General features: G+C 43.8%; 1 protein-coding gene and 1 pseudogene across 4 annotated transcripts; both read right to left on the bottom strand.

Annotated features, from left to right (window-relative positions):
* Window positions 1-31,915: 31,915 nt before the first annotated feature.
* BRSK2 (BR serine/threonine kinase 2) lies at window positions 31,916-457,024 on the bottom strand. 4 transcript variants are annotated; one of them, XM_077820019.1, is made up of 22 exons: window positions 456,798-457,024; window positions 239,939-240,033; window positions 172,474-172,559; window positions 144,927-145,067; window positions 127,097-127,213; window positions 110,745-110,778; window positions 109,750-109,818; window positions 107,052-107,198; window positions 98,805-98,836; window positions 92,249-92,413; window positions 91,343-91,440; window positions 83,983-84,133; window positions 79,890-79,955; window positions 68,320-68,380; window positions 61,794-62,406; window positions 60,265-60,313; window positions 53,311-53,434; window positions 51,369-51,549; window positions 49,942-50,031; window positions 40,188-40,235; window positions 33,206-33,270; window positions 31,916-32,563 (listed from the first exon to the last, which is right to left on the bottom strand). In XM_077820019.1, the coding sequence occupies exons 1-22, from the start codon at window positions 456,889-456,891 to the stop codon at window positions 32,030-32,032; spliced, it is 3,060 nt and encodes a 1,019-aa protein (XP_077676145.1). In that variant the 5' UTR covers window positions 456,892-457,024; the 3' UTR covers window positions 31,916-32,029. The 4 variants fall into 4 exon arrangements, with proteins under 4 accessions (XP_077676145.1, XP_077676146.1, XP_077676147.1 ...); XM_077820020.1 differs by lacking the exons at window positions 31,916-32,563; window positions 79,890-79,955 and having other exon boundaries at window positions 32,951-33,270; window positions 61,794-62,001; XM_077820021.1 differs by lacking the exons at window positions 31,916-32,563; window positions 79,890-79,955 and having other exon boundaries at window positions 32,951-33,222; window positions 61,794-62,001.
* Window positions 331,484-331,715, bottom strand: LOC144266698 (ATP synthase F(1) complex subunit epsilon, mitochondrial pseudogene; annotated as a pseudogene).
* Window positions 457,025-498,981: the final 41,957 nt, after the last annotated feature.

Below are 498,981 nucleotides of genomic sequence, written 5' to 3'. Positions count from 1 at the left end.
TCTTGATGGCACTGTGGCAGAAGTCTTGAGGTGGGACTTGGAGAGACCAATAACCTTATTAATTAGTTCAGGGAAGGTGTCAGCTTAAGGTATACTCAATCTTATATCCTAACGAGGCTGTTGCAAACATCATTCTTTTGTATGTACTCCCTTGTTTGCACCATATTGTAGAATCACCAGAGCAGCAATTGGACCAATAATTGCTTGCTTCAAGGGACATTCAGGCACTGATTGGTGTTATGAAAATAGTGGCAATTTTGAAGTTAAGGGAGGGGCTGATCTATTTGGGCTACCTTGAGCATAAACTTTCACAACCCTGTCTGCTGGACAGCTATATGTTCAGAAATGCCATGATATGCCAGGCGTAGATTTCCCACAACACTGTACCTGCTCAAGGTCAGGGACAGAAGGCTGGTGACTGTCCTTAATCTAAAGGGAAAGCCTCTGCCCTGAGGTACAGTACCCTGCCTATGTGAAGGGGAGACATCTTTTTAATGGATAATTAGCATCGGACAGTTACTTCCAACCAGTAAGCTGGTTTAGTAGGACACAGGGTAAGTTAGGAATTCATTAATTTAGTGCCTTTACAAAAGTTAGAAAGCTACTAAGTATTCATGCACAAGCCCGTGACATCGCCTAGCCCCATTTAAAACAAAAAACAATTCCTCCCATTAAAGACAGATGACTAAACAGTGTTAAATGTATCGTGGTCTTCAACTGCAATCTATGGGTAGGAGAGCAGCCAGTATAGAGTACAAAAGTGAAAGCTAAGAATTCCTCAGTTCTCATCCTGGCTGCCCCCTAACCTCTGGGCAAGTTAGCTAGGGCCAACTTCTCAAAAGTAAACAGTAATTTTGGGGGGGCTACCATTTTTGAGAACCCAACCTGAGACACCCCTTAAAGGGGCCTGATTTTCAGAAAGTGCTGAACATTCACCCTCTGAAAATCAAAACCTATAAAAGTGTCGAGTTGGGCACTCCAAACCAGGAGTCAGTTTTGAATATTTAGGTGTTAGAGCCCAGTTCTGCAGTCATCAAAGTTAGGGCAAAGCTCCTGTTGACTTCACCCATTCTGCTTGAATTTCCTTATGTCTAGCATGGGATTAAATTTCTCTCCTGCCTAAGAGGAAACTTGTGCTAGTGTCTTAAAAGCATTGTAGGCAAGCCCATGTAGACACTTACCTTGGTTTAAAAGCACCTTCTATCGGTTAGGTCAGTTCCTTACCAATTTAAACTACAATTAAACAAAAGCCTTCTATGTGATAAGGTCCGCAGAGCCATTGGACTGAGACATTCCCATCTGCTCGTAGCTTGGGGCAGAATCAGATCTGTCAGGCACTGGCAGTAGGCTGCATCTCACCTGAAGTTCCAGCTAATTTTATCTGCCTCCCCAGCAGTCCGCAACTCAGCCACCCCTCCCTGCTGTAGTGGTTTAGGGAGGAGAATTTCAAACTTCTCCCTAATAACAATTTGGTCCTAGCTGTCCCTGCCTTTTGATAACATTGTCCTCACAGTTCCACTTGCCCTTCTCTGAGGCATGTGTTGCTTCAGGGATAGATCTAAGCTAAAAACGCCAGAGTTAAAAGAAGGGTCTGTCTCCTTGGGGAGCTCAACCTGCTCTGGGGTCAGGCTGCTGCTCATAGGAAAGTAGCCAGACAGGATTGAAAAACTGCCTTTAGGCACGAACAGATCATTTCCATGAGGGAAGTGTGTCAGACGGAAGTTCATGCCCAAGTCCTTAGAGCCTTCGCTCCTGCCTGTGGAGCTCAGCCGCCATCTCCTGGCACGGATGGAGGACACAGATGGGGCTTTCAAGCTCAGCTCTCTCCTCCTGCTATCACCTCTTCCCAGACCTTCCAGCTGATCCCTAGTGATATCCCAGGCTGGGATCTCTGCTGAAAGAACAGACCAAATAGATTCCATGCACAAGAGAAAGCAGAGGGTCAAGAGAACTCAATCTTGAAGCCCTAGCCAGTGCCTTCCTTGAGAAACCCATGCAGGGGAGGGGAGACAATAAACCCAGCCTCTTTGAGGACAGGGTGATAGCTAGTCACTTGACATATTTTTGGACCATTCTCTGAAGCAGAATTATGGGGACAAACTCCCCGGAAGGAGCTAAATGAATAAAGCATCCAGCTTCATGGAGTGGAGCCTGGCAGCTCAGTGCTGGGGAAAAAACCCAGGCCACAGCTAGGTACTGATTCCATTAGGCACGCACAGACCCCCCCAAATGGGATTCCTCCTCAGGGAAAGAGGGCAGCTGTCCAAACCAGAGTTAGGGTGTTTTATATATATTATTTGATCAAATATATACCCCCCCGCAAAGGTCAGACTCCATCAGGCAAAGGACTGTGAAACCACACTTAGGAGGTCTGCAGCCACCTTAGACGAGCTATAGCTATATGTATCCCTCTTTGTACTCGTGAAGATGGAACAAAAGGATTTTCTACCGCACCTAAACGACAGGAAAAGAGTTGGGCTGTCCTTCCCTGCTGCTGTGGGTCACCATTCCCTAGTATGCAGGTTATTCCCCTCAGCTTCTGTTGCAGATTCCCATGCTTCATCTCAGCTGGCCAGGGTGTGACAAGATGGACAGCAGCCCAGCTGTGAAAGAACAAGCAGACGCTATGGGGGCTTTTTGGCCCCTTACTTTTCTTTCTTTCTAACCCTCCCCACTGCTGCCTTCCACCCTATAAAGCCAGAAGGTTCCTCTGTGTGCACCAATCCAAACACATCGTGGTAACATTACCAAAGGTCTGTAGTGCTCAGGGGCTCTGTTTCTAAATGAGGGAGGTTTTTACCTGGAAGAGCGGCCACCTCACTATACAAGCCCTTCACAGGGAGCCAGGTCCAGGCAGGCATCACCTTAAAGCCTGTCTCTTCAGTAGGAAAACTCTCCAGTGGCATTATAGGGGGAAAAAAGACAGCCCTGTCATCCCACACACTCTGTGCATCTCCACAAGCATTGCTAACAAGGAGGGGCAGATGGGTCACGCTCAACCTAACAATCCGTGGCTTAAGGCCTTCTCCCTGAACATGATAGTGGGATATAAATCTGTTTCTCATGGGTATATGGAGGTTCACTCCTTGAGATCAGCTGCTCAGGCGAATCTGTGCTCAATTCTCTTAGTGCTACAGGGGAAAGTAGAGGTTAGTCAGAGGTGTCCACTTACAATTCTAACAGGACATTATGGACAGGAACAGAGGTCACAAGGCAAGGTGCGTTAGTCCCTGAAGCAGAGGTGAAAGTAAGCCGGTCCGGTACAGCGTACCAGCAAGGGCTGGTACACGGCCGACCGTACCGGCAGGGGGCAGCCTCCCCGGGCCCTTTAAATCACCACCAGAGCCCCGCTATCGGAGCCTAGGGGTAGCGGCGGTGGTGGCCTTGGGCTCTGGCAGTGATTTAAAGGGCCCGGGGATTTTAAAGACCCTGCCCCTTCTGGTTGAGGCCTTACCCCCTGCTCAGGACTCTGGCATATTGGTAAGTCCTTAAAGTTACTTTCACCCCTGCCCTGAAATAACAGGAGAAAATACATGTTTGCAAATGGTGCCTAGAACAAATGCAGGCAGGGTGCTGAGGCGAGACAGCAGCTTCCCTCCGCTGCCTCACAGCGATCTGCGTGACTCCCAACTAGCTCAAGCTGGAGTTCGGCTCCAGAATGGGGCCACGGCTTCTTTCAATGTGGGAGCAAATGTCTCGTTGGCCAAAACAAGGTGGCAGGACACTGTCCACAGAGAGTACCCAGTGGTGCAAGAACCGCAGGAATAGCTTTGTTTCATTCCCAATATCAAGCAACCCGTAGAAATGCCATGACATGAATGAAATCATCCAGCAGCTACTTCTGATCAAGATGAAATTGGATTGAAGAGTGTAACCTGTACCCAGAAATATCCTGATATACTGTAAGCCAACTGGATGAGCTGGTGATTGACCTCTCTGCATCGGGACACAGCCACAAAGTACCCTGTAGCCTCGCCACGTGCTAGGCTCTGGAATGAATGACCTCTCCTAAAGCAGAGATTTTTTTTCTTTCCACCTCTCCCACAGCACCCCAGAACAATGCAAAATGTGAGAACAAGAGAGCAGCGTGCTACTGTGCAGGCCTTCCCGGCCGAAGAGGCTCTGGTTCTCCGATCTGCTTCACCTAACATTTGACCTTCCCCTGCCTCTAGCCACAGGGGAGGTCTGCTACTGCAAAGCCAATCTTCCATCTGGGACCAGACAAGTTTCAAATGGATATTAGGATGAAGTGATGATTGCTGTTCTGGACCCGAAAAAGAACATAGTCTAGTGCAGGGGTCGGCAACCCACGGGTCTAGAGCCGCTTGCGGCTCTTTGGCTGCCCCCTTGCGGGCAGCCGTTTTCTGAGGGGGTGCGAGGTGGAGGCTCTGGCCGGGAGGCGCTTACCACAGGCGGCTCCCAGCCAGTGGCACAGCGGGGCTCAGCAAGCTGCCTGCCCGCCCTGGCCCCACGCCACTCCCAGCAGCGGCCGGCTGCTGGCCCTTTGGGGGAAGGGGGGCAGCGGGTCTCTGTATGCTGCCCGTGCCTGCAATCACCGCCCCCGCAGCTGTGAGGACGGTGCTGGGGGCGGGGGCAGCGTGCGGAACGCCCCCTCCATCCCCCGCCAGGGGCGCGCAGAGATGTGCCAGCAGCCGGCCGCTTCCAGCAGCAGCGTGGGGCCAGGGCAGGCAGGCAGCTTGCTGAGCCCTGCTGCGCCACCAGCAGGGAGCCACCTGTGGTATGTGCCTCCCGGCCAGAGCCTCCACCTCGCACCCCCTCCTGCACCCCAACCCTCTGCCCCAGGTCAGAACCCCCTCCTGCACCCAGACACCGCACCCCAATCCCCTGCTTTGTGATCAGGGAAGACTGGCACCCAGCAGAAGAGGTGGGACGTTTGCATGCAGGGGATTTGGAGTCTGATACAAAGCCAGGGTGAGGTTCTCATAAGCACATAATCCACCGCAGCATGGGTGTAGTTATTGTCGTCTTGGGTACGCAAAGTTCCTGGCACCCTGTGATACAGCAGGGCAGAGACCACTCAGCCCCCAGGGAGCACACACATTTTACTGTGACCCCCTTCCAGGATACTGGCCTTATTCAGAGCCTCACTTGAGGGACTGTCACGGCACTGCAGGCCCTGTAGCAAATGCATTTTAACAAACCCAAATCTAAATGCAAGTATTTGCCGGAGAGATGGGTCCAAACTTATTTGTATGTCCGTAACATCAGTACGCCCCAACTGAGATCAGGTCCCCACTGTGCTGGGGGTGCTGTACAAATGCAGGGGGTGTGCCTACATTGCAATCAGATGCGTGGTTGCAGCTCTGCTTGCTTTAATTTAGCTCCTCTGGCTAAAGATATCCGTGAAGATGCAGCGGCATGGAGCCAGCAGGATTTAACACCGCGGCTACATACCCAGGCTGTAGGCAGTCTGGTGCAGCCCTCGCTGAAGCACCTGGAGTCTAGTTGCATTGAAAGTATTGGTGAGAAACGATAACTTGAATGTGTTCAGTTATTATTAGCTGATAAATTCTAACTCTACGAGTAGCTTTGCGTGTGATGCGGCTCTCGAAACATTTTGGTCAAAGACCAAAAAAAAAATTTTAAATGGCTTCTCTTCTTTGAAAGGTTGCCAACCCCTGGTCTAGTGATTGGTGCAAAGTCCATAGTGTAACTACCATGCTGAATAAGTTGAAACATAGCATTAAGTACCCTCCGGGGGGCCTGAATGTAGGTGTCCAAACGAAAAGGTCAAGTCTCTGTAGGCTACTGTTAGCCGCGTGTCTGAGGAAGTTTTGTACAAAGTCCGACATTAAAGGCTTCCTTAGAGCTACAAAACTTACTCCAGCCCCAAAAGGCCATAGAGCCTGAACCTGGAACCTCTTTCTGCTCCTTACAACAGGACCCAGCTTGAACTCCTGCAGGAGGGGTTATTACACTTCCCACCCATTAGAGCAGACCTCCAGGTAGCCACTATCTCCAAACAGATGAGTTTATGAGAACCAGTGCTGTACTTTTAATTCAGATGGGTGGTCCTCACATCTGTCATTGTGTTCGTTCCCCAAGTCAAGCCAAGAAATATTCTTCTGCTGTTAAGCATCAAAATCCAGTCCTTAGGAGCACTGACAGCTCAGGGCAGAGAAGTCATGTCTCCTGTACTGAGATCTGCTAGGCAGCTTCATAGCCATCAATATACTAATTCACCAAAATTGTACATATTTGTCATCTTTAGCCAATGCCCCCCCCCCCTTTTTTTTTTTGGCAGAAATCTTCTCCATGCTTTAGTGCTCAGGAGAAGATGGAGGATATCCTGCTTCCACCCTACAGGCCCAGTGCGACAAAAATCCGATTGTCATGGATGTGTAGCCTTTGGCATGATGAAGACAAAAAAAACCCAAAACGTATTGGTGCTCACCTGAAAATTTCTTGGAGACAAATGGATCATCCAGAATGGAGGTGGCGATTGACACCCAAGGATTTGGGTTTGTTGTCATTAGGTGGAATTTACCAAGTTCTGCAAGGTGAGAAATCGCAGCGCTTTCTTCTCAAAGTATATTTCACAGTGGGTATGTTAGGAAAGTAGATTTGAATACCCTGGCTGTGGGAGCAGCCTCAACTAGAGGGAAATTGAGGGGGGAGGGCATTCCCCAGCTGCCAGGGCCTGACAAGTCTGGGTCTGCCTGCAAGCTGGCTGACGTACCCATTGGAATGGATCTGTGGACTTTTTTACTCAAAGAAATGAAATTTTCAGGAAAGCACACATACATTTTCCTACTCTATACAGACTCTGTCACTGGTTTAACTAAATCCTTTTTAAGACAGATTTCATTAAAACCAGTGCAACTTTCTCATGCAGATACACCTGTAGTTAAAGTTAGTGTGTGTAGCCCAGGCCATTGTTAACACACACAAAGCCCTCAAACCCTTTGGCACTGCTAGAAAGGCCTTAGCCAAAAGATGGCTCATCCAGGTCTTGATTCTTGGCCCATTTATGTCAGTGGAAAGAGTCCCAATGATTGCAGCTAACTATGATTAATACCCTTTGTCACTAATGTTTGTTCAGTGTTCAGAACATAAAGGGAGCACCACCTGCCGGCTCTGCAGACTTGGGGCAGGAAGGAGACCCGCCGGTCAGCAACCTGGTAATCTAACACTCGGGCTATGGTTACACTAGAGAGCTTACAGCAGTGCTGCTGTAAGATCGCTGGTACAGTTGCTCTAAGCCGACAGCTCTCCTGCAAGTGGCGGTAGCTATGTCGGTGGGAGAAGCTCTCCCGCCGACATGCACTATCCACACTGGCGTTTAAATCGGCATAAGTTATGTCGCTCGGGGTGGGGCGGGGTGGCTAATTCCCACCATTGAGCGACATAACTGATGTCGACTTAAGCTGTAGTGTAGCCCTAGCCCCAGACACTGACATTTGTGTACATTCATGGGTTGGTGTGAACCGGAGCCCACCCCCTCTCTGCCCCGCCACAGCATAGCTTGGATTTAATAACAGGATGGTGACCATGGGAATTAGGGCAATCATACGGGGGCACCTACTGCTCAAAATAAGAAAGTAAGGAATGTTCCAGCCTATTATGGGATTCTGACTGAATTAGCAACCCTCCCTGCTTTATTATCACATAGAATATCAGGGTTGGAGGTCATCTAGTCCAACCCCCTGCTCAAAGCAGGGCCAATCCCCAATTTTTGCCCCAGATCCCTAAGTGGCCTCCTCAAGGATTGAGCTCACAACCCTGGGTTTAGCAGGCCAACGCTCAACCCACCGAGCTATCCCTCCCCCCAATCTCCCTGATGAAGGAAATGCTGAATTACAGCTGGAGAAGGGAGATTAGAAAATCCATTATAACAGGTTAATTATCTGTTGCTAGTGTTCATTTCTGATCCAGGTGCTACTCAGAGAAATGGCTTGGATAGTTTGTAGAAAAGTTGTTTTATTTTGCTTGTTCCACACATGGAAAATGGTGTCTGGCCTGTGCTGAAGAATCACGGTGCCTCCGGTTGTTTTTAATGTGTTACTTGTACAACAGGAAAGCTGCTTTGCAGCTGGCGTGAACTCAGGCTTCCTCCATACCCTCTCACTTCAGTGACGCTGTAGCTTGTTTGAACGGTGGATAACAAAAGGGGGAAGAAAGATCTTGTGCCAAGAGTCTGCTGTGATCTCTATTTTACTGTCAAAAGACTGAATGTACCCTATTTATTTATTTTGCATACACAGGGTATACTTTAGGGCAGCGTTTCTCAAACTGGGGTCTGTGAGAGTACTCCAGGGGGTCCGCCGGCCCCGCTGATCAACACCTCCCCGTCCCTCCCAGTGCCTCTTGCACGCTGGGGAACAGCTGTTCCGCAGCGTGCAGGAGGCACTGGGTGGGAAGGGGAGAAGTGGAGATGGGGCACACGCAGGGGAGGGGGCGGAAAGAGGTGGGGATGAGGAGGGGTGGGGGTGGGGCCTGGGACCGAGTGGGCGGGAGGGCTTGGAGGTCTGCAAAAAATTTAAAATCAAAATGGGTGTCCTCGGGTTGCTAAAGTTTGAGAACTGCTGCTCTGGGGTGATGTCATGAGAAGGGAGAAGAATCTATTAAGGTATCTATGCACACCTGTCTCAAGGAGGCGAGCAAACTTGCCTCTTCGTGACACCACTGCACATACAGCCTGCTCAGTGGGGAACAGGACACTGCTCCTGCTAGGACAATTGAAATCAGGGAGAGAGGAAGCCTGGTCTTGAGGCTAAGGATGATTTTGGTTTTTTTTTTTAGTTCCAAAGGAATTCTTTTGGGAAAGTTCTGTGTGTTGTGTTACACAGGAGGTCAGACTACATGATCACAATGGTCCCGTCTGGCCTTGCAATTTATGAGTCGGGCACTGGCCAGGGACGCAGAAGGTCTGGATTCAAATCTCAGTTCTGCTACAGAATTCCTGTGAAACCTTGGGCAAGTCAGTTAGTCTCTCTCTGCCTCAGTTTCCCACCTGTAAAAATGAGGATAACACCACTTCCTATCCCCCAGCCCTTGTCTGTTTTATCTATTTAGACTGTAAGCTCTTTAGGGCAGGGACAGTCCCTGACTTTATGTCTGTACAGCACCTAACACAATGTGGCCTTGAGCTCAGTTGTGACCTCTACGTAATAAATACATTAATAATCTAGGGGATCTTGCGAACCGTCATCTGTTGCAGGATTCTCAGACAGCGGTTGCCCTTCTCCGTTTGCGATTAATTAGGAAGTTTTTTGCATCCTTTCCTATCACATACAGACTTCACACTGGTTAGCTGTCCATTTTGCCACGTTTGAGCTGGATTCCTGTAATGCACCCTACCGTGCAATTCCCAAGGGCTACCTGGAAGTTTCAGCTAGTGCAGAACATGGCAGCCGGTTTGAGAACATTACACCTGCATTTGGTCCATTGCAGTGGCCTCCTTTTTTTGCATCTAGTGCAATTACAAATGGATCCAGACCATACAGGTCTTTATGGATCAAAGCAAGGAAACAGCTCCTCAGCTACAGACCCTAGACTGGAACTCCAGAGGCAGGGCACTCTTTCAAGAGGGCTTTTGAGTCTAAAGGTTGTTCTTCTTAATATTCCAGCTGATGGTGGTTTGTGGACATTCAGGGCATGCATTCCCTTCACTAAGTCTTCGTCTAGAACACGTCTCCAGTGCATTCTATTCTCAACATGGGCATGCGACATCTTATCACAGTGACACCATCTTCTGCAGTTGCTCCTTGGTTGGTCTTCATGAGCTACGAGCTTATTTCTGTTTGAGATCTTCTCTACTGAGAAAGAAAAGGGCTTTTTCCTTTTTGCAGGGTAGTGAGCAGGGGCTGTGGGAGTAGCCAGGGGACTGACAGGTTTAACTCCATTCGAACTACATTAGTGCACTTGCAAGGCACATATTTGCAAACCACTCCCAGCACTTCTGACTAGAGCGAGGAGCACTCGGACCTTGGCTGGAATGATAACCCTTCAATGCTGTGTAGGTCCAAGACTGATTTATGCATTTCCAGCTGAATCCATCTTAATGTAGTCCTGCTCTGGTGCCCCTCCCGGATGTGAAACAGGCTAGTGGAACTAGATACTCTGCACACACAGCTGAGCACAGGATGTAGCCAATTACTTGGAGCTACAGCACCAGCCATTGGCCATTCAGAGATGAGCTAGCCCATTCCATCCCGACAGAGGGATGGTGAATCACCAAGGAGAGACAGAGGCCAAGGGCAGGATTTCTTGCTTTTCTCACCATTTCACAAATGAGATCCTGAGATGGGTATCTCCTTTGTCCCCTACAGGGATGGGGTCCCTGAGCAGGGGTCTCCTCTTTTCTTACTTCCCTCCACGTGCTAGGATAAATTCAATGCGGGTAGAATTCCACTGAAGTCAGTGTTCGGGGTATTCACTGTAGCATATTTCTGCTAATATAAGTGGGTGGGAATATTTCAAACCATGTTTGGCAGAACTGGGTTTTAAAATGGTTGTGGTTGGCCTGGTTTGGGTCTCTACAAACACAGCCAAAGAGATCGCTGTGCTAGTCCCCAAAAGCCGTTTCTGAGATTGATTCAGTACCTGCAGCTTTTAATTTAAGCTAAATGGCTAGAGTGGAGTTAAGTGTAATTGGTTGGCATTCTAGACCAGCTGTGCCCAGCCTTTACCAGCATGTGGACTAGCTCTCCATAGATTGTCACACGGGTGTGTAGGCAGTAATCCTCAACACAGATGCAGAAATGGTCTTCAATAAAATTATTATAATTTATTCTTGTTAGGTTGTTACAAACTTGCCTGCGTCTTGGATAAAATTGAAGAAATACTTAAGTGCTTTTGTAGACATGGTGCTTAGAGAAAAATAGTTTTATTTTTAATTGTTTTATTAAGCAAAGTATTCAAGCTAATTAAAGAAACTTTCTCCTAATAACTGACAGGCATGAGAAGCATCAGCAAGAATACCTCCTCCTCTCCCATAAATCTGTACTTATCACTCCCAGGTCCAACTCCCAGATGCTAGAATGCAGTTGTATAACTTCTATTTTGTTGTGATAGTCTATATAGGTTGTTTTATGTGATATTAGAAGCTTTACATTTGAATCATGATTTTTGTACTTGTATAGGGTGTTTGGGAGCAGTTTTAAATTGCGAATTGTGGGTGAAACTACTGTAGATTGTAATCTTGGGGATAGTGTGGTTTAAAAGGAAAATATCCAACAGGAGAGCCTTCTCAATGAGCCAAATGCCTCCCCCTAATTAAGGAATGTGGAGATATTCCTTTCCAAGGATCTCAGAAAGAAGGGATGTACAGCACCTGTTTGTCAGGACCACATAAAGCTGAGACAGGAGCCTCTTCTCTTGTATAAAGCGAAACCGCAGTTTTAAACTCTCACAAAGAATTCTGATTCCTTCTATAAACAGTCTGAAGTCTTCAAAAAGTAGTTCTCAATGGTTGGCTGTCAAACTGGGAGGCCATATCTAGTGGGATCCTGCAGGGATCTTTCCTGAGTCTGGTGCTGTTCAATACTTTCATTAAAGACTTGGAAAATGGAGTGGAGAGTACGCTTATAAAATCTGAGGATGACACAAAGCTAGCAGGGGTCGCTAGCATTCTGTAGGACAGGATTAGAATTCAAAATGATCTTGAGAAATTAGAAGATTGGTTTTAAATCAACAAGACGAAATTCAAAGACAAGTGCAGAGTACTTCACTTAGGAAGGAAAAATCAAATGCACAGCTACAAGACGGGGAATAACGGGCTAGGGATTCGTATCACTGAAAAGGATCTGGGGGTGACACAAATTGAATATGAGCCAACAATGTGATACAGTTGTGGAAAAAGCTAATATCAATCTGGGGTAAATTAACAGGGTGTCGTATGTATTACATGGGAGGCAATTGGCCCACTGCTTGGCACTGGGGAGGCTATAGCTGGAGTACTGTGCCCAGTTCTGGGTGCCCTACTTCAGGAACGATTTGGACAAACTGGAGAGAATGCAGAGAAGAGCAAGAGAAAAGAGAAGAGGTTGAGAAAACCTATCCTATGAAGAAAGGTTAAAAACACTGGGCATGTTTAGTCTTAAGAAAAGACGACAGAAGGGGGGACCTAGTGATAGTCTTCAAATATGTTATGAAGAGAGTGGTGATTGTGTTTTAGGCTGTGTGTTCCTGGAGAAGAGACATACGCTAACCTTGGTAAAACAGAAAAAAAAATTAGCACATTTAAATTGAATATTTAAAATTCTTAATGTTCACTAGGTTGCCTGTCTCAAGACAGCTCCTTGAATGGCTTCTTTAAGTAACTGAATTTAAATACTTTCTCTGGTTTCATAAAGGTTAGTTTAAAATCACGCACCTCTGCCCATTTATAAATGGTTTACGTTATCTATGATAAATCAAACAGGGCTCACCTAGCCTTAAACAAAATTCCTTGGCCCATCTATGAAACTGTTCTGGTTATTCTGATATGCTACAACAGGACTGTCTACTAAGTTTGAAAATAATATACTCTGGTCTTAATTGATGAAGAAAAGAGCTTCTTCACCAGAAGCAGACCCACCCTCAAACACGTGATCTCTATTAAAAGCTCTCCAAAGAGAGGCATACAGAAGAGATTGTAACAGAAGTAACCACTGTTTAAAAACAAGCCATTTTTTCTTCTTTCTTTTCCCTTTTTAATAAGGACACAGTTAATAATTATGACCATTTTGCCTGCTTTTAACTGCAGTCTCTGCTACAGCACAGCAAAGAAACCCAAATGACTAAAATCCCTAAACTGCCATTAAAAACGAATTATTAAAGTTTGGCCTGCCACTTCTTTTTTCTCTAAACTGTAAATTTTAGTAATTAGGGGGATAAAATTCCTTGGCACTCAACAATTTAAAACACTCCATTCTACCCTACAATAATTTCCCATTTGCGACTGTGTAACACTCCCACATCAAATCCATACATGGAAAAATAACATTAGGAAAATGTTTCATATTTCTAATAGTGGGAAAACTAGGTAGAGAACCAGCACTGTGTGACCACCCAGCTCTCTGCAGACTATGATTTGGGAATCTCTATTCTAGACACAGATCAAAAGCTATCATTAACATCTGTCCCTCTTGGAATAGGCTGCGGGGTGGAGGGCGTGTGGCGGGAGTAAAGCTTACACCTTTAAAGCAAGGACTTTTCATAAATTTTATGGCTGGAACAGGCCATTACAATCCTCCAGACCTGCCTCCTGCATAGCAGAGGCCCCAGACCCGCACAAAGTGATTCCTGCATCGAACCTAATAACTTGTGTTGGAGTTAGAGCATCTCTTTTAGGCAGCCATGTCTTCATTCTCGTGTAGGAAGGAAGAGAACAACCTTTTCACTGGAACTGTGTGATGATCTAGGGTTCACACCAGCTATGGTACTGTAAACTGAGATTATTGCATAATGGAGCAGAGATGTAGAAACACAGACAGGCAAGAGGGTAACAGAGAGACCAAAAGCAGAACTTTTCCTCATTCAGCATCAGATCTGTAGCTGCTGTCAGTGTAACTCTGTTGAGGTCAAAGGCCCTGTGCAACTTTATACCAGCTACGAAGATGCTTATTTCTCTGTCTTTTTTTAAAACGTTTGTTTGCACGTTGTTATTCACTTGTATGTCCTGTTGCTGCAGCCTGTCTACACTGATTTCCGATCCACAGTCAATGGATCATTTGTCCTTTTCTAAATATTAATTAGCGTGATGGAAATGAAATTCCTCCGGAGAACCAAACAGAACCCCTGATGTGATGACCTTAATTTGTGCTTGAACTGTCTGAAGGGCTCAGATCCTGCCTTATATCCATCACTGAACTAGACAGGTCTCTTTATGATTTCTTCTGAAACAGCAAGGTTGGTTAACTCTTACCTGACTCCTCCAGGCACGCTGAGAAGAGTGTGTCCTGCCCAAGGCCTAGCAATGCATTTTGCACCGAGGTAACACTATAAGCAGTGGGTGTTGCGTTGAGTGCTGCACAGTGCAGGTGTCAAGGGCTGCATGGATAAGCACAAGGTAAAAGTGAGGAGTAAGGCAGGGAGAGTAAGGAGATCCTGACTGTGCATTCATGAGAGGGCTGCAGTACGGACACCGTGTTCCTCCTGCCTGGCAGAATCAAGGCCAGCAAGGGCACAACACAGCTAAGGGCCTCAAGAGCATGCTGAAGACGGATTGAGGGCTTTTAAGCTCATCTCACCTCACACATCCTTTTCTACCCTATGCACTTGTGAGTCAAGGGAGCCGACATGCTGGGGCTTGGTGCTTATTTCTGCTTAGTGCAGAGGGCTGCACCTGAAGTGGGACTTTCAGAAGTGTTTAGCACTGGCCTATCTTGGCTCCCATTGAAGATTTGGGGAGGTTTTTTTTCAGTAGAGGTGGGCCAATACTTGAAAAATCTCAACCCCATTACTTAACGTTATTCATTATACCCATCTTCTCTTATGCAACCCAAGGATAGGCAGGTTCCTGACGGTTAGGAAAGCGGGCAGTGCTTTGTGATCATCTGAAGCCCAGTTTAGAACTGCCTGAAATAATAAACTTATTACAATGTATTCCCATTTAGAGATTAAGTTCACACCTGCCCTGACCCCTAGTTCTACCTGAATATCCAGCTAGAGACAATGCAGCCATTGTTGTCATAGGATGTTGACTATCCAGGGACATTTGTTATCAGCAGATACAGTGAACTTGATCAGTTTTTCTCCTCACAACCCCTTCTAGGTTGCAAGGAAGGTGATCTTCAGACAGAGGACTATGATAACATGAACTAGGTACCTTGCGGGGGGGGAGGGGGGTGAGAAAACCTGGATTTGTGCTGGAAATGGCCCAACTTGATTATCATACACATTGTAAGGAGAGGTTTCAGAGTAACAGCCGTGTTAGTCTGTATTCGCAGAAAGAAAAGGAGTACTTGTGGCACCTTAGAGACTAACGAATTTATTTGAGCATGAGCTTTCGTGAGCTACAGCTCACTTCATCAGATGCATACCGTGGAAACTGCAGCAGACTCTATATATACACAGAGAATATGAAACAATACCTCCTCCCACCCCACTGTCCTGCTGGTAATAGCTTATCTAAAAGCCATTTCCAGCACAAATCCAGGTTTTCTCACCCTCCACCCCCCCACACAAATTCACTCTCCTGCTGGTGATAGCCCATCCAAAGTGACAACTCTTTACACAATGTGCATGATAATGAAGTTAGGCCATTTCCTGCACAAATCCAGGTTCTCTCACTCCCTCACCCCCCTCCAAAAACCCACCCCCATACACACACAAACTCACTCTCCTGCTGGTAATAGCTCATCCAAACTGGCCACTCTCCAAGTTTAAATCCAAGTTAAACCAGAACATCGGGGGGGGGGTAGGAAAAAACAAGAGGAAATAGGCTACCTTGCATAATGACTTAGCCACTCCCAGTCTCTATTTAAGCCTAAATTAATAGTATCCAATTTGCAAATGAATTCCAATTCAGCAGTTTCTCGCTGGAGTCTGGATTTGAAGTTTTTTTGTTTTAAGATAGCGACCTTCATGTCTGTGATTGCGTGACCATCTATTCAGGGGACACCATCACAGGGCCTAATAACATCAGCCACACTATCAGAGGCTCGTTCACCTGCACATCCACCAATTTGATTTATGCCATCATGTGCCAGCAATGCCCCTCTGCCATGTACATTGGTCAAACTGGACAGTCTCTACGTAAAAGAATAAATGGACACAAATCAGATGTCAAGAATTATAACATTCATAAACCAGTCGGAGAACACTTCAATCTCTCTGGTCACGCAATCACAGACATGAAGGTCGCTATCTTAAAACAAAAAAACTTCAAATCCAGACTCCAGCGAGAAACTGCTGAATTGGAATTCATTTGCAAATTGGATACTATTAATTTAGGCTTAAATAGAGACTGGGAGTGGCTAAGTCATTATGCAAGGTAGCCTATTTCCTCTTGTTTTTTCCTACCCCCCCCCCCGATGTTCTGGTTTAACTTGGATTTAAACTTGGAGAGTGGCCAGTTTGGATGAGCTATTACCAGCAGGAGAGTGAGTTTGTGTGTGTATGGGGGTGGGTTTTTGGAGGGGGGTGAGGGAGTGAGAGAACCTGGATTTGTGCAGGAAATGGCCTAACTTCATTATCATGCACATTGTGTAAAGAGTTGTCACTTTGGATGGGCTATCACCAGCAGGAGAGTGAATTTGTGTGGGGGGGTGGAGGGTGAGAAAACCTGGATTTGTGCTGGAAATGGCTTTTAGATAAGCTATTACCAGCAGGACAGTGGGGTGGGAGGAGGTATTGTTTCATATTCTCTGTGTATATATAGAGTCTGCTGCAGTTTCCACGGTATGCATCTGATGAAGTGAGCTGTAGCTCACGAAAGCTCATGCTCAAATAAATTCGTTAGTCTCTAAGGTGCCACAAGTACTCCTTTTCTTATTGTAAGGAGAGTGATCACTTTAGATAAGCTATTACCAGCAGGAGATTGGGGTGGGAGGAGGTATTTTTTCATGCTTTATGTGTATAGAAAGATCTTCTACACTTTCCACAGCATGCATCCGATGAAGTGAGCTGTAGCTCATGAAAGCTTATGCTCAAATAAATTGGTTAGTCTCTAAGGTGCCACAAGTCCTCCTTTTCTTTTTGCGAATACAGACTAACACGGCTGTTACTCTGAAACCTAGGTACCTTTTAGTTCACACCAGAAGAGCCCACACAGGGCAATTAGCGTGCAACTCCTAGGGGTGTACTGTGATTCCCACCCCTGTAGTCCCCACGACAGCACAGTGTTGACACAGGCTCAGAGTAAAGTGGATTGCTTTCAAAGTTTGACTTTCCAAGGAGGGTGTCATCTTCAGGACAGAGTGTTGCTTCCAGGCTCTGTTGCTTCCAAGAAGGCATGTGTCTCCACTCCCTGCTTCAACCCATTTTGGGAGAACGGCTACTTTTCCGTTCCCACTGAAGTCCAGGGGGTTGCTCTTGTGCAGCTGAGAGCAGAATTTGGCCCAATGAGAATTTTGCCACTGAACGCACAGTGGAACATGGGCAGGTCTTACCTGCTCAGATGTCTCTCTTTGTTCACTACTGAAATGCCAGGAGTGAGAAATATTTAAATTTTTAAAATATTATTCATTTTATATTATGGTGACACCCACAGGCCCTAACTGATTGTGGCCCATTGAGCGAGATGCTGTACAAACACACTGTACGAGAGAGTCCCGCACTGCAGACCTTATAATCCAAACAGACAAGATGGAAAAGGTGGGAGGGGAAACAGAGGCACAGAGCAAGTAAGTGACTTAACCAAGGTCCCAACGCAGGCTGATGACAGAGCCAGGAATAAAACCCAGGTCTCTCAGTTGCCTGGACAGTGCCCTGCCCACTAGACCAGCGTTTCTCAACGCTGGCCACCAGGGGCTTTTCTTGCAGCCACAGCCTCCTGGGCTGTGATGGGGACGGGAAGCCGTGGCCCCTCTTCCAGGGCCACCAGTGCGGGTTGGGCCCTGCCACTCTCTGGAGACACAAACGCTGGAGGATTCCCCACTTTCCTTGGGGTGGGGGGGCCAGCTTCGGCCATGAAGCTTCGGGCTCCATAGCAGGCTCTTGTTCCAGGTTCTGGTCCCAGGCTCACCACCCATGCCATCGTCCCTGGACTCTGTGGGCTCCCTGCCCACCTCCCCATCTAGGGCTTAATTTGTCTCAGAGCTCACTGGGGCTGAGTAAGTCTGCTGTGAAAAGTGATATTAACAAACATACAAATATCTCTTGTCACAGCAGCAGACTTACTATCTAGCAAGCTTTTTTAAAAAAACCAACCAAAAGAAACAACAACAAAAAGTCAAGAACATGCAAAGCCCCCTGTTTGTGTTTCTATTCTGTTTAGGTCTACTAAAGAATAGAGATCACTGCACATTATTTTTATTACTGAATCTGAAAAAACCTACATAAATAAATTACAATGATTTGGACATGTATATGTGCATTTTATTTTGTTTTTCCTAAAGTGAATTAAGTATTTTAGGAAAAATTGTCAGCGCGGCCACCAGCAAGAGTTGGTGGTCGCACTCTGAGGTCACCAAAAAATATGTTGTGAGAACCCCTGCACTAGACCATACTGTCTGCATCATTACACCTCCATTTTAATGCATGGTATATGTACAGTAAATATAGTTTTAAATACAGTTTAAAAAAGAATGCACCTGTAATTCTGTGTGAACATGCACAAATGACCCATGACCAGACAAAGAGTGGAAACTTCTTAGAATCAGGTTCTGTAACTGCATCCATGCAGGTGAACCTGCACCCAAAAGCAAATCCATTTACTGCGACGGGGCTCCATGCTAGGGTAAAGGGAGGTCTATCATACTATCCACAGAGCACCAACCACTTTACAAACATTAATTATGCCACAAAACTCCTATGTGATGTAAGAACCATATGGATTGAGCCTGAAAGATAAATATTAAGTCCCCAGTTATTATTTTATTAAACTAGAAAGGATCAGTGTGCCCTTGTTGCCAAGAAGGCCAATGGCATTTTGGGATGTATACATAGGGGCATAGCCAGCAGATCGAGGGACGTGATTGTTCCCCTCTATTTGACATTGGTGAGGCCTCATCTGGAGTACTGTGTCCAGTTTTGGGCCCCACACTACAAGAAGGATGTGGAAAAATTGGAAAGAGTCCAGCGGAGGGCAACAAAAATGATTAGGGGACTGGAACACCTGACTTATGAGGAGCGGCTGAGGGAACTGGGATTGTTTAGTCTGTGGAAGAGACGAATGAGGGGGGAATTTGATAGCTGCTTTCAACTACCTGAAAGGGGGTTCCAAAGAGGATGGATCTAGACTGTTCTCAGTGGTAGCTGATGACAGAACGAGGAATAATGGTCTCAAGTTGCAGTGGGGGAGGTTTAGGTTGGATATTAGGAAAAACTGTTTCACTAGGAGGGGGTGAAGCACTGGAATGCGTTACCTAGGGAGGTGGTGGAATCTCCTTCCTTAGATATTTTTAAGGTCAGGCTTGACAAAGCCCTGGCTGGGATGATTTAGTTGGGGATGGGTCCTGCTTTGAGCAGGGGTTGGACTAGATGACCTCCTGAGGTCCCTTCCAACCCTGATATTCTATGATTCTATGATCAGGTCACATATTACACAATATAGCTGGTTTAGTGCGCAGTCAAGTTGTATGAGGGCAGTGTCTATTTAACAAAGTAATAACTGCTGAGTCGTTATTTGCGATGAATTATAACTCGGGAGTGTAAATAAAGCTTAATATAATGAGTAGGGAATTCTCATTTTGGGAGATTACTATAGAATAGGCTGGATAATCTTTAAATAATCCCCTATTTGATGTCCCATGTTAATACCAGTGTACAGAATAGGGTTATCCTGACACTTTGACAGGAGTAATGACCATAATCAGAACTAGAGGGGTCAGTTTGAGAGCTCTAAACCTGGGGGTCTGGACCCCCTCAAGAGGTCACAAGGTTATTACATGGGGGGGGGGGGCGTGAGCAGTCAGCCTCCACCCCAAACCTCGCTTTGCCTCCAACGTGTATACTGGTGTTAAATATCTAAAAATGTATTTTTAATTTATAAGGGGGGGGGGTCGCACTCAGAGGCTTGCGGGGTGAAAGGGGTCACCAGTACAAAAGTTTGAGAGCCACTGCTCTAAACAAAATGCCATGAGCTTTCTAACCATACAGGAGGTTGATCTGCTTTCACATCGTACTCTACTGCCAGCTGGTGGCCAAAGGTCCCCACTGCAGTCTATGTTAGGTACTGATATGGTCCCCCTAAGAGCAATACTGCGCACCTTTCCGTCTTTAGTGTATTTATCCCAGGGGTGGGCAAATTTTTTGGCCCGAGAGCCACATCCGGGTTGCAAAACTTTATGGAGGGCTGGGTAGGGAAGGCTGTGCCTCCCCAAACAGCCTGGCCTCTGCCTCCTCCCACTTCCTGGCCCCTGACTGCCCCCCTCAGAACCCCTGACCCATCCAATCCCCCCTGCTCCTTGTCCCCTGACTGCCCCCTCCTGGGACCCCTGCCCCTAACTGCCCCCTCCCCGCATTCAACCCCTTCTGCTCACTGTCCCCTGACTGCCCGGACCCCCCCCCATCCACACCCCTAACCACCCCCCCGGGATCCCCCCAACTCCCCATCCCGACTGCCCACCCCCAAGAACCTTCACCCCATCCAACTGCTCCCTGTCCACCCCCCGGGACCCCCTGCCCCTTACCATGCCGCACAGAGTGGCAGGAGCTCGCAGCCACACCGCTGTACTCCCCGGCAGGAGTGGCAGGCCAGAGCATTGGCGGCGCAGTGCACTGAGGCTGCAGGGGAGGGGCTGGGGACTAGCCTCCCTGGCCGGGCGCTCAGGGGCCAGGCAGGACAGTCCCGTGGCCCATGGGCCGTAATTTGCCCACCTCTGATTTATCCTCACAGCACCCCTCTGATGTGCTATTTTACACAGGGATAACTACAGTCACACACAAAGTCTGGGGTGGAGCACGGAACTGAACCTGGTTTGCCTGGGTCCCAAGCTGGCCCCCTAACTACTGGACCTGCCTTCCTCTCGTTAGTAGTGACTGTCAAGTCCATGTCAGAAAGCAAAACCCTCATGATTTGTTGCAGTACTTCAGGAGCTAACCCAGAGAGGGGCCAAGCATCCTCATCTCTCATTAATTTCAATACGAGTTGCACGTGCTCAGCCCCTCCCAGGATCGAGCCCCAACTTGCAAAATAAAAATGAAATAAGACCTGCTCTATATATTTATCTATCAGGCGACTAAATTCGTCCACAAACGTGTGAAACAGAGGGATTTTAGAGGTGCAGGTCTTAGTGTAGCTTTATGCCATATGTAGCTACAGGACAACTCCATAAAGTTTACATAATGCTTAGTGGGGAGTTACTGCTGGGGAGCTCAGTTTGACCGTTGTCAAGTAGGACTGAACCAACTGGCTTCGATGGCAGCGGTCTTAACATTCTGAGGCTGTCAGAAGATGAGTTTCGTAACTTTAAAAAATAAATTCTGACAAACTAAGCAAGCACTCGGTGTAAAAGCGCTTCATCCCAAGACCAAGGCTGGGATGGTCAAAGTTGTGCTGCCTCTCTGCATTGCTGGTGTAAATTAGTGGGGACTTCATCCCTCCCCCACTTGCAACACTGCATGCATGCACACACAGGGACAGTGCCCCAAACTCACCCACGCCCTTCTTCCTGGGGGTTTCTTTTATTCTTACACTAAGTATGATCAGATACAAAGGGAGAACGCGGTCCCAAGGTCCTTCTCTCTTCCATAAGGGAGACTCAATCACTTCTCCTCCCTGACTTGGAGCTAATGAGACCTACCTGCCCTGGCGGCCAGGGTGTGTAAGCGGAATGGCTCTATATTTCCTCCTCAGGTTACACAAGCAGATACTTGATCATAGCACTTTTCTCCTCTCCCACTCTGTTCTCCCATTGGTTCCTCTCGCTGTTAAATGGTTTGTACACTGCAAGCCTATAGGTTAAAATGCCTCACATGTGGTCTGCAACAAGCATAAATAAAAATGCACCAGCTTTTCTGTTCTATAGGACTGCAATGCAAGGAAATGCAAAACTGCCCGGCCATGCAACGTGCTACAAACAGCACTGACTGGGTCTGATTCTTCTCCCGCTACAGGTTTCACACTAGTGTAGCTCCAGAGTTACATCTGATTTACACCAGCATGAGAGAGAATGTCCAGTATGGTATCTGAGCATCATACTGGGAGTACCAGCACCAGAGGAATGCCTGCTGAGGTGCGTGTCTCATGAGGAGGAGCTGGCCACATCAAGGACCCCAAGAAAAAACTGTTAAGTTCTAAAGTAAATTATAGGTGGGATGTTCTGGACCTGCTCTTCCTTTCTCTGACACTGGTGGGAATCAGGAGTAGTAATAATAATTACCTAGCTCTCATACAGTGCTTTTTATCAGCAGATGTCAAAGTGCTTTACAAAAGGAGCTCAGTATCACTAGTCCCATTCTACAGAGGGGGAAACTGAGGTGCAGAGAGGCAGAAATCACCCACCAGGCCAGGAATAGAACCTAGGTCTCCTGAGTCCCAGACCAGTGCCTATCCACTATGGCACACTGAATGACTAGCGTGCAGAGGCAGCGTGGCCAATGACTAGGGCCAGCAGGAGTCCTGGACTTGTTCTATTCCCAGCTCTGCCACTGACCCGCTGTGTGAAGCTAGGCAAGTCGCTTCACCGCTCTATGCCTCTGATTTTGGCTCTGAAATGCCTTAATCCCATTTACAAATGAGAATTAGGCTCCTAAATCCATGAGGCACCACAACACTGAGTGCAGCAATGCCTAAATACCTTTAAAAAGCTGGACCTAAGCTCTGTGGGGGCAGGGAATGTTTATCACATATTTGAACAGAGTTGGGGCCTCTAAGCATTACCGTAATTCAGACAGTCAGCAGCTACATCTCTGTGAGATTTACATCAGGCTGTTTGTTTACAATATAATGCTAAAGCTGGTGTGTTACTCAATGCTATTTGCGGAACCGTTCTAATTCTTCAAAATAAATCTCGGAATCGCACTTTGCCAATGCTTCACAGTCATCAAAAAGGTGATTCAAAGCCCACTGCATCAGAAGCATGGAAGGAATATGCTTTATACAGAAAATGGAACCCGATTCCACCGGACACTTTGCTGCAGTAACAACATGTGCCCTGGCCCAATGTTGTGCTAGCAGTTCAGGAAATGAAGGTACTTCCCACACCTGCAGTGGGGGTGGAAGTTTCCCTATATAACCCTGCTTTCCTTTCCTTTCTCTGTTGGTCCTGCAGGGCGACTGCCTCCTAGTCTCACAAGCAAAAATGCGAGGGATGAGCAGCAGTGAGGATGTGCGACTCCTGCAGCCAGACTGACTGGGATACAAACAAGTTGGGGCATGAGGAAATGTGTTTCCCTTATGCTCCCCAGAAGCAGTCTCCACTGCTGAGGAAGAGGCCGTTGAGCCCTGCGACCAAACGAGGCGGACACACTCTAGTTCTGTCTGCAAATGAACTCTTTCCTCTGCTAACTTTGCTGCTCAACAAGAGCTTGTGTCTTCCCTGCCCTTGAAACGGCATTATCTGCTCTGGCCGGGCGCACACAAGAATAGCTCCTGACAATGGCCAGAGTTGCTCTGAGCTGGTGGACCAGGAAATCCCATTTCTCAAGCCCTTCAAAGCCTGCCAGGCACGACGCGGCACAGTGGGCGTTCAGTGAGATTATGGCGCTAAAAATAACCCACACAATAAGGTGCGTATTAGGAAGAAGAAAAGGACTTACTCTGGGTGTGGGTTCCCCCTCCACCGTTGGCCTCAAGTGTCCCCAGCCAGTGCAGCTGCTCGGTTTTGTTCTCTGAATTAAAACTAGAACCGCAGCAGCTGAAGTGTTTTGTTTTCTTTTTTAAAATGAAATAGGAAGATTAAAGGGCGCAGCCAGAGGCTGAGACATTTGCCAGTTTTTAAACACCATCTTTTTTTACTTATGGTTTTCTATAATAAGCACTTGGAAGTGAAATCTGCTTCCCTATCATTAGGAGTTCATAGGCACGTATTAGCATTGGGCTGCAGTGGAGTACAGGGTTGCTGACATGGACACTGGGCCCGATCCCGCCTGCTCCCCATGCATGGCAATCGCAGCAGGTTTTCTGCTCAGTTTGCAGAATCAACCCCAATGTTTAACCCCCCCCCAACCCCCCAAAAAGGCCTATTGGGTCTGATCCCGTTCCTACATGAGCCCGTGGGAGTAGGATTGGGTCCATAACATGTAAATTGCCAGAATTAGCACTACCTGGCAGCCTTACAAACATTTGGTTGTTATTGTGAATATTGGCCTAGAGGTGCATTCTGATTGTCTAGACCGTTAAAGATAAATCCTGTCCGTTGTATTGGCTCAATTTCATTACAGCAAACCTGACTATGGAGGAAATAACTATGTTCACTTGCAAGCCCTGGACTGATGTGCATTCAAGTGAGCAACAACTGAGTTCTTGTCAACCCCAAATCTTCCTTATTCCTGCGTACCGATGAATGGTGAATAGTTACACCAGATTATGATTGCTGCGCGAGCAACTCTTCTGTTGAATACACATTACTTATTATCTTGCTTATACAGTACATATTTATGCTCTGGTTCAATTTCTAATGGTTCGCTTCTCTAGTTAGACGCAGTGTTTGTGTATAAATATGCAATATAAAAAGTGTGCATATATATTACAGGCGGCACAAGGTAGTAAGCACTCAAAAGTTAGGTAATACCGGAATTAAGGTTGCCTTTGCTACCTTAATTCAGCCCCCTTGCCGGCATGCATTATAACATATTCCTTAATTACACTAATTTCCCCCCTTCCCCCGCCAGGACTCCTGCCTCTTTCGGTGCACAGGATGAAACATGCTGTCTGGGAATGAATCAGGGTTGTGTATTAAAGGAGGCTGTTGTCTGTTGCACCCCAGCCTCATTTGTTGAGGAAGCTGGAAGGTGTGTTATGAATGAGACAGAAAGAGAAAGGACGGTCTCATGGTTAAGGTCACTGAATGGCATCCTGGAAAAACAGATTCTCCCTGTCTGTGCTACAGAGCTCCTGTGTGATGTTGGGCAAGTCACTTAAACCAAACCTTTCAGTGATGGTTGCTAATTGTGTGTTTCTCATTTTTGGGAGCCCAGTGTGAATCACCTTGACTTGCAGTATTGCTAAGCACTCACTGCTGCAAGTGAGGTCAATAGAAGCTTTACTTTAAACATGTAGAGTGCTGTAAAATGCAAAACACTCTGGAAAGTCAGGCCCTAGGCAGCTCAAATTGGGCCCACAAAGTTAGTTGACAGTTTTGGCCTTCATCTCTGTGCCTCAGTTCCCCATATGTAAAATGGGGATAATAATATCACCTCGCATGTGTGTTTTGAAGATAAATCAATTAATGTTTGGAAAGCACTAACATACAAGATTCACAGATTATAAAGCCAGAAGGGACCACTGTGGTCATCTTGTCTGACCTCCTTTATAACACAGGCCATAAGACCTGCCTGAATTTATTTCTGTTTGAAGTAGAGCATACATTAAAAAAAAATCCCAAACACCTTGCTACAGTGAGAGCACTGTAGGAAAGCCCATAAGAAAATTCATAATTCTGTCTTCTGAGCAGGGTTTGACTGGTATGAGGTAAATAACGGGGGGAAGTGGGAGAGACACACTGAGTGAGGAGGATGAAAAGAAATGTTGACTAGCCACTCTTTTAATGAGCACTGTCCATCCCATGCACTGAATGAGGCAGGGGTCCTATTGATATAAATTATATGTGATTATGTAATTAAAGACATGCATGACCCCAGGAGGCTGAGTAAGGTTACACAGGCAGCCCTAGTTCAGGCATTTCCTAACATTTGAGTGCTTGACTTGGCAACTTAGTTTTCTTTTAATGTAGTGTTTTGGCATGTAATTTTGTATAAATCAGTATTGGGAGGATAAAGAAACCACACGGAAGAAATTACAAACAACTGTTTGAGGGAGAAGGAGAGAAATTAATTTTTTTTTTTTAAGGCATGTGATCAAAGTCTCTCAAATGTCCCTCATTGTAGGCACCAGTCACCTACACTCCACACCAATCTGGCATCTCCTGTCACTTTTGTAACTGAAAATTATTTAGATCAGAAATGCAGAATCACCAACTGCGGTTATAGAACGCGTCATTAATGCTAAGAGATTGAATTCCACAACATTTCAAGTTCCCTGCATGAATGATTGTCTTGGAACCCTTGTTTTGGGCCTTTGTCACACATTCCACCCCACCAACAGCTTGAGAGGTCTGCAAAAACCTTTTATAACACAGCAGTGACTTTTCCTGAGATGATAATTTTGTTTTAACATAAGCATCAGACATCATCATAAACACCAAGCGCTATGACCTTGGGATGACCCTTCATCCCAGGAGATGCTCTATAATGTGACATCCACAGGGGATGTCCTCTGCAGCAGAAGTCTACACATTCCACCTTCTGCAGTAGATGTTCACCAAAAGCCTTCCCCGCAGAGATGCCACTGGCCACAAACACAACATCCTAGAAAACTGCGCCTCCTATTGGCTTTAACATGACACTCTGAAGATGCCTTCCTCCACTGACAATACTATGACCCTCAAAAAGTGCCTCCTGTTAAAGATTTTCTCTCTGTCCTGCCCCACAAAGCTTGAGTATCTTACCAGTGTTAGCATCACCCCAATCATGATGCTATCCACTCCAGAGACTTAATGTGAGCATCTTCCTTGGAAAATACCATGTGCTACCAACTTTATCAAGACAACCTCAGGAGATGGCGTCTCCTATAGTAACATAGCCCACTCTGACTCTGAGAAATATATTTTTGCTACCAATATGGATGCAATCCTCCATCCCTTAATAATCCCATTCATACAGCAACTGCCTTCCAAGAGATGTCATCTGCTACAGAAGTGAACACACCCCTCAGTGGCAGTGGTTCTGGAACTGTGGTCTACGGACCACTGTTAGTGTGCAGAATACTTTCTGGCGGTCTGCAAAGAGCTGGCAGGTTACATGGTGCTGGCTACAACTCCCCACTTCCAGCTGCTTCTACAGGTATTCAAGCAGCTCTTCCCTGAGCGTGAATCCATGTTAAAGCAGCTGGAAAGATGGAAAAGATGCCAGCTTAGCTGTTCAATCTGCAGGAGAGAAAGCAAAAATTCATCTCTTGGACTGGAGCCATCAGCAGAACAGTTACAATTAACTTAATACTTTTCTCCTCTCACTTCTCCAAATAAGCAACAGCTGCGATGACCATATGATGGTTTTATGAGGGGTGGGGTCCGTGAGATGTACCCATCAATAAGATTAGGTTGGAGAGTCCCTGTACATGTTATCTTCTGACTGACACATTTAGCACACAATGGGCTGAGCAGACATACATACCTCATTATTTTCACCTTCTCTAACACATTCTGGAGGTGAGTGCTGACATTTGCCTTTTTTTTTTGTAGGTCGTACTCTCTGTAAACCAATTGGTTGCTGATTTGTCATCTCAGCCCATACCATGAAGATTAACATACAGCAATGGTTTTCCACTCTGTGGGATTTTCTAGGTATCAGACACAATATTTACCTTGGGAAATATAGGGGGATGTAAAATATCCTTCCCCCTTTTACAGCCTCTTGTGCCCTGGCTAGCACCCAGAGCCATAGAGACGGGATCACCAGCCCATTTACTCTTGTCTCCTGTACCTCACAGGCCACCAACACCACCCAGCACACGCACACCGAACCCAACAACCCACATTAGCCCAAAGTATTACAGACCATAGAAGATTAGACTATTATGTGCCACAGGCAGAGAATCGGAGGGACTGAGGTATACCAGTGCTGGAGGCCCCCCTGCAATGTTTGGCAGGGAAATGTTTAAGTGCGATATACCCAGATAATCCTGGAAAGAGACCTGTGCTGCAAAGGAAGGCAAAAACAAACAAAAAAACCCCAAGTTCATTGCCAGCATGACCTGGGGGAAAGTTCTTCCTGACCCCATATAGGCCCGGAGCATGAACCATGTGAGCAAGAACCAGCCAGCCACACACATGGCCTGTGCCTAATGTTGATTAAGGGGTTCGTCCCATAGGTTCAGCTGCTGGCTGCTCCTGGGTTCACCATGTCAGTGGGGAGCTGGTGCCCCTAAAAAGTGGCAGGGTTGGGGCTGGCAATCAGACACTCCTTCCCTTCCCCCCCCCCCCACAAAATCATGATGACTCCCTCATTCAAAGTCAGCTCTGACTCATCTCCCCCATAAAATCCAGCAACAAACCTACTTGAGGCTCTTTTCCCTTGCCCACGGCTCCTCCTGCTTGTGAGGACACTGCCCCCCCAACTCTGCTCCATGCTGCCCCTTCCCGCCTGAAGGGACACCAGTGGCTCCACTGTTCTGCTCCCCACCAGCCCTCGGCTGCAGAGTCCCAGGCCAGACATGCACCCCATGTTTGCCCCCTGCACCCCAAATATCCTCAGCACATCACAGCCACCCACCCGCCCTTGCCAGGTCCCAGTCACCCCCACACTCCTGCTTTCCTTGCCAAGTCAGAGCCCCCCCACCCCACCCTCATCAGGTCCTGGCTCCCCAAGTCACATGCCACCCCCACCTGTGAAGGGGTGTGGAGAGCCATTGAACCAAACGCTAAATCCTGTGTGATGGGAACCACTTCAAGGGGGGGTGCAGCAGCACCTATGCACCCAAATCCTCCACCACCCTCTCACACCTCCCCATCCCCCACTCTCCTGAGCAGGTCACACAGCCCTTGCTTCTCCCCCCTCCCCATTACCAGGTCACTGGCCTCCCCAGTCCAGCCCCTACCTGCTGCTCCCTTGCAGGCCCAGGCTGGCTCACCCCTTGCACAGGTCCTGGGTTGTGGGGCAGGGTGCCGCACTGTGCTCACATGCCAGGGCTGGCCCCATGTGGCCTGGAGCGCAGGGTGGCTCATGAGCACGGGCCTCGCCCGGGGGAGGCAGGAAAGCGCTGGTAGCCCTCCAGGCCCCTTGTGCTTGCTCCGTGTATGCCGCACTGCAGGCCCAGCCCGCTTGTCCCTCCCACCCCTGGCTTGAGCCCACCTCACTGTGCTGCTGGGGGGAGCAGGTGGGTGGTTAGTTTAAGAACTAAAGGAATTGGGGGGAAGTGGCAGTGCTGGGGGGTGCAAACACTCCCCCCACCCTGCAAAACTCATTAGGATTTAGTACTGTAGCCTCCTCACCAGCCACCCCGTGAATAGTAGCGCTGTGCTGTATGAGTCCCCAAGGCAGGCTAGCTCCTGCTTCCCACTGCAAAGCATCCTCCTGCTGCAGGCATTGCAACAAACTGCTACCAGCAGCGCAGCTGGCATGGCTGTTGGGTGCTTATGGAAAGCACTGAACAGACCTGTGAAGCTCAAGGTGCAATATTCAGTGGTTTATGGCCCTACTGTAGGAAAGACACTGAAGCGCTAAAGTACAGCCCACTCTAGGAGCGGGAGGCCCTGTAATCTGTAGGACTTGGCACAGTAGGGAGACAGTAAAAGCCTTATTTGGGACTTCCAGGGAGCAGCCTACCATCATATTGTTAACCGACTGGTCCCATTAAAGGGCCATGGAGAAGCCTGAAAACGAATCAAAACACCATAGTCGATAATCACGCAAAAGTCAAAAAACAGCATTCGGTGCACTTCATATTCCTTACGCTTCTTTCAGTTTCCCCTTTGGAGACCTGCTTATGCAAAGAGCAGAATTTCACCCCTATTCAACAGCTGGTTAAACACCCCTAAACCCCACGGCACCAATCAAATACATCTCCCTTATGCAGAATGAATACAAATACTATCCCCATTGAACAGCAGTTATCCCTATGAACTCTCATTACGCTAACTTAGTTGCCTGGAAGATGTCCCAGTAAAGTAGCAGTGTGGTCCAATGGACTGGAAGTCAGGAAACCAGGCTCCTATTTGCACCCCTGCCAATGAGGCATTGTGTGTCATAGCTGATGTCACAATGTTGGCTCATTTTCTCTATCCTGAACATAGGGATAGTGACATCTACAGCGCCTTGGTAAAATGATTTGAGCTCACTGCATGAAAGGCCAACTTTTCAATAGTGTCCATTCATTTTGGGTGCTTCTATTTGCCAGCCTGATTTTCAGAAATGCTGAGTACTGACAACTCCAGACAAACTCCGGTGAGAATGGTGGGTGCTTGGCACCTTTGATAAATTCAGGAGCTAGGTAGCTTGACCTAGCCAGCCAAAAACTGAGATGCCCAGAATGAGTAGACACTCCTGAAGACTGGGGTTTTGGTTTGTGCTGGTCTCTAATTCATATCCAGCGTTCGCATGTGTGTTAACACAAGAAACAGATACATACGGTTAAACTACTCTGGCTGTTTGTCCTCGGCTTGGTCAGGCAAAACATAAACTACTAAATTGTAGCAAACCTGTGTTTAATTCATGATTAGGAGGAGACTTGGATAAGTGCAAGTCACACTTCTCTGTCTAGGTTTGAAAGGCCTTTGCTCAGTACTTACCTGAGTCCGGTGCTGGCAGGCAGGGGGATGGATTCTCCACCGTAGACATAAACAGGACACTCAAGAGCTAGTGTCTTTACTGAATGAATTTATTGTTTTTTGAACTAAAGTTGCTCACAGTTATTTAACAAGGGATACATCAGATTTTTTGTCCATTTTAAACTGTTAAATAATGTCAGTTTGTTTCTGTGAGTGTGTGTGTGCGAATGTGTGTCGTCAAAGTACAAAATCGGAAGGATAACAAGAGGTATTGCTTTCGTTTATTCTTATATCTTGTGTAAGTAATCCCCTTCCTGCTTGTACTGCATGGATTTTGCTGATATAGGTTTGTTTTTTTGTTTTTTTTTTGTAAATTATTATTATTATTTTGTATCGAAATCCCAGCCTTTTGTAGAGGTACAATGTAACAGAAGCATCAAAAATCTATACACACAGAGAAAAGAGGGAAAAGAGGATGGAGGTGGTCGCAGGAGGTCCTGGAGGAGAGGCAGAGAGAGAGGGCAGAGGCAGGAAAGACAACGAAAGCAAAAGAGACTAATTTACAGCAATGTCATGCAATTAAAACTGCCCCCCCCTCCTGCACCCTGGCCTCCCCCCATCCCCAGCCATCACCCCCACGGCATCTGACATGCACACAGCGATACAATTTTAAGAATAGGAAAAAAATAATAAATTAAAAACAACCCAAAAATAAATAAAATTAATCTCTTCCATTTGGGGGGACAAGGAAAGGTCAAGGGTTAAAGGTTACCATCTCAATTGTGCCTTACTTTTTTTTTTTTTTAATCTTCAAACCTATGTACAAGTGAAACTGGTCGAAGAGGGGGAAAACAAACTAAACAACAGCAACAACAACAAAAAGAGAGAAACTGCCCGATGGTATCATTTAGAAAAAATAAAACTTCTTGTCGTACAACATACACCCAGAGGGAACCCAACAAACAGCAATTGAAGGTCATAAGAGACTTGCACTCTAATGCTAACCCTATGTTTTTAAAACCTCAGTAAAGAAGTCTTTCTCATTGTGTTTTTGTCTTTGACGTTTACAACCATGTTTGTTTGTTCGTTTGAACTTGGGCCAGAATAAATTACACTTGGTCATGTAGCTCCCAGGGGAAAAAGACCAAAATAAATAAATAAATAAAAAGTCAAGTTCGCAAGAGGAACATTTAAGGTTTTTTTCTACCTTCCCCCCGCCCCCAAATAAATAGGAATCAGTGTCGCCTCTACACAGTAATTAAACAAAACAGAAGATCTATCTAACAGCTTAAATTTTTCAATATATATGTATATATAAATAACCAAGACCTAATAATAACTTAAGCACAAAAAACAGTCCTCACCCACCCACTCCCACCCGCCAGCCCCCTTTCAAAAAAAAAAAGTTTATAAAAATATCTTGCAGTAATTTTTAAAGTTTACAGTAGCTTCGTGATTCACTTGCCCATAGCACTGACTCCTCGTCTCACTCAAATGAACTAAGTGCCAGTGGTATGCACACGCACACACATGGGAAAATACCCCCCAAATTATCCTCTTTTCTTCTTCTTCTGTTTGTTGAAAAACCCAATAAATCAAATAAATAAATTAAACCCAGCAAATAAATAATAATACTGATATTGATGCAGCACGAGCGACACGACAATTGCATCCAAATGCAGGGGGTGTTGGCAGATCCAGATGGCGGAAGAAGGTCCCAACCCGGCAGCGTGGTAGGCGGGGAGTTGAAGACGGGGGAGGAAGATGAAGAAGAAGGAGCAGCAGCTGTGGCAACGGCAGCTGGTGGCAAGAGGCTGTTCTCGGCGAGGCAGAATCCTTGCCCGCCTCTTTTGCTGCCGTATGTTGCCTTTTCCCTAAGTTTTAAGGTTTGTTTGTTTTTGTGTTTGTTCATTCCCCCCACCCCCAGGAGGGGATCCCCCCCCTTCCAGCAGGTCGAAAAGCAAAATGATAAGAGTATAAAAAACAAACACAATTTAAAAAAAAAAACAAAAAACAAAAGGAAAGGGTGGGGACGGGGGTGGGGGGGAAAGGAGTTTGAGAAAATCCCACAGTGAAACTCCCCGATATTCTTGGTTTGACGCTTTGCTTTTACTCACTCCTTGGTGGTTTTGGCTGAGAGAGCTCCCTGGTTTCATGGTAACATTTCCCCTTGTTTCTTGCCCCCCTCCCCCTGCCAGTCTGAGTTCACCTGCACCGATGAATGTTGTCAAGGGCAATGGTGTCACTCCAACAATTGCAACCTGCTTCCAGCCCAGGTTGTGCAATCCCATTACTGAGCAGATCTCCCTCGTGGAGCACCAAAAAGAAAAAGAGAAAAAGTGCGTGTTGGGGAGGTGTTTGGGAGGAGGTGGGGGAGAAACCCATTTCCTGGGGACAGAGGGGGAGGCTGGGAACCTCAAACAGGACTGGTCCTTGGACAGTCTACATCGGTTTCCTTCCGTCAACAAGTGTCCGCAGAGCACAGAAGGTGAAGCCGTGGCTGACATGTTAACTTTTCGGGATAATTCCTGGTAGCAGAGCGGAAACAAGTGGTGTCGTCAGAAACAGAGAGAGCAAGAACAGAACAAGAAACAAAAATAATAATTTAAAAAATCCAACAAAACATCAGGAGGGGAAAAAAATAAAAATACTCAAAATACAGGGAGATGTAAAAACAAAAAAAAAAACAAACCAAAAAAGCCACAACCCAAGATCTGGTGAACTGGATTTTGTCATCTGTGCTACCTTGTCTTTCTTTCTTTCTTTCTTTCTTTTTCTTTCTTTGTGTGTGTGTTTGTTTCTGAGATATATATTATATATCATATATAAATATATATATGTATATATATACAGTCATTCCTTCTTACAAAATTTGTCTATAGACAGTTTTGTACTGTTGTGGAAAGGTATATACATCCTTCTAGTTTAGAGGCTAGCTTGCTAAGGAATATTCTTTGATTCTTTCTTGCTTTTTGTTTTTTAAGTTATTTAATTTTTTAAAATGTATTTATTTAAGGTTGGTCTTGTAGGCCGCCTGATGAGACCATCTTTGCCTTGTCTTTGCCAGCGGGGTACTTATTGTCTCCTCTAGACCCATAGTCATTAGCATCGGAATCGCTCCGCTTGCTGTTTGCGCTATGCTTGGTTGGCGTGCCGGGGGGATGGCTCACCTGCCCGTTCTTCTCGTCTGAAAAAAGTTGTTTAATTACGTCAAAGAAGTTACTCAATGGGCTGCCTGGGTACACAAAACAGAAGAGACAAAAAAAAAAAAAAAAACACAGAGAGAAAGAGAAACAGAGAGAGAGAGAGAGAGAGAGAGAACAAACAAACAAATGAACAATGGGGTTTTTAACAAGAAGAACGTGATGAGAGATCCAGAGCCACGTGCATGGGGGTGTGTGGAGGATGAAGATGATGAGCAGCAAGAGGAAGAGTGTTAGGATGGGACACCTCTGGCAGTAAAGAGGCTGGGAGCAAAACGTGCCAAGGGGGGAATGTCCTACTTGCCTACCATGTGGTTGGGAACAGAGATCCTACCTAGCAGGAGAACTCCATTGCTACGTAAGCCTGGCACACCGCACCACGTTGTGGAAACAGCTATACCTTTGGTCTGGAATTATTTGGCAACTCTATGAGTGGACTGTAACCCTCAGGGGATGCAGTTCCTGTGTAACTGCATCGATAAAGGTGGGGCATTAATGCATGATCAACTTTGCCTTGCAGCCTTAGCAAGTTCTGTGTTAGACATTATGCTTTTCTTCCTTCTTTTAGTTACACTGACTGGTCTCTCCCTGAACACCCACTCAACCACTTGGCCTGGAACACCTGTGCATTCCAGGGGAATACGAGCATTTGACACGTGAGTAGGGCTGGGATGCAAGGGGGCAATCCTCAACTAGTATGTGTGGGGCTGTGATTCTGCAAGATTCTGAGCACCTTCAATCCTTATTGACAACAGCAGGAGTTGAGAATGCTCAGCAGACTGCAGGACCAGGCTCCTGTGCACATGTGGTTTCTGGCCGCGATTTAACCTGGTGGGACCACAAAGCAAGAACTAGTATCAGGCTGATATACTCTGCACTCCACCCTCTTTAAAACAGCCAATGAGCTTCACTATTATGGAGTTGGAAGCCAAAGGAATTGCAGCATCATACGCTAATAGAAAACAGCATTAGGAAACTTTAATTAATTTAGCCACGAGATTAGGGCAAGCTATGGTGCAGATTGGGTGCTGCACATCTGTCAGAACACAGCCTTTCATGTCACTGAAAAAAATCTCTTTGTCTGCCATTTCCCCTTTCTATAACACCCTCGATACGTTTTATTATCATTGCCATATGGTTCTCTAGTGTATGAAGTGTCATTGTCCCACACCCACAATGGAACAACACTAAGGTTTTGTCTACACCCCCCGAGCAACGTAGTTATACAGACCTAACCCCCGCTGTGTAGACAGCGCTTTGTCAGCAGGAGAGCTTCTCTTTCACCAACAGAAGTTGGTCCAATAAAAGATATTACCTCACCCACCTTGTCTCTCTAATTTTGGGATTTCCTCACTTTAAAAGGCACAAATATTATGTAAGGAGCCCTCATTTACCTGTATAACTATAGGCCTGGTTTTGTCTGGTAGGTAGTATAGTGTTTAACTGAGTGCAGGTGCTGGTTCTTTGCACTGAACACAACAAGTCCAAGCCACCATTAGCTGCTGGACAGGTGTGACCTAGCTACCTAGGTAGGTCTCAGTCTTAGAGATGGCCCACACCAAAACCTCAGACTCCAACACCAACACCTTCAGATTTGGGGGAAATTTGAAACATGGATCCTAAATTTGTGGCTGAGATTGGACATGCCATGAATTTCACACACACATTCTGGTTTGGATTCTGAAATCTCCCCAGAGTTCAGGGGGATGGAGGTTTCAGCCACAGGATTTTTACTGAGGCCCCTCTCTAAGGCTCAGTGAAGTTGTCCTAGCCAGATGGCTTGCGGGCACACGCTCTGCTCAGACTCTTCTCTACTTCTAGAGGTGGTTACTCCCTTCCAGTGGGAAAAACGAGTGGACGCGGCAGGTGGGAGGGCAGGGAATGCAAGTAACACTCAGCCTTGAATGCAGGATTGTGGACAGGACAAGTTCTTATGTGGCTTTGGACCCTCATCTTCATACACAAATGGAGTCAGCAGACAGAAAGAATGGAAGAGAGCACTAAAAAAAAAATGCGGGCTAGGGAGGGAAGGAGAGGGGGGTATTTCTAGTGATTCAGGGGAGCAGTTTATTCCACAGGCTTAGAGGGAAGGGGGAGGGCAGACTAAGCAGAGTTCTATGGGGATTGGGAAGGTTTAAGTTCTTTGCATAGACAGGTACAGAAGACAAAAGTCTAATTTGCACGAATGGACCAACAAAATGCTAAGTACATTTTATATGTAAATGCTCTGCATTTGGTGAGTCCTAATACAGGATTTTAAATCCTCCTATTAAAATATTCAACTCTTCCCCCACCCCCATGCCCTACTGGCTCTCAAGTGTCTGGAGATTTACTGGGCCAACAGTATTTAATAGCCTACCTCCCCTTTGCCGATATCACTACTGAATTCCTTATAATCAGTGTTCTCAGCTCAAATTTTAATGGGAAGTGAGAAATCCTTAGGGATATTCAGAGAGAGCTATTGAAAAAAAATAGGCCATTTCACTAACCCTTTCTTTCCTTTGCCTTTTACAGTAGCTGAGCTTGCAATTAAATAGTTTGTCTCCATCCTCTCTTGTCCTGTTGGTAACCAGGGCCAGGCAATATGGGCAACCACAGCATCCATATTCTTGCCTGCTAGGACACCCATGGACTCATTTAGATAATGGTTTTGGATTGAGTAAAGGGCACCCGCACTGATACTTGCTCTGTGATGATAAATAAAGAAGGGCCAGGCATGTTGAGAACACCAAGATGGTGAGTGCTGGTTAACTGCCAGGAAAATGGGGCCTGAACCTGCAGAAGTTAGTGGACCATCACTAGTTATGTTTAGAAGTCTCCTGCTATTAGTACCTGGTACAGGCAGTGGGATATATCACATCTGCCAATCCAGGTCAGGGTCTCGAAGGATTAGTGTAATATTTCTGAATGAGAGATAATGTCCCATGACTGGGAGCTTCTTTAACCCTGAGTACAAACTCTGGTGGATGCAGTACAAACACCGGAGGAAGGGCAGCAAGGATGGTAAAGCGCAAGAAGCATCATAGCTATGTGGTGATTAAGTTTATATTCATTAGAAAGAGGCGACTGAGTGGTGACATGATTGGGGCATGTGCATTTCTGAGCCAGATGGTAGGGGTGGATGTTGCAGAGGGTAAAAGGCTTGAAAACAAGTACTGAAGCTATGGAGGGGTTGGGCATTGAGGGAGTGAAATAGAAATATCTCTACGCAGAGGGTAATTCATGTGCGGCACAGACTCTGCCTAACGCCGCAAAAGAAGCTGCAACTGTAAATGGACTGGGTACAGCCAGCACTAAGAGGAAGGAATTGCAGCCAGACCCCAGACCAAGGAGGTGAAGAGCCCCTGTCCAGATAGGCTGCATGGACTCTCTCTCAAGACCCAATATTTCATTTGCCATTGCTAAGAAATTTGCTTGACATGGACTTAGCACCAGTGAGGCCACAGGCACCCTGGGCAAAGCCGACAAGCTTCACGGAAGAAGAGCGGGTGGTTACACCAGGAACAATGTGTCTGCTTTGACCTCATAAAGAACCTCAGCGCCGTCTGCTGGAACTACCAGAAACAAAAAGGAATCAGGAGGGTTTGGAAGCTGCTACGGCTTGCACACATTCTCCCTCTCTTGCATCTTTCTTTTCTGCTACCATTTCAGGAACGTTTTGTACGTGCATCAATCATTGCCAGCAAAAATCACTACCAAGAGCTAGCACTGGCCAAGTCACTACTGCCACACAACTTTACAGAGAACTGACTGGGAGGGGGAGTGGAAGGAGTTGTGTGTGCATTTGAACATCTGCTGGTAATGCAGAGAGCACGCCAGGAGAGGGTGTGGGACAGGGGCCTAAGCTTTTGGTGTTGAAAGATACCCTCATTGCAAATGGTTTGGCCTTCAAACACAGGAAATTCATCACAGGGAGTTCTTTCAATGAAAGGTTTCCTTTCTTTCTTAAAGCCATGGCTGCGGCCAGCATCATGGGCATTGCCACTGTCCATTGTCTTAAAGGCCTTTGTTTCCCAATCCCCATCTTCTGTTCATATATGATGCTCCCGGTGCCAGAACAATACTGGCACCTAAGAACAGGATTTGCCCCTTCCTATCAGACAGTCAACAGTGAACTCACAAGTTTTAAGTTCCCTGAACTGTCCCCAAGGTGGCACTGGTGAAAATTTCATTCCTTGCCTCTTGCCTCTCACCTCCTATTTCCTGTGACATAATCTCATCAACACTGTGTTTCATTTAAAAGGAAAGCCACTCCTATTAAGCACAGTACCTTGACTTTCACATGGGACCTTCAGAGGCACTGACTGACATAAATAAAGTGCAGATTGTATGGCAATATTCCTAATTAAAACAGACGTTTCTGAGTTTTCTGCAGGCAGATATATTGCTGTATTAAGAGAGGAAGACACCTGGTGTTGGAGACTTGAAAGTCTGGCCCCATGTGGGAACTGCTGGATGCTCAGCCCTTTGGAAAATCTGGCCCCAATTGTGGGTGTTGAGCACTTGGAAATCTGGGCCTGAGCTCTTTGGAAACTCTGGCCCGTAGTATTTCTTGTGATAGTTTAATCCTGATTGGATTATGATCTTTAATGGTGGACTTCTCCCCCAGATCCACTCCCCCATGGCTGGGTCACAATTTGTATCAATATCAATCCGATTGCATCAATTATATATGTAATGGCTGATAGTCAGCAGGAAACTGAGAAACGTCAGATTTCATCAAAAACCGGAATATTCCCTTCTGTACAGGCTCACAGCACAAACATGGTGAGCCATGCCTTCCACTATGGGAGAGCAGCACACATTGGCAAGCTTGTTCCTGCAGGTGCCCCTGTGTCGGGGGGCAAGGGGCAGAGCAAATGGCGGGGGGATGCCATAAGGAACAGAACTTCTCTGTCCAATGCCTACAGGGTCAGGGTCATCGTAAGGGAGCAGCAGCTCAGGATCTTTTCTGCCACTGCACCCCGGTATAGATAACAGTGCGGGGCTCAACATTAGCGATCACAAAGTTGCCCACTTCAGCTGGAGCCTAAATACAGTCTAACCAAGCTTAAACCACACAGCCCCTCAGGATGGTGCTCTCTGACTGTGACGACTTGGGACACTTGATGGAATATGGTGCTTGGGTCTACACACTGTTGCTTATTTGTTATTACACCTCTAGTAGCTAGTTGGTGAACCATCATTTCAGCCTCACAGAAAGCTGCTTGTCCTCAAAGCCACAGCGAAGAGTTTGCCTCTGGGGGGTCAAATTCTGGAATGACACTGGAGTTACATATGAGGGTAGAATTTGGCACAACATAAGTCATTGCTACTCTGTGCGTAAGTGTGTGTGACACATAGACCGTGGCTCCATTAAGCCACAAGAATCCTATTATTGCATAGGTGGATTTGCCCATGTACTTCCTCTGTTCCATTGCCTACAAAATGCTTTCTTTCACTGGCCTTTGCTCCAGTCTCCCTTCTCCTTGCTAGTACTGAAGCTAACAATGTGACAGCTGGTGGGCGTGGCTGGGCAGAAGATGAACAGCAATAGACACACTGTTTAGAGAGTGCAGAGCACCGACTGGTTTTCTGTGTAGTTCAATTAACTTTCAAGCAATCAGTGGAATCTGAATTTCAGTATTTTTGTATGATGTTGCTGCCGGTTCCAGGCAACTAACTGCATCTTGAGGGAGAGGACAGATTTGCTGTTTGAAGCTTTTACAGAGAGGCTGGAGATCTGCCTAGGACATAAATGAGCCTCCAGGCGGAGAGTGGGAACAATATAACCCAGGAACTGAAGTAATAATTCAAAATGAACCCCCTCCAGAGAATCAGAAAAACTCCTTCCAGCTAAACTGTAATTTAATGGAAAGAGATCATGTGGATAAAAGGTAACAGACCAAATTCTTCTCTCAGCTACACTTTTGTAAATCCGATATTACTTCCGTTGTAACCTCAGAGCAACTTTACAGAAGCTAAAGAAGTTACTTGGGATTTACAGTGGTGTAACCAAGAGCAGTATTTGACTCAGTGAGGAGATCCTAAACAGGTTTGGACTTCAGGTTCAGATAAACATCTGAATGTTTCAGGCCTACCATCCTGGATTAGACATCTAAAGAAAAGAGGCTCTCTTGTGTCATTTCAGGAACTTCCTGTTTCTGTTCAGGCCAGAAGTACCAAGCGAAAAACCTCCCTTGGTGTATTCGGGCATTTCCACTTCTGCTCTCACCAGGAAGGGCAAATACACAGGAAGAAAGGAAAAATCTCTCTGTGTGTGTGTGTAAATTTAAATGAAATTTGTGGAACCTCAAGCAAGGTCAAATGTGAGTTTTGGGAGAAACAAGTTAATCCATCCCTAGTAAAAAGCCTCAACTATGGTTGGTCCCAGAAGGGCAATATTAATCCTCAGAGTCAGACTGGAGCTATGCTGATCTACACCAGCTGAGGATCTGGCCCATAATGTGGGATCTGTCTTATGCAGTGGACTTCCAGGAGAAAGAGGGGATTACCCCAAACACACATGGGGGAGTGGAGGAGAGAGTGATGAGGAGAAGAATGAAAGTAGTCTTCTCTCTCTGTTGCAGGAGACACAAGGAGGCAGCAACTCAAAAGCAGGGATTGCGGTGCACAGCCTCACCCACAGAAAGGCGACTTCAAAGTGAAGTCTGAGTCAAAGGCGAAAAAGCAAAAATGCCAGCAGGCATGGATTAGAGTGAGGGGAGAAACTCACAAGTGGAACAACGCATACTTGTGCTGTGCAGGGTGAAACTGTGATGGGCCTTGTGTGTAGGGGTATGGATGGGGAGGAACAGAAGTAGGTGTGCGTATGTACAGAAGGTACATGAGAGGTACAGGGAGTTGTCAGGGGGTGGGCAGATGTGCAAAAGGAGTGGGAGGAGAGGAGGACATTATGTGATTCAGCAGGGGTTAGGGGAGGGATAGAAGGCAGAAGGGAAGTTCTTACCACATTTGGAAAGTCTGCCAGTCATCAACTCCACACAGTTAGTGGTGTCTGGATCATAGAATGGAAAGAGGAGGGAGGGATGGAAAAACATAAAAAAAAAAAAAAAAGGTTTCCATACCTCTGTGCACAAAGCAGTCACTTAGCGCATTATCTCCTGAAGCAGGAAACGCACAAAGCTAGGAGTTTACACAACCCAGAACCCAGGCCAAACTGTGCCCCCATTTACGCCAGCGGAACCCCCACGGTGTAACTGAGAGCACAATCTGCCTCATTGCCCCCCATTTCTATCCAGTCTCTTATCTCAGTTACAGATGTTTAAAACAAGCAAATAATGTTTTGCAACTATATCAATGAATTAAAAATCTTGAACCATATTGTTTCACCTGGCCAGCCACAAAAGTAGCCCTACAAAATCAAGATGGTGACTAAGCAGCTGATCTGTGCAACACCACCACGTTGGCAGGATGCTATTTTGTATGTGATCTAGGTGTCAGTCACACTCTTCCGGCATCCATCCCCATCACAAAATCACCTCATATACTCCAAGGGATATCCTCTCAGTCATAAACATAATTCTGCCTCCCTTACTCAGACGGGGTAGTCCCTTAGTCAGATGGATTTTAACGGGATTGCTCACAGACTAAAGTTCTGCTTAACATAAAAGGATGGTGGAATATGCCCGAAAATTGTTTTATGTGCGTTTTCTATCAAAATTGCCTGTAGCTCCCATCACCATGGCAGCTAAGTGCTTCTCAACCAAATCCAGGAAACTAGGGCGCAGAAGGTAGAGTAAATGTAAGTGTTAATGCAGAAAGACCAGCCAGGTTGAACATGACCATGTGGAACTCCTCCCCAGTCTGTCAGTATTCTGGATTCCCCAGCGTTCGGGAAGCATGCGCAGAACCCAGGGGGATGGCTTCAGAACGCTGGGCAATCCTGAGCACCCACTGGCTGCCGAGCAGCTAGATGATTTCTAATGCACTTAATTCAGTTTAAGTTCTCTTCTTGCTCTGACTCTCTACCAGCACTTAGACACCAGAGTGATAGGCTTCCTGATGCCAGCCAAGAAGGGGGCAGGCCTGGGTAATCTGTCAGCTCCCCTTTCCCCAGAATGCTGAGAAAAGTAATTAAAAAAGAAGGTAGAGGACACCATGTGCCTGAATAAGATGCTCCCCAGATGTTAACCAAGGTGGGGAGATCACAATAGGTGTTTTCTAGAGACCATGGAAAAGGGAGAGCATTTTGGGTCCATTGGCACTGATCGGAGCAGCAGAGAAGAACCTCCAGCAATCCCCAACACAAAGGTTAGAGTCTGGCTGTCAGAGGCATCAGAGAAATAATACCACCAGGCATGGGAGGCTCCTGAAAAAGGGTTAGGACTGGGGAAGAGGGAAAAATGGAAGGGGATCAGGGAGCAGAGGAAAAATAGGGTGTGTGAGAGGGGCTAGGAGGAGGGGGCAGGGATTGTGATGGAGGCTTAGGGCATGGGGTGGTGTGGGGCTCAAGGGAAGGGAGTGGGGGACAAAAAGAAGGGGATCAGGCACATGAGGGGGGCCAGGAGGTTTAATTGTCCTTTAGGGGCCTTGGCCATCCTGCCCCTGACAGGGCAAGGGTAGGAGTTAGATGTATTCCTATGTATGTGCAGCACAAACCATGTTCCTCACTGAAATTACATAACAACATTTCGAATTTACTAGGACATCAAAGATGAGTCTGCAAATGGTTTGGATTAGCTAGAACTCCCTCAGCTGCCGCAAACTGTGCCCAAGGCCTCCAATAGCAGATACCGCCAACCACAATATCCAGCCCCACCTGCACTGCCTGCTCCTGTTCTGAGGGACAGGAGAGGACTGGGGTGAGGGGTGTTTGCCAGATACGTGCCTGTTTTACTATGTGGTCTGGATTTACAAAGGTTTTCTTTTTAATGACATTTTATACCCTTTGGTTATAAAATAATATTACAAACCAGTGATGGGACTGAGCCCTTGAATCTGGAGCCAGATTGCCAACTTCCAGGCCCATCTCTATTACAAACTTCACAAAATTGCACCATATAATCAAACCAACTATGGCACTCACCTGACCTGCCATGGAGCAGGGACAGGTCCCAGCTGTGTTCTCTGGTTGAAGTAATGTCACCAACACAATTGCATGCTGGGACATTACGAAGGACCAGTGATCCAAATGGGGCTGGAGGATAACCTTTAGGATTTCTATGCCATAGTGTTATCTATTCAAAGTGCCATAAAAACATTAATCCTTACAACAGCCCTGGGAGGTAGCTTAGTTTTATTATCCCCATTCTATCAATGAGGAAACTGAGGCACACAAGGCATAATTTATTCCGTGGAATAAATCCACTGACTTCAATGGATTTACATTAGGGATGAATTTGGCTTTGAGTTCTTAAGGGATGTTGCAGGACTTAAGAAAAAATGGCTTTACATTAGCTGGGCTGGATCCATCTTCAGTTTAACTGCCCTGAAGCCATGGAAAAGTTCCCATTGATTTCAGTTGGTATTAGATCAAGCCTCTGATGTGTAATGGTATAGTCCCCTTCTGCTTAGCTGTTGGGGGCATTCACCACCTATTGCTAAAGGTCAGGGAATTTAGTCAATGATTAGCAGATCCAGTTCTTTAAAGGACTGAAAACTAATTCTTAAATGGGAATTTCCATGCTTTTAAGTGCTGATCCAACTGCCACTGACTTCAGGACTTCCATGGACTTCCAAGGGAATTGGACTGGATCCTCAGCTACCAACACTCCACACACAAAGGGGAATATTTGGGTAATGCTTTTGAGGGTTAGATACTGGGGAGTTTCTCCAGTGAATTGGATATTTCCATGCATTTGTGGATTTGGCTCAAAAACTTAATATTACATTCAATGGATATCTTGTGCAAATACTGTTTATTTTTTAAAAGTCACTTGTGGTCAGCTATCATAGATGTTTTTGCAATCTGATTTAGATCCATCTAATTGTTTAATTGCTACAAATACATTAACTGAGTGATTCGAATGCAAGAAGACAAATCCACAAAACAAAAAATTATTGTAAAGGTGGCCTTGTGGATGCAATTCAATTTAATATCTTAGGCATTATATAATAGTTTTGTTTCAAAAATATGAATTGCAGGTTATAGATGTGTATGTGATGGGTAGGGAAAAATGCAAAAATTCTTTCGGAATTACAGGAGCATGGAAAAATATCTGGAGGGCAAAAACAAATAACTCATTTTGTTTCTTAAAAATGTTCAACCAAAACGACTGTAACTGCATTTCTATATGTTGTATAGTACCTGTAACTGCATAAGAATCTATATTTAGTTCTGATGCCTGCCTCATGCATTATCAGGTGTTTTTTTTTTAATTTTTTTTTTAAAGAACACCACACAGATGCATTCTGGAAACTGTAGTTCAGAGGACATCAGTTAAATACTGAGTGGCTAAAGATCCCCTCCCCGTCTTCCTTATAACAACCATTTGAATAGTTTCAGTCCTTTCCATCATATTGTAATGTTTTGTTCTAATACTAATTCTAGATGATAAAAGTTTCACAACCTAAAAATAGCATTTTTATCCATAGAATATTTAATGAAAACCAACCCAGCAAACTGTCTGCAGCTGGTTTTCTCTCCATGGATAATAATCCAGAACCGGATGCCTGCACAATTCAGATGTCTTGTGAGGCAAATGAGGCCGAATTCCAAGTGCCTTCAGCCATCTGAGAAGCGTGGGTGTGTCATGTAACTGCAATTCTTAAAATGTACAACAGATGTTAATAAATAATATCTTTGCTGGTGATATTGGGTACTCCTTATACCACAGAGACTCCTGCAGTCAATCAGATTTCTGATGTAACAAAGACCCTGTTATAAATCAAATCCAGTGTGTTTCATGAGGATATGGATACACCGGTTTGCATCAAAATTCAGAGCAGCCCTGAACCTTATTTTTGATGATTATTATTTTGATGAAGTTCTCTCAACTTTTCTTTCTCTCTTTTCTTTTTTCTTTACATTCTCATATGTTTCTGCACTTCCTATATTTGCCTGCAAAAAAATTCGGTTTCCTGGTACTTCTGATTTCTGCTAATAAAGAAAATATCAGGCAAGAGACTGTGGCCGTGAGATTTCCAGATCAAGGATCTGATCCTACCAAATGCTGAGCATCTCCTGCAAGGTGCTGAGTGCTCTTGATTGCCATTAGCTTGCTCAGCTCCAAGGTAGTTCAAGTACGTTCCCCAGCTTTTGGGTACTTGTCTGAAGTATATTGTTCTCTCATCAAGGATGTGGATGCTTGAATTTCATTCTTATGGTTTAGATCTTCACCAGAACCCCCTTGGTGGAATTACTTCCTTGTAAATTCCTGCTGCTCAGTTGTTATGTACTCAATCTTTCTAGACTGAGGATGAAAATCTGCAATTCCTTTTTTACATTTGGACGTTGCAAGTTTCATATCCATCTTCCTAGGTAATCTTTCAGTTTGTTACAGCTCCTGGGCAAAATGTGAGTGCACAGCAAGAAAAGCCTATAAACTAATAAAGCTATTTCAGTCAGCTAAGGATCATTTATTCTGCACAGTACATATATCAGTACAACAGGAGACAGCATATGTATATGCTGGATGTAAGTACAGAGATATGGCAGAAAGCATCCATACAGGCCTTGTTTTGAGGAGGTGGGGTGTGTGTGTGTGTGTGGGGGGGGAAAGGCATCTATTTGGTTGTTAACTCTGATGTTGGGAGCTGGAATTTTCAGCTGTGAGACTGAAACGTTCTGAAATCATCAGTTACCAAAGAGTTAAAACCTGATATAAAGTAGCAAAAAGTAAACAAGGAAGCAGCAAGTCTACTGCAGAGATGCAATGTTGTTTGCCCAGAAAACGGGACAAAAGGGTATGTGGAGAACTCCCTTCTCCAGGAACAAGCCTAAGGAAGGAAAGGAAATGCTAATGCAGGGAAAACTGATGCACAGTGAAATGATCACTGTTAGTTCTTGCAGACCCCTATTTACCAGCTGTATTTATTATTCCTGTGTCAAAATGCATCAGAGGAAAGTGCAGTATACTTTAGCAGAGATTGTACTGGATGGAGACAAAGGCAAAGAGCTGAGATTTTTTCCCCCATGGGGATCCTTTTGTTCCAGCAGAGGGTGGTCTTGTCTAGGTCAAGTTTGAGTACCACAGGTAGAGCAGTGTGTGGAGTGGGATCAAGGCTGAATGCCCAAGGAGATTGTATTCTTCTCTCTCGAACCAGGACAGCGTGGTCCTTCCAGGGCAGGGCGGAGCGTAATGGATTTATTGATGTTGCTGTTGTCCCAGCAGTTAGAATGTACAGGCATTAATTCCCTGCACTGCCTGGGGGAGTGTGTTGGACTGATATTGGCCAACTGGACTCTGTTTCTGATGTTGAATGGATTTTTACTATTTTAATTTAATTTCTACTATGGACTTCATTCATTTATATATTTATTTTCTTGCTTCAGAGTTGTTGAGAGGGAATAAACAAAGTGAGTCCCAAGAAGGAGAATGAGGGTATGAAGGGAGGATATTACCTGGGGAGTGAGACCAGAGGGTGCAGAGGTGTGACACAGAAACACACGCACTTATACCAGAGAGAGAGAGAGAGACACACACACACACACACACACACACACACACTGCAACATCTACAAATGCTAATGTGAGCTCAGGGAAATGAGAGACAGAGAAAGGTGAGTCCTGTTCTGAAACCCAGGCCAGCTGGTTTAGTGGGCAGGCATGTCACTTAGTGGATCAAAGAGGGGCAGGAGAGAGAATAAACATCAGCATCATGAGCTTACAAGTCCTCACTGACACTGACGGAATTGGAGACACTTTCAGTGATGGGTAATCCTGCTCTAAAATAAAGCTGTAACTGATCCTCCCACACCTCTCTCACTTTATACATTTTTGTTCCAATGGCCCCACCTATAACGGCATCTGACCTGGAAGTCAGGAGACATGACTTCATAGTTGGTAGGTTTGTGGCAGCAAGCAGGAGACAGATCCTGCCAGACTTACTTGTGCTGAGCTGCATAGGTGCCAACATCTACTGGTGTTGGTGGGTGCTCAACCCTCCTCTGCTCTGCCACGACTCCACCCCTATCCCACCCCCTGTCGACCCCATTCCAACCCCTTCTCCAAAGTCCCCGCCCCAACTCCACCCCCTCCCTGCCCCTATTCTGACTCCTTCCCCAAATCCCCGGCCTGGCCCCGCCTCTTCCCTGCCTCCTCCCCTGAGCGCGCCACGTTCCCACTCCTCCCCCTTTGCTCCCAGAGCTTGCAAGCTACAGCTGTTTGGCGGCGGCAAGTGCTGGGTGGAGGAGTGGGGATGTGGCACGCTCAGGGGAGGAAGTGGAGGAGGAGGTAAGATGAGGTGGGGCGGGGAGCTTGGCTCCTGGTGGGTGCAGAGCACCCACTAATTTTTCCCCATGGGTGCTCCAGCCCCAGAGCACCCATGGAGTCAGTGCCTATGCAGAGCTGCACCGTACTCTGGGAGTCCCATTGCTTTCAGTGGGACTACCAGTGAAGTAAGGTACTATCTAACATGCAGTACAACTGCTGGGACGATCAGGGCTGGTAGGGAGACAGGCAAAGCTAAGTGAGCCACTGCACCATGCTGCAGAGGCCAAGTGCAATGGATCTCATTAACCTGATAACAGGAACAGCACTGGGGACAAATTCATGTTGCAGGAGAGGCTGACAAGGCCCAGCATGGGGTGTTAACAACGATCAGGAAGACCCCCTTGTGCCTAGCACCTCGGCAGCATGAGACCAGCAGCCCTGTCTTGCTGACCTCAATCATTAGACTTGAAGCTTCTTCGAAGCCATGGGAGAGGAAGGGAACAGTTTTGTTTCCTAGGGGTGGGGGATGGGCAAGCTCTGTCTCAATCTCTCCTCCTTCTCAGTCATGTCCTCCCCTTGACTCTCCCTAAGACGCCACCCTGTGGCAAACCATCCTTTTGAATGAGCAAGGTTGGGCATAGCTCCCTGCGGATTTGCTTGGTGCCATTCCTGTGGCTGAGCACTGTGTCTCCACAGCATCCCCAAGCCCCGTGGACAGGCATTCGGAACAAAATTGCCCATATCCTTTGCAGGCTTTGGGAAGAGAGGAAAGAAACAGAATTATCTTTGCTTTCCACTCAGAGAGAATTGACTAATCCCATGGTAGGTTCTGGGAAGTGACTTCATGACTGGCAAGGCTGCCACCCAACAAGACAAATTCTTCTGCCCCACCAGAGGTCATTTGGACTAGCTGATGGACACTGAGCCTGTCACTGCTTTCTCTGTGTCCCCTCCCATTATCACATTTCACCCGCTCCAGTACAGCTGGGGAGATGTGCTCCTTGGCTTGCCAGCTTTCAAATGCTGGCAGCCACCTTAATGGAAACAATCCTCTTTTCTCCTTCCCCCTGGCATGTTCCCTCTCTCCTGGCCCTAGAAGCCAATCTAAATTTTCCAAGGGGCATCCTTTTTCTCCTTATTGAGAAACATACACATCTTGTTGAGCAGAATATTTGACTGCGGGACTGTTTGACTTGGAGTCTCTCCTCTGTCCTATTGCCTGGAATCTTCCCCTGCCCTGCTGCAGGGTATTGTCATTCTTACTTACAAGAGCCCACCCATTCTGTTCCTGTTGTACGTTAGATTTCTATGCATAATCCCCCCTTCTCAGTGACATGGAGGTAATGTTAAGGAACGGGCTGGGTTTCCATTGCTCCGCAGAGATACTCTGGTGAAGCTTTGGACAGAGGAAAGAAATTCTGCTTTTATAATTTGATTTCCCATGAGAAAAAGAGAGAGAGAGAGAGAGAACAAAGCCGCATGTCGGATCCATTTCCCACAGCATGGTTTGTCCTGAATGCTTTCCCTCACCTCTCAGGCAGACGAATGCATTTTGTTCCATGTCACTGAGAAGACTCTCCAATGGGGACATCCTGGCTGCTTTAAACACTTGGGAAAAATAGGGTCTAAATCTCTTGAGCTAGTTTCAGTAGATGAAGCACAGAGGGCCAGGGCATGGTGCTGGTTAGAGAGGTCATGAATTTCTTTAATAGGGTTTGGTCATCTGAGGATAAGGGATTTCTGCCCCTTAGTGGCAAGGAGAGGGGGACCTTTAGTCAAACAGCAGGAGGAATGGCAGAACTAGTCTGAATTGGCCAGATTTCTACCACAGGATTCTTCTCTGATCACCCAACTCTCTCAACCCCATCAGAGAGGGCAGGACACTAGGTGTCGGGTGAGGGAAAGGTCTCATTTCTTTCTGGTGTCTGGTTTAATGCCATAAGACTGGACAGTAAATAAAAAAGCACTTGGTTCCTTGAGATTAAGTTAACCTAAAACAAATCTAGCTCTCGACTGCCAGCCATTCCCATCTCCTTTAGTGGCTCTTGGAGGGCGAAGAAGTCTCCAGTACTACAGGGAAAAGGGCTAGGCAATACTGGCAGGAGGAGGAGAGGCGGGAAAGATCTCTCCTAAATGGAGTGACAACTTCTTTCTTGTGGAAAAACTCTCTCTATAGCTCTCCCAGCTGGAACTGTCTCCAGATTTAATTCACTCACCTGCCACACTGTTACAGCAAGGGCATCGAACTCCTTCTTGAAGAGGGCTAAATTCCATTTTTAATTATAATCCATGGGCCAGGGTATAAATTTAGGACTCCATATCCACCTAAATCCACAGCAAATCCCCAAATCACAGCAATGGCAGGTTTACACAAAGGTCAAGCAGACGATTTGGCCCTTATACATATCCTTTAGTTACTAACATTTTTTATTTGCTCAGTACTTAATGGAGTCAGCATCATTCAAATGGGAAAATTCTCCCCATTCTTTCTGCCTTTTCTTGTTTTCCTTTCCCATCCTTCTTTCTCTTGTGTCTCCTCTGTTTCTCCCGCTGCATTTCCTTTCCTGCAGTAACTCCCAATTCCCACCTTTCCAGGGGTTTCAACTCTCACATTCTTCCCTGTTTCGTTCTCTTAAAATGATCAGCAATGAATGGTAATGCTGACATTTTAATGTGTCATTGTTAGGCTCTAGGGCGAACACTCCAAGGTGCTTAATGGAGTGAGGAAGTTCGCACCTCTCAGTGACCATTTCAGGCTGACTGCAGACTCAGGAAGATGACTGCATTAATTACACTGGGGTCCCACTTGGAAGGGTTTTTGTTTGTTTGTTTGTTTGTTTGGGTTTTTACAATCATTGGGGCTAGAAACTTGCTTTTTAAAAAAATGAAAGCTGGGATCCTGCAGAACCTGAATACACTATGAAGGCTACACCAATCGTTCAACAGGGCCAGGTGTCTAACACCACTACCCATAGCTGAGAGCCACCTTCTGACACTCAGAAAGCCTTTGCTCTTAACTTCTTGCTAAAGGCAGCTCCAAGCTTTATTCCAGGAGTGGATATAGGGGGTTCTACAGCATTCTAGAGGGGTCTTTAATCTGCTATTTGGGACCTACAGAAAATCTGGAACTTCTGCTTTCTTTGAGCGGGTACAGATGGCTCTTGGGGTGGGAGATGGGAAGTCACTTGGGACATTGGAGATGGAGTGTGGGAGGCAGGAGTAGGGTGGATGGGGGCGGAGAGTTATTGTTCTGTCTGAATGAAGCTAGTTTCTAGTTGCAATCAGAGGGATGTGTTCCCCCATCTTTTCTCCCCTCCCCCCCACTGAGAGGCACTTCACCTTCATGTCCTTGCTGAAGCAAAGCACTGAACAGTGAAAACAACATACCTGATAACTGCTGCACTGAAGGCTGGTCATGTGTGCTTAGCAACTGTGCCTGAATGGTTTCTACTACCCTCTTGAAGCGACGGCTTGGACCTGCGGGGGAGAAAAGACGCAATCAGCGGTGAGAGAGCAGGAGCTGAATACCCCCATAAGGCACAGGGCATAACACAGGGGAAGGAAAAACAAGCATCTTCCCTTCAATCTCCATCCCTCCCCCATTATCAGACGGGTAGTGTGTCTGTGGGCTGGTGGTGGGGTGTGACTGAAGAGCTACTGAACGACCACTTTAGAGCTAGGCTGTGAAGGACTCCCTGGAAGAGTCGAGCTTAGACGCTCCTTTCCCATCCTAGTATCTGAAATGCCCTGGGAGCTGGTTTTCTAAATGTGAGGTTCGTTTTCTCTTTTTAATCTCTCTCTTCCCTCAGACGGTTCCCCTGCCCTCCAGAATTAGCATTCTCAGTGGGAATTACAGCAATGCCCTCCTCCAAAGGTTCCTATTGCCAGATCCATTCAAAATCTATTCTAATGGGGTTTGGTTGGACACTGGCAATAATTATATCCATCCTATCAAAGCCAAGACTGTCTGTAACCTAGTGCTGCTTAACAGCCTCAATCTAAACAGCCCACATCTCCACTAGGTCTAGCCCCCCTGCCCCTCCTCCCAAGGATTTAAAATCAGAAATGACTTCTCCCTCAGACTTGACAGCCCATCTGTGGGGAGCAAGTGTGTATCAAAAGGTGATACGAGCTATCCCTAGAGAGGAGGGGAGGCTCTGGTATTGGTGCACAGCCTGGATTTGTGCAGCCACTATCGAGATGGCTCGCTTGATACCGGACCTGTTTCGGGAGGGAATATACTCATAGCCTTTGGGGAAGGGGTAAAGGTCTGATGGCGGAGGGAGGGGGAGAGGACCCAGAAGAGAATCCAGGTTAGTCAAGGGCCTAGTTCTGCAGTTCTGAGTCAGACTGGCCTGTCTCTCTCACAATATGCCTGGTGGCCAGCTAAGACAATAGAGTGGCTACCCTGTTACTTATGTTCTGGGTAAGGGCAAAAGCCCTGTGGGTGGCCGCCCAGTGCCTTGCTCAGAGACACACCTTATACTGAAACAATAAGCCAGGACAGATGGAGCATTTCAAGTCCAACGCATTGAGCAGCAGTGACTTTAGCTCACCTCTTTGGCTGACCATGATGGCATCCTCTTCAACGGTAGTTGCTCCCATTGACCTTCCCTTTCTCTCCCAGCATGCCCATCACTGCCAAACCGCGGGAGGCCTAAACTGTCATTCCTCTTCCCTTCCCAAGTTCTTCCTCTCTTCCTGATTTCTAGGCTTTTATCTTCTCTGCTCCCATGTCTGCCCTCATGCTCTGACCTCCCCACTGGCAGGGTGAATGCTCCCCTGCCCACAGGCTGCAGCCACTGCGTGGTTACCTGATAAGAGCGTGAAAGTGACTGAGTAGATCCCATTCTCCTTCTGTGCCTCGCCCCCTTCTGTGTATGTTATGTCCACCTGGAACTTCACTGGCTTCTGGAAGACAGCGGGACCCCCTGTGGACTTGTACTCTGCTCGGAAACTTGTCTGTGAGATGACACTGTGACTGAGGCTGGGAATCTGAAACAGGGTGGCAGTAGGGGATGATATCGTCAGAGGGCAAAAGCTCTATTTAAGAAGATCACTCTTTCTCTCTCTCTCGCTTGGACTTCCCAGCCATCGGAGAGAGAAAGCTTTGCTGCCTATGGGCTCCACCTTGCAATGAGCTGTGCACTCTTGTAAAATCAGTGGGAGTTGAGGCACTCAGCACCTCACATGAATGCACAGTACTTTGCGGATCAAGCCAGGTTTAAAGAGTGCATACTGGTGAAGTTACTTGACATATTTAGGAACTCCCCCTGCTGTACAACTGAGCATAGTGGGTCCTCCCAAGCATCAGTTCCAGTAGATCCTCACAGCTCAGTGAGAAATGATATCAAGTGGGGGTAGAAAATTCAAAGCTGGATACCAAAGAGAGACCAGGAAAAGGGATACTCGATAGCTGACCTGGACAGATAAACAGGACCAGAACCTGGGATCTCTACAGGGACTGTTTACCTGGGAAGAACCTAACTACCCCCCACCTCCTATTAGTAGGAAACAGACCTCTGAGTGACCTCTAGGGTACTCCTAAGATCTTCACACTTGAGGCCAGAGTTTCTAAACTGTTCAGGGCAAGGTTTTCAGGTGCCCAGCATTGACAGTCAGGGTCAGAATTCCAAATAGGCTCAGCATTCAACATGCTAAAAATCTTAGCAAGCTGGCCAGTTATCTGGGTGTCTAAATAGGAATGGTGTTCTTCTGAAAATCTGTCCCTAGGGATTCATTCAGCAGCTTGCTGCATTATCTTTAATTAGGAAGCTAGCTGTGAGAGAGAGCAGCTGGGGTATTCACAGTGACTTCTTGGCACTAAAAGCCAATATACCAGTCCCATATGTGGAGCTGAATTCATGGACTTCATGTAAGGGAGAGGCATAGTTTAAATAAATGTGTGGTCATTTACGGTGGACAGCAGACTGTTTTGTTATAGCCCATTCTTACAGGTCTGTGCTGTGTGCAAAGAAGTTCAGGGGTCTTGACTGCTCTATGGAATGGAATTCATTACAGCAGGTATATCATAGAGATCGAAAATTAGTGCCTTTCTGCAGAAAAACAATGTCATACAGCAAAACATAGAAAATAAACTAAGCCCTATCCGCATCTCAAATTTTAAAAAATGTACCTAACTCCTTAGAACAAAAACTTCTCTCAAATCAGCTTCACTCTCATTTACATTTTCTTCATTTGTACTTATGGGTGGGAGAGAATAGGGCTTCTGTGCCTGGGAAGAAGAGATGTCCCCTCCCCCACTAATCCCAAGATCCCAGGTGTGGAGACTTTAAGCTGCAGACAGACAGCATCCCCAACCATGGATGTTTCAGCTGTAGGAGAAAGTGAGCTTTCTATGTGTGCAAAGTACAGGGGAGATTTAAATTTAAGACTAGAAAGTCTGATGTGAGACCGATTTCCCCATCTGGTGCAAGGGATGGAGGGAGCACCCTGAGGATCCCCAGAAGGAGAAGGGAAAAATAATGTGCCATAAATCTAATGGAACAGTCGATTAAGGGAATTGACTTTCTAGGCACTGCAGCAGCACGTCAGGCTCTGACTGCATTTAAACCCCAAGCATCGGCAGGTCCATGGAAGACTCTTTCATTTTAGCGCTTTGCAAGCTCCCTGGGGAAATTTGGTACTGGGGAGGAATTCCAGGATGTGGGGGCCCTGCCCAAGAATATGTGGACTTAGGATGTCCTTGGAATTGAATAGTGAGATGAGTCTATAGCACGGGCCAGATTTACTTACCGAAAGGAAAGCGTGCACAATGTCAGCCTTGATGGAGCTTAGTGGTTTATCTTTAATGACCACAAAGATCTGTTCTTCTTTCTCCAGGTTGATAAAGTTACCGAACCAGGATTTTTTGGCAAGCCTGACATGAAGAAAAAAGAAAGAAGGAGTAAGTTTAGAACAGAAAAGCATCTCCTAGACACCTGGCATTTGGACAAACATGCCTACGACACAAGGATGATAGGCTTTCATCACACTGTGATGCTGCTACAACAGGTGATGTGATGTAACTCAATCAAACACTAGACTGTAGACCATGTGGTTTTATTACAGCAGCACGTGTGATCAGCAATGGAAGGCCAGGAGCCGCTGTCGCAGTTCTAACCAAATACACTAATCAATACGACATTTTATACAGTGCATATAAAATCTGCATACAGATCTCAGAGATTCCCTGCAAGGCTCTTCCTGTGTCTTCTGGCATCATGGTGGGTGCTGGTGACACTGATACTCTGGATTTTTCTGGAAGTCATTCCAGGTCAGTTCCAGCCCACTTGAGGTTTTCTAAAAGTTGTGAAGCTCCTAACCTGAAAATCTCCTCCTGGGGTGACACTATTTATCACACCCACATTGTTCTGGGTGTCTCAGTCTCCCTCCAAGTTGCCATGTCAGTGGGTGAAATTCACCCCTGTGCAGAGGGCTAGCACAAGGCCTATATATTACTTAACTCCCACTTAGGGAATCTAAGGAATGCATGGCCCTTGTGCTGGCCTTCTGCCCGGGGTGAATTTCACCAAGTATCAAGGAGGAGATATCAAAGTACACAAACCACCATTCTTGGTTTTAACAGACGGTGGCCAATACCTGCTATTTTCTCAAGCACTGAATGCTGATTCCACCATAAATGAAATTACTTTGTTGTTTTCACACTGACAGCAGCATCAAATGTGTATTTCCACTCCAGAGGTTTCACCAGCACTGCTTCATCAACATTCACTAATAAAGTAAAAGGACTACAGAAGAAAAGCAGGGTCATTTACATCAATGCGGGCTTAGCCAGGGCTTGAGAGTAGTAGGTAGCCCCTGTAGAAAGTGTGGTGGAGGGGGAAGATCGCTTCAGTCATGTGACACAGCTATAGAATTCTTGAATCAAATTAATCTCAGAGGAAACTCCATTGAAACCAGTCAAATTACACCAGGGATGGATTGTCTATAGAGGTTAGAGATTAAAAGGCCCGCTAGGCCACCCAGTCCATCTTCCTGCGAACGCAGGATTATTGCCTGCGGAATATTTTATAGTGACCATGTCAAGTCTGGTTTACAGTGCACCAAGCAATGGACTTCCACAACTTCTCTTGGGAGAATACTCCACAACATAACAGGAGAAGAGTTTCTCTAACCTTAAGTCTTTCTGGTAAAGAGCCATCTGGAAAAGGGATTAATACAGCTCAGCAATAGGCACCTGGCTAAAGATCTGCTTCACTGCGTAAACAGAACTGGTTAGATCTAGGCTGCCTGGAGCCAGACTCGGGTTAAGGAGAGAGAGGAACACCCTGGAAAACTCATTTGGAGTCTTGAAATCTGGGATGGAGAACAAAGTCTTGAAATCAGCTGGACTCAGCCCTGACTATTGGATTGCTCCATGCATCACAGCACTGTCTTTTTATTGACCATTTAATCCACACAGAGGAAAGATCAGAACTGGAAGACAGCTCAGTGTTAATCAGCTTCTGTTTCCATCTGCCCCAGGTGACCAAGAGCAGAGTGCAAAAGGATTCACTTGCAGTTTGGTAAATCACCCTCCTCAGGAAAAGTGGGTTGGAAAACCATAACTCCCTAAAATATTCATAGACAGCTGTAACTAAGTCAGTGAGCCAAAGATTACCGCAGAGAGCAGTAAAGAGAAAGAACCTCTCATTTAAATGGGTCGTTAAGAAGCTAGGGTTAGAGTATGAAAGGAAATTACATACTAATGAGCTCATGTGCCTCACAATGACAGAACAACTTTGTAGGCCCCCCTGGAAAGCTGGGGCAACCACTCCCTGCATGTTAAGGGCCTTTTGCTCATTAGCTGTTTGCACCTGGGTTATCTATTTAAACTGTCTGGTTGTTCTAGGCTTGTATCCATCACTTCTGGGGTGGGCCAAAGTGTAAATATTTAAATGTGGCTCTTCTGTGTACATTAATCATTAAAAAAAAAATCACCTTGCGGGTCCCTATATTTACTGGTCTCTCAGTGACTACAGATAAAAGGGCTCCCTTTATAGATACAATAATGAGGCTTTTTGCCATTAACCCTGCAAACTCAGCCTGAGATCTCAGGGTCCAGCTGAGTTCTTTCCTTCTCATGAATTCTCAACAGGAATAAAGACTTTGCACTAGGCTAGTTTAAGACCTCAATGACAACTCCGACACCTTACTGCCTGTAACTGATTGGAATTCAGTAAACAATTTTGTTGGTGATGCACAAGATGGAATAGACTCCAGCTGATTCCCCTGTCACTATGTTGGCTCTGCAGAGCTCACAGGATCAGAAACCAGTACAAACTGACTTCTCTCCGCCAACTCAGCAGATCTGTCTCTGCAAATAACCACGGAACAGACCTGCCAAGTAAAAAGCTGCCCTTTGTACTTCATCATTTTTCAGGGTAGAACCGCACTTTAAGGTCTGAAATCCAACTGAAGTTCTTAAGAGTCAAGGGCTCTCAGCACCTTGAAGGAGATGCTTAGAATCTCCCAGAATCAGGCCCAAAAGCTGTCATTCCCCTTCCAGATTCAGATTCAGATTCAGTCCAGATTCCCCTTCCTCCCTGCAGTACAAAAGTGACTGGCACTGACAGTCCTCTCACCTCTCTGCCTGTCTCTTTCTCAAAATGGGGCTGGAGGCAGAGGGATTCCTCTGGGGAAGCACATGAGATCTTCAGTTGCAGAGTAAAACTAACCAAACGGATGCTCATGTGTGAAAACTGAGCCATGTACTTTTGTTGCTTGAACAGCAGTAGAAGTTTAAGATGGAAAAGGCCTAACATCCCAGGGTCATCTTTCTAGTCCATCCCCTTGGCCTTACTGCAGGGTTAGTTCTCCAGTTTACTGTAGATTTTCCAGTGCTATGTCCATTCTTATGTTAAATAACCAGGGCTGAAGCTTTCACCTCTTCCCTAATTGTTTCTAGTTCGCTTCTCTCCCCGATCTCTCAGTAACAAACCCACCAAACTCTCCCTCTCAGCTCTCTAGTGATGGACCCACATGCTATAGACCCTTTCACTATTTCTTTCTTCTAAAACCTATCAGGAGCTGTTTGACCAGCAGGTGGTGAGAGGCCTAGTTTCCCCACTGCAGTTGGTCTTCGGAGCCCTCACATACGTGGAAAACCCTCTCTAGGTGATGGGAGGGGCCATGGTTTAGACTCTGTGTGTAGTGGGCACTGTTTCAGAGGGCAATAACTCTTTTTTTAAACTGAAACACAGACTTGGAAATCCTGGGAGAAGCATGACACATGTGGTCTACTGCCTCGTCCTCTGATATGTTCAGAAGAGGGCACATGGAGAGCTCCTACTAATCTCCAGAGTAGGACTATCCCCTGCCTTCCAGGCACATTTAAAACGACAACTGGTGCTGTTCACGTCTCAGAGGCACACTTCCCTCCTGGCTTCCCCCTTGCTCTGTGGCCAATAAGCGGTGAAAAACAGACTCTTACTTCCCCTCCCTCCCCTGCACAAGTATCTGAGTCTAAGTCACCATCTTGCCCTAAATACACAAGACACACCAAAGGTGGGAGGAGGAGAATATGCTTATCCCCACCGTACAGATGGAGGCACTGAAGCATAAAAAGATTAAGTGAATTGTCCAAGGTCACACAGGGAAGAGGAGGGAATTGAACCCACATCTCTCAAGACCCAACTCCATCCGCGCATATGTCTAGTTCAACTGTTCCTTCTATGGTGCATTAATGAGTCTGCCCTGGTTTATACTGAATTCTAGCTGCCCCCATGTTGCCCAATTTCATAGCTCTGAATTTCTATAGGTCTTTCTGGAGATGTGTAGCAGTAAAGACATCCTCCTTGTAAGGAACAGCTAGAAGTCAATTAGCTGTTATTGGCAGACATGGATGAGAAAGGAAGGTGTGTTTAAGGAGGCAGTAAGAAAGGAGGGGATGTCACTGGAGGACAGAACAATCTATATCCCATATGGAATAGTTTGGTAGGATTTAATAGATATTGATACACTTTCCATTGCTTTTTTTGAATGATCATATAAAATTTAATCAAGAATTTTATCCCTGCTGGTTAAGAAAGAAAGAATCTCATTCTCTGTTAAAAAGCGATAGGTTTCTACAGTAATTTGTCTAGAACCCTACTGGCCACCTTATTTGGACCCTGATTCAGCAAGACACTTAAACATAAGCACTGCTTTAGGCATATGATTAGCTCTATTGAGACCAATGACACTACTCACATGCTGAAGGTTACATGCATGCTTAAGTGCCTTGCTGAATTGGGGCTCTGGCGTAATACACCAGCTGAGGATAGATCCTTTTAGGGTTCATTACTAATAAATTAACTAGGACTTCTCCGTCAGAGAAAAACAAGCATTACCTAGACATGTGATGGTATATTAGCCAATCATCGGGACTGTTAAATGAATGAGAGTCATTAAAAGATGCCATAACAGAGAAAGGAAATACATGTTTATCACTCAGTACATGAAGTCAATAGAGTTCTTGATGAAGATGTCTTTTTTCTTATGGGGAAAACAAAAACAAAACCAAAATATGTGGAAGTGGGCACTGAGAAACAAGACATCTATGGTTAAAATAAAATCTAGTTCATTATTTTTTTATGAGTTTTATTATGTTTCCTGCAGGGTGCAACCCAATTGAACTCATTAATTCAGCAATTATACAGAAAAGGGAGAGAGGGCCTTAGGACTTGACTTGCATCCAAACTGCCTCAAATGACAGACTCGTCCTCACCACACCGGCTCTTAAAGGGACAGTGTGAAGTAGAGATGGCAGGAGCTTCCACAGGCACACAACAAAAAGAAAGAAAGAAAGAAAGAAAGAAAGAAAGAAAGAAAGAAAGAAAGAAAGAAAGAAAGAAAGAAAGAAAGAAAGAAAAAGATTTCACTCACAGACTTTTTCAGCTTTAATACCCTTAAGACCATTTGACATGAGTGTTTCATTTATTTCTTCAGTGTGAACCTGTTCTCTTTATGAAGTTTCCCTAAGTCCCCCCTAGCAGTAAACACCCCATGCTTTAAATACACAACATGTTCTATTTTTCCTCTTGGACCTCTCCCTCTTTTTTCACTCCTCATTCCCCGTCCCGCCCACCCCCCCGACCATTCCCCACCCACCCTGCTGGTGCAGCTTTGGAAATGGACTGCCCAGCTTTCACAATACAATGCCCTGGCACTAGTAAAAGTGTTAAGGCAATGCCCCTAGCTCTAATTGGAGATCTTTGGACCCCAAATCTTTATCAAGGGCTCATGAATATTTTACACACATTTCTTGACAGAGGGCTAAATCGCCTCAGTTGGCAGGGAAATTCTATGGGCATAGGGTGCACAAACACAAACTGTGAAAATAAAAAGGACTCATTTGGCATCTGTTACTCATATTAGGAAGTGGTTTGGAGCCCTGCTCTTTAGCAGGGTCTTCCAAGCACACCGTGCAGTGACGCACATTTGTGCAATGGAATTGTTTAATTGTAAACTGATTTTTAGGAATATGCATGATGAATATTAAATAGCCCCTGCAGCTCCTGGTGCTGCTCTCGGAAACTAACACTGCATTCACTGTCACAGGCAGTGACTTCTCCGAATTGCTCCAGGAATTACTCTTCACTCCCTATCCCTGGGACACGAACTGTGCTATACTAAGTAGAAGTGTTGTGACTGCATTGCGAGGGCCAATTACAATCCCTTCCTCCCAGAGAATGATTTGCTGGAGAAACACAGGAAGAGAGAGAGCAGGCTGGGGTTTCAACGCTGATAAGCTCAGCACGCCAAAAACGGTGAGGAGCCTTAGCCACACGTGTTCACTTGCACTGACTTCACTGGCCATTGGGGGGAAAAAAGCAAACAGAATGTTGGGAATCATCAAGAAAGGGATAGATAATAGGACAGAAAATATCATGTTGCCTCTCTATAAATCCATGGTTATGCCCGCATCTTGAATCCTGCGGGCAAACGTGGTCGCCCCATCTCAAAAAAGATATATTGGAATTGGAAAAGGTTCAGAAAAGGGCAACAAACAGGATTAGGGGTATAGAACGGCTTCTGTATGAGGAGAGATTAATAAGATGGGGACTTTTCAGCTTGGAAAAGAGGCAACTAAAGGGGGATATGATAGAGGTCTATACAATCATGAGTGGTGTAGAGAAAGTAAATAAGGAAGTGTTATTTACTCCTTCTCATAATACAAGAACAAGGGGCCACCAAATGAAATTAACAGGTAGCTGGTTTAAAACAAAGACAAGAAAGTATTTTTTCACTCAACGCACTGTCAACCTCTGGAACTCCTTGCCAGAGGGTGTTGTGAAGGCCAATACTATAACGGGGTTCAAAAGGGAGCTAGATAGATTAATGGAAGATAGGTCCATCAATGTCTATTAGCCAGGATGGGCAGGAATGGTGTCCCTGGCCTCTGTTTTCCAGAAGCTGAGACTGGGTGACAGGGCATGGATCACTTGATGAAAACTTGTTCTGTTCATTCCCTTTGGGCCACTGCCAGAGGACAGGATACTGGGCTTGATGGACCTTTGGTCTGACCTACTTTGGCCATTCTTATGTTCTTATGGATTGGGCCCATGGACCCCAGTGGAAGATCCCTTTCAAATATCTAGACCATTTGCTAGAGCCTTTCTGGACCAGGAATGGACTGTGACCACCATTAGCACACCATTAGCACCCTTAGCACAGGAAGGAAACCATAAAGTGGCGAGATAAGTAGTGTCATAGTGAATTACTTACTCTGGGGAAGATTCCGGGGTTAAATTGGACATCTCCTCTGGTGTAGGTACTGTACGTGCACACACACAAAAAGAGGGAGCAAGAAAAAGGAAATGGTAAATAAAGAGACCTTCCTCTTCCTCCTTCTATACCAGTGAAATAATCCTTGCACCATACCCCCTTGCTCCCCCCCATGCTTACATCTCCTAAAAACCACCAGCCAGTCCTGATGTCTAAATATTGATCTTGTGTTTCTAGATCATTGTGACTACTCTATTCTAAAGTATCGATGCTTTCAGGGCCTGATCGAAAGCCCACTGAAGTCAATGGAAAGTCTCCCATTGGCTTCAACATGCTTTGGATCAGGCCCTTAGACTGAGCTTATCATTGTGGTGTGTCTGAATCACTTTCTACTCTTTTTTCTTATTAACAAATAAATGAGAATCAGTTAACATTCATATTTTGCACAGTGCCTTTCATCTAAAGAATCCCCATAGCCATTGAAAATACACAGGGAATCCCTGCAGACTCTTCAAAGTGCAAATGAGATGTTGGCATGCTGCTACATCAGTCCAGCTGTGTTAGCACCTTGCACAGAATCCAGTGGGCTCCAGTTCGCAGAAGACGGTGGTGCCTGAGGCAAAAATAAAACTAGCTGATCAACTTTTCCCCTGAGAAGGATCCCTGCATCACCGTCACAATTCTCAGTTCTTCCCTGGCCATCTCAGATTATCAGTCTCTGATAACCAGGGCATATATTCTAGATCTTCCATTAGCATGTTAGCTATTCTCCTTTCCCCACAGGACGGACCCCAATACCTTGAGTGTAAAACCATACGGAATTGGCTTGATTCTGACAGCCTTTGGGGTTATGTATGTGACTTCAGGTGCCCTTTGCCAAAGAGGAAAAAGCTACCCAAATCTTGAAGCAAATAACTTTGTCCATCTTAGAATTACAGGGTCTGTAAAAACTGTAACATCCCAAACAGGTCTGATAGTACTGATTACATTAAGGGATAGTTTACACCAATTACACTCAGGAGAAAAAGAAAAGAAAGAATTAAACAGGATTATACAAACAAGCTACACTGCAGAAGGACAATCTCATTCTATTCCTACCAACTGACCATCTCTGCTTGGGACAGGGCCAGGCCTGGAATAGCAAGGGTGCTGCAGAGCAAGACTAAAGGTGGGTAGGTGCAGGAGTGAAGTAGCAGGAGATACTGCAAGGTCATGATTGAGGTGCACTGGCAGAGCTGCCACGGGGCTACTGGACAGGCAGAGCAGGCGGTGCTGCGTGGGGATTCGGGATTGGAATAGCCAGAGGTGCTGCAGCCCAGGATTGAGGTGCAGCAGCAGAGCTGTGCTGTGGAAGTTAGCATAGAGCCTGTCCACACTTGACTTGGCCTTGCATTAACTCCCTCACTCGCACCAACACTGATAGTCACTTCTCCACAAATGAGATTTGCTGAGTCAGTCTGAGCTGCCAGTTCCTTGCTGAATACTTGCCCCAATTTGGACATCCACATTCATCTGGAGAATGGACTCACCTTGCAATTTCCGGCGATGGAACCGAGGAGACCCCAGGAAGCTGTTCTTGATTGAGTTAAGCCGTGTCCTCCAGGGCATTCCTCCAATGCTGGGGCTGGATGGTGGTGTTGGGTTGGGTGTGCCTGCTGGGCTCTCCTTTGGCGTATGGACGGGTGTCCCCTTGGGGGTAGGGAGGGGACTTCCCCTTGGAGAGGGGTGAGGGGTAACCTGTATGATGGGGATAGATTTGGTGCTTGGGTCAGTACTAGAAGGGAGTAATCTAACAGGAGACATAGGGTTGGCCTGCACTGTAGGAATGGCCAGCTGGGGGCTAAAGCCAGCAGTGGGTGGGCGGCCCTGAGCATTCTGCACAGGGGGATTCTGGGAAGAGGGGGCGTTGGCATTGCTGGCAGGGAGCGGGTTGGATTTGGTAGACTGGAGCGGTTTTTCGGCCAATTTGTTCTTGGATGGCAAAGTCTGCGTCTTTGGGTTGGACTGAAGTGTTGGCTTTGGTTGGAGAACATGTCCAGGCCTGGAGGCGTTCCTACAAGCATCAGGGTCCAAGGAGACTTGGGGTCGGGGGGAGAAAGGGAGGTCAGGAGTCTGAGGGGGGATGAAAAACTTTCTGATAGGCTACAGGACAGACACAGAGTGTCCATGCACATCGAGAACAGTGAGACACGCACACAGCGGGCGAGCAGAGAAAGGAAAGTCAGAATAAACCCATTCGAGTCACAGAGATGCATCATGTGTCACAAGGAGACACGAGCAATGGAGGTGAAGGGGAGGGCAGGTGGGAGGGTTTGCAAAGAAACAAGAACAAAAAACAAACAAACAAAAAACAAAAAGACATGCAGTTAGCTGGGAACGCAGCATCATCAACAGCAGCAGCAGCCGCGGCGCCAGCAGCAAGAACAACAGTGTCATAACAGGCTTTATCATATTAACCAACCACGTGTCAGCAAAGGGAAAACCACAGGGAGAAAAGGAACACAAAGGAAGAAGGGGGAAAAAAAATCCAAAATAACCGAGGGGGAAAAAAGGAGAAAGATGCCACATCCCCGGCATTGTTCGGCTTGCCCCACGATGAAAAAAGCACAATGCTGAAGGGAGGTGAAGAAGGGGTAGTGAGAGCCATTCAAGCCACACAGAAACTGACGCTTGGTTTTTTTCAGCTCAAAGTGCCCCTGATCAAACACAGCAGAGAGATGCAATTCAAAATAAGTGTGTGGTGCACGTGGGGTGGTGGGAGAGGCACACAGGTTACTGCACACACCATTCAGAGCGCCCCCTCCTCCCCTAACTCTACAAAACTCACACATAGGCTCCAGTCACCCATTAGGGAAAGAAAGAGAAGAGGGAGAGCAGTACCATTTCATCCACCTTCCTCCCCTGGCCTTCCAGAGTGACATCACCCACTCAGCATTAGCTGGGACATTCCTGAACACAAAACACCAGGGGTAACCCTGAACCCGGGTCAGTTTGGGGTTTGCAAACAGATAGCTACACAGAGACTCCCTGAGGGTCCCAGCAGGGCTACATGACAGGGAAAGAAGGAGATTTCCCAATTAGCATTGAAAAGACAGTCTGATGACACCCTGATTCTGCTGTTCAGAAATTCACTGCTCAGTATTTGCTACAAAGTCCCAGTATCACATTCTGTGGATGATGGAAGTGATTATGTAGTTTAAGAAAAAAAACAACTACTCATAATGCACCACTGAGAGAGAAAAACAAGGTGATAGAACTTTTTTTGTTGTTGTTAAAAGAAAAAAACCTTCACACGTTAGTTACAGGGGCTGTCTGGGAAAGGTAGTTCAGATGAGTTCAGTTAACAGGATAATACACACACTCAGGGAGTAATATCCTTTTAAAGGGATATTGGCAGGATAAAAAACACATTTTAAAAACAAAATGAATTACCTTACATATTGGTAATAACTAGGGCTGTCAAGCGATTAAAAATATTAATTGCGATTAATTGCACTATTAAAAAATTAATCGCGATTAATCACGCTGTTAAACAATAATCGAATACCATTTATTTAAACCTTTGTGGCTGTTTTGTACATTTTAAAATATATTGATTTCAATTACAACACAGAATACAAAGTGTACAGTGCTCACTTTATATTTATTTTTATTACAAATATTTGTACTGTAAAAAACAAAAGAAATAGTATTTTTCAATTAATCTCATACAAGTACTGCAGTGCAATCTCTTTATCATGAAAGTTGAACTTACAAATGTAGAATTATGTACAAAAAATAACTGCATTCAAAAATAAAACAATGTAAAACTTTAGAGCCTACAAGTCCACTCAGTCCTACTTCCTGTTCAGCTGATCGCTAAGACAAACAAGTTTGTTTACATTTGCAGGAGATAATGCTGCCTGCTTCTTGTTTACAATGTTACCTGAAAGTGAGAACAGGCATTTGCATGGCACTGTTCTAGTTGGTGTTGCAAGATATTTACGTGTCGGATGCGCGAAAGATTCATATGTCCCTTCATGCTTCCACCGCTTTCCCAGAAGATATGCATACATGCTGATGATGAGTCCTGCTCAATAACGATCGAAAGCAGTATGGACTGATGCATGTTCATTTTCATCATCTGAGTCAGATGCCATCAGCTGAAGGTTGATTTTCTTTTTTGGTGGTTCAGTTTCTGTAATATCTGCATCAGGGTGTTGCTCTTTTAAGACTTCTGAAAGCATGCTCCACACCTTGTCCCTCTCAGATTTTGGGAGGTGTTTCGGATTCTTAAACCTTAGGTCGAGTGCTGTAGCTATCTTTAGAAATCTCACATTGGTACCTTCTTTGCATTTTGTCAAATCTGCAGTGAAAGTGTTCTTAAAATGAACAACATGTGCTGGGTCATCATCCGAGACTGCTGTAACATGAAATATATGGCAGAATGCGGGTAAAACAGAGGAGGAGACATACAATTCTCCCCTAAGGAGTTCAGTCACAAATTTAATTAACGGATTCTTTTTTTAACTAGCATCATCAGCATAGAAGCATGTCCTCTGGAATGGTGGCCGAAGCGTGAAGGGGCATACAAATGTTTAGCATATCTGGCACATAAATACTTTGCAATGCTGGCTACAAAAATGTCATGTGAACACCTGTTCTCACTTTGTAAATAAGAAGCAGGCAGCATTATCTCCTGTAAATGTAAACAAACTTGTTTCTCTTAATGATTGGCTGAACAAGAAGTAGGACTGAGTGAACTTGTAGGCTCTAAAGTTTTACATTGTTTTGTTTTTGAGTGAAGTCATGTAACAAAAAAAAATCTACATTTCTAAGTTGCACGTTCATGATGAAAAGATTGCACTACAGTACTTGTATAAGAAGTACATGAAAAATACTACTTCTTTTGTTTATCATTTTTATAGTGCAAATATTTGTAATAAAAATAATAATATAAAATGAGCACTGTGCACTTTGTATTTTGTGTTGTAATTGAAATCAATATATTTGAAAATGTAGAAAAACATCCAAACCAACCAACTGGTATTCTATTGTTTAACAGTGCAATCAAAACTGTGATTAATTGCAATTAATTTTTTTAATTGCGATTAATTTTTTTGAGTTAATCACATGAGTTAACTGTGATTAATCAACAGCCCTAGTAATAACATCCTACATTACCAGCACTGAAATAATTGTAAAAATTCACCATTTATACTCTTTGTTTATTCTTGGTCCTGCACTCAGCTTGCTCATTTGTGGCCATAACAAATATATTTTATTATATTCATTATTTATACTGTTGTAGCCTCTAAAGGCTCTAATCCAGCCTCATTGTGCATACATATGATGTAAAAGCAATCGCATCCCCAAATCACAGAAAGGAAACCAGACTGGTTCTCAAGTACTAGCACCAGGCTGCAATGTTTAAAAATGCAGTGGAATGTTTAAAGCCAAACAAATAAAACTGTTTGCACTGAGGGTCTGATTCAAAGCCCTCTAAATTCAAGGGGAAGTTTCCCATGGACTTCAATGGACATTGGATCAGACTCTGAAAATTAAAGGAAAACCAATACATTAAAATATTTCTATTAATATTAGGTTTTGTAAAACACTTTAAAATTAAGACAACCTGTCTCTTTTGGTGAATTCCAAATCACCATTAGGAATGGAAGGTCAAAGAGATGAGGAATGTGGCTAATTCATGCTGGTCACTATCAGAGATCATTCTCCATTTATAATTAATTCCAACAAAAACAGGTTGAAAAGTAATAATTATAAGCATTCCCCTGCAATTTGTACAGCTCACGTAATCAATGTATGACAGCACGAGAATCAAGCTTACAAGAAATAAAGCCATTCTGCACTCTGTTAAACCACTAAAAACCTGGAGTAATACCATTAACTTCAATAGATTTACACCAGTTTAACCAAGAGCCTAATTTGCTCCATTAAATTGACTGGTGTCTTCTCACTGCTACAGGTTAGAGAGGTGCAACAAAGTAAACCATGGTCCTAATCTTGGGAGCTTCAAGCATTTTTAACTGTCCTTGAATTCAGCATGGTGCAGTACTGAGCCCAAGCAGTGTAAATAGTGAAAAACATTTGATTTTGAAAATACTTTTCCTTTCAATAACCTAAGGTGCTACTAGAACCATAAGTAAGGACACTTTTTTTAAACTATATGATTTTTAACCCAACAGTGTCCCTTTAAGACCAAAATCTGACCACCTTAAAATGGTTATGGTCTTCTGAGAATGCCAGCTGGCTGCTAAATACATTTTTAAAAGCATTTAATCAATTGCTCCTAAGTAATAATTGTAAAGAATAGTCACTGTGGACCAGATCTGCTACCCTTACTCATGTGAGGAGTTCTTACTCACCCAAGTAGTCCCACTGACATCAGTGCAATTGCTCATGAGAAAGAATTACTCGCATGACTAGGACTGGATGCTATTTTTGTGAGTTTTCCCACTTATTCTGGAGCAGCAATTAATATTATTCTCAGAATTCTGGCCAGTCCTGCTGACATCAGAGAGGCCAGTGCACAGAATAGGAACCTTATGAAATGGAGCCTTGTTGGTTCCTGGTGTATTAAAGACATGGGGGAACAAAATCAAATGTCTGCCAGTTACAAAACAGGAGAAAAATTGATGGGACAAGGTTTTGGAAATTGGATGCTCTTAAGAAAATAGTTGAAACAATGGTGAGACTGGAAAGTCTGCAAAGCTAGAAAGCTGTACGTGACCATGTCCCTTTAAGAATATGAATTACATCTGACTGTTTAAGGGAAATAGCAATCTGAAATGCTTGAGGTGTTGGAGTTATCTACACATCTTTAAGTGCTTACACAGGATGGGAGTACACTCACTGTCTCATGGAAACAACTGCTGGGAGTGGGGCCTAGCAAGGGCTGTGAGGTTCCCTGAAACATTCTGGGCCAGACATCGACATAGCCCCATGAGCTTTTCAGTGAGCCCCTAGCATTCTGCTGCAGCTCGGGGCATGGGGATACATTGACAAAGCTCTTTGCCAGATGCCACGCCCGGAATCCTCATCCCCACTCCAAGAGAGGATGCCCACCACAGTGAGGCCTCTGTGCACTCCGACTGTAATAGCTTTGTGGAAAGTTTATTGTATATTGCAGGGGGCTGTGGTAGGATGTGAGTCCCCCCAAGCCATCCCACATCCCTTTTCCACTATGCATGCATAGATCTCCAGACCCGAGCTGGCTCCCAGGCTGGTGGTGATGGTGTCATAGAGGGAGCTGTCTTCCACTGCTCTCCTCCCTACCCCAGATACAAGGGAAGACCCACGTGAGGAGGGGATAGTCTGTGCACCGATCCTGGGGAATGATTCCCTGATGTTGTACTCAATCCTTAGGTAGGTGAGCTGCCACTGAAATGAAAGGGACCTTTGCCTCAGTAGGGACTGGCTAAATACTTAGTAAAGACCTCAGGCTTTGGCTGATTGACAGGAGACAGAAGTGAGTATTCTGTGATTCCTCAGAGACCCCAGTCTTGTGATGTGCTAAGTTCTCATTTCTCTTCAGCCCTCAAATCCATATAATTTCTCCCCACCCGAAGCCCACTCCTCACTAGAGCACCAAACCAGGGTGCTTACTACCATATTCAGTAACATCCCCATTCTAGCTAGACCCATGTCAGTCAAGCATGGCTCTGTACTAAGCAGAACTAAAGTGACATGGTATGGTGCTTCACTGTGACTTTGTTACAAGCATCCATATTAGCTGAAGGCATGCTGTAGACAACCCAACGGGGTGTTACATGTCCCAGCCATGTTTGGTCCTAAATGTGGTTACGAGGCTGAGGATGGACAGGGCCATAGAGAGACTCCTGCACCACCTCGGGTAGCACAGGAAACGTGTGTAGGGTAAGAGATGCTGCACATGAATTTATAATCAATATCTCCCCATTTCAAGCAAATTTACAACCAACCAAGGAAAAATAAAACACCCTACAAATAACCACAGCTCTACAGGCATAGAAGCCAAAAAGCACTGAGATTGTCTGAGGGAATGGTACCCATAGATCCTGAAGTAATGCCACTTACCCTTGGACTGCTGAGGGGGCTGGTGGAGAGACCAGATGAAGCTCCGCTGATCGACCGAGACCTGAGTGAACACAACAGGGAGAGATGGCCCTCAGAAACCCTGGGCAAGGAACATCCATTGAACACCAGCCACCGCATGCAGAGGCATGAGGTGAGGAGCAGGAGGGAGGCTTTCCACAGGAAAAGCACATGGCTCTTCCTTACCCTCTCACTACATGACACACCTTTCAACTCTCCCATCCTCTAAGAAATTATATTCACACAGAGAGAATCTCGTGACCCGTGTTAGTGGAGCTGTGCAATGCCACCCACTTCAGGGTCATGAGTATTTGTGCATGGCCAGATACTGCTTCCTGCCGGTGTACACTAAACAGATCATGGCAAAAGCGGTTATCCTAAGCCCAGTACTGGTGGTGAGAATTACTCTCTGCATAGTTCCACTTGCAGTGCCCGAGGTAAAGACCCCAGAGATATGGAAAACCACTGTCTGGATAACTCTCAAGAGCAGAAAATTCTACCAGGCACCAAAAAAGGTCAAATCTGCAGTGCCTCGGACACACTATTTCCTTAAATCAGAGGCCTGTCCGAGTGAAACCAAAGCTCAGGACTATGGTGACTGGTTATTTGATGCTGAGCCACCATTTCTAACTTCACCACGACGCCATCCCCTTACCTCTCCAGTGAGATTTGCATCTGAAATCATGGGTCTCTTCTGCCCTCTCAGGAACTTCCCCTAGGGGACCTTTTGCCCACTGGAGAGCTCCTCTCTATGGAAACATCAACTCTTCTGTTCACTAGAACGGCTCCTCTTATGGGATCACCCGGCCTTTGCCCACCAATTAGGTCACCCTGTGGAAGCAATGACCTTTCTGGCCATTGATAAAGTCTATACAGGATCAGTGTCACTTCAATCTAGCATTTATGGGGTTCCCATATGGGATAACAGACCTTTTTAACCACCAGTGAGCTCTCCTATGGGATCGCCTGCTGTTCTGCCCACCAGTGAGCTCTCCTATGGGATCACCTGCTGTTCTGCCCACCAGTGAGATCTCCCTTATGGGATCACCAGCCCTCCTACTTGCTGATGAGATTCCCAATTTTGGGATCAACAGCCCTAATGTATTCAGGTGAAGTCCATCCTATGGGACAACCTGCTCTTCCACCTGCCAGCAAGGTGACCCATACAGAATCACATCCCCTTACACTCACCAGCAAAGGCCTCTGCAAAAATTGTCTGCAGATAACAACAATCAAAATACACATATGCACTGGGTCAAAACCAGTGGCTCTGACCTGGAAGGCCATGCAGACCAAACACATGAACAGCTCAGCAATGGAACTTCTCAACAGCAGAGGATGTTAATACAGAAGCAGTGACAAAAACTGTCCCTCATAGCAGAAAGCATTTCATGTGGCTCCCACGTTCAACTGACCCAGATTGTTGACCAGCTCTAAAGACAGCTGTTTTCAACTCTCCTCAACTGGAAGGATAGGTGGTCTTGAAGAAGAACAATTTCTGAAGGAGGAAACTATACTGGAGAACCAACTCAACCAACAACTAACATATAAAAATCTCTGTTCACAGTTGGAGCCATCAGCTGTGAGTACCATATATGTGTGTGCACGCATGTATGTGTGTGTGTGTGTGTGTGTGTGTATACAAGCATATATAGGTATTAGGGCTAGCAATTAATCGCAGTTAATGCACATGATTAATGCAAAATCAATTAACTAGATTAACAAAAATAGTCACGATTAATAGCAGTTTTAATCGCACTGTTAAACAATAATAGAATACCAATTTAAATTTATTATAAATATTTTTGGATTTTTTTCTACATTTTCAAATATATTGATTTCACTTACAATGCAGAATACAAAGTGTACAGTGCTCACTTTATATGATTATTTTTGATTACAAATATTTGCACAGTAAAATGATAAACAAAAGAAACCGTATTTTCTATTCACCACATACAAGTACTGTAGTGCAATCTCTTTGTTGGAAAAGTGAAATTTACAAATATAGATTTTTTTTTAACATTACTGCACTCAGAAACAAAACAATGTAAAACTTTAGAGGCTACAAGTCCACTCAATCCTGCTTCTTGTTCAGCCAATCACTAAGACAAACAAGTTTGTTTACCTTTACGGAAGATAATGCTGCCCGTTTCTTATTTATGTCACCTGAAAATGAGAATAGGTGTTCACATGGCATGGTTGTAGCCGGTATTTATGTGCCATTAAAGCTAAATATTCATATGCTCCTTCATGCTTGGACTTGTAGACTCTAAAGGTGAACTGAAAAATACTATTTCTTTTGTTTATCATTTTTACAGTGCAAACATTTGTAATAAAAATAATCATATAAAGTGAGCACTGTACTGTAGTCACCTAGGCAAATTGGTGAGGCTTCTTACCAAACCTTGTCCAGGAAGTGGGGTGCAAGGTTTTGGGAAGTATTTTGGGGGGAAAGACGCGTCCAAACAGCTCTTCCCCAGTAACCAGTATTAGTTTGGTGGTGGTAGCGGCCAATCCAAGGACGACGGGTGGAATATTTTGTACCTTGGGGAAGTTTTGACCTAAGCTGGTAAAGATAAGCTTAGGAGGTTTTTCATGCAGGTCCCCACATCTGTACCCTAGAGTTCAGAGTGGGGGAGGAACCTTGACAGCACTGTACACTTTGTATTCTGTGTTGTAATTGCAATCAATATATTTGAAAATGTAGAAAAAAAATCCAAAAATATTTATAATCAATTTCAATTGGTATTCTATTTTTATTTAACGGTGCAATTAAAACAGCAATTAATTGCAAATTTTTTTTAATCTTGAGATTGAGATTTTTAAAAATCATTTGCCAGCCCTATTAGTTATGTGCACATACATTATATATATTAGTCCTGTAAGTATAAACAGCCTTCCAGAGAACACAAAGCTAAATTAGAGTCCCTGCCCCGTCTATCAATTGTATCGCTCTCTATTATATAAGAATAAGATTATAAATTTAGATTCAAAACGTTTTCACACCCATCCGTTCTTAAAAAGAAATTATAACATTACAAAAAAAAATTGATGGCAGTGGAGGAAGGTTTAAATTAACATACAACAAGCTCCATTCTGACAATTTGTGTCCAGTGCAGAAACTCTCCATGGAATTCATTCCTTGCATCTCAATGCAGCCCGTCCATCACTGCCATCTATACAAAACAAACTGGCCCAACCTTTGCATTCTCTTCTACCAGTGTAAACCCACATTAACTCCATCGCAGACACTGGTGTTATTTTGGGCTTACACCATTGCAAATGAGAGCAGAGTATGGCCTGCTTTGTACAGGAGCTCCACTTTTGCTGGACTATTTTTATGTTACCTTTCTCTGCAGGTGGGAGTTAGGTGCCTAGGTCTTTTGAAAATCACACTAGGCACCTATCTGCATCTTTAGGCACCAAAGTACCTGGCCTTTTGTTCCCCTCAACACTCAGTCGTGGTTGGAAGTTGATCTTTAACATTCACTTGAATTTCAGGATAGTTGCTTAAAACCTTTGCCTCTCCACCTGTTCCCAATCAGGTCTGTTTCCAAAAAAGCTGATTTCTCTGCTCTTATTCCAACCTCTCCCCACATTAAAAAAGCAAGTGGTCACACATATATGGGGAACAACACAGCAGGCCCCATCTCCCAGCCCCTGTTCCTTATCACAAACAGTGGTTTGCAAGAAGCTGTAATATACTGAGCTTCCCCCAGTCTTAGGTGCCTGATGCAGAGGTCAGAAGAGATGGTTGGAATAAAATCTCATGGGAAATGCATTCAGTATCCACACTACTACTAATTCAATTAGCCTTATTTCCACAGAGTGGCTACTGGTGGTTTATAAAGAAACAAGGGAAGAGGTAAAGTAGATCCTTACATGTACCTTGGCTTTTTCAAACTGGAAATTGTGTTTGGGAACACAGGGCAGAATCTAAGGAGCGCATGGATCAATTTTTAATGCTCTTTAAAAAAGAGAGCTGACCATTTTCAAATCTTTCCCCTTCACATGAAAGGGAAGGACAGTTTCCAGAATTCTCACCTGCTTCTTCCTCTTTCTAATGAATTCCAGCATTTAAGTTTTACCAATGGGATACCATTCCCAAGTGATTATGGAAACTCACTTGTGGCAGGCTCTTCAGAAAAAAAAAAAAAAAAAAAGGGCTATCAAGCAAGAATGAGAGATTTTTTCCCTCCTGAGAAGACCACCTTCTTTGAGAAATCCATTAAACCAGCTTGTAAAAAATACTGCAGGATGACTTGGCACTGTTCTGCATCTGTCAGCCAGGTGCACAGAATCAGAGCAGGGGCCAAACATCAGTCATCAAAACTGGCCCAATGCTGCAATGTTAAGATGAAAGCATAGAAAGAATTTAAATATGTGCATCTATATATCACTGTATAGTGAAAGTGGAAGTCCCCGCAGGCAGCACATGAGCACTGAAGACTCCCAACGATCTTACTGTGTGGGGAAAAAGGAGGAACATGGCAAACCACAGCAGGAAAAGTATCTTTTCTCTATGATTATGAACTAAGTGTGTTTAGCTGAAAATATCTGTCAGTGTGTAACCATCTTAAAGTCTCTAGAGCCATTAAGAATCATTGGACGCTAAGTATCATTTGTATAATTACTCAAATAACTCCATTCCTTATCATTAATAACACCTTACATTTCTATTACATTCCCACATGCAGGTAGATCTCAAAGTGTTTTACATAGTGTACGTGCCAGTAATCTGTGCACCACTCTCTGGGCTAGACTACACTAGAACCGTTACATTGGCCCAGCTGCACCGATGCCTTTTTCACACCCCTGAGTGACGTAAGTTATACGGACTTAAGCGGTAGTGTAGACCTGCCCTTTATCTATTTACTTATCACACAGGAGAGTCTGGTGTGATTTAGCACCACCCGAAATAGGTGCCGAAAAGAGCCTTTAGGGTGGGATTGTCAAAAGCACCTAAATCATTTAGGGGCACAAGTCCCTTTAATTTGCAAAGGGCTTTCTGCTCCAAAGTGCTTTTGAAAACACTAGCCGTCGTACCACACCTTTCTGTATAGGCCACATATTTTTCAGAAACAAGCTATTTTAGAAAGTTTTTTAAAATGTGATTGTTGCCATTTCTCATACTCATCCTCTGGTGAAGCCACCTTCATTAGCACCATCCAATCAAGTAGTGAATAAAATCTGTACGATGACATTTACCCTTGGATCTAAGTAACCTTCTCAGATAACCACAGGCCTATTGATTCTCTCAATGAGCAACCTAAGCACCCCATTAACTCTTAGTATACTGGGGTTCATTTGTTCAAACTGTTCAAAACCTTTATAGTTAAGAAAAGACAAGAGACTGGTTTTGTCTCTTTTCTGTCGGCGGTTCCTGAAAAGCACCACCAAAGAATTGTTTTACTTCTGATTAAAAACAGAATCCAGTGTAGAAGCTACATCAGACTTTACACTCAGTTTCTCTTTGAATAAAACTCATAGATTTTTTAAAATACGATCAAAGGTAAAATTCAGTGCCTCATAGCAGTGGTGAATTCTTATTGGGAGAATGATTGTTTTGAATAAAGTTTTACGGGATGGGGTAAGTTTGGTCCCAGGTCTTTGTATTGTGGCCTTCAAAATGGGCTCGGTCCATGGAGTTTAGTGAGTGCAGGATACAGTCCTGCAAGCAGCATTTTAGCTGTTCACAGCCAGGAGCTTCCAAGAATGGGAGCCTGCAGCATGCATGCACCGTGTGGTAAATGCGTCAGACTTGCATCCCTGGGTGGTGCAAACAGTGGCTGAGATTTTGGATTTGTCCAAACTCTGTAGGTGGCTTTGAAAATCTCAGCCAAACGTGCCCAGCCAGTCACTTGCTCACTTCTTTTACAGTACAAATTAGGTCAAATTAGACAAAAACTAAGCTCCTTCTTGTTTTTCACTTCATTGTTTAAATGAAAAATCAAGATTTCTAAACCACAACAAAAGGTCTGAAATCCTCCAGAATGCTACATGATCTAATACCCAAGAGACAGTAGACTGGTTGGTCTGTAAACATGCCAAGTCATGCTCTATTACCTAATCTCTCTTTAGCTTTTAATTTTGAGCATCAACCATTTTTTCCCCTGTGCAAAGTTGATCACAAGAGTAATAAATAGCAGGGATACAACCAATTATGTAATATCAGGATGGCACCTCAGAGTGTGGTGCTGTATTGTCTTATGCCCCAATCTTAATTTTTACTAGAGGGCACGTTTGCTACCCTGAATTGCTACAGTGAAGTCAATGGGTCTAATCATGGTAGTAAGTCCTACACCTTGTAGTAGATGTCTGCAGGATCAGGCCCTTGGATGCAGACACACATGGGGAAAAGAGGAGGGGGAGAGGGGACTTGCACCTTTCTGCACACCCTAGGTAGTGATATTAAACAGCATAATCTTGTTTAATTAGAATATCCCAGTTACACTTTATATTAAGGTTCCATTTATAATTGTTTTATAAAGGGTTAATAAATCACTAAGAGATGTTATATGTATGTTACTGACCCGAATAGTACATGTTATAGGTGGTTATAGCTATATCATTAGAAGGTTCTATAGATGGTTATAACCTCTGGTTCTAAGCATCTACTGACTTGCTGGACAATCTATTACAATTTATTAAAACATATTAATACTTTATTATCAATTTAATAATTATTAATAAATGAAACTTCATCTAAAGTGTGACCATATTCCTACTTGTATCAGAAAATAAAGTGCTTTGAAGGTGTCAGAGCTGATTATTTTCTCATGGAAAAAGGACTTGTGCTAAGAGGAGGGAAAATACCCAGGAATTACTTTAGACCATGTGTGAGTTTTAGCTTCATCTTGGGTGGTGGTGGTGGGGGGTGGGGAAGGACGTTGTTATTCAAATATCAATAATCAATCAGGTGTGCCATACAGACGTGAAAAGTGCAATAGGTGGGGCAGGGGTTTTCATTCTCAAAGTGTCTTAGTATCTGCATAGTGTCAGAGACTAGTTTTGTGTCCCCTGACACATTAAAAAGAAACAAACAAAAGAAGAAGAGACGTAGAGTGTGTGACTCCAACACACACACACACACACACCCCCCCCGACACACACAAAAATGCTTCTTCCCACATCTCTCTCATTGTTAAAAAGTTTCATTTGATCAAGTCTATGCATCTATATTTGCTAACTCTGCAAGTTACAAAATCTCTCTATAAGATATAACAAGTCCAACAACAGGTATAATCCAAAACTGGAGCTTACCCCAATGCATCTGCACTCGCCATCCTTGGAAGGGGGAAATAAAGAGGGGAGAGAGAGAGAGAGAGAAAGAGGGGTGGGGGACGACGTGGAGGCAGGTGGAGAGAAGAGTACGAAAAGCAAAGTGAAATACTGTTCAGAGAACTGAATGCTCAGAATTATTGCCACAGGTGCCTCCCGCTCAGGAGACCAGGAATGCTAGGGGACAGTTTCATTTACTAGACAGTGATTTCCATACTGCACACAAACAAAGCAGAAATGTCAAACTTTTGCATTTGGGAACTGGGAATTGGGAGAGAATATACTAAGGTGTTAAGAGAAACCAACACCACCCAACTGAACAGTCAGCAGAGCTGGGGGGTTGCATTCCTTGTTTTGTTTCCATAACATCTCTTAGATGAAGAACAGTTATATCAGAGTGTTAAAAAGGAGACTGATCTCTTTGCACCCATTTTGCTCAGCACAGTGTCCCTCTGCCCCTCAAACTGGCCTGGCAAGAAACATCTTTTCCTACGCATAAACTGGGAAAGGTATTGGTCATTAAAGTCCACATTTCTGAGCCAGTCTGGGAGCCCAGTGAGTGAGACTGTAGGCAAAGTTGAAACCTGCTTTGATACTAGCTTAATAGTCATGAGGGAGCATTTACTGTGTTAAAATCAGGGATTCAGATTAGCTGGGTCATGCCAGTACTTATCCCTGGGGAGGCAATCCTGTGCTCCAGAATCTAATTTTTCATTTAAAATAAATCAAGTCTCCAGGCCTTAGAAGTTGCAGAAATAGCCTTCCAATCTGAATAGAGTGTAAACCAACCCTAAAAGAGGTGTGAACTGTCCATTTATCCCCATGGTATGTTGACTTTTAAGCTTGATGGTAGCAATTCAAATATTCAACACTTAATTTTTCACTGCTGATCAAAGCACGCAAGGAAGAGGTAGGATTATTTTTATTAAGCTCTCTATGCCCTGATTGGGTTGTGAGCTAGATTGGGAGACTACAAATACTTATTATTTCTCCAATCTGATGTTTGATTAATGTGAAAAGCTCTGGTTTGATATTAAACCAAACTCCAAGTAGGATAGAAACATCATTCTCTCTCTCTCTCCGGTTTCTGTAATAGGCTCCCTAGCTGCCAGAGTTACAAATGGCAGGTCAATCCTCCACAAGATGATCCCCACCATAAATGCCAAATTCAGCATTTGCCAAGTTGATTTCACAGTTTACTTATAAACACAGCCAGATGTGTTTCTTGTTATGTGAATGTTCCGAACGCTGTGCCAGGCAACATGGGGGTGATCTTAAGAAAACTTAAGACTCACATACAATTTAAAAAAAAAGTCACTATATTGTACATTGACAGAGAGGTGGAAAGAAGCATTATAGTGAGTGCTTTTTCATATGCGTGAGTGACACTCCATTGATACTTGGTTTGGAGTTATAATTTGGATAAGATCCTAATGCACATGCATAGGGCCAAACCCTGTTCTCAGTTATATCAGTGAAAATTCATTTAAACGGATATAACTGAGAGCAGGATTTGGCTCCTACCGTGTGTGTATATATTTATAAAATACACCCATACTCACACACAGTGTACTGAAATACATACATAATGTGTGTATATAGATTTATCCACTTTTCTTTCATTGTGAGTTATTTTCCCCAAAGGGAAAGGCACTGAGGATTTTAACAAAGAACAGAAAGCAAACTGAAACTAGGGGAAAGGGAGATGGGAAATGAGGTTAAAAAAAACAACAAACCCAGGACACAATAGACCCAGCAGCGCAGACATGTGCATTCCCTGCAATATTGAAGCAAGTGAACTACGGAGCTGCAGCAACCCAGATACAGAAGAAGGAAAGCATTGAAAGGAGCGAGAGGGAGCTAAAAGAGAGAAAAGAGAGAGGAGAAGAGAGGGACAGTGACCTCAGCTACTAAGACAATCATGTGCATCTAGAGGGGGAAGATCCTTAAAGATGCAGTATTCCTTTTAAAAAAGAGAAATAAAAAAACCGGAGAATGAAATGTTGGCCAATGATTTAGTGGCCACCATGATTAGTTAGCCCCAGAGGGGTCATTTTGCTGGGGTTCTCTTTGCTGCCCTTCCTTCCTCTCCTTGCTCCATTAGTAGATCTGAAGACTATTTCCCCTTTGCCTCCCACTTCTTTTCTCATCTTGGAGACCCTTTCAGCTTAACACCCAGAAAGATGAAAATGTGGAGGAAGGTGGCAGGGAATGTGCCAAACCATCTCTTTCCTCATCGCTCTCCTTTCAATCAAGAGGCCCCAAGGAGGTTCTCCTGCAGAAGCCCAGCCCAGCCCGCCTGCCCTCTGAAAACATCTCCTCTGTGATGTAGGTATAAGTGAAGTTGTGTCTTTAGGGGATTCTCCCAGCTGTTCCTGAAGTGTCATCTTCTCCACCCTTTGCACAGCTGCAGAAGAAGTGCAAAGGGAAACCAATGGAGCTCGCGTCACAGACTAGATGAAAAGGCCTCTCTGTATCTATGACCAAATCCTAAATGCTGTGGAAGGGCTGTTTTTCTGAGCAGTCTTGGAATAATTTAGATAGGGGTAACAAGAAATGCCCAAGCTTCCAGGAATTCATCAGATCTTGCTTTCTGGTTCAGTGAAGGATTACAGTGGGGGATATGAGAGGTCTGTAGCTACGATAACAGGGCTGCAAGTCTCAGGAACCAAGTTTGCGTGCTCCATTGGCAATCCATTACCTCTTCCTGGACACGAGCTTTCATGAGATCCTGACAGCTTGGGTGCCCTGCTCATTTCTTGCTGGGTCTCATACAAGTGAGTACCTGGCATGCTGTCTCAGGATCTGTCCCTCCATCTGCTGGCAAACTCAGTGCTCTACCTACATCTTTTCTGTGGCAGCCGCAGGGCCCTTAAACAGTGTGTTCAACTGATTGTGTCAGTCTGTGAAAGGCTGATAGGAAGACTGTCACCCTCACACATGGGAAGTCTCAAAAGGTTTATATTTAAAGGGCAATGATTATATTAAACTGGAAATGTTTCTGTATAAAGGGAAGCAGGGTTCCTCCAGATTTTTTGTGGAACCTTGAGAAACCTTCAACTTTCCTCCCACTTCAGTGCCATGGAGCAGCCTCCGTCCTTCTGGCTGTGGCTTTTGTTGCTGGCCCCTTAACTGGATGGATTTGTGCGTTAACGGCACAATGTAAATATTCAGTATTGTTGTTATTATTACAGACTGTTAATTGACAGGGTGTTCTCTCTGCCACCCACTTTCCCCATGAGACGTGCACATGGCCCAATGGACAGGAAATCCCATAAAGACATAACCACACTGGCTCAGGGTGTAAGAGTGAAGGACTGGGGGAAAGGTCAAGGGTTTTTAAGCACTGTCTTTATCATGTAGCGTAGGAGGGCTACAATATGGTGTGGAATTACCATTGCGTTATAGCTTCCTGTTAGCACCAGAAACGAGCTCCATCACTCTGGTGTTCAGTGTTTCACAACACCCTCTTCCTCCAAAAGGCGAAATTAATTTTGTAAATGAGCCCAAGAGTCTCTATTTAAATTCCCAAATTTGGCGGCCTCTCTGCCCCAGCCCCATTTGCCCCTCTCCGCAGCAGCTGGGAGTTGCCCCTTTTGCTTATTCTTTCCCTGCTACCTGCAACTATTCCCTGAGCCACTGAGTCTGCAGCGTCCTGATTCAATCTCCCCTCTAACTATTCCTTCCCTTTCTCTCTCTGGCTCATGCATCCACAACAGCCTTAAAGAGCCTTCCCCTTGGCTGAAGGCATTTTTCTTCTGAGCCTAAAACTTCCCACCATTGCTACCGCTGCCTCAGCCGCACTGGAGTTGGCAATGATGGGAGTGTAGTGTCGACAGAGCTCCACATGGCTGCTGGCCTTTAAAGCCCAGAGTTTTCTGCCTTTCTTACAGCAGGTTTAGGTAACACGGTGGTTTAAAATACCAGTCCCCTTTCTACACTGGTATACTCCCACCATTGTGAACACCCAGGAAGGCTGATTCAGTGGTAGCAATAATATGAAATTTTAGGGGGAAATCCTAAAATCCAAGCCCGTGCGTGAAGCATTTGGGGACAGATTCATATGAAGGGTTGTATATAAAAATACATAGCATTCTACAGCAGAAGACACACACAAAATCCCCCCAAATCCCCACAAAACACTGCCCACCCTCCCTGGCTCTCTCTAGGCATGAGCAGCTGCATCCCCATATGGAGAAGATAAGTGCTGCATCTTTAAGGTCTCAGCAGTGAGGTAGAGGAGAGGAACAGATTGTCAGTGTTTATACCTTTCTTCTTTGTTGAATTTGGGATTGGCTTCAGAGATATCCAGGCTTTTACTGAACATTGTTTTACTATGGCAGGAACAAAGTGAGAAAACAGAGTTACTAATATGGACATTCATAAAAGAGATTCACCTGAAAGCGTCCCTGACACTAAGCCCTCCCGACCCATGTCCTTTTTAAAGCAAATCTCCAAAACACCTTTCCTGCTCCTTTCCGAACTATGGCTCCATCCTGAATGGTGCTGATCATCTCTTGAAGGTGCTGAGCTTCCTCAACTCCCAGTCCCACTGGCTTTGGTGAGAGCTGAGACCTTCAGCACATGGCAGAATCAGACCCCTGTAGAAGTATTCTCTAAGAGTAGACTCCTAGCCTCTCGTGGTCTGTGACCTCCCCAACAAACACACCCAACACCCTGCTCCCCGTTACTGCACTGACAACCCCAGCTGGAGTCCACTTGCTCACATTTCTCACTGGAGATGGACCATGCTTGAATGTGAAAATAGCAAAGCCCTCCTTACTCCTGCTGGGAATCTGAAAGCCTTTCCGGGAAGTCATTAACACTAAGCACACACTGGGCATGGATTCAAAACTGCAAGCAGATCTTCTTAAAGGCCTCTTTTATTTTTCTACTCTTCATGGCTTGTTCCTGCCAGTCCCACACCCCTCTCCATCCTCAGGAAGAACCATTCTGCTTCCCAAACTTGGGTCAGAATCCCAGTAGCTGAGAAGCAGGACTCTAAAAGCCTCGCTAAAGGAGGTCTATGTTATGTGTTAGCGCCGTGTTATGTGGACAGATGCTCTTCACAATACAGCCTGCCAGCACTGGCTGATATTTCATTCGTGCTATCCACCTCAGCAACCCACAAGAAAAAGAATGGAAGGAAAATGAATAGTTGATGGAATCAACTTTAGGAAGTTTGATCAAATCTTCTCAACTCTGACCCTTGCCACTGTGAAAATTCTGGCACCCCAGCAGAGGTTCCAGCGGCTGAAGGGGTAACAGGCGCCACCTAAAGGAGGGGCTGTCCATTTCACAAGATTCTTAGCGCCAGGAGGTGTCTGCAGTGTTCCGTGCACCTATCCCCTCCCCTCTGACGTTTCTCCTGGCAGGAGTAAAGCTGTGGCTTCTAGGAGGAGCCAAGCAGTCTGAAATTGGTGGGAAAGAAAAGCATTGGCAGTGATGTAGCTCAGTACCACTCTCCCCTTCAATACATTTGGGCTGGCTAAAATCAGGATAAAGCCAAATCAAACCACCAGATGTAGGCGCAGTGGGTGTTTGTGTGCTTTTAGTGTGTCACATACAGTCAGAGAAACAACAGAGAGCACGTAGAGAGCCAACACCATTGTTTCAAGCAGCGCTGGATGGGCAGCAGCTTGTAAGCTGGAAGCCAGTCCTTGTGTAGGACTTCACTTGTTCCACTGTTCTTCTCCAGGACTAAGTCACTGAAGGGCTATGTTTTTTCCTAATGCTTTCAGCACAAAAGCTCTTTTACCAACCTGTTGGGTTTGAGTCCCCTATTTCAAGCTTGAGTGGCTACTCTAACAGGATATCAAGCCCATAATATCAAGATTAGAGGCTCCTGTGGTCCCAGACAAGGTGCCAAGAGTGTTGTTTATCCACATACAACTGGAGGCTATCACATGCATACCCTTTCTGCAAATAAACAGATGTTCGCTACAGTGGGACTAAAACACAAGTCACAAGGGCGTGCTTTGCCCACTGAGCTAGAGAAGCATCCCTGGTAGCTTGTGAAGGAAGCAATGGGTGTATATTTCCTGGTGTTTACACAGTCATTCATCTCTAACTAGGACTGTCTCCTCAGTCTCTCTTCACCTTCCGAGTGCAGTACAATCCTCCTGGAATACAGCAGTTTCTATCCATCTGCCCAGACTGAGACTATCAGGGCAGCACCACCCCCCTGAAAGACACCGGGCTAAGAAGAAGTGCTGCAAAATCCACCGTCTGGGGGTCACTTGCTGCTGAATACTATACAGCTAGCCTTAAAAAGCCTGATTCTTGGCGCAGGCCCCTAGCGTTTTGTTACTGACTGTTCTGACAGATGGTGCCCCTATCAGCAGTGCACCATCCCCAGACACTCTCCGTGCAGTGGCATGTGTTAATGAAGCCGGCTCACGTTATAAATAATCACACTGCCAGCAACTCACCCTGTGCCGTTGTCATCTATAGATGTGGAGAATAATGAAAGCCTGAGCCTGAAATAAAATAGCACCTTCCCCTTAACCTCTTCCAAAATATGCACCACTGAACTGGGCATCATCCCGCAGAATGTCAGCGTGTGCCCCTCCACTGTCCTTCATCAGATCTGTATGTTTTGCTTTAGCTGAAGTTGTCTGCTGCACACACACTCCCAGTGTATCCCTTTTGATTGACCCTGACACCTCTGGCATGAGTCCTGCCTTTTTTAAGCTAAAGACATCCCTCATTGACATGCCGCCAACGCATCTCTCTTCAGTGTCTCTGGGATAATCTCAGACATTCCTCTTGTGTCTCTTTCCACTGATCACCTCATATTGCAACATTTTCCAATTGTGGGGGAGAAGAGGACATTCAAAGCAAAACAGAATATGCTGGATAATACGAGCCCTTGATTTCCCCTTTTTTTAGCTTTCTGACAACTTGTTATGGACTCCCAAGCCAAAGGTGAGAGATGGCAGGGAGTGTTCCAACTATCAGAACACATCAGGATCAGGCCAGGAAGCTCTAGGCTGGTCGAATGACTTGCTCCTAACTCAATTTGTCTGTCTCACCATTATTCCTGGTTCCTCTTTGTTGTTCCACCTAGGTAAATGCTCCCCGCAAGCAACTGCAGAGTACAGCAGCTTACTAAGGCAACAAACTGTCTGCAGCTGGGTGCTGAAGTCCGCACACTGCACCAGACGCTGTCTCATACATGAGAACTTCATGGGCAAACAGGACCTCCAGGTACCAGGACTGGATTAAAGGCGAGATGGGGAAAAGGTGGATGTTTGATTCTAGTGACTACTGCTTGGTAACTGTTTGTTCCCAGAGTGCTCAGTCTTATTCTTCATTCTACCTTCTTTGACATCCGTGGCTTCTGTGAAACACACGTTTCCCCGAAACAGCTCCCTGATCACTATAGAGATCCTTTTATTTCACTGTTGGGGGAGGGGGAATAAAGCTGGTATCCTGTCTGACCTATGATGCGGAATCTTTCAGACATTGAATCTTAAGGATACCCAGCCATGGATCCCAGGAATAAATCCTAGCAGCTCTCGGGGAATAGCTTTCTTCACTCTAGGGTTAGAACTGCCTCAGCCATCCAACAAGAATCACAGGCAGTTCTAAGGGCCTCTGAACATCTTTATTTCATGCTCTTCGCCCAGCTGCCAGCCAGCAAAAGGAGCTTCTGGGCACAGGAGACTCTTCCTGAGCAGATCTTAACAGCTGAGGGAAAAGACCATGTCACAAAAGCTGAATTACAAGCTAAAGCATTGACAGTATATGTACATGTGATGTTCTTTGATACAGATTGATATATCTCTGTGTTGTTCCAAATACACATGCTTTCCTTCTGCCTTTCCCTGGTGTGGCCCTCCTGTAATGAGCGTGGAAACCATCTCCATGGTATACCACAACCAGAAGGGCAGCTTGCACAGCAGTTCCCCTGGGGACACCATTCCCCCCCACTCCTCTCCAGCATACCACAACAGCAGCAGTTTCCTTGCATATGAGAGAACTGGAATGATACATACCCACCATGCTTAAGAAATCCAGTGAGCTACAAGCGTCAGGGCCATACTGAGTTTGACAGCAGCCCTGAGAGGCACCCAAAGGAGTCAGGTAGGGTTTCTCCAGATTCATACTATTCTCATGACACCAGTTTCAAGGGTCTCAGTAGGATTCTGAGTAAAAGGGTTTAATGGACAGGACCCTCACGCCATGGACAGAACTGATACGCTGGTGCCAGTAACCATGAGCGCTGCTGGATGTTTCCACGAATGCTGGTGTGGATAGAACCTTTTCTCGAACTCCTCCTGTGTATAGGGTGTAGAGGGGAAGTAGGGGAGGCAAGGAGTACGGGGTTCATCTTTCCTGGCTATGGGGGCTACCTACCTCTGTCCATGCTGTGCCATTTCAATAGCTCTGCGAGCTGGGACTGGGGAACCGCCATCCGTCACACTGAGAACCTCCATCGACTTCCGCTCTGGCCGCCGCTTCCCGTGCCGGTTCAGCATTGGGGAGTCCACACGCTTCCTGGGGGGATCTTTGTGCAGAGAGAATGCAGTCAGCTGAGTCTGGCTGTGGCCCATCTCCTGTGGTTCAGGCTGGCCCGGCCTGGCAGTCCTCCCACAGCAATCCCCCTTGCTCATCTCCCCCCACAGAGAGTGAGCTGATTGTCCCCTGATGAAGGGGAAGAAACATTTGCAATCTCCTCTTCCCCAAGTCACAAATTTCACCTCTTCACAGCGGCCACACAATGCATGTGTCTCAGATGCTGCTTGCAAACATTCAAAACATCAGTCAAGGTTGATCTACCGAGCATGGGATGGGAGGGGAGTGAGTGGTGGAGGGAAGAGAATGCTGTATGAAGAAGGCCTGAAAGTTTTGGGGTTTCTTTCCCCCCTACTTTCTCTTTACATGAAAAATTAAGGTCTTGTCTAACCTGGGTGACTCTATGGTGACTGGAGAGTGAGAGAAATCTATATATGGTGCTTATATGGCTCCATGACTGCAGTAACTGAGCACTTCACAATCTGTAGTGTGTTCAACCTCACAACACTCCTGTGCGGTAGGCTAGTACTATTATCCCTATTTCATAGATGGGGATCTGAGGCACTAGAAACCAGATTTCTAAAGGTATTTAGGCACCTAAAGATGCAGACAAGTGCCTAGAGAGATTTTCAAAAGCACCAAAGTGCGTCATTCCTATGGAAATGTGGATCTTTAGTTGCTGAAATACCTTGAAAAATCTGGCCCTAAGTGACTTGCACAAGGTCACATAGGAAGTCTGTGGTGGGGCTGGTCTCCTGAGTCCCCAGCCAGTGCCCTAATCACTGGATCATCCTGACTCTGATGGTAGCACACCCACACCGAGAAGGACAGCTGAGCAAGTGAGAGGAGAAAGGATTTTTTTTTTTAAAGTGAGGCTGTTTAAAACCCTTTGTTTGTTTGTAACTGTAAAGACCTATCCAGTTCCAATGACTAATGAATACCTTAGAGAGAAGATATTGTTTGCCTCTTCCATTGAGATTGGAGAGCTCACAAAAAACATTCTCTGAGACCCTTCCCCCATCAAGAGATCCTGTATTTAAACCATGGGAACCCAGTTTTAATGTTCCTGGTACTTCAATTAATTATTATTATTAATAATGATTATCATCGTCAATATTGATACTCTGTTTATTTTTGTTACCCCACCCTCCACTGCTACCTCCACCCACTTGCTTGTTTCGTCTCTCTCTTATGTCTTGTCTTCTAAACTGTGAGCCCCATAGGACAGGAACTATTATTTACTATATATGCAAACAATGGGGAGCACAATGGGGTCTGACCAGTGTGAGGCCTCTAATCATTTTTATTATTTATCATTAACAATCATATTTCTCCTGTTAAAAAGGAAGCAGAAAAACAAATCAATAAATCAAAAAGGCAGAAAGATCCAATAAAGCAATAACAGTGAGTGCCTTCAACTGCACACATATGAACTGGTCAAATGTGACATTGGGACAAGGTTTACAGAAATAGTTTCTTGACAGCTTTAATGATGGCTGCTTCAAACAGCTAAATCAAGAAGAGAGGCTGTTCTCCAGTTAGTCTTATGTAACACGCTACCGTTGGTTCAAAAAGTAATTGTAGCTGAATCATGAAGCAACAGTGACCGGAATTTAATTAAGTTCAATGTTTTCAGCAAAGGGATGATATCAAAGACTAGCCTGGGGACACTAAACTTTAGAAAGGGGGACTTAAAAATAAAATAAAAGATTAAGCCAGTCTGAGAGAGGCTAACTCAAAAGCAAGGAAAGGAAAATCCTCAGATGTGGCACATGGGTTACTTTGGCGGAGTAACAGAGTCACCTAAGGTATGGCTAACCCTCAACAACAAAGGAAGCAAGAAGGGAAGAAAAAACCCAGTCTAATCAAATGGCAAGGTTCAAGGGCTAATTTGAGCCAAACCAGATCAAAATAGGAGACTTCAGCAAACGGAAATCCAGCCCAAGTGACACCCATAACATGGAGCATTAAGTACGGCAAGTCAAACGTAAGCTGGGAGTTAGGAGAGAGCTAAGAAAGACTATGAAGAGCAATTAGCCAAAGACAAACACAAATTATGAGACATCTTGCAAACATATCAGAAGCAGGAAGCTTGTGGACAGGACCGTGGGTCAGCTGGCCCATCAGAGAGTAACAGGAGCAATTAAGGAGGATAAGGATATTGCTGAGAAACTAAATGATTCCTTTGCATTAAACTCCACCACATAAGATGTTGGGGAGATATCTACCTCCAATCTATTTTTTTAAACATATTAAAGATGAGGAACTGTCCAAAAACTAACAACAGCAAGTCATTAGGATTGGCTGGGATATACCCAAGACTTCTGCAGGAACACAAGGATAAAGTGACTGAGCTGCTAACTAAAATATTCAATCTCTCCTTAAAATCAGTTACTATACCAGAGGGTTGGAGGGCAGCAAATGTTGGAGGGAGCAATCCTGGGAATTACAGGCCAGTGAGTCTTACTTCAGTTTGGTGTCTTTCTTCGTTTGTGTCATAAATATAAAGGGAAGGGTAAACACCTTTAAAATCCCTCCTGGCCAGAGGAAAAACCCTTTCACCTGTAAAGGGTTAAGAAGCTAGGATAACCTCGCTGGCACCTCACTACAATGACCAATGAGGAGACAAGATACTTTCAAAGCTGGAGGGGGGAGAAACAAAGGGTCTGGGTCTGTCTGTGTGATGCTTTTGCCGGGGACAGAACAGGAATGGAGTCTTAGAACTTAGTAAGTAATCTAGCTAGATATGTGTTTGATTCTGTTTTCTGTAAATGGCTGAGAAAATAAGCTGTGCTGAATGGAATGGATATTCCTGTTTTTGTGTCTTTTTGTAACTTAAGGTTTTGCCTAGAGGGATTCTCTATGTTTTGAATCTAATTACCCTGTAAGGTATTTACCATCCTGATTTTACAGAGTTGATTCTTTTTACTTTTTCTTCTATTAAAATTCTCCTTTTAAGAAACTGATTGCTTTTTCATTGTTCTTAAGATCCAAGGGTTTGGGTCTGTGGTCATCTATGCAAATTGGTGAGGATTTTTATCAAACCTTCCTCAGGAAGGGATGTGCAAGGTTTTGGCGAGGATTTTGGGGGGAAAGACGTTTCCAAACGGGCTATTTCCTAATAAAATAAAACCGGTTAGACATTTGGTGGTGGCAGCAAAAGTCCAAGGGCAAAAGGTAAAATAGTTTGTACCTTGGGGAAGTTTGAACCTAAGCTGGTAAAAGTAAGCTTAGGAGGTTTTCATGCAGGTCCCCACATCTGTACCCTAGAGTTCAGAGTGGGGAAGGAACCTTGACAGTTGGTATGGACATATTCTTAGGATGGAAGACCAACAAACTATGAAGCATATTTACCAAGGAATATTGCTACAGGATGCTACTCAGGTTGTCACCAAAAGCCGAGGTGGTGCATAAGAATGCCACGGATGGGCACAGACCGAACAGTCAGCCACACTGTCTTAAGGACCTACCGAGAGATTGATCTGTGGTGTGCTCAATCTGCAAGGAGTCTACATCCCTTTGGGATTTGCCTTTGTGATGATCATGCTGATAATTAAGTAACCAAGTTGCACTGATAATTAAATACAGTTATCCTGCCACAGGCTGAAGGCAGCTGAAAGCAAGTTGAAGGCAGGCTGGAGTGTGTCATGGTTATGCAGAGTTGAAGATGCGCTGCTGTAGATTTGGAGGAAGCTGTGTCACATGTTCTGCTTTACAAAGGGTGCCACAACAGGCGGGCTGGCCCTGCAGACTCCCCACAGCTGCCCTTCCACCACATTTTCCATTTAACCTTCAAAGCATCGATTTGCACTGAAAGTTCCTCTGACACAAGAGAAGATCTGTCAGCTTGTTTCTCAGCTTCCAACCTCCCAGGTCCGATTTGCGACCTCCAAAGTCCGAGGACAGAAGCCCTCCCCACCGAAGCTAAACTGGTGTTAACAAATCACCAACGAACAAGATTACACAGCAACGCGGAGAGCAAAAGGAGGAAGGTTTCCTGCTTGTGTACTTCTGCTCCCGGTGAAGCTTTGCAGGGAGAAGAGTAATAGAACGTTGCCTCAAATGATGAAAAAAGAAAACTTTCTCCTACTTCTCTGAGAAAGAGATATCTGCACACAGAGTGAAACAAACACAAAAAGGAAACCAGGAAGGGAAGGGTAGTTTATAGAGCTAGAGTCTGATCTCCCCTTGAGCTTCAACTGGAATTCAGAAGCCTATGCTCACTGCTTGCATCCATTCTTTCCAAACTGTACCATACAAAGAAAGAGGAAGAGTTCAGTATGTGCGCATGTACTTTTATTTGGCAAGTGCTCAGGCAACACACATCTCTGAGGAATGTGGTCTCTCAGAGCAGTTATTATTAAATCCATTACCATTTCCCTTCACCCTTCCTCTTCTCTCTTGGAGCAAGGTCAGTGCTCACGGCTAATGAGAAGATATTCATCAAAAGCATGATTAGTCTTACTTAAACTTTGCCCCATGTTCCTAGAGACATTGCTGGGAGCAGAAGAGAGGGAAACCCCCTCTGGGAAAGGAAGTTGATCTTACTAACACTCAAATAATAATGCTCGGGGATTCTACAACGTGCTGTCATAGCACAGTGCTATATCTGGCTCAAAGATAGCCTACCGCTGTTGGGGAACTCTTTCTCATCCTGTGTAGAAAATTCCAATTCAGATGGTCAGTATTTGAACCAGCAAGTGAAAATGTTGTGGGAGGTACAGGATTGGGAGATGGGAGGAGAGGTATATGACATAGTTAGGGCATGGCTTTGTATTCACTTATGCATTGGAGGTAATGATTCAATCACCTCTGCTACTACTGTTCAATAGCAAAAGTATCTGTGTCATAGGGGAGCCCTGTCCCTGTGTTGCAAAATCATCTATCCAAGTCAAAAGTCAACGAGTCACTGTAGGAAGACAGGAATACACACACACAAATATACACAAAACTTATGGGGTAGTGATAAACTGTACATGTGATTAAATAGATAAATTACAGAACCATGTGATAAACTGCATTTATCAGGCACCTTTGACCACATTAACTACACTCTGCCTATTAACCCATCTCTGCCAGAAGCATGCTAACGTTTCAAACTCCCTGCAGCTTCAAGCAGGTCACATTGTTAAAAATCAGCCTGCCAGGTAAGCGTTTTATAGTTTCCTCCACATATGAGATTTCTTGGAAAAACTGCACAGACCTGAAGCCCAGAGCATGAGTCTTGAATTAAGTCTTGACAGATTTAAAGTTCAATATTTCATCACACAGCAGGACTGGGAGAGTCCAAGCATTTCAATGGGATAGGCAGCACTTGCTTCTAGCCCTGAAGGTCATGAGATACTAGACTTAAAAACCACAACACTACTATGTACAGAAATGCTATTTCAGGTACTTTTCTAAAATTTTATTAGTTATGTATTTTTGATTCCCTTTGAGTCATGTATAGTTGAAGTCACTTAGATCAGCAGTTCTCACCCAGGGGTTCGAGGCCCCCTGGTGGGCCACGAGCAGGTTTCAGGGGGTCCGACAACCAGGACTGGCATTAGACTCACTGGGGCCCAGGACAGAAAGCCAAAGCTACACCTCCCCGAGCCCTGCCACCTGGGCCAAAGCTAAAGCTTGAGCAGCTAAGCTACGTGGGGCCCACTGTGGCATGGGGCCCTGGGCAACTGCCCTGCTTGCTCCTCCCTAATGCTGGCCCTGGTTTTTATATGCAGAAAAACAGTTCTTGTGGCACAGGTGGGCCGTGGAGTTTTTGTAGCATGTTGCAGGGGCCTCAGAAAGGAAAAGGTTGAGAACCCCTGACTTCAACTGTAAGGTCTTTGGAGCCAGGAATGTCGTTTCGTTCTGTGTTTGTACAGCATCTAGTACAGTGGGGTCCGGGTCTATGCCCGTGGCTTCACAATGCAAATAATAAGTAACTATAGTACTCCAAGACCACTACAGTGGTAAAGGATTACCCGGCTATACAGACAAAGGGATACAATGTGTAAGCCCAACAAACGTGTGAAAATCGTTCAAAAATATCTTTAATACATAATAGTAAGCTGTGTGGTATAAATATTGCAGTGGAACTCATTCGGCATGGCCTGTTCAACTATCATGTGGTCATTTGTATTTCAGGCTGATAAAACCTTTCTAACGCACCATCATCTCTCCTTCATATATGTATATATGAATATCATGTATATGTATATATATATATGTATATATGCATATATCCATCATACTTGTCAGTTTTCCCCCTATGCTATTTTTCATAGAGATCTGATGAACACACTGACACATACATATATTAGAAAAGTACAGCTGGTCAACATTTTCCAAATTTCAATTTTTTGGACAAATATTTTCACCAAAATGTTGAATTTCAAAAATTAAAAAAAAAAAAAAGAGAGAGAGAGAGAGAGAGAAAATTAGGATGCCATTTTTGTGGATTTTTCTCCCATTGTTTTGAAATATTTCGAATTTTAAAATTTGCACAAAAATATTCCTTGAAATTTCAAATTTTGTTGAAACCTGGGGGGAACTGACATTTTCACAACCCTCCCCAATGTTGTGACCAGCTCTGTCGCAAAGTTTAAGTTTCCAATTTTTCAGATTTTTGTTTGTTTTACCTGCTTTTAACATTTAGAGTGGATTTGCGGATGTTCAGGAAGAGGTGACTGCTGTCATTTCCTTGAAAGACCCTGATCCTGCATATTTACCTGTACACATGTGAGCAATTCTATTGACTTTACTGGGGATACCTGCACGTGTAAAACTAAGCCTAGAGAAGACTGGGACCTAAGGGACCAGATACTGAGCAGAAAAAGATACCATGTCTCATTGATTAACTGCCCCTCTTTCTGTGCTTACATTTCAAATGATGGAGATGGTCTAAACTCTAGTCTGTGCTCTGAATTCTCAGTTAACTAAAGCTCCTTTACACCACATTGACAGTGTAAAGTAAATACGAAGGCCTGTTACACTGCCAGAGAGGTGTAAAAGGGCCTTAGTGTAGCTGAGAAGCAGACCCTTTATGTTTAGCTCAACAGCAGAGCTGACTTCCCCAGGTTGCTGGAGCCTCACAGAACATTTGTACTATCGTATCCTGTTTCAGTGGGAAAGGGGAGGGCGAATGCCAACAGTAGGAAGATAAAGCCAAGAGGGACAGACTGAAATGGGTCAAAAATGACTGGGACCATGTTTGAAATACCTATTTCATTCCGAGGGGGCAGGTCCTCATCCTCATGACTGGGATACCTCTCTTTCCGATCAAGGAGAAGAAAATAAATCATTTTCTCTTGGTTTTCTCTGAAAACAATAAATGAAGGAAGAAACCTTCTAACTTGCTGCAGATGCCACAGAGAAAAAAAATGCAGATTACCCTTCCCCCATCAAACACAATAGTTACAAATGTTCTAAATAACCCAAATCTAATGATCTCTTTTCTTATCTGGCCCCCGGCACCATAGTATCTGAGTGCCTTGACAACATCAGTAGATTTGATCCTCTCAAGGCCCCGCTGAGGAAGGCAGATGTACCACCATTTTACAGACGAGGAACTGAGGCACAGGGTAAATATAAGTGAATGGCCCAAGCCCGGACAGGAAGTTTGTGTCTGAGTCAGGAACTGAAGATAGATCTCCTGGATCCTAGTCTGTTGCCCACTAGACGACCCCTCATAACACTTAGGAAAGCTGGCAGAGCTCTGGAAACTGAAGTATTTTATTTACCAACAGATGCAGGCATAGCGCAGGCAGTAACAGTGCGAATTCCCTATGCTGTCCTGCCCATGCAGGTGAGTCCTCACCTGCAGAGATCAACTATGGAGGTTGAGAGAGGTAATTCTACCCGCCATATCTCCCTAACAAGGATGCCGGTTGCAATGGTAATTTATGTGATAAGGGGGCACCTATGCTTTAAGGAGTACACTGAGACCTCCCCCTTCCTCCCAACTCATTTCCACTGAACAGCCAGGGCAGGAGAAATGACTTTCAGTCCCTCCCAGTCGGGGCCATGTTCGTATCTGTGCTCTAGAAGTAAAAGGCTCCATATCCCATTGGTAATCCCCTCTAACCCTCCGACACCAAACCGATGTTAAGATTGAGCGATTGCTTACTCTTCCGACAACAGGTCCTGTAAGAGTTTATTTCGGTCGCGGAAACAGCCTAAGGAGTGCATGCTGTCTAACACGTCTGGATCAATGTCCTCCAGGGAAGGGAGAGAACGAATCTGCACCTTTCGAGGAATTGGTTGCTCTGGTTCTGGTTCATTTTTACCCCCTCTGCAATTGAGAGAGAAAGAGACAGAGACAGACAGAGAGAGGTGAACAACAAGTGAAACCCTTGCTCTGAGACAGAGGCGAAAACAACAGATGGAAAAAGAGTGTCAACATTCCATTGAGAAGTCTGGCCTTGCAAGGCAGACAGAAATTTCCTTCAGAACACATTCAATGGGAGCTGAGAGTAATCAGCATCTTGCAGGATTGGGCCTTTAATGAGAAACTTCCCTGTTTGGGCAGAAAGGCAGTAAGAGCTCCCATCGTACCAACCCTAAAAGAACTATCAGCTGCTTAGCGTCCTGTTACCATACAGTTATAAATCACTCCACTTAGAGGTGCTGTGTCATGAGCAGATCAGACCTTGGGCTAAGTGAAGTTGAACAATTTCCTCCCAAAGTTTGAACTGTGAAGAAGTTGATATCACCCATCCCTAATTTTAACAGAGATGAGCTTCAGAGCAGTCCTATAGGGGTCCAAACTTTCTAAAGTGATTTGGGGTACCTCAATTTTCTGGTGCCCAACCTGAGAAATCTTAAATAGGCCTGATTTTTAGAGGAAGGTGCTAGGCACTTTCTAAAAACCATGCTCTTTATTTAGGTGCCTAAATACACTCTTAGGGTGTGTCTACACTGCAATAAAAAACCCTCAGCTGGCCTGTGTCAGCTGACTTGGGCTTGCAAGGCTATAAAATTGCAGTGAACACATTCAGTCTTAGGCTGGAGCCTGGGCTATGGGACACGCTCCCCTCATGGGATCTCAGAGTCCAGTCTCCAGCCTGAGCCTGAACATCTAACTGCAAGTTTATAGCCTACTGCCCGAGCCCCGTGAGCCCGAGTCAAGGGATACGGGCCAGCCACAAATGTTTTATTGCCGTGTAGACGTACTGCTAGATACCTATGTTTAGACACCCACGTTTGAAAATTCTGGCCCAAAGGACTTGCCCAAGGTCAGACAGCTGGTCAGCGGCAGAGCTGGGAATACAAAAGCAATCAGTAAGAGAAGCACAACACTTTTTAAAAGGTGACTAAAACAAGCTTCTTACATAATTGCCTCATTTCATTCCCTAGAAGCAGGAAATATTGATTATTCACTGCAACAAAAAACTCTGGCTATACATAACACACCAAGGTTTCATTCCAGATCCAGGAGACTGAATAATATAAAGTGCAAGCACATCGAGCATCCTTTGAGTTCATTCACAGGGCATCGAATCCTACAACCTGCACCAAGCTCAGACAGATGGACTTGGTGCTGGGGTTCTTGCAGGAGTTGGGCAGGGAAAAATCCTGAACCTTCTTGAGAGGCTCTATGGATGCCATAGCAGCCTGAGGTCTATAGTAGCCTTTTTGTATGGTGGTCTCCCTTCCTTATGCAGAGGAGGGACATGGGCAGTGGATTCACATGTGGCACAGACTCCCCATTGTGGGCTACAGGAACCTGCACCAAATGTCCCTCCGTGCCCTTTGCAGCATGTGGAGTCGTGGGCAGAATTTTCCCTTTGATGCTAGAGGAAATAATCCAAACATGTTCTACAAATAGTCATGCAATTTAACCCATTCTAGGCTTGTGCTGATCCATGCATCTACACAGGAGAGGGATGGGGGGGCCAGGTGCACGCTTAGTCCCTGGATGGGCTACCTCCATTGCAGGTCACAATGCACAGGAGATGGCAGCCATGGTAGGGCCGAACAGGTGAGTGGAGAGAGGTTCCACTCCTCAAGGCACCAGCCAGAGCAGCGGAACAGAGCGCTGAGTAGGGAGCAAGCTGTGCCAGGAAAAGGCCAGGTACAACTTACTTCCCCGCAGGGAGCAAGGGCAAAGCAGAGACTGAACTGTGAGACTCAGAGCCACAATTCAGCCTCTGTTGTGTGCTGGGGCAGTGCAGCTATGCACTGCACCTTGGTCAGTGCAAGTGGTAAGGTGCCAATCCAGCCCATTGAGGCGGCTAAAATTCATTTCAAAGATGTATCCTCTGCAGTGGTTCACAGACTGGAGGTGTTACCGTAGATCATTGGACGCACCTGGAAAGACTTCCTAGGGATTCTTACTCTCTCTCCCATCTTGGTGTAACCATTTTTAACCTTGGAAAAAGAGTACTCAACAGATGCAGTGCAGCAGATACAGGTAAAGCCAGTTTACACAGAACACACTCAAGGCTTAATCCTGCAAGTGTTTACTGCCGGGTTGTGAAGCCTCTACTCACGTGAGTGAGCCGTTACTCAAATAATCCCAGTGAAGTCAATGGGACTGTCAATGGGGGGCTACTCTGTGAGTCAATGAAGTCAAACAGAGGTGAGACACCGCTAGCCGTGTGAGTAAGGGTGTCACCATCTAGCCCGTAATACTTACTACCATCAGTAGTTTCACTGGGGACAGATACAGCATAATGCTAAAACAGCATGGACCAGATTCTATATCCTTTACATTGAGTAGTCCCATTTATTTCAGTGGCTCTCGCTGTGGAATAAGGGACTACTTAACACAAGTAAAGGAAACAGAATCTTGCCCTCTGGATTTTCACTGGTGTAAATAGGATCAGACTTCATGGAGACTACTCATTCAGGGTCAGATTCTGACCCCGTTCCTCTGGCTGAGTAGAGTCCTACTCCACCTAAAAATCCTTTGGAAGTCAATGGGATTATTTGTGGAGTAAGGTACTCCTCAGCATGACTAAGGGTACCAGAATTCTGATCCTCAGATTCTGATACACCTGCTCATGTTGAGTAATACCTTACTCCATGAGCGGTCCCAATCATTTCAATGGGACTACTCCTGGAGTAAGTCATTGTCCAAGGAGCGGAAGGGTTATCAGAATCTAGCCCTCGAGCAGTAAATAAGTAAGCACTGTGTCTCTGACCCTCAACCATTAAAGTCAATGAAAATTTTGCCATTGACTTCAGTGAGCTATGTGGGATCAAGTCCTATACCCAGTAGTAGGTGCCTGCAGGACAGAGCTCTTAGGCAGCTGTGGCTTTTGTTTCATCTGCCTGAAGTTCCTTACTGTTAGGATTGGCTCAGTTAAACATTCATTGTATTACAAGCAGATAACCTCAGTGTAATTAACAGGGATGAAAAAGAAATGAATATTTTTCAGAATCACCGGAGAATTTGCATTTCCAGCTAGGATCCCTAATCTGTTGCAGCGTGCCATCGCAAATCTTCATTTACATTAGAGTTTATGGCAGGCAATGAGCCATGCCTACAGAGCACTGGTGGTTATCTTTTGTGCACTGTGGAATGCCCTCTCCTTGTGACCTGAACATGATCATGATCAGACAAAGTCAGGCTGTATATGTACTCATAGACTTTCAGACTCCTTCATGAAGTAAATAAAAAATCTATGATGAAACTGAACATCACCTGCAAGGCTTTCACTGCTTCAGGTAATGAAAATCACCAGCTCTGTGCTATGACTGGCATTACCATTCTGTCTGTTCTCCTCCCCGTCTGGAGCAAATGACAAATTTTGTTGCACTTCAGCTCATGTGCATGTCAAACCATGTCACAGGATGACTGCTATAAATCGCACATATTTTTTAAAAGACCAGTTGAATGTAATGCTGCTTTACAAATACTTCCACCCTTATGAGTGATGGTACATGCAATGGACATGATTCCAACTCATGGTAGGCTTTTTAAACCTTCTCACAAATTTTCTAACTTGTATCTCACTGATACGCACAGTGAGTTTGATTCAGATCTCACTTACTCCTTTGTAAACTCAGTGGAATTATGCAGGTGCTAATCAAATCAGAATTAGTACCATTATTTTCCCATTTTTTTTTTAGTAAACCTAGCACCTTCTCAGCCAGGAAGTAGCCGACAAAGTGTTACAGGATTCTGCAGCTCTGGGTGTGCCATGATAGCTCATCTCATCCATCCATTTGGTTTATTGGCAAAGGTGAAAAGAATGATGCTCATCTGCTGATTTTCGGCAAGCTATGTTCTGGGTCAAAAATCTTCTGTCACAAAATCTAGCTGCATTTTGGAAAACGTATCTCAATTAAAAAAAAAAAACCCTCTGAAACCTACACTTGAGTCCGTTGACTATCACATTAGTAGGAGGCAAGTTGGACCAATATGTGACAGCTTGGTGAGTGGGTACTTTCTTTTGAAGGAGCTTGTGCTCCAGGAACTTTCAGGGCATATGTGTGTGTGTGTGTGTGTGTGTGTGTCTCTCTGTCTGTCTGTCTGTCTACACGTGCAGGTGCATGATTATTCTTAACTACAAGTAAATGTTTTTCATAGATTAACATGACCATGAGTATCCATTTCAAGAATTAAGTGAAACCGCTTCTCAAGCACTGAGTACAAGTTTCAAGTTATTCATCGGCAATCTTAAACTATCCATGGCTGTGAATAAAGGTTTTATATTGGATCGTAATGTGCATTAAATCAAATGGATAGAAGCTTAAAGTGCTTCGCAAAGCTTGTGGTCTTTACACAATTCTGTCTACAGCCACTCTCTTCTTGTTAGCATCGATAGACCACGCAAAGTGAGTGCAAAGAGGACATTAAACGCTGCCCGATCAGAATGGTAGAGTTTTATGCTCCATTTACACAGGTGAAAATGACTACATTAGGTGCAAGTTAGTGGAGAATTGGGCCCTCATTGAAAAAGAAAATAGCCTAACTTTTAAGGCTGCAAAGTAAAACCTTGAAACTGTGACTCTTGTTTAAAGTGATGCAGTGTTATTTTTCTGAGTGCGCAGATAATCTGAAACGATAGATTCGTGAGGTATGAACAGTTTAAATCTCAGTGGGGAGTTAACACTTACGCTTTACTATGAAAATATAAATGATCATAAAAATTTAATTTAACTCCTAAGACTTTCATTTCAGATCCAAGCATGCAAGAAAGAAGGAAAAGGGATGTCAATCAGCTAATGTCATTCCATACAGAGCATGCCAGAAACAAGTGGGATGATCATATTATGAACATCTGCACAATCAATCGCAAGCAACATTTTAGTTTGGAATCTCAGGGGGTGGGATTTGGCTTGGGGACACAGCGTGGGAGAATAACACTAAATTCTTTTTTCAATTTGGCCTACGATCATCAGTGAGGGTTTAAAACAAACAAACAAACCAACTTTCGGTTATAAAACCCAAAATCTTCCTGGATATTAAAAAAGCATCGTGTCAACTGACGACTCCAGAGAGCTTGAAAAAGCTGTGGACACAGTGCTACACCATTTCAGGCCAGCTAGCAACAAAACATGTGATCCTGCAGATTGCTGAACATCCTCAACTCCCATGGAAGTCAACTAAGCCCAGTGCATGAATAATGCCCATACAATAAAATCATAGGAAAAATCATTAAGAGGCTGTCTCCTGGCGAAAGGCTTAAAAAATAAAATGACTGACAGGAACAATAAACAGCATCCTACAAAACATCTCGTAAGCAGTGGTGGCAAGGCTATCAAGACCTAGCTTTCTATAGCATACCCACAAGGAACTTCCAGATGTGCTGACCTCCCAGAGGTGTGTAACAAAGCACCACCTTCTTCTTTATCACTTGCAAAGGATTATTTTTAGTCTCACTGGGATATCATCAGTAAAAAGAAAAAGTCCTATTTATCAGTGTTTCATGAAGGACTATTAGAGTTATACAAAAATGCAAGGTCACTTTAAAAAGCCAACAGTCTTCCACGCACTCAGATCATGAGAAGGGAATGGCCTTTTCTTATAGACTTCTTTTTCCATGGCGTGAGACTGCTGCTGTCAGTCAAGCCATGGAACTATCGCTCATCAGCAGGTTATGAGGTCATGAGCCAGCCTCTTAATTCAGTGTAAAGAAGGGGGAAGAAGGCCTATGAAGTAGAAGGTGATTGTTTAGAAAAACTTATTTTCTAATAATGTCTCTTATTATTCCCCCTATTTGGAGAAAAGCCACAAATGCCAGAGAGGAACCCATGAAAGTCTGCCTGTCAAGAGGGTTTTACTAAGATTTTGCTAGGGATTCCCTGCAGTTACTTGGGTATCCAAGTAAGTGTGTCTACTAATCCCTTGCTGTTCACCCAGGAATTACCCTCTCAGACACAGTGCATTCAGAAAAAAAACAGCAATTTGTTGGTATGGAAAGTGGCAGACAGTTAAACAGGGCCCATTTCAAACTATTGTCACACAGGTTTTTCCTGTATATGAGAGTCCCTAGCCTGAATCTACATACAGGAGACTGTATTCACTGCATAGGCTAAAACTTCATCTTCACTGGATGTTCCCTCATTTACCTCCTGGCCTATGCCTGTATGGAAGCTGTTTTCATATCATCCAAGTCAATCCATTTCACAGATTTCAAGTCAATCCATTTCATAGATTTCTAGATTACCAGCTCCCTGTAACAGCACTAATATTGAAGACAGTAAATAAGATTTTTAAAAATGTTACTTACATATACCATATGTGTTTCTGAATGTGTTCTAGCTACAAAGAAAGAGAAAACAAGGAGTTAGTACAGCAAAAAAACAAAAAGCAAAAAACAGGAAAACTGCATAAAGCAACCAAATATGCGGGTTGCCTGTAGCTGGGCTTAGGTCACCCTCCTCAGAGTCCAGAAGTATGAATCTCAGCTGTGATGCCCTGGTGCAATTATCTTACTGCACCCAAATGATGGGAGTTTTACACTGCATACAAAGCATCTGCTGGCTCACCTGCCCAATTCCAAACGGGCCTGTTGCTTGGGGCACCAAGAACAAAGGAGCAGGAATCACCAGGCACTGGTATAAAGTTTATTTTTTAAAATAGATATAGACACAGTCACAGGGAGGCCATAATGTATCTCCTGAAATGTAGGGAGGCACACAGGCCATAATGACTGATCCACAGGGTGGGTGTAGAACCCAGCTTCCACTAGGTTTACAGGCAAGTGCTCTGAAAAATAAGCTAAGAGGCGCATAATCCAATTGAAGTCAGCCAAAACCTGCTATCGACATATGCCTGCCTACAGGATGGTGCTGACACTCCAAACCCCAGCTTCTTTTCTTCTAGGATTTGTTTTTTCTTTGAGACAAGAGATATGTTCACAAAGGTAAGTAAAGTGAAGGCAATGTGAGATTTGTGCAGCTTGATTTCCACCAAGGCCCACTCCAGGTGGGCCACATTTGTTCATTATAACAGCTTCATCAAGGCAAAGTGGAGTGAGTTTATGGTAATATAATTTAGTGCCCCTGCACAAGTCTTCCAGACTCCAATCTCCTCTGCTGGACTTGGGTCCCGCAACACCATTTCCACTGCAGTCAGGGACCCTTCTCTACATGCTACATCCAGGGGAATGGTGAGACAGTGGTTGCTATGACTGTGGTGCTGGACAGACAATGATAAATACAGTGGAGGACTGGCCAGTTACCAAAGTTTGAGAGTAGGGACGTCTGCCTACAGAAGACAGGCCCCAGGGGCTGTTTTGTGGTGCCTACATTTTTTCTGAGCACAGGAAAAAGTCACTCTTCCAGAAGTGAAGTGTTGAACCCTTCTCCCTAATCAACAGAGAGAACAAGCCCTGCTCAGCTATACCCCTACAGCAAATCTAAGCTTGTGTGTCTGCAGCAGCATCCTAGCAGGAAAAGACCATTTGCAGATGCCAAAAGACTGTACCACATGAGGAACCTTTGTGTGTGTGTGTCTGTGTGTGTGCATATGTGTGCCCTGTACACTCATGGGCTCCAGCAGTGTATCAGTGAGAGGCAGGGGAGAGCTGGAAGGAAGCTCACATAATGTCTATAAGATGAAATCAGAGGCCCATTAAACCGGTCAGCAAGAACGGAGACAGCTGTCCTGCCCTTATTACTTTCCACTTCATTTCCAGGCTAATGAGAACTGGCAAGCCAAAGAGAGAGAGGGACAGACAGATGCTTGGAGACAGAAAGAAGGAGACTGACAGAGAGAAAGAGGAAGCCGAGGTTTTTGTATGTTATATAACAATGGCTCCTCGCCCTGGAAAGCCCAGCAGAGCACAGGCTGACTGTGTACGAGAGGGTTTGTTAAGTGTGACAGGGGTTTTCCTAGAATCTGAGGACAAGAAAGAAACGCAGTTGACGGGAGGGTGGAAGAGTAGCTAAGAGAGATGAATGACCTTCTTTAGAATTGAGAAAGGAAGGGTTAAGCCTGCTGCTTCTAACCAGGGAATACCACCTTCACACAAAAGGTTCCAACTGGATTCCCCATCCTCCCTTTCACCACCACAGAGCAGAAGCAGCAGCCATGCCGGTGTGACAGCGAGAAGAGTAGGTGAGTCTGCCTCCACTTATCACCTGGAGTTTTTCAATCACTGGAGCTCAGGTGTTTGGGCTCAAAAAGGAGAAGAGTCATGTTTGTTCCTCCTGTTATGTTGGAGTAGGTGATGTGCACTTAACAGTAGTGGCTTTCAACCTTTTCCATACTATGTCCCCTTCACCAAAAATCCTCTCCCATTTAGCCTTTGGTAAGGGCAGGGTCATGACATCCTGATACCTACTTGGGAGCTGCCCCCCGAATTAATTAATTCATACACACCACCATGTTCTAGACCATGGGTTCTTAGCCAGGGGAGATAGAAGATAGAAGATATCTAGAAGATAGCCGTATGTATTAATTAATGTTTACTGTTAGTATTACAGCAGTGCCTAGAAGCTCCAGAACTGATCCAGGACCCCTCTGTCCTGTACAAACATAGACTAAAAAGACAGTTCAGTTTGTACACCTTCCCTGTTTCCTATTTCCCTCCCAGAGCTCCACAGCAAGGATTTAACATGGCCAATCACCATGTATACTTATAGAAGGCCCTGTTGTACAAGTCCCCTTTACATTGTTGCAACAGCTGCCATCTCACATGGATGACTCCCACAGGATGCATATACTCCACCAGTACATAATATACACCCTAGGGAACGGGTAGCTATTAATAATTTCAGACGGAAGGCAGATGATGTGGCTAAGATATGTTCAAGTCTCTTTCATGCCTGTTTCTTTTACAGGCCTTTCTGCCTCTGTTGTCCTCGGGTGGCTGTGCTAAGCAGACATGTCAGTATGGCTCCAGCAACATCACTTCAGTTTCCCAGTCAGAGGGGGTCACAAGTTCATATCCCGGTAAGAGGACCTTCAGATGAGACATTAAACAGAGGTCTGCTCTGCTAGCCATTCCAATATAAGGTAAAGATCCCACAGCACTTTGCATTTGCCATAAAAACAGATCCAAAACTGTGTGAGAGCTATCACTGAGCGCACAATGGCTGCTGTTTGTCCACACAACTGCAGCGCTGCCCATATTGAAATAATTATTGTAAAGCACTTTGGGATACCCCGACTATGACAGGTTTCAGAGTAGCAGCCGTGTTAGTCTGTATTCGCAAAAAGAAGAGGAGGACTTGCGGCACCTAGTCGCTAAGGTGCCACAGGTACTCCTCTTCTTTTTTCCAAGCATGAAAGGTGCTTTACAAAAACAATCGCTATTCTGATTTGCATTGAATTGTTATTATGATACCGTACAAGTGTGCTTGCTGATGCCAACATCTTCACTGCCTTTTTTTTTTTAAGGTAATTAATTAATGCTTTGTTACTTTTCATCTGCATTAAAGTGACAGGAGGGGTTATGGGAGGGCGATTGGTTTTGACAAGGAGAAGACTGCAGGCTTTTTAGGAGGCAGTGTAGGGGAGGGTGAACCACAGTGGGAGTTAATCTCACTCCTTTTGCCATCATTTAAACACAATGTTTAAATGCATTTAAGTGACAAAAGCATTTAATAGCTCTTCCCACAGGGATCTTCTCACTGTTCTCACAGGGGTTTCCCCGAATGTAATGCCATTATACGAAGGCTGTAAAAATGCTCTGTCCCCATATCTCCTCTCCACTGCAGGCACTTGCCGCAAGAAACCAACTCTAAAACAACAAAAACAACCTCTACATTCACAGAGCTAGTGGAGGCTTCCTCATGCTTTAATGGTGGCCCTGGGAAGGGGGTGGGATTTCCCAATACCAAAGCTTTACAGAAAAATGCACCCTCATAATTAATTATTCTGATTATTTGTACTGCAGTAGCACCTAGAAGCCCTAGTCAAGGTCCTCCCCAAGAGCTTACACTCTAGGTACAAGACAAGAGACAACAGCTGGATACAGACAGAAGGAACCAATGAGACAATATTGGCAGCGTGAGAGGCAGCGGCTCAGCACATCAACTGCCTTAGTGTCAGTGACGGGCCAGAGCTGCAAAATTCTCATCCAAATCTGAACTCCCAAAAGTTTGTGGATCTTGGGGTGGGGGCTGCTGGTTTGGCCCATCTCTAATTTGCGCTAGTGCAAGAGTTCCCAATCTGACTCAGCCACAAAGGAGGCAAAGTTTCAAACCTTGATGTGCCGTAAACTGACCCTTTTAATAGGCCAACTCATTTACCAAGTCCCTTCTATATTCAAAAATAGCTTTATGTCCCAAGCGTTACTCTGTTATATCACGTTAAAATATGGGTTTTCGTGGACAAACAGAACTCAAACTGAGGGCAGAGGGAAGCCCTAGATATTCTGACCAAGGTCTGGACCCTCCTGTGCCAGGTGCTGTATATACACACACAGTCAGTCCCTGCCCTGAAAAACTTGCAGTCTAAATAAACAAGACAGACAAAGGGAATATCATTATTCCCCCACTTTACAGATGGGGACCTGAGGCAGAGAGAAATTAAAGTGACTTTCCCAGTGACTTAACTACGAGACCATCTATAACAGTGGTCACCAACCCATTGATCGCGATCGACTTGTTGATCCTGGAGCTTCGGCCAGTCGACCGCAATCTCCGGGCCGCTAAAAGTCCAGCGGCGCAGTGGGCTCAGGCAGGCTGCCTGCCTGCCGTGGCCACACGCCGCTCCCAGAAGTGGCTGGCTGCTGGCATGTTTCTGCGTGCAGCCCCTGGGGGAAGGGAGGGAGCGGTGAAGCAGTTCCGCGTGCTGCCGCCATCCCCAGCACCGTCCCTGCAGCTCCCATTGGCAGGAGACCCGCTGCCCCCTCCCCCCGTCAGGGGCTGCACGCAGAGACGTGCCAGCAGCCAGCTGCTTCCGGGAGCAGCATGGGGCCACGGCAGGCAGGCAGTCTGCTTGAGCCCCGCTGCACTGCCAATCGGGAGTGGCCTGTGGTAAGCACCTCCCGGCTGGAACCTGCACCTTGCTCCTGCTCCTGCACCCCAATCCCCAGCCCAGAGCTCCGCTCAAGGGTGTGTAAACAGGCAGTGATATCTTCCTAAATCTCAGAGATGTGAACTGCCCCACCTTCCATTCATCCTAATGGGGATTTGGCGCTACAGCCCAATAATGGCAGTTTAAATGTCAACATTAACTCTTTTGTTGTTAGGAGTCTCTAAGGTGCCACAAGTCCTTCTTTTCTTTTTGCGAATACAGACTAACACGGCTGCTACTCTGAAACCTGTCTTTTGTTGTTGATCATTTTAGCAGATGGAATGGGGAAGGGAGTGAGTGTGAAGCCCTGTGCGAAGTGGGAATTGCTGTACAGAAGGAAACTGCATTGGGAAGAAAAGAAGTGAGACAGAAGATAAGGGAGAAGGAGCAAAACAGAGAGAGAAGGGGTAAAAAGGGCAAAAATAGTTGCACTCCTGTGGGTGACCATATTTTCCCACTGAGCAATGGTGAATATGACATTAAGGTACTGAACAAATTATAAATAATAGTAATAGCTTCAAAATTTGTTACTACATATCAGCCATATTCTTGGCTGATATGGCATGGCATGAGTGGGAGATCTGCTGTGAATTGGGGGTAGCACGTAGTCCTACATTTCTACGTTGCTCCATGGACCACAACTAACATGGAATCCAGCTCTCTCCTTAGAATGAAATTGTCATCCTAGCCCTAGTGCAATAAACAGACAGATCCCTTTTATATGGCTGTCTAAGTGATGAAGATGCTAACACAATGGAAAGACAAGTGTGCCATCAGCAGACAGTGGGGACAGCAAATTGAGAGCCCCCAAAATAATGAAAATACAGATTGTGTCCCATAAAGAAGAGCTCTGTGGTGTCCCCCACCCACGGCAGCTTTTATCTCTTGAATAAATTCATTTCATATTCTTATTCCCTGTCCTCAAGATACCATCTATCAATGTACATCAGACCTGTTTGCTTTTTCCTATGGAAAAATGAAAATAGCAGCTTTGCTTTTTGATCAGGATGAGGAGTGAGTCACTCCAGAATGACTTTAACCGTTTTTTCTCCTTTATCGCATATGCTTTGCTGCATTAAATAATGCCGAAAATTCAGAGACAGCCCTATAAAATGAGCTTGGTTCAAAGGTGAACCTAAAGCCCTGACACACTGAAGAGGGTCTAGTGTCAGATACCTGGTTCATCACCCTCAGTTCACTGGAACCATGACCTTTTCATAGATTCCAAGCCTAGAAGGGAACTTTGTGACCCTCTAGCCTGACCTGTATAACTCAGAATAGAGAACTTCCCCCAAACAATTCCTAGACCATCACTTTCAGAAAAACATCCAATATGGATTTTAAAATTGTTAACGATGGAGAATCCACCATGACCTTTGGTAAGGTGTTCCAATGGTTAATTACCCACACTGGTGAAAATTTACACCTTATTTCCAGTCTGAGTTTGTCTAGCTTCAACTTGCAGCCATTGGATTGTGTTATATTGTGTTATATCTTTCTCTGCTAGATTGGAGAGTCCATTATTTAATATTTCCTTTATAAGGAAAGTATGAACATTTTAACTGTTCAGCTTTGTGGTGGACTCCTAAACAAGCTAGTAATCTTTGTATGCAAAAGACACACTAGACAGATCAATCCCTAAATGAATAGCATGCCATCTATCTCAGGTATTTACATTACCTTAGTATCTGAGTGCCTTATCTTTAATGCATTTATCCTCACAACACCCCTGTGAAGTAAGGAAGTACTGTTATCCTCATTTTACAGATAGAAAACTGAAGCACAGAGAGACTAAGTGACATGCCCAAGGCAATACAGGAAGTCTCTGGAAGAGCGGGGAATTGAAGCTGTGTTTTCCAAGTCTCAGGCTAGCATTGTAACCACTGAGCCATCCTTCCTCTCTATGCCAAAGCTCCCACTGCCTGTATTGCTGCAGGATCAGGGCCTTATGCAGCTGAAAAATGCCTATTTTTGGAAAAAAATCCTCTTTCCAAATTGCTTTTGTCTGAATGTGTTAACCAAGTCATTTTTCTGTTAAAAAACCTCCAATTTCCCCTCCCCCCGTTCCCCCTCCCGATTTTTATTGAAAATATAGGTTTGATTACCGTTTTGATAATGCTTTCAATTAAATTATAGAAAAAAGGCATGAAATTCACACACAAAATGAAAAATGTTGACAATTTGTTCGACTTTTTTTTTTTTTTTTAGAAAAATGGCCTGGTTTCAATAAACGAACATTTTTGTTTGAAATTTTTTTGGCCTGCTTTACTCATTTGTAGGGGAAGGATGGCTCACGAAGGATATGAGTAAGAATATACAAAGCTTTTCACCTCTGGCTCACCGAATGGAACATGACCTGGTTTGGTAAGGAATTTGGAGGTAGGAGGAGTTCCGTTACTTCCTAACAGACAGGTGTCTACTTCCCAAAGCCATCATCGCAGCCAGTGCAGACTGATTCTGCTGTTAGCAGTCTCTGCAGAGGCGCCAAGCACTGATCGGAGGAGAGTTTATTTATAAATATTTTAGCAGAATGAAGAACCAGGAGGAGTTTTAAATTTGCATTTCTTTATACATACTCCCACTCAGAATCTGCGAGCTTAGTAAATCTGTATAAAATCATCACCGGGGACTGACAATGTGATTTATAAAGGCCAGAATACCCATAGAGCCAGAAACCTCTACTGAATAGCAAGCAATCTTGCTCTTCAAAATTATTGTTATTGCTAAATTTTCAAAATACCCCAAAACATTAACATGGTATCAGTGACGGACATGATCATTCCAATGCATTCAGGGGGCAAGGTCTCTGAGGGAGTGGTGGAACTCAGCTTGGGTGCAGAATCCCAGGTGGCTCAACATGATGTGTCCAGGGCACAGGGTACCACAGCCTACCACACAAAGCATAAGGACTCTAGAAGATATGGTTCCAAGAACCTGGTATCCAGGCTGCCAGAGGACACTATAATGCACCCAGGATACTATGCAGTGCACCATGAGATTCATGAGTCTACAATGCATGAACCATTGCTTCACCCAGAAGTGCAAGAGATGATGACCTTACACCAGGAAGGGGTGAAAGGGCAGTCCTGGCCCTCTAATAGTACATCACTTCTATGACAAACCCAGTTTGCTAAGCTGAGGAGCCAGAGTTCCAAGGCTGATTCCAAAATATACCAACCACTTGGCAGTGCCATCAGCAGGGGAGTTTTATTGTAAATACGTACACATTTCAATACAAAGGAAAATCAAAGCAGAGTAACAATTCAAAACTAAAATGCCCTCATCATTTGCAAGAGAAGGAAGTCTGCTTCTTCCCCAAACCTGTATCCACTCCCTTCATCCATGGTTCAGGGAGAGGAGCCTTTGGGCAGCTGCAATGTGGAGAGTTAATTTAATTGTGCAACAATACATATAGGGAGAGAGGATGGGGGGATCCCACACACAGAAACATAGATAGAAAGTCCTGAAAACATACCGATCACATGATTTGCAGTGAATACCCTCTTACCGTGAGACGTTTCGAGGCGTCCACTTCAATCATCCCCCGCAAGAGGTTCTGACAGTCCGGAGGGATGAAATGTGGCATGTGGAACACACCCCGCTTCACCTTCTCCAACAACTGCCGCAAGTTGTCGTCATCAAATGGCAGGGCACCCTGCAGGGATATGATGGAGGAATTGTGGGTGGGAGAGAGGAGAAAAGAGGAATGGGAGAGGGTAAAAGGTGGAAAGTTGAGCAATTTGATGAAAAGAAAAGAAAAGAAAAGAAAAGAAAAGAAAAGAAAAGACATTAAGAAAGTCACTGTACCATTATAAGAAGTAAAGCACACCTTCTTCATCTGTTGATAATTGCTTAGCATTGCTTTACTTTTTCCAACACGGAAATAGAATCTTGGAGGTAGCTTTTTATATTAAAATTGAAAAATGAACAAGAGAATAAAATAGAACGCAAAATATGATGTTGCCTTCTCAGGCAAATTCTTAAAAGACTCAGGGATCCACTTAAATTCAACTCAACATTTAGTAGCAGAGAGGTGATCAAAAATGTTCAAGTAACCAAGTTCAGAATAGGGAGTCATTGTGTGGCTTCGGAAGTGGCTTGTCACAAGTCCAAAATGCCACCAGCAAACAGTTGAAGTGTGCACTGATTACAATGTGGTCCACAGATTGCAACTGGTGACCACAGTCACATTGTTCATTATCTCTCATCTTCCAGAGATGTAAGAGAGGGTAACATCGGCCATGCGATGTTCTGAAATGATTCAATGCAGACTACTGTTTCCAGGGTAGGTTAAAAGCTGTAAATTATTTTCTGGGGTCATCAACCAGGAGTTTGTTTGGGACATCGGCATTATTCCAGGATTCTTTCCCGTGTGCCCCAGGATTGAATTAGGATGCTTTAAGAGCTTGAGGGTTCTGGAGGTCCACTGGATGAAACTATGATATGGTTTTATCACAAGCCCATGTCTCACCAGAGAATCTCTCTCCCCACAAGTTACTGACATGATCCTGGTAGATGCGCTGTGTCCTCAATTCCCATCAAATCCATGCAAGTTGCCGGTTCTCAGCAACTCTTACAGCCAGGCTCTAAATGTCAGTGTTTACACTGTATTTACTTCAGTGCATGTAATGCTTGTGTAGGGTAATCCGGTGCATATAACAGACTGAGGCCAACAAATCTCTTTACAGAAGCCACCAAAAGCCCATTTGATGCTGACAATCATCAGTCATTACCAACCTGTGTTTGTTCAAACTAGTGGCCTAGAAGCAAAAGGCCTCATATTCATTACCAGTCCCTCCAGTTACCTAGTTCCTCATAACTATTCAGGACTGAAAGCAAGATCAATATTGAGAGTTAGGTACTTTGGCTAATGTAATATAATTCATGATAAAATGCAGCATTTCCTGGACATAGCAACTAAAGGCCGCTAATTACTAGCAATTTCTATTATGGCCTAAGACTTTTAGTGGGTGTTTATCTTGATGTAATTAACCTGATGCTTGGCACTGAGCATCAGTGATGGGCTTGTTTCAACTGCTTTAAAGGCTCAGGTTTATACCTAGAAACAACCCAAAACATTTTCCTGAGACAGTGAGGTCCAAAATCTCGAAGGGCATCCTCTTGAGAATGGAGTACTCACTCTGATAACTCCCAGGCAGCTTTTCTCGGTCTCTTTTTCCTGTTGTTTCAAAAGGTCAAATCACATTCTTCACTCAGGCAAACTCCCACTGGATTTCAGTAGAAGTTTGCCTGAGAGGGAACCGGATAATAACTGTGCAAGGACAACAGAATATGGCTCAAGGAGTTTTGCTGTTTGTAACTGTAGATGATCATTTGACATATTACAAACAAGACAAATAATTTCATACACATTAAGTCTATCCTACTTTTCACTTATGGCAACCTACTTCTTCCTTATGGGAGTACAAATCAGATTTCCTTTATAAAGCTGAACAGAGGCAAAACTCACTTGATTTCAGGTTTTGTTACAATTTTTGTCTGGTTTTGAGGTTTCAGACCATCTGTGTAACTCAGAACAAGTTCTGTGCAGCTCATGAACCTTTCACTGAGCCAGGGACAAATTCTGAAACAGTATATTTTGGGTGCCAGGAAAGGAATTATTATCTGTGTTGAAACATGGTACTTTTGGCTCAATTCTACATTCTCAACTGCACTAAATGCAGTTTACAGAGGCTCAAAATTGGCATGAACCACAGCTGTTACATTTCACTCAGTTCTTGACAAAACCATTTGAATCAAGATGCAGATACATGTAATTAAAAAAATACACTAAACCAAACCACTTTCCTGATCCTGTGAAGGGCAATCTAAGCTCCTCCCGGTCCTGAAGTTGCAACCTTGACCATCCTATCCCTCTGGGGCCATTTGACTTCAGTGAGTTTTGAATCAGGTTCTTAAAGCGCTGCCCCACAATAACAGAGCAAAGAGCATATAGGAAAGCAGCTTTCCCACAATCCCCTCTGCTCTGCTGTACAGGGTGGCAGCCCTTCACAGGCGAAGTAAAATATTTGTCATGCATTCCCTTTTGGGACGGATGCTGACAGATAGAAGATGCAGCTGAGAGATACAGAAAGAGAGAAGGAACCCAGGAGAGACTTACATGATGTCAGTAGATTTAACATGAAATACATCAGCATTGTGGGGGTTTTTTCTGTTTAAAGGCGGTAGCAAGGATGATGACTCACCACTAACAATGCAAATAAAATGACTCCACAGCTCCAGACATCCGCTTTCCTCCCATCATATTTTTCTCCCTGTGAAACAGAGATAGGAGTTTAAATGAATGCTTGTTAGTAAGAGAATTAGCCATCCTTGAATAATGAGGAAGGGAAGAGTGGGAGACCTGAAGTTTTGATCCAAGAAGCTGCTTTCTTGAGAGCTACCTAAGTAGCAGGCCAGAGCGGCTCATACGTTCTTGTGAAAGTCAGTGTTATGTCCTTGTCTGAGGGATGTAATCCTGCAATATGGGGAAGGGAGCGAATGGCCACAGAGCAGTAAAAGAACTAAGGAGTCAGCACTTAATCAAATGTCAGAGATGCCTTCAGGATATCAAGAAGCTGCTTCTCTCCTGGTTAGCTCTTTATGGAGCTTGGAATGGGTCATATTATTTGCTAACTTGTAATGTTTTCTGGCAATTCTCTTCTATTGATTTTCTGAACCACTTGGCTTCATATTACTGCTGTGCATCAACAGGTGGGAAGCCTGGCCTTTGGAGCCCTAGGCCACCAGAGCCTACAGCAGCCAGCCTTAGGGGAAGAAGAAAGAGCAGGAGAAGGGAGTACCTCCTATTGCTCAATAGCAAACTAGTAACAGTGCTGACAGTCCAATCCAGTTTTCTTCATCTTGAGGGGATATTTAGGGACTCCATAGGGGACATGGAGGCCCACTGGATGGAAGTAACATGGAAAACAAAACCATTGTATTTCTGGCTGGTCAAGCGACTGAAGTAGCTGTGCCACCATGAGTGACCTCTGCCTTCTGAGAATGACATATGTTCATGACCTTTTCACTAGTGGTGGAACTCGCTTTTGGGCCTTGTCACATAAAGGAAAATGACAGTCATATTAAGCATTTGCAATGCTGACTGCCTTGGGATCACTTCCTGTAGTGGGTACCTGCCTGCATCCATGTAACGAGTGACATGCTTTTATACAAATGCTGAGAGTACAAGCTAACTTACCCTGATCACTTCAGGGCAGGCATAATGTGGCGACCTGTAAAGCAAAACACAATCAAATGAGCATCTAAACCTATACTTATTAGATATATTTATAATCTGCCCACCACAGCGGTATCTGGGAGCCTTCTACATAGTTTAGGAGAGACAGAACAACACTCCCCTCCCTGACCTCATCTGAAACCCGTTTGTGAGACAGAATCGTACCCAGGAAGTGGCTACCCGGAAGAATAATCCTAACACATAATTGTGAGAAAACCTTCAGAAACAGAGGCAACTTTAAATCAGGCTCTGATGCATCTCTTTCAGGAACAGATTTCTGAGTTCTGATCTCACTTCAGCAAAGCCCACGAAGGCCAATGAAAAGACCAGGGTCTTGCGTTGAAGAAGCTCATGTTCTTGGGGTCCCATCTGGAACCTAGAGGGTCTAGCCCATATTGATGGAGGCATAGTTGTATGTATTGTCAGTGCTTAGGGGAAGCCCAGCTTTCCACCCAACTCCTACATAGCAATACACCCCTAAAAATGCATGAGTCTCTATTAGCCCCCCCAAAACCAGTATGGTAATTTACCCATCAGCACAGTGCTTTTCTGCAGTGAAGATGCAGCCACCAAAGACCACATATTGCACCACCTAGATTAGGATAGAGGCTCCTGGGATGGACACTTACAGGATTCGAAAAGAACTCTACCCATTGTGCTCCATTCAAATTGTATTATAACATGCCAGGGAGAAGAGGCATGGAGAGCTATACACTGATCCTGCAGAACTGCAGCCCAGTTGCCTCTCATCAGATATTTTTACCTGGCCCTGTGTATAAAATTAAAGGTAGTCATGGCATATGCTAGCTTAGTTTTTAAAAAAACACTTTCACGCCAATCAGATACATGCACCTGAATTATTCCCTGCACCTTTGCAATTATCAAGGGTAATGTCATCTTTCACTTGCTCTCGGCTTCTCCAGTGGGCATAACTACAGCTAATCCACGATTTTAACATGCAACTTTGTTTTAAAAAAACAGGAAAGGATGGACTTGGGGGGAGGGATAGCTCAGTGGTTTGAGCATTGGCCTGCTAAACCCAGGGTTGTGAGTTCAATCCTTGAGGGGGCCATTTAGGGATCTGGGACAAAAATTGGGGATTGGCCCTGCTTTGAGCAGGGGGTTGGACTAGATGACCTCCTGAGGTCCCTTCCAACCCTGATATTCTATGATTCTATGGACTTCCTAAAGATTACAGCAATGACTATTTACTTTATAGTATCCACTTAAGGCAGCCTGACAAAGCAGGAGGGACCGAAGTTGGCCTAAGCACTTCCCCAAGACTCAGTAACACTCCTACTGACACCTCCTGGTAATTATAAGGCTGCCCCAGTTGTGTATTTGCCCTTTGGGCCAAAATAATTATGTGGTTGGTGATGCCTGTTTTATGTCACAATGTTTGTAGCTCAGCACTGATGCACAATGATTCATAGATAGATATTAAGATCAGAAGGGACCATTAGGATCATCTAGTCCGACCTCCTGCACAATGCAGGCCACAGAATCTCACCCACCCACTCCTGCGAGAAACCTCTCACCTATGTCTGAGCTACTGAAGTCCTCAAATCGTGGTTTAAAGACTTCAAGAAGCAGAGAATCCTCCAGTAAGTGACCCGTGCCCCATGTTACAGAGGAAGGCGAAAAACCTCCAGGGCTTCTTCCAATCTGCCCTGGAGGAAAATTCCTTCCCGACCCCAAATATGGCGATCAGCTAAACCCTGAGCATATGGGCAAGATTCACCAGCCAGATACTACAGAAAAGAATTTTCTATAGTAACTCAGATCCCACCCCATCTAACATCCCATCACAGGCCATTGGGCCTATTTACCATTACTGCATGAACTGTACTTCCACCCTGACACAAAATACAGATGCAATGTCCCGATGTGAGGATTCAATACCATGGCACTGGGAAGGTGAATCTTGATAAACCCAAGGTATATTGAGGACTCTGAGGGTACGTCTACACTGGAATAAAAGATCTGTGACACAGCCGTGGCTGGCCTGGGTCAGCTGACTTGGGCTCGTGTGGCTTCGGCTGTATAGATGTTTGGGCTTGGGCTGTCTACACAGCAATTGTACAGCCCCGCAGCCTAAGCCCTGCAAGCCCAAGTCAGGTGGCCCTGCAGATGTTTGATTTCTGTGGAGACATATCATATTGCAAGCTAAGCTTAAGCAATGTGATATAGACCTGTGAAGTAAGGCTCAGCAAAGTTTGGGTCTGTTGGAAACTGTCCACAGAAGGCAGCTTTTACAAATACAAGGGACATTCTAACCAGGGCTATCAGATCCGTAGTCCTCAGGTGGTCTTCATTTAGGAGGGAGCTTGCAAATTTAGATTATTAAGTCAAAACAGACTATGGTTCAATTCTAATTTAATAAAAATCGGGCTCTGTCTTCACATAGTTGGGTGGATTTGGTACTGGCATGTAGCTGCCCATTTGGGAGGGAAAAGATGGTCATGTGGCTAAAGCAAAGAAGTTGGAGTGAAGATACTGGGGCTCTGTTGCCAGCTCTTATGTCCTGCATATTCTTTGGTGAGTTACTTAGTCCAAAATTTTGTGAAGTGGCCACTGATTTTGAGTTCCTCAGTTTTGTGGCACCTAAAATTAATGGCCACTTTTGAAAAAATTTGGCCTTAATTTCTCTATGCCTCAGTTTCATCACCTGTAAAATAGAAGTAATCATAATATTAGTTCTCTACTTCACAAAGGTGTTGTGTGGTTTAATTCATCTGTGTTTGCAAAATTCTTTGAGATTCTTGGACAGAAACGGCTATAGAAATGCAACATATTATGATAACAATCATCATACTCAAGGCACATCCCAAAGGAGCGTATCAATCTCTAGCTAGGTCCATACGACAATCTGGCTGGATATTCAGTTTCTGTCCATCACTGGCAATCTTATTGCAGAACCAAAGCTACTGCAGACCACTTTTCATCTTCATTTCTTGGCAAACATGCTTTGAAATTCATGTCTTCCATCCTAATAATATGTCCAAACCAAGAAAGCCACCAAAATTGAACCAGTGCTGATGCTGGCAGTTGCTATGAATATCTTCATTACTGATCTTGTCCTCCCACTTAATATGAAGCAACTGATGAAAATGGCGAGAATCAAAAACATCAGTCCACCTGTCTTCAGCCATTCCTCGGTCCTCACATTTCACTGCTGTACAACAGTGCTGGTATAACTGTAGTTTTATAGATCTGCAGTTTCATGGCAAAACAGAGGTCCCGATATTTCCACAGAGGCTGCTTAAGGGCCCAGAACATGGCAGTGTTGGCTGCTGCTATATAAACATCCGCATCTTTCAAACATCACAATCCCATGTATGATAGTGATAAAATAACAATATTCTTGGCCCTTGGCCAAGCTCCCATTAATTTCAGGGCTTTGCAGTGGGTCATTTACCCTTGTCGGAAAGAAACTGATGTCAACGTAAGGTGCAGAGTAATTTGTGTAAGTGCATGTTTTTATTCATGCTAGGTACATTAGTCCAGTTACTCTTAAACAAAGATATGCCCAGCCACACACATGTAACTCCAGAAGATACAGCTCAGCCATTTTGAGCCACTGCCAGGAACAGCTGCCTTCATCATCTCCTCCCAAGTCTATAACTGTCCTCCCTACTGCCATGGAGCCTTACCCTCCTAGCTGTCCTATCATCCTCCAGTCAGGACACAGAAAAGCAGCGGCAGATACATCTTCAACAGATTCATTAGGCTGTCCTCCACTGAACTATTATTGCGTCACAGATTCATAATAATATGGAATGAAGTTTGGGGGATGCAATGGGTTAATGGACTGGCTTTCAGACCAGCGATCAAATGCACCATGGATCGCAAATGAAATTATTTTGGTGAGTGACAGAATCCCTGACAGGTACTTCTACACATCATAAAACCACTGCAGAGCTGGCAGTCTCGGTTTAGCAGAGATCCAAGTCAGGGACGAAGAGCAGGAACAGACTTCGGGTTGGAGTCCAGGACTGGACTAGCATAGCAAATTGCAGATTGGAACTGAGGTGCTTAGTCAGAGCAGTGTAAGGGCCCGAGATGGGAGATGTAGGATGTGTATCAGTGCATGTGAGGACTGAAAACATCAATTACCGCTTGCAGCAGACAGAGCATAAAAACAGTTTACATCTGACCGTGGATATTTGGTTCAACCAGCCATTCAGCTAAGTCACTCTGGGCTCGTCTACACTACCGATTAAGTCGATGTAATCGATGAAGTTGATGCAAAAACAACACCCCCCTCAAGAGACATAAGTTACATCGACTTAAAGTGCTGTCCACACTGCGCTATGTTGGCAGGAGACGCTGTCCTGCTGACATTGCTTCCACCTCTCACGGAGGTGGAGTAATTATGTCAGTGGGAGTGCGCTCTCCCATTGGCATAGCGCGTCTTCAGTGGCACAACTGAACTGGTGCAGGTGCGCCGAGGTAGCGTGGTAGTGCAGACTTGCGCATAGTAATGGACCGTGTTCGTTTGAAGGCATGCTCTGCTGCTGAGTCCCAGCAGCTACCTATGGAACGTCCACCTGAAAAAGCACATCAGGATGGAGCAACTGTGTTAGGGCGCCGTCTAGGTAAGTATATGGCTCCCATCACCATAGGATCTGAATTTCTCACGATCTTCAACGGATTTCAACGGATCTCACAACATCCTTGTAAGGTAGGGAAGTACCATCCCCGTTTTACAGATGGGGAACTGAGGCACCAGGTAGATAAAATGACTTGCCCATAGTTACCTAGGAAGTCAGCAACCAAGGTAGGAATTGAACCCAGGTCTGTTGCGCTCCAGTTCGGTGTCCTGGGTGCTACACCACCCTTCCCACTCTGTCGGAACAGAATATTTCCTGGGTGGGACATGGCATTTTCAGGTGCATTGAGAGAACAGAGTAACATTTTTCTATCTTAGTTATACGGATTGCCTCACCGTTTTTATTCCTGTATGGCAACTTTACCAGTGACAGGTGCCAACACTCCTATCTATGGATACTGAGGGAGGCAAGCCTGGAATACAATCTCCCCAATCACACTGTCTGACAACACTCATCCCTTCAAAAGAGAGAGGGGCCTCAGTACTGCAACCTGCATACCAACGTATCTTCTTCTGCATGCTGCCATCATGCACCTCAAATGCGTCACAGTCCCCATATCTCCCCCAGATTGGAAGGGAATCTTACAGGATTCTTAAAGGATCCCCCTTGCTGGAGTCTATTGGAATCCTCCCAGAAGCTGGGAGGAGAGGAGGGGAGAAGGATACAAAAATCCCTTGAATGCCAATCAGATGTGTGGAAGCATCCACTAACCCTGTGGAAGGTGTAAAAAAATCCAATTAACAGTGGAACAAACTGGCAATATCATACTCGTGGAAGGCTGGGCTACCTAAATAAATGATGCTTGTGAAACTGGGGCATTTTTGGAAGTAGGGTACATGGATAAAGCTGGGGGAGAGGAAGCTGGGTTAACCTGACCATTCAACAGCTGCACTGCAACAGCCAAGAGAGTATAGGCTTCTGGCATCGCCACTCTGAATTCTTTCCAGTGTATGGCAGCTGTATATCTGTGGTTTTATCTTGGCCACATGGGATCTTCAGGCCAGCCAGAACACACAGAAAATTCATTTCCATGCTGCCAATCACAAAGCAACTTCAACTGGTTGAAAGAGAAAAACTCAAATTTAATCAAAAATCTATTTCTCTTTCCACAGAGTCATGAATATTTCCTTGGCTCTTATCACTAATTATTCAATGTGTGTATGTCTAAGCAACTTTCTCTGCTTCTTCCCCCTAGGCCATTTTCCTCATCTTTCAGCTACATCTCTATGCAGTGAAGCCACAATCTGTTTTTGATAACAAATAATATCACTAAGCAAGATCAAGAAGCAGCTTTTGCCAGAGGGCTCTGCTGTGAAGAAGCGCCAGTGAATTGTTTATTTGACAGGTGAAACTGACTTCCCTGGGCCACGGCCTGCCCACAGGAGCAATGATTCTCTGAATGGTCATTCTGTAGGCTATGACCTCTGGGGGAAGCAGTGATCCTCCAAGTGACCATTCTTCAGGCCTCAACAACTGGAAGGAGTATGTTCTCAGTGCATGGGACACTCACTCTGTCTCTGCTGTCCTCATGCTCTGAGTTCCCCAGTTAAAGAGGGCAGGTGTGGCTGCATTTTTCTCCTCCTGCCACTAGCTGTTGTTTCTGCTACTGCTGGGGCTGCCAAACGCTGCCTCTCCTCCTCCTCTGCTGCTCTTCATTGGTTCCCAGGTGGCTTTCAGAGGCAGAAAGTCAGCTAGCAGCACTGACGGCCTCCCACACCTTCTCCTACAGGCTGGGTGCTAAGGGCTGAGAGGAAGGGGAGTGCCATAAGGGTGGGACAAGAGGAATGGGGAATTCTGCTGGAGAAAGATGAAGATGGAGAAATGCCACTGGAGGAAGGCAGGAGAGACAAAGTAGCAGAGATATACTGGAAAGGAGAACAACACAGTGACGGTCTGGCAGGGTCTAAGCTTAGGAGAGGGGCTATCTGATGATGGTGCTGTAACAACTCAGTAGTTAAGGTTGAGTTCTGTTTTACACTTAAAGCAGGCACTGAACCTGTTTGCTTTGTATGAAAAATACAGCATATCCTCCCCAACCTTACAGCACTTACTCTTCAAGCATGAAGGAAATCCATTAATTAGTTTATGAATTAAAATGTATTAAAAACTGGGTCCTCTAAGAACTCCAGCATCTGTGTCAGTCTTTACTCTATCCCAAATGATTTTAGTGAGAGACTAACATAGATGCTTCAACACAAAAAGTCCACAGAGTTAAAATTAATTGAAATCTTGTACATAGGAATTAAGTTGTAATTAAGCTAAGTTATTAACAATTGTGCCTAATTATATATAGGCTACAGGCAGGCTCAGGTCAACCACCCAAGTAACTCTTAAGACAGGGGTTTTCAAACTGGGGGTTGGAAGGTTATTACATGGGGGGTCACGAGCTGTCAGCTTCCACCCTAAGCCCCGCTTTGCCTCCAGCATTTATAATGGTGTTAAATATATTAAAAAGTGTGAGAACCACTGTCTTAAGTAGAGCCATTGACACCAGAGATAACTCAGCCAATCTCCACATTTCCTGTACAGCTAATTTGCATGCAATAACTCTATTGGCTCACATAAGTCAGTGGCATAAAGGATATTAGACGTGTCAAGAGTTCTCACTGGTGGATTATTTGATCCGGTGGTCACTGCTCTTTAAAAGTTCAACGGCCACATGCTAGCTTTTTTCATTTATAGATTCACAGATTCTAAGGCCAGAAGGGGCCATTGTGATCATCTACTCAGAGCTCCTGAATAACACAGGCCATAGAACTTCCCCCAAATAATTTCTAGAGCAGATCTTTTAGAAAAACATCCAATCTTCATTTAAAAATAGCTAGTGATGGAGAATCCACCACGCCCCTCGGTAAGCTGTTCAATGGTTAATTACCCTCACTGATAAAACTTTGCACCTTATTGTCAATCTGAATTTGTCTAGCTTTAAATTCCAGCCATTGGATGGTGTTATACCTTTCTCTGATAGTCTGAAGAATATTTGTTCCCCCTCTGGGTACTTACAGACAGTAATCAAGTAACCCTTAAACTTCTCTTTGTTAAACTTCTCTTTCCACATCGATGGCTTCCCATGGCACTGTTGCCTTGGCTCCACTGCCAATGAAGGCAGCACTAGTGGGGGAAGAGAAGCAAGAGCACAGAAGAAGCCCTTCAAGTGCAGAGACACTGGGACTCAGGGGCTTGGCTTTCCCAACCCTCCTGTCCCTTAGCACCAGTCTCACACTAGACCAATGCTCCAAATCAGGGATGGGCAACTTTAAGGCAGCAGAGGGCCACATATCCCACTAAAACCCTTTGGCAGGCTGGGGTTAGTGGGGTCAGGGGGGTGTGTGTGTGAGTTTGGAGAGTGAGCCCACCTCGCACTTGCCTGCAGTGGTGGCTCCTCGAACATGGGGCTGGGCCTGGCTCCCTCCTCCAGCCCGCTGGCTCTCGCCACAGTGCCACGTGATATGCACATCTGTGTGCAAGTGTGGCCCTTTCTCCTGATTCCCTGTCCTCTCTCTGACCCTGGTGGTGCCAGATTGCCCATCCTGAGCTGGGCTGTGGCGGGCCAAATAAAATGATCTGGTGGGCCGGATGTGGCCCCTGGAGTACCAGCTGCCCATCCCTGCTCTAAATGAACACATCAATGAGTTTGTCTTTACTGCTGCATTAACCTGGGTGATCACTACTCAGGTCTGAACAACTGGGTTAGCCACTACAATGCCACACTTGAGTTACTAGGCCCACTCACCCAAGTGTGTCACTAGCACATCCCATGGTTCTTTGCACTGTAATAAACTGAGCCACTCTGACTCTTTTCCATTGAATTGCAGGAGAACTTGTCTGTCCTTCTGGGCACCTGGGGGGAAGTGTGGGAAGGCAGTGGAGGACAATCAGCACTTATGTGGTTTAGCCTGCATCCCTACTGCAAAGTGGGTAAGTTTCTAGCCCGAGTGCAAGCAGCACTTGAGCTTTAGTCTATACCCCAGGAGAGGCCAGCTAGTCCAGGTGTAAGGCACCATCACACTCAGGCCAGAGGACTGTGTGTGTCAACAGTAGCTGGGTTGGGGCAACACCTGAGTTAACTTTTCAGAGAAAACATGCCCATTTGCAATTTAAAGGCCATATTCACCAGTGCATATTAGTTGCTTTGCACTGTTCTTGTGATGCAAAGCAGTTGTAAACCAAGCTTAGTTAACCATTGAGCTCTGGATGCTTTTGTGCTTATCTGGTGCACTGGGCTATCTGTCTTAAAATAAATAACTAAAATTGACCAAAAAAAGGTGATGGTTGATAGCATATATCTTCAAATCATTAGAAATATCACATAGTAGAATTCTCTTTGGGTTTCTCATATAGTATTCATGCATAAACATTTTAATAAACCAAGGAAATTCCCAGGCAAAAAGTTAAGATGGAGTAAATGTTGAGAGAACATTTTAGTAATTCAAGGTAAAAAAAATTACAGAAATGTTATAATTATCCCAAAAGCAAGTATTGTAAACCTAGGAAATTCAGAATTAGAACTACTTATATTTTTTAAAATGTAGGAAATTACCACCAACGTTCCACCTGAACCCCAAACACTCCCCCTCCCCCGCATTAAAAGGATAATAAGGCTGCAAAGTTAAGCATTAAAAAGTTAGGAAATGTCAGAATGAAGATTGCACAGGATGCACTGTGCTCTCAGGTTGTTCAGTGGGTGAGGCTGTTGTCTGTAGTACTTCTGCCTCACTTGTTGCTGAAGTTGGAAGGTGTGCAGTGAATGTGGGAATTGCAGGAAGAGAAAGGATGGATTTCTGGTTAAGGCAGCTGCATGCCACAAGGAGAAATGAATTCTATCCCTGCCTGCGCCACAGAGTTGCTATATAAAGCTGGGCAAGTCACTTAAACCAAACTTTAAACATGTGGGTACTGTGTGTTTCTCATTTTCTGGGTACCCAACTTGAGACACCTGGATGCTCAGAAATGCTAAGCACTCACAATTGCAACTGAGGTCAATGGAAGCTCTGCTTTGCACATATAGAGTGCTATAATGTATGAACTACTATGAAAAATCAGGCCCTAGGTGTCTCACATTGGACACTTAAAATTACTCAACAATTTTGGCTTTAATTTCTGTGCCTCAGTTCTCAATGTATAAAATGGGGATAATAATTCTCTCTCTCCTCACAGAGATGTTGTAAAGATAAATTCACTAATATTCAGAAAGAACTAAGCATCATAGAAAAGCCCATCAGGAAATTCATATATCTGTAATCAGAGCTAGGTTTGATTAATGTGCAGTAAATAAGGCCAGAGGCCAGACACTGAATGATGAGCATAAAACAAAATATTGAATAGCTGCTCAATCAGTGAGCACCGTCCAAATAAGCACTGAATAAGGCAGAGGGATCCAGTGGAAAAAATAATATGTGATCACATAATTAAAGATGGTATCATAATGCATACACATAAGGGGGCTGAATTAAGTTTGTATTGGCAACCTTAAATAGGGCATTTCCTAATTTTTGAGTCCTTGACTTTGCAACCTTAAACATTCTTTTAACACAGCTTTTTAGGATGTATTATAAGAAGGACTGTTGGCTGATACTTCCCATTATATAACTCTTTTTTCAATTGGTTGTCACTCTGCCAAACATACACTGTTGATGTTTAGTTTGTGCTGAATGCTTTGGGAGAATTTCAGCCCCAAAAGTTCAGCTGTTTCCAAGAACAAGGGTGGTGAAAAATACATTGTTTTGCCCATGTTAAAAATTTCTGACAACCTTTTCTATGAGAAGCTCTAGCACTCCCAGGGCTTGGAACAGGGACTGGAATGGGGCATGGCCTTTACATCATGGATGTGCCTTTTGCTTTCTCCAGGAAAATCTGTCCAAATATAGCAAAGTTATAAGCCTTTGAAAAACTGCTCTTTGCATATGCTCAATAGAGTTCCCATGTGATGCCAGGCAAATCATTTAAACCAAACTTTCCACAGACGGTCAATCATTGTGTGTTCCTCATTTTCTCAGTGCCTAACTTGAGATCTTGTGGTCCGATTTGCAGAAAGTGATAAGCTGAAACTGAAGTCTTTGGAGCTCTGCTTTGAACATATAAAGTGATATATAATGCTAGCTACTCTGAAAAAATAAGGTCCTCACTGTCTAAGATGGGGCACCCAAAGAAAGCAGGTACTTTTGACCTCAATCTCTTTGTGCCTCAATTCCCCATCTGTAAAATGGGGAAAATAATACTACCTAATCTCACAGGGATGATGTGAAAATAAATTAATGTACGTTTGTGAAGCACCCAGATATTATAGTGATGAATGCCATAGAAAAGACCACGAGAAAATTCATAATTCTGTCTTCAGAGATGGGTCTAAATAGTGCACAGTAAAAATGGCAAGGGGCCACACATTGAACAATGAGAAGAAAAAAAATAATTCCGCACTTGCTCATCAATTGAATAAGATCCTTTCTGTGCATTGAATTAGGCAGGGGGCTCTGTGTAAAAAACAGCAGTAATTAAGAACTGAATTTTATGCATAATAGAATGGGGCTGAGTTAAGGCTGCACAGGCAACCTTAATCCCGGCATTTCCTAACCTCTGAGTGCTTGACTTTACAACCTTCATAATGTTATTTTAACAAAGCTTGTGTGTATGTAATATATATATTTATACAGAGAAAGGGTGTGCAGGACATGGGACAGCTTCATCAGAACGAGGACTGGCTCCTGAAAATCAGGAATGGTGGCAACACTAGATTCCTGTCTTGAACTACTGCCTTGCAAGGGGTGTGGTCAGGCACCAAAGATAGGTATTGGGGAATCTGGAATTTCTGCTGTGGCCTTGTGCAATCAAGCACTACCTTGATTGCTGAAGATAAAGAGAACACACCCTGTGCCTAAACTCAACTGATAATCATCCTTATTGAGCAGACATGCTTATTTGATAGATCCAGGGAGTCTGTGGGCCTGAAGGGGTACTGGGAAATGTCTCGAAGGAGTGCTGTGGAGAAGAGGCATTGGCTGAGCTGGGGTTTGAAGTGGCTGCTCTTTCTTCCTCCATTATAAAGTGACTGGTGCAAGACTTCTTTTCTCATTCTAAATAAAATGAGAGACAATCATCATCATCATCATCATTCTTACCACATCCATGTAGCTTTTTGGATTAGGGCAGGGAGTCCTCTTGGAGATAGTGAAGGAAGGGGACTGCTTCATACAGCCAGTTCATTGAGGACCCGTCAACAGGAGCATAAGTTTCTGTACTGACTGCTTCTTCAGGTGTTGGGGCAAGCCACATTTATGTGTCAGCTGCTTTACCTTAGCTACTGTTCATTTTGGGCACAGAGATTTGGAGCTAGTCAGCACAGAGACTAACTAACACTGCTGCTGGATTCTAAATCACCCAGCTGCCTGCAGCAATCCCTTTCCGTCAGGGACTGAGTTTTTCTAAGCTGGGATAAGAATTGGGAAGGGGGAGGGGAGATGATTTCCAGGCTTCTAAAACAGCACAAGAAACAACTGGAAATCAGGAAAGATGATTACGAACTCTCCACAGTCATACCTTGACAACGTCTCCTTTTATTCCTTCCATTTTTCAGACTGCCCCTCTAAGATCTTGAGATGGGTTAGGGTCCCAGAGAATCCCCCAACCTCCTCATACCTTTTCTGAGATTTCTGTAGAAATTATTATAATGTGTACTACGGTAGCACGTAGAGACCCCAACCAAGATTGGGGCATCATTATTCAAGGCATGTTACATAACCACAGCAAGGGATAGTCCCTGCCCTGTAGAACTCACAAGCTAAGTAGATAAGACAGACAGGGGGTGAGAGACAGCAAGTAGTATCATCTCCTTTTATAGATGGGGAACCAGAGCATAAAGAGACTAAGTGACTTGCCCAAGGTCCCATAGGAAGTCTGTGGTAGAGCAAGGAATAGAACCCAGAACTTCTGAGTCTCAGTACAGTGCTTTAACCATAAACCAATCATTCCTCTGAGCTAGGGACAGACAAATGCGTTGAGTTACATTTACCATTCTACAATATCACAACAAAGCACACAGTGAAGAAATGACTGAGAGGGATGAGAGAGCTTCCCAGTATTTAATTGCCTTGGTTTTCTTTGCCTGGAAGGGTAAAGACCAGGAAGAGATGAAGAAATGTGAACTAATAAAAGCTGCATCCCACAAGTCCCTAGCTCCATCAGCTGTCTGCTGTCTGCTCATAGGCCTCCCCAGCTCTCAGAGGAATGCAAAGATTTGCTGTGTTACTTCTGCACTTGAGGGACTGTTTCTCAAGAAGAACACTTGCCTTGTTGTACAATTTCTGCAGCAAGTTGTGTTGCCAGTGTCACTATCATCCCTGCAGACCCTAAGCATTGTTCCTCCTTGTCTCAGGGGTCTAGGGACACGTGTCAGTTATTCCTTTCTATTGTGCATGAGGATTTGAGATACAAGTTTCCAGTAATGAGGATTTATTACAACCAAAGCCTAACACATAGTCAGTTAGTGACAAATTATGTCAATGAAACAGCTAGTCCACCTCCCCACTCCTCTTCCATGTCCTCCGACACACATTAACACAATCAGATTGCACTTTTATCATTTTCTTCAGGGACATTTTTATCTGTAGCCATCAGTGCTACAGAAAACAATCTGTGCTGATCCAATGAGTAATTCCCATCAAACAGTAAAACTGAGACATGGAATATTAAATATCAGCAGCTACATGAAGGTAACATTCAGAGCCATGTAATGTTGCCTCTGATGCCAATCAGAGCTTGTTGACCTGAAATGCATCCAAATTATATGTCATACTAGGAAGCTTAACCTGCATCGAATAAGGGTCTGTGACTGCACACTCAAATCCTTATGCCACATCATTAGAAAGTTAGCTTCACCACATTGATGAATGCCATCTGATCCTCATGCTTCTACTGACTGAAGTACCTGGAGACTCTTTGTGTGAGAATGTTACAGTTTCATGCCATTATCCATGTTCACAGCACAGACAACCCCCCCCTGCAAATTAACTTCTGGATGCCTGAAGAAGCCACTCGTTAAAGCGCAATAACTCAGCCACAATTCAGCCATTTTTTGTATTTTCGCAATGGCCGAAAACACCAGACACACACTGTGGAGCAAGTGAAGGTAAAACTGTTGCCTTGAAAAGCTCTGATACTGGTTACTGAATTCTACAAGGGAACGGCAGCCAGAAATCTACTGCCTTTCTTTGTGAATATGTGGCATGCCATTATATATTCCTTCCTCTCTCCTTTCTTTCATCCCCAACCCAGACACATCACAAGGCACCAGTATCAGCCATGCTGGGCCCCATGCCAGGAGAATTAATGAAGTGGTGTAATAGCTCACATGGAGGCCCAGTGATTGGCGCCGTTCTTAAAATGCATCTGCAAGGCAGGGGATCACAGGGTTGCTGTGTTCTGTTTATTACAGGCATGTCTCTTCCATTCCCTTGATTTCTTTATTAGTGCATTTTAAGGCAGCAACATGGGGTTTGCTCTGGGAGGCACTGAGGTTTGAATTCCAGCACTGCTGATGGAAGGGAGGTCTCCCTTCAAGACTAGGCCGGGCTGACAGTGCCATCCGCTAACAAGCGCTGGATCCTTGCTGAGTGGTTCCCTAGGAATTTGAAAAATCCTGGAAGGCAAGGTAAGATTGTTTGTTTGGGTGAGGAAAGAAAGGTTCCTTAGAAGTACATAGAGGTGTTGCAGTCACTGAGGTGAGAATTTCATTTCTTACCTGAGAACGTAAGTTTGAAAGCAGCAGTTAGCAATAACATGACGCCCCACAGTTATTCACCTTTCATCTATGTAGGTATGAGTTCAAATCCTGACTTGGGGTACAAGTGTAAAGGAACTGGTGGATCTCAATCAATTAATCAACAGGTATTTGTCCACATCACAAACATCACACAATTATTCAATCCTGGCATCCTTTGCCCAGGAGAGGTTCAGGACTGGAGAAACAAGGGTAGAATGAATCAGGACTGAAATGCAGTGGCAGCATTGTGTGTCGACCCAAGACTGGAACGGAAAAGGTGCTGAATGTCCAGACTTAGGTGCACAGACACAGTTGCGAGGGGGCTGCAAACTGGAATAGCTGGGGCTGCTGCACATCCAGGCTGGCATAGCTGTGAGGGAATGTTAGATTGGAAGATCAGGGACTATTACAGGTCAGGATTGATGTCAAGCTGTGTGGGACCCTCAACACTGCAACTGCACAAGTGCTGAAGGCGAGGAGTGAACAGAGCTGTGTGGGAGGAAGATCATGAACCAGATTCCACTATCCAAAGCTGGAAACACTGAGCTCATTGTGATGAGAACCAAATTCATACCAAAATACGAAACTTGTGTTGAGTTAAAGCCCCATATATGGACAATGCAGCTTGTAGCCCCTTCATGCTGTTGTTCAGTCTACCACTTGTTTGATGTGAACTCTCTTCAATTGGAAGTGGCAGCTCATAAGTGACCTTTCATTGGACGGCAAGTGGTCAGGAAAGCAATTCCCTAGTATTACCAGTAGGTGGTGCTAGTGTACAGCAGGTTCCACAAGTGGTGAGCTGGGGTAATCTACAGTTGAGTCACTACAAACACTACCATTTAGAGAAGCCTGAAAAATGGAGGATCTCATCCTTATGTGTTTCAGTGATTTAAGAAGAGTATTTAGGGAACCTGGTATTCAGTTTCTATTTTTAATAATTTTTAGTGTTTATTTTTGGCTGCTTTAGTGTCTTGGAACTTCCTAGAAAGGCTGTCATATTGAATGGTATGCATTTGATCAGCAATCAGCTGTTCCACTGACAATTAAACCAATGCAAAAGATTTTTAAAACCGTCTGCCTCATTTATTGTTTGTATCCTACATTCCCACCCTATGTGTAACCACGCAAAACCCAACTGCCTTCCACTCTGGTGCTGTTTGTGACCAAGCAGTCAAACTGTGGGGAGGATGAAGAAAAAGTGATGAGACTGGGATGTACAGCAGACAGTATGAGCAGGACACAAAATCCTTTACAAATCACTTCAATTTTTTTCTCCCCAGGTATTTTTTTTTAAATCCACTCTTGAAAAATGATCACTATTGTTTTATCAATTTTCAGTTCCCCAAGAATATGATATGGCCAGTGAAAGAAGAGACAGGCCAACATTTTCAGGAGTGATGTGGATTTTGGGTCCGCCTCAGAGACACGTTAAAGGCAGGGCTTTGGAGCTGTGCTCCGGCTCCGCTCCAGCTCCAGGCAAAAACCTGCAGCTCCACTGCTCCGGAGCTGCTCCGCGGGCTCCGCTCCAGAGCCCTGCTTAAAGGAGCCTGATTTTCAGAAAATATTGAGCACTCACCCTCTGAAAACCAGGCCCCTTTAATGCATTCCAAGTTGGGCCTCCAAAAATTGAGGCACTCTAAATCATTAGTCAGTTTTGAGAATATTGGTCTAGTTAACATATCTTATATATAGCTTATGGATTTTCTACTATACTGAGGAAATTCGAGCTTGATGTAAGCGACCACAACTGAAATACTGCACAGCATATACATCTATAATCTCCCCCATACACACGCACGCACACACCCCACTCTGTCCTACAAATAAGTGTTAGCTCAAAGCTAGATGTGTCCGACTAGGTCTCTACTTGGGAAGGGAAAGTGAGTGGCTGTTCCAAGAGGTCTCTGCCAATCTCTGATTTCTATTATACAGTCTGAGCCACTCACCCACAGCTGGTTTCTAACAAGCTGTCCCCGACCTGCAGTGATGCCATCCCAAAGTCTGCTATCCGGATGTTGTTCTTTTCATCCAGCAGTAGGTTTTCTGGTTTTAAATCCCTGTGGCTGTGGAGAAAGGATTGGAACATGGGTTAGAAAAATTCAGGGCAGCTCCCCAGGATCTGCTTATTTCACTTCACGCAAGTTCACTTTTCTCCTCTTGGGGCAGAAGAATACATAGCGTCTGAGATGCAGTCTTTGGGATGCGGCAACCATTAACCAACCATTACTGACCCTTTGAGGGCCTGAACCTGCATTGCCCTAAGATGTGCAGAACATCTTTCTGCTCCCGTTGAAAACAACAGAAATGCAGGATACTCAGTAGGAGTGGGATCTCAGATGGCATTTAAGGCTGGGATATCAGACACCAATCCATGAGGCAGGAAACAGCAATATCAACATGTTCTGTGAATGGCAGAAAATTCAGTGACTGATTTTCAGGAAAAGAAAGGCCACTGTATGTATTGCCTCCTCCACCCCATAGAGGCTCATTTTAGTAGTTGCTTGCCTCGGCATGTGGCTGTGGGTAATTAGTTGGCATGTGGAAGTCCCTTGAGTCCAGAATTCCACAAAACACTGGCTCCCAACACTTTCGAAAGCCTCTTTCCCATCTAACATTGACTGCCTTCCTACTTAGAAATAGGGGATGGGCAAGGCGGTGGTGACCCTTGAACACTGGGTCATGATCCCCAGGTTGGGAACTCCTGCCATGGATAAAGGGTATAAATACCTGTCCCTCCTCTTCTCCTTTTCTCTCTTACCCATGCCAGAGGCAGTCATGGACCCATCACCTCCCTTTCATGTTAGCTAGCATAAGTACTTTTAAATAGCTCTTATATAGTGTAGTTCGTCAAAATTTGTGAGGTTTGTGTCTGTATTGTCATGTTTTAAAACTCTTTTTGAGTCACCAAGATGGCAGATGCATCTTAACAACAACAACAACAACAAAAGGCAGCATTTATGAGGAGTTCCTGTTGCCCTTCCATGGTCTCTGCTTTGGGTGGTCAGAATGTGTGTCTTTTGGGTCTGGGTGAGAAAAGGTCCAAACCTGAGAACTTAACTCCTCTTGCAAATAAGGGGGACCCTTTCAACACCCAGTCAGAAAATAAACCAGTTGGAGCCTGTCAGGCAGGGGTGCTGGAACAATTTTTATAGTGAGGATGCTGAGAGCCATTGAACCAACTGTAAACCCTGTATATAATGGAAACCACTTCAAGTCAGGGGGTGCTGCAGCACGCCCTGCACTCCTAGTTCCAGCACCTATGCTGTCAGGGGGTGAAATGAGTCAGCATGAGATAAAAACCAATCACGGTCAGCAAAGGTTACATGTTTTTTGACAAGAACTACAATCAGAAACCAAACAATAAAAACCCCAGCTGGAGGGTCAACCCAGTCCTGTGACCCTTAGTGTGGAACTTAACCTTCTCAAAGACACTATCTTCCCTTTCCTCCCTGTATTAGACACTCAGATAGTCCTGCTCATGGGAACAAACACATGGGGAAGGGGAAGTTGAGCACTTCCTGTTAACCCCTTGTTTAAAGGAACAGGGCAGTGCCCCTAGACCCTATTGCAGAAACATAAAGTTATAATGTTTTGGAAATTACCCCCTTTGTGTTCCTGACCAGGAGTCTAGGGGACATCAATTAGCAACAGCTCCCGAACAATTCAGTTCAGGTTTTATGTAAAAGTCAGTGCTTGTTGCTGCAGTAGGTCACTTTGGGAGCATTAGGCAGCTCTGCTCAGACCTCCAGCAAAGTGGGAAACATTCAGTAAAACTGCTAGTTCTTTATCTTAACATCAAGCCTTGAGCCCTCATTTTTAAAAGGGCCTAAAGGTTGACCTCCAGTTTTGTACACATAATTAACATGCTGCCATTTAGGTGCCTTACTGCAGGGGCAAATGGGTAATTAGATGCCTGAGTGGTAGCATTTATATCTGTAAATAATTGTATCTGATGAACTGGAGGGCACTCGGTAAATCAAGCCCTTTGTGTATTAATCAAAGTCTCCTGGTAACCTGGGACATATCCTTTGGTCTGACACCTTCAGCACACTCTAAAGCTCATGAATGACCAGTGAAAGCCCAGAAAAGAACCTCTGAATGCTGCCATCACGGACAACAGTCCCTGACAGATACAAGCTGATCATACATGTGCCAGATCTGTACTGACCCTATGTGGGGAGGTTCCTTCCCTAACAGTTCAGCATAATGAAGGACACAGAGTAGAAGAGGCCAGGGTCCTGTAGTGGGCTATGGAAGCTGGATAATAATGAGATGGCAGTGCATTATTGGATTACTGTTCTCTAACTGGGATCCAGGATCGATTTCATCTTGCAACTGAGTGCTGGGAAGGTTTCATCCAACGGGGGAGATGGATTAAAGGTTTCCTGTATCAGCATTAGGGTATGGTGATGAGTGATAACAGTGCTTTGCAAAGTAAGTGGTGTTGATATAATGAAAGGTAACTGGAAACCTCTCAAAGCTCCAGGCAGACTATGTGTCCTTCTGCCTTTTGCAATAGTTATCCTTGCATCAGTCTCAGAAACTGCTCTCACAAGACTGTTATTAAGGACTAGTTATATGTAGGGCTTGCAGAACTCCATTTTTCTTGTTTGGATAATTCTGACAGATAATATCAATGTTTATTTTTAAGCTTTTTTAGATTTTTATTTAAATTTTCACAGTTGTGGGAATTATGGGAATATCAGAAAATTATGTAATAACAGTAGATGTTGAGATTCAAAAAGTAAAAATTTTATGAACCATTAAAGCACAAATTGTCAATATCACATGTCAAAACATAGGAAGTAAGTATCCTTAAATCAACAGATCAGACCTTTTTTTTTACTATTCATTCCCTAGTCCAGTGGTCCTAAACCTTTCCAGACTACTGTACCCCTTTCAGGAGTCTGATTTATCTTGTGTACCCCAAGTTATACCTCACTTAAAAACTACTTGCTTACAAAATCAGACATAAAAATACAAAGTGTCACAGCACACTATTACTGAAAAATTGCTGACTTTCTCATTTTTTCCATATAATTATAAAATAAATCAATTGGAATATAAATATTGTACTTACATTTCAGTGTAAAGTATATAGATCAGTATAAACCAGTCATTGTCTGTATGAAATTTTAGTTTGTACTGACTTCACTTGTGTTTTTTATGTAGCCTGTTGTAAAACTTAGGCAAATATCTAGATGAGTTGATGTACTCCCAGGAATTTTGTACCCCCAGGGGTACACATCCCCCTGGTTGAGAACCACTGGCATAGTCCATTTGTCACAAGCCTAATTCAAAAGTCTATATCGTTGGATTGTCACTCTAAGAAGTTCTCAAGCAGTATTTTTCTCACTTTGCCTACCTACAAATTTCAGTTACCACTGATGAAAATATTTTTCTGTTGGTTTGCGTGTGTAAGGTGAAATTGATGTTTACTGACATTTACTGTTAAAAATCTAATCCTTCCAAGTCTAGTTATATGCACAGAGGTTGGGGATGCTCCTTTTGTTAAATTCAGTCTATTATATCGCTCATGAAGATGAAGGGCCAGTAGCACTGGTAAGAATTAGGTTAGGGTCATTGTGTCCCCTAAATCCAAACTCTGTTATGCTTCCTAAATTCCAAACCCCTAGAACCTCTCCCTCATAACTATGTGTCATCGCTCTGGGTTTCGTCATAGCTAGGTCAATATATTTCATTCCTGACCTGCAATAAACTCTGCTATTCCAGTCCTCTCTCTTCCACTTCAGGGGAAGCTATGCAGAAAGGATATCAGTGTTTCACATGTCTGTTAGGTTTTACTATGTGAGTGGAATGATATATGAAAGAGCTCCACCTACTGTTTGGTCAGATATGAGCCACGTATGTCCAATGTATAGAACATGTGCTGCTTATATATACACTGTATATGCTTAAATGAATGATTGCAGTGCTGGTGAAAGACTTGCAGGCTGAAATTCTGTGTTAATCCTAGATTTTTATTTTTTTAGGGGAAACTATTTGCAAAAATGCTTTCAAATATTTTTCCTGTTTTTTTAAAATTCAAATTTTAAATTACATTTAGAAATTTAATTTTAACCAGCTCTATAGTTAATCAAAAATGGGAAAAAATGAAGTGAACATTTCCCCAGTTTCTCTGCTTTATTCACATTTTTAAATGTTGACATTCAGAATTTCATCAACATTTCAAAGTTCAAAAAAATCGGACCAGCTCTAGTTCATTCCCAGATGAGATGCACAATGGGTAGCATTCAGCCTTCTCCCACAACTCCCCACCAACACCCCTGAATCTGAACCGAAAGGATCTCTCTCTAAGGGGCGAAGTTAATCCATTATTTGTGCCTGTTCAGCCCTTGGCCTTCGGTGAAGATGCCAATGACGGACAAATGTGATGGTGATTTCTCTAGGAAGTGTATTGGTATCACCACATTACATTAGCCACTGGAGAGCTTCCATGTGGTTACAGCTGTCGGTCCCAATGACTTAGGCCAGATATGAGCTGGTGACTTAAAAACGGAAGACTCAGGAGTGTTTCTTAAGCTCGGACTCATACCTATTATGAGTGGGCCCATGATAAACAGTGAAGGAAATTACAAGAAAATGATGTAGCAGAAGCAACTCATGCAAAAATTCTACCCTCTCCCCATGCCTCATATCTACCAGCTTTCCCATTTCTATCACTTTTCACAATGGGAAGGAAACACACAATGAACTCTGAAGTCAGACTCATCCCCAGCCCCCTGACAGTAAGATCTCTTCACCAAACCCTTGATAGCAGGGGAAGGTGAGGGGTGCCATTTCCTCTCCTGCCTTCCTCAGGTTAGAAGCAGTGGAAGGCTGGTGGGGTTATGGGAACGGTAGCATATTATCCACAACTTGGACTTTATTTTTTAAATGAGATCAAGCAGAAAAATTAGATGCCTCTGAAATAGCAAAAATAATAATAATGTGTCACTCATTTTCATTAGGGACGTGCAGGGGGAAGGGGAAGAAAGAAAGCTACCATGTTCTGTCCCTTCCTACTCAGGCATGTGAGATCTACCAACTACGGTGGCTTTGTGGAATTTGCCTTGCAGTGGTAACCAATGCATTGCAATGGAGAATTCAGTCCCCTCTGCTGCAGCTGCTCTGATAAAGCCATAGCGGGATGGTCCACACCACAGCTGGCACTTCGGAAGCCATTGGCTGGGACTTCTGGATATGGGGTAGCACGAGTGTGAAAGGGGACCCCGACTGGCAACAAGATTGTCTCAAACAATCGCTTTTCCCCAGACGCCAGGCAAAATAACATCAAGGGAAATTATTGGCCCTGATTCTCTCCTGTGCCAAAATACACTCGGAAGTGGAGAGAGGGAGGCACTGTCAGGGAGCCATGCATTCACATGCCCCAGCCCTGGCCCTGACCTAAGTCAGTTGAGAATTATAGTTGGGGAGCTTTGCTCCCCTCTGTTCATTCCTCATCCAGTTACATTCTTTCCTTCCCCCAATATGCCCCTAAGTCAGAGTAGGGGTGGTTGGCATAGGGGCTGGCTCTACCACCTTTATACGAGTTATTAGGGTTGTTTAGTAGAAGCCCCACTCAGGGATGAGGGTCCTACTGTGGTGAGCACTGTACACACATATAACAAACAGACAAGCCCTGCCCCAAGTGAGAACTCCCCTCTACCAGTGACAATTCTCAGCTATCCATATGATGTCCCTTTTATACTCCTCCGGCAGTGTTAAGGGGATAGAACGGAGGCTGAGAATCTGGACCACAATGGCAGGACTGGGACTGTTGCCACTGGAGATGGGACACCTACTCTGCATTTGCATTCCCCATCCTTGCTATCATCATCAGCTCCTCTAAATGCCCAGGTTAGAAATGAGAGGACATGTGGAACAGGGGGAGTCTGTTATAATTTGCCAAAGAACCCAGCAGCCTGGATGGCCTAACACATTAATATTCAGCAAGAACTCTCTTGTGCCAAAATGAAACAAAACCCCACCACATGTGATAATTACTTGGCGTTTAATGGAACATTGCCGAATAAATGAACTTAATTTGGTCCCCTTCCAGCTCATCTCTCTGACTCCATGTCTTACATGACCTGCTTCACCTCTTCGCTCTGCAGGTGAACTGAGGACTCGTTACCCTTTCATTGTTCCAGAGGTTGAAATGCCCTAGGGCATTTCTCCACATTGGCTGGAAAGAAGGATTAAAGAAAGCCGCCTCTTTGGTGAACAAGCAGGGAAAATTCCCCCCACAGAGTGCTGCATAGGCAGAGAAGGAAAATGAAAGAGAGAGCTGCAGCATGGCATGACAGAAAGCTTGGTATAGTCCCATCCAGGATGGCAATATGATGTCCTGAGCCCCTCAGCCAAGACAGTGGAGCAAGCAGCCAGCTGCTAGAGCTTGAACAAGGCAAGACTTTTGGAAGGAGGGAACATGGATGTGAAAAAGAGAGAGAGAGTCACTAACCAAGCGATCACAGGGAGAGTACACAGTGTCTGACAGTTTGCAAGGTGCTGCTGTAATACACACACACACACACACACACACACACACACACACGCACAAAGACACATGGTACAAAAAGGGTGCTAAAAAAAATCCTGCAGAGTGAAAGAGGGATGGTGTGAGTGTCCCTGAATTCCAAGAGGGCTCTTGGGGAACCAGTGCACCATTCTAGTGGATAGAGAATAGCAGAAGGATCTGCATTTGCATACATGCTTCATAGCTCCCCAAGCACTGACCGTTCGCACTTGCCCCCCAGTTACTGGCCACGCTCACTGATGCTCTCCAGGAGGATATCAATCCCTCCCTCACTCAGTTTGTGAGGTATCTGCTTTCTTACTCTCTGAAAACTAACTCATCTGTACTGCAGGCAGCCACAGCATATGGGTGACACTGGGTTTAATTTATCCCTCTTACTGTCACCGAGGGCAGACAGCAAATCCTGGAGGTAAAGACAGATCTGGAATATTGGGCCCAGTGGAGCTATGCCAGTTTACACTAGCTGATGAACTGGCCCATTATTGTAGAGTGATTTTGGAGCTGAAACATTCATATTGGTTTCTATGACAACCCTGTTTAGTTCCCAGATTTCTAACCCAAGATACCCTTTAATTGGAAAAATTGCAGGTCATTTCTAATACACAAAATCTTAGCCTCTTTGCAAATGCTTTTCCCACTGACCCCAAACACCCAATGAAGTTAGACCACAGAAGAACTGTCCAACAATATGGCTTTAAAAAGGGCCGAGTATGCTGTTGAGGCAATATGAATAATGTATTAAATACTAATTAATAATAATGAGAAACACCATCTTTTATTTACGTGAGCACCAAAAACCTTTTCATCTCATTTTCCATTGCTCTTGGAAATGTAATAATGACTCAACAGCTATTGTAAATTGGAGATTTGTATGTGTATGTTTCTCTACACAGAAAAATCTTTGGTTTATGTTAATTAAGCTTGCTCTGTTCTACTTTACTAACATTTTCAAGCTTTGTAAAATTAGTCGATACAGTTAAGGTCACAAATAAAAGGATAACTTTTTAATATATATTCATAGATTTTAAGGCCAGAATCGACCATTAAACCATCTAGTCTGACCTCACCCAGTTATGCCTGTAATAAGTAGATGTGCATGTCCTTCTTGCATTCAGGGCAGATTTTTCAAGAAGGAAACATGTTAAAAGTTGTTCTCTTTTCTTCAAAGAAGTAAAAGAAAGCATCTCTTCGAAGTCATAAGTATGCCTACATTTAACACGTCTCCTCCTTGTATTTATGCTGGACTGCAGTGAGGCAGATGACCCCCCCGCCCAGGCAAGGGTAAGGGAGCAATCGGCACCAACCTGCCGCACCTCTGTGGTATGTCAGGCCCGGATGTGAGCCCTTAAAAGGGAGAACTCAGTGCAGTAGTGGGGACATGCTGAAGCAAGCAAAGTAAGGGCTCAGAGCTCCCAGACTGGGGGCCCTGTGTCGCAGTAACTGACCTATGGCTTGTGAATGCCACCTACCCAAGTCCTCTGAGGAAGAGGACTACCAGGCTGGTTTTCTTTGCTGAAATCCCCCCTCCCCACCCTATGATTAAGCCCTAACCTTTTCTCACACTGAGGAGTGGGAACTAAGACTGTCTGCGAGGCCTGAGAGACTGCTGCCCTCTCCCTTGCACAACAAAGTGGGTCGGGGAATTATTTTCCATTTGTGTGGGCTGCTTTATATCCCCCTAAAGGGGGTGGACTCACTAAAAGGCACAGATGATGGGTTGTACCCCATATCTCAGAACCAGACCACAGGGTTGTGGCTGCCAAAAGAATGACATAGGAGGTAAGCGAGGTGCCTGCTCTCACTCCAAGGTGGCAACTTTGAGGCGGTAACCTTCAACACGGAGTTAAGATTACATAGTAGTTTTTAAAGCCTTGTGTGCAGGGCCGGATTTCCAATTAGGCACAGTAGACACATGCTTAGCGGCGCCTAAAAGTTAAAAGTGGTTAAAAGTTAAAAAGTTAATACATACAGCTCTCCTGTAAGCAGCTGGGCTCCTGGCACGGGTTGGTGGCTGCCCAGTGTGTGGGGCTGGAGCAGGGTGAGCATCTGAGTCAGCCCACCTGGGTGTGCTGTGAGCCGCAGCTGGGCAGGGAGGCTGCTGAAGGTGCTGGGAGCGTGCCAGCCCCTTCCTAATCTCGGCTGTCTCGCTACCTCCGCCCTGTGCTGGGGTGGGGCATGGCCAGCGCCCCATTCACTTGCACGGGCAGAGATGGAGCTGCTGCGCCGGGCTGCAGGAGGGACAGAAGACACCTGGGGACTGCTCGCTCTGGGGAGAGGTACAATCCCCCCTTGCGCCTTGCCTGGGGCAGGTGGGCTGTGCCTTGGCTCGGGATGGGAGCGCCCTGCATGGTGGAGGGTCTGGAGCCTTCCCAGGGAGGCTGTGTTATATTTCTTTCCGTTTAATTTTTTATGAAAAACACGAAGGTCAGCTGTAGGCAGGGGGGAGCTGAAGATGCTATGCCTAGGGGCACGTAAGGTGTAAATCCAGCCTTGCTTTTGTGTTGACAAAGAGTTGTATGAGGAAAGCAGTAATAGGTAAGAGCTGATCCATTTTATATTGCTGTCACTCAAGAAACGGAAGTGTGGTTGTTGACCTTAACTGTGTCTTTGTAGCTTTTCAGTCTGTGAGGAAAATGGTATTGAAGTAGAACAGAGAAACCTTAACTAACACTAAACAAAGGTTTTTTCTGTGTGAATTTCCCTAGTTTGTAAAGAAACTGTGCAAACTGGAGCTGCAATATGAAATGCAATTAATATAGGGCCTTACAAAGAATCATGATAATGTTGTGAACACAAAGGCTGCAGTGTGAGTTCGATGATGGAGAAATGTCGATATTAGATTACAAGTGGACACAGCAACTGAGCAAATCTGTTATTAGGGTGTAAAACACATAGGACACTACCAAGCAAAGAACATCATTATTAGTTGACGTGGTGTTTTCAACTTGCCACTGCTGAAGTCAATGTCAACATTTAAGTAAATAAGATTGCTGGAATTTGACAGATTTGCTGGCATGTACACACATAGGTTGCTGCTGAGTAAAATACTGGCGTCATATGGTTAATGCAGCACTTGGTGAATCTGCCGCCATGGACAGACAGATTGCTGCTGAGCAAACAATGTTGCCAAATCATTCACACTACACTTTCAAATTGGCACAGCTCAAATCAATTATGAAACAAAATAATTTTTTCTGAGACATTCCAACATGGAAAAAATATAAATGTGGTATTTGTGTAAAGGGCAGCTATCCACATCCAAAGTTTAGTGTAGAATCTCCCTTTGCAAAAGGGTTCTGTAAAAGAGTGAGGCATTAGGGACTCAATTTAAAAATCCATCTGTTTTTATTTCCAAAATATATTTAAATATGTGACTCCTCTACAAGTCACAAAGTGCACAGAAAATTAAAAGCCTCCCTACAGTCTATTTTGTATGTGTGCAGCAGATATTCCCATTCTTTCGCCCATTAAGCACAATTCTCTGATGCAACATGAACAATGGTTTCCCTACCAAATTACTATATATAGATTCATGCACACTATACCATAGTATATTCTCTTTTCATGTGTGTGTGTGTGTGTGTGTGTGTGTGTGTGTGTACGCGTGTATATAGAGTGAAAGCATATATACAATGCTCCACAGAGTGGTGCGGCATAAACGTTTTATCAGCATGAGTGTTAGAGATGTCTCCTTCCTTCACGAGCTCTGAGTAAGGCTGTGATTCTTTCACAGAGGTTGCGGAAGTCACGGATTCTGCGACCTCCATGACTTCTGCAGCAGCTGGTGCAGCTGATTTCAGGGCTGCCCGAGCCACTGGCCCTATGGCAACCACACTGGCCACTCGTGGAGTGACCTGAGGGCAGCCGCACCAGCCGCTGCTTGGGAAGCCCCAGGCAGCTGGTTCTAGGGACCGCGCGAGCAGCGGCTGGTGCAGCTGGTCCCGGGAACCGCCCAAGCAGCAGCGGTCCCGGAGCAGTTGGAGCAGCGGCCCCCGGGGTGCCCGGACGCTGTCCAGAGAGCGGTCCCTGGGAGCAGCGGCTGGGGGGAAGACAACCCCCAGCACTGGAGCAGGCCCCCCCTCCACCAGGGCCCCCCTGGAGCAGCAGGATCCCAAAAGTAGAGATTTAGTCAGGGGTATTTTTGGTAAAAGTCATGGACAGGTCATGGGCCGTGAATTTTTATTTATTCCCGTGACCTGTCCATGACTTTTACCAAAAATACTTGTGACTAAATCTTAGCTTTAGTTATGAGTGAGTTGTGCAAGTTACCCCAAATAAGTGCTAATAAAACACAATCGCGTATTCTGTCTATGCTATGTATTTTACAGAAAAAACAATATTTTAGAAATTATTTATAGAATCTTCCTACACTGGTACCATTTTTCATATTCTTCCACCTGTAAGAAGAGCTGTAAATCATAATGTCACAATGTCAAAATCTGATATCTTGCAACTACTGGAGGCTAGCATCAAGAGCTGTATATCCCAGTGGAAAGCTGTCAATTTCCCTTTTCCCAGTGGTACAGCACCGGCATTGTACTCCTGAAGGGCAGTGAGATGTGCAACTTTAAACTGGTCACTGTGCAATACTAAATATTCACAACGGACCTCAGGCCAGTGTAATTTGGGGGACAATTCTGCGTTTCAGAAAAAGAGGGAGAAATTTGTTTTCAGTTGATTGAAAATATGAACCAAGATAACTGAAGCTCAGAGATTTGGGATGTTTAGACTAAAATGGATGAGTGGGCAGAGCGTAGGTGAAGCAGTCACAAGATGTGTGACCAATGAAATTGAAAACAGGGCTATCGCTTCCACATACAGGGCTGTATTGTGGCATTCTGTCACAAGCCCAACGTGAGGGGCAGTGTGGAGTGGCACCAGAGAGACCGTGCCCTTGGCAACGCTAGCAAGCACAGTGTTCCTATGCATGGGGTGTGCACATTTTGTGCTAGCCATTAGGCTGGCCCAGAAAGTGTGCCAGCCCTACTCCATGGATTGGTGCAGTGGTGGGGCAGGGGTCTGGTCCTGCCCCTCTCTCCACCTCTGCTGTAGCGCTTTAGTGAAGATGTTACTACAAGAGCTTCTCCCATCAGCGTAGTTAATCCACCTCACCGAGAAGTGGTAGCTACGTAGATGGGAGAAGCTGTCCTGTCGGCATAGCACTGTCCACACCGGGGGTTAGAGTGGTATGACTATGTCACTCAGGGGTGTGGATAAGTTTGTAGTGTAGATGAGGCCATAGTCATCTCTGCTTCTTGATGTCACCCCTGATTTCTCACAAACCTTCCCTCCCCATTAATAAAAGTATACTGCGGTATTCTGTAAACCGTTCCTGCTCACAGTGCTCTCACAAGAGCTTTTGGTGCAATTGCTGTGAATCCTGAAGTATTACTTTTATAATGACCCTTTCCCCACCCTACTAGTGGGAAGGATACAAAGCAAAGTAAAACAAAGCTCCTATTCATTGCCTTAGCTCCCAACCCCCCCACGCTCCCCGTGTCACATACTTTAGCATGAGCCCCCTCTGCATATACCAGCAGACAGCCTCAGGCGATGAAAGAAGAGGCTCTAGTAATTGCCATTTATCAATATTCATACAGATCCTCAAACCCTCCTTGTGCCCTCCTGGAAAAAAAAAGCCAAACCAAAATAAAAATAAAATGAAATAATAATCCTGCTGCTCACTACCAGAGGGAATTTCCTCTCAATGTCACCACTGCGCTGTGCAGTAATTGGCATTATCAGTTATCTCTGAAGCTTAATAAGGTTTGCCATGGGCCCTTTTCCGTAATCATATTTTTATTTGTCAGCTCACAAGATACAGACACCAGATAGGAGCCTGACCAAAAGAAAAATCCAACACACACAAAAAACACAACTCAGACCAATCACAACATTGGTTGGTGATGTCACATACAGCCAATCAGGAATCTTTTAGCTGTTCTCTCCTATTTCCTTCCAGATTCCGTTCTCTCTGCAATCTTTGCTTTTTCTAAATAAAGAAGGGTTCTCCTCCAGGGGAAATCTAAGACTGGAGTAGCTGTGAACTCCCGCACGGTCAGAGCTCCTGTATCATTTCCTACAGTGACTGCGGCTGGGCCTGGAGTAGCTGAGAGGTCCCACACAGGCAGTGGCCAAGGTGTTCAAAAGCAACTACTGATTTTAGGGGTCCTACTTGAGGCCCCTTACAGGACCCTGGTTTTCAGAGCAGTGGCTCAGCACCTGCTGAACACAAGCTCCCTTTGAAGTGTTTCAACGTGGGCATCAAGGTGGGCAGCCAATGTCATTAGTCACTTTTGAAAAATGTGGTCCGTGCTGCTATGACATTTCACTGACTCCTGAGGCTAGGGTAGCCGTGAGCTCCCACACACCATTGGTCCTATGCCATTTCCTGCACTCCTGAGCGGGGCTATAACTAGGGTCGCTGTGAATTCTCCCACAGCCAACCCTACTACAAAATCCTGTACAGTGACTGTGACTGGGAGACGCTCCAAGCTCCCGCTACACTCCCATTAAAAGAAATAAATGGAACAGGAAACTCATACTGATTTAAAATAACATTAAACCAAACACAAGCAAAATTACAAATCCATTTTCTTCCTTGCTGGGACTGCTTCCTTGAAAACCCTTCATCAGACAAAGGCAATTTCTGCCCGTGGTTGAAGGCACAGCTCCCCCCTCCCCCCGCCCCCGATCAATGGCCACTGTGGGGAAACCCTTTCAGATTCTCTCATACAGGAATCCTGAGCCATTAATAAATTCAAAGCAGTGAAAGAAGAACTTACCAGGATGCTGAAGAAACTGTAAACCTTAAGAATTTCTCTGTGCTTGGTTGCTCCCTCCTGGGGATGGTGGAAGAAGAGGTGGCATGATGCTGGGTGGGGGGCACAGAGCTATCAATCTATTCTGCTAGCATGCTAGAGGCACTCCAGTCATTAGCCAAAGGAGAAGCCTTCATTACTCAGTGTGGTCATAACTGGATAACCTGGCTGATGAGATGATTTATCATCTCGCTGCCCTGCGACAGGGCAAGGTCAAGCTTCGTTGCTTAGGAAAGCACATTAAATTATTATATATTTACAAACCTGATTTTTAAAAAACCTTTGGCGGTGACTGCTCAGACTCTCACATCTCAGGAGCTGCACGGTTCTCACAGTGACCTGATTCACTGTTCTTTGACTCCGCACTGACAGTGGTAGAGTAGGGGTTGAAGAGGAGATCATGGAAACAGACTCACTTCTTAACAGGAAGGATATTGCCTTAATGCCCAAATGTGTTGAAGACGGTAGCTGGGGATCCTTAAAAGAGGCACTCACTATTCCTTGAAAATTCGCTAGAGACCCTTAATTCTCCAGAATTACTTACTCTTTCTACGGCCTCAGCCCCACCCTCAGCCCTGTTCATTAAAGGCAGACACCAGAAGGCATCTGTCCATCTATCTACCTGTGCCACACTTGTCACAGTAGTACCTAATTGCCAGTAGATACATATACATTCCCACAAGAGTCATGCGAATACCACAAACATCTGTATAAAGAAAAGGAGGACTTGTGGCACCTTAGAGACTAACAAATTTATTTGAGTATAAGCTTTCGTGAGCTACAGCATTTGAATTATTAAATGAATTACCATCCGTTGTGTTTGCACCTTTTTTGTGTGTGCTTCCTGTGAATATTCGAGTGAATGAATTTACCAGCAGCAATATATGTGGAGACCGTCAATTATAAGAGAATAACGGAGAATATTTGCAGAACATGAATTCTGAATTTGTAAATGAGACTGTTGACACGTAAAATCTGATTCTGGGCAGACTCAGGAAAACATCCCTATTCAGGAATGGTGCTTAGGAAGTTAATGCTTAAATGCTTTCCTGAGTCAGGGCCTCTAAGAGATATGCTCTGCTAGTCATGAACAAAAACAACCTATGTGTCCAGTCAAACCTAACTAGAACCACACTATCCAGTTTCCAAAACAAACTGCTCCTGAACAATCTATCGTGAATTATTCTCAGAAATATATTGAGAAAATCATGATTCTCCCACAAATGATTTGCAAGGAGAAAAATATGTGGCATTCACAGAACAAATTATTTGTTAAGAATTATTTGCCATCAGAGAAAACTTTCTGGGTCTGATGATCCAAAGTCCATTGAAGTCAATTGGGGGGAAGGAGGATGTCTCACCATTAATTTCAATGGGTTTTGGATTGGCCCCTCATGTTATTATTGTTCATTCTCAGCTCACCCCATGCTCTGTTGACTCTCACAAACCCGTCCATGCTGACTGCGTACTGTCCTCAGAACTTCGAAATCCACAAATGTGGTCAGCTCAACCTCTGAACTGCTCCCCACCCTACCCCATTCTTCTTAATATCACCCTACAGTTCCTTCTTGCCCCTTGAGAAAGGCTTAGATCCCCTCTTCCATCCATTACTAACACATTCCCTTAGAAATTTCCAGTTATTTACACAATGAGGGGAGCAGATCAGACACTTAGGTGGCCATTTTCGCTATGGGCGTATTAGGGCTGTTGATTAATCACAGTTAACTCACATGATTAACTAAAAAAAATATTTGCAATAAAAAAAAATTAATTGCACTGTTAAACAATAGAATACCAATTGAAATGTATTAAATATTTTTGGATGTTTTTCTACATTTTCAAATGTATTGATTTCTATTACAACACAGAATACGAAGTGTAAAGTGCTCACTTTATATTATTATTTTTAGTACAAATATTTGCACTGTAAGAATGATAAACAAAAGAAATAGTATTTTTCAATTCACCTTGTGCAAGTACTGTAGTACAATCTCTTTATCGCGAAAATGTAACTTACAAATGTAGATTTTTTTTGTTATATAAGTGCACTCAAAAACAGACGAATGTAAAATTTAGACCCTACAAGTCCACTCAGTCCTACTGCTTGTTCAGCCAATCACTAAGACAAACAAGTTTGTTTACATTTGTGGGAGATACTTCTGCCTGCTTCTTATTTACAATGTCACCTGAAAGCGAGAACCAGGGCCAGCTCTAGGCTTTTTGCCTCCCCAAGCTCCAAGCTGGCGTTGCAAGGTATTTACGTGCCAGATATGCTAAACATTCGTATGCCCCTTCATGATTCGGCCACCATTTCAAAGGACACGCTTCCATGCTGAAGATGCTCGTTAAAAAAAGAACGTGTTAATTAAATTTGTGACTGAACTGCTTGGGGGAGAATTGTATGTCTCCTGTTCTGTTTTACCCGCATTCTGACAAATATTTCATGTTATAGCAGTCTTGGATGATTAACCAGCACATGTTGTTCGTTTTAAGAATACTTTCACTGCAGATTTGACAAAATGCAAAGAAGGTACCAATGTAAGATTTCTAAAAATAGCTACAGCACTTGACCCAAGGTTTAAGAATCTGAAGTGCCTCCCAAAATCTGAGAGGGACGAGGTGTGGAGCATGCTTTCAGAAGTCTTAAAAGAGCAACACTCAGATGCGGAAACTACAAAACCCGAACTACCAAAAATGAAAATCAACCTTCTGCTGGTGCCATTTGACTCAGATGATGAAAATGAACATGCGTTGTCTGCTCTGCTTTGGATCATTATCGAGCAGAACCTGTCATCAGAATGGACGCATGTCCTCTGGAATGGTGGTTGAAGCAGGAAGGGACATATGAATCTTTAGGACATCTGGCATGTAAACATCTTGTGATGCCGGCTATGACAGTGCCATGCGAATGCCTGTTCTCACGTTTAGGTGACATTGTAAACAAGAAGTGGACAGCATTATCTCCTGCAAATTGTAACCAAACTTGTTTGTCTGAGCAATTGGCTGAAGTAGGACTGAGTGGACTTGTAGGCTCTAAAGTTTTACATTGTTTTATTTTTGAATGCAGTAATTTTTTTGTACATACTTCAACATTTGTAAGTTCAACTTTCATGATAAACAGATTGCACTAAAGTGCTTGTATTAGGTGAATTGAAAAATACTATTTTTTTTTATAGTGCAAATATTTGGAATAAAAAATAAAGTGAACATTGTACACTTTATATTCTGTGTTGTAATTGAAATCAATATATTTGAAAATGTAGAAAACACGCAAAAAATTTAAATAATGGTATTCTATTATTGTTTAACAGCACGATTAATCGTGATTAATTTTTTTAATCGCTTGACCCTAGGGTGTATGCATGGGGCATTCTGAGGACAGTAGTTAGTCAAACCTGAGGAATATGGATAATCATTGCACAATTACTGAGAAATAACTATACAGTCGTCATGCAAATCCCTGAGCTCTCATTGTCTAACAATGGCCCTCAGCCTATCAGAATGGAGGAATTTGCATGCTGTATGTAGTTATTAAGACACAACTGTGCAGTCATTATGTAAATCACAGCACCTTAGCCAATCAGAATGCATGGAATTGTATTACTGAGAAATAAGCGTGCAGTTACAGGTCACTAACTGTACAGAAACCCTGTGATTTGATTGGCTGCAACAACTCAATTTCAGTATAATTTAAATTATCCGAACTTGTAAAAGCTGAAGTGGAAACTGGTTCAATTTAAAATGCCATCTGCAAGTTAGAGGTTAAATCACACTCAATGGTTAAATCATTCAACTGAGTTAATATGTAACAATAACAGACTGATAAAGAAAATTACTCCCTACTGGAAAGGAAATTAAAGGCAACAGTGACTCAAATGCCCAGAAGGGGCCCAGGCAGGGCTGCCAACTGCCAGCACATTTCCCTATAAGCCAAGGTGGCCATAAAATGACGTTGTTGTATTGATAATTGTCCCAAGTTTCTTCAGGGACTAGTCTTGATAAGGCACATATTATTCTCGGTTATTGGCAAGTGCCCCCAAGACTCATGGAAATGAAGCACTGGTCCCCCAGGAATTTGATTTTCTTGGTCAAAGCACTCACTATAAATGAAGGTGACAGCAGCTGCCCCCTCCCATTATGCTCACCATGGAACAGCAGGCTCACTTTCCAATGGAAATCAGAAATGAGCCTTCCTACATATATTATAAACAGATCCAAAGGAAAATCATGGACAATCTACGCATGATTGATGCGTGTTCACAGAGATAACCAAGAAGTAGCAGCAGCAGCAGCGTTTATGTAGCACTTTTGGACCCCAAGAGCAAACAGACGTATAAGGAGCCCCGGCCCCAATGACTGTTTTGTTATGAGTTTCCAGGCCGTAGTCACCACCCATTATAAACCTGCTGTACTCACCATATTGAATGACTATGGCAGAAGTCTAAAGCAGAGATGATTTGTCGGAAGAACTTCCTGGCTTCTTTTGGCGTTAATCTTCCCTTTTTTACGAGATAGTCGAAGAGTTCCCCACCTGACACATGTTCTAGCACCAAATACCTAGAAAAAAATAAGACAGGCCTTTGTTAGCACATGATCACACAGCTCTCTCTGTCTTTGTCTCTCTCTCTCTCTCTAGGAATTAAACTTGTGTGAAATACTGTGAAACGAGAGAATTGGAAAATTAGCAGCTGTGAACATTTTTAACAGGGTTGGAGTCAAGCACTGCTTGGACTCCAGGCATTTCAGTGATTCCAAACAATGGAACAAATTCAGTTTTCAGCATCCCCAGTACAGGGATGATATCTGAAAAGCAATACTTCCTCCAAAGATCGAGACGGATAGCGGGCAGCAAATTATATGTGAGCTTCCAGCGTAATTTGGCAGCTGCAAAAGCTAATGTACAGTTAGGCTGCATATGCAGAGACATCAGGTCATTAACCAAGGTGGATGGTGACAGTTCCTCTTCTGAAATAGCTTTGGAGGAACCACACAACTGTGCTCAGTTCTGGCCACCTCAGTACCAGACAATGTAAACAAACAAGAGGGAATTTGGAGAGCTGTTGAAAATAAACAGGCTGATTTATGAGAAAAGATAAACTACATATGTATCGCATGGGCACCCAGGGAAGGGCTCATTTCTCCAACCCTTACTCATGCTGGATAGGTCTGCTTCACTTGACTAGCCCCATTGACTTCAAGGGGACTACTCTGGCATGTAAGTGTTACATAGAATGAGTAAGGGCTGAAGAATTAGGTCCCAAGAGGGGGATAGGAAAACTGCATGTTATCATTGGCATTCAAGTACTCCAAAAAGGTACCAGGCAAAGAAAGGAGAGGAATTATCTAGGGCAGCCCAAAGGGTTAGTATGATTAGGGGTAATGAGATGCCACCAATCAAAAGAAAACTTAAGCTAAATATCTGGGAATGTTTCCTAAGAGTGGAGCTCTAGGAGACCATGGAATCGTTTCCCTCGATAAATAATGGCAGCCCCATCAACTGAGTAATTTAAAACTGGACTAGATACAACACCGGAGAGCACAGAGTAGGTAACAGACCTGCCTTGGCAGGAGGATTGTCCCGAACAGGGTTTCGCAACCTTTTTGATACCAGGCACCAGCTTGCTGCCTGCCTAAACTGTCAGGGAGGTCTCAGGGGCTGGCACCGGTCCATGGACCGATCACTGAGAAACACTGGTCTAGAGAAACAATGAGGCCTTTCCCATCTCTACTGTGATTCTGTGCTACTGTACAGTGCTGCCGCCTTCTGTGTACACACAGTACATTAGATATAGGGAAAGTAAATGATGCCAAGATACTGTGTAAAGCTTTTATTGGTATGAGTCTGAGATGACCAAAATTACTATGCAGGCCCTCCCAGACTAGTGACACAAAGAAGTTATTTAATAAAGGACCTTTTGTTCTCTGAATGGATTACTTTGCAGATCTCCCTTTAGGGGCAGACCCGCAGAGGTGGCTTTTATGCCCTTGGCTTCAGAATACTGTAACAGGGGAGCAAGCCCACACTCCCTCAACGGGTAACTGCTTTGAAATGTGTTCCTTTGCCGCATGGAAGGGCATGCGATCTGACAGCAGATATCTGCAGGGGCAGTGAGATGAAGGTAAACAGGACCAGTAAACATCACCATCTTTTGTTGATACCACAAATTTCACAGGAAAACTGTTAAAATAGTACATTTTAGAGAGCTTTTACCATTTTTTAGGGAGTTATTGTTGTATTCCTTTGTGCATAAGGCAAGTCAGTGTTAGTTCCAGTACCCTTAGTCCAACCAAACAGGTCTTGGAAGGAGAGGAAAAGAACAAAATTACTTCAAGACTGAATACTGTCCTTTCAGTGCCTCAGAATGGTATGATTTGGGAGGGAAACTCCAAATTTGGGGGGAAAAAGAAAAATATTCTTGTGCATTTTTAAGTGGTCCTTTTTGAAGCTATTCAGAGTATTTGAATATCAGGAGTAGCCCTGGAGAGAATAAAGATAGTTCAGTAGTTAGGGCAGCAGCTGTAGATTTGGGAGACCTGGGGTAAATCTCTGCTCCTGTGTAACCCTGGGCAAATCGCTTAGACTTAAATGGATAAAGAGTTTTATAACCAGTGTTGTGCCTTTGGATATGACAGCTGGTAAGGCAGAACTGAGGTTATGGAATGAAAGGTTACACGCAGTCAGACACACTGAAATAGATCTGGAACCCCAGGAGGACTTTCCCAGAGGGGTCGATACAGACAGGTCAGTGTGGCAATGCCTGAACCACCTGCACATGCAAACTGGCAGATTGAAGACTAATAAGATCCAGTGAGGGTACTCTCATGACATCAGTGTATGCGAGTGCAGTAAGGTGCAGACCATGGAGCATTTGCTGACTCTTTGGGGAGACGTATGAAGAAGGACCTCGCTGCAGCAACAGAAAGAGCCATTGCTTGTGCACGGTTCTGGGAAAACCTCTAGTGTGTGATAAGGACACGAGAAGATGATGATTTAGACTCTGTCTGTGTCAGTGGATGATGCTTCCCTGCCTCGCAGGGGGGTTGTGTGGATAAACACAGTAAAAGATTGTGGGATGTTCAGATACTACTGTAAAGGGGGGCGGAATAGGTACTTCACAGTGACAGAGAGCTTGTGGGGAAAAGTTGGAAAACTTTTCGCTTAAATCAAAATTAGAAAAATTCCGATTGAGCTCTCTAGTGCTTGTTGAAACGCCACGAGAAAAGTTCATGGAAATGTTGTCAATTCTTTTTTTCATTAAGATCCAGAATCAGATGAAAATTTGTGTTGAAACATCAAATTTTCAAAAATTGTGACTGGCTCTAATCCAGGCAGAGGTGTTTTTAGCGAGCAAAGTGCCAGTGAGACCATCATAACAGTATGATAAAACTCAATGGACCCTATAGCGATCACCCCTGTCTGTATGGTAGAGATGTTACCGATATAGGACCAGGCACGCTATCCTGCTCTATTGCTGTGGCACTGCTACGTGATGCCAAGAGAGAAAAGACAGCCCACAGCTCCCTAGCTGGGGATTCTCCTGGCTTGGGGAAGTCCTGAGTGGTCATCCAGCTAACACAGGTGGTTCCTATGCCACCCCTCCTGCAGCCTCTGGTGTAGGGGCATATCAGGATGTGGGACAAGAAGTGGCCTGCCAGTGATCTCCATCCGATGCATAGTCCCTTGAAGACTGAATTTGGATGTCTGGGCCTTTTAAGTCTCAGTGGTCCTGCACTACCCAGACCTTGGCAGCAAGGCATGTTGGGAAAGAGGATTCCCTATATAAATCATTCTCTTCCTTGTACCAGAGATTGACCTGGTCTAGTCTCTCCTATGGCAGACCCAAAATTGGCCTTGGGATCAAATGTAACTGGCTCTCTGACTGCTCTTCCTTTCTGCTGTGCCCAGAAGAAGAAGGATATAGCAGAGAATCTGGCTCAAAGATTTCAGACATAGTACAGATCAATAGAAAACTTCTTCCAAGGTGGTATAAAGATGTTTATATGTACAAGCCTGCAGACCCCCCTCTACACAAGTTTCAAATGCAGTTTCAGAAAATTACAGGCTCAGCATTTCTGTCACCCTCAGCAGGAACTGCAAAGCAATTTATTTTCATCAACTTTGTCTTATTAAAAATACTCATCCAAAGTGCACCAACATGCCGTATGATAAATAAAACAAATGGAAATACAAAGTGCATTTACGAAGGTATTTATTTTTGTTTACAACCCAGAAGCACCAGATATAATAATGGAAACAAATGGGGGAAACATCTGAAAAAGATTTGTGCCTGAGATGAGTCGAAGAACAAGAAAGAAGCACAGAGAGACTGTATTCTGATCTGACAGATCCCCTCATGTGACAAGAGCAAGGAGGGTGACAAATACATTCCCAAATGGTTAAGTGTAAGAAATAAATGCTGCAAGGATTATTCTACAAGCGCAGCATGGTTAACGTTACATCTAGAAGTTCATAGTTCCGATTTGCTGCTGTACCAGGAAGAGTCACCAACCAACCCTATTCCCTGCAATGTAACTGTTTATTTTTAGGATCACGCCCAGCTAGGAGATTTTTGATTAAGCAAGGGCACAGTTCAACATCCACCTCCAGCTCTGTGCAAGACAATGGTTTGTTATGTTATGTGGCATGGGAGCAGTACACATGATGTTTTGAATCAGGCTGGGGATAGGGGAAGATAAGCCCATTGGGGCAAGGATTGTCTTTTTATTCTGTGTTTGTACATGCCCAGCACTCTGGGGTCCTGGTCCATGTCTAGGGTTCTCAGGCACTACAACAATACATAAAATAATAAATAATAATAATTATTTTCCAAGTGGTGCAAGTGGATTGCACAATTGTTAATTATTTTGATTAGTGCACTATAGCTTAGGTGGTCCATGCTGAACATATATATAAAAAGAGAATCCTATTCTCAAAAGCTTACCGTCTAGACAGAGAAGGAAGACAAAGGAAAGAGTATTGTCCCTTTTTACAGATGGGGAACTGAGGAATGGAGAGACTCAGGGCTTGTCTCCCCTTTCCAGGGGATCCATTTAGCGGGTCTAATGAAGACCTGCTAAATCGACCGCCAATAGCTCTCCCATCGACTCCGGTACTCAACTGGAATGAGAAGCATAAGGTAAGTCGATGGGACCCGTCGACCCAGCACAGTGTAGACACCGCAAAAGGTCAACCTAAGGTACGTCGACCCCAGCTACGTTATTCACATAGCTGGAATTGCGTAACTTAGGTTGACTGAGCCCCGTGGTGTAGACCTGCCCTCTCAGTGACTTTCCCTGAGTCAAACAGTGAGTCCACAAGACCAGCCATCAACTTGCTCTACAGCCCTCGATGACTTTAATAGAAAGCAGCGGCACTGGAACCTTGCCTGACTGTTTGCTGATTCAGGGAGCAGGTGAGCAACAGAATATACATAGCTTGGAAAAATGGACAAGGAAAGGGAGATTTTCCTGCCGTTCCTCCCCCATTCTGCCCCTTCCTGACAATGATATTACCTCATGGTACCATTTTGCTCCTGCAGCTGTTCCCAGAAACTAGTCTTGGCCATTGCTTTCCATTCATTGCACGGCCTGAGTTTCATGTTATATAGAAAATGGAAAGCAGCAATTTTTAAAGGGTGTTTTTCAACTCTGCCTATGGTAAAACTGATGGTGTCAGTCAAAAGCTCTCCCCAGTGGAAACCTAGCTGTAAAAAACACACCATGCATTACTCTCTGAAAAGTCACTGCAGAGTAAACAGAGGCAGCCCCTTGGCAGTGCACTGTACACCCGCATGCTGTGATAATTGCGACAGGGAAGTATGGAGCCACCCTGGGCTGAAGGACTCCGCCAGAACACTTAGCTCTCCCACCTTGAAAGCACTGTACAAATGTTAACTAATTTAATCCTCTCACTTTCCTTGTGAGAGACACGCTGTAAAGGTCATCACCCCCATTTTACAGACAGGGGAGTGAGGCACAGTGAATTACCCAAGGTTACGTGGCAAGTTGGTCTCAGAGCTGGGATTAGAACTCAAGATTTCCTGTGCTCATGTTCACTAGACCACATTGCCCTGAACATCAATCACCCCTGTTCTCTAGCTTTCACTGCTGTGATTATGGTGACTGCAGTGCTGGCCTCTCCTTTTTGATACGAGTCCATTTGGAACAAGTGGATTTGGACAGAGGCTGCAGCTGTCAGGCTTCCACAACTCCAATTTGCAGTGTGCACACACAGTTTAAAAGAATTATTAAACATTTCCTCTACTGGGTGAATTCTTAAATGTGGGGCAGATTCCCAAACAGGCAAGGCCATGGTTTCAGAATGCCAGCACCATGCATGCCCAGAATTTCTTTATGCCTCTGCTGTGAGCCAATACATGAAATGAAAAATTTCAGGGAAAGCTTCAGAGACAAAGGAGACGAGACCCCGGTGTTTAAAGGAAAAGAAACCGAATGCTTAATAGGAGAAATGATTTCATCCATCAGAGAGGAGCAGAGAGATCATGAACAGCAGCCGAGTGATTCTTCCCAATGTGTTTTATTAATTTTATCTATCCCCTTGGCCACTTTTCCATCTGTATCCTAGACTCATCACCTTCCCCAGTCAAAGCTAACAAGCTACTAACCTCACGAGGCATCTAGGTATCATGTGAGACGCCCATGCAACTCAGAAAAGAATTAAGGCTCGACTTTTAAAAAAAAGTCTCTGATAGAATGTTTAAGGCAACAAAACTGTATAAACCTTGCAACTGTTACAGGGATAGCAGCAGTGTGGGGCAAAGGTGGCTGTAAGCCATCTTTGTGCCTCCCAGATTCTGCCTGTTCTAGGAGCTGGTACAGCTCCCAGCACGTTCTAACTTACAGCAGCCTCCCCATGATTGCCTAGGGGCTGTTCTGCCGCCCAGAACAGACATAGCATAGAGCACAATACCGTCTCCTTTTCCTGGCCCCAACATGCCCCTACGCCAGGCGCCGTGAGGTGGGACAGCACAGGGCCTATACTGCTCCTGCACAGGGATATTTTCCTTGGGGCCAAGTTGGTCCTTCATGGCCTGCTCCTCCAAGTTTGGATTCTGAGCCATATTTTCCTTCAGTTCTGTATATCTTGGCTTGGGTTCATTTCTGTTGGTGGGAAATTTACTACTAATTCATGAGCTTGCTTTTCATTTTCACCTGCAAACCCCAGATGCTGAGCCAGACTCTGCCTGGCTCTTCCATGCGGGCACTGCGTGGGGAAGGGAACAAGGAGCCTCCTCCCACCTTGTGCAGCACATGAAGGGGCAGGAGTGAGAACTGAAGTCCCTGTGCTCAAAGGGGAGGAGAGTAGGCAGAGCCATGACTCCACTCCTGTACTTGCTGACTGGCTGCAGGGTAAGAGAAGTGTGCAGCACCCCATAAATGCCTGTATGTGCTCCTGCTGCACACTGGGGAGCTCTGGGAGAACGTCTCCGGGTGCTCACTCTGGGGCAGGGCAGCTCTGTGCCACCCCAAGGCAGGGCTGTGCTTAAATTGCACAATCTAGCCTGGAGTGATTTATGGAAACACAACTCTTATAGAAAGGCAGACTGGCCCAGGAAGAACCAGATCCGTCCATTACCAGGTACCAAGGGCACAATATCTAAGGAGGTCATCCCAGTCCTGATGATTACAGAGAATGACAGGTTGTTTGCTAACCCTTAGCAGCCATGGCCAGGAAAAACATGTGCATGCCACCTAAGTGTCCCCACAGCAGCTCATCATTAAGTCTTGGTAATGGATATGCAGTTCATGTTTTCCCAGCCCTACAGATCCACACAATTTATGATACATCTGCCCTTATACAAATTAGATCCTTCGGGGCAACATATATATTTATTTATTATTTATTAAAGTAAATTGAGATCTTTGGATGAAAGATTATAAATGCAAAATAATAACTGAATTTATAATACTTAATAACAATACTTTGCACTTCTACGTCACCTTTCATCAAAGGATCTCAATGCACCTTACAAGCATTTATAATGAGAGACTCGTCACTCCCCTGTGAATTAGGGAGATTTTATTATCCTCATTTTACATATGGTGAAACTGAGGAACTGAGAGGGAGCAACTTGTCCAAAGGCTCATACCAAGTCAGCAGAATAGTTGGGAGTAGAACTCCTGACTCACAGACTCATGCTCCAATACTGTACCTCATCTCTTATCCCAAAGAATTTGAAAGCACTTTTCAAATGAACGTCCAAACTATAACGTATTATATTATAAAGATTACTGAAGTGCCTACGGCTGTTGCAGCTAGGCCTCTGATGAATAGTAAACATTTTAAAAGGATAAATTAAATAGAACATCTCAAATGGGCAAATAAAGAATAAACCAAAGTCATTTGGCCAGGAAAAAAATCAAACAGGTTCTTCTTCCCCCTGCCACCGCCACTAAAAACACAAATCAGTTAAAAGCTAGGCCAAATGGGAATGTCTTGCACAAAGCAAGTCTTGGGCTTTGATGGACTGCTAAGGAGAGTGAATACATAAGACAGAGACCTTTGACCCTGAGGACTTTAAGCTGATACCATGCCACCACAGTGTACAAGATGAAATGGTCTCTCACTAAACTGAGTTCCAGACCATCAATGCTTTAGAGATTATTACCAGCACCTTGAGCTGCAGAGGGACATGAACAGGAAGCCAGTGTAGACATGAGACAGTTGTGTGATGAACTAGCCAGAGCTTCTGGTTATACTTCAAAGTTTGTCCTTGCACTGTAGTAATCCAGCTTAGAGGTGACAAAAGTGTGGCTGGCCATTACAATGTCCACTTGCAAGAGGAATGATCACCGATTCCTGACTAGCTGTTGGCAATGGAAGGCAAACTGGACTATCTAGGGACAGGAATGGTTCTGCAAACCATTTTAGCAAAGGCTAGAATTCACCTTCAACAGATGATGCAGATACTGTATCTCTCTATTCCCCTCCTTTTCTCACTCCTCCGAAAACCTCTCACTGCCGAAGTCTAGGAGTTGTAGCCAGTTCATTTTCAGGCAGATCACTGTCTTGATTAGGCCCTGGCAGAATAATACTACATAGTACTACTGTCTGGATTCGAAGAGAAGGAGATCTAGAGCTGAGCATCACTCAGCTAGGGAGCATTAATCCACTACTCAAGCGAGCAACTTCTGTGGCAAAATGTGGCAGCAACACTATACAACATATTTTAGGAAGGGAAAAAGTAACTGCTCCTGCTGAAACGACAAAGGAATGTTAAGTAGGAGGAATATTCATGATCCAAACTGGAAAACAACGGGATTTGCACTCTTACTCTCAAAAAAGAGCTATGGGATTTTAACTATCAGCAAGGTCACGGCCTTGGTGTAAATTCCCTGCAAAAATATGGACAGACACTATCCCTACCACCACATTGGGGGAACTGGTTACACACTGAGAGGGAAGAGTGCCATTTCCTGCACTATCTGGGTTATCCTTGCAAGTCATTCATCTACGTACTGACCAGGTCTGGTCCTAATTAGCTTTTGAGATTTTTATTGAATGGTACTGAAAAAAAAATCCCAACTCACTTAAACCTTGGCAGGAAGGTGGTTTGTCTGTGCATGCCTCAATCTGTGACTCACAGGGTGAGGTCCTATGGTCTGTGCTCTAGGAGGTCAGACTAGATGATCATAATAGTCCCTCCTGACTTTAAAAATCTATGACTTGATATCTGTACTCCACTGTGAGGCAAAGAGCTCTGAATAGATGCAACGAAGAACTTTCAAGATGAGGAAACTTAGCACAGCTCCTACTGGTTCAAATAGGCAAGGCTTTGGGCTTATCTGTAGAGCTGATACTGACGGACTGTGAAGATCCTGTTTTAAGATTTGGCAGCATAGTGGCGATGTTCAGCCCCGAGGCAGGACACTTCAATGATTAGTTAAGTCTGCTCTGGGATCTGGCCCCCCGTGACTTCTAGCTTAATATTTGGCTTTTATAAGAGACTGATTAGAAGAATGCTAAGACCAAGGAACGCAGCACAGATAATGGACACTCTAGACTTGACACAGATGCACAATTAGACCAACATAACCAGTCTATGTGGTCAGAGGCTAGAGTCAAATAGTAATTCAAGATATAAGGACAGAAACAACCCTATGCCCTCACCTACCCCAGCCCACCAATACCCATACCTCTTAAAACTTCCTGATGGTACCATGTGCTTAGGCCACATGAATACCCACTGACAGTCTGTGTGAAGATGTTGGCTGCATCAGAACTATCATGTGCCAGACATATTCAGTAATCCCAGCAAAAGTCCAAGCAACCAGAAAATAGCAGCCACCGCCCCCGCCACAAATTCCCAGCATATTGCTCATTAGAAACTAACTATTACTCCCAAACAACTCGACCGAGAGCTAGAAAATTCATTACATTTCAAAGCAACTGTGCATTGGTGAGGGACTGGTCCCAAATGCCAGGTCTCCAGAGACAAGCTTACAGCCAAATGCAGGCTTAAAGATTTCTTCTGTAGACCATCACTCTCTTCAAAAAGTTCTACCACCTACAACTCAGCAGGAGGAGGGTTAAAAACTGCCCAGCCTGAACTGACATATTGTAATTCTTTGATGGCTTTCTGCTGTGCCGTTTTCTATTGATTAAATAATCTCTATCAGATATTAAGACTCTTGTTATTGGCGCAGCCTATAAATTATTCAGGAGCTATATAAATTCTTATGGCGGGCATGAATTTTTAAACCCTAATTTGGCACAGAGCCAGGAGCTCTTTATTCCCCCCCCCCCCGGCAAGAAAGTGTTTGCACTTGTGATTTTCTTTAAAGGACCAATTTTAACCATAAGCTGCTTGTTTGAAGGGACTTTTTGTGTGGTTGCTAATTATGTTTGGACTAGAGGGATGGGAGGGGGAGCGTGGAGAGGTGGGTTATGCCGTTGTGCTGCTTCTACCGTTGATTTATTGGTGATGAAAGGTGTTTCGAGGGCTGCCGTGGCTGCTATTTATGGTGTGTAGTCGTGCATGCCAAAGCACCGCAGTCATCTCCTACGTGGGCACATGACGTGGAACGCATCCGGCTGGAGGGATGCTCGGTACGGGCTGAGCAAGGCTGAGACAACACCCATTAGCTAGCACACTGTCCTCTGTAGCATATCTGTCACTGGCTGATCTGGAACCCTGAAACCACCCCTAGTTCCTATTCTTGAGAGCTTGGGGCCCTTTTATTTACAGACTTATGTCTCTCTTTGACCCTCACCCACATTACGGCGCGGCTGTCACAGGGACCTGTGTCCAACTGGCTTTCTGGCAAGCAAGGAGTTAACCCCTTGCTGAGGCCCATGACGATGCACATGGCAGAGCTGAAAGCCCAGTTAAGCTCTCAGGTGGACTATTGGACACTCTATACAAACAAATCAGCCACAGACAAAGGGGCAAAAATTGTTAGGTAAGTATAGCTCCCCTGATTGAAGTTGTAACCCAGGCTGGGGTTTTTCTGTTTGCCTTCGAGTCAGGTGAACTGGTTTTTGGTCTCTCTTGCTGCACTTGGAAACCCCAAGAATGAAAGTTCAAGACACTCTTTGCTGAGCCCAATGCTCTCCAACATGACACAGATGCACTCTGTTTACACCTGCACTCCTTCTTTTGAAATCCACGCAGGGTTTTCCCACATGTGGGACTAATTTCAGAAGCTAGGGCTGCCAATAAAAAAAAGACACTAACAGTGCCATTCCTCTCTCACATCCTCTTTCACCTCAGCATCAGTTTTCAACAGAAATAATCATAATTAAAAGAAAAACAATCAGGAGAGGGCTGGCAACATGAATGCCTCTGCAGACACTGCTGATCTTTGACTCCTGCTGTCAATAGATCCTGCACCTGCCAGACTTGTGAGTTGTGCATGGGTAGGAGGGGGTATTCTGTTTTCATTAATTGGCTCAATGTGTAGCATTCTTATCGCTGAAGTCAGAAGGTTATGGGTTTTAAGTCCTGCAATGAGATTTGGGCTCATGCCCAGTAGTGACATTGCCCTGCAGGATGGAGGAATGGCTTCTGCGGTGTCTGGAGGGGGGGTTAAAGAACAAATGGCACTTTTCAAAGGAGTAGGGAATAACCCCAGGGGTCTGTCCAGTATGCTCCCTATCAGTTAAAATGGGTTCTTGTATGGCATGCTTGAACTGGTTTGGATGAAATAATCAAACCTGAGCTGAGAATGGGAATTGAGTCTGAAATGTAAAGGTTAAAACATGTTTTTTTTTTAAAAAAAGATACGTCTATCTTACCAGGTTTTCTAGCAAATTCCCATGAGACAACCTGATTCTGTGAGAGAGAACCAAACCTTTGAGGTTCATCCACCACCAGCTGTAACAGCACTTTGCAGTGACATAGCATCTTTTATTTGGAGAGCTGGAAGGGCCAAGTTTTCACATGACTTCAATGTATTTGGTGCTGAGCAGTTCTGAAAATCTGACCGCGTGTGTCACAACCGGAGCTGCTGGGTACTCAGCATTTTTGAGAATCTGGCCCTTACTTAGGTGCCCAATGGGAGCTGAGCTCTCCTCAAAATGTGGGCCCAACTGTAGAGGTTGAGTACTTGAAAACCTGAGCCTATGGCCTCTAAAATGGTGAGTGAATAATATCATCCCTCCCCCACTTCAAAGAAGAGGAGACAGAGCCCAAAAGTCATCTGACTCGGTCAAGCTCAAGCCATGATTTAATGTCAGAGTCAAGAATAGAAACCAGGTATCCTGTCTTCCAGACCTATGCTCTGTTTCTGGACACATAATGGCTACTGAATTTTCCTGCAGTCAGTGCATGATCGGTATATAGCTCAAGGTTTTTGTGAAGCCCTTTGAGGCACACTGAGTAAAGACAGTGCTTTTTGACCACAAATTCTATTCCCCATGACTTACTCAGAGTGTGTTTGCTCTTCGTTATGGTCACATCAGGTGAACCTCACTATCAAGTACTCTATAATACTTTTGTCTCTTGCTGCCAAATTGTGGGGTGGCTGGGAGTGCTGTGGAAGCAGCATGCTTATCCTGAGGTGTGGTGATGTGTCTAACTGTGTTTGCCCCACTGAATGGTCAACCACAGCAGTCAACAGGCTGAAGGCATTGAATCAAATCCTTCTTAGCCACAAGGATAATGGCTGCGAGGTGGGGACTTCTACCTATACTTTTACATCATGCACATCACCATGGTATCTGCCTCGGCATTGGCCTGGGGTGGAGATTTGTAAATTGGCAGCTATGGAGTGATATCATCCTTGAGGTTTTGGCTAGAACACAGAGAGCATTTGGGTAAGTGGAAAGAACCACTCTTAGTTGCCATTATTAGGTCTACAAGGAGATGGGGAGCTAATTAATGTATGTCCTGTAACTAGCCTTCTTGAGCTACAAGATTGTTTTAAAAATAGCCTCAAGGAAAGAGTGAGAGCGAAAGCAGAAGTCAGAGTGTGGCCCTGTATGTATTGTCATCAGCCTGCCTGTCTAGACAAGCATGTTAGCATTCATGGTGATGCTTAAACCGAGTTCTGGCTAGATAGATGCTAACCCAACATCCAAACAAGACCTAAGAGATAGATAGGTAAAATAGCTAGACAGACAGTACCTCCACCCTTCCTTGAAAGGGTTCTGTTGCTAAGTTCTATCTGTCAGGTGGAGTTCCTTTGGAAATGAGATTATAACGCACATTCTGGGCTAAATGGTGGCACTGGGTTGCTATGCTAAGAGCTCCTTGAATAGCAGGTTAATTGCTTTTGCAAGCCTGCAGGAAAGCCCAGACCTATTGAATAATAAGATGCATATCTGTGACTTAAAATATGATTTTAAATTGCTCCCTAGTAAAATATGCACCGGCCACTTCCACAGGTGAAGAGCAGCATGTTTTTTTTTGCTTCCCCTTATTTAACACACAACAGGTTTTTAACAAGAAACCATTCCCCAGCTCACAGTGGTAGTGTTATGAATGGTGTGTACACAGCTCCCTTCTACCTGCATGCTAGTCACACCATTTCTCTCCAGGGCCAATTCATGTGGGAAGGGAACTTCTTTATGTACAGTAAGAGGGGGCAAAAAAAAAATCTGCTTTCAGATTTCTAAAGGGGTTAGTGTGTATGTCGATATCCTTTGTGTAACTGTAAACTGTGTGTACATACACACTAGACAGAGAATACTGCACAAGCAGCTATGAGCTATGAAAGGAATAGGCAGGCAACTATGAATTATGAGGCTGCAATCCCACTGCGGGGTGCTGATGTTGTTATAAACCTCGAGGGTGAAATACAAATCACCAGAAAACCCCACATAGAAATATAGCCCATATATTTCCACACAACTCACCTATTTATTTTGTATGACATAGACCCATGCTCTGGACCCAGGTTTTGCACACACTTCGACTTGCCTCCACCCTCCCTCAGTGTTCCCTGCTTTTCCCCTCTAGATCCCATGGAAAGCTTCTATTGTTGTCCTATGAGCAACAGGACTAAGTTCTGCTTTCAGCTACACCAACCTGAGTGGTCTATTTTGGAACTGGGTCCATGGCAATTAAAGATGACCTGCATATGGCCTGAGTGCCTGACACTCCCTCCAAGAACAAGTGGGATGAGAAGGGGCAGGGTGTGCATGTGTGTGTGTGTGAGGGGTGGGGGGGATGGGGGACAGGAATGGGTACTAGCAAAGCTTGCTGGATGCTGTGTTTGGTAAGGGTTAACATAGCAAACTCCCCGACCCATGCAGAACAGAAGCTTCCAGAGACACTGTGGCTGAGAGGGGTGTCAATGAGTTGCGATTCCTTTCTGGAGCTCCTTCTGGGGTGGTGCACCTATGCATCCCCTCTTACCCAACGCAGAGAGGAAACTTAGTTGGGCCTCAGAAGAGCAGCGTTTCGTTCCCAGTTTTGCTACAGACTTCCTGTGTGACCTTGGGCAAATCACTTAATTTCTCTTGTCTTGACTAGAACTAAAGGTTGGGTTTTTTTAATGTTACGCATTTAAAAGATACGCTTTATCCTAGTCATAAGAAAACAGGAACTGCCAGAGTGGATCAGACTTGTGATCCATCTAGTCCAGTGGTCAGCACCAGAGGCTTCAGAGGAAGGTGTACGAATCCCAAAGTAGGCAGTTATGGGATAATCTGCTGTCTATGCAGATCTCATCCTGATTTCTCATAGTTAGAAAATATCTTATGCCCTGAATCATGATTTTATTTTTTATCCCTTTCAAAACTCTTTGTTTGCACAAAGTGTTATACTTCAGGATATTACAGTTCTCTGTTTAAATGTCCAATACCTCTTTGAATCTTACTAAATTCTTGGCCTCAGAGACATTATATGGGAATGAGCTCCATAGTCTAATTACATAATGATTGAAAAAGTATTTCCTTTTATCAGTTTTGAATTTGCTACCTTTCAGTTTCATCGAATGTCCCCTTTTTCTTGGGTTATGAAACAGGGAGAAGAGAAGCTGCATGAATACTACACAAGGCACTCCAGAGAAGGCTGCCCGATCAATTTATGATAAGGCATATTATCTGAGTTTTTCTCCATCTCCTTCCTTATGCATCCTAACAGCGTTTGCTTTTTTCCACAATAGCTGCACAATCAGCAGATATCCGCACCGAGCACTCCACAGTGATGCCCAGGTCCCTCTTCTGAGTTGATACAGTTAATTTAGAACATCACAAGGTGTGTGAGTAGTTCAAGTATTTCCCTCCAGTGAGCATCACTTAGCACTTATCACCGTTGAACTTCATTTGCCATTGTGTTGCCCATTCACCTAGCTTGCTTAGGTCTCTCTGAAGTTCCTCAGCCTTTTCCGGACTCAAAATGGACTCAACTAGCCTAAATTAACTGTGCCATCTCCAAATTTTGCTACCTCATTGCTCACCCTCCATTCTAGACAGTTAATAACTATATTAAACAACATTGGATCAAGTCTAGACAAGGCCACAGTGCCTCAATTCCCCATCTGAAAAATGGGGATAATAATCTTCCCTTGCTCCCACGCTTTGTCTGTCTTGTCTATTTAGATTATAAAATGTGCAGGGCAAGGACTGTCTCTAATAATGTGTTTGTACGGCATCTAGCACAATATGCCCTGATCTCTGCTGATGGCTCTTGATGCTCCTGTAAAACAAATAAGAAACAATACTACTAAAAACAACTGGCAACAACAGTGCTGTTGCTTTGGCCCACTACTGTAGTGTTTTTATAGAGGGTGCTGTACACAGTGAGACACAATGGAGCTGTGATTTTGCCCTATGTACCTGGCATGATATTCTGCAGTCATGTGATTAAATAAGACAAATCAATATGCTGGAAAGGAACTGAAAGCCTTAAGCCTTATAACCAGTTTTGTCTCTCTAAATATCCCAATTAAAAAAACCGAACCAGAGTAGATATGACTGCTACGCTAACACAGCTATGCTGCCGAATTTTTATTATTCTTTTTAAACTCATTTTCAGTGCTAAACAAACTGTGGAAAAAGGATTTGATTCATGGATGCATTAGGAATCTACTCAACCAAAGCCCCTTGTCACAAATTAAATCATAAACCAAAAGTCAAACATGATTTGTGAAATTAACATTTATCGAGGAAATACTCCCCAGCGCCGCGCTGCGATTAGTCTCTGGCATCCGAAATATCAACCATAATTCATAAGCTGCCTAAGAAACCATGCCACAGCCACCGCTGTCAAGATGTCAGGTTTGATGGAAAGGCGCTGCGGCAACCAGAGAGCAATTTGTTGCTGATGGTGGGGGTCACAGTGCTTTATTATTTGTGCAAATAAAGTGCAAGTCACATCAGCACCCCTGATCCCACCTTTAATAAGTGCATACACGCAGCCTCCCCCCACACACTTGTACCCTCCATGGACACTCTCTCTCCCTCTTCTCAATTCAACCCAAGGCCATGCCCAGTTCTAATTCTGAACAGTGAGATCTGGCACAGAAGCTGCATTACGCCATTTCTTTAAAATTATATGACTAATGAGATTAATAATAAAGAATATTCCCTTGCATTTCCATAGTCAGTGTGTTTCCTTGGAAGGAATCAACAGATCTCTGAAGTAGGCATTATTAGTCCCATTTTAGAGACTGTGGGAACTGAAGCTCGGGGCGTGGCAAGTGATTTACTCGAGGTTACACAGTGAGTCAGTCACCAAGTCAGGATTAGAATCCAGGATTCACAGCCAAGATTTTCAAACCTGGTTTAGAGATTTGGGGTGCTTCCATTTTTGGGTGTCTACACTGAGACACCTTAAAGGGGCCTGGTTTTTAGAGGGAGGGTGTTCACAGTTTCTGAAAATCATGCCCTTTTCATGTGACTTAAGCTGGGCACAAAAAGGCACTAGTTATTTTTGAAAGTTTGGCGAAGATACTTGCTTGGTGCAGTCACAGTGGTTCTTCAAGATGTGGTCGCTATGAGTGGTCCACTGTAGGCATGCTTGTATCCCTGCACTGCCAATCGGAGAACTTTGCTAGCAGTGTCTGTTAAGCCCACACATGTGCTGTCTCTCTTTGTGCCCTGCCACGAGGCCAGCCACCACATGCAGGCTAACCCCCTGCAGTTCCTTCTCTACCACAGTCATTGGCAAGAGCTCGGAAGTAGAGGGGAGGAGGGTGGATTGTGAAGCACCCATAGGGACACATGTCAAAGAACCATCGTTACTGCACAAGGTGAGTAACTTCTTTTTCTTTGAGTAGTGTCCCTATTCATGCTCCACTTTAGATGACTCCCGAGCAGTACCCACCACAGGAGGGCTGGGACTTCAGAGTTGGGTCAGTTACAGATGACAGCATTGTGGAGCTGAAGATGGTATCAGAGGTGGAGTCTCCAGTGATTGCATAATGTTCTGCGAAGGTGTGGACTGACACCCATGTCACTGCTCTACAGATTTCTGAGATAGGGACATTCTTGAAGAAAGCGAGGGATGAGGAGATCGACCTTGTGGAGTGTCTGGAGTGGTCCTATTGTGAACTTGGTAACACTGTCTGATGCAGTTCGAGACCCACTTGGAGAGTCTCTGGGCTGATATTGCTGAGCCCTTGGATCTTTCTGCAAGGGAGAGGAAAAGCCCTGGGGACTTCCTGAAAACCTTCATCCTATCCAGATAGAAGGCTAGGGCTCTCCTGACATCTAGCGTGCATAATATAGCCTCCCTGTTGTCTCGGTGAGGCTTGGGTAGAAGGTTGGAAGGTGAATCAATTGGTTCATGTGAAACAGGGAGGTTACCTTAGGTATGAATTTTGGATGTGGCCTGAGCGTAACCTTGTCTGAAAGAATACCATGTAGAGGTGATGTGCCATCAGAGCGGCTATTTGCCTATTCTCCTAGCCGAGGTGATTGCTATCAGGAAGGCTGTTTTCATAGAGAGATATGTAAACGAATAGGTGGCCAGGGGTTCAAAGGGAGGCCTAGTCAGTCTTTTCGATGCCAGGTTTAGGTCCCACATGGGGTTAGGGTGCCGGGGTTGTGGGAAAAGATTTACTGTATCCTGGAGGAATCTTTTAGTGGTTGGGTATGACAACTGATTATCCCTCTACTGGCTGAGTATCCCTCTACTGGCTCGTGGAAGGCTGCTATGGCTGCCAGGTGGACTCAGAAAGTTGAAAGATAGTCAAGATCTTTTTAGGGTCAGTACATAGCCTAAGATCTGTGGAAGAGCCGCGCATGTTGGGGAGTTTTGTTGGGAAGTACACCAAATCTGGAACCTGGGCCATTTTCGCAGGTGTCGAGGACTTTCTCCTGTGTAGTATTCTCTCTTGTACCTCCCTCGAGCAGGAATTCTCTTGGTGTTGAAATCATGAAGCAGGCACACCTTGAGGCGAAGAATCCCCAGGTTCAGATGTAGGGTGCATCCTCTGTTCTGCAAGAGGAGATACAGAGTGGATTGGAGAGAGATTGGCAGGCATATCGCGACCTGTGACAGGTAAGGGTACCAGGTCTGCCTCAGCCAAGTGGGAGTGATCAGTATGACGTGTGTGCCTTCTCTTTTTATTTTCAATAGGACTTTCGACAGTAGGGAAAAGGGAGGAAAGGCATAGAGGATGCCCCTGTCCCAGGGGAAGTGGAAAGCATCGCCCAGGGAATGTTGTCCTACCTCTGCTCCATAGTAGTAGTGTGAACATTTCCTGTTCAGTTGAGTGGCAAACAGGTCTGTGATCGGTGTCCCCCACCTCCTGAACTGGTCATGAAGTATTGCTGGGTTTATCCCCCACTCATGGTCAGGTGGGAATTTGTGACTGAGCCGGTCCGCTATGGAGTTTTGTGTGCCCGGGAGGTAAGCACACACGATGTCGTGAGAGATACACCAGTTCCATAGTCTCATCGTTTCCACACAGAGGGAGGGCAACCTGGATTCCCCCTGTTGATTTATGTAGTACATACACGCTGTGTTGCCTGTTAGCACTCTCTTGTGTAATCCTTTGATCAGCGGGAGGAAATGGGCACAGGCATTCCTGACTGCCCTGAGCTCGAGGAAGTCGATGTGAAAGGATATCTCCATGGATGACCACCTGCCTTGTATCGTGAGGCTGTTTAGATGCATATCCCATCCTATGCACGATGCATCGGTGGTGAGAAGCAACGATGGAGGGGAGGAGGTTGCGAGAAGGGGATCCATTTGCAAATATTGGCTGAGTCCTTCCACCAGTCTAAGGAGTTTTTGATCCTTGTGGGTAGTGACAGGGGTTTGTCTAGTGTGTCTCTGGTCTGTAAACTGAGATGAACCACATCTGGAGGCATGGAATGTGAAGCCTGGCATGTGGTATTACCACTGTGTCCGCTACCATATGCCCCAAGAGTTGGAGGCAGTGTCAAGCTGATATTTGTGGGCTGTTTTGAATGGTCTCAATGAGTATGGCCAAGGAGAGGAATCTATGCTGAGGTAAGAGAGCTCTGGCCTGTAATGAGTCGAGGTCGGCGCCTTTGAATTCCAGGTGTTGCGCTGGAACGAGGGTTGTTTTCTGGGCGCTGATCTGTAGCCCCAGTTCTGGGAAAAAGTCTATTGCAGATTCGGTGGGCCTCATGGACAGACTGGGCTCTGAAGAGGCAATCCTCCAGATAGGGGTAAATCATGATTTGCACTTGGGAGTGCAAGTGCACGGCCACTGCTGAGGGAACCTCGGAGAATACATCAGGGCAGATGATAGCCCGAAGGGGAGTACTCTGTACAGGTAGTGGTCTTGTCCTAGGGTAAATCTGAGAAATCGTCTGTGAGACGGTAGGATTGAGATATGGAAGTAGGCATCCAGAAGGTTGAGGGCTGAAAACCATTCTCCCTGTTCCAATGCTGGAATGATCATTGCTAGAGTGATCATCTTGAATTTTGAACTTTGACAAACTTGTTGAGTGCTCTAAGGTCTAGTATAGCTCTCCAATCTCCCTTCCTCTTGGGTATTAGGAAATAGCGAGAGTAGAACCCTTTGCCTCGTAGATGTTGAGCTACTGGTTCTATGGCTCCTAACTGGAGGAGATAATCTACCTCTTGTGATAGTAAACTCTCATGAAAAGGGTCCCTGAAGAGGGACAGGGAAAGGTGTTGTAGAAGGGTAGGGAGGTAAAATGGATAGATCTGTAAGCCTCATCGGTCCGATGTTATACGTTCCCAGGTGCTGCGGAACATTGCCAGATGGTAGCCAAATCAGCGGATAGTGGTGATCAGCTGTAGTGTTTGGGGGGAGTGGTCTATCGATGCTTTGATCATAGAATCATAGAATCATAGAATATCAGGGTTGGAAGGGACCCCTGAAGGTCATCTAGTCCAACCCCCTGCTCGAAGCAGGACCAATTCCCAGTTAAATCATCCCAGCCAGGGCTTTGTCAAGCCTGACCTTAAAAACTTCCAAGGAAGGAGATTCCACCACCTCCCTAGGCAACGCATTCCAGTGTTTCACCACCCTCTTAGTGAAAAAGTTTTTCCTAATATCCAATCTAAACCTCCCCCACTGCAACTTGAGACCATTACTCCTCGTTCTGTCATCTGCTACCATTGAGAACAGTCTAGAGCCATCCTCTTTGGAACCCCCTTTCAGGTAGTTGAAAGCAGCTATCAAATCCCCCCTCATTCTTCTCTTCTGCAGGCTAAACAATCCCAGCTCCCTCAGCCTCTCCTCATAAGTCATGTGTTCTAGACCCCTAATCATTTTTGTTGCCCTTCGCTGGACTCTCTCCAATTTATCCACATCCTTCTTGTAGTGTGGGGCCCAAAACTGGACACAGTACTCCAGATGAGGCCTCACCAATGTCGAATAGAGGGGGACGATCACGTCCCTCGATCTGCTCGCTATGCCCCTACTTATACATCCCAAAATGCCATTGGCCTTCTTGGCAACAAGGGCACACTGCTGACTCATATCCAGCTTCTCGTCCACTGTCACCCCTAGGTCCTTTTCCGCAGAACTGCTGCCTAGCCATTCGGTCCCTAGTCTGTAGCGGTGCATTGGATTCTTCCGTCCTAAGTGCAGGATCCTGCACTTATCCTTATTGAACCTCATCAGATTTCTTTTGGCCCAATCCTCCAATTTGTCTAGGTCCTTCTGTATCCTATCCCTCCCCTCCAGCGTATCTACCACTCCTCCCAGTTTAGTATCGTCCGCAAATTTGCTGAGAGTGCAATCCACACCATCCTCCAGATCATTTATGAAGATATTGAACAAAACCGGCCCCAGGACCGACCCCTGGGGCACTCCACTTGACACCGGCTGCCAACTAGACATGGAGCCATTGATCACTACCCGTTGAGCCCGACAATCTAGCCAGCTTTCTACCCACCCTATAGAGCATTCATCCAGCCCATACTTCCTTAACTTGCTGACAAGAATACTGTGGGAGACCGTGTCAAAAACTTTGCTAAAGTCAAGAAACAATACATCCACTGCTTTCCCTTCATCCACAGAACCAGTAATCTCATGATAAAAGGCGATTAGATTAGTCAGGCATGACCTTCCCTTGGTGAATCCATGCTGGCTGTTCCTGATCACTTTCCTCTCATGCAAGTACTTCAAGATTGATTCCTTGAGGACCTGCTCCATGATTTTTCCAGGGACTGAGGTGAGGCTGACTGGCCTGTAGTTCCCAGGATCCTCCTTCTTCCCTTTTTTAAAGATTGGCACTACATTAGCCTTTTTCCAGTCATCCGGGACTTCCCCGGTTCGCCACGAGTTTTCAAAGATAATGGCCAATGGCTCTGCAATCACAGCCGCCAGTTCCTTTAGCACTCTCGGATGCAACTCGTCCGGCCCCATGGACTTGTGCACGTCCAGCTTTTCTAAATAGTCCCTAACCACCTCTATCTCCACAGAGGGCTGGCCATCTCTTCCCCATTTTGTGATGCCCAGCGTAGCAGTCTGGGAGCTGACCTTGTTAGTGAAAACAGAGGCAAAAAAAGCATTGAGTACATTAGCTTTTTCCACATCCTCTGTCACTAGCTTGCCTCCCTCATTCAGTAAGGGGCCCACACTTTCCTTGGCTTTCTTCTTGTTGCCAACATACCTGAAGAAACCCTTCTTGTTACTCTTGACATCTCTCGCTAGCTGCAGCTCCAGGTGCGATTTGGCCCTCCTGATTTCATTCCTACATGATCAACACATCAAAATTGGTGCTTGGAAGTGGATGGCTAGGATGTGGAAGATTGTGGGCCAGATGGTTTATGCCTCGGGAACTTAGTTTTCTTCCTCAGTAGTAGCACTGAGTTGGGTATTGGGAGGTGCGTGGTTTCTGCTGAGGCTGTGGACTATATTTCCTCTTTTGTCCTGGCATGTAGATGCCCAGTGAGTGGCCCTAGAATCCTTTAGTGTGTGAAGAGAGGCGTCCATCTTCTCCATGAAGAGCTTAGTGACTTCAAAGGGAAGGTCTTTAATGTGAACTGCACCTCTTTCAGGCAGCCTGACAGATATAGCCACCGCTGTGGAGATGGACCTGGCTACTGTGTTGATTGCATTGACGGCAGATCGTAGCGCTACCTTGGTCACTAACTGTCCCTCTTGAATAATGGCTTTAAATTGGTCATGGTATGACTCAGGCAGCGGTTCAATAAAATTGTCCAGTTTTGAATAGTTTTTGTAGTCGTATTTCACCAATAGTGCTTGGAAATTGGCAATTCAAAACTGTAACGTGGCCGAGGCCAAAAAGATCCAAACACTTCCAGTCCCTATCGTAGGGAGTAGACCTCATCTGATGTTGATGGCCATGAGCATTAACAGTGTATCCCACGACGGAGTTGGGTAGAGGGTGGGAGAAGAGGAATTCTGTCTCCCTTAATGAGACATAATATTTTTTTCTGCCTGCTTGCAGGTAGGTGCCACTGATCCTGGGGTCTGCCATATGGTTTTTGTGGGGTCCAGGAGAGCCTCATTAATAGGGAGGGCAATTTTTGAGGACAAGGATGAATGGAGTATGTCAAGGAGTTTGTGGTGGGTGTCCTTGACTTCTTCTAGTGGTATATGAAGAGTGTCTGCCACTCTCTTCACTGAGTCCTGGAAGAAGAGAAAATCATCAGCCAGAGAAGGCAGTGGAGGCATAACGGCCTCATCTTAGGAGGAGGAAGATATAGTCACCTCTTCCTCAGTGCTGCCCTCTGGTTCCACCACAAATTCTTCTGGAGGTTCAGAAGCTCTGGATGCCACAGCTGATGGGGTGCATCTCGAGGGTTCTTGAGTGGGGCTAGAAGCTCAAGAGGTCCAATATGGCCACTGTAGCGGTGGTGGCATAGAGCCCAGTTGCGGTACCCATGGTTAACTGTACCAAGATGGTGGTGGTGGGGCCATCTGAGGATATGCTCAGGCACTCTGTTGGTACTGGGAACCACAGGGAGCCTGGGGTGGGGGGTACTGCAATACTGCCTTCTCTGGTTTGCTGTCTGAGTCTGAGAGAACGGGGGAACATGGCAGGGCAGTGCAGTGGGGAAGACTCCTGTGCCAGATGAAGACTCAGTGCAGAGGTCTTGGTACCGAGAAAAGGAGACTCCAGTGTGTCAGCTACATGGAGATCCCTCAGTGCCACTGGCAGGACCGGGAAGGACGGAGATCTAGGTCACACCGGTCTCTCTGGTGCAGCATGGGGCATCGATGATGGTACCAATGGAGTATTGTATACCAGCAACATCTTCTTAGAGGAGTGCTAACTCCTGTTCTTGTCCCCTGGTGCCGCTGACTCGATGTCTGTGTCCATCAGATCCATAGGTGCCTCACTGGCATCTGCGGCTGTAGATCTTCATGAGCCTTGGGTACTAGGATGGGATTGTCTTGGTGCCACTGGTACCGAGGACACCGAGCATGCCAGAGATCATTTACGGCTAGCTCGGGGCTCACTGTGGGGACTTCTGAGAGGGCTCAGCGGCTGGTTTCTTCAACCCACAGACTTTGGATGTTGAGGCCTGTGGGGAAGACTCATGTCTGCCAGGTAGCTCTTGGTGCAGGTCTGGAAAGGGTCAGAGGCAGTGATGAGCTGCCAAAATCTTAACAACCAGTTCCCTATAAAAAGTTCTGATTTAAGGGATGTGCCAAGAGGTGGAGGTGGTGGGGGTGTAGTGGCAGGGAAGAGATTGCACAGAGGCAAAAGGGGCTTGTTGCAGGGGATGCAGTGGCAGGGAGGGAGTGGCACAAGGGAGAAGTGGGCAGGAGGGGGTTGTTGCAAGGGGCTGGCAGATGGGGGTGTGTATGTGCCTGGGGTTATTGCAGTGGGGTGAAGGTGGCAGGGAGGAGTTTGCACAAGGGAGGAGTGGGCAGGAGGGAGATGGCAGGTGGTGGGGGGTCCTGAGGTTGATGCAGGGGTGAAGGTGACCGTGGCTTGCAGGGTGGGTTGCCGGGTAGAGGTTGCCCAGAGGCAAAAGTGGCAGGACAGGGTGGGTTGTTGGGGCCGAGGGGTGCACAGGGGAGAAGGTAGCTGGTCGGTGGGTGTTGGAGGGGGTGGCACTGGCTGGGGGAGAGGTGCCCAGGTTGCTCCCACATACACCATTCCCCAGGCCAGGCACTGGACCTGCCCACCCTGCGGCGCTCCGTGGGCCCATGCGGCTCCCCGCGGCCCAGCTAGGTACCTTGCAGGCGGAGTAGACACCCAGCGGTGCCGGGAAGAAGGCGCAGCTGCTAGGGCTAGACCCTCCCGTTCCCCGCTCCGCCGCCAGCTGCTCCCCCGGGGGGAGGGACTGGCCGCACCGTGGGCGGCCCCTCTGGAGCCGGGGAGCAGCGGCAGCCTTGTGCTCCGCTGTTTAAAAAAACGTGGGGAGGCACCGCTTTTTGGTTCCCCCAACCACTTGGTGCCCTAGCCAGCCGCCCAATGCGCCTAGTAGGTTGCACCGGCCCTGCCCGACAGACCCCCCGGAACTCCCACACCTACCCCCACCCCCCCCGTTCCCTGACCGCACCCTCAGAACCTCCACCCCCTCCCTGCCCCTTATCCAACCCCTCCTCCCAGCCCCGGCCGCTCGGGGCAGCGTGTATGGATGCCATGTGGCCCGCTGGAGCTCGCAGCCCCACCCCCTTACCATGCGGCTCAAGGCAGCAGGAGCTGCCGAGCTGCCCAGGAGCGCTCCAGAGCGCCGGCGGTGAGGCACGCGAGAGGGGGGAAGGTGGGGGAGGGGCAGGAGGAGCCTCCCCGGCTGGGAGCTCAGGGAGCCGTAACGATTTTTAACAACCGGTTCTAAAACTGGTTCAAAATTTAACAACCGGTTCATGCGAACCGGTGTGAACCGGCTCCAGCTCACCACTGGTCGGAGGGCTGCCTCCATGAAGATGATCTTCTGCCTCAACTCCCTGTCCTTACGAGACCAGGGCCTGAGTTGCTGGCAGAGACCACACTTTTGTGGAATGTGGCCTTCCCTGAGGCAGCGAATGCACCGGGAGCGCTTGTCTGTGACAGGGATCGCCTCTTTGCAGGAGAGGCGCTTCTTGAAGCCCAGTGAACTAGGCATATCATGTTGGGGGGAGGGTCCCCAATGAGAAAAAGTGGCAAAAAGTAAAGTCTCTTTTTTTAAATTATTTTTTCAGGGAAAAAAATGGGAAAGAAGAAGAAAACTACAATTACAACTACGTACCAGGAGACTAACTGGCTATAGAAATGTAAAGCAAGAGTAATGGTTGTCACGGACTGCAAATAGCTCCGTCTCTAGCAGGGGCAGTTAAGAAGGAACTGAGGAGGGTTAGCCTGCACTCGCTGGCTAGCCTCGGGGCAGGGCATGAGGAGAGACAGCGGATGTGCTGGCCTAACGGACACAGCTACGGAAGTTCTCGGATCAGCAGTGTAGGGACGCAAGCACACTACAGCGGAGCACCCATAGGGACACTACTCGAAGTAGAGCATGAATTCCACACTCTAACCATTAAACAGCATCATCCTCCATGCGGTAAAATAATCCCATTGTCCAGGACTGGGTAAAAATGCAACCTACTTCAGCAGATATTTGCACACATGTGCAGAGACCATTTGTTCAAGGCATCTTTATCTAAGAGAAAAGAGATGCACAATGACTGTCAATGCTGCAAAAATAATGATATTTTAATCCGAACTCCACCCTGCACTATTCAGTTTGGCCTTTGTTTTCCAGGCATTTGTACATTGTATCAATCACCCAAATGCACACAGCCCATCAATGGACAGGTTGGAGATATAAGAAAAAAGGGCTCACACATGAAAAAGTCTCCTTTTCACTCAGCCAATAGGAAGCCTAGGTCTGATCCCACCCTTCACTGAAATAAACTAGGAGTCTTCCCATTGACTTCAACAGGAGCAAGATTGGGTCCCTGCCTATTACCAGTGTCTCTTTTTCCTCAATTAAATCAGAATGCATTGGCTATAGAAATTTTATTCCTGTCTGTCAGCCCACACTCCCTTTACCACCCCTCCCTTGCAAAGAAGGCTGGCTTGCCACGACACTTGGGGCTACGTCCTCAGCTGGTGCAAACTGGACTTCAGTGGAGTCATGCCCACTTATACCAGCTAAGGATCTGGCCCACAGCATGTAGCTAAAGATACATGGGAACCAGCTCCACCCAGCACCTGTGACAAGCCATCTGGTGACCATTGTTCACCACCCTGGGCAGGCTCTGTTCCAGAGAAGGCTTCGGAATCCAAAAGAAATTACTGCCAGCTCTATTAAACTAACCCTTGAATGCCGAGGCCTCACTTCTTGGAATAGGAATTCATTGCTCCAGTAACAAGCTTGGTCGTATGGTCGATATGGGATTATTACATCCATTCAACACACATTCCTTGGTTCAGTGATTACACCCTTATACTTCTGTGACATTAAGGGGGGTCACTGCTGGAATGTGATTTTCAAAAATAGTTTTAAACACTCTCCCCTTGCTTGCAATACCCTGTTAAAAACCTGGAAATCACATTTAACTACCTTCTGGATTTGCCCTTTTCCATTTGGAAAACATTGATTTTTTTTTCAGTTGAGCCAAGATTAATGTGTCTTGTTTGTTTGACAACAATTTCAAACTATCTGGTACCTTGTCAAGCTAAAATAATTCTGTCTGTGGACCAATATCACTGACGGGTGTAGACATGTAGGCCCTACAAAAACAATAGCTATTATTGTTTGGACATTTTAAAAATTAATTTTCTTGGTGAAAGTGCTGAGGGTTTAGTTTACAATACTGAGAATCTGGAGGATTTTATTCACCAGATTATAACAGTTTTGAGGCGGGTCAAATTTGGAGTCTACAAACCTGGATTTTGTCCCTCTATATCAGCTAAATATTATAGAAAAAGGCTTGTTTGTACTTTAAATTTTTTTTTAAGACAGGAAAGGGGGAAAAACAGAAGAAAAGGGGGAACAAGGAAACCAAGTCAATGAAAACCATTCCTTTCTCAGTCAAGTGCTGATAGCAGGCACCATATGGGCAGCAAAGTTTAGAGTGACCTCAAATCCTATTCCAGTCTCTTTGCACTGTTATGCTGTCTCCAAACATTTCTCCCCGCAAAATCCTTCCCTTCCATTTCCCTTCTTACTCCCTGGCAAAAGCCAATAATACCTACAAATATTTTTTATTTTCATAAACGTCATGCAGCTTTAAAACATGGGGGTGTTCTATCAACTTCAGGATGGCTATTTCCCGCTCCACCTGGAAGAGAAAAGAGAAACAGAAGCAAAGGTTAGAAGACATGTCTTAGGTTACATTAGAAATCATAACACACATTGTCCCCTCTTACCCATTTCCCACCCCTTCTGACCCTCCCTTTCATGCTCCAACGAGCAAACAAGCAGAAACTATAATAATAGTACTTAGCATTTATACTGCATTTCAGAAAACATGAATTCATCCTCACCATCCCCTCCCCTATAAAAGTTGGCAAATAATACTATCCCTATTTTGCTCATCGGGAAACTGAGGCAGAGGACTAAATGGCATGTCCAATCTGACACAGGTAGGCACTTGCAGAACCTGGCACAGAATGCAGGCGGTTCCTGGCTCACAGTCCTATGCTCATGCCATGACTCTCAGATGACTGAACGTCTAACCCATGATCTCAACTACAACTGACTTCAGTGGGCCTTGGATGGGCCCATTGTGCTAGGCATTGTACATACACATAGTAGGAGAGAGTCAGGGCCCACAGAGATTACAGTCTAAACAGAGAAGACGGGCAAACAGTGGGAGAAAGGAAGTACTATCATTTTGCAGCAGGTGAGGTGAGACACAGAAAGGGCAAAGGATTTGCCCAGTGTTACACAAGAAGTCTATGGCAGACCCAGGAACTGACCACCTCTGGAGACCCAGTCCAGTGTCTTAATCACAAGACCATCCTTTCTCTCAATCCTCGACCCATCCAAAACATGGCTACTTGGAGGACTTGTCTTCAATGCAGAGTTAACTGTAGTTATAAATTGAGTGTGGCCCCCAACTTGAGTCCTGACCATACACACAAACCTCAACTCAAATGTGATGGTGCTTTTAAATCGAGTTGGTTGGCCCCTTGGGAGTACAAGCTGCAGCTCAAGTCAGCATAACTCATCAAAACCCTGTGCTGCTAATACAATCACTCTGTGTTGCTCGAGAGTTATATTGCAGCGTGACCACTCTCACTCCAGATCGGCTAACCGAAGAGGAGTTAATGAACCCACAGCCAGGGGTGAAAGTGGGTCAGTACGGCGTACCGGTAAGAACCTGCACCGGCCCGTATGCAGCCCACACTAAAGCACTGCTGAACGGCACTTTAATGTCCCTGCCCCTTTTGCCTCCCCCGTTGTTAGCCCTTCTGGTAGGGTCCATACAGGCAGGGCTGCCGAGGGGGTGGGGGGAAGGGACAGCACCGTTAAACGCTGCCGCGGCAAAGGACCAGGCAGCGCTTTACCGTCCCTGCCCCTTTTGCTCCCCGACCCCGGCCGCCAACGGGCGAGGAAGGGGGTGGAAGGGAGCAGCTGCCCCGAGGCCGGCGATTTAAAAGTGCCCGGGGCTCCAGACGCTGCTACCGTGGGCCCTTTAAATCGCCACTGGAGCCCTGGTCGGCGTGGGCCAGGTGGCCTGGAAGGGCTGGCTGAGGGATGCTGACCCCCCCAGCCCCGCCCCTTCTGCCCAAGGCCCCGCCCTTTCCGGGGACTGGAGCCAGCCCCGACCCCATACCAGTAAGTGTCCGGAGTTACTTTCACCCCTGGCCACAGTGCGTGTTTGTGGTGAGTGTAGCTAACTCTAGTTAACTCTGCCGTGAAGAGATAGCCTAAGGCAGGCAGTGTGCAGGCAAAACCAGGCAATATATATATAGGTGCAAGACCAGTTTTCAAAAGTCCACCAGGGCAGGATTAGCCAACCATCCAAAAGAAGGATGGACTCTAGCTAGACTACCCCCCTCCCCCCCAAATACTGTAACTGGTTGCCCTGCAGCCATCATCTTCACAATCAAAACACACTGCAATGCTGTGCCAGAGCATCAAACTCCTAGTAACCTGACAATCCCCCAGGAACTTCTTCCCACACAGCTTTATTTCTTGGTGTCCCTTAACTTGCTGAGTATGTTCTTCCACCAACCATTAAGCATAGAACTTCTCCTCCTGACAGACAGGTAGAGCTTTCTGCATGGCACTTTGGAAACTGTAGTTCTCAAGCCTTAGTGAGGAGGTCATGTCTCCCAGACAGAAACCAGTGACACTCTCAGCCTCTCTCACATTGGAAGAAAAGGTACATGTGTCTCTGGGATAGTCCCTTTCTGATTCTTTCAAGGTGTTTATTCTTCTCTGCAGAATCAGAAGCCACTTGATAGATCCACTTCCACACCTGTGATCTCAGGAAATATCAATTTCATAGCTGGGGTGCGGGGAGATATATTAGCAGGCTGCAATGGAATCAGTGACATTCAGAGAGAGAGACACACACACACAAACACATTGTTTGCGTGTAAGTATACGTGTGGTACTGCAATTCTCATAGAACTCTCCTATGAACCAAGCTTCAGTGACACATATTGCTTGGTGGTGATAACTCCTAGACATCATCTTCCCATCACCACCACTAAGCAGGAAGCAATCCATGAAAACAGAAATCTGCAGTATGCAGTTTTATCCTACAGCAATCTCATAAAAATGCAGCTATTGTACTACTGTGAAGAAGCCGGTTCACTGACCCCTTCCACAAAGAACCAATGTCCTTCATTTCACAAGATACCTGTTGGTATTTGGAGGGGTCTCATCAAGTTCTTGGCCTGACAAGGTTGCATTTAAGGAAAAAATACCCCCAAGACTCATTCATATTTAGGAAGATTTCTCTGAAATCAATTCCCCCTTCTGCCTTCAAGTCAGCACCTCGGAGAAAGGAGCTGCCCAAATACGGCGTGGCTTGCCACAGTGATAGTGACGTACCGCTACTGGAATACAAAATCCCACTAATGCTCCATGGCAGGTCAACCTATCTGCATTCATTCCACCCACTCTCCAAGGTCAGATCAGACCAGGGAGGGAGGGTGGGATGCCACAGTCAGTAACCAAATTGCCAGCCCTTCTGATGACTGCCTGATGAACCTGAACACGTACCCACCTGTCCATGGCAGAGTCCATCACTAACATCATAATTTATTCCCCATTCTATGTTTTAGCTGGGGAGGTGGGCAGGAGGTGAAAGGGATTTTCTACTCATGGACAACTCTTGAATCACAATGCTATATGAATAGTAATAGCTCTAGCTAATAATACTGCAAACATGTGTCCTGCTTCTGCTAGCACTGTGGGGGACGCCACTGCTGTAAAATACATCCACAGAGCAGCGGGGCTCTTCTATGGGGCATTATTGTGTCCTCTTGCCTCCACAGTGCAAACATCCCCTTGCACTTTGACACACAGATGGCTCAGAAGGAGGGTCTGGCACACCCTCAGGTGAGGAGATAAATGGAGAGAACAGAGGTTGGAGGAATGCAGAGGACATGCACCTGACCGGTCAGAGGGCACACTCCACCGGGCAGAAGAAAAAAGTACTACAACCTGATGGACCATTAATAGGAGGGGAAGGCAAGATCAAAGATTCAGACACCTCAAACATCCACAGCAAATGAGATGAGAAAATAACTGTACCGTCGGCTCACAAGGTCATGCGGAGCATCCCCAGAGCTTGGCACTGGGCACCTTGGCACTGGGCACTCACCTAACTTTTCTTTGCAATTCTATAGCTCCAATGCCAGCATTGTGCATACACTCACCTGCACAAAAGCACAATGACCTTTCCATACATACATTTCTCAGGGCTGAGTCCCCAACACTAGGCATAAAAAAAGCCCCCCAACTTCTCGGCACGTTCCCAGAGCTCAGTCACTGGCATTCAACACACCAGCTCTCCAGAGCTGAGAGACTGACACCACACCAACCACAAAGGTTACCAGGGGGTGGAAAGAGAGACAAGGCATTTCACGAGAAGTGTGATCACCGCACTGGCTACAGAACTGAACAGCTGGCCTTATCTTTCTTTACAGTCCTCCCTTTAGGGGCTCCCGTGACCGTGAAGGATGATACACCTTGCAGTTGACAAGCCCTGTGTTATCTAATCACAGGGGAGATTCACTGCTTTGGAAAAAACCCTGTTGTGGCAGCTCTGGCCACACATTCAGCATGAATGAGTGATGGATTGCAGCACTCACCCAAGGTACTGTTTGGTTACTATTCCAAAAGTGTGAGCAGACGGGGGCATGAAGAGGCAGAGATTTATGACGATATCACTTGGAGGAAAGAATTCAGTTGTATTACTAGCTGGTCTTCTTGAAACAGGCGAAAATAAGACATTAAAGCAACAATTCACTTGCTACTCCACCGTTTTATGCTCGGCTTTAACCTGGCTTGCGCCACCTTCAGCAGTTTTGGTGCAGGCCTAAGGAGCGTCCCATGTTTATTTTTGCAGGAAAATGCATAATAACCTTCCGGTATCTGAATTCTGAGGGGGGAATTTGGGTTTATCTACATTCGGACTCCAAATCTGTGGTGAACACCAGGCTCGATACACTACACAGTATTTCAACACAATGAATGACGATCTGGTGCAGGATCACACTGCTGCCTCAGCAGTCCATTTCTGCAAGGCAGCACTGCCCACTGGTTAGAGCAGGGGGGCTGGGAATTAATACTTTCAGGCTCCATTCCAGAGTTTGCCACCAACTTGGTTTGTGAGGGTAGGCAAGTCACAAGATCTCTCTGTCCCTTACCTTCTCCATCTGCAAAATGGGGACAATAAAACTTACCTGCCTTTGCAGAGCACTTTGCAATCATCTGATGAAAGATGCTTTATGAGTGCAAAATATTATATTTTTATTATTGTCTGTGTCAGGACCCCTATGTAATGGAAGTAGGCTCTGAAGGCTGTGTGTGCTAGGAAGCTACAGAGAATGACACAATCTCTGTCCAGCAGCCTAAATATAGCTTACCCTTGGAACTGTTTCAGCAGAGTCCTACCCCTCCTCCACTCCATGGCATCACAGAGCTGCAATGTACCATATTCAATTCTCAACTTACCACTGCAGTAATGAGCGGCTCCCCCAGACCCCACTCTCCCACTCCCACAATGATTGAATGTGGGTGAGACATAGCATGTAGCTCTGAATAGTGGTTCTATTGATGCATGGATTAGAAGGGACTAGTAGCAATCCACATAGTTAGCAAACAAGAGCAATAAACCAAAACAGAACCGGCCTTAAATAGGGCACAACTTTACCTTCTTCTCCTAACCTTTGCCAGCTACTGGCATCACTTTTGCACATCACTGCTCTAGCAAAACTCATGTATCACTGCCCAGCTCTGAGCCGGCAAGGACAGGGCAAGGAAGAGCCCTGTCGGGGGGAGGGTCTGCTTTAATATGGATGCAATTACCAGAGAGCAGGCCAAGCCTAGAATAGTCTGTCCAGAGAGGCTTAGGGAGTCTGTAGTAAATGAAGAACACAAATAACCACACAAACACTGGGTTCCATGTGAGGCTCCCAGACACAACCCGGGTGCCCTCACCTTGCAGAGGACTATGCCTGTGCAGCACCCCAAATCCTCCAAGCTGGGGAGAGGGGTTACAAAAGTCTGTGCAAGGCCAATAGAGCTTCATTGCTGACTTGTGACCTTGCAGGTGCTAATTACTGGTTTTTAAGATCTATGCAGGAAGCTGATTAGCTGTCAGGATGCTCCTGTAACTTGGCTAATAATGGAGACCAGCACGAGGGCCATGTAACCCTTAGCAGGAGTAATGTAACACCTTCACTTGCCCCCCTCCATCTCTACTTCACCCCCCCAGAGGGGCTCGCATCCCTCTGGGTTTAAGCCCAACTCATCTGACTAGTTCTTGGCGATGAGAGGCACTGCCCTCTCTCATCTCTTGACTCACAGGACACCGTGCGCGAATGTAGCTATGAGGCCGGGACAGGAGCCAGCAGGAACCAGGGGTGGGATCTGTCCAAACAGTACAGAGGAATTGCTTTTCATTCACATTCATCTGCCCGGTATTTGTGATTGTACCACCTGCCCGGAAAGTGGAGCTGCATGCGTTTGTTAAATGGGCTGGATGATTGTCTAGTGTTACGAGATGGTAGCTTCTCTGCAAGCTCTTCTGAAACGCTACACGGTCACCTTTAGCGGCTATACTTCCCTGTGAATTGCAGCTGACAGCCCTTCACTTAGAATGCTGGGGAAGGGGTGAAGGCAATTCTCCTCTCTTGCAGTAGAAGTGGACCAAATCATGCCACAAAAGTGAGCCCCTATTCTTTTCTCCACTGATACCAGTGGGTCCTATATCATGTAAAATGCAGACCTGAGACAGCAGCAAGAGAGAGAGAGGGGGAATAAAGCCATGGTAGGATGGTAGGCTACAGGTTGCCCTACTTCCCTTAACCATCGTTAACTTGGGGTGTTTGGAGTTTTGCCTGAAATTTTCTTTCGTGTTGACCCTGCTTTACTTTAAAGGCAATTAAACAGTTATCAGTGCCCCGCATTGCCCCTGAGTAACTGGTGATGGATACAAGCCAGGAAGATCAAATCCAGATCTGAACTTTCCCAGAGTTCGGGGATGTTCAGCTGTGTGGTGAACTTCAAAGGATTAAGAATTTTGGTTCAGCATCCAAGCATTTTGGATGCTGACCTGAAGCTCTTTGGGCTAGAAATCTTGCAGTAACAAGGGGCCAGATCCTCCACTGCCTTGCACCTGTTGGTGTTATTGACACCTGTGCAATGAGAGCACAGAGTGGGTGTAAAATGCTGTCAAATCAAAGTGGTGGGGTTTTACACCCCCTTTGCAGAGGTGTCAATGATTTCATGTGGTGCCAGGTACTAGAATGGTACCAGGCATGGTTCCAAGCCTTCTAGAAAGCCCTCATTCTTGGCACACTGGAAAGAACACGAGAACAGCCACCCTCCTGGCATGTTGTTATTTCTGCTTCCATCCCAAGTGAAATAAGCATGGTTTGGGACTGAGGAGAGTTTGTGAAAATAGGCTACACTCGAGACTAGGACAAAATTATGGGCCTAGTAAAGGCTAGTCTAGTGCTCCTGTTTCCCACAATACAAGGATAAACTACAGGACACTAAAAATTAAAAGAAGAAACACACTTAACATGGAAAAAAGTGAGTGTTTTTATACAACATGTAGTTGGCCTGTGGGACTCACTGCTGCAGGATATTATTGAGACAAATTGATTCTGGTGACCTTACTCATGCTGAGCAGTATCATACTACACAAGCAGTCCCAAGGATTTCAATGGGAGCACTTGAGCAATAAGGTACTACTCAAAGGGAGCAGAGGTGGCAGAATCTGGCCTTAAATGATTAATCATTTACACACCTTACCCCGAAGGCCTGACTTGGCCTGGGCTATCACCCATGCAAACTCCTATCAACTTAATGGCAGTTTGTCTGAATAAGGACTATGTAGAAACTGATTAAAGATCTCAAGATCTAGCTTATTTATGAAGATTAATTCATGCAGTTACATATTAGCAACTAACCTCATGCTTCAGTGTATATAGGGCCAGATCCAAAGGTAACTGTGGTCAATGGAAACACTTCCATTAACTGTTATGGGTTTTGGATCAGACCCATAATGACCATTAGCTGATGTCTAAAAGAAATCTACTTGCCCCCGTTATACAGTTTTGCACAGTCAGAAGGAGACTAACTGGGGTTTCATGCTTTCCTCAAAGCACCTGAAGTTTAAAACCGATTCTGTAAACAACAAGATAATTAAGTAAAAATAAAAATTGGCACTGGCAATCCCTAAAAGAAAGTGCTGGACAGAAGTACGTGAAATATTTGCAACAAAAACTGAAATCAGTGGAAATCTGAGGTTTTTTTCATTTTGCTGCAAAGTCACAGTAAGCCCATTCTATCACGTACCAAATAATAAATAATAATCATATTGCCACGCTTGCCAATTTTTCACTTAAATGAAAATAAGCCCATTTCCAAGGGGGAAAAAAAAGGAATGCATGTGCAAAGGTGGGCTTGATATTTGAACTGAAAAATGAGCATGTGTGAGAGGGTTCTGTAAACCTCGCACCAGGCAGGAAGCGGTTAAGGAGTTGCTCTGGGCTGGAGTGGCCCTGCCCTGCTGCGTCTGAAAGTCATGTCAAGAATGGAGGACGAGTTCAAGAGGGGGTACACTTAGCTCAGTAGCAGGCAGCTCTGGGAGAAGAGCAGAGCAGAGCGCGGAGTTTCCCAGTTGCCATGGAGAGGCCTGGCAGAGAGCAGAGCCTGCTCCCTTTCCTAAAAGAAGGCCCAAGTCCCCTGAGGCAAAGGTCCCTCTCCGGGTGAGCCAGCAGACTTTGAGACAGACTGTGGACTGTCCAAGGCCTCTCTGAAGAAAGAGAGGCCAGTAGCTCGCCTGGGACTGTATATTTTTTTCGTTCTTTTATTTTCCTGATCCTAAGTTGTCTGTTTGCTCCCCAGGAGCCCAGAAGGGCTGAGGATCCAGAGGGACTTGGCTGAAGGCCTGAGACTCCATCCCTTTCAGAGTGCTATTTAGGGTCCTCACTTGAGCAACCAGACCCAAAGTGAGTACACAACCCTGTCAAGTACCCAGGAGGTTGCTGCTGAAGGACCAGACCTCTGACAGCATGATAGAAATCTGAAGGATGTGAAATCAGCGAAAATGGAAACATCAAGAATCCTCACGTGAAACAATCTTATCGGTTTCAGCACAGCTCCAAAACTTTAAGAGGAGATCCACTGGTTTGTTCTCATAGGGTGAGTCCAAAGTTCTTAAGGGAACAGGTCTGGTTTGGGGTTGGTTCTTAGTTCATCTAATCTGGCTCATGATAGCCCCTGCTTAGAACTGCTGTGTTACACCAGGAAGTTCAACACACGTGGTGCTCCATCACAAGCCAGACAGTAAACATGTTCTCTCATGGCATGTAGACTTATTTGGACAGTATGTCTCTTTAAATAGCATCAGGCTTTCATGCATGTGACACTGATGGGAGCTGACAACAAGTGGATTTATTCATTCAGTACATGGGATTATCTGCCGCCCAATGGTACATGGCAAAGTGGCGGACGTGCAACTCTCTGAAAACACTCAGCAGAATTAGCCCCTCTATGCCAGAAGCCAGCTATCCCCTCTGTGCATCCTGTTGTTACCGGTGATCACCACGTCACAATTACCATCAATAAGGAGTTCAGAACAAAGGACACAAATCCAAGTGACACTGTTGAGGACGACTGACCCAATATGTGACCTGTCTTTCTCTTCCCACCTTATCATTTTTAAGTGCTGTTTTCTTCTTTTGCCCCATAGCAAAATGTTCCACTGCTATTTTTCTGAGGAGGAAAAAAACCCACCTGCAGCAGCCCAGGCACCAAGAACAACCCTGCAATGGCAAACCAGAGTCTGCTTGGTCCAACACTCACCAGCTACCCTAGTCACCATCAAACTAAGATGTAGGAACCCAGCACTCACAACCTCACAGCCACTACCAAACCAAAGGTCACTTCACCAGGTGCCTGAGTTCCACATTCGTCTGCCATCCAGGGCTCATGAGCAATCCTTTAAGCAAGCCCACCAGTCACTGTCCTGGGCCAGATCAGGTATTTATGTGCTCGGCAGCCCAACATGTGCAGCAAGCATGACAGCTCCAGTGCAGGAATGCACAGAGAGGAGTAACTTGGGAGCTCATATTCCTAGCTTATGTTAGCAGATGCTGATCTTTCCGATGGCTGTCAGACAAGCACTTTCAGTGTGATGATGTGCAGAGGCGTGGGATGGGAAGGAAAGGCCCAGCAGATGCACTGAGTAGAAAGGGATTGTGCACACAAAATATGAATGGAAAGTTTGATTTAAAGCATATCAGTTGATGAGTACTTGTCACAAGAGCTGAGATGGAGATGCACAGACATTAAGGATTTTCGAAAGGACAGCTGCAAACACATGGAGAGTGTGCCTGACACCAAAGGCAGGGTCTGAGAAGAGAGGGGAAGACAGGAAGCTCCTAATTCTGGAGGCAGGATATGGGGTAGCAGGGAGGAGACAAGCTCCTAGCAACCTGGGCAGAATTGGGGGTAAGAAGCAAAGCTCCCAAAAACCCAAGGCAGGATCTTGAGGTGAGTGGAGGGCTTCTGATGGCCTTGCTAAGGATACCATAGGGAAAGGGAGCCACTGATGGCATAAAGACGGGTTGGGAGAATGAAGAGATGCTCACAGAGCGGTGGGATGGATCCCTTTGGGGGTAGCATTCACTGTCAGTGCGAGGAGGAGGAAGAGGAAGGACAAAGAGGGAGAGAGGCAGAAAGTGATTTTTAGAAAAGCCTGAAGAAACTGACTCTTTAGCACCACCTATTTGTCCAATCTAGTCTCTTATTGTGTCACTCTCCCTCCCCACTTCCTCTGCTCCACCAATCACGTCAGCATTGTTCATCTCAGTCAGTTTCTCCAACAAACGTATCCATGCTTTCTCCCTTGCAGCCTCCCTGAACTAATTGATAGGGTGGTGACGAAGTGGGAATTTTGGTCATATGTTCATGATGTTTATGCATGCCTCAGTTTCCCTCTGTGCTTTGTGTGGCTTTGCATGGAGTGTAAAGGGTTGAAAAGCTGCTCTTGGGGCAGAGTGAGGCACATAAGGTGTTATGTCACATAACTGTCCGGGGAGGCATGAAAGCGTTCGTTAAAGGACTGGTTGAAACTGACTGATATCAGTGGAAGATCTGGAAAGATAATGGAAACCCCAGTGGACAGGACATTTACAACTAGCAACCAATGGCCAAAAGGAAGGAGATTTTCCCCCACCTCTCTGCAGGGAAGCAGAGCAAAGACCCCAGCTGGAGAACAAAGGAGAAAGGTGTCACGTGGCTAGGTTAAGAGCTGCCTTTGGAGAGAGACAGACACACACCTGGGACGAAGGACAGAAGAGAGAGAGACAGATAGAATCAATATGAATCAGGTGACTAATGTTTTAAAAAGGCTGCCTGGGGTCACTGGAAATGCTGAGAGCATTGTGTGCTGAAGGAATGCAGTACAAGGCTCCCACAGGATTCATTGCAGGGAGCCATGGAGGGAGACAGGTTCGCTGGCGCCTGAAGACCCAGTTTTGCTGTCTTGGGGCCAACCCCTGTGGAACTGCATGTGTTCTTGGGGCCTAGCACACTAACGGGGTCACTCCCAAGGGACTGGTTACAGGCTGGGGCACACCTTCACATCTCTCCCTAAAAGCCATTTCTGGTGCTTATAAGAAACCAGCCAGTTAATGATGGCTCCAGGGGAAGCCAAGATAGTTGGAACCTTGGACCAGATCATCTGCTGATGTAGACTGATCAACACCAGTGGAGGATCCCTTAATCCAATGATAGCAATAATTTGAAAACATGGCAAATATAGGCATAAAATGAGTATGTATTCAACTGCATCCTTCCACCCCTACTTTGTTTCTGCCTCTTGTCTTCTTAGCCCTGGTCTACACTGGGTGGGAGGATCGATCTAAGTTACACAACTTCAGCTACGTGAATAACGTAGCTGAAGTCGACGTACTTAGATCTACTTACCGTGGTGTCTCCATGGCAGTGAGTCGACTGATGCCACTCCCCTGTCGACTCTGCCTGCACCTCTCGCGGCGCTGGAGTACGGGAGTTGATGGGAGAGCACTCGGGGGTCGATTTATCGCGTCTAGACTAGATGCAATAAATCAATCGCCGCTGGATCAATCGCTGCCCGCCAATCTGGCGGGTAGTGAAGACATACCCTTAGATTGTACGTTCTTTGTATGTGCCTTTATAGCACCTAGCACAATGGGGCTCTGATCTCCATGCAGCCTCTGGCTGTTACTATAATAGAAATAATAACAACAACAACAACAACGTATAGCAATTTTTAAAAAGGAATGGGAGCCTTGGAGATATCAGCCCCCCACGTCCATTTCATACTAGTGAATACACTTGGGAGATGCAGCCAGGTGACTGGACACTCAGTTTCTCAGTGCTCTAAGCAGGACTATCCTTTGAGATGCCTTAGGCCGGCACTGACAGAAGCAGACACAGACACCACTCGCAGCTTTCTTCTTTATTTCCCTTTTTTAAAACTGTGCTGTTGAAGCAGTACTGCAGCTTTCAGGGGGAAATTGGTGGCAACGCTGCCAGACAAACAGCACCACAGACCCTTAAGCAGGGTCTGTGAAATGGCCAAGGGCAGGGCATGCCCAAAGCTCGTATTTGCACTTCTCTCTCTGCAATGAACAGGGACCCCAGAAGGGAGACCTGGCAGCCACTGACAGAGGAACCAGATGCTGAAGTTGTGCCAGCCTGTGGAGGCCGCACTTCTGTCTTCAATGAGGCCCGACTGTACCTTCTTCTAACCCTGCCCTTTTTCCAGAGTGAAATTGCAACAGTGGATCAGGCTGCAGTTCATAAGTGTAACCCGTAAAGGTATGTCTACACTGCAGCTGGGAGCGTGCCTCGCATCCTGGGTAGACAGACATGTGCTATCCCTGCTTGAGGTATAATAGCAGCAAAGCCGGGGGATAGCATGGGTGGTGGCTCATGCTTTGCCACCCAAGTATGTACCCTGGGGATCCGGGTGGGTTTGTCCTCAGGCAGCTACCCCAAGCTGCAACCTGTGCTGTGCTGCTATTTTTAGCTTGCTAGTTTGAGCAGAACTAGCGTGTCTGTCTACCTGTGCTGGGAAGCATGTTCTCAGCTGCAGGGTAGACATACTCTTAACGTAACCCCTCCCTAACCTATATTAGCACTCCCGAGTCCAACTTGGCAAAGGCACCCATCCCAGGAGCAAGTTATTCCAACCCAGTTTGTTTTATTCATAAAGTGAGTGCTCCAAGCACAGACTGTGTTTGAGGAATACACTGTGCAGGCACTGCTCCTTGTTACAGCAGTCTCCTGTGCAATGCATTCTCTGTTCTCTCTTGCGCTGCCTTTGCAATACAGGGAAAAGGATAAACTAGGGACAGATTCCATTCCAACCCCTAGAAATCTCTCAGGGATGAATTTGGCTCCCAGACATAAATACCCCTTAACTTTATTGAGAGGAGGGAGATTTGGGATCTGAACCTAGATTCTAACAGTGCAGAAGGGCTGGAGTCCCCACAGCTGGGGCCAGATTTTTCAAAAGAGCTCAGTATTTTGGGTGCATATTGGATGCTGATCCCTTTTGAAACATTTGGTCTCAGCTGTGGATGCTGAGCATTTGAAAATCTGGCCCCATACCTATAATTATACTGGGATGAACTACTATAATGGGATAACCTCCCCCCTTCCCCCGCCCTCAGTTCTGAACACTCCCAACCCCTGTTTTCACACATTTGGACCCTTGGGGTTAAAATCCAGATCTAAATTTTGAAGTGCAGGCCCAGTTCTGCAATAAACCCTTCTTTAAGTGACCTTGTTGCGGGAGATTGGATGGCTCAGGTGATTAGCAACCAGCTTTGAATGATTTTGCTTCTAGGCCACTTGTTTGAATCTAGCTAAGGATAATAGTATCCAAAAGCCATTACTATCAGCTGTTTCGTGACTCACTGTGAGATGAGTTCCATGGTCTCAGTCCAATTCCCAGGTGAGAGGAGTGCACATTATAGAAACCACCAGTCCAATCACAACAACCAGGTACCCTTGCCGGCCGGCCCAGCAGAGGTGCAAGCATTTGGATACTATGGTGACGGGCAACACAGAAAATCAACAGAGGCCAAAGACTGAATTGGCTTGGAAACGGAACCACCCTCTCAGCCCTCAAAGTGGTCCCTAACAGCTAACGTATGTTGTCTGGATGGTTGCCTGGGGGAAGCCAATGCTGCTGTTGAGGATAAATAAGACTTCAGTTCCAGAATGGTCAATCCAGCAACCTTGAGCAGCACCAGATTTCATTTAGCAAACAAATAGAAATGGCCTGTTTTTGCTATTGTTCCTCAGCCGTTTCCTTCCCAGAACCACAATGCCCGCTGGGAGAAACAGGGGCAGCACAACAAGACAACACCCCATCGGAACACAATCTCCCTGCAGCCACACATTGTAGCTCTTCCTTGGCAAACTAATCTCCACTGGTTGGCAGCTCAGCGGACACTGCAGGACTCACCCCTCTCTGTCTATTAGCACTCAGTGCTGAGGAATGGTGTGAGCTTTGAAGCGAAGGACCCCAGCACCAGTTCTGGATGCAAATACATTCTCTAAGAGCCTTGCAACATCTGCTGCCCCCATCCAATATTAGGGACACAAGAAGCAGCAGCAATGCCTCAGGGCAGCCTACATGTTTTCCATTGGCTCTCACTGTGCCACAAGAGCTGCTAAACATGACCCAGCAAGGGAAGGTACAGAGAGAGAAAGAGAGGCAAAATAGCATATCGCTCCATCAGTCTCAAAGACATCTGTTCTCACCTGCTGCATCTCTCCAGGTTCACCCCACAACAAAGGGCATTACCACAGACCTCCAGCCCCCCTCAGTGAAGACAACATTGTCCTCTGCCTCGTGCAAGCAGCAGTAGCAGCAGCAAATTAGCCCACTGCTGCCATCACCATCCAAGATCTCTCCTGGCAGGGAGCTGAGTGATCAAAGGCAGCAATGAAGGATCATTTTGTTTCTGGGTTATTTTGACTCTGCTGTTTCTCAAGTGCATCCTTCCCCTCCTGCCTCACTCCCGGAGATGCCAGTGACATGCCACAGTCACTCGATATTAACAAGAGTTTCCAGAAGCTAGGGTATCCCCATAAATGGGAGCTTCTCAAAGTGGCATTGCGGAGAGCGGCTGTTGTGTGTTTGGGGATAGAGAAAATAGCCCTGTGATGTTTAGGGCATGTCAAACAGCTTCTGCTCTGTATCACCCTGGCTCTCCTTCTCCTCTCTCTGGAAGCAAGCTCCTAATGCCCTTGAGCATGTCCTGGAGGAAGGGTCAATGAGATGCAGCAAGTGAAAGAGGTTTAGTGGCTCCAGCCAAACTAATGCTACCCGTAGACCTCTACCTTCTTCCCTACTCCACACACAATACCGCACAGAGGCGGACAGCTGTAAAAAAACATTTGATGCATTTCTGATGTAGCAAATTTCTCAGTCCTCCTTCCCAGTGACATTCACATGACAGACAACGCTTTTCACATAACTGTGCCAGTGAAACCCTACAAGGCTTTGTTGAGATAAGCTGGGCAGGGGCCCAAGAGGGCAGGATGAGGCACAGGGGGGCAGATGTGAATCTCCAACCCCCCAAATGTTGACATGTCTCTCAGAGCATTCCCCCTGTTTTACTATCAGTGAGTAGGAAGTATAATCATTGCTACTTTCACTGGGAGGTCGGTAATACGACGTTCAGTGGCCAATTGATGACATTGGTATATGAGTGAATTTGCACAAAGCACAGAGCATGAAAAACACCAGCACTTAACAGAAGCACCGCATGAAGCTTGTCATCTTGCTCCCAAACCCTCTTTAAATGGAAAATGAGGCAAACACCTGTATGCGACTGTGGTCACTAGGCACAAACAACAGAGCACATCATATCTGAGTGTTCCCTTCGTTCTTTCGTCACGGGCCTGAAGGACATTCACCAGCTCACTGCTACGGCAATGTGCTGGCTATCAAACCTAGATATAAATTTGTAGTCATTGCTACCTACCCAAGCCATACAGACGAAGAAGAAGTAGAAGTGAGTAGGAGGCTTGGTAACAGGGCTGCACTGAGGAAACAGGAGAAAAATATCCTTCCTGCTTCAATAGAAAATACATAACTAACAATGGCATGAAATCATATATATTAGAAATGGGAATGACCTACAGGGCCTTCTAGCCAGTCCCCTGGGGGAAGAATGCAGGTTGGAACCATCCTATATTTGTCCAGTCTGGGTGGGATTTTTAAAGGCACTCAGTGGCACTGGCCTGACTCTGCTCTCATGGAAGTCAGTGGGAAGTTTACGACTATCTTCAATGAGGACTGAGCTAGTCCAACTCTGAATGAAAATCACCACACTTTAGTTTTAAACATCTCAAGTGATGGGGCTTCAACCACACTCGCTAGCTAGCAGGCTGGAGCTTCACAGAGGCTTCTAGGCATCTCTGGACATTTACTTTGCAGATCCAGTTCACGCCAGACTCACTAGGCAATTTTCTGTCTTTCTGAGATCCTTCATAAATGGGAGACCGTCCCTGTGTCTTAGCAGAGACCTCCTTACCTTCATCAGAGCAAACCAATGCTGAAAAGGGACCACAAAGAACTTACTGCATGATCTTCTTCAGCCCAGACACACTGACTGCTAGCACTGAAGTATGGGTAAATTTCTCTCTTGAGCGATCCATGACTGTTGCAAAACAGGCTACAGGCACATCACAGATAGATGGCTGCAATAGAAAGACGCCAACCCAAATGCCATAAGCCAAAGAAGGACAGAGGGAGGAAGGCATTAGGAATGTTTTGTCCCATTTTCTTTACTCTTCTATGTTCAGCTGGGAATACTGCATCCTCAGAATGGCATACGTACCCTTATGTGTCATTGTTTACCTGTGTTTGCCCCAGATGCCTCCTATCTGCCCCTGCACAACACACCCTGTTACAAAGGGCTCAGAATCATTTGTCCCCCGAAGGACAGAGAGCGCAGGATGCAGCCTTTGGTGTCCCAGAGAATTAGTCACTGATGAAGATAGCGTTCACTACTCAGAGGCCACATGGAAGGAGAGAGGAGAAAAGTTATAATGACAAACAAACTAGTTTATCTCCAGTCTCTGACAACTGCAGGCCTTGAGTAGACTCACAGCTCTCTGAGCTATTACTGAAGGGAGCTGAATCTGCATTAGAAAAGGAGAAGAAAATAAGAAGGATGCTGCTAGCTGTCACTATCTCCATCATCCCAAAAATGCCAGGATTCTTTGGCAGATGCACAGATATCTGCCGCCTTTCCACAATACTTCCCACAATCCTTGATGCTCATCAAATACTTACAAGTTACATTTGCAGAATTCAGGATTAGTTTGCAAATAATTTGCTCACCAAACCAGAGGTTACACTTGACACAAACATTATCTGAAATGGATAGCTAGACTAGCTCTATCCCCCAGTACTTCTCAGCCCCTTCAGCCAGCATTCACATCTATCAGCTGAGGAGTACCTTGCTCCTGGATGCTTGGAATACCTGCAGCACGGAGCTGCGAGACAGGGGAGCTGCGCACAGCAATAAAATCTCATCAGGGTTTCAGCATCAAAAGGCAGAGGATGCTGTACATGTTGTCTTCTGTCTCAACAGAAAAGAAAACTAATTATATCTCTTCATACGAGACACAATTAGCTGCTCTCTCCAATGGAGAAAGCCCTTCTCTGAATGAGAAGCTTTTACTGCCTCCCACACAAGCAGGGAACAGGCGAAAAATCTGCTGAGGTTTGAAACCATGCTGGGAAAACCCAGCAGCCTCTTTAGATGGGAGGAGGCAGTGTCCACGCTGCTAGGCTTATGTGCAGAAACCTAACGCAGACATATGCATTGCGAAGGAAAGTAACTCAGAGCTGTTGGCTCCGTTCCCTACAGTCTTCTGCATGTGTGGGCACAAACAACCCAGTGACACACAGGGGAAGGCTGATCACTCTGCCATCATATTTATGCATGATGTCAGAGTGTTATGTTACACGGCTGCAAAATATGGCTTTGCAAGGGGTGCTGGGTTGTTTGTTTTTTTTAGGAGTGCCGCCAGCCCACTTATCCCCTCCCCTCCCATGCGCGGAGAGCTGCACCACCACAGTTGTACCTCACCCTGCAATCCTTGCTCTCAGGATTAGAAGCCCAAAGTCTTGTTTCCAAAGACTTAGGGCTATTTGTAACCCACGTAAGCCAGGGTGCAAGATTTGGCCTTTGCGGTTTGTTGCCAGTCTCAGCAGAACAATAGAAAGGGATCCTTCCCTTTGGTAGCACCATAGTGGCTGCAGTTTGCCAGGCTGAGGGAAGCTGGCCTGTATTTAGGATTTGTGCAAATGCTTCCTATAGCGGATTTGGAAGGTTTCACAGAATTTTGCCCTAAATCCACGTGGTGTTCGGTTTGCTCCAAGAGATTTAGTGACATTGACAAGTTCCTCCTGTTTCCAGTGGGTCTCTGTTGCTGCTCAGTCGATGAGAAACTGTGATGAGGTTAGGAGAGTTAGGAGAGTGTCTGTAGCATTTAATGGGAGCCGAAGTGATTTCCTCCGGGTTTGGGTTGTGCTATTCTGTCCTGGGCGGAAGATTTGGGGAATTATTCTGGAGGTTTGTCGTTTCCTCAGATTGAACTCTATTGGCCTGCTATGTTCAAAATAGGTTAATTTTACATATCCATATTAGTGGCCTAATTTTTTCATTCAAGGCCTGATTCTGATATCCTTATTCACATTGGTAGTATCTTATTCCACTTGAAGGCACCCCCATGGTATAAAGTTCTAGTTAACCTAAGTACAGGTGGCAAAACTGGCCCTTACTAGGTGGTTTAATTCTATTCTAGAATGGTCTAGAAGATGTAGGACTTTGTCACACTGGGTTTCCTTGTCTTAGAATTCTAAGTCAGCAGTGTTGGTTTCTACGTTAACCCTTTCCGGCCGCTGCTCCTTTCTTTCTGAAGCTAAGGTGATTCTTTGGTGCTAAGGCCTATTTCTAACGTTTACCTCAGGCTGATGACATTACTAACGGGTAGAAAATATTGTATTTCAATGAAGCATTCATTAGCCTCTGCCATTTGTTGTACAGTCTAGGGGCTGCTTGCAGTGACAGGACAGGTGAGTGATCTGAGAGGAAGATGGGGAACATTTTACATAGTAACTTTTAGTAGATCTGTTTAAAGGATGAGAAACAGATCTATTTTAGAGTATTCTTGGTGTGCAGCTGATAAATGGGTTTAATCCTTTCTTCTGGCACTTATGTACCCCAACCATCTGCTAGACGCAGTTCTTTCATGAGCCTGCTAAATTCTTTGATCCCTTAGCTGGTGAGTGATCAAGGGACAATCTATCTACAGTGAAGCTGGGGTACAGTTAAAGTCCCGGCGAGATGAGACTACAGTCCACTAGTTTGGATCTTGACCAACTTAGCTGCAAAAGTTAGAAAAAGCTTCATTTGGGATATATACAATTACACTTTTACTGAAGATCTCTCCCACACACTTAAGGGAGTTCTTCCTTCCTTCAGTTGCTCTCAAGCCTCCTTCCAGAATTGTCTGATAGTACCTTTGTGAATGAGAATTGGCATCTCCCCCTTTACTGCCTTTGGATTCAGTATGAGAGGAGTAGAAAATGTGTCACACTCAGCTCCTTTTGTACCTTGCATTTTTGTGGTTCCAAGTGCATTTCTTGGAGCATGCCAATAGAACGGTGCATGTTTTTCAAAAGGTCAAATATTTCCCCCCTTTTTACTGGATTACTGACTCCTCTGACACTTAGGCCTATGATAATCAGTTGTCCTGTCATTGATTTTTTTTTAGGCCAAGATTTTCAAAATGACTAATTCTTTTGGGTATCTCAATTTCTGGGTGATCAACTGGAGACCCATTAAAGAACCTCAGGGAGCATGCAGAACTTTCTGAAAATCAGGCCCTTTTAAGATGTCCCAGATTGGCTATCCAAATAATCCGTCTCTTCTGAAAACCTCGTCCCTAACAAAACATGTTCTGTCAATTTCCCTTTGGCCGAATCAGATCTTTCTTGCCCTGTTAGCAAATGGTGAAAGCGTTGAGAGTACTTTGCTTTGGCTTTTGCATGTTTGTACTTCTTGCTTAGTCTTGTGTCACTTTATCAAGATATTTCCTGAGTGGATAAAACTTTTTGGTCTCCTCTATATCTTTTGGGTCAGGGATTTTACCCTGTATGCCTAGTACAATTTATTTCTGATGTAAGCTTGGCCTGTGTATGAAATAACCCCTGTTTCCCTTTCTTTATATTTCTGTCCTTCCCAGGTGATAATGCAACTCTTTTTTTTTGTCCTTTCTTGCTGATTCCTGGCGTTCACTTCAAGGAAACAAGGTAAACTAGTGAACTTGTCAGGCCGAACATGTCAGGCCAACACTGACAGTGTCCTATCAAGCTCCTCATGTGTAGGGCCCTACCAAATTCATGGCCATGAAAAATGCATCACAGACCATGAAATCTGGTCTTTTGGGTGCTTTTACTCTATACTATATAGATTTCAGGGGGGAGACCAGAGTTTCTCAAATTGGGGGTCCTGACCCGAAAGGGAGTTCCAGTAGGGTCACAAGGTTATTTTAGGGGGTTGCGGTTTTGCCACCCTTACTTTTGCGCTGCCTTCAGAGCTGGGTGGCCAGAGAACGACGGCTGTGGCCTGGCGCCCAGCTCTGAAGGCAGCGCCCCGCCAGCAGCAGCACAGAAATAAGGGTAGCAGTACTGCAACCCCCCATACAACAACCTTGCGGACCCCCCCCCACACACACGAGACTTCTTTTTGTGTCAGGACCCCTACAATTACAACACCCTGAAATTTCATATTTAATTAGCTGAAATCATGCAGTTTATGATTTTTAAAATCCTACGACCATGAAATTGACCAAAATGGACCATGAATTTGGTAGGGCCCTACTCACGTGTCACCATGGAGTTGTGGGGAACTTGAAGTATTTCTCAAAAGAATCATGTGCATAGTAGCCATCCCTCTTTGTGTTGCTGACCTGTGAGTGGATGTTTCCAGTTTTACAGTTGAAGCGGGGACATTTGCTACCATTAGCCAGTCTGTAGTCTAGGGTCTCTGCTATTAAGAGCCCATTTATAGTCCCTTTTAAGGATATACATGGTCCCGAAACATAGGAGAGCTGGTAGTAGTAGATAGTACTAACTGCCATTGCTGGGATAGAGTGTTCCTTTAGTTTTGAAATAGAACAAAAATAAACAAAAAGAAAAAACCAAAATGAACATTAAAAAGCATTAAAACATTAAAAAGCAGCATGTTGGGTAAGTATGGCTAAATATAAAAACCATCCTGCTAGAGGACTGGGAGAGAGGAGGTGAGAGGAGGAATGAGATGGATGTTATGAAGCATGGCTGTCCACTGCTTGCCTGAAATCAAAATTTCATCTTACCCATCTCACAGTAGGTTTGTGATGTTCTCATATCAAGCCCCTGGTTTGGCAGTCATATCGATGTCTGCCTTTGGAAATCAAGTGGTGAAAGACTGCTCTCCTTTTGATCTTGATTTCTATCCACCCCTTTTGTTGCATTCTCTTTCTACTATGACATTTCTCCCACTCTCTTTGAGACCTAAGTCAGAATTTGAACCCAAGATTCGAGAGGCAACATGCGAAGGTAAGAACCTACAGCTATCTCAGGAGTAAATGAGTGAGTCTGCATCTCAGACTCTGAACTCCCGTGTGTTGCATTTTTGGGCTAGCCCCAGTTATCCTCTCATACTTATTTATTCAACCAAAAAGATTTTCAAGTGACCTAGGGGGATGGCACGTGTGGGTGAATGTGTGCTCACCATATGGGTCCTTCACATTATGACTCCTGGGGGCAGTTCAGTCCCCCTCCGAAGATGCCCCTGCTAGAAGGCTGCTGCTCTCTGCCTCGCGGCTGTGCCCCATGCTTTTCAGAGCATACCAGGGACCTAGGAGCTCCAACACACTGGGTAGCACAGCAGTCGTTTAACAGCTCCAGTGCTGTCTAATACTGTCTACCATAGACCATACTGGGGACTAAATGAAAATCCAGTTCCGCTGCACGTATCCGGTACACGTCTACAAATGGCCTCATTTTAAAATAAGACTGCTCGGTTTTGCAGCCCTGAAGCTGAGCCAGCGGAACGCAGCCGTCAGGGGGTTAAAATGGGATTCACATTTGATTGTTAACCAAGGTTGGAGAATTCCCCTGTCTCCTCCACCCTCCCCTGTGGCTCCCTGCATTTTCTTTAGAGTTGCTTTTTTCATCTCCAAACCCACCCAATGCCAAGGGGTCAAGCCAGGCTGCTCAACTCCTTTGTTCAACGGAGCAGTGTGGGGGCGCGAGATAAGTCTTCGCAGGAGCCACCAGCACAGCTACGACAATTAAGACATCAGCACCATTAAGAACTGCTGCCTTCTGTGCAGTCAGCTTCCCTAAGCCGCCCCCATTCCCCTGCTGTACCGGAGCAGCCCGTCTCTCCCTGGGGATCTCCACAGCTAGTTCTGCATCAGGGCTCATGCTCCTTTCCTCACAAACAGCCTGTCCGCTCATTAATCATTTGAGATGTGGTGGCTACTGCAGCCGCCGCCACTAAACACTGAAGATGTTGTTTCTTCAAGGCTGCACGAAGCTTTTCTCCCTCCTCTAATGCCTTTAAAGGCAAATTCCCTTCTTTTGTGCCACAGCACAAAGAGACAGAGGTGCTGACCTTTCCAGGACACCCGTGATTCCCTCTGGATTGCAACTCTTACAGACTCTGGGCTGGATGCTCAGTTACATTGAGACCCCTTTAAAACACTTAGGCTCGGACAGCATTAAGAGGCTTCATACCATGCTGAAATGCCCCACCTGAGAAGGTCTCCCTGTACAAAAGGCATCCCTGATTGGTGCAGAGCTGGTGTAGGGTCTCTGCGATGACCCTGTGCCTAACTCCCAGCACAGGGTATGGCTCAAGAACACGACAGGGACATGCTGGGGAGTGTGGGTGGGATGTACAGCACCATAATTATTCTCTCTCTCCCCCAGGGTATGGGGCCCCGGGAAGCAGAAGATAGAACGACCTCACGGCTACTCTACCCTATTTTACACTGGGGACCAGGCAGCTCCTTCATGGCCTCAGCATGTTCAGAGTGTCTTAAAGCTGAAGCCACATTTTCCCCTATCGTTTGCACTGGAAGGGAGTAACTAAGAATCATTCCTGCTATTATTAAGCTTCTACAGCAAATGTAAATGCTTTGCAATCTACAGGATACAGTATCAATGGGGATTCTTCGCTCAGCAGCGGATTAGAATATGCGTTCCTGGAGAGGGACCAGTGAGGAAGAGGTGGCTGCCATCCATCCCAAAAATATAAGGTATATTCCAATCTTTGCCTAGTCATTAGGATAATTAAGGAGCCCCACATTTATTTTTGGATGTCAATATACCGTACCCCCACACAGTGATGCTGCATCACCAAGCACGGACACAGCAGAAATCAGAAAAGTTTCTGACATCTCCTTGCAGTATCACAATGTGCTTATTTTGTCTGATAGGACAAATATAAACAGATGGGGACCTAGAGAGAAACCGAGGGTACTGATTGAGAATAAGGCTGCTTCCCAAAGATGCTAAAGTAAACTCTGATACATTATGGTGGCTATTCTTACCTTAACACACACATTACATCCATCCAAACACGCACCTATTAGTGGTAACCTTCAGTCACATGAGTTTTTTGCTAGATACTGAGCTATGGAAAGAGCCAAGCATGAACCAGCCCTTTCAAGAAGGATCACCCATGTTTTGTTTCTTTCCTTCATCCCTTCCAACCACCTTTCTTTTCATTCAGTACATGCAGTCACTTCACAGCAGTGGTATTATCATGTGGCCATAGATCCCAGGCCCAGATCAGAACAAGTGAGTGGGTAGCTTGTTTTGGAAAGCACTAGCATTAAACTTCTCCCGGTTGGGTATTGCTGTCAATCCCTGTAAAGCAACCTGCATATGCTGGTGTAATTCAGAACAGGTTCTTGAAAGGCACACCCCTCCACCCTTTCTGTAAAAAATGTTCTCTGAACTGAAATAGTTGAGACTTTCTTGCTTTAGAAGCTGAACACTGAATCAAAACAAAAGAACCTGTAGCCAAATTTTCTCCTTATAAGGAAGAATATTTGTTAAAGACTCAATCACAGTATTAAGCAATTTCACCATTGAAAAACACCTAAATGCTTTCAGTAATGCATTCATTTTTAATTGGCGTTTCTACCTATCTCCACCATTTTTAGATTTCCCCTTGCCGGGGAAGCCTCTCAGGATGCTGAGAACGCTCCACATGGATCCCCTAGGAATATGTTTCCCTTTCAAAAGATGTCCTGTGGGTGGCAGCAGAAGTTAAGACCTATGTTTTCAGAAGTGCTGACTATTTTTGGGTGCCCAACTTGAAACACCGTGGGGCCAGAATTTCAAGTGCTCCGAACTCACACCTGAGGTCAGATTTTCAGAAGAGCACAGCACTCAATGTGCACCAAATGTATTGAACACTTTTAAAAATCTGGCCCCAGTTGTGGGTACTGACACCTTCTGAAAACTCTGCGCCCAAGGCCTGATTTTCAGAGGTGCTGAGCACCTGCAGCTCCCATTGACTGCTACTGGGGTTGTGGGTGCTCAGTACCTTAAAAAACCAAAAAACAAAACAACCTCAGACACTAAGTGTCTCCAGAGAACACCCGGAAACAAAGCCACCCAAAATAAATGGACACAGCTTAAATTTTTGGTGTAACTATAAATGAATAGATTCTGCTGAAATTAGATAAATGTGCCAAAACGGGCTCCTTAGATCTGGAGCCCTTTGAACTAGAGTTGTGGGGATGCACATTTGTATCTCTAGCTCTGAATCTAAACATTATGATTTTGGTTCTGGGTCAGATTCAAAACAGGAAAAGCACTTGTTTCCAGTTCTGGTTCATATGCAGCTGAAATCTTACAATACCAGCTTGTGAGATTTCAGTGTTGTCAAATCCCAAACCTAAGTCTCATTTCTGCCTCAGACTTGAACCCAGTCAAGATCCACATCCAAGCATGACCCCCTGGGCCCATCTTTAGTTAAAATTAGAGCTGTGCAAAACTTGGAAGTTTCTGTTTGCAGGGTTAAATGTGAACCTCTTGTCTGGTTTTGAATAAACCCAACAACTCAAAGTGAAACTTACTTCGAATGATCAAATTTTGCCAGGTTTTGGGTAGGAGCCATGGAAGCCAAATGCATTTTGAATGGTCTCCAGTTCAAACAACAAATCTCTCTGGGTGGTCTCAAAACTTGGTACAGGGTCACAATCCCTGAGAAACCTTTTGTGAAGCCTTTCCTGAGTTTTGGCTTGCTTTATAAGAGGTGTGCACAGATCTAGTTAAAACAACATGAGCAGAAAGGAAAGCCTTGTGATTAAGGTGTTGAACTATGACTAGGTGCTGTGCTGGACTAGGACTCAGGAGACCTGGGTTCAAATCCTACTCTACTAATAGCTTTTTTGTTGTTGTTGTTACCTTGGACAAGTCACTTAATTTCTTGGTGTCTTAGTTCCCCACCTGTAAAATGGAGAAAAATTATACATCCTTTCTTCCACCCATTATCTATATTGTCTGTTTAGACTGTAAGCTCTTGGGGGCAGACACGATCCCTTAAATTGTGTATGTACAGTGCCTAGCACAAAGGGGCATTGAGGCAATAGTGTAATACAAGCAATAATAGTCTTCAGTCCACAACCCACAGAGAATGTAGGCCCAAAGTAGCACATTCAAAGTACACTATCCAGGCAGGGGTATTTGACCAAACACTTTTGTGGTGGATTTCCTTGTCACTGGTTTCCTGTTCCACACTCATGGACAGGCAGGGGACAAAGAATCCCCAGGAGTCAACATGCTACCCACTCATAACAGGGAAGCAGCCGTGGTGCGACATCAATGCCATCACAGGGAAAGACAGTGCAGTGCGATTTGGGGATGATGACAGGTCACAGAGAAGGTGGGCTTCTAATAAAAGTGAAGGCCTCATTTTGAAAAGCAGGGAGCTTTTTCATGATCACAGAGAGAGTTTAAACGATTCAAGATGCATGGAAATTTAAAGGTAAGTAACATTGTGGGTCTCCTCAGCCGTGACATGCCATAGGAGTAAGGAATGAGGGTTTATTTTTAACAGTATCTCAAACAAGACCTTTGTTTGTTTGTCATTTTTCATTCCATACAATGCTCTGGATAGATGCTTCCCTTTACTAGATATTTTGGATTGTTTCTTCTTGAAGCGGGAACTGCGAGTGCTGTGCTAAGTAGATCAAAAGGTTAGCTTAGTTTTCAGCTGCAGTTTCCCCAAGTGCCTCCTTGTCCTCTGCTGAACTACTGTTTTGTAACATCTTGGAGGTGGAGCAGGCTCCTTGGGGAATTGCCGTACCTATCCATCTGCCTCCCATCACAACAGTGCTCAGAGACAGCGGTTATTGTTCCACCAGCAGAGGGACAAGTGGCACACTCAATAAAGCCGTGCTAACCAAGGTCTTCAGACCTCTCCACACCAGTCCCAACCTTGCCCCTAAACCATCAACCTTAACGATCATTTTCACTCTGTGCCACAGGTCTTTCGGGGAGCACGAACACACCTTGCTATACGCTAACAGGCCACTTTGGAACTGCTTCAGAACGTGTACTCATTGTAGGTGTAGCAGCGGGTGTAAAGCAGCCACAGCCCAGTGGTCTGAGAAGAAAGATCTGCCAGCATGTACAGCTTAATGGATAGCGTGTCAGGAAGCGGGAGAGCATAACTAAGCAGCAGAAAGGAGGCCAACTGGGGAAACAGCACAGTGCAAGTGCTGAGCTCTGTAATCTGCAATAAGGGTGAGTCAGTCTCTGAATATTTATGCTTCTGTCTTGGTTAGGGTAGGAGGCAATTCAGCTCGTCAGGTAAATCATGGTTTTTAGACATTAATATGAATAAGTGTATCTAGGATCTTTGAGTTCAGGATTGTTTAACCCACTATAGAGGGAAGGGGCAGCTGTGAACCTCAGATCCACATCAAGGTTTGGATTCCAAACTCCCCCAAAGTTTGGGATGGGGGAGGGATTAGTTCAGATCCAACTGTAATTATAACACAGATCTCTGTATTCAGAGTATTTTTTACAGAGCCCTTCTTTGTAGTATCTAAGCACTGAACGGAAGGGACTGGAGGGCTGAAGGGACTGGTAATGGGATAGAGAGTCTTACAGCAGTCTGAATTACCAGCCCAAAACCAGGCTAGGTTGATAGTGACCAAAAGTCGTTACTATTTGCTGGCTTTTTGGTGGCCCATGTTTAATGAGTTAGGTGCCCTCAGTGCAGTTCCTAACGGAGAAGGTTTGAATAGGAGATGGAAACGAATGTACCCTTACAGGTGGTCCCTGCAGATCAGTATTGTGGCACGTTAGTAGGGTAGCTTGCCCTGCCGTGCCTGTTCTGTAGCTGAACAGGGATGGATACGTGGAGGGTCTGTCAACCCGGCAGCTTTCACCTCACCAAGTTCAAACTTGAAATAATTTGAAAATGGTGGTAGGGAGGACTCTTCCAGTTGAACAATACCATGGAGAGAAAATACTCCATATATCTTGCTTTTTAATCACCACAAAGGATTTGGGGTTTCCATTCCAGATCAAGGGCCTGATTAAAAGTCCACTGAAGTCAATTGGAAAAATGCCCATTGGCTTCAGTAGGCTTTAGATCAGGCCTTAACAGACCCAGTGTGACTCTCGCTACCGGGTCTGCAAAGCTCCACCAGGGGTCTTTTCTGCAGCCATAAGGCATCTGGAACGAGAACTCAGGCAGCAGTTTGGCTGCTGACGCAAGAGGCAGAGCAGAACAAGCTTCTCCTTTCCGTAGCTATCTTGGCCCTCCAGCGCCGACAGGAACAACAGCTTGTTTTTGTCAGCAAACTAAGCAGCTATGACTTGGGAGATCTGTCGGGGGCAGACACAGCCTGGACAACGATGCCATTTTTACAGTTAGGTTTTTTTTTCTCTTTGGAATCATGCTTCAAGCTTTTGGGAGTGGACCCATCTCACTGTGAAGTCTGGAGGGAGGAGAGGGGATGGGATTCTTAGCTCAGACCAGAGAGACTTGCTGCTCTCTGCACTGCTCTTTATTGCTGTCTCTTTGCAAACCTGCAGCCTCCGCTTCCTCCTCCCCTTCCCAAAAATAAAGCTCTGTGATGTAAAACACTCCTTTGGGGCTGGAGGTGGAAAAAACTAGGACACCATGATTTGGAAAACGCTCAGTACTGCATGAAATATTCACTATCGACTAAAGCAGGTTTATCCGGAAGAGAAGATGACTGGGGCGAGGGGGTGGAGGTGGGGATCAATTTCACTGTCCTATGGATTGTTATTCTGGATTCTTTTGATCAAAATAAGCTAAGTATCCTCGGAAGCATCTGTCTGACCCAATTCTTGTTCCCTCGCCTTTCAGTCCCCCTGTCCCTCTTGGTTTATGTGCAAATGAACACTTGTCCTAAGAGTATCCTTGCATAATCCTAAATACTGCCGCTCTTTGGAATGGGACTAAAAAAAACAACTGCAGCAGAGAGAGCGGGCCGCCAGGGTGATCCATCATACGTGCACTGGGGGATGGGAAAGCATTGCAAATGGCTCACCAGTCCCTTAAAGGACCTTCCAGTTCCCTTGGCAGAGAGGAAAGGGACAAAATAAAGGGCATAAGAAGGACTTGGCTCTCCCTGGCCCCTCTCTTCAATTCCTCATCCTGATTATGCTGCATCTTGGGATTTCAAAGTGTATTGAAACTCTGATGCTTTTTTCATTAGGGGAAACAAAGTTTGCAGAAGTGCAGATCACAGGAAGAGGCCCGCAAGACATGGTGAGTGGGGGGCAAGAATCACAGAATCATAGACTATCAGGGTTGGAAGGGACCTCAGGAGGTCATCTAGTCCAACCCCCTGCTCAAAGCAGGACCAATCCCCAACTAAATCATGTCAGCCAGAGCTTTGTCAAGACTGACCTTAAAAACCTCTAAGGAAGGAGATTCCACCACCTCCCTAGGTAACCCATTCCAGTGCTTCACCACCTGCCTAGTGAAAAAGTTTTCCCTAGTATCCAACCTAAACCTCCCCCACTGTAACTTAAGACCATTACTCCTCGTTCTGTCAGTGTAGTGGGGTGGTCACCCCGCTCTGGCTCAGAAGGGGTTAAAAGCCAGCCCTTGGAGCGGGCCGGGACTGAGAAAAAAGCCTAGGCTGATTGGGGACACAGCCACAGCTTGGGCCATGCCCCAATCAGGCCACAGCTGGCCCTATAAAAGGGCTGTAAACCAGGAGCTCAGGCAGAGTCTCTCTAGCTGTAGAGAGAGAAGGACTGGGCTGCCTGGGAGCTGAGCAGGGTACCTAGAGTGGAGCAGGGCTGGGGGAAGGCCGGAGGAGCTGGGGAGCTCCACCCTGGAAAACCCTCAAGATGCAGGCATTGCTAAAGGCCAGGAAAGGGACTGGGGCTACAGAGATGGAGCCTGGGAACAGGTAGAGGCAGCTGGTCCAACCCCCTTGCTGATGATGAGTGGTTTACAGACTGCCCCAGTGAGCGGGGGCTAGAGGGTGACTGGCAGTAGCCACTGAGGAAAGGAGGGGATAGAGGGTTGGGGGTTCCCTGGGGAGGGGAGACTCAGAGTGTGGGGGCACTGCCAGGGGGCAGCACCCCAAGGTAAAGGGGCACCGGGGTCTGGGAGGGACACGGGGGTCAGTGGCAGGCGAGACACAGACCTGCAGAGGGCGTTCTGGGCTGGAAGAGCTAATTTCCAAGACAACCAGCAGGAGGCACCGTACTGGTGAGTCCTCACATCGCTACAGTCAGACATTGGTGGCACATTGGTTTCACACTTCAGCCTTTCATGGCTGAAACTGTAGGTTCAAATGCAGCTCCAGCCCTAGACGAAACGAGTTTGGTGGCCTCATCTCTGGACCCAGTTTGAGGTTTATTCACATCACAAAAACACACATACCAGCTGGCATCTGTCAGCACACTAGGCCATCTTCTTCCTTAGTCATAGGATGAAGACTCAGGCAAGAGGGTGCTGCAGGTCAGAACTGAGGAGCGCTGACAGAGCAGAAGGGTTGGGGGATTGACCTAGAATAGTGGTGGAAGGCGCATTGGCAGAGCTGTATGGGGATCCTGGGACTAGAACAACCAGGGGTACTGCAGGATAAAACTGAGGTACCCTGAAAGAGTTGGGAGGGGGAATCACGCAGGATTCCTGCCTGCAGTATAACCTCAGTGCAACCAGCCCATTCCTCTCATGAGCACCAATCACTCCTTTCAAACACGAATTAGCATTCGGCACTTGACGCACCAAACAAAAACCTACCGAGAAAACAGCCAAGTCCTTTATCGATGGATGCTAGTAGCACAAATAGCTTATGCATGGAATAAACTCCCAAACCACCAAAAAGTAAAAATTACAACAGAAAGCTAATCCGCAATGAATACATTTTGTGCTCAACCAAACCCCAAACACATTTCATCAAACAAAGGAGTCCTCTAAATGATCACTTGCTCCAAAGGGCATTTTCCTAATGGCAGCGAGCTTGTGCGCTGAACACTGGTTGCTGTGCAGGGGAAGGAGCCATACCCTCGGCTCAAAAGCATAACAAGAGTGAAGCAGTGATCATCTCATCTACCGCATGAAACCTTCTACTGCCATCATACTGTTGTTTTATTGCTCTCCTGGCCCACGTTCTGCACACTTGTCAGTTCCCCAGGTCGTTTAGAGTCCATAAAGAGGCATGAATGGGCAGCACACACCCAAAGTAATGGGCTGATTAGTGGTGATCCTGCATCTAATTGAACTCTATGGCTGAAAGTCAAAGGTCACTGCCAGGGACTGCAATTTACCATCACCATAAAGACAGCAGAATCTATTGAGTCCTTTTTTTGCGGTGGAGGCAGGGAGCTCCCAATTTTATTAGGGGTGGGATTATTTAAAGACAGTGCTGCTCAGATGAAGTTTTTGAGATATTTGCCAAGCACTGTTATTATTTGTATTATTGTAGTGTTTAGAGGCTCCAGCTGAGACAGGGCCCCATCACACCAGGTCCTGAGCGTACCTGGAGTAAAAAACAGTCCCTGCCCTGAAAAGCTTATAGCCGAAATAGACTGGAGTGTAGGAAGGGAGATAGAGACACAGGAAGGTGAAGTGATGGGCCCAAAGTCACTGGCAAAGCCAGGAACAGAAACCAGGCTTTCTGAGTCCCCATCTTGTACCCTAGATACTGTAGCATGCTGTATCTCTTAACCAGTGGTCTCAGCTTTTATCTTCCCATCATGTGCCTGCCCATACCTGACGGGTTCAACCAGCCGGGATGGTTTTGTGTGCGCCTGTGTACATATGTAACCAGGTGGGACCTATAATGGGGTGAAAGGATGGATAATAGAGGTGAGTGCAACAGACGATATAACAGACTCCTGAGAAGGAGTTCTAACAGTGCTCATTTTTACACCAGCCTAATTAACTTGTCAACAGTTTGCATATAGTTACCTATAATACCCTACAAAATAAATTTGGCTCTTTATGCCCCTTGCTCTTAATATTCACCATAAGGGATAACATTTGCCTTTATACTTTGTTGATTCAGCTCTTTTATTTTAATTAAAATACAAGAAAATGGTTGCTAAACAGGTGGCAACATTAGAAAAAGGAGCAAAGTCACTTCTTCCAAGTTGCCTCTCTAATCAGGTGTGTGGTTCGAAAGAGAGAGAGAAGCCCCCGACAATACTCAGGACTGACATCCTTCAGGCCCCTAGTGCTTATGTTCTTGGGGAACCACAGATTTTCACCTGCAGGCCATTGTCTCTCTGCTGTCTATAGCAGTGGTTCTCAAAGCAGGTCCGCCGCTTATTCATGGAAAGCCCCTGGCGCGCCGGACCGGTTTGTTTACCTGCCGTGTCCGCAGGTTCGGCCGATCGCGGCTCCCACTAGCCGCGGTTCGCTGCTCCAGGCCAATGGGGGCTGCGGGAAGGGCGGCCAGCACATCCCTTGGCCCGCGCCGCTTCCTGCAGACCCCATTGGCCTGGAGCAGCGAACCGCGGCCAGTGGGAGCCGCGATCGGCCAAACCTGTGGACGCGGCAGGTAAACAAACCGGTCCGGCGCGCCAGGGGCTTTCCCTGAACAAGCGGCGGACCAGCTTTGAGAACCACTGCTCTATACAACATTAAGAAGATGAGGAAACCACTACCCAATTCCTATACACTTATTGAAAACCTCCACACACACAAAAAGTCATGGTACACAATGACGAGAATAAAGAGCTGGTCCCAGGCAGCGCACAGCTGCATCCTGTGATAATCAGGGGATCCAGTTCATGGCAACACACTTTGACCAGCCAAAATGGCCAGGAGAGAGACTCGGAGCACCTCCATCTTCTCCTCAGCTTGCAGCCTGCTGTCAGTTGGCAGTAGCATGCTCCCTAGTGAATAGGAGCCTCTGGAACAGGGACAGCAGCTGGTAGACACCTGAAATTCAGCTCCCAGCAGACGGCAGGTGTTTAGGTAACATTTCTCCTCACTGAGTAACATGCATTTTCCCTGAAAAACCAGTGTATGCTTGTAACGCTTCATGCTAGTGATGGGAGCATCTCTACTTCTCCCCATCTGCCGGCAGCATTCTTTAGGGAGGCCTGGCAACCCCTGGCTCCACTGCAATGACAAGTCTTCTCTCGGGGACGTTCCACCCCCTTCTCTCCCTCACAAGCAGGACTCCTCCTCCCCACCAGCATGATTCTTCAAGGAGGGTCTGTGGCTCTATCTTCCCCCAGCAACAGCAGGCAACAGTGCCGAGCAGCCCATTTTGAATGTAATACCCTCTGCCATGCCTCAGAGCACTCATAATGTGGGGTGTCTCAGGGCCTCTGCATGATGGGGGAAAGCTGCAGGGAGGATCCACACAGGGAGATGTGGTATGGAGTCTACCAAAGCAATCTTGAACTTCAAGGAAGGTGATGGTTCAGGCCGGATTTTACATTGGCTACGCTGGTCCAGCCATTCCCAACCACGGGTGGGTCCCTGGTCTAGTCGATAGGATGCTGGGCTGGAAGTCAGGAGACCTGTGTTATTCTCCCAGCTCTGCTACATGACCGTATGGATGTAACTTCACCTCTCTGTACTTCTGTTTCCCTTCCTACCCTTTAACTGTCTAGGCTATTCAACCTGTAATCTCTTCTGGGGCACAGACTCTCTCTCTCACTATATATTTGTACAGAACCAAGCCCAATGGGGGGGTCTCAATCTTGATTAGGGCCTCAGGTAATAGAAATAATAATGATGATTTTAAAAGCCTATTAGATTAACATCCCTGTCCAGTATCACTCTGCTCAGGTACCTTCTGTTACATATACAAGAGCGACTGGATAAATGAACATCTGTAAGAAACAAAGTGATGGTCCCTCTTCAGCCCCCCAGCATGAGCTCTGGAGATTAATAACTCTCCTATTTCTAACCGGCACAGGGTGTCCTGTGGGATTACTACCTACTGCAAACCCAGCTTCCTGTGGGTGACTTTTCCGAGGTCACTAGTACTCACAAAGCTTTTCCTCTGCAGAAGGTGTTAACAGTGCCACTTACAAGCAACATTTCTGATGTCGGTATTTCCTTGGGGATTTCTCCAGCCGGCTCATGGTGATGTCGGCTTGTAATTTATTAGTTTCCCTACTCCTCCTCTCACTCAGGCTCCTTGTAACACAGGCCACCCTCTTTCCTCTCTCCCTGGCAGACAACCAGTGGGCTCCGACTGACAGGGGATGCTAGTCCGAACAAAATGGGCAGAGCGCCTTGGACAGGTACAGAGCTCAGGACAAGTAACAGCACAGCCTGGAATCAAATGCATCAGCCCTGGATTAGACAATCTGGCACTTGGCCACAGAGCATCAGCCATGGAGATAAAATGACTGCCTCTAAGTTCAACAATGTCAGAAGTGCACTAGGTTCAAAACGGGAGGAAACTTGGAAACATGCAGGTGAACCAAGTTTGATGGACCACAAAAAGGGAAGGCCAAGAATGGTACATGCTCAACAGACTCTACTGCTGAAAGCTCTGTCCTGTTGACTTTGGCCAATGATTAATGAACTTTCACAGCACAGACAGGTCTGCTCTTAATATGAATCTTTCAGGGGTGACATCCGGAAGAATGCCACTCTGGCCACATGGAGGATTTGCAGGGAGGGATATGAATCTTTACTGCCATTTAAATTGTTTAATTGTTGGCTGACGTTTAAGCATGAACACCATGCTGAACACCATCTCCTGATTGGCTGGCAGATCTACCTGCAGTGGGAGTAAATCCTATATCCAAGCAAGTCAGAGAAGAATGAAGGGGAGGAGGAAGAAAAGAAAAGTTGTCTTAGCATGTTGCTTAATGGTCCATCATCTTGGAATGTCTTTCCCTATCTATTGCTGAGCTTTCTTGATGGCACCCAAACCATAGTCTCTAAGCTTATACTTCCCAGTGAACTTCCCAGGTTTCTCCTAATGGAAGAATCCTGATTTCTATTTTTAAATGCTTTACTAGGGGGAGAGGAATGTTTCCTGGTCTTTGTCCTATGGGGCAAAAATAATCATCTTGTGTTGCCTGAATATTGCTCCACAATATCTGCATCTTTACATCATGATGGGCTGTCCTCACCTCACGGCACCCTCAGTGATGTTATGCAACATCACAATGCCCCAAATCAATCCAAGGCTCTGAAAAGGATATGGGGCAGATCTGTGAGAAATGACATGTTCCACATATTTTGGGACACGTAGCAACTCAGGGCTGGTCTACACTTCAGATGCTACAGTGGCACAGCTCCGGTGCTGTGAATTAATGCACTAGCCCTTTTTCGCTTTGGAGACTGAAGGTGGTAGCCAACAAAGCTTCTCTTCCTTTGACGACTCTCGATGGACATGTAACAGAGCCCAGAAATTGCAATGCACATTGTTTAGGTTCATAGCCCATGACTGCCTATAAAACAGAAGGCTCCATTGCAGCTATTGGAGTGATCGTGACTCGGCAGTGAATGACCAGAGATGTCAAAGAGACACATCCCTCCTTCCTGCAGAGGGAAGGGGCTAGGAGCCCAGATCTTCCCTCTCCCCACTGGCCACCTCCAAGTCTCCCAAGCCACTTCACAAGGACTGCCATATTCTTTGATGCTATGGGCACTCTGGGATGAGCAAGAGGTCCTGCAGGTCAAGATTCAGGTGCAGTAGCAGAGCTGGTGGAACCTTCACACCTTGAATAGCACGGGTGTACTGCAGGAGAGTGACTGGAACTTTAATAGCAAGGATCTTGCTAGTCAGGATTGAGGTGCGGGAGGTAGAGTTGTGCGGTGGTAGTGTGCACATTTTTTTGACTACGTTATGTTAGTCAGATTTACCAGTCCCATCAAATTTGCCCAAAATATGTAAAAGAAACTAAGTGTCTGGGGTCCCCAAACATCTTCCCTTGATTGAGTTTTCTACCTGGGGTCCCTTTTTACATGCCTTTAGAGACAGCATCCAGGCTGCTTCACATCTGCCCCACAGCCCTTTGCGGGGTTATGCAGAATCCAGTTTGGGAAGCTCTGACTTCATGGACTTCTGGCTGCCTCTCAGAGTCGTCGTACATTTTGGCAAAGCCAACTGTGTCCAAAAAGGAAGCTCACTCCTTGAGGAACATGCCAAAAAGAAAACCCAGCAGCACTGACACACCAGGATTTTGTATGCATTTTCCACGGTATGCAGCCGATGCAGTGAGCTGTAGCTCACGAAAGCTCATGCTCTAATAAATTGGTTAGTCTCTAAGGTGCCACAAGTCCTCCTGTTCTTTTTGCGAATACAGACTAACACGGCGGCTACTCTGAAACCTGTCAGGATTTTGAAGAGGTTATGCTGCTGTTCGACGCCATCTCCACTGTAAATGAGGGCTCCTGCCTGTCCCACGTGCAAAATGCAAACAGCCTCTGGCATTCCCTACATATTTACATTATCAGTGTGTGTCACCACTCTAGATGCACCTGGGCACCGACTAGTTACACTGGCTGGCACTCTCAGTCATCCAAGAGCCTCAAATGACACAGAACCCTAGAGCAGTAAATACTCACCTCCTTGCCATTTATATCTTTCCCGAGGAGAACTCAGCTCACACGCAGCAGCAAAGTTTCTGCTTTTTACCCAATTTTTCCAGCTGGGTTAACTGAGGCACACAGAGGTCAAGTGACTTGCCCAAGGCCATGTAGTCTGTGGCTCAGCCAGCATTAGTTGGAGGCAGCATTAGGTATCTCCAGTCTTGTGGTCCTATGCTCTACCCATGGGACTATGAGGCTTCCTGGTGAATTCTCTCACATGGCATGTGCAACACCCAAGGGACAAAGAGATCCTTCTTTTCAACTTTCAGCTGTAACACATGCAAGGCAATGAGGTGCACAGGGATGCAACTGTAATGAGGGCAGGTGCAGATGGGGGAATTCTCATTTAGGAGCCAAACAGCTGCAATTGGTGACAGACGGTGCCTGTAAGTGATCAGCTTTAATGAGAATTACTTTTAAGTACACACCAGAGCCTTGGATGGGCAGCACCAGACAGCTCACTGAAAACATGCTTTACACAACCCAAAAAAGAGACCACCAAGTGGGAACCAGACTCTGACTGCAAAAGTGACTTCTCAAACAGCCAAGCTGACCTCGGCTCGTAGGAAAATCAGCTCCCACAGAGAAGAGAGAGGCAGACTGACTACAGAACACCACAGCTATGTGTTTTATTAATGATGGAGATGTAGGTAGGGAAAGCTTCACAGAGCACACCCAGAGAACATGCCTGCCTCCTGGGAGCAGCCCAGCTAAATGCAGAGAGCAAAAATTGCCCAAGAAATGGGAAGAAGGTTAGCAACCAGAACAGAAGGCAAAGCCTGTACTGTTTTTTAGCAATACTTTCTCTTGCCCCCTTCTAAGGCTTTGTCTACTCAGGGAAATTATTCCTGAATAAGATAGGGTGTGAATTTAAAGCACAATAGCTATTCTGCAATAGCTTCCTACGCGCACACTCTTATTCCAGAATAAGGATGTCCACATGGGGAGCTACTAAGAAATAGTTATTACAGACTAGCTTATTGCACAATAGATATTCTGGTTCATTTCCCCTGTGTAGAAAAGCCCCCAAAAGAAATTCCCAAGATCTCAAACAATCAGTGAATTGGGGAAGATTATCCTCCTCTCCATTCAGAAAGGGATGGGAGGAGTTAAACAGACATCACCCAAGCCCCTGTGCAAGGCCATACACAATACAGAGGAAGCACAGACCTAGGAGTCAGGATATCAGTGTTCTAATGTCATTTTTAACAAAGGCTTCCCGGGTGGCCTTGAGTAAGATCAGCTTGTCTCTCTCTGCCTCAGTTTCAGCACCTGTAAAATGGGGAATGTTAACAACGTGGAGAAAAATACGTGCCACATACAGTTCACAATTAGTAATGAAAGAAGTGCTGGGGCTCAAGCACTATTTTTACTTTCATAACTGATGCATCAAGCCCAGAGGTGCCAGGGCTATGAACTGCCAAGCCTAGAGGTGCTGGGGCTCAACCCTGGCACAAATTAAGCATTGGCCACATAGGGTTATTATTTCACGTGAAAGCAGCCATAAATGGGGAAGGGTAACATGGGCAGGGAGTGGGTATTCATTAGGGTCAGTGGTTCTGAAAAACAGACCAGCTGTGTCTTACTCATGTTTAGTGGGGGCAGAGGGGAGTGAGAGACTGTTCATACTACTGTGTGGCAAGTTATGTGATGAGCAGAACTTGGAAACCAATTATCCTCTCTCTCTCTCTCTCTCTCTCTCTCTCTCTCGTAAAATATCATAAAAAATGAGTTGACTAAGCTGATTATAATCCCTACAGTGAAACAGAGGAGCTGAGAGATGCAGAAGTTTTGAAGGCTTTCTGCTAAACCCAAGTGCTGGCGGGAAGGATTATGTAAGTGAGACTGGAGGAGAAAAATTCTCTGTCCCTTCCAGCTGCAATGTCCATGAGCTAGAAAGGAAAGCTCCCTGCCTTCTCTCCTGACCTCCTCCCCCCTCCCATTCACACCATTCTGCTATTTCTGCATCTTTAGTTCTTCCTGTTACTCAGAACTGGTTGCTAAATAGTCTCAAAATATGTCAGGCAATTAAAACGCCTGAGTCAGAGCCATGAGGTTCAGATTGGCAAGTGGGATTGCTGGGGCTTTGGCATCGGCCTCTGTCTGCTACAGGTCCTGGTTGTGCTGCAGCATCTCCAACTAACCACTTACACATGCCCTGTTCTACTTTCTGTAACACGGGTGTAATTTCCATTAAATTACACTGAGGGTGGAACCAGACCCTTTGTGGCCACAGACAGGTCAGGGACAGCATCATCACGAGAGGACACAACCCCCAGCTTTGCGTGTGCACCGTGCATCTGCACATTTCTAATTGTTGCTTTGCTTTACCTTGGTGATGGGACATGCAAAAACAGTGCTTGTATGGACGCTAATGGCTGTTCAATTCAGCCATGTTCATGCCCTTTTTTGTTGGTTCTTTGCAAACATTCATGCACAGGAGCGTCTGTTTGCCCAATCGTTTGGGGAATGGCTGTTCCCTGTGTGAATCACATTACTTGTGTGAGAACAAGAGCATCTGCTATTTGTTATTCATCATCCCTAATTCTTTACTCTCCTGTTTAAAAAACTCCAGTCAGCCAGTCAGAGCGCTGAAACAATACCCATGTGACTTAGGAAACTATGCCCACACCATGAAACAATAAATAGCAAACAGCAATGGACTAATGCAAAGGGTTTGCAAACAACCTTTTGGCTGAAAATTGCAGGCACATACTTATGAAATTCCTCAGATAATTTATTGTCAATGAATAACTCAACCAGCTTTGCTGGGCAATATACTGTAGGGAACAATCCTGTTTTCAGGTCAGTGGGATGGACAAGAGGAGTTAAGAGGTCTTTTCCAGCTGTCACTTTTCTGATCCAATGAATAGAGCACACCTCAGAGCGGGAGATACACCCAAGAGTGAATCCTCCCCACATCATCATCAGGCAGGATAGAGTATAACAGAGAGAACTAGATATCATTGACTTGAGTATGACATCACTGACAGCCAATCAGGGAGGAGCTCCTATTGTGCAGCGAGATCCAAAGCCGGTTACTAAATTGTAGGAACTAGGAAGGAAACCAGCAAGGAAAAGCTCAGACAGGTAGCAGAGATAAATTTTTTAGGCTGCCTGATTGCAAACTGGGCGATGCAAGAAGAGCCCCTGGTAGCACATTGAGAATTCACACAGTAACTTAGGGCAAGTAACCAGCTGTACTGATTTACAGGCTGGCACAGCAGTAGATGCAGATTACAGCTGTGCTGATACAGGCGGAATTAACTCCTGAAAATGAAAAGCCTGCCAGTATATGGAGGAAAAAAAGCTGATGAAAGCCCTTAGAGTGCCTCAGATTGGGAATTACACCCTCGTCCACCGTGCATATGATTGTTTGACTCCCATTAGGAATCCTCTCTGCTGCTCTCACAGCTTCCCTGATACACAAACCACCCGTTATTACCAATATAAAAATCCAAGTCATTGTTAAAGAAACACAACTCTCTATTTATCCTTGGAGGCAGGCTGCTGAACCTTTCCTGCCTCTTGGTTATAAGGTCAAGGGAGGGAAGGCTTCAAGGGAGGAAAGGCTGCAATACAACAGAGCAAGAGAGACCACTGCAGCTGTCAAACTACCAGGAGCCTAACCACGTTGGAAATGAGCTGCTGCTTATTCAAAATGTCTAACGCTTCGTCTTGCAACAGAGTTTCTGCTCAGCTGCCTGGTTCACACGTTTGCCTTTCTTTTAAGAGCAGGTTTCAGGACTGCACTTTAAGTGGCAGATTCTGCTTCAGCTTTGAGGGCTGTGGAGCCAAACAGGTGCGGTTTCACTGCATGTCCTTGGAGGTATGCAAACCTGCTCCAGACAGGCTCCTTGCAAGGTAGGGTGCAGGGAGTGGGGCAAAAGCCAGGGAAAATGGAGACAGAGCGATTAAGGCCCAGATTCTCAAGCGTCCAGTAATTTTGGGTGCAGCAGTTTTCAGGTGCCCAACTTTGAGACAACTTGGTATCTCGGCTTGGGCACTAAAAATCAGTCAGCACTTGAAAATGTAGCCCTGCGTGACTTACCCAAGGCCATAGAAAGACTCTGTGTCACAGCAAGGATTAATATTCCAGGACCAACGTTTTCAAAAGTGATTAGTGTTTTCAGATGCCCAGCTTGAGGCCCCACTGCAAAAGGCCTGGCCGTTAGATTGACGACCCAAAACGCGATACCCCACAGCATTACTAGTCACTTGTGAGAATTTACAGCAGGACTCCAGGCTGTCATGGGCCATTTCTCCTCTGCAGCTGAGCTAAGCTCAATGCAGAGATCTAAGTGGAGGTACGAAGGTGGCTTTCCACCTCCTCTAGCCTGGGGCTTGCACCGGATAAGCCAGCCTAGGGTACTGCATTAACTTGCACCTAGATGTCGATGACCCCACAGGCCGCTGAAGTCGCCAGGAATTGTGGGAGCATAGGAACACTGCAGCCACACAATCCTCCACTCCCAACATGCCTCTTGCATTGGAGTCCCCCATGAGGGCTGCCACAGAGCTTGCTACACTTGTCAAGGACTCCCTCTAGGCCAGGTGAATTCCCTGAGGAGGGGGGCTCATAGAGTGGCTTAAAAGCCAGTTCTCCTGGCTCCTTTGGTATGAAGGAGTGGCCATGCAATGATGGAATTTGGTCCTCGGTCTCATGCTCAGTTTATCCTCTGGTCCTGCTCTGAGATTCACAGCTGATATCCCTATAGTAAAGATGTACACTAAAAAGAGATTCATCTTCCTGTATCTATTGCAATGTAAGAACATTGTTATCACCAAGTTTCTCTCTACTCTGATACCAATAGGAACTGAGCTTAAGGGCAAATTCTTTTCGTTCCCACTCATGTCAATGCGAACAACACACTTGCATCCCAGAGCAGAAATTCACTCAAAGTGCAAACCTGAAAAAAAATGACAAGTGAATGCTGAAAAGAAGAATGGACGCAAAGCAAAACAAATGAAATACAAAAGGTCTCAAGGTGATGCTAAGGTGATGGACACATCAAAACTTCAGAGACAGAGAGAGTAAGGAAAATGCTTTTATATTTAGAACATTGGTTCAACAGAGCCAGAGTTAAAACTAAATGAAAACCGCTAACTAACCCAGCAATCCCCTTGTGTTCACCTGGCATAATCAGATTAAAGAAGGCAGAAAAAAATCATTTAAAAATACATAAAAATGAATGATATAAATTAAAAAGCACCACAGAAGTTATGTAAATTGCATGCCACAAGGTTTTGTTTTTTGTTTATGAAGAATGTGTTTTCAATTTGATGGAGAGGCATCATTATGGAGGGAATTCGAGGCATTTCAAACAGTATAGGCATTCATTAAGAATTCATTTTCAACAGGAAGGCTGAAAAAATATTAAAATTAATGAGGATGGGGGGGACTTTGAAGATGACAGCTTCTTGCTAAAAAAGGCATACTTGATGTTAATCAGAGGTGGTTCATAGACCAGCACTACCCTCTAACCCACTGTCAGAGTCTCCAGGCCCAAGTTAATGTTGCCTCACAGCCCCTATGTGCCAGCCCAGTTTGCTCAGGCAAAAACATAAGTAATACCCCATTACAGGCAGATCCTCCTGCATCACCAAGATGTTACAGAACAGGGATATGTTGGGGGCATGGGCATTCTTACAACCTGATGACTCTGCACTGCTGCAGTGGCCACTATGTGGGCTATTCTGAGAGGCATAAATAAAGTCCATGTCAACAGGCTAAACTGGTCTCCGGCAACCTCTAAACAGGGACGGTGGATGTTCAGCACTCTACCATCCCATTTACGACTTCTGATAAACTTCCACTGGCTTCAATGAAGCCAGGATTTGGACATAAGACAGCCTCTTTCCATCCCTCATGTCATCCATCTTCTGAAGAGGGAAAAGACAAGTAGCCTACCTGTATAATAGTGATGGGCTTGTGTGCTGTCTCAGGGGTGCCCAAACAGTATAAACCTTGCCATTAGTCAGCTCCCACGTTGTTCTACAAGGATGTCACACGGCAAAATAAATGTTTTGATAGGGGTTTTTTGCCCCCTTCTTGTTAATTTTTTTAAACAATTGTGTTCTTAGCTCTGTTGTTTGCACAACCCCTGTGCAGTGAAGTTGAACAGAGGATCTGTAGTCAGAATCCATCATTTTATTCACACCTCCACCTCTGACTCACAGTGCATGACCTTGGAATCAGAATTTTGCTACAGAAAATGTGTTAGACATAGAAGTTTCAGTGGCATAACTTAGTGTTGCTACTCTTACTAATATGGCAATCCTAAATTAATGCCACTGTGTAACTGGGTGTTTAGCCCATTAAGATAGGCCTTGGGTCCAGCATTACACATTTTGCTCAGCCCTGGCAAATGCGAGGAATAGGTGTTCCCTAGGAAGACGGGAATTGTAGGTCTCCACAACAAGTCATGCCAGGAAGGGGGCCAATTTCTATAAACAGCTCCCTTACTTATCCTGCAGAGATGCCTGCAGAGAGTAGAAGTTCTTTGGTCTTTCCAGTGATGAATCTGGGAGCCAGGCAAAGAAAATGATGGATGACTAAGAAGAATCCCCAACAAAGGAAAGCTTGTTTATTTTGGGACCTGGATTCAGACTCACTGTGGAAACCTGGAGACTCCAGGGGAGTAGGCTGGGGAAAGAGGTTTTTTATTTTGGTCTTTGTTTCTTTTGATTTTGGTAAAAGACCACAAGGAGACAGAGCAGGAATGAATGGACCAATCCAGGCTAAATCAACAGTGGGACTTTGACATGGTATCCTGAGCAGGGATGGCTTAGTTTGGCTGGAAAGCCAGATAAAGACAAGTGGAAAGGCTGTGGAAACCCTTTTGGGAAAAGAGGGAAGCAATGGGACTGAAGAAAGTCTGCTGGAGCGAACTGGAAGAAGTGGACTTATGCAAAGAAGCAGAGGAGACTTGGGGCCCAGAAAGGAAATGGGGGTATAATCCAAGGCCAAAGCTCTCCACAGAAGGTAGGTGGGAGATCCCTTTCAATTGCCTGGCCTTCCAGTGGAACTGTTACATGATAAAAACCTGTGTAGCACATTATCCGGTCCTCCTCCTTGATTTAAAGGTTTTTTAGTGTCATATTCCTCTCTGTATTGTGCTCTTCCTAGTGTCATCAATGAAAAGTTTGTGCCTTTCTAGCCATACATAATATCATGGAAAGAGGCAGTCTTCAGGGAGGAGATGGCTACAATGCCATGTACGGACACGGCTCAGAAAAGAACTTCAGGGTCTGACTTAAAGCCCACAGAAGTCAAGGGAATGTCTCTCATTGACTTCAGTGGGTAGTGGATCAGGCCCTTAATGAACACATTCATGTCCATACCCGGGACTTAGCTGAAGTTACTTTAAAATAACAGGTGTCAGCAGCAGCAGAACAGACGGTTTACAATTATATTATTACTTCTGATTAATATTTGTGCAGCTTCCTTTATAGTTTGGCATCTTCTACAATAATATATGAAAATGGGTTGAAAAGACTGCATGAAAATTTTCCTTGAGGACTCAATTGACCCAAATACACAGTTCTCCTGCTCTGAGTTCCCCATAGGGTGCAGAGAGAAAAATTGTTTCCCCCTCTCCTTCCCCCCCGCCCCTCAATTCCATACTGCTGCATTGCAGGACTGAAAGGTCTGATTATCATGCAGTATTTTCTGTTGATGATGCCTGTCCTCAAATTAAAATTACTCCAGTACTCCTAGAACTTCCAAAAAGATCTGTCTCCTGTTATTTTGGGGGCATTAGTACCTTCCTGCATCAGGTGTGCTTAAAGTAGAGGTTGGTTAGTAGTATGGTTAGAAAAGTGACTACATAAAAATGGTACCTTCTTAACCAACTCCTCTTGCTTGTTGTATATTCAGAGTTAGTTCTCTACTTAGCGGAGGGCAAAAATGAGTTTTTAATACTTAAGTTGGCTCTGAAGAACTAGCACAACCATGACAGAAGGAGCTGGTTTCTGTTCTGGCTCACGTACCATCAATAAAACTAACTAACGGTCAATTGCAGAATCTTTGCCTTGAGGTATACCCAGGTGCACACCTGTGTTGCACCTTAACTATACCTACAGCACATCTCTGTTGGGTCAAGATCACTGGTGGTAATGCATAAGCCAAGAAGAACCAAACTTAACTTTCAGACCCCCGGCTGGATGAGTTTGTGAGACTGGCAATTAGAAAAGCCACTATTTTCCTTCTAAACTTGAGTTCATTTGGTCTGGCAGCCACTGAGACACGATAAACAGGGAAGCTCACAATGCCATTCATTTTTATGCCATTCACTTTTCAGAGCATTACTGTCCATGAGTCAGATTCTCCCCTGTGTCCCAGTTTCATTCAGTGCAGGGGAGAACCTAGCCCACGGACAATAAAGCTCTTATTTATGTACCTTGCTATTACATCTCAGTCTTCTGATTATCTAAATCCCAGTCATCTCATCTGGGATAATACTACCCCTACTTCCAGAATTTAGCAGGAGACTGTAGCTAAAATTATGTTTAGTACCTGTTTGTGTAGGAGTCTTAAGACAAGATATAGGTCCAGCTCATGAGTTAGCGTAAATCAGAGCAGATTCACTGGCTTCAATGGAACGGATTTACACCAGCTGACCAGCTGGCCAATAACATTCAGGGATTAACTACACAGAAGTGGGGCACTGTGGTAGAGGGGAAGATGAAAGACATGGGAACCAGTGTGAAGTTAGGACACAAAGATGTGGGAGAACACGAGAATAATAATACAACAGAAAGAAACACTGATGGCAAATGGAGTTACAAATAAGAACACAGCACTTAAGAGAAATGTTTGATCTGTGGCCCTCGCTGAGATGGGAATAAAAGTAACAGCCCGTGCGTGTAGAAAGCCTACCTGGAGCCCACTTCATCACACACTGTGCCTCTCTGAGGTCAGCAGATGTGATAATGAAGTTGCTCCGATCCTCCTGACACCCATTTGGCCCAGTGAAGTGTCCTGAAAATTCAACAAGGCAGGAATCATTTCTCATCCTTTTTCAAAACTGAATTCCATATCACACTTCCACCGGGCATCTAGTCTAACACTATGCAAGAGGCAAGCACTTTCTAACACTGTGGCTTGGAAGCCCAAACACAGGTGACAAACTGGTTCCTATCTTCCACTCTCACTGGTTCATCAAGTCAAAGAACAATAAAGGAACACAAATAATACATTACACTTCCAGAATGATAGGAAGTTTAAGCGGGGGGGGGGCGGGGGAGATGCAAAAGGATGAGAATACTGAGATTCACATAGAGTGGGGGAGGATCAGAGGCTACATTGCTTTATGAAGAAGAAAATTTAGTTTAGCCTATAATTAAATGGATGAGTCTGCAAAGCCAGGCAGGTGTCAAGAACTGGTAAATTGGGGGCAAGATGGAATCAGAGTGAAAACTGGGAAATGAAGTGCAGGTGAGGGGAAATACTCTGGGTTTTTATTTACCATCTGAGGATGAATATTTATTTTATGATCCTGTGTTGTAGAACTAAATCCCTGGAATTGTTGGGAATTCACCACTGTCACTCCAGTGTAATGCCATGTAACTCCACTGATATCAAGGGTGTTATATCTATGTAAAAGTGGAATTACACAGTGGTGAATCAGGCCTTATAAACATACATGCATTTCTTTTTCATCGGCAAATGTCAGGATGCATTCCAAAATTACTACCAAATGTCAAAGGTCTTTGGAGCAAGCAGACAGAACTTAGAGATTGACTCCAATCCTGTGTGAAGAGGGAAAAGCCTGCTTTTTGGGCTTTCCCACTGTGGACACACAGAAGGATAACATCCCATTTTATTCAGAATACTATGATCCCTGAAGTGTGTTTTCAGCCCAGGCAGCCGCCTTCCTTCTCATTTTAGTGAGGCAGAAGGCAATTTTTAGAATAATTTTCAGATGAGTAGGAACCTCAGGATTTAAACCACTGTTATTTGTATAGCATCAAGCGTGGCGCACTGGGCATCTCTCACATTGCAGTGTATTTTAGCAGCCATGGCTCTGACCACATTCCCCTTCTAAACTGCTTTTCCAAGAGCACTTATAACTCGTTTATTTTTACACTGAACTTATGAGTTCCTAGCAGATTTGATTAGATGAGATTTCATTGGTTTTTCCTCCCCTTTTTGTTAGCACAAACATATCAGAAGACTCATGTGGAGTATTGGACTTTGTGGAGAAAGAGAGGCTAACTTTATACACAATCAAGCATTTTCTATTGCAGTCTATGCCCTGTGGTGCTTTGGGTGGGATGTCGAGATGCCACAGAACTCTTTGCTTTCTTCTTGCATCACTGTGGCATGGACTGAGAAGAAGGTGCCCAGAACCATAGCTGCATTTACCATAATGAATCAAATTGGCTTTGAGCAGTTTAAACCAGCCACTTGAAATTACCATAATAAAGTTTCAGCTTCTAAGGTTAACAGTCTCTGTATATGCACAGATATTCCGCCTGGAACTCACTTAAAAATAAAAGCAACAAAAATCAAATAATCTCATTGAGAAGAGGGATATTATGGTCTGAAAAAATATATGTAACGGTTGGAGCAAAAGTGCCGGGGTTGAGTAAAGATCATCTTTTATAGCTACAGGATCAGATCATCTGCGGGATTTATTTCACACAAGAGACGTCACGGGGGTGGACACTCTTGGACCAAATTCAGTCCTGGTGCAAGTGGATGAAATTCCATTAAACCAGTGGGAGCTGCATCTGCTTATGCTAAGTCTGACTTTGCCCTAATATCGTTTATAGAATTTTAAACCCATGGGATTGCTGTATTAAAATGAATTAAAGTAATCTGTGTGATGACTGGCAAAGTAACCTGACTGGTCACATCTTCGCCAGCCAACACATAGTTATTCCTAATTTTCTGGCTATAAAATCCAGACAATTGTCCCACTCTACTTGGCACAGGTGAGGCATTAGCTGGAGTACCGGGTCCAATTCTGGATGCCACACTTTAGGAAAGATTGGACAAACAGGAGAGAGTCTAGAAGAGAGCAACAAAAATTATAAAAGAAAATAGAAAACCTGACCTACGAGGAAAAGTTGAAAAAACTGGGCATGTTTAGTCTTGAGAAAGGAAGACAGAGGAGGGACTGGTCTATATGTTAAGGACTGTACTAAAGAGGACAGTGATCAATTGTTCTCCATGTCCACTGAAGGTAGGACAAAAAGTAATGGGCTTAATCTTAAGGGCAATTCAGGTTAGATATTAGGAAAAACTTTCTAACTATCAGGGTAGTTATGCTCTGAAAGAGGCTTCCAAGGGAAGTTGTGGAATCCCCGTCGTCTGAGGTTTTTAAGAACAGGTTGGACAAACACCTGTTAGGGATGGTCTAGGTCAGTGGTTCTCAACCAGGGGTCCGCGGTCCTGCGGCTGAAGCCCCGATCGCCAGCTCCCCATGCGGGGCTGAAAGCGGGAGGTGCAGGGCTGAAGCCAGGAGGCACAGGGCTGAATCCCAGAGCTCTGGTGCTCCTTGTGAGGCAGAAGCCCTGAGCCCATGGGCAGAGCTGCGGACATGGAGGGCATTGCCCCCCACACCTGCAGCGCAAGAGCAGTGCAGTCCTGGGGGCAGCTCCACACTTCTCTCCCCCATCTCCTCTCCCTGCCCCTGGCCAGGTCGGCGGTGAGAAGCTGGAGCTAGGCAGTGAGGGGCAGCTGCTGCTCTGGCTGGTGCCATGGAGCACGCAGAGGCAGCGTTCCCTCTACTCCTGCCGGTGCCCTGGGTTGAAGCTGCTCCTCAGCTCCCATTGCTCCCGCAGAGCTTCTGTAAGAGCCGCCTGGCTGGGGAGACCCGGCTCCATGGCTGGCAGAGCCCTCCGGGAACAGGGACCGCAGGGGAGTTCTCCCAGCACACAGCCCCTAATACTCCTCTCCCTACACCCTGAGCTACCCCTCTGCCCGCACACAGCCCCTAGTACCCCTCTCCCTGCACCCAGAACTACCCCCTCTGCCTGCACACAGCCCCTAGCTACCCCCTCCCTGCACCCACAGCCATCCCCTGTGTGCACACAGCCCCAGCTACCCACTCCCTGCACCCTGGGCTACCCCCTGTCTGCACACAGCCTCTAGCTACCCGCTCCCTGCACCCTAAGCTGTTTGCAAGCTTTTTGAGCTAAGCCCCCCACCCTTGGGTTATAATTTTTGGTTGCACCTCCCCAAGGCTCCTCCAAAACCCAGACTGGTGGGTGGCTTGCTGAGGTGAGTCGGGGGTAGAGGTAGCACTTCCTCTCTGGATCCCACCATGTGGAGGTGGCTCGAGCCCCACTGGCCCCTGCCACCCAAAAATAGAAGTCAAACTTCACCTATGCCCAAGGCCTCTGCCCCAAGACTGCCCACCCCCCTGCTGGGCCCTGGAGTTTTTATAGCATGTCGAGGGGGGCCTCAGAGAGAAAAAGATTGAGAACCCCTGATCTAGGTTTACTTGGTCCTTCCTCAGTACAGGGGGCTGGACTTGATGACTTCTCAAGGTCCCTTCCAGCCCTACATTTCTAGGATTGTGAAACATCTAGGTCAAATTCAGATCTGTGCACGCAGCAACAATCTTGAAACTTCCAGTCACCCAGGTCCTTAAGTTCCTGAATCTCACCAAGACCCCAATTCAGCAAAACGTACTGAACTTAAAGCATGTGATCAAACTCATCCCTTTTCAACACAGCACTTAAACCTGTGTTTAAGACCCATAAGACATAAGTACATGCTTAGCAAAACATTTAAGCACATGCTAAGCTTTGAATAGGGATAGATTTAATCATGTGCACAATAAGAACCTATCTTCCTCTACTTCCTGAATCCTCCCATTCTGCTCAAACCCAAATCCTTGATTCCTCTACAATGGGCCTAGTTAAAAAGGATTTTTAACCTTTTTTTCAGGCAGATAAGAGCTACTTATCAATACTCATCATATGAAATATGGCTAGAAACTGCAATATCTTATCTGCTCGTAAAAAAAAAAAAAAGGTAACTTTTTACTACATCTCTGCATTTGCCAGGTGTGTTATTCTGATTGGCTGTTAAATTATTTACTTTCAAGTCCTCTACTCAGTTCATGCCTGGTAAAATTCTTTCAGTTATACTGAAATCAACTAAGTTACTCTGAATTCATCCGGGTATAAAGGAGAGCAGAATTTGTCATGTGTGGGTTCTCGAACAGCACAGAAAATACTCTCTAATTCTGTCTAAATTACATAAGCTCTTACACAGAGAGAGAATGAAAACACAAACATTTAGCCTGCATATTTATATAGTAAAAAGCACACGCAAAAATTACAAGTTACATTTTCCCTAAACAAAGGCAAAACTGCACTGGAGTGCCATCTAGTGAGGTTAAAAGCTATGCCAGCAGAGGAGCTGCACTGGGAGTCGCAAATGTGGGAAATTAGAAGTAAAAAAGCTGTATATTCCAGGCCAGAAAGTACTGGCTGCGTAGGCAGTGTCATCTAGTGGAACGAGCACATTACAGGCAGTCAAGAGGTCCTGAGTTACAGTCCTGGCTTTTCCACTAAACTTGCTATGTGGTCTGGGGCAAGTCACTTCACCTTTATGACTCAATTTCTCCACCTGTAAAATGGGGATAACAACATTTACACCCCTACTTCATAGGGGAGTTATAAGGATTAGTTGATCTCTATATCGTGCTTTGATCATGTAATGTGCAAGATGAATACTGCATCTGAAGAAGTGGGTTTTTACCCACGAAACCTTATGCCCAAATAAATCTGTTAGTCTTTAAGGTGCCACTGGACTCTTTGTTGTTTTTATGAATACTAAGTATTCTTCTTATTACAAAATATTCTACTATAGTGAAAAATGTATTGAAAAATCATCCTATTAAGCAAGCTACTCTCTTAAGAGACCACCTTAAAGTATCCCCAAACATAGGAAATATATAGGGGAGTCTTTCCACTGACTTACTGGGTTTTGGATCAGATCCATATTGACTGCAATTCTGTTCCATCTTCATGAGAAGACCATTAAGCAACTGATTTTTGGTGGTCCCTTAGTGTTAACTTGACAAGTCTCACTGTATATTGAGTATTTTTAACAGATACAGGAAGCATGTACTGTAGGATTTTTCCCTTTGCGTAAATAATCCTATACTAACCTACATCAGAATACTGAGTAAAGAAATCCTGCATAATAAATGGCACACTAATCACCCATGATTTAGGCAGGAAGAGAGAAATTAGGAAATACCACACTATTTGTAAATCATGATTCACCCACACTCAAATTCAGATCCTCAGCTAGTATAACCTGGCAGAACTCAACTGAAATCAATGGAGCTTCAGCAATTTACACCAGTTGCACATAAAGATCTGGCTCACTTGCTTTACAAGCCAGCTCACTCTGGAAATGAGCCCACCTACTCACACAGTTGAACCTATATACAAGAGGTACCCTCTTTTCCTATGGACAATCACCACATTCCACACACACACACATTCTGATATGATCATATTCTACACTTGTTAATATAACATCCCACTCACTTATTGTTGCTAAGTGCCCTGGACCATTATATAATCATACTAAGTAGCAGTCTATTCCAGATTCAAACAGCACCTTGTCCACGCTGGATTCTTTGCTGAATAGGTGGGAGGAATTCTGCTGTTTATGAAAGGACTGACTGCTCTGGAAACTGAAGTTCCCTATTTAGCCACAGAATAGGAACACATGGGTAGCTGCAGTGAAAGTCTGTTCAAACTACTGTGTCTCAAAATTGAAAATTTTGTGACAAAGAGTACCTTAACTGGAAAATAGGGTTTCAAAGAAACTGAAATTTTTCAAAAAAAGAAATTTTTACCTATTGTGACAGCGTCAGGCCAGATGGCTACAGGAGAGTAACAGAAGGCAGATATATTAGCCCCAGGTTGAGTAGGTCCCTTTTTCCTGGGTAAGGTAACAGGGAAGGTTCCAGAATAATCAGGAACCTTCTGGAGACAATTAAGACAGGCTGATTAGAACACCTGCAGCCAATCAAGAAGCTGCTAGAATCAATTAAGGCAGGCTAATCAGGGCACCTGGGTTTAAAAAGGAGCTCACTTCAGTTTGTGGTGCACATGTAAGGAGCTGGGAGCAAGAGGTGCTAGGAGCTGAGAGTGAGAAGGCGTACTGCTGGAGAACTGAGGAGTACAAGCATTATCAGACATCAGGAGGAAGGTCCTATGGTGAGGATAAAGAAGGTGTTGGGAGGAGGCCATGGGGAAGTAGCCCAGGGAGTTGTAGCTGTTGTGCAGCTGTTCCAGGAGGCACTCTAGACAGCTGCATTCCACAGGGCTCTGGGCTGGAACCCGGAGTAGAGGGCGGGCCTGGGTTCCCCCGAAACCTCCCAACTCCTGGTCAGACACAGGAGAAGTTGACCTGGACTGTGGGTTCATGAAAACAGCCAAGCTGAGGGCTGCCGTGAAGCTCCAAGGCGAGCAAATCCGCCAATAAGTGCAAGACCCACCAAGGTAGAGGAGGAACTTTGTCACACTATATATAGGTAAAAAATCCTGGGTATGTGTTTGTTTTTTATGGGGTTTGCCCCACTTTCCCACCTTTTGTAACGTTTTCTAACTGACAAAAGTGGGAAGACAATTAGGAAGTAGGGAAAAGTAAGTTTTAATTGAACATTAAAAAGGTCTGAAAAATGGAGTTTCCCCACTTTATCAAATCCCACTCCCTTTTCCCAGTGAAAAATGGGAGGGAGTAAAAAGACAAAAAAAAGGGGGGTGGGTAGGAGAAACACCCTGAAATTAAAAAAATTGGATATATTTTTTTTCTTTTTTAGGTTTATAAAACTGCTTTGAAAGTGGTGCCCTCGGCAGTGAGAGACAACAGGAGGTTAACGAAGGACAGAAGGGATTTAGGAAGGCAATTCAGGGACAGCTGAGTAGGAGGGTAGAGAGAAAATTCATCAAAGAAAAGAGATAAGAACATTAGAATGCGGGGATTTATTTCAGGGGCATTAGTAAGGAAATCTGAGAAGAAAAAAACTTTAAAAGTAGCTTTAGCACAAAATATTTGAGAGATGGGTGACAGGGCGCAGACTTCCTCAATAGTAAGTAGTTTATGCTAAACACCCCTCCCCCCGCCCCCCACACACTCTGCATTTCCACCCACCGATCAGCACTATACATCAGTCTCTTATATAGAATTCATTGTGACGATCTCCTCCTGGATTCCATGGAGGTACTTCTGAACTGTAGGATCTGACCCGAGAGCGAATTCTTCTAGGGAAGCTGTAAACAGTTACACACCCGAGTGATATCCCTCCCTTCTTGACTTGCTAGCCCCGGTTACTTAGTTACACAGAACTGCAATCTGTCCAGCAACACACGACAGATAGCCATTAAGAACTGGGGCGAAAAGTTAAAACGCAACCACCCCAGATATAGTTAACAGCCAGAAGCTTTCCTGGCCCACAGGCATCAGATGAAACTCGGCACGTTGTCCTGTTGATTAATTTTGCCACTGCTGAAGCCTACTGTTCTCTTTTTTTGGCATTTGGGCCTGTCCTCTTCTCTGCGGGGAACCAGCAGATGACAGTTCTGGGCATGTTTCTGCCTGTTGAAGCAGTGGGAAAGCTGAAGTCAGGAAAAATTCAGGATTGACATGCTGGCTTTTTAGCTGAATGCACAGAATTGGAGTTATGTGGGAAGCATATCTTTAGTGCGCCAGGTGTTTTAAAAGAAGCGCCTGCAAGTGGCACCTGTTAGAAATAGAAGGAGGAGACCTATCCCATGTCTTTCTGATAAGACTTTCCCATTTTAGAGGTGCCCGGACTCTCCAGAAAGGTGAAAAATCCACAGGCATTTCAGTATGAAACCACTGCGTGACCTTGATGTAGCCTGGCATATTTGGCCTAAATTTTCAATAGTGACTAGTGATTTAGGGGGCCCAACTTAAAACACTTTAAAAGGGTCTAATTTTTCAGAAAATTTGAAGCACCTGCCCTCTGAAAAAGCAGTCCCCTTTAAGGTGTCTCAGGTTGTGCATCCACAGATCTTGAGTCACTTCTGAAATTCTCCATCTCTGTCTGTGGTAACACATGGGAACCCCTTGGAGAGGCTATGGAACAAACATCATACAGTGAGATACTGGCACAAGGGGCAAACTTTAAGATTAAACTCCTTTCCATCTTCCCAGTGGTCTGTGTGAACTTAGGGTGAATACCACCCAACATGACTGTTTCATTGATGTATGCTGATGCTACCGTTACCCCTCAGCATGGAGCCACTGCATAGTCAATGCAGAGGCACAGGTTACCATCAAGTGTTAAACAGAAAACAGGTCAGGAATGCAAGGTATCCTAATATACCAGGCAGGTTAATTATGTATACCACTGCCTTCTAAGGGTAGAATCAGCCCACATATGACTATAGTTATGTCACTATCTAGTAGCTTGCCTAAAAAGAGAATAAGTGAGCCCATTAGTCCTGATAAGTAAAAAATATTTTCCTTTAGTGGAAGAGGGTGCCGCCAGTGTTTTTGCAACTGAAGGTTATGAGTTCTAGTCCCCACTGCAATGCACTGTGTGCAGTGTAGCTGAGGACACTAGTATCTGCATGAAGAATGCCTATGGACAGAGATCACTGCCACGTGAGCATGCTTCATGCACAGACCAACATATCAATATTGTATCCACAGTGGATTTAGCTTCTCCAAAGTGCCAGGAGGCAGGGGGACCTGATCAGACCTAGCATCTGGTGGTTCCCAGAAGCAAAGAGGAAGTACTCAAATGCCTAAAAATCTGCCATTAGAGAGACAGATGAGCACGCTCTAATCGTGGCAAAGCAAGAGATAAGTATGCTGTATCCGGCTCCATCTGATGGTTCTGGGCCTAACTGTTAACTGGATCGGGATTGAGCCCTTCCAGCTTTTTCTCAAATTCTTGCCAGCTCTTTGTGGCCAGGTGCTGGAAAGACAGACTGAGGTCTGGTCTATGCTTAAAAGCTTTGCTGGCATAGCTTTGCCAGTTGCAGTGTGAAGACTCAGCCCATGCTGGCAGAAGAGTTCTTTTAGTGGTATGGCTTATACCCAAACTAAATAAACTGTGTAATTTCCAGCATAGACAAGACTAAAGTAAAGTCTTCGCTTCAACGGCTTGTCTCAGATAAGCAGGAATGTATTATAGTTCTTAATGGGGCCTGGACCAACATTGTGATGCTTGTGCTGGGACTCAAAACTCAGGGCCTGCGACTGTGCTCAGTCCATCCTACTTAAAGACCAATGCGCCATTAATCTGAGAGGTTTCAGAGTAACAGCCGTGTTAGTCTGTATTCACAAAAAGAAAAGGAGTACTTGTGGCACCTTAGAGACTAACCAATTTATTTGAGCATAAGCTTTCGTGAGCTACAGCTGACTTCCTCAGATGCATACTGTGGAAAGTATAGAAGATCTTTTTATACACACAAAGCATGAAAAAATGGGTGTTTACCACTACAAAGGGGTGGGGGGAGAGAAAACCTTTTGTAGTGGTAAACACCCATTTTTTCATGCTTTGTGTGTATAAAAAGATCTTCTATACTTTCCATAGTATGCATCCGATGAAGTGAGCTGTAGCTCACGAAAGCTTATGCTCAGATAAATTGGTTAGTCTCTAAGGTGCCACAAGTACTCCTTTTCTTTTTATTAATCTGAGAGGCAACACTTGCTATTCCCATCCTGGTTCTCTCCCAAACAAAGGCTGCCGGTGAGGATTCTGGGCTGTGCAATATGGACCACCACAAACTGAGACCACCAAAATAATTTCATTTACAAACCAGCAAAAGATTTTGAAGTGGAGGGGGAAAAAATGTGCATTAACCTATTGTGCTGATGCTGAATTGCCCTTGCTTCCTCTTGAAATCTGCTCCTGAAGCATGTGTGCTCTGTTGCAATGCTGAGGCATCACCAGTCTCTTGTAACTTCTTACAAACTTGCTGTGAACAGATACCAGCATTATGATTTGAGGCATGGCTGACATGAAAGCAGAGAAGAGTTGCCTTTGATACACAAATTACATCAAGCCAAAATGGATACTCGCTCTGCCCCAGCACAGAGAGGAATGCCAAACAGGAGTTGTGGTGCAACCATGGCTAACATTTAGATTCTTTGGTCAGCACGGTGCTCAGCTTACTACCTGCATGTGAAATCCACCCTGGACTTTGTTTTCACTAACGCTGGGTAGAAAAATTGGGAACAAGGCAAGGACGTGACAAACTAGTCTATCTTTCTGATGAGATGCAAAACTGACGTCCTGACCCCTTGTGTTTATTACCAACCTCATGGTGCTTTACATAAGAATTTGGCCTCCCTAAAATTTCCCACTGTAGTTCCGGCTGGAGAATCAGGGCTTAAATTAAGCAGGAGCTGTCTGGAGTGGAGCTCCGGTAAATATTTTCAAACTTCTGGGGCAGAAGCCCTGAGCCCTGGCACACCTCGTGGGGCTGTAGCCCCGAGCCCCAACACCCCCTGTGGGGCTGAAACCCTGAGCACCAATGTCCTCCACAGGGCTGAAGCCCCGAGCCCTGGAGGGGGCTCCAGGAAATACTCAATGAGAATTTAAGCCCCGTGGAGAATATACTCTGAACCTTCCCATTTCAAAATTTAAAAACCCGGTGCTGTTACAGAATGGCCACTACCTTTCTTCTAAATCTCAGTGGTAAGGGAGTGGTTCATATATACAATCTATAAAGCATTTCCATCAGGGAGAGAGGGGTCACATTCACACAGGGTGTCTGTGCAGGTGATCAGTGCTGCGAAGATGGTGCATTGCTAGGACTCAACCAGAATCCAGTCCTTTATAGTACATTCCTTTATGCAGTAGCTGCAGGCATGGAGCAGGCTTATTCCTCGGCCTGTTCAGTAGTCTGATTGGAGATTAGAGAAACCAGTCTGAAGCCTAGCTTTGGTTTCTTATTCCCTGGGCCAGACATTTGGTGGGAATATGATGGAGGCAGTCAAAAGGAATGGATAAAAAAGTGGCTTTTACAGAGCTCTCACCGGGTCAGGGTGTTAGAGTGTGTGAAGACATAGATGATATAAAATAGAAAGCTGGGCTTAGCTAAAGGTATACAGACTGTCTGAACCTTGAATTCTGAGACCCAACCACATGGAGAGGTTCTATTTGTCTACCCAGTCATTATGGGCCTGATCCAAAGCCTACTGAAATAAATAAAAAGGCTCCTGGTGACTTCAGTAGGTTGTAGATCAGGGCCGTGTAGCACACATAATTGCAGGACCCTGAGTAATGCCTGAAGGCGGTAGATTGTGTGTGTGTTTGCAATTGGTACCATAGATGTTTGAGCCAGACTGCTGTTATGTCAATTTGTGGAACTAAAAGTAGGAGAAAAAATAGGTCCAATTATTGCTATAACTTGCCTAAATGCGTCAATTGATCACTCTAAATTTAGAGAGCGAAAGGCACCATGTACTGTTGACAGGTTTGTTCTTCTGACAGGTACAGCCTGTGCTCTTGATTCTTGTTTAATTCCCCTCCTAAAGAATAACTCAAACTGTGCTGAGTTGTGGGTGTGGTGGAAAGAGGAGGAGGAGAGCGATTCTTCTCCATAGGAAAACACAATTATCCAACTTCTTTAACTGCTCCAACAGATGACAAGTGAGTGAGCTTTCAGTGCCACTCGCCAGCTCCAGATTAAAACAAAACATTCTCCATTATACATTCAGTAACAGATACCTAGTCCCAAACTCCCTGTGGCAGGAGGAAGCCAGGGAAAATAACCCTTTTATTTCCTCATGTTTTCCATACAGCAAGGTGCTTTTTGTTTCTTTGAACTTAGAAGACAGAATATCACTTATGAAGTTGTGCTGCGCTAAATGGGTTGTTACTGGAATACAAACTAGGGTCGCGCGGGGGGAGGGGGGGGCTGCATGTGTGTTTGTGAACTCGAGCTCTTTGATGAGTGCCAATCATTCCGACAGTTTATTCACCACCTACACACTGTCAAACACACACACAGGCATGCACAGGCTTCTAATCCGCTCGTCTCCAGAGGTAAAAGAAGACAAACCAGTTGTAATTCTCTAAACTGAAGATGAACCAAAAAGAGGGTTTGTGTGCGATTGTGTGTGCAAGACACCACTGGTGTTAAAGTGAGCTGGAGTGTGTTTGTGTGCACGCATACAGCAATGTGGAAGCGATCTTCATATAAATCTGAGAGCGTGCACACACACTCAACAACATGGAAGAGACTGCCTTTGTGAATGTGAATGTGAGAGAGTTTGCGTGTGTTTTGGGGGGAGGATTTTATTTAATTTTCCTATTTAATCAGGATCTTTCCAAGGATATAAAAGTCTTCTGGGTGGTTCTCTTTCTTCAGCAACATGACAACCTTACTGTGATAATGTTTCCGAACCCCACACCAGGGCCGAAGCAGGGGAAAGGCTGGGGCAGGAGCAGTACTGGGCCGGGAAAGCTCTGTGCCTCAGGCACTGCGAAGCATGCTCCTGGGGAAAAGAGCTGTGCAAAGAGAGCTCCAGCCCAGCAGCGCAGACAAGCGGGAGGAGAGAAGTCAGCTTCTGAAGGAACACTGCCCTGCAACAGTAGGAAAAGGAGCGCTTAGTGAGGCGATTTGGTTGTGAGTCCCCCCCCTCTGCTTTTTTTTAGGTATCAGCCAAGAGGTAGGGAGAACCTGTGAGGGGCACCAGAGGATCACTTCCATCAGCCCTGAGACTCTGGGGTAGAGCCCTGCAGCGGGATAGGGATCCTGCGGGTCCCACAGGACCCACTGCCATAATAGCGAGAGCGGGTAAAATGTACTCTGTTGTGGGCTGGATTAGGTGGGCAAAAACCCCCCAGACTGCAGTAATTTGTGGGTTTATGCAAGTTTAAACAAAATGCAAGTTTAGCTACACCTGCTGTTTAAATTGACCTTATTATCATTCACTTAGAAATACATTTTAAACAGAGGCTCCAACTATCAAAAAGCTAGTGCTGTGAGCAGTGTTTCTATTGTAAGCAGTGTCAGGATGAGCTCCACCCTGACATCTGGTGGTGAGGTGTGGCAAGTTGTGGAAAAGAACTTCAGGGGCCAATGTCATTTGCATAGGCACACCCACCACGCCTAGAATGAGACCATAGCTGCTCAAATGGTCACTTTGGCTGCTGTGGGATCCCCAGCGTCTCTGTTATTGGGGCAGGAAGAATAAATTGTTATTACCCTGATTATGGGAACTGTGCTTGGAACTGTACGTGGCCTTTTGTTATGATGGAGGGATTCACCATCAACTAAGTAGCACTCGCTAGGCAAGGGTCATGGGTTCCAAAACTGTGTGAATAGAGAGAGGCTGGGGACAAGTATTAATACTTGGTGGCATGGGCCCCTTGGTGAGGGCCTTACATGCTAATTGCACTTCCTCCTGTCTCCACTGTGGAATATTAGAGCTAATTTTGATTTCATTAGAAGTCTAGTTATAGGCTGCTGAGCTCACTTTGGGCTGACAGCGCACCAGCACTGGGGCTCCCCTACTACAAGCTGAATTCACCTAAGAGCTGAAATCACTGAGTGTTGTGTTAAGTAGTGGGGGAGCCTGAAGATATATTGTGGAGCAGTTTGCGGCACGGCTGGTGAAGCAGTTCAACGCGGAGCAGTGTGTGGATGGCAGGAGCTGCTTGTGGGTCGTGGAGCTGAGCGAAGGAGTTCGTGGGGCAGCTGGCGGAGCGCAGCGGAGCGAAGGAGTTTGTGGGGCGGCTGGCGGAGCGGAGCGCCGCTATGGAGCTATGGGGCGGTCAGCTTCAGATCATGTAAGGTGCCTCTTATCCCCGTCCCATTTCCACCCAGGTTGGGAGGTAAAGCTCCGCAGATAAACTTTCGAACTCTGGGGCTGCCCTGACCAGGGACAGAGACTTTTGGGGCATTGGACTTTTGGGACTTTGGGTGATTTGGGGTTGCTGGACTCAAGAACCAAAGGGAAAAGGGCATGCCCCAATTTGCCTGGGGTGGGTTTTTTTTTTGCTCATGGGTTGTGTTATGAATCCTGTTGGTGGTGTTTCCCCAACATAATGCCACATTGTTTCTCTCTGTTATTAAAAGGCTTTTGCTACACTCAGGCTATGTGCTTGCGAGAGGGGAAGTATTGCCTCTTGGAGGCGCCCAGCGGGGGTGGTATATATTTGTCCCAGGTCACTGGGTGGGGGCTCGAGCCGGTTTGCATTGTGTTATTGGAATGGATCCCCTAGATATTGAACCCGGCCCTTGTTGCTGCCAACTCTGACGGGCAGAAGGGTTACACTATTAAATGTTTTTCAAAAAGCAATAACAATCCTGACATATAAATAACTTGAACGATAGGTTTCAAAGTTCTAAAAACGATGTTTAAGTGGTTTAAAAAAAAATCCAGGTTTTTTAAAGCAACTTATTTTATAATCCTGAAAAAAAATCTGCACCTTTTAAGCAAAATGGTGGTGCAATTTGTTTTGACATTCCATGTGATATACACCTGACAGCAGTTTGCCATAAATGGTGTTTAGCAATGTAAAAGAAGATTTTCTTTTTTTAAAAAAAATAAGGTTTTAATACTTAAATTTAAGCGAGGGATAGAAAGATTTGATGTCTATTATAACAGGAGTTAAAGTATTTTACATGGTTTAAGCAAAATTTGTTGTATTCTTTTAGTTGTAAAACTTGTGTCTGAATTCCGTTTATATATATAATATATTAACCAACTTTTTATGTTTTAGTAGCATGAGGGAATCTGTCTCTCTTGCAGGACTGGCAGGATCTAAGGTTTTTGCAGGCAGAAGTGGGATAAAAATGGAAGACACAATGCGGGAGCAGGTGGGCGTGGGTATTGTGGGCTGGGCTAGGAGTGGGATTAAAAAAATAGTCCTGCACAGGGCTCTACTGTGGGGTTTGAAACAAAGGACTATAACTAAACAGTAGCCATACTCCAAACTGAGGCACTGGGTGTGGTTGTAAGTGACCAAGAAGAAGGGTGGGAGAGGTAGATAAGCTGGAGGATAGGGATAGGGTTCAGAGTGATCTAGACAAATTGGAGGATTGGGCCAAAAGAAATCTGATGAGGTTCAATGAGGACATATGCAGAGTCCTGCACTTAGGACAGAAGAATCCCATGCACCGCTACAGGCTGGGGACCGACTGGCTAAGCAGCAGTTCTGCAGAAAAGGACCTGGGGATTACAGTGGATGAGAAGCTGGATATGGGTCAGCAGTGTGCCCTTGTTGCCAAGAAGGCTACAGCATATTGGGCTGCATTAGTAGGAGCATTGCCAGCAGATCAAGGGAAATGATTATTCCCCCCTATTCGGCAGTGGTGAGGCCACACCTGGAGTATTGTGTCCAGTTTTGGGCCCCCCACTACAGAAGGGATGTGGACAAATTGGAGAGAGTCCAGCGGAGGGCAACAAAAATGATCAGGGGGCCGGGGCACATGACTTACGAGGAGAGGCTGAGGGAACTGGGTTTGTTTAGTCTGCAGAAGAGAAGAGTGAAGGGGGCTTTGATAGCAGCCTTCAACTAACTGAAGGGGCGGTCCAAAGAGGATGGATCTAGACTGTTCTCAGTGGTGGTAGATGACAGAACAAGGAGCAATGGTCTCAAGTTGCAGTGGGGGAGGTCTAGCTTGGATATTCGGAAACACTATTTCACGAGGAGGGTGGTGAAGCACTGGAATGGGTTACCTAGGGAGGTGGTGGAATCTCCCTCCTTAGAGGTTTTTAAGGCCCAGCTTGACAAAGCCCTGGCTGGAATGATTTAGTTGGTGTTGGTCCAGTTTTGAGCAGGGGGTTGGACGAGATGACCTCCTGAGGTCTCTTCCAACCCTAATCTTCTATGATTCTAAGGTGAACAGGAGGTGGCCTGAATATAGGCCATCCTACAGTTTCACACTTTCAGGGCCCTGGGCTGGCATCAAGTGGCGCAGGAGGGTCCAGGTCCCCCTACCCATCTCAGATTCCTGGGATGGGCAGGACTAGGGGGTTATTGACAAGGAAGCAGACCCAGCTGAACTCCATTCAAGGGACTCAGGACACACTCATCTAAAAGAAAGACTGGAGCAGCAGGCCCTGACCATTAGACCTGCTTACTGTACAGCCAACCCTCCTAAACTTAAAAACAATCTGTCAATCATGAGAACAGTAAGCAATACAAGCCAGCCAGTGCAGTTTTTCTAAATCAGGAACTCTGACAGGTTTGGTGGTTTTTTTTTAAAAAACCTTTTTCCTTAAGGCTTTTTTTTTTTTTAATATAAGGAAATATTATTTTCTCTCATACTTATTATTTTGAACACACAAATGTTCCAGGTCTCTTGTGTCCCAGTGTCCTAGGTTCATCTGAACACAGTACATTGGAAAAATAAACGGATTTTCTGTTTCTCTGGTAATCTGTACCTACTAGGTGAGATTTTCAGAAGTGGCCTAACTTCGCTTCCACGGCAGACATACAGTCATCGAGTTTAAGGCTGGAAGGGACCATCAGATCATCTAGTCTGCCCTCCTGGGTATCACAGGCCACCAACACAACCCAGCACCTACACACTAAACCAACAACCAAACTGAGACCAAAGCACTGCAGCCCACAGGTGACTAGAGTATTATGTACCATAGGCAGAGAATAGGAGGGATTGAGATGCACCAGTGCTTAAGGCCCCCACAATGGCAGGGAAATGATTAAATGAGATATACGTTGGCAAGTGACTTGAACCCACACGCTGCAGAGGAAGGTGAAAAACCTGTAAGGTCATTGCCAATGTGACCTAGGAGAAAATTCCTTCCCCACTCCACATGTGGAGATCAGTTAGACTGAAGCAGGTGAGCAGGAACCAGCCAGCCAAACCCTGAGAGAATGCTTGGTGCCACCTCAGAGTCCCACCCCCGGCTACAAATGGTAAAACTCCAGTTGACTGCAACTGGAGCAAATTTGTGCTAATGGAGAGTCCATCTGAACTCCCCCTGCCCTCCACTGGGTCTAATTCAGCCCTGGTGTAAGAGGATGTGACTCCAATGAATATTGACCTTCTTATACTGGGGTTGAATTTGGCCCTAATGGCATTGTTTAGCTCTAAGGACATGTCTACACTGCCCCACAGTTCAGACTACAGGATTGTACAGATATGCCCTAAAACAGAGAGAGAAAGAGATTAGCTTCCCCCTGAAGTTTTTTTGAACTCCTGCTATAGGTTTTGGTTGGGTCTGTTGATGAGACACACTTGTCTTGAACCCACACAAAATGTCCCTTATCACCTCGTCATTTATGAGGATTTTACCAAAAGCAGGCTTTCAAAACTGAATGCCAGAACGGAAAAAAAACCTAGAAAAGTCATAAACAGGTTCTCTTTCGGTGTACTTTGCGACCAAACGCTTCTTTGTATTCTCACAGCCTGATCCAAAGCCCATCAAAGTCAATCAGGACACTTCCATTGCCTTGAATGGGCTTTGGATCAGACCCCAACTTAGCCATGTGGTCAGCTAGTACAGTCTAGCTGATAGTCCAAAGATTAACATGTTTGGAAGCTAGGCATTCCAAGAGAAGACTATGGGTTCTGGAATTCCCTTCCCTGCCTTGGACTGACAGGACTGACCTTTAGGGCATGTTGCCAGGGCAATGTATTTATTCAGTCTCTTCCTGAGGAGAGCTTTTCCGTGGTGGCTCTTCTCTAAACCCTCTCCAGTTTTTCAAAATCCTTCTTGAATTGTGGTCACGAGAACTGGACATAGTATGCCAGTAAAAGTGGCAACAGTGTCATATACAGAGGTAATATAACCTCCCTACTCCTACTTGAAGTTCCCTGGTTTATACATCCAGGGATTGCAGGAGTCCTTTTGGTCACAGCATCACACTCAGAGCTCATGTTCAGTTGATTATCCACCAGGGCCCCCCAAGACTTTTTCAGAGGGTCACTGCTTCCCAGGATAGAGCCCCCTATCCTATAAGCATGGCCACATTCTTTGCTCCTAGATGTGTGACATTACAGGGAAAATGATGAAGGGGGTCCACTCCCCTGAGATACTAGCCTCCATTAAAAGCCAACACACAAGGCAAGATGTAAAATAAATAAAGGACACATGCACACAAAGAAAGGCAAGTGTAGGTCAATTCTCTGTTGTCAAGCCTGTGCCTGCCTGTGGTTTTCTCAGGATCCCTGTGTGTCTAGGCAACTAATCAAAGGCCACCGTCTCTTTCCCACTCACCTCTTACCTTCCTCTTGGTGCCACAAGCACAGCCTTTCCAGGAAAAATATTTCACGTGACGGCTTACCAAAAACACATTGAAACAAACAAACAAAAAGCAGCTGTGCATATTCTGGCTGTGTTTCAGGTGACTTACAGAAACTTTCCAAATACACCTCAGCTATATCAGAGAGAGGGTTCCCTGTGACACCCACACACTGCCCCAACTAACTGCTTAAACCCAGAAGGGCTCCTTCCTATACAATTTGGGAAGTTATCCGAAGCAGGATGCATACCTTACTTCCTGTTCTTCTGAGAGTCCCCTTGTGGGAATGGGTAATACTACCGTTGGTAAGCTCTCGCTCTAACTGTGGAAATCCAATACCCGTGCCCTAGGTTTAATAACGGTGGTTTGAGCTACAATTCAAAATAATGATCACTGAACAAAGAACCATGATTTGCTTTTAAGTTTCATTACTCATGGATAAATACCACATCCTGAATTCTCCATTGCACTAAGACCACTTCACATCACTGTAGCAGAAAATTATGCCCACTTTCCAGCTCATTTAGACTACCCTTCGATTGCCAGGGTAGTGAAAAGAGGCTGTAACACAAGTGGAAATCATGTCCTGTGAGTCTTTCCTATACTCCTGTTACACGTCTCTTTCTCTGGAGGGATATATAAAGATTCAGCTCAAGCTTCAGGATAACATGCTGACAGGATGCATTCACCAGCCTGTGGCAGTGACTTAAAGCTGCAATTTAGCCAATCAGCTACAAGGCCAATTCTTTATAATATTACTAGCACCCCTTGCTGCAGTTATTCAGGACCCCATGTGTTCTGTGAGTCCACTGCTGCAGAACTTGCTGTAGAATCGACCGCCTGCTGAGAAATTGTGCTCCAGAATCTAAACGTCCATTTAAATAAACATAACTATGTTTCTTATGGTCAGGTAGAAAATCTTGGACGCACGAACAAAGTATAAGCTCATGCCTGAATCTGCAGATAGGCTGAAACAATAGCTCTGAGAGGGGTGACATGATCACATTAATCTCAAAGGGGGTATTAACTCTGAAATCAAAAAAATAATAACCTGTCACCACTGTGAACGAACCTCACTGCTGATTATTTTTAGCAGAAATATCCTACTTTTCTGTCTATCTCACAATCCCTAAATCCTTTCCACACCTCCGTAGGTGCCAAAAGCCACAACTGCTCCCAATCCATCTGCCGAAAGCTCCAGCATCACCTCTGACAACTGACATGATGCAGTGAGGCACTGACAGTAGACAAGTTTGCCGCAAATTCAAAACCTGAAAATATGAGGATAGCATAAATGAAATGGAATTTAATATTATAGTAAATAACACAAGGGCTACTATCCTGTACTACCGTTTTCATTTTTAATTAATTAAAATCCTCCTTTTTAAAGTGCAAATGATGCTGGTGCAGAACTTCCAATCTGCAGCACCACACAGAGTGCTGTAGAATCCAGAATGCTAGCTATGGAGTTCACAAGGTCTTTTTTAGATTTAAAGCGACAGGATGCCACAAACTCCATCTCCCCACCATGTTTGGAGGACTGTGAATGAGCAGCTCATAGAGTAACTCAGCTCTAGAGGATATAAACTTAACATGCAACACACAGGCTGAGATGTTCAAAACTGACTAGGCAGTTTAGTCACACAACTCACGTTAATTTCAGTGGGGGTTGTGTGGCTCAATTCCCCTGTTGGCATTGAAAATCAAATCCACAGGTTGCAAAATTTGTATTGTCAGTAATGGCTACTGATTTATGGACATTGGACTCTCTGGGCCAAGTTCTCCTCTTGCTGACAAATAAGAAGTAACTCCATTGAAGTTAATGACCAAGTCCCCATCTGGAGAAAACTGCCATAACGCCATTGACTTCAACAGAGTTACTTCTAATTTGCATGAGGGTAAATGAGAGAAGAATCTGGCCCACTGTGTCCACAAATCAATGGATGCTACCAAACATGTAGATGGATGATCCAGCTCAAATCGGTTACACCAGTGCAAAAGTGGAGTGAAGTCAAAATCAGGCCCTCTGTCTTTTGTACAGGTCTAAGACGTTATACATTGTTGTTGCTTCAACCTAAAATCAATGTTCCAACCATGACAGAGGTGGACCTATGCAAGAAGCACGGCTCTTGGATTTATGCACAACATGAAAGTGTAAGAACACCAAGTGCCTACTCCACAGACAACCCATACACATCTGCTTAGCAGTCTACCTACAATCCAGTCCCTTTAATGGGGCTCACATTATACATTTACTGCAGCTTCATGCTGCACCACGCCTGCTCTTGTGTCATCTCCACAGCGGCAGTTCTGTTAATTGAGACCAGCTGCTTCAATTCCGAATTATTCTCTCCAGAAATATTGATAGTATTACGCTATGATTAGAAAGCACTTTACCAAATGCCTCTCAATTCTGCAAAGCTCAGATGAGGAGCAGCTGTGGGGAGAAGGGCCAGTTCCCTGAATGTACAAAACACACACAGAAAAAAGGGCTAGCTGAAAAAATACTGGAGAGAGAAAAGCTCTAAGAAGCAGATACAGACAGAACAACAATGGCAGTCCTCTGCAGGAGAGAGCTGCATGCTGTGTGGGCCACTGGTGCTTATTTTAGATGCTGAAGGGCAGACTTCTTCCTTATGCTCTAGGGTAAATGGCCACAGTTCTGCATCCTCAATACTGCAGGTGGAAATGTTTATCAAATCCATTTCAGAGGTAGACTAAGGAAGGTTCATGGATCTGGGCCTTGGTTTGGGAGAGTGACTGTGGAGAATGCAACATTTGGATCCACTGACTGAGGTGAGTGGCCCATTGGCAGAGAGAGCTACGGCCTGCCATTGGGACTGAGGAGCCAGAGGGAGCATTTGCAGGATGGGACTGGCAGCATATAGCCACACACTATCTGACCCCACCTTGGGCTTCTTCCCTGTAGCTGCTGACTCTGCCCTGTAGGCTCTCAGCCAGTTCTTCTGAAGAACTGAGGATTAAAATAGCTAATAGTCCTCCCCAACTTAATTTAAGAGAACCAAAGCCTCGTCTCTGACTGTCAGACATAGAGCAATCCTGAAAAGACATTTGGTCACTACATTTATGTAATAAATGAGATACCCACTCCACTTCCATATGCTATCGCAGCCTATTGAGTATGCAGTGGAGAGCCCTAGCAAGAGAAAGTTTTGTGGGCAGTGATGTGAAAGGTTCAGCAGGAAATCACAATACATGGTGTCCTGCAGAGAAGAATTTTGCAGAATTGCACAGGGAATGTGACACTCTTCAGCACTTATCCCTGGAAACAAGGGCCACCAATGCATTACTCCAGTTTTACACATAACTGGAGTAACACAACAGTGAATCAGCTCAAAACAAAGGGATCACTTTGCAATGCTAGAAGTTCTGCTTTGCCCCCCCTCAACGAAATATCAATGAGACAAATAACATCTTTGATATAAGACACTGCACATTAAAAGGGTCTCACAATTAACATAAAAATCATGTTAAATAAATTCCTTATCTGTGTTACTAATTAATCAAAGTATTAAAAGTCTAGTTTAATGTTTGCCAGGTATGCAGTTTATTTACTTTTTCATTTTACTCCCCTTAGAAAACGAAACTAGACTGGGCAGTTGCCCTTTAAGTTCTAGTTTTGTTGCCAGTCTATTTCAGTTCCTGGATTTTGTGGACTAGCACATGGCCATTTGAGTTCCCAGTGCTGAAGGTGGTTGAGGAAAATATATCACTGAAATTCCAAAAAACAAAGGCTGAAAATATTTCCATTCACTTGAAGAAATGCTGACCCCCTTTTTCTGTTAAATCTAAAGTTTGGACCTAAAATTAGCAGCGTGTTCTTTCAATCCCCAATTTTCCTTCTATTCCCAGTGAGGTTGTTGTACCTACTAGTACTGGAAAATAGCTACTATACATAAGCGCACACACAACGAAACTCCTCACAGTGACAATAGTGAAAAGACTTGTGTCTTCCACTAATGTGGAATGTGCCATATGTGGTCAACAATGGGCTGCAAACTGCCCATACATTGGCCAAATTCACTGCTGTCTTAAACCGTGCAATTCTGTTGATTCCACTCATGTCAGGGCTGTATTTGGCCCTGCTGTTCATCAAATCAGACAAACAAAACAGCAGGTTCTCCTGGTAATTAAACTCATTGGGCTAGATCCTTATATGGTTTAAAATGTCATGGCTCCAATGATATCAATGGAACTATACCAGTTTACACCAGACGAGGATCTGGTGCATTAGATCAAAGAGCAGAATGAAACCATACCACAGAACAGCAGCAAGAACACGCACATAACAGAATAGATGTCCTCACCAATCTCCAAGAGTAACAGGCATCACACACCATCTGGTGGAACTTAGAACCCCAACACATGCATCTGCCATAGCCCAGCAGTAACAGCACTGAGGCTGGCCGTTAATTTTGCTCTTAATTAAAGCACATGCATACTCCTTCTCTTTAATTCCAGCCGCCCCCACCCCTGAATTATTATTATTATTATTATTATGCACAGCACAGTCCTAGAACTGACAGGGATGTTTGTTAAACATAATTAAAGATATTAATTTTGCATGGAACAGAAGCCACAGAGCCAAGAACTATGCTTCCCCCCCCTCAAATCTCCCATTAGAAAATTACCTTCATTAGCACCGACTCGCTGAGCTTCTCTCTGTTGACAATTTTTATCGCAACCTTTTGACATGTTACACAGTGAACCCCCAACTTCACAAGCCCTGTAGGAGAAACAGAGAGATAGAGAGAGAAAGATGGTTAGAGACATCCCCTGTTAAGCTCTTTGCTGGTAGCATCTTACATGGCAGTTTGGCTATTTATATGCAAATGTTTTTCCATTAGTCCTTCTTACTCCCAGGAAAAAAAAACCCTGTGAATAATGAATAAACTGCAGAAGATCCTGCAGCACTAAGACTTAACCCATGTCTACACTAGGAACGCTTTGAGAGTACAGCTATATCAGTGTACTATACTGGCAAAGCACTTCTAATGCAGACGTAGCTTATACCAGTAAAACTGAGCTTTTGACAGTATTGTTTATTCTGGCCCCCACTAAGACAAATGAGCTATACTGGCTCAAGAGCAGCTCTTCCCATATAACTGTGTCTACAGAGGGGGCTTTTGCCAGCACAGCTATATCCATCGGGGATCATACCTCTTCACTCCACTGATTAATGGAGCTGTGCTGGCAAAATTCCATAGTGCAGACCTGGCCTAAGATCACTTCCAAATTCTCCCAGTGCTGCCACAATTAATGGGGCTGTCATCTTTCTATTTCAGTCTCTCCTGCCGGACAAATGGACATCATGATGCAATGTTATCACAGCATGCAAAAGCATCAACATGTTCTGATGCAATGTTGAAACCCACTGATGGTTTCCTGTCCCAAAATAATTTTCAGGGCAGTTATATGGTCATACATGCAACAGAATGAGGGAATCCTTCTCCGACCATTTATCTAGATGATACCACAACATTTGGGACAGAGACAAACCTAAACGAATAAAAATAAAACCAACCAGTAACTGCCACTAGGGGTATCAATAGCTATTACAGACTATAGGTCAAATTCTTCTCTCATTTACAATAGTGTAAATCTGGAGTAACTCCAATGAGATCGCTCAGTTTACACTAGTGTTAGACTAGCATCTGTCCCTTTACCTTTCAACTTCCCTTCCATAAAGTACGGTTCTGCTCTGAAGGGTAGCAACATAAAAATGACACCTTCTTACTCAACAGATCTACTTCCTGTGTGTATTCAGTCAGATCTGCTTGCCTTTAGTGACTAAAATAAGTTTTTGCTGCTTTTTACTCCCATCAGCACTGCAGAGCCAACACAGCTGCAGGAGAGTATGTTGGATTCTATTACTTCTTGTGCATCATCAACAGAACTGTCTATTAAGTTTGAATCAGTGAGACCTGTGCAACCAATGGCACTGCACAAAATGGTAAAAATCCTGCTTAATTCTCAGAGCCCAGACTGGTGTTTAGAGTTAGGAGGAAAAAATCCATCTTTTTTACTTATAAGCTGAATATAGTGGATTTGGATCCTTGAGAGACAACGAACATTGGGAGGCCTTTTCACATGACAAACCACACATCCAGATGGACTCATATGAGCCTGTGTCTCAGAAAGATCTGGCCCCAGTGGAGTGAATGGGGGTTCTACCACTAAATCCAATGGTTTGTCCTCAGATGTATGCCTACTTTTTACATCACTGTAAACCATCCTTTGGAAACTGTGAAAATACCCTTATTTATGCCCAGGAAATGAATCCCACCCGCCTTTCTAGCTCCCTCCCTCTTCTGCACTGTGTGCCAGGTTTGTTGGAACTTTCTCTTCGCACACCACACAACCCGTGTTCAAACTCAGCTGGTCAAGTGCCGGCACGGCACAAAGCACTTTTACTCTTCAGCCATAACATAAACAAGTCATAGAAACGAAGAGCTCAGCAATGACAAACCCATTTGAAATTAGGTCCAGCAACAGCCTGCCCACTGCCTTGGGCAACTCCCTGCACCCAGCTGTTCTAGGACCGGACCACGCGCCCACATCTAAATTCAGTCTACTCAATAAATTAACGGCATTGCTGGTGCACAGCTCTCACAGCAGTGCAATGCTACCGTTGCTGCTCCTCCTTGGCTCCACTCCTCTGACTGGACAGCGACTCCTTGGCACTAATCACTTGTGGCTCTGCACAGATTTACTCTTTGTCCATCGCTTTCCCCTGGCCTCCGACGTGAGGCAGAGCTCTGAATGTCTTTTACAAAAAAAAGAAGTGCATCACGTTTGCATCAGCCTTAACTCTTCCCCCCTTGCCCCATACTAAAATACTCTGGCTTAACTTCCAGTTGTATTCTTCGTAGCTGGATTCCCAGCAGCCCCACTGTTGCAATGGTACAGCACTACATGGTTGCACCATGCAGAACGCCGCCTGCGAGAGGACAGTGAAGGTGACAAAAGACTAACCTGAAGCAGTAGTGTTCTCCCCTAAGGTACTATATTGAATTGCTGGTACCTTAGATTGCAGGATCTGAATTCAAATGTGTTAACAATTAAGGATGAGGTGGAGATTACTAATGTGTAACTGGAAAGTCTTGGAGATGTGAGTTCCCTATCTTTATCCCACACATGGGTAAACGTGTGCCACGCATCCAAGTCTGGAGATTCTTTTAGTAAGCAGTGTCTGTTGGCCCACATGTGCACAGTTGCTCTCTTTGTGCTCCAGACAGAGGGCATAAGCGATAGTGCAAGCCGACACCTCTCCATTTCCTCCTCTTACCACGAATCAGGTAAGATCCAAAGCAGAGGGGAAGGTACAAATAGGAACCACGCATCTCAAGAACTTCCAGTTACAGGTAAGCCACCTCCATTTCTTCTTTGAATGTTAGTCCCTGTGTGTAACTGACAAGCAGTATACAGACTGGGGATGGGTGGGTGGGTGCAAGGGACTCCCTGAAAGGGGAGAAATATATATCAGAACGCCACTCATCAGTGTCTCATTGTCCAGTGCCTCTCCCTGGCCACAAACTTGTCAGACAACGTCGAAAGCTCAAGCTTAACCATTGTGTCTACCTCGTTAATAAATGTTAAACACTGAGAAACACTACATGCCTTGTAGAAACCAGACGATGAGCCTGATTGTACTTTCACACTGGTTCTACAATGGGTTAACTTCACTAACTTCAAGGAATTTCTCAAGATTTACATTGGCGTACATTAGGCCTTACATATTTGAGATCACTGGAATTTCTCTCTCCCTCCAAGCCAAATTTAAAAAATACAAATAAAGGAAGGTTGCCCTAGTGCTGCTTGTCTTGTGCCTGACGTGCAGGTAGAGAGAGGACGACATTCTCAAGGGCTCTCAATCCAGCACCTTTCTCCAGCCCCAAATTCGCTTAACTGTGTATATTTGAAAAAGAAAAATTAAACCTTTCCTTTGGATTTTTGCTTGCCAATGTCACATGATGGCTACGAGCAAGAGACACTTTGTGTGTGTGTGGCCTGTTAGTGGCTAATCCACGTAAAGGATAAGAGCCTACTACTGCTAGTAGTTAAGCAAGTTGCTCTTTTAGTTCAAGCAGTAAAGGCTTTGGAGCTGAAAAGTCCCGGCTGCTATCCTTCCTGATAACCCATAGTGGGGAGTTGTTAAACAGAGGTGGATTGTAAGGGAATTTGAACACCTGTGCGCTTCAGATGTTTAGGATGAGCTTCTTCTGCCACACAGTGTGTAATGTGCTAGGTGTGTTATGTTTCCTTCTAGTGGCTAGTCTAAGGGATAAGAACCTAATAATGCAAATCAACTAAAGGAGTTACTCCTGTAGCTGAAGTGATAGAGCAGAGGATCCAGGGTTCCATCCTTCCTAATAGGGCATGGCAGAGGCGTTGTTATAAAAGCCCTGGATCGGTTCCTGTTCGGTTCTTATTCTACAGTAAAATTAGCTAGCTCTTAGGACTCCGAGTTAAAGAAGTTCATTAATTAAAAATTCGTTTGTACAACACTTCTGGAGGTGCAAAGTGGTCCATACAGGTGCAAAGCGGTCCATACATTCTGGCCAGCCACTGGTGCAGCTCCACCAGTGCAATCCCTAAGGTAACAGTATGCTGTAATTTGCACTGGCTCAGCTTATCCAGGATTTAAACAGAGGCAAGGTGCACCTGTGCAAATGATGCCTTTGCCAGTCTACCTTTAGGGTGAGCCAGTGCAGCTATACCAGGGGCAGAAACCCTCAGTGTAGACTAGTGATCAGTGTTTTATTTTAGAGCCCCTGCAGGCAGAGATCACTGGGAATCAAGCAAATGCAAATAAAAGGTTTACATAACAATTCATCTGAACATCCCACCTCCATACTTTGCTCCCTCCTTTCTCACCGCCAAAGGGACTTCCACTTTCTACCCCAGGGTACCCCATGTGTATCAACATCCAGGGTCTACAAAATGGGCTGCTACAGATGAGGATATGATATGCAGACAGTTGACAATTTGTCAGTCTTCCTTGGGCCTCAGCTTCACTAGGAATGAAGCACTCTAATTTCAGGTTGGGGGAGAAGGAAGGGAGTGAGGAGAGCTATCATCACCTTTTCATTTATAATTAAAAGCCAGAAACTGAAAATTCATAAGAGCACATTGCTGTTTTCCACCAAACAGAAAGAAGGAAACCCACCAATGATACAAGGGAAAGGCTGACATGAGAAAAGAAGAGTGAGCGGAAATATCTTTGCCCTTCACGTCCTAATGCTATAGTGTCCTACTGACAAACCTATGGTTAAATCGTAAGCCTAGGGGTGAACTTGAGCTGCTAACCGGAGTTAAAAGCTGAGATGCTATGTCTTCTCTGCTATTCTAACCTGAGTTAGCTGACCCGAATTAAGAACACACTTTCTTTTTCAGTGTACACAAACCCATCTGTATGGGATTTAGTGTAGTCAGCTGTCCCTTGCTGTTCAATCCAGAGCAGGACTTAAGGACAACTTAGGCCTGATAGCCTGACTTCAATGGGAGGTTTGTCTGAGTAACATATCAGTAAGAACCTTCAGATTTGTGCACCTTGCATAGTCATTTATATCAGTACAAAGTGAGTATAAACCCTCACCAGTTCAGAATGATGATTTTTGCACAAGTGTAAATGATGACACAAGGTGCAAGGCAGTGGAAAATAAGGACCCCTGTGTAATGTGTTAACCTAGGAGCCAGTGAACCAGAGAAAAGCACAGGGTCTTTCTGGGGCCATTAGCCCTATTTCTGTCTACTGTGAGAGACACTCCAGGAGTAATAGGGCAGTTATTTTTTCAGTCCTATCCAAACCTTGGCCTCTCCTGAGGATGCCAACAAAAGACAGATTATCTTTTGGGAAGGGTTCAAGTAAAGATCATGAATCAAGAAGTAACGTTGTCCTTTAAATATTGTATTTATGGTACATTCTGTGTTGATGCACATGTGTTCTCCCGTTCTTCCAGTGTTATAGGAAATTTCATGTGTGTTTCATGGTTCTGATTTTTTGAAAAACTATTATGTAAATGAGTGCATTATAAACATAAATAGCAATTTAGTTAAATTATGCCCTACTAATTAGGGGAGATGTGTTCAGATTTCTGCGAACAGAAAATGAATCAATGTTGTATTTGTAAATACTGATAATTGCCTGTAATAGGAAGACGACTGGGTCTTGAACTGCTGAAAAGATTTTAAATAATTTGATTCAAAAAGATGGCCTATAAAATGAACACTGCATACTGTCCATTTCTGGGAATCTAAATTGCTGTGAGCATGGGGGACCAAAGAGCAATCCCCATTTAGGAGCCAATTCTGGGAGCTGTTTTAGAAGCCCGCTCGGTGACCTGTCTGCCCAATTTGTTTTTAATGTTTTTTCTAATTGTTGGGAAATGTCTCAGCCTATACAGGGCATTATTGCACCTTTTAAATCTTTGGTCGAGATAATCAGCTAATGTAAATGAGCATAGCTTCCCCAAAGTCAATAAAGATGCGCCCATTTATATCAGCAAAGACTCCATATGTGCATATTTGTTTTTAATATCATCTAATTTTTTCAGAGCTTTTGGACAGTTTGGTTTATTTAGATCAGCGCCATTATATCCAGTACCAAGTTAGTGGAGAAGAAAGGGACACTTTAAAATATGGCCATATAATACTTTAAGTGCAAGCATTCTTAAAATTAACAAGTTTATTATTAACTGCCAGTAACCATCTCTCTGGTGGCAACTAAGTGGATAAAATGCTTTTTTGTGCTAGATAATTTCTGGCATATGAATCGGCACAAATGCTGTATAGTATATTCAGAGAAGCAACACATAAGCAACTTTAAAGTTCCTGGAAACTCTAAATGAAACGCCAAAGCCCAAGAGCTACTTATGGCCAAAGGGTTGAGCACTTCATGGCTGCTGGAAACAGAGTCAAATTCCAACCCCACCAAAAGCAATGGCAAAACTTAGACATAACTGACCAAAACCAGCATGTCAATACTCAGTTCTTACTCAGGCAAAATTCTGCCTGACTTCAATGGGAGTTTTGTCTGAGTAACATATCAGTAAGAACCTTCAGATTTGTGCAATGTGTCCAGAAAGGAGCAATAGAAATAAAAAGTTCTGGTCATTATTAAATGTTCTGGCGTCTACTTTAGAAAGAGTTATTTGAATGTTGAGAGGCTCCATGCTATTCCATAGCGAGAAGCACCGGTGGTCTTGCTCAAATCCATATGGGACATCTATCAGTATCTCAAAGCTCACACAAAATCTGGCTCAGTTACCATTCTCTGCTTTGGAGAAACCCAAAGACTGGAAAAAGGGACTCAAGGGTTAAAAACAATAATTCAAATTGCTGTAGATAATGAAAATCAGGAAATGCTGACACTAGGATTGCCAGAACAGTGGGTCTGCTCACTGCCCTGCCTAGTCAGCAAAGGCAGCAGCCAGAGAGGCCCTGTCTTGTACCTTATACCTAGCTTGTACATCCTGGGCATGTGGGATGAGAATGAGGGAAGAGAATCAAGAATCAGATCAGATGAATGGACTAAGGGGCCCTGGCTACATTCCAGACAATAGTATCCTGCTCATTTGAATGATCACTTAGGAGTCTGTCCAGACTAAAGATATTGCTCTTGTTTTAATTTAATAAATTAATAAACTAATTGCAAATGCTAATCTAGATACTCCAGGACACAGATGTTTGTGGTTTACCTCAGGGCTCAGCCTAGCACTGGCAATGAATTAGTCTGAGTTAAAACTAGAGCAAAAACTACATTAGTCATACCCCAGTTAGTCCTATTTTCACAGGGGCCTCAATATGGCTCTGAAAGTCTGCATGTGTATGTGTGTAATCACCTGTGTATGCACTTTTCAGCACTAAAACCTGTGCATATAAATGACAGAATTTACATACTCATATAAACTGGGATTTGCGTTTGTAAATCCTATCAGATGTTCCTGACTAAAAAGTACACACACAGGTATTTACACAGATCTGCATGCCCCAAAACAGAGCACTTCTGACAATGAAGTCCTAAAAGCAGCAAACAAAACTATTCACACACAGAAGAAGCTGGGGAAAATGTTTATAAAATGTGAGATTTCTACCCCTCACAACAAATATCTTTGGGGTTAAATCAACTCAGTTACACCAGATGGCAACACTGACTTCAATGGAGTCACGCAGGATTTACACTGATGTAACAGGGATTAGAATTTGGCCCTCAGCGACTCAATTTCCACAGCTGTAAAATAAGGATAATACTTACTTACCTACCTTACAAGGATTTTAGGGGGATTAATTGATTAATCCTTATGAAGAACTTTGAAAAAAATCTAAAGCCCTGTGTAAATTCTAAGTATTATTACTAGCAAAACTGCATCTAAAATACAATTCTGAAAAGAAATATCTATTTCATTTCTTGTTAGCAGCTCCTATTTCATTCACCATGTTTTTCTGGTCCGTAACTTTATGGTTCTTCACAGTACGTTTCCTACTTTCATAGCTGCATTTGCAATAAGTTTGTGTCAGAGCATCTTGCTTATGGAAATCAATAATTGTCCTTAATTACTCGGTCCCCTCATTGAGCAGATGTTTATTTTTCTATAGCAATTGTTATCTCTAATTATTGTCTTTAAAATAAACACAGTCTTATATCAAGTGACATACAAATTATATGGTGTCAGTTTATAACTGGAAGTGGGGGGTGTGGTGGTTTAATCTATAAATCTAAACAGATGTGGATGGAGGTACCGTGCCCTGTAATGAAGTAATTTGACCATGAGCTGTTCTACAAAGATTCCAGGGCTGGAAGGCTGTTCTAAGGAGCCTGTGCAATAACTGCTTCTAAATTGAATAAACTGTAATTACAGTAGAAGTAAAGCCAGCGTTCAAATTTTCAGCATGAGCATGGAGGGAGCAGCTCATCAGTGCCAGGATTCTCACTTCCTGGCTCAGAACACAATGGGGAGGCATACATCAAATCACGACAACCTGGATTCACTCTCTTAGGGCTCAGAGCCGGGGGTGGGCGGGGAGAACACACATTAGTTCACCAGTGCTAGGTTTCACACTGTGTGCCGTGGAGATGATGGTGGGATCATCCTCCGAGCAATGCAGGATCAAGACACAGAACTGAGATCAGCTCGAGTGATTTTTATCTTGGTCTCTTGCTTACAATGTTTTGCATAGCAGTACTTCTTGCAAACTCTTTGTGTCAGCTGCACGGAGTAGAGAACGCGACTGAGGCATTCCTTTGACATGCTGCCTTCCTCGACTTACTACACACATGCACATGTCCAAAGTCTCCCCTGGGAAACCAGAGCCGAAACCTCAATGGAAACATTGGTGCCACCATTATTAAAATGCTTTTGTTTCACCAGGTGGAGAAAAAAAAAGCCAACCTAAACAAGTTGAAGTTTCTTGGGATTTTTCAACAGCTCGTGACTTCCTACCAGCTGGGCTTTTATCTCAGAGCAGCTCTCCATTCCCTCACAAAACACTTGGGGAACTACACTTTGCTGCCACTGGAGAGGCACAGGTGGCAGCTCCAGAAGACACGTGTGAAAACGCCCAGGCAAAGCTCCTCATGGACTAGAGGAGAGGACAGTGGCTTCATTTTTTAATTAAACAGATATAACAACATTACAGAGCTCTTCATGGCTGCAATAGTGAAAACTGCCTTCTTCACAGCTCTGGATGAGCCCTGGGAAAATTCTGCCTCTGACCCCAATCTGCCAGCCCCAGAAGCTGAGAATCTGTGCTCCTCCTTGAGGAAACCTCCTTGAGATCAAAGTCCACCTTCAGAGCTCATTAATCCATTACCAGTAGGTGCCAGAGGGCAGCTATTCTCAAGCACAAGGGAAAGTGGTACGAGGTACAGAAGAGCCCTGACTGTCTATCCCTCATAAGATAACTTTTAAAAAACATGTCAGTGTAATTAGGTAGCATCTGGGTAATAAGCCATGTTGTCCTACCTTGGTCTAGTGATCCACTGAGGAGGATTGATGCTCTAACACAGTGGTTGTCAACCAGGGGCCCGGGGCCACAAGCAGGTTTCAGGGGGGCTGTCAAGCAGGGCTGGTATTAGACTTGCTGGGGCCCAGGGCAGAAAGCCAAAGCCCCACCGCATGGGGCTGAAGCACAGGGCCGATTGCCCTGCCACCCGGCGCTGAAGCCTGAGTAGCTTAGCTTCACGGGGCCCCCTCTGGCATGGGGCCCAGGCAATTGCCATTCTTGCTACCCCCTAATGCCAGCCCCGGCTTTTATATGCAGAAAAATAGTTGTTCTAGCATGGTTAGCATGGACCGGGGATCCAGATCCTAAATCTAGGCCTGATCCAGCACCCACTCATGTCAATGGAAAGCCTCCCACTGCTGTCAGTGGGCTTTGGCGCAAACACCTGTTGAGAACACCACAGTGTGGTCCCCCAGTTACTGGCAGGAGACCTGGCCAAAGAAGAGAGAACTCAGCTATTTGTCTTATTTGTATGATTATGATTAATGTGTCTTTCCAGACTCACCTATCTTCCATCCACACTTTGTCCCTTTTTACCCTGTGCTCTTGAGCATAAGGGAGTAGGTGTGTCAAGGAGACTGAGGCTTACTATTGGTCTGTGTGGATGATTACATCTAGCGCTCAACGTAACTCAGTACTACCCATCATATTAGCTGCAGCTTAGTTGAACGGACAATTTAAGGGCCATGCTTGGGACAAAGAGGTGAGATGCACCAGGTTTACCTGGTAGGAGCAAGCTGGGAACCCTTCAGCATCCCAGTAGCCTGTAATAATATATGCAGGTGTTTTAGTCCATTAGCAGATATTCCTTTAAAAGGATTTCCCCAACCAGTGGGGTTTATGTAATCAGTGTAGGAAACCTTCACAGGTAATTATCTAACAAGTTCATCTCATTGTCAATTTCACCAGCCTTCCAGGTTCAATTGCAGCACAGAGGGAAAGCCTGGGCTTTAGGGTGGGATGAGTTTGAAAAAATAAGAGAAGTGCTTGATCATCATCCATTTCCCATCTTCAGTCTCAGGATCCCAAGTTCCTAGAGAGCAAAAAGCTGCCAGTAATGGATGTGACCAGGTACACTGCAAACAAGGTCTGAAAATTATCTATTTCCCATCTCAAATTTTCAAGGGCCCTCATCTTTCCAACCACAACTAGCTGGGCAATTTAAGAGTATAATATTTATTATATGCATCAAGCATAAGGCTCAAACCTCATGATTCAATGTCATCACACACAGATGTAATATTACGTTATCTCAGGGTCCCAGGACAAAGAGGTTGCAATCTAAAAGAGAACCCTATCAAAGTTTCTAGGCTGAGCTCTTTTTTTTTTTAAAGAAAGGCCTAAAGTTCGGCCCCCAAACCCTTATTTAGACCATATTTAGCCACCAGTGACTGCAGCATCCCTCCTCAAATCCCACCTCTTTTAAAAGGGACTTATAGTCTGTAGTCACTTTCACACTAAATAAATACATACAATAAATAAAAATGAAAGTATAGCACATACACAGAAGTGACAGCCATGTGACGTACTGAGGAACCACATAATATATTGCAAAGTCATATGATACATTTATTTACCATGAACCTTTGATCACTTCACATGCCCTTTACCCATTAATCTGACTCCACTTGGATTTAGCATTCTGAAGCCATGAGCAACTTCCAACAGCTGGATTTTCCCCCCTCCCCCCAAATTACCCCTTCCTGAGGCCTAGAATTGCCAAGATTCAATCTTGCACAAGTGACTGTTTTTTCCATACCTAAAAATGTCATCACTTTAATGGCTAATACCTTGTGGCTCTATAGAGCTGGAAACAGGAGGATGATTACCAGCTTCCCTAAGGGACCTGACACCTCTTCTTACGTTAAATTGGCCAGAGAGATCAGCCTTTACAAGTGTGACATTTTTGAGATATAGAAAAGTTACTCTGGGTGATTTTTAGACATTTAGAGAGGTTCCTCCGAGTCCTACACAGCTGAACTCACAGTAACTAAGGCATCTGGGTTTATCGGCGGAAGGCGAAAAGAAATAATCCCAATGCAATTTTGAAAACTCTCCAAAATCTTACTAAAACTACATATGTGGTATATAAATAATACATGAAGGCATAGGTTGATCATCATTCGAGATAACCTGAATAATTCAGTTGTGGCTCGGCCACTTGTGAGCAATGCACCCATCTCAAACTCAAACCAATAAACCCTTTATAGCACATTCGGCCTAGGTGTTATGACAATACAAATAAATAATGATGGTAACCCCCTAAGACTATAAATTAAATAGCACAATGTAAGGAAAATCTTTACTATCACAGCCCTCTAGACACAAGTATTAGTTGCCTCAGTGACTGCATCATTATATTGTCTTTTCCTCATTCTTCCCATTTCTGACTGCTCCCTGTATTGTTATCTCCTCCTTTTCTTGACTTGTCTTAGGTTGAAAGCTCTGTGGGGAAAGAGAATCTGCCTTTATTTGTTTTCTGGGGCACCATGTAATCATATGGCTGTGTAATAAAATAATAATAATAATAGAAAATACCAGACTTTGCCTCTGACTCAGTTTGGGACCTTGAGAAAGTCATTTAATTTTTCTGTTCCTCAGTTTCCCACCTGTAAAACTGGGATAGCAATATTTGTCTATCACAGAATGTTATGAGACATAATTAGGGTCTGACTCCTGTTCTCACTGAAGACTACAGGAGATACAGTGTTTGCTTCAGTGGGATCAAGAGTTGGGCTTCATGTTTGTAAAGTTTACAGTGCTGTGTCAGTGCAAAGTATTGTTGTGTAAAGTATTTACAATGAGATGCACAATCAGTACAGCCCCAATTCAGTAAGGTACTTAATTGACTTCAAGGGAGCTACTCACATGTTTAAAGTTAGGCACGTGCCTAGGTAACTTGGTCAATCAATGCCAAATCAGGAAGGGAGTAGGAAAGAAAAAAACCTGGGATTAAAACAGAACTGGCTCTTTAATGTACGTTCTACTTTCACTTTAGTTCATTCTAAGATTCCACAACCTGGAGAGTTTTCTTTAAATACAGCTGCGGATACAACCTAGAGTTAGTTAAACCCAGAACAAATTCAAACTTACCATTCACTTTGTAGTCACAAAACCAGTGAGATCTCCCACTCCCTTTCAACCCTTCAACAAGTGAAGATTTTTAAATTCCAATTTAATTAATATCATAACAAGGATGGCATTCCCCAAAATTGGAAATCTCTTGAGGTAGGAGAGGAGGTTTGGTACTGAAGACCCCTATAAAAAAGCCAGAGGATGCACTCTTCACAAAATGAGGCTGGCCACTTAACACTTCATCTGAAGAGCTCACTGCTGATATAGCCTGCTGTGCCTTCCTGACTTCTCTCAATCCCCAACCGATAGATCTTTAACAGGATTTGCACCGACTGCAGATACGCTGCTCTTTAGTAATGACCCAGGAGAAAATGTGGATACGCTGCACCTATGCTATGAACAAAATGCCAAGTACCAGAAGCTGACTCAGCGCATCCAACTTTGCTGGGTTTCTGAATCGACACCTGGGTGTCAATGAGGTGTGGGGTTTGACTCCAAAGCCTAGTTAGGTGCCCAATCCATCTCCCACAGAATTCACTGGAAAGATTCCCATAGACTTTAAATGGGAGTTGGATTGGGCCCTTTATCAGTACTAGACAGGAACCTGTGCCCCTCTGTCATGGAAGGAAGGTTACAAAGTAGAGAATGGCCTCGATCAAAGCCCTGGATCCAAGCAGCTTCCCTGATCTTTGGGGAAATTTGGAACCAAATCCACACTCTACAGCTGAGGCCATCTGTTTCTAACTGGGATTGTTCTGCATCAAGAAGGAAAAAGTCACTTTATCAATGCAAGGAACAATCATTAAAGGCAGCGGGCTTATCTACAACTCTAGTTCTTCCCCTATAAAAAAATCAATACTAATAACAAGACAGTAGTGATGAGAGCCCTGGGCCTGATTCTCCTCTCACTGACAACAGTTTTATATTTGTGTCATTCCACTGACTTATGTGAAGTTACTCCTGATTTGTACTGACGTATGTGAGAGGAGAATCAGGCACAGGGCTGGATTAAGGCAATCCAAGGCCTAAAGCTCACCTATGCATGGGCCCCCACATAGTTCCCTCTTAGTAGCCCTACCCCTATGCTATGATCCATTCCCTATTTGGAGTAACAACAGCCGGGGTCTCCTTCCTCTCCCAGAGAGGCAGGGAAAACTGCATGGGGCCCTCTTCATTTTCCTCAGGAGCAATAGGAGTCCCTTCTCCATACATAGAGATGCCTCCAGTATTTTCCCCAAATAAGAAGCCAAAGTGTGTCTGCTTAAATGGTAGGTCAAGCCCAATGCACTGTTCTCCTGCCATACAGAGTCCTCCTCTGGACTGGTGATGCCAGGGTCCCCAAGAGTAGTTAACATCCCACTGAGATGAATGGACAGTTCAGACCCCTCAGAGTCAGGCAACCATCACTGTATCAGTTACATCTGGTTCATATTTACAAGTGTTTGTTTGCAACCATGAAGCCAAGAAACATATATATATATTTTAAATGAATCCTGAGATTCTGATGCAATCACATCATTCGGGGAGCTAGAGCCGTAGGCACCGGCCTATAGGGTCTTAATCCGGCCCTGATCAGGCCCACTGATCTTTAAATGCCTTACGTCCTCCCTGCTCCTCTCTGGCAGACTGAATTAATTATACGGAACCAGGTTGTGAGGCTAGAGCCCCCATGACACAGTTGTAAAAGATGGTTTTTCTCATCCCATGGGACTCTTCTCTGTACAAAGAGCAGGAAAGCCAAAATATGGAGTTCTCACAATTCACAAAATATGGAGTTCTCACAAAATATGGAGTTCTCTCAAGATCACAGACCAAAAAATAATACAATAGCTCTGACTTGGGGAGAAGAAAGAACTGAAACCCCAAATCCAGTTTACAAAAGGAAAGCTACCAAAAAAGGATTAAAGGTCAAAACAGTCAGACTATTCTCATTTGAATGAACAGCAAAAACAGACATATCACCCACTCCCGCAGCTTCCAAATGTACTGTTTTTAATTTGGGAGTAATGGTTTGGGTCACGGAATGGAAGACATCTGTCGCTGTCCAGGCTGAGAAGAACAAAAGCTGCCAGCTCAGGTTTTACAAACTGCACCGCTCCTGGCTCACTGTGTTCCTTATACAGAGAGCAGGAGGTCAGCTTCAGTATACCTTTAGAGCAGAAAAGGCCCCAACTCCTCATTATTTTAAGGCAGTGCTTATGAAATGCAATATATTATCATCTCCAGAGCCAGATCAGCTGTGCCTGCAAAACTAGAAAAAGAATTTCAATTTCCTTTCAGAAGAAAAATGTTTGCACACACACACACAGTCGCAGAGACTACTGGCTTTTAAACCACAGCACAGGAGCGTGAAGCAATGCTATCAAAATGTACCTTGGCAGCATGTCCCCATTCCAGTTTTTCCCTGCAGGAATCACTTACTGGAGGGAGTGTGGGCTGTGGGAGATCTCACAGCTAGCCTCATCTCCACCTCTCCCAGCAGGGCTCTTTGGAAAGGTTGGTATAGGAGAGTTCTCAGGGCCTGATCCAAAGCCCACTACAGTCAGTGGAAAGCTTCTCATTAATAGAAAAGGAGTACTTGTGGCACCTTAGAGACTAATCAATTTATTTGAGCATAAGCTTTCGTGAGCTACAGCTCACTTCATCGGATGCATCCGATGAAGTGAGCTGTAGCTCACGAAAGCTTATGCTCAAATAAATTCGTTAGTCTCTAAGGTGCCACAAGTCCTCCTTTTCTTTTTGAGAATACAGACTAACACGGCTGCTACTCTGAAACTTCTCATTAACGTCAGTGGACTGTGGATCAGCTTCTCTGTCAAGAACTCACAGTTACCCACACCCTGCTTGCCCTAAGAGGTGTTACTGGAGGGAATGAGACCGAAGTGTTGATTGCAGAGGTGCTCACAGCTATACCAGTCCCAGCTGTTCCCAACAGCGGTCAATGCAGATAGCCCCCAGTAAGTGTTAACTATTAGCAAGAAATCTGCATTTTTATTCGTGAACCTATAGGGCATTTAAGTTAAAATCTGCAGCATTCCCTCATAGAGGGCGGGATTCTGCTCTACACTGAACTCTGTATAACACTCTGACACAGACAATGCATTGGGCTGCCCTAAGCAACCCTGTGCTAACCTCTTCACAAATGCTAGTGCAGGGGTAGGGGGCACTACTACGGACCAGAGAGAATCCTCTTTGTCAGATGCCTGGCTGGTACATTTTGCTCTCATGTTCAGGGTCAAACTGACCATCAGATTTGGGGTGGGGAAGGAATATTTCCCAAGGTCAGACTGGCAGGGACCTTGTGGGGTTTATGCCTTCCTCTGCAGCCTGGGGTGCAGATCGCCTGCTGGGATCATCTGGGTATAACCACCTAATCAACTCCCTGCAACTGCAGGGGCCTTGGGCACTGGTGCACCTCGGTCCCTCCTGTTCTCTGTTGTGGCACACAACAGTTGAGTCTTCTGAGGACTGAAATGTTTTCCTCTAACTGAAGTTGTCAGGGTATCTGGATGAAATTTAATGTTCTGTGATATACTGGAGGTCAGACTAGATGATATAATGGTCCCTTCTGGGCCTGAGCTCTATGAAGTAGGTCAGTGGCAGAGCCAGAAACAGAAGCCAGATCTCCAGAGTCCTAGTCCAGTGCTCTGCCCACTAGATCATGCTGCCTCTCAATGAAATGGAGAGGGCTGCACAAGTGAGAGACCTTAGTGAATGAGGACGCTTGTGCCCTGTGCTCCTTAACAACGGCATGGCTTCTAGCCTATCTCCAGCATAGATTCCAGCTGCAGAAGGACCCGTGCCAGATTTTGTGGGGACCATTTTTACTTGTTGATGTATACCTTTGTGTATACATGACCTCACCAGCCACCTCCTGCCTGTGACATCTCTGCTTTGCAGGCAGTGGCATTTTCCTCCTTCCCCTTCACTCGTCTGCAAGCCTCTGCAGGCTCTGGGAGACAGGCGGAGTCGGGGGGGGGGACGCGCGCGGGGGGGGGGAACACAAGGAAATTCAATTTATTTCTCAGATTAGGTTTGTCTAAACTGAGGCTGGCCACAGCTGCAGCCAAAAGGGAAGGACTGGGATAGAGGGCATTGGGGTCCGCTCTAGTCAGATTAAAGGGAATTAAGACATGACCACAGACAGGCATGACGATGATGTACCAAATGTAAGGTGAAATTCGCTCCAGCTCAGGGAGCCAACATGAGGCCCTATGCAGCCTCTAAGCACTATGTAAGGCTGGGATTTTTAAAGGAGCCTAAGAGAGTTAGGCAATTATGTCCCGTTTGGGCACCTAAATTCCTTAGGCTCCCTTTGAAAATCCCACCCTAAATCCCTTACTCAGGTTAAAAGAAAAGGAGTACTTGTGGCACCTTAGAGATTAACCAATTTATTTGAGCATAAGCTTTCGTGAGCTACAGCTCACTTCATCGGATGCCTACTGTGGAAAGTACAGAAGACGTTTTTATACACACAAACCATGAAAAAATGGGTGATTATCACTACAAAAGGTTTTCTCTCCCCCCCACCCCACTCTCCTGCTGGTAACAGCTTATGTAAAGTGATCACTCTCCTTACAATTTTCAGAGTAACAGCCGTGTTAGTCTGTATTCGCAAAAAGAAAAGGAGTACTTGAGGCACCTTAGAGACTAACCAATCTATTTGAGCATAAGCTTTCGTGAGCTACAGCTCACTTCATCGAATGCATACTGTGGAAAGTACAGAAGATCTTTTTATACACACAAACCATGAAAAAATGGGTGTTTACCACTACAAAAGGTTTTCTGCTTTGGTGTGAATTAGCAATGGGGCTAGGGCAATACTTCAAGAAGCTTTTCTAGACAAAATAAAATGCAGAGTGACTTTCATTATCACCAGTGACTGGAGGAAGGAAAGAGAGAAGCATTCACACTTGGCAGCAAGACTTGGTAAATTGGTAAAACTTCACTGTATTAGCTCTGTTGAGTTCAATAGTGCTACAGTGATTTACACCAGCTGAGGATGCAGTTTCGGAGTCTAACTGATCAGCCCACTGTCTGATATGGACTGAACTAACTGATGCAAGTGGTCTAGGACCCACCACTGGGAAACGAGTCTACAGTCCACTCTGGACTACAGCCTATCTGTCCGTCTTCCGTGCCTGCACGAGCTATAACACAAGTTACTAAGCAGGAGAGGGCACAAGGAAGGAAGATGGATCATTTAGTCCCCACCACAGCCGGAATCAGACAGGATAACAGATGGAGAAGAATGGCATTCTCAAGGGGTGCTATATGTGATGTGTGGAAGGACATGGTCCTATGCAACTGCATAGTCCTTAAGTCACCTCCATATGGGGAATACCTTATTACATGCACTCCATTCTCATTTTAACCTTCTTCTCCATTAGATGCAAAGGGCTGTGCACTGAAAATTCACAGAGCACTCGCTTGTCTTTCTTTGACAAATGCTTAGGTACATAAAGGATGAAGCGAATGAATCACAGATCAAATGCAACTCTGTCACCACCTGAAAAGCTTCTAGCACGCTTCTCATCAGCAACCCCCAAGCGACTATTCTGCAGGACTGTCTCTAGATTTAGACACAGTTGTAGGCTAGAACATTTGCTGCAATAATGTATCATGTTTTGTCCGGTCCCAGACTATTCTAACTGAAAGGAACAAAAGAACCACCTGGTGGGCTAATCAAGCCACCTGCAACAGACTCTGTTAATTAACCCTTTATTCTCTGGATTACCATATTATACAAAGCACAAGCCCAGCAGAGATATTCCTTCAGCACCAGTAGCAGAAGTTTACAAGGAAACTCCTGGTTAGAAATTATGATAGCAATGACAGGCAAATCAAGCCTGGTCTTTACACTTTATGGGGCTGTGTTTGTTTAGTGGGAGTAGGCGGTTGCAACAGAATCTGCTATTATCTGTCTGCTATCTTGAAGACCTCACTCTTCCCTGTATTCTCTGCACAACTGAGCCTTATTGCCCTGTTCTTCGACAGACTACTGTGGGGGCAAGGCAGATTCCTTAGTGCATACTGAGATTTGGGGTTCATGTGTGGGCTCCTTGCAACTCCCCCTCTTTAGCCAGTTAAGAACAAGCAATACAGTCAAGTCACTTTATAAACCTTTCACTAAACAACAGAGCTTCTGTACATACTGTTTACTGCCTATAGTTTAAATCCTTCCAAGCTAACTGCTGCTCAAATGTACTTTTTCCCTAAATTTTCTTTGGTTTTCACCAGAGCAAGGGAACTGAAGTGACAAGAAGTTAGAAGCTGTATAACATGGGGGTAGGGATGGGTGGGGGTGAATGAACTGTTTGCTTCCCTTCAGCCCTGGCACGGTCCATTTATAGGAGCCCTCCTACAGCAGCGACCTCACTGGCTCAAGTTAATTTTACATGCTTCTGCTCTGCCTATAAGAAGCACAGAAAATGGCCAAGTCCTGTGGACAATTCATGCTTTTATCACCAAGAGCCTGTGAAACAAAGCTCACGTTCCTTCCCCCTCTTTTCAAGGTACATTCCCCTAGAGGGCACGGGGCCATACTGCTTGCTATCTCTCTGCCTAGGGTTTTTCCATGGACTTCAGCACTGCAAAAGGTCAGTTAAGTCAAAGAGTCACTACACACCCTCTCCCACTCTGATAAAGTTTCACTACCCCACTTCAAGCCATTTTCTAAATTACCAGAAGGAGTACACATTTAACCCAGGAGGAGGATCAGCAGCACAAGAGGCTAAAGCTGGGATTTTCACCTCCGAAGTATTAGGTTCCAATTCTGTCTTAGGTCACAAGTTAAATGAGTTTGATGGCCTATTCCTTGTTCCAAGCGGAGATCTGTACTCACGACAAACCCAGTTTGCAACAGGTCCAGAAATGGAAGGTCAGGACTGAAATGCACTGGTAGAGGGGCACACAGAAGCTTGCACAATGTCTGCTCAGTGTAGCTGTTGCTCTGTCTTACCTTCATAAGTGCTAAATCTGTACTCCCTCCCTCCCGCCCATGCTTGAGCTGTTATCCAAAGTAGGAGCTGGTGACCGGGTTGGTCTTGGAGAAACCAAAGGCAGTGATGCATTTACTGAATGTGCATCACAGCAGGAAAGGATGCCTTAGAAAAGCAATCGCTGCACTGCTTGTTGACATAGCTCTCAAGCCGCAGAAAGATAAGGCAACACTTCAGGGGAAATCTCTTTCCAGAGAAAAAACATGTAATAGGCTAGAAAACAGCACTGCATTAGTCCTGCATTTACTTATTATTACTATTAATATTACAGTAGCAGTTAGATACTCCAACTGAAGTGAGGGCCCCATTGCATGAAACACTGTGGGTGACAGTCTCTACGCTGAAGAGTTTTATTCCCTAAATAGATCAGACGGTCAAAGGGTAAGAGAAAGGGAATATTATTATCCCTGTTTTAAAGATGTGGAATTGAGAAACAAAGAGATTAAGTGATTTGCCAAAGTATACACAGAAAGTCTGTGGCAGAACTGAGAATCAATTCCATGCTATAACCATATGTCTGGCTGACTGTGGGTTTAGGATATCATGTTGGATGGGGGTCAGGGACAGATCAATAGGAGAGAATGGAGGGAAACTCTAGACTCTAAGGGGCATACAAATGTCAAACAACAGCATTTAGAGGCTCTGATAGAACAACAATCAAGGCAAATGGACCCAGTAATAGTGTATTTTCAATTATAAAAGTTAGAGTCATAGGGGAAATACTTGGGTAATAGACTATTATTTCGATCACATAATGGGCCAAATTCCACTCTCAGTTACATGGGTGTAAAGAAAGAGTAACTCCATTCCAGTCATTAGACTTCCTCCAGATTTATACCAGCATAACTGAGAGCAGATTTTGGCCTATTCTCTCTCTACGGGTGTGTGTTAATATATGAACTTGGTGAATGGCTTTACAGTTTATGTCCCATTAAAAAAATGAAATGGTAAATTGTGACAATAACCTTCAGGCAGGGGAAGAAATGTTAGTTTGAGGCAGCAACAGTGGAAAAAACAGTAAAAGCCGTAAAGGAAAATCTCTTTCCTTTTCACTTTCACTCCCCCAGCCCCATCCTAGCAACAGGGCTGGTCTTCAGCAAATGGATAGACAATATAGTTAGATGTAGCTATTAAAATGGAGAGAGTTAAAGTGCTTCAACCACTGAAGCAGGAAGAGGGAATAATCATCCTATCCACATATCACGTTTCCACCGGCAGCAGCAGGATGACTGCTGGAGCTAGCTCTATGCTGGTTTAGATTGGTTTGAATATCCCCTCACCTGCAAGGCACGGGTAGGGCAGGCTTATTGAGCTGCATGTGCTCTGGGACAGAAAGGCTGCCGGAGATGAGATGAGAAGGAACACTGACTGGCACATGAGGGGAACTACAGTACTGTAATCTCCCATCTGCGCAACACAGCTTTTGAGTCTCTTCCTTTACAGCTCAATAGGTGCATCTGCTGCCCCTTTGCTAATCCTCAACATTGTTTAAAATGCAGATCAGTGCCTGATTATGTCTCTTCGCCCCCAGCATGGACTGGGGCATAAGAAAGTAGCTTTAAAGACAGGCTTCTGTGACAGTCTGCTCTGTGACTCTTTCCTACTTGCCTTTGTGTGAAAACAGACCCTTTGTTTGTGAAGAGTTAACCAGCCAGAGGAGATCATTTCGCAATGTAAGTCTGAAAAACCAGTCGGAGAAACGGTAACCATTTCCACACTTGTGACACTTGCGATGGCAATTTTCGATTGGTGAAGGCAAATGAAACAGGGGGGCATTCAAGTCACTGAAACGCCCTGAGAAAACACAGTCACGCAAGCTGGATGTATTTTTTGTTATTAGCTGGAAAAAAAACAATAAAAGAAATCCCATATTAATGGACCATGCGCAGTGAACGTTTTGTTTTTTTTTAAATCAGGAAATAGAAAAGCTAAAGGGCTACTAAATTCTGTCCCTTGTTATATAGATGTAAATCTGAGGTAATTCCATTGATTTGGAGTTACTCCAGATTTCCACTTAATAAACAAGACCAAAATTTGCTCTGTGGATCCTACACCAGTGAATTTGGCCATTTTGCCCATAGAGGGGGGCCACAATCTGCCTTCAGATGTGACATCTATCTCCAGTTGAAGTCAGTGGGAGTTCTGGGCAAGTTTGGAGAGGAGAATTCAGCCCATCGTATTTACTATTTCCTTTTTTCTTGTTAAATTGATTGAATGACTGCTAGTCACATTGAATGCCCAATACTAACAAGTTACAGATTACTTTATTGATAGCGGTCAGCCTGTCTTCCACAAATTCCCAATATACAGTATCGATGGTACAGAAGATGGCAAGAGAGACACCTATGCTTAGGCAGCACAACCAGGGATCAGAATATGTTGTCTCTGAAAAGGAGGTGAAGCATCAAGTTCTGCATCTCACAGCGCCATGATATTGGCATAGCACCATCATAATACCAACATTCTGCTCATCTGTGAAGCCACGTAAGTGACATGCTATCCACTGATGTGCTTTAGGAGGCAGGAGCGGACGGCAAGCCTACTTTAACATCTGAACACGACTTGTTGGAAGAAGTGTCCCCATCTTGCAGTCTCCTCCTTTATTTGAGCCCACCAGAGATCAGACCAGTGACTCCGTGTAGTCCAGATTTGCTGATCAAGGGCAGCCCAGCATGTGGTCGTCTCCTGCCAGTTCCTTTCATAGCAATTAAAGGGGAAAAGACTATGGGACGAGACATTTCATCAGTGCACAGACATACATTATTTGTCTCATTATGCAGATACAATGTGATTTTCAATTAGCTGTCTAACAGTGTGATCGAACACAAGATACTTTAATTATGTATTTCATGGACATGCTTCAAAGATGCTGTTTCCATCTCAAAATAATTAGCTGCATACACAGACAACTTGGAGAATTCCAGAGGGCCTGAAGTTACTTTCCTTTCTTAAAGATGCAGAGGGTTATTTGAGCTTCTGAAAGAGCATGCACCAACTGGTGGCAGGGGCTGGTTTATTTACTGCACCTAGTCTGATTGGCAAGAATATCACATAAAGAATGTTTTAGACTGTGTACGTGTTTGGCTGTGCTCTTCTCCCTGCCCGGAGAAATTCTGGGAAACAAGTAACCTTGATTTGCGTCTTCAGAATGCATCTTCACTCTTGCTTTTTGATGTTAGGGGGGAATTTCTCATGCAACTGCAAAATTGTAAGGGTTAAATGTGCAAACACACAAGGGAGTATGAAGGAGTAAGAACCTTCCCTGTCTAAACTGTAAGACCCTAGTGTACAAATATAATAAATTATTAATTATTATTATTAATGCATGGGTTACTTGGATCCAAGGTCTGTCAATGTAAGAGTAAACAGGGCTCACCAAAGCAAGTGAATGGGCAATAGCATTGAATGAGGCACCGTGAGGAGGAAGCCAAAGCTTACACCCTTGATCAGAGTAATTGTGCCAGAGCAGGGGTATAACAATTTGCTGTTCATATGGGCCAGCAGTAAATTACCACACCCTGGGGCTATGTCCCCCCTTCACACCCCTGGTGGCAGCGTGTAGTGTACATGTAGCTACACTGCATGCATCCGATGAAGTGGGGTCTAGCCCACAAAAACTTATGCTCAAATAAATTTGTTAGTCTCTAAGGTGCCACAAGTACTCCTCGTTCTTTTTGCTGATTCAGATGAACATGGCTTCCACACTGAAACATGTCCACACTGTAGTGCTTAGCTACATGTGTCAGTGAAAGGCTCTGGCAGAGGGGAAAGGCTTCAGCAGCTCTCCCCTGCCAGAGCCTTTCCTTGCTGCCTCCTCCACACCAGAGTCTTTCCCCGCTGCCAGAGTATTTTCTTGCAGTGGGAAAAGGCTTCAGCAGCAGGGTGCTACATGGCTAAAAACAGCCACGCAGATGGGGAAGCATGGCGTGGGTGAGCAGAGAGCCATGCAGGGGATGTACTTGAATCAATACCCACAAATCTTCAGGCATATCCTGCTCTCTGCTTGTCTAAGCTGTGCCTCACTGTCTATGCTGCTAATTTTACCCATGCTAGGGAACTGCGTGTGTATGTACACTACACACTGCTGAAAGAAGGGTGCAGTCTAGACACATCCTGGGAGGAAGGTGGAATCAGGAAACAAACTGTGACCCACAGGTTGACTCTGATTCACAATGTCTCCCAGGGCTACTTAATGACTTTACCTAAAGTCACAATCTAGTCCTTAACCTCTGGCAAGTCAAGTGTAAAAGTGTAATCAGGCAGACCCCCAAAAGAATTTCAAGAGCAACTAGCAAAAGACACAAAAACTAGCAACAATTTTTTTAAATACATCAGAAGCAGGAAGCCTGCCAAACAAGCCGTGGGGCCACCGGATGACCAAGGTGCTAAAGGAACACTCGAAGTAGATAAGGCCATTGCAGAGACGATAAATTAATTCTTTTCATTGGTCTTTGAAAATGTGAGGAAGATTCTCACACCTGAGCCATTCTTTTTAGGTGACAAATATGTGGAACTGTCCCAGACTGAGATGTCAAGAGAGGAGGTTTTGGAACAAAATTGATAAATTAAACACTAACAACAGGACCAAATGGTATGCACCCAAAAGTTCTGAAGGAACTCAAATGTGAAATTGCAGAACTACCAATTGTGGTATGTAACCTGTCGCTTAAATCAGCCTCAGTACCAGATGACTGGAGGGTAGCTAATGTAATACTGATTTTTAAAAAGGCTCCAGAGGCGATCCTGACAATTACAAGCCAGTAAGCCTAACTTTAGTACCAAGCAAATTGGTTGAAACTATAATAAAGAACAAAATTATCAGACACATAGATGAACATAATATGTTGGAGAAGAATCAACATGTCTTTTGTAAAGGGAAGTCATGCCTCACCAATCTATTATAATTCTTTGAGAGTATCAACTAGCAATGGGCGAGGGTGATCCAGTTGTTATAGTGTACCTGGAAAGCCTTTGACAATGTCCCTCACCAAAGGCTCCTTAAGCAAAGTAAGCAGTCATGGGATAAGAGGTAAAGTCTTGTCATGAATCAATAACTGGTTAAAAGATAGAAAACAAAGGGTCAAAATAAATGGTCAGTTTTCACAATGAAGTGCAGTAAACAGCAGGAACCTCCAAAAGGCTGTGGAAATCTGTGCCAAATGGAATTAGGAGCATTAATGGGGGATGAGGTGCACACGGCAAGTATAAATGCTGCCAGAGGGATAATTAATTTCACCATAGCCTGAATGCTGTGTGACATCTCTCTTAAGAAATAGTCAACCTTTACACTAACTACTCAGCAACTCAGTTATCTATGTCAGTGTCAAGGCTCTGCTCTGCCCTTTCACATCGTCTCTGGTACATATTCATCTCACTCTACATCACACCAGCACTGCTGGCCCTGAGAATGAGCTCCCTTTATGGAAATGAGGGCTGACAGGAAAGCAAGGCTCAATTTTGAAGGCATAGTGGCATCTTCTGCAATTAAGGATTTCAGTCATTCTTGCTGCAGGATTTTTTTTCATACTTTTTTTTCTTAATGTGGAACCACTAAGCTTCAGGGAATCATTTCAGAATTTGTTACTGCTTCAAATTAAAGAGGGGCTTTGACACTGAGGAATGTTCTATGAACTATCATGCTGGAAAAGAGAGGTGTAGTTTATCATTTCAGTGTGCGGGAAGGGTCCCCAGGCAAAGAAGGAGACAGAACTCTTCCACAAAGAGCCAACCATCCCTGCATTTTGCTAAATGGGATGGAGGGATTAGCAGGTGATCCCCCAAGCAATGTGCATGAGCCTCATTTATCCATCCTATCTTTATAAATTGTAAACTCTTTCAGATAGGGGCTCTCTCTCACTACAGTTTGAACAGAAACTAGTACAATGGAGCCCCAGTCTTTCTTGGTGTCTCTAGGCACTAATGCAATGCAAATAGTAAAAAAAGGGAGAAATCAACAGCTATGATCTTTTTTACTCCAAGTCCATGAATCTATGTGATACTAGTTACTTTGGGATGTGGCTGAGCCCTATCCTATATGTTTTATTCTGGGCTACAAAGAAGAGAAGGCATTTCCTTTAGACTACAGCTGGGAAAAGAGAGGAGGAAAGATGATTTTATGGTCTAGACACAGGATTGGGACTCATGAGGCCCATGGATATGTCTACACTGAGATAAAAGACCCGCAGCACCAAGTCTTAGAGCCTGGACAGCTGGCTCAGGCTAGCAGGGCTTGGGCAGCAGGGCTAAAAATCGCAGTGTAGATGTTTGGGCTCTGGCTGGAGCCTGGGCTCTGAGACTCTCCCACATCTCAGAGCCCAAATGTCTTTGAGTCCACAAGATGTGTGCGTGGGTATATCTACACAGCAATTAGACACCTGCAGCTGGGCCGTGCCAGCTGACGTGGGCTTGCGGGGCTTGGGCAGTGGGGCTATTTTATTGCTGTGTAGACTGCCGGGCTTGGGTTGGAGCCTGGGCTCTAGGACCCTGCGAGGTCCCTGCGAGGTCCCTGAGCCCAGAAGTCTGCACAGCAATGAAACAGCCCTGCAACCTGATCACCTCATATCCTGTGTAAGAGGTGGATTCTTCCTTTACCCTTCAGAGACAGCCCAGTATTGCCTAACTATAAACCACATACCTTGTCATGCCTCTTTACGGCTGAGGGATTTCCTCTTCTGAACTTGTTTATCCTCTAATTCTACATTCTGTTCTTCCCGTGGGCAAGTCCCTTCCTACCCAATGGGGAAGTCAGCAAACAAACCTTTTCCAAATTGCACACCATCCATCAAAGCAGAGGATGATGTACAAGCCTGTACAGAATACGGTTTGCTCCACAACAGATACATTATGTGTGTGGTGCTGATACCAGCAAAACACATGAGTCTGTAAACAAAGCAGATAGGATTCTGCAAGACACATTATGCTAAAATCTCATCTTAGCTAAAATGGCAAATATCAGGAGTAAAGTAATGGAGATCAGTGGAGTTAATCACAATTTAAATCAGTGTAAATAAGAGAGGAATTTAGCTCAATGGGAGTACATACCGGCTATGACAAGGAAGCTGTAATTTCACTGTCACTTTTTCGACCATGACTGTACTCTGAACAATGACAGTGCCAACATACTGCTTTATACGTTGATAACCCAACTCCCAAATGGATAAAACTATGCAAAGCAATTGATCCAATGAGAGAACCAGGGGCTAAAGCTGGATGCACTCAATTCACTTACAGCAGGGAAATCTGCTTTAGGACCTAAGCTCAGTGCACTGACTAATATGAAGTTTATTTTGAAAAACAAACAAACCTATGAAAAATGTTTCAGTCTATGGTGCAAAAAGGAATTGCCAGCTAATAATTGGGATCCTTTTACTGGAGACAGTCACGCCTTTTGTGGAGCATAGGGAACACACGCACGAGGGCACACACACACACAAAATTATGCAAATCAAACAAAAATAAAATATTATGCAAATGAGGACTACTCTGTTGCACACAGGCTCACATTAACGAGGAAGGCTGCTCTCTTTCTGAGACAGCCAAGGATCACGCTAAGCCAAGCTCTCACCAATTTGAAAAACAGAATTTAGGCTCCCCATTTCAGAATCACTAAGGGAGTATCTGTGAATGCACCCATGGGGCATCTCAACCAACATGCCAACAATAGAACTAACAGGAATCCGAACAAGATGTATTCATTTACCCCTGAACCACACAGCTTAATTCTCCCCATAGCCACAATCGGAAGTGCTGTTAGAGGGCCAAATTCTGACCTCAGTTATACCAGTGTAAATCCAGAATAACTCCAGACTTCAGTTTACACCAGGTTTATATTAGTGTGACTAACACTGAAATTGGCCCCACTAAAATGACGGTATATAACATTGTAGTATACTGCTATTCCCTATGTATTCTCTCTGTGATTTCCTCATTATTTTTTCTCAGTTTACAAATTAAATAATGTCACAGCTGGCTACTTTCTACTCCTTTTTACACCACTAATAATCATCCTTTTGGGGGAATATCATCACAAAGCTTGTGGCAGGGCAATTCTGGCATAGGGTCCTCTGACTTCCTACCACCCAGTCCATCTGGTTTTAGGTCTGTTTATAGTACAGAGACTGCTTGTTGCATCAACTGAGTACTTCTTTCTGGTAATGGGTAAAGATCTAAAGTGTCTATGCTAAATCTCTCAGATCTGAGATGCCACAGAGGTGCTGTTGACACACCTGTAGACTCTAACAGAGGCAGATTATGTTGCTCCTGAGTCCTAGGAGATAGTATTGGGTGGATTTTCATCTGCCCAAGGGCTCTTCCATATGGTGTTCTGTTACCTCACTTCCTCAATGTCTATCAGCCTGATCGAAAGCCATTTAGAATTAATAGGAATCTTTCCATTGTCTCCAATGGGATTTGGATCAGACTCCATTAGAGCAGTGAGGCACTGGTGCGTGGTGTCTTCAGTATGCAGATGACACACAACTCTACGGGCCTGTCTACGCAGGGAAAAAACCCACAATTGCTGGCTCAGTGCAGTCGTGCCTTTGTGTACCTAAGATTAATACACTTAGGCGGTTTAGTTTAGTACACTTCCAGAGGACACTCTTAGTGTGCAGTAAAAGTGTCCTCACAGGGAGTGAGTGCAGAGTAGCTAGTGCAGTTTAATTCAAGCTTAGCCTGTGTAAACTTCCCTGTGTAGACAGCCCTATGTCTTCATTACGTCAGGCCCAGACAGTGCTGTTGAGAAACTTGCTGAGACTGGGGCTTGGGTAAGAGCTAGTTGGCTGCACCCAAGTAAGATAAAACAGGGTAGTCTAGGAAGGATATGGAGCCAAAGGACAGGTTGTTGGAGGAAATACTCCCAACATCTTTATCATGTCAGGATACTTCTCTGCATTCCCAGAAGCAGAGAGCTCAGTGTGGATCTGCATGATTTTACCCACGAAATTATTAGAGGTTTCCTCAGAACGAGAGGGACTCAAATCAGGCATTGAGTGAAGGCAGTTTGAATTAGCCATGCTGTCCAGCACTCAAAACAAACACACTGATTGAGATTTCCTTCAAATTCACGGTCACACCAGCACTTCCTCAATTTGCAGGGCATTTCCTTATGCTCCATCCGTGATTTGTGTGGTTGATGCTTCAGCCCTGCTTAACAAAATATTCAGGTCAAAAGAAAACATTGACGATGGCAACCCAATGATCAAACCACAGAGATGGTCCAAACCAATTAAACCGGCAGAGGTGAGCCGAATGCAACAAGAAGGCTTAACATACAGTTAGAATGGTTCTCTTTCCCTTCCCGAAACCTCTCTCTAGTCCGCCAAAGGTAAGAGGGAATATTAACACAACCCCGCCAGCATCTGTGAGAGAACATCCCTCTCAGACAAAAGTTGCCGAAATGTTTGAATATTACTGTTTGACAGCAGCTGCGAGCAGCACCTTTTGGTCAAACAATCTGCCAGGCTCAAGCTTTTGGACAAAGGTCCAAAAGAAGAAAAGCCAGTGAGTAGGCAGCAGAGATAGCCACCAAACTGTTCTCTTTACCATGTTTCCAGTTTGTTCAATCTTCATCATGCAAGCACAACCCGAGAACTGAATGTTTATCTGAATGGTCAGAAGGTGACACATGAAGTAGAACCGGTCTATCTAGGTGTGACCTTAGATCGCACACTAAGTTACCATGCCCACCTGAAGAAGACAGCAGCTAAAGTTAAGACTCGCAACAATCTTCTTAGCAAACTGGCAGGTTCGTCATGGGGAGCACAGTCTCCAACTTTGCGAACGTCAACTCTTGCCACCTCGTATTCGGTGGTGGAGTACTGCACACCAGTTTGCAGTTGATCGTCACACACCAAACTGGTGGATACGCAGTTACATGCTGCCATGCGTATCGTCTCCAGCATCCTGCATCCAAGTCCACTCCCATGGCTTCCAGTTCGGAGCAACATTGCTTCTCCTCAGATCAGAAAAGAGGTTATCACTGGCAAGTTACTAGACAAAGTACGCGCCAACTCAAGCCTGCCACTGCACAATGACCTTTTTAAGCCACCAGATGCACATTTGCCGTCACGTCGCCTATGATGGTCTCATCCGCCACATCAGGATGTTAGGAAAGAAACCCTCTGGCGAGAGGAATGGATATCTGTTATAATCCTCAACCAGTCCCTCGTCGCCGACCCCACAATCTGCCCGCCTGGGTTTGACCTGTCCCGTCGCCAGTGGTCCTCGTTGAAAAGGTTCCGGACTGGGCACAGTCTCTGCGTAGCCAATCAGTATTGCTGAGGCCTTTGTGACAGCCCTTTGCGCAGCTGTGGTGCAACACAGATGATGACGCACATTGTCGATGAATGCCTGCTGATTAGGTTCTGCGGTGGCCTAGAAGAACTGCATCACGCCACTGAAGATGCCATCGCTCGGCTAGCCGACTATGCACACACTAAATAAATAACTATGAGATCATCCAGCAGCCACCAACCCCACCTCTGCTTGCTCTGCTCAGGAAGCTGCTAAACTGAAATAAGCAGTACAATCTGCTTCTCTCCCATCACCCTCTTGCTCCCACCTGCCACAACTGCAGATCTATAATCATTTCACCTTCCACTCAGAGCTATCCTCTAGCACATGCTCTTGCCCCAGAAACAGACAGCTTCAGAGCAGTTTAAAGCTCCTTGCAAGAAAACAAACAATAATACTTCCTGTTAGATCCGGTCTATAAATGAAAGCAGCATTGCATACCCTAATAAAACAAGAACCAGTACCAATTGCTTCAAACTCAAATCCTTTTAAGCCAACTTGGAATAAGGATTTTCCTTTGACAAGCAACTAAGACTTCAGTTCCACAACCTTACATGTAACTGGGCTAAAATCCATCTATCCTCAAATCTCTGCATATACATATTATCCTAAACTAGCCCAAACAACAACTCATCTGATAAGCAGAGGATGAGTGAGAAAGAGACAATACAATTCAGTTCCCTAGGCAGCTGAATGTCCCACTGTGTGCTGAATTGGCCAAAAATAATCACAGGGGGAAAATAACTGCAGTTTTTCAGCATACCACACTTCACCTCTCCGTAGCAATTCAATCCTATGAGATTTTTACTTCCCCAAAAGAGTAGCTCCAAGGCCTGAAAATCAAGTCAGCAGAAATTGATCAGAGGCATATTAAAACCTCTTATGAGCAAAAGTTATTTTTGTCTGATGAACGGAAGATCTCACTCTCGCTTCCTCCCAGCCTCCTTCTCCCAAATGTGCTGATGAAGAAATGTGATAGGGAATTTTGCTATGGACTGTCTGTGAGGATTTGGGTTTTGCAAATGCTAAACCTTGAAGGTAGGGCCAAGGGCTTGGATCCAGGTCCCATTTTATCTGAACCACCGAATATTAGGTTAAAAGGCCCTGATTTAGATCCATACCTATTAAGCATAACTGGCACCAGGATTTCTACTATACTGCTTCATGCCTGCCATCCACCATAATATAAGACGTATACTGAAATTATCCACAACTGTAAAGCATCAGTTCTCAATCTTTTCCACACCATGACCCCATGTTACAAAAGCAAATAGTTTGGGGACCCCTTCCCATCCAGCCATAAAGTCCTCAGCTCAGCAAAGCACATGCTGAAATTCCATTCAAGTTCATGTGACTTAAAATAAATCATGGCTTTGTTGAACAGGGATGGTTTGTTGTACTGGGGCCAAAGAAAAGGAGGGAGATCATGACTGCCACCACCCCCCAGTTGAAAACCTATGCTGTAAAACACTTAGGGATTCATTGAAAGAAAGGTACTAGTGTATAGAGAATAAATGTATGGTCCTATATGCTCGTGCTATGTAGTTTAACCTCTTGAGCTTTTTCACTCACCTAACAATGATTATATTTACACTTGCTATGGAAGTACATTTACAGAACGCTGATATTAAGGTATATGTTGAAAAACAATTTACCCACACATTCAAAACTTGACTGGCCATGGATGTAAAAATCCATTCTGTTTTATTTATGCTTTTACAATGTCTTTTCCCTTCCACATGTGCTAGCTTCCATCTGCCAAGGCATCTCATCCAACAGCTGAACTTCTTATATCATAAGCTCTTCAGGGAAGGGACCATGCGTACCTCAATATTTGTAGCACAATAGGGCCTGATACTGATCCAGCCCTCTGGACACTGCCATAATGTAAGTATTAAATAACAAGAACTCAATCATTAATAATGGGATGGAGTGTGGTCAAGCAGATGGAACACTGGAATGAGAATTGGAAGACCTGGATTCTATTCCTGGCTCAAAAAGTGACCTGCTATGGGACCTTCAGCAAGTTGCTACACCTCTGTGCTTTTGTTTTCCTTCCTACCCTTTGGCTGGGTTGTCTATATAGACTGTAAGATTGTCAGGGTAGGAATAATCTCTTACTATATGCTTGTACAGCACGTAACGCATTTGGGACTTTGTTCTCAGCCGAGGCCTCTAGCCTCCCCTGAAATACAAATGACAGCAACCATCTTTAATAAACATAACAAAAATATTTTCACTCTTTTACATTTTCTCTCTCAACTTAATTTCAACACTTCTTTTAACCCAGGCTGATGGCACCATCTAGCTCCCACAGAAACATTTACAAATTGTTAAAAATGTACTTTTAATCCCGGATCTTTACTCATTTTCCATGATTTTTGTTTACTATTGTGCCTGACAAGCTCTAAAAACAGCAGACATTCAATGAATTGCACCCTCAATGGCACATCAAACATCCAATAGAATGTAAACATCTCAGATATAGGGTCTTTCCCCCTAAAACATACTGCAGCGTTAACATTCCTTTATGCAAAGGCTCCTGTATTTCTGGTCACAGGGTCATCTGATCCTAACTTCAGCTTAAAAAACAAACTCACAAACTCTTGACCAACTAAGAATGCAGTAGTGCAAAACATTTAGGTCATAACCCTGCCTTCATCAGTTTGAACATGCTTGTTATTTCAAGGATAGAAATTCATTATAGAGACAGAACAAAGAGCCACACCGGGCAATAAAAAATAGGAAGATTTGTTCTGCCTACCCACACGGTATGCATATGACTACTTGACCCAGAAATCACTGATATCGTCACATAGTCAGTGGGTCAGGAGAGCTGAGAGAATCATTTACAATGAATAATGTACTCAGTGAATTCAGCCTGTCATCTTCCTTGCAGAATGTCTAGTATCAGATCGTAATTTCCTCTGATTATAAGAAAGTTACTTGCAAAGGCCATGATGTGATACTCTTACCCACGCTGACTAGCACTTTCCCCTACTAACAACCCCACTGAAGTCAATGGGACCTCTCATGGAGTAAGATTCTACTCAGTATGAGTATGGGTATCACAGTGTGGCTGTGGGTTATTTGTTAGGGGTTTTTAATTACTCTACAGACAGATTACAAACAAACACTCTGTTGTAAGTATTTGATACTCAGGTTTTGAAATTCGGACTATGTTGGTTATTTGTGATGGGATATGTAAATCGTAAGGAATCGGTCTGTTCCCAGACTGGATAAGCAGAACTCTTAACATTAGAAGCATGTCTTAAAGATGTCATTGAGGCTTGGCATCTCTCAGGGAGAGAGAGCAGTTTACAGAGAGGTAGCAGATAAGCAAGGTTTGGGATTTTTATATTATTTCAAACTTTTTCCTTTCTGAGTCACCCAGACCTTGCCCAAGGCATCAGTTCTAGGAAAATGAAGCGAATATAAGATTTGCAGGCTGAATGCAGAGTATAAATGTATTTTTCTCTTGTCACTTTCACACAAAATAACTGCGTGTGTGTGGTAAGTCATATATGCAAAGGTACGGTCAGTTCATTGGTAGAATTGTTTAATCACATATGTGCCAGAGTTCCAGCAAGAGATTTTGAAACCCTGACCCACACACTATGTCAAGCAGTGTTTCATCATGTGTAAAATATCCCAGGTGGGTTATTGCAGCTCCTGGTCTGTAATTCTCTATCACTATGTCATTCATTGTGCATGCCTGGTGTTACTACTCAGACCCTTTTCTAGCTCATTTAATTGCTTCTGTTCCAGGGCTCTAGAAAGGGCTTTGGGGATCCCTGTCCCCCTCCTGAGTTACATCCCAGAAAAAGCAGACCATGTGGTGAAAAAATGCCTAAATATTTAAGTGTGGTAGCTGCCATCTTGGCCAACACACCAAGGACCTCCAGAGCTAAAGAGCCAGTGTGTAACAACTCTGTGGATCGGCACAGAGGTGGACCTGTAATAGACATGCAAGAGTGGGTTACATACTTCTTCAGCTCAAAGGAAGCTAAAGCATCTAAAGTCCACAGCAGTTCGAATCTCAGACAGCTCCCCATTACGTGACATCCCACATGTCGGCCAACACACCAGGGACCTCCAGAGCTAAAAGCATGAACTGCAGTAGCTTGAGCTAAAGTACCACCATTCTGGAGCTGGGGGCAGCAACAACTCATCTCCGTTACAGATTGGCTCAGAGGGGGACGCCTAACACACACTCACCAGTGGGTTACACAAGGCACACAATTAAAATTCTGTTGTTCAGATGTTCATGGAAAGCAAAACCAAGATGGAATAGAGAATGTTTAAAACAAGTTAATGTTAAAATAGGAGTCAATACTGTGGAAATTTCTAAATTAGGTGTTATCCTTTCAGATTCATTTTATTCATACAAATAAAAGTAAAGGAAGAATAGAACAATGGAAAACCAAAGTACATGGCCATTAGCTTCATGTATCTGCTAGAACTGTATTATTGGGGGGAGGAGGGGAGGGAAGACAGAGGTAGAGGTAAATCTTCATATACTAAACCAGAAAAGAAGAAAGAGAGAGACAGAAAAAGAAAAGTGTTACTTTTCATACACTAAGAATAACAAACCAAGTCATCTCAGCTCAGCTATTATTATAAATCTAGCCGTACAAAGCTATTATTAATGATCCTGTCATACAATACAATGATAGTACTGAAAAATATGCTCATTTCCCCCCAAGATAAATAGATCTAGTTACCTCAGTGTGTGCAGTACTTTGCTATGCCTGCTCTAGGAAATTCCCTTAATACTGCAAATACTAAGGTTTGTTGAATTCAAATCTTATTTAGTTATCTAAATCAATTGGCAGTTCCATGCCATATGTTTCAAGGAGCGCAGGGAATCCTCACATCTCCAGCAACTGGGTGTTTATCCCTTTCTGCAAAATGTGCAAGTTGTCAGAGAAGTCACACATTGCTACAGTCATAGCCCCAGTGGAATTCTGTTTGAGTCCATAAGCTAACAAATTCCCTGATTTTTTCCCCTCGGATCCCCAGGATTATTACATAAATCCAATTAAACCTGAGTAGCAACCGATATCCACAAAGAGGGAATGCAGGGCAGTTCTGGTGCTGAAGTGAGAAAGGATGAGCCAGGCCCGATTCATCTAACGGGGGCACAACATATAGTGCAGCATTTACCCAGCTCTAATTAGAAGCAACATATCTGACAAAATCCTTCGAACAACACTATTAAGAACAGGTCCCTGCAGCTTTCCACTAACTTGAAGTTAGACTGTAACCTTACAAACTTCTCTGCGAAAGGGACAGGCGCATAGCTACGCCAGCTCGGGAGAAGATCAGAGAATGGGGTGTGATTTATACAGTCACAATTTCTCCCTTTACACATTTCAGATTTCCCTCTTCCAAGCAAGGGGAATATATATATATATATATATATAAAAAATTTCATTGATCCTGTCACATATTGATAAAAAAAACCTTTACATTATAAGCTCTTTGGGACAGGGACCATCTTTTTGTTCGGTGACTGTACAATGCCTAGCACAATGGGGTCTTGGTCAACGGTTGGGGATTCTGGGAGCTACGATAACGATAAATAATAATTATTGCATATGTGTCAAAGAAGAAATCTATAGCCTCAGAGTACCAAATCTCAGTTTATCTTGCACACATACACACCTGCTGCAACACCTGTAATACACGAAAAAATGGCCCTATTTCTCTGCAATGTAGAGTCTGCACCAATGCATGCAAAGTTCGAACTGCAGCATTGATTCAGACTTAGTTGGATTTCAACTCAAAAAATCAATTAAAAAATTAAATGAAAGAGAAAATATGCATGCAGGACAGCCTGTAAAATTCAAAAGAAGCCTTCAAAATATAATTTTCTGATGCTTTCTTAATTTTAATTAAAAATAAAATAAATGCACATTTTGCTTTTCTTTACAGTAATTAATACACTAGAGGCTTAAGGGCCTTTATTAACACTGCGTTTGTGGTAGTAGTGTTGTTCTCGTTCCGTTAAAAAGATATTAATAAATCAGAGGGAAAACTCTTTGAAGTATGCGGTAGGGACTTCTTCTGCCCGCTCCTTATGCATAACTTTTCCAACGTGGTCTGACCAAAATGCAATTTCCCCCTCCAGCCTTCTGTAGCATGAATCTTACATCAGTCAGAACTGCTGGATCTCTCAGTTTACAGTTTCACTGGAGAAGGGGATGAGAAAAGAATTCAGACTCTCCATGGATTCTTTTGTTATTCTGATTACCTCAGCAGCCTCTGTACATTCTAGTAGACTGGAACTGGAGTTCAGTTTATGATGTAACTCAAGCATGGTGTGCCAGGCACTCTTCTCTGATGCAATCTACATTGACATGAGCAAAATTGGTGATGGGAAGGGGCATGGAGCGATTTTGGTTTTGCAGAATGCTCCAGTTAAATTTTGGTTGTTAAAAGCTTGGATCAAAGTCAGAAGGAATTCAGACTTAGGTCCCATTTGACTTGAACCACTGAAGTTGAAAGAGGGTAGCAGAGGAATTTAGATAAATGATTTGTAAATGCAGAGGGGAGTTTGGTTTTGAGAAAAACAAAGCCAGGGTTTCAGATCCACATCTGAAAAGTTCAAGGGTGTGGGCAGTTTGGGGATCTGAGCCATTTCTACAAAGTTCTGGCCCTACTGATGTCAGTGAAGGATTTAGACCTCCATGCAGCAAAGCACGTAAGTACGTCTTTAAGTTCATCCCTATCCAATAAAGCACTTAAAGCAAGTGCTTAAAAGTTTAACCATGTGCTTCAGTTCCCTTGAAGTCAATCTTTAAAGTAAGTGTTATCCAAGTTAACCAAGAACTTAAATCTCACCAACAGGGCCTTGGTCTGTAGTGAGAAGATTCTGTTAGTGATATTCGCAAGGAAATAGCCATGTCTGCAAAACAAAGACACTAGTTGCAAAGATGAGGGCAAGGAGCAAATATAAATGGCAGGGTGGAATTTATCTAAGTGTTTATGAATGCCCAGATATAAACCGCATAGAATATGAGCCTGATTCTGCTCTCACTCTACACTGCTGCAAATCTGGCTAGTGAAGCAACTCAGCAACAAAAAGCCCAGTGTAGGCCCAGCAAGTCATGTCTCTCTCTCAGGGAAATCTTTGACTGACACAGAAAGAACAGTTAACAAAACATACGATATTTACCAAAAAACGTTCCCAGCACGAGGATCCTAACTCAGATCCACAGTCCTGAGTTCAGAGCCCAGACTTCTCAGAGTCAGTCTCTTCCTCCTGTTCCTGGAGTAGCTGCTTTTATGGTCTGTCCTTCCTAGAGTGCCTGTGAGCTCATGCTCAAATAAATTCGTTAGTCTCTAAGGTGCCACAAGTACTCCTTTTCTTTTTGCGAATACAGACTAACACGGCTGTTACTCTGAAACCTGTGTAAACTTGAGTCGTTTGCCAGGCACAAGACAATGCTCTGCACTTGCCACACAGAATATCACTGTTGAAGGCAATGGAATCGTCCCAGTGCAATTCCAAGCAGAGCTGGGACCAATGCTCATGATGATTAATATTAATGCATAACTTGTTCCACTTAAGAGATATCAAACATTGATAGTACTCTACAGTATAAAGTGACACGGTGCCCTAAAGGTTCCACAAACAGCATCACATTTACAATTCTGGATCAAGCTATGGGACTGCACCTCACAGATGAGTGGTTCTACCTTTGGATGAACCACAAGAGTCTATAATAAAAACAGAGACACACTCAAGGCAGAATATATGCTGTAATGGAGTGAAATATAAAACAAACAATAACATGAAATAACAAAGAGTTCATTTTATTAAGATCCAAAATGTTTTCTCCTCCAGTGCAAATTTGCAATTGAACAATCCAAGCATTACAACAGAATAATCTAAAGCTATATCTACCCTATGAAGACTGCACCTGCATAGATATGTCAGCACAGCTATGCCAGCATAGTCCCTTCCTGTAGATGCACCCTACACCAGTGGAAGGACTCTTTCTGTTGGTGTAGGAACATTACCTCCCGAAACAAAAACTAGCTACCTTGATGGAAGCACTCTTCCATTGACATGGCTAGGTCTACACTGGGGTTGTGTCAGCATAACTATACTGGTCAGGGGTGTGGCTTTTTCACACCCCTGACCAGAGCTATGCTAATATAACTTTCAAGAGTAGGTCAAGCCTAAGAGAAGTTAGTCTCCTAGGAAGAGGCTCTTACCTTCCATGCAAAACTACAGGATCGGGAACATTCACCCAGTCCAGAGTTCAATGGGCTGGTTCCCTATTGCTTTAGAATATATCAAATATATATATCAAAGCATTACTATAAGCCTTTAAGTTCACATGTCTTATTGTGTGCCCCAAATATTTCTCCAGGGCCCTAAGAAAAAGCAACGATAACATCTCTAGAGCTGAACAAATGTAGATGTGGGAAAAACTTACCCTAAATGAGTACCAGGAACGAACTGGTGGGGGAAGGAAGACTGTGTTCACTCCAACAGGATCAGTACTGAGAAGGTCCCCTATTTGTGGAGATCTTTCCCCTCCTGCACGGAAGTGGAGTCAGCCACTTCCATACCACATCCTCTCTAGTGACTCCAGGGCATCCTCCATGTTCCAGGGAACTGCAAATGTGTAACTATAGGGCTAGTGTCAAATTGGCAGCAGGGCTGGGAGGGACACACATGGGCTCTCTTGACGATCTGTGGTCCACTGAAAAATTAACACATCCTTAAGTTATATTACCTTTAATATAGGGCCTCTTCCATACTTCTCTTCAGAAGGATTCAAGGGGTGCGGGCACCCCAGGAAGCATAGCTCCAATGGACCTGCACAGCTAGGAGGCTGGAAGTGGGGCAGGGAGCTCAGAGCTGGTGTGGAAGCACAAGGTCTATAGGTTCTGGGAACCCAACAGCCCACCCTTTCTGCAAGGGGGCAAGATCTGTCAGATGCTCCTCCCCAACCCTCCCAAAGAAATGATCTAGGGTGGAGCTTCTCTTTCTCTCTCTATTAGACCCCCTTCCTCTGGGGGCTTTTCCACAGGAGCAGCATTTGCAAAGCAGCTGCTTAACAGTTGTAACTGAGTTTAACACAGCTGTACAGGGGATTAGTGGCAGGTGAACCCAGACCTGACAGGTTCCAGGTACCTTAACCAAAAGGCCATCCTTCCTCCCTACAAGTCATATCAACACCTTATATAACAGGAGCTGAAATGAGTGTGGCAGAGAGAAGAAAAACAAACAGTCCTATCAAGTTGTTTAGTTCTTTCTGCCCCTGTAGGATCAAACCTACAAAGGGAGACCTCTCTTGCTTGCCTGTATCACTCAGAATCCCAAACTGCTCTCCCCACCCACCCCACAGTCACCTGGATATTGGCAATGATGTACAAAGCAGGAAGACAACAGCCCAGTTCTCATGAGCCAGGTTAGTGCTTCAGGGCTGAGGGTAGCAGAAACTGGTTTTGACAAGTTAGCCATGCAAATATGACATGCAAGTCACTGAGCAAGTATCTATATGCAACTCTACAGAGACACTTTCACAGAGACTGATACGGTGTGACATCTTTCATACCCATAGTTAAACCAGTCTCATTTCAGTAACACTTCAAAACAAAACAAAAATCTGTTATCTACTCCTCTTACATTTTACAGCAGCAAAATATCATGAGAGCAGGTAAAGCTATAGATTTCACTAAGCTATAAATCCATTATCATTCCCTTCAGAGAGCAAAACCACACCATACTCTGCCACCTAGTTTTGTTGTGCCCTTTTGGTCTCCCAATGAGCACAGAAGAGCTCCTGTTTTTAACTCTGCCAGACATCAGATGCAGGGAAAATGGTGTAAAATTTAAACTGGTTCACAATCTAAATATCTTTGTGAACAACTTCAGGTGGGGACTGCAAGACACATTAATAATAATACTGGCCAGAGGAAGAAGACGAGCAAGAAAACTGGCTCAGCAACATGGGAGATTTATTTTATTTTTATAATTAGACTGGTAAGGTTTGAATACATTCTACCTAATTACAACTTTCTATGGGACCTCACCTTTCAGTCTATGAATGTGTGTTTTCATGGGCCATACTGGAGTTTTATGTCAATATACTGGAGCATGAAGTAGGTCTCTTTGGGAGGGATCTTTCCGTCGGGCATGTTTACATTACAGGTGCTACAGTAACACAGCTGCAGCTATGCTGATGAAGACTAGATAGTTCCTATATCCAAGGAAGGGGTTTTTTCCCATCAATGTAGTTAATCCACCACTCCGAGACGTGGCAGCTAGGTTAATGGAAAAAATCTTTGGCCAACCTAACCATGTCTTCAATAGGGTTAGGTCAGCTTAACTATGGTGCCCAGAGATGTGGAATTTTTCACACCCCCAAGTAAGTAGCTAGGTCGATCAAAATTTTAAGTATAAATCAGGGCTTAGAGAATAGACTAGGACACCAGGCACAGGACTTAGAAACAAAGGTTCAAATACAGCTATGAAGAGCAAAGGGCATCACTGCCACTTTGTTTTCCACAAATGTATATTTTGGGGGGGAGATGTTGGTAAAGGACATAATTCATACGCCAAATATTTCAGCACTCTTCTCTCTCCCAGCTATGTTGTTATGCACAGAAATCATAGACATACTCCACACAGCCTTTAAGCAGAAATGCACTGCACTTCAAAGCAGTTTAATGCAAGCACTCATTACATTTCTGGTGGAAGTCCAGTGACACATCTCTGCAGGATGCCTCTAATTCCCTCCCCTTCACACTTCATTTTGAAAGCGACTGTCACCATCTCACTCTGTAATCGAGGGCAGATAATCTGCCACAGCAGGAAGTCCGGTAGGTTCCTTTTCTCTGCTTAGTTAGTGATGGACACTCAATTGGATTTCACTGGAAATGGGAAAGAACTTGAACCTGTGACCTTCTGCTTTAGATGGCAATGTGCTGCTTACAACAATAATGCCAACTGAGAGGTATCCCTGACATTTTCCTTCAACTGCAAGGGGACCACAGCCAGGGACGGAAGGAAATTCCCTGGAGATATTTTATTTTTCATGTTTATTTTCATGCTTTATTTCCTTTCTAGTCTTTGCCATTGGGAAAAGAGAAATGTTCAACTTGTAAGGTATAAAAATACTATGGGAGAGGTAGGAACCATAATAAAATTGAGGCGGTTTTGAACCTGTCACAAAAGGAAAATCAGAAAGACAAAAATCCTTACAGGACCAAACAGATATCAAGGAAAAGTCTTTGTAATTACAGGAGTTTCTAAGTGCAGATGTCTTGGAGGGGCAGGCAAAGCCATTGCACATGGTGAAACTCTACCTAAATTCACTGTTTAACTAGTGAGATTTTGCAAAGACCAAAACCAAGGCAGTTTCTTTTGTTTTGTTTTTTATTGTTGACATAGGTAAAGCAGCACAAGATGGATCTTGGCTAAATGCCTATAACATCATTTCTGTAAACAAGAAAAAGCTTCTGCATCACCATTAAATTATTTCTATTCAGCAGCTTACCTGTCTAGCAGGGTAGGAACTGAGAGGAGAGTGGGAGGAGGAGAGGCCAAAGGGTAGAAAATTCAGTTATTGGGGAGGGAAGAAAGAGGGATGGGAACCAACAAAATGGAATTTTCAGTTATATTAACTTCTTTCTGCTTCAAGAATCTTTATTTTAAAACTACTGAGGGGTATTAGAACACTCCACACAAGATTCCTATTATATTCTCCATGTGTCATTGCACCTAATACAGAAGGTTTCAGCAATGTGTGAGTTTTCATTATTCCTTCCTATTGGATGCCTAGCTGTTTAAAGGATTTAACAACTTTACCATTTTACAGTTATTTGCATCCAAAATATATTGCAAATCAATTCCAAGTATTTGACGGGTGCAAACGGTAGGGGGTTGGGGCAAAGGAGAGGAATTATTTAGTGAGGTTTGGGGTTATAACTCAGTTTAATGGAATGAAATTCAGCAAAAGAAAATTTAGATTGAATATCAAGAACTATTTCCTACAAGCAAGGTCTATTAGACTGAGCAACAGTCTTCCAAGGGAAGTGGTGGAATCCCTACTGCTCAAGCATTTAAAGTTGGACTGCATAAAGTTCTGGAGACTACACTGCAGGGAACAATCCTGCATTAGCTTCTGGGGAAGGGGTAAGATGACCTAATAAAGTTTTTCCATCTTCCATTTCTAGCATTCTGTAATGATTCACCAAGTTCAACTTGAAGGGAAGAGAACCTCCTATAACACATTATGTCCTACCTCAACATTATTAATTACATTGAAGAGTGATGTAACCAAGCCACCATGAAATATATAAGGGTCATACGCAGCTCTTGCTGAAGTCAATAGCAAAATTGCCATTGATATAAATTAGAACAGAAACAGAGCCTAACTCAGCTGCCAAAAATACAAAGGGTTCTGAACCACTCTTATTCTGCTAAGCATTTTATTTTATACTGCTTCCTTACACCCCCACCCCAGTTCAGGAAAGCATCCCATTTCAGGACAGCACACTCTTAAGTCCCACTGAAGTTACTATATTCCTCAACAGATAGCACTCGCCTTATTGCCTAAAAGGCATTAATCCATAGTGGAACTCTGAAATGAATGCAGCATCTGACAAAAGAACCAGGGCTGTCATTCCTGAAGGGACACAATCAAGTGGGGATGGAGGACAGAAGTGGGTATTAAAATAGAACACTAAATCCTAGCAACAGTTTAAACGGATTTAAAAAAAAAAAAGAGAGAGAGAGAGAGAGAAACCTTCATGTATTTTCTCTTTGACCATTATAAAACATGGGATTATTTCCCATTATATAACAGCCATTCTGTATAATTGCTGTGGAGCCATAGAACTGGGGAAGTGGGGCTAGAGAAGGAGTCCTTCAAGGGCTCTGTTCATAGTGGTTTGTGTGACCTTTTCTCTCATTTTGTTTCATGTGGATCCACTGAGGTCAGAAACCAACTCAAAAGCTCAAGGTGAAAGAGACACTAGCTACCGACTTTTGCCTGGTTTTGGGTCAAAGACACATGAAACTGTTGAGAGTTTTATATATTACAATACCCCTGGTTTAGTAATATGTCTTTCCCAGGGTTTAACCTTAACACTCACTGAGGGTAAGCACAAAAGTCTGGGACATGAACAGAAGTAAGGGGCCTTTGCCTGTGTGACACCACTGCCAGCATTTCCTTACCTCTGGGTACTAAAGTACAGAGCTTGAACAAATGGTAAGAAATATGTAAACTTGCCAAGCTTTTTTTTCTTTTCCTTTTTCTCCAGCAAATAGCTCAGAGAACCTCAAACTGTTTGATGTTTTAGTATTGCAATATATCCTCTGGCATGAGCTGGATTTAGGGAACTGGCTATGGTTCCACTCAATACCCAAGGTAACTAAGCTTAAGTAACTTCAAGCCGTAATGATGGCACAGTTGATAGCATTAGTATATGGCCAGAGGTGAGTTTCTCAGATTGCTGTTCCAGGGATAAAAGCAGGCCTGTAGCCAGCTACTGGAAAGGCTCACAGGGCCTGCGGCACATCACTTTCTCAGAATTGTGTATGGGCAGGTTACATAACATAGTCAGCACTATAAGACCCAACTGCCCTTTGCTACATGTGTGCTCACACATTCCACTAATCCTCAGACTTGCCTTTTGTTTTGTTTAGCTGAAGACACCTGAATGTTCAGTGTCTTGCAGCTCCTGTAGTCATTTACACCCCCTTTGCACCAGTGTAGGTAACAACACAGGATGTGAGGCAATGAAGAGTCAGCCCCCATAATGTCAAAGCTTACATTGGTATCCACTTTGCGTACGGTCATACCCGCTTCAAGAATTTGGTCTTTCTCAGGTTCCCATGTGCTTCTGCTCCCCCTGTTGTTCACACAGTGGCCTATTCTAGTCGTTGTCAACCTTCCCCTTACATGGTCCCCCTTCATTGTATCTGAAGCCCCAGGCTAATTTAGCAATAATGGAAAAGGCAGGGTGGTTGTGATCCCCTGGTACCTGTTTGTGAACCCCTGACTGAGAACCCATGACTTAGTCCTGCTCAGTGGTTCTCAACCTGTTTATCATTGTGTGCCGGACATGTGGCCCACAATGTGTTACGTGGGCTGCAGGTTGAGAACCACAGTGCCCCTCTCCCAAAACCCCCCACAGTCCTCTATGCCCAGCACCCCCACCCAGAGTGGCACCAGGAGCAGAGCCCTGAGCACTGGGCCGGGCACCCAGGACCCGGACCCCCGGTGTGGGACTGGGCAGCTGGACTCCAGCCCCTGCAGCAGGGCCAGATGCCGGACCCCGAGTCTCTACCATGTGGGGCCAGGCTGCAGGACCGTAGGACCACAACCCCCGCCCACCCGGGGTGGGGCAGGACAGCCGGACCCGGACCCCGGGACCTTGTCGCACACGGCCAGGTAGCTGGCAGCTGGACCTGATCCCAGGAGCAGAACCGCACCTAAAATCAGGGGGTGTTGCAGCACCCTGGCAAAACTCTAGTTCGCAGAGGCTCCCCCCCGCCAACGTACCCACAGACCCACTCTCCTTCCCCCTGCGGCATTCACCAACCCCTTGCTGGCAGGAGCGCTCATGCAGGCCGCAAAATGCTGTCTCCCTCTCAGCCAGGCCTGCCCCCTGCCAGACCAGAGCAGCAAATTTTGAATTTTTTTTAGCACACAGCTGGGCCACAGCACCTGCAACTAGGAATTCTACAACCTCCATAGCCAGAGTGCTGTGACATTTTTGGCAACAGCATCAGAGTCACCGGCAGTTATGTAACTTAGCCTCATGATGAAAATGCACAATGAAATAAAAGGCCTCTTCATTCCATGACCATGTTCTGACATAGTGGCAAATTCAAGCCGTTTTTTTTTTTTATTGAACCCCTTCACAGCAGGCTGGCTAGCCACAAGATAGAGAATTGCCACCTTGCATTAAGAACTCTTATCTTAGCATTAGAACTGTTACCACAGTCCTGCCTTCAGTAACAGCACATGATACACTTACAGCAGTGATTGGCTTTTCAGCCTCTAGGGATCTCATCATTTCAGGGGGAGGGGGGAAAATAACATCATCAACACTTCCTTCTGGCCTAATCCTCATTTAAACTAAGCATTTTCTTTCCTCCTTTTCTCTCTGTGTCAGGAATAAAAAAGACCCTTTGGCCAAAACTTAATAATTTTCTTTTAATTACTGGGGTAAAGCTTCACAAACTACCATAAGTGTACCCTCTCTCTCTCTCTTTTTTAGTGTTTGTTTGTTTATTTGATTGGCAGACAAGATGATGATGTGCTGCCAGTTGATGTAGTTGCTTCAACTAATTGAGTCCTGCTGATCAGGGTTGGATAGTAAAATCCTTTACTGCCCCTGTGTAGGATGGGCTGAAGCTCAGTTATGACAGGAGGGTTTTTTCCCTAATGTTATTTTTTATTACACAATTTCAACCCACAAAACACATTTAGCTATAAAACACACATGAGATAAAAACTGTATTTTAAAAAGAAATTGCCTTCTGCTACTGCCATCCCATTACATCATTAATATGGAAAAATATTAAAAAACTCTAAATTATTTTTTACTATTTACCGACTGTTATTTGATTATTTATCACATTTCACTCAACTTGGACAACGAAAATAGAGTAGCAAGCGTCATATTTATTTTATACTAAATTTTATTCACTGGTTTGGACTTCCGATATTGCAGGGAAATATTTAAATTCAATGCTCTCTACTCTATGCCCCCCAAAACTATTTTCACTGACATTCACAAGTAAAAAATCATGTCACCATGGTAAATCATAGCGGAATTCATAACATCCTTATTTTAAAATATCAACATTTTGGGTCCAATCTTACACTTCTTATTCATGTGAAGGATGGTCTTCCAGTTAAAGCATTGGAACGGGACTCAGAAAATCTAGGTTCAACTCCCAGCTCTGCCCTAGACTTCCTGTGTGATCTTGGGCAAATCACTTAATCTCTCTGTGCCTCAGTTTTCCATCTATAAAATTCAGATAATACTAACTTTTCATGCCCATCCTTTGTTTGTCTTCACTACTTTAAATATAAGCTCCTTGGGGCAAGGGCTGTCTCAGTATATAGTTGTATGCTACACAGCACAATGGCATCCCTTCCCAATCTCAGGTGAGACCTACAGGCACTAGAAATAATAAACAATGCTCTCATTAATGAGAACAGGGCCACAAGCATGGGTAAGGGTTATCGGGACTGGCCCTTTTCACACTAAACTACCAGTGCCCTCTAAAATATGTACATGACCAATTCTTCCCAAAGTATAGTCTATAGAACAGTTAGAGGCAATTTCAATAAATTTGCCATATATCACCATTTTTATAAAACCCTAAACAAAGGAAATCAACTTACAAGTTATTTAAACACTGACACACTGCCATCATCAACCAGTGCCACTAGTGCACTCACTCCCCGTTGCCTGTCTGATCCATTTCACTGCCTGGCTACACAGCTCCATATTTCAGGATTTTAACATTATACGAGTTGCTCTCTCAATGATTTTTGACTAGATCCTCTAGGATCTGTTCTGCAGTTTCAAAGCTCAAAATTTAGCTATTAAAAAGCAGGCGGGGAAAGTGTATTTGTGAAACTAACCAGATGAAAAATAAGGATTGCTCTTACACACACACACACACACACACACACACACACACACACACACATATAAAAAGAGAACCGGATTGTGAATGGGTGCTTCTATCTGTGGTATATCTAGCAAGCTCCGTGAAGTGTGTGTGGGAGAAAGATTAAATTAAATGACTATGTAAATGCGACATTGAGATTTTAATACACTTAACATCAAGACATCGAGAGTTAGACTCACACAGCAGCTTTCACTCCTTCCCTCCCCAAATCTATCTGACACACGTACATGATTTTTTATTAATAATCTCAGGGGTTTTTTATTAAATAATCTGATAACACTGGGCAATGTGACATTAGTCAGCAATTTGGCTCTGACTCAAAGACGTACTTAATTTACAGAAAGTGAGTAATCTCATCCTGATTCAGCAAAGCCCTTGAACATTAATAAATTCCCATTGACTTCAATGGGAGTTAAGTATATACTTAGATGGTTTGCAGAATCCGGGCCTATAAGAGGCACTGCACTTATTGGTATTGCTCTTCAAGGAAAGCTTTGTAAATAGGTTTAAATGGGGCTTGGCGATTTATGTTTTAACTTCACCTTCTTCTTTGATTTGTATAACTTTAGATGTTTACAATGTTGTATGCAGTTTGTTGTAGCCGTGTTGGTCCCATGATATTAGAGAGACAAGTTGGGTGAGATAATATCTTTTATTGGATCAACTTCTATTGGTAAGAGAAACAAGCTTTTGAGCTACACAGAGCTCTTCTTTAGGTCTAGGGAAAGTATTCAGAGCGTCACAGCTAAATACAAGACCAAACAAATAGTCCAGTATAAGAAGTCAGCACATATTCTAAGGGAATTCACGGAACAGTCCCTTAGTTTAGCATAAGTAGTTAGCACATATTTGAATACCTTTCCTGGACCTGAAGAAGAGCTCTGTATAACTCGAGAGTTTGTCTCTCTCACCAACAGAAGTTGGTCCAATAAAAGATATTATCTCACCCACCTGGTCTCTCTAGGTTTACAATGTAGCATATTATATTACTCCATATACATCAGGCAAATGAAAAATGTTGTTGTAAAATAAAATTTAAGGCCTGGTCTATGCTTAAGTTATTTTCCCCTCACTCCTGACCAAACAGGTCTGACAGCAAAAGCCCTAGTGTAGACGCAGGTATAACAAGAAAAAAGTCAATTTGCTAGTATAACTTGGTGCACGTGGAGAAACCAGTATAAGTTGTATCTCCACTAGGAGAATTCACTTGCATAGCTACAGGTATACCAGTGTAGGCAAGGCTGACGAAGCAAAGTTGAGGCTGCTGTGCGAACTTTAAATCTGAATATCAGTCCTTTTCTGCAATTAAAATCTCATTCTTAATGTTGCACTAATACTGTTTTTAGCAATTAATTATTTTTGTTTGTTTGTTTAAATCACCACACTAAAAAGAGAAAAAAACACATTACTCATATCATAGTAATGCTTAAAAGCCCACATCATGTTAAGTGCTATGCAAGCATAATAAAAGACTGTCCAGAACTATTAAAAATTGCACATGCATTTATTTGAAGGACTGAGCCTCCAAAATAGCCAAGAAGACTCTCCTTAAACTTTCCATAAATAAATAAAATATAGATAACACAAATTCATCTTTGTGCTGAGAATAAGCATGAAACACCACAACAAAAGGTATTTGTTTTGGAATCTTAAAAGGCCACTGCAATAGAAGTTTAGAATGAAAATGCCATATCAAGCATAACTATAATAAAAATCACTCATGAATAAGTGCATTCTGCTATGAAATAAAAATGGCAAAGCCAGATGTAGACAAAGAAGAATTCTGAAAGGTAACCAAGACAGTAAACATCAAATGAAGGATTATTCTTATTTGTGAAGAATCCATTCCAGCAAGAAATTGAACCAAGGACCTAGGATTCCAAAAGCAGTAAAGCAACCTACTGAACTGAAGGTAAATCTGCTTTCTCTTCCAATCTGAGACCTGTAAATAAAAGAGAGGGAACAAAAGATACATGTATAACAGAGACTTTTTTTTAACCTTACAGGTCTTCCACGGGAGTACTGTCTAGAACTACCCGATTATCTTTTGAAACTCGTTCAAATCAGATACATTCACTCCACCAGATGTGCACTGTCAAACATTCTGCTTCTGCCTCTTCACTTGCAATGCACTGCAACTCTCACACAGCATCCATGTCTCTGCTATGCAACCAGAACATTACAACACTACATTTAAAACTGCACAAGTCACACTTCAGGTGACAAGGTAAGGAAGGTTATTGTTGCAGGAGAAGGTTCAGGAAACGCTAAAGCTCTGTAAGTATATAGATTGGCTGGATGAAACAGAGTAAGATTTCTTGGTCTGAAACTTTACCAGATCCAAAGCCTCCTCTCCCTCCTTCCCTGTAGTCAGTGAAAAATATATGTGCAAAGATGCAGATTATCGTGCTTTAATACACTCTTAGGCTCCAATTCAGCAAAGCACTTAAGCATGTACTTAAGTGTTTTGCTAAATCAGGTCCATAAAGTTACAGAAAGTAACCTTCTTAGGACTAGAGACTGTGTCTTTAAGGTGCAGCCTTGAGTAAGGGACGGTACATAGGGACCCCCCTTCCCAGGGGTGCACCAGGGGGCACTGTGTTAGTGCATGGAGGATGGGTCTATAAATCACAGAAATATAGAGCTGGAAGGGATCTCGAGACGTCATTTAATCCAGCTCCCTGTGCTGAGGAAGGGCCAAGTAAAACTAGATTATCCCTGACAGTTTTTTGTCCAACCTGCTTTTAAAAACCCCCAATGACTGGAATTCTACAACTTCCTATGGAGGCCTATTCCAGTGCTTAATTATCCTTATAGTCAGCAATTTATTCCTAACATCTAAACTAAATCTCCTTTCCTGCAGATTAAGCCCATTACTTCTTGTCCTACCTGCAATGGACATGGAGAACAACTGATTGCAGTCCTCTTTATAACAGCCCTTAACATATTTGAAGACTGTTATCAGGTCCCCCCACCTCCCCAAGTCTTCTTTTCCCAAGACTAAACATGCCCATTTTTTTTTAAACCTTTCCACATAGGTCAGCTTTTCTAAACGTTTTCTCATTTTTGTTGCCCTCCTCTGGACTCTAAAGTGTGGTGCCCAAAACTGGACACCGTACTCCAGCTAAGACCTCACAATGTCAAGTAGAGCAGGACAATTACCCCCCTTGTCTTCCATACGGTACTCCGGTTAATACATTCCAGAATGATATTAGCCTTTTTCACAGCTGCATCACATCAATGGCTCACATTTAATTTGTGATCCACTAAAACCCCCAGACCCTTTACCGCAGTGCTACTGCCCAACCAGTTTGGCCCTGCTTTGTAGCTGTGCATTTGATATTTCCCTCCTAAGTGTAATACAGTAAAAGCTGTTTTATCTGGCATATTGGGGGGAATGGAGGGTGCCGGTAAGTGAAAAATGCTGGTTAACTTAGAGGGAGGGAGTTTGGGTGTGGGAGGGAGCTCGGGACAGCGGCTTGAGATGCAGGAGGGGGTGCGGGGTGCCAGATCCGGCAGCCACTCATCTCAGGTGGCTCCCCATAAGCAACAACCTGTCCCAGCTGCTCTTAAGAGAAGGCATGGCAGGCAGCTCTGCACGCTGCCTCCGTCTGCAGGCACCGCCCCCCACAGCTCCCATTGGCTGCAGTTCCCAGCCAATTGTCGCTGCATTGCTAGTGCTCAGGGAGGGGCAGGAGCAGTGCACAGAGCCACCTGCCACGCCTTCACATAGGAGCAGCTGGAAGAGGTTGCTGCTTGTCGGGGGCTGCCCGTAGTGAGCAGCCCCTGGATCCGGCACCCCAGACCGCCTCCCCCATCCCAAGTCCCTTCCCGCACCCAAACTCCCTTCCAGAGCCTGCGCCCCAACCTCCTGCTGGCCTCACGCCAACTGGGCTATACACCAGAATTTCAATGAAAATCAGAAATGCCATTTTATAGAACTTTCTGGTTGGTGAAGTGTTGGATAAAACAGCTTTTACTGTATTTTGCACTTGTATTTACTGGATTTCACCTTGCTTATTTCAGACCAATCCTCCGATTTGTCACGGTCATTTTGAATTCTAATCCTACCATATATCCTCCTACTCTCTGGCCCTCCTGGCTCAATTGCTCCCAGGGAAAAGCATATCACCCCCTCAGCATCCAGTGCCATGACACAAAAAGTCTTAATGTGAGTAGTCCAAGGCGGAGCGAGGGGGAAGTCCTCACTCCTTCCTAAGCCCTCGAAGGGCCATGTCAGACCAAGACACGATCTGGTTGTCAGTGAGTAATTTTCAAACAATTTCTTTAAAACAAGGCAAAGGCATTTGTCCTCTTTCTGGACGTATAAACATGCCAACTATGATGGCTGTGAATCATCCAATCCCTTCCAAAGAAACACTGGTGAAAAAAATTTAACTGATTAAAAAAAAAAAGTGTCCCACATATACACACATTTATTTCTTGGCAGAGAGCAAGTATGAGAAATTTCACCCCGAAAGTTAATTTTCGGAGAATGGTATGAGCGTCTGAGAAGAAAGGCTTAAGAAGGAAAGCGCCATCTCAACCTTACCTGTAGCATTAATGCTGTGAGGCTATAACGAAATGCTAAAGTGGCTGTAAGCAAAAGGGAGATGGAGGACTGAGTCAGGGAGAGCTGACACAGATGAACAGTCACTTCTTTGCTATTCAAAAGGTAAAAAAACATATATATTTTTCCACGTGACAGAATTGTGTCTCTGTGTCATAAATTTCAGTAGGCAAGTGTCAATACCAGGACTGCTAATGCAGCCTCCAGATGACATTTAAAAAGAATAGTATTAAGTGCTCATACAGAAGGCTTGAGAGATTAGGCACTGTGGAGATAAAAAGCCCATCTATTTACAACACAATAACTATAGTCACCATCTTGGACCCCAGAAATCTGCCTGCCAATACTAATGTGGTACAACCTGGCAGGACGCAGACACTTGTCACTAGTGCAATCAGACATGCTATATGCGCTAATAAGGAAGTGTAATCTTCTCCAGCCACAATACTGCTTAACTCATCTTATGACTCTGAGACAACACTTCCCAACTTCTGTCTAATTTTTATTTCCTCATGGGTAAAAATAAAACCACAGTTATTTTAGTGGGTGTTTTAGGGTTTGATTTTTTTTTTAAATTAGGTCTGTTACTACTTGAGGCTGGAATGTACCCAACAGAGAACCATAAAGGAAACAGGAAGTGATTAGATGATCACTAAACACAGGGCTGTAATGGGAACAGGAAGTGGTGATTGTTACTGATACAGGACCTCCACGGGCCAGTAAAACACTTCCGGAAAGTTTTTCCCTGCTGTCATCACTTGGGAGAGGAAATGGAAGAATTTGATGATAATAATAATATCAAGGAGCATTTTTAATTTTGAGAGAGAGGCTTACAGCGGCAGAACCTCCCCACAATTTAATGCAGGCAGAGACACGCTTTTGGCCTGCTTCTGTGAAATGCGGAACATCTCCAGACTCAAGCTGGAGTTGACGGTGCTCAGCACCTATCAAAATCTTGGCCTTTGTCTTATAAATGTTATTGATTGACACTAAAAGCAATCCAAGTGAACAATTATCTGTACTTGTGCACAACGGGGAGCCTGAGCAAGTGGTGTGAATCCCCTGTGGGTTAAGCAGCCCATCTCTCTGGCCGTGGAGAGGGCTGGCACACTGTTGTGCAAGGGAGCCTGGTGGATCTGGCACTAAAGAGAGCAAGAGTTGTGGATCCTCAAGTCTACAGTAGCAGCTGAAGAGTGGCTCTAGTCCTCCTCCAGTGCATGGGGACAAAATCTTTCTCCTGCCCCTGTGGAACCTCTGAGGGACTCAGGCCTTGCAGTGGGACCAATGCTGCACTTTGTAAGTGGAACGAAGGATGGAGAAGCAATTCTGAATTACTGCATAGCCCCCAGAGACTATTTCTGGAACCCAGTTGCTATCCTGCCATTAGATCAGATGGCACATGGCCACTTTTGATAATAGTTGGAAGAGGGGGTGACTGGTGTCATGCAGCTGGTCTACTTGTCACAAAGGCACTTCGGTCTGAGTCAGGGCTGCCTCCCCTATAGGGTCTTGGCTAGGCTCTATATCTGTTGCGTCCACATAGTCTAGAAGATCATGAGTGTCTGAAATTAAACTGAAGTAACAAACTCTTCTGTCTCGGAAAGCTGTCTCTGGAGCTGGAAACCATGCTTTTCTTTTTCTGTGTGTTCTCCTACTGCCTTTCTGATGGGCTTGCCACACAACTTGTTATCACTAAGCCTGGCTGTTTCAAGGATTTGGTGTGGGAGTCTCTTCACTACAGGGGAAGCCACTAGGGCCCCCTAGCCACAACAATAGAGGAAAAGGATCACACTGATAACTTTACAGCATCCAGGGGAGTATTAGCAATGAAAGAAGCAGCCAAAGATATTTTAGCTCAAGCAAAGCAGTAGAAGAAACAAATGTCAGCAAGGATGCCTTAAAAGTTCCTTGTTGGAAGGACACCCCAATCTTTCTGTCTCTATGACCCTGGGGAAGAAGTCTCCCCCATAGAGAATTACAGTGTCTTTAGCTGTTGAAGACTTCACAGAATTTTGTAAAATTGAATAGACTGCCTGTTATAGCAGCATCCATTGTAAAGTGTTCTCAACATGCCACAATAATACCTCTGCTGGAGGATGGCTCAGACTTTGAGGAGAAAGAAAGACTTGGGTTGTGGCTTGCTCCTCCTGAAGCTCCAAAGTCAGTATTAATTAGCTTATTATTCTCTGGGGGCAGTGGGATGCATTTATAAGGAGAAAAGGGCTGAGAATCAGAGCAGACTAAAACTGTATCTCTGGGTTGGAAGAGAATGACATAGGTGCCCTTTCCAACTCAAAGTCTTTCTGCTCTGCAGTATTTAACCCCATCCTTTGCACCAGGAACGGTGAATGGCTGAAGTGTTAAAGGAGATAGGTATCTTTGTTGCCACTGGCAGCTCCTTCACTGTGTAGCGATTGTTTGAGAGCTCGCCTACAGTGGAGAATTTTCTCTATGTGGAGACCCAGAAAAAGAGAGGAACCCAACTAGAGGGAGTAAGAAAAACTTCTTGGGAGGGAATCCCTGCTGCTTTCCACACTGCAAGAGAAATCTACTTTAAAACCTTGAGGGGAACCCTTGTAATAGCCACAACGGAGGGCTGACTCTCCAAGGATGCAGATACACTAGGGACAGACTCTTACCTGGTTTCTAATGACAGTTACAGATAGAAGCATCTCCTTATCTGCTTCCTTTATCTGCTCTGCTACCTCAGGCTTAGCACAAAATAGGGAGGTATACATGCTCCGGTGGTGGAGGAAAAGGCATAGAGTGGTTGCCCTGCCTAGCAGCTGTATCAGCAGGCAGTGCTCACTTCTGTTAAGATTCTAAGGTGCTCTAGCAAGTCGTGTCATGGAGCAGTATTGTCAGCCAGGCTGGTGTGGTAGTTAGACCAGCATAGAGCCTTGGCTTTGGTAGGCTTGTCTGCCATTTTGGATGCCACAGTTGAGGGTAATCAGAGTATGCAGAGGCAGCCCTCTCCTATTGCCAATAATTTGTTCTGAAAGTATCTCAGCACCTGCTATAATTAACATTAAATCAATGGTTTCTGGTCACGTCTAAGGAAAATACAGTGTTGTTGAGAATGTCCAAAACTGTAGACTGGACTGTCTCTGTGCCTGTCTGTTGCCTAAACAGCCACAGGACACTGGTCAGACTGAGGTGAAGGGAAGAAGCAAATCACGTGTGGTTGCTGCCTCATCAGTTCTGCAGACCGCTGCCTTTCCTGGGACGAGTGTAAAGGTAACCCAGCTACGAGGATTTCTGGCCACGAACTCATTGCAGAACGCAATAACTTGATGGCAGAATCATTAAAATCCACTGACTTGAATTACAAGGCCATTGAGACCCACAGAGGATGTTGGATCCATCACTTCGTAGGACTATTTTATTTAGCTTGCGTGACATATAAAGCTTTTTTTTTTTTTTTTTTTTGGATGGTTGGAGGCGATGATGCAGGAGAATATGGGAGTTATTTTTTATTTGTATTTGCTTCAAATTTATCCCCCTCGTTGTGCTTCCCCTTGAGAAGAAAGGAAATTTTAAAATAATAGAAAAACCTCTTAGCCCATCCTTCCCACTATCCACTGATTTCTCTCCAGAGCTGTAAAATCCAGTTGTTCAAATGCTGAAGAGAAGGGCGAAAACTGGAATCTCATTTTGAATGTCATAAATCAACAATAATTAAAACAGATGTATGATCAAGACTCCAGTCTTTCATTAAGGGTTTCAGGGAAGGTGGGGTTTTCCATATTTAGCTAGGTTAGGTATGACCTTGATTCAAGATACAGTACTTGTTTAACCAGTTGAAATCATTGTTAATTGGCCCTGTACATGCATTTGGGCACTAATGGGAGAGGAAGGCTATTTAGTGCTGGAAGAAACAAGGTCAAAGGCTGAAACATTCTAAGCCAACCGTGATGTCAATACACAAAACAAAACTTGTAATTATCTCAGGGCATGATTTCACCACCCATACTCAGCCTGTGCAGTGCCTTACTCAGTAAGCAGTTGCGTTGAAATCATAGAGCAAGGTACTATTCTATGAGTGAAGATGGCAGGATCAATGTGCTGCTAGACTCCTTGAGACAAATTGATACCTGCTGTATCTCCATTCATTTCTAGGGTTTATTCCATGGATGAATTTGGCACACTGCATAGGGAAATACACAGGTGTTTGGCATTAGATGCATCTCTGGTATCAATACCCGACCCTTGAGTAATACATCCCGTACCTTACTTGGAATAGGTACTTTATACAGTCTATTTGGTCTTGTGGATAACTCAATGACGATCAGTTTTTGTCCATTTTGTATTTAATTATGTAACACAACTGTTGATTGAGTATTTTCCAACAACTAACAAGATGAAGGGCTTGAATGACACTTTATGCTGTTATGTGCCACTTAGTGGGATACAGCTATGACTGAGACCCTGAAACTGGGTTACACTCTTCAGATGGGGAAAAACATGACTGAAAAAAGAAATTACAGCAATGAACACCACGTTCTTCTGTTTGCAAAAGCCAAAGGGGTCTGTCTTATCATGCAGTGATTGCTAACGTTAGTGAACTCACCTTCTCAGATGAATGCAGGAAAGCCCCATAAAGGAATCTGGGGCTCAATGTTGCAGAACTACTAGATGACTTTGTATCCCACTAGTAGGTATATTTATACCAGAGTGTTTATGGGACGAGGACTGAGCTGAATTTACAAAGGAAAAGTAATAGAGTTCCATTTGGTAAAGTGTTTCTTCGGAACTGCCAGCATTATTTTGAAAGCCTATGATTTTGCTATTGCATTAAAACCAAGACAGCCCTATCCCAGGTAAGTCCCCATCACTCCTTTATTTTCTCTTAATGTAAAACAGATATGAACTCTGCTGGTCTCAGCTTGCAGATTTAAAAATGGAATAGATAGGCTAAAATTAAAAACGGAGATCCATCACCCCCGAGTTCTGCATAGTCCATGAAGCATATGTGCAGTCTTTAGTGCTCACAATAAGCATCCCTCAAAGTGATGTGTGCAATAGATTCACCTGCCCCAAAGGTCTGGCTTTTTGGGTCAGGAACTGTTTTTTCCTCTATTTGTACAGAGCCTATCATAGTGAAATAATGACATCTCTCGGCAGTACTGCAATATAAATTAACAGTAATACTATCCAATTTGAAAATACCACATTAATACCAGAAAAGCAAGATGGCTTACTATGTAAAAGAGAAAATGTTATGTTATATTAGGAGCTGGCATAGACGCCAGATCAACTGAGTGGTAGCTGATAGGGTGGAATTAGCAAGTCCGACGAATTCCCTTCTGAACAATGCTATGAAAGGGAGCGCCTGGCAGGCTCAGTCATGGTGATATAGTCAAGTGAGTGATGAAGAAGAAGACTAGCGTTGGGCAAGCATTAGACCTGCAGTGGGCTGCGAACGGCTGATATGGATGAATGAAACTCCTCCCTAAAATGCTTCATAGATTATGCTGTGACACCACTGCATGGCACAATGTCTGTGGAATAGTCAGCATTAGCTAGCCCTACCCAAAATCAAATGCCTTATCTCTCTGGTGTGCCTAATTTTCACGTACCCCATAACTCTGCTATGTTCTTTTGCCCTGCTCTCTAGCAAGCCAGAGCTCTGTAATGCTACAGCATATTACAGCTCTTGACTGACTTGACTTAAACATGACACAAGAATAGACTTTAACACAAAACCAAAGGCTTAACCATTTGGACAATTCTTGAGCCTTGGCCCATAGCACTGGGGACCCTGTGTTATTCAGTTAAAAGTCTATTTGAATTTCCTAAAAATTGACGGATGTGGCACTGAATAAATATCAGGCTACGGGTCTGATCTGTCTTGATCATGAGTCAACTCAGTTGCACAAAGTGTACAGCAGGACAGAATTAGTCCCCAAGGACCTGATCCTGCAGCATCCATTGAGTCCAAGGCAAAGCTTCCACTGACTACATCAGCACAGGACCAAGCCTTAAAGGGCCAATTCCACAAGGTACCGGTGCCTCCTGGTGCCCTGTCTTCCACAATTACTTTAGTGAGAGATGAGAAACCTTGCAGGACAAGGTCCGAAATTACTGGGATTAGCTCTTTCAATTGCCAGGAAATGTGTCATGGTGCTCTGGTCCACAGACAAGTTACCAACATTTAATGAATTGGTAAAAATAGCTTAAAGTCTGTCACACTAGAACAGTTTCCTTATGGGGCTAGAGGCTGTCCATACATATTCAAAATGATTTGGAATATTTATCTGGACTATGCTTCAGAATGTTGAAAGGTGCTTCTGCTTCATGATCCATAATGCATCATGCTAAAGCAGTTCTTGCACTCTGCCTAGTGAAAATAAAGTAGAATATAAACAGCTCAAAGTTGTTTCCTGAGTGGTACTCTCTCTTTGCTGGCAGTTTGGGAGGCGAAAGAGCAGATGTTAATTAAAAACTGCTAATAAAGATCATTAAAATAAAAAGAAACTGCATGTGGTAAAGATCATAGCACAACTTCAAATGCAATATTTCAGGGGAGGAGTGGGAGAGAGATCTAAAGGAAATGAAAGTATGAATAAATAAAACAGCAACAGTTTCGTCCACTTTTCCCCCACTTGCAACGTGGGGACGGGGAAAGGATGTTTCTATATTACATTCCTGTCCTAGACAGCCTGAATAATTAGCACTTCAAAATACTGTGATGGGTGATCCAATATAAACGACTCATCATGGGTAGCAAGCTAGGAGATAGTTAGTAAAAGAAAATTAGGGGGAAAGGTGAAGCTCTGCAAAAGAAAGGGAAGATTGGCGCAGCAAAGGAGTCTGCATTGATTTATCACTGGTTCAGCATGTTCGCCTTTCAGCCCTGCTGCATGTAAGTCTAGCAATAGAGGCCAGCAGGTCCCATTACCACTTTTAAGGTGTCAGAAAGACGGAAGAAAAGCATTTGGATAGGGGGAATAAAACCACTCGATTTCAGCACCATGGACAGGGAAAATATTTTTGATCAGCCTGAAAATCAAAGGCAGAATCTCCGAAGTAAGTAAGGGCAGGTTTCAGAGGAGCAGCCGTGTTAGTCTGTAGCCGCAAAAAGAAAAGGAGGACTTGTGGCACTTGTATTCCTTTTCTTTTTGCGGATACAGACTAACTAACACGGCTGCTCCTCTGAAACTTGTCATTATGCAAGGCGCTGAATTTAGCCATATGGAGTGGATTTTTTAAAATCTGTTCGTCTCTAAGGTGCCACAAGTACTCCTTTTCTTTTTGAAGTAAGTAGAGCATTTATCCCTGAATATCTGCCTTAGACATTATTGGAATATGGTGAGCCAGGGCTCAGCGATGCCACCTGGCAGGTATTGGTTCCCCAGATATTAGTACACAGCAAGACAGCTGGTGACTGAGTAGAAGCCACTGAGCCTAAAACATTTCTTGTTAATTCATTCATGTTCTTTTATTCTCTTCTGCTAAATGACAACAGCTTCCAAAAGGAACCTAAGCCTGGGTTTCCCAGTCTTTGTCATACTCTGAGCAGTGGAAGCACTACCCATGACGCAGACCAGTTATTTGCCAGTTACTATTATGCATGTGAGAACTCAGACTTCCAGCTTCAATGATTAGTACAGTAGGGTCCTCAAAGCTGAGCTTCTGTGTTGAGCCTCATGCACCACTGCTGTCCTTCATGCCTTAAAGGGCTAATGCTCTAAGTTGCCATGGATTTACGGTTGCTCTTAACTCCAGTTTCACAATCATGAGAGTTTGAACAGCTCCAAGATTAATAGAATTTTATCGAGAGCACAATTAAAGGTGAAGCTGAGGTGATACACGATGGCTGCTTTGCATCACTCAGATAGATTATACCAGTGAATCCATTGAGGTCTCAATCTGATAAACTAAGACAGTTGCCCAGAAAGGTTAGGAAACTCTGACTAGTCCAGTTAACATTCTCTACCAGATTTTCTAAATGAATACAATCCCCCTTCCCAGTCCAAATATACCACTTCCTAGGAAGAAAAGATGGACTCACAAAACTAAAATGGGCATCAATCAGTTTCCACCTATTTAATACTTTTCATTTGTATAGCACCTTCCATATCAAGATGACTAAGCACTTTATAAATATCAACAAAGTACATCTCACAACACTACTGTGAGATAGTTAAGTATCATTATTCCCATTTTACAGAGGGGAAGCCTGAGGCACACAGAGTTTTAGTGATTTGTCCGATGTCACACAAGAAGTCTTTGGCAGAATCAGGAATAGAATCTAGATCTCCTGGCTCCCAGGTGTTTGTCCTCACCACAAAACAATCATTTTCCATTTTATATAACTTATTCTTCACCTGGCAGAATGCTGTGTCACATTTTTCTCAATAAAAGCAAGTTAGAGCTCCCTGAAGTGTTCTTGATGGCAGTCTCTCTCTATTCAGAACAGCTGAGTGACAGAGCAACATTATTCAGCTCAGGTGAGATATCTTCCAGACATGAAATATTGAAGTATCCTTCCATCACTTTATTCAGAAAAAAATGTTTAATGAAATTTCAGGGAATTACAGAAAAATGTGAGCAACAGTTTTCTGAAAAAGCATAGTTCTAAGCCATAAAACAAACATTCAAGAGGAAGATTGTTAGTAATGTAAGAGTATTTCGAGGTCTCACATGTCTTTGTTGGCCAAGAAGGAATTCTACCCTTCAGAGGCAAATCTCATAGAAAAGAAATTGTGTTCATAACCAAAATTCCAGGAGACTAATTCCAACACTACCACCTCCTCTGACCAGATTCTGTGGCCATTATACAATTGTTACTCTTTTTTCTTACTCAAGGCCATTTGCGCCATTAATGTCAATAAGAATTTGTTTGAGTAAGAACTTAAAGAAATATTCAGCATGGCGATAGGAGACTTTATAATACACACACACACACACACACACAGAGAAACTGATAAAGAACTGTAAATGAGCAAATTATTAGAAACAAATAATCTATTTGATGTATTTTTCCCTTTCTTCTTCTTTTCTTGAACAAATTGCAGAGTTTATTTGCTAAACAAAATTATGCATGAATTTCTTTAGCAAATAATTTTTGGTCTGAAGGGTGGTAGAGCTGCAGCTATTACAAGCAAGTACACAAGCTGTGCTGTAACGTACATAACTGGGGTAACCAACCAAATACAAAAGAAGCAGTGTCACGCAGCACATAACTAATCAATACAACAAACTGTGGCTCAGAATTTGCTTTCGGGAAACATTCAAGCGAACAGTGCACTTTTCACAGGAATTTATAGCTAGCGAAGCTCAAACATTTAAAAGTTGCCAGAAAGCAAACACAAAAGCATCCCGAACACCATCAAACTGAAAGTTGGTTTGGGAATTTGAGTCAATCTTTGCAGAAGATTTTGTTTTCACTCTCTGTTCATCTCTAGTAAGAACCTTGAAACCTGACCGACTTAGTCTTAGTAGGGGTGAGGGAGAATAAGCGATCACTCAAACAACTTACGTACTTGATTCTCTTCCTATGACATTCCAAAGAAGGGATGTTATGAATATAAATGGAACATTTCAATTTATAGAACATATTAATAATTAATTATTAATTACACACTACTAACACCTTCCCTATGCCCCCTCCTCAGGTTCTTTAATGATCTAACTGTGAGGAGATCACATTTTCTTGAGGATTCCTACAGGGAATAAAATGTAACCCTACTTCTCTTGTATCGTCATTCTTATTTCCCTGCCTCCCAGAGTTACAGGCCCGTCTTGCCCTTTCACTCTTGCTACACATGCCTCAAGGCAGGTAAGCTTAGTTCTGGAGTCCAAAAGGAAATAACAGGCATAACCAAATGATTAAGATACAAAAACAGAGATCAAGCCAAGAAAGCCCCATAGCACTGACCCAGTGGGAGAACAACAAGCAACTGTCATTTGACAGGTGATAGTAACTGTTCAAGGGAGATGAAAGGGGGTACAGATTGTCATTCACTATTAGCTTTAATGCTATTGATGACCATTTCCCAAACAAGCAAGTTACTGGCTTAATTAGGCTTCTACAGTAACCTAAAAAAGTGAACAGCTCACAGACCCCACCCCCCGACTGTGCAGTAGAAACACAAAGCACTTTCCATGAGCTTGACAATGAAGGTGTTTCTCTTTGATAGGCTTACAACACAGCAAGAAGCCATCTGCAGCCTGGGAAGACACAAGGCAGAGCCTGATTAGTAATTCCGTGCAGGTTTCTTATCGTCCATCACCATCCTCCCCTCCCCCTTATTCCCTAGGAAGATGAGTTCCATATTCAAAGCAGCCTGGGGTCTTCAGGCAGAGAAATGTGCATGATTTCTACTTGGCATTAAAGCAGGAATAGAACTCCCAAATTACAGCATCTGCTTACAACCCTTGAGATGGGGCCAGCACCACAAGGGATGCAGAGGGTCCCATAATTCATTTCACCAGCGGCATCAGAAGCAGGGGAAGTTAAATGTGTCACTCCATCACAGTGAGGCAGTGGGGTGGGGGAAGCCATCATTCATTCTGTCAGCTGCCACCTCCCTTCACCTAGCATCAGCAGGAGAAAATGGGGAAGATTTCCTATAACCATATGAACACCACAGTGGGGTTTGGAGGACCTTCTGAGTTTCCTTTCTAATTCATGCATTAATTGTCTGCACCTGCCCTTCTTGGTTCCTCAGTCTGCTGCAGCCTTCTCCAAATTCTAACTGCCTGGTCCTACAACTCTTACTAATATGCATAATCTTGCTGGCCTCAGTGAGACTACCAGTGCAAAGGACTCTTTGCATGAGTAAGGACAGCAGAACTGGAGCTTATCTGAATACAAGCAATTATAATTAATAGCATGTGGCATTTGTTCCAGCATTTTTAAACCCTTCTCCCTTGACTTCCATAATGGACAAGGAAGGATTTTTTGCTGAATCATTTTTTGATTCAAGTCAGTTTGGGACTTACTCTTCTATTAAGAAGCCTTTTTAAATGGATCCCCTCCCAATCATGTCTCCACATGTTCCTATGCCTACACTATTGTTCTGTGCATTTTGTTATTTGCCTGAGCTCAACTCAGAGATTTTCGGGACAGGGATCCTGTGTTTTTCAGTGCTTTGTAAAGGGTTAGGGACATGAATAGTGCTATATAATTAGGTTTAGAAGGATTAGATATTTATCAGTAAATATTGATAAATGTCAGTTTCATCGTACACAAGCACACACACAAACTGACAAAAATATTTCCAGTAATAATAACTGAAATTTGCAGATAGGTAAAGTAAGAAAAATGCTGCTTGAGAACTTATTAGAGTTTGATTTAAGGATATTTACTTTGTATATTTTGACATGTGATGTTCACAATTCGTGTTTTCATGGTTATAAAGCTTTAGCTTATTGAATCTCAACATCTGTGATCATTAAATAATTGTCTGCCCCCCAATAATTTCCTCTGAAAATTTAAATCCATAAAAATGCTTCGAATAGATAATTTTCCACAACTGTGAAAATTTAAAATGAATAAAAATGGAAAAAATGCTTTAAAATAAACAAAATAAACCAAAATTATATATATATAAAAAATCAAATGATGCCAATCCTATGTATAATAAACAATAATAGCTTGACAGCAGTAATGTCTTTGGGAATGCACTACCCTAACCTCACAATTTCCCCCCAAGGTGCTTGTTTTGGGGGGGATTTCTCAGGACTTATAGTGGTACCATGGGTCACAGATGCAAATGCAAAAAGACAATGAATAAAAAAAAAGGAAAATGGGAAGTCTGAAAAGATTGCCTGTCTTGAGCCCTGCCATTGTCCAGATGCACTTGAGATACGAATAAAATAAATCCCCTCATTTTTTGTTAATAAATTGAATTTTATTTTATGTTACTTTTTCCCTTCTATGATAGAGATGAAGGGTTGTCAGATGAGATGAAAACTCTGGCATTTCAATTTCCCAATGCAAGCACATACACAAGGAAGCAGCCAATTTCTAGGAACCTACAGAAGCTAAATAGGATGTTTTCATTTTGTTCCATAATTGCAAAAATACACACACACACACGGCCACCAAAGAGCAGAGTCAGCAGTTGAAATAACTCTCTGAATCTTGCACAACTTTTGCCTTTCCTTTTCCTCCTACCCCAGATATAGAAAACGCCATAAATAAATCACAATATTAACAGATGCTCTAATGCAGGTTCTGTTCCCTCACTGTAAATCTTCAAGCACTCATCAAGAGCTAATTTTGCTTCTTTCCCGAGATTGGAATCTTAAGGAAGGAACTAGTCCACTAGCCTCTTGAAGAAACACTCTTAACTCAAGGCATTTTTTTCCTTGACAGAGGTAACACACTATCTCATTTGTAACTGTTGAAACATTTTATTTTTTAAATTGATTTATTTATTTATGCGTTAGGGCTACATCTTTGACAGATTTGCACTGTATTTTTTCCTATGGCTTGAGCAGCTAAATTCAGTAGCCTTCGGCCTTAGACAATCTGTTCCATGTTGCCACAGGTGCTCCTGCAGACAATATGGACAACTGAAGGTTAACATGAGAAAATGCATCACTCTATGTGCCAGATAGCCACTACTCGTGTGCACACAGTTGTAACAAAATTTGACACAGATAGGCTCAGAATCCAAAGCATCTTTTCTTCCAGGTGGAACTTAACAATAGGGTTACAGCACCAAATGCATGCAGGGCCTGATTCCAAGTCAGCTGACACAAATCAAAGTCTTTCCATTGACTTCACTAGGCTTTCCATCGGACACAAAGGGAGATGGCTTCAAATCTGTTTCATGGCCTGTGTGTGAAATGGGTTTAGAGGTCAATAATGACTCAGAAAAGGTGGAAGTATTCAGTAAATACTTCTGTTCTTTATTTGGGAAAAATAGATGATGTAGTCATACAATATGATAATACCCCTTTCTTTTCTGCAAGTATCTCAGGAGGATGTTAAACAGCAGTTACTAAAGTTAGACATTTTAAAATCAGCAGGTCCATATTACTTGCATCCATTAAAAAAGAGCTGACTGAGGAGCTCAATGGACCATCAATGTTGACTTTCAATAAGTCTTGGAACACCAGAAGACTGGAAGAAAGCTAAATAAATATTTGAGACAGGCAGCTATGCCATCATTCTGAGGGATGTTGGTGTATAGTAAGGTGACACCTTCCTTATACATATTTACAGGACAACGGCAATGGTATGCACCCCAAACACATTGTCAAACTCATCCATTTCATTCATACCAATAACAGTTTTATATTCAACAACAAACACTTTGTCCAAACATAGGAACAGCCATGGGGTGCTTGGATGACTCCCCAATATGCCAACCTCTTTGTGGGCCACCTTGAGGAAGAATTTCTAGACAAACGCATGATGAAACCAATGATATACCTGAGACATTGAAGATATTTTCATCCTCTGGGCAGACAATTTAAACTCCCTCCTACATTTCCACCACCATTTCAACCACCACCTCCAGCCCATTAAACTGTCTCTGGAACACGCCTACTCAGCATCAACTTCTCGGACACCACAATCAGCTTCAACAAGGGAAACCTACAGACAACTATAAACAAGAAACCCACAGATCCCCACACCTACCTTCATAGATCCAGGAATCACCCCAAAACACCAAGAAATCTGTTATTTACAGCCAGGCACTCAGATACCACAGAATATGCTCCAGGAGAAAGTCCGGGATATAGACCTTGATACACTCAAAACTGCCTTCACCAAACAAGGACACTTCACCAGAGAAGTAGATCACATCATGGAACAGGACAGCCAAATACCCCAAGAGAACCTGCTTCAATACAGAAATAAAAAACCCATCTAACTTCACACCCCTAGTTGCTATCTACCAACCCTCACTGGAACCCATAGGAGGTATCACCAAACAACTACAACCCATACTCAGTGGGGATCACATCCTGAAAGAAATCTTTCCTGAAACCCCCTCTTTTTGTCCTTCAAACAACCCCCCAGCTTCTCCAAGCTCATCATCAGAAGCAAGCTCCCCACAGACCAGAAAACACCAACTCAAAGTGACACCAGACCCTGCCAGAACAACAGATGCAAAACCTGTAGACAAATCTTCAAGGCTACAATGATTAACACTCCCCCCCAACTCCCTCAATACACCTCTCAAAATCCATGGGTCCTACACATGCCTATCACAGCACGCAGCGTACCTCATCCAGTGCAGTAAATGCCCCAATAGCAACTATGTGGGTAAAACCAGACAATCACTATGCTCTCAGATGAACTCACACAGGAAAATGATAAAAGACAAAAACACCACATCACCTGTGGGCGAACACTTCTCACAAAGCAATCAATCAATCCATCAGTATCGGACTTCTCAGTCCTCATCCTCAAAGGAAACCTGCACAACACTTTCAAAAGATGAGCCTAGGAGCTTAAATTCATTACTTTGCTAGACACTAAAAATCATGGACTGAATAGAGACACTGGATTATGGTTTATTACAACAAATCTGTAACCCACTAATAACCCCTCCACCTCCATCTGCTTGCCCTCGTCCCCTGCCTTCCTTTACTTCCTATGACTGGAGGGGTGTTAACAGGCCACTTCACCTTGAATTGTCCCTTGAAATATGTGTTAACTACTTATGCTAAACAATCTGTTCCACCTTGTATTTAGCAGTGACACACTGAGTTAGTTTTCCAGACCTGAAGAAGAGCTCTGTGTAAACTCAAAAGCTTGTCTCTCTCAACAACAGAAGATGGTCCAATAAAATATATTACCTCATCCACCTTGTCTCTCTAATATCCTGGGACCAACATGGCTACAATACTGCACAGACTTCTGTTAGACATTTGATTTGGTACCACAGGACATTTTGATTAAAAATATAAAATAAACATGGCACACATTACATGGTTAACTGACCAGCCTCAAAATGTAACTGTAAATGAGAGAATCATCATCAAACAGGTGTGTTTCTAGTGGGGTCCCACAGGGATCGGTTCTTGGCCCTATGAGATTTAACATTTTTATTAACGACCTGGAAGAAAACAAACTCTTCCCTGTTTGTGGATGACACAAGAGTTGGGTGAGTGGTAAATAATGAAGAGGACAGGTCACTGAAACAAAGCGATATGGATTGCTTGGTAAGCTGGACACAAGCAAACAATAGGTGTTTTAATATAATGAAATGTAAATGTATACAACTAGGAACAAAAAATGTAGGCCATATTTATAGGATGGGGGACTCTACCCTTGGAAGCAGTGACTCTCTGAAAAAGATTTGGAGGTCATGGTGGATAATCAGCTTAACATGAGCTCCCAGGGTCACACCGTGGCCAAAAGAGCTATAATGCGATCCTTGGATGCTAAACACCGAGCAATCGTGAGTAGGAGTAGAGAGGTTATTTTACATCTGTATTTGGAACTGGTGCAACTGCTGCTCTAATACTGTGTCCAGTCCTGGTGCCCACAATTCAAGAAGGATGTGAATAAATTATAGAGGGTTCAAAGAAGAGCCATGAGAATGATTAAAAGATTAAAAAACCTGCCTTTTCTATAAAGACTCAAGGAGCTCAATCTATTTAGCTTAAAAAAAAGGTTATGGAGTGATTTGATTGCAGTTCATAAGTACCTACATGGGGAATAAATATTTAATAATGGACTCCTCCATCAGCAGAGAATGATACCTGATCCAAAGGCTGGAAGTTGGAGCTAGACAAATTCAGACTGGAAACAAGGTATAAATTTTGAACAGCGAGAGTAATTAACCATTGGAATAACTTACCAAGGGCTGTGGTATATTCTTCATCACTGACAACTTTTAAATCAAGGTTTGACGTTTTTCTAAAAGATCCGCTCTAGGAATTAATTTAGGGAAGTTCTATGGCTTCTGTTATACATGTAGCCAAGAAGTCATTTAATCATCCATTTATCATTGTGTTTAGTGTTATGGTCAACTCATATGCTATTTCATATATAATCAATGTATGCTAAATAGATTTAAATTGTAGGATTACAGAAGTATAAAATTGACAAGTATTTAGGAGTGATGAGTGTGTATTAGGTATATAAGTAAATCATGGTGGTAATGCAAGGCCTACAAGCTAAGGCCTGTAAGATTTTAGCTTAGCCATACTAGGCCATAGGCTTAATAACACTTGAGATGAGTAGGTGACCTAGAAATAACCCTATGCCAGTAAGGATATAAGATTACTGGAAAGAATGTACCAATGGGTAATGTTCCAGAAAAATATATTGAAAAGTACTGTCCAAGATCACAAGACATCTGACTGTAATATCATAGACTGTCCTGCTTTGATTGCAGGTTACCACGGACACACATTGTGCATAAAAACGAATGAAAATAAGGGGAACTAAAAAACAACAACAATGAAAAATGGAGCACTGCAATATGGAAGTACAGATAAGGAAAAGTGTTGAACCCTAATCCATATGCATAAGTTATTAGGTGTGGTCAGAACAATAATATAAAAGAGGTTACCTGGTTGGGTAAAAGTGGGAAGACGCACTGGAAACCCCAGTAGGAACCAGCCCTGTATCAATGATCATCTGTTGAGAGATCCATCAGACCCTAGAATATCTTTGGGGATGTGAGTATGACTACAGTATTAAGTCATTCCATGGGTTTCTGAAGGATTTATATATGCATGGGTAATTGTAACTTTATTACTTTAATAAAACCTGTAGTACAGATAAGACTTTGTGCTTGTGATTGTGTCTTTGGTCACTATCCTTGGTCTTTGTGTGTTCCTCGAGTCGCCAAATTTGAGAAAAGCACCAGAGGGGATTTTCACTCTGGTGAGCTTGAAACTGTAGCAACAGGATTGTGGTTTAATACAGAATAATTAAATTCACTGTGGTTTAATACAGAATCATTAAATTCAATTCAAATAAAGAAGAGGCTACAAATGGGAGGTCAGACTAGATGATCATTATGGTCCCTTCTGCCCTTGGAATCTATAGAAGTGTAGCATCTCATAAGCATCTGTCCACAGAACTGCTGAACAATTTGGGACAATTATGAGCCTCTGATAAGTAAAAGGACTGGACTATAGAAATGTGTTGCATCCCAAGACTCGGATACATTACCAGGACTATATAGAGGGCCACTATATAGAATAACAGCATATGTTGCAGGTCAGCAATGAGATGCATTAGGACAGCACATGTTGGGAGTTTGGGTCTACAATACACCTAGCCATATCTAGCTCTCTCAGTTCCTCACTTTATGAGCATTGAAATGTACAACACTTTAAAAAAAAAAAAAAAAAAAAAACACCTCAGTGTAATTCCTATAACTTGAATCAGAAAGGCAGGATGTATCCAACCAAGCCCAAAGCAGCTTATGAACACCCAGAAGGATCCATGTCTGTCAGGGAATCAAGCCTTCCCTGCCACCATCCGTCAGGAGTGTTGAACCATGGTGTCTCTTCGAGTACTTCACATATAAGTAGTGCTGTCCTTGCAGGCTCATCTCCACAGAAAGGACTGACATTATTTCTCATGCACTGAAGCTGCTAGAGTTGTCTCTTATTTGGTCCTCCACCAGAAGCCCTTCTGCCTCTGCTTTCATTACTGTAACAAGAATCATGCTGACACAATTCCAAAGGAGAAATTCCATAGACACACTCCATTAAATATAATGACTAAGGCTGGGATTATCAAAGGATTTTAAAGAGGTCTTCTTAGACTTCTTTGAAAACCCCATCCTAAAATTGTTATTAGTAGCAATATTTGTTACTTGTAGTGCAGCAAGGTCAGAAGATTCTAGTCAGGACTGAGGCCTCACTGTGGAATACAAACACTTAAGTAGATAGGGCCACTGCTCTGAAGAGATGAGAATCTAATCTGAAACAAAAAGCAACAAGTGAGAGCAAAAGACAATAGAATGGAAGCTGAGAGAGAAGATGAGAGTTAGAATAAAAAGATCATACAGTTATATAGATTGCCTGTTCAGAATCAATGGAATATTTAATCTTCCATAAAATACATGAATAAATAAATACCATCAACTATCCCTGCCTGCTACTCCCCCCAGGCATCATTAGCTGGCAGAGAACTGGTAGGTGTAAAGCAGAAATGACCGTTAAAGGAGAGTTTTGAAGGAGGATGCAGCCTCATGGATTAATTCAAGGAGAGCAATCCAGGCATAAGGGGCAGTGTGTCAAGATCGGTGGGAGAAGCAGACAAATAGTCACAGCAGTGGTGGGATGAAGGAGGCAGGGCATGTGATGCAGTGAGAGGAACAAGTGGTGATGACTTCAAAGGTGTAGAATGGTCTAGTTATTACGTAGTTCTACCTTGAGTGCAGAGGACTGGACTAGATGTCCACAGATGGACTACATCCCTTCCAGTCTTACACTTCTATGATTCTATAAGCTTGAATCTGATATGTTGGAAAATGGGGAGCCCATGGAAGGATTCAAAGAAGTGATGGTGTCAGCAGAGTAGCAGCTGCATAGACTGGAGTGGACGTGATGCAAGTGTCTGGGAGGCCAGAGAGGAGGACAGTGCAGTAATCAGTACGAAAAATGAAGGATACAACAAGGAAGTCTGCACTATGCTTAAAAAACTTAGGCAGTGACAGGAGGAGTTAAGTCTGTAGGCAAGGAGAAAGAAGGAAGCTATTTCACAAAGTTTAGCTATCTGGCTTGGGCTTAAGTAGACCAAGCATTTGTGAATCGCTCCCATAAAAAATCTTACATCAGTGGCAGAGACCCAGGACAAGAGCTGTCTATTTTGTGAGTCATTTTCTTGTGATAGTTTTATTCCTCAATCTGGACATGACGAAAACAAACAAACCGATCAGTAAGCCCTGGTTCAAATGTGAACACCTACTTATAGAAAGTATGGTGGGGAATGAGGTTGCCTTTTACACAGCTTCCTTCCCTCCAACTTATGCTCTAACTACAGCAGATTGGCACTACCCATCTTCATATACTAAGAGATGGAAACTCAAACAATGCCTAGAACAGATATTGATAAGTGCTGGCTGGTATTTACAGGAGATTTCTCTCCAGTAATAAAAACATGCCAGATACAAGCTTCCACCAGAACCATTTTCCACTAATGAGTAATTAGCTCTCCAAGTACAGCTCAGACACAAATACTAATCATCATGTGATGTTTACAGAAATAGCCAGGTGCCAGGGATACCAAGGCACGCTTCAGTGATAAATCACTGGAGGGCACTGTGGTGACCTTAGTGAGCTCTAAACAGAAACTATAACAAGAGAAAAAACAACGAATCCTTGTGGCACCTTAGAGACTAACAAATTTTTTTGGGCATAAGCTTCAGTGGGCTAAAACCCACTTCATCAGATGCATTGAGTGAAAAATACAGTAGGTAAGTATAAATATACAGCACATGAAAAGATGGGAGTTGCCTTACCAAGTGGTGGGGGTCATTGCTAACATGGCCAGTTCAGTCAGGGTGGATGTGGCCCATTCCCAACAGTTGACAAGAAGGGGTCAATATCAACAGAGGGAAAATTATTTTTTATAGTGACCCAGCCACTCCCAGTCTTTATTCAGGCCTAATTTGATGGTGTCAAGTTTGCAAATTAATTCCAGTTCTGCAGTTTCTCATTGAAGTCTGTTTTTGAAGTTTTTTTGTTGAAGAATGGCCACTTTTAAGTCTGTTATTGAGTGTCCAGGGAGATTGAAGTGCTCTCCTACTGTTTTTTGAATGTTATAATTCATGATGTCAGATTTGTGTCCATTTATTTTTTGCGTAGAGACTGTCTGGTTTGGCCAATGTACATGGCAGAGGGGCATTGCTGGCACATGATGGCATATATCACACTGGTAGATGTGCAGGTGAACGAGCCTCTGATAGTGTGGCTGATTAGGCCCTATGATGGTGTCCCCTGAATAGATATGTGGACACAGTTGGCAACGGGCTTTGTTGTAAGGATAGGTTCCTGGGATAGTGGTTCTGTTGTGTGGTGTGTGGTTGCTGGTGAGTATTTGCTTCAGGTTGGGGGGCTGTCTGTAACCCAGGAACCAACTCTGTCCACATACTTCAATGAGAAAAGGCAGAACTGGAATTAATTTGCAAACTGGACACCATCAGATTAGGGCTGAATAAAGACTGGGAGTGGCTAGGTCACTACAAAAAGTAATTTCCCCTCTGTTGATACTCAGACCTTCTTGTCAACTGTTGGGAATGGGCCACATCCACCCTGATTGAATTGGCCTCGTTAGCACTGACCCCCCATTTGGTAAGGCAACTCCCATTTTTTCATGTGCTGTATATTTATACCTACCTACTGTATTTTTCACTCCATGCATCTGAAGTGGGTTATAGCCCACGAAAGCTTATGCCCAAATACATTATTAGTCTCTAAGGTGCCACAAGGACTCCTCATTGTTTTTGCTGATACATACTAACACGGCTACCCCTCTGAAACCTATAACAAGAGAGAATACAGAGAGAGGGACCCTATCTTTCCTATTTACTTATGAAGTGAGGGTGTGCTCTTAACACTTTTGTATTTCTTTGAAGTGAGAGTTGTGGGATTTTGTTTTGCTTTTAATTGTGATCTGTTTTTACAAAAGGCAACCCGCTACTGGGTGTTGTAAAGCTCATGGAGGACAATTACCTGGGCTGATATAGAATAGCCATATGATCTGCAGGGTAACAGTTAAGCCTGTGCTGCACATATCAACGTTCATCATGCTAAGATTCCGAGAATACCAACCCCTGGCTATCAAACAGCTGACTAGTCAGTCTGTTAGCTTTGCTGAGTTGTCTTTAGATGTGTTAGGTTCCCAATCACCAAAAGTCAGCAGTGTCTTTATTGAAGCACACAGAGGGCAGTCATTGGAAGTTGTAATCTCTTTCTTATCAGAGGCTCTGTGATTGCTGCCATTGATGAAAGGAGGCAAAACTACTGTTAACAGCTCAGTGGTTTTAAGTCTGTTGCCTGGACTTGTGTCTGGGACTGCTGAACAGCATCTCTTATTTATTTTTTTTAAAAGCCCTCTAATTTCTTCTCTCTGAAACTCATCTCTGAATGTCATGTTCACAATCATCTAGGTTTCCAACCGTGACTATGGATCTTCTGCACTGAGTGTTTGCTCAGCCTCCCTTAGCATTCCTGATGAGTTGGCATTTAAACAAAAGACCAAAAAAAGACACCAGAGCATGTGAGGGGAGCAAGACTCCAACAATGAACACGTCAACTAACTGACCCATAGAGATCTGTGACAATGAGACTCTGAAAATTCCCCTCTCAGTTTTCACAAGCATGAAAGCAAATATGGTATGCTGAACAGTCCCCATCACCAGTGAACGTAGTAATAGTCCTATACTCAGCTAGAGAGTCTCATATGTGTACATGGTGTGTTTGTAATGCATACTTACAAAGACAAGTTCCCTGCCTTGTAAAGCTTACAATCTCATTTACAACACAAACAATTAAGGATCCTGCACAGGAGTATGAGTAGATAACCTCATACAGGTGATTCACAATGGGAGGCTTTGCTTAATAAGTGAGTTTTAAGGAGGGATTTGATGGAGAAGAGAAAGGAGGTTGCCTGATGCATGGGAAGCAGGAGGCTGCTCCAAGAACAGTGGGTGTTGTTCACCAAGCCAAAGGTGGAAGAAGTAGTACCTATGAGAGAGGATTCGAGTAGAACACAGGGTGTAGGGGAAATGAGAGCTGAGAAAGTAGGCAAGGGCATAGCTGTGCAGAGCCTTGGAAGTGTGGATAAGGAGCCTGGACTTTAAATAGAAAAAGAAAGGCGTCGTAGGGAATCAGCAGAAGACATGGTCAGAGCAGTGATGTGGAAGAGGACTTTAGCTGGAGCATTTTGGACAGGCTGGACAGAGGACAAGTGAAAAGCAGGGATGCTGGAGCCAAAGGTTGCAGAACTGGAGGGAGGAGCTGACCGTAACAGAGACCAGACATTTAGTTGTAGTGATAGACTGGAAGGGACAGATTCTAGAGATATTACAGAGGAAGAGCCAGCAGAATTGAGAAGAGAGAGATGACTTGAGAACACCAAGATTGCTAGCCCAGGAGAAAGGAAAGATAATGGTGTTACCAACTGTGACAGAGAAGGGAGGGAGCAGGGAAGGTTTAGGAGGAAAGATCATTTATTTATCAATCAGGAAATTATAATGGGGACAAAATGCAGAAAACTGGTCTGTTTAAAAAAGTAAAAAAAGTCATACAGAGAAAAGTACTATTAAAAAAAAAAAGCTTTGTAACAGGCAAGTGCAACCCTTCACTTGATGCTTACTGCCAACCACAGATTTGTAAAGGATGGGAGCTTGCAGTGTTTTGCTCCGATTCAAATGGAAATCAATGGGAAAATGCTTGTATCTTTAACTTTCTGTCCCTGACATGTCACCCTTAGTCCTCCATACAGTGTCAATACCCCACATTAGAAATTTAGAGTTAGATTGTGATGTTAGGCACAACCATGAGAACAGAGCATACCTCTGCAGGAGTGGACATGCTACAATTCCCTCCTTGGTTGCTCTCTTGTTACAAGGAGGAAGTAATCTGCAACTGATCTATATCAGTCTCCACTCTGCATTGGCTTAGCTGTGTTAACCAAAGAGAAAACCAAGGCTCTACTCAACTACTCCAGAGAGCTAGTAAGCAGGTGTGTAATCCCATTTACTCTTATGTCCCTGGACCCAATGTCTTGATAACCTGTGAAGGAGCGTAAGAGACGGCATCCTTACTCCCCTGTGCAGGCACCTAGTCCAAATCACAAACAAGCCCTTAAGAATTCCAGATCATGAAAATAAGTCATACTTCAGAACCTTGCTGGTTGTTTGGACCATAACTGACTTTAATATGTATGGTTATTTATTTATTACACTCATTTCTAGAGCACCCATCAGGTATCTGTTACATCCACTGAGAGAACACTCTTCACAGGGGGCACAAAGACTTTTGTGAACTGAATATCCTTTATATTGTCTTTGTTTTTGCATAAAAAGGACATGAAAAGTCAAAGTAAAGGGCTTAATTAATCCTGACCCTTTTCCTTGGCCAAAACTCTCATAATGCAGGATTGGGACCGTAGCTATTCAAAAAGCAACAGAGTGTAAACCATACACATTATTGTGAATCTGCTTTTTGTTTCTTGTGTTTCATGAGGTCAGTGGAGGATTTTGCAAACTACTCCAAAATTAAAATAAACCTTACCTATTCTTGATGGCAGAATCTGCACTTCTGCATTCCAGCTACCTTACAAATCTTAGACAAGCCTCATTATCTCTCTTTGTACACATGACACAGGACCAGGTTACAAAACCAGTCTCTCTGCGCCAGGACTGGTGCATCAGAATGGCTGCAGGAGTCAGCATTTGATCATTCTGACCAGGGCCGGCTCCAGCTTTTTTGCCGCCCCAAACAGCGAAGAAAAAAAAAAAGAAAAAGAAAAACCCGATTGAGCTGCCGCCGAATTGCCGCCGAAGAGGAATAGAGGGAGTGGAGGACTCGCTACCAAATTGCCGCCAAAGAACCAGATGTGCTGCCCCAATAACGCACGGAGTGCTGCCCCTTTCTATTGGCCACCCCAGGCACCTGCTTCCTTCGCTGGTGCCTGGAGCCGGCCCTGATTCTGACAGGTTTGAAGTGAAAGGGTCAGTTACAGTTCTGGCCTGGGCAAGGGAGAAGCATGGAAGCTGTCAGGAAGTGATCTGAAAGAAGCAACAGTCCCTGTTGGTATGTCCAGATGTGTCTCCCGCACAGACACAGCTCATCTCATGGGCACCACACCAGCACTGAAAATGGTTCCAGCACCTGCTGGAGTGAATGGAAAGTGGTTTGCAGGATTTCAACAATTATCCAAACTGCAGGTCTGCCCAGTGTTTGAACTCTGTTCATGACTACATCAAAACTCTTGGTTGTCCCTCTCCCTGAACACCTGAAAACACAAAATTAAGCGTAATGAAATATCCACACCTACTAAACCAAACTGAAGAAGTTCTTTTTGTCTGGGGTTTGGAGGCTGATGAACCAGGACCATCTCTTTGATGTTTTGAAAAATATCAAAACAACAGACTTCTTATCAACATCATTAGTGCAGCACGAAGATGTTGTTTAATGCACAGAAAATGCAACACAGTATCCCCCAACGGACCTTGCCTTGTTTTTATTCCTTTTAAAATTTTTATTTTTAAATCTGTTTTGCAATTCTCATTCCCTGCCTCCCACCCCCTCATTAAATCACTAGCAGTTTTAGGGTGGTGACCAGCAGCTCCTTCCACGGGGGGTATCCATAAACCCTGCCCTCTCCTCCACCACAACAGAATGATCACCAACCTTTGCAACCCTGCTGCAAATTCTTACTGTCCTAGATTATATTTTCATACACACACACACGGCTCATAGCTCTCCATTTATTTGCTGAAACTCTTCTTGGGAGAGATAGATCGTGCTGAGGAGTCAAAAGAAGTTTGTGGGGCTTTTATTTTTTTTTAATCAATTATAAAGCAAAAAACAGCCCAATTCTTCAAGCTTAAAACTGACAGGGCTAATTGAGGGAATGGGGAAAAGCTCAGAATCATCCAAACACGCAAAAAAGAACCTCTGGGACTTGGTCTATGTGAGCATAAACCTGTAGTTCTGGGAAATCTGCTTCCCCACAGGATTTGAATAGCAAACATCAAATTAAACCAACCAGAAGGTTAATATATGAATGAAATACATTGGGCATCTCACCACAGATACTGGACATTAAATACTCCATCCACAGACATAGACCTCAGCTCCTGAACACAGACACGCATTGTAAAAAACTGTCACTCTCCTCAAGGAATTTAAAAAGTGCCTCAGTTGTGGAAGAAACACAATGTCAACTTCCTTGAGTGATACTGGCCTGGCCTTGGAAAAGTCCATAGGAGAAAGATGCTGAGGGAGCCCCAGAAAACCTGGGGAATCAAGAGGACTCAGTAGGGTGAAGGCTTTGGAGCAGTACAAAGGAATATCACCAGAGGATAATAAACGCATTTCTAGAACCCCCTAGAAGACTCTCTGGGGGTCCTCTAAGAATTTAAAACAAGAGGTCCAGTATCACTAAAATAATTCAGCTGAAGCTTGAAAAAAGATGGGTGAGAGCTCTGGCTCTCTGGTGGGAAGCACGACATTCATTACAGCACAGTAAGGCCTTGCCTATGTGATCACTGTTATTTTGGACACCACCGGAATTAACTCGGGACCTCCAGAGCTAAGAAGCATGAACTTGAGCTGAAGAGCCAGGCTCTATATCGGGAGGCTGTAACAGACTCACATCCCCTGTGGATCAGGCACAGATACACCTAACACCTGCTAAGCCGGGGGTTACATGCTTCCTTGCCCAAAATAGCTCAGTTTAGGCATCTGAGCCCCACAGCAGCTCAAACTGCAAACGAGCCTTCCCCCACACCTTGGCCAATACCAAAGCTGAATGCATGAGTTTCTACAGCTTGAGCTAGGACACCAGGCTCTCAAGTCAAGGACTGCCATGTGAATCAGGCCTGGAGAGGGATGTATACACACACATATTGATCAGTAGGTTAAATCTACACATGGAATTAGCTCCGATTCAGCCGTTGTTGTAGCTGCCCCAGTGCAAACCCCTTATGCAGGCAAAGAAAGCCGTAACTTGCATTGATAACTCCTTACCCCTACTTGAAACCAAGGTAAACTCTGCCAGGATAGACTGCAGCCTTCCTTATTTACATAAGAGGGTAGCATGATGCAGCTACATCAACAGCTGAAATTGGGGTACATTACAAGGGTAGACTGAAACTGTTCTCAGTGTTCATCCTTTTCCTCATCCAGGCTCTAACAAACATCCATGCAGCTTAATTTAATTCTTTCTTCTTGCTGAACTGCTGAAGTCCCCAACTCTCTTTTCACAGCAGTGAGAACAGGCACAGCTACAGTTTAAGAAAGAAAATACACATGCAGCTGCTTTTATCTCAGCAAAGACATTATCAGGTAACCATGTAGTGCGGTCAAATAAGCCCTAATGCAGTGGTGCAGTTACAGCCTCCCAGACAAAGCCGAGCAGTCCCTATTTGTTCAGAAAGTAACAGGCCAACAGTCTCTATTTGTTCTGCACCACTAGACATTGCTGACATGGTGTTATACAATAGCATGATTAGCTGGTAGGGGGGCAAAGGAAAAATCTACCCCATCGTTATCCAACACTTCCAGCTTCAGCACTTGAAAAAGACTTTCCTTTCTTATGCTGGAAAAACTGCCCCTAGAAATTATTCACCCCGACTGAACTGCAGTGATAGTGTAGGTTCTCATCCCCCTCAGAAACGGACCAAGGTTGAACAAACATCTATTATCTGCAGCCAGATCCAACCCAGTTCCCCTCCAGGAGGTAGTGCAGTCACCTCAAAGTGAACCTACAACACAAGGCAGTTTCATGGTATGAGCTCTCATCCTGTAAGCAGCAGACATATGGCTGAACAAACTCACCGCATGAATGGCCAGTAGCCAGGTTCCAACTCAGGCCACCTTCAGGAATCACTTGAGCCAGTTCACATTCATTCTGCAGTGTGAGGCCAGGAACTGATAAAGTGCTCTTTCTAAGCTGAGCCTCTCACTTTGGCTGTTTTAGGGCTCCAAGCTTATTCCTGCTTAAGCACCTGATCATTAACAATGTAACTGGGTTCCTCTCTGAACCAACAACCCTTCATTGAGAGCTCATGCCACCAATCTGCATTTGCAAATGTCACATTAAGGAGCGTACTGTGAGTAGAGAGAACTTTAAGTATATGCAGCAGCACTGAAAAGCACTGAGAGAGGTAGGTCAATTAAGCCAATTAAATCACGTTTACATTTTAATTCAACATTCTAGCATCAGACTGCGTTGCAGTGCCCCAATCCTCTACTCCTCCTCATCAACCTTTTTCTCCTCCCCACAAAACCTCCCCTCCCTGAGCCACCTCTAAGTGACATGCACTACTTTCATAGGGCTGGACAAGCAAAGAGACCCCATGCCTAGTTCTATCAGGCTTTTATCTTTTGTACACAAATTCATTATAAAAATACAATCATATAAAAAGTACCTGTTGGTGACAAAAATCATGGAAATCCCTCTGTTCTGTTGATCTTGATGAACGTTTTGGTGTTTAATCACCCACAAAGCCGATAGTTGACTTTATACTTCTTTGCCATGAACATATTTCATCCCAAGATTTTCTGCTATACAGGCATTTGTGTAACTGTTCTCTGCTTATAACATGCAGGATATAAGGCTTTAACTGTTAAAAAATCTGATGTAACAGGATTGTGGCTAGCCTCTCCTGGAGGTACTCAGATGCCAGGGTGAGGGCAACTATACAGATTCAATGCACACCTTACCGATTTTTGGTTCGGTGTTTTTTGGATTGCAATCTCATACTGGTCTTGCACAGATCTAGTGCCTTCATATTTTTTTAGTTTAAAAGAACAGCATCAGGCACTGTTTGGGTAAAATTGCTGCAGTAGTTTTACACTGACCTTTCCCCTCTGGAAACCTAGGTTCAAACTTGCTTCAGGAAACAAATGAAATGCATCTGGAGGGTCTTTGTACAGTTTCAAGGAAATATCTGTCCACCCCTCAAAACCATTACACACTTCCACATGCGCATTAGTCCCTGCCACAGAGAGGCACAGACTGGATTATCAGGAGGGTGCCTGCAGATCAGGAGGAGTGGTACGCATTTGACAGAGCCGTCTGGGAGTTTGCACAATAGTAGCCTGCAGTACTGTATGCCTGGCCCTAAAAGTTATCACTCAGGCATCAAAATTCAACCAAAATGCTTAAAACAACACAGAAAGACATAAAGGAGAAAGCCTCTATTTAGAAAGAAGAGCAGCTATTGCCACCCACAGCATTCATCTCTGTCACACATTTGATAGGAGAGTAGCCATGATTGGTAGGTTTCAGAAGTACTGTATGGTTATCAGTATAGCTCCGTAATATAAATAGATCACTTTATAACGTGTCTGTACTCTGCTCTCAAGGGTTGTGTTCTTCCTATCCAATATACACAGTTTAATAGCACATTGTCCAGAACTGCTGAACTGGGGAAGGCTGGCACCCTTCACACCCTTCACATATCCTTTTGGCTGACAGAGCAAGCAGCAGTGCTATACTGCTGCTAAAGAGAAAGGGCCAAATTCAGACCAGGTGTACGCAGATGTATATCTTCATTGACCTCAGTGGAGTCAGTCAAGTATACTGGGTCTGAAATTGGTTCAATGTCTTTAGCATTCTGGATGCACTGTAACATCAAGAGCAATATTAGGACACACATACCCCTCTCAATACCAAATGGAATGCAGCAGCTATGGCTGCAATTAGCTGAAATCTTTGTTGCAATGTTTCAGGATAATGCTACATTCAATCCAAAGTGAAATACACAAAGCAACCTTGAGGTTCCGTATCACTGATCTTTACAGAGGCAGTGTGTCCATTGGACAGGGCACAGCATTAAGACTCAAGGTACCTCGGTTCTATGCCCAGCTCTGCCACTGACCTACTGGGAGACCTTTTGCAAGTCACTTCAATTCTCATCTATACGTCAGTTTTCTCATCCGTAAACTGGGGTTAACAATATTTACCTGATGTGTAAAGTGCCATAGATTAAAAATGCTTTGTAAAGGTTAGGTATTATTAAAGTTCAGGTATCTCTACACTGCAATAAAACACCCATGGCTGGCCCTAATCAGCTTCTGTGGACTCCTGAAGCTCAGGTTGTAGGGCAATAAAATTGCACTGTAAATGTCCAGGATTGGGCTGGAGCCCGGGCTCTGAGACCATGCAAGGGAGGAGGCTCCCAGAGCCTGGGCTCCAACCCAAACCCAAATGTCTACCCTACAATTTCATAGTCCTGCACCCCAAGCTCCTTGAGTCCAAGTCAGATGACATGGGCCAGCCATGGGTGTTTTACTGCAGTGTAGACATACCCTCAATGTCTTGGATGCATTCAGGAGCTCCTTCCATGACATACTGAAGCACCTTCAACTCCTACTGAAGTACTGGGAATTGAGGGGACTCAATATGTCACCAGATCAGCCCCTAATGAGTTACTCAGAACACATGCTCCTACTACCATGATGCAGCATAACCTGTCCACCCAGTTAAAGACTGCTCAAAGTGATCAACCTAGGGATATGTGCCTTCTTTTCTCTGAGCTCCCTTGGCTATGTGCAACGTGTACTGGTACCCAGTGCAGAAAAGGACAGTGTTCTGGTTTAGCACCTTTTGTAGCATTGGTGCTCTTTCCTTACTGAACAGAGGGCTAAATATTTTCTCCCACCCCTTGCTTCCTTATTGTATTGATGCTGCAGAAGACAGAGTGAAATTTATTGTGATTATGTTGCTGTAGGTACTGAAAAAAAAAGCTCATTTTCTGCCGAGGACGTCAAGTCACTTACAGAAGCTAAAAAGAAACTAGAGAAAAGTCTCACTCCATTTCAAGGAATCATGGACAACAATCACCTGAGAGGTCTTCTTTTGTCTTACCATGTACAAGGAGCAAGATTGTCCTCTAAACTAGCCCTTTGAAGTGTTTTTGTTTAACCACTTCAGTGACAGTGCATTGGCTCCCTCCCTGCTCTGTGAAAGAAGCTTGTCCTTTTCAAGGCAGGTGAAACAAGAACACACATATTGGACAAAAGAAACAAATCTGCATCCTGAGCATCTTATTGAATGAAAAACTACACTGATGACAAAATCCGCAGGGATCCCTTCTGTCTTGCTAACATCTGCTTTGTTTATGGCGTTAGTGCACTGACCCTATAAAGACAATACCAATTTAAAGATATGACATTGAGGTTTGCATCCTTTAGGGTGCCTGACTCCTGCATGGGATGCTTGAGGAGGAGGAAGAAGACACAGTGTGGTCCTGGCACTCACTTGGGTGCAAGGACAGACCCTCTAGAGGCACTAACCATTCCAAAGTGGATGAGGAGGAGCCATGAGCCTGTCTGCATCGGCAGCCACAGAAAAGCATACCACACTCTCCAATGGGCTGATATGCTTCCTCTGAGGCAGTGTGGAGTGAGCTTAAACATCAAACATGCAACATAGACCTGAAGGCCAATTGACAGGCCAAGATTTCCAAAAGCAGCTAGTGATTTCCATATGCCTCAGCTTCTTGGTGCCCAGCTTGAGGCACCTTAAAGGGATCCAATTCTCAGAGGGTGAGTGCTCATCACTAAGAAACCCAGCCTCCTTTAAGGTGTTTCAAGTTGGGCACATGAAAACAGAAGCACCCAAAATCACTAGACACTTTGTAAAATCTAGTCTTAACTGTTTAAATCCCTTAATCTGGATTCCACTATCTCCACTCATTGAGTTCAGGCAGAGCATCTCTGAGGACAAGCACTTGCACTCCGAGAAGACATCTCTTACGTTAATTAAAAATGTGAAATGTTTCCCACGATAGGTGCACAGAAGGTCGGATTCCTTCCTCTATGCTCCCAGAATCTTGCAGAATTTCTTTTTAAACATATCCATCACCCAAATATACCCATGCAGAGATACAGATGAGAGTAGGATAAGCTGTTGCTATGTCAACAGTAACTACCCAAGAGGGAGAGGCAGGTACCCTAAAGGGGCAGGAGGCGGGAGGGAAAAAAAGAAGCCTTCATTAGCAACTTCCTCTTTTAAGCACAACTACAATGGAAATGTTTACTTTTGAGATGTGGAAATAAAACAAACCTTTCATTAGCATTCACTGTTAGTGGAGATCTGGAGATCTCTTTGTAAAGCTCATTGGCACTAACCAGCTGCATCTGCACCAGGAACAAAACACACACACACGGGAAATGCAAGGGAAGCTCTTTCTTCAGGACCGTGGAAGAAGAGGATGGGGGATAGAGGGCAGGAGGCCATTATCTTTGAAAACTCATGGCGATCGGGGGAGGTCCTGGACGACTGGAAAAAGGCTAATGTAGTGCCCATCTTTAAAAAAGGGAAGGAGGAGGATCCTGGGAACTACAGGCCAGTCAGCCTCACCTCAGTCCCTGGAAAAATCATGGAGCAGGTCCTCAAGGAATCAATTCTGAAGCACTTAGAGGAAAGGAAAGTGATCAGGAACAGTCAGCATGGATTCACTAAGGGCAAGTCATGCCTGACTAATCTAATTGCCTTCTATGATGAGATAACTGGCTCTGTGGATGAAGGGAAAGCAGTGGACGTGTTGTTCCTTGACTTTAGCAAAGCTTTTGACACGGGCTCCCACACTATTCTTGCCAGCAAGTTAAAGAAGTATGGGCTAGATGAATGGACTATAAGGTGGATAGAAAGCTGGCTAGATTGTCGGGCTCAACGGGTGGTGATCAATGCCTCCATGTCTAGTTGGCAGCTGGTATCAAGTGGAGTGCCCCAAGGGTCGGTCCTGGGGCCGGTTTTGTTCAGTATCTTCATAAATGATCTGGAGGATGGTGTGGATTGCACCCTCAGCAAGTTTGCAGATGACACTAAACTGGAAGGAGTGGTAGATACGCTGGAGGGTAGGGGTAGGATACAGAGGGACCTAGACAAATTGGACGATTGGGCCAAAAGAAATCTGATGAAGTGCAACAAGGACAAGTGCAGAGTCCCGCACTTAGGACGGAAGAATCCAATGCACCGCTACAGATTAGGGACCGAATGGCTCGGCAGCAGTTCTGCAGAAAAGGATCTAGGGGTTACAGTGGACAAGAAGCTGGATACGAGTCAACAGTGTGCCCTTGTTGCCAAGAAGGCCAATGGCATTTTGGGATGTATAAGTAGGGGCATAGCGAGCAGATCGAGGGACATGATCGTTCCCCTCTATTCGATATTGGTGAGGCCTCATCTGGAGTACTGTGTCCAGTTTTGGGCCCCACACTACAAGAAGGATGTGGAAAAATTGGAGAGAGTCCAGCGAAGGGCAACAAAAATGATTAGGGGACTGGAACACATGAGTTATGAGGAGAGGCTGAGGGAACTGGGGATGTTTAGTCTATGGAAGAGAAGAATGAGGGGGGTTTTGATAGCTGCTTTCAGCTACCTGAAAGGGGGTTCCAAAGAGGATGGATCTAGACTGTTCTCAGTGGTAGCAGATGACAGAACAAGGAGTAATGGTCTCAAGTTGCAGTGGGGGAGATTTAGGTTGGATATTAGGAAAAACTTTTTCACTAGGAGGGTGGTGAAACACTGGAATGCGTTACCTAGGGAGGTGGTGGAATCTCCTTCCTTAGAAGTTTTTAAGGTCAGGCTTGACAAAGCCCTGGCTGGGATGATTTAATTGGGGATCGGTCCTGCTTTGAGCAGGGGGTTGGACTAGATGACCTCCTGAGGTCCCTTCCAACCCTGATATTCTATGATTCTATGATTCTAGGAGCATGGCTCCCATTTGAGACAGTTGCAAAGGGCAGCCTGCCTGCATGTTCCAACCCCCTAAATCAAATCTCGGGGGAAGTGGGATTCCTGTCTCTAAACAAGATCCATCCTCTCAAGCTGTTCAAAGACTGTTAATGGGCAGGGAGCACTAACATAGTGCCAAAATAAACAAATGAATGGAATGGAAATCAACTTGGGGAAACTTTACAGAGAAAATAGGCCAAATATACTACTCAGGTAAACAGGGACAACTCCATTGGCTTCAGAGGGCTTACATCAGCTGTGAACTTGTCCCAGTATACAAAGTTTGATTAGAATAGGTGAATGCAGCAGGTGAACAGGATTTTTATCTGGGAAAGGCTGAGCATCCGCTAGAGACGGGAATATTTTGGATATTGTTTGTAGGCCATAATTTTTAACCCAAAGTCAAGGGGACAGCTCAGTCACTATAACGTTGGCTAAGTAATTAACGATGCTGCACTTCAGTTTCCCCATCTATAATTTGGGGATGATAATGCTTCCCACCTTTGAGATCTACAGAAAACAAGTGTCATAGTATTAAGAATTATTATTTTTATTAGTATTGAGGAAACATTGAACATTCTTCTGAGTATCACTCGCAAGCACAGCTGTGACTGTGCTCTTGACTCTAGTTGGACAGCTACGTACAGATACGTGTCTTCAGCTATTCATGACAAGTATATAATGAAACATTATATTCTAAAAATCCTGCTTCTCAGCCATTCAGAAATAAGAAAAAATAGATGCATTAGAATCTCCTACAAGAAGTAACAACAGCTACCTTTACATAGCAACTATCATCCTGAGGGGATCTCAAGGTGCTTTACAAACTCTGATCTTGAGCCACTGCTAGAATACTTCAGTCATGCGCCAGTGCAACTCTATTAAAACCAATGGAGTTATATCTTTGTAAACTGGAGTAACACATTGATGACACAGGCCCTTCACATACAATTCACTCACTAGTGAAGTGCAGCCACCCCTGGAAGGAAATGTGGGAAATGTTTAAAAGTGCACAGCAACACTGCACCGCAATTTAGGCCTGGAAGATAAAGAACACCATATCCAGAAGACTGTGCAGGGGGAATTTCAGACAGGCAGACTATATTTACCCATCCTAGGCACAGGGTCAAATATTCCTCGTCTTGAGAAAAATGCCATGAGATCTTTATGCCCCTGAGAAGTCAGAGTTTCAATTTAGTATATCATCTGAAAAGTGCCATCTCCTGAAGCACAGTGTCCCCGGCATCATACTGGCACATATCGATCTGATACAGATTCGCTGGGGAACGTGCCATCTACTGAATCACTTGGCCCCCACTTTCAACAGCATCTGGGCTTTCTTTGGTGTTATCCCAAGCTAGTGCTGACCAGGACTGACCCTGTTTAACATGCAAGATATGAAGGGGTCAGAGCCTAAGCTTGCCTGTTCACATGGGTAACATTAAAGCTTAAACTGTAAAATACCTACCTGTGCTCAATGTGGTGGCCCAAGAGTAAGTTCATTCCACTATCAGCCTGATTCATAACCCACTGAAGTCAATGGAAAGACTCCCATTGACTTCAATGAGCTTTGGATCAGGCACTAGGTGGGCAAAGTGAGACTGATGGTGAACACCATCCCTGGTGCTAGCAGGAGTCAGAAGTATTACAACATCTTTCTGAACAATAGCCCCTATGGGCTGCTCACAGAGCAATAATGAGCTGTTGACACATTCGCAGATTTGTTCTGTGAGGTGAAGCAGGCCGGATCAGGAGCGTGTTGTGGAGGATAAAGGACCACACCTGGGACTGAAGAAAGACGGTGATTTATTAAGGACTGTGTTGGAGTTGCAAGCTATCGCTTTAAGATTGAAGTGATTTCCTAGTCCTGCTTGCAAGCTACCGGACTCCTTACTGGAGCATCTGGGAGCAGCAGTCAGTTTGCAGCCAGCCTGATTACAGTAAGGTGGGGCAAGCTGTGCCTCTCTGTTTTTAGGGAGCAGCCTGGTTTGTCTCTGTTTTTTTGGGTTCTTAGGCGTTATCATTCAGAATTCTAAGAAATATCAGTGTTACATTGCAACCTTCCAGCAAGAGTATTTATGTTTTTTAATCTAATTTCTCTTCTTGCATGCTGTGAACATAACAAAAAGGAGTAAAGGAAGTGAGAACACCAGACCTAGGACTGTGAGAGAAGAGTAAAAGAAAGCACCAGATATGGCATTTGGTGACAACTGGGGAAACTGAGGGCACCAGATGTAAACTAGGAGCAAAGGCAACAAGGAAAGAGAAAGGGAACTAGACCTTGGATAGGGAGAGACAGAATAAATTAAGGAGGGAGGGAGAATATGCCATTGCAAATTTAAGAGAATGCGGCTGGAAAGTCTGGGTGGAATGGAGCTAATACTGTTACTCTAGCTCACAGAATCATAGTATCATAGGACTGAAAGGGACCTTGAGAGGCAGAACTCATGGCAGGATTAAGAATGATCTAGACTATTCCAGTGCTTAACCACCTGGACAGTTAGGAATTTTTTTCCTAATGTTCAACCTAAACCACCCTTGCTTCAATTTAAATCCATTGCTTCTTTTCCTATTCTCATAGGTTAAGGAAAACAATTTTTCTCCCTCCTCCTTGTAACAACCTTTTATGTACTTGAAAACTGTTATCATGTCCCTTCTCAGTCTTCTCTTCTCCAGACTAAACAAACCCAATTTTTTCAATCTTCCTTCATAGGTCATGTTTTCTAGGCCTTTAATCATTTTTGTTGCTCTTCTCTGGACTTTCTCCTATTTGCCCACATCTGTCCTGAAATGTGGCACCCAGAACTGGATACAGTATTCCAGTTGATGCCTCATCAGTGAAAAGTAAAGTAGAAGCATTACTTTTCGTGTCTTGCTTACAGAAATCCTTCTGATACATCCCAGAATGATGGTTTGTTTGTTTTTGCAACAGTGTTACACTGACTCATATTTAGCTTGTGATCCACTATGACCTCCAGATCCCTTACCGCAGTACTCCTTCGTAGGCAGTCATTTCCCATTTTGAATGTGTGTAAGTGATTGTTCCTTCCTAAGTGAAGTACTTTGCATTTGTCCATATTGAATTTCATCCTATTTACTTCAGACCATTTCTCAAGTGTGTCAAGATCATTTTGAATTTTAATCCTATCCTCCAAAGCACTTGCAACCCCTCTGAGCTTGGTATCATCTGAAAACTGTATAAGTGTACTCTGTATGCACAGGCCTGTATGACAGCTGGCAATATGTGGATAGAAAGCATCATGCATTGGGCAGTCTACTAGACTAGGATTCAGTAGACCTGGGTTTTTGTCTCAGCTCAGGCAATAATTTCCTTTGTGACCTCGGACAAGACACTTAATCTAACATGTCCTACAGTTTCCCATTTGTAAAATGGGGATAAAACTTCCCTACCTCTCACAGGTGACATAAGGATAACGATTGTGAGGTGCTCAGATACTACGGGCGCTACTAATTATTGTGGACTATGGTATGCCAAAGAAGCTTGTAACTGCTGAATTATTATTCCAGAAAAGCAGTTGTGGCTGTATGATGTTTTGTCAGCTAGAACCTCTGCCAGCAGGTCTTTCCATTCCTCTCTACTTCCTCCCCAATACACACCTCTCATGCAAAGGAAGTGACTCTTTAAAAAACAACAACAGATACATGCCTGTATCTAATGGATACAGAATTGCTCCACAATATAGCACAATGGGGTCTTGGTCCACAACTAGGGTTCCTCGACATTACAGTAATATTACCCCATACTGAACACCATTTAGATTGCAGTTAGCAACTGGTCAGGTGCGAAGGACTGTTGGTGGTGAACGTACAAAACCAGAGGAAATGAAGAAACTTTAAAGGAGCTCTAAAGACAAGTGATGGTTTTCTCTCTCCCAATCTTGAAACTTCCCCACTCCACCATCCCAAAACAAGCCCAAAACTGCAGCTATCTGTCTCAAACTGGGTGGGGCATTTTTAATACTTGCTTAAACTACTGTTCTGTTTTGATTCCACAGTTAAAATGAGTTGGAAACACCAACTTGTCTTTGTGGATTTTGGGGAACCATGAGACTGCTGCTGCTACCCTTGTTATTGTGGCTACACTGCTACTTATACTTGCACGAGTTCGCTGAGAGCTAGTCCTAGTAACTGTACATGAACAGGGGAATCACACCCTATCTTGTAGTGTAGATATAGCCTAAGGATCCAATTTGCCTCTTAAATTGGCTTTAGAGCAATGTTAACCCCTTGACAACAGTGGGGTTTCTTCAGATTTGCACTGATAACATATTAGCATAACAACAAATATTAATGACTTTCAGCTTCAAATTGTTGCCTCAAGGCATCCCTGATCCTTATGGCCTTGCACTGGGCCCCACTAATAGCCCTGGTCTCTGGCTGTTCAAATTCAGCCTCCAGGTGTTGAGCCTCAGCGGTCCAGCCCTGAGTGAAGCTTTCACCCTTCTCTTCACAAATATTATGGAGCGTACAGCACGCGGCGATAAGCACAGGAATATTGTCATCTGCCAGGTCCAGCCTCCTTTAAAAACAGCATCAACGGGCCTTTACATGGCCAAAAGCACACTCAACAGTCATTCTGCACTTGCTCAGCCTGTTGTTAAACCACTCCTTGCTGCTGTCAAGGTGCCCCATATATGGCTTCATAAGCCACGGCATTAAGAGGTAGGTGGGGTCTTCCAGGACCACAATGGGCATTTCGACTTCCCCTACGGTGATCATCTGGTCCAGGAAGAAAGTCCCTGCTTGCAGCTTCCCGAACAGGCCAGTGTTCCAAAAGATGTGTGCATCATGCACCTTTCCGGACCAGCCTGTGTTAATGTCCACGAAATGCCCTCGGTGATCCACAAGCACTTGGAGAACCATAGAGAAATACCCCTTCCACTTAATGTACTCGGTGGTTAGGTGGTCTAGTGCCAGAATTGGAATATGCGTGCCATCTATCGCCCATCCGGAGTTAGGGAAGCCCATTTTTGCAAAGCCATCCACAATGTCACGCATGTTGCCCAGAGTCATGGTCTTTTGGAGCAGGATGCGATTCATGGCCCTGCACACTTCTGTCAACACAAGTCCAATGGTTGACTTTCCCACTCCAAACTGGTTAGCAACCAAATCGGTAGCAGTCTGGAGTAGCCAGCTTCCACAGTTCAATCGCCAAGCACTTCTCTGATGGCAGGGCAGCTCTCATTCTTGTGTCCTTGTGCCGCAGGGCTGGGGCGAGCTCATCACACAGTCCCATGAATAAAGAAAAGGAGTACTTGTGGCACCTTAGAGACTAACCAATTTATTTGAGCATGAGCTTTCGTGAGCTACAGCTCACTTCAGAAGTGAGCTGTAGCTCACGAAAGCTCATGCTCAAATAAATTGGTTAGTCTCTAAGGTGCCACAAGTACTCCTTTTCTTTTTGCGAATACAGACTAACACGGCTGTTACTCTGAGTCCCATGAATGTGGCTTTCCTCATCCAAAAGTTCTGCAGCCACTGCTCGTCATCAGACGTGCATGACGATGTGATCCCACCAGTCAGTGCTTTTTTCCCGAGCCCAAAAGTGGTATTCCACTGTGGTCAGCACCTCTGTGAATGCCACAAGCAACCTTGTGTTGTAGCTACTATGCGTGGCAAGATCAATCAAAAGCTCCTCTTGCCTTTGTAGTTCAAAGAATAACTTCACTGCCACTCATGATGTGTTAGTGAGAGTGAGCAGCATATTGGTCGACAGTGCAGGATCCATTCCTGCAGACCAAAGAGGCAGAGCGCGCAGTACATAAACCATTAAAAGATGGTGCCAAATGAGGAGAGAAGCACAGGGATTGCTGGGATCATAGAATCATAGAATATTAGGGTTGGAAGAGACCTCAGGAGGTCATCTAGTCCAATCCCCTGCTCAAAGCAGGACCAACACCAACTAATGGGATGTGAAGCAATGGATCACAGGGCATTGGGACAGGACCCAGGATGCCCCGCAACCTCCTCCGCCTTCCCACAACTCTTAGCGGCAGAAGAGAAAGAGGTGCTCTGTGGGATAGCTGCCCAGAGTGCACCACTCCGAATACCGCTGCAAGTGCTGCAAGTGTGAACACGCTATTGCGCAGGCAGCTGACAGTGTGAACACACAACAGTGGTTTCCCTTCAGCGCTCTCTGAGCAGCGCTTTAACTGCCGGCGCTGTAACCCTGCCAGTGTAGACATCCCCTTAACTGTGACATTCTGAATATCTTTCCCAGACCTGAAGAAGATCTCTGTGTAGCCCAAAAGCTTGTCTCTTTCACCAACAGAAGTTCATCCAATAAAATATATTATCTCACCCACCTTGTCTGATAAATAGTTAGATAATCTATGGGTTAATTTTTCCAAACCTAGCCTCCAACTATGCATGCAGAATTTAGCATATGCAATCATTTGCATTCACATTTTTTGTGCACCATCACTTTTGAATAATCAAATTTGCAAGCACAGCCTCTGTCATGTTTTGAAAATTTGACCTTATCTCTCTCACTTTTAAATAGATAGATAGATAGATAGATAGATAGATAGATATGGATAGGTCTGAATCGTCAAACCTTCATACCTAAAGTCAGGCTCCTAAATCCATATGGTCTGTCACTGAAACTGAGTTTGTCTCTGAAACATGTAGTATCCTCCTGAGGTGAAGAAGGCCCAGACAGTATCTCTGCTGCTGTTACTGCTGCTCGATGTATCCTATTAACCTTTCATTTTCTCACCTTCAGTCCTGTCACTGTCTGCATGCAGTGTACAGTTCAGAATCAGCAACCCTTTGGGTAGGACTACACATTTAACAACGATGGGAAGAGAATTCGACTGGGGACTATGCTGGAGTTGTATCCTTGTCTACCTCTAAAACTAAGGCCGCACGTAAACGCGCATCTATTTTACGGTTTTATACAGCATTCATCATTGTAGTATGAAGCTCTGATGCCTTCTTCTCTTCATGGAGCATGGTACTGGGCATCTCAGTACACAGCTAAACATATCTCTTTGTGAATATTCTTGCGTTGTGTCCAATTACATGATACGGTCCTTAGAAATGGAACAAGATCACTGCTAACCTCCTGCCCACATTCTGTACAATGAAACGTAACATTCCAAGCACTATTCCCCATCCAAGTTAAATTATCATTAAAACTCAGACAATAGGCCTTCATCCCATTCTTCACCTTCTCCTTTTTTCTCTATGCTCTATCACCCTCTGCTCCTCCGAGACAGAGAGACTATCTCTCTTCATCTCAATCTAGAAAAGAAAAACCTCAGAGATGGCCACTATCCCACTTCCACACAAAATGTCATGACTGTTCATGGGTTTCCAAGTTTGGCTATCTAAGAAAGCATTTGCCTTTCAAATGCAGAATAATGAATCAAATGCCTGAAAATAATATAAGCAATGTTCACATGCACTTTCTAAAAAAACCAAACCAAGAACAACAAAACCCTCACCCTGTTTTAACATCAGACCTTTAACATCCCAAGCCCAAAAAATGGTATGATCTCCGTGTGTCACATTATTGAACTCAAGGTCTGTGTCAAGTCCTCAGAGCAACTGGCCGGTTAATGTCAACAGCAGGTGCCTGCGCGTGCTTCTATCAAAGCCCACATCACTTGTGAGAATAAAAAAAAAAAAAGAAGAAGGAAAAAATTAATTATAAATACATTTGACACAGTTTGAAGTTTTTATTACTTGTTTTCACGGATCTCACAAACCCATTCAAAATTGCTACTGGACTAAATACGACTCCTGTACCGAAGGGGATGGATTAGTTTAGGGCATTCCATAACAAGAGCAACCGAATTAGCCATTTCAGCTGCTGAGAACTTTGCAGTTAAAAAACCCCTGTTCACCATGGTTCATTGTGCTGCATCTTGAAAGGAATGACTCCTGACTGCAGAGTTCAGACCTGAACATAAGCACACACAGGCCTCACATACCACTGATCCGAAACCACAGCAGCCGTGCACCTTTGCTCTCCAATCAAATCTCAACAGGGTCGCCTTCTCCAGTTCAGTGAAAAGTGTTCTCCCTGTCTGCCTCCTTCCCATCTCCCTAAACAATACCTTGGGAGAGTGATTTTTTTTTTATGGTCATGGTGAACTAGAAGTTCAGTTTATTAGCATGTTGATTTACACATGCATACAGATTTTATATTAACATGGAGAGACTACATTGCACATCTGCAGACCCATGACCTTGTCTTCACTTGATATTTTGTCCATACAGTTCATCACAGGGCCAATAACCTTACTCCTTTTTAGGTTTCACTATTTTTATAGTAGCCACAGCAGCTTTTTCTGTCTCAGCTTTGTATTGTGGTTTCACTGCTGCTCTGACAGCCTTGGCACAGGGAATAGCGGATGTAGCTGAGCCCAGCCTGTCTCCAGTACGCCACCATGGCTGCGGTTCCAGGGCCTCAGGGCACAAGCAGCCGGGACCCCCAGGCACCAAGTTCAGCACGCACCGGATGGAAGGCAAGAACAAACGCTCTATACAGAATCTGCCCAAGAGAACAGTTTCTTGGCCCTCGGCCAGAATACACTCATTCTTAAGAGTGCTCTTGTCTGAAGCCATACCACTTAGGGCTGTGATCTAATCAGCTTTCATAAACTACGCAGAGTCAAGACCTGGTCAGCACTTGGATGGAAGACCTCTTAGGTAATCTCAGGGAGACAGAGGGGATGGCATTCTCTTCTTTCCTATAATAGAGAGCCAGCCAGGCATAGCAGTGGCATAGACAGGACCTACCTCCAGGATCAGGTCCTGCCACTTGGCTTAAATCCGTCCTGCACATCTTGGAGCAGTGTAGCATTCCATTGTTCTCGCGTTCTCTCTTTTACGGCTTAAAACCTTTAATTTTGAATGAAATATAAAGCTGGGGTCCTCAATGGTTTTGCTCTTTGAAGATCTCTTTTCCTGAGAATAGAGATGTGAAGCCAGGTGTCCTGGCAAATACATTCTGCCTATGCTTATTCTTGTTCCTGGCTGTTCCTAAACCCTTATGTCATGCTACTGAGCGCTGCTGAACAGCTGCCACATTTCACCCCAGAACTGAGTGAATTTCAGAGATGAGTAAAGTGATTCCTGTACATAGTTTGGCATCTTTTTCATGAAAACCACTGTATAACTATATGGTAAATCCCTACCAACCACACCAAATTATGCTTTCACATACACTGGTGCAATCATCATGTGCTTCAGCAGGATTTGCCCCAGGACGATGGAGGGCACAGTAAGCAGACTCCAGACTCTCTCAAATAACACATTTCAGATACGTGAGCGTCCATTTTATGCATAAGTCAACCGCATGTATATAATGTAACCATCTGAAGTCAAGGAGAGGGGATAGAAGAGGAGGAATGAATAAGTAATGCATACAGGGAGGCACTGTAATTTTCCACACTCTCAAGTGTGACACTGTAACTGAAAATGATCAGTGCTGCTGATCTGGTCTCCAAATACCGCTTTATGAGCCAATAAAACATGGTATGTTCTTAGCTAACTGTGGCAACTTCCACTCTTCAATGCATCACACACAGTGCTACTCAACTGAATCTTCTTCCCCATCCCCATCATATCCTTCACTCCTCAGTTGCCATTCCCACCCCACCCAGTCCGTGCCTTTCGGGCAACAATTTTCTTAAATAAAAAAATAGTCAAATTAAATACACCCATATAAAAAAGAGCTTTTTAGCAACCCAGCCATGAAATTCATTTTACTTCTCTGCCACTGGTATGTCAGAAACTCCACATCGCCTTTAATAAACTTCTCCAAGTGAGCGTGCTGATAACTAAACAATGTGACATTTCCTACAATGAGAAGGCAGAAAACCAGAAACAATTACATTAAAAAAAATGAAGGGGCGGGGGGTGCGAGGAGCAAGCTGGAGATATCTCTTGCTGCAAGTAAAGTCTCATTAAGTTATGAGCCAGCATTCTCAGGGGAGACGAGTCTCCTTGGCCTAGAGGTGGCCATGCGTCAAGATTCTAATTCACCCTGGGGTGACCTCATCCTGACATTACAAGAAGGGAATGGAGTGGTAACCAAGTGATATCCCAAAAGGAGTCAGAGCGGAAGGATATTCCTTGGCTTCACTCAGCCATTCCTAGATATTGGAAGGAATATCTCAATTACCACCAACAACCCTAAAATTACCACCAACAACCACCAAAAACCCTATATATATATGATGTGTCTCTTTTTTTAAAAAAAATCAAGGTATTTTAATGGGAGCTCAAGACTCCTGAAAATCAGGTCACTAATCTTTAAATTAGTAAACATAGCAAGAAAAATTTATATAAAAAGGTGCAATGAATTAATTTATCTTTATTCAAGATTTGTTGACCTATTTTTAATTTTAAAAAAGAAATTTGTTCATGGTAAAAAATGGGCTTTTTTTAGAATTTTTGTAAAAATTCATTTTTGAACATAAGAATGGCCATAGTGGGTCAGACCAAAGGTCCATCTAGCCCAGTATCCTGTCTTCCAACAGTGGCCAATGCCAGGTGCCCCAGAGGGAATGCACAGAACAGGTCATCATCAAGTGATCCATCCCCTGTTGTTCATTCCCAGCATCTGACAAACAGAGGCCAGGGACACCATCCCGGCCCATTCTGGCTAATATCTATTGATGGACCTATCCTCCATGGATTTGTCTAGTTCCTTTTTAAACCCTGTTATAGTCTTAGCCCTCACAACATCCTCTGGCAATTTGCTGTTTTTCAACAGAATTGGAAAATGAAAAACAAAGAAAAAATTAAAAAACAAAAAAGGCTTTTCCCTTACCTGCCCTCCTTTCTTCCTTCGTTCCATTTTCAGCAACAAAAATGGGAAGAGAAAAAATGGGGAAAAGGGGAGGGAAAAGAAAAAGGTGAGAGGTTGGGGGGAGGGCAGGAAAAACCAACTAAACTTCTCTCCTCCCAAATACATAAATAAAATAAAATTAAATTAAATTAAAATAAAAAACCAAACCATCCAAAACCAGGAAACCCCCACCCCTAACTCAAATACAATTTTTTTAAATTAAAACATTCATTAAAACATTTTGCATAAATAAAAATGGTTCATTTTTGAAACCTGAGAAGCAAAAATGACTTAGATTGGAAATTTCAAACATTTTTCAAGTGTTTTTTCCTATTTTTCAATCAACCCTACTCCTGAGCTGGCGGCTTAAATGGAGCTATGCCGATTTACATCAGAAAAGGGTAAGGCCCGTCATCTTAAGTATTTCCCAGCATGAGTATCTTTCTAAGTCAAGGCCATTTTATCCAACTACAGACAGCATATGGCATCTTTATTTCAGTTTCTTGACTAGTCCAAATACACAAAGAAGAGGACCAAGGCTGGGTTGTAAACTTAGATAATTTGTAACATTTGTTTTCATACTGTGAATATTGATGCTGTGGGTATCTATTGGGTGCACTGGCAATACCTAAACAGTAAAGGGTGTTGTTAAAATCCTGACGATTACTGCATCAAAGTAATCACTTTTAGAATCTCATGTAGGGTGATCAGACGTCCCGATATTATTGGGACAGTCCTGATTTTAACCCATTTGTCTCGCGTCGCAACCGCACATTGGTCGGGACGCCCTTTATCCCAGTATCGGGGACAGACCGCTCACTATCACAGCCAAAGTCCCGGGGCTGGCATGGTGGCGCTTCCTGGGGCAGCTCCCGGCAGTGCATGCACCCTCCCGCCGGCAGGAGCCTGCAATGCGGGCAGCCCCTGGGCACAGAGGCAGAGGGCGTCTCCGCGTGCTGCACCAGCTCCCTCCTGCCCGATCAGAGCTGTGGGGGCAGGACTTGTAGGCGCCGGCAGCGGGCAGAGAGCCCTCCACCCCCCAACCCCACCCCACCCACCCGACCCAACACAACCCTTGGAGCCAGAGGGACCTGCCACATGCTTCCTGGGAGCCGCCCCAGGTAAGCACCGCCGGGACTCCCCACCTCACCCCCCAGCAGGTGCCTCTGGCTCTTAGGGTCGTGGCGGGGGGACAGGGGGCTCTCTGCACACTGCCAGCGCCTGCATGCCCCACTCCGTGGCTCTGGCAGCTCCCATTGGCTCTTTCTGTGGCCAATGGGAGCCACGGACCTCGCAGTTGTGGCAGGCACAGCATGTGGAGACCTCTTGGCTTCCACTGATCCTAGGAGCCAGAGGAACCTGCCAGATCCTTCTCGGGAGCCACCCCAGGTAGGCACTGCCAGGACCCCCCACCCCAGCGGGTCCCTCTGGCTCTTAGGGTTGGGGAGGGTAGGGGGCTCTGCATGCTGCCAGCACCTGCAAGCCCCACTCCACGGCTCTGGCAGCTCCCATTGGCACTTTTCCCAGCCAATGGGAGCCACGGAGCTCACACTCGTGGCAGGCACAGCACGTGGAGAGTCTGGAGATCCCCTCGCCGCTCTGACCCTAGGAGCCAGAGACCTCCCAGCAGGGCTGGTGAGTGCAGCCAGAGAAGGGGCCAGGGTGTGATAGAGTAAGTGTCTGGGAGGTGTGTGTGGGATGCTGGGCTGTGAGGGTGTGGAGGGTGCTGGGCAGTGAAAGAGGTTTGTGTGTTTTGGGGTGCTAGGCAGTGGGGGCCCGTTGGCGGGTGCTGGGCAGTGGGGGAGATCTTTGTGTGTCAGGGCACTGGGGGTCTGTGTGGGGCATTGTTTAGTTGTGGTGGTGGGGCTGTGGGGAAGGGCACCGGGAGGGAGAGAGGGAAGGAGGAGAAACCTGTGCCCCTGGCCCCGTGGCTTCTGCTGGGGGCTGGAGCTGGGACAATGAGTCCTTGCCCCATGGCTTATGGTGCGGGCTGCAGCAGGGGCCGTACACCCCTCTTGCAGCTTCCTTGGGCTGTGCACCCCCTCTCTTGGCTCCAGTCGGGGCTGTGCACCTGTAGCTCTCTTCCTCTCCCCTCCCTGCTCACCCAATGTGTCCTGATATTTCACTCTTGTGATCTGGTCACCCTAATCTCATGTAAGTGCATATGTATCTATTTAAAATTTTGTACTTTGGTATCCAAGTGCCTACTGCCCTACAGATACCACCCACAAATCTTACCTCCCTCCTCAAGAATACTGTAGGCCTCTGTGATGCTTTATTGAATCTGGGGAACACTTGAGGATATTATGAACATTAATATTGTAAAATTGCAATGATTTGTGCCAGATATGCCATGTAAGAGCAAAAATGTTATGATTTGCCAAATATGATCATCTCATGTATGTGTTTGTATCATCTTTGTATTATGAGATGTAGATATGTATGTATGTCTGTAATTCAAACTTTTGCTATGCTTCTGGTGACACCCCCAGACAGTTTGACATTGGCACTGCCTAGCCTGCTTGATAGACCATTAAGGACCATCAGCTATACAACTGACCCATTGAAAGAAGGCAGATACACCTTATGACTCAGCAAGGCATGCGAGGACATGCCTATGGACAGAACTCTAAGGCTTTCAAGCCATGTGCTGGGCAGCTTGTGCTTGAAACAAAGGAAGCACAAGCCACATGGCAAAAGACTATAAAAGGCAGCTGCATCTTCTCCATTTTGTCTTCAGTCCTGCTTCTGACCTCTGGAGTAACCTTTCTACAAATGAAGCTCTGAACAAAGGACTGAATGACCCATCCAAGCTGTGGATCTGATCCAGATGGAATTTCAAAACAGCAATCTCACCAAAACAGCTAGGAACCTGATATATGGACTCGGAAGTCTTTGTATGTGTGTAACTGCTTTACCATTTACCATCTCTCTTCTTGTTCTCTCTTTTTTCTTGATAATAAACCTTTAGTTTTAGATACTGTGACAGGGTCGGGCCAGATGGCTACAGGAGAGTGACAGAAGGCAGATATATTAGCCCCAGGTTAAGTAGGTCCCTTTTCCCTGGGTAAGGTAACAGGGAAGGTTCCAGAACAATCAGGAACTTTCTGGAAACAATTAAGGCAGACAGGCTGATTAGAACACCTGCAGCCAATCAAGAAGCTGCTAGAATCAATTAAGGCAGGCTAATCAGGGCACCTGGGTTTAAAAAGGAGCTCACTTCAGTTTGTGGTATGCCTGTGAGGAGCTGGGAGCAAGAGGCACTAGGAGCTGAGAGTTAGAAGGCGTATTGCTGGAGAACTGAGGAGTACAAGCATTATCAGATACCAGGAGGAAGGTCCTATGGTGAGGTTAAAGGTGTTGGGAGGAGGCCATGGGGAAGTAGCCCAGGGAGTTGCAGCTTTCGCATAGCTGTTTCAGGAGGCACTCTAGACAGCTGCATTCCACAGGGCCCTGGGCTGGAACCCGGAGTAGAGGGCAGGCCTGGGTTCCCCCAAATCTCCCAACTCCTGATCAGACACAGGAGGAGTTGACCTGGACTGTGGGTTCATGAAAACGGCCAAACTGAGGGCTGCCGTGAATCTCTGAGGCAAGCAAATCCACCAATAAGCGCAAGACCCACCAAGGTAGAGGAGGAACTTTGTCACAATACTAAAGGATTGGCTGGCAGTGTGGTATTTTAGGTATGATCCAAACCTATACTGACCTGGTAATGTGGCTGAACCTTTGGAGTCAGAAGAACATTTTGTATATGTGAGCAGAGTTATTTTAAATAACTTCTCACTGTACTGGACCTAGGTGCTGATTGGGAGCCAGAGAACTCGAATGCAATAAAGGGGGCTATGTGAGATTTTGTTTTGTTTTTTGCTTCTTGATAACCAGTGTGGGGAATCAGAAGCACAGTTTGCGACTGGTTGAGGAGAATAACTTCAGTGTTACCCACCAGTCTTGGGAGTATCTGCTCTGCCTTTTGCAACCTGCACAGACCTTGGCATTTTCAGTGAGGACTGCCCTGGGCACCCACAGGTCACAACCTCTTTCTCACCTTACTGTTAGTGGTGTCAATCAGGCGACTTCTTTTTAAGTCAGTGGAGGGAAAAGAGTGTAAGTGAGTGGTGAATGAGGCCCATTGCCTCAATTAGACCCTAATATAATAGAATGCAAAATATGAGAGGCCGTATTCTCCAGTGATGTATTAACCTACTGTATGAGTCTAATTTGGTAGAGGAAAAAGCGAGCATGCACGGAATACACAAATGATTTTTGTAATATTTCTATTTGTTTTGATTCGCTGTGAGTTTCACAGTAGCCCACTGCATGTTCTGCAGGAGACTGACCCCAAGACCACTGAAGTCAATAGAAATATTTTTACTGATTTCAGTACAGGGTGGATAAAAAAATATTAAAATAAACAGATTTTTTAATTTAAATCAGTTTTTTAATTGAAATTAAATAATTTTTTGTTAAATATAAACCTATTTAAAATTAAATTTGAAATTATGACCAACTATGCTGAAGCCTAAATTTATTATATCTATTAAAATAATTTAAATTAAATAAAAATATTAAGTAGTACATATTTATAGCCAAGTTTTAAAGAAAGTCAGACCATTGAATTGGTAGAAGTCACTGGCTCAGCACCTGGAACTGGAGTTTGTTGAAGTGCTAAACCAGCTTTTAACAGCAGCAGCCTCTTCCGCAGGGGTAGAAAGGATATTTTCTTCATTTCAGTTTATTCAATTAGTTCAGTTCAATGACTAGTTCATTCAAAGTTGAGAAACAGATTGGGAGTTGAAAAAGCAGGAAAGCTGGTTTTCTTCTTCCAATCTATGAATAAAAATTAGGCGTGAGAGGATGAGATCTATTAGTTCTAAAATCTTGAGGGACATGGTGAGCATAAATAATCAGTTCAGTTCACTAACTACAGAAAATACTTCCTGTGTTTAATAAATCAGTTAGTTTTAAATGCAAAACATATTTTGATAAACTTTTTTCTTGTGTATCCAGCACATTTAAGGTAGTTTTATGTAACTAGTAAAAAAATAAAATGATAGTTTTGCGCCTTTGTAACTGAATTCCAATTTCCATCCAAATGTAGCTTGACACAAATCACAAGTAAAAAAATAATCAACAACTTAGAAGCAACAGAAAGGGTTAACTCTTGATTGGTATTCTCCATTGAGGCCGGAAAACAATTTGAAAGGATACTCGGAATATAGCATTTAAAAAAAATTGGGGCAAGGAGAGGGAGGGTGGATCCCAAGCCGATCAAAGTCTATTGGAGTCTCTCCATTGAGTATAGCAGGCCTTGGATCAAGCCCTTTATGGGGTTTATGGAGTTTTAGAGATTTTTTTTTCACATGATTTTTATTTTATCTTCCTTTGCTGCAAGATTCTCTTCTTGCTATCTCTCAAAAGTGCTAGCTGAGACACAACAGTTTAGTCCATAAGCATTCTCAGCCCAGGAAATTATTATATGGGTGATAAAGGAAACAGGTTAAAACTGGAAAGAAAACAAAGCAATTTTCTGGATCATCAAAACAAATGACCAGAATGGAAGAAAAAAATAAAGTATTTTTACTTGGAAACGGAAAAATCCATGGCTGAAGGCAAGTTAACAAATATTTCTACTTCAGTTCATGCTGGTGGCAATTTATTTTCCCAGCATGGCCTCTCAGCTTTAATAACCTGATGTCTCTAAAGCTTTTATTTCTCCACTCCATGTGTCAGTGCAAACTCTGGCAAACTGCTTGACCACAGGAAGCTTGTAAAACAACATCAGGACATTCAAAAGCACGACGCAAGGAGAGGGAAGTAACTTTTCCAAGCTCACTCTAGGAGTAAAAATTATAAGAATAAAAATGTACAATGCATTCATAACATCACATGCAGAGGTAGGATTAAAAAGAAAAGAACCAGAGGTAACTGAAAACTGGAATCTTTTGTGTGAATCCCCCTGAACTTTTGTGGTTCAGATAATTGATTTTAAGGCTACAAGGGACCATTATGATAATCTAATTTGATTTAACATAGGCCATAGAATTTCACCAACCAATTCCTTCATCAAGCCTGTAACTTTTGGTTAAAATAGAGTGTAATTTTAGAAAGACATCCAACTATGATTTAAAGACTTGAAATGATGGAGAATCCACCTCTTCTCTAGGCAAGTTGTACCAATCGTTAATTGCTTTCACTCTCAAAAAATTCCAGTTTATTTCTAGTTTGAATTTGTCTAGCTTCAGCGTCCAGCCACTGGATCTTGTTACATCTTTATCGGCTAAATTAAAGAACTTTCTACTAAAATGGAACATGAATCAAAGTCAGCCCCAGTATGGTATTGCTAATTCAAAAACCTGGATGACAAGGATTTCCAAGACCAAAACCATTGCAACTGGCTCATTATAAAGATGAGACAAAAGCAAAACCTTTCATCCAAACTCACCTAAACTTTGGTGGTTAGGATAAAATGGGACCTGGATTCAAACCACACCTGGTTTTGCAAACTCAAACCCCAAACAAAATTTTGCAAAACCAAATGTAAAACAGAACAAGATTGGGAACTACAAAAGAAAAATGGGAATGAGAAAAGGATGGCACAAATAAAAGGGCACACCCGTTTAATAAAGGGAGGGAGATGAATTCTAACACTGTAGCACACACATCCTGAGAACTTCAGTGATATTCATAGATTATTTGGTAGAAGGCTACTGACAGCAACCACTAGCACCTGTGTGGCAAAAATAACTCACTCCCCTTTCAGCACATAGGATGGGGCAAACTTTGTATTAGACCAGGGGTGGCCAACCTGTGGCTCCGGAGCCACATGCGGCTCCTCAGAAGTTAATATGCAGCTCCTTGCACCGGCACCGACTCCGGGGCTGAAGCTACAGGCGCCAACTTTCCAATGTGCCGGGGGGTGCTCACTGCTCAACCCCTGGCTCTGCCACAGGCCCTGCCCCCACTCCACCCCTTCCCGCACCCTCCCCGAGCCTGCCATGCCCTTGCTTCTCCCCCTCCCACCCCCCAGAACCTCCTGCATGCCACAAAACAGCTGATCGGGAGGTGTGGGGAGGGCTGCCGGTGGGCAGGAGGCACTGGGAGTGGGGAGGGAGAGAACTGATGTGGGCGAGCTGCTGACATATTACTGTGGCTGTTTGGCAATGGGACATTACTAAATTCTGGCTCCTTCTCAGGCTCAGGTTCGCCACCCCTATATTAGACATTAGGGAATCAGTCCAGAGCATCCATTTAAAAAACAACACAGCAACTGAAACTGTTCTACAACATCTGCATCTGTTCAACAACATCTGTAGCTGTCCATTCACAGCAAAGCTTTTAGAGAGAAAACTACATAGGTCCAGATTTTCAAGATGTGGCCTCTCTCTCTGTCTTTATAAGTGATGCAAGCAATAGAGTTGTATAGAAATAAATTCTAAATACCTACATAACTTAATAGATAATTATATCCCTCCTGTACAATTTTACAGATTAGTTTAAAGATTCTATAGAAAGGTTATCATTTTCTAATTAGTCCAATAAGACTTTTCTATGACGTTCATTTGAATATGGAAATAAGTGCTCACAGTACAGAAAAATAGAGGTCAGGTTGGGCCCATTTGAAAATCTGGCCCTTGGCAAGCAATTATATATCTCACATACAAGCTAAATCATGCTGTTCATCCTCCCACTAGGGATGTCGGGTAGGACATTCAGAGCTAAGCCCCAAAGCAGAATAACAGAACGCAGTTTGCCGTTATGTACTCTAAGTAACCCCAATAGTTTTATAATGTTCTAGTTTGATCCAAAACTGCCAGATCTTTTACACAGCCTGGCAAGAGCATTGTTGCAAAGACGATATACAAAGAATAACCCTGGCAGGATATGTTAACTTCTGTGATTAGGCAGTGGCATCTCTGCCAAAGAAAAATATGTGGGACAAGGAATGAAGTGGGATGAGAAGAGAAAAGCATGCAAGCCATAACATGAAGGCAGAAGCAGAGAAAGGTCCAGGCACACTTTGGAAAAGAAAAGACCAATCCAATGTACAATACCTAGGAAGAAATGTTGTATATTGTGGTTAGAGCAGGGGATTAGGAGCAAGGACTCTGGGGTTCTATTGCCAGCTCTGTCCCTGATGCACTGCAATCCTGGGCAAGTCACTTACGGCTTCATCCTGTAGCCCTTCTTCAATCAATAGGACCACTCACATGAGTGAATGCTACCTGATTAGGCCCATTGCCCTATATGCCTCAGTTTTATTGTTCTGTTAATAGGTTATAGGGTCTTCCAAAAGTGCTGAGCACCCTCAACTTCACATTAAGGCAATGAAGCTGCATGTACTCAGCAGCCCTGAAAAAAATCAGACCTCTAAAGCTTCCTACCTCACAGCAATGTTGTTAGGATTAATTAACTAATGCCTGTAAAATGTTTAGCAATTCTCAGATAAAACAAACTGGATTTGTAGAATAACATTTTTAATTGCTAACACTGCAACCACTGTGCTTAGTCTTGGGGAAGGAGAGAAAAGTGGGGCTTCCAAACCAGGATGAAACAATGTATGTGAAATGCCACAGCAATTTTGTTCTGTTTGGGATGAAAGAGAGGGCGCTCTATAAAGCTAAAGAACTGAAGGAGAAGAAGAGGGATTAGCCTATTTAAAATGTGTAACACATTTTCTTCCTGCTTCTACAGTGGAAATTAGAGGAATAAACCTTCAGCAGGAGATAGGGCTTCTTTCACACCACAACACAAGAGCATGTCAAAAACAGGACCTGAAAAGATGACAGCAGCACCAGCTGCCCACCATCCCCACCTCCTCTCCACACAGGAGCGAGCACACACACAGATTGACATCTTTCACCTGACTAATCCTCTCCCAGGACAGATTAACGCTTATCTGCTCAATATCCATCTGCTTTGTGATTTCTGTAGATTGTAACCAATCCCAGGGTTTTATTAGTGCCACTTCCCCCTCATAGGCATCCTGTTCTATTTGTGATGGCAGTGACGACATGCTATCACAGCTGCCTCTTCCCAACTGAGGCTACGGAGCACAGCAAAAGCCTCCTTATCGCTTTCTCTTTGGTTGCAGTTTCTCAGAATTAGTGAATTTTATGAGGAAGGCAACTGCTAAACATCCTATTCCAAAATCAGGTTAATCCAGGAGCATCAGCCTCTCTGCCTCTGCAAAGGGTTTGAATGGACTAACTAGGGTCGGAACATAAGAACGGCCATACTGGGTCAGACCAAGGGTCCATCTAGCCCAGTATCCTGTCTTCCGACGGTGGCCAATACCAGGTACCCTAGAGGGAATGAACAGCACAGGTAATGATCAAGTGATCCATCCCCTGTCGCCCATTCCCAGCTTTTGGCAAACAGAGGCCAAAGACACCCTGAACTATTAAAATGCATCCTTTCCCACATCTTTGGAACTCCATTATAGAAGCATCAAAACAACTGTCATTTTCTACAGCAGAATGTTCTGCTATGGCTTGCCCCCTTCTGACACTGATGCAAAGCAGTGATCTAAAGGTGTCCCTGACCAATCTACTCCTCTGGCACCCCATACCTCCTCCCCTCTTCTCCAGATCTTCTGAGAGGAATACCAACATTTTATTTTAAACATGATGAGAGGAGCTGGGCAAACAGCACATCAAGATGTGTTACTTGTTTGCAAAGGAGATGAGTCCCGGTAATACCCCAGAAGTCAAGCAAATACCTTAAAAATTTCACACAAATAAAAAAAAATTTTTTTCGTCCTCTCCATTCATCACCCTTGTGTGTTCCCTCTCCGGAAATATTTTAGTAAATGACTTTACTGGCAGGAGTGTATAGGGAAACAGCAAATTGTAAAGGGATACCATCAACTTAATAAATAATAAATAATAAAAACAATTTTTAAAAAAATCACACTTCTGTCTGAAAATCTCTTCCATACTGTTGTCATAAGCAATGTCCCAGACTGCTATAATTGAAAGATATTAGAAGGGAGAGGGGAATTATCTTTTTAAAGTTTATTTGGGCATTTTGTGTACAGTCAGTTTCATTCTTTCCACCTGTACAATCAGATAGTTTCACAGTCTGTGTGGATCTTTCACACAGCAACAGGGGAGAAAAATACATTTCAAAAAGTTAGGAAAATGTGATTGTAAAACCATTGAAATTGGCAAGGATACTCTGGGATAGGTGCAGTCCTGAGACTACTTTTAATTGATGGTTCTAAAGTGGCTATATTCAAGTTGCCAGTGTCTCTTTAAGCAAATACTGGAGAATGTTTAAAAAAAAGGTATTTCAAACTTCAAATACGAGTATGCACCCCAGATAGCTAATTCTAAGAATTACATTCATCCTGCCAGAAACTAGAAGTAATACCATGCGACTTACTTGTCCTGTCAAACTTAAGAACCCTGTTCCAATTTTGCATATTGGGTATTTGTATCACATTGCTCATAATCAATCTGCAGACCAAGAAATGATTCTGCAAATGATTACAAATAAATTTGAAATAAGCTTTGGCTGCTGATGGCAATTAGTTAACAGAAATATATGTCTATATATTCCCGGCATCCAGCCAGGATGGTTTTTAAACCTACATGGACATATTCTCAGTCAATGAAAAAAGCCCTCAAATTCACTAGTGTGTGTAAGCCTACAGTCATATCTGGCATCTCTTGTCGGAACTGAGACAAGTTTGCTTGTTTGAAGGGAGAGCTGGTTAAATAAACCACACACTGAAACACAACAACATATATTTATTTGGTATTTCTTATCTCAGAGGATTCCAAAGCACTTTTCAAGGTACAAGTACAGGAATCACTTCACTCATCACTGAAATGCAGCCAGCTCTCAGGTAAAACGTAGTAGCTGTTTAGCAACACAGGGCAATATTACAACACAATTTAAGGCATAAAGTGAAGAACACGATATTCAAGTGAAATTGCAAGGGAAATTAATACCCACTGAACATACTTTCCCAAACTGAAATTTTGCCAGGACACTGGCAAATAACTTTTCTTATGTTAAATGCTCCAGTGGTCAGTACCTCATCAGAAGAGACACAGAAAGCTCAGTGATAAATGTGATATTCTCAAAGAAAGAACACAACATTTAACAAGGGACACTGTATGTGGACCATCATATAGTATATAACACCTGAAGAGAGTGGGGTGAAAGAGAGAGTGAGAGCATATTATGGTACTTTTAAAAATGGCTGCTAGTAGCTCCTTTCCCATAAGACTTCCTGGATTTCTTCACCCATGCGGTAAAGCAAACAGATTATAGGGAGCATTATATTTTTAATTATGCAGCATACTGCCGTATACTATGCCATTAGTCCATTAACTCCCTGATAACAGTCTATTGTTCCGATAGTTTGTGCATTGTAGCAGCTCATACATTGTGTAATGGGATAATGAATCTATTTTATATGGCAATTATATTCCCCCTCCCAGTATCACTGGGATGTCTGACTGCCTTACAATCCTTAGTGTATTTATCCTTCCAACAGCCCTGTGAGGTAGGGAAGTACTATTATCCCCATTTTACAGATGGGGAACTAAGGCACAGAGAGATTTTTGGCTTTTCATAGGTCACACTGAACTGTACCCTGGTTTCCCATATCTCAGGTTAGTGAGCAAACCACTGCAACATCCTTCATCTGCTTCCTACTGACCATTTAAGACTGAGAGAGAAACTACCAGGGATTTTCTGTAGTTACCAATCCAAGGGACAAAAGAACAATCAACGAGAGAGAAAAAATTGTCCCATGGGAGGTAGTTTGTGATCTAAGAACTCAGGCAGCTAACACTGCCTAGGACCGGACCCATGACCCGTGCGTGGCACCAGGCTTTCCTTTCCCTCTCAGAGAGATGGGAGAATCCTGGGATGTGTGGTCCCAGGGCTGTTGTGATTCAAAGTCCTTCCTTTAAGTTTCAGCTTTGCAACTTTGCAACTTTTGCAAGTCCTTCCCAGTGGGGCATGCTGGGACAGAAGGCAGGATAGATACTACCTCATAATGAGGGAGACTTTGGAGAGTGCTGGCAGTTTTTCCCAGGCCAAGAAAAAAATGTAACCCTTCCCTCATTTGCACTTGTTACCGCCAGCCTCTGTAGGAGAATATGGATCCCCACCCTGACTGTAACAAAAAAAATACTGGGGGGGGGGGGGTATTGACTTTTAAAGAACTCTTGGGCAGGGCCTCTTTGTGGATTCTCACCTGCTACATACTGCCTCTGAAATGTGTTTTTCCCCCCTCACTTTCCCAGCTGTCACTTTAGTATAGGGCCATCAACTTCTGCACGGAGACCAATATGCCTTGCACTTAAAGTGCCAGCCTGGAAAATAAAATACAATTTAAATGGAAGCCCATGGACTATCTATTCCTGAACAGTACTCTCCCTCTACCAGAGTGTCATAGGGTAGATATACCCCACCACAGGGTGTCGGGTCACGTGTGGTCAAAAGAAAGGGCAGAGGCTGTACCGTAGCCATTTAGGTCCTATGCTGATGACCCTGACTATAAAACGTGGTAGTATTGACTAGTGACTGGAGTCAATAAAGTCACCCTTCCACACAGGGCAGCGTAACCTAATGGCCGGAGTCAATAAAGCTACTGTTCCAGTCAGGGCAGTGTAGCCTGATGGCCAGAGTCAATAACGCAGCCCTTTACAGGCAAGGTAGTGTTACCCAATGGCTAGAGTCAATAAAGTGGCCCTTCTGCTCAGGACAGTGTGACGTAATGGCCAGAATAAAGTGGCCCATCCACTCAGGGCAGCATGGTCTAATGGCTGGAGTCAATAAAGGTGCCCACTTCTGGAGTACCATGTGGCCTATTGGCTCATTGGGGAAGGGGGGCGCCACCTAAGAGTGTGTGGCGCCCAGGTTAGGGGGACATGGACCATCCTGGCTCCTCCAAGTCCCAGCCCAGGGCCCTGGTGGGAGTGCTCACAACCACGTCAGCGGGGATCCTCCCAAAACACTCTGACTGGTTCCCTGGTTCGCTCACCAGAGAAAAGTCTAAATCCCCTGGGCTGCTTCCTACCCTTTCTCCCTCAGCAATACTCCACGGTTCCCCTGGGACTCTGGGGTCCTCAAGTGGTGTAGCTCCTGCCAGCACGGTCTCTTCTCCGGGCTCGTCAGGCAGCCTGGAGTCCCTCTGGAGCTCTGAGATCCGTGGCTCTGTACTCAGGGCCTGTGGCACTCCCTGGAAAGAGCCTACAGTCTGCATCCTCCCCCTTCAGCAGCCTCTCCAGACTGAGATGGGCAGCGGCTGCTTCCTTTTATACTCTGCCTCCAGGCTGAAACTGCAACAATTTATTTGCTCAATATTTAAACTACTTATCCAAAGCACTTTATCAACGTAAAAAAAAAAAATCTAGTGAAGACCGATTAACCCATTAAATCTTGCCAACTATTTTAAAATGATGTTAAAAGGAACCAGTAGAAAAACATTTTGAAGACAGTTTTCCAACAGTCTGCAATGTGGGTTATCTGCCAGCATCTCTCATACTCTATTACCTTTAGGAAACTTTCCATCTTTTCCTTAGCTTAAAAACAAGTTTCAGAGTAACAGCCGTGTTAGTCTGTATTCGCAAAAAGAAAAGGAGTACTTGTGGCACCTTAGAGACTTACCAATTTATTTGAGCATAAGCTTTCGTGAGCTACAGCTCACTTCATCGGATGATAAATTGGTTAGTCTCTAAGGTGCCACAAGTACTCCTTTTCTTTTAGCTTAAAAAGTTAGTTCTGCTTGGTAGCTTTTGAAACTCTCATTCTATGCATCTGGCAAGTCAAATCTAGTACAACCTTATGTCCTCACTGTTTACAGGCTAGCTGGCAAACTGAAACCTTCTACCCATTTATTTTCTGCTTTGCAGTTGAATCTTGGTTATGGAGAGCAATCAGTTTCACAGGTTCATTCAGGTGGATGAAGGCAAGATATTTAACAACACCAGATCATCTTAATTTTCTTTATTTAGTTTGGATTTTCTGGAAGACGGAATATTTCCATAGTGCTGCCAATGACTCGTTTCCTTGAGTGCCCCCTGGTTTGAGCCATGCTTGTTCATTTCCATCACTACCCTGCTTACTTGATCATTTTGTGCAAACGGACTTGCTAGCCCCATACACAAACCTCCTCACTGGCCATGGGGAGGCAGAGCGCAATGGAGGCTGCAGCATGGTTATCTCTCTCCTGTGAATTCTTTTGTATTTCACACCATCGGTGAGCTCTTTCAGTCTACTTCTCATCCCATGCGTTCTCTTTGTGCTGTCAATTGACTTAGGTCACACAGTTCTCGTACAGCATGATGCTTATATGCCCTGCAGTTCTTGTTTGTAATTTCTGGTACTTGTCTGGTCAATTCTAAATGAGTACTTTTTGGACTCCCAGTCCACTACAGTTTCCAAGCAAGTGAGGCTGTCAGTACTGCATGGCCGCAGTGTCACAAGTTATAACAGCATTTGCCTTCCAGGGAGTGTGTCCTCTTCCTTTTTCACTGTTCCAGCCATGTCTCCATCTTTCTTGAATCCCTGCACTTGCATCTTCTCTTCTTCCATATAAAGTTCAAGCTCCAAAACATTTACTATTTCACAACCATCTGCTTCTCTGACCTCCTCTCCCACTATGGCTTCTCTAGTCCCCCTGGACTACTCAAACCTCTACCTTGTCTACACTTTTGCCTCCTTCACTCGCTCATGCCTTTGGGCCTTCTTTCACACCATCCTGCATGGTGTAAACAAATAATGTACATCCAGCCCCCCTGCCCTTCCTCTCTGCTCTCTAAGAAACTTCTGTAAATCCAATTGTTTTGCTAAGAATTCCAGCTACAATGACTGCACAACACGGTATTTGCCTACAGGGTAGCTGTTTGCATTATATCCACTTGTCCCTTCAGTCTGTCATCTCCTCAGAACAGGGAGCCTGCCCTTCGTCCAACAAATCTGACTTGTTGTAAAGCTCTTTGCACACCTAATGGTACCATACTCACGCAACAACACAATATGCTTAGTTCTCAGGTTCCAAAGAGTCATATAAACACAGAGGACTTACAGGTGGATATACTGGTTAATTTGCTGAGTCTCTGGGCTTGTCCACCTGGCACGGCAATGCATGACAGAAGAGCTTGGTGTGATTTGTAAAGCGCTCTAACATGCCATGCTCTAACTGCACCCTAAGAGGTACCGAGTTTGTGTTAACATAGTCCTTTCACAGTACACTAGCAAGGTCTGCCTGGGGCAGTGAGACCACAGTATGTTACAGCAATTTACAAAGCATACCCCTCTGGTGTGCTTCGCCAGCACCGAATAGACAAGCCCTCTCCTTTTGGTCAAAAGCGTGGCTTGAGGGTCTACCTTCCAAACTAAACACCTGTTCCATTTCTATGACTGTCCAATTTTATTTCCTTTTGTTCTTTAAAAAATGTTTTTAAAACACCAAGGTCTCATGCAAATGAATTCTACATGAATATATTATTTTTTTCAAGGTATTTTAGGTCTTCTATTGTCAGATACTATATGGAACATTATTTTGTACCTCTGCCTACCAGGCTCCCCACCATTGCTTATTTCACAACAGTTTGTTTGGCAAGAGAATCAAGCTGTAGGCATCAATCCATATTTCCTGCTCTCTCTGAGAACGGTTTGTGCTTTTCCATCTGTTCGTCTGACTGGATAGATGTCTAGGAAGAGTAGTGGCACTATCTCCTTCTCCCACTTCCTACATTTATTAAAGTTTCAATGGGGAGGGGTGGTGACATTTTGCACTATTTATGTCCTGGGGATCTGTGGCAGGGACACAGGCTGAATGGCAGAGGAGCATCTGAGAGGTCTCTTTGAGAGTATGGTTGTATAATTTCCTCCGTATCTTCACATAACACTGGATGTAAATTTTTTCCCTCTATGGGGGAGGGTGCTGATGGTCCCATGGTGGGCGACACCATCTGTGTCTGTTCGTTGAATGTGTTCCTATATTGGTGATTTGAACAGAGGCTGAACACACACTGGCAAGATGCACAATGAGTTCTGGGCTCCCAGTTCACATTCCCCATTGGGCATTTATCACATGTGGACTGGCAGTGCACTTCTGACATTCGGAGGCTTCTCTTGTGACAGTGTTAGCATTTTAAAGACCACAAACCTGATCCTGTTTCACTGAAGTCAACAGAGCAATGCAGATTTACACCAGCTGAGATCTAACTCAATGGCTTCTAAACAGGAGAAGAACTGGGCCCTGCACCACAAATCCTATTGCTTCCCCTTCTTGGAGAAACCCATTTCTAATGCAGTTAATGGAACAAAAATTTTGACAAATATTTTGACTTTTTGCCAGGGCAGCTATTGTATCTTACCTCCAACTAGTACCATTAACTGTGAATTTAATTGATTTTTTTATATACCTCTGGCTACAGCACTTATTGTTTCACTCTGTTAGGATTTCCGGTGTACAGTATTACAGGAAAGGAGAAACAGGTATGATCCAGCATTAATGGAATAAATCATTTATGAGTTTTACTGTTTCCTACATTTGATCACATCTCTCTTCTTTAATTGTCAGATACAGTGCATAGTGTGTCACCCTTAGGAGGCTTTGATTAAGCTAGGGAGAGAAAAATGGACTTTCAGTTTCCATGGAAGGATATATAAGGGAGACACAAGTCTGATCTGACGTGTCCATGGACGAAAAATCATAATGAAATATTTAAAAAATAAAAACAGGATTATACAAAGACCTATTGTAGCCATAGAACAGGACCATACTGAGATATACTGACTCCTTCCAGAGGGAAAAACAATAATCATAGAATCATAGACTTTAAGGTCAGAAGGGACCATTATGATCATCTAGTCTGACCTGCTGCACAACGCAGGCCACGGAATCTCACCCACCAACTCCTGTAACAAACCCCGAACTTATGTCTGAGCTACTGAAGTCCTCAAATTGTGGTTTAAAGACTTCAAGGTGCAGAGAATCCTCCAGAAAGTGACCCGTGCCCCATGCTGCAGAGGAAGGCGAACCCTCCCCCATCCCCGACGGGCCTCTGCCATTCTTTCCCGGAGGAAAATTCCTTAATATCTCCATCAATAATCCATCATCTTCCAGTCTTCTTGCTTGTGTCACGCATTTACAATTCGTCACTCTACACTTATATGGTATCCTTTCCCTGCTCTGTACATAGACATTGCATGTCTGATTCTCAGACAAAAACTTTGTTAGGATGAAGTTGAGGTTACAGGCACATGTGCATGATCTGAATGCATATTACCTTTCAAATGTTCATCCTGAGAAGGGCAATGGGGCTAATATCACTAGACTGTCCAGGAGAGGGCTTGACAGTGCAGCACACGTTTTCTTGGGAAAATCCAGGACTGGGAGTGCGTTGGGGTCATCCCGTAAGTAGAAACCAAGGCTGCTGGAAGCCAGAGCGTTGCTGATGTTTGCTGACAGACTGCTGGGGTCACAGTTGCTGGACCATGGCAGTGGCTATACATAGGCACCCGGGATGTAACATGCCTCCTGTTAGGCTGTTAGTGAGCAGCCCAGATGGGAGCTACAGCAGCAAAGCACTGTGAGGCACCCCTGGTGGTAGGGCAGATGGTGACACAGCCCCTCACTAGTCTGGGTTGCATCTTGGAATGTCGTAACAATCCTATAAAGTGCGGAATAGTTCCTATAACGTGCTTAATGCCTTTAGAAGTAGGCAGGATTGAGCCCTCATTGCAGATCATGTAAAGACTGCATTTAGTGTCCTAGCTATCCAATTAGGAATTCACAGAATTCTTCTGTGCGCAGCGTGTGTGCTGTATAGAAGGACACAGAACAATGTGATTAAGATCATGGCATTCTAGTTGCAGTGGTCACTGATAAAATGAAACTTGGATGGATGATTCTTTTGAGACGTGCAACCTTAACTCTGCATTTCCTGTATTGCTAACCTTTTTTTTTTTAAACTCAAATGAATTTGAAAGACGATATGCACACAGATCACTGATCTGTGCCTTCAATCTTATCTTCACCTCAACAAAAGTTATGTATGTGTTAACTTCTGTAGGTTGGGGAGGCGGGAGGGATTCGGGGTTTGGGGTTTTTTCATTTGTTTGTTTAGAATGATCTAAAGTTCTGCTGAAGAGCCCTTTCCTTGCAAATCCTAAGAGGTCAACAAGAATGGCCCAGTCAAACAGAATTTAGGATGTCTGGGGGCTGAAGGAGTGTATCCTTAAGTCTGCTAGCCAAGAAGTCTCCCACTGACCACAATTCCCATCCTTTGTCCTGTGGAGGAAGTCCTGAGGCTGCAGACCTCATAAGGTCCACAAGGAGTGAATTCCACTTCTGCAAAACCAATGAATGCTCAGAATAAGGGATCCTCTCCAATAGGAAGAAGCTAAGAGGTATATAAGAGTGCGACTTCCTTCTTGTTAACTTATAAATTCCCAAAGAACTGGGGCTCTTCTCCGAAGGGCTGCACGAAGGGATGGAAGTGTCACTGGCAGGATGCTTGTGTTAGCGGGGGAATAGTCTCGCTATTGTGGAGAACTTTCCTGGCTTCTGTACTACCCTGGTAAAGTGGGCTAGCGAAAGGATCTGAGTCTTTGCTCCCACTTCCTTTACCCAGTGGTCTCCCTGCCCTTAAGGACTCCCCTTCCACTCTCCTGTCTGGCAGAGTCCTCGTAACCCCAACAAGGCTGGGCCCAGGATTTCTGGGGGGCTTGACCCCCAATCCTGCTGTGGTCACCTAGGACAGGGGCTAGGGTGTTCCCACTCCGGGGTACTCTCTCTGCACTGGGCACTTCTCTGACCCACTGACCATTACATACAATTTAAAGCAAATGCAAGTTATTTAATCAACAATTAATTTTAAAAAGAATAAGGAAAAATGGGAAAGGTTAAAGGAAACACATCAACCCGCTCTGTGGCAGGGAACATCACAAACAGTGCCTCTGGAACGTCAGGGCAGTTCACAGTCTGTTCCTTGTAAATCCCAGGCCTCCTTCTCCGGCCCTGGCTGTGCTGCAGGGATGCTGTGGGTTGGACACTTGCTCTGGTGGCGGCCACACACTCTCAGGCTCTAAGTGGTAGGGCCCTTCTTCCCAGTGTCGACCCCGCCCTGTCGGGGTTATGATCCAAGCCTGGCCTGCAGAGCCTCTTGGCTAAGGTGTCTCCCTGTGCTGGGCCCGCTGCCCAGGATCCCCCTCGCTCTCCCCAGCTCACCTCACCCAGCTCCGGACTGCTCCAGCCCCAGCTCCGCCACTTTGTCTCAGCGCTGCTGCTGCTCTGCCTCCAGCTCCCTGGGCTGCCTCTTTGGCCCTTCTGCCTCTGGTTGCTACAGCTCTGCTCCCAGGACAGGTCTGCTCTGCAGGCTGCTTCTGTGACTCTGCTCCGAGCACTGACCTGCTTCGTAGGCTGCTTTTCTGGCCCCTCTGGCTCTGGTTGCTGCAGCTCTCCTCCCAGGACAGGGTCTGCTCTCTCTGGGCTGCTTTTCTGGTCCCTCTGGATCTGGCCCAGCTCTGCTCCCCAGCTCAGCTTGGGCCCCTGCTTTCTTCTTAGCTCGGCCCTACTCTGTCTCCGCACTGCTGCTGCTACTTTGCCTCCAGCTCCCTGGGCTCCTGACTTGCTGATGAGCTTGCCCGCCCTGTCATTCAGGATGACCTGGAGCATTGGCCTCTCCCCATTGTTCCTGGGGACTATCAGTCTCAGGGTCCTGATTTCCCATAGACCCTTCCCCTTTGAGTACTGGGAGCTAGCAACTAAAACACCCCCACTGAATGTTAGTAAAGGAGCAACAGTCCCCTTACATTTGGGATCAGTGGAACTTGCGGGGGGAAACACCTCCCTACCCTACATCAGGAACAGCTCCATAGGGTAGTAATCTGCGACTGGCCTGCACCGCTGTGCTGGTGGCTTCAATAGGAGTGGGGGAGCAAAGCTGAGCCCTACTCAGGAAGGGGAAGCAGCAGGCACACAGCACCTGCTCCCCCTAGTTCACAGAGCCATGGAGCCAGAAAGGCAGCACGCAGCCTTAGTCTTCCTCGTATATAACTGAGCAGCTTCATAGGCTAGGCCATGATCCAACTTGATGAGATTATTAGAGGAGTAAGATAGTGCCCAGCAAGAGTATGGGTGGCAGAATCTGGCCCTGGTCAGTGACAGGGTAAGGAAGAATAGTACTATGATTTTCTGGCTTCCAGTCCCATGACCTAACCATTCCCTGCTCACCCTGCCTCTTAGTTACTTATTTGTGTGTATATATTAAATGTGGCTCTGAGAACTCGCTGTGGAATGGCTATATTTGGTCTTTGCTGGTTTGCTGACACATTACAGTGGTGGTGGTGTTTTTCTTATCATAAATATGCCTAAAGCTTGTAACAGATGCAACTTTAAACGGAAAAAAATAGAACATATATGTTGTCTTGTTTTCTCCTGATAATACCCGTCACCGCTGTATCCACACACACAACTTTCAGCGGAGACAGCTACTTTCCACATGGCAATGCAACCAAGATGACAGTCAGACGTTACTAATCTTTCTCCCTTGTTTCCAGTGAAGCTGCTGTGCACACAGCAGAGAGACTAACAGCACCAGCTATAACGCAGGCACTAAATAAACACACAGTGTAGGCCCCAAACCCGCAAGATGTGCTGTGCGCCCTCGACTTTCATTTAAGTCAATGGGAGTTGGGGGCACTCACAGGAGGGAACAAGCATCTCATAGGATTGGGACCTCAAAAAAGGGATACTTATCAAAGGCGATAGCCCCAAAAGATGACCTACCTGTTGGCTAATGCTTTTTCCCTGACAAGCCAGTCCCCTCTGTTCACATTCAAAGGCATTAAAGAGAAATTAACAATAATTCCATGTTTAAAAAAATCACTCTTGTGACAGCACACAAAAATAAAGCAGACAGAGACTGTCTGTGGGAGAAAGAGGAAACGTGTGGTGCATTTCACAAAAACACCTGCAATCTAAACCACAAGTAGGGTCATACCAAATTGAACTGTTCCATTAAGAAAGAAACTGAGTCCTGTCTCCAGCTGCCTCATATTTGCCATGAGATTCTATTTGGAATTAACTCAGACACACTGTCTGGCTGTTAACTCAGTGAAAACCTCATGTTATCAGAGTCCATACTCGTCACTAGAAAGGCATGCAGTGATGGAGCACCACATTCTTTATTTATTATTTTATGGTGGCAACAGCCAGCCTTCAAAACAGTTCAGCAGAAATGAACTTCACTGCTACCAGCTCAGAGCAAGGAAAGTCCAAACTCCCTCCTGCTGGGATCCATGCTGCGTTGTCTGCCTGAATGAAAATGCAGCCAGGGCTGGATGCCGTGGCCCCATGGGAAGCTAGGTGCCACTGTGTAAAATTGCTTTGCAATGCACGTGTCCTGCTCAAAGCCACCTCTGCTCCCTGCACCTTGAGTATCAGAAGGGATTTAATTTTCCTGCAAGGGCCTGTGAGAAATGAACAATACAATGTGCACAGTGGGCATAATCCTTGACTCTTGTTGACGCCACACAGAAATCCATTCTGTCTTCTTCTAATCCTAGCGCACAGCCAAAGCTTGCATGATGAAGCTGAAGAGACAGGAGCTATTTATAGCCTTTAATTTCACCCTGCATCAGTGGACTTTCAGGCACAGGAAACAGAGCTTTTAGCTTGTTTCCTTTTTTAACCTGTTCAGTGCTCACAGCTTGGGGAAGTCAAAATAGGTTTATTTCAGAGCGGTTCTGAGCAGGAAAAAAATATTAAATACAAATAGATCTCTGACTACTGAAGGCTCAAACCCACTTTTTATTTACAGAACAGGAGCAATGCAGAGTTTCCCAATGCTACCCCTAGAGCTCTACAGATGCAACATGAACCAGAAAATGGAAGAATAACGAAGACCATCACAGCTTCAGCCACTAAGGAGATTATGGATGGGCCCCCCAACTTTTTGCTATCCTATTTCTGTTCTCTCATTCTGCTGTTAAGGCTGTTGCGTTCTCCCTCCTGCCCCACCACACCTCTTCTCAATGTGGCTGCAACACTGCACTGAATGGGTTTCATGATGCAGCTGCGTACAGCAGGCAGTGAGCTGCCTGTAGAAGATAACGGACTTCCAGAGAGACTGCTGTTTCTTAAAACCACTAATCCAGAATGCACAACACCAAGCTCTTGCTAACAAAGCAGACAGGAGAATTCAGAATGGCTAAGGTATTCTGTGAATGTCATGCCTCCTCTTGTCTGCAAATGACTGTGGTTTTTGAAAACTTATTGTTTATTCAATGGTAGTTTTCACTATTTTTGTTTTCTTTGCGGTTTGCTATTTCAGATCTAAAATGCGAGCTGTATTGTTTAGTTAGGATTGGTTGAATCAGATACATGCTATCGTATCTGTTCCCAGCATTGGAGAGCCACAAATTTTATAATAAAATTTCTGGTCCAAACTGTTGTGGAAAATTAATTTAATATTTGTTGTCTATGAGCATCCATGAGTATGTGTGTGTATAAGGTGAACTCAAAAGGAGTGTGAACAACATTGGAGAAAATACATGGAAAATATTTTACAGTATTCACCTAGCTCTAACTGCTCCTCTGGTGGGGCTGCTCCAACGATAGCAACAGCAGGAATTTTAACAAAACCATCAAAGCATAGCAAGGCATAGTCATCAGGCAACTTAACATCTGATACAGAGTTGAAAGACTGGAGAGTTTCTTAGTAAATATATAAAAAAAAAAAGTACAGCTTAACCTGCAGCCTTACATGGGCTTTCAAAGGAAAAAGACCAATGATTATCTTCCCCAGATAACTCCACTCTTTTGCACTTACTGCTTCTACTGTTGAGACAAAAATTTGCAAGAAGGTTGCTTTACTACAGTTTTTCTTGGTTCTGACTCAGATGCTTTTGAGGCGGGTGCTATCAGTTACTGTAAAGACAGATACACTCGGTAATGATAACACATAAACTTAGATCCACTAAAGATTCAGTATCTGTCTCTTGAGCTGTCATGAACTGAGGGATCAGCCAGTTGGCTTTGCGTTTCACACACACATATGTGCCTGAGTCACCAAGCTAGTATCCAGATCCAAACTTCCCAAAGCAAAGTGGTGTTTGGATATGGTATTTTGTTTGGGACCATCCCTAGTTTTGTGCTGTCAGGTATGGTAGAGGTGCAGATCTGACTCAACTAGCTGGTCAGCATTTCATGGTGAAATACAGCAAAGATACAAACCTCACATTTGAAAACTACAAGGAGGTATTGGAGAAATGCTGCTTTGTAAATTGATCATCACGGATTAGGAGGGGAGAAGAGAGTGAGTTTAGACATGCTGACAGAGTTATACATCTCATGCTTTCTTATTATTCACATTACAATAGCATCCTGAGGTCCCAACTGATATGGAGCCTTACTGTGGTAGCCACTGTACAAACATGTAATAAGAGACAGTCCTTGCCCCAAAGAGCTTAAATAGACAAGACAGACAAATGATGGGAGGGAAAATAGGCACTGAGAGGTGAAGTGACTTGACTGAGGTCTTACAGCACCTCAGTGGCAAAACTGGGAAATAGAACACAGGCCTTTTGAATCCCAGTCCAGTGCTCTATTCACTGGAACCTGTTGTCTTGCTAAGGCACTTTCCCCAAGGAACAAGGGGAACAACTCATAGATATGCTATGATTTGAGGAATATGAATTTCTTTATAGTGTTGTGAAGTCTGATCCAGTGGGTGAGTAGACTCACCCTGCACTTCCATACTGAAAAGTATTGAGAAGTAACTCTGGACTCCTGTTGGTCATAGGTGCAGGTGCAATGAACAATAATTCAGTATTATTCCCCAAACCAACGTCATACAGTATGGAATGCAGGATGATGCAACCATGCCACCCAACTTAGCTTCAAAACATTAAAGAAACACAAACACTCAGTTATTTCAACTTCCTATCCATTATACTTGGCACTGGCATTGCACCTTCCATCTCAAGATGCTTTACAAACATTATGGGAGAGATTCCCTAGCCCCTTTCTGTAGCTCAAAGGAAATGGAAAGCAGCCAAATCCTCCTGGCATGGGTAGTCTCCAGTGAGTGGAGAGGTAATTGGGGCAGGTGGTTCCCTGGAACTCCTGCTTTAAGCTACCCTGGAGCTACAGACAGTGTAGGACTGCGCTTGGGATCAGGGAGAGGTAAAAGGCTCAACTTCTGGCACATCCCTCTGGCTGCATTTGAGAATCTGGACCATTAATCCTCAAAACAACTATGTGAGGTAAATTTTATGAGTCCCATAGTAAAGAGAGAGAAAACAAAGCACAGGGAAAGTAAGTGTCTTGCCAGATGCCACAAAAAAACAGTTTGTGGCAGAGCAGGGAATGAAACTCAGATCTCTTCATTCTTACTCCTTTGCTTTAGCCACAAGATCATCCATCCCCTACGGAACCTTCCATTGATACACAGAAATTGGATGGTGTTGTGTGTGACTTCACATTCTGCACTGGAAAGATTTTCAAAGGCTTTTTCAAAAATTGTTTTTAATTGCATTTCTGTGCACCTGTCATCTGAAATGTTCATTTTTTTCAAGCCAAGGGAGTGGGAGGCAATTCTAGTATCTGAAAAATAAAAATATATCCTTTATTCTCCACCCCCCCCACCCCCATGCCTTCTTTATACTTTCCAAAAGTCTCATTTTAGGAGGCACGGTCCCAATTTACAAACTATATTTACCGGGCCATATTCTCTGCTAGAATAAATTGGTGTACCTCCTCTGAAGCCAATGAAGCTCTGCCAATTTCACACCAGAAAAGAATTTAGCCCACAATATTTCCCCCTCTAAGAAGTTTAAAGTCCATATCATCTTACTTATGGGTTCAACATGTATCCTTATTTCCTCCTGAAAGTGTCAATATTCACATGGAGTGGGATTTTTAAAGGAGCTGAAGGAAATTCAGCACCTAACTTTTGATGAGAGTTAGGCACCTAACTCCCTGAGGAGCATTTGAAAATCCCACTCATGGCCAAATTCTTCTAATTACACTGCTATAAATCCAGATTTACTCAATGGAGTTACTTGAAATTTACAGCAGAACCTCATTGGTGCAGTGAGTTCAGAATTAATTACAACAGAGAGACATGTGCATTATGCCTTTCCTGATCTGGAACATTTCAGGATGTATTGATCAGATTAAATTACTGGATTGGAAAGAAGATAGGATTTTGGAGCAGTACAATATAAGAAGCCATGTAAAAAGCTTGTTGATTTCATAACCACAATCACAAGTTACGTGAAATAACATGGTTATATACTTGAAGTGCCATGCCTCATCTCCCCAGTAGATTTACCACATCTCAGTCTAGCTGTTTAGATATCCAGTTAATTTGAAATATGCAATCTACACCAAGCAATTTATTGACTTCCCCTCCCGCCCAAACGTCTCTTGCTAATTGCAGTTCAGACAGACTTGCAACCCCTGGCCTTAATGAAGGGAATTTGGTTGTACATAGTGCAAATAAAGCAAGACATTCCATGTGGATTCCCAGCAGAGAACCTGCTGTAACACAGAAAGAAGCCTGCAGGGATGGCCTTGCTTTGAAAAAAAAATCACTGAATACAAATGGAAATTGCATGACCACACTTGGAAAAATAATTTTTAAAAAGCACCAGCAAGCTAATTCTGTGTGCACCTTGTTATCTGAGTTCGTTACTGTCTCCTCCCGAAAATGGCCAGCAAACTTTACATAAAGGGTTGTATTTCTCTCCCCCTTCTCCCAGTCCAAACCTTCCTCTCCTGCTGGTTCTGCTAAGCAGTCATAATCTGCTAGTTGTGACATCAGTGTCTGTTGCTGGGGGGAATGGTTGGCAACGTCACAAAGAAGAGATCATGGTCAGCATGTGTGTGATGCTGAAGCCAGCACAGAGATGCAGGGAAAGGCTTTTAAGCATGCACCAAGCTTTCACAAATAAATAAACCTAGAATATTTGGGAGCAAGGATCACAACAGGTTGGTGGAATGATTTTGCATGAGCAGGGTCCTCTCTTGCAGGGCAAACTATACAATTTGTGGGGTCCCAAATATTCAATAGAGCAAGTGTGGGGGGCATCTAGGCTCTGAATGATTTCTCCCCCAGTCTGTTTTCGGGAAGGAGTAAGGAGGTCTGGAGAAAGGGCTGGCTACAACTTGTTGCACGACCTTATTAGACATAAGGAATGCGGGGCCCCATCCAGATCCCAGTCTGTCACCTATGTCCTCACTTCTCCTTCCTATTTCCAGCTTGCCCGAGATTGGTCAGGCTGTAACAAATCCTTTTCTCCCTCACCTATTTATGAGGCTTTATGGCCTCCGATGCCTACCCACAGGTGGATCAAGAAACTAGGAGGGATAGGAGCAATACAATTTTCCAAGTAGGGTGGGGAACTAGGATATTCCGTATGTGCACTTGAAAGTTTAGCCTGACCGGGAGAGAACATGCGCTTTTGCAGTTTCAGCACAAAACCAGGTGAAACTCAGCAGTTTCCACTGAGTTTGTTCACCCCCACAGCAATTAGTGAAACTCAGGAGGTCTCATAAGGACACAGCACCACCACATGCATGAGAATAATCAACATAAGCTACACATGAAATGGAAACTACTTGAACTCCTAGCAGTCCTGCCAAGTAAACGTGTGTACGTGACAAGTCTTCATTGCTGGGTGTCTCACAGTGGGCACATTTTAGAAGTGCATTTGGGTATTAGTGGTATTACTGATTCCAGAGACAATCCTTATATCTAAAATGGAGAAAACCACTGAAACTGGTAATAGCTCTAAGAGTGGAACACCCTTTTTAATGGTGCCTGCTGTACCACCTCAAACAGGCCTGCTTATTGTCATTACACTCCCCCTCCATTTCCCACTGAGTGATTTTTTAAAAGTATTTTGGGGCACTGTCATAAAGGATACAAGAAATCACCCTATAGGACTTTAATGCACCCAGGTTTATTCCCTTTATCAGGTTTTCATTTAAATAGATGTATATGATGATAGACAGAAACCATGCATGGGTAACACACATCATATTTATGGCACTTTTGACAAGATCTGCATGAAGCAAAGAAAGATATAAAACTATCCCCAATAAGGAATAAACTCCTTTACACAGTAGTTCACAAGGGTTCCACATTCTACTGTCCTGGATGCGGTCTTACTTCAGTTACTGGATACCCTTTGAACATTGTGAATAATTAAAGATGTTAAATTAAATGAGTATTATTCACATTAATGAACATAAGCCAGGATTCCATATTAGCTCCTGCCTTTTTTTTGCTCTCTATACCCTCTCCCTTTTCCTGACTCTTATTCCCTTTTATCCCACTTTTCACAGCTAGTGCCTCCCTTTGAGACATGCCTAGACCAGGGATCTCAAACCCAAATCACCACGAGGGCCACATGAGGACTAGTACATTGGCCCAAGGGCCGCATCACTGACATCTTTTCACACAAAGATACAAAAGCACCCCTCTCTGCCCTCAGCCCCGCCCCCACTCCACCCCTTCCATGACGCTCTGCTCCTGCCCCACCTCTTCCCACACCTTCCCGCCCCATTCCAACCCATTCCCCAAAGTCCCTGCCCCAACTCCACCCCCTCCCTGCCCCATTCCAACCCCTTCCCTAAATCCCCACCCTAGCCCCGCCTTTTCTCTGTCTCCTCCCCTGAGTGTGCTGCGTCCCCGCTCCTCCCCCCTCCCTCCTGGAAAGTCCTAAGCACCGCCAAACAGCTGTTTGGTGGTGGGAAGCGCTGGGAAGTAGACGGAGGAGTGGGGACGCGGCACGCTCAGGGGCGGAGGCAGGGGGGCTGGGGGTGAGGGGAGCTATGGCAGGCCGCAGGAAATAACTCTGCGGGCCGCATGTTTGAGACCCCTGGCCTAGACCAAACTTGAATCAGTACCAGTGCTAGCACTGAGGGAAGGGGGTGGAGACTGGGGTAGCATGAGCATTCTCATTGATCAGGCCGAGAATAGCAAATACCTCATGCAAAAACCGTGTAGAAATAGATCATATATTTTCTATAACAACTAAACACTGGCTGAAAGGATGTTGCTCCCACTTCCCAAACTAATTTCTTCTTTAGCACAGCTCAAGCATGGGAAAATTCAACCCCAAGTCAAACGTTTCAGAAACTTTTCAGTATGTACAAACAGGGGATTATAACAGAAACTTGTTTTGCAACATAGGGGAGTAAAACCTAGCAAGAACCCCCTGCCCTATATTCCACTCCGTAGACTATCAAGACCATGGTTACAGGCACAGAAGAGTAAGTTCAACTACTTGCCTGCTTACTCCCTTCCCAGAACAGGTGGGCAGGAATGGTCTGTTAAAAGAAATGTCTGTATAATGTTAATAGACAAGGTACCAGCAGATGGCACTCAAAATATGTAGCTTAGTTCCTGCGCTTTGTAGGACTAATAAAACTACTTCTAGTAGTGCACTGAAAATGGCTTCCTTTCTGCAGCTCTTCGCATTACCTCTTCAAGGGCAGGGAATTGACAGAGCCTTGGCTTTTCTACCCTGCTTGCCAGCAGATAGGACTGCACACAGGTAGTGATGACCTGCAAAAACATACACACATGCTTAACTTTATGCATTGCAAAAGACGCATTCAAAATTAAGCACATGCTAAGTTTGTGTAGGATCAGGGCCTTAACGATGGTATAAACCAGCAGTATATTGCTAGCTAGCCCCTGGATGCAAAAAGGAAGAAGAGGAAGAACTGTGACTCAGAAGTGTGTGTCTGAATCACAATTCCTTCCGTGACTACACCTGCTGTGGTCCAGCTTGCATAACATCCCTTGCACAGGACTGTGCCTAAAGATTCAGTAATCATTTTATATTGCAATAAACTATGATTTCATTGAGAGGATTGTGATGTCAAAGTGGAAGATAAGCTGCATTTGCACAAAATGCATTCAATATTCCATGAAAACTGGTCTGGGGAAATAAAACATCTTTGCCAGGAAAAACAGATCAGTTGACAGGTTTCTAATAGATACCAGCCTTCCCCCTTGGGCCCTTTTGTTTCCACTTTATCACCTCTCAGCCTACAAAATATACCAGGAAAGGCCTTAAACCCCTCAGACAGCCAAACTCAGATTATTTACAGTATTCCTGACCACATGGAAAACACATGTGCACCCAGCACATCTGCTGCTATACTCCAGGCAAAAAATAAGGGAGCCAAGATATGCAACAAGACTTCCAGCATGCAAGGTGCAGTGACATATTAGCAACTTACCATCAGGGTTTACACAACCCCACAGGGGCAAAAGCAGATGGCTTGATATTACTCCCCAGATCCTGGGCAAATGTTAACAGGGTCATAAATCCCTGTCACAAAAATCAGGGGCAGGAAGTGTAAATGTGTGTTTTTATTTTTGAAATGTTTGTGTGATATATGTATGATGCTGTCTGTTGTACAAACACATTCCCCTTCAGGCACTTCTTCAGTTTTGGTTCCACAAGCTCCAGTAGCTGGGAGAAGTAGTGATTCGAATATGATTGGTCAAAGCCTTGTGCCGGGCTCTAGAAAGAAGAAGTTGGAGATGGACGGGGCCCAGTAGGAGTGTTTCATGAAAGGATCAAAGGTCAGTGATGTTTTCACCTATCTCCTTCCCCTCAATCTCTGATGTAATTGGGATATTCTCATATGAAAAAAGGAGGATGAAAGGCTCTTCTCTGATCCTTTCAAGAAAACCCCCCAATCTTTCCTGTTGTCACAACAGCCCATGCTGCAATAATTAATAGGAGAATCCAGATATTACCTCAGAAGGCTTTTCTACTGCATTACATGGCATTCTTATGCCCAGCATTCCTGGCCTCATCCAAAGCCCATTCAAATCAAGAAAGAGGAGTCTTTCTATTGTCTTCAATGAGTTTTGCATCAGCCCCTCTAATAGCAAAGTAGGTTTTATTTAGGTTTGGATCTGGGGTTTTGGTTTGAGTCCCTCTGTAGCACAATTTAGACCAGTGAGTCTAGATAATTCTGATGGTTAACAAAATCAAAACCAAAGAACCAATTAACTGTGTTTATACTACATAAATGTACTGTGGACAACTAAGAGATGCTATAATTTCTCTCTGCCTTCAAAGAAAGCAAACGATAAAAATACCAGAAAGATTTCTTGCTGGAGTGGATGATTCTGAGGCCATTTCACAATTGAAACCACGATTTTTAACTTTATGAACACTCCATATTTGCCCTCAATAGCTCAGTAAACTTTCCTGGTTTTAAAGAAATAAAAAAAAACTTGATGGAGAAACATGATAACAAAGCAGACAAGGAAGAAACTAAAAGAGAACTCAATCACAAACCAAGGTGACATAAAAAAGTGGCGGAGGAATGGGCACTTTCAGTGCCAACACTGTGATAGCAGAAATGCCTACAACATGGAAGAAGAGATACTCAACACAGATTTCTTGTGAGGATGACACTGAGAGTCCTCTATCCCTCCCCCCCTTCCTTACCTTAACCTACCCTACTCACTATCATGAATGTCCAATCACTACTTCCTTTTTTAGTCTATACAGGGTCTAGGAGCTTTACTCTCTTCAGTACTCCCTGGGTCTTGAACATGCCAGTTCATCACACTTAAGCACAGAGGCTATTGATTGTTACAGTGGCACTAAAGTCAAACTTGCAAGTTCCAGTGGTTGCAGGAAGAGAACATGTGGTGATGGCAACTGTCTAAAAAATGGGGAGGTGGCAAGTGAGGAGGGTTAGAAAGTGTGATGAAGTCACTGAGGGAAATCTGGAGAACCTGCATGGGATGAGCTTTGGGAAGGAGACAGAATTTATGCACCGAGTGCCTGGGTTGACCGGATTCACAGGAAAGGAACAAAAATGACAGTCCAGTCAACTTATAACTTCCCTCACTGCTGGCCCAACAAAGGTGTAGATGTGGCGGTATATCAGTGTTATGTAGAAATTATTCCTGTATACGTGCAGTTGTATGCTCCACTTTGTAGCACAAAGCTATGAGAAGGGCTAAGATCCTCAGAAATGAACTGCAGGGCTGAGTTGTGTACATTAATAAGTGTGATGCTGTCCACTCATGACAAAAACATTATTTGTAGTAAGCAGCAGTGGGTTGGCAACTTGCTGAGCAGGAGGCTTGAGTCTGTGCGTTGATTTTGAAGACCTGTTGTAGTAAATTGTTACACTTTGAGCACACAAGCAATGGTAGCATTTGTAAAATACTTGAATTCCTACAAAGACTGGAAAATGCTAGATACTATGAGGGAAAAGTTACAGGCATGGGCTCCTAAAGTTAGGCACCTAAACTCACATTCTAATCACATCTAAATAAGCTACCTGATCTTCAGAGGTTCTGCATGCTCCACGTAAACCAACTTCAGGCACCAATCTTTGAAAATGTTGGCCTTGAATGTTATCAGATATCCTCATTATAAAATCTCTACAAATGTTCTTAACACTTGGCCCAGTTTTTAACTCTTCTCAATATATCTGATTGGAAAATTCCAGTAGCTTCACAGATCAATTCGTTTTTACTTCCCTGCCAGAGATACCATCAGCCTGTACATTTGTTAAGTTGTATTCTATAGTACGTCTCTAGACCAGCCTTTCTGCTCAATATATTGCTGTTTCACCAGCTTTCTCAGCTTGGTGGGAACCATTTTTTATTTGAGCCACAAACTCCTTCTATGTTAGATCCCCTACTTATTCATCAAAGATAATAGTGCAACGATTAAACTAAAAGAAAAAAAAAAGCTTTTACACTGTTCCAATCTAAAGCAGGAATAGGGGTGGAGGGCAATTTACAGAGCAACAAAAGAAGAATTGTTTGTATTTAGAACCACCAGGACTATGTTTAATTGAAATCAATGTAAGCATGAGTCTGGGAGAATTATTCAATTAATCAATAAGCTAACGAATGGAGCAATCCTCTCAATGAAACATTCAAAGCCTCCAGCCTAACAACAGAGCATCCAGATTTTCAGTTTACCCAAAAAAATGGGACAGACATAGTACAAGAGTTAATAGTTGAAGTTGAGAGGGGCAGCAAGCCGGGGGGGGGGGTATGGATTTATTTCTGGTCATTACAACAAAGGGAAAGCTCTAACCTGATTTACATTGTCTGTTAGTGTATGGATGATGTTTTTAGGAGATTAAAGAATAGCTAAGTGTATCACTTGGCACTCTGTACTGAGACTATCGAATTGCATTAAAACTCTGACGCCTAAATCGGGCACAGGAACCCTCTGAAAGCAAAACTACACACTTTTACACAGCTCAGCTAATAATAATAGCAGCAGCTCTCTCTCAGGTACCAGAAGTGATTTTATGCAGGATATAGTATATATATACAATGTCTGGCAATACAGGAAGGATTCAGATAATGTCTGTGTGTACACACACACACACACACACAAATCTGCTTTTATGCAAGCAGTCACAACTCTGACTTCAGGAGAAAGATGCACCCACCTGAGCTGATTTTAGTCCGCCAGTGACCGCACTCTTTCTGGGCGAGATCATCAATTGGTGTAAATCAGTGTAACTCTACTGCATTCAATGGAGCTATGTTGGTTTACAGCACCTGACGATCAAGCCCTATGTGTATCCTTCTGTCTCCATGTGTTTAAGGAGGTGGGGGAGTTTGGGGTGTGGGGAAAATTCCTTTTTCCTCAGCTAATTTAAATGACCCTCAGTTACCATGGTTACTCTGAAGGCATTTGAAGCCCGCCTGCATGACACAATCGGTGAAATGACGAGGCACAAAAATTGATGTTCCCATGAAAGAGGCTGCTCGTCCAGTACTGAAAAGCAAAGGGTTGCGAAAAGCTGACACTGAGATTGTAATATTTAGTCCAGTGGCTCCACCTCAAAGGCTTGCAGGGCTATCACATTAGCATTTCCACTGTAGTTCACTTGGTGACATAGGGCACAAGTGCCCTTTGTTTCAACAAAGCCCAGTGTGTTAAGTTCACTCCGATGAGGCTTTAAGGCAATGGAGAAATGTCATTCAAATAGCAGGAAACAATGAGCTATTATCTATCCCATTCATCTAACCTATCAGACAGAGAGCAAAAAAGCCTCATTTCTTTCACAAGTTATGTCATAATGTGCATGAGAAGCTGTGAAAACTCCCTGCCATATCTTAAAGAGACAGGATATAGACTTTTTTCCTCCCACCCCTCCACTCTCCGGGGCAGACATAGTAAAATCATCAACCAAGACTGCAACAAAAGCACTGTTAAGCCACAATGAGTAGAATATATTAGTACACAAACAGCTCCCCATCTCTGTACAGCATGGCTATTTATACACAAACATCAGGGTAGATATATTCATCTCAATAAATCCTGTTATTTTAACAACCATCTAGAAAGTGCTCGAGTAACATTTTTTTCTAACACATTTTAATTCACTAACCTGCCCCAGGCTGATTACTCAATAACTTACCATTCTCTCCTCCTCATCCTTTTGCCTGGTACCATCTGTGATGCCAAAATAACGAAGCAGAACGAGGAAGCATTTGTAAATAAACCTACTGGATGCATTCAGATATACGATTTTCATTAATTAAGAGGAACTGAAGAGGTTTTTTTTAAAAAGCTGTTCTAAAGCTACAGCATTGACTTAAATAAATAAATAAATAAATAGTCGAATGTTGTGTCTTCCATTGTTTACTAGACGAGGCTTGAGTTCAAAATGCCATGTTTCACCCTGCAGCAGATGATATACTGACACCTCTGGCAGGACAGAAAATTGCTGTTTTAGGCCCTGATCCTGCACGATCGAAGCCCTTGGGAGCTTTGCCACTGACTTCAGTGGGCTCAGGATCAAGTCCTAAGGTGCAAGTGCTGTTGTTAGCTCTTGCAGGAAAAACACTGAACTTGTGCTTTGCCAGCCAAGAGGCTTTGCAGTTCACCATTAAAAGCTGGTCATGGAAGTCTCTAATGCTTCCACTTTGGGCATCTCCACTCAGGAGTTGTGGCATCTTTTAGTGCTTGCAAATAAATTAGGTGACAACAAGGCATCCATTTGATATCCTCTTTGTGTTAATCTATGTAGGAAAACTGGGTATTAGATGAAATTTGAGAGCCAAGCCAAAGGGCTCTAAATGGACTTTGCAAACACAACGACCCACAGAACGTAAAGGGTCACATTTCAAAAGTAACCTCTGCCATTGTACTCATAATTTTTCATAGCCAAGTTTTTGCATGTACCTCTGATCTGCACGTACATATATATTTAGTGCACATGTTATTGCATGAGTCAAAGCTTGGTCACAAAAAGACTGGAAGTGCCATTCTAGAGGTGAGGATGAGCCCCTCTTGAAAATGTGGCCTTGAACGTTCAAAAGTAGGGATTTATCTTTTGAGGGCTGAAGGAAGAAAAAAGCTCCACAGAAGAAAAGAGCCTTCAAGTATTAAGCTATACATCCAGAAGAGAAGGCAAAAGACCAGATTGATATACTTTGGCCATATAACAGAATATAAAAGAGATATCTCATCCTTCTCAGGATCTCGAAGTTGCAATCCAAGTGAAAAAAGGTGATCCCTTCTGATTGCCTTATTATTTCCTTTCAGCTAACGAATGGAGCAAACAATATACGTAAACTCAGCCTATCAGACATACTTCCTTCTACATCTGGTTTCTTTCAACCCTACTTCTTTCTGCTGACCATCCCCTAGTCCCCCTCACCAGTTCTATCAACTTTTGTCACAGATGTCCTGAAGGTTGGTCGGCAAAGGCTGCTTCCAGAGTGCTGCACTGGAGGATTGGAGCGGAGGCAGAAAGTATAGCTAAATAGAAGCACATAAATAGAAGCACATATACTCGACAGCAGCGTGACTGAAGGCAGCAGCCGTGCCAATGTCCAAGGACAAAACCACTTCCCTCTATCAGCCTCCACAGAGATCCATTAACATGGTTTGGTTTCACCAGCTATGCACAGCTGCAGATGAGGGAAAGCAAATGCACTCCAGACTAGCCCTTGGGCCTCTCTTCTGTGGTGTGCAGGTATTCTGAACAAGTTGCAAGGCATTCAGTCAGGCACTTCGACAAATGTCCTAGGGTATCCTAATGGTTAATCAAGCCCAAACCCTCCGGCATGCTTAATACAGGCATCTTTATATGTACATATGCAGTTCCTGTAGGGGGGCAGGGGTGAGGAAGGGGAATTTGAACAACTCCTCAACATTTGCATAACATGCTCTATTATTAAGCAGCAGCAGGAGTGTGAATGCCCTGGCTGTCCAGCATCTGCTCTTGTTTCAGCAGACAGAGAGCATGGCTGGCTAGGCTGCAAAATAAACAGCAGGAGACCTCTGCATCACCAATCCATTCTTACCCTACAGAAAAGGAGAGGAGTAGGAACCGCATCCATTTTCTGCGCCCTCCGGGTCATTGCGACATGAAGACTGCACTCAGCACTTCATGCTCTGAATGACTCTACTCTGGAGGGCAGCTCACCAAAGGATGAAGTCCAAAAATCAGAAGAGAAACAGAGAATTGTTCAGGAAAACCCTGTTAAAATGAAGCCTTGTTTCCATACAAAACAATATATTAAATGTCTGTTAAACCATTTCTCTGTGCTAAGAACCTGAATGTGGACCCCTCAATTTGCGCTTGTAACACAACATCATGGAGGCATCAGGTAGTACATAAAGGAGACCCGGCATATGCCCCCTTCTGGCTATTAATGCTTGTGCGTATGGAGGGATGAATTGTTTCTAATAAACCTGAACTTTTCTTTTGCCATTTCCACCTGAGATAAGAAACTTGTTCATGCTCCTTTTAATGTATTGTCGCCAGTGCAAATGTAACAAGTTTCTTTACTAAACAAACATATACAGGAATTAGAAATGTTCAGAACTCACTGGTTACTCACTTCTCAGGGGTCCATACAAAAATTCTTCCCAATTGTGACATCTGTAGCACTTGCATCGTTCTGTTTTCCTAAATTTTATTTAGGGACCACCCCCACCCCCACAGCTGGAGGTCTTTGATTCGGGGGCAGGGGGGATGATCTAGACCATCTCTCCATTGTAATCTTACTAGATCACAAGCTGTTTGGGGCAAGGGCCAGCTTTTAATCATGGGTGGGTTCAGAGCCTAGCAACAATGAGGCCCTGACCCTTGACTGGGGCCTTTAGGCATCATCCCAATGCCAATTACTACCAATAATAATTTCTAGTGAGAATCAAAACAACTCAAGTGAAACTCAGCTAAAACTACCAAAAATAGCTGGCTTGGTGTCAAAACTGAAGGAAACCACAACATTTCTTAGTGTCTCCTCCAGACCGTGTTCAGTTTACATTCACCAAAAGGTTTGCAAAATCTGGCCTGGATTTTAACTTTGTGACAAAACCCCAAAGCAGACACTTTCCCCTCCATTGCAGGACCAGCACTACACCCGATTTTTAAAAAAAATTATACTGATTAAGAAAATAATTATGCAATTTCGTTTTTTAGTTTTGTTAAGTAATGCAGAAAGATAAAGAAGGTAACTGAGAGAAAGAGGAAAGGAAGGAAAGAATAAAAGAGGTGAATAATGAAAAAGGAGTTCATTCAGAGGTCTGGCCAGACTAATGATCAGCACTCTGTTTTGCCATATGCCTCTTTATCTGTTGCTCTCACTCTCAGACATGCCCAAAAGTCTGTTTCTGCTATTAAAACAAAAAACAATGACACCTACCATTTAGGCACAGCAGAACACTAGCCTTGCCGAAGCAGAATTTAAGCAGCCACATGTAACCAGACAACAGCAGTGGTGAGTAGTAAAATGGGCAGGCTACACTTGCAAGTTTGAAATCCTTACGACCATTGGATAACTCCATTTCTCCCACCCAATCTTTGTGCTACGAATCAACTTTTCACTTCTATGGAAAGACAGCCAAATTGGACCTCGGATCCAGCAAGTGTGGTATCCTGCTTCCAGTAACAGTCAATGTCTTAATACTCCAAGAAGAAGAGCTCTGTGTAAGTTCAGAAGCTTGTCTCTTTCACCAAGAAAAATTGGTCCAACAAAAATATTACCTGACCCACCTTGTCTCTCTAATACTCCAAAGGGAGGCAAAAATACCCACAAAACATTTTTAAAGAATTTTCAGAAGCACTCAGCTTTATCTTAACTCTGATCCCATTGAAGTCAATGTTTATACTCAGTGGGAGCAGAGGTAGGCCAACACAAAGCACTTTTGAAAATTCCTCTTCTAGTTTTAGGATAACCTAATCCTTATTTATTATGCTCAAAGTCTGGTTATTCCCAATGTGTCACGCCTACAAATGAATGTATCACAAGCACATGTGGCAACAGACACAGCACTTCACACCTTCATGTTCCTGCTACTTACTTCACAAAATCCAGTGATATGAATATGTATAAAATTTGTAGCTGGACCCAGATTGTGGGACTTAAATAGAACAGAGAAACATTCTCCACAAGTGAGGGGGAGCTCCTCAAAATTGTGACAGCTATACGCTCAAGGCGGGTGAGTCCAGGAGAAATGAAAGACAGATTTCTCCTTAAAAATATTCGCAGGGAAGCCAGTTCAGTTATTGTTAAGCGATGGCACTAGGTGAGTCGATTTGGGGGAGAAATTTCTGAAGGACTAGAGTCCAAGTCCCCAGCTTTCCAGGGGAATGATCAGCTATTTGAGAGCTAAAGATGCTATTTTCACAACTTAAGCCAGAAGAACCTCTGTTATACTTTAGCCTCCATGATTTCTTCACAAGAGTTTTATGATTATGGCTTCAGGGTGTAAAGCAGAGACCACGGCTATCACAGAAGAAATGAAACTGATACAACGTGGTACTAGAGTGTTAATGGCCTGTCAGCCTTCCAGTACAACACTTCAGACAGGTTCATCCCCATGAACTTAAATACTTATAATGGACAAGCAGCACATGCTTCATTTCTGTCTGTCTGTACATGACTCTGTAAGAGCAGTGGATAATCAATCATTTAGGTTATAATTCCAATGAGGGTCTGAAGAAGACATCATACACCACTGGAGTCATTAGTAGCTGAAGACAGAATACCTCTTCATTCAATTTGTTGCTTTCTTTGCTGTTATTTCTAAGATTAAAGCAATATGTCTTTCCCCTGGTATTTTCAGTTTGCATTCCGTGAGTCTCTATTCACATTTTGCTTTCCTCTTTCTCAGACAAAATTCCCATTTATCCCAACAAGAGTTTTACCTGAGTCAGGGCTAAGTAAAAACTGAGCAGGGAACACAGGATTTGGCCCCATGTTAGCAAAAAGGTCTCACTGGTATTACTGAAAATTTATGGGTCAAATTGTATGTTGCTGGAACTCCACTCTGTTCAAAGGAGTGATGCCAGCAGAAAATACTTTAATATTATTGAAATAAGAAAACAAAGGAAACTGACTACAAAAAGGCAAGTCCACAGAGACCACATCAAAGGACCGGCAAACCCACACAAGCAAGGAAATTCAGAATGAAGACAATCATTTCATCCTTAACTCACCCCATTGTGCACAGGGCCTGCAGCCCAAATATTGTCATTATTATTTATTTATATTGCAGTAGTGCCTACAGGTCCCAACCAATAAAAGGGCCCATCTGTGCCAGGCTGCTACACATGCTAAGAAATAGTCCCTAAAAAGATTACAAGGTGTGGATGACTGTGAAACTCCTACAATAATGGGACACAAAGTAATGCAAGGAGAGAGAATAAGCGTCCATTATGAATTCACTCATAGTAATCAGGTTAAGATAGAAGCTTGATATTATTTGAACTTTGGGTATTTTATTACAGTACCTCAGGCAAGATAGTTCAAGTGAAGATTCTTGTCAGCATTTCCATTAGAAGCTCCTGCTTTTGGTTACAAAAAAAATTCCCTCTGGACGAAGATATACATAATAGATATACACCTACATATCTATAAATATACATACTGCCAGATATTCCATCAGAGGCAGTGAAGAAATGGCCTCACTATGCACACGACTTCACAGATTTCATGAAGGGGCATTTATTATAAGGGAAAACAGAACATTTTTTGGAGCTTTTCATCTTCCTTCTTCCTTTCCAAAATGAATGGAACTAATCTCTCCACCACCACTCTTTCTCCTTGCCTGTCAATAATAGGGAGATGTGACTCAGGGAGGCCTCTTTGGTGCCCTGACAGCTCTGACAGCCCTCGTGGTTTCAGCTCATTAAAAATAGTACAGAGCGTGACACCAGTGCCTTAGAAACCCCTCCCTCGTGCCACCCTTTTCACATGGCATCTCCCAACCCTGGCTGGCTGCTCACCTTTTCCTCAAGGGATTAGGTGCATGTCACTCACAAAAACTCAACAATATCACCACCAGTGAGTTAAAATCCTATCTAGTTAAAAGAAAAGGAGGACTTGTGGCACCTTAGCGACTAACCAATTTATTTGAGCATGAGCTTTCGTGAGCTACAGCTCACTTCATCGGATGCATACTGTGGAAAGTGTAGAAGATCTTTTATACACACAAAGCATGAAAAAATACCTCCCCCCACCCCACTCTCCTGCTGGCAATAGCTTATCTAAAGTGATCACTCTCCTTACAATGTGTATGATAATCAAGTTGGGCCATTTCTAGCACAAATCCAGGTTTTCTCACTCCCCCCCCCCCACACACACAAGCCCACTCTCCTGCTGGTAATAGCTTATCTAAAGTGACCACTCTCCTTACAATGTGTATGATAATCAAGGTGGGCCATTTCCAGCACAAATCCAGGGTTTAACAAGAACGTTCGGGGGGGGGGGGGGGGGGGGGAGATAGGAAAAAACATTCTTGTTAAACCCTGGATTTGTGCTGGAAATGGCCCACCTTGATTATCATACACATTGTAAGGAGAGTGGTCACTTTAGATAAGCTATTACCAGCAGGAGAGTGGGCTTGTGTGTGTGGGGGGGGGTGAGAAAACCTGGATTTGTGCTAGAAATGGCCCAACTTGATTATCATACACATTGTAAGGAGAGTGATCACTTTAGATAAGCTATTGCCAGCAGGAGAGTGGGGTGGGGGGAGGTATTTTTTCATGCTTTGTGTGTATAAAAGATCTTCTACACTTTCCACAGTATGCATCCGATGAAGTGAGCTGTAGCTCACGAAAGCTCATGCTCAAATAAATTGGTTAGTCGCTAAGGTGCCACAAGTATTCCTTTTCTTTTTGCGAATACAGACTAACACGGCTGTTACTCTGAAACCTATCTAGTTAAAAACTCTGCTCTCTTTTATCATACATTAATTCAGAGGACAAGTGGGAGTCAAAGTAAAATATACACTAAAGGTCAGATCAAAAGCCACTGAAGTCAGTGGGAGTCTTTCCACTGAATGCAACTGGCCTTGGATCAGACCCTAGGAACACAGCCACAATAGGGAATATCTTGCCTTAACTGACCACTTTAAAGTATCCCTAAAGTTTCCAGTATTAATTTGAATGACAATTAGTTTAAAAGCAGCTTTACTGTCTGACTAATCTTTAGTGGTCCCCTTAGATGGTCACTTAAGAGAGGTTTCACAGTGTATTCCATAGAACTCTGATGCTATGGAGATAAATACTACAGAAAAACCTTAGATTTGAGTTTGTGAAGGCTGGAGAACTAGTAGCAATAGAAATTGTACTTTTCTGTTTACAGTCTTTCACACTTATCCAGTGTGCGGATATTGGTAATGGAAGCTTCAGAAGAGCACCCAGAAAACTAGCTGTAAACCTAATATTCAATGTGCACATTCCTAAAAAGTCAGTGATTCTTCTTTTGAAGGCCTTGGACTAAAGAGATGGTAGCCAGCTCAAACACAGAAGGAAAGAAAAGCAAGATCATGGGCTGAACTACCACTCCAATTCCACTGCTAGGCTGGGATTTTTAGTGATGCTCAAAGGATGTGGATGCTCACTTTCCATTAAAATCTCAAGCCCAGGTTATATTATAAATTACAACTTCCAGGCATTTTGTTCCATCGGACCTTATAATGCTCTCAGTGCTTTTAAATCGCTAATTTCAAACCACATCTTGGTGGCTGCCCCTGTTATCCAAAGAGTACATGCAAAATTTGTTTGGAATCGTTTTAAAGGTGTAAGTGAGAAATATATGAAGGGGCTTGTAGGGACTCTGAAAAATTACAGTGAGGCTTATCCCATTAAACATTCTGCTTTTGAGGGGCCTTATACGACCACTTATTTTTAAGCATATCTCCCCCACTGTGTTAATCAGGAGTTCTCCTGTATATCAAAAGCATGATAATGGCTCCTCATTTTCCACTCCTGTTTAACTTTCCTTTCTCTCTCAAAAATCTCTCCCCTTTTACAACCCAGTCATTGCATTCCATGTGCTAAATTCTAACCTAACATAAGCCATGAAACTCAGATGGCCGCGAGGAAGTTGCACCCGCTTACACCAGGTCTGAATTTTCCTCTTAGGAAGACCGTCCTTTTACCCACTCTGAATGCGCAAAGAGAAAATGGAGACTCTCCACAAATTCCAGAGCTGTTTGCTCACTGAGGAATAAAGATTCTATATTCCTCCCTCTTTTTCTTTTCTGTCCCAACCTCTGAGAGTCTGGGAGGAAGATGAATAGTTTCTATTGTTCCCTAGTGACCTAGCCATACCACAGCACAAAACCAGGGTTCCAGTACACCCAACACACACTTTTCCTCCATCTAGTACTGTCAGATACAGTATGATGGTCTCTAAGGACATACAAAATTAATATGACTTCCCTCCATAAGCATCTGTACTCTGTCATGTGCCTGATTGACCATCTATGTCCACAACTTCATTACAGATACCAGACCTTCATCTTATGCCCTTTTCGTACTGTACACCTGCTTCTTTTCATACCTTGTTCACCCCTTGAATACAACTACATAATGCAATGACTAAAGTACTAAGATGAGCCTTTATCAGCCACTCAGCTGTGTCACAGGAATAAGGATATTTGTTATAATTTTACTCATTTGATATTACTCGTTCCTTGCTAAAATTAGAGATGGACCTAAACCAAAACCTCCAGTAAGAATACTCCAAACTTCAGGGCATTTGAAAACTTGATGAGAATCCAAATTATGGGCCTTGTGACCATCTTCAGTGAAATTTAATAAATAATAATAAATCCCATAACCTGATTAAACCTGAACCAGCTAGCATCTGCCTTTTTCTCTCCCAAGCAGGCCAGACAGTCTGTGAGCCAGAGACAAAATTCACTGCCTATATCATGCCAAAGGCCTTTTTCATGAAAACATCTGTGGTTGTTATTTATCACACACAGAGCTGGCTACCAACTCTTTAGCCCAAGGCCTTAAAAAGAAGAATCACTGACTGTTTAAGAATGTGCACATTGAATACTAGGTTAACACCTGAAGTTACCAGACCAGTGCTGCATTTTCATGCAATTACTTCTTGGAAATGAGAGCATAGCTATTATACCAGAACCGGGGGTGGCGATGGTCACAGCTGATGACAGGTTCAGTAAGGGGGTGAGGGGAAAGTACGCAGGTGCTGTGGTGATTCCCTGATGCCATTTCCTCCATAACAGAATGATAATCTCATTCAAGAAATGGATAAGGGGAGGCACTGACAAGGCACACAAAGTCAGACTTATTTTATACACAGACATTTTTAGACTTCTTTGTTTCGTGTTTGGAACTGTTTAAAAATGCTCCACAAAGCAATCTTTCCACTCCTCCAAAAGAAAGCAGTTTTTCATTTCAGCCCAGATAATGACCCGAATAATGAAAACTATTTCTCATCACACCTTCCTAGAGACCTCAACTTACAGAAACTCTTCATGCTGGCAACTGGTGCCACCATTTCAACAAGCAACACACAGCTAACTCTCTGCTAGAGACTCGTCTCTTTGGATGAATACAAACTGAAGTCATTTAATTGAATTTGGCGCCAATCTGGATGGTAAAACTTCAGCACATGAAATTACCTTGGAAGAACTTAAACGAAATAAAGGCCCTTAAAAGGTTAGAAAGGAATCGACTGGAAAATAGGATGCACATGGAGGATATAAAAGTGGGAGAGTCTGTGTGTGGTGGTGGGGGAGATGGGGAGATAGGGAGATTTTCCAAATTACAATAATGCTGACAAGGGTTTGGAAAACACTCGGTCAAGTGGATCCTCGGCACAGTGATTTCTATTGGCTGTTTGCCTGGATACCATGAAGGAGATGGTCATTAGGCAATCTGTTTAGACTGCTAGTTAATCAGAAAGAGGTGTGGTCTAGTAGTCTGAGCACAACACTCAGAGCTCCTGAATTTTAATGCTGTGTGGCCTTGGCAGCAAATCCGTTCACTTCTGTATCTCAGTCTCTCCCCTCTGTCAAAAATGGAGATAATACTTATTTATCTCCTTCACAGGGTGTTGTGTGAATTAAAATAATTAATGGGCTAATTTAAACAGTTAATGGGCTAATTTCATTCCTGCTGTAACTCCCTCAAAGTCAAAAGAGTTACACCAGGGCTGAATAAGACACGTTGATTGGAACACACTTTGATGATGAAACAGATTGTGTAACTGCTAAGTATTACTGCTTGCTTGCTTACTCCTCCCTGAAACATCAAAATGAAACAATATATTAAGAAAGAGGCGCCAGAAAAAAACTGGGTCAGGAGCAAAATAAGACTGTCTCCCCTTTACCCAGTGCAGCAGTTTTTGGAGCTTTAGCCAGGGTCAGCTTCTCACTGAAAAATGGTAACAGACACTTGGCTCAATCCACAGCCACAGTTGAGCAAAGTGATTCTTATGCCACTTTTATGCCTCCCTCTCTCAATCTGGCACTAGCCAGAACAGCAATGCAACACAGAGAGTCTTAAAGCCACTGTTAGTCAAACCAGCTGCTAAGAGCCCTCAAGGAGCTGTTCTACCAACCTGGCATTTCTAGAGTGATGAGTGCTCCAACTATGCTCTCTTCCACTGGCCATATCCCCTGCTCATCTAACCAGTCAACAAATCTTTGGATGTTGGGTTTTCTGAAGGAAGCTTCAGATGAAGTTTTCTATTCCCTTCTTTTTATTCTTATTATTCTTATTATTTCTATTCCCTTCTTCTTCTTCCCTTCTTAAAAACTTCAAATCAGAAATGAGGGAGACATATTTTATCTCTTCAACAGGAGATGCCAGTTGGTGTTCAAGTCCACATTTGAAAAAAACTCAAAGAAAACTGAAAATTTGCTTTTGAAGGTCCCTGAGACTTGGTTATGAACTTTGTCAGCTGCCGGGCCTGGTGAACCCTTCATTTATTTTCTATCTTGTGAGATGTTACTTCTCTTGTATCTGACATTCTTGCTTTTGGTTTTGTTTCCCTGCTTATCTCTTTATAGTTACTTATGGATAAGCATATGTGGCTGGAATTCTGATCATGCAGAATGGCATAGTGAAGTAGGCATGGAGACATATAGATTCAGAAACAAAACATTCAGGGCGGGCAGGCCTTAGTTAGAGCCCTGCAAATCTGCAGATATCCCCTTTATATCTGTGGACCATTTTTGCAGATCGCGGATTGGATGCAGATATAGATTTTGTATCCACGCAGGGCTCTACCCTTAGCGATAAGTCCCAAGGTTCAGTGTGCCCACCTTCTCCAGCCCCCACATCTCCAACCTCCTAAGCCCTGCCAGGTGGTGGTGGGGAGGGGTCAGAAGCATGGGGGAATAGGGAAAGTATGCAGAATAAAGGTGTGTGGTTGTGAGGAGCATTAGAGAAATAGTGCTTGGAGGTTTCCTGTTGAAGTTGAGGAAGGGAATCTGTGATGTACTCCAGCTCGGGACAAGATAAAGAAGTGACACAGAGTTGGCATCACGATTCATCAGGGAACTCAAGTTATCACCCTTACAGAGCTCACAGCATGTACCCCATACTATGCAGCCAGCACCGGAGCCTGAGTAAACATCACAGCAGCATTATAACCTGTACATGGTGGGATGAGAGTCCCAGAGAGCCCTAGGGCTGGAAGTTTAGCAGCCCTGTCCAGGCCAGCCCCACTGTCCCATTTCACTGAATGGGCCAACAATTCTTTCTAAATGATCCCCCTCCCACTTCGAGATTTACTAACATTCTGTGTTTCTGATGATCCACTTGGAATAAGTGTTTTCATTTTGAAGACATTTTCCAGTCACTGGGTCCTCTGTTTGTGGGGCTGGGTATTAAGGTTGTGTATAGTATCTTATGGGTAGGTTTACGAATGGAATGTGTACTCTTAGCTGCAAACAGTGCTTTGTTACTTCTTATAAGTCTTGTTGTGCTTGAAAAAAAATAAAAGTAAAATAAAACTGTCTCCCTCACTCACTTTCCTCATTCATCTTTTACCTGTTAACCTCCAGAATAACCACAAACACTGTATGCCAGCATGGACCCTCTCTCCCACTCACCCACCCACACCCTCCAAACCCTGTGATAAAAACCTCCAACCAGACCAAATTCCATGATTGCTACATTACTGGTGGCAAGCGGAGGACATTCTTCCAATTTAGATTGTGCCTGATGATTTTATTAGATTTTTATTAACTGGGTTTTTTTGCAATTCAATATTTTTAAATTAGCTCAGTTCAATGTTTTGAATAAATTCAGTAACAGTTTTGTAATTCAATACCACAAATTGTTTTAAACCAGTGTTCTAATTTACTATGCCACACACTTTCCTCTTATAGCTTTTATATTTTGTTTATTGTGATCTAATCAATGTGGAATAAATGGAGAGTTTCCAATGGGAACTCAGTGATTTAGTGAGTTTAAAAAGATACATTAAAAATGGGTTTATGAGAGCTTGGATCACAAGTTAGTTCACAAGTGAAATGAATTTGGTTGTTTTAGTCTGGTCCTGATGGACAGTTGTCTCCCTCACATAAAATTCCCACACAGGCAGGAACAATTGTCCTAGTCTGACCAGATGTCCCGTTTTTAAAGGGACAGTCCCATTTTTTGAGACTTTTTCTTATATAAGCACCTATTACCCCTCACCCCCTGTCCCATTTTTTTCACAATTGCTATCTGGTAACCCTAAATTGTCCACCTCTGCTCATGAGACATGGGACTGATTTACTATAGGTCACAGCCAAGGTGCATCAGCAGGGCTGTGTGAGGTTCCAGCAATGAAACAATGTCAGGTTGAAATTAAGGTGCATCAGCTCAGCAGGGTAAGAGAACCTTACATGCCAGCTGCTCACATTATGCCTGCCTCCACTAAGTGCCATCAGTCTCTCATTTTCATGAGCGCTATGTGTTGCCAAAATATTATTCCAAAGAGAAAATATAGGATGAAGAAGATCTGTTTTCACCCCCAGATACAGGGCTAAAATCAGGAGTGGTTCATTCCAACTTCTGCAGACAACCACTGGCACAATGAGAAGAAGGATGATATTGCAGTTAAGACACTGAGATGAGTATTCAGGAACTTTCAGTTTGACTCCTAGCTGTGCCATAGACTTCCTGTGTGACCCTGGGCAAATCACTTAATCTTTTTGTGCCACAGTTCCCCATTTGGACAACAGAGAGATTAATAATTCCCTTCTCTGTCTTGTCTATTTAGACTGTAAACTCTTTGGGGCAGAAATAATGAGTGGACCATGACTAACACAAGAGCGTGCCAACCTCATCTTGGGCCTTCAGGTGCTACTGTAACACAAAATAAATAATACTGACACAGGTCCCTGACACTGGAAAGTCTGCCAGAGGAGACAATTGTGGTAATCGAAAACTGCTGCAAGTGCCCTACTGCAAGTGTGCTAACAGGTGATCAGCACAGCCAAAGAAGTGGGAAGTGCTCACTGGGAAAAGGATATACCAAGGGTTGTTGGAAGATAAGTTGATTCAGCTCATCTCCTCAGCAGCTTCCACCAGTGAGTCAGAGGAAGGGTGTAATTCAGAGCTATGGGGGCCTGCATTAGTGAATCTGGTCCCATTATTTAAAAAAATACACTAAGTGTTAAACTGTAAGAGTTGCAAATCTGCAATCCATTACCTTAAATTGCAATCATAAAGCAACAAAAAAAGCGCCAAGGGGTTGCGGGGAAAAGGAAGGGGGTGTCACTCATCCTCGCCAGCCCCCTAAAAAAGAGGAGCACTATCCCTCATCAGTATATTACAACAGAAGAATATATCAAGAGAAGGGAGAGGGATGCTCCAAACTCTGTAAAACCACCATAAACAAAGGGAGCTCTTTAGATTTATAATTCTGCATGAGCTTGGTCGCAATGCCAGGGATCACATGACTTCCTTTAATATCCATATGGACATGACACAGATTTCCATTGGGATAGCTCCCTGTTGGGGACAGTAAGTAAATGAGAGTCTGTCCACAGCCAAACTATCATACAGTAAGTTGTAAAGTGACAGACAGTTGTCTACAAGCAATAACAAAGAACAACATCTCAGCCCAGTAACCTTAAGCTGTAGTGTCATAAAAGACAATTCAGTATATCGTGGCTATATGCAGAATACAATGGAAGGAAGCAGAGACAAGGGGAAAGAAGATAATTCTATCTGGGCACTGATTTTGTGTTCTCTCTTGCTCTCGCTCTCTCTCTCTCCTTTGTCCTCCCCCCGTTCCGCCTCCATCACCCACCACGAAATAAGTCTGTTAATTGCTCTGTAACCAAAGCCATCTTTCCCTTGGATTGACTGAGAAGGCAAAGCTACTGTCTAGGGATTACAGGCCCTTTGGTGACAGTTTTAATTCTGGTCAGAGAGAAGAAGTCAATAAATCGTTCTTGCAGAAGTTGTTAGTGACCCTGAGCGAGCCCCGGGAGAAGAGAAGCAATCTCCATCCACTGGAAAATAAAAAAATATATTAAAAAATCCCCAGAGTTCCAAAGCAAGCAAACAAAAGCAAAACAAGCAGCTAAAGATTCAGAAGCAGAGGTGGCACAGAACTTGTGCAATCTCCACCTGTGTGACTAAAGGGGAGGAGAATAATGTTTGGTAAACTCAGTGGCTTTGGCAGAGACCTAACCAAAACAAATACTAAATAATGTAGCTTGGGGACAGAGCTAGGCTACCAATGGTGGTAACTGGAATAAGGTAACAAGATCTCCTCGGGTGTCTGTGATATGCGACCAATCCTTTGCATGGGTGTTCCTTTCAAATTCTGGTTTAGCACAAAGCCTCGCTGGAGAAACAGTCCCTGTGGGTCAGAATCTAGAATGACTTGGTTTTCCTTTCTTAAGGTTGGGGTAGGGGGGACTGTTTTGTTTTTTTAAAATATTCATATGATGTCAGAGAGCTAGATCCTCAGTCTGTGTAACTGATTGTAGTACCTATGACTTCAATGGAGCCATGCCAATTTACACCAGCTGAGCCTCTGGCCCCCTGGCATATACATACATACTTGTCAGACAACAGGATTTATTCTTTTCACAGTCTAGCTTCTGAGACCTTTAGTAACAGTGGATGTTACATCTCCTGGCCCACATTCTCCCCTCATCACACTGATGTAGAGCTACATCAGTGTGACCCCACTGATCTTCCTGGGATTGCACCCATGTCGCTGACAAGAGAATTTTGCCCTCTCATTTTATTTTCAAATTTAAATGGGGTTTGAAAATGTTTTGTTTTCACGCGCAACAGGGCCCATGTTATTAATAAAACTCTCAAATGTTAGAAAAGAGGAAATGCAAAGTTAAAGGTCGCACTTCTTAAACAAGGCACTGAAACTACCTTAACTCTGCTCCTTTGGAGAGGCCAGACTGCCATCTTCTCTTCTTTGCATGCAGACTGTTGGAAACATGCACCACAGAATATTGGTTTTATCATTGGTTTCATACGTATGTATCTTCTAAACTAAATGTCCCCATTTGTCACCCTGCTAACCTTTTCTCTTTTCATGTAAGCACCCTAATTTCATGTTCTGGGAACATAAATCTTGTTCTGTGGAGACGTGCCAGCTTTGGGGCATAGTCTCTGACTCTTTCCATTTGCTTTAAGCCACTCAGCACAAAGGGAGCAGAGACCGGCTGCAGTTCCCTCACTGGAGATTCCCCTGTTTTGGGGAGTCCCTAACTTACCTACAGGTGGCATAGTCTGCTCCTACGCCACGAACCTCTCCCCCACCCCTCCGCAGCTCTTGGAGATGAGATGGAAGGGCAGTGCCAGAGACATGGCCAGGACACAATAATCTCCAATAAGCCAAGCTGGCAGATAGTCCATTGCCAACTGGTGCACGTTACTGCTGACCTTACAATGTGCGGTCTCCTTGATGGCCCTACCTCCATCCCACTATTGCACCAAATGCAGCAGCTTATCTGACCTTTACTATCTAATGACACTTAGAGAATTGGCCACCACATAGAACCACTGGGCCAGATCCTGCATCACCTGTGAAGTACTGAATACTGTGGGCCCCTTGCGGAGAAGTGAGGGATGATTGATTTCAGTATGAAATGTGTCTAATCAGGAGTGTGTAATATTCCTGCATGGATGCGATGCATAAAGGCAGTTGGGGCACACCAACCACTGAACACCTAAGATGGAGGCATTCTAGTTTTTGTAGCACTGGTAAAATTAACTTTGTATTGACAGATAAGGCCATATGACTTTGTGATTCCATGTAGGGACTATCACAGATATTAGCAACTTCATATGATGGCAGTGAGACCTCTAGAACTGCCATAGATAGATCCTGATACATAGGTAAACACTGTGGGGTAGAAAATAGCATCATTTAATAGAATCCACTGTATTGTATCAATTCTAGAGGTCAGGCTCCCAAGTCAATGGGAATTTTGCCTCTGATTTTCATGGGAGCAGGACTGAGTTCTTTAAGAAAAGAGAACCAAGAAACATCTTTGTACATAGTAAGACGACAGAAGGAACAAAGAGAATGAAAAGAAAAACAGATGAGCCTTAAAAGCAAAAGAGGAAGCGAGCAGCTAAACCTAGTTACTTGTGTAATTCTATATTGTTTCTCCTGGGGAAAAAAATATTTCTCTGTTGTACCTGGCATATCTTAAAAAAACAAATTACAATTGTGTGTTCAAGTCACAGTAGAGGTTAAAAAAAAAACCATCCAGCACATACACAGTTTGTTATTGCTTCACTTCATCATTGACTGTAACATGAAAAAAAATCAATAAGAACCCCATACGAACACATTCACCCTAATAAAATATATGACTTACATATATCAAATCCTAACAAGTATGCTTGCATGCTCAGTGGAGAAAATCGCCACATAAAACAATCCCCAGAGAGAACTCCAAAAAGGTGCCTGAGGAAGGGACAAAACTAAGTGATGCCTCCATCAAAGTGTAGAGAGATAACAACTGGAACTTGCTATTACCATGCTGGACTTGATAGGCCCATGGTCAGATCCGCTGTGGCAAATCCTATTTCACATATGCCCCCAAACCACCAGATGGAACTAAAAAGGAGCCAGGTTTGTAGTGGAGCCAATGGCCTGGGGTGAAAATTCTGTATCCCATTACCAAAGCTCCGAAGCACCCGTTTCTTAGAGGAATGGCCAATTTTAACGAGAGAAGCAAAGAACTACTTATTTTGGGCTACATTTTCTTTTGCTCTGGCATGGATGCACTTAAGAACAGGAGAGTGTGCTAGGAGGCCTCCCCACACATCCCTCAAACGACCCTGAGCAAAGGTGAGGGACAGTCACTGTGCTCAGGGTAATAGAAGAAGCCATGAAGAAGTGACAAGAACATGAATGAATATCAGTTTTCTGCAGGTTCTATTCTTTTAAAAGGGAAATAAATGGTTGGGAAGAGGCTTCAACCTGTGCATAAATACTACACGGCCTTTTTCTCTTAAAAGGGAGATTCCAGGGCAATGTAACAGATATTCTAATTGCTATATTTAATTACAAAAAAGAGTAAATTACTCAGACAGTGTGTTTCAGTTAAAAAAAAATAACCCAGCTCCAGTGAACACCAGGGAACATCTCTGGCTTCTCAGGTTTTCAAACAGGAGCTGAATTCTCTCTGTTTTATTCTGCCTAAGACTTGGGGAGGATCATACAGGGTAGTAAAAGGGTGTAAGTCCTTCCTCTCCTCAGATGGCCTACTCAGGCACCATGGGGCCATTACTTCGCAGTATGAGCAAGTGGGTGGGGAGTGGAGAAAGACAGGGATTTCACCGCAACCCTCCCAATGCGCTGGCCAACGGCGCTGAGACAGGAGAAGTAAGCTGCACCCTAGAAAGGTCAGCAGTAAATTAGAGCAGAAAAGAGTTGGGGCTCTGAATCACAGTTACTTCCCAAGTGGGAGGTGCAGTTCCAGGGTGTGGACAAAGGCTCAGTTTAATCTAAAGCAGGGGTTCTCAAACTGGGGGTTGAGGCCCCTCAGGGGGCCGTGAGATTATTACATGGGGAGTCGCGAGCTGTCAGCCTCCACCCCAAACCCCGCTTTGCCTTCAGCATTTATAATGGTGTTAAATATATTTTAAAAGTGTTTTTAATTTATGGGGGGTGGTCACATTCAGAGGCTTGCTGTGTGAAAGGGATCACCAGCACAAAAGTTTGAGAACCACTTGTCTAAGGCATAACTAGTCACCACACCTTTCCTTTAAGGCAGACAAACAATGCAGCAGCTGAAACATAGGAAAAGCCCTCCCATCCCACTTCATCTTGAAGGAACTTGGGCAATAAAAAGAAGTTTTATCATGGAAACATTCAGTCCTCTCTTTTTACAGCAGCACCAATGGCCTTGTGCAACCCTCAGCACAGAACTGAATTTCACCTTATATGGTTAACAAATTTCTCCACTATTCCAAAGGTAACTTTTGACAGTATTTTGCCATGTTAAAATAGGATTCTATGAACCTCAATTATCTCTCTCACTGGTTCCCTATAAGCCCTTGCAGACCTAGCATTCACCCAATTATCTGTGATATTTTGAATCATAGAATATCAGGGTTGGAAGGGACCTTAAGAGGTCATCTAGTCCAACCCCCTGCTCAAAGCAGGACCAATCCCCAATTTTTGCCCCAGATCCCTAAATGGCCCCCTCAAGGATTGAACTCACAACCCTGGGTTTAGCAGGCAATGCTCAAACCACTGAAAAGAACATCAACTTGAAAATAACTTTGCAATCTGAAAAATGTGCACCTATTATTGTTACAAGTAACCCTAAAATTGCTGTAATTGAAAGATAGAAGATTTTTTGTTTGGGGTTTGTTTGTTTTGATTTGGGATTTTGGTTTTTCTCCCTCTCATTTTTCAATCTGTTTATTGTGTATTTGTGATAGCACTTTATGTATAGCCAGTTTCACTGCTTCATTGCCGGCACATACCCATCCTGAACCCCTGCAAAAGTCTGACTAGTAATAGTAGCAACATAGCTGAAACTGAACAGGCAAGCGGAGATGTGTACTGAGAGAAAGCAGAGAGGAAAAGCAGTGGTCATGAGCACATCTCGTGTTTGCTGCTCACAGACATGCCCAAAAGACCCTTCTGAACATAAAAAGGGGAGCAAAAAACCTTTATCATGGGGGGGGGAGTTAATGTCAGGGCTGAATGCTTAATGGATACACTATCAAAAATGTTTTTAAATTAGATAGTTTTAAAACAACTTAACATTGAGCATGCCACTTGAATGTTCTTCAGCCATTCTAGGTTCCTTGGCATTGGTACTACCTATTATTTCTGGTTGCTTTCCTAATGTCCTTTTAATAAACTGAGCTTTCTTTGCACTATTTTCTCAAAAGGCCAAAGATGTTTTTCAAATCAATTCTTTGTGCATCAGAATCAATTTCTGAATCTCACCACGTCAGGGGAGCAACCGTCTTCACATTGAAGCTAGTCATATGCATGTCTACTACATGTTATGTGAAATATCTTTTTAAATTCCTAGTACAAGCAGGAGGCATAACCTACCCTCTTGTACAAGCAGAAGTGAGGTGGTACTGGTTACAGACTCTGTAGTGGACACCCTAAACAACAGCCCATCAGCACTGACAATGGGATGGACCCAAATTCTCATCAAAACTGGGCATCAATAATAAAAAAACACAAACTTGTGTATTGCTTTAAATATTGCCTAACTAGGACTTGAGTTGCTTCTAGACTTAGTGGCCCCAATCTACTGTCATTGAAACCAACAGCAAAAATCCTATTGACTTCTGTGGTGCAGGACAAGGCTCTACCTCAATTTCCAGGAGAAAAACTACTGGACTTGTGCAGTAAGGAGAAAGGTTTTGTTGTTGGGGGGGGGGTGGTTTTTTGTTTTTGAGTTTTTTTCGGGGTGGGGGGTTGGAGGTTTGTTTTTTGCAGTAAGGTGGATGATCGTTTATTTGATAACAAAAGCTCAGAGGTACAGTATATCTAAGCAGCACTGGAAGATCTCCGGAGATCTTTATGGTGCCAAACTCCCATTCTATTCTGGACCCTTATTCCCCAGGGAGTAATCAGGTAAAGACAGAGTCAAGACTCATGGAGTTTCTAATCTTGTCTAGGTGAATAATCCAGGTATAAGAGATGATTTCCCCTAAAAGTCGCCCCTCCAAAAAGTGATATCATTGCCTCAATGCTTCCTGCCACAGAATATTTATTTATAATTTTCCACTACTTTCAGTAGAAACCCTAATTTTCACAATATGCAAAATAAGACTGTTCCAGATCAGCAAACGTATCAGTTACCTACAGTCAATTAATTGTTTCACTAGATCAGGCAGCCCTTCCCCACATTACCCTGCCCCATTTACTACCTCCACAAAAATGACGTTCCAACATACAAATGAGAAACACGGAAGAAGAAAATGTTCAGAACTATGACACAGAATCTTTAATACTCCAGAAGCTTTAAAACATGCCAGCACTATAAGCACATGCTTAGTGCTGATGAGTTTGTTTTTCAGTAATAATTTAACGTGACCAAATGAAGCATTTTCATACGAAAGCACATATCAATAGGGCTGTCGATTAATCACAGTTAATTCATGCGATTAACTCAAAAAAATTAATCACAATTAATCACAGTTTTAATTGCATTGTTAAACAATCGAATACCAATCGTAATTTATTAAATATTTTGGGTGTTTTTCTACATTTTCATATATATCGTATTCTGTGTTGTAATTGAAATCAAAGTGTATATTATTTTTTATTACAAATATTTTCATTATAAAAATTATAAAAGAAATAGTATATTTCAATTCACCTCATACAAGTGCAATCTCTTTGTTGTGAAAGTGAAACTTACAAATGTAGATTTTTTTTGTTACATAACTGCACTCCAAAACAAAACAATGTAAAACTTCAGAGCCTACAAGTCCACTCAGTCCTACTTTCTTGTTCAGCCAATCGCTAAGACAATCAGGACTCTTTACATTTACAGGAGATAATACTGCTCTCTTTTTATTTACAATGTCACCAGAAAGTGAGAACAGGCATTTGCCTGGCACTTTTGGAGCCGGCGTTGCAAAGTATTTATGTGCCAGATATACTAAATATTCGTATGTCCCTTCGTGCTTTGGCCACCATTCCAGAGGACATGTTTCCATGCTGATGACGCTCGTTAAAAAAAAAATGCGTTAATTAAATTTGTGACTGAACTCCTTGGGGTAGAATTGTATGTCCCCTGCTCTGTTTTACCCACATTCTACCATATATTTCATGTTATAGCAGTCTTGGATGATGGCCCAGCACATGTTGTTCATTTTAAGAACAATTTCACTGCAGATTTCACAAAACACAAAGAAGGTACTAATGTGAGATTTCTAAAAATAGCTACATCACTCGACCCAAGGTTTAAGAATCTGAAGTGCCTTCCATAATCTGAGAGGGACAAGGTGTGGAGCATGCTTTCAGAAGTCTTAAAAGAGCAACACTCTGATGTGGAAAACTACAGAACTGAACCACCAAAAAAGCAAAACAACCTTCTGCTGGTGGCATCAGCAGAACCCATCATCAGCATGTCCCCTGGAATGGTGGTTGAAGCATGAAGGGACATATGAATCTTCAGCGCATCTGGCACGTAAATAACTTGTGATACTGGCTACAACAGTGCCATGAGCACACCTGTTCTCATTTTCAGGTGACATTGTAAACAAGAAGCAGATAGCATTATCATCTGCAAATGTAAACAAACTTGTTTGTGTGAGCGATGGGCTGAACAAGAAGTAGGACTGAGTGGACTTGCAGGTGCTAAAATTTTACATTGTTTTATTTTTGAATGTAGTTTTGTTGGTACATAGATCTACATTTGTAAGTTCAACTTTCATGATAAAGAGATTGCACTACCATACTTGTATTAGGTGAACTGAAAAATACTATTTCTTTTTTTACAGTGCAAATACTTGTAATCAAAAATAAATATAAAGTGAGCATTGTACACTTTGTATTCTGTGTTGTAATTGAAATCAATATATTTGAAAATGTAGAAAACAGCCAAATATATTTAAATAAATGGTATTTTATTTACAGTGCAATTAATCACGATTAATTTTTTAATCGCTTGACAGACCTACATATCAATTCCAAAATCTATTAAAAAAACAAGTCCAGGGTGTGTTGGCACAAATGGTTACTTCACTAACTTTCTGCATCTGTGGTCAAATCCTGGTTTCTGGCTGGCAGTGTCTGTTCAGAAAAAACTCAGAATCAGACCAGCAGGAAAGATGCAAACCAGGACTGTAGGTGAACTAGCAGAGACATGATGGAAGCTTGCATTCATCTACCCTCCATTATATTTGGTTCAGGCTAGTGTTAATTCTGCCGTTCTTAATTTTCAAGATCTCTAAATTCCCCCACAAATTAAAAAAATTACAGTGATTGCTACTTTCTAAATTGTCTTTCACATTGCTATTTAGATTAAGGTGCTATATGTACAGTGTATGTGTGTGTATATAAATACATACCTAGACATATATACACACACATATAAAGACCTCTTGCTTTTTACAGTTTCCAGCATCAGTCTCTTGAATATAATTATGGAAACTGGATTTGTGCAAAAAGGGCTGAGAGGAATCTCTGCAGAGGGAAAATATATACATTGTCATGCTGCCTAGCACTGTATAATAGACTGGTAGAGGGCAAAGAGAGGAACTTCCAATGATGTCAAAGTGATAGCAGAGAAGGTCTTGAGAGGGTTTTCGTCTGTCCTTGAAGAAAGCAAGTTTGAGACCTTAAAATCAGAGCCTTTATTTTTTCTTTTTTGAAATTGTGAAGGGCTGGGTCAGTCTAATTAAAATCTTCCATATCATAGATTGAAAAGGTAAAGACCCCTTCTATGACTTGTTTCAGCACTTTATCTGAAGTCACGTGGCTGTTGTTTGTTATCTCATTAGCTCACATAAATTAAACAGGCTAGAGCCAGGACAGTACTTAGCCCTGGTCTACACTACAGGGTTAGATTGAATTTAGCCACCTTAGGTCAATTTAAAAATGACTGTGTCCCCACAACCAACCCTGTTCCGTCGACCTAAAGGGCTCTTAAAATCGACTTGTGTACTCCTCCCTGATGAGGGGAGTAGTGCTAAAATCGACCTTGCTGGGTCAAATTTGGGGTAGTGCAACACAAATCGACGGTATTGGCCTCCAGGAGCTATCCCAGAGTGCTCCATTGTGACCACTCTGGACAGCATTTTGAACTCCGATGCACTAGCCAGGTACACAGGAAAAGCCCCGGGAACTTTTGAATTTCAGTTCCTGTTTGGTCAGCGTGGCGAACTCAGCAGCACTCAGCAGCACAGGTGACCATGCAGTCCCCCCATAATCGTAGAGCATAGAATGTTTCTACGCTCCCCCTGCCATCTCCGCCCCTGAGGTTATCGCAGATTAGAAGGCGAAAAAAATGCACTCGCGATGACATGTTTTCTGAGCTCATGCAGTCCTCCTGCATTGATAGGGCACCTGTAGTCATCAAAGATTACAAGGTGCCATGTACTTACATTTCCCTTGCAGTTTTGATTGAATACAGTATCTGTTACTTCCTATTTGATATTTCCTTCCTACTTAGCTGTTGCATTATACTATTGTGCATTGTTAAACCATCACCACGTCTCACTTCAAAGATGGCTGCACTTCTTCTGCACAGTTGCCATGATTTATAGTCTGTTGTAAATGTTCTGGGTCAGTGGGTTTGTTTGTTTTTTAAATGAAAGGGGCTATATAAATATAAGATTATTATCACTAGTTAAGCACAGTTCTCTCTCTGTTATAGAGCTCAGTTGGTGTTCGGTAGATTTATTCACTTAGAAAAGGTTTATATGCATTGAGAGCAGTTTAAAGACTAAGATCATCTCCACCCAAGAGAACAGTTATTTCTTTATTAGACAGCTTCCTAATACAATCTCCTAAGTAACAACAGGGTTGGGAATCAATCACTGCTCAATGAATATATTCCTTTAAAAACAGATTTATTCTCTGATCAGGGACTGGTTTAAGTTGCCCTCTTCCTCTGGTTAATAAAAGCCCCTTGCTGGCAAGCTCAAACCACAAACACAGATGAAGGAGGGTAGTGGCAGTGAAAGGTGGGGGAAAGGGGAGGGTAACATATTGGAGATGAGAGAGTTTGACAGCCCATAACGACTGGGAAAGAAATTAAAAGGGCATTTCTGGCCAGAAGTGACATTCATTCAATGACAAGCAAAAACATCTGTTCCCTCCCCCACCCCTTTCACTTAACAAGCAAATATTCAGCTAACCAGACCATTGCATTATATTCTTCTGATTATTGTCAGCAATATAAGCCTCTGGAGAAGCCTAGACTGCAGACCCTCTGTGGTTTATCTCAAATGTTTTATTACTAGGAGGATTTTTTCCCCCAAATTCAACTGTCCCTATGCCTCCACCCTCACCTCCACCTCTCCCTCTCTTCACAAACAAAAAAAAAGATGATGATGCACAAAGGAAAACTTCCATAAGACAATACAAAGTACATGCTGTTGCCCAGTCATTCTCTAGAATCATCTGTGTCACAATATGACAAACACACGACCATGGAAAACGGGGGCAGGAAAGGGAATCTGAGGAAGCAGAATCTAATTCCTGACTCCATTCACACAAAACGAAATCAGCTTTATTTCTGCTGGCTGAACTAAACGTCTAAAAGGTTAGAGTATGTTACATGCACCTTCCCGCATCCCTCATACTGTCTGGACTCTTACATATATGCTGGGATTGTACTTTGTGCATTCACTCAGTCACATCTATGGGCTGCACAATGATGTCAGGTAAAATAGCCAATATTACAGCCACGTTAGCTAGGGAGAACAAGGAATAGGAAGGTGTGATATCTGTAGCATATTTACTGCTATAGTCCCCACAAACAGATAAAATTATTGGCCCATAGAGAAACAGCAGTGCTATTTTCTTTCAAGTAAAGGAACAAAGTTGTCAAATCACTCCTTACAGTAAACACTACTGCAACCTTTATCATGATATATAGTACTTACTCACACATGTAATCCCATTGACTTCAGTGGGACTACATGCTTAAGTACCATGCAATATAAGGGATCCAGAATCACACCCAGTATGGTGTGCAGAACCAACGAGTTCCTCCCCGCAATGCACCCGGTGAAACGGTTCAGGTGCATTAAAAGTTAGCAACCAATGCCAGCTTGTTATTTATGAGAAATATAGAGTTAGCTGACGGTTCAAGTTTCCAGTCGGTGTTCTCTCTATATGCTCATGTCATTTACAAGGATAATACACTTAGACACACCAGAGAGTGAGGATATCATACAAGGCAACATAACTGCAGCAGAATTTCACCAAGGGCCAAATCCTGCATTGAGCTTCATGCTAATATACTCCTGCAACCACACAGAGCACCATTTAAGTCAACAGGGCTTTGTGCAGAAGCGGGAACCAGTCCACATAGAGTGGACCGCGTGACTGGGGCTTAGTGTACTGGACTGCTAAAAGGTGCAAATCTGTCACAGGGAGAACAAATGCTGTTGAAAAAAGAGAAGCAAGAACACTATATCACTAAATGTAATTGGCTAATTTATATCTCCAGTGCCATAAATGTGCATGGTGTGATGATTTCCCTGCCTTCAGGAGCCTACAGTCTAGGTTCAATAGCATGATAATACTTCTTAGTACTTAAAATATATTAAATTTACCATAAGATTTTTTTTTAGAAGAAGTCTTAGAATCTGAGACCTTGCAATGATCCCCAACACAATACCATACTAATCTAATGTTTAGTGTTCTAGCTGATGGCACTTAAGCTTCAGCAAATATAATAATGACGTATGCCTTGTACTTTTCACCAGGAAGTACCCCAAAGCTCTTTATAAATTACATACTACATATGCAGGAAACATTTTCCCATTACTGTAGTCAATACAGGCACATACATAGTGGCACCTGATAGCTATTTAACATCACACAGCAACACTACATAACAGTTTAGAACAGAAACCAAGAATGCAGACTCCAGTAGAGGGGACAGGGTGGGTAAAGTCAGGACAGAGAAATAAAAACAGAGACCAAGATCCAAAATCCACTGAAGGTGTTTCTAATGACTTCAATGGGAGTTGGACTGGATCCTAAAAACACTAGAAGCACGGACAGAAAAATAACCAAATGAGAATCAACTCGGAAAAATGGAAGTACATACATCTGGTGAAAATAGTTATAATCACAAATAATCAATAGAAGGGAGAAACCTGTGAATCAGTATTGCTGAAAGAGGCCTACAGGTAACAGCAAACTAGATATATGTTTGCAATGTGAAGTTGCAGGAAGAGAGGCCAATGAATATGGGCTTTGGATCAGGCACTGTACCTGTGGCATGACTCCGCTGGAGTATTTCAGTTAGTTCTAGATACCATATTCCCAGGAAGATACTGACAAATGGGAAGAGATCCAGAGAAGAAAATCAAAATGATCACAGGGCTAAAGGGATTGCTTTATGGAAAGATAATTTAACTAAACATGTAGACTTGGCTAAGAGACAACAAAAGGGAGACATGCCAAGAGCATTCAAATGTTGGAAGGATGTAAAACCAATGATGGAGAAGAATGATTTGCTGTAGTCAACTGGGGATTAACTGGGAGTAATGGGAAGAAAATTAAGGAAGGGAAAACGTAGGCTGATTATCAGGAAAAGCCTCCTGAAGATGGGATATATTAGGCTGTAGAATGGTCCCCACAGGAAAGTGGTGGAAGTCGCAACTTCTGAAACTTCTAAAATGAGACAGGACAAAACATTAGAAAATGTACATTAGGCAACAATCCTGCACTGGCAGAGTGATGGACTGAGTGATCTAAGAAGTCTTTTCCATCTTTAACTTCTATTCTTTGAAAATATAACGGCAATGCAGGCCATCAGAATGCAACTATGTAATGTGGAATTAGCCAAATTACTGGAGTAACCCCCCAAGCCCCCCCTCCCCTTGTAAACAATGCTATGGGATACCATCCTCAAGTCTCTAATAATATCAAGAAATAAGTAAGCTAAAATACACATAGAAGCAGAATATATATATATCAATATTCCTTATTTCAAAATTTAGGAAAACAGGTCTTGAAAAGGGAAGGAAAAAACAGGAAATTACGAATATACAAGTCAAACAAGATACTTTGAGCTATCAGATGAACCAAACATGCTGAAAAGTTGTTACATTCCTTTAAAAGGAACAGATTTATTATAAAAATCTATCATGAGTTGATCTACCCTATAATTTTTAACATTATTTTATCGGCATATACATACACGCACAGACACACACGTAGAACTGTTTATTTATTTAGGAAGTTTGTTGAATTAAACATGTAGAAGATTAAATAAAGAAAAGGAGAAAATGAAATCAAACTCTACAGTATAAAGACAGATACTAAGAACAATTCTCCTAACATAATGAGATCATAAGATTAAGACCCCAATACTTGTAACTTACAAGTCATTCTCTCGCTTTATGGGATATTTCCTTCATTCATACATACATACACACTCCATTACACATTATAGATAATGTATATAGGAGACTTAATAGAAGAAATTCCAATAAGCATTTCATACAAAATAATAGAAATGATACATGATGTAAGGGAGACTCAGCAGGGACAGAAAAATCCGCTTATCAGGTACGTCACAGTATCCCAGCTACTTATGTAAAGTTCAAGCTTTATTATCTAGGGAAGGGGGGAAAAGGGAAGACACAGGGGAACAAAGCTGCTGATTTGCTCCAAGACTCCTGGGTGATAAATAAGGCTGCGAGTCTTTCACAGAGGGCATGGAAGTCACGGATTCCATGACTTTCCGGGACCTCCGGGACTTTCACAGCTGCAGCGGCTGACCCTAAGGCTGCCTGGGAGGCCCCGGGGCCAGCTGCACCGCCCACTGCTCGGGCGGCCCCAGGCAGCTGGTCCTGGGTGCTGTGCTGGAGCAGTGGTCCAGGAGCAGCAGCGGCGGGGCCTCGGGCCACCCTCCCCGACCAGCAGCGACAGCCCACCCAGGGGAGGTGTTGGGGCCCTGGGCCACCCGCCCCCAGGAGCGGCAGTGACCGCTGAAGCACCCCCACCCCACAGCAGCAGAGCCCCTCCATCAGCACCTAAGATTTAGTTAGGGGTATTTTTAGTAAAAGTCATGGACAGGTCACTGGCCGTGACTTTTTGTTTATTGCCCATGACCCTGTCCATGACTTTTACTAAAAATACCCGTGACTAAATCGTAGCCTTATTGATAAACCATTACCTCTCCCCAGTCCCTACATTTCAAAGAGTCCTCCCTCCCGTCAGACTCTGGACTCACTCCTGAGGTTAGCCCTTACAACAACGATGGGGTTGGGGGGGGGTGTTATGTTATTAGTAAATGGTGTTGTGGAGGTGCAGGGGGAGAACCAGGAGTGCACACGTGGACATTATTTTACTGTATCCTTCACAGATGCATTGACACAGGGGTAAGAATGTTTTTACATTTCAAGATCCATACTCCTTCCAGATCTCTGCTTGCTGTTGGTTGCCTTTAAACAGCAGCTGTGAATCAAAGTTCATATACTGGACAGTAAATAGAAAAAATTACATTAGAAACAATGAGATGCTAGATAACTGTCTCCATAGTTCATTAGGGGCCCCATTCAAACTGAAGGAATTAGGATTCCATCCACTGATTTTAATGAGAGTTGGACTGAGCTATAGAACTCTTGATTCAGCCCACACTGGGATCAGAACCTTGAAAGACACAACTCAAGTTTACACTTGAGTTATTGCTAGTATGGGTTTAACATATCTTCCTGAGGAGGTGGTCTGGGTTCCTCTCCTCTCAGATATTCATCCATTCCTGATAATGAACATTCTCATTATAATCCTCATTTCCCCTGCAAGGGCCATATCCTGCGAATTACAAGCCTCAACTACTGCTGAAATCACTGGGAGTAGACGGGCTCAGGACCTCTAAAAGGGCAGTCCTAAATTTTTAACCATTTGACCTCCCAGGAATTGCCTCATCAGGAAATACAGCAGGAACCACTTTTCAGAACACCTGTTACGGAAACACTCTGGCTACAAGAACTCTTTTCCAGGGGACAGAGTTTTGTCTGTACTTTTCATTTACGGAATGAATTTAGTGCTGGTGAAAGGTGCCAGACCACTAGTCTTGAAGACTAAATGTCCTCTATTTAACTGACTGTTCTCAATGGGTTTTGCAGCTTATGTAAACAAAGGTCCCATGAATGAGGACATTTTGAAAATGCAGACTGTGGACATCTATTTCTAATCACGTTTTCTTGACTTTCATGGTCTGTTTGCCATGTCTTTGCAAGGGGTGCCTTATCCTATCCATCTTCATCAACTTTGGCACATCTTTATCCCTAATTTTACCCAACAGAATGCTTGAGCTTTTATGGGCCTAATGCAAACCCCACTAAAGTCAATGCAAAACTCTCACTTGACTTCACTGGGGCTTTGGATCAGACTCCACGTGAGCCTTGTGCTCCTCAAACCTGTAGGAGGATGCCCCTTAATGCACTTTCTGGAGAAAAGGACATAAGGCCACATCTTGATTCCATTGACAGAAGGGAAGTTTTGCCACTGTCATCAGTGGGACCAGGTTACCAAGCCTACATATACAGCAATTGCTATCAAGGGCACTGTTATTAAATGTGCCAAATTCAGACAAATATAACAATAACTGCAGTTTTTAAGAGATGGCTTTTCCCTTTTTTCCATATTCAGGTTCCATTTTTTATATTAATAAAATACATCCCAGTATTCCAAAATAGAGCCAAGAACCAAAACCTGTCTCATTTCTGTATTTAGGTCCTGATCTAGAAAAGTGCTAAAGCATGTGTTTAAGTATTTTGCTTGATCAGGGCGTTATACATAAGTATAGACATAATACTAATACTTTGCACTTGCATAGCCTCTTCCATTCAAGGTCCTCAAAGCACTTGAAAAATACTAATGAATAAATCCTCACCAACCACCCCAGTGAAACAAGCATATATCCTTTTACATATGGGGAAATTGAGACACAGCGACGTGATATAACTTGCTAAATTTCACATAGTCAGTGGAAGTGCTGGCACTAGGTCCTAGGAGCTCTGACTCTCAGGCTCCTGTTTTAACTATTAGGCAGACCCCATCCCTGGATGGTTTAACTTGTTTACAAAAACTCAATTATTAGCACATACTTAATAGAAACTAAAAATGGGAAAAGTTGTCCACACCTTTTGTCCAAAAAGCACAGAACGACCGAATGCAGGCACAGAAGACCTCCTATTCATTTCCCAAAGAACAGGCACCAAAGCATTGTTATGCAATAGCCACAGGCTGAAAAATCATTCTGGGGACAGACAATGCAAATAAGCATGCTGGGCACTGACAATGCAAATGAGTCCACCAAGCATCCTACTTTTGTTTCCCAAATCCCCTTCATCCCATACAGCTATAAAATAATTTTCAAATATAAAATAAGGTGCTTCTACTGTTACAAATATGTATTTAGTTTTTTAATTGATAAATACCTGATCACATTACTATTTATTTGTACTCCACGGCTCCAATTGGGACTGGGGTCCCATTTTATTGGGAGTTATACATATTCATAAACTGATTCATTTGCTGAATATTCTCTTGGGCTGAATATTTTTAAAAATTAACGTGGACAGCCATTGTCAATAATGAAAGACTATCACCCATTAGCTATTGAGCACCCCACAAATAATCCCTTTGGCTCAACCCCTCTGATGAGTGATGAACCCTGAAGGCAAACAAAGCCAGGTAGCGGCAGAACAGTTGGGGAAGTGAGCACTGGAACAGAGGGCGCGTTTGAAAACACCTTGTCTTCAGTTCCTCGATGTTCAAATCTAGTGATTGTTAGCAAGTGTCCCAGCTGATTTCGGCTGGCATGGTGACACACACGCACAGAGAATGTCTCTCAGGTAGCCAGATAAAAATTATGTAAGTCTTTATAGATAGAGTTATCACCCTAAATAACGCCAAGAAAAAAGAGAAAATCTGTGTAGTTTTGGGAGATTCAAGCTACATATATACATTATATGCATACCTACATGTATATGCACAGGGAGAGAGAGAGGGGGACACATATCCACACAAATACGAGATATATATAGTGTAAAAAGTGGGGTGGAGAAAGATCTTTATAACAAATTAAAAACCTTTTTTGGAAAAAAGAAGAGGTTATTTACTGTACACTGGCAAATCTTTCTCTTGGGAGAATCTCTTATGAAATGGATTGCAAAAATCCCAGTCTTTTAAAAGACTAGACCACCAAAAGTCTTGTGTGCTCGGTGACTTTGAACATGCCATATGGGTGAGCTGTTGTTATTTATTATGTTTTCTCACTTCTCCAGTTGGAAATCTTATTACAGCCAATTACAAAGAAAATAAGAGGAGACAATTATACATAAAACTCCTTCGAGCTTTTAATTGTCCTGTACCATATATAAAGCTACCATTATTACAGAGCCACACCTAGACCTGTGCCAATAGGCTTGCAAATCAAGGAAATTAGAGATTTGATTTATAGCTGGAGTAAAAAGACTACAAACGTCTTCATCTTTTCCAAGAGAAACCTAGAAACTAAATCCCTGGCTTTTAATCACATTTGGAATCATGTTTAAAGTCTTAAACATAGTTCCAGTTAAAGCTAGTTCTACCACATGTAATCTAGGCCAAGATTTTTTAAAAGAACTATCTACAATTATTCTCCTAGAGTAAAATACTCAAAAAAGATCCTAAAGCTAGGCTCCTATGTTCATATTTAGGCACCTATGGGTTGGATTTTCTAAAGAACTTCAGTGACTTAGGGAGCACAAGTCCTACTGAAATTTGGGCACTTAAATATAGACCATCCAATATCTTGTTCTGAATGGAACAGAATGGATATCCCTGCTACCTATGTGTGTCTCAAGTTAGAATTAGAACCTTGTTTTAAACACAAGTTAAGAGACCAGAATATACAAATGTGTAAATACTACATATAGTCAGAGGGCAAGACTTTCTGCTACAAGGCTAAAAGTTGCTTAGATTTTAAAACTATCTGCCTTTGTTGTGTGAAACAGGCGTCTGTTATCTTACAAACTCACGACAAGTTTATTCCTGATGTTTCTAACACTGAAAATAGTTATTTATATTTCTTCTCAGAAAGACATCATGCAACACATGGGACTGATATTATTGGTTATAGCTTGACAATTGCTGTAAGCACACACCATTCATGTTTCACCACATAGATTTGCTAATGCAGGTCCCAACGGAGTTGCACCTCAATACTGACCTACAGACTGAGGGGGAGGTGGAATAATATTCACATCTCAGCCAATGAACTAGTATTTTTATGGTACAGCAGGCCAACCAACAGCAATGATCTAATGAAAGCCTACATTCAGCCTTGCATTGCCTAATAAGAGCATCAGCAACAACCTTGGATCTTTCCCTCTGACACATAAAAAGAGACCAGAGAAGCCCTGGTCTTGGAAGAGAAAAGATGCAGAGGAGGGTTTTCCCCCTCCCTACTCTCTATTCAAGTCAGTAAATAACTGGAAACAAAAAATGATAACCACAATAATTATTTTAATTGCATTCTAGCTGCATCATTTTAAAAGGAAGCAGCACTTTTTAAAATAAAAGAGACCCTGCCATGACGTATCCCTGAGCACATCTGGGTGAGAGTTCTATTTCATGCCCAGAGAGCTCAGATCTGGAGGCAGAGTAGACATTATATTCCTTTCTGGACTCAAATACAGGAAAAGTTCACTGAAATCAAATTGCTTTGAGTGTGCTCACTTAATTTGCAAGTCCAGAGACAAAACTAACTGGGACATTCTGCTAATCTATAAACCCTCAGACTGAGAGAGTCACTGCCTGCCATGGTAATCAAATTCACAACTGACTTGGGAGACTTCAACATCCAAATGGACACAATCTGTTACAACAGCCCCAAACCTCCTATCCAAACTTTCCACCTGGTAATCTCCAGAGCTAAGACATGCAGCCAGCCATATCCTGAACTGGTCCCTCAAGCTGGATGTGGAGATAACAAAAAAACTCTCTACAACTTCCCATCCTGTGCTAGTTAAGATCTCTTCCCCTTCTAGGCAAATGTAAAATCTCTCCCTACTACAAGGCAAGGGGAAAGTCAATCCGTGGAACTCTTTGCCAGAGGATGTTGTCAAGGCCAAGACTATAACAGGTTTCAAAAAAGAACTAGATAAATTCATGGAGGATAGGTCCACCAATAGCTATTAGCCAGGATGGGCAACAGTGGTGTCCCTTGCCTGTTTGCCAGAAGCTGGGAATGGGTGACAGGGGATGGATCCCTGGATGATTACCTGTTCTGTTCATTCCCTCTGTGACAAGTGGCATTGGCCACTTTTGGAAGACAGGATACTGGGTTAGATGGACCTTTGGTCTGACCCAGTATGGCCATTCTTATGTTCTTATGAAACCAACATCATTGTCTGCCCATGAAATATGAAACTCTGTCAAATACTAAAGCAGACACAGAGAAAGCTCTACAACACCAAGAGGTCAAAGAACTGATGCATTAAGGAAGAAGAGCCACTATTCCCTGTCACAGAGTTAAGAGATCTTAACTACTGTGCACAAAAGCACCTTCTCCCACCATCTCCTCAAACTGATCAGATCCATAATTATCAGGAGACCTGCAACAGAAAAAGCTGGAAAGAAGGAAACTTGAGCATTGGTGGCAGAACACACTGTCTTATATAGACAGACTTCCACACAAAAAAATTCTGTAAGCCTGTGCCAGTGCCATGAAGGAGCCAAAGAGACCTACCTCTGCCACATAGGCAGCAAAGTCATACCCTACAGCAGTGGTTCTCAAACTTTTTCGCGGACCACTTGAAAATTGCTGAGGGTCTCAGCAGACCACTTAATGATCTTTCCAAATGTTGTTTGTACCGTTAGCTAAATATTGTAAAGCACTTTAGAGAAAAGCACTATGTTAAAAAAAACCTTAATAATAAGTAACATTTTTTGTTCTACAAATAAAAGCACACAACTCACATTTTAATATCAGTAGTCTTACCTTTCTAACGCGATGAATGTGTCCTCTCTCCATCACCATGGCAGCCCCCAAGCTGAGGCTGAGAAGGAGGGGGGTCTCTCCCTGTCTCCCGCACCGTGACAGCCCGCGAGCTGGGGCTGGGAAAGAGGTGGGTCTCTCTCTCTCTCTCTCTCCTCCACTGCAGCAGGCCCCAAGCTGGGGCTGGGAAGGAGGGGGGTATCTCTCCCACCACAGCAGCCACAGAGCTGGGGCTAGGAAGGAGGGTCATCTCTCCACGGAAGCTGCAGCTCTGGAGCTGGGGACAGTTGCCTCTTTCTCTGGCTGCTGCAGCCCTGCATGTCCCAAATTCCTCCCACTCCCTCTTCTCACCCCACTGGCCCCTCCCACCTACCCCCATTCCCTCAAAGGCCACCACCTCACCTTACATGTGCGTCTTCTCCAGGGTCCAGACACCTTATTAGTAGAGCCATGTCTGCACGGCTTCACTATTAGGTGGTGGCTCTTCATTCTCTTGTGTGCGGCTACCCAGGCGGGAACCTCAGAGGGAACTATCCACAGTCCACCTGAATGGAGCTCACGGACAACTGGTGGTCCGCAGACCACAGTTTGAGAACCTCTGCCCTATAGAACTTTACCTGACTAAATCGCTCTGTTAACAAATTGGCTCCACTCGACCCCAGAACACAGCAGTAGGAGGAACTGTCATCTTATTTCACAAAGATCACCCTCATCTGGGCAACCAAAAACAAAAGGCTGAGAGCAGAACCAAAGCAAAAACAGAGGTCTCCTGAGTGCTCGGTCCATAACTAGCTACCTATACCACAGTGCCTTCCTAAAGGGTTCATGCTGTTTACTCCTCTCTCGCTTTCCCTCAACACATTTTCCCTTCAACTTGTCACTCTCACCATATATACAGTAACGCTAATGTAGCTGTGTTAATAATTTCAGAAAGTCCATTACAATCTCCTCCCTTTAATAAGGAATGCCATCCCCAGCCCACTCAAAGACAGAGCTGCATAGAGAATGCAGCATACTGTGAAAACTGTGGTGGTTTAAATTTACTCCCTGGCATAGTTAGAAAATAAGGAAAGAACCGACTACCGAGTATTTTTGTCTTTACGGGTTTTGAAACCTTTTGGTCTTAACACCTTTTTGTTTCTAAAGCCTCCCAGGCATTGAAAGTTTAATTGAAACATGTTTTATTCCAAGCTTCTCATTTATCCCTTAAAAATAATAATAAAAAAACCCAGGTTGTTCCTCCACAATGGATTTTTTAAAAAAGCTGTATGTATGCATGTGTGGGCCAATTCAGGTGGTGTTGCTTGCAAAACAACAATATTAATGTAGTAATAATATAGCGAACAACCCCCACTGGGCTGAAATGGAACTTCAATGTGTGGAGCAATTTTATATCATTTCCCCCCACCCACTACTCAAGTAAAAAATAGCTCCAGCCCAGCTGCAGACTAAACACATTGAGAAGGTGGAAACATTATTTTTCTGCATAAACACCTCTGGTTTTGTTCTTTGCCTAGTGCCTTTTCTTGTGTTATACACTGAATGGGAACCAATCCCATGGGCAGGGCACAGCACATGCCATCTACTGCATCAGTCAACAGAGGCCTGCTATTTACACGCAGAGGCATTCTGGGTTCACACACGCACTCACTCACACCCACACCGACGTGTTTTTGAAATAATTGCTCATTTATGATTACTGCCACCACATGGATCCCTTTGGTTCCCCGCCAAAACTATAATCCAATCTCAAACCGTGCATTCCTCGTCTTCCCCATCCCATTCTGGAGTCAGGGTGCATGGACTCTGCAATGCACTGTGTACAGATACAAAGCTAATATTCGTTCTAACTCCTCATTTTAAATAAAAAAAAGCAGGTTTGAATGGCTGACCAGATTCAGTGGCATTCCAGGATACTGCATGCAACTGTTCTCCCATTACTGAGAAATTAACACGATTTGAAATAAATATATTAAACGGCATAGCAATGACAGCACCAGACACCATGCAGGGATAAATGCTTAATGGAGGTTTAAAGCAGCAACAAAAATCATACACAGCAAATGATAGCTGAAAATATTATGGGAAATATCAATCAACTCATATCTATGCAAACATTTCCTCATTACTTGTGTCTGTCCCACCAGTGAAACCAGTTGTACTGGATGAGTGCATCAGATTTCACTGTAGTCATAAAGACCAAATTTTTCAACTGATGTAAAAATCTTACTCAGCATATAGAGAGGGACATTAGCCAGGCCATTGGTTTCTCACAGTTCATGGAAGGGGACATAGAGGCCTGACTTCAAGGTCTACGCAGATTGCCTTTATTAGTTATTACACAATGAGCAAGTCAGCTACGACAAGGCCTGTGATATTCCCTTATACTGGGGTCATCTGGTTCTGCTTGCTTAGGTGTCCTACAGTCCCAGTCGTCTGTCCAAGCCCACGAGAGAGAGCAAGAGAAGGAAAAATTGTGCTTCAGAATGGAAGTCTTCTCACTTCAGTGTCTGACTCTTTTCTGCTCTCTCACCTCTAGCTCATCATCCTACCAGGGAAATGGCATTACAAAACCCAGATCTTTTATTAAAGGGACAGTTCTTAGAATTTAAAAACCACGATCCTCCCTCTGACCTCAAGCCAGTCTCCGATTTTGCACATACAAAACAGGGTGCAGATGGTGCATACAACTATCCAGGTTTTGTGCATAAATCACAGAATCACTGAAATGTAGGACTGGAAGAGACCTCGATAAGTCATCTAGTTCAGTCCACCGCACCGAGGAAGGGCTAAGTATTATTTAGGTCATCCCTTCCAGAAGTTTGTCTAACATGTTCTTAAAAAGCTCCAAAGATGGAGATTCCACAGCCTCCCTAGATAATTTGTTCCAGTGCTTAATTACCCTGACAGTTAGGAAATTTTTCCTAATATACAGCCAAATCTCACTTGCTGCATATCTCCCTTTCAAATGCACATTTGCACATGAAAAATGGGTGTGTGCTCAATCTACACAGGTGCAAAATCAGAGGAGGTGACTGAAAGTTTAGCCTTATATGTACTGAGGAAGAAATGCAATACTAGGGAGACCCTATCAGACAGCATAGACTTCCCTTCCTCAAAGTGATATATAGCTGAGTGCTGAACTAGACAGAACTTTAGATGGGAATTTAGAAGTGTGGGGTTCTATTCCCTGCTCTGCTACTGACTTCTGTGTGGTATTGGGCAAGTCATTTCACCTCTCTATGCTTCAGTTTACACATCTGTAAAATGATGATAATACTTACCACCTTTGTAAAGTACGTTGAGGTCTTCAGATGAACAGGGCTATATAAAACTCTGCTGTTATTATTATAGTAGTATGCCTTTAAAAAGAAAAATATTTGGGGCCAGATTCTGCCTCTCGTATTCACGCTGAGCAGTACCTTGCTCCATGAGTAACCCCACTGATTTCAGTGGAACTACTTGAAGAGTTAGTTATTGCTCAGAGTGAATAAGGGTGGCAGAATCTAGCCCTTGATAAGCAAACATCCTCTTGGTCACGGTGCTTCGTTTCAATATTATCCTCTGCACATCTTAAAAATAATAACAGCACAAACAAAATTGGGTATTTGTGCTGTGATTACAGATTATGGAAACAGGAGTACTTGTGGCACCTTAGAGACTAACAAATTTATTAGAGCATAAGCTTTTGTGGGCTACAGCCCACTTAATCGGTTGCATACAATGGAACATATAGTAAGAAGATATATATATACACATACAGAGAAGGAGGAAGTTGTCATACAAACTGTAAGAGGCTAATTAATTAAGATGAGCTATTATCAGCAGGAGAAAAAACTTTTGTAGTGATAATCAAGATGGCCCATTTAGACAGTTGACAAGAAGGTGTGAGGATACTTAACTTAAGAAATAGATTCAATATGTTGTAATGACCCGGCCACTCCCAGTCTCTATTCAAACCCAAGTTAATTGGTATTTAGTTTATATATTAATTCAAGCTCAGCGGTTTCTCGTTGGAGTCTGTTTTTGAAGCTTTTCTGTTGCAAAATTGCCACCCTTAAATCTTTTACTGAGTGGCCAGAGAGATTGAAGTGTTCTCCTACCAGTTTTTGAATGTTATGATTCCTGATGTCAGATTTGTGTCCATTTATTCTTTTGCATAGAGACTGTCTGGTTTGGCCATGTACATGGCAGAGGGACATTGCTGGCACATGATGACATATATCACATTGGTAGATGTGCAGGTGAACGAGCCCCTGATGACGTGGCTAATGTGATTAGGTCCTATGATGGTGTCACTTGAATAAATATGTGGACAGAGTTGGCATCGGGCTTTTTGCAGATACAGACTAACACGGCTGCTACTCTGAAACCTGTCATTATGTAAACATGCACTTCTTCAAGATGGTCAGCATGTTTAGATTATCTTTTTGCAAGAAGAGCACTGAAAGGCTGGTGGATTTCCAACTTCAGAAAAAGCCATAATATATAAACTATAAAAGCAGTTTGAGCACGCTGTTGTGGCACACATACATAGACCCAATCAAATCACTCCCAAACATAACGTCCATGCCAGCCAAAGCCTATGATTCCAGAGCCTGATCTTATGATTGGGGTCTTCAGCAAACTAAAGAAAATGATGCCTAATTTCACAGACATATCATGGCGAAACAGGGAAAATTTCTGAGTTTCATTCTGGAAATGCAGAGCAAAGACAGAGAATTTTTTTTAATCTACATAAGTACACAGCATTGATTTTTACTATAAATATTTAAAGCTGCCGCTCAAAGAGTACAAATTAAAATGATCTCATGGATGCAAGACCTTGTTGAAACTAGATGCTCCTTTAGGAACACTAGGAAATGACGGACTGGATCAAACCCATGGTCCATCTAGTCCAGTGTCCGGTCTCCAACAGAGGCTAGCACCAGATGCTTCAGAGGAAGGTGCAAGAAACTCTTGTTCATTGGATTTCAATGTATCTATCTAAGGGTTTTGTACTGCCGTCCATTACCATAGTATCTGAGCACCTTCCACATCACATATATTTGGTAATAGCAATATCACTAATGGACTTCATGGACTCCCTGGCTCTTTTTCCTTTTCAGTTTATAAAAAGCTCTGCTTCAGGTAGGTAGCTTTTTTTTTTATAGGGGAAAGGGACCTAGCTCATGTTCCCAATACCATTCTTGTGGGAAAGTTTTGTCAAATTAGGAAGATATTGCAGAATTTTGTAAAGGTGCTCAGATTCTGGATTTGTCGAATCTCCTCTGGAAATCTGTTCCACAGCCAGATACGCTCAACTGAGAATGCTTTGTCCCTGACTCTCACATGCTTAGTCCCTTATTTTGTCCCAGAGGAGCACAAATGTGTGGTGGTTCATAGACAGGGATGTAGTCTCCAATATAGCTGAGACCTGATCCACTAATGGCTTTGAAGATCAAGACCAAGGCCTGGGAAGTGGATTGGGATCCAGAAGAAGGACTGTAGCTGAGACCTGATGTGGGCACTGTAGTCTAAACCACGGAGGAGGGCAGCAGCAGCATTTTGTGCCAGCTAGCGCCTTTGCACCATTTCCCTTCAACTTCCTTGAATACAACTCACATTCTCCTGAGCCGCAGGAAGAAGGAGGCTCTTGTCTCTCATGGTGTTCCAGAGCCACCGGCAGGCCCCTTCAGCTTTAGTGAGGAAAAGCACAGAAGGGGACTTGCTCTGATAGGTTTCTAGCTCAAACGTCCCTGTTGCTTCGTTGTGATCAGACTCCTCCTTCATATTCCTGTGACTCCTCTGGAAAAGGTCAAGCTCAAACTCCGGCGACGACTACAAGCCACCTTTTTACACTTCTTATTATTCTGTATGAAGGAAATCAGTGAATAATTCAGAACTGAAGGAAAAGTTTTGTAAAAAAGACAGATGAGCCCACCCATAAGGAGATTTAGCACTGAATAAGCCAAGAACTGGATTTCAAATTTCATACATTTTCTGCCAAAGTATATTTGCACACAATGATTTCCACAGCTGACTTGGAACCGGAATGTTGCTTTTTCTTTGATCCTTTGAGGTATGCTTGTTACTTCCCCCATGAAAGCTCAGCAGGAAGACAGCCTCCTTGTAGCAACTCTGGGATGGATACATTGGCAAGGCTGCATACCCCCCCTAGTCAACAACAGTAGGAGACTCCTGTAGTCAGTAGTTACAATAGTGGCATTCACATTTGGAAGATCTTAGTGGAGGGTTTTTTTTTTATTACTCTGGGGAATTTTGATTCGGTGTCACTTTTTCTTTCTTTCTGTAGCCAATGAAGAACAAAAACTTCACATGACAAGCCTCAAAGTTTGAGTTAGTAAAAAAGGAAATGGAGCAGGCAATCTTCACAATAGAGGTCAAAACTTACTCTCACTGCTTGTCTTCTAAATGAGTAAACTATATAGACATTTACTTGGGAATCTTTGGTGGAGAATTCCCTCTTTGATTCAAGGAACTGGCACAGAAGATGGGAGTTACTCGCTGCATCATCTCTGCCAAGAATCAGAAATTACATCTGAGCATCTTCTGAAAAGAACAGCAGCAGCAGAAGCATCTGTGCCTTTAAATTAAATGGTCAAATGGGACCCTTGCAAGAAAACCAATCATGCAGCAGGACTGTGGTACTCCAAAGAGCAGAGTGCAAGCTGTATGCGGCCTGTGTTTCTGAGGTATAGAAATTAGACTTGTTTGTCTAAAGACAGCCATGTTCATGATCAGTTCTAGCATACCTCTTAAGCACCTTATTCCACCTGCTCCCAGATGATCCAGCCAAATAAACCAGCACTTATTAACTAGGAAAGTTCATGTTGAATACTTGCTCTTCAGAACCACAGCAGGTAACCAAGAAGAAAAACCAAAGACAGGTCAGAGGCCTGGATCACATCAAACATCAGAAAACAGGAGACACTTTATAACAGATAGGTAAAAAAGGAAAAATGTCATCCTCAGATCTTGTAAAAACTCACTAGGTTCTGCGCTAGGTATAGCAGCTACACTAATGAGTGACAGATAGATGACCAGACAGAAACAAAATGGCATTAAGTCCGGTTCCAAGATCCACATAGCAGAATTGCTGTGTGTGTGGGGGGGGGAAAAGCAGCTGAAGTGTTCGTATTGGATTGAGTTGAACCAGCAGCAGCCAGTTTCTGCATTTGGAGTGAGCAGATGTCTCAAAAATGAAATCCTGAAACGAGCCACCTCACCACAAATCATTGCTTCTGTTTCACTAGCAAGCAATAGGTTAAATTTATCCCTGATATAACTCCACTGATATCAGTGCAGCTACACCACCACAGAATTTGAGCCAATGGCTGCAGCAGAGTTTATCTGTCATAAGGAGACACTCTAGTATACTTAACATGCAGCCCTATGCTAAATCACAGACGCGTGCTGTGCTGTGCTGTAATCTATCAGGATAATTCCAAGTACGGTGTACGACTGAGCAATACACAAAGACACTGGCAATAAAAAGTACTGCTGAATTTCTCTTGCCAGCAGAGCTGTTTATTAATGGCACTGCATTTGCAGTATAACTATGCCAGCTTCATAAAATATGGAGCTGGATAATAGCACTGATTTTGGCATATATAAGACAACTGTGACTCTGCAAAGGATGGGACAGACAATTAGCACAATCACTGGCCACCAGCTGCTAATATTCATGTCTTCTTTCCTTCCCAAGGTATTCTTATTCCATTCTACCGCCATCTTCTTCCATTCCCCAGCTACAGCTAGGGCGCAGAGGAGGGCTTTTGTGATATCTATAAGAGACTTTGCTGAGAGTGAAGTAACAGCCCCCTCATTGTGTTCTACATCTCAAAACTGACCTGGGAACTTTAGAAAATCGAATATACAGTCTGCCATGAAAATGAAGATGAATTACGAAATCCTGCCCTCCATTCCCTGACTGCCAATCACCTTTCATTTTCAATAAAGAGAGAAGGGAATGGACAAAATGAAGCTACTAGGGAAAGAAAGGAATGAAGTTTATTCCAGCCATACAGCTTATTTGAAGGCTCTCAGATTGAAGAAAAGTTTGCTGTTTTGCCATGGGTAAAAGCAACTACCTACTACCACAGTGCAATCAAAGTTATGATGGAGACATATCAGTCACTGGTGAAGCACTGCATACTGCAAAGCTAAAACTACAGTTCTTTCCCCTCATTCTATTTCATTAATGCAGACACTAAATTCTGAGTTTTAGTTCTATAAACTGGTCAAAGTGGCACCATTAATAAATAACAATAAAAATTTCTAATGATTTTGGGTGCCTCGATTTTTTTCTGGACAACCACTCTCTAAAATTCAAAGTCCCTTTAAGGCAGTGGTGGGCAATCTGCAGCCCGCAGGCCACGTGCAGCCCATCAGGGTAATTGGATTGTGGGCTGCGAGACATTTTGCTGACATTGACCATCCACAGGCATGGCCCCACTGCAGCTCCCAGTGGCCGCAGTTCGCCATTCCCAGCCAATGGGAGCTGCAGGAAGCAGAACAAAGAAGAAGCGCTAGAGTGGCAGACAGAGCCAACCCTTCCTTTGTCCCATCAATTCCATTTCTGAACCAGGCAGCAGGTCTGTAATTTTATATAATGGACTCCAACTCTGCAATGACCCTAGTCACAGAACAATATTGATGAAGGGATGGGAAGGCTCTGATACTTTAAGGCAAATCTCCCTGCTCCCACTAGTTATGCTTTGTTAGGGGAACAAGTAAAGTTGTTGTTTGAACCCTTCGAACTCAAGCAAAAGTTAGCTTTCAAAACCTCTCCTTAGGAAATCAACAGAATGACCCTCTGTTGTGAATAAACACGGCAGGTGCCTTCTTGGATGCTTTTAAAGCTTTCAAAATAAGTCCTAATATGAATATAAACAGATATTCTATGGAAATCAGGGGAGGCCATCTTCCCCTAAGGGTCTCTATCTTCCCTCAATTTCATTATTATTTAATTATTTTTATCACCGTAGCCTGTAGAAGCCTCATGCAAGATCTGGGCCCCATTGTGTTAGGCACTATGTAAACATATAGTAAGAGACAGACAATCTTTGCCTTGAAGAGCTTACTATTTCAATGGATAAGACAGGCAATGGGTGAGAGAAGGGAAGTACTATTACCTCCATTTTAAAAAATGGGGGATTGAGGAACAGCGAGAGATTAAGTTACTTCCCGAGAACATCGGTGACAGGCAGAAATTGAACACACATCTCCTGAGTGCTCGTCCTGTGCTTAAACCACAAAACCATCTTCCTCTCCAATTTCCCCATTTGGAAATAGAGGCCATTTTTATAAAGTGAGGACTCAGTCCTCTCATCTACTCAGAGGCCACAGCTTGTCCCCTCAAAAGAAATTCTCTCTTGAGTGGGCTCATGTATGTCACTTTTTTATGATGTATGTTTTCCTGTAGGTCTATATCTATCCTGGACAAAGTTGATTCTCCTCTTTTCTGGTTCTTGTTGGTGAAAGGTGAAGACATTTTGCTGCTGTCCCAATCCCACTCTGCTTCAGTAAAGCTGGAAACCTGTGCTTTGGGCAGGACTAGGTTTTTCTTAAGAGTGTGATGGTCAAGACAGCTTTCACTACACACAGAGTCCAAATAAATTGATAAAGAAAGAAAAACAGAAAGCGCGCGAGAGACTCCATTTACTACCACTTCCTGTATGACCATTAAAGAGACTGCACAAAGACACCAGCTATATGCAATCCAACCGGTTTCTGTGTCCTCACTCATCTCATGTGGACATGCACCAATATGATACTGGGTTTCAAATGCAAGGACTGTGCAAGCCACAATGAAGTCAGTATTTTAAAGGGGCATGAAAGGTTGTTTGCTGATAAAGGATATAAGGATGGAAAGACTTCAGGGAAAAATTGAACATTTTTATAATAGGCAGCCTCAGAGATAGAGATAAGGGATGGATGGATGGATTTGGATGGGTCTGAAAATATTCCTATTGACTTCAATGGGCTTTAGATCAAGTTCCCACATTCTGTTCCTACCTCTGCCACAAACTCCTGTGTAGCTTTGGGCAAAACACTTAAGATCTCTGATTCAGTTTTCCCACTGCAAAATAATATTGATAATGATGTACACTTTACCTCACTGAGAAATCATGAAGCTCAATTCATTAATGATTGTGAAGTGCTTTGAGATCCTTAGAGAGAAGGTGCTGTAGAAATGCAATTGATATTTTAATTATTATTAAGAAACTGGCAATTTATGTGTGAGAGCCTTATCTGAATCTGTACACAGTATGAAAATATATAGAGAGCACCCATATACACACAAACAAGTAAGAAACATGCAATATACATGACACCTTTACATAGCTGTCACCAACCTACAACATTCAGAACTTCACTGCTAAAAACTTAGAAACCTTCCTCTCGCAAAAAGGACTGCCCATTATATATGAACTGACATCACTCTACTCCTTTCTCTGGAAGTGCCGATCACTAAGAACTGTTGAAAGCCCCAGTTTTGGCTCAACATTTCCATATACAATATATTGATCACTTGTAAATCAATGTGACTTTCAGACCATTTTGTTTAAATTACTGTTGAAACATGCCATGCAAACATGGACTGACCCACAGATGCACTTGTTAATGCAGAGAAACTCCCCAGAGCTCCACAACAGAGCTGAAATTAACATCAGTTCCATAGATTCATAGACTTTAAGGTCAGAAGTGACCATCGTGATCATCTAGTCTGACCTCCGGCATATTGCAGGCCACAGAACCTCACCCACCCACTCCTGAAATAGACCCCTAACCTCTGGCTGAGTTACTGCAGTCCTCAAATCATGGTTTAAAGACTTCAAGTCACAGAGAATTAGCCATTTACACTAGTTTAAACCTGCAAGTGACCAGTGCCCCCTGCTGCAGAGGAAGGTGAAAAATTCCCAGGGTCTCTGCCAAAGGGGGGGGGGGGAATTCCTTCCCAACCGCAAATATGGATATCAGTTAGACCCTAAGTACATGGGCAAGACCCACCAGTCTGACACCTGGGAAAGAATTCTCTCCATCTAGTGTCTCTCCCCGTAGCCATTAATAGCTACCAGTCTCATCACAGGATGAAAAGCCTCAGATTGTAACAGTATAAATATGGTAATATTAGAATACACTTAGTTGGCAGCATGCTTGGAATGAACAAAAGTGCAAGAAAAAGAAGACAGGAAAAACAGAGTGAGACAAACGGAGAAGGAGAAGGATTTTAAAATGTATTTGCCACCTTCTATAAAACAATGCAACCTTTTATAAAAATAAAAACAGACATCTTGGGAGGCAGGCCAGTCCTCGCTTACAGACAGCCCCCCAACCTGAAGCAAATACTCACCAACAACTACACACCACACCACGGAAACACTAACCTAGGAACCAATCCATGTAGCAAACCTCGTTGCCTACTCTGTCCCCATATCTACTCTAGCCACACCATCAGAGGACCCAACCACATCAGCCACACCATCAGAGGCTCATTTACCTGCATGTCTACTAATGTTATATATGCCAACATGTGCCAGCAATACCCCTCTGCCATGTACATTGGCCAAGCCAAACAGTCCTTACGTAAAAGAATAAAGGGACACAAATCAGACATCAGGAATGGTAACACACAAAAGCCAGTGGGAGAAGACTTCAGTCTTCCTGGACATTCTATAACAGATTTGAAAGTAGCTATACTTGAACAAAAAAACTTCAGAAACAGACTACAAAGAGAAACAGCAGAACTAAAATTCATTTGCAAATTTAACACCATTAATTTGGGCTTGAATAGGGACTGGGAGTGGCTGGCTCATTACAGAAGCAGCTTTGCCTCTCCTGGAATTGACACCTCCTCATCTATTGTTGGGAGTGGACTACATCCACCCTGATCGAATTGGCCCTGTCAACACTGGTTCTCCACTTGTGAGGTAACTCCCTTCTCTTCATGTGTCAGTATATTTATGTCTGCATCTGTAACTTTCACTCCATGCATCTGAAGAAGTGAGGTTTTTACCCACAAAAGCTTATGTTTAAATAAATCTGTTAGTCTTGAAGGTGCCACCGGACTCCTTGTTGTTTTTGTGGCTACAGACTAACACGGCTATCCCCGATACTTGACCTCTCTTGTGAGGATCTCAAAGCAGTTTTCAGTTATTAATGAAGAAAGCCTCTTGACACCACTGTGAGGCTGATGAGTGTTTTATCCATTTCACAGATGGGAAACTGAGATTTAGATATTGGCTAAAATTTTCGAATTTGGGTAACTGTTTATTTAATTCCTGAAAGTCTTGATGCTCAGCAACATTGAAACCAGGCCATTTTTATTTAGGTGTCTAAATGTTATATTTATGCGCCTAGTTATAATACGGCTATAAGTGCCCAGCTTCAGACACCCACATTTGACATGCTTGACATAACAATTATTTTCCCAAAGTCAAACAGTGACTCAATGGCAGAGACAGGAATTGAACCCCCAATCCTGACTTCCCAGTTCCTTGCTCCAATCATTAAACCACCTGCTCTCCTTAGCTTGAAAGTGGGGGTCCTGGAGAAGGTGGGCACGCTAAAAGGACAAATTGGAAAGCAAAGAGCTAGATTTCCAAAGGAGCCTTAACTTAGCATCCATTAGATGCATACCTGCTCTCTGAGCATTATCACCCTTGTGTGCAAGTGACAATTTATATGCCTAAGTCCCATTGTGAGTTTTGTGCGGATAAATTCTTTCACTTGCATGCACAAGAAACAAGAGTTTCTCTCCCAGAGACACAGATGAAGCTGCTCAGGGTATGTCTACACAGCAAAAGCTGTGCACAGACTAGCCTACCTGAGCTAGCTTGAACCCCTCTAGCGTCGGTAACGACAGTAGTGAAGACAGTGCAGCACGACCTTCAGCCAGGTAGTACAAGCCTGGTACAGGCCTAGGGTACGTACTCTGCTTGCTAGCCCACGGTGCCATCTTCACTGCTATTGTATTTGCACTAGCTGGATTCAAGTCAGCGTAGGCAGGCTACCCCATGCACAGCTTTTGCTCGGCAGACATACCCTCAGAAAAGAGTATCTGCTTGCACATTCTCCAATGGAGTTCATGTTTAGAACACTTGGCCCTCACTGTCTGTGGTTGATTATGCCAGGTAAAATTGTGAGCTTAGAAGAATTCTCTTCCTGTCCTCCTATCGGTAGACATTTGCATATATACACCTGTGACAGGGAATAATACTCAGTATTAGGTTAGAAAAGACTGCAGTAAAATTTCAAAAAATCTCATGATTAGTGGGGGGGAAGGAAGTGACAGAAGACTTTGAGCAAGATTTACACACATATTACAGTACATCCACAATAAAATATATATTATAGGCCCCATCCTGCTCCAATTAAAACCAATAGCAAAACCATCACTGACTTCCACAGGAACGGGAAAGGGCCAGAGTTTTATACCGTTTTTGCACACTAGAATAATTAAATTATTTTTGGCCAGCATTTAAAAAAAAAATAGAAGCCCAAAATTCGACCCCGAAATCCATATTTAGGCACCTAAATAAAAGTGGTCTGATTTTCAAAGGTGCTGAGCAACCTCAGCTTCCACTGATGTCTATGGGAGCTGCAGGTGCCTAGCGCCTTTGAAAATAAGGACATTTTTATTTAGGTACCTACACATATAGCCTACCTTTGGGTACCCATATTTAAAAATCTTGGCCATTATTACAAGTATTTATAAGGCACTCATCACCATAGTCTCCTTGTCCCTTGTATTATTTAAACACTATTAGTGTGTATAGGAGAACTGCTGCTGAAGAGCCACTATTATTTTTGTAGACCCTACAGAAACTGAAACTATGCATAATTTTAATTGGCTCAGCAACAAAATGTTAGATTATTTTTCAAAGGCTACCATCACGTTTACAATTGAGGGTATTTTCCAAATCCAATTATAAACAGCTTTAAAGTAGGTCAAATTTGAAGCAATTAACTTGAATGTTGGTCCTTTAACAGGATGGAAGCTGAAACCTGTTGTACTGAGAAGTCACATCTAGTTATGGTGAGGTTTTGTGTGTTTATGAGGCCTTGCAGAAGTTTTGTAAAGATTAAGGGCCTAATCCTCTGCCCACTGAAGTGAACAACAAAATACCTATTCACTTCAATGATGCAGGATCAGACACTCTAACCATAAGAAAAAAAGTTAACCAGTAGCATCTTCTGATACACTTTAGTTATACTTGCTGTCTTACTACTAGACAATGGAAGGGGGTTTAAAGAGCTCTGTGTAGATAACCACTGGTAACTAGCAGGACTTTGGGGACGGGGGGAAGGTTTCACTAATTAAAATAACAACGTGGTGTCCCATATGGAATTACAAAAGGTTTTCCAAGAGGAGGGCTTTAAACTAGGTTCACCGGGGGAAGGAGACCAAAGCCCTGAGGTAAGTGGGGAAGTGGGATACCGGGAGGAAGCATGAGCAGGAGCGCGCGAGAAGGCAGGGGTCCTGCCTCATACTGAGAAAGAGGGACGATCAGCGAGTTATCTCAAGTGCCTATACACAAATGCAAGAAGCCTGGGAAACAAGCAGGGAGAACTGGAAGTCCTCGCACAGTCAAGGAATTATGATGTGATTGGAATAACAGAGACTTGGTGAGATAACTCACATGACTGGAGTACTGTCATGGATGGATATAAACTGTTCAGGAAGGACAGGCAGGGCAGAAAAGGTGGGGGAGTTGCACTGTATGTAAGGGAGCAGTATGACTGTTCAGAGCTCAAGTATGAAACTGCAGAAAAACGTGAGTGTCTCTGGATTAAGTTTAGAAGTGTGAGCAACAAGGGTGATGTCGTGGTGGGAGTCTGCTATAGACCACCGGACCAGGGGGATGAGGTGGACGAGGCTTTCTTGTGGCAACTCACGGAAGTTACTAGATCGCAGGCCCTGGTTCTCATGGGAGACTTCAATCACCCTGATATCTGCTGGGAGAGCAATACAGCAGTGCACAGACAATCCAAGAAGTTTTTGGAAAATGTAGGGGACAATTTCCTGGTGCAAGTGCTGGAGGAACCAACTAGGGGCGGAGCTCTTCTTGACCTGCTGCTCACAAACTAGGAAGAATTAGTAGGGGAAGCAAAGTGGATGGGAACCTGGGAGGCAGTGACCATGAGATGGTCGAGTTCAGGATCCTAACACAGGGAAGAAAGGAGAGCAGCAGAATACAGACCCTGGAATTCAGAAAAGCAGACTTTGACTCCCTCAGGGAACTGATGGGCGAGATCCCCTGGGAGAATAACATGAGGGGGAAAGGAGTCCAGGAGAGCTGGCTGTATTTTAAAGAATCCTTATTGAGGTTACAGGGACAAACCATCCTAATGTGTAGAAAGAATAGTAAATATGGCAGGCAACCAGCTTGGCTTAACAGTGAAATCCTTGATGATCTTGAACACAAAAAAGAAGTTTACAAGAAGTGGAAGATTGGGCAAATGACCAGGGATGAGTATAAAAATATTGCTTGGGCATGCAGGAGTGAAATCAGGAACGCCAAATCACACCTGGAGTTGCAGCTAGCAAGAGATGTTAAGAGTAACAAGAAGGGTTTCTTCAGGTATGTTAGCAACAAGAAGAAAATCAAGGAAAGTGTGGGCCTCTTACTGAATGAGGGAGGCAACCTAGTGACAGAGGATGTGGAAAAAGCTAATGTACTCAATGCTTTTTTTGCCCCTGTCTTCACGAACAAGGTCAGCTCCCAGACTACTGCACTGGGCAGCACAGCATGGGGAGGAGGTGGCCAGCCCTCTGTGAAGAAAGAAGTGGTTCGGGACTATTTAGAAAAACTGGACGTGCACAAGTCCCTGGGGCCAGATGCGTTGCGTCCGAGAGTGCTAAAGGAATTGGCGGATGTGATTGCAGAGCCATTGACCATTATCTTTGAAAACTCATGGCGATCCGGGGAAGTCCCAGACAACTGGAAAAAGGCTAATGTAGTGCCCATCTTTAAAAAAGGGAAGGAGGAGGATCCTGGGAACTACAGGCCAGTCAGCCTCACCTCAGTCCCTGGAAAAATCATGGAGCAGGTCCTCAAGGAATCAATTCTGAAGCACTTAGAGGAGAGGAAAGTGATCAGGAACAGTCAGCATGGATTCACTAAGGGCAAGTCATGCCTGACTAATCTAATTGCCTTCTATGACGAGATAACTGGCTCTGTGCATGAGGGGAAAGCGGTGGACGTGTTGTTCCTTGACTTTAGCAAAGCTTTTGACACGGTCTCCCACACTATTCTTGCCAGCAAGTTAAAGAAGTATGGGGCTGGATGAATGGACTATAAGGTGGATAGAAAGTTGGCAAGATTGTCGGTCTCAACGGGTAGTGATCAATGCCTCCATGTCTAGTTGGCAGCCGGTATCAAGTGGAGTGCCCCAAGGGTCGGTCCTCGGGCCGGTTTTGTTCAATATCTTCATAAATGATCTGGAGGATGGTGTGGATTGCACCCTCAGCAAGTTTGCAGATGACACTAAACTGGGAGGAGAGATAGATACGCTGGAGGGTAGGGGTAGGATACAGAGGGCCCTAGACAAATTAGAGGATTGGGCCAAAAGAAATCTGATGAGGTTCAACAAGGACAAGTGCAGAGTCCTGTACTTAGGACAGAAGAATCCCATGCACCGCTACAGACTAGGGACCGAATGGCTCGGCAGCAGTTCTGCAGAAAAGGACCTAGGCATTACAGTAGACGAGAAGCTGGATATGAGTCAACAGTGTGCCCTTGTTGCCAAGAAGGCCAATGGCATTTTGGGATGTATACGTAGGGGCTTTGCCAGCAGATCGAGGGACGTGATCGTCCCCCTCTATTCGACATTGGTGAGGCCTCATCTGGAGTACTGTGTCCAGTTTTGGGCCCCACACTACAAGAAGGATGTGGAAAAATTGGAAAGAGTCCAGCGGAGGGCAACAAAAATGATTAGGGGACTGGAACACCTGACTTATGAGGAGAGGCTGAGGGAACTGGGATTGTTTAGTCTGCGGAGAGAAGAATGAGGTGGGATTTGATAGCTGCTTTCAACTACCTGAAAGGGGGTTCCAAAGAGGATGGATCTAGACTGTTCTCAGTGGTAGCTGATGACAGAACAAGGAGTAATGGCCTCAAGTTGCAGTGGTGGAGGTTTAGGTTGGATATTAGGAAAAACTTTTTCACTAGGAGGGTGGTGAAACACTGGAATGCGTTACCTAGGGAGGTGGTGGAAGCTCCTTCCTTAGATATTTTTAAGGTCAGGCTTGACAAAGCCCTGGCTGGGATGATTTAATTGGGGACTGGTCCTGCTTTGAGCAGGGGGTTGGACTAGATGACCTCCTGAGGTCTCTTCCAACCCTGATATTCTATGATTCTATGAAATGAATAGAAAACTGGCTTAGAACCCCCAGCATCTTTCCAATAGCTGGTTGGAGGTTGTTGGATTTTTTTAAGCATCTTCAGAGCCTTATTGGGCATTTTTAAATTTTCCAACTGCTTTTTCCGGGCAAGGAAGATCTCATGACATCTTTGTATTACTCTATGCCCAAAGCCAGACACAAAGCAATGTCTCAGCTGACTCATCCCTAGAAGCAATAGGCTATATTTATAAATCAGCCCCCTTCTCTCTCTTTCTGCACATCAATGTCACCAGAAAGTATCCTGGGATCAGAAGGGCAGCCAAGCCGGTGACAATGTTCAAACCATGCCAGTGGGTTAGTGAGCAGCAGTGTGGGTGCTACAGTCTAATGAATCTCATATGTTTCCCCCTAAGGACACTTGGGCATTTCATATGAAACAGATCATCATGAAAACAATAGTATGAAGCTGCTTTCATATCATCCTATCCATTTTTTCAAGAACTGCAGAAGGTCAATGAGTCAGACAAGCTTCAAGGAGGAGGACTATAACTAAAGCTACTAGCATATGTTTATATGGGACACGTTAACTCCTACTCAAATAAACACCCTTTATGGTCTCATTTTAGTTCTCTAGGCAGTAAGACACTAATCTACATCATTACCATAATAACAGGCACTTCCCTCACATATAAATAAAATAATTAAAACCCCATCTTCCCTATTTTTTTGTGTAAAACAAGTATCAATTACTCCAGTTACTTATTAACCCAAGTCTCACAATTAGAACAATCAGGGAAGCATAATGAGAATGGGACAAGTGAACTATTCTTCCAAACACGGCAAACTGCAGTGCTGAGCCAGAAGAGGGGGAAAGGGAAGATGAAAGAGAAATAGAGAGGAAAGAGGATGCAGATTTCTAGATAACTAAATTATCAATAATAAGCAATAAAACAAAACTCCACTCCACTTTACTCTTACAAGGCTTGATCCAAAGTCCTTCAAATGTGAGTCTTTCCTTCAACTTCAATGGGCTTTGGATCAAGCCCACACAGATTTAGAAACCAGGAATTAAGGCTTACTTGTGCAAGGCACTCAGCACATCCTGCAAAATGCCGGGTGCCCTCAACTCCTACTGACTTCATTGAGAGCTGAAAACACTTAGTACCTCATAAAATCAAGCCCTTATTCAGGAAGCTAACACCAAAAATCTAGAGGAATGGAGCTCATGAATCAACTCCAACTCATAAAATGTCTTATACGTCATAAAGATACAGAAAGAAATCCTTGACACATGTTTCAATAAACTCCCCTTCCTTCCAAATAAAAAAAAAAAGTCCTTTGATCTGAAAAATTAATCAGGAACTCAGCAGCATACAATGAATCATCCAGGTATTTTAAAACGGCCGTGAGCCCCATGCAGTGAAGGAATCTCTGCCTATAAAGCTTTTTGGTGTTTTCATAGCTCCAGGTGCCTCTGCAGAGTCCTGGTGGACTGCACTGGCCTTGCCGTCATTTTACAGGTTTATGGTTAGGTTTGTCTGTGTTTTGGTTTGGTCCACTACACAGCCAGTGCAGCTTAATGCTCTGCAAGAGGCTTTCAGTTCTTACTTAACAAAGCTTGCCTCCCACATGTCATATGTATTCAGGCTACAGACTGTTTAGCTAATATCTCCCCCTTTCTCTTCTCTCTCCCCCTCCACCCCGACTCCCACCTTCTCTTCCCCAGAAGAGAATATCCACAATGTGCCTATCGCTTGCAGAAACAGACAGCTCTGTTCCCCCTTGCCATCTGGTCATCCTTTGGTCTCTCAGCTGTCGTCAACATATGAATTCCATTGTTTTGACTAGTGAGGTCCAAAGGAACAAGCAACAGTGCAGATTGCAGTGAGTCAGGATGCCCTTTTCTCTCTTCCTTAAACCAAAAATCTCCCTCTAATTATGTGGGCTGTTTGTTTGTGAAATGTAATAGAAGGCCCAATTTTTCCACCTTGTTCATGAGCTGGGAACTATGCCAGCCACACCAGGCTACCCTGTATCTCGGCAAATTAACGCCTTTAGACACTGAGTTAACTTTCTTAAGAAACATGTTCCTTCTCCTTAATCACCAGCAGGAGACCATGCCCTCTGTCCTAATCACCAGCCTCCTCAGATTTAAATCCTCTCAAAAATAAAAAGACTGCAGAAGACACACAGCAAGATCCATACAACCATGTCTTCCAGAGGGGATGATGGGTTTCCTACACCACTTCCTGCTAAGCTACCCCAAAGTTTGCTCCTTTTGTTTGAACACAGTTTAAAACAAATGATGCTGAGCAGCTTATGAAATATATCTCATTATGCTGAAAAATGATTATTCTGAAGTGAGAAATAATAATATAAGGAGGACATGCTTGCTGGTGCTGCAGCTAAATGGCAATGAACTGCACTGTCACGCAGGAAACCCAAATTAGATTCCTCGCTTTGGCCCTTCACTTTCTGGGCTGACAACACAGCAGAGGTAGTAGCAGGTTCTGAACCACTCAACAGCACCCCTTGTGTTTGATTAAGAAATGACATCAACAGAATCCAAACAAAGGCCTCAATCCCACCTGGGATCCTTTTATGCCTGAGTGGAGTCAATGGGACTCTGCCCAAGGGGAATCTGCTCACATATATCCTTTGCAGGTTCAAGGCCTTGCATAAGGGATTGCACAAAGTATGTACATTGCAGGATCTTATGTGTGGAGAGGAAAGGAGGGAATAAATAAGGTTCGTAGGGTTTCAAGAGGGAAAAGAGGATAAAAAATAGAGAAAAACATTTTTATTACTATTGCATTTGAAGCAGGCTGTGTATTTTCATAACCAAACAGCACAGCTCTTCCTGAAATTCATTTCTAAAGCCGAGGTTTTACATACAAATTTACACCTCTCCCACTGTATCACTAAAATTATTCACCTTTTATTCAAGCAGGAGAGTCACTTGTGCCGCAACAATTCAGTCTATGCGTGTGTGTTTGTATGTCTAGCAACTATTATATATTTAAACCTGTGTCTTTGAATACATTAGCAGAATGCATGGGAACAAGGATGTGTGGAAGGAACAAAGCAAAAGGGAATTTTAAATTATATTGAAACAAAATGCTCCCTTTCCTCTTATACTGTGAAAGGGACATTGTCAGGTTTTGCTATGCCAACATTAGGGAGTATGAATCATTGCCTCTGGGGATTAGTAGCAGGACACACGGCCTCACACCTCCAGTAGTTTTGTTCAAATCCCAGCAGGCAGGTAATGACCAAATGATATTTCACACTGGTGGCTGTTCACTGGCCTTTAGGAAGTGAGTTGGTGGTCTCACTTCAGCTCTTAGCAAGTCTTCATGTCACAAAAATAGCCCTACAATTTTCAGTTTTCACAGAAAGGAATGAATGGGCCCTGGAAATTAATCTGCCCCCTCACGTCTAAAGATGATCGCTCCCAAGTGTTGAGTTACTGCATGGCAATGTGAGGTAGTTTATACTACCACTGCCCATGCGGGACCTGTTTTATAAATAAGAGAAATCAGTTCAGCAACTTTCCTATGCACCAACCCCTTTACTTAAAATAGAAAAATGAAGGGTCAAATTCTGCAGTACTCCTCCCCCTTGCTAGGTGTGGAAATGGATGAATAGGGTGATGGGGGGAGGAAAGGCCACTTTAAACCATGCTTATACCACCTGAATGCAATTTAATGCAGTCCCATAGTTATGGTGGCTTCCCACAATATAGAATAGTCATGTCACTAGCATGCCCCCTATACAGGGGGCTATGAAGGGGCCAACCCTACATCATGGACCATTCCCCCTTATGCTAAGTGGGATTCTCAGAGGAAGGGGGCAGACTAGTTTTATAGCCCCTTTATGCCATTAAAACTGTGAGTTTGGTGAGATTTTTGTTTTGTTTTGTTTCTCCTCCAGCAAATAAAAACTAGAGAAATTAACTCAAAACCTATTTGCTTAAAAGTATAATTAATTTAAATTAAAAAGAGAAAGAGAGAGAACTCTTCAATCCCCGCAACCCCTTCTTCTCAGGTTCCAGCAGGCACGAACTCAACCTGCTCACTTCAGAATGAACGGTCAAAAAAAAGCTGCTGCTCTTGAGGGTGGAGAGAATGGGGTTTGGAAAGTAAAGGCTAACGAGAGGCTTGGAATGCAAAGAACTTTATTATACAGCTCCTGAAATTATACAGTGCTGAAGCCCTTTAAAACATTTCATCATGCCTGCCCCTGGCACACCTGCATTTATTCCCCATAAAAGCCACTTGATGTGTCCTTCGCTGGTACAGCAAAATGACCTTTAATTCACACAGACAGGCACGTATACATAAATATATGTTTTATGTCCATTTATATACAGCATATATCTCTCTATAAAATTTTGTCAGAGGATATTTTATCTCTACCACTTTATGATTAGCTGTAAATCCCTTGGGATTTTTTGGTTTAAATTCAATACACCACAAATCTGAAAAGAGGCCTCCGTCTCTTTATAGATAAACCAGCATCTGACCCACCTCTTATCTGCCCAGCACAGCAGCCTCTCCGAACCTCCCTCGCCATCGGAAAATATATTTTCTATCTCCACCAATTCAAGCCTCTGACAAGGCTTTTCCCCTTTCAAATGTCACCATCATTCCAGTCTCTCTTTTTTTTTTAACCTTGTCATTTGCTAGGAAAATACTTTCCCTGAAAGCTGCTGAACGGATGTGTTCCAAAATTATACTTGTGGTCATTTCCCCCTTCCTTTTATTGGCTCCTACTCTTTCCCCGTCCTTCTCTCCACACACAAATACCCAACACAGGATAAAGAATATTCAGTTATTAGGGCTACTGGGGTAACAGTTGGGCAGTAACAACAGCACAGCATTGCAAGCCGTCCTATTATGAAGTCTAACTGACTCATACTAATCAAGATACTTAAGCTCACCACATTTAATTAAGACATACTGAAATAAGCAGCCAATTTGCCTCCCAGACTGCTTTGGTATAAACCAACATCTCTCTCTGGGGGGTAGAAAATACATCTATTTCACTGTAGCTCATCACATGAAGTTTTAATACCAGTGATGCACATAATTCAGAATGACTGGAAGGCTATGCTCAAAATGAGACAAGGATCATATGAATATGTAAAGTGAACCGCTTGTCAGTCCTAGAAAGAAGAGGAATGATGGTGGGTTCACTCTTCTCAGTGGACTGAGGTGTGTTTGGCAAAGCATTGATGGAAATTTTACTCTTCCAGCTGGCTGCATGATACCTGGCTTGTGGAGAGAGAGAAGAATTTCAATTTCCGGAGATGCCTTTAACCATTCAGGATGACAGTTCAGCATATATTTTATTGCAATTAGAGACTCCTCCTTACCCAGCTATATCTTACTGAAAGTGAACATAACCTGTGTTACAACACAAATCCTACAGTACCTAACTCCACCATATTACAGCGACTCCCCACCTTTTCAATCATTTATTTCACCCCTTATTTGCTACAGTAATAGCTCAAAAATGACAGCGTCAGGAATTTAGATACTACCGCGACGACCATGGGACAGATGTTAGATACTGGTAGACAGTCAGCCAGCCAGCCAGACATTATTGTGGACTATAGAGTTTGGGGCAATTACTGTGGAATATTATGGTACATTTTAAAATAAGCACGTGTCACTCCTCGTTATGCAATTTGTAATGGAAATTAGAGGGCAGACTAGCAACAACTGTACCACTCAGCAAGAGAAAAATCTTTATTGCGTGTGGTACTATGACAAAAGGCATGTTTCAGAACCAGCAGGTGAACCCATCTCAGAGTCAGCTGTCCAAAGTAAAACATCCATAGAAATTGGTGAAGTGATATTTGGTTTACAAGGTACTCAAAAGAAAAGACTCAGTGAAGACAGGGGAAGGGCAATACAACTAAAACCAACGTATATGAAAGAATTAGTTAGCGGCAAAACCTTTCACACAGGCTCCTTCCATTTCAACAACCTAAAGTGCACCATCTGTAAGGGCAGATCCATTTTATGCAGTCCCTTTGGTTCCAGCTCCTTCTTCTCTCTGAACTCAGACTCCCAGAAGAGGGGGATCAGTCAACCTGGGACAGAACACTTCAGCACCTCACGTACAATTGCAGTGGCTTTTGTTCACAGTTCATGGACACCTTCCCTCATCACCGAACAAATGTGGTGGTTGGGAATCTTTTTCACACCATATAAAACAAAAACAAAAGTTTCCCATTCATTTCTATAGGATATCTACACAAAGTACTTTACCTCTATAGGTCATAGCTGCTTCCCATTAATATTAACAACACTTGACATTAGCTACACCACCTGGGAAAAAAAGTTCTAGCACCCCTTTAAAGTATGAGGGACTTCAACATCTTCGTTTTATCATAAAGCCAGATCCTGCTCCCTCTGGAGTTCATGGGAGTTCTTCTACTGGCTACTCTAGGAGCTGGATCAGGACTATAGCTGACACCAATCAGCATTAACTTTTCCGACTGAAAATTAATGAGTCCAATCTTTGGCTTCCACACCATTAAAGTTCTCTATTGAAGGAGAAGCCAAAAGGTATGTCCCTTTATAAAGGCAAGTCTCATTCTAAAGGCCATGTTTTTTGTGTAGGATGAAGGAAAATAAGAGACAAGTAGATTATTTAAAAATAGATACACAAACTGCAAAGCATGTTAAGGCTGTGGTGACACAAATAAAGTGCAGGAAAATGAAGAGCTAATGAAAACAGAAAATGAAACACATGTTCCAACATGTAGGCACAACAAGGTAAAGTCCCTGAGGTGGAATCCAACTGTTGGACAGGATCAGACAAAATATGTAAAGTTAACCAGACCTTGATTCAGCAAAGCATTTGAGCACGTATTTAAGTCTATCCCTATTCAGCAAAGCATTTAAGCACAGGCTTAAACTTTAAGTTAATGGGACTTAAGCATCTGCTTAAGTGCTGTGCTCTATCAGACCCTGAGTTTCCAGGCTTTTGTTATTTTATGGAATTTTCTCTCATGTAATTTATGGGTGAGATTTTCTGTAAGAGCCTGATCTAAAGCCCAGAGAATTCAACAGAAATGTTTCTGATGACTTCAATGGGTTTTGGATCAGGTCCTATAAAAAAAAAAAACACACACACACACACAAATGTATATACAAGTAACGTATGCATTAGAGTAAGAGAAATAAAGTCCATCTACAGGAAATCTGAATGCATTAGTGATGAACGTATCAATCCAACTTGCAATACAGGTCAACACTGGGATCAGTTCATCTCCAAGGAAGCACATCTCTTTGAGTTACATTCTTCAGAGGCTACTGCTTTGAAGTGTATTGCAGAGAGAGTGAGAAGAACATCTTTGCAAGTTACACCACTCAGAGCCAAGAGTGATGGCAGACTGATTTACTGCAGTTTCTGCCAATGACTTGCAGCATTAGGGGATTGTCAGAAAGATGTCAATGGAGCTTTAAGGATTGCTTTGTGGAGTCCTTCTGAATTAACAGCTAATAGTATGCTCTCTTTTCCTGGCTGATAAAAATCAGCCACAAAGGAGGAAGGCAATTTTGTGTATCAGTCGTTTTGAATTTTTCAGGTGTAAGTTATTATTAATTATTATTATTATTATTGCTCCTTAGCAGCCATCAGAAAACCTATGTGCATCCTGTGAAACTCAGATAAAGTGAATTCACAAACCAAGCGCTTCATTTTTCCTTTTTTCCCCATAAGCTTTTTTGATATCACATCTCAGTTTTGGCACAACTTTATATTTCAGAGCTAACTCTGAATACTTAGACATGTCACAACACGGCACTGCAATCCCTTTGAGTATGATGGAGTTTTTCCACATTTTGCCATCTCACAAATCAACAGATTGTGGTGTACCCATGAGGAAACTCAAAAATTAACTTGTGTCACTGTAACTGGGTTCCTCTACCTGGGGCAGGCCCCTGCACTCTTCCAGGTCTCCGCTCTGTAGTGTCTAGGTGTTCTACCACACCAGTCCAGTTGTAAGAGTCTCAGCCCTGCAGGCCCCTGAGGGGTTGTCAACCAACATGAAAAGAAACACAAATGAATTGTCCCACCAGTGTGGTAAGTCTCTCTTCCTTCAGACAGGCTTCTGCTAAGCTGTGGCCAGAACTAGGCTCACAGGCTAACATGGAGGAATAGTCCCCTCAAAAGGTGGATCAGAATCAGGCCTTCCCTTTCTTCATGGAGGGGCTGCTGGGCAGTGGTCATCTGAGGAGCTCTTGCCTTTTTTTTGTCAGCCCTCTCTCCAGTAGCTGAGCACTGGAGGTCTGCTCTCCTCTCTGGCATGCCACCAACTGTGTTGTGTTTTCCCCCTTTAAACTTCTCCCTCCCAGTCTGACATCTCTTACAGGTGTGGTGGGGCAGCGTCACTTGAGCCCACATTAGCTCATTAACCCCGTGTGTCGGGTTTGCATACCCCACGCCACACAACGATGTGTAGAACCAAGCTAAAAACAATAGTGTGCTTTGTATGTATCCACTACACAGTTCAAATACAGGTGTGTGCTGCATGTAGAGACAGGCCCAAGAGCAATGAGAAGCTTTTGTATGGCTGAAAGACAAGCTTAAAAACCACTTTAAGTTTTACCAGTGCTTTAATATGTTCAGCCTGGGAGATGCTGGACAGTTCCTTTCTTCTGCTAGAGACAGAATCATTTTCTCACTAACACATGATTTCCTGCACTAGAAAATTGTTCAGACAGGTTACTTCTTAAGGGTCAAGAACAGTATTAGGGAACTGAAAATGGGAGCAAATGCAAATCACAGTGATATGAGCCCATAAAATCACATGTATAATGCCCAAATCCTACTTTTTGGTCTGCACTTTAAGTGAAGAAACCTGTTTGTATTCATGAAGAAAGTGGTAATACCCAATGTGTTTATGATTTTTGTGACACAAGTGTACTCACAACCCTGAAGGAAGAAGATAAAATATTCCCCCTAAAGTGTACGGGTGCTGTGAAAGGGAAGGGAAATCTGTTGCAATTCACTGAGTACTGCTGCAGTTCAGGAAGCTACAAAACAGCAATTCAGCCGAGAACACACAGAAGGAGTGATAGAAGGTAGTGATACTAGGCAATCTGTTAATCCATTTATCAAACTACTAGTCGTTCTCATTTCAAAGCATGTGAAAGATCAAATACTTAGGACAGAAAATTAGATTAACAGAAAATTAACAGAAGCAAAAATTATTGCTTATTGCTGGTATTATGGTAGCACTTATGGATCAGGACCTTGGCATGCTAGATGCTTTACAAACCAAGTAAAAATACAAAAATAAATACATATTTTTAAATCACTGCAGACTTGTTAGCTTGGCTCTTGACAGCTCTTTTTGTCCACTAGATTTACTATTTAAATGATAAGCTCTTCAGGGCAAGGATTGTCTCTTAGTGTGTGTAAGTACAGTGGAGCACTGATCCAGATTAGAGCATCAAGGCACTACTAAAATACAAATAATAAATAAATAAAATAACTAAGGCGTTTATAACTGGGAGAATTGCCTGTTTATTCCTTTGCTTCCTGATATTCTGACAAATCAGGAAGTGTGCAGCGGCTCTGTGAACATAAGTGTTTCAACTTAGTCTGTGCAGCCAGACATGTTTAATATTGGCTGCAAATGAATTTTCTCTGAAGAAACATCCAAAAATGAGGAGAGGTGATAAATGAAAGAGAAAAAGTAATCATTTTCACAGTCAAACTGATGGTGTCAGGGATCACTCTGTATCAAGACAGTGACCCCACCATGCTATAACACAGTTTGTTCTCACCTATGTAGACAGAATCAATCCATGTTAAAATCATGTTATGTAAGTGTGCTGCACCTGTAAGATATGAAATAACTCTTACTGAAGTCAAAGGGAGTTCTGTGAGTTCTGTGGTGGGGGGAGAGAACTGGGCCCCAAGGCTGTAACACAATTCCATACCATGGGTATAATAGTTTGTTCCCATCTACACGTGGAAGAAGACCACTATTGTAATATGGCTGAGATACTATTATCTTTCAACACAGTCAATGTGTAAATGAGTCTGTAGGAAGCACTGGAGGCATGATTTTATTCTCACACTGTTTCTAAGCACATTGAATTGGTGTTGCTCCCGGTTTACACTGGTGCAAGTGAGAGGAAAATCATGCCCTCACTATTTAAAATGAGAATGCGAACGCTGCCACCTGAGGATTTTTTTATCCTGCCCACCTGCATTTATATCACTTTTTAAAAATCAACCTACCAATTATTTCCCTGTTGCGACAAATAAGAGCTACCACTGTTGACAGGACTAAGGGCCGAATCCAAACCAATGAAATCAGTGCAGAGACTCCTTGTAATTTCAATGGGCTTTGGATCGGGGTCCAATTTGGTGAGTCTGACGTGTGAAGAATAGGAACAAGACTAGTTCTGTTCTACAGTATTTCTAAGGCACAGAAGCATGCCAAAGAAGATCCCTCCTGGAATTCAAATGTCAGATCAGAGGAAGCACTGATCACCACGACAGTCTGGAACAGAGTCAGGTAAGAAGCAGACTATTACCAACTTCATAGAAACCTAGAACTGTGTGCAATGCAAGCTGCGTTTGAGATAGAAAAATAAACTCTGAAAATAATTATGATAGTCATTTAAAAGAACTTAAGAAATAAAATATACAGAAGACTGCAGAATGCTCATGAAATTAAGTGTCATCCATGTGACTTTGAAAACTGGAGCAAGAAAACCTAATGCAGAGAAAAATTATCCCTGCCAGCAGCTGCTTTATTTATCAAGTATCAGTTATAAAAGAAGCAACCACTGCAGCCTTGTAACCACATACTGCAAGGCAGAAGCCAAGACATAGTGATTTTATTAGTTTAAAGTGATAAACTGGTCAAGAGATTGTTATCTTTCACCATTTGGTAAGTGGCAGTTGGTGAGTCATTCTGAAGCTGTATTCTTCTACCTTCCAGCTCTACAGTTATTGGAAAGCCTAGAGAATCCAAAAGGCAGGACACATTCCACCTCCAAACCTGTCAGTGTGGTTACTGCTAATGCTTTTGGGAAGACCATACTCCTGCAAAAATCAGATGAGCACTCTCAGGGCTAAGGAGGAGCACGTCATAAATATTAAACCTGATGGAATTTGCCACCGCCAGGGGTGAGAGCTTATACTACAATAGTAATATGTAGCATTTATACAGCACTTCACATGTTCAATGCACTTTACAAAACATTACTAGAACAGTTCTCATATTAAAATAATAAAGTTGAGATCATGTTAAACAATAAAGGCATACACAGTAACACAGGCCCAGATCATTAATGGGAGTTAGGTGCTGATGTCACAACACCTTGCTAGTTACAGAAAGGAATACAGACAAATCTCTAGACATCTTCTATTCCAGTTTATTTTGTAACAGAACCATTACTTTTAAAAGAAGGTTTATTCTGGCACCAGGTAACTGACTCAGCCTTTCCTACACACACAGGGAAACAGTAGAGCCTTGCTAAAATGCACTTGGAAAACAGCACATCCACACTTAAAGTTCTAGGTTTAAGGCCAGATTCTCTCCTGTGGCTGAACTCTATATTCAGTGCAGAGGGGAAGGAGGGCATCAAGGGGACAATTATGGCTCCCTGATTCTGCAGATCAGTTTCTGTCAGCCCTTGCGAAAGTCATAGCAGACATGGGGCTGCTGTAATAAACACCACTAATGGACCCTACGCCAGTGAAGGATCAGCATGGCGGAGGTCTGCCCCAATATACTTCCTTCCTCTCCAGACACACCCACTAGGGCAGCGGTGAAGGGGGAAGCTGGCACAGGAGCCACCTCCACTAACTTTACAGTGGCAGGGAGTTCTCTGATGCCTGGGGAGTTCCCAGCTGGCCACTTACAGCCAAAATCCAGGCCTCTTTGCACCAGTCTCAGTAAAGGATTAATCCTTTAGGTTTACTACAGGTTTAATCCTTCAGGTTTACTACAATGAGTAACAGTGAGGTTCTGCTGCTCCTCTACAGCTTCCTCCTTCCCATACAAGGAGTAGGGATGCCAGTTTTGGTTGGATGTATTCCTGGAGATTTCATCACATGACATAATCTTGAATTAGAGCGTGATACTTAATTCCTGGAGATTCCAGGACAATCCTGAAGGGTTGGCAACCCTAGCAAAGAGGAGGAGGAGTGGTAACAGCCATGTAGTCAGCCCCGTTTCATGGCTTCAGTAATTCGTAGGGTCAGACCCAAGATATCGCATGGCACTCCTTCACTGATCCCTAGACACAGTGAAGTCCCCTATACCAGCCCCACCTCAAAACTTACTCGGCCTCAGACCTCCCCAGTCTTCAGTGCAGCTCTCGTTTCCACACTTGCATAAATGAGAAAGATTCTACTTTACACTGTGGAGCTTTGCTCCCAACTACTGGGGAGCTCATCCAATCAAGACTCCAGGACTCACTTGTGAAGGTCTACAAACTATGAGCTTTACTGATCATGTCTGCACTCTGGGTGAAATTCACTCCTTTGCAAACAGCTAGCACAAATCTTGTGTGTTATTTAATTGTCTATTTTATGGGTTTAAGTGGTGCATATCCCTTATGGTGGCCTTCTGCCCAGGGCTGAATTTCACCCAATCTCAGCTTCTATGCAGTCAACCACTCCAAAATTCCTGTGCCAACATGTACTAAACTCAGAATACCACCTGGGAAGAATTCTCTTGGGGTCAGCCTCTTTTTCAGTTGTTCCAAAGTCCTGGGGCCTGATTTTGATCTCACTTATTCTAGTGTAAAACAGAAATAACTCTACTCAAGTCAATGAGTTACACTAGTGTAAGTAAGATCAGAATCCAGCCCCTGGTCAGAATTTTGCAGATGTTACCTGCATAATACAGGGCACTCTGCAGAGACAGATGGTGGTGAATATTCATTCAAAAGTTGCACTGTAATCAGGTCAAGCACTGCGCTGGGAAATAAGAACTGTACTACTTCCCTACACACGTCTGCAGTCCCATATCAAAGAGAATAGAAGAACTTTCATGCTCAGTCAAAAAGGTTAAAGAAAGGTGTTGTTTAAATACCAATCCATTCATCCTTCTATTCTTTCTAACGGCATTCTTCCAAGCTGCTAGTTATTAGGCACTGCTCTTAAGTAACAGCTATACTCTCTCACACCTTCTGGGTAATGCTATTATCTCCCGCAGACTCTAAATCATAATCCCTGGTTTGTGACATCATAACCACCCCCAAAGCAACAGATTGTGACATTGGGAGCAGAAGACTATGTCCTCTCAATTTGAATAAATGGAAGGAAAAGTAGGTCTAGGAAAGGATGTGGGACAGCTTTTCAAATGGCGTCTATCCAACATGATATATAAATAGTAAATATAAATAACAGACAAACATAGGGCAACTAAATGGCTTGTTTTAAGAACCACGTGTGATTTACTGAGCCTTGAAGTTACTTTACTTTTGAAAGGATTGGGGATGGGAATAGAAGGGGCATCTACATTCTAGAGATTTTTTTAAAAAATCAAAGCTCTTATTTTCAGCTTCATGTACCCCTGAACTTGGTTTATCTTTTGCGGCACCTGCTTACATTTAAGAGAGGATATGACAAAAAGCAGGCTGTGGAATCTAATTAGTACTGGTCCTATTGTTTCTTTTCTTGTCTACAACCAAAGACAAAGCCAAGACGCAGCGCAATCTGTAGGTTGTTCTAATCAGAACGTGCAGGGGATACACTCTTTTTAGCAACTATTTTTTAAAATAGCTAAATCCATTTTAATTTTCTTTCTAATCATGACAGAGGAAGACCTTCCAATCTGCAAAGTCAATTTTGAACCACTAGTATTATTATTGAGAGACTCTAAGTCCTGAAAATGCCATGTCAAGAGGCATCCATCAGTGGTCAATGGAAACTTTGGATTGTCATTTAGAGGGTCCCCCACCCCCTCAATTTCATTAAAATTAAAAAATAAAGAGACATAAATAAATCAGGATTGTGGACATCAGACTTAGGACAGGAAAGCATTCAGGCAGGCAAGCCATGCTTTACAACACCCTGATAGATTGGGGGCAGAAAGTAAAGGACAAAATGGTTAGAAGGGGAGGTGGTTGGGAGTTTGTTCATTAAATAATTATGGTTTTTAGTCCGGTTTGCTAAGTAAAAGAGCGACTGCATGTTTAGCAGATGCTGTTGTATAAAACTGAATTCACCCAGATACCAACATATTTCTCTCTCTTCCTCCACACAGTACTTCACAAGCAGGATTTTCATGATCAGACAAGCATCCACTGAACAGCTGGACACCGTTTGCTGATTTTAAAGCAATCACTGATCACTGACCCCAATGACATCCCTTCTCAAACTGAACCACCAAAAATTATAAATAAATAAATAATCAGCTTGAGGGGATGATAAACAAAATCTTCCATCTGTTCACAGTTTTTCCCCTTTCAACTATTCATTTGTTAAGTTGGGTTATTATTTTTTGGAGGAAGGAGGAAGAATCGCTACAGACAAATATTTCATGACTATATTGCTCCATTGTCAGGTGGGATAGTGGAGTGTTGGGGCTGTGGGGTGTTGTTTTTTAAGTGTTCTGGCAGAAGAAAAAACCAAATACATATTTTGTTGAGCGACAGGAAAGGTGGCAACTCAGATACCACAAGCATCCTGTTATACGTCGTCATAACCTGGCTATCTCTAAAAATATCACTTAGCTCTTAGAAAGCAATTTTGATCTGCAGATCTAAAAGCACTTTGCTTAAGAAGTATCATTATTACCATTTTATGGATGAGGAAACAGAGGCAAAGTAAGATGAAGTGACTTGCCCAAGGTCACACAACAGGTCAAAGGCAGAGATGGGAATAGATCTCCAGAGACCAAGTCCAGTGCCTACTTACTTGGCCACACAGCCTTTCAATAAATAGAAAACAAGATTAATATAGCTTTCTAGTACCAGCAAAGAGGGATATAATGGGTAGAAGATTAGGCAACTTAATACAAAAACCCAGTGGTCTCAGTCAAGTGCTTCTTCAAAATGCTATTTTTGTTTTGATTTTCTATTTTTTTTTCTTTGAAAAGATATGTTAGACTGTGCATATATAATAGAAAGAGAATCAGCAACTAGATACAATAACAGTTACCTTTCCCAAATTTAAGATATCAAATGTTTAGCAGATTATAACTTCCCACTATGGCATTAGTGGTACAGATCACTAGAATCTTTAAACCCTGGATGCTGATGTATCAAATTTGTGGTGCACATTCTAGAGGTGGTGCCAAAGTTTAATTCAGGGATGAAAGTGTTAAGAGGGAAATTTGATCCCTTATGTAGCCTTAGGAAATATACAGTGCATCTGTAATTAATCTGACAGGCTGCATCAGTTCATAAAGGGTGAAACGCACCCCTGTGCAGGAGGCTAGCATAATGCCGATCTACCACTGAAGTCCCTCTTAAGCTTTCAAAACAGGGATATAACAAAGCTAGGTGAATGGACAGCATGATTGCAGATGAAATTCAGTGTTGATAAATGCATAATGGAAAGAATAATGGGAACTATTCATAAACACTGTTGGGCCCTAAATTAATTGTAGTCATTCAGGAAAAGACCTGGCCATCACGTTGGATGCTTAATAAAAATATATGCTCAATGTGCAAGGGTGGTCAAAAAAGCATGCAAAATGTTTGGTTGAATGAAGAATGGGATAGGAAATAATACTTGAAAATATGATAATGCCATCCGAAAAAACCAGTGGGTAGAGCCTCACTTGGAATACTGAGCTCAGTTATGGTTATTCAAAAATAATAACAGCAGAAAAACAAAATTTTCAGAGATAAGCAACAAAAACAATTAGAGGCATAGGGACATTTCCACATGAAAGTGGATTGAAAAGATTAGGATTGTTTACTTTAGAAGAGGGGACATAAAAGAGAAATAGAAGATGATGACTGGTTTAGACAAAGTAAACCAGGCATTCCCATTGATACTTTCCCCTTTTTGTTTACATAGTTAATAATCAATCTGTAAAACTCCTTGCCACAAGGTATCACTGAGACTAAGAGTTTAGTAGGATTCAAAAAAGAATGATGCATTTATGTGGCTGATGAGAATATCCATTCCTATGTTAGATAGGATTAAAATATCTAATGATATAAACCCTTATGTTTCAGATTATAAACTAACCATGAACAAAACGAGGCTGGGAAGAAATTTCCTCTACTGACATTTTATTCCATAATTGTCCACGACAGGGTTTCTACTCTGAAGTATCTGGTACTGGCCACCATTGGAGCCAGGATACTGGATCACCGCTCTGATCCAGTATGACAATTCCTATGTTCCTTCAGCGTCCAGCAACAGCTAAACGTGGGCTATGGATGCTGTGTTTGAACTCAAATTCAATGTAACATAGTGTCTGGGTCAGAGATCAACTAGGGATGTGAGGCTGGGGTACAGTTTTGATGGTGTGGAATTCTCATGGGCTGTTCACATGAGATTTTGGCCTCATCCAAAATGGATTCAGAAGACAGGCCCCTTCCAGTTTTGGATCTGACCTTGAGCAAAATCATGTGCATGGCTAGATTCAGACCTCAAATACGAGTACCCCATTTCCTCCATCACACTCTGGAAATTCAAAGGGATTCGGAGTTGAGGTTTAAACTTTGGCAGTTGGCTAAGAACAGCATTTGTCTACCTGTTCACCTTATCACCTAAGTAAACAGTTTATTAATAGGTAAACATTAACTTTAAAAAATTAAAACACCTCCAGCCTTTTTAGGAAAAATATATACAAATTACAAAACCTGATATGGAGAGTGCTGAATATAGGGAAGTACCCACGTGAATAAACATAAAATGAAGGATTATCCCTATTTTTCAAGGACTTAATTCCAACAAGGAATTGAACCAGTGACCTTCACTTACTCCCTACCTCCTGCCTCCTACAGTCAACTTAAAACCAGCCAAACAGATTTTTATCTATCAGGATTTTTGAGTGGGGGAAAAAAGTCACGTTTGGACTAAAGACCAAGTATAAGAAATTTCAGCCCAAAGGTTAATTCTCTGACAAAATTTTAAGTGCTTGTAAAAAAGGTGTTTATATTGGAAGCAATATCTAACTCCTAGCTATAACATCCTTTCTTAGATGCTATAATAAGAGTGCTGTCAGTTCAAAGAAAGTTTACTAATAGGGAGAAAACGAAAGGAGACTGGAGAAAAGTGATTTCCAGAGAAGGCAACAAATAACCATACTAGGAAGACATGTATTTGCAGAAAATGTGTGACCTTATCTACATCTTTAGAGTCACAAAATTGTTGGCTTAACTGTTTGTAACTAAGGCTTGGAATGAAAGAATCCAATATCTAGGCTCTTTTCAGAATTTAAAATCATGTTTTTGGCCTGTGTGTATAGGGCCAAATACACAGCTGCTGTAAATCAGTATAGCCCTACTGAAGTCAAAGGAACTATGTCAATTTACATCAGCTGACGATCTGGTTCATAAAGTCTTTGGGCCTGATTCTACCCTCAGTTACCCCAGTATAAATAAAAAATAACTCCATTGAAGCTAATGGAGTGAAAATGATGTAACGCTGGTATAAGTGAGAAAACAATCAGGCTGATAAAGAAGCTTTGGGTATGTCTACACCGCAATAAAAAATCCACTGCACCAAGTCGGAGCCCATGTCAGCTGACTTAGGCTCATAGGGTTCAGGCTGCAGGGCTATAAAGCTGCAATGTAGACATTCGGGCTTGGGCCAGAGTCTGGCCTCTGAGACGATTTTTTTATCACAGTGTAAACTGTGTGGCTTGCCAAATTCTGCTCTCAGTCATTCTGATACAAACCTGAAGTCCAGTGGCCTCAGGAGAGTTCTGCCACACATGCAGCAGCACAAGTGAGAGCAGAATTTAGCCCACAGAAGAGGAAGGACTGTGGGGGGATCCTTTACCAGTTTTACATCACTGTGATTCTACTGGATTCCATGAAGTTAACTCCTGACTGTAAGTGAGTTCACAGTCAGACACTTTGGTGCTAAATTGGCAGTGGTGGCATAGATTTCAAAGGGCATGGAGAGGTCTTGATCCAAACCTAGATTGCTCCAGCTTGTTTTTAAATAGACCCCGTTGCTTTTGAAAGCTGTGGTTCAATTTTGCAGTGCTGCCGGTGAAGCTGGGAATCAAGCTAAATTCAGATGCATCCAGCAGGGAGAGTTGCTGTGGGGAAAGAGGAAAATCAAAGGGTGAGAGGTAAAGTGATCCTATTTCACTGACCCAGTGAACACCGGTCAATGGAATAAAGGCCTCATAGGCGGGGAATAGGGAGGGGAGTGAAATCAAACAGTGGTGATATTTCCTGACTCTGTCAATAGCTCTTAGTATGGATGCCAGAGACACAGAAGAAGAGAGAGCGATTTTTTGGAATCACAATTAAGTAGGGGGGAAAAAGCTGCTAAAAATGTGTTCTCTCTTAGGCATCCACTTAGTTTTAAATTATTAAACTCTGCATTTCTGCTGTAGGACTTACTTTAAATAAAAAGCATGGTTGACAATAAGAGGATTTTTTTCTGTCTCAGTTATAATTAAGTTGCTTTTGACTAGTATTTTGACATATATCCTATATGTGAACGTATTTGGTGTAGATCCTCAGATGCAGCAGATTAGCACAGAGCACAGCTCAGGAGAGGCAGATGCAAAGCTAGTTTATAAACTGCCTTTGTGCTCCCATGATACTGGGCCACCAGTTTTACGCAGGACAGGCACCATGGAGTAACTTAGAGCAACTTCTGGGCCGCTATAACTGATGCCAGCTGCTAATAACCTCAGGGGACAGATACAGTAGCCAGGGTTTGCCAGGGAAAAACTCTCCCCCCAGCAATGCACCCTCCACTAGCAATCAAGATAGGGCTGATGTAGAAGCCACTATGCTGACTCGATATCAGAGGACCCTCTAAGCTCCAGTGGTGCAACACAAAACAGCCACAGTGCAGAGACTCTGGCCCTTTGTCTGCAGAACGACTGTACTTAGAACTGTCAAATTCTGAGTTACATAAAGCATCATGAGAAACCGATTACACAATTCTCCTCTCACAATGGTTTTCCACTGGTGTAACTCCATTGACTTGAACACAATGACTCCTGATTACATGGACTTTAGCAAGAAGAGAATTAGGCTCAACCTGGGCCCAATACTGCTGTCACTTATACCACTGTAAATCAAGAGTAACTTCATTGGAGTTACAGCAGGAAAAAAAAAAACAGTGTAAGAGCAAAATCAAGCCTGACTGGTGCAGGATTTTCATGTAAGGCAGCCCATTCCACCAAAGAGGCTGTAAGGTCTGGGACAGTAATATCACCATGTGAGAACTATGATCAAAGGCTTCTGATTTCCAAATGAACCAGTTCAAGTTACAAAACTTCAAAACACTGGAGAAACAGCAGCTGTGTAATGCTCCCTAACAGGGCAAGTGTCAGGAAGGCCACATTATCACAAACTTCCAGGTATGGAAATGGGGAGTGGAAGGGGGAAAGAGGAACTAAAAACCCAAAAGAGGCATTTCCTTTCAGAACTTAGTACTTCAGGGTTAGAAGATTATGGGAAATGGAAGGGAAAGGCATTTCAGACAGACACATTCAGCTATCACATGTAATGAATGAGAGTGGAGAGAACATCAAGCTAGTGATGTTACTATCATGACTGAGAGGCACTTCCATCTCTATTTAGGTCATTATAACTTTCTGGATATTCATTAATTAAACCCTTTGGGGTTTAATTCCTCAAGCCTATTCCCAGCCTAAAGTTGAATTTTGCTTGGGAACATGAGAGAAAGTTTCATTTTGTCATTTAGAATAATCAAAATGTGAAATATAACCTATTTCTTACCAGTTGAGCTATGACTCACTTTCCTGACAACCCCCCCACCCCCAGTCTAATAACTCAAAAAGAGCTTCTTCTTTAAGCTTTGAACTTGTTGTGGGCTTCTGGCCAATTTTGCTCTCAGGGCAAAATCTAAAGGGTTTAAGTGAAACTGAAGTGGCCTTGTGCTGGCCTTCTTCATCAGGGTGAATTTCACCCTTGGTTAGTCACACCAGCATAAATGAGAGCAGAAAAATGGGCCAAAGTCGTAATTTAAGAAACACTATGAACACATTCCTTTGGTTTGGAGATAAAGTTATAAGCATGCCCATATCTGTGTACCACGCATGCACAGAAGTGATCTTCCACTATTCATATGCACAAACAGAGCAATACACATGTACTCAGAACAAAGATTCAGATGATGACTGTTAGACCACTACCTCGCATCCTCTCTAATATTATCTCATTGTTTCCTTATATGCCCCTGTTGGTCTGTTTATACCCACCTGTTGTCCCTTGTCTTATACAGTACTTTGATTAGAAGCTCTCGGGGACAAGGACCATCTTTTTTCTCTATGTTTGTATGGTGAATCGCACAATGGGGAGTGGTCTGCACCTCGGCGCTACAGTAACACAAATAATAATAAATTAAATAATAATAGTAAAGATGCAGTGAAAACCATAACTTTCCATGTCCTGGCTTTTGTGCATCTGAAATCTGCACCTCATCTTTGCATTGTTATGGATTTAGTTAAGATTGCTTCATTCTGGTCTAATGAATGCCAGAATATCTGCTTTTGCTTCTACTTTTCAACTCCAATTTGACAAAAAGTCATCCTATTAAACAAAAGATATCCTAGGGCCTAAGTTTTTTAAATGACATTCTAACAGCACTGCCTGAGATAGCAATAGTTTGGTCTTACTCTGCTTACACTAAATGACCAGCCACCTACTGCAGCCATGCGCTACAATGAACTCACAGTTTAAGCTACAAGCAAGAAACTGAATAACTGAAATTGAAACCACAATGTTTTTGGTGGGGAAGGGATACACCAACCCGAGGGAAGAATGTGACTTTCTTTTCATATCCCACTCTTCCGATAAATACATAATAGTAAAATAAAAAGTGCAAGACACCCTAAGGCTCTGAGCCTTTGAAACATAGAGGGCAAAAGTCTGCTTTTGTTTATATCATTTCCATACCTGAGTAATTCCATTGACTTCAATGGGGCTACTTCCAATTTACACCAATGCAACTGAGAGCAAAAACAGGCCCCATTGGCCTTTGCCTTCTCTAATCATTGATCATTTACATGTTTTAGATCATTGCACTCCTCTAACTTTCCCATTTCCGATTACTTTCTTTCCATACCCCTATGTTAATGTTCAAGGCACAGATTAAAGGGATACTGCCAGTTCAAAAATCATGGACCAGATTCTGGCCCCAGCAATAGGCCCTGTGTGCCACTCTGGAAGTACAAATGGGCTATACAGGTGCCCTAACTAAACAGTTGAAGACTTCCCTTGTCTTGGAGGCATCCTTGGCTTGGAGGCTTATGTAAAGCTGGCATAAGAGGTATCAGGGATATGCCTGGCGGAGGTGGTGTGGCTGGAGCACTGTTTCGCTCTGGTGAACCTCAGCTGGCATAAATGCCCCTTGAGAGGAAAATCCTGGGGCTTTTCAAACTTATGCTGGGGGCTCCAAAGCATATATCACCTTCCACATCTGGATCCTGCACTGAATACAACTCAGACACATCAGAGGATCAGGCTACATATGTTGCCTTTCTCCAAAAATATATATATATAATTTACACCTATTTTGCTAATAACATCTTAGATGATTAAAAGTTTAAAGAATTTTTAAAATCTAATTTACTTGTCATTCTTAGTTCTCTTTGCCTACCTTTCCTATTAGTCTCGTCATGGACAATGAAAATCAATGCAGCCACTTTCACTTTTGTTTAGAGTCAATTTCTCTTTCAGGCTCATGATGGGTTTCAAACACTGCAGGTGGAAGTTTATTTGTTGTTTTAAAACAACTGTTTTAATCAGAATTGTTTTTTCCAAAAAAACCCTTTGGAAATCATTATTTCTATTGGTCTTGGGTTTTATAAAAGCTTGTTAGAAAATTTCAATTTTGGTCCATATTTAAGTTGCTCATGTCTCTTTTAATATATTATATCTGTAGCTACTGTTTCATTTTGACATTTATTATAATTATGCAAAACAAAGGGAATTGGTCAAGTTCATTCCTGGTGTTGCTGCAAAGATTTCAGTGTAAATACACCACGGATGAATTTTGCTCATCATCCCACAAACAGAACTAAACTACTGCAGTGTTCTATTTCCTCCCGAATCATTTCTGAGCTCCCATTTTTGCTTCTCTATGGAAAGAGTCATCATAAGGCTAGCTCATCACTTAATCCCTCAAAATAGGCCTTAAGTAATATCTAGGCTTTGTGCTGGCAAAGGAGTGAATTTCACCCCTAGGGCGCTGATGGGAAGGAAGGGCCACCAGCCCGCTTCTCCCCTTATCAGAAATACTGCTCCAACCATCAAGCTGTTGTATAACCACCATTAACATCTGCAATATAGACTTTTGAGGTCACCCCTTATAAAAATTCTTGGATATTTCAGTTTTCTCAAGTTCATCATCAGCCCCTTCAGAAATGCCTGCATCCCTAACAATTCAGACAGCCTTTAAAAATAATCCACCAGCTCTCCATCCACCTCACTCCCACCCAAACCCTTCACCAGTGACATTTCTGGAAGCCGAAGCTCGCTGAAACAGAATTTGGTGTAAGTATCGCTCTGCCCAAGAAGCCTGGCACTATTATAAAGTGGCTGCTTTTATTAACCTGGATTCACCTTTATTCTGATGGCAGTAAGTAGCTATTTAAAAATTCCAAGGCCATTTCAGAGTTTCTCAACAGCCAGTCAGAATCTCCAAACAGCATTCTCAAAACCAGAGGGCTTTTGCCTATAGGAAAATGAAGCTTCTGCATTTTAACACTGCAGTATAATTCTATCCGCTTTATAGGACCATAAATAAAACTGACCAAATTATAAATCCTTCATAAGTGGAACACACAGCGTCATATAAACATAGTTTACTCAGTGATATTTTGTTTTAGAGATCAGGGACAAATACTCCTAAGGAAAGAAATGATGGAAATCAATGGGACCAGGAACTGTCAAACCAGGAACATCAAAGTAATTTCTCTTGTTTATGTAATGGGCTAACATAACTTCAGCTTTAAATTGCATCTGTAGAGATTTCTGCATTTGTGCTGTCAAAATTATCATCACCAAAATGAGAGGCTGTGGAATGAGCAGGGAAAAGGGCAGGGAGAAAGCAAGTTCACCTGGAAAAGAAGAAATAGTCTAGATCCTCAGAAGGTGTAAACCAATGAAGCTACATTTATTAACACTAGCCGAGAGACTGGACCATTGGATCAAAAAAGCTAGGCTAACCCATAAACTACAATAATACTTATTACATTTCCATAGTGCTTTGTATGTTCAAATCACTATACTAATTAATCCCTACAATGTCACTGAAGTAGGTGGGTAAGTATTATCAATCATAGGCATAGTTTGGGGAACAGGGAGGTGTTGCCCCCCACCCCAAACGGCAAGCCTCGGTCAGGCATGGAATTTGTCCCCTCTCTGCACTGCCCCATTGGCCTGACTGGAGCTGCCCCCACCAAATATAGAAGTCAAACTACACTTATGATTATCATCTCAATTTGACAGCTGGGGAAACCAAGAGAGAAAGATGAAATAACTTGCCCAAGGCCACAGTAAGTCAGTAGCAGAGCCACGGGTTAGAACTTTGAAACCTTCTAACTCCCAGTCATGTGTTGGTTCTGCCAGACTACACTGCCTGCCAGCTGTGGGCCAAGAGAGCAGGAGAATCTGCCTGTACCAATGCCACTGCTGCCCTCCCCCCAATAGTTACCTAAAATAAAATAAAATCCTGTGTGTGTAGTGTCATAGGACAATTGCAATTGCCCTCCAATATCTCTTAACTCAACGGGAGTTTGAGAGCACAGAGTTTGCTACCACTGGGGGATTTGAACCAATGGTGGAAGGAGTAGTAAAACCATGGCTCAGGTGACCACTGGCACTCTTGCCACAGTATCACCTAGGCATGCTCTGCACATAGTTGGTATGGTCGTGAGAACAGCAATGCCCTATCCACTCTAATGCTCCCACTGTTGCTACCACTCAAGAAGCTGCAACGTTGCTTGATCAACAGCAGGCAATTTCACACAACAATGTCTAGTGCAGACTTGTCAGGAGGCTTCACTGTAGAGGAAGTGCGATAGCCTATTGTAACAGCAATTCTGTTATAGTATTACTTGCTACGTCTGCTCTTCTTTATTGGACTCGTTGAGCATAGACTTTAAGTGCATGCATGAGCTTTGGGGGCATGGAGGGACATCAACCTCTCAATAATTTGTAAAAAGCTCTGACCATGTTTTCAATCTAAACAGAACAACTCTACAATATCAGTTTACTCTGTGCTCTTAATTTGTTCGATTCTTCACTGCAGAGGAAACAAGATGCAAATCTGGGCTTCTCTTAACTAGAACATGGCCAGCAGTCTGTGTCTGATATCACCAAGAAATGCATTTATGGGCCAAATTCTCCTCTCATAAATTGTTCTAAGCCCCTTTCAGTTACTAGGGCTGTACCGGTGTAACTGAGAAGAGAATTTGGCCGACCTAGTCAATCAGTGACAAAGATCTAATTGCACCAATACAAGGAGTGAAATAAGCTATAGAAACCAGAAACCCTGGGCCAGATCTCCCACTGGTATAAATCAGCACTGATTTCAAAGGCACTTCCTTAATTTACAACAGCCGAGGATTTAGCCCAATTTTTTTTTTTTTTAATATTTGGATTTAAACTATGCTTTGAAAAGTAAATGAGAAGAATCCTGTTTACAGCTGCTGTACACTGCAGAGCATAAGGATTCCCAAAAGCTATGTAACTCATAGCTATGCCTTTCCAGCAAAACAAATGCCTGTGTTTAACTGAGCTGCGATGCTTGTGTCATTGCCAAGTCTGAATATAATGCTCAGCTTTGTCTTTAGTGACCATTATTACACAGACATGCATAGAGAACACACAACAGAGATCTCAATCTTCTTTCATGGCCTTGTGCAGGAAAGGCCCACTGAAGATAATGCCACTGTACCCAAATGTAGGCATAGTGAAAGCACAGAAAGCTGCCTGCCTTCCTTCCTACTCTCCCCCATGACTGAGACTCGGGGCTTGTCTACACAATGCGTTAGTCCACATTAGAGAAGTGTAAATTCTAGTGGGCACTAACATGTTGCTCACGAACTGGCCTGTGTGGACCCTGCTGGTGTGCACAAGAAGTTCACTAGTGTGCATTAATGTCATCCTGCTACACTCAGGCCAGGTAGTGCACAACACACTAGTAAACACTAGAATTTACACCAGACTAATGCGGACTAGTACATCATGTAAATCAGCCCTCAGTTTGCAAATTTACAGGGCTAGATCCTGGCCTCCATTCCACCTGCTTTGTACTTCTCTGGCAGCACAAAGAGGAAGAAATCCAGCTTAGCTGGTTGGTTGGAGAATCCCCAATCATTTGGCTTTATACCCACTCTTTCTTCCTAGATCTGCCATATGGGGCATGACCAGGGTATGAGGGATTTCCTAAAAAGACTATATAGTCTTATATAGCTTATATAGTCTTATATAGCTGCAATAGTCCCCATTTGCCAGAACAGCTCCTTGTGCTTTATTAATTATTTGTATTATTGCAGAACGAAGAGGTCTCCACTGAGATCAGGGCCTCACCATGTTAGGCACTGTACATACACACAGAAAGAGACAGTCCTCATCTGAAGAGTTTATAATCTAAATAGACAAGACAGACAAAGGGTGAGGGAGGAAACAAAGACACAGAGAGGTGAAGTGACTTGCCCAAGGTCACACAATAGTGTAGTACTTGAGCTGGAAATAGAACCCAAGATTCCCCTGACTATCTGTCCACTATTTCTCTAATCTCTCTCTGACTGGATCCTTGCTCTCTGCAAGTTTCTACCTGCCCTGGTAGAGATGATTGCATCGGTGATTGCATGGGGGTTAGATATGACGCACTCTATATGATTTTATAAAAATATGCTAATGAGTGTGAATATAAGGTAACTGGAATATGCTTCATGCAAAAGGTCTCTTGTAAAATCATTACAAAGCTTATAATCTACTGAGTGTGGTCGTCCTATTTGTATAAATGTATCACTCTTGTATCTGAAACTAGAAATATGAAATATAACTCTGAGGGCCTACTGTAATTATGCAAAGTATGGGCCATTAATGGTGGTTTGGAATCTTGATGGCTCCCATCAACCAGGACAACGGACTGTGGATGGCTCTGTTTGCAGGCAGGCCTCCCTGTGAGTCAGGCTGGGAGGAATGAAGGCTTGGGGTCTTACAGTGACATGTGATCATGTCACCTGAACTGGAATCCATCTTTAACCTGGTGCTTTTCCACTGAGAAGGAGAGGTGGGAATCCAGAGGGACAAAGGATTCCCACCTTATGCAAAAGATATATAAGTAGGTGGAACAGAACAAGGGAGGGCAGCCATCATAAGAAATCTCCTAGCTACCACCTGAGCTGGAACAAGGGCTGTACCAGGGAAAAGGATTGTGCACAGACTAGAATCGTGGGCAGTCTGTGAAAGGAACTTATTGAAACATCTCTAAGGGTGAGATTATATCTGTATTCAGTTTTTATTACTGTACTAGACTTAGACTTGCAGGTTTTATTTTATTTTGATTGGTAATTCACTTTGTTCTGTCTGTTACTACTTGGACCCACTTAAATCCTACTTTCTGTATTTAATAAAATCACTTTTTACTTATTAATTAACCCAGAGTATGTATTAATACTTGGGGAGGAAAACAGCTGTGCATATCTCTCTATCAGTGTTATAGAGGGCAAACAATTTATGAGTTTACCCAAGCTTACACAGGGTAAAACAGATTTATTTAGGGTTTGGACCCCATTGGGAGTTGGGCATCTGAGTGTTAAAGACAGGCACACTTCTGTAAGCTGCTTTCAGTTAAGCCTACTGCTGTTGGGGTACGTGTTTCAGACCTGGGTCTGGTTTTGCAGCAGGCTATCGGGTCTGGCTCAAACCAGGCAGGGCACTGAAGTCCTAAGGTGACTGGGCAAGAAAGCAGGAGCAGAAATAGTCTTGGCACATCAGGTGGCAGCTCCCAGGGGGTTTCTGTGATCCAACCCATCACACCTTGTTCTCTGCAAGTTTCTACCTGCCCTGGTAGAGATGATTCCATTAGTGATTGCATGGGGGTTAGATGATGAAAGTTGCACCTGAAACCATAATGTCTTCTGAAGATTCTAGAGAGGTCTTTCTTCTTTAGGTCTTCATTAGCTTTGCTGTGTGAAGCAGCAACGATGGAAAAAGCCAAACATGGTTCCTCTCCCTGCTCCATTCCCTCAGGAGTACATAGATTTGAGAGCAACGAACCTCACAACTTTCCAGTTCAACTATCCCAGGGGTGAAAAACGTCAGTACAGCAACGGCAGGAGGAAAAAGAGGGACCAGTTCGGTTCCCAGTGAAGTTAGTGGCAAAACATCCCAAATTTAATGGGAGCAGAATTAGGCCTTTAGTGAGGACCAAGTACTCAGGACCCCATGGCTTAAAAGGGACAAATGAATTTCAGGTAAAAATGTTGGAAGAGCTGAAGAAAACTAGGCTGGTAAACTCATAGGGCCAAATGTATCCTTCAGTGGAGTTACCCCAGGGATAAGCTGGCCCAAGGATATTGAGGGAAGACCCTGTGGGTGAAATTCACCTGGTGCAAATGGCCAGCACAGTGCCTATGAGCAATGTACGCCCTAACTAGAAGGTTTAAGCAGGCCACAGGCGCTGTGCTGGCTTCTTGCACAGGAGTCAATTTCACACCATTAAAAAGCCTGGAAACTGAAGTCATCTTTTTCTTGCTGCTTATACTTTTTTACTATTATTATTTGATTTAACTGCAATACACTGCTCTTCATAAGTGCAGTCATCTGCCAATTTCACCTTGCAACTTCAAAACATCCCAACCTATTAAAGGAAGCTTTGTTTGGACCAAGCAACAAAATATGTTTCCCCAGGTTATCTCAAACATAACTATGATTCATAAGCAGCCCTATGTTTTGGTGCTAACAGGCAGAGCTGGTATGTGGGAGCCCCAAATTCGGAAGCGACCTTGAGACTCTTCCCGCTGGAGAAGCTCTGACTGACACTGGTGGTGATACCATCAGTCTTGGCAAGGACATGGGAAAGTAAGAAAGCGATGCCCATGCGATTTTCTCTGAATCTCTCTTCCCTGATTGTCTTTTTGTGGGGCATCATCAACACTGCACCTGGCTAGAGATACATCTATATTGCTGTCCAAACATTGAATGGGGGAGAGGAATTGGATGAACGAAGAGAAGGAGCTGCAGAATCATATCTAGAGTTATCCCTGGGTCAAAATTAGGGCCCACCACAGAACAATCACATCACTCTCCAGTCAAAGCATCTGAGTCCATCTCCTGGCGGATTAGGATTTACAGTGCGATCAGTAGGTTTCTCAGTGCCTGTCAAAAGTAAGACATTTGTGGACCAATCCTGCTCACTCCCCACCCCCTGAGGCCAGCTCCTCCATAATTTGTACTTTTAATGTCATGTTGACTGGAGGACTGAGCTTATGGCCTGTGGGACCCCATGCAACCACACAGGAATGACTCTGTGGAAACAATGCCTGTTAATACGTTTGTAAAACATTACTGAAAACGCACAACCACACAGATATTTTTTGTCTCCCCAGAAGGCTTGGACTGGAAAACAGTAGTGAAACAAATCACAAGAGCCTCAGGAAAAAGAGAGCACGTTGTTGATAAATTGTACAGGCAGCTAGAAAAGCACTTACTAAATGGATGCCTGAAAATTGTTTCCCACCAACCTCTGAAAAGTGAAGGGGGGAAAAAAAAAAGGCAAACACTTCACTTCAAACACAACCACACCTATAATCCCAATATTTAGTTTTGGATTAGATAACAAAATAAAAAACCACACACATACACAGCGCCACCTTCTTCAGACGCTGTTTTGCCATCAACTCAACCACAATCTCTAACCGTTACAAATCTTGGAGTACAAGATGGGTCACAGCAAAAATCCCCTCCCAGTTAATCATGAGACTGCAAACTATCAGATTCCTTCATTATCAAACCAGCGATTAACGAGGCAACAGATTCCTCTCTCTAGTTTCTTATCTAACATTCACCCACAGGTAATTATACTGGGGAATAATCCATAAAAACTTAAAATAAGAATTTAAAGGTGAAATACTAAGTAGTTGAGGCTTTTTTCTAGACCCATACAAAAATCTTTATTTAAAGATGCCATATCTGTAACGGTATGAGACAGATCCTAAGCTAAGGAATGCTCGCTGCACCTTCGGGTAGGCATGTATGTGAAAAGGTGGCTTGAAGGCACCTTTGTGTTTCCCCAATCTTGAGTTCAGATGCAGGACTAGTCCTAAATCAGAGCAGTCTCGGGGCTACTCTAATGGCCCAGAAGCTTTTGTGGCAACTGGGGGTCAGTCAGGTGTAAGGGGTGCACCAGCGATATGCCCTTTTCCTAAACTGTGCTTTTATACCTTGATAGCTGGAGGTGACCCTTTACGAGCTACTGTGCTGACTCTACACCACCTGAACATCTCCCTACAGTAAGAGAAGTATCCAGTGGCTGGCTTGGCTGACTTTAGGGATGCTTTCTGCCAGAGAACCACAAAACTCCCCATTCTACATAAGAATCATGCCCTGCGCTTAGCTTAGCTTTTAAATATAAACATATGGCCATTTTTATTTCCTCCTCCACTCACTATCCTAAGTTTACCCTTCAAAAACCAATGACCTCATCAGAACCTGAACGGAATATATTCTTCTGCTGCTTGCTTTGTTTATAGGCTTTGTGATATTATCAGCTGTCACAGAAAAAAAGTGAGAATCCTGAATATGGTGCATATGTGAAGAGGGAATGGATTTTCAAATATTTTGTTTTAAAAAATTAAATTATGTTGTAAGTTATTTCAGACAGAGATTGCATCTGCCTATGAATTTGTACAGTACCGAGCTCAAAGGGGCCTCTGGGTGCTACAGTAACACAAATAGCACTCAGGTTTCAGAGTAACAGCCGTGTTAGTAAATAATAATACGTAAGAATATTTGGAAATAACTCTGTATATACAGTGTGCTCTGTTACAGTGTAATTTGTCCCTATGCAGATGGCCAGCACAAGTCCTATGCTCAAGTTAATATTCACTTAAACCCAATTTTGAGGAATTAAGTAGGACTTTGGTGGTTGCATAGGTCTTGTGCTAGACTTCTGCACAGGGGTGAATTTCACCCGTAGTGATTTGGGTATGTAAACAGATTTAAAATAAAAACAAATAAAAGTTTTGCAGCTCATCATTATGTAAAAGTCATATATACTGTTCATGATACATGCCAACGGAGCTGTGTGAATAATATAAAAAAGTTCTGTGAATATTCACTTGAATTTTTAAGTGAATTTGATTTGATCACATTTGTGACCCTTTTGTATTTGTTTTCTGCAAACATTGGATCATTTGAGTCATACTGGCACAAATCATTATGGGAAACAACTCTTGAAATTGTGTTCAGGAAACCAAATTTTATGTTTGCACATGCAAATATTCATGCTGGAAATGCTCGCACCAGGGAGCAGAATCCAACCAGGGAACAGAACAGTACTCTGTAACGTATCCGACAGATTGCATCCAACTCCAAGAGCACAACTCAGTTCTTTGATTATTGATTAAGCAGGCTCAATCCATTTAGGGGGGAAAAATCAAAATAAACATTTGTCAAATAAACTGAAATGACAAATTACTTTGAGGAAATCGCAATCTGCTCATGGACATTCCAGAAGAAGGCAGACTACATTTACTGAACAAATTATTTGTGATGAATTATTTGCTTCACTCTACAAATCTTGTGATAGAAGAGTGTTATCTCATGTATGAGAACTGAAAAGCTGAGCTATTCTGGCACTTTCCCACAAACAAAATGAACATTTTTATCATTTAAGACCGTTAACGCCCTTGCATTGTTTGTAACAAAAAAACATGCTCCTGATGGTTGTTCCATTATGAAGTTTCTTAGAGAAGGAAAAAGTTTGACCCTTACCTATTATAATGGGCTTAATTCCTGTTCCTATTGAAGTTAACTGAAGGCATATCTTGTATTGATTGACTTCAGTGGGAGCAGGAGCAATACCTATTCCTATAAACCGACTATGCATTCAAAGAGCAGCACACAATGAAACTCCCCAAAATTAATGTCTACAAATTCGCCCCTGTAATATCAACCATGTATGCCCCTGCCTTGAGTCCACCTCCGCTCAAATCATCATCCATGTTTCCATCTCTTCTCATTCTGACTACTGGAAGCAAGTCCCAGCTTTGCTGTAGCATGTGCAGAATCTGCTGCCCACAGTCTCAAACATACGAAGATAAAACCCCCAACAGTCAAACAGCTACATTCGTTCCCCGTGCATTTCAGGATTCGATTCAGACTTAGCTTCCTCATTTTTAAAACTCTTGCCCAAACCTCTGTCTCTCTTCATTCCCTTCCTCAGTCCCTCCATTCGCCAAATAACTTACTCTCTACCCCTTATGTAATCTCGGTACTTCAATGCAAGAGCTTTCTTTTCAGCTTTGTTCCTCTGGAGTGGCCACACTGCATCCTCCTCATTCGGTACCAAATCCAGCTCCCATTAAAAGTCAGTGAAAATAATTCATTTGATTCCAACAGGAGCTGGATCAGGCTCCCCATACCCTGTCAAATTTCATGTGAAAACCATTTTTTCTCCTTTGTCCATGCCACTTCATTTCTCTCTGCTCTTTTTATGTTATTGATTATTATTATTATTTCAAACAGTGCATCCATCTATTATTTAATTCTGTAAAGCATCCAGCATTACAGGTTGCATGAAAGATTCCATATGAAATCGACGTATGCTATACTGTAAAGTGCTTCAGGATGTTGGGGAATTCAGAATGTTCTCTGGCTGGAGAGGACATCATAATATACAAAAGCATTTGTAAGGACACACTTAAAATACTACGCTGGTTCTTCCAATGGAGCTGCAAGTTGTCTGTAGATCTGAAATAATTTCCCTCCAGAGATAAATTCTACTGAGAAATGTTTTTAATTTCTCCAACCTCCCTCATCATTCTCATGTATGGTCTTCGCCACTGTAGTGACATTAAATGGAGGAAGCTGTTTGAGCAGCATAAAAATGGTATTTGTGGAACTGCCATTTCTGCAGCACCTGGTGATGTCGGAGATTTGGATATAAAAATAGTCATATGATCCCACTCGTTTGACAGAGTATCTGAATTTTAACAACTCTTGGGCAAAAGGCTAGTTGTCGCTTTAAAAATCCACTAAGAGCCTGCTCTATTCCCACTGAATTCAATGGCAGTTATGCCACGAATTTTGTTGGATATAAGATTGGGTCATAAGGCCTTGATTCGGCAATGTGCTTTGTGCACTCAGACCCCTGTGCCCGTGCAGAGCATATAGGAGTCCATTTGCATGTAGCACATTGCAGGATCAGGACCTACATTAGATCTCTTCTACCTATCATTTGCACTAAATTTGGCAAAGAGGTGTTTGCTAGAATAGTTTTAACACAAAACTTTCAAAAGGCCTGTTTTTCAGAGCTACTTAACATGGTAGCACGCATTTCAATTGGAGATGTAGAGCCTCAGCATCTCTGAAAATCAGACTGGAGGTATCTCACATTGGGCATCCGAAGACCAAGTCACTGAAAATCAATGGCAGCTTTGTGAAAATTCTGCCCTTATTGTATAACAACCTCCTTTCAAACCTTATTTAACATTGAGGGTCCAGACATATATCATTGATTCTGATGTCAACATATCTTAGCAACATTTCACATAAAACTTGTGCTTGTAAAACCTCCACTGCCTGAGACACTGTTTCCAATATTATATTTCCAATTGTGTGATTACTAATTAGCTCATCTCTTAAGTGAAAGATGTCCTAACAGGTTATCACTGAAAGGTATGCAGATTCAGAAAAGACTCATTGCTATCAAGATAGCCTCTCTAATTAAAAACCAAGTAACAAATGTGTTTAAAAATATAAATGGAACTTGCATGTATTTGGGGAAAACAGGTCTGAATGGAAACTTCAAATGATTTACATCTCTCTGGCCAGATCCTCAGCTGGTGTAAGTCAGAGTCACCAAATTCAATGGAGCTGTGCCAGTTTAAACCATCTGTGGGTCTGACCCCTACAGTCTACAAAACTATTCATGAAAGTATAGATAACACTGATGATACATACTTCTATAAAATCAGAAGGAGCAGCAGGATCATGATTCTACAGCTATACAGCTCAATATCATATCAGTATATGATTGATTATTGGCTGGTATATGTACAGCATTATATGTACAAAGTATTGTACTTTATATACAACAGAGTATATAAAAAGAGTGCACCCTCTCAATATGGAAGGCTCATCATGCAAGCTCTCCAAATGCAGAACTGCCATTGGCTTCAATTGGAATTCTGTGTATGGAATGCCTGCAGAATTAGGCCCAAATATCAGAGAAGTTGTGTGAGTGAAACCAAATGGATTTGCAATGTTATGCTCTTTGTTTTCAAAGAAACTTGATCAAAGACTAAATTCCCAGCACAGGAAAGTGTTGCTTTTCTTGCAGAGAAAGGAGCATTTCAGAAATTTTAATGGTGCTGTCATTTGGTGCCAGGGCAAACAAACAAAAATAGTACTGAAGTGTATAAGTTGGCCTTTAAATTAAAATGCAGAAAGATCCACTGAAATGCTGAAGCACTTAGCAAGGAATACTTCAATTCCACATCTCTGCCTTCACTAATAAAAATTCACTATAGTCAATCTGAATTATTGTAGAGGATTTCAAGGGGAAAACAGAGGTTAACAAGGGCAAAAGAAAACTCACAAACAAAATATATTCCTAGAATTAAAAAAAAAAAAAAACCATCAGGAATACATGAAAAGTTGATTTCACACAGAATTAGTGGCAAATGGTGAGCAGCCTCTGTTTAATCTGAATAATAAACTTGAATCTCTTCTTAGAATTCACATCGGAACTGTTTTCTAAGCATAATATCTCCTGGTGTGTTACTGTAACACAAAGAACATCCTTTTTGCTCATTACTGTTAATTACAGTGAAAAACTACAATAATTAACTGCAGTACAGTGTAATTCAATGACATTTACATTAACCAACCCCTTCACAGACACCTTTATATATCCTTTATTATCATCTTTTACAATGACGTTTCCTTATAATAAAATGTTATGAGGGTGGTAATTAAATTATTACACTGCTTCTTATATTCCTGTTCTCTCCTAATACAGATTCCATGAGCTACTAGACCAGTTGCCGGAAACAATGGCAGAGATACTTTGAATTGAGTCTAATACAACAACAAAAGGGCAATTGTCTTACTACGGCACTCCAAATTATTCACATGTAGAATTTTTGCGCTGAATTATTAAAAATTTCTTTTCTTAGCTGTTGTCCCACTCCCAGTATTATTGGAGTGCAAACATTTTTCAGCATTGCGCTGTACCTTCCTTTCCTGCTTTCCAAACTAACTGGCCTTAATCCTCTCTTTGTGACATCAGTCATTCTCAGTGAGACTGATGTCCCAGCACTGTAGATTCCTCAGGGCAGGCTTTGCCTATCCTTTAAAGCAAAATCAGCACGGTCTTTAGCCAGCATTTTGAACTGGATCTGAACACACTTCTCCGTGTCAGTTTTGCCAACTCCCTCCCCATTACTAGATGTCACCAGCTTCCACTGACATCACAGGCACAGTATCTGGGCCTCTTTGCAGGAACCAGCAAGCTCTTGTTGGTAAACATTTCTCTTTTGCAGATATTGAGAAGGAAATCTGCTATAGCTACACAGAGGCTGAAACATGCCATTTGGAGTTCAACTGAACATGAAAGCTCCCCTTTCATAGCATCCTTTGTAAGTTTGCCATGAACTGTGGCAGATTCTGTACTTGACACCCTCCCTTATTCCTCTTCCTTTGATCTTAAAAATTATCCAATCTGAGTGCAGGGTAGGTGAGAGCTACTAAGAGGTTTGTATAATATTTAATACAAATGGGAAAGAAGCAAGAGCCACAAATCTGAAATAACTTTAGAGTGAAGGATTCTTTCACTTAAAAGAAAAATGAGTGATGTGAAGATCAATGAAGAAGGTAAAGGACTCGGTCTAATAGGACTGTATGTTTTCCTTCTGCTTGTAAGTATGTTCTCCTAGATTTTCTTTCAAAAGGCCCCTACAAAAACAAAACAAAACACACATACACACACACACACCACGCAACCAAACAAGCCTTTACTTCCTAACCTTCCAAGCCTTAAACTCTTCAGATGAGCTAAAGAAATTCTCACAGCCTGATTCACCACTGTGTTACTCCATCAAATTCAATGGAGTTACACTAGCAAATCGCAGTGGTCAATCAGGTCCTCACACTGCACTGTTGTAATCTCACAAAAATACTGCAGGTTCCCCATCCACCCTCCAAGTTAGCAGGGTGAGGGTTACATGCACACCTGCAATTCTGCACATTCCTGAATCTGATTAGCACAGAAAATGCAGAAACCCAGAAAGCATCTTTCCCGTATTTAACTAGGTACATTTAACACCAATTCAAATTTCACCTCCATACATTATCTATATCAAGGGCGGATAAGGTAAGGAAGAGAGAGGCTGGCATCAGCTACTTTTAAGCTTTATCCCTCCATCTTCCCTGAAACAGTGTTTGCTGTTTGCACATACATGCGTGCACAAAGCAGAGACCTGTCTCTATAGATTTGCTATAGTGTAAAACTGTAAAAGGCAACTTTCCTGCTAGTCCAGTTGGTCAAATAACTGCAGAGCCCAAAAGCAACAACCCTGAAAACACACTCTCTCCCCTCCTACCCTGCTGCCTGCCTGTCTCTCTCTCTCTCTCTTTCTCCCTCTCGCTAATCACTTATGAGGAAGATAGGAAGATTATCAAGGGGGAAAAAATTAACCAAAGCTGCAGATAACCCTTTAGGACCATAGTATCAGGTTACGGGATTTGGAGCATAAAAGTTAATGTGCAGGAATCTCAGATGCAATTTTATATCTATATATTGGGGGGTGGGGGTTGTGAGGGTTGTCGAGAAGATGAGGAAGAAAGAAATGGTGATGAAGATAGAAAATGAATGTGTCTATCTAGGGCTGGTTTTATGATCAATTAGAGTGCCCAGCAAGAGATTAACTACGGAAACAGGATACGGATTTATCATCACCAAGACACTGCAATTTTTTGGTGGGGTATTTTTATCCTTATCATCAACACCAGAATGGATTTTATGGAAACTACATCTGGAGAGATACGGGTTCACTCAGTAATATGAAGAATAAAGGTGGTGACCAAAAAAAAAAGATAGATACCTTCAGCAGTTGTAGTATTTTAAAGATTTAGGGGGGAAAATAAAATAAAAGTCACTTTCATTTCAAGACTATATGATGCTCACATCCCATCCATATATTCCAATGGTTGCCATGGGGTTTGTGGAGAAGAGAAGAACGAATGAGGAGGGGGGGTCATAATCAATCATCTCAGAAGAGCATTTCTCCTTACAGAGAAAGATCTGGATTTTGACTGTGTCCCTAAGAAAATTGCAGACTGCAGAGCTGCTGCCATGCAGGGCAGCGAGAAAGCAGGCAGAGCAGAGGCAGCAGCTGGGGATGGAAACGCCTATTAAATCCTTTAGACAACAGATGGGCAAAGCTTGGCTGGGTTTTTAAAAAACACAATGCATCATGTTTTATTGTCCCACCATAATGAACAACACTTAACACCCACAAGCCCAAAGAAGCCCCCTATGGCTGATTTCACCAACCCTCCCTTCTAAATTATAACCTGGAGACTCAATCCACTTTTGGGGGTCCCCCAACCAAATCAATTTGCCAGATCCCATTGCTCATTGCACCTGTTACTAAAAAAAGAACATAAAAATGGGAAAGGCTTGGGGGATTTTTTTTTAACCGCTCTTCCTTCCAATTACTGCTCCCCTGCCCTTGAAGTAAATATAACATCCAGGCAGGCAACCAGCGAGTCCAAATTTTGAATGCATTTAAGAGATCTAATTATGCCACGTAGGGCACAAGCACCTGCTCTCTGCTAATTCTCTCACTAGGTTTCCTCTTAATATTTCTTACCATTGTTCCTTTCAGGAAAATCTGATGGGGGCCAGTTTCACAAACAGGGGCTTTTGGAAAATAAATAAATAAATAAAAACCTCAAACTGCTAGAGTGAATTCTGCTGCTGACCACTTTTTTATTTTTAAATTCAAACTATGCCACACAAAAACATACCAAACAACACCATCCATTCATATTTTCCAAATAACCACAGCAGCCAGTGCCATAGACTGTTCTGTGCATATTCTCTCCCACCAACTGCACCTTAAGGACTACACCCTTTTCAATCATGATGTCATGAAATACTGCTGGTGACTCCCCCGCCTCCCCACCCGGTCCTTCTCCTCCTCCTCTCCAGCATACACAGTGCACCTCTCATTTCAATTTAATTTGATTAAAAAGAAAAGAAAGCAAAGTGGGGCAGTGAAGTAACGGACATGAAATTTACCAGCAGCAGGGCATCCCCCGTTTTCCTCTGCATGCACTTTGACAGTCACCAGAACAACACCCGCTAGCAGGAGTGATGCACACAAGGCAACCTCTGCTTTTTTAAAAAAAAAAAACAAAAAACAAAAAAACAGGAAACAAATAAACAAAGGCAAAAATCCATTAGAAACAGTCTCTCCACTGCAGCAGCCAAAGGGAAAACCCAGACCCGCACATCTCCCATCCCCATCAGCTGCTACCGCACCTTAGCCCTAGTGCGGCTGCTGCAAAGGAACCAACCTGTCTGTCCTTTGCCCAAGGTTTTCTCCAAGCGATAGGGTCCAACATATTGTGCATGTTGAGCTCCGCTGCCTTCTTTCCCCGTTGATGTCATTTCTACCCGGCTCTATAATTCTGCGATGTGTGTGTGGCGGGGAGCTGGGATTTCTCTCTCTGCAGCTCTTTAAATTCCCACTTTGCAGCGGTGTGAGCAAAGCACCCTTTCTCCCTCTCTCTTTGCTGCTTTAGTCCCCCTGGCTGCCGCTTTTCTCTTCCTCCTTGTTCCTTTTCTGCTTTCCGTCCGTCTGGCGGCGTGGGATGCTGAGGTTCCAGAGCAGCTATTACCAGTGTTCAAAGCGGGGGGATCTAGGATCCAAGCCCAGGGAGCATGGTGCTGGTGATCGGAGCTCTGCACGCCTTGTTCTCACTAGGAGCTGTTCCAGGGACAGCTCGAGCCAGAGCAGCGGAAGAGCTGGGGCCCAGAGCTCTGAGTGACATTACAGGCAGCCAATCTCCAGCAACAACTCAGTTCCCCTCTCCTCCTCCTCCTCCCACTACCTTTCCTTTTCCATCAGTAGCAGCAGCAGTTGCTGCCCCTCTCTGATACAGAGCATCCTAATCAATGGCCACATCAATAAAGCTATGGCGAGCAGTCTATTGGTAAGGGAAATAATTACAGATAAAGAGGGATAAAGTTATTTTAAAAGTCATATGCACACACATATAGGTTTCCTTCTCTAAATGATCCCCTCCCCCCAGGCACCTGCCACTGCAATTCACTGACCAAAAGCGACAATTTAAATAATGCTGAGGTTGTGGCATTATTTATAACAGGAAAGAAATCTACTGTGGAAAACAAGCTTGTAAGGTTTACGGATGGTGTTTCTATGGGAAGTATTTCTATTCTTTTTGTTCTGCAAGGAGTCTTTCAGAAACAATGACTATTATGAAAAACAGGGCTTGATCAGTCTCCCAATGAACACAGGGGAGGATTTGCTTTGGACTTCAATGGGGAACATGTAGGACTGAATGTACAGACCAATAAATAAATAAATCCAGCACAACTGGTACTTCAGTTAGTAATCACAACTGAAACGCCAAGGATGAAACTTGGAATCATGGAAACTTTTAAGCTCTACAGGTGGTCTCTCTAGGGCTGAGACACAAGGGCAGAGCCATATAAGGAAAGCTTGTACTGCTGCAGCCCATGTTGTATCTGTTCTGTAAAGAGGTACCAGCAAGGTAGTTAAGCATGTGTGTAACTTTAAGCACGTGGATAGTCTCAATTAAGCCAATGCGATTACTTATGTGCTTAAAGTTAGACAAATGCTTATGTACCTTGTGGATTCAGGGCCATATAAAGGACTTCAGTGTCCAGGACTATCAGTAATGCCTTTCAACACCAGTGAAATTCACCCCAAGCCCCCATATTTACTTTCTCTCCATAGGTAGGCCCCATTCTCCATCCTGGATAGCACCGTGGCTGCAATGCCCCCATCTGAATGCAGGCAGAAGCGTTGCACATAGCACGGACTCCTCAGTCACAAAGGAAGCACTTGATAAACCTGAAAAAGGAAGAAAAAGTAAAGAGACATGGGGAGACAAATATTCTGTAAACTAAAAATTGGAAATAATGCCTAACGGTGAAATTTACTTTACAGTAAGTCGTCCAAAACCCTATATATAAATGGGTGTAAAGTCCATGGAAGATCCCTTCTGTGGACCACATCCAAAAAAGTGCAGACGACAGATGAGGGGAGGAACAGAGAAACTATGAGGCTAGTCTATCTGAATGCAACCCCAAAAAGGTTCCAATATAATTTCCTTCCTCCCCAAAAAACAAGACCCCAACACTTACCTTGACCTTCTCCTGCCTCTCTTTTTACGGTGCTGCCTTGTTCTAACTACTGTCCTATACTGCTGCAGCAACCTTCAGTGTGTTGAGTTTCCAACCCTTCCACAAAGTCCCCCAGTCTCTCCTCTTTCCCCTTTCCCTTCTCCCTTCCAGACTTCATAGTATGTGAAACCGTCCCAGGCTCCCCCACTGCCCACAAACTCCTGCTGTAACTTCTCTCCTTCTCCCAAGACTCTCCTCCCCCCAGATGCCAGTATCATCTCTCCAAGACCCCCTTCATTCTCAGCCAGTCCCCAAATTCGCCTCATAGATTCACAGATTCATAGATACTAAGGTCAGAAGGGACCGTTATGATCATCTAGTCTGACCTCCTGCACAACGCAGGCCACAGAGTCTCACCCGCCCATTCCTGCGAAAAACCTCTCATCTATGTCTGAGCTATTGAAGTCCTCAAATCGTGGTTTAAAGACTTCAAGAAGCAGAGAATCCTCCAGTAAGTGACCCGTGCCCCATGCTACAGAGGAAGGCGAAAAACCTCCAGGGCCTCTTCCAATCTGCCCTGGAGGAAAATTCCTTCCCAACCCCAAATATGGCGATCAGCTAAACCCTGAGCATATGGGCAAGATTCACCAGCCAGATACTACAGAAAATTCTTTCCTGGGTAACTCAGATCCCACCCCATATAACATCCCATCACAGACCATTAGGCCTATTTACCATGAATATTTAAAGATCATTTAATTACCAAAATCATGTTATTCTCTCCCTCACCTCCAAATCCCTCATTCACTCTTCCACAAACTGCCTCCCCTCTTCTTTTCCCTTTCCCCAAATTTCCCTCACAGCTGCCTCTTAGTGCCTGTCCTCCAGTAACTGTCCCTTCTTTGCAGTGCCCCCGCATAGCTGTGCCCTCCCTCCACAGCAGTGCCCCCTTGTCCCTGCCCCCTTGCCCCTCCCCTCCCCTTGTCTCTCCTTCCACAGCAGTGCCCCTTGACTCTGCTCCCCATGTCCTTGTAACCCTACCTGGGGGATACAGGGTAGGAGAAGCTGCTGCTCCAGCCAGAGCACCTCCCTCCACTCCGGGCCAGGCCCCTGCTGCTCCCCAGACCCTCACTCAGAGCCAGCCAGGGAGAGACCCAGGTGTGGGAGGAGCGGAGCCGGCTACCGACAGGAGTCACAGCTGCTGCCCAGACCCGGGGCGGGGGGCGGGGGGCAGAGCGGAGCCTACGGGCAGGGAGCCTCCGGGGCGCCTCCGCTGCCTATTGAGCCCAAGAGCGGATCAGCAGGGGGAGGTGGGAGGGAGGCCGCTGTTCTCAGCCTTGGCTGCCACAAGCAGCCTGTATTCCCCTCTCTGATCCCTCCGCTGCCTCTTCTCCCCCAGCCAAAGTCATGAGGCGGGAGGTGGTTGTCTCCAAGCTGAAAGTGTATGGGGTTTGGGGAGTGGGGGGTGGGATCTTTTCCCCTATAATTAGGCCCATTGAGGCAGGTAGGGTTTGCTCTTCTCTTACACCATTGCAGCTACACGGACTCCTGATTTAAGTAAGTTTTAGACCAGAATCAGCTCCCAGGACACAGAAACAGCTGAGTTATAACCAGCCTATAAAAAATCTAATCCAGGTTATACACAAGACCCACTGCACACTACAACCCGCAATACTGCCAGCCCCACAAGCATTTAAACATTGAAAGGCAGTACCCAAAAAATCATGAGACTGCCTTGAAAATAAAAAAAAATTAAAATGAAACATACAGTTTGTGCTCTTTTTATTTGCTTTTTGTATTTTGAGTCTTTAGGGCTCACATTTCCAATCTTTTATCCACAACCATGAGGGCCAGAAACTTACTTTAAAGAGAATAAAAGCTGAGATTCTAACAATTACATGACCGCAGGAGCTAGGAATATAAGAAAAATACGAAATATATTAAAACATGGAAAAATCATGAGCTGGCAACACTATACCAGGCTTTGGGAGTTTTACTTTAGTTCTGCGTAGACAGAAGGAATACATCTATACAAATTGTTAGTTCCTCGCTTTAAATACCCATGCCAGATCCTCAGCTGCATTCAGCACAACTAACGGGGGGTGGGCATAGTGGTTGGAGCCATCCAGTCAGCAATTGAACCATCAGTGCTACCTCGAGCAACTTCAGGGCTGCTCTGTATTATGCCTGGCTGCAGTGGCTGCTTGGGGTATGTCTGCATGCACACTAAGCCTGCGCTCTGGCTCTGGTTTAAGACCAGGTCTCCCTTCTGTCCACACAGAAATCAATCTGACCCATGCCAGGAACCCCTTTGGATTCTGGCTCACAGACCCTGCTAGGAGGATGGATCAGAGCTGTATCCTGCTGTGATGTGGGTCGAAGCCCATACATTTTGCAATATGGATGCAGCTCGAGTCCAGGACACCAGATGTGGGTCCAAAGAGTCTGCCAATGCTATCCCGTAATTCCATGGGCTGTGCTTCCCTTCTCTTCCTTCTCAAAATTTCCACTTGCTTTCCAGGAACCAGAAACAACCTCTAGGTTCAAATGCAGCTACTCAGCACTTCACCCTTCATTTCCATACAGACTGCTCAGCTGGAAGTACAGTTAAACCTCACATATATTAGCTATGGCCAGCACTCAAAAGAAGTCCTGCATCAAGTGTGCCGCTGGTTGGCGAGAGGAACACAGCCAGATTCTGGCGAACCTGTGGTGCGAGGCAAGAAAAACTTTCAATTTCAGCAAGAGCATGAGAAATGATCATGTCTACAAAGTTACATCTGAGCAGTGTTGGGAATTGACTGGAACAGCAGAGCAATGCAAACAGCAAATCAAGCAGCTGAAGACAAACTGCAGCAAAGTCAAAGATTCTAATAGTACCTCGGGAACTCCCTGCCTCTTTTATGAGGAATTCAACCTGGTACTGAGAACTGTAGCAAGCACTGAGCTCACTGTGGTGCATGTCATGTTGCCAAAGTGGCTAAGCACAACCTAGGTCTGCCCTCAGAGGAGCTGTTTGGGGATAGCCCTAGGGTGACCAGATAGAAAGTGTGAAAAGTCAGGACAGGGGTTGGGGGGTAATAGGCCCCAACATAAGAAAAAGCCCCGCATATCAGGACTATCCCTATAGAATCAGGACATCTTGTCACCCTAGATGGCCCTGAGGAGCAGCCTGCTGCAGACCCAGCATCAGAGTAAGTGCTAAAGCCGGAGCCAGGTAAATTTCTGCAACTGTGTTTGTTGTTATTAATTTATGGATGGGAGAGATTTTCAGCTTGAGTTATTAATGCAGACCTGGGTTTGGGTATTCTTCCTTTCACCATCCCTCCCACGTCTGTAAGGGAAGGGCAAACTGTATTATACTATTCAGCCACTAGGCGGCGCTGCGTGCCCCTTCCCTCACCTAAGACTAGCTCAGCCATACTTGGGGTGTGTGTATAAAGTAGCTCACGGAAGACACGTGTCTTGTATCACTCTGGGATGGAAGCTCTGTAACCATATCTGGTACATGACACTTCCCCCCTGACAGCACATGGGATTCAAAATGGACACTGCAAATGAGGAAAAAAGTTAAACAAGCAGTTATGAATTTTTTACTAGTTCCTTGCTGATTGTTGTAAGTCTGGTTTGGGGCTCCCCCATTAACTGCCTCATGTACCCCTCCTGTCTTATACAGCTCACCTTAAAAATCGGCCACTGTCCTAGACCATCTGCAAACTAAGTCCCCCCCAGAAATGGCTGTTATGAGTCCAAAAAACCCCACATATCTATTTGGATCATTGCAGGTTTAAAATATATGAGTCCAAATTACAACAGAGGGTGGCTGGCAGGCAGTGTTAGGAGTCCCTATGGCTGGCAGTTTATTGAGGCTGTACGTGGACTGAGGATACTTGTGAGGAGACTGTACTGCGTCTTCATGATAAATCTGCATCCTGTTGATTTGGCCACAAATTTTCACCGATGAAAAGCGAATGATGAAAGCGAACTTCTCATGGAGTAGGAACTCCAGAAAGTTGATTACATTGCAAGACAGGGCATACTTATTAGGACCACCTCTGTAATCCACAAGCCCCCTCCATTCCAAGATGTGCTGGTCAGTCACTAGGTTCCTAAATATCACCTCTGCTGGCCTGGAACAGAAGTTCACACTTCCACTAGGGTAGCTCCAGAATATCACTGTTCTCCAGAGCTTCCCCTGCCTGAAAGGATTGAAAAACCATAGCTAGTGACTAGACCCCACATAAGTCTTCCCCATCCCAGAAAAAAAATGAAGCGGATGCAGAAATAATTTCAATTGAATTGTGTAGGTGTACATTACCATGATGTGTGATGGTTTTCAGTCCTGCGCCAGAGGCCGTCTGAAATGGCTGTTGTTTTTTGTGTGAATAAAATAAAGCCCATTGATAAAAAGTATCATCTTTTGACCTTGAATTAAAGCAGCCCCTTTGATAAAGTGGAAAATGTAATTTTTTATCATGGCCAGACAATAATGTGCTCTTTCGTTTTCTTTTCAAGGCCCCTCCACCACCGCAGGGAAACACATGACACCAGGAGCCTGGGGAAGAAGACCCATCTACTGCAGGCAAGTAGAAAGAGGATCTAGATAAAACAAATCAGCAGAGAGAGTTCCAGAAGGACCAGATTGAGTATCAGAAGGATAAGGATGCAAGAAGGGTGGACAGAGAGAGGAAGGGGCTGCACATCGTGAGGTGGGACTGGTGAAGGGATTCATGAAGCATGACCACAGGTTGAGTGCAGCAGAAGGAGCTGTTTGAGCAATTACTTGCACTCATGGCTACCAGACTGCAGGCTCCACTAACACCTTCACTTCCTGCTCAAGCTGCACACCATCTGTCCCCTCCATGCTATTGTGTCCTGAAGACTATGCAGCTTTGGACAATTCAGGGTCTGACTGGACTATTTCACAGGCAATGAACATTAGAACATGGAACAGAAAAATGTACCCTGTTCATTCATCCACTCCAATCACAGCCTGCATGTATAAAAAGCCCCAGAAAGGTCAAAAAGAACTGAGGGACAGGGGACACCCAAAAACAGTTGGCCATGTCATTTGGCAACACGCACCTTTCACTGCTTTGGCACTGAGTTTGGATATTGTGTTGTATGTTTTGATGGCAGCTATTCTGCCTTTCTGGTTCTTAGATTGGCATGTAAATACATGAGTAAAATAAAGTGTTGAATTTGCACACCAGGCTACAATAGCAAGTTTTATTATGTGTAATGTTAAAAGTGGCACAAACTTTAATAAACGTTATCAGAAGCCGATTCTCAATGAATGTCATAACAAAAACGAAAAACTGTCATCACAGCATTCCATAAATTTGTGTATATTTATAAAATGCATAACATCTCCATACATTTCACGAAAGTGTTTACAAAATTCATAATACCAACACCGTTTAATTCCCCTATTCAAACCCTTTGTGTGGGTGGACAAAGCATCCCTGAGTTCCATTGCAAATATGGATCCAGCACCAGTCATGATAGGTCCACAGTCTGGCTGAGTGTACTAGTTCAGAAATCCAGTACTGTCTTGAGTCCCCTCCTGGCGAAAAGGTTCCCCCTTCTCCTTGCACACATTGTGCAGAATACAGCTGGCCACAATAATGCAGACTGCATTGTTGACGCTGGCATCCAAACGGTTTTAAAGACAGACCCAATGAATTTCAGTCTACCAAACAGACCTTCTACCAGCAGCTACTGATCTTGTAGCAGAACCTTCTTTTGCGAGGTCATTTGAAATCAGGATATGGTTTCATAACCCATGGCAACAGGGGCTAAGCACGGTTTCCTAGAATAATAGTGGGACAGTGACTCCATTTATAACCATGTCATTCAGTGGGAATAATGTCCAAGCTTGTCCATGAAAGTAAAGTCCCAGTCTCCAGAACACCCTGGCATCATGCACCCTGCCAGTGTGTTTCATGTTAATGCCCATGAATCTGTTTTTGTGGTCGACCAGAGCCTGCATAATGATGTAGTAGTACTTTCTGTAGTTTAGGTACTCATGTGCTCTTTGAGGAGGGCAACTTTAGGCACATGAATCCCATCAATGCCCCTTGCACAGTTTGGAAAACCCATTCTCTCACAGTCAGCAATTATTTCAGGAACATTTGTAATGCCCACCACCTTTGGGTACATCACAGTCCTGATTGCCTCACAAACCTCTGCCATGGCTGATTTGCCAACTCCAAATTGGTTAGCCACAGACCTGTAGGAGTCTGGGCTAGCCAGCTTCCAAATGGCTATTGTGACCCACTTCTGGATCAGCCTGGCCTCCTTCATGTGGGTGTCCTGGAGCTGGAGAATTGGGACAAGCTGTTCACAAACTTCCAGGAATATCTGCTTCTTCACGTGGAAATTCTGGACCCACATTGGTGGTCATCCCAGGTCTGCATGGCAATATGGTTCCACCAGTCGGTGCTTGTGGCTCTGCTCCGGAAGTGCTGGTCTATACAGGGGAATCTGCGGCTATGGCAACAGGCATGAGCAGCATCAGCTGGCTCATGGCTGATATGTCCGTATATCCCTCTGAGAGATGCCTTTGGCAAGTCAGAAATTGCCACCGAAATGTCCACCAGTATCTTACAGATGCTCTGCCTAATTCCCAAAATAAGATTGACAGTGTGAGATGGAATTCGTCCATCAGTTTGGGATCAATGTTGATAGCTCTGGCTGCTAGAAGTGTGCGGACACAAAGTGGCTCAGTTAGATATACTGGCCGGTTAAAACCACCCAAACCACTTTGGTCTCCCACAGCCCACTATGAACAAAGACCTAGAACAACTACAGCTGATTGGGAACCCAGATGATGGTATACGCTCACAGAAGATGAAATTGGACGTGAGTCTGCATAGTGTAGTATGGATACACCAACCTGGTTGTGAAGCTCGTATTTCCAATGCAGTGTGGATGCTGAAGTAAGGGCTTAGAAATACTGAATATGCAGCGTGGGTCACACATACCTAAGCTTACTGTGCGGTGTAGTCATACCTTATGGGACAATTCCAGCAGCTGAATGTTGCTGGAGCATCGAAACATTCATGCCATGTTCCATTTCCTCTAGACACACCACTGAAATACCCTTTGGGTGCGACAAAGGAGTGGTACAGAGCTGTTATGCCAGATGTACATAACCCAGGAATTCTTTCTACATTAGAGAAACCCTCAGGTAGCTGGTTAAACCATCACTATAGAGTATTCCAATGAGAGTCCAAGGGTCTAGTCCTTGGTCTTAGTGTAGTCATTAAAAGATCATAGGAAAACTAGAATGCCACATGGACCACAGTAACAGTTCTGTTTATTAACCAGTCTACAGTGTGTCACTGACACTGCACAGTTTAAATATTCAACATATATTAAGCTCTCAGGGTCAGCCCTCCAACCAGCATGGATTCCAAAGAATCACCTACTGTGATTGCTATCGGTTTTCAAGAACGACATCGAGAGTCTCCATTGAGAAAGCTCAGACAATCCTGATGTCTCTCTGCAGGGGTAGGTTCCTCCCCAACAGCCATAAAGGGCTTCTCAGTGACAGCAGCCAAGGTGAGCTGTAATGAGTAATCTTGAAGTTCTGTTATTTTAGTATATTATTTGAAGGGATTCATGGTGTGTGTGTCCAAATATAGACTGCTACTGTGACAGGCTTGTTTGGAGTTGAGTTGTTTTGCTTGCTTTTGGTGACTGCTGCAAGAAGCACACTTACTGAAACTCAAGATTTCGGCTGGAGATTTTTCAGTTTACTACTGGATATCTACACACCGCTCCTATTAATTTTACTGGGAGTTGTGTGTCTAAATCTGCCTGTTGGCTTTGAAACTCTCAGCCCAGGATTTTCCATGACTTCTCGGGGGGTCCTGACTGCATCCAAAATCTAAGATCTTTTGGCAGCACTATAATTGCCATTATTGTAATGCCGCAATCACAAAAATGATGATGAGAGGAGTAAAAAAGAAAGAACCCTGTCCCTGTGGTCTGCAAATAAGACAGATCTTGAATTCTGTCTTGACGTGGTCCCTTACATTTACTTAAAATAGGGGATACTGTAGTCCTGATTTTATAGTTATTGTTTGCTACCATCTTTTTTTCCAGTATATATAGAGAAAACCCTGATTTGTGAGTCTGTGGGTGTGAGCCAGCCAAGAGGAAAATCCCAGGATTTTATCTTCCTATTGTAGCAAGGTATGGCTGGAAGCCAAGAGGGTCAGCTGAAGAGTTTAACAGACATTGTCAGTTGATTCTCTTTTAGAGCTGTCCTTTATTTGTTACTCACCATTTTTTGTAGAACCCTACTGAAAGAATGAAAACAACAAAGCAATGTTGTACCTTTCTTCCTGATAGAAGTTAACATTTGCTGTAGTTCAACAGAAGCTAACATGGCTGCCATTTGTTCACTTCTCTGGTAACTGGCATCACTGGATGAGTGATACCATACCCTGGTTTGGGCTATTAGGATGGTTCGTACACAGGATCTTGAGTCATGAAAGCTTAAGTGTCGCCTGCTTGAGCTAGAGCAGTGGTCCCCAAACTTTAACAGCCTGTGAACCCCTTTCACTAAATTGTGAAATCTCGTGAATCCCCTCCTAAAAATGAATATTTCCAGGGATTTAAGTTTAAATTTCCGCTGCATTCCGCGGGGCTTCTGCTGCTGGACCCCGTTAACCGCCCCAACTGCCTGGCCCCGCTCTCCCTGGGGCTTGGGCTGCCAGCCCTGCACGGAACGCTGGGGTTCGGGCTGCTGGCTCCCCCACTGATGGGGGCAGGGCTTGGGCTGCCAGCCCAAACTGCCTGGCCCCACTCTCCCTGGGGCTTGGGCTGTCTGCCCTGCAACCGGGTCCCACCTGCTACCGCCAATGCCCGGGATCCTATGGCCGCCATTAGTGAAATTTTTCTGGTGAACTCCCTGTAACATTCTGTGAACCCCCGGGGGTTCGTGAACCCCAGTTTGGGAACCACTAAGCTAGAGGAATAAACTGAAGCAGATTCATTACTCTTACATGGACCATCCAATAAAGAGGGACAAAAACCTACTGTTTCCTTCTGTGGGTTAGAGTGTTAATTAGGATATGATGCCCAGCTGTGGAATAAGTTGGTCTGCTGGGCCAGAGGCTCAGCTGGTGCAGTGGCATAAGAGCTTTGATTTTAATCAAACTTCACCCATTTATACCAGCTGAGAATTTGGCCCACTGTTTTTAGTATGTCACACCTAAATAGTGAGTTTCCACCCCTCCCCCCAAATTTTAAAAGTGTATCATAAAGAACGCATTGGAAAATTCTAAAATACAAGATTATGGGCCTGATTTTCAGAAATATTTGCATGTGCAAATGACCAGTTATTTGTCTAAATTGCCATTTGCATGTGCAAATATCCAAATTGTTCACACAACTACATTAACAATGTGCTGGGTGAAAATGAACACAGATATGTACTTACACCTACAGCTTTTGAAAACCAGCCCATTCACTCTAAAAGGCATTTGGTGTTAGATTATAGCAATTTGCAGACAGTGAAGTGAATTTGGCTGGAAGTGAAGGTCAGATATAAGGGAATAATATCTGATGATACTGCATGATGGTATGAGCCTTCAAGGAAAAGGTGAGAAACTAGTCAATGTTGTCCGTATACAGTCCTCCTGATGTCGGCTCTAGTTTGTTCCTGGTGGGCTCTGGGGGAATGCACCTTATTGCTTATACTGTTGCTAATCCACACTGCTCATCACATGATGCCAACATTGTGAGAATCAGCGTCACGGGTGGAATATCAGTGAAAACTTGGTTTGTTTTCCACTTTTGCCCTTGAACAGATGAAAGCAAGCCTCCACCAGAACACTAGTAAATATGAAAAAAGTTGAGGTCCCAGTTATTTATTTATTATTTTCATTCCACTGGAGGTATGTAGTACCTTGCTTTTTGGATTGAACCAACAGTTTTGGCCTCTCTTCCTGAGCTCTGTTAGAAAAATGTTGGGGCCCTTCTTGATCCCTGAATAATCAAATGGCTGTTTATTTCATTTACAATAAAATCCCATTTATCTGCACCCCTTTGATCTGAAACTTAACCTAGATTCAAATAACAGTATGTCCCCTTGGTGTGAATTACTTATACAACAATTCCCTCAATTATCTGAAGCCCTGTTCATCCAAATGTTTTTGATATCCCAGAAACATTTTGAATAAAACAGGACTGTGCCATCATTGGATGCATCAGTTATCTTTGGGGAAGGATGTAGGATGATTCCCCTGACCTTATTCTAGGTCATCCTGTGCTTAAATGAACAGGTAACATAAATTTAAGTGCGCAGTTAATCTTTTGGTTAATTATCCCTGGCACTGTGTTTAGTGCTTTAATTTGTGTCCTCATTAACGCTTGTTTTTACTTTTCAGTTTAAAAGGATCAGCTCCTGAAGATCTCACTCAGAAAGGACTCCAAACAGAAGCCAATGGGAGTTTTGCCTGAATAAGAACTCGTGCTGTCAATTAATCACAGTTAAGTCATGCGATTAACTCAAAAAATGAATCGCGATTAAAAATATGAATTGTGATTAATCGCGGAAACCTTTTAGTCAGACTGTTAAGCCATAGAATACCAATTGAAATTTATTAAATATTTTTGGATGTTTTTCTACATTTTCAAATATATTGATTTCAATAACAACATGAAATACAAAGCGCACAGTACTCACTTTATATTATTATTTTTATTACAAATATTTGCACTGTAAAAATGATAAACAAAAGAAATAGTATTTTTCAGTTCACCTCACACAAATACTATAGTGCAATCTCTTTATCATAAAAGTGCAATTTACAAATGTAGATTTTTTTTGGTTACATAACTGCACTCAAAAACAAAAATATGTAAAACTTTAGAGCCTACAAGTCCACTCAGTTCTACTTCCTATTCAGCCAAATCGCTAAGACAAAGAAGCTTGTTTACATTTACATAATACTGTCCGCTTCTTATTTACAATGTCACCTGAAAGTGAGAACCGGCGTTCACATGGCACATTTGTAGCTGGTGTTACAAGGATGCCCCTTCATGCTTCGGCCACCATTCCAGAGGACATGCTTCCATGCTGATGACATTCATTAAAAAAATAATGCATTAATTAAATTTGTAACAGAACTCTTTGGGGGAGAATTGTATGTGAGGCCTATTCTCACTTTCAGGTAACATTGTAAACAAGAAATGGGCAGCATTATCTCCTGCAAATGTAACCAAACTTGTTTGTCTGAGCAATTGGCTGAACAAGAAGTAGGACTGAGTGGATGTGTAGGCTCTTGTTTTATTTTTGAGTGCAGTTATATTTTTGTACATAATTCTACATTTGTAAGTTCAACTTCCATGATAAAGAGATTGCATTACAGTACTCATATTAGGTGAATTGAAAAATACTATTTATTTTGTTTCTTTTTTATAGTGCAGGTATTTGTAATAAAAGTAAATATAAAATGAGCACTGTGCACTTTGTATTCTGTGTTGCAATTGAAATCGATATATTTGAAAATGTAGAAAACACCCATAAATATTTAAATAAATGGCATTTTATTATTGTTTAACAGTGCAATTAATCACATGATTAATCATGATTAATTTTTTTAATCGCACGATTAAATGTGATTACTTTTTTTAATCACTTGACAGCCCTAGAATCAATGTATTAATGGCCCAAGTTCTATCTACATTACATTGCGAAGTCCCATTTTCAAAGCGGGGGTGGGCTCCAAGTTAAAAAAAAATATTAGGTGGGGCATGATTTGAAAACGGTTGCAAACCCTTATTCTAATAGTGGCTCCTTCACTCAGTAGTGATTCAGAAAGAAGAGGATCACCTACTGAGTCACCAACACCACTTCCAGCAGCAGCTGGATTTTCTTTGGCGGTCTCCCTTCCGGGTACTGACCAAGCTCAAAGCTATTTAGCCTGTGAGATGTGATGAGATCATGACCTGAGATGCTATGGCCATCAGATTTCTTAGTGGGATAGTTTTAGGGTTATGAACCCCAGAAAATATGATTTTGTAACGGAAACTTTCACGACAACATCATGAATGTGATGCTATATTTATGTTTGGCATTATCAGGGTGTGTTATGGCAGCTAATATTATTGCTACAGATGCTATTTATCAGAGGTTGAAAAGTCTCCTAAATTCAAAACCCAGGGAATACCAAATAGAGCCTATGCAGAATATCAAATGCTGAAGCACTTTAGTACCACAGAGCAGCGGACAGTGAGAAGGGATTTCAGCTCCTTTAAATCCTGTATTTAAAGACTTCTTAAAAATAAATCAATATTAAAAAAAAAAACTTAAATTTTTACAGTGCCATTCAAACACCAGAAGATCCCAGTTCCTGGCTCTGCAGTTAACCCAACTTTTCAGAGGTACCGTCAGCCTGTTGGGAAAGCCTGTAGCAAAGTACAAAAGTGTGACGATGAAAGTTATGAAGCCAACCAAAAGGTGAACAGCACAGTGCTTTTTAAATCCCCACCTGCTGGCAATATAAAAATCAAAACACACCCCAACATTACATTGATTAAAATGCTCTGGCTAGAGGAGGAGGGAGACAGCACTGCCTACAGGCTGAGTAACCAAGCTGTAGGAATCAGGACCCTACTCCTGGCTTTCCCATTGACTCACAATAGGAGCTTGGTCAATCACTTTGTCTCAGTTTCCTTCCCGCACACGGGATATGGGAGGCTTGACTGATGTTTATAAAAGATTTTGAAATCCTTGAATGAAAAATGCTTGAGAAATGCAAAGTGCTATTGTAGAGATGAACACTGTTCATTCAGGTTTCAGAGTAACAGCCGTGTTAGTCTGTCTTTGCAAAAAGAAAAGGAGTACTTGTGGCACCTTAGAGACTAACCAATTCATTTGAGCATGAGCTTTTGTGAGCTACAGCTCACTTCATCGGATGTTCATTCACTGTTTATTTTTGTTTCACCGTCTTAGAAGTGGAAACTACAAGCACTTAGGTAAGTGGACTGAAAGACTGTCTAGTCTGAACTCTGTCAGTTCCACTGTGACTTATGTATCCTCTTGCTGAAAAGCTTCTCTGTAACTTCTTACGGAAATGCTCAGATAATCCTAATAGATATCCCTGCACCTCTACAGCAGTAGCAACAGCACATTCACAGGGGCTATGTTGTTTCCTTTTTCTCTAACAGGGAAAGAACATTATTTTCTCAAAGAAGTACTAAATCAGGTCACCTGCTCTTTCTCACTGGGTCACAAACTAGGGCCAATTTTTTCCTATTAGGTCTGGGCCTGGCTTGGGGGTAGAGTACACTCCATGAGGGGAAATTCCAGGAAGCACGGTGCTTTGCCCTGCCTTCTTCCCCACAACATGGCTACATCTCTCCTCTGTTATCTGCCAGTTCCCTCCCACCTTTTCAGGGTGGCTAGAGCTCCAGGAAATGCTAGGGGATCAGTCCTTGAACCTATAAGATGAAAAGACTGAAATTGTGCTTGGCCCCTATATGGAGGCAGAAGGGAGGTCAAGGGTTGGGTTTCTTCCCTTCCTTTCCCACCCCGACACCAAGGCCGGGCCAGTTGCAGACCATTATGTGCAGATCTGAATAAAAACTTCTGAGATCCATTCTGTGTCATTTTATTATCTGAGACTTTTTTTTCTCATCCAGTCCCTGACACGGAACTACTTTATTTTGTAATCACAAAACTATAAAGTACAAAAAGAAAAAAATGGTTTTAAGAAGTCCAAAGATGTTTGCTAAATCTATCTTGTTCATTGCTGAAAGGGAAACAGGTCTCAAGCGTTTACAGCATTTACATGACACTTTGAAATAAAGACTGTCAATTCAGTTTTTGGCTTTGTCCACACATACACATAGCTCCCATTAATGTTAATAGAGATTACTTGCAGGCACTGATGGGACACTAGACCTCTGTTCTACTTAAAACTCTGCAGAAAAACAGTAACAAAATAATTGTGTCTGTTATGGTGTCTCATCTCTTCCCTTTGCTCTAGGGGGTGTTTTTAAATACCCTAACTTGACAGTTGTTGTGTGCATTGTTCGCTTTCCCACCAAGGGGAATTTCTGAACCCTGAGTTATTTCATTAGATAACACCACTCATATTTAGAATGTCAAGACTCAAGCTGCTTTCTCCAGTGCAAAGACTGAATACTGGGCCCTAAGGAAAGTTTTATAGTATCAATTAACTGCAACCATTTATAGAACTGACAAAGCTGTGTAAAATGTTTATTCTGACTTTTAGATGTGAGCATTGTGCATCATTTTTATAACACACAATCTAACAATGATGTACTTTGTTATTGCCAGTCAGAGCAACTTCACCCCACCAGGTAAACCATAAAGGCTGACATTAGTTAGTTCCTAGATAGAGTCATAACTTGTGAGACATGGGTTGATGGAGGTCATATAAGAGGTGCTTCAGAGGGTTTTTCCATCTACTCTCCTTCCACAGGGAAAAGGGAAATATACTCCAGCCCAAGTACTAGCACACAAATCACATGCAAAGAACTAGCATCAGTACATTTATATAAGCCTTGGAAGTGAGTGAAATATTCACAGTGAAGTTAAACATGCTCATGTTGGGAGCAGATTCATATTTTACTGAGAATCCAACTGCCAGATCCTTATCTGCAGAAGCGTCATTTTAGAAAAATTCAAAAGGGGGGGCACCAATTGTGCCAGCATATAGAACATTATATAGACCTATGAAGGAGGGACAAACCACGGTCTGGGGGGAGGAGCAACTATCTCCTTTGCCTCATAGCAATTGATGGCCCTGCACAGCTGATGTAAAATGGCTTTATACAATTGGCACAATCTGACTTCAATGGAGGTACACTGTCTGAAGATCTGGTCCCATTTTGGTCAATATTATCACTAGAAAAAGAGCATTTTTACTCAGAATGGGGACACTTTACAAATGGTTTCCACTGTGTAACCATGTTACATATCATGATTTAGAAATTATTATTTATTTATATTACGATACCGTGGTGGGGTATACCAGGACCTGAGGCCCTGCTGAAGGCTTTGTGGTTCTACCACACCCTGCCCCAGAAAAAAGCAGTAGAGGTGAATCCCCCCAAGCTGCCTAGAGAGGCTGTGGGGAAGCAGCCAATCAGAGACCAGCAGACTCATATGAAAAGGAGCTGCTGGCCAGAACAGTTCTGGTGCTGGCTGGAGCCAGAGGAGCAAGGATGGTGTTTCTGGCTGTCTGTAGGGCTGGACAGATCAGTGTTGGCCTGCAAGAAAAGTACTTGGGCTAAGAAGGGAAGCGTCCCAGGGAAATGCAGTAGCAAATAGTTTAAGGGAAGCAGTGGGTGGCTGCTACTTGTAAGGTCTCTGGGTAAGGACCCACAGCAGTGGGTGGGCCTAGGCCATCTTCCCTTCCCCCGCAACCATAGTTGAAGTGGCTAAAAACCTGAGCAAGGGACTATCCCAGAGAGAGGGGTCTGAGGACATGGAAGAGGGTCAGAAATTCTTGAATTTTGTTATCCCTACCCCCAGAAGGGGGCTGAACTATAAAGAATGACTCAGCTGGAGCACCCAGCAAAGAGTCTCCAGGAAGGAAGCCCTGGGGGCACTGCTCTATATCAGAGCAGGGGACAATACTTGAGCAAGCCCAGGAGGGGCTAAGAGACACTTTGAAAACTAGCCCAGGAGGGGCAATAATCAGGATACTGTGATAGGCCCTGTTGGACAGATTGAGAACCTGAGTCCAAGGATGGGGCTGCAGGCCAATGCCAAAGGAGGGTACTGTGATAGATCTCACTGGACTAGAACTGAGCCCAGAGAGGGCTGCAGGAAGAGACCAATTGTGATAGTCCCTGTTAGACTGTTTACCCTGAGAGGGATCTATTTTGTGTTTCTCTCACATATGGGCTGAGTCACTGACAAACCTGCCTGAGAAAGTTAATTGCCAGCAGGGGCCACAGAGGGAGTGAAAATGCCGACACACCCAGCTGGTAGGGGTGCTCAAGAAGGCTACTGGGTCCCATCACAGATACCACCTAGATGCCCAAACCAAGGTAAGGATGCCACTATTCTAGGTGCTCTACAGACATAATAAGAGACATTCCCTGCCACAAAGAGCTTGTAATTTAAATAGACAAAGGGTGGGAGAAAGGAAGGATCATTATCCCATTTTACAGATAGGGAACTGAGGCACAGAGATTAAATAATTTACCAGGGTCTTACAGGAAGCCTGTGACCAACCCAAGAACTGAACCCAGATCTTAAGTCCTAGCCCACTGCCTTACCCACAAGACCACTGTTCATCAAGAAATCTCAGGAGGGCACAGAAGCAGGCAAAAATATTATGAAACATTTTCTGCAAAAGCACACAGACCTAATATACACTATAAAGCCAGGAGTGTGGGAAAATTTCCATCTGACTACTGTGGATTTGTAATTAAGTTGGCACAATTTCATAGGAGGTGGATTTTTGCAAATAAAACGAAGTCAGAGTGAAGAATGGAAAAATCAAAGGGCCAACATAATATTCCCATCCATACCTATATCTGAAACTGTGCTAGCAATAACTCCGTTTAAAGATAGCCGTTGCTTGCACTGTCTCAGATACGCTATGGATAGGGCCCTAGGTGACACAGAGATAAATGGGAACAGGGACACACAAGATAAGACAGATGAGAATAGGATATACAAGGAAAGAGACGATATGAGGTAAGGCTGCAGACAAACTGTGCTGAATCTTAATGTTTTAAAAGTCCTTCCCAAAATGTAGCATGTACATATATGCCATTGGCAAGCCCTGGGCAGGGATTTCCATTTTGGAGAGTGGTGAGCTTTTGAGAGGAACTCATGTACAGAAATGAGTGAGTGAGGTGTGTTCGTTACAAGGTCACTTTAAATAATTTTCATTCCATCCATACACTAAAAACCTCTTGCCTTATGCATTAAAACCATGATGAAAGGTATGTCCGCATGAGTGATGGTGAGGGGACTCAAATTCTTTCCAGTGGTCTTAAATAACTTATAACTGTTTGTGGAAAATATACTTTGCTACCTTCTGTTTGTCTAATTTAGGCCCAGATCTTGCAAAGACTTACATACATAAGTAACTTTAGGCAGGTGAATTGTCCTGTTGAACTCAGCCAAAAGTTACTCACATCCATCTCTACAGGATCAGAGTATTAGACTGTAAACTTTGTGACCATATCCATTTTTTGTTTTCTGTAAAAGCATCAGGCAACAGTGCCGTATACATTTATTATTGTTGTTGCATAACGTTTTTTAAAGAAACATGCAACAAAGTATGAGTTTCCCCAGGTCAGCAACAGTTGGAATGCTGAGCAACTTTCCAATACTTCCGGGATGGCAGCCATATGTGCAGCCAGCTAATTGGAACATATCCACACAATCAGACTGACAGAGTTGTGGGCTCTCAAAGCTGATCAATAACATTTGACTCCCAAAATTATTCAGTGCTCCACAATGGTCCAAACAGGGTGTCATGACCCTGCCTCCACTAATTAGATTGCATCTGCAATGAGAGCGCCAGCCCCTTCTTCTCTCTTCAATAGCCTTCCATCCTCTTATCTTTTGCAATTTTACTTTAAATTTAATTGGTTCACATAGTCCTCCTGTTCCTCTACCTGTAATGTATTGATTGGCTAGGCATATGTATATGACTGCCCTACCAAAGTTAAAAGCCCTCGGGGGGTTTACAAATCCCACACTAGAGAACAGCAGTTCAAGGAGCAGGCAGCCCAACCCAGCTGTTCCTGCACAAGCTGGAGCTGGGGCTTAAAAGGGGAAGCAGAGCAGCTTAGAAGGAGGCAGGCCATGGAAAGGAGCAGACCTCTGCTCTGAACTCTTGGGAAGGTCCATCCTGGGAACTCTTGCAGCCTGAAACTGGAACATATTGACCCTGTGCAGGAGGAACTGGTGACTTTTGAAGGTCAGAGACTTTAATTTTTGTGTTCGGTTCTTTAATTTACCCTGTGGGAAGAGGGGACACTGGTAGGAAGCAACCTAGCAAGGCAGCTGCTGAGCACCCCAAGGTGCTGATCTCCACTACCTACCACTGGGGCTGGGCTTGGAGCCCAGTGGAGAGTGTGGGCTTGGACTTCCCTCCCAACCCCTAAAGACAGGATGACAGAAGTCTGTACTTTGCTGGGGAGCCTAACTGGGGAAGACCCTGAAGGTGCAAAGGTGCAGATCCTAAAACTCCAACCCAAGGGGGAAGACCTGGAGCCCTTGCTGCTGCCCAAAGATTGCCACATCATTGGATTCTTTGTGTATCTCAAACAGGGTGGATTTGAGCATAACCTGGCCAGAGTGGGGGGGAGGGATAGGTCAATGGTTTGAGCATTGGCCTGCTAAACCCAGGGTTGTGAGTTCAATCTTTGAGGGGGCCATTTAGGGATCTGGGGCAAAAATTGGAGATTGGTCCTGCTTTGAGCAGGAGGTTGGACTAGATGACCTAGATGATGGGGTCCCTTCCAACCCTGATATTCTATGAGTGCTGAGCCACTGAAAGGACAGACCCTCACACTGCAGTTCTATAGTGAGAAGCGGGAAGCCTGGGATGAAGACAACCTGCCACGCCCTGGCCTGACCTCAAGCTAGCACTGCCCTATTAGAGACTCCTAAAAGAGACCCTCCTTTACCTCCACTGGCAGAGACTTGTGTTTTGGAACAAAAGATGTTGGGAATGCTGGATTTTGGTTAACAGCTGTGATGTCTATAAGCACGTGAACACATCTCTGTTGCACTTTTCCATCCTTCTAAGTTTCAGGAGCAACCTGTATCCTGTTGAGCTTTAGTAGCCAGCGCCTCTGGTGCGAAGACATGCTTCAGAATCCTCTTTGCAAGTGTAATGAGACTTTGCAGAGAAGATGGGTCTGTCTGGCATTTTCAGAGTTCTGCTGGATTCTCTTTGTTCACCGCCGTGGCACTTTGCTGAAGAGAATCCTGTGCCTGCAGCTATTCACAAACCACTGTCAATCAGTCTTCAGCACTGGCAGCAATAATTTTCTACTATCAGCTCAAACTCCCCACAGTACTTGTGTAATGTATACCATGGCCTGAATACTGCACGTATCTGGAACCACAAGACCTCAAGGCTAGATCCCCAGCTGGTGTAAATTAGTACCACCCCAGTGACTTCAAGGAGTGTGGTGGTTCAGCTGAAATTTTTTTCAGCTTCTTAATCCCTCAGTTCAGCTTTCCCTTTTCACAAAGAAGTGCTACTGTCCAGTGGATTTCCAGCTCCAATCTCTCCCTAACACAGTCTTGCATTTAAACAAAGCTGTCAGTAAACTCTCATTCAGTGTTTTCATTATAGCAGCTGCTACCTAATGTGCACTTAACACACTTATGAGGCACTTTGTAGCTGGGACAAAACAGCCTTCCTTGGCTGTGAATTTCTTGATTCTGTGACAATGTGTTTTAGAAGGTCTGACTGCACAGGTCACCTTTTCTGAATGGACTGGGGGTAAAACCAGGAAAAACTGCTCCCTGCCTATGGTGCCACACAGGGATAATTTTTAAGTGTCTTTCTGCGCTGTTGCAACTCTGCAGCGGATTACAGTGCTGGAAACCGAAGCATAAAGAGCACACAGGCAGGGTTACAGACAATGCATTGGGATAAACATGGGCCCTTTTTTACGCTCCTGCTTCATGGTTCCTCCCAGCAGCTGAACTACATGGGTACAGAAAGACACATTCTCCTGGTGTAGACAAAAGACAAATAGTGTAACAGGGAAAGGTCCCTGAGCAGATTGACCCAGGATGTGTTTTACTGGTTATCTTTTGGGGACAGGGGAAGGATAGCACAGGATGACATTTCTCAGCAACCGCTCTTCTCTGCCAGTCAGTAGGGCTCTTTCCTTCAGTGTAGCTGGTGATGCAATGGTTCCCTCACATGTGTAGCACAGCTTGCTACACACCCCGGGGTGGCTTCTCCCTTACTAACTCCAGGGGTAAACTTACTTTAACCTGGCTAAAAGGTGGGGAAGCATTAGGGGACAAAGAATCAAAATGAGGGATGCACAAAAGTGATTCAGGGAGGAAACTTAAAATGCTGGGGGGTACATCCCTTTAGGGCAAATAACTTTTTCTGTAGCCTTGGGCTCATGACTGTATATTTCTGGTGTAGATAACTTTCAGCAATAAAAGTTGAAGGCTCACCAAATTTTGTGAGGAACTTGAGTGACTTTGGGACTAAACTGAGTAACATCCCTCAAAATGAGATATGCTTATGATGCATAGAGGCGGCTTGTATGAAGCTTTTACTTAACAGGTCAAAGTGTAAAATGAAGAGGTAGAGAACAAAATATCATAAACAAAATACCCCTCTGCCAACAAAAAAAACCAAAACAAAACAGCAAGTTGCTTATGGGCATTTTTAGTCCTTTACTTTTGTTTCCCAGCAGTTACTGCACTTCTACTGTGCAAAAGTAATTTTAAAGAGATACTCTGTGTTGTTAAAAGGAAAGATCTTTTATTTTAAAGATTTCAGTGCAGTTGTGATTGAAGCCCTTGCAAATAAGATACAGTTACAGTCTGGTGTTTGAGCTGTAGGTGGTGATGTTGTTTTATGGGAGCTTAAGTTCAAAGAGGATGGACTTGTTTAAAGGAACAGAAGCAAATCAGGAATAAATATGTTGTATCCCTTTCCCTTGGCTAAGGTAGTAGAATCCTTCCCCTTTCATGCACTCACTCACTCACATAAGAAATAAATGAAAAATATGCAAACCCTTCACTTTTAATATGATTTAGAAAGGGGCAGGTACACCAAAACGAGGTGACCCAATCAGAGAGTTTTGAGCCTTATGATAAACACGGCCATAACTTTGTTGATCACTTTTCCGTTTTTGCATGTAAAAATACTTTGCAGTTATATAGTCTTAGAAGATCTCAAAGCACTTTATAAAATAGTTTGTGTACATTTATTCTGATTTCAGTACATAGACATCAGTCTTCTAGACAGAGCCTAATCTAGTGCCTCCTGGAGTCAACTGGCTTCAGTGGGCTTTGCATCCTGCATACAGAGGACTCCCATTGATGTCAATGGAAACAATACTAGTGTACAAGTTGAAGAATTAGATCTTACAACTATATTCTGTCTTTGAGCCTGCACAGAGTCTATTCCCACATATGGGAGTTTTGTGCTTGCCTCGTGGGGAGAATGTACGCACTATAACTTCTTCATGAAAGCACTGCGGGCAGATTCCCCTCCAGTTGATTGCAATTGCTTACTTTGGTGAAATTAGATGAGAGCCAGTCCCATTGTTTTTCACCACATGAGAAATCACTGTCTCAGCCCCAGCCCTTAAACAGGACCCACAAGCTGCCCCCCCACCCTGCCCCAAGAAAGTTCTAGTAGGATCTAAACTAAGGTCTTAAGAGGATTCAGTATTATCTTAAGCCTGTTCCTGGGAGGTGCTGGCACTTCCCAGTGCCCTCAACTCCCACAGAAGTCAAGAGGCGTTCTAGGTCCCTAACACCAGGCAGGAGGTTTCCAGCACCTTCCAGTAAACCTCTCCCACCCCTACTATATGCACTGTGAGCAGATCTATGCAGAGCAGCTCAGCAAGTCTCCCCAATGGCAACGCACACACAAACATGCTTTCAAGTTAATTTTATCTAAAACTAATTAATTGTCTAAAACAAATAAGGTCCTTTGGGGAGGGGGCTCAGTTTTATAAAAGTATAGGTCATCCAAAGCAACTACTATGGATATTAAAGGGCAGCAATAAAATTGAACAAGGATTAGTAATGGATCGTCACAGACCACAGTTCTATTCTTGTGAGCAGCAGAGTCACCCTTGCAATCCAAGTATAGGCTTGCCTTCATCCTCTTGACAGGCATTGGCATAGGAAGACTTAGTGTCCTCAAAACACATATTAGCCAGCCTAGATCAGGGTCCACATTCTTCTTTCCCCATTGCTGTAGCTCAGCCACAATTGTATTAGCTGTTAAGGCAGGAGAAAGCAAAGCAAAACACATTAATCTGTTGGCTTCCTCTTTGTATTGGTATCCCATTCAAAGTCCTCTGATGGGATTGACACTAGCTATTGCTCCCCTTCCAATAATCTGTAGTTGCTTTCCCCAGATCAGATTAAGACACTGTTGCCCTTACTTTATTATCCATTTCTTGTTCTTCCCAGATGTTGGCACATGCTTGGGTCACATTAGCATGTGCCAACATCTTGGAAGAACAAGAAATGGATGTTGGCTCTTGACCCAAGATTGGATGTTGGCTAACTTGACCCAAGATTCTCTGTCGCCTAAATAATCATAACGATTGTTAACAACCACCTAATTTCTTCAAACATAGCCTATGCAAAAAGATTTCCATGAATTTTAACTATGTGGGAAGTTTGAAGTGTCTGCAGTATTTGTTAAGGTTATTTGGGACCAAGAAGAGACTGGCATAAATGCTAGATTTCTTGAAGGACCTGGTTCTTAATTAATTTTAACTTTAATTACTTAATGGATTTATTTCAAGTTCTCAGAACCTTCTTGGAACCTTTAGATTCACCTTTCTGGTCTCTCCCACATGAGTTAATGGAGTAACTGAAAGGAATAGTGGGTTGTCATCCATTATGTGGACCAACATTAGAAGGGGATGGGACACTTTGCCAGTGGGTTTCAGCAGAGGAATGGTGAAACTCCGGAATCTTGTGTTCCACTCCAGGCGCTGGAGGGATATATGCTCTAGGGTGCACAGAGTGTTCTGCTCATTTCCCCCACCCAGCATGAATGCTTCCACACCAACCCCTCTGACATGTCCCTGCCTGTCTCTCCCGCATCCATGTCCCATTCTTCTTACCTACCCAGTCCCAGTCTCCACTCCCCAGTCTTTTCATCCCAGTCACAGCCTCCTTGACTAGCAAATCCTAATTGCATCCCTGTGGATTCCCTTTCACAGTTTCTCCCCCACCCCTCTTGCCTAGCCATTCCCAGTCTCCTACCCTCCCAGTCTCCCTGTCCAATCAGTGCCAGTCTCCCACAGCTCCCAGTCTTTCCTCCCACTCCCCGTCTTTCTCCCCTCTCCAACTACTGCCAACCTCCAGCCCCAGTTATTATCTGCCTGTGTCTACCACCCTTGCAGGCTCTTTGCCCTCAAACTACTTCTTTGCCCTCGCCCCACATGTCTGGCTCTTATCCCCTCTATATTCAAATCAGGCAGCTTTCTCCTCCCTACTATCTGGGCCCCACTGTCCATATGCCTGTACTCATTGAAAGACCAGGAAAGAGAGTCTCCCTGTCCTCAGTTAGAGAGCCCAGATCTAGAAAAGCCTGCAGCAGCCCCAGAGCTGCAATTGCAGGGATGGGAGCTTGATCAGTGTGGACAGAATCTTCAGAGAATTTAGCAGCTAAACCCTAGGAAGTCTCTCATGAGAATGCACAAATTGCAGTTTTTCAAACACTTTTAATTTGGCTAGATTTTCACAGGGAGAGCACAAGGCCTACCCCTGCCCCCACTTCCCTGCCAAGTTTCAGGTCACTACTCCAAAGCATGGGGGTGCTAAAGATTTTCAAAGAAAAAGTTGCCAGATTTTTTTTTCCACATGGGCTAACCAACCTCATTCTCAGAACCATTTTAGCTGAAATTATTCATCCCATAGAAAAATTCAGCCCAAACGGTTCATGTTTGGCAATGTTGTAAGCAACTCAAAACAGAGACTTATAGCAGGAAATGTAAAGCAACCTTAACAGGTGGTGCTACCATTCTCACCTTTGTAGATATTACTGTAAGGGGCTATGTTTTGTTTGTTTTTTTTAAGTATTTCCCCTACCCACAAGGAGAGAATGTATTCCCAGTTGGATAATTAGATGGACATGTTAGAAGTTACAAAAATTTAGAAGTAGGACAGAAGTTTAAAGTGTCTTCTCTTTCAATACCATGTTCCAGATGTACTTTCCTCCAGTTATGAGAGTCTCTGGAGAAAACTATTCACCTTAGTCTTTCCATCTGAAGAAATCTTTGGACAGCAGGGGTGGAAGATTCTGATTGTCAAGGCAGCAAGAGAGAAGAGTTGTGAAACTAGCTAGCAACAAGGGAAACACAGATAGCTGCAATAGTGACTCCAGGAGAGGATATCAACACGTACACAGGTGTTATATCCAAACAAAGCTGAACAAAGTAATTAAGAGTGCCACGAAGAAGCAATTAGAGTGGGCAGTGTAATGACCCTTTGGCAAACAAGCAAGAGCAAAAAAAGACCATGAGATTTTAGGGAAAGCTGTTCAAGCACAGAACAAAATAAGGTTAGAATTCAGCAGCCAGAACTAGGGGGAAGTCCTATTGTCTGCCTCTCATCATAATAGGGGTCATTCTTATATATGGAATCAATGTCTCTCAAATAGAATGTATTAAAGACAACTACTGCTAACTATCAACACAACAGTTACCCCACAGCTCAAATCTCAGCTTTGTGTCTTTTGTTTACCAGGGATCACACTTCATGGAACTCACTATAGTACACAGGGATGGATATCTTAGGCCCAGATTTTTAAACCTTTAGAAGTTGCCGCACTCAGTGTTGCAATGCCTAACTGATTTAGGAGACTAAATATTATTTTAAAGAGATTTAGGCACTTGGGAGTCTAAATCCCTTCAACTGGCAATGGAATTTAGACACCCAAGTGCCTAAATCCTTTCTGAAAATGAGATTTAGGCTCCTAAAATAGTTAGGTGTTGCAAAGCTGAGCATAGCAATGTCTAAACTGCTTTAAAAAGCTGGGCCCTTGTGACTAAACATACTTTAAAGCAAACAGCTCCAAGAGGCCTTGTAATTGTTCAACTCTGATATCATTCCAACATTAGACAGAAGAATAGATGAGGGAAACCAGAAAGAGGCCTATAAAGCATATAAATCTGCCTCATTTATTCTTCAGAGGTCAAGGAGCCACAAGACTCAAATCTCATGTGTGTATATTAAAAAAAAAAAAAAGGCAATAGAAAAAAACGTCCTGAGTTGCAATTAAATATAAAGAGGATTATTGGGTTACTTATTGAGGTTACTGACATGGACAGAACCTCTAGTTCTCTGGGTCTTTATGTCCCAGAGTCACTAGAGCCTGCATTGCCTACTGTTGCCATACAAAGGGCCTGATTCTCCTCTTCTACTAAAGATGTTTTACATCATTTAAATTCCATTGATTTACTCCTGATTCAGGCTAGCGTAGCAAGATGAGAATCTAGCCCAGAGTTGCCCTAAATCCTGGTTTGGACGAAGTAGTCTCAGGACTGCTGACTACACTGCAGTACAATGGCTTTTACTGATGCTCTACTCAGCTAACTGGAGAAGAAAGATTGCTCTAAGGAGTGTGCAGTCACCAAAAAAACACAAACAGCAAATATATACAAACTAGGAAAGACCTGTTTAAATTATACTTATTAACACAAACTCCTCATGCAAAAATATAGTAATAAAGAGAGGAGCTGCCTGCATTCTTCTCCATTTTTCCCATGAATTAGGCTGAAAAGAATTGATGTATAAAGGAACTGTGGCAAAAGCAATTGGGCATAAAATAAATGGAGCTGTGTATACTCATCTGATTGATAATGGGTTAGATCAAAACCTAATATTGTTTATACTCATGTGAAATGTGGCTTAATATTCCATGCATTTTTAGTGTGACTGTCTTTGTATTTACTTGTTTAATGAAATATGGATCTCGAGACCTTTGCAATGCTCCTGCTTCTGCTTCTGAGCAAGTTCTGTGGAGTGGAAGGTGAATGTGCTCAGCCTTAACCGCACCGTGAAATGGGATCATTTATTTATGTTTTCAATTTATTTTTTTTTATTAGTTTTTCAAAATTAGGAGACGTACATCACATGTCAGACATTTCATGAAAGAAAATGTGTGTAGGAGCAAGAGGGCAGAATGGAGTGCTCTTTAATTATAGGTAATAGAAAAATATCTAATAACTATGCTGAGTCTTAATTATTAAAATTAAGCTAATTCAGTGCATGAAGATTGTATTTCCTTAAGTTTGCCTGATTTATGAATATATAACTCTATATACTTAATCCCCAATATTTAAATAGCTTGTAGATTTCCTATAGGTTTTGTGGATTTTTTTCAACACTATAGCATTTGCTCTTAACAGGCTTGATCAAAAGCCTGCTGAAATCGAATGGGAGTCTTTTGTTTCAGGTTGGATTGGTCCCAATAGTAATCTCTTAGGATTTTATCATGTTTATATCATTTAGTTTGTATTATAAACATTCATTTCCCACTCCCCAAGTCTCATGTAACCCATTTCAAGGGTTTGGCACATTTATTGAGTCTGTCTTGTTTTTGATCACATAAACATTGAGTATGCAAACAAATGTCTCTTTCCACCCTACTCTACCTATTTCTTTCCCTGCAGGATGATTCCTTAGGCATGGCAAGAATCAAAGCTGAATGGTTTTTTTCCCTTGGCTATGCAAATCTTATGGGCTCACTCTTCAGCTGTGGTCAGTTTGTCTTGGGCCTGAGTGCCCTTTATAGCAGTCTCAAGATTTCTTTGAAATTGCACTTGGCTGCAAAGACCCTCCCTCCCCATAAGGGCCATTTCACCAGCTAGGGGCTGTTTGTGCACAGTAGTGCCATGTTCATACGTTCTTTCCCGGCCAGGTGGGCACAAGTGGGGTGGAGTAGAGTCAGCTATGCCAGCCAGTGATTCCTGTACACTAGACGAATTCCAGGAAGCTGGCTAAGACAAGATCAAAATCAGTATCAGGGTCTCTGTCATGGGGAAAATACAGTTTAGGGATGTAGGGCACTGGAAATGGGAGTCAAAAGACCTGGTTCTAATTCCTGAGTTCTAACAATGACCTGCTGTGACAGGTATGGCAATTTCCTGCATTATCCTTGTAAAACCTCATTGATTACATTTAAGTATCTTTAGAGTCCATTGTATTGTGGGTACTGGGACATGTTATGACCTTTAGAGAATTATATTGAACAGTGGGCCAGACAAGAATGGAATTTTTGGGACACAGTGTTCAGTGGCTTTCCTGGAAAATCTCTCGGGCAGGGGTCTCAAAGTCTCAGCCTGCAGGCCATCTGCGACCCAAGAACCGCCCCACTGCGGCCTGCAGAGGACAGACGCGTGCAGCCACGCAGCCGGCTCTGTCTGCACCAGGCACCACCCCCCTGCAGCTCCCTTTGGCTGGGGGAGAGGGACAGAGATACCATCACTAGTCTCTGGGCAGAGTCAGCCATGGAGGCAGCATCATTAGTTGCCCACAATGAATATAAACAAGTCAAAATACCGAACACAACTATCTGATGCACACCTTGTCACAATCCTGAAGGTTTCAGCTGCTCAGTCACTGAGGCCAAACATTAACAAACTGGCAGAACTGAAGCGTTGCCAGGTGTCTGGCAAACACTAAAAACTCTCTGGCTGGCAAAGACTTGTATAAAGTTGTATGACAGTTTTATTATTTCTAAGAAATTCAAAATAAAAAATACAATATAAACGTTTTCTTTTCTGAACACCATCTTCAGTGACATTATTGGCCCTCTGGGAGGATTTGAGGACTGGCATTCGTCCTAAGGTAAATTGAGTTTGACACCCCTACTCTAGGGAGAGGTGGATGCAAATTCCCACCTCCAGTTATGTAAAAACGCAGCCATTTGAAGCTCTGGCAATAAAAGGGGACCACTGGCTGCTGTTTAACTGTTCCTGAATCTGAATATCAAAGGCCTGAGCTGTATTAAGGGAAGAATAACCTATCCACGAGTATGCTTGTTCTGAGGTAAAGCTAGTCTGAACTTTGTAATCACAGAAAACTCCCTCCTGGAGTTGTGCAGATGATCTCTGGTAAGCTTGTTAGCATACGGATAGGTTATTTTATTGTTTTTAATACGTTTTCTCTGTTATGCTTTTACCTTAACAATAAATGTGCTTGCTTAGAAAGAGCAAGCATGGTAACTTATAACTGTGGGCAATGATGCTCTTTATAGCCTTGGAAGAGAAAGTGCAGAGCAGATGCTGGCTTGTTTAAACTGACTGGCTTGCTGGGAATATCACAATGTAGGCAGGGGACTGTGCAGCCTGAAAAAAACCCCAATCAGGAGAAAGAGAGACGCAAGTCTCTGCCCAAAAGAGGTGATGGCTGAGGAGCCAGGAGTCTAGAGAGGGTGCCCGTGGTGGACCATGAGGGGGAAATATAGGTGCAGTTGCCCTGAACTTGGTCACTTCACCTCTCTTTGCCAATATTTTTTTGCTCCCACTCTGTCTATTTAGACTGTAAATTCTCTGGCCTTGGTTGGGGCTTCTATGTGTGACTGTAATACAAATAATAATAAGGATGCCCTTGCAAAGAACGATTCCAAAATAATAATAATAATTGAGCTGTAAAGACCCCAAACTTACTTAACTATATAAATGAATTGTACACTGGGACCAGGATTTACACAACATCAGAGCAAAGAGGCCTTCTTGCTAACTCAGAATTCATTTGTCACCAGCAGCTCTGATTTCTTAAGATGACAAGAGATCAGTCTGTCCAACCTGCAATTAGGGATGAAAAAAACCTCAAACAAACGATTGACTAAAAGATCTGACCTTAATTTAAAAAATCAAGGCTGTGGCGAAAAGCAAATGAAGTTCATTTTCGATTTAATTAAAATGCTGCGATTACAATGTAAATAATTGTGTTTTATTAATCATCAGCATTCAAGCTTGAGACTGCAGCGATACTAAAGATAATTAAGTTGCTGGTGCTGAGTGTGGTGTCTTAATAATTACACAGTAGTTAATACAGAATGCTAACTAAAACTGGGAAGTTCTGCATAGCAATTATGTTATCTAAGCCTGCTAATTATTCATGTTAATTTAGAATGACTTTGGTTGCCTGTGTAGACTAGGCTTGTTAAACTGCAGGTCCCTGTTGTCACTTCTGTCAGATGCGATATAACTGGTGCTTTCTTTCACTTCCTTCCACCAAAGTGTAACTGCTGACACAATGATGCTTCTCATCGAGGCAATGACATGAAAAGGGGATAGGTTTTATAAAAAAATATACCATGTTTGTTTGCCATATTTAGCTGGCACACACAAGAGCAAATGCATTCAGAGTTAAGGTTGTCCGGTCCTTAAGAGAAATTTGTCAAGGCATTTAAAATAGTTTTTTTCCCCTTAGTGTTTTGCATTCTAATATTTAGACTACTCACCGATTAATCTTTTCTCCTTATGTAGCATCTTCATCCAAGGATCTCAGAGCATTTACAAATATTTATCAGTTAGCCTCATAACACCTTGTGAGGTAGGTATTATTATCCCCCATTTTATAGATGGGAAACTGATATACGGAGCAGTTTAAAAGGTTATTAAAGTTAGACTATCTGTCCTGAGTATGGGATGGGAAGCAGCGGAGGTGCCCTAGGAACAACAAGCCAAAGTGAGAGAGAAAGTTACAGTTGCTGCCCCTCCATCCTTGAACTGGGAAGAAGTAAGTTACTTCACGCCTTTTTGTGGAGCAGCTTAATTTCCACTATAAACCCAGACAGCTCCTCTGACTTACTGGAAAGAAGGTGGAGGAAAAGACAGGCTCTTCCCATTATGTGCCCACTTGCTTACCATGGGGAGAATGAAGTGAATAGCCACTGCTCTCTTCCCCTGCTATCTCTGGGGAGAGAACCTGAGCAGAACTAAGGAGGGAATTAAGGGGGCATCATCCCCCTTTACTCATCTGTTTGGCAGAATAAGGGCGGTGACAATCTAGCCCAAAGTCACACAATAAATCAGTGGCAGAGTCATTAATTAAACAGAAATCTTCTGCTTCATCCACAAGTTCACCCTCTGGGCTGACCTCATCCTCCTAGTTTAAGAGTATCTTTTTTAACCAGCATTCAGTCATGAGCCCCGTATTGCTTTCAGCTTGTTTGAAAAAGCTCTGACTCCAGAGGGTATGGAACAAACGAGGAAAACACCTCCCTCACACTTTAGGCATGCAGGATCTATTTTTAATATCACAAATTAATACATAAGGGGAAACAGATCCTCTTTGCAATAGCGTCTCAGCAGTATCTAAGATGGTAACCATGAAGAGAAGCAGGGATGGCTCTAGTAGTTCTGCTGCCCTAGGCAAACCAGCAAATCTCCAGCCTATAAGCCTGCCATCACCCACACATGCTGTTACTTAACAATTGATTGTCCCTAATATTGTGCAGCCCTGGGTGACCCCAGCTGGCAGATGTGGCCCTCCAGAGAGCCTAAATACATCAGCCTAGACCATTACCTCTCTTCATCCAGGGCTGTCTCCTGAAGTCCTTTCTCTGTCTTTATTCAGTACATGCTCCCATTGGCCAAATCCTGAGGCCCTTTCTCTGTCTTTACTCACTCCTTACTCAGCAAATTCTCATGGATTTATGGGTGTCTGGATGTGGACCTCAGGATTTGCCCCTGATATTAAAACATAAGTTACATTTTCACAGAACATATATCATGGATTTAGAAGACAAAATGTTGCTGCCAATCACTCCTAGGGTGACCGGATAGCAAGTGTAAAAAAAATCGGGAAAGGGAGTGGGGGGTTATAGGTGCCTATATAAGAAAAAGCCCCCCAAATCGGAACTGTCCCTATAAAATCAGGACATCTGGTCACCCTAATCACTCCTGTGAAATCAACTCAACTCAAGATGGTTACATTGGTGTAAATGAGAGTAGATTTAAGTCCAATATTGGACAGATAAAACTACACTTAGGGTCTTATAGTCAGTGTAAGTTTAAGAGTCCTTGCAGGAAGTCAATAGTGCTATAAATCTGTCAGCTTTGGTCTCCTCCTGAAGGCTTTGCTGAGTGGGGATGAAAAACTTCAGTCTGTCATATTTCCATAGATGTCTCTCTGATCCTGTTTTTTGTGGAAGCAAAGTTGTTTTTCAAGGGAAAAAAATCAAGAAATAGAAAAACATGTATTTGTATTTTGGACAGTTCCAGATTTGCCTAACCTTTCCCAAGCAGCACTAATCCTAGACCTCGTGGGATTTCCCACTCAAAGTGCAAAGTGATTTGTGCTACTGCAGTTTTCCAAAATTTATGGACAACAGAGCAGAATCAAAAATGCAAGTGCATGTGGCTCCTCTCCAGCACTCTGGTGAAACTCTAAAGACACTAAGCCTCCCATATTCTTGTACGTGCAATAACAATACCTTGCAATTATACAGTAAGGATCTACGAGGATCTCAAAGCCCTTTGCAAACACTGATTATCTGGGCCACTCCTGTGAGGTGGGTCTCACTGTTCCAATTTCACAGACAGGTAAACTGAGACACAGAGCAGTTATGTCACTTGGCCAAGGAAGTTTGTGGCAAAGTCTTAAACAGAACCCAGAAATTTAAATTGACTGCCCAGTGCTCTAATAACTAGATTACAGTCCATGATATTCCTCCATGAACTCTCCCTTATGAAAGTCTTTTCTGGAGCACTGACCCTCCCTGGATATCTGCTACATAGCGTAGAAGCTGTCCCGGACTGGATGCTTCATCTGGAAGATAGAATTGCCGAACTACTAAAGGCCTGAATCAGAGTCCATTGAAGTCAAGGGGAGTTTTTCCATTGGTATGAATGTGGTCAACAATGTGCACGTGTATAAATCACACAGGCATAATAGTGTCCAGACTGTGGCCACTTAGAAAATGTGGTCCTTTAAGCAAATAATAGGCCAGCCTCCCCCAAGCACAAAACACGCAGAGATTTTCAAAGGCATCAAGGGCAATTAGGTGCCACCTCCCACTGAAAGTCATGGAGAGCTGGTTACCTAACTCTCATTTCTCACTTTGAACATCTCCCCCACAAACTGTTAGAAATAGTGGTGCTCATTCTGATCTCCCGCTCAAAGGAGTGAGAGGAGAAGCAGACCCAGTGAGTGGTCTTTCTGCATGGCTAGGATGAAAATGAAGCAGTTAATCATCACACTGCATGATGATGAGCTTCCACTGCCAGACTAACACCCTGATCCAGTGTGAGATGGATGCACAACCAGATATGTTCTTGCCTGCATAAGCAGTGGAGGGAATGCAAGGTCTATGAAGGGTCTGCTGGTGACAGAAGTTATTAACAGCATTAGCAATTTGAATAGTCAAATTGATGAGGGGCTCAGGGAAAATGTCAGTAAATTAGAAATCATTAGAGACATTCTAAAAAGCATTGAGGCTGAGGATTTTTTTAAAGGACGTGTTTATTGCAAAGATGACCGAACTGTGATAGAGCTCAAAAGGCTTTGTTTAATACCACTTGACTGCAATGCTATATTACACATATTATATATATGCAATCCCTTGAAAGCACAGAGCATCAGGCAAGCAAAATGAGAACAAGAATCTGAGCAGGATGGGGGAGTTGAAACAATCTTTTAATTGCTTCCTGATTGCCTAGGTCAAGTGCTGAATATGGTAAAAAGGAAAAGCAGAAGTACAAGGTTTTCCATTTGATTCTCCCTCCTGCTGCTCTTTGAATGGATTCGGAGAAGCTTTGAATATGGTTTTTTGGGGGGTGGGGGAGGAAAGGCTTGTCAAGCCTTCCTGCTTCTTGTGCCTGGACCGTCTAAAATGTAAGACTAACAATTACTGCAGCAGAAATATGTTGGTGTATTGTGTAAATAGTGTAAATATTCCTTTTTTAGCCTAATCAGCAGAAATCACTGATTTGCACTTTACATTCTACTTTCTTGATAGTTAATTAACTCACGAAATTAATTTTGTGCTTATCAGTCCAAAGCAAGGGGAGCATGAAATTAACTTAGGGCCAAATCTTGGTTTTCTTACTCAGCCAAATTCCTCTTGACTACAGTGAGGGATTTGCTCAAGTTAGGATGGGGTCAGGACTACAGGATTTGGCCCAGTATGCACTAGTTCCATGTTATATGGTATTTTCTTTTCATTTTCTCCACCGTCCCCCACACAATCATATGGAGATGTGATGAAACAGTCCCGTAAAGACAGCAGGCCTAATTCACTCTGCTTCATTCCATTGATTTCAGAAGTGAATGTAGCTCAGTGCTTTTAGAATTGGGGGCAATGCCACTGGCATGCCCAAGATTACATTGTACTGGCAGTTTCTCAAAGTAGCAAAGATAAGCATTGTCTACTCAGTTTTGCCACTAGCCCTTGTTTTTCCACCTTTTGCTCATAGACTTGGGGGCTGTACCCATTTCCCCTTCTTAAATAACAATATAGCTCCTCCTCCACCCTTTTTCTTCTCTCTGTCATGTGTCAGAGTGAAGCAAGTCTTGCCCTTCTGAAATAGCCACACAGAATCTCCCAAGAACAGTTTGCAGCCATGCTGAAGAGACACAGGCTGGATTTTTCAGGGATGTTTCCTCTCCTTAGTCTCTTTCTTGCACTTCACTCTGCTGCCTGAGTCCTGCTTTATTTGCTCACAGCCGGGGATAAATAAACCAACTCTATTTAGAAAATACTCAGGCCAGAGCCTGGCTTTCCTCTTATCTAAGTTCTGCCTCTGCAGAGTTATTGAATATTTCTCACCCTCCTGTTTCTTTTTCCCTCTTCCCTCCTCTGTTTTGCACAGTTCAAAGGGCCATTATTTAATGACTTTACAATGAAAATGAGTGGCCTGATTTGCAGAGCTGCTGAGTACCCTAATTCCCATTAAACTTAATGGGGACTCAGCTCTTCTGAACATGTCCGAAATCTCAAGCTTTACAAAGCACAAAACTAACAAAAACACCCTTTCCCCACACAATCTCCTCTCTACCCCCTCTTTCCCTCATGGGTTGATGGGCACTCTTCTTTAGGAGGCATTTACACAGGGCAATTTTTGAGGCCAGTTAGAACTGGCTTTATTGATGCACCTGATGTCCCTACAGGGATCTAATTTGCAGCATGGGACTTTGTAATTTCATGCTAGAACAGCATAAAATGGAAGACTAAACTCATCCAGAAGGAGGGCATTATACAACAGTAGCAAAGAAGAATGTGTAGTGACAGTAAAGATCCTTTGGAACAATTATGTTGCAATGCCATACACCCTCTAACTGGTTTTAAACAAACAAGAAAATAAGTTGCATGTTGGGGGAGGGGGGTGCGGAGGAAGAAGGGAAGAAAATAGCCCAGTATTAATAAACCTCAGCTTTTAAATTCACTCAGACAAAAATTAGACATACATCAGTTGAATATAAATACCATGTACTGTCCAAGTTTCTTCTCATTAGTCCCAGCTTCCTCTTGCATAGGCTCTGATAATGATACCTGCTCTGACATGCACCACATCTGGAGTGCCACTGGAGAGCCCCCTCAACAAATCTGGACTTTTAGCTCAGTGATGTGTCCAGCTTGCTATAGGTCACGTCGGGGGAGCGATACATTTGCATTTTTTAGTGCTGTCACTACACTTTTCATGAAAGGCCTGGTCTGGAGCAGAGCTTAGTCAATGGGAGCTGTGGGTATCTTTCGGGATCAGGCCTTGAAATAAGAAGCATCTGTGCAAGTTAAAGGATTGCTGACGCCTCAGGAAATCTTGGAAAGATGCTGAGCCAGATTAGGGGCTCCATTACTCCCTTATGCAGGGGCTGTACTGGGACTGTGACAGCCTCGTGGGGAATTCCCCAGGCACAGAAGTGGCATATACAGTTCTACACTGACCACTTTGCTGCTCCTACATAGGAACCTATCCTGGCAGGGCTGGCGGGAGGGGGAGTAGCAGTAGTACTCAGTGCTACAGGTATTCTGAGCTGCAGAGCAGCCTATAGGCAACCAGGGGAGAGGCTGCCATACATTAGAGCAGCTTTGGGACTGCTCTAATTTATTTTCAGGGCTGCTTCAGATGCCAGCAAACCCTGGAATCTGGGAAGCACAAAGGTGACTTAAAAAAAATCTTTGCCATTCTCCCCGTGAGCTGCACCTTCTGTGCTTAGCCACAGAGGAGACAAAGCACAGAATCTGATCTGTGAAGACATAGTTTTGGAAAGGGTGACTTAATGGTCTTAGCATCAGGTTTGAAGCATCTAAGCTTCCTAGAACACCGGAAGCAGATAAATCAGATCTCTGTGGGGGATTTATATGCCACCTTTAAACCAAGATCCTGTTAGTTTTCAAATGCCATGCTTCAACTTCTGTTTCTTAAGCCTGAGGAACTGAAGGCAACTGGTCACTGTTCCTTGCCTTGTTGAAGCTGCATAAGGACTGTCACCAGGTGAGCTGATGAATCGTCTCCCACTACCATCTTTAGTGCTTTGGACTCTATTAGGTCAGAAGAGGTGCCTCTTTATTTTCAAGATGCCCTCTCTTTGTGTGAGATCCCATATCTTAGTTGATATTTAATGATATTCTCATTGAGGTGTGTGTTTTCCTTCCAGATGAAAAGGTCTGTTGCCACATATTGCCAAGGCCGCCACACTTCAACGAACATCCCCTTGTTAATGTATTATCAGTAGGAGTACCTGGGAGCACACAATTTACATTCCTATACCATTATTTTGTATGCCTTTATCATAATCCCACTTATATGTCTCCTCCCCAAGCAGTCCTGACCACCCTGAAGTCAATGGGGCCAATATTTTACCTCTAATCTCTCTTAATGTCATTTCTTATTGAAGATTTTCCATACTGCTAATCATTTTTGTCACCTGCCTCTGGACTCTTTGTATTTCTGCTGCATCTTTATGAAGATGGGTGACCAGAACTGAACACAATGTTACAGCTGGGGGCTGTAATGGGTTAGTGGTGGCCCCTCCCACTCTGGGTCAGTGGGAGGCCACTCCTCCTCACGACATCACGGGGTGTTGCTCAGAGTTGGGGAATTAGCCAAGTCACACTTAGCCTGTGGCTTTGGCTGGCAGTCTGGGCAGAGCAATAGCCACTTCGGGTTTCTAGCTCACAATCCGGGTAGTGAAGAGTCAAGGGCTCGGACCTGTACTCAGGGGCAAGGGCAAATAAACAGTTAGTAGGCCAAGCCCGCACTCAGGGTGGGGTGGTACAGAGTCTGGGTCTTGGGCCTGCACTCAGGGCAGAGTAACAAACAAACAGTCCAGAGCCCAGGCCCTTAGACAGGGCAGGGCAACAAGATCCCGAGGCTCAGGCCAGGGCAGAGCACCCAAACACAGTCTAGGGGCACTCAGGAAGGGTTAGAGCCTAGTGTCCTCACTCGGTGGACTGTAGGCAGCTGTAGGCCCTCTGGCCTATGGAGTGGGGAGTACTGCCATCCCTGGGGTGGGGTGGCCGTGGGGACGCAGGCCTGCCCAACTCCACCACATCCCAGCCCAGGGCCCTAACAGTGATGTAGAAGTCTGCCACTGGGTCAGCTGGAATCCTCCCGCAACACGTTGACCTGGTCGCATGCCAGCTCTCAACTGGACCAATATCTAGTCCCCCTGGGCTACTTCCTAGCTCCCCCTCAGGGCATACCTGGGTCTGTAAGGGGTCCTCTGCATTGTCCGGGTAGAAGGCCAGTGGCAATCCCAGCAACTCCTCCTTGGCTTGGTCAGGGTGTGGCTCCGGCAGTGTCGGCCAGTCCTCAGTGCTACAGGGGTCCGTGGCAGTCTCCCAATTCAAGAGTGGGCAGGAGGCGTCTGGTTCCTTCAGCGGCTGCAGCCCAGCTGAGCTCATAGGCCTGCCTTTTGTACTTCCTGCCCTTCCCACTGACTTCCGGTGGGAGGGTTGAGCATGGCCTGGCTCCACCCATCAGGGCTCTGCATGTGGCCCCTTCCTCTCTGGTTCAGTGGGAGGCCACTCCACCGCACTGCAAGGCACATCACTGATTTAAGTAAAAACATTATAATATTCTCAGTCATATTATTTTCGGTCCCATTCTTTATGCATCCTAACTTTTTCCCTCATTCTTTAACCGCCATTGCACATTGAGCAGAGTTTTTCATTGAGCTGTCCACAGTCAGGTCCAGATCTGTTTCCTAAGTGGTTACAGTTATCACAGAGCTCAGGTTTCAGAGTAGCAGCTGTGTTAGTCTATACCCGCAAAAAGAAAAGGAGGACTTGTGGCACATTAGAGACTAACCAATTTATTGGAGCATAAGCTTTCGTGAGCTACAGCTCACTTCATTGGATGCATTCACTGGAAAATACAGTGTGGAGATTTGTATACAGAGAGAACATGAAACAATGGGTATTACCATACACACTGTAAGGAGAGTGATCAGGTAAGGTGAGCTATTACCAACAGGAGAGCGGGGGGCGGGGGGAGACACCTTTTGTAGTGATAATCAAGGTGGGCCATTTCCAGCAGTTGACAAGAACGTCTGAGGAACAGCGGGGGAGTTGGGGGAGAAAATAAACATGGGGAAATAGTTTTACTTTGCGTAATGACCCATCCACTCCCAGTCTCTATTCAAGCCTAAGTTAATTGTATACAGTTTGCAAATTAATTCCAATTCAGCAGTCTCTCGTTGACGTCTGTTTTGTTAATCAATCCAACTATACTCTTAGCCCAGCAGAAGAATCTGTCCTATCTCGGGGCCTCTCCGTCTGCCCCTCCACCCCCACGAACATGATACAGTTCTGTGGTGACTTAGAATCCTATTTTCGATGTCTCCGACTCAAGGAATATTTCCAACACACCTCTGAACAACATACTAACCCACAGAGACCTTCCTACCAACACTACAAAAAGAAGGATTCTGGGTGGACTCCTCCTGAAGGTCGAAACAACAGACTGGACTTCTACATAGAGTGCTTCCGCTGACGTGCACGGGCTGAAATTGTGGAAAAGCAGCATCACTTGCCCCATAACCTCAGCCGTGCAGAACACAATGCCATCCACAGCCTCAGAAACAACTCTGACATCATAATCAAAAAGGCTGACAAAGGCTGATGCTGTCGTCATCATGAATAGGTCGGAATATGAACAAGAGGCTGCTAGGCAGCTCTCCAACACCACTTTCTACAAGCCATTACCCTCTGATCCCACTGAGGGTTACCAAAAGAAACGACACCATTTGCTCAAGAAACTCCCTGAAAAGCACAAGAACAAATCCGCACAGACACACCCCTAGAACCCTGACCGGGGGTATTCTATCTGCTCCCCAAGATCCATAAACCTGGAAATCCTGGACATCCCATCATCTCAGGCATTGGCACCCTGACAGCAGGATTGTCTGGCTATGTAGACTCCCTCCTCAGGCCCTACGCTACCAGCACTCCCAGCTATCTTCAAGATACCACTGACTTCCTGAGGAAACTACAATCCATCAGTGATCTTGCTGAAAACACCATCCTAGTCACTATGGATGTAGAAGCCCTCTACACCAACATTCCACACAAAGATGGACTACAAGCCGTCAGGAACAGTATCCCTGATAATGTCACGGCAAACCTGGTGACTTTGTCCTCACCCATAACTATTTTACATTTGGGGACAATGTATACCTTCAAATCAATGGCACTGCTATGGGTATCCGCATGGCCCCACAGTATGCCAACATTTTTATGGCTGACTTAGAACAACGCTTCCTCAGCTCTCGTCCCCTAATTCCCCTACTCTACGTGCGCTATATTGATGACATATTCATCATCTGGACCCATGGCAAAGAAGCTCTTGAGGAATTCCACCATGATTTCAACAATTTCCATCCCACCATCAACCTCAGCCTGGACCAGTCCACACAAGAGATCCACTTCCTGGACACTACGGTGCTTATAAGCGATGGTCACATAAACACCACCCTATACCGGAAACCTACTGACTGCTATGCCTACCTACATGCCTCCAGCTTTCATCCAGACCACACCACACGATCCATTGTCTACAGCCAAGCTCTACGATACAACCACATTTGCTCCAACCCCTCAGACAGAGACAAACACCTACAAGATCTCTATCAAGCATTCTTACAACTACAGTACCCACCTGCTGAAGTGAAGAAACAGATTGACAGAGCCCGAAGAGTACCCGGAAGTTACCTACTACAGGACAGGCCCAACAAAGGAAACAACAGAACGCCACTAACCATCACCTTCAGCCCCCAACTAAAACCTCTCCAACGCAGCATCAGGGATCTACAACCTATCCTGAAGGATGACCCATAACTCTCACAGATCTTGGGAGACAGGCCAGTCCTTGCTTACAGACAGCCCCCAAACCTGAAGCAAGTACTCACCAGCAACCACACACCACACAACAGAACCACTAACCCAGGAACCTATCCTTGCAACAAAGCTCGTTGCCAACTGTGTCCACATATCTATTCAGGGGACACCATCATAGGGCCTAATCACATCAGGCACACTTTCAGAGGCTCGTTCAACTGCACATCTACCAATGTGATATATGCCATCATGTGCCAGCAATGCCCCTCTGCCATGTACATTGGTCAAACTGGACAGTCTCTACGTAAAAGAATAAATGGACACAAATCAGACGTCAAGAATTATAACCCTCAAAAACCAGTTGGGGAACACTTCAATCTCTTTGGTCACTCGATTACAGACCTAAAAATGGGAATTCTTCAACAAAAAAACTTCAAAAACAGACTCCAACGAGAGACTGCTGAATTGGAATTAATCTGCAAACTGGATACAATTAACTTAGGCTTGAATAGAGACTGGGCGTGGATGGGTCATTACACAAAGTAAAACTATTTCCCCATGTTTATTCCCCCCGCTGTTCCTCAGACATTCTTGTCAACTGCTGGAAATGGCCCACCTTGATTATCACGACAAAAGGTGTCTCCCCTCGTTCCCCGCTCTCCTGCTGGTAATAGCTCACCTTACCTGATCACTCTCCTTACAGTGTGTATGGTAATACCCATTGTTTCATGTTCTCTCTGTATATAAATCTCCCCAGTGTATTTTCCAGTGAATGCATCCGATGAAGTGAGCTGTACCTCACGAAAGCTTATGCTCAAATAAATTGGTTAGTCTCTAATGTGCCACAAGTCCTCCTTTTCTTTTTTCATAGAGCTCAGCAATGCATATGAGTAGCTCACATTATTCTTTTCCATGTGCATTTCCTTTCATTTGTCGAAGTGAATTTCATTAGCCATTGTGTTGCCCAATTGTGCTACCTAGTGTTGCTACGTACCTTTGAAATTTCTCAGCCTTCACTAATCTACATAATTTTGTGTCATCTGAAAATGTTGCTACTTCACTGTTCCTACCATTTTCCAGGTCATTAATAAATACATTAAGCAACAGCAGTCCTAGTATGAAGCCTTGGGTCACCCCTCTGTTAATCTTTAGCTGTGTTGGAAATTGACCATTTCTTCCTGCTCTTTGTTTACTATCTCCTAGCCCGCTTCTAATCAATAACAGGACTTTACCGCTCATCCCCTAGCTATTTAGTTTCCTTAACAGGCTCTTTCTAGAGACTTTGTTGAAGGCTGCTTAAGAGCTTCAGGTGTACATACAACATTAGCAGCTTGTTGTTGAATCGTGGAATTGTGACATCAGAGGTATGTCATGC

This window comes from Eretmochelys imbricata, chromosome 6, assembly GCF_965152235.1.
Source record: "Eretmochelys imbricata isolate rEreImb1 chromosome 6, rEreImb1.hap1, whole genome shotgun sequence".
In the NCBI taxonomy this organism is placed as follows: domain Eukaryota; kingdom Metazoa; phylum Chordata; order Testudines; family Cheloniidae; genus Eretmochelys; species Eretmochelys imbricata.
This window is presented reverse-complemented; position numbering and strand designations above follow the sequence as displayed.

Coding starts and splice junctions, on each gene's coding strand:
- BRSK2 (XM_077820019.1), bottom strand. CDS start 456,891: ATGACATCAACGGGGAAAGAAGGCAGCGGAGCTCAACATGCACAATAT. Junction 40,236..49,941: donor TTCAGTGCAGCAGTTATCAG/GTATGTTGTTTT, acceptor TCTATGATCCAG/ACACCACTAACTGTGTGGAG. Junction 32,564..33,205: donor CAGACGAGAAGAACGGGCAG/GTGAGCCATCCC, acceptor CTCTGCTACCAG/GAATTATCCCGAAAAGTTAA.